General features: G+C 45.8%; 5 protein-coding genes across 10 annotated transcripts; all 5 read left to right on the top strand.

The window, feature by feature from the left end:
* The first annotated feature begins 232,408 nt into the window (after positions 1-232,408).
* On the top strand, positions 232,409-434,417 carry ASIC4 (acid sensing ion channel subunit family member 4). The gene is made up of 10 exons (XM_069985059.1): positions 232,409-232,984; positions 427,456-427,600; positions 428,748-428,875; positions 429,001-429,160; positions 430,306-430,362; positions 431,823-431,976; positions 432,107-432,198; positions 433,072-433,151; positions 433,232-433,339; positions 434,159-434,417. The coding sequence occupies exons 1-10, from the start codon at positions 232,409-232,411 to the stop codon at positions 434,270-434,272; spliced, it is 1,614 nt and encodes a 537-aa protein (XP_069841160.1). The 3' UTR covers positions 434,273-434,417.
* Positions 434,418-462,105: 27,688 nt separating this feature from the next.
* Positions 462,106-470,875, top strand: RETREG2 (reticulophagy regulator family member 2). The gene is made up of 9 exons (XM_069982538.1): positions 462,106-462,859; positions 463,419-463,525; positions 464,752-464,782; positions 465,393-465,531; positions 466,582-466,666; positions 466,760-466,891; positions 467,381-467,475; positions 467,703-467,838; positions 469,763-470,875. The coding sequence occupies exons 1-9, from the start codon at positions 462,603-462,605 to the stop codon at positions 470,239-470,241; spliced, it is 1,461 nt and encodes a 486-aa protein (XP_069838639.1). The 5' UTR covers positions 462,106-462,602; the 3' UTR covers positions 470,242-470,875.
* A 25,000-nt stretch (positions 470,876-495,875) lies between these two features.
* Positions 495,876-534,246, top strand: ABCB6 (ATP binding cassette subfamily B member 6 (LAN blood group)). Of its 3 annotated transcripts, none has more exons than XM_069982530.1 (20): positions 495,876-496,395; positions 500,136-500,663; positions 503,657-503,794; positions 507,235-507,418; positions 508,105-508,197; positions 508,357-508,549; positions 510,601-510,722; positions 510,972-511,081; positions 513,274-513,339; positions 513,684-513,809; positions 513,886-513,962; positions 515,312-515,375; positions 526,684-526,769; positions 527,168-527,225; positions 528,854-528,958; positions 529,311-529,485; positions 529,802-529,914; positions 530,019-530,113; positions 531,071-531,139; positions 532,366-534,246. In XM_069982530.1, the coding sequence occupies exons 2-20, from the start codon at positions 500,145-500,147 to the stop codon at positions 532,520-532,522; spliced, it is 2,550 nt and encodes an 849-aa protein (XP_069838631.1). In that variant the 5' UTR covers positions 495,876-496,395; positions 500,136-500,144; the 3' UTR covers positions 532,523-534,246. The 3 variants fall into 3 exon arrangements, with proteins under 3 accessions (XP_069838631.1, XP_069838633.1, XP_069838630.1); XM_069982532.1 differs by lacking the exon at positions 495,876-496,395 and adding an exon at positions 498,730-498,962; XM_069982529.1 differs by lacking the exon at positions 495,876-496,395 and adding an exon at positions 498,982-499,112.
* Positions 534,247-535,270: 1,024 nt separating this feature from the next.
* On the top strand, positions 535,271-545,769 carry CNPPD1 (cyclin Pas1/PHO80 domain containing 1). The gene is made up of 8 exons (XM_069982528.1): positions 535,271-535,487; positions 538,238-538,340; positions 539,581-539,662; positions 540,501-540,621; positions 540,872-541,000; positions 542,632-542,693; positions 542,869-542,986; positions 543,071-545,769. Exons 1-8 carry the CDS (start codon positions 535,392-535,394, stop codon positions 543,740-543,742), a joined length of 1,383 nt encoding a protein of 460 aa, XP_069838629.1. The 5' UTR covers positions 535,271-535,391; the 3' UTR covers positions 543,743-545,769.
* Positions 545,770-550,883: 5,114 nt separating this feature from the next.
* TTLL4 (tubulin tyrosine ligase like 4) lies at positions 550,884-576,071 on the top strand. 4 transcript variants are annotated; one of them, XM_069982527.1, is made up of 19 exons: positions 550,884-551,001; positions 556,148-557,520; positions 557,841-557,932; positions 558,026-558,077; positions 558,841-558,965; positions 559,418-559,528; positions 560,602-560,678; positions 560,757-560,951; positions 562,350-562,432; positions 563,215-563,343; positions 565,694-565,816; positions 566,095-566,193; positions 567,445-567,579; positions 569,660-569,788; positions 570,685-570,778; positions 571,065-571,275; positions 571,672-571,739; positions 572,127-572,203; positions 575,483-576,071. In XM_069982527.1, the coding sequence occupies exons 2-19, from the start codon at positions 556,220-556,222 to the stop codon at positions 575,613-575,615; spliced, it is 3,234 nt and encodes a 1,077-aa protein (XP_069838628.1). In that variant the 5' UTR covers positions 550,884-551,001; positions 556,148-556,219; the 3' UTR covers positions 575,616-576,071. The 4 variants fall into 4 exon arrangements, with proteins under 4 accessions (XP_069838628.1, XP_069838627.1, XP_069838626.1 ...); XM_069982526.1 differs by having other exon boundaries at positions 550,885-551,001; positions 575,480-576,071; XM_069982525.1 differs by having other exon boundaries at positions 550,885-551,001; positions 570,682-570,778; positions 575,483-576,070.
* The last annotated feature ends 645 nt before the right edge of the window (positions 576,072-576,716 follow it).

Here is a 576,716-nt window from a genome sequence, read left to right as displayed (position 1 = left end):
TGCAGCCTGGCTCTGTTATAGATGCAGTGGTGCAGCCTGGCTCTGTTATAGATGCAGTGGTGCAGCCTGGCTCTGTGTATAGATGCAGTGGTGCAGCCTGGCTCTGTTATAGATGCAGTGGTGCAGCCTGGCTCTGTTATAGTTGCAGTGGTGCAGCCTGGCTCTGTAATAGTTGCAGCGGTGCAGCCTGGCTCTGTAATAGTTGCAGCGGTGCAGCCTGGCTCTGTTATAGATGCAGTGGTGCAGCCGGGCTCTGTTATAGATGCAGTGGTGCAGCCCGGCTCTGTAATAGTTGCAGCGGTGCAGCCTGGCTCTGTTATAGATGCAGTGGTGCAGCCGGGCTCTGTTATAGATGCAGTGGTGCAGCCCGGCTCTGTAATAGTTGCAGCGGTGCAGCCTGGCTCTGTTATAAATGCAGTTATGCAGCCAGGCTCTGTTATAGATGCAGTTGTGCAGCCAGGCTCTGTTATAGATGCAGTGGTGCAGCCAGGCTCTGTTATAAAGGCAGTGGTGCAGCCTGGCTCTGTTATAGATGCAGTGGTGCAGCCTGGCTCTGTTATAAATGCAGTGGTGCAGCCTGGCTCTGTCATAGTTGATGCGGTGCAGCCAGGCTCTGTTATAGATGCAGTGGTGCAGCCCTGCTCTATTATAGTTGCAGTGGTGCAGCCTGGGTCTGTTATAGATGCAGTGGTGCAGTCTGTGTCAGTCTTCACTGTAGTTGTTGAATTCTATTCTCATGATGCCAGTCCATTAGGCCCCTCCCACGCGATGCAGTGGATTATGGGTAAGATAAATATTCTAGTATACACAGTTATCCTTCGCTGCAGCCTACAGAACCTTCTAGAACAATCCTCTCCATGGACTCTGAGACTGCTGACTCTTGTACGGCGGAGTCTTGTAGCTGGTGATGCAGATGTCTTGCGGCTGGTTAATGCGGCCCCTGGCAGTAACACTGTGGAGTGTAATGAGCGGTTACCGCCGGATCCATCCGTAATCATCAGGCGAAAGAAAACTATCATCAAAGCGCCATGCAAATAAAGAGCGCCCCTTTAATAGAGAGGGGGGCAGCGGGGCATCCATTACTGAGTGTGTACAAACCGAAGAGCCGGCCATAAATCCCGGCAGGTAGAACCGCTGCAGATACGGCATAAACGCTGCGGTAATAAGAACCTCACGCCGGATGGTAATAACCGTCTGCTCGGTGGATTATAACGGCACGCCCCGCTCTCTTTATAGCGCACGTCTGTGGTGTCTGCTGACGTTTAGCAAACACTTTAAAAAATTTTACATGTCACAATTTCTGTCTGAGAGGCGGATTATTCTGGATTATTGGTCGCCAGATTAACCCCTTATGTATAGCATGGGGACAAGGGGGTATGGGGAGAGCCCAGGAGTCTGCTGTATACATGACACATCAGAGGAGGGACTGGAGATAACTCTGATCCCAGCTGTTTAACCACCTGGATGCCATATCAATAGTGACTGCAGCATCTAGGTGGTTAAATGCCATAGGTAGCCCCTCCAGCCTGTAATTGCCCCCCATCCGCCTTCGACACGTGGTTGTTATGGTGGTCAAACATGATTGTGCTACTGGTGAAGTGACAATACACTGCACTACATAAGATCACATGTTCTAAAGGGGTACTCTTGAAAAAAAAACAAAAAAAAAACTATTCAGATTAACAGGTACCAGAAATTTGTTATTCACTTCTAATTATAAATCCCCAGTCTTCCAGTACTTATCAGCTGCTGTACATCCTACAGGAAGTGGTGTATTCTCTCCAGTCTGACACAGTGCTCTCTGCTGCCACCTCTGTCCATGTCAGGAACTGTCCAGAGCAGCAGCAAATCCCCATAGAAAACCTCTCTTGTTCTGGACAGTTCCAGACATGGACAGAGGTGGCAGCAGAGAGCACTGTGTCAGACTGGGAAGAACACACCACTTCCTGCAGGACATACAGCAGCGGCTAAGTACTGAAATACTGGAGATGACTGCAGGCCCCTCATGTATCAGCACAGTGGTGGCGGGGAGGACGGGTTTTTTATTGGGATCGGTCTCACCTCGGCTCAAGCACTGATGCTTTTTTAAGATGTTTTACTCGCACCCCATGATCAGTGTGGAAATCTGATTTTATGCCGTTGTATTGAAAAATAGCGGCTGCAAAGCGGAAAGAAATGCAGCCACCATTCTGCCGAGCTCAGCAGCGTCACAGCGACCAAACAGCAACTTACACAGAGCCAATTCATTGTGGATACCAGAACCATGAAGGGGGAATACATATCCTACAGACTCAGTGTTCCATCCGCCTATTAGTGACAGCATGACACAGTGACCCCACCAGCAGAATAGTGAGTGCAGCTCTGGAGGGTGTGGTTACTGGGTGTGCCTGCGTTTGCTCCTGAGCTCCACACATCCAGACTTCCAGGAGGAGAGAGGCTGATTTACCACCTGCTTCCCCAGGAAGGTGGCAGCTTCCTGGGAGAGTCTTCAGCATGGATCCCCTGACCTCCACCTCCCGGTCAAGGCCGGCGGGGGGTGTAGAGCGTAAGCTACCGGCCAGCGCTCCGGCTGGAGGGGTAAGAAGATCTAGTAGGGTTCGCAGCAATGTGGACCCAGCCCTTCCAGCGACGGGTGGAAGCCGCAAGGTTTGTGATGCAGATACAGAGCCTACAAGCAAGGTGAGCGCAAGAAGGGGTGCAGGTGCAGCTGCACGGAGGGGCTCCCAGGAGAGTCAGGTGGTGGAGCAGTGGGGTCTCAGGGGGCCCAGGGAGTCTGCAGCCACCTATGGCTCCAGGATAGCTGCAAAGCTAGCTGAATATGAGCAGCTGGGAAAGAGACTGAAAGGTCTAAGAGAAGACCTGAAGTTTGCTAAGCACAGAGCCAGCTCAGCCCCAAAAAAGCAAAAACCTGGACTCACAGCCAAGGTGAGGTCTCTGCAGCAGGAGGTGAGAGAGCTGGAGCTGCAGAGGATGACCATCCTGGAGGGCAGCGATGTCTTCAGGGAAAAACTACTGAATGAGGACAGGTTTACTAAAATGAAGTCCCCAAAAAAAGAGGAGGATGAGAGTGATTGCTCAGCGGATGAAGAGAGCAGTGGTGATGATGATGATGATGAGCAAGACATGGAAGCTGAATCAGCTGAAGTCTCTGTGGCAGCAAGTGGGGAAGCTGTGGAAGCTGAATCACAGCCAATACAGAGTGTGCAGAGTGTGAACACGTCCCAATCCAGCATTCCTGCAGCACAGGTGGCGTTACCATCATCTGATGAAAGTGCTGGTGAGGAGGAGGATGGCGGAGGTGCGCTGATGGCCCAAATTATCAGCATGGAGTCACCGGTGCACTTGGATAATTTCAGCTTTGGAGACGACTTGGGAGAAGACAAAGTTGCTAAGAAGAAAAAACCAAGAAAACCATCACAGCAACTAAATCTTGTTTATGTCCCTTTTGTGCCCTCTGAGCCGACTGCAAAGTCAGTTCAGGGAGCAGCCCCCGGTGGTCTGCCCGTCCCTGCTTCTACAAATGTGGAGCGGGGCCAGAACACTGGGAAGAAAACAGTGAAGATGGCGGAGAGCGCCAGCCCCACTTGTCAAGGTAGTGAGGCTGGTGCAAGTGCAGGGTCGGACAAGGTTGCGGACAAGGTGGCATGCCTCCAACCAGGGGGCTTTGGTGGTGTACGGCACTCCTCTGCAGGCAAGGGGGGGAGTGCCCAGGCACCAAGGGCTGGTGTGGAGCTCGGGCGGCCGGGCAGCAGTGGAGACAAAGGAGCGGGCGGCTCCCACAGTGGGTCTGGTGCTGAGAGATGCTCCTCTGCAGGCGGAGGGGGGAGTGTCCAGGCGTCTGGTGCGACACTCTCGGAAGCTTCATCCGCGGTGCCTGTCCCTGCTCAGTTGCAGCGCTGCGGTGGGGCTGTTGGGGGCGGAGCTAAAAACAAAGTAAAAACTGTTGGCGTTTCACAAGAAAACACCTCGGCAGCTACCGGACTGGTACAGCAGGAGCAGGGACTTGACAATAGTGCGGATGATACCAACCTAGCAATGCTGCTGGCTGTTAAAGAAATTGAAGCAGGGGTATTGGCTGAGGCTGAGGGCAAACACAGTGGCAAAGTAGCTTCTTCCCAAATTCCCAAAGGGAGGACTGCTGCAAAGTCCCATGAGCCCAAAGATGCCAGGGATGCCAGCGTGACAGCCAGCAGCAGCAGAAATATACTAAAACCAGCCAGATTACACCCGGGTCAGTCCAGTATAGCTAGTCAGGAGGAGATCACTTCTAATGTGTTTACTGATGGTTCTGATTCTGTAAATGTAAATATTATTTCTGCTAATGTTGCTGTGGGGGGTGGGAGTGGTCCGGCTGCCCCCCCAGCGGTGGCCGCTCCTTCCAGGAGCTATGCAAATGTCACTGCTGGGGGTCCTAGGGGATCCTCATCTCTAAACCCTGGGGAAGGTAACTTACAACGACGCCTCCTGGAGGCTTTGCGTAAAGGGGATAGAACGCTCCAAGTAGAGGGGCGGGAGGTCGACCTGTCCTTCTATATAGAAAGACATGGGCTTGGGGCTTTCCGAAAGCAAAATGGGGAGGTAACCTGGTCCCTCCCTACAAATGGGCAGGAGGTGGGCCGTAGGAATGTGGTCCGTCTGGTATGGAGAGGCAGTGATGCGTGCCCATCCAGGGCAAAGGTGGTGGAGCTTCTCTTCCAGATGAGATTCAGGGCGAATGACATCTTTGCCCTGATCCACCCCTACGGTACCTCTGAATTCGACATCAGCTTTGTGAAGCCAGAGGGACTTGAGCTCTTCTGGTCTAATCACGAGTTGGTGAAGGATGAGCCCATGTGGCGGGATTTCGCTGTAAAGGCGGTATCCCGTCAGAGTTCTGTCAAGAAGGTGACCGTTCTGACACGTAACGAGTCACTTTCTTGCTATGACATCATGACCTGGCTAGGCAGGTTTGGGGAAGTGACGGATGTCCCCAAGAAAAATCTGGATGAGCATGGCATATGGTCTGGGGCCTGGACGTTTTCCGTCCGTCTCCGACGTTCAGGGAACACTGTCACACACATACCATCGGCTGCTTTCTTGGGTCGCGACAGAATCCAAGTCTTTTACCAGGGGCAGCCGAAGCTGTGCCACAGGTGTGGTGATCCCACCCACTTTAGCGCAAATTGTACTAAACTGATTTGTGCATTGTGCGGTGCGGAGGGTCATCTGGCTGCCAGCTGTGGCCGGATTCGCTGTAACCTGTGTGGTGACCTTGGTCACCCGTTTAGCCGGTGTCCCCGCTCATTTTCCAATGCTGTGGCCGCCCAGGATGGGGAGAGCCTTGAGATTGCCTCACCTGGGGAGGGAACCAGCAAAGGAGAAGGGGCACCAGGGCCAGTGAAGAAGGTGAAAAACAAGAGCCCCTCTAAGCTCAAACGAGAGGAGAAGCGCAGAAGGAGCAGGGACCTTGGAAGTTCCCTGGTGGCAGGAGTAGTCAGTGGTCCTGCTCCTGGCGCTGGCTCAGAGAGAACAGCTGAGGCTCTGGGGGATACCGAGTTAGGCGAAGAGATGAGGAGACTTCGTAAGGAAGAAGCCAAGAGGGCCATTTCCTCAAGTTCCTCCCAATATGAAAGTTTGGATGAGGATGGTGGGAAAGGGCAAGATGAAAGACCTAAGTGTGGCAAAAGAAGGCAGGGTCAAGGGAAGTCTGGTGCTTCCTCTAAATCCTCCTCTGGTGTTACGGGCCATGTGTCTAAGGAAGACCCGACTAACCCCCCTCTGATCGTTCTATCCAATAGGTACCAGACCCTTGGAGAAGGGGGTACGGAGTTGGAGGTGGAGGAGCTTCCAGGGGGCGCCGAGCCTGCTTCTCCAGAGGCAGTTTCCTCGGGAGGTCAGGTGGCCCCAGGGTCTGGAGATGAGGATCCAGGGATGGATTTGTCTACATCCTTAAAAAGGATTAAAGAAAAGTCTAAAGGGTCATCCTCTGATGGGGAGGGGGGTAAGAAGAAAGGGAAAAAGTAAATAAGTAAGGCTGTTTAACTCAATCACTCATGATGGCGGCACTCACCCCATTGACTCTGGCATCCATTAACTGTGCCAGCATTAAGTCGGATACGGCTAGATTTGCAGCCTTTGATTTTCTCGGTCGTATTAACGCCGACATTTTGTTTTTGCAGGAGACCAGGTTGACAAATCAAGCCTTGCTAGTTAAAGCCAAGCGAGAGTGGAGGCATGGGCCTTCACACTGGTCTCTTGCGGCTGAGCCGTATAGTGGGGTGGCGGTCCTTTTTACCGCTCCTGTAGAATGCAGACGGGTTATTGAGTTAGAAATGGGGAGGTGCCTGATCTTGGATGTCCTCATGAAGGGGCAAGAGCTCAGGCTCATTAACATCTATGCCCCACAAACTAAGTGGGACCGTAAAAGCCTTTTTATGAGGATTAAGCCCTTTCTTTTTACAAATCGGCAAGTGATCTTTGGTGGAGACTTCAACACTATCACGAGGTCTCAGGACAGGAGAGGCGCCAAAGACAAGCTGGCTTATGATAGCATGGCCCTGATTAGTATAGTTAGGGAAGCTCGCCTAGAGGATGCCCACATCCGGACACCCTCGGGCCACGCGGGTTTCACCTATCATCGAGGTAGCTGCAGGTCTAGATTAGACAGGTTTTATTTAAAGGAGGAAGCCGTCTCTTCCGCAGTGTCCGTGGTTGAGGTGGAGTTCTCCGACCACTGTCTAATTTTGTTTTCCCTGAATGTTTCAGAGACCCCCCGGATGGGTAGAGGCTACTGGAGGCTGAATTCGTCCCTCCTGGAAGAAGCAGAGGTAAGACAATCCTTTGAGGATTTTCTTCAGAGTCAGGTACCTCTACTGGGCCTATGTAGTAGTAAGTCAGAGTGGTGGGAGATATTCAAGAAGCGGGTTGCGAGGTTCTTCCGCCAGCTCTCAAGCCTCAGGTCACTGAATAGGTATCGTGTGTATCAGGGCCTGAGGAGGAAACTCGAGCATCTCGTCTCGACTGGAGGTAGTAGAGGGGAGATCTCCAGAGTGAAAGCCTTGCTCATGAGGTGTCAGTATGATAGGCACGCATCTTTAGTTTTTGAGAGGGATTTCGGGAGGTACCGCTCGCCTGACCCCTACAGAAACTGTAAGATGTCAGTGAGTAGTAAGATCGTGACTGGACTGGTTGATAGTACGGGATCTCTGAACCGGTCCAGATCAGGGATCCTGGAGGTCGTCAGATCCTTTTACTCACACCTCTTGGGGAGGAAGGATCTAGATCGAGATGTGATGTCGGGTTTCCTGGCTGAAACCATTCCTGAGCCAGGGGTAGACCCCTCTCTTGATGTTTTGGCAGAAGAAATCAGGGAAGAGGAAGTTAGACTGGCGATTGAAGGGCTTGCCCTGAAGAAGTCGCCAGGTCCAGATGGCTTAACATCTGAGTGGTATAAGACCTTCAGGGACCTCTTGGTTCCCCTCTTGACCGAGGTCTTCAATGAGTGTCTCTCCTCGGGCACTCTGCCGAGGTCAATGAGGAGGTCAGCCCTGATTCTTCTCTCAAAAGGAAAAGATTCGAGCCGTATTGAGAATTGGAGGCCCATAGCTCTTCTCAATGCGGACAGGAAGATTCTGGCCAAGATACTGTTTAATCGGTTGGTGAAGTTTGCACCCCGGCTCCTTTCGGAGGCTCAGCACTGCTCTGTTCCAGGCCGAAGCACCTTAAGTGCTGTCCTTAGTGTCAGGGAGGCAGTGGAGCGGAGTAGTGCGGGTCTTTGGAAGGGGTACTTGCTGTCCTTGGATCAGGCCAAAGCATTTGATCGGGTGAACCATGAGTACCTCTGGTCTGTTCTTCGGAGATATGGCCTACCAGATACTTTTGTCAATTGGCTTAAGATCTTGTATGCAGGGGCAGAGAGTTTCCCGCTGGTGAACGGTTGGTCTGGCCGCTCTTTTGAGGTTGGGTCTGGTGTTCGCCAGGGCTGTCCTTTGAGCCCACTGTTGTATGTGTTCACGATCGACCCTTTCCTTAGGAGGGTTGGTTGTGGACCGTTGGCAGGGGTCGGGATGAGCCTGGAGGAACCAGAAGCCACCCTGAGAGTGGTGGCGTACGCTGATGATGTCACTGTTTTTGTATCCTCGAGAGGGGAGGCAGATATGGTGATGTCTGAAGTGGAGCGCTACTCGGAGGCGTCCGGGTCCAAGATCAACCAGGATAAGTGTGAGAGTCTCTGGCTGGGAGGGGGAGATCCCAGGTTTGATCTCCCGGACACCCTTCCAGAGCCCCAAGAGTCAGCAAAAGTATTGGGCATCACATTTGGCCAGGGTGATTACCCCACTAAAAACTGGGATGGTAGGCTCCTGGATGCCACTCGGAAGGTGGACCAGTGGAAAGGTTGGTCTTTAACCTTAAGGGAAAGGGTACACCTGATCAAATCGTACCTGCTCCCTTTGTTCATCTATCTGGGCAGTGTATGTATCTTGCCAGAGGCTTCCTATACTAGGATCTACAGCCTGTTCTTCCAGTTGTTATGGGGGAATAGGCTGAACCTGGTCAAGAGAGAGGTTACGTACCGCACGAGGAGACTTGGGGGTTTGTCTATGGTGAACCCTGTGGTGTTCTTAGTGAACACCTTCTTGAAAGCTAACATCGCAAACCTCTGGAAAGAGAGGGCTCCTCCGTGGGTACTCTCCTGCAGGGAATGGTTTCGGCCTTTCTTCCAGGAATGGGAGACAGGAGGGCGAGTGAAGGACCTTCGTACACCCCATGGATATCTTCCGGCTTACGCTACCCCGACTCTGAAGATGATACGTCGGTGGGGTCTGGGAATGTGGGAGATCAGGACTCAGTCGAGGAAATTCCTTGACCAAAGGGTTCTGTTGACCCATTTCCAGAAGCCCCTGGCGCTCAGGGATTGCCCAGGTCGGGATCTGAGGGTTGGGTTAAGTCTTTTGAACTCAAAGAGGATCCCCCAGAAGTTTTGGGACTTGGCCTGGCGCTGCTTCCAGGGGAAGCTATATGTGAGGGACAATTTGAAATGCAGGAGCTCCGATGATCGGGGGTGTCCCCGAGAGGAGTGTGGAAATACGCTGGAGAGCATGGATCATTTCCTGCTTCATTGTCCCTTCAATATAGGGGTTTACACCAGGGTGGGCGCCTCCATAGGTTGGAGTCAGTTACTCAGCCTCACCTATCCGGAGTGGGCTTATGGGACATTCAGGAACCTGGGTGGCCGAGATCGCTGCACGTTATTTCTAGTCAGCTTAGTGGTTAGGTACCACACGTGGAACGCACGGTGTCTAGTATCTACACAGCGTAGAGTCCTCTCCGAGGTGGAGGTCTGTAGGAACATCACTGGTGACCTTGGGAAGATCAGGTCTTTGGAGTATGGCAGGCTGGGTACCAGTAGGGCTTCTCTCCTCTGGAGGGGTTTTTCCTTTGCTGTGCCCTAGGTACTGAGCCCACTGGGTGAGGGACCAAAATTCTGGTTAGGGACAGAGTAGGTAGGGACAGAGGTAGGGAGAGTGTGAGGGTTAGATTAATATTTAAGGATAGTAGTAGGGAGAGGGTAGGGGGCATAGTCAGGGATACGTTATAAATTATTATGGTACCCGGTCTGCCATTCTCCGATCCCGGTGGGGGGCTGTGCATGACACGTTAGCTTTTTGTTTTCTAACAAGTAGTAAACAGTAAAGGGCTTACAGGCTACCGAACTTGAGCCTTGCTGTTATGTCATAATGTGTTTGTGTTATGGGATATTGTTATGGTGTATACTTCATATTGTATAAGTTCTGGGGTATAGGATAGGTTGGGTGGGGTGATGGGGGAGGGGTTCCCTGGATGGGTATTGGGGTTCTGGCATGGGTCACTGAGGGACAAAAACTGAACTCAAGGACCCAGACTCATGTCCAGATTTGGGGTGTGGGAAATGGGGCTTATAGTTAGTGTAGTAGATAGGTTTATGCGTGATATGGTTGCTGTAATTTATTGATTTGCATTATTATTATGATTTGCATTATTATTATTATTATTATTATGATTTGCATTATCAGTATTTGTGTCTTATAAGGCAGCCGGACCTCGTATTCTTGGGATACTTTCAAAAAGATAACTGTTAAAGTTGTATAGTGCATGTGTGTGTTGTTGGATGGGAGTTATTTATCTGGAAGTGGGGGGCTTGGTGGGTGACTTATGCTGGGGTGTATGTGTATGTGTGTGAGGGGGGGGCTTTGTGTGTTGGGTTTGCAGGGCATGGTGTGTGTGTGTCCAGACTGGGACTGTGTTGAGTTAGAGCCGAGAATGGCTCAGAGCATGTTGTAGATTTTTTGGTTTTGGTCTAGACAGAGTGTCTATACTATATTATTTCTGTGTGCTGTGGGGTGTGAGTGTGGGGTAGGTAGTAGTGGTGGTGGGGTAGTAATAGTAGTAGTAAGGGTAAGTTGGGGGGGTAGTGTTTTATTATGAAGCTGGACTGGCCGGGTGAGGCAGGTGTGAGGGATGATTTCCTGATAGAAAATATGATTATTATTTTGGAATTTATTGATTTGTTGTTTTTGTTATAAGCAGAAAGCTTTGTATTTGTTTTTGTTCTGGCCGATGGAGCCGCGTTTATGTTTATGTTGTTATACTTGTTAAGTTTTATATTTTTCTAATAAAAAGAATTACAGGATGTAACTCAGGATCAGTAATGTAATGTATGTACACAGTGACCCCACCAGCAGAATAGTGAGTGCAGCTCTGGAGTATAATACAGGGTCAGTAATGTAATGTATTTATGTTATATGTAAGTATAGTGTTGCACTCTGGATATTGCTGGAATCGCGGCCTTGTGTCCATGATCTGTTAGAGTCTCGGTTTGTTTGGTGGATTATTTCTGGAATACAATCTTATAATCCATTCTAATGGAAACATAAACCAGTGTGGGCATTGCCAGGGCGGCGCTGACACCTGATCCGTGCTTGGTACCAGCTCACGTTTGGCGCTGTCTGCCGCTTGGATTTCATTCCGGGCTCTATAGTCAGAAGTCTTCTTGTAAATGAGAGAGTCCCAGCTGAGCGATTACAGGCGATGTTTATCAGCGGCGCTCAGCTCCTCTCCGTAATGCTTCTTTGGCCCATCTGTCTCACGGCTGCACTATTTCCAGTGCTGGATTCACGTCCTCCTGGGAAAGCTGGAAAACAAACTCATCATTGAGGAAAGTGATTCTTTATTTCTGGATGGAAAGACGCAGTCTGCTGCCCTGGGGGAGTAATATCTCCACCGTTGTATCCAACTTGGAGTAAGGTGGGGGGGGGGGGGCGCTTCTTCTTCTCCACCTGACCCTTTTATCCCCAGAATCTGTACTTGTGTGCTCAAAGAATTATCTGACTGGGAGTCTACCTGTGCGGAAGAGCTCGCAGTAATGGTCTCTATTCCCGTCCTCTTATACAGGTGTAGCAGAGCTGAGCTTGCGGTAATGGTCTCTATTCCCGTCCTCTTATACAGGTGTAGCAGAGCTGAGCTCGCAGTAATGGTCTCTATTCCCGTCCTCTTATACAGGTGTAGCAGAGCTGAGCGCTCAGTAATGGTCTCTATTCCCGTCCTCTTATACAGGTGTAGCAGAGCTGAGCTTGCGGTAATGGTCTCTATTCCCGTCCTCTTATACAGGTGTAGCAGAGCTGAGCTCGCAATAATGGTCTCTATTCCCATCCTCTTATACAGGTGTAGCAGAGCTGAGCTCGCAGTAATGGTCTCTATTCCCATCCTCTTATACAGGTGTAGCAGAGCTGAGCTCGCAGTAATGGTCTCTATTCCCATCCTCTTATACAGGTGTAGCAGAGCTGAGCTCGCAGTAATGGTCTCTATTCCCGTCCTCTTATACAGGTGTAGCAAAACTGAGCTCGCGGTAATGGTCTCTATTCCCATCCTCATATACAGGTGTAGCAGAGCTGAGCTCGCGGTAATGGTCTCTATTCCCATCCTCTTATACAGGTGTAGCAGAGCTGAGCTTGCGGTAATGGTCTCTATTCCCGTCCTCTTATACAGGTGTAGCAGAGCTGAGCTCGCAGTAATGCTCTCTATTCCCGTCCTCTTATACAGGTTTAGCAGAGCTGAGCTTGCGGTAATGGTCTCTATTGCCGTCCTCATATACAGGTGTAGCAGAGCTGAGCTCGCAGTAATGGTCTCTATTTCCATCCTCTTATACAGGTGTAGCAGAGCTGAGTTTGCAGTAATGGTCTTTATTCCCGTCCTCTTATACAGGTGTAGCAGAGCTGAGCTTGCGGTAATGGTCTCTATTGCCGTCTTCATATACAGGTGTAGCAGAGCTGAGCTCGCGGTAATGGTCTCTATTTCCATCCTCTTATACCGGTGTAGCAGAGCTGAGTTTGCATTAATGGTCTTTATTCCCGTCCTCTTATACAGGTGTAGCAGAGCTGAGCTCTCAGTAATGGTCTCTATTCCCGTCCTCATATACAGGTGTAGCAGAGCTGAGCTCTCAGTAATGGTCTCTATTCCCGTCCTCTTATACAGGTGTAGCTGAGCTTGCTGTCTGACACATTGTGCCGACTTGCTGTTTTTGCATAGAACTACACCAGGGATGGGGAACCTCCAGCCCTCCAGCTGTTGCAAAACTACATTTCCCATCATGCCTGGACAGCCGAAGCTAAAGCTTCGGCTGTCCAGGCTTCATGGGAATTGTAGTTTAGCAACAGCCGGGGGGTCGGAGGTTCCCCATCCCTGCATTACATGGAACTACTGAATTATCTTACTTTACTGACTACATCTTAAATACACAATACTACATCTTAAAGGGGTACTCCAGAGAAAAAAATGTAAATCAACTGGTGCCACAAAGTTATACAGATTTGTACATGACTTCTATTGAAAAATCTTCAGCCTTCCAGTACTTATCAGCTGCTGGATGTCCTGCAGGAAGTGGTGTATTCTTTCCATTCTGACACAGTGCTCTCTGCTGCCACCTCTGTCCATATCAGGAACTGTCCAGAGAAGGAGAGGTTTTCTATGGGGATTTGCTACTACTATGGACAGTTCCTGACAAAGACAGAGGTGGAAGCAGAGAGCACTGTGACATACTGGAAAGAATACACCACTTCCTGCAGGACATCCAGCAGTTGATAAGTACTGGAAGACTGAAGATTTTTTAATAGAAGTAAATTACAAATCTATATAACTCAGTACCCCTTTAACCCCCTTCACCCCCTGGCATGACCGATTGTGAACAGACGACCCTTGTTGCATCTACTGTATATACCATGCTTTTGCTTGGGAACTATGAAGTAAACTCAGGAGCTGAGGTGAAAAACGGCTGCCATCGGGAGCCTGACCCTCACCGTTCATGACAGGCAGCAGCGATCGCAGACATGTCCAAAGTTAGTTTTCGTGACAGGTAGGCTTTAATAAGATCGCTTCTGTGCCTCCTCACTATGATGATGTCCCCTTTTTTGCCCCAATTCACATTAATCACCCCTCCTGTGCCCTGCAAATAGTAAAAATCCCTCTCCTGTACCCCAAAATCGCAAAACTCCCCCTTCCAGGACTCCAAAGTAGCAATCTCCCCCAATAGCAACAATCCCCCTTATTTTGCCCCAAAGTGGTTAGAATTCCCCTCATGTGCCCCTAAGTATTTATTACCCCTCCATTCTATGACCCCAAGCAGTACTAGCCCCTTCTCCTGTGCCCCCAAGTAGTGCCCCCGTCTTTGCTCCCCCCCCCCCCCCCCCCCACACACACTTCTTTCCATAGAAGCTGTGCATAGCTCCTAGTCCTTAGTACACTGTGATGTAAGGTTCTTGGCATGAATAGATGGTATTACACGAAGTGAGCCCTATACAGATGTAGCAGAGCCAAGGATGTCATTTGGCACAGTTATTTACATAAACCTACATACTGTGCAACAGTTCATGCAGAGCAACCTGCAGAGTCAAGTGGCAAACTCTGCCCAGCTGAATCTATACATGACACATGACACCAAGTAAAACAACAATCCAGGTACTCACCTCACCAGTCACTCCCAGGCTGCTGCGTCCTCCTGGATGCTTCCTGGTTCAGGCTGATTGCTATCCTAATGCAGCAGCTGACCAGGCAGGCATCACTAGCTGCTCCAGATCAGTTCTACATCGCAGGCCTAATGGAGCCTAACATCTAGAAGTGAAAGGCACAGAGCAGAGAGCTGATGGCTCCCTATGCCTAACAGGACACAGACGACAGAAGGGAGGACCCATACAGTGCAGGAGCATGGAGTCTGGCATCAGACTGGAGTCCCTGGCGTCTGGCATCAGACTGGAGGCCCAAAACGTTTAGGGCTACAACCTATTCCTTAGGGGCTTTGGCCCAGGCATTTTAACCTAGTGATACCCCTGGCCATGGCAGAGATGGGCAAGATGGTGATATGGTTGTGATGGGAAAGTTGGTTATGGTATTTAGGTTTAGGAGTGGTGTCACAGTGGATTAAGGATGTGGTGACATGGTGGAGATCTACCAAATGGAGATGGAGTTGGGGCAGATGATGGAGACTGAATGAATATTAGAATGGTGAAGACTGAAGACATAGAGACACTGGGTCTATGGGGTAGTGACTACATGGAGATGGACTAGATGGTGTGTAAAACATTATTATTATAAGAATGATAATAATGACATTTAGATTGTAGCCTGGTGGAGATGAATACATTGTGCTGTGGTGACGATTGAAGAGGCTGGGATACAAGGTACTGGGTAGAGTTAGGATTGTGGGAGATGCATTAGATCAGATGTGTCAAACTCAGGCCCTCCAGCTGTTTTAAAACTACAATTCCCATCATGCCTGGACAGCTAAAGCTTTGGCTGTCCAGGCATGATGGGACTTGTAGTTTTGCAACAGCTGGAGGGCCGGAGTTTTACATCCCTGGATAAGATGGTGCCATGGTGAAGATGGATCTGATTGGGATATGAGGCCCTATGTAGAGTTAGGATTGTGGTTAGGTGGAGATGGATAAGATGGTGCCATGGTGAAGATGGATCTGATTGGGATATGAGGCCCTATGTAGAGTTAGGATTGTGGTTAGGTGGAGATGGATTAGATGATTCCATGGTGAAGATGGATCTGATTGGGATATGAGGCCCTATGTAGTTAGAATTGTGGTTAGGTGGAGATGGATTAGACGGTGCCATGGTGAAGATGAATCTGATTGGGATATGAGGCCCTATGTAGAGTTAGGATTGTGGTTAGGTTAAGATGGATTAGATGGTGCCATGTTAAAGATTGATCCGATTGGGATATGAGGCCCTATGTAGAGTTAGGATTGGAGGTTGGTGGAGATGGATTAGATGATACCGACACTGCGGAGTGAAGATTGTTCTGATTGAGATATGAGGCCCTATGTAGAGTTAGGATTGTGGTTAGGTTAAGATTGATTAGACGGTGCCATGTTAAAGATTGATCCGATTGGGATATGAGGCCCTATGTAGAGTTAGGATTGTGGTTAGGTGGAGATGGATTAGATGATTCCATGGTGAAGATGGATCTGATTGGGATATGAGGCCCTATGTAGAGTTAGGATTGTAGCTTGGTGGAGATGGATTAGATGATACCGACACTGCGGAGTGAAGATTGAAAAGGTTGGGCTAGGAGGCCCTTTATAGCGTTAGGATTGTGCCCTAATGTAGATAGATTAGGTGGTGTCACGGTAGCCATGTGCAAGATGGAGATATAGTAGATAAATGACAAATGGGCCATGGTGGGGGTTGGATGAATAGGGACATTACTATAAAGCGGGAACAGCTAAAGTCCCATACAGTCCCCAATTTCTCATCTCATAAATTATTGGCCGTGTCCCTAATCCCGGCTCAGCGCAGACAATTCTCAGCAGCTTTTCTACCCCGATGATTAGTAAAGTGACGACGGCGCAGGTAAGAAAACATTGATTGTTCTAGAATGTTCCTATTCTGTGCCTTAGATGAAAGTTAAGTAAAAATCCATTGTCAGATGGGAAGGGATAAAGTCACTGTGACCTAGTGGCAATCCAACCGTTAAGAGGCCTTATTGCCTTCCTGAGCAGAGGGTAAATGGTATGAGCGAGAGGAGATAAAATGGATAAAAAACCAGAACCTTCTTTATGTGGCAATTTATAAAACAGTCATTGAGAACAATTCGAGGAAAGCTGCAGTCCCTAAAGGCTTCCTCCGACTCCCCCCCCCGCTCGTAACTCTCCCCTGATTGGAGCTATTCACACAGGCAATAAGCTGTGCCTTGTAGGAGAATGATGGAGGCGTCAGGATGGGATCTGCCAGTGAGGATAAAGCTAACCCCAAGGGAGCGGCAGGTAATCAGAGAGAATTAGGATGGATGAGACGAGCGGGAAAGGTTTGTTTAAGGGGATGTGAGCGACTGGTAAACAACCTGACACGCCAAGGACGTCACCTGATGTCGGGGGATGGAGCGAGCGCTGCCAGGTAATAAGTGGACACTGGGGGCCTCATCCCGGCGTCACCCCCATAAAGAGCCCTATATATACCGCCGACTGTAAAAGGAGCACGGGAGCTCTGCTGACCGTAACCATATAACCATAATGGTCTCCATATATCTACCACTGGGAAGCTGTGTCTGGGCCGAGCTCCGCAAGAGGTTATAAAGCAGCAACATAATCCACTCACCGGATTGTTTTATTTCATCACCACCATACGGTGTGCACCAGGGCAGAGCAGCCAGACACTGGAAAGACAGATGGGGGGGGGAGTTGTTTTTTTAATTCCCTTTTACGTAAAAAGAGCAAAGACTGATGGACACCTCTTTATACAAGAGACGCATCTGCTCCTGGTATTGGAGACCTGCCGGAGGGAGCTCCTAGCTATGCTGTACCTGCGTTAGTGAACATATGGCGGCCGAGGGGATTAAACAAGAGATTGCCTGAGCCAGGGAAATGAGGTGGACCCCAAATGTCAGTCTGTTGTCCCCCGATTACTTGGGGTCTGAACGTTCTGTCACGATAAATACTTTTGTACATGGCTCTACAACATGTCAACAGGTGCACTGTAAGGGGCATCCAGGACGGATTGTAGGGAAAACATGCATGGGCCTATGGTCATCTAGGGTCTCTGGGCCCATCTATATTGGATATCTGCACACCTAGGGGGCGAAATCTTCCATCAACCATCTGCCAGGGCTTGCTATGGAGGTCTGAACCATCTCACCAGTACAGGACCTCTTTCCACCTTATGGAGACCTCTCAGGGTAACATCATGACCCAGAAAAAAGAACCCTTCCAACCATTGTGACAACTTCAATTGCAACCAACTGCTACAACACCTGCTCTGCCCCCAGTGGGACACCACATTATGACCCAGGGACGATCTATATTACATAGGGTACTGCAAACTGTGGGCACACTTCCTGCTCTACTGGGTGCTCTTCAAAGTCTCCAAAAACTTCCTTCATCTACGTAATTCCCATAAGCTGCTGTGAAGAGGACAAACCAGGCGAGATATGCACCCCCCAACAAACATAAAGGGGTTGTTTACTTTTTGTATAGGTTACTCCACTGCTCTGGTCCCCGATGTACGGCCGTTTCCGTGTTCTGAGACGTGACATAGGCTGCTCACCCATTCTGTGGAAGAGGTGGGACACGGCTATAGCATTCCGCAAAAAGTGGTCCTGGTTGGAGAATCCCTTTCATCAGGATTTGGGGACATCAGTGGTTTACATAAAGAACCTACAGCTGGAGCTGCCTGACACCAGCACACTCCGAACCACTTCCCACTGAAGGTACCATCTCCTTTTCTCAGACTTTATCTACTTCCAGCACCGCTGCCAGTCTCGGAGTCGCCACCATCACAGTAGGGATGAGACCAACCTGGCACGGGCCTCTCATGGCCTCTACTATGACGCTCTCCATGGATTTCAGAGTCTTCTATCTTGTTATTGTGTGATTTATAGATGGAGGAGGAAGTCACCAGCCGCCGGGGTGATGAACGTCTCCCCATCGTACAGACGCTCCTGCAGAACGACGAGTCTATTTGTGTCATCGACGTCTTAATAAGATTATTAAACCAATCCCGATACCTCCCCGTCTCATTATATCACAAAAGAAGCGGCCCGGTGATGTGTGATGCCATTACATGTTGGAGGAAACTTTTGCCGCCGCGCGCTGTGACAATGACCTTTGAAGATCTCATAAGTCGGTATTTCAGGTGATGATCCAATAAAATCTATCAGAGTCAGCACAGTGTATGGAATTACTCCATCATAGGAGACCGGAGAGAGAAAAGATAATCAATACGGAGGCTGAGCTGTCACTCAGGGCCGGGCCCCGCTCCTAAGGATGCGTCTGATCTTATAATAAACTGTAAATGAGCAGAGAGCTGTAATACTATGGAATATTCCTCACAACCCCCCCCCCCCCCATCCCCGTAGGGAGAAGAGGCATTATTACATCTTCATAATGTTATGATTGCTTTGTTGTTAGATTGTAGACTTCAGGGTCCCCGTATATTATTGGGGATATCATACAGTGCTGAGTGCATAAAGGTACAGTAACTAGTATCACACCCCTCACTGGCGTCAGTCGTTCCTTCTAGAGTCCCCCGACACCGCTTTCATTCTGCGTAGCAACCACATGGCCTCAATGACCCCCATAGTGCAGTAAAGCTAAACCAGTGATCCCCAAACCTTCCCATCATGCTCTGCCAGCCCACAGCACTTCTGCTAGTTCCCTGCCCAGATCTATTGCAGAGCATTTCAGTATACAGCAGACTATTGCTGTAAATACACAGCACCTGCTGCATTCATTCCCTGCTTGTGGCATCGTTCAGCACAAGGCTGCATGCTGGAGGGGCTGGTCAGACGTGACATCACTCGGAGGTGGGGCTTCAGCTGAGAGAAGATCCAGCCAGAGAGCTGCTGAGACACCACAACAGAATGAATACACAACCTCCTGCCAGAAGCAATTCGGACAAAAACATAGCAAGGCCGGTACTATTAGTGATACCACTATATAAGTTATACATTTGGGGTCATAGTTTTATTTAAATACAATTTTTTGATAATAAAATACCCCTTAAGGCCACAGTTTGGCCTTGTTATTACTCTATATGGCCCTATTATGTGTCAGGGCCTTGTTATTACTCTATATGGCCCTATTATGTGTCAGGGCCTTGTTATTACTCTATATGGCCCTATTATGTGTCAGGGCCTTGTTATTACTCTATATGGCCCTATTATGTGTCAGGGCCTTGTTATTACTCTATATGGCCCTATTATGTGTCAGGGCCTTGTTATTACTCTATATGGCCCTATTATGTGTCAGGGCCTTGTTATTACTCTTTATGGCCCTATTATGTGTCAGGGCCTTGTTATTACTCTATATGGCCCTATTATGTGTCAGGGCCTTGTTATTACTCTATATGGCCCTATTATGTGTCAGGGCCTTGTTATTACTCTTTATGGCCCTATTATGTGTCAGGGCCTTGTTATTACTCTATATGGCCCTATTATGTGTCAGGGCCTTGTTATTACTCTATATGGCCCTATTATGTGTCAGGGCCTTGTTATTACTCTATATGACCCTATTATGTGTCAGGGCCTTGTTATTACTCTATATGGCCCTATTATGTGTCAGGGCCTTGTTATTACTCTATATGGCCCTATTATGTGTCAGGGCCTTGTTATTACTCTATATGGCCCTATTATGTGTCAGGGCCTTATTATTCACCCCCTGCAGGGTCTTGTTATTTGCACATTGTTGCTATCTAGTACTGTGATTTGTGCATTGTATGGCTTAGTTATCTAGTACTGTGATTTGTGCATTGTATGGCTTAGTTATTTATGTACTGTATGACGCTATTATTCCTGCACCGTATGGCACTGTCATTTTGTTATAGCGCAGCAGCATTTTTCATGTTTTCTGGCCCTGGTATTTGTATTCCGTCTTATTTGTGCTCTGTATGGCCCTGGGGTCTGTGCGGTAGTTTTAACTAGTGTTGAGCAGAAAAGCTGAATTTTTCGGGTTCTCCAAACCTGAACATTCGGTATTTGACTCCCTGCGGCTGGAGAAGTTGGATGCTGTCCGAGGTAGTATCCATGTTTTCTAGGGCTCCCTCAGGTTGCATCCAACTTCTCCAGCCGCAGGGAGTCAAATGACCAACATTTGGGTTTGGAGAACATTGCCGAACCCGAACAGTTAAGCCTCTCCGCTCAACTATAGTCATAATTTAAAAGGAAGTCAGACATTGTGGACTTCGTGTTGACGTCAGATGACACTCAACCATAGGCCCTAAGGGGGATCCCAGTGGGACACTGCATTAGCCCTGTAACCTGCACACAATGGGACGGATTTTTTTTCCTTAAAAACCTGACAAACCCATCATTTTTGACCTACCAAGTCGGCGTGTCATGGGTGTGTCATGGGGGTGTCCTTTAAAACCTCAACCGACAGATTTACTTAGCAAACAGTCAGTTCTTTTGACGGGTTTTCTATTCTAAAAACCAGCCACTTCTAGAATGGCGGGGTGGTTGGGTCTTAGTTTTGTTCCGTGAAAACCTTCCAGGTTTACTAAAGGCATTTGACGCGAAAACCCAGACACAACCGCCAGTATAACGGCTTATAATTGACGGATTGTTAGTAAATCAGCCCCAATATGCTGATAAGAAATCCCGTACTGCACAGGTGTAAGAAGTTAGCGGCACTATTAGCATTGTCTTGTGCCACCTGTTACCCCGTAGCATCCAGCGCCATGCTGCTGGCAGACGTGTCACGGCCTCTGGGTTCCCTAACGGCCAATAATTTCCTATCTACATCCTGTAAACAGCTGTTTCTTCTTCCATCCCATTAGACAGAACCTAGTTCCATTGTCCTGAACCTGCAGTGCATTGCACCTGTCTCTCGTAAACCATAATGCCTAGGCTATAATTGAATATATATAGAGAGATTGTCGGAGATCAGGGGATTCTTGCATTTTTTCTTTCAGGTCATTGGAATCGAAGAGTGAAGGAATTTCCCTGTTTCCCTCCTCCATGGAGGTGCGCGGCGTATTGCCTGTTATGAGGGGGACGTGCGCCGCTCTCGCCTCCGGTGTGATCCGACTCATCAGCTTCATATGTGCCTCTTCCATCAACTTGTGCCTCTAATTTTCATTTAAAGACTCACAAAGACTGTCGTGGATGATTAATGAATCACATAATTACCGACTATAAGATGACTCCGCTCACACGGCTGGCATAACAAGTATGTCTCCCAGACTAGCAGAAGCTAATAAACTCCTATCCTGGAAGGTAAAGGAGGCAGGAACCAGGCAGAGCCTTCCCAGACATAACAACGGCCCTGATATGTGTAATACACTGATATTGGTGGGACCAAGCGACTAATGTGTGGCGCCTCCTGACTCCATTGGTGGTGGATAATGCGAGATGGAAGGATCAGGCTGGTTGGATGTCAATTGCCCAAGGCCTGAGAACAGCTATAGAATACACGTACACTACATCAAGCTGAGTGTGCATGAGTATTGGAGGATCAGGAGAGAGAGCTCCTTATCCTATGTGTATGGCCACCTTAAAGGGGAACTCCAGGGGGGAAAAAATCAGGTGTCAGAAAGTTATACACATTTATAAATTACTTATTTTTAAAAATCTCCAGTCTTCCAGTACTTATCAGCTGCTGTATGTCCTGCAGGAAGTGGTGTATTCTGTCCAGTCTGACAGAGTGCTCTCTGCTGCCACCTCTGTCCATGTCAGGAACTGTCCAGAGCAGCAGCAAATCCCCATAGAAAACCTCTCCTGCTCTGGACAGTTGCTGACATGGACAGAGGTGGCAGCAGAGAGCACTGTGTCAGACTGGAAAGAATACACCGCTTCCTGCAGGACATACAGCAGCTGATAAGTACTGGAAGACTGGGGATTTTTAAATAGAAGTAAATAACAAATCTATATAACTTTTTAACAGCAGATTTGAAATAAAAAAAAAATTCCGATGGAGTTCCCCTTTAAATATGTTTGGGCCAGGGGGTCCCACTCCTTCCATTGTGATAGCATATTGGATGACTGCAAGTACTACAACTCCCAGCAGGCTGTTATCATCCATTTACTTATATCTGTTTCTGGGAAAGCCGAATGACAGCAAGAGAGATGCCATGTCTAGCTCTATAATCAGACATCTGTTACTGGAAAAGCCTGATGGCAACCAATATGCCTATACCTCCAGCTAAACAACATAAGGGGGAATTCACACATGGCAGATTTTGCGGCCACCGTGCATAATTTTGCAGGTCACCAGCACTTACACTTTACATGCGATGAATAGGACCGGACAGGGAGTCCACATCTTAAAGTCTTGAAATAGAATTCTTGCTAATAGTGTTCTCTGCTGCCACCTCTGTCCATGTCAGGAACTGTCCAGAGCAGGAGAGGTTTTCTATGGGGATTTGCTGCTGCTCTGGACAGTTCCTGACATGGACAGAGGTGGCAGCAGAGAGCACTGTGTCAGACTGGAGAGAATACACTACTTCCTGCAGAACATACAGCAGCTGATAAGTACTGGAAGACGAGATTTTTTTAATAGAAGTAAAATACAAATTTCTGACACCAGTTGATTTGAAAGAATTTTTGTTGTTCTTGTTGTTGTAGTTCCCCTTTAATGCACTGAACATCAGCCAGAAGACCTTTATCTTGTGAGGATCTTGGGGTGCAAGGCGTTTGTTGTCCCCACTAGACGGCGCTCGGCCTGGAGAGGAGTGACAGTCACTTTAATGGTGCTACAGACATCTGGCATGGCAACGCTCCAGCCCCGGCACCATCTGCAACCAAATTGGTTCCATGATAACAATTTGCAGTAACGGGAACGCTGGCTGCCTCTCTTTATGGATCCCAATGAAAATTACAATCTGAAGTTTGCTGACTGCATCTCCCCAGGCAGTCATTCCCTTGAAAGCTTCCCTGATTGGGGGCGGGGGGAGCGTGTACCCATTCTAATTACCTAACCCCACTCTTACATTGCCCAATCCATTCTTCACGTAGCCTAAGGCGTTGCGTAGATTTGCCAGAGCTCGGCTCCCGGGCTGTCGGCCGGCGCGGCCTCAGCGGGGGGCACTGGGAGATAATGGCTCGGCGCTGGCGGAGAGAAATTAGCCGCTCGGTGATTGTACGCGGCTGACAGGAATCAGTAAATCCCCCCCCCCCCTCCGACATTAATAATTTCATGTGAGCCTGTGGAGACCGCCGGATATTGGGACCATGTATCTTCCGTTTAGCACTTACTACTATGAGGATGATTTATCCCAAGTGGAAAAACAGGAATTCTGCAAACTGCGACTTCATGTATAAGAGGGCAGGGATAGATAGTATACAGCAGGATTGGATATAGTTTACAGAGCGACAGGTTCCATAGCTATGGAGCAGCCATGTATCACCCCACTACCAGCTGTGGCTGGCTACTCTATAGTGGCCTCCGCTGGAGAAATGTAGTATTACATGACCAGAGCCAAAGACGCTATAGCTAGGGGTGCAGATAGAAGGCCCAGTCCATGTAGTTAGCATTCCCTTAGGGTGCCTTCACATGTACCGGATCCGCAGCGGATCCATTGACTTGTATTTTCTAAGAGCTGACGGGGGTTCACTTACATAGTCGCAGCGGGATGTTAAGAGAAAAGAACTGGCAATGGATCCGCAGCGGATGTCGCTGCGAATTCGCAGTGTGAAATCTGCTGCAGATCCAGTACGTGTGAAGCTTCCCTAATAGAGCATATATATAGAGGAGAGCATGCCTAAAGCGGTATTCCACCCAAACATAGCTTTTGATATGTTGCTGTCCATGGTGAAACTAACAATTCCTTCCATACTTGTTATTATCTGTTCAGTCTCCTTCCCCCAGTTCTGAGCTGTTGCTTTTAGCTGAAGACAAAATCTGTGTGTGAGCTTTTCTTTCTGTCTCGCCTTGCTCCCCTCTCCCTTCTGAGACGGTTGATGTAAACTTACCCTTACTGGCTGTATCTGCAACACTGTAGCTTCTCTGTAATGTTGAGAGGGTTATTCTGAGGTCAAGTTGCCGATGAACTCAGCAACCCTGATTAACCCTCCTGGCATTACAAAGAAGCTACAATGTTGCAGATAGAGATTGCAGGGACTTATTTACATTGGACATTTCCGAATGGAGTGGGGGAGGAGAGGAAGACAGAGAGAAAAGCTCACACACAGATTTTTGCATTTGCAGCAGAAAGCAGCAGCTCAGAACTGGGGGAACAAGACTGAATAGATAATAAGTATGGAAGGAAATGTTAGTTTCACTTTCACCATGGGCAGCAACATATCAAAAGTTATGTTTGAGTGGAATATCCCTTTAAGTCTTTTTAAGAATCCAAAGTAGGAAAGAAATAAGAGTGCTTGCTTGCCAATAGGTGGCAGTAGAAAGTAACCAGAAAGCTGCATTACACACTCTTTTTCCAGTGGAAAAGAAATACATTACCTCCCTCAGACCCTCATCAGAGGCCAAGAACAATCCTGCAAGTGTGAAAGGGTAAACATTCACATATTTTCTTTGTAATGGATGAAAGATGCATTGGTCTCGTGATTTGCCCACATGAAATTTGTAAAAGGCACTGTAAGGGTTAGCCCCAAGTCCAGCCCCTAACTCATAAGGGGTTAACCTAAACTAGTCAGTGCCAGCAAAAAGCCTCCCCCAGCTCTGCACCTGCTGGGTAGATCACTAATACAGTGCAAGTCCTTTGCCAGAGCCACATGTCTGCCAGCTTGTCTCCTGCTGGACATACTATTATATCAGTTTAACTAATTCATCTGCTCCAACCTCTAAGATTCATGTAAGAGAAGGTCAAGCCAAAGAAAGAGAAGATTTTACCTTTTCAAAGCCCCTGAAAACAATCCACTTCAGCTTAAGCCTGAAGTATCTGTGAGAAGTTCAGACAAAGTAAAGAGAAGTGTTTGCCTCTTCGGTGCCTCTGAACCAGATTCAATACCAGTCAAGCTGCCTCATGTAAGTCACCCCTTTGTTACCAGTCCACAAAGTGAGGAGAAAGTTCATATTTTCTGCTATTCCAAGTAGAGAATCTTTACTGTACAGGGTTGGAAAAGTGTTGAACAAAGCCCCCTTGTATAGCACTAATCTCCTCTGAGGCCTATGGTCAGAGATAGTGCTGGTCAGCTGCCACATTGTCGTGAATTTTCTGCAGATGTGGCAATCTACAGTTTGTAACAAAGTATATGCATGAGCGAGACTTAGCACCAACCAAGCCCCCCCCCCCCCCAAAAAAAAATATCTCCTATCTATTATCTATCTATCTCCTATCTATCTATCTCCTATTTATTTATCTATCTATCCAATGTCTCTCCTGATCATGTATTAGGCCATGTTCCAACTGCGTAAGTTTTGTAATAATCACAGCCGTTGTAACCATGGCCATGATTCCTACGGAACTTACCTAGTGGTACCTTCTAAGGAATCCCGGTCGGAGTGTATACACATGGGGGGAGATTTATCAAACATGGTGTAAAGTGAAACTGGCTCAGTTGCCCCTAGCAACCAATCAGATTCCACCTTTCATTCCTCACAGACTCTTTGGAAAATGAAAGGTGGAATCTGATTGGTTGTTAGGGGCAACTGAGCCAGTTTCACTTTACACCATGTTTGATAAATCTCCCTCATAGTATATATATATATTGTGACAATCTGGGGGTTACTCACTTGCTGGGATCGCCATCTCCTGGGCCTGAGACGGTTGGCACATCACAAATTACAGTCCAGTCAGTGCTGTATGCTTTATACTGACCTCAGTCAGCTTTATTTATCAGTTCAAAGAAAACACAAGACATAGGCAACACTGCCAATAAAATAAAACCTAGGCCGTCTAGCCACTGACTAACACCACAGCTTCCCTAGCTGTCACTTATGAGCCTAATGCTCAATATCACCAGCTCCACTGGTCTCACCCAGACTTGTCTGTATCAGTCTGCAGGCTGTAGAGCTCACAGAGGTTTCCAGGGTGGAGGGCGGGACTAAAGCTTCTAGCTCCGCCTCTGCTTAATGCAAGTCTTAAAGTAATTGTTACTTCTGTTTCCTTAGGTGTAGTATGAAGTCTTATGTAACATCCTGTTTGTATATGTGTATAGGGATGGGGGGTGGCTGTCCGTCTCTCTGCCTATATAACCATTTCCCCTATAGGAAGAGAAAAGTGTAATAGAAACCTGTGAGGAGACTGGTGGGCAGCAGGAGACGGAAGCAGACAGTGCTTAGCAGCCTGAGCCACCCGCACAGCCCAGGATGCAGAAGGCAATTCCATCATAAATATTATAATTTCATTACTTTCCTTGGCGTAAAAAAAAAAAAGGAAAAAAGATCAGCGTGAAATGCAATGAGATTGAGAAAGGACAAGCTGCGTGATGGTGGTGGTGGTGGGGGAGATGGAATGGCAGCGCGGGGAGCGGCAGGAGGGGCGCCAGGTGCCAGCTGTCTCAGCCCCCATCTTTAAAATTTAATACCAAAATCTCAGCTGAAGGTTTTGTTATCTATCAGAATAATGTCGCCTAAGCGTCCGGGAGCCGCGGTAATGCACTCGCTCCTCATCAGTCAGATTAAAAATGAAACTATCAGGCTGGGCGTGCGCACCGGTCGCCGTCACCTTGGGGATAGGGAAAAAGGAAATGGACCCAGTCAAGATGTTGTATTAAACCTTCAAAGCCGCCTTTGATGCTTCCCTTCTCTGGTGGCCCCTTGATAATTTCTCCCAGGGAAGATCTGTTTTTTATAGATTACTCTCAAAGAATGGCTGCGGCGGTAAGCAGTAAACAGCGGTAAAGAGCACCTATCGTCTGCAGCGCTACCGGTGTACAGCAGGGGGCGCTAAGAGGAAGCCTCCAAGATAGGGATCCCAGTGTACCTGGTGGTGGCGCCACCTCTGCCTCCATTCCTAGGTTCTACCACAGAACTGCATGTTGTTTCTATGAAAGGGATAGAGAGAAGCCGCTCTTGCAGCCTACACCAACTCTCCAGCTGTTCCAAAACTACAACTCCCATCATGCCCTGGCAGATTAAAGTTGTAGTTTTTCATCAGATGAAGAACGATGAGTTTAGGGACAGTGCAAGAAGTGAGTTCTGTAAATTCTGTTTTCTATCGTCCATTTTTCAGCTTTACTGTGTAGACGGGGACTGAATCAGCAGAGCCATTTCATTATGATTATTTATGGAGAGCTGTATTCTATCACTAGACACTAAAATAAGGATGAGGAAGGATAGAAACATTATATTGTATAAGGCTCTGTATGCAGCTTTCTTGTATCTCTCTGGGGGAGGGGGCAATACTCCTCTTGCAGACTATACCAGTCTATAGCCACTTCTCTGGTCATCAACTTCAATTTAACATGCAATAGCTGAAGAATGAAGGGTTAAGGAACTATGGTCATCTGTATGTAAGGGTTCTGCAACTTCTTTCCAATTTCCTACTGTTCACCTTTCAGCTTTGCTGTGTAGGCTGGAGAGTCGGCAGAGCCACTTCATTATCATTATATGAATATGTTTATTCTAGTGCTATACACCTGGATAAGGACAGAAATAGGATAAGCAACACTACACATCACACTGCATACACTGCCTAGACAGGAGACAACTGTATCACTTCTCATCTGAGAGCAGGACTAGCTATGTACAATGCATCAGACTGGAGTCCGGGCTGTAGAGCTCATAGAGCATTGTCTACACTGGATACAGCTGAGAGCAGGACAAGCTATGTACAATGTATCAGTCTGGGGTCCAGGCTGTAGAGCTCACAGAGCATTGTCTACACTGGATACAGCTGAGAGCAGGACAAGCTATGTACAATGTATCAGTCTGGGGTCCAGGCTGTAGAGCTCACAGAGCATTGTCTACACTGGATACAGCTGAGAGCAAGACTAGCTATGTACAATGTATCAGTCTGGAATCCAGGCTGTAGAGCTCACAGAGCATTGTCTACACTGGATACAGCTGAGAGCAGGACTAGCTGTGTACAATGTATAAGTCTGGAATCCAGGCTGTAGAGCTCACAGAGCATTGTCAACACTGGATACAGCTGAGAACAGGACTAGCTATGTACAATGTATCAGTCTGGAATCCAGGCTGTAGAGGTCACAGATAGAGATGAGCGAACCTGGAGCATGCTCGAGTCAATCCGAACCCGAACGGTCGGCATTTGATTAGCGGTGGCTGCTGAAGTTGGATAAAGCCCTAAGGCTATGTGGAAAACATGGATATAGTCATTGGCTGTATCCATGCTTTCCAGACAACCTTAGAGCTTTATCCAGGTTCAGCAGCCGCCGCTAATCAAATGCCGAATGTTCGGGTTCGGATTGACCCGAACCCGGTTCGCTCATCTCTACTCACAGAGCATTGTCTACACTGGATAGAATTGTATCACTTCTCAGCTGAGAGCAGGACTAGCTATGTACAATAACCTTTATATACAGAAAAGTCAATTACCCCTTAGCCCCCTTCTTATACCCCTGTCCACCATGAGAGGGGGCAGGGTCGGTCAGCACTGACCTATTTGTCCCCAAAACCTGAGAATTGCCCCAACCCGGCCACAAACCCACTGATCCTCACAGAGAACATCTCTCAGTGTATGGAGCTATTCGGTTAAACACAGGGGAAGATTTGTGGCCGGACATATATTCTTGTTTTCAGAAGCGGCGATTAGTCAGGAGAAGCGTAATAAAGCAAAAGTTAAAAAAAAAAAGTAAGAAAAACCGCCATCTCTTCCGTCCAGCCGCAGACCCTCCGAGCAGCCGGGTCCACGAAACCCCAGCAATATCCTAATTTAATAAGCACATGTTTATAAATCATGTATACGCAGGAACTGCTGACCACAAAGCATTGGCTGCCATAACTCAGCAGCTACCTGACTAGAATACGCCGGGAGCCGCTGCCAGAGTCCACAGCAGCATCCATCTCCAGCATCGCTCCCCTCTGTATTCCATGGAAGGAACACGAGGGGGGCGCTGACATCATTCAGGTCCAGAGGTTAATGTCACCTCCGTCTTATTAACCCGACCAAAGCAAATGGAACAGAAAAATCAATTTTAGATAGAAAGACTCCATGCTGACTGATCTCACCTTGAAATGACCTCAAAGGCACTTACTGAGATAGAGGAGGGGAGACCGGGAGTCTGCAGCCGGGGGAATAGTCAGACGAGCAATTCTCTCATTATCACATCCTAATAATCACCTCCTATATACATATGTCTACACAGGGGGCAGTATTATTGTAGTTATATTCCTGTATGTAGGAGCAGTATTATAGTAGTTATATTCCTGTATATGGGAGCAGTATTATAGTAGTTATATCCCTGTATATAGGAGCAGTATTATAGTAGTTATATTCTTGTATATAGGAGCAGTATTATAGTAGTTATATTCCTGTATATAGGAGCAGTATTATAGTAGTTATATTCCTGTATATAGGAGCAGTATTATAGTAGTTATACACGAACTGGAGAGAATGGAACGGCTGCACATCCCATCTATGGCTGATACTAATGCCGCTAGGCCTATATTAAAAATCAACACCAGAGTGTCTGTATATGAATTGATCAAGCCATAATAGCCCCGTGTACCACAGCGCAGGTCCTCTGGTCCACACGGGTCCCTACGCTAACTCCACACCGTGTCGGTCAGTGACCGCCAACCCCGCAAAGCGTGCACGTGCAGGGAAGGGAGGCCATGGAATGGCCCTGCAACCCCAATGTCACAGGACCAGACCCAAAAAGCCCCACCAAAACCCAGCCAGCACCACCGGCGGGGAAGGCTGCCCCCAAACGACACAAGTATGGATATGGTACTACACTTACCATTGCTGCTCTCACAAAATGGGGAATTTAATATAGGCCTAGCGGCATTAGTATCAGCCATAGATGGGATGTGCAGCGGTTCCATTCTCTCCAGTTCGTGTTTTACAGTTCTCCCTCTCTGAACAGCTAGCACTCCTTTATAAGACCCACATGACCAAAATTAGCAGGATATGCCTGTGCTCACATGTCTGGACCCTATGTCTTCCCCATTCTGTGAGAGCAGCAGTGGCGAGTGTAATACCATATCCATACTTGTGTCGTTTGGGGGCAGCCTTCCCCGCCGGTGGTGCTGGCTGGGTTTTGGTGGGGCTTTTTGGGTCTGGTCCTGTGACATTGGGGTTGCAGGGCCATTCCATGGCCTCCCTTCCCTGCACGTGCACGCTTTGCGGGGTTGGCGGTCGCTGACCGACACGGTGTGGAGTCAGCGTAGGGACCCGTGTGGACCAGAGGACCTGCGCGGTGGTAGACGGGGCAATATGGCTTGATCAATTCATATACAGACACTCTGGTGTTGATTTTTAATATAGGCCTAGCGGCATTAGTATCAGCCATAGATGGGATGTGCAGCCGTTCCATTCTCTCCAGTTTGTGTATTATAGTAGTTATATTCCTGTATATAGGGAGCAGTATTATAGTAGTTATATTCCTGTATATAGGGAGCAGTATTATAGTAGTTATATTCCTGTATATAGGAGGCAGTATTATAGTAGTCATATTCTTGTATATAGGAGCAGTATTATAGTAGTTATATTCCTGTATATAGGAGCAGTATTATAGTAGTTATATTCCTGTATATAGGAGCAGTATTATAGTAGTTATATTCCTGTATATAGGAGCAGTATTATAGTAGTTATATTCTTGTATATAGGAGCAGTATTATAGTAGTTATATTCTTGTATATAGGAGCAGTATTATAGTAGTTATATTCCTGTATATAGGAGCAGTATTATAGTAGTTATATTCTTGTATATAGGAGCAGTATTATAGTAGTTATATTCCTGTATATAGGAGCAGTATTATAGTAGTTATATTCCTGTATATAGGAGCAGTATTATAGTAGTTATATTCCTGTATATATGAGTATTATAGTAGTTATATTCTTGTATATAGGGAGCAGTATTATAGTAGTTATATTCTTGTATACAGGGAGCAGTATTATAGTAGTCATATTCTGGTATATAGGAGCAGTATTATAGTAGTTATTTTCCTGTACATAGGAGCAGTATTATAGTAGTTATATTCTTGTATATAGGGGGCAGTATTATAGAAGCTTTATTCCTGTATATAGGAGCAGTATTATAGTAGTTATATTCCTGTATATAGGAGCAGTAATATAGTAGTTATATATTCCTGTATATAGGAGCAGTATTATAGTAGTTATATTCTTGTATATAGGGAGCAGTATTATAGTAGTATATTCCTGTATATAGAAGCAGTATTATAGTAGTTATATCCCTGTATATAGGAGGCAGTATTATATTAGTTATATTCTTGTACAAATACAAATATATAGGAGCACTATTATAGATGTAAGCCAGAAATGTTGTCAGACCAGTTGTCACGTTCCTTCCTCCACTCCTCTTTCAGCTCATAGATTACCCAGTAGGGGGAGACAATGAGCTCTTTCCAGAGTGTGTATTCAGTTCTCCTTCCTGACGCATGATGGGGGAGTGATATATATATTTTATTTTTATTTTATTTTTTCTCTTTATCTTGTGTTTGGGAATACTTTCTGCCCCTTTCCATAGTGTGAACATTTGCTGCTTCAGGCTCCTCCAAATCTCATTTCTTGTTTCACTTACAAAAAAATCCTAAATCACTGCCCGATTCTCGGTTGTCGTGGTGACATGATCTCAGCTTGAGTAGGAAAAAGCATGTAACGCCACTTGAAGCATTGACCCGTCGGTCAATAGAATTTTTCATAAAATAAAAAATGTTACTTTTCAACACAGCCGCAGGATCGGCCATGTAAAGAGACAGGGCACCCTGCAAGGAGTTTACCTCTCATAGTCAGAACAGCAAATTCTTGCAGACACGGGAAGAACTCCGCTTTTTTTAGAGTATTTGTTGGTTTATGTAAAAATTAGACTATCCTCTTTTTACGTTGACTCAGTCGATTTTGTTTAATCCCACAATCACAATGACAGTACTTTGCAATGCAGGGGCTGCTGGATTAACAGGATCAGGATGCATTGTGTAGGGAGCAAGGCGCGGTGCGAATCCCTTCATGCGGAGAGGTTATAAATCCATCTTGTGCTCTATTTGTTTGGCCGGACGGAATTTATTGTCAATAATGTATATAGTCGCATTTTGTGGCTGCAGATGCAAACTAAGACATGAGTGACTTGTTCAGTGCCGGAGGGAAGGAGGCCGGAGACGCTGATTTCTAAGCAATCTTATGTAAGACTGCCGTCTAGATCCACCATATGAGGAGCAGAGTTTATTCAGCGCACAGCGCCACCCTTGTCCACAGACTTTGTTTGGTTTTGCAGCCTGAAACCCCTACACCCCTGCAGCCATGTTTTCTAACCCCATGCAACTGCTTAGAGACAAAACACTGTGCTTGTAGACCCATAGAGATAGTAATGGAGAGGAGTAGGTCGTAAGAGTCCCAACCCAATGTAGTTCTGTGCTCTGCCGGAACTTTAGAGGAAGAAATACTTGAGAAGAAGAAGAATACTTGTGCTCGTGTTTTGACCTTTGTCACTTTACCACCTTTTGCCCTGCAGTGTCGAGTTACCCGTCCTATTAGGGTGACACAAGCCCCAGTCCTAGTTACCTGAGTTGAGCAAAGTGTCTGAGGGTGTGATAGTGTACGTAGGCTCTTAGCTGCTTTGCTCTATCCGGATCAGTTCCTCTACTATTAGGATACTGTGCTTCACTGTGTTTAAAATGTTCACGGCGTGGGTTGGAGTGATCTCTGACTTGTCCTCTCTTTAGTTGTTTAGCACTGCATTATAGGTAGAAATGTTGCTCTAAGAAAGAAAGTCTCTGTGTCTTCCATAAGCGTCTGTCTAATACCGTACTCCAGACTACACTACTCTGGACTGACTTGTTCTCTTGTCCTTGACAGGGGACCTGACATAAGCCAGGGCCCAGCTTGACTACAGCAAGCTCACTGCAGGAACCTGACTAAGACTGAGCTACTTCCACTTGCTCCGACCAGTGTAAAACTCCTCCTACAGGGGCCTAAGTGAACTTCCCTGGGATTGGTGGGGAGGTGTGTGTGCAGGAATAAGAGGATACAGATAGGTTAAGAGAAAGAAGCATCTCCATTAGTCAGCACAGACCATGCGGTACAGAAATAACAATAACCCATTGGTTAACTACAGCTGTGCAATACTCAGACATATACAACACTGACATCTAGTGGTGAAACGCTGAAATAACTTCTGAACATAGCTTTTTGGACAGATGTGTGAGACATGAGAAGAAAACAAAAAAGAACCACAGTGGCGGGACACCACAGTTGTACCTGTAGGCCCATAGAGATAAGTCATTGTACCTGTAGGTCCATAGAGATAAGTCATTGTACCTGTAGGCCCATAGATACAAGTCATTGTTCATTGTGCTGCAGAACTCCATTAACAGCTATGGTTACCCTGCTTTATTGCTGATTCCTTGTTACAATCATAGTCATGTGCAGATATCTCACAGCATTTGCATGGGGGTGGGGGTTCTCCGCATCCATAGTTATGGAGGGGTCTCCGCAGCTATAAGCTAATCACAGTGAACAATTATAATCTGTGAACCTGCAAATAAGTGTTCAATTTCCCTGCAGCGCCACCACAGGGGAAAAGAAGTTTTGCACACTCCTGATTAAACTCGTTGTCTGTATAACACACGTTCTCCAGTGTGAGAGACGCCATGGGCAGTCACTATCCGCTCATAGCTTGGTACTGAGAATGTTTTTTTTTTATCTCTGACAGGATACATAGTAACACACTGCGGCCAAAGTCAGATGTTACCAAAAAAAAAAAAAAAAAATCTGATTTCTTAATGTTGTGTGTTCCTGCAAGAGGCTTGGTGTCATCTTGTAGAAATGGAAAATCCCAGCGGTCCTCGTCCCCTCATTCCCTACTCACCACGAGAGTGCATTACTTACACCGGCGCTCAGGAGCAGTCACATGGAGGGGAGGAAATGCAGCACTTACTCCGCACCACTGGGTTGTTTTCATGATCTCCACAGGCTCCATCTCCGGCCCATGTCACTGCTGACACCAGAAAACTCCACATTTATTCTATAGATCATAACAATGAGCAAGAATTCCTCTATATGTGCTGATAAAATGGTGAAATGTGTTTTGACATTTACTTACATAGAATGGCGCCACCTGGTGTTCACAGTGTATAGCAGTGTGCATGTCCACCCAGGTCTTTGCATGGTGATCCTCAGATAGAAACAGCTTTCTACGTAGTTGTCAGGAAAGGAGTAAAGTCTCTACAGTACATGGTGGAATAACTGAGAAGACTGAGAAGTAAACACTCTTTGTACCCGTTCTCCTTTCTGGCCAAGAGATAAGAATCAATAGGCAACCTATATGTATAGGACCAGGGTCCTTTAAAGGGGTACACCATCAACTTTTTTCTTATCAACTGGTACCAGAAAGTAAATTTACTTCTATTTAAAAATCTCCAGTCTTCCAGTATTTATCAGCTGCTGTATGTCCTGTAGGAAGTCTGACTCTCTGCTGCCACCCCTGTCCATGTCAGGAACTGTCCAGAACAGCAGCAAATCCCCATAGAAAACCTCTCCTGCTCTGGACAGTTCCTGACATGGACAGGGGTGGCAGCAGAGAGCACTGTGTCAGAGTGGAAAAAATACACCACTTCCTGCAGGATCCCTTTAAGTCCACTATAGGACTTAAAGGAGAAGTCTGGCAAAAACTTTTATTAAAGTATTATATTGCCCCCCTAAAAGTTATACAAATTACCAATATCCACTTATTACGGGAAATGCACATAAAGTGCTTTTTTCCCTGCACTTACTACTGCATCAAGGCTTCACCTCCTGGATAACATGGTGGTCACTTCCTGGATAACATGGTGATGTCACTTCCTGGATAACATGGTGATGTCACGACCCGACTCCCAGAGCTGTGCGGGCTGTGGCTGCTGGAGAGGATGGTGGCAGAGGGATGCTCAGTGTCCCTCCAGTGCCCTGTGTCCCTCAGTGTCCCCCTGCCATCATCTTCTCCAGCAGCCACAGCAGCACAGCTCTGGGAGTCGGGTCGTGACATCACCATGTTATCCAGGAAGTGACATCACCATGTTATCCATGAAGTGTCATCACCATGTTATCCATGAAGTGTCATCACCATGTTATCCAGGAAAGGAAATCACCATGTTATCCAGGAAGTGACATCACCATGTTATCCAGGAAGTGACATCACCATTTTATCCAGGAAGTGACATCACCATTTTATCCAGGAAGTGACATCACCATTTTATCCAGGAAGTGACATCACCATGTTATCCAGGAAGTGACATCACCATGTTATCTAAGAAGTGACATCACCATGTTATCCTGGAAGTGAAGCCTTGATGCAGTAGTAAGTGTAGGGAAAAAGCACTTTATAAGCATTTCCCATAATAGGTGTATACTGGGGATTTGTATAACTTTTGGGGGGCAATACAATACTTTAATAAAAAAAAATTGCCGGACTTCTCCTTTAACCCCTTAACGACATCGGGCGTAAATTTACGCCCTGATGCCGGTAAGGGAGTTCAGAGCGGGGCCGCGCGGCGGCCCCGCTCTGAACCGCGCCGGTCCCGGGTGCCGCGTGTAGCCCGGGACCGTAGGTATTAGCGGGCACGGTCCGATCGCCGTGCCCGCTAATACAGTAATCAGATGCAGCTGTCAAACATGACAGCTGCATCCGATTACCGGACGCAGCGTCATCCCTGGTGTCTAGTGGGGAGATCGCTCCTCCGGGATGTTATCCCGGAGGAGCGATCTCCGTAAATGAAGCCGGCCGGGGACTGCTCCAAGATGGCGCCGTCCCCGGCTCGGCACTCGTTTACTTCCGGCTGCAGCAGCCGGAAGTAAACGAGTGCCTATCTCATGGATCTCTGCAGCATATCTATGCTGCAGAGATCTCTATGAGAGATCAAAGCACTTATACTAGAAGTCCCCTAAGGGGGCTTCTAGTATAAGTGTTAAAGTAAAAAAAAAAGTGTTGTTAATAGTAAAAATCCCCCTTCCCTAATAAAAGCCTGAATCACCCCCCTTTTCCCAGGTTATAAATAAAAGTAAATAAATAAATAAATAAATAAACAAACATGTTTGCTATCGCCGCGTGCGTAATCGCCCAAACTATTAATTAATCACATTCCTGATCTCGTACGGTGAACGACGTGAGCGCAAAAAAATCCCAAAGTGCAAAATTGCGCATTTTTGGTCGCATCAAATCCAGAAAAATTGTAATAAAAAGCGATCAAAAAGTCGTATATGCGCAATCAAGGTACCGATAGAAAGAACATATCATGGCGCAAAAAATGACACCTCACACAGCCCCATAGACCAAAGGATAAAAGCGCTATAAGCCTGGGAATGGAGCGATTTTAAGTGACGTATATTTGTTGACAATGGTTTGAATTTTTTACAGGCCATCAGATACAATATAAGTTATACATGTTATATATCGTTTTAATCGTAACGACTTGAGGAACATGCATAACAAGTCAGTTTTACCCCAGGGCGAATGGCGTAAAAACACATTTCCCCCAAATAAACAAAATGCTTTTTTTTTTTCAATTTCACCACACTTTGAATTTTTTTCTGGTTTCGCAGTGTACTTTATGCAAAAATTCAGCATGTCATTGCATAGTACAATTAGTGACGCAAAAAATAAGGGGTCATGTGGGTTTCTAGGTGGAAAAATGCAAGTGCTATGGCCTTTTATGCACAAGGAGGAAAAACCGAAAACGCAAAAATCGAAATTTGCTCTGTCCTTAAAGGGTTAAAGTTTCATCCTGAACCTTTAAAAAAAAGTTTGAAAAAGGTTTTAAAAAAAAAAAAAGGTTTGAAAGGTTTATTCTGAGGTCCATCCTCCCTCTGTATTGCACATCCCCTTTGATTACTTTGCAACCTTTGCTGTTCTCATTGTATATGCAGAACATATCAAGAACATCTTATTTGTGACTCATCCCATAAGTAATAGGCTTCTAGCAATGTGTTACTATTGTCCTGGTGGGCTAGTCTGACCCCTGGGGGCTGCAAAACTTTCCTGATCAGATTGACCTCATAGTGACTCTTGGTGTAAGAGCTGAATTTCCCGGCTCGTATGAACCTCAGCTTATTGTGTGACCGGCTCTCCTGCCGCCAGCTCTGAATATAACCTGTTTTCCAGTGGATTATAATTAGTCATCCCTGGATTTATGTGGCTTTGTAGGTGGATTATGTATTGCTTTATCCATGACGGCCTTGATCAGGTGATTTAGTGCAGCGGGCAGATATACTATGTTAGTACATGGGAGGCCTAAAAAAGTTTTGCATAGAGCGGCACAAAGTGGGATTTGTTTTTTCTTTTTAGGTAACTCTTTAAAAGAAGCTTTTATGTGTATGTATATAAGGAGCAGCACTATATTTGGACTATATATATATATATATATATATATATATATATATATATATATATATATAAATATATATGGAATTACTAGTGGGTGTAAACTAGCTGCTAGCACATATGCGGCAAAGGAGTCTGGGTGCCTTTAGCCGGGGTAGCTTTGGCGGTGTTGTGGTATCTGACCGCCTAATGACCTACAGTGTCGGGATACCCGTCCTATAAGGGAAGTACAAGGCTCCAGGTCCGTGTGCTGGGTGAAGCAGACTTTTCAAACTTTTCAGTATGTGCGTTACAGCAGGATACGTAGGCAAATGTCAGCTTTGTCCTACTGGGGTCAGTACCATACTCAGGTATACTGCCTTGTATCTTGTAGAGAGTATCCCTGGCGTGGACAAGGTAATCTTCAGAGGACATCCTTTCCTTCTGAGGGGTCTAGCACTGCGAGCTAGCTGCTGTTACTTGCTTAGGAATATAAAGGTCTTTTAGTCCCTGTCAAGGGTCCTGGCCTAAGCTAGGCCCTGACTTCACTGCAGCAGGAACTCTGTCCTGTGTGTTGTTCTCTCTAGTGACTGAAACTAGAAGAACCCTCCCAGCAGGATATAACCTTCCTTTATAGGGGCATACTAAACCTCCTAGTGATTAATGGGGCTGTGTGGTACAAAGAGAGAAAGAAGGACATAGGACAGAAAAATTAAGGAAACAGGAGGACAGTGAACATGTGACTACCATCAGTTAACCCAGTGCATTCCCTCAGCTGTGCAGAAAGCATACGAAAACACAGTAGTGAACCAGTGGGGAAAACACAGAATACACTATGGCTATATCTCACTGTGGGAACCTTGAATGAGTTACTTTGCCCAGGTGTAATAAAACTTAGTGGCACACCTGTGCTGGGACACTACACATAAAGACTAGGAGACTCTGCTCCCCTATATCTCTATAGCACATACACAGAAGAGGAGATCCTGCTCCCCTATATCTCTATAAAACACAGAGAAGAGGAGATCCTGTTCCCTTATATCTCTATAGCACATACAGAAGAGGAGATCCTGCTCCCCTATATCTCTATAGCACACAAAGAAGAGGAGATCCTGCTCCCCTATATCTCTATAGCACACACAGAAGAGGAGATCCTGCTCGCCTATATCTCTATAGCACACAGAAAAGGAGATCCTGCTCCCCTATATCTCTATATAACACACAGAAGAGGAGATCCTGCTCCCCTATATCTCTATAGCACACACAGAAGAGGAGATCCTGCTCCCCTATATCTCTATAGCACACACAGAGAAGCAGCAGCAGCATGGAGGACATTATAGAACTGTACTGAGAATTATAAGTTGTGAAGCCAGCCCTGTGGTGAGATAAAGAACTTACCTGTGTCAGTGCCTGACACCCTTACACTCTCACTGCAATTACTCCCTCTTCCCTTACCCTATTCATAGACTTCTATAAACAGACCATAACCTGATCTCTCAGTGAGCTAATCATCTCAATGTTAAAGCAATGGTTACTCTTTAAACCACAACATGTAAGGGGGTGAACTCTCAGTTATACCTTGCATGGCTGTATCCTGATTCCACTGGATAGACAGTATATAAACATGTATATACTAGTGTATGATGTTTGGTACTTAGTATATGTGTTTTGTTCCCTTATAGGTGATCCAAGGTTGGGAACAGTAATGCCCAACAGCAACACCATGGATTGTGGAAGACTGGTAATAAGGGTAAAGGGCTATAGCGGTATAGAAGATAGAGCTATGGCTTAGCATTGGTGTAGTTTTCCAGCAGCTGAAGGATCCCCCATCCCAGTCCTAGATCCTGTGGAAGGAGCTAGAAAAACATGGCAGAACAGTGCCACACTCATCCACAGGTGATATGTGATATTGCAGCTTAGCGGCTTTAAAGTATACACCACTGAGCTGCAATACCACATACAACCTCTGGACAGGAGTGGCGCTGTTTTTGGACTCCTCTTCCTCTCTCATCTCAGCAGATACACAGTAAACACACCTTCTCATTTCCTCTTCTTCCTTCTCTTTTTTTCCTGTCGTCCAAATATTTAATTTTGATTCTTGTGGTGATATTGTCAGAATAAAGATGAGAGGCGAAGACTTTCCCCAGAAATAACAAGTCTTGTGCAGGCGAAGATGAAGGATAAGCGTCGTGTCCGTGTCTCGGATGTTGGCGGTATGCTGTTTGATGTGAAATGTTCTCTTCTCTGGGTGCCAAGTGAAGCTTCACAGGACTAGCGGCCGTTTCAGATCCTTCAGCTGATAGCTTGTCATTCATTATACATCACAATGATGCTAAAACTACAACTTTCAGCCCCTTATCTGTCAGGGCATGCTGGGACTTGTAGTTTCTCTGTGGCTGAAGAACCTCAGGTAGCAGATCTCTAAGGAAAGTTGTCCATACTATTGGTATTTCTCCCTGTCTTTCCATATACAGTACATGTAGCATGCATGTTTTTTTCTGCCCACCTGAGAAACAAAGGGTTTGGACTCCACAGCGCCATATATTTGGTTGTGGCTGCTTCTGGTACTGCAGCTAAGTATAATCCACGTGTGGTGTTCTACTACGGGTGTTACAGATATATACACCCTTTGTAAAAGTCTGTACTTATTGTACTTGTGTGGTGATGAAAGTAGTACTGTAGTTCTGCCACTAGATGTCACTGTTATATATGTGTATTTGGAAGCCGCACAGCTGAAGAATGTAAAGGGTTATTGTTTCTTTTGTGTTGCACAGATCTGTAGACCAGTAAGAATCTGTCTTTCTTCTCTCCTATCTCCTATCTTCTGTTACACTCTTCACCCACTCACAGCGCATGTTAGTTATGCTAGGGAAGTAAGTCACATGGGTGGAGGAGGAGCAAGAGTCTTTTGTGTTGGGCATTGTGGGGGAAGGACACCAGCTAGATAGCTCTCCACAGTGGTCATATCTGCCAGATCCCCGTACCCTAATGGGAAAGTCTTCGCTAGAACCTCCTATGGGTAGGAAGCAAGACAGTACACAGCTCACAGTTTCTTATTAGTAACGCTACACAGCACTATGCTCTGGTAAACCCCTCTTAAGAGAGGACTAGCCAGAGACAACCTCAACCCACGCCGAGGACAAGGAGAAGTTACAGTGCAGGACAGTATCCACTAAAGCCAAAGAGCTAGGAACTGATCTAGATGGAGCAAAGATACAGAAGCCTAGGAACTCTATCTCGCAGTGCAGGTGTCAGCATTCCGCTCATCCCAGGTAACAAGGTCTGGGGCCTGTGTCACCCTCTAGGAAGGTTCAGCCGAGTCTAGAGGGCACACGGTGGTGTGAAGACTATTCAAGGTCAATACACAGGCGCAGGTGTTCTTCTTCTTCTAAACATTCTACCTCATCCTCCAGCATCCCGGCAGAGCACATTACTACATGGATTGGGACTCTCACAGCATCCTCCTCTCCACTACTCTGCTTCTTTGTATCACTCAGAACACTACTCAGTCGGCACGACTATATTCTATACTATATTCCTACTACAGATCTGGTCTCCGTATTGTCAAGTATTTGTCTGGAACAATTGTCAAGTATATTATCAAGTGCTTTATCAAGAGAAACCTCATAATCTTGTAACCTACTGCAAGTAAGCACCTTCTAGTAAACAACAAGCCTATTTTAAGTTAAAGAGACTCTGAGATTTTTCCGTTTTACACCGACACAGCACACACCGCAACCTTGGGACACTTCGCCTTTCTGTGGGTGGCGGTTCCTATAGTCCAGGAGGGTCACTACACCACTCTGGCCATCCGTGATCACTCTAACCCAAGGGACCCCGTAGGAGCCCGACAGGACACTGACCACAGGGGAACAGGGTACAACCGGCCTTGTCAAATAAAAGCAGGCGTACCATCACACCTGTGTGCCCAACCGGCACTGACGTCACAAAACTTCAGGGTCCAGCTGTATCTCGGCCACCCACCATAGAGGTGGCGTCACAGTTTACCATCTAGCAAGTGACCGGCCAATCCTTTAGAGAGTCCTTTAGACTGCTATGGTACCTGCAGCGACAGCTACTGTAGGTTGGTTGCTTTCCTATGCACAATATGAAGCTTTAGGCTATGTTCAAATTCTGCCACTGTTTGCCATGTCAAATGACGGCCGTTGTTTGACATGTTGCTGCGGCCGATATTACCATATCAGCCACAGGAACATCATTTTATTTTATTTGGATGGTGGGCACACGTGGTCGTACCTGCGCTCCAATTTACCATTGAAGTCCATGCAATGTACAGAACGGTCAGAATGGCCATACGGGTGGGGTGGGGGGTGGGCGCTATACACCCCTGTTGATATAAGGATTGTTCTATAACAGGAAACGCTGAGACAGATTGGTCATTAGTCGGTAACTGATGGACCTCACTGACTTTAATGGGGTCCATTCCTACTCTGTGGGGGTTTCCATCATTTCTGACAGCAGTAACAGCGATCCATGCTGTGCTAATCCGACCATCCAGAGCAATGCAAACCTGACTGAACCCCCAGCAGAGGCTGTGAATGATGTGTGAACATGGCCTTAAAGGGATGTTCCCATTCTGTAAAGTGATAGTGTATCCCTAGGATGACTGTGTGACTAATGGGGGTCCAACCTGTGGGACTAATGCGGAGTATAAAGGGGACAAAGCTGAAGAGTAGATACAGTTATATCTAGCCTAGGCAATGCTCTGTAAGCTAAACACATACATATTCAGTGCTACAATGTATCAGTCTTGGGTCCAGGCTGTAGAGCTCACAGAGCATTGTCTATACCAGATACAATTGTATCACTCCTCAGCTGAGAGCAGGACTAGCCATGTACAATGTATCTGGAGTCCAGGCTGCAGAGCTCACAGAGCATTGTCTATACTAGATATAGCAGAAGCTAAGACTTCTTAGGATGGTGTCCAGCTTCTGCAGCCATGGGTGGGACATTCTATGCTGTTCTGAAGGAGTTGGCTGCTCTTTATATATCCCTGCTGTGCTGTTCTATTACTCTAGGAGCTTATTCTAGCTAATGATGATCTTAGTCACCCCAGTTGGTTCTCGGTTCACTCTTCTATAGTCTTTATATCTGTATGTCTATCTTTATCTCAGTTTATCTGGTTTCTTTAGCCCCGATTTTCCTCTCTTGATCCTGCCATTTTTGTTAGGGTCAGTTCTTAGATCAGGGTTTTGTTAGGGATATTTTCAGGGACAGTAAGGTTCAGAGGCGTCTGGTTTTAGGTTCAGGGACGGATCAAGGAAAAGATTCAGGAAAATATTTAGGATGAGTTTTGCAGTGTGTTTCTGTTCTTTATCCATCTGTCTCGTTTCCTGGCTGCCATCTCTATCACTCATCTGTGCCATCACACATTCCATCATCATTGTTCTGTCATCTATTCTGAATTCCTATTCTTCTTATTTATTACTTGTCTGCATTGTACTTACTTTCACATGTTTGTTCTTGTAACTGGTTGTTAAACAAGTCAATCCTACTTTAAAGTCCAGGGAAAATTTTTTATTAAAGTATTGTATTGCCACCAAAAGTTATACAAATTACCAATATACACTTATTACGGGAAATGCTTAACAAGTGTTTTTTTCCCTGCACTTACTACTGCATCAAGGCTTCACTTCCTGGATAACATGGTGATGTCACTTCCTGGATAACATGGTGATGTCACTTCCTGGATAACATGGTGATGTCACTTCCTGCATAACATGGTGATGTCACTTCCTGGATAAAATGGTCATGTCACTTCCTGGATAACATGGTGATGTCACTTCCTGGATAACATGGTGATGTCACTTCCTGGATAACATGGTGATGTCACTTCCTGCATAACATGGTGATGTCACTTCCTGGATAACATGGTGATGTCACTTCCTGGATAAAATGGTAGAGGGATGCTCAGTGTCCCCCTAGTGCCCTGTGTCCCTCAGTGTCCCCCTGCCATCATCCTCTCCAGCAGCCACAGCCTGCACAGCTCTGGGAGTCGGGTCGGGACATCACCATTTTATCCAGGAAGTGACATCACCATGTTATCCAGAAAGTGACATCATCCTGTTATCCAGGAAGTGACATCACCATGTTATCCAGGAAGTGACATCACCATGTTATCCAGGAAGTGACATCATCCTGTTATCCCGGAAGTGACATCACCATGTTATCCAGGAAGTGAAGCCTTGATGTAGTAGTAAGTGCAGGGAAAAAAGTGTATATTGGTGATTTGTATAACTTTTGGGGGGCAATACAATACTTAAATAAAATTTTTCGCCGGACTTCCCCTTTAAGTCCTGGGGGTATCTAAGTACCGGGAATCACTACTGCCATCTAGTGACCAGCTGCTATTACAATTACTAGGAAATGTTATCAGCTTCTATATGGTGGGGGTCTGACCCCAGTAAGTAAGGGAGCTCCACACAATGTGTAATGGGAGTGCTGCCAAAAAAGAAACTTATCAAATTATTGTGACCTCCACATCCTACATGGGAATTTCCCTTTTCATTTTTTTTTTCAAATTAACTATTTTCAGAAGACACATTTGTACTTTACTTCTATAAAAAAAAAAAACTCCAGTCTTCCAGTACTTATCAGCTGCTGTATGTCCTGCAGGAATACAGGACATACAGCAGCTAATAAGTACTGGAAAACTGGAGATTTTTAAATAGAAGTCATTCACGAGTCTGTACATTTTTCTGACACCTGTTGATTACTTCCCCCCCCAGAGTACCCCTTTAAGTGAAGTGAAATAACCCAACCAGATGAAATGAAGAAATCTTCTGTAAAAGTCTTTTTTGTGCTTTTTTTTTTTTTTTATTTTAATCCCAGAAAATATTTTTGCAATGTGTAAATTTCCGGTCCCGGCTACTGAGCGCAGCCTTGAAAGTATTGTCTAGCGCTGATGAATTTTATATTTACGAGAAGACGGCGATAGATGCAGAGACTGTATCCTCTGATATATTCATCTGGCGTCACTGGAGCTGAGGAGGTTTATGACACGGTGACAGCGGCGACACTCCGAACACAACCGAGAAATACTGCGCCACAACCTAGCGTGATGTACGGCGGGGACGTGTAACGGGGGGCGCTATCACCTACTGGTGGGGGGATGAGATGACCTATAGAAGCTCATCCGATCTATCAGAGCTCATACATGTCCGTAACCAGTGTCCAACTACATCCTTCATTTTTCGCAAGATCCTTAATAATCTGAGAGATATAAAGTTGGTAGGACAATCCTTTTTGATAGAGGGGCCCCCAAATATAGGGTGATTGCAGGTATATCCCCCAGAGATCATGTGATTTACTGGTAAGTATCCAGATCCCCTGCAGCGCCCCCATAGGAGAAGTTAGGTGTTACACAATAAACACTATGGGGGAGATTTATGAAACTGTAAAATTTAGACTGGTGCAAACTGCCCACAGCAACCAATCACAGCTCAGCTTTCATGTTACCAGAGCTAAGAGCTGAGCTGTGATTGGTTGCTGTGGGCAGTTTGCATCAGTCTAAATTTTACAGTTTGATAAGTTTGGGCCTAAATTTAGAAGGCATTACCCTAATAAAAAGACCTGCTGCGTCCAGACGGAGATGCTCTTTACAATGAATCGCTAGATAATAAACTTGGAAATTGACTATGACTCTGGCTGAGTCTTATACAGAGGCACTGTGGCTAAGTCTTATATGGATGCACTATGGCTATAACTCTTAGGCTATGTTCACACTACGTAAAACTACGGCCGTAGTTCTGGCCGCAGAACTACGACCATAGTTTTGCATAGTTGATCATAGCCTTGTGTGCAATTGGATCTCGGCTGGAGCGTACACACATCGTATACGCTCCGGCCGGGATCAGTGTGGCACCGGAAAAAACTGACAGGTCAGTTTTCTGTGGCCGGAATTCAGTAAATTCCGGCCGCAGAAAGACCGGTCAGTTCACACAGTGAAGCGAGCGGCTCCGGCCGCTTGCTCCACTGTGGGCTATGGGAAGCTCTGATGCGGGCGTATGCTGATGCGCTCGCATCAGAGCTCTGCGGCCGGAAAGATCATCCAGCCGGTACTTAAGTACCGGCCGAGATGATCCGGCCAGAGACCGGCCGTTCTGTGACCCGGCCGGGGTCACGGAACGGCCGGTCTCATACGTAGTGTGAACATAGCCTCATAAAGAAACACTGTGGCTATGACTTTTATATGGAAGCACTGTGGGTAGCCCTTATACAGAGACACTATGGCTAGCCCTTATACAGAGACACTGTGGCTAGCCCTTATACAGAGACACTGTGGCTAGCCCTTATACAGAAACACTGTGGCTAGCCCTTATACAGAGACACTGTGGCTAGCCCTTATACAGAGACACTGTGGGTAGCCCTTATACAGAGACACTGTGGCTAGCCCTTATACAGAGACACTGTGGCTAGCCCTTATACAGAGATACTATGGCTAGCCCTTATACAGAGACACTGTGGGTAGCCCTTATACAGAGACACTGTGGCTAGCCCATATACAGAGACACTGTGGCTAGCCCATATACAGAGACACTGTGGGTAGCTCTTATATGGAAGCACTGTGGCTATCACTCTTATGGGTTATTGTGCCAGGCACCAGGAGAATTGTCTTCTTCTGTAGAGAGAGTGCCCTAGGCCATTGGCCCACATGCCATGGTGCACAACTCGCCTCTATACTACAGTAGTGCGGTCTCCATAGGTAGTGACTGGCGATGTGCTGAGAGGATATCAGTGGTAGTTGCCCTGGGGTGCCATCTCCTCTGGGGCGCAGGGTCCTGTACCCTTGGTCCTGTGTTTTCCTCGCCCCTGAGGTTGCAGGATGTACACGCCTTCCACCATGCCCAAGATTTACTTGTAAACACTGAAGAAAGTTTCCCGTCAGTAACTTCACCCTGTGCGAACAGTGAAAGCTGCGTGTTTAAGTGGCTCATCCCAATCCCAATATGTGCCGGCTGCATCCTGAGCAGGGAATCAATGTCCGCTCGAGTCCACAGACCCCCCCCCCCCCCAAACAGCCATTGATCTGATTTCCACGGCGTTTGCAGAACATTGATCTCACACAACGGCCGACACGTCCGGATAATCAGCGCCAGTATTTAGCTGTGATGGCATTTAGAGAAGAAGGGAGATGAGGGATTGTATGGAGGGAGCGAGAGGTGGCGGTCATAGGAACGTGCTCTATGTATCTCTATGAGCCTCTATACAGGCACAGCTCTGCTACATCTATTCATTTTCCAGGCCAGGAGCAGACGTTATAGCGGAGCTTGTCTTCTTTCTGCATCTCTCCACACGAGGCTGAATAACTCTTCATGGCGGCCCAAGAGGTGGAAAATACATTGAACAATTTTTTCAGGGTAATTTTAACACTTACGAAAGAAAATGAAAAGACGTTACACTAAATTGTTCATCCCGGTGCAGCCGGTGAATGGGGAAATGTCACTGCTCCGCGCTGTAATATTTATTAGTGAAATCATCAGAATAAAGGAGCAATTGGTAATCGGGATCGTAGTCGTCTCCAGAAATGATGTTCAGAAAGAGAAGAAACGCGATTAACATCAGTAAACTGGAATTATCCCATTATAAGCCGCAATCTACATGTTTAATGAGAGGTGATCGCTAGAAAGAAAATATGACACCCCCTCACCGCCCCCCAAAATATCTGTATACAGGCAAGCGGAGAGAGGTGGCAAAATACTGTATCATCCATAACATCAATTATAAAGATAAAGGGTAAAAACGTGTCAGAAAAGGCTCTGACTATAATAATTGTACAGTAACCCAAGAGTTAAGAGTGTAATCACTGGGGGTCCAGAAAGTACTATATATGTATATATATATATATATATATATATATATATATATATATATACATATATACTGCCCCCTATGTACAAGAATAAAACTACTATAATACTGCCCCCTATATACAGGAATATAACTACTATAATACTGCTCCTATGTACAAGAATAAAACTACTATAATACTGCTCCTATATACAGGAATATAACTACTATAATACTGCCCCTATATACAGAAATATAACTACTATAATACTGGTCCTATATACAAGAATATAACTACTATAATACTGCTCCTATATACAGGAATATAACTACTATAATACTGCCTCCTATATACATGAATATAACTACTATAATACTGCTACTATATACAGGTGGGGCTTTTTGGGTCTGGTCCTGTGACATTGGGGTTGCAGGGCCGTTCCATGGCCTCCCTTCCCTGCACGTGCACGCTTTGCGGGGTTGGCGGTCGCTGACCGACACGGTGTGGAGTTAGCGTAGGGACCCGTGTGGACCAGAGGACCTGCGCGGTGGTACACGGGGCAATATGGCTTGATCAATTCATATACAGACACTCTGGTGTTGATTTTTAATATAGGCCTAGCGGCATTAGTATCAGCCATAGATGGGATGTGCAGCCGTTCCATTCTCTCCAGTTCATAACTACTATAATACTGCTCCTATATACATGAATATAACTACTATAATACTGCTCCTATATACATGAATATAACTACTATAATACTGCTCCTATATACAGGAATATAACTACTATAATACTGCTACTATATACAACAATATAACTACTATAATGTGGTTCAGGGAAGAAACAGAGTGCTGCACCTCACACCTATGGCTGATACTAGTGCCGCTAGGCTAAATAAAAAACACATCAGAATTTTGTGTATGAATTGATCAAGCCATACTGCCCCATGTACCTCGTGCCGGTATCTGATACACATGGGTCCCTACACTAAGTCCACACCGTGCCAGTCAGTGGCTACCAACCCCGCAGGCGTGCACAGTCAGGGAACGGGGGCCATGGGACGGCCCTGCGACCCCCATGCCACAGGACCAGACCCAAAAACACCACACCAGAACCCGGCCAGCACCGCCGGCGGAGAAGGTCGCCCCCAAACAGCACAAGTCTGGATGAGGCATTACGCTCACCATAGCTGCTGCAGACAGAATGGGAAAAGACAGGAGGGATTCTGTCTGCAGCCGCTATGGTGAGCGCACTACCTCATCCAGACTTGTGCTGTTTGGGGGCGACCTTCTCCGCCGGCGGTGCTGGCCGGGTTCTGGTGTGGTGTTTTTTGGGTCTGGTCCTGTGGCATGGGGGTCGCAGGGCCGTCCCATGGCCCCCGTTCCCTGACTGTGCGTGCCTGCAGGGTTGGTGGCCACTGACTGGCACGGTGTGGACTTAGTGTAGGGACCCATGTGTATCAGATACCGGCACGAGGTACATGGGGCAGTATGGCTTGATCAATTCATACACAAAATTCTGATGTGTTTTTTATTTAGCCTAGGGGCACTAGTATCAGCCATAGGTGTGAGGTGCAGCGCTCCTTTTCTTCCCATAACTACTATAATACTGCTCCTATATACAAGAATATAACTACTATAATACTGCTCCTATATACAAGAATATAACTACTATAATACTGCTCCTATATACAAGAATATAACTATTATAATACTGCTCCTATATACAGGAATGATACTGATATGATACTGCTCCTATATACATGAATATAACTACTATAATACTGCTCCTATATACAGGAATATAACTACTATAATACTGCTCCTATATACAGGAATATAACTACTATAATACTGCCCCTATATACAAGAATATAATTACTATAATACTGCTCCTATATACAGGAATATAACTACTATAATACTGCTCCTATATACAGGAATATAACTACTATAATACTGATACTATATACAAGAATATAACTACTATAATACTACTTCCTATATACAAGAATATAACTACTATAATACTGCCCCCTATATACAAGAATATACTATAATACTGCCCCCTATATAGAGGAATATAACTACTATAATACTGCTCCTATATACAGGAATATAACTACTATAATACTGCTCCTATATACAGGAATATAACTACTATAATACTGCCCCCTATATACAAGAATATAACTACTATAATACTGCCCCCTATATACAGGAATATAACTACTATAATACTGCCCCCTATATACAAGAATATAACTACTATAAGGCTGTGTTCACACTTCGTATATTTCAGTCAGTATTGTGGTCCTCATATTGCAACCAAATTTTATTGAATTGCAATAAAATTGAGTGGATGGCCGCCATATAACAGTAAATAACGGCCATTATTTTAATATAACAGCCGTTGTTCTAAAATAACAGCAAAAATTTGAAATTAAATGGCGGCCATCCACTCAATTTATACATTGTGTGAACAGATCCTTTCTGTGTTTTTAATCCACTCCTGGTTTTGGTTGCAATATGAGGACCACAATACTGACTGAAATATACTGACTGAAATATATGTAGTGTGAAGCCAGCCTAATACTGATATATTCTATCTATTCTGTCACGGGCACAGCTAGGATTCATGGGGCCCCATAGCAAAAAATTTGAAGGGGCCCCCCTCCCCTACACACAACACGAAGCACTGCGCATATAAATATATATACTCTGTGATGTGGCAAAAAAATAAAATCTGTCCAGAGGCAGAATCCTGGCTGCAGACACAAAATTGACTGGCAGAGCAGAGAACCAATGGCTGCTTGCTATGACAGTCCTCAGTTTTTTAGCTATAAGGACCCTTTAGGAGCCCCTGACCTCTGCATGGAGCTCTGCAATTTTTCCTTTCCAACTTTGCAGCTGAAGAACAGAGGTCAGAGGTTATCAGTGCAGTGAAGCAGAGATCTCTGTATTCTGCTTGTTAACCCTTTTTTGTGTTGCAGCATGTAAATAAACATTGTGTCACTTACACACTGCAGTACATAAGGGGTTAAGCAGAAGGACACACTTTCTTACTTTTCCCCACGGGCCCCTATCTATCTATCTATCTATCTATCTCCTATCTATCTATCTATCTATCTATCTATCTATCTCCTATCTATCTATCTATCTATCTATCTATCTATCTATCTATCTATCTATCTCCCATCTATCTATCTATCTATCTATCTCCTATCTATCTATCTCCTATCTATCTATCTATCTATCTATCTCCTATCTATCTATCTATCTATCTATCTATCTATCTATCTATCTATCTATCTCCTATCTATCTATCTATCTATCTCCTATCTATCCATCTATCTATCTATCTATCTATCTATCTATCTATCTATCTATCTCCTATCTATCTATCTATCTATCTATCTAGACAAACAAAGAAAATCGACTTGCAGCACATCCAGACTTGAAAGTGAAAATAGTGAAAAATTTATTCCATAAACGATACACAAGGAAAAACAGCTATCTATCTATCTATCTATCTATCTATCTATCTATCTATCTATCTATCTATCTATATATCTCCTATCTATCTATCTATCTATCTATCTATCTATCTATCTATCTATCTCCTATCTATCTATCTCCTATCTATCTATCTATCTATCTATCTCCTATCTATCTATCTATCTATCTATCTATCTATCTATCTATCTATCTCCCATCTATCTATCTATCTATCTCCTATCTATCTATCTATCTATCTATCTATCTATCTATCTCCTATCTATCTATCTATCTATCTATCTATCTATCTATCTATCTTCTATCTATCTATCTATCTATCTATCTATCTATCTATCTATCTATCTATCTCCTATCTATCTATCTATCTATCTATCTATCTATCTATCTATCTATCTCCTATCTATCTATCTATCTATCTATCTATGTATATTATTTATGCAGATATATTCTTATATGACACACACACACACAGATATATATATATATAGTTACCCATACCCCTCCTATACATCTCGCTGTTCCCCTGAGCTCATCAGTCCGGACATCCCATTGGGCGACGTTCAAGGGCAGACTTCTCCTTGCAGCTTATTGCACAGTAGTGACACGTATGGAGATGCTCCCGGAGACGACATATAATGGGACAGACAAAATAATTGTTTTTTATTATCAAACTGTTTGTGATAATTGAGTATTACAGCAGTGACACCGCCGCTCCCGACCTCCAGTCCCTCTTTGCTTTCTTATCTTAATGTCGACTTCTTTGGCTCTTTCTGTTGCGGCTGCTCCACACCCGGCCGGCACGCTCGCTCGCTGATCATGTCTCTGCTCTCCTCCGGATGATTTGAGTTCCCTCGGGAGCGGTTTCCGCCTTCTTGAGAATACACTTTTCATGCTGGTAATTATTTTGAAGACTAATTTAGCATTGTTTTATCTAATAGGAAATTATCCACACGGCTTGGGGGAAGGCCGGAGCGGGATGTGTCAGAGCCGTCAAGGACGACTGTCTTCAGGGGGTAAGAGGCCTTCACAGCGTCCATCTGTGGATACATCATGGAGTCTAAAAATAAAAGGAATCAATAAAGAAATCGGAAACTTTCCAAATGTCTAAGTTCTAGATTTTATAGGTGTAGGCCCCATTAACACTTTCATATAATAATACGGGGGCATATGATAATACGGGAGCATATGATAATACGGGAGTATATGATAATATGGGATCATGTGATAATACGGGAGCATATGGTAATCCGGGAGCATGTGATAATACGGGAGCATATGGTAATACGGGAGCATGTGATAATACAGGAGCATATGATAATACGATAATATGGGAGCATATGGTAATACAGGAGCATATGATAATACAGGAGCATATGATAATACGGGAGCATGTGATAATACGGGAGTATATGATAATACGGGAGCATGTAATAATACGGGAGCATATGGTAATACAGGAGCATATGATAATACGGGGATATGATAATACGGGAGCATGTGATAATACGGGAGCATATGATCATACGGGAGCATGTGATAATACGGGAGCATATGATAATACGGGAGCATATGATCATACGGGAGCATGTGATAATACGGGAGCATATGATAATACGGGAGCATGTGATAATACGGGAGTATATGATAATACGGGAGCATGTAATAATACGGAAGCATGTGACAATACAGGAGCATATGATAATACGATAATACAGGAGTATATGGTAATACAGGAGCATATGATAATACGGGAGCATGTGATAATACGGGAGCATATGATAATACGGGAGCATATGATAATACGGGAGCATATGGTAATACGGGAGCATGTGATAATACGGGAGCATGTGGTAATACAGGAGCATGTGGTAATACGGGAGCATATGATAATACGGGAGCATATGATAATACGGGAGCATGTGATAATACGGGAGCATGTGATAATACGGGAGCATATGATAATACGATAATACAGGAGTATATGGTAATACAGGAGCATATGGTAATACGGGAGCATGTGATAATACGGGAGCATGTGATAATACGGGAGCATATGGTAATACGGGAGCATGTGATAATACAGGAGCATATGGTAATACAGGAGCATATGGTAATACGGGAGCATATGATAATACGGGAGCATGTGATAATGCGGGAGCATGTGATAATACGGGAGCATGTGATAATACGGGAGCATATGGTAATACGGGAGCATGTAATAATACGGGAGCATGTGACAATACAGGAGCATATGATAATACGATAATACAGGAGTATATGGTAATACAGGAGTTTATGGTAATACGGGAGCATGTGATAATACGGGAGCATATGGTAATACGGGAGCATGTGATAATACGGGAGCATATGGTAATACAGGAGCATATGATAATACGGGAGCATATGAGAATACGGGAGCATGTGATAATACGATAATATGGGAGCATATGATAATACGGGAGCATATGATAATACAGGAGCATATGATAATACAGGAGCATATGATAATACGGGAGCATGCTGATTTTGGGGTGAAGGGGTTTCATATTGTACCCATGGTCGTTCCATATTTTGATGTTTCCTGTTTTCCATCTCTATTTGTTCTGTTCTGCATTGAAGAGGTAACTTTTTTGCTCTTTTTCATTATATTGCTTGATGAGAAAACAAATGGAAATGGGAACTAGGTAAAAACGGAACATGCTTTTTTTTTAAAAATTGAACCTATTGGCTTCTATTGGCCAGAATTGTATCTACTGAGATAGATATTAAAAATGGATCCATCTACATAAAAAATGTATAAATAAAAAAGTGAAAAATGCCCCAACAATATGTGCATTTCAATAAACTTTAAAGTGAATGTAGCAGCAGGTATATCGCTTTAAGATTTGTATATCAGTATACCGGCGGGGGGATGCTGGTGCACAGCGCCGGTCTATTCTGGGTCGCCGGTCCTGCCTGAAGCATTGGAGGCAGGCCCACCGACCCCCCCCCCCTCCGATGTGACATAACCCCTCCCCTCTATGACACGATTCTATCGATTCTAATGGAGCCGCATAACAGAGGGGAGGGCAGAGCGTCACACTGATTATTTTTATCTATATTCACTGTAATAATTGCACCTGATGTCCGTCCATGCAAACACATTCACAGATCACAGTTTATTGTATATATTGACAAGAGGATCCTCAGTGACATAGTACCTGATCCCAGTCTTAGGCTATGTTCACACACCCGTTGTGCAGCCCTCACTACGAGTGTGCATCTGTAGCGCTCCGTGCTTCATGGAGCACTACATTGCCGCTTCATTACCAATACGGTCCACATTACAGTAGGTCCTATTTTTCTGTGGCACAAATTACGGGCCCTGTACACACATACGGACGTGTGAACGGGGCCATTGAATATCATTGGACCTATGTCCGCCATTGTGTGCCCGCAATTGCAGGCAGAACAAGGGATGTGTGAATGTAGCCTTAGCAGGGTGCCTGAGGAGCTGAGGAGTTGTGTTACAGGAGACAATCAGCTGTGATATGTGGCCGGATGGAGGGAGTCAGTCTGTATATCTGTCTGCCTGTGAGCTCCCATCTATAGAATCTTCCATTATTTCCATGGTTTTCGGGCCGCTGTTATTCCAGCAGGCGCAGCGTTCTCTGTAATTAAATCAGTGTGTATTATATGTCTGCAGATATTAATTACTCTGTTATTCAATGTTAAGTCATTACAGAAAAGGATCTACTTAATGTGTTATTGTTTCTTCTCTGCGGCTTAAAAGTATCCGAGTGATTTCCTGAATTTACTGCTGCAGTACAAATATATATATATACAGAGAGTAGAGAGTGTGCAGTATATGGGGCCTAGGTTACATCCTGTATTATACTCCAGAGCTGCACTCACTACTCTGCTGGTGGGGTCACTGTGTACATACATTACATTACTAATCCTGCACTGATAGTAATCACTATTGGATCTCTGTATCATTGGATGTGTAGTCAGTACAATAAATAAATGACTCCTCCAGCTGGTGATACACAGAGCCGCTTTTCCTCTTGATCAGTCGTTTACATGATCGGTCAGTGTGGAGATATTACTGTATATATGAGAGGAGATGGATTCTCCGCACTGTATGGCCCTGGGCCTCATGTCTCCATCCAGATGAGACACAATAAGCATTAAGTTCACATGAGACAGGAAACAGCTGGGGTCTCCTCCCCGGACCGACGCCCCCCCCCCCCCTCCGCTCTTGCTCCGCTCTCTTACATTGATGCAATGAGATAGTTATCTTTAATTAGACCTAAATATTAATAGCTCTGCGCTCATCCTACCAGTCACCCGGAGGGAGCGGAGATACTGGGCCAGCGCTCCACCTTCCCTCCACATGTTCTCTGAACTGCAGCACTACAGGTGACAGTATTGTGCCCATCATCCCCGGCTACACTACAGGTGGCAGTATTGTGCCCATCACCCCCGGCTGCATTACAGGTGACCGGATTGTGCCCATCATCCCTGGCTGCATTACAGGTGACAGTATTGTGCCCATCACCCCGGCTACACTACAGGTGGCAGTATTGTGCCCATCACCCCCGGCTGCACTACAGGTGACCGTATTGTGCCCATCACCCCCGGCTATACTACAGGTGCCAGTATTGTGCCCATCACCCCCAGCTACACTACAGGTGCTAGTATTGTGCCCATCACCCCCGGCTACACTACAGGTGGCAGGATTGTGCCCATCACCACCGGCTACACTACAGGTGGCAGTATTATGCCCATCACCCCCAGCTACACTACAGGTGGCAGGATTGTGCCCATCACCCCCAGCTACACTACAGGTGGCAGGATTGTGCCCATCACCCCCGGCTACACTACAGGTGGCAGTATTGTGCCCATCACCCCCGGGTACACTACAGGTGACAGTATTATGCCCATCACCCCCAGCTATACTACAGGGGACAGTATTATGCCCATCACCCCCAGCTACACTACAGGGGACAGTATTATGCCCATCACCCCCAGCTACACTACAGGGGACAGTATTATGCCCATCACCCCCAGCTATACTACAGGGGACAGTATTATGCCCATCACCCCCGGGTACACTACAGGTGCCGGTATTGTGCCCATCACCTCCGGCTACACTACAGGTGGCAGTATTGTGCCCATCACCACCGGCTACACTACAGGTGACAGTATTATGCCCATCACCCCCGGCTACACTACAGGTGGCAGTATTGTGCCCATCACCCCCAGCTACACTACAGGTGACAGTATTATGCCCATCACCACGGCTACACTACAGGTGACAGTATTGTGCCCATCACCCCCAGGTACACTACAGGGGACAGTATTGTGCCCATCACCCCCAGCTACACTACAGGTGACAGTATTATGCCCATCACCACGGCTACACTACAGGTGACAGTATTATGCCCATCACCCCCAGCTATACTACAGGTGGCAGTATTGTGCCCATCACCACCGGCTACACTACAGGTGACAGTATTATGCCCATCACCCCCGGCTACACTACAGGTGGCAGTATTGTGCCCATCACCCCCAGCTACACTACAGGTGACAGTATTATGCCCATCACCACGGCTACACTACAGGTGGCAGTATTGTGCCCATCACCCCCAGCTACACTACAGGTGACAGTATTATGCCCATCACCACGGCTACACTACAGGTGACAGTATTGTGCCTATCACCCCGGCTACACTACAGGTGAACGTATTGTGCCTATCAACCCCGGCTATACTACAGGTGGTAGTATTGTGCCCATCACCCCCGACTACACTACAGGTGACCGTATTGTGCCTATCAACCCCGGCTATACTACAGGTGGCAGTATTGTGCCCAGGGCCGTTCCCAGGCTTTCTGCCGCCTGAGGCAAACCTGGGCTGCTGCCGCCCCCAGCCCACCGCGCGTTGATTGCAAACACATCCCCCCCGCGCACGGCTCCACACCACAGCGCAATCTTACTCCCCCCCCTCCTGTCGCTACACACTGCACCACTGCGCACCCCCCCCCCCTCCCCGGAACTTACCGGAGCGCAGGGCAACACTCCTGCCACCTGGTGACCGCGGCTGTGTAGCACCGCGGCGGACGGCTGCGGCGCATGCACGCGACGGATGCTGGGCGACGTAGGACGGAGAGCCCGGCAGTACGTGGGGACGCCGGGGAACGTGGGCGGCAGGATATGTGGTGAGGCTGTGACTGCTGCTGTCATTTTAGCTAAGTTAAACTTAACTAAAATGACAGCGGTGAGGATCTTGCCGCCCCCTGCAGGGATGCAAAATCTGCCGCCTGAGGCGGAATACTCATTCCGCCTCATGGCAGAAGCGGGCCTGATTGTGCCCATCACCCCCGGCTACACTACAGGTGACAGTATTGTGCCCATCACCCCGGCTATACTACAGGTGGTAGAATTATGCCCATCACCCCCGGCTACACTACAGGTGCCAGTATTGTGCCCATTACCCCCGGCCACACTACAGGTGCCAGTCTTGTGCCCATCACCCCCGGGTACACTACAGGTGCCAGTATTGTGCCCATCACCCCCGGCTACACTACAGATGGCAGGATTGTGCCCATCACCCCCGGCTACACTACAGGTGACAGTATTGTGCCCATCACCCCCAGGTACACTACAGGTGGTAGTATTATGCCCATCACCCTGGGTACACTACAGGTGGCAGTATTGTGCCCATCACCACCGGCTACACCACAGGTGCCAGTATTGTGCCCATCACCCCCGACTACACTACAGGTGCCAGTATTGTGCCCATCACCCCGGCTATACTACAGGTGGTAGAATTATGCCCATCACCCCCGGCTACACTACAGGTGCCAGTATTGTGCCCATTACCCCCGGCCACACTACAGGTGCCAGTCTTGTGCCCATCACCCCCGGGTACACTACAGGTGCCAGTATTGTGCCCATCACCCCCGGCTACACTACAGATGGCAGGATTGTGCCCATCACCCCCGGCTACACTACAGGTGACAGTATTGTGCCCATCACCCCCAGGTACACTACAGGTGGTAGTATTATGCCCATCACCCTGGGTACACTACAGGTGGCAGTATTGTGCCCATCACCACCGGCTACACCACAGGTGCCAGTATTGTGCCCATCACCCCCGACTACACTACAGGTGCCAGTATTGTGCCCATCACCCCCGGCTACACTACAGGTGCCAGTATTGTGCCCATCACCCCCGGCTACACTACAGGTGACAGTATTGTGCCCATCACCCCCGGCTACACTACAGGTGCCAGTATTGTGCCCATCACCCCCGGCTACACTACAGGTGACAGTATTGTGCCCATCACCCCCGGCTACACTACAGGTGCCAGTATTGTGCCCATCACCCCCGGCTACACTACAGGTGCCAGTATTGTGCCCATCACCCCCGGCTACACTACAGGTGACAGGATTGTGCCCATCACCCCCGGCTACACTACAGGTGACAGTATTGTGCCCATCACCCCCGAGTACACTACAGGTGCCGGTATTGTGCCCATCACCCCCGGCTACACTACAGGTGGCAGGATTGTGCCCATCACCCCCGGCTACACTACAGGTGGCAGTATTATGCCCATCACCCCGGCTACACTACAGGTGACAGTATTGTGCCCATCACCCCCGGCTACACTACAGGTGCCAGTATTGTGCCCATCACCCCCGGCTACACTACAGGTGCCAGTATTGTGCCCATCACCCCCGGCTACACTACAGGTGACAGGATTGTGCCCATCACCACCGGCTACACTACAGGTGACAGGATTGTGCCCATCACCACCGGCTACACTACAGGTGACAGGATTGTGCCCATCACTTCTGGCTACAGATTCAGATTCTAGCTTTCCATTAAAAAACAAGAAAATTTTAAGCTGGAATCTGATTGGTTGCCATGGGTAACTACCCCAGGCTTGAAAGATCTCCTTTCCTGATTTGCCCATAAGAACCAATCACCCCCGGCTACACTACAGGTGCCAGTATTGTGCCCATCACCCCTGGCTATACTACAGATGACAGTATTGTGCCCATCACCCCCGGCTACACTACAGGTGGCAGTATTATGCCCATCACCCCCGGCTACACTACAGGGGACAGTATTGTGCCCATCACCCCCGAGTACACTACAGGTGACAGTGTTGTGCCCATCACTTCTGGCTACAGATTCAGATTCTAGCTTTCCATTAAAAAACAAGAAAATTTTAAGCTGGAATCTGATTGGTTGCCATGGGTAACTACCCCAGGCTTGAAAGATCTCCTTTCCTGATTTGCCCATAAGAACCAATCACAGCTCATCTTTCATTTTACCAGAGTAATGTGGGAAATGAAAGCTGAGCTGTGATTGGTTACTATGGGCAACAAGGAGAATCTTACAATACGATATAAATCTGGGTCAATGTGTTCAGTTTGGCTGCAGCGCCACCTCAGCAGACATGAAGCATTACACATTAATACCAATGGACTGTGTGTGCAGTATTGGGTCCTCCAAAGGGAGAGACGCTCTTTGTAGGAAACAACTGCAAAACAGTCTGAGTCTCTGCAGCAGATAGGGGGCGCCCAAGGGCAAAAGCCTCAGGAGTAAAGTATAACCTCCCAGTATTATCTGGTGCTGTATGCTGATATTGCAGTGTTATGCGGGAACAATATGGCGGTATTATGGATGCTGTATATCACTGAGCGCTATGAGGTGACTCTGCTGTATCTCAGTACCAGTTCTCCTGCTCCTTAAAGGGATTATCTAGGCGTCCTGTGAGGCTGGGGGCCTCTGCCTCCATGTAACGGAGCCTCTCCACAGTCTGCCTCATTTAGCAGGTGAGCCGCAGAACCTCGCGCCTCGTCGCTCTGATCCGGTCTCTGTTCTCAGCTGGGGATGAATTAGCAGCTGATAAATGACAACATGCGGCTTTCTTCTCTCTATTTGATGCTTCATTATACACAACTAATGCTCGCCGGCTTATTACTCCCCTATAGCTGATCCCAACGGTGGTCTATGGATCTGCACCACTCAAAGCGCACACGTGGGCTGGGGGGGGGGGGGTTTGATATTTAGGGACAGATTTTTTTTTTATTCAAGGGGCCCAGTGCAGAGCATACTCCTATACAGGGGCCCAGTGCAGAGCATACTCCTATACAGGGGCCCAGTGCAGAGTATACTCCTATACAGGGGCACAGTGCAGAGCATACTCCTATACAGGGGCCCAGTGCAGAGTATATTCCTATACAGGGGCACAGTGCAGAGTATACTCCTATACAGGAGCACAGTGCAGAGCATACTCCTATACAGGGGCACAGTGCAGAGTATACTCCTATACAGGGGCACAGTGCAGAGTATACTCCTATACAGGGGCACAGTGCAGAGTATATTCCTATACAGGGGCCCAGTGCAGAGTATACTCCTATACAGGGGCCCAGTGCAGAGCATACTCCTATACAGGGGCACAGTGCAGAGCATACTCCTATATAGGGGCACAGTGCAGAGCATACTCCTATACAGGGGCCCAGTGCAGAGCATACTCCTATACAGGAGCATAGTGCAGAGTATACTCCTATACAGGGGCCCAGTGCAGAGCATACTCCTATACAGGGGCACAGTGCAGAGCATACTCCTATACAGGGGCACAGTGCAGAGTATACTCCTATACAGGGGCACAGTGCAGAGTATACTCCTATACAGGGGCACAGTGCAGAGTATATTCCTATACAGGGGCCCAGTGCAGAGTATACTCCTATACAGGGGCCCAGTGCAGAGCATACTCCTATACAGGGGCACAGTGCAGAGCATACTCCTATACAGGGGCACAGTGCAGAGTATATTCCTATACAGGGGCACAGTGCAGAGTATACTCCTATACAGGGGCACAGTGCAGAGCATACTCCTATACAGGGGCACAGTGCAGAGCATACTCCTATACAGGGGCCCAGTGCAGAGCATACTCCTATACAGGGGCACAGTGCAGAGTATACTCCTATACAGGGGCACAGTGCAGAGTATACTCCTATACAGGGGCACAGTGCAGAGCATACTCCTATACAGGGGCCCAGTGCAGAGCATACTCCTATACAGGAGCATAGTGCAGAGCATTCCTATTCCTATACCCCTACCCCACTCCTTCTAATGATAATCAATGGAGTGGATGGCTTGTGCAATGGGGGCAGGACTGTACTCCGGACCAAGGATTACATGGCTAACAGCATGGGAATGGCGCCATGGAGGAAGGTAATAGACATATTTCTCCTTGGCGCCCCATGCACAATAGGGGGCTTTGAGCAGGTTAAATTCATTTAACCTGCTGATAGTTCCCCTTTAAATGGACAGCAAAAACAAATTGTGAACCTAACCTTACTTAGTTAGGTTGTGGGTCCTGATACATCACAGCCCACTGTCTCTCATCCATCTTTCTCTTCTTCTATTCACTAGGTCTACATGAAGAGAGAGTGGAGTAACACATGACTGTGGTGTCAGACAGCAGAAGGTTTGTTTGTAGTCTGTAACCATGGAGACGCCTAGGTTTGCCTAGGAGCTGTATACACAAAGCAGTAGATAATTTTTAATCAAGACAAACAAGCTGCTTTTTCTGTTACGTAAGACGCATTGGAGCAATAACATGGAGCCACAGGAGTAATCACACCCTTTAAGAGGTCTTCTGGACAGTCACATTTTTGTCTTCTACCTCTGGGTTCTCAAAGATTGCTTCAACAGTATGGTGTCACCCGTCATGTAGGAGCGGAGGACTGAGGCTTATTATAGGACTGTAGACAGGAGGACAGCAGCTGGACACCGCTCCGCAGCCTGGATTTCTAGGAAAGTTTTCTTCTAATCAGTGCACTTGGCAAGAGCGATGTGGGATTGGGGGTGAATGGCGGAAGACAGCACGGCCCCTGCCCGAGCTCCAGACACATGTGCCACCCCTACAGCTACATGTCCTGTCCTTGGGATACATATTGAAGGGCTGTCAGCTGTCATCAGTGTTTCCCGGACGTTCATCTACATTGGCTCGCAGTGTGAGACGGCTTTAAAAGTGTCAGAGCAATGAATGTAGCCGCAGTGATGGAGCGGAGGAGCTGGTGCTTCTCACTCAGCGGAGAAAACTCTACATCTGCCCTGAAATAATGTGTCAACTGGGTAACCACTCAGATCTTCACTTATACTGCAATTGCATCCAGAGCTGCATTCAGAATTCTGCACATTACTGTGTGGATATATTAGTAGATTCGCTTTGTGCTGCACTGTGTGGATCCAAAACACCATCCATATCAATGTCCACATACTGATAAATTACTAGGCTTTAAACCCGAGCCGTGCCAATCTAGGGAAGTGTGCCAGGGCCATAGGGTCCACGCCTCACACTGTGACCTCAAACCCTTCAGCGCAACAACTCTCAGATATCCAGTGACCCCAATGTCACACAGTCCCGGTGCCCTGTGAACATGATAGCGGGTGCCAATGGTTGCCACGACAGCTGAGTACTAACAATGTCCCCTGGTCTGCCAAGGTTGTATGCGTATTAGGCCGTGCCGTGACCTAACAGAATACTGGTCAGTGTTATAATCATTCCTTAGGCTATGTTCACACAACATATATTTTCGTAAAATCACGGTCATCGTATAACGGGCGTGATTATTAAGAGAATATATGTTGCATTGCTGTTTATGGGATCCCAGCTGGAGCATATACACATAGTGATACGCTCCGACTGGGATTCCTAGAAGTGCCGCAAACAAGTAACATGTCAGTTGTCTGCGGCCGCTATTCATTGAACAGCGACTGCAGAAAACCATGGCAGTGCACACTGTGGAGCGAGGGGCTCTGGCCACTCGCTCCGTAGTGTGCTGTGGGGAGCTCTGCTGCAGGCGAGCACGCATGCGCCCACATCAGAACTCTGCGGCCATAAAGATCATACTGCAGTACCAACTGGGATTATCTTTTCAGAGACCGGCCATTCCGTGAACCGGCTAGGTCATGGAACGGCTGGTCTCTTACATCGTGTGAACATGGCCTTATACTGCAGCAGTATATAAGTCATTAAAATTAAAGGGGTACTCTGGCATGAACTGTTGTCAGAAAGTTTTTTAGATTTGTAACTTACTTCTATTAAAAAAATCTAATGTGTTCCAATACTTATCAGCCGCTGTATGTCCTGCAGGAAGTGGTGTATTCTTTCCAGTCTGACACAGTGCTCTCTGCTGCCACCTCTGTCCATGTCAGGAACTGTCCAGAGCAGCAACAAATCCCCATAGAAAACCTCTCCTGCTCTGGACAGTTCCTGACATGGACAGAGGTGGCAGCAGAGAGCACTGTGTCAGACTGGAAAGAATACACCACTTCCTGCAGGACATACAGCAGCTGATAAGTAGTTTAGAAAAAAATTTCTAATCTGTATAAGTTTCCGACATTAGTTTATTTGAAAATGTTTTTTTCTTGAGTCCTCCTTTAGGGTTAAAAGAACTATTTTTCCATAAAAAGTGGCTGCATTTTGCACAACTTAACTTTAGCAGCAGGAGAAATGCAAAACCCACAATGGTCAAATTGCAGCTGTTTTTCTTTTTGCTTCCTCACCAGAAACAAAGAAAGTTCCTCAATATAGTATATGAAACCCAAAAGTGTAGTAATTCTTACATATAAAAACAGCAACTCATCTTTAATAATAATAAAGTTAGTCAGGTCAATAAAGGGTTAAAGCAGGAGCTACAGGAGATGTAAATGTAAAATCTATAATCAAACAGGCTGGGATATATATATATATAGGGATATGGGGAACCTGTGGCACTGAGCGCTATCTGATGTGCAGGCAGCAGGAGGAGACCACCAGATTACTATACAGTTTTCCTGGAAAGGATTCAGAATAACGTGGAAGTTAATCACCTACATCCCTGCTGATTCTCGGCTTTTGCAACCAGACACGATCTGCAGAAAACAACCGTAAAACACCTGTAAAATATGCTAAAAATGCTTAAAAAAAAAAAACCTCTAAAAAGTACAAATGCTCCAAAAAGTTTAGGAAGTGAATTTCCGAACACAACTGAAAAGAATTATTATTATAATAATTATTTATTATTATTTATTTTTTTAAGCGCACCTTAAAGGGCTAGTTCACAAAAAAAAAAAAATACTTATCAGCTGCTGTGAATCCTGCCAGATGTATTGGGGCGTTCCAGAGTATGGTGGAGGCTCGGGCAAAATCATGGAGGTGGTTGTGTGAAGTACGAACAAGGGGGGAGCGCAGACGGAGGTCACTGGAGGAACGGATGTTGTGTGAGGGACGGTAGCGGGATATCAGGTGTGGGGAATAGCTCTGGTCGATCCTAGATAGCAGTGCAGTAAGCAGGGACACAGACAGGGTAACGTCCAATTTAAGTGTTTTTATTTCACACTTAGCGTTAAAACACAAAGCAAACCTTAACAAAGGCTTAAACACAAATAAACCCTGCTCGGCTGAGCACTTAGCTACGCCCCTGATTACATGCATCGGCAGCGGGTGAGAGCCGGGGGGGAGGGGTGGCAGAGAGCTGGGGGGAGGGGCCTGCCCTGGTGATCGCTAGATCATCCGGGTAGTGGTAAGTTGGTCAAGGAGGATGAAAGAGGAGTAGATAGGATGGAGTGCGCTTAAAAGGAGGAGGAGGAGAGTGAGTGTAGGGAGAGGAGGAGCTGGGGTGAAGGAGCAGCTCTCTGATAGCAGCCAACACCACCACCCTGTTTGTTGCCAGGGCGAGGGGCATAAGAACATTGGGGCCCACCATAGGATAGTGCAGCAGGGCAAACTGTGTTAGTAGGTGTCAGCCATGTTGCATTCAGGCCTAAGGAGAATAGGTTGTGGTAAAGAAAGAGTTGGTGGATGAGTGAAAGTGTATTACAGACACAGCGTGCGTTCCAGAGTGCGGCACGGAGAGAGGGAGTGGGGGTGTGGAGGATGTGTATGGTGGTTGAGGGGCGGCATTGTGTAGTGGCACGGGCTGCGCTTGAAATTCCACCCAGATTTTGTAGTGTGAATGGGCCCTAAGAAGTAGCAGAGGTAGTAGGTGTGAGTAGGAGAGGAGGCGCGGACGTTGGGAGAATTTTGAATCAAAAGTTTTAATGTACGGAAAGAGGATAGTGGGAGGGGTCAGAGGGAAAAACGTCCGGAGATGGGGGAGCTGCTGGGTAACAACAGAGGAAGAGGAAAGCAACAGAGATATCTAGAGAGGGGGTAGAGGAGAGAGTATGAGAGAAAGTTTCCTTCTGCTTACTTCCGGTGTAACTAGAAAAACATGGCCGCTTTCTTGCAGAAATAGCACCTCTCCTCTCCTTAGTTTGGAACTCGGTTCTATTGAAGTGAACAGAGATAAATTGTAATACCGCACAGAACCTAAGGACAAGGGAGGTGCTGATAGGCCTATAATGTTGCCAGATGACAGATGTATGGCGGCTATTGCTCCAAAGCCCCACGGCCCCATTAGACGTAAACCATCAGCTTCTCAGTGCGCTATATGTGCTGACGTACAGGGTTCCTTCTCTCGCCTTCAGCTTCTGGCTTATAGTGTCCAATCGGTTAAACCCCCAAATCTCCGGCTGCATTAATACAGGATGTAAAGAGGTGATAACGTTTCCAGAGCGGACGCCTTCACATTTCCCTGTCTCTGTAATGGATTTATTTTCCTGCGATGAGTGGGAGAAGAGGAATTATTGTACCCAGGACCCTCCATAAAGCAATCCTGCTAATTGTATCAGTATGCTAAGTAATAGTGCAGAGCCCAGCTCCTCCACACACTACTCCCTCTCATAGCAGAGCGCAACGCACCCAACACTTACGGGGGAGGGAAGGATCGGCAATAATGATATGATCCCTATAACAGGACACAAACAATAACTCACCTGGTGAATACCCTGGCGTATAGCCTCCACAGGGAGCAGTATTATAGCAGTCATATCCTTGTATATAGGAGTAGTATTATAGTAGTTATATTCTTGTATATAGGGAGCAGTATTATAGTAGTTATATTCCTGTATATAGGGGCAGTATTATAGTAGTTATATCCCTGTATATAGGAGCAGTATTATAGCAGTCATAACCTTGTATATAGGAGCAGTATTATAGTAGTTATATTCTTGTATATAGGAGCAGTATTATAGTAGTTATATTCTTGTATATAGGAGCAGTATTATAGTAGTTATATTCTTGTATATAGGAGCAGTATTATAGTAGTTATATTCCTGTATATATAGGGACAGTATTATAGTAGTTATATTCTTGTATATAGGAGCAGTATTATAGTAGTTATACGAACTGGAGAGAATGGAACCGCTGCACATCCCATCTATGGCTGATACTAATGCCGCTAGGCCTATATTAAAAATCAACACCAGAGTGTCTGTATATGAATTGATCAAGCCATATTGCCCCGTGTACCACCGCGCAGGTCCTCTGGTCCACACGGGTCCCTACGCTAACTCCACACCGTGTCGGTCAGCGACCGCCAAGCCCGCAAAGCGTGCACGTACAGGGAAGGGAGGCCATGGAATGGCCCTGCAACCCCAATGTCACAGGACCAGACCCAAAAAGCCCCACCAAAACCCAGCCAGCACAACCGGCGGGGAAGGCTGCCCCCAAACGACACAAGTATGGATATGGTATTACACTTACCATTGCTGCTCTCACAGAATGGGGAAGACATAGGGTCCAGACATGTGAGCACAGGCATATCCTGCTAATTTTGGTCATGTGGGTCTTATAAAGGAGTGCTAGCTGTTCAGGTGTGAGGTGCAGCACTCTGTTTCTTCCCTGAACCGCATTATAGTAGTTATATTCTTGTATATAGGGGGCAGTATTATAGTAGTTATATTCTTGTATATAGGGAGCAGTATTATAGCAGTCATATCCTTGTATATAGGAGCAGTATTATAGTAGTTATATTCTTGTATATAGGAGCAGTATTATAGTAGTTATATTCTTGTATATAGGGGGCAGTATTATAGTAGTTATATTCTTGTATATAGGGAGCAGTAATATAGCAGTTATATTCTTGTATACAGGAGCAGTATTATAGTAGTTATATTCCTGTATATAGGGGCAGTATTATAGTAGTTATATCCCTGTATATAGGAGCAGTATTATAGTAGTTATATTCCTGTATATAGGAGCAGTATTATAGTAGTTATATTCTTGTATGTAGGAGCAGTATTATAGTAGTTATTCTATGGCCAAAAAAGTTAAACCGAGGCACTCAATCCCATAAAATATCATACCTTTATTGATACATACACAAGAATAAAAGTCCACGTAAAATTGTGTGTATGGCATACACACAATTTTACGTGGACCTTTATTCTTGTGTATGTTTCAATAAAGGTATGATATTTTATGGGATTGAGTGCCTCGGTTCAACTTTTTTGGCCATAGACTGAGTACAGCCTAGCAAGCTCCTAGGTATCGGGTGCACCTCCCTACATACCGATTTGGACACTACCAGGACAGGTATGCATTGAGTCATATATACGGCATATATTTTGGTTGTAGCGACGTATCTTTTGTTTTTTCTACATATTATAGTAGTTATATTCATGTATATAGGAGCAGTATTATAGTACTTATATTCCTGTATATAGGAACAGTATTATAGTAGTTATATTCCTGTATATAGGAGCAGTATTATAGTAGTTATATTCTTGTATATAGGAGCAGTATTATAGTAGTTATATTCCTGTATATAGGAGCAGTATTATAGTAGTTATATTCTTGTATATAGGAGGAGTATTATAGTAGTTATATTCCTGTATATAGGAGCAGTATTATAGTAATTATATTCCTGTATATAGGAGCAGTATTATAGTAGTTATATTCTTGGAAATAGAGGCAGTATTATAGTAGTTATATTCATGTACATAAGGTTATGGTTGCTATTGATATTACAATCTAAAACTGGATTTGATCTGTAAAAGTCCTATAAATAGAATATCTAACCTATCGGGCACCTGGAGGTTTATTGCTTTGCTCAGATTTTCAGAATTTCAGACATAAATACATAGCGGAATATGATTTGTTTGGGATGGAGCGCGGGGTGTCTCAGGCATTACACATTGCCTATCACTCTGTAAACATGCAGAGACGAGGTAATCTGCGGATTTTTATCAAGAAACAATCTGGCTTCCAGGAGTAATGTAAGCAAATAGGGCCTCCAAATGGCAGAATCTTCCTGACAATGGAGAATAGAGATGTGAGTCATCAGCAGATCATTCCGTCCTGGCTGAGACACACAATGCTGGATGGAAGCCACTACTTAATCTGCTGCAATTACTATCAAACCACTGGTGCAGCAGAACGGGTCACGGAGAGGGCAGTCACACCGGGGTCCCAGATTTAGGGTCCCATAGCTACCAAGTTAATGTCCACCTTTTTCAGTGCTATATTGTGGTCCTGCATTTTGTGTTGATTATATGATGATGATGATATGATAACATATCTGCAGACTTTAGCTTTGTTTAACTTCTGCAAACTTTGCATTGTGGATATCAGTTTGTTTGTTTGTTGTTTTCCCCATAAAAGGCTGTATAATAATGTTTTACTGCTTAATACGGGCAAAAATCAAACATTTATTTAAAGGGGTTGTTCACCCCAATTTTATTTTCTATCAAATCAACTGGTGCCAGATATTGCTAGAGATTTGTCATTTACTGCTATATAAAAATCTCCAGTCTTCCAGTACTTATCAGCTGCTGTATGTCCTGCAGGAAGTGGTGTATTCTCTCCAGTCTGACACAGTGTTCTCTGCTGCCACCTCTGTCCATGTCAGGAACTGTCCAGAGCAGCAGCAAATCCCCATAGAAAACCTCTCCTGCTCTCCAGACTGAAGAGAATACCACTTCCTGCAGGGCATACGACAGCTGATTAAGTACTGGGAGATTTGAGATTTCTGGCACCGGTTGACTTGAAAGAGAAAGATTTTTGGTGAACAACCCCTTTAAGGAATTCAGTTCCATTGAACACAGTACTAAATTGGTGTTGGTGGTGATGCCTGTAGTGCTGCAGGTCAGTGCTGAGGTCACTAGTGAATAAAGACTGTGGCGCACTGGATGCAGGTGCACTAGGTTTTTAATTTAATTTTACAACATTTTGGTTATTTTTTTTTTTTTCCAATTTGTTTTTTTTTCCATTTTGGTTTTTTATTCAGATTTTTTTGTTTCCTCTATGAGTAACGTCAGACTGGTCCTGATCACTGAACCCTTTATTTTAGGGATAACAAGGAGGAAGTGAGAGGAAGCGATTATCGAGATCCGCCAGGACGTGCAGTAACTGGAGGTGATTCATGGCGGCCGCTCGGGATGATTGCTGCTTTACTTGCAGACAAAACATGTTTGATGTGTTTCCTTCAGCGGCTGACAGGGAATGAGTCAGGCTGCTGTCCGCGGTGCTGAACCCATCCATCGTGTCAGCCGGGGCCGAGGACTACACTAACAACATGACAGGAGGAAAACGTCCAGGTGAGGAGAGAATATGGTGCACGGCCATCCACACATAACAGAAGGGTCTGGGGAATCACTCCCATCATCCTCGATGAGTGATAAAATGACAACCCCCATCTATTATATATGTTCCAGCTCCTACTCCCCTACTAATATGACTTTCACGACTTATTATGAGTAGATTTTGGGACAAAAAAATGTAAAAAAATTAACAACATATTTGAGGAAACAGGGCCCCTGCCTATACAGGATTTTAGTGACCACATGGATTAGAGCTGTATGATGGTTCTATTTTCGCAGGGTGAACTGTGTTTCGGTAGCTGTAACTTTTTCATCCATCGTTTGGGGGGTGAGATAACTAAAAAAACTGCAATTCTGGCATTGTGGATTTGATCTGAAAAAATAAATAAATAAAGCAAGAGAGTCCTTGAGGGTCTGTTCCCTCTCTCGACAAGCCAAGGAACAGCTACTTGAGTAAATGTGCCTCTTAGTGGGGACATTCTGACTTCACACAATGCCATGATCATTCTGTGTACACGGCCCAAATCTGACCTGTAGCAGAGGGAACAGGTTGTAGAGCAACTTGCTAGCAGCATGGTGACTGGTACTGGATCAAGTTCAGGGGCCCTCAGAGGTAAAATCTTCTCATCTATCTGAGTGAATTAGATTCAGAGGCTTGAAGATGATCTTTCTGTGGCTTGACCCATTCTCACAAGGAACTGTAGAGTAATTATGTAGCTTGTTATTTGCTTTACCAGGTTTGCAAGAAACCAAAAAGTTGTCTAGGCCTAAAGCTTGGTGTGAGGTCTAGCAATAAAAGTGACTTTAGTCTCCTCAGCTACAGTGCTGCCAGACCCCTCCTTACACATCTCTGGCCCACTACCTGCTCTCTAATACTCTACATGCTGTGGTCACAACCTTTCGATAATCTTTTTCATTGAAGAGAGTCTACTGCATACCGTATTCTTATTCAGTTTATAAACGGTATACAGTATATGCTAAGGCTCCCCCTAGTGGCAGCCACAACAGTGTCATGCAGCATCATGTCTATGCAGCTGACTTTTATTTTTAAATCATATAATCATGAGTTTGAATGAACCTGGAACAATATCCATATGCAGATTGTACGTTCCATTGATGGTCGTATGAAACCAGGTCTATCACTTGTTTCTCTATGGAAAGAGAAGGTGACTGTAATCCTGTGCATGTCATATCAGCTTCTCATAAAGGATAATCAGAGACGATGTTGACAATAGAAAGGTCTTATTTTCCTCTATTTCACCAAGGTGGACAGCACTGTAAAGTCAGATGTGCTGCATAATCCTGCTGGCCCCCAACATCCCACGTACAAGTCGTGAGGTCAGGACTGACAGGTGGGATTCAATGAAATGATTAAAATGGTGCAGTCAGATCAATGGACACGGCAGTGATCGTGAACTCAAAAGTTAATGTGACAGCGCTGACAGAAGTGCAAGCATGACAGGGCCCCAGCCGACACCGCAATGGGAGATAAGAAGCAGATTAGCTCCTAGGTAATAGAGGCAGCATTATACTGTGCATCTATAAACAGCCACATGGGTATCCACAACAGTCAATCTCCAAGATAAGCTCTATGGAGGCACAACATCCAACGTGATGGAAAGTGAGAAAGATATCTACAGCTTCATAACACAACCTAATATGGGGGATAAGGAAAATTAAAGGGAACGTACAGATATTATAGATGATTGGTAAAAATCTTCAAGGGGAAGAAAGAGAAGACACAAAGGCTATAGGTTACGGAACTACTATAATACTGCCCCTATATACAAGAATATAACTACTATAATACTGCTAATATATACAAGAATATAACTACTATAATACTGCCCCTATATACAGGAATATAACTACTATAATACTGCTCCTATATACAGGGATATAACTACTATAATACTGCTCCTAGATACAGGGATATAACTACTATAATACTGCTCCTATATACACAAGAATATAACTACTATAATACTGCCCACTATATACAAGAATATAACTACTATAATACTGCCCCTATATACAAGAATATAACTACTATAATACTACCCCTATATACAAGAATATAACTACTATAATACTGCTCCTATATACAAGAATATACCTACTATAATAATGCTCCTATATACAGGAATATAACTACTATAATACTGTTCCTATGTACAGGGATATAACTACTATAATACTGCTCCTATATACAAGAATATAACTACTATAATACTGCCCCTATATACAAGAATATAACTACTATAATACTGCTCCTATATACAAGAATATACCTACTATAATACTGCTCCTATATACAAGAATATAACTACTATAATACTGCTCCTGTATACAAGAATATACCTACTATAATACTGCCTCCTATATACAGGAATATAACTACTATAATACTGCCTCCTTTATACAGGAATATAACTACTATTATACTGCCCCTATATAGAAGATTATAACTACTATAATACTGCTCCTATATACAAGAATATAACTACTATATTTCTGCTCCTATATACAAGAATATACCTACTATAATACTGCTCCTATATACAGGAATATAACTACTATAATACTGCTCCCTATATACAGGAATATAACTACTATATTACTGCTCCTATATACAGGAATATAACTACTATAATACTGCTCCCTATATACAAGAATATAACTACTATAATACTGCCTCCTATATACAAGAATATAACTACTATAATACTGCTCCTATACACAGGAATATAACTACTATAATACTGCTCCTAGATACAGGGATATAACTACTATAATACTGCTCCTATGTACAAGAATATAACTACTATAATACTGCCCCTATATACAGGAATATAACTTCTATAATTCTGCCCCCTATGTACCACTATATATAACTCCTACTTACTGTTAGTCAGAATGATTTGTATATATTGCAATGTATTCAGTGTCTCGGTTATGATATTTATCTTTATGAGTCGGTATTATGTATGTGTTGTGCTTGTGTGATTTATATACTGTATATTATTTTTACAATCTCGGTACATTAGGAGTAATATACGGTAGTATCCTGTGACACCAGTGGGGGTGTCACAGGATACTGCTGCTTTCTTCTCCCTCCTCCCTGACTGGCGTTTCACCTTAACTAAATGTATCTGTATCATATAAATAACAGGTCACTTTATCAGAGGGCTCTTGGCTGATTTCCCCAGTGTGCTCCTTTAAATAATGTCAGCGGTAAAACGTGCGCCGCAGCTCGCCGTCTGCTATGGCAGATTTATTTCTGCCCCCCCCCCCTCCTAACAGGATAGAATGAGAGTGCGGAGGAGATAGGAGGAGAAAATGAAGGAGAGATAGCGAGGAGCAAGTCCAGGGAAGTGGCCAGCCAACACAGCAAGGAGAGAATTGCTGCGACTGATGTCGGGGAGGGTGAGGTGCGGGAGTATTTATCACCGCCTCATACACAGTAACAGCCAGGAGATGACTATTCTATAGATCTGGCCTGCGATTGCTACAATGGAATTAGACGCCATTACCATTACCCCAGTGCTTCTGCCGGCTCCGGATAGTCCAGGAAAAATGTTTCGTTTTCAGCCGCCGCTATCGCTACATAGATCCGGCACAATCAGGTCCCCAACCCCCCGGGGACACCGACACCGATTTAGTTTTTTTCATTTTTTCCTCTTTCATCCTTTCAGAGCGGTAACTTTTTTTCTCTCTTTTTTTTATCTACAGAGCCGGATCAGAGCGGAGTTTTTACAGGATATTTTTTACATAGGTTTTTTTTTTTTGGTTATTTTTCAGTCTATGAAGTCGTGTGGCGGCCATTGTTTTGGGATGAGCTATAGTATTTTTCACTACCGTTTGGGGTAGATGTGACTTTTTTTTTACACACTTTATAGTTGAAAATAAGGGGTGTTTACATTTTTTAATTTTAGGGATATAATTAAAGGGGAATGCCGGCATTTTTATTTTCATATCAGCTAGAACCAGAAAAGTTATATAGATTTACATTTACTTCTATTTAAAAATCTCTAGTCTACCAGTACTTATCAGCTGCTGTATGTCCTGCAGGAATTGGTGTATTCTTTCCAGTCTGACACAGTGCTCTCTGCTGCCACCTCTGTCCATGTCAGGAACTGTCCAGAGCAGGAGAGGTTTTCTATGGGGATTTGCTGCTGTTCTGGACAGTTCCTGACATGGACAGAGGTGGCAGCAGAGAGCACTGTGTCAGACTGGAGAGAATACACCACCTCCTGCAGGACATACAGCAGTTGATAAGTACTGGAAGACTGAAGAGTCTTAAATAGTAATTTACAAATAAGTAATTTACGAATCTATATAACTTTCTGGTACCAGTTGATTTAATAAATCTTGAATATGTGATCACATGATTACTTCGAGTGTACGGATTAAAATGGAAGCAGACAAATGCATCCTTTTTTCCCATCCGTTTTTCATCCATTTTACAGATGAAAAAAACGGATTGCAAAAACAGTTTTGGTGCATCTGAAGGCTTTCACTAGATCACTGGCTCCCGGGGGGGGGGGTTGTATATCACTCAAACATAACTTTTGATATGTTGCTGCCCATGGTGAGACTTAAAATTCCTTCCATACTTGTTATTATCTATTCAGTCTCCTTCCCTCAGTTCTCAGCTGCTGATTTCTGCTAACGACATAAAAATATGCGTGAGCTTTTCTCCCCCCCCCCCCCCCCTCCCTTCTGGGACAAGCCCCTGGCTTGACCTCAGAATAACCCTCCCAGCATTACAAAGAAGCTACAAAGTTGGAGATACAGCCTGCCAGGGACTTGTTTAAATCAGCTGTCTCAGAAGGGAGGGTGAAAAGCTCACACACAGATTTTTGTGTCTTCAGCAGAAATCAGCAGCTGAAAACTGGGGGAAGGAGACTGAATAGATAATAACAAGTATGGAAGGAATTGTTAGTCTCACCATGGGCAGCAACATATCAGACGTTATGTGTGAGTGGAAAACCCTTTAATTCTAATAAGAATTGTGTAATGCTTTATTTCTATTTCTCCTTTAGGGGCGCTGTAGGGAATGCTGAATAGATACTGCTTGATTTTAGCTAATCACATTGTATGATCAGGGTATCGGGACCATTCTAGCAAAACAAGCCACTGTTCTAAGGGTTCACTTATTTTATAGGAATTACATGACTCCATATGCTGTAATAGGACATGTTCACATGCAACGACTGGATACAGAATCTGCTACGCAGGGCACTAGAGGGGTCTCCACTGGGCTTGGACATAAACTATTACAATGATAAACTTATGGAGTTATATCTGTGACCAAGAAGAAAGTCTAAAACTTGGTGCTAATTTACTGTGAAAAAATCTTCAGTGAAGCGCATTTTATGAATCTGTATTCCCCACCATAGAAGTTAATGGGGTCCAAATAAAAAGCTATAGATAGACATTATAGACTCTATATAGAGCTTTGTGCCAATCTATTCAGTCGTTTGTACTTGAGGCCAATCAGTTCTAGTATTGTCCTGAAATGCGTTGTACTTCCGTCATCCTCATCTCCAGGATTCATTGATTGTACGCGCACCTTTGTTACAGTATGAAGCCGTCTCGGCGCACAGCTCTGCTACATCTACATATGATAGATGTCCCGTCGTGCTGTGCAATGCTTAACTCTTCATAAACTGCTAAAAAAATGATACCTAGATGCTGTGTCCCAATGTGACACAACGCGTTTCATCCACAATCCCTCATAGTGGATGGGAAGCAATGGGATCGTCCTGTAATGTCTGTGTCAGTCTTCACAGCAGTTGTCGCATTCTATTCATGAACCAGGAGCTCAGGATGAACATTTCTCTACATATAGGCTATTCATCTAGGATGCAGCTTCAGCACAGGGGGTGCCATGCTGAGGTTTGTAGTCATTCAGTAGACAGACGCCGCGTCTGTATCCCCAGCCCGCGCCTCGTCCCTATGGCAGTCCATAAATCCTGTCTCTATCAGCCCCAGGCAGCAGCATGGAAGCCACTGGATCCCCTGGCCGGGAGACAAGCAGATGCTGCAGAAGTAATGTCCCTCCCGCCCGCCGCCGCTGCCGCCGCCATAGATTTATTGTATCCTACTCTACTTTATTGAACCGCATTTAATTACGGAGGGACAATAAACTGCTAATAGGATTATTAATGCCGCCTATTGGAACCTGCAGTAAACGTGATATGGCCGCCACCCTCTCGCTGTCCCGGCAGAATTTTTTTTACCCGTCTTGTGTCTATTTATCTAAACAGGTGGACGACCCCTGTCAAGATGTTCCCGAGAAAAATCCATTGGCTTCGCACTCCATCCCCAGAGGGGTCCCGCTCACCGTCGTCCGCGCTTATCCCCCACTTCGCACATTTATCATCTTCTTCCAATAGACTTCACCGGCGCCGGTAATTTATCCTCCGGTAATGGTGGAAAATCCATTGTGGAACTTTCTATCCTGTCCTCCTTTCCAAAATGTACACAAGAAGCCGCGTTTCCCTCTCATAAACATATGCTCGGCGTCCCTTTACTATCACCCAGAGCGTCGTATATCAGGCCGGCCGACCGTCTGCGCCAATGCCAAAATGATGGGAAAAGAGCGCTTTTTAATTCGTCTGGTGGAGTAAATTTATCAGGCTTTGCTTTGTATCTTTTTATTCTGGGCGGATGACAGCTCGGCAGCCCAGGAGTGATGAGACATGGCCGCCATTGGCGGAGTCCCCTGCGCTGGGGATATACATTCTATTATATACATTATCAGCGGGTGATAGATGGGATCTGCACTTCTGCTGCCGGATCAGAGCGAAAAATTCAAGTCAATGGAACGACTTTTCCCTAAGGCTGGGGTTACCACATTGTAGCCAAGTCGTGACCAAATTTTTGAGCAGTTTGTTCGCAGCTGACTGCTGTGCGACTTTGTTACAGCTGCAATTTGACTGTAAAGGAAAAAGTTGCAAGTAGGTTTCAGTTGCACTTGTGCTGGGGTCAATGCTGGCAAAGTCGTGTGCAACCTTCAGATTGATGTGTGATTGTATGTCACATGTCACAACGTGATCACAGTCATTAGATCATGACATCATAATGCAACATTGCGATCCTCGTGTCGTAGGACCAAGGTTGCCGCATAGCCCTAACCTATATGTATAGAGAATGTCAGGTATCATGCAGCCCCTGGCTTGTTCTTTCTGTTCATCATTGGGGCAGAAGAACAAAACAAAAAAAAGGAGCAACGGAGCCACTGCACATTGATCTCCAATGGTGGCCGATGGATGCTGGGGACTTTACAGTGATATTGTCCCCCCCTTTCCATATCCGGAGTTCTCAGCACCCTTCATCAGCTTATATTCTGGACATTTCTTGGTGGTCTCTCCCCTTAAAAGTGCATGTTATTGTTGGTGGACAGTGCCATATGGGCGGGGCTTCATGGCTGCTGTGCCCTCATATCCCCGCCTACATCAGCACCGTAGGCCCTGCCCCCTAAGTGGCATCATTGGAATTGGGCAACCTAGAGGTTTAGGCCCCATCCCTTCTGATTCAGCTGTCACAGAGGGGGCAGGGCCTATGCCTCTAGGTCGGCCCATTCCAATGATGCGGCGGAGGGGGCAGAACTTACGCACCAAAGAAGTCACAAAGGGGGTGATGCCTCGGTGCCGATGTAGGTGGAGATATGGGGCACAATGGCCGTGAAACCCCGCCCATATGGCATGGTCCACCAACAATAACTTGCATTTTTGAGGTGGGAGACCACCAAGAAATATAGTAAGATATTAAGTGTCCAGAATATAAGCTTAAGAAGGGTGCTGAGAACTCCTCATATGGAAAGGAAGGAGGACAATATTACTTTAAAAAGAAACTGTGAGCACTTGACCCGACCCGAGTTGCTGGCAGTGTTATATAGGTCACAGCACCCTATTCCTCATGGTACCTGTAGCTTATCCGTCCATGTAGCAGAGAATGTGCAATATAAGTGTGACCAAGTGTCAAGGAGGAATTGCATCTCACCACCTGTGCCGCGCTCTCTCACGCCTCCTGGTTCCCCCTCCCTCTCGCCTCTCACATCGGCCTCCAGTTCCCGCGCCGCTGATGATGCATCCTGCGTCCTAAACTCATTTAAGCGCTGTAGCCTGGACGAGCGATGCATGCGCGCTGAACAGTGAAGCTTACTTCCATCAATGCACATGCACCGCTCTTTCTGGCTACGATGCTTGAATGAGTTTAGTACGCTGGATGCGTCATCAGTGGCGCGGGAACTGAAGGCTAATGTAAGAGGAGGGAGAAGGAACCAAGGAGGAGGCGTGACAGAGCGCGGGCGGAGAGATGCAAATCCTCTTTGACACTTGTCACGCTAAGGGCGGGTTCACACTACGGAATTCTCGCGGACAATGTCCGCGGAATTCCGTCAGCTGTCCGCCCGCACATCTGGGCGCCTTTCCGCCGGCCCCATAGACACCATTCTATGGGCCGGCGTATTCCGCTATACGCTGAAAGAAGTGTCATGTCACTTCTTTTAGCGGATCGCGGAATACGCCGGCCCATAGAATGGTGTCTATAGAGCCGGCGGAAAAGCGCGTGCCCGTGCGAGCGGACAGCTGACGGAATTCCGTGGACATTGTCCGCGAGAATTCCGTAGTGTGAAACCGCCCTTAGATTGCACATTTTCTGCTACATGGACGGATAGGCTACAGGTGCCATGTGGAATAGGGTGCTGTGATCTATAAAACAGGTAAGGTCCAAGGACTGACAGATTTCCCTTCCAGTGTTAAAAGAACATATATTTATATAGATGAGGGGTAGTTATACTTACCTACCACCCCCCAGCTAATGTTTGGATCCTTCTGGTCCTCTACCACTCATGTCTTCTATTAGCATTTGAGAGAAGAGCTCAGAGCAGGACCTGGCCAATCACTGGCTGCGGAGGTGTCCCATCTCACACAGTCATTGGCTGAATAGGCAGGTCCTTCTCTGAGCCCTTGAGGATAAAACATGAACTGCAGGGGACTGGGGTTGGTGAGTATAGATGTTTTTTTTCCTATGGCCCAATCCATACCCTTTAAAGGGTCTGGTCACTTAAACAGATAAAAACGTTGCACCATTTTTCCTGTTATTTTGTACGGAGCTTGTGAGGCATATGTAAACTTATTTTTTGTCATTACGACTACGTAACATTTTTAGTTTTTTTTAGTTGTGACATTCTGTATTCTGTTACAGAGACAACCACATAAAAGTTTAAAAAAAAGTATCTAGCCAGGAGTAGGAGAGATAAAATGAAGTTTGACTGCAGGATCAGACTACACTGGGTTTGTTTGTAGTCTGTTACCATGGAGACACATAAATCTAGGATTTTAATCAAAGTTGCATAACAAATTGCTATACAAACCTTTAAATATCACAGCATATTACTAAGTTTAGGCCGCCAGTGACTCTTATATGGCAAGAGTCGACGACGAACCACGTGATCTCCATGCCCAAGGTCACTTTTCACCTTCCCGCTGTTTAATATTCCATCTTTTGGAACACACTGTAAGAATTCAGCCCATTTCTCTCATCTTAAATTCCAGCTTCCTCGGCTCCAATTACCTTCCTCCCCCTCCTCCTTCCTTCTATCCCATCGCTAAAGACTTCCTGGCTCTCTTAACGCGTTTTATCCCTTCTATGCTGAATGATTTTGCTTTGCAAACAGCTCTGTCATGTGGAATCCCCCAGCTCATATGTCACCGACCTGCTCTGCATTAGGAAATATTACCTGCTCCTCATTTCCATTTTGATGCGCTGTCCTCCGTCTGCCCCGCGCTTTGCATGACAAATTTCACCCCCTCCGCCAGACGGATGAATTCTGGAGATTATTTACTATTTAAAGCCATAAAATTGTGATACCCGATATCAGAAGGGAAAGAAAAAAACAGCTGGCTCATGTATGGTACACCGTGATATGAACTCAATAGAGTCCAAATTAAAGGGGAACTCCATTTTCAGGCAGCAAATTTATATTATTCCACATAAACTGTTGAATGTCTTTGCTTTACTTGTCTAGAACTGATTTGTGGTTATATATGGAAACAAAGTTCAGAAGTTCTGCTGTTTCCTGCTAGCAGTGCATTGTGGGAGCTCAGCAGTTAGGTCACATGACTGGTGGCTTGTAGCAGGCTGTTATATACATGTTACATAACTCCCATAGAGGTTAAAGGGATATCTGCCCAGCAAAATATAAAAAAAACTACCACTTTACAGGTGTAATAATCTTCTGTACATGATTATGGTTATGGTTATTTGTGTTTCAGTAGCCACATTGACCCTCTATCTACCATTGACTTCTAAGGGAGAATGTTGTGGGCGTGCTCTGACAGTTACGGTGCAGGGACGGGGAGAAGGTGAGCATTATCTTAATATGGGCATGCTTTGTGCATCATCATAATGGTAGAATGCATCATCCTATGGTAGAATGTTGTGGGCATGCTTGGTGACACTGTGTAGGCATTCTCTGTAACAGTTACTGTGCAGGGAGTTGTTCTTTTTACCTTTGGTAAATTCTATAGAATAACATTGCCCATCTGGGAGGGAGATGTTTTCTTCTCCTTGGTATAGGTATACACCGTGACAGTCACTATGCACAGAGCTGTTCTATAATAATAGTAATACTTTTTATGTAGCACCAACACATTTCGCAGAACATTACAATTCAAGGAACCATTTGACAATTCTGTTCTTGTCATCTTTTGTAAATTCTTCTGTGAAAGAATGTTGTGGGCATGCTCTGTGACAGTCGCTATACAGGGACCATTTCTCCTCACCGTTTCTGAATTTTTCTATGGTAGAATGTTGTGGGCATGCTCTGTAACAGTCGCCATACAGGGACCTTTTCTTTTCCCCGTTTCTCAATTTTCCTGTGGTAGAATGTTGTGGGCATGCTCTGTGACATTCAATGTGCACAAAGGGGAAGGAGGTCAGCTTTTGTAAATGGTTTTATCTGTCTCTGATGAGGTTACAGCACATGCCCACATAATAAGGAGGGTCAGTCTGTGGTGGAGAATCGATGTAAAGGATTTAAATCCTGACATGTGTCCCGTTCCCTAACAACTGGATCAGGCGATCAGACACCAGATATGTAATCTAATAGACACCAGTTAGATGTGTTCGTCCTTGGGCACGTCCACGCGAATGGCATAAATCGCTTCTGCTTTAGCAATACTACAGGGGGCACTCTGTAATTTTATTAGTCATACGCAACGTACATAAATTACTGCAGCTGTGAGATTAAAGGAGAAGTCCGGACTCTGACTTTTTTTTTTTTTTTTCAAAACAGCCGGGGAGCAGATGGCTCCCGCTCTGGTCCCTGGCCGCTTCTAGGTCACCTGGGTCATGACGTGTCAGGCTCACTCAGCTAGTCAGTGGCAGAGGCGGGACCTCACTGCGGCCAATGACGCACGTCACGTCCCAGGTCCTCACTCAGACCTAGACCGGAGCAGAGGACAGCGGAGCACAGGTAGGTGCATGTTGTTTTGTTCACCCATCTCTCCTCAGCTGTTTTCAAAAAGAAAGTCAAAGCCCGGACTTCTCCTTTAACTCCTTCCTGGCTTCTAAGATAAATGGTATATATATGATACCCGGATGGATGTACGCAGGAGCATGACCACCAATGTAGAAGACGATCAGCATCACCTCCAACCAGAGGCAGACAAAGAGAATGGTAGATGCCAGGGGGCCCTAAAACACAAGATTATCCAACCCTGGACAAGAAGAAAGTTTGAGACTGTAGCATGGACTGACAGTGGTGACTCTGCTTAAAACAAATGTACCCGTGCTGGAGTCAACTCGACCAGCGCTCAGGCTTCTCTCCTTAGCTTGTTCTTCTCACAGACACTTTAGAAACACTTGACTTAGAAAATGAGTAGAAAGTTGAAGAAGAAAACTTATTTCTTTGCTCAGCTTGACCCGCTGGATCATATTTAGGGCACTGGAGGCCGAATCTTATTCTTTGGCTTCATCTTCCCATGTAGGAAACTTTACTGTCAGGTTGAATCCTGAAAAAATGTAGCTAAATAGCTGACTAATAAGTCTGTCTTGCATCTAGCATATATGGGCTCTGACTTTTAAGGTCCACCCCTTTCCAGGTTAACAAGAGACTGATCTCAGTGGTTGAGAGAAACATGTGACCAACGCATCTTACTTCCATAGATGTGACCACTGACCACAGCAGTTGTGTTAACCCTTTTATTGACAATATACCTCGGTGTATGCTGTTTAGCAGTAAAGTAGCAGTATATACTACAGTATATACAGTAACAGTAGAGTAGCAGTATATACAACAAACTTATGATACCTAAACACAGTTTTGGATAATAGGTAAGGTATTCCTCAGCTACACAACAACTGTAGCCAGTGTACTAGGACACTGCATATGTAGTGCCTGGATAAGCCAAGTCTCCAGGAATTGGAGTTGCTCCTTGCTTGATCTTCTGGAACATTCCAAGAGTTTTGACATCTTCCCGGTTGTCTTTGTGTTCCTTATGATAATCAGACAGGTTTATCCTCCCGCCTTTCCCTGCACCCTCCGCCATTTCCCCTGGGCCGGCGAATAAGAGAGTAAAACAAGATGACACTTTTTTTTCTCCTCTTTACGTCTCGCTCCGGTTGAGTTTTCTTTTATTAGAATCGACGTCGAGACAATTATGTTTAACAGCTATTAGCGTAATAAAGCTTTTAAGAAATTGCGCTTTTAAGAAGCCTTTAAGAAGCCCTGACTATTGTTCTCGCTGCGGCGGAGTCTTTCAGAAGATTTGCTTCTTCTTTTGCAATTCAGATGGTAAACTTCAGGAGCCCCCGTGCCTCTCCTCACCGCTGAAAACCAGGAAAATTAAGAGGAACAAGGGCACCTTTTGTTAAGAAGGAAGACAAAGGCTGGTTATTTAATGCCTGCAGCCTGCTCCCCCGATACTCACCGCTCATCTCCCGCCATCTCTCCTCTTAATGTGATGGATCTGGGTTTTAATAATTTACAGCCCCTACAATCTGTTCCAGTGAGCTAGTGTTGCCGGCTCTTCATTTGTATCCATTTGTGAGCACGGTAATGGCTGCGGTGGCGGCGGCTATGGCTGTGTGGGTTTTTGCCTGTTTGTTTTCGGGAGCTGTGCATATGCACATATCAAAGTTGCAGGTGGCGCTTTTATGTAAGCTACCGACACATGAATATATCAACACAGAAGAGGTTGTTTGGTTTGGACTCATGTTATATTTACCTTGTCTGCACCCATCTCGTGATGTCTCTGCTGCCTCCTTGCAGGTCCCTTATGCATTACACGTATTCCACTCTACTCTATGCAACAGCTTAGGGTCAGGGGGTCTTAAACATTGGACCACTGACGTAGCTACTATGGAGGCAGACCACGCAGCTGCTAAGGGGCCTGTGCTGTAGGGGGGCCTGCCCCGGCCAAACGTGATCTGCCTCCATTATACAGCTCACACCAGCACCTCTTCACCCTTGACAGTCGCTGGCCGAACCAGCCCCCCGCCCTGGACACCCGCCAGCCCACACCAACCCACAGACAGCCCCCACACACACAGACAGCCGTTGGCCGCACCAGTCCCCCTCCCCAAACCCCCTTGACACCCACTCATTCTTCATTGACGATGGGTTGGGTGTATTGTATTTTTACTGTCTGACTCTATTTTTCTGGAAGGGATAAGCCGGTGCCAGAGCCCCCCCCCCATGCCATATCTGATCACTGTTAAGGTGAATGTATCACTGAGAATTACTGAGATTACACGTCCATAATCCAGTGACCTTACACACGGACGCAGCTTCAGATATAGATATTGTAATTCCCGCAGTTTATGATGTTTGACCTTCTTGCCGGATCTAATGATATTTATTGTATCATCATCCCCCGTATTGATCAGCCATTGTCCTGATCTCATTTATTGGAGCTGATAAATCGGAATGTTTCCATCAATTCTCCGCTGACCTCCGCTCATTATATTCCCCGCCCGTCGTCCCCTTTACTCCCGACAGACATGGAAAAGTTGGAGTTAAGTGCCAAGGAAGCCGTCCTAGTACCAGGATAACCACCGGCTAAAACTGGATTCCTTGAAGGTTATGATGTCTTTTATTGGACGACATAAAAGATATTTATAGACGTTGTTACATGGTAGCTTCTTGAAAGCCACACACATACTGTGTCGTCTACCAGAGAGTCACGGCCGGCAGGGAAACGCTCATTCTTCCCATCCCTCATTAGGAGGGAGCTGCCCGCTGCTGCCCATCTCTACACCCAGAGGGTCAGGGAGGTGGTCGAGCCGACTCCCTCAGAAACCACAGGTTGGGCAGCTGCCTCACTACCAGGATACATTCATACTATGACTTCCTCTATGTGCTACATTACGTTCTGCTCTAATCACCTCCAAAGCTGCAAAGTTCAGCCAAATGACTTATTCAGCTCCCAATACATGAATAAAATTTTAGCTATAGATGTTGTATTTCACCAGTTTATGATGTGTCACCCCCCTCAATATATATTGATTCTCCTTTCAATTTATTACATCATCATCTAAAGTATTGATCGCTCCAGACACTCCTTATGCAAAATATGTAAGACACCCCCCCAACTATCACGTGTCACTTATACACAGTACCATTACCATCACATGTGTAGCTGATGAAGGAGTCACGTGTGGTGAGCGGTATGGAGGGTCTGTAAGGGGTGCAATAGTCTGCACACATTTATCAGAGTTGCACACAGGGATGATTATTGGTGTTGGGCCCCGGGTGCTGGTATTGCTGACACTGTGCAGTGTGATCTGTCCTGTGCTGCTGTGGTGACAGTGTATGGTGAGGGGACAGATGGCGCCAAGAGACATGGACACTGCGGAGCACCATTTGCCAGTGATGTGAGGGGTGAACGCCAGCTATGAAGGTGTGTGAGGGTGGATGACACTCTATAGGGGATCACCGCACCGCCATAATAACCAGGGGGCTACCAGATGTGTATAGCACAACAGATCAGTGATCCCTACTGTGTATGGGGGTTCAGAGCAGACGGATGGTGTCCTACCACAGGTGTTACGTTTATATACACCCCTCGCAAAAGTCTGTACTTATTGTGCTATTGTGGTGATGAAAGCAGTACTAAGTTTCGCCAGTAGAGGTTGCTGTATTGTGTATGTGTATTTAAAAGCCGCACAGCTGAAGGATGTAAAGGGTAACTATGTCCTTGTTTGTCACCAGAATCTGTAGACCAGTAGGATTCTTGTTTTCTTCTCTCCTATCACCTCTCCTCTTATTTCTTCTGTTGCACTCTTCACCCACTCACAGCGCACCATACATGCTGGGAGGAAGTAAGTCACATGGGTGGAGAAAGAGCAAAGGTCTTTCATGTTGGACATTGTGGAGGAAGAACACAAGCCAGCTCTCCACAGTGGACCTATCAGTCTTAGCTAGCACCCCAAATAGGAAGGATGCAAGACAGTGTACCTCCATCAACTTTCCTATAAGTAACGCTAAAAAGCCCTATGCAGTGTTTAAACCTCTTAGGAGAGGACAAGCCAGAGACAAACTCAACCCACCCCATGGACAAGGAGAAGTTACAGTGCAGGACAGTGTCCACGAAAGCAAAAGAGCTAGGAACTGATCTAGATAAAGCAAAGTTGCAGTAAGCCTATGAACTCTATCTCGCAGCGCGGATGTTACCAGAGAACCCTAAGAATTTCGCTCATACCAGGTAACAAGGTCTGGGGCTGTGTCACCCCCTAGGAAGGTTCAGCCGAGTCTAGTTGGCATAAGGTGGTGTGAAGACTAACTCAAAGTCAATACACGGCACAGGTGTTCTTCTTCTTTTTCTAAGTATTCTACTTCATCCTCCAAAATCCCGGCAGAGCACAGTACTACATGGGATGAGGCGCTCACGGCCCCCTCCTCTCTGCTACTACTTCGTATTACTCAGCACTGCTCAGTCAACACGACTATATCCTACACTGCACTTTCACTACAGATCTGGTCGTTGTATTGTCAAGTACAGTGGTGCCTTGGATTATGACCATAATTCGTTCCAGGACCGCGCTTGTAATCCAAATCCACTCTTAAACCAAAGCAAATTTTCCCATAAGAAATGATAGAAATGCAGACAATTGGTTTCGCACCCCAAAAATAACAGGTAAAGCAGATGAAACAAACATTCAGAAACAGCAGAATCTGTGATATTATAAGTTACTGTACAGTATAACAAACAGCATGTAAAATATAATGTATAATAAGAGAATAAACCTGAAAAACTGCCGCAGTTTGTAGATACAGAATGGAGATGCAGATACCCATAATGCAGTAGTGTAGTACAACAGGCTAGAATAGAGAAGCAGGGCTGCTGTCAGAGGTCTGTGTGGTCACATGACAGCAATGGGGAAGGGGTGTGTGTTCAGCATGGTCCAATTAGGACTGACAGAGACTGCAGGGAGCATGAAGGAATGAGCAGGACAGATGTGGGCACATACATGCAGCACTCTCTGTCCGGGGAGGGAGGGGTAACAGCTATGAAGAGATTACCTCCACAGTCCTGTCCCCTGATGTAAGCCCCAGCCTGAAGTGGATCTGCTATGATTTGGAAGGTGAGGGAGACTTCCTGGGTCAGAGTACAGGGCTGTAGACCCCGCTATAAAGACCATGCCCCTCACCCACTTGTGCTTCTACCCAGTACAGGAAGCTCTTAAACCAAAGCAATGCTCTTAAACCAAATCACAATTTTGAAAAACTGTGAGCTCTTATACCAAAACGCTCTTAAACCAAGTTACTCTTAAACCAAGGTACCACTGTATTTATTTGGAACTATTGTCAAAGGTCCTTTCAAGTGCTTTATCCAGAGAAACCTCATATCATTGACTCTGTATTACCTGCTGCACATTTGCAAATAGTAAACCGGCTTAACTACCTTTAAAAGACTCTGTGATTTCTTGCAGTCCACCTACACAGCATCCACCGCAACCTTGGGACACTTCCCTTTTCTGTGGGTGGCGGTTCTGATAGTCCGGGAGGGTCTCTACACCACTCTGGACATCCGTGATCACTCTAACTCAAGGGGCCCAGTAGCAACCCGGCAGGAAACTGACCACAGGGGAAAAGGGTACAACCGGACTCCTAAAATAAAAGCAGTCGTGCCACCACACCTGTGTGCCCACCTGGTACTGGCGTCACAAGTTAACACCTCGAGGTCCAGCTGTATCTCGGCCATCCACCAACGGAGTGACATCACACTTCACCACCTAGCAAGTGACCGGCCGATCCTCCGATATAACACCACACCGGGGGTTAAACACCACAACTGATCCTCTGATATCCAAATTATATCAGCAGAAAAGGCTTCAGTATTTCCGGCAGTATCAGGTTTATTGATTAAAGGGTTGTCTTCTCCTCTGATTAGTAAAGGGTTATCTTCTCTGCTGGTTGGTAGAGGGATGTCTTCTCTGCTGGTTGGTACAGGGTTGTCTTCTCTGCTGGTTGGTACAGAGTTGTCTTCTCTCCTGGTTGGCAATGGGTTGTCTTCTCTGCTGGTTGGTAATGGGTTGTCTTCTCCTCTGGTTGGTAAAGGGTTGTCTTCTTCTCTGATCAGTAAAGGGTTATCTTCTCTGCTGGTTAGTAAAAAGCTGTCTTCTCTGCTGGTTGGTAATGGGTTGTCTTCTCCGCTGGTTGGTAATGGGCTGTCTTCTCTGCTGGTTGGTAATGGGTTGTCTTCTCCGGTGGTTGGTAAAGGGTTGTCTTCTCCGCTGGTTGGTAAAGGGTTGTCTTCTCCACTGGTTGGTAAAGGGTTGTCTTCTCCGCTGGTTGGTAAAGGGTTGTCTTCTCTGCTGATCAATAATGGGGTGTTTTCTCTGCTGATCAGTAAAGGGTTGTCTTCTCAGCTGATTGGTAAAGGGTTGTCTTCTCCTCTGGTAAAGGGTTGTCTTTTCTGATGGGTAAAGGGTTGTCTTCTCTTCTGGTTGGTTAAGGGCTGTCTTCTGTGCTGATCGGTAAAGGAATGTCTTCTCCGCTGATTGGTAAAGGGCTGTCTTCTCTTCCGACTTGTAAAGGATTTTCTCCTCTGATGGGTAAAGGGCTTTCTTCTCTGCTGATTTGTAAATGGTTGTCTTGTCTTCTCGTTAGTAAAGGGTTGTCTTCTCTTCTGGTGGGTAAAGGGTTGTCTTGTCTTCTTGTTGGTAAAGGGTTGTCTTCTCTCCTGATTGATAAAGCTTTGTCTTCTCTTTTGACCGGTAAAGGATTATCTTCTCTGATTAGTAAAAGGTTGTCTTCTCCTCTGATTGGTAAATTCTGATTGTCTTCCCTGGGGCACATAGGATCTTCCATCAAGACAATGTGACATGTCACAAAGCTAGAAATTGGTTGAAAGAGAATAACCAAGACTTCCCAGTATTACCCTGCCCTCTAATTCCACAGACTTGAACCCCACTGAGCATCTGCTGGACCACCTCGATGGTGATGTTGGCTCTATGAACCCTCTAGCAGCTGTGGGATGCAGTCAGCATGGCTCCAGATACCTGTGATACCTGCTACCAGGAGTTGCTTAAATTCTGCTTGAATTCTGCTTGTATTCTGTTCAAATTTTCCTTGACTACTTCTCAAACTCTGCTCAAATTCTTCCCTTTTTCTGCCAGGGCTGAACAGGCGAGGAAATTCAAGCAGAAAACTTTCCTCAAGAGTTCCTCAAGAGGCTGAACTAGGAACTGATCTCATTGGTTTAGAGAAGCATATGACCAAAGCATCTTACCTTCATCCATGTGAGCATTGGGTATGGTAATGACACAGCAGTAACATTAACACTTGCACTGCAATATACCTCAGTGTGTGCTGTCTAGAAGTCAGCGACTCATAGTCTGCCTCCATGTTATTTCCCCCAGACCAGCATACTCTTACTCACCTGGCTTGAGCTAGTCCCGGGCTAGCTGGGGGAACGAGGAAATGCTGGGGGAACGTGCTGAGCTGAGTATGTGAGGGAGGAGGCCTTACAGGATTCATGGGGCCCAGTGCATTATTTTGGATGGGGCCCCATAAATCCTAGCTACACCCCTGGTAAGATAGCAGTAAATACAGGAACATATGATTCCTGAACACAATTAAAAATACATGACAACTTTAGGCTGGAATATAAAAACCAGGACACTGCACAATGGGAGGAGCCTCTGGGTGACATTTAATTTAACCCCATGAGGACATTGTGGCTAACAGGACACAAAGACTGAAGGCAAGAGAAGCCCGGAGCACAGGCGACTGTGCAGGGTTTTCTATGTATCTGGAGGTTCTCACTTCCCGCAGCCTGCAGCCATGAATATCACTATCTGATTGGTTTAATTACTTTGCAGCTGTGAATAATGCAGATGGCAGGAGCCTGGGGCCCCGGGATGAGCAGACCTATCGGATACAGAGATAACTCCTACACGCCACAATATGTTAGCATTGTGATACACAATACGGTGCACAGAAGGCAGAGATGAGCTTTGTGTCTACACCAGAGCTGGGATTCAGCCTTCCCCGACTTCATTTAGGCTCCGTAATTATCCTGCATTTATTCTCGATGTATTTTGTAAAGCCGGCTATTGACTAGGCCCTGGGCAGGGGCATCCCTCCTGTTCTCGCCCCACCTCCGGCCATAGCACCTATTTGTACTGTGCAGGCGGTGGATAAAAGACGAGCGTTCCTCCCAGCCTGTCCTCTCTGGGATCTCATCCTGCGGGGAAGGTAGCGCAGCGAGAGAGCGGTCTGCTCAGCGCAGATAACATCTTCCCTTTGTGGCGGAGATTGGCTTTTTATCACAGTCCTCACCGGCGCTCCCCTCCTCTCTTCTCCCGGCCTGAGCTCTGGGGCTGCAGCCGTGATACTGCCAAAAGGAATGAGAAATTTTTCCCCATCCTGCCAGATAATCAAAAGTAGAATAGCTCAATGCTATCAAATAGCAGACAGGAGGACTACAACCGCCCCACTGCAACCCCGGAGCCCACCCTCCCCGCACAACGCAACTACTTCATGGCATTGCTTCTGTCACAATTATCAGTCATTGGCCCTGTGTACTAAAACCAGACAATGTAAAATTAGACTAGACCAAGGATGGGGAACCTACCACCCTTAGTGGGTGCAAAACTACATTTCCCACCATGCATGGACAGCGAAAGCTTTAGCTTTGGCTATCCAGGGACTAGACAGTCTGCCAATTTCTTAGATTGTCTAATCTTAGTTTAGTTGGCTTAAAGGGGTACTCCAGCAAAAATGAACTGCTGTCAGAAAGTTATATAGATACTTTTACTTAAAAATCTTCAGTCTTTCAGTACTTATCAGCTGCTGTATGTCCTGCAGGAAGTGGTGTATTCTCTCTATTCTGACATGGTGTTCTCTGCTGCCACCTCTGTCTATGTCAGGAACTGTTTAGAACTGTTCCATTTCCACTTTCTGCAGGACATTCAGCAGCTGATAAGTACTGAAAGACTGGAGATTTGTAAATAGAAGTAAACTTCAAATCTATATAACTTTCTGACACCATGTTATTTTAAAGAAAAAACTTTTCACTGGAGTACCCCTTTAATGCTAGACCACCTCTCCATTCATTCTCTATGGGACTTTACAGCAGTCACTCCATTCACTCTAATATTGAAAACCAGCTGGTGTGGGAAATGGCACAGGTGAAGTATATAATCTGTCTAGTGCCACCTATAGGTAGTCAGCCTGTCCAACCCATTAAAGAGCCCTAAAACATGACTAGGGTCTTATCATTGACACTGACTTGTAGACTGGGGTCTCTGGGTTTTTGCCTCATTATTACAGTGCAGGGTATGGGTTTCCTGGGAGAGATGACTTTAATGTAGTCCTTGGAAAAACTTCTTTTCCTTGCAGAGATTTAGTTCCTGTCGGGACAAAAGTGACTGCTAAGTCAGACTACACTGGGTGTCTTTGTAGTCTGTTACCATGGAGACACATAGGTCAGCATAGGAGCTAGAAAGTTCTTAGTTGTGTAATTTTTTCTTGTTTTTTGACTCACAATTAGCTGTGTTATATTTCCTCTTCTCTTGCGCGGTTTATACGATCGGGCCCATAAACAATCTCCCTGCATTTTCCATGTTAATGCCTTGTCGTATCTTTCTAGCAATCACCCCCCGGTATAATGAGCCATTCCGGCAGTTCTTCACCCAGAAATCTGTAAATGAGCATCTCGTGTTAGCACGGCCATTACTACATGAGTTATTAGTGTGGATTTCGAGGAATACAATGGTAATATACATTTTATTATATTAATGCATTCAATATTTAGCACTTTTATATTCATTAAATCACGTTAATGCAGACAATAACCTGAGCCCGGCCGCCGCCTGTGAGAGGCTTATGGAAATATAGAGATTGGATGACGGCGGGAACACGGATGAGATCACAGGGTGAGGACTTTAATGTGATTACAGCCATCGTATTAATGGGCCGATGTACTACAGAGCTCCGCGCTGCCATCAGGCCAACTGGGGGGGGAAGGGGTCTGATGATCGACCTCATCTACCCTCCTCAAGGGCAATATCCACAAGAAAGAGAGGGGAGAACCGTCCTGAGGCTCACACTGCCCAACTGTCCTACATGGTGAGGAGGGGGAGAAGAGCAAAATGGGGGGGGGGGGGGGGGGATGCTGGTAGTTACTTCACCTGCAGAATAGTGAGCGCAGCTCTGAGATATAATACAGGATGTAACTTAGAATCAGTAATGTAATGTATGTACACAGTGACCCCACTAACAGAATAGTGATTACAGCTCCGGAGTATAATACAGGATGTAACTCAGGATCAGTAATGTAATGTATGTACACAGTGACCCCCACCAGCAGAATAGTGAGTGCAGCTCTGGAGTATAATACAGGATATTACTTTTTGCAGCTCTGTGGTTGTAGAGTCACTTAAGCACTTGTCACGGTAGCCTGGAGTGGCGTTAGAACCCACTCCTGGACAAACAGGCACTGCCCTCGAAGTTTGGGTAACCTAAGTGTTACTTGGTGTGTAGGTGCGGGTGCAAGAAGAATAGACCAGAGTCTAACAGCTTAACCAGGAAAACCTCAGTTTACTTAAAATCTTCAGTGAAATACAATAAGAGCAGGTGCAGACAAAAGGAAGTAGTAGTGAACTTTAGAAGTGAAAGTAAAGTGGAGCAGAAGAGCATCTTGAAGGCCCTGTCCAATGTAGCTGAGTACTTTGCCGGGATAGCATAGTAGAGAAGAAGAAGATACTCAAGTATAGATCCCTCTGATCTGACTGCCGTATGCCCTATAGTGTCGAGATACCCATCCTGTTAGGGTAGTATGAGGTCCTAGGTTCCTGTGCTGGGTTGAGTAGACTTCCCAGGGTTTCCCAGAATTGCTGTGTGTTACAGTAAGATACGTAGGCTTTAACTACAGCTTTGTCCCACTGGGGTCAGTACTTAGCCTCAGGTATACTGCCCTCTGTGTTGCAGAAGGTATCCCTGGCATGGACAAGGTGATCCTCAGAGGACGTCCTTCCTTCTTAAGGGGTCTAGCACTGCATGCTGAGGTTACTTGCATTAAAGAAAGTTTAAGTCTCTTGGTCCCTGACCAGGCCCTGGCTTTACTGCAGCAGGAACTGATTTCTGTGTGTCTCTCTCACTGAGCTGACTAGAGAACTCCTCCCACCAGGAAATAACCTCCCTTTTATAGGTGAAAAACTAGCTCACTTGTGATTGGTGGGGCTGTGTGGTGTAAAGAAAGGAGAGCTGTGATAGGAGAAAGAAAGGAGGGAAAATACCTGCACCTGTGTAGGATGAGAGCAAACATATGATACAAACAGTTTAACCCATTGCTTCCTTCAGCTGTGCATAGCATAAGACATACAAGAAATACAGTAGTGACACCTAGTGGGGAAAACAAACACTACACTTCTCCTTCATCCCACTGTGAGAACCTAAGTGAGTTACTTTGCCCAGGTGCATAAAGAACTTAGTGGCACACCTGTGCTGGGACACTACACAGTGACCCCACCAGCAGAACAGGGATTGCAGCTCTGGAGTATATGATACAGGATCTCTTTCCTCTATGGAGAGCGCTGTTTGAGGTCCCTCCCTGTGGTCTATAATGTGTTTCCCTGGGTGGATACCCCTGTTACCCTAGGGATTTGTTGCTACATTAGCCATGTTGTGAGCTTACACCTACAGTCATAGCAGAAGATAATTTTATATTCCTGCAGAGCAGCGTGCGCCTCACATTGGACACAATGTTCCGATTCTTTATGTAGTTAAATGGAGCTTAGAAGGCATACTGACATTTTTACCCTCCAGAGGAAGTATATGATGCGGTGACACAGCCATATGTCTGCCGGCTACCCCAGACTTGCTGAACTAGCAGACTGCTCGCGTTACGCCGTGAAGGCGCAGTCTGAGGCTTTTCTATTAGACCAAACTTGTTGGAATTACAGAGTTTTTAGGATCTGCAAAATTTTTTTCTTTAGTGACATTTTCTGCGAGGTAGAAGGAAATCAATAAGTTATACAGCGCCGGGATATGGGACGAGGGCAGCAGCTTTTTGGCTCTTTCTTGGGATAGATAAATGCTGCTTTACTGTGGAGCCGCTCTGCTATAAATATCTGGGCAGTGGTACAGAGACAGGTCTGTAGGCGAGAAAATGGGGCACAATTCCTCTTATTCCATATAGGAGTAAATTCCATTTTGCCCTATAGCAGTGACTCCCCTAACCTGTCCAACTGGTGCAAAACTACAACTCCCAGCAGGTGCTCTCAGGACATGATAGGAGTTGTGGTTATGTTGGAGGACACTGATCTGAAGCAATAGTCTGCGAGCAGTTGATGTCCAGAAGGCTCTGAGGTTATGATGGGAGTTGTAGTCTTGCAACGGGTGGGGGTGGGGGGCGGGTCATCCTATAGAAAATCCTTTTAGACAAGTTGTCTAATTTTTCTCTTTGTCTCTTTTTTCACAGTAGTTCCCTAATGGAAGTTGTATATCTGTCTGTATATATGATATACAGCTAACCTGATGGCATGTATGTAGAGCTCTTACACTAATGTACAACACAATAGTAACCCACTGGGCCTATCTGTGTCATGTATAGGAGTCCATAAAATATAAATATTATATATATCTCGCATGCACTATTTTCAGCTATTTTATAGAGTGTAGGCTTGTTAGTGGAGTCTATCCTCCATGACATCCCCCATACACTGCATACACCCTGCTCTCCCATATATCTATAGCAAACCCTCTGAGGTAAAAGCAGCATGAAGGACATTACACAGTGTACACTTGGTGGAATCTAGCCTCTGTGATGTCTCCCATACACTGCATACACCCTGCTCTCCTATATCTCTATAGCAAACTCTCAGAAGTAAAAGCAGCATGAAGGACATTATACAGTGTACACTTGTTGGTGGAATCTATCCTCCATGACATCCCCCATACACTGCATACACCCTGCTCTCCTATATCTCTATAGCAATCCCTCTGAGGTAAAAGCAGCATGAAGGACATTATACAGTGTACACTTGTTGGTGGAATCTATCCTCCATGACATCCCCCATACACTGCATACACCCTGCTCTCCTATATCTCTATAGCAATCCCTCTGAGGTAAAACCAGCATGAAGGACATTATACAGTGTACACTTGTTGGTGGAGTCTAGCCTCTGATGTCTCTTATACACTGCATACACCCTGCTCTCCTATATCTCTATAGCAAATCCTCAGAAGTAAAAGCAGCATGAAGGACATTATACAGTGTACACTTGTTGGTGGAGCCTAACCTCTGATGTCTCCTATACGCTGCACACACTCTGCTCCCCTATCCACCTATCTATAGGACACCCTGAAAAGTAGAAGCAACATGGAGGACATTATAGACCAGTGTAGGGAGAAGAGGGTAGATGGTAGTATGTGTGAAGTCATGGCAACCTGTAGCGCTGGACCCCAGTCATCAGGATATGTATAGACCGGACTCCAGGCATAAGGGGGAAGGCCAGTTAGAACGGTGGGTTAAATGGATTTGTATGGATTAAAGTTATGACAGCAGATAAGTATAATCCGCACATGGCGCACGTGAAGAATAAACCACCTACAGAATGGTGATATATCAGTCACTGCCACCTCCAGACAGATGTTTCCTATATACCTAGGAGTATAACCTGCACATGTGCCATCTAGACACCAGCCAGACGGTATACTATGTAAATTACTTATAGCTCTAAAACCATTTTTTCTCTTATTTCTTGAGTTTAATAAACTTTTCTGTCACTTTGTTAAAAGTATCGACAATTATAGAGAGAAGAGAAGAAATTACCTTCTATTGTGCACAGACACTTGTTTCTATGTGAGATAAGTACAGGTAACTAGGGAATAGGATCAGCGCATCAAAGAGATCAGACTGGGGTCAAGAGTACAGTCTAGGTAATGTGAACATACACCAACAGCAGCTGTACATATATAATTATACACAGGAGATCCCCAGGTTATACCAGCTGTACATATATAATTATATACAGGAAATGCCCAGGTTATACCAGCTGTACATATATAATTATATACAGGAGATACCCAGGTTATACCAGCTGTACATATATAATTATATACAGGAGATACCCAGGTTATACCAGCTGTACATATATAATTATATACAGGAGATACCCAGGTTATACCAGCTGTACATATATAATTATATACAGTATATACCCAGGCTATACCAGCTGTACATATATAATTATACACAGAAGATACCCAGGTTATACCAGCTGTACATATATAATTATATACAGGAGATACCCAGGTTATACCGCTGTACATATATATTATATACAGTATATACCCGGGTTATACCAGCTATACATATAATTATACACAGGAGATACCCAGGTTATAGCAGCTGTACATATATAAGCACCCAGGTTAGAGCAGCTGTACATATATAATCACCCAGGTTATAGCAGCATGTAGTCTATAAATAGGTTTCTGGGTGATAGATGGGGTTGGCTGCAATGTTCTGCAGTGTGGCCTCCCTATTACCCGCTCTGTCTCTCCTCCGCAGCACATCTATAATGGGCACGTCACATTGTAACACTGTGTTTTAGAACAGAGTCAATACGTTCGACATGCACCGCGGGTTAAAGGTTTCCATGTGTCAGATGGGGAAATGTGCACAGTCTGCAACTCTTTCCAATGACTGTGTTCCTGTCGCTGCTGTCAGTTCAAAGGCAAAATCTCTCTCCAGAGCAAACATTTAACTTCACATAACGATATATTATATAGAGCTGTAGCCTTAAAGGGACAGTACATAGTTTATGTCTCTCTACCAGAAAAGAGCTTACATCTACATATACCCAGGTGTTGGCAGCAGTGATGATGTGCCCATATACCCAGATGATTGTAACCATATACCCAGGTGATGGCAGCAGTGATGATGTATCCATATACCCAGGTGATGGCCGCAGTGATGATGTGCCCATATACCCAGGTGATGGCCGCAGTGATGATGTGCCCATATACCCAGGTGATGGCAGCAGTGATGATGTGCCCATATACCCAGGTGATGGCCACAGTGATGATGTGCCCATATACCCAGGTGATGGCAGCAGTGATGATGTGCCCATATACCCAGGTGATGGCAGCAGTGATAATGTGCCCATATACCCAGGTGATGGCCGCAGTGATGATGTGCCCATATACCCAGGTGATGGCAGCAGTGATGATGTGCCCATATACCCAGATGATGGCCGCAGTGATGATGTGCCCATATACCCAGGTGATGGCAGCAGTGATGATGTGCCCATATACCCAGGTGATGGCAGCAGTGATGATGTGCCCATATACCCAGGTGTTGGCAGCAGTGATGATGTATCCATATACCCAGGTGATGGCAGCAGTGATGATGTGCCCATATACCCAGGTGATGGCAGCAGTGATGATGTGCCCATATACCCAGGTGATGGCAGCAGTGATGATGTATCCATATACCCAGGTGATGGCAGCAGTGATGATGTGCCCATATACCCAGATGATTGTAACCATATACCCAGGTGATGGCAGCAGTGATGATGTATCCATATACCCAGGTGATGGCCGCAGTGATGATGTGCCCATATACCCAGATGATTGTAACCATATACCCAGGTGATGGCAGCAGTGATGATGTATCCATATACCCAGGTGATGGCCGCAGTGATGATGTGCCCATATACCCAGGTGATGGCAGCAGTGATGATGTGCCCATATACCCAGGTCATGGCAGCAGTGATGATGTGCCCATATACCCAGGTGTTGGCAGCAGTGATGATGTGCCCATATACCCAGGTGTTGGCAGCAGTGATGATGTGCCCATATACCCAGGTGATGGCCGCAGTGATGATGTATCCATATACCCAGGTGATGGCAGCAGTGATGATGTATCCATATACCCAGGTGATGGCAGCAGTGATGATGTGCCCATATACCCAGGTGATGGCAGCAGTGATAATGTGCCCATATACCCAGGTGATGGCAGCAGTGATAATGTGCCCATATACCCAGGTGATGGCAGCAGTGATGATGTGCCCATATACCCAGGTGATGGCAGCAGTGATGATGTGCCCATATACCCAGGTGATGGCAGCAGTGATAATGTGCCCATATACCCAGGTGATGGCAGCAGTGATGATGTGCCCATATACCCAGGTGTTGGCAGCAGTGATGATGGGCCCATATACCCAGGTGTTGGCAGCAGTGATGATGTGCCCATATACCCAGGTGATGGCAGCAGTGATGATGTGCCCATATACCCAGGTGATGGCAGCAGTGATGATGTGCCCATATACCCAGGTGTTGGCAGCAGTGATGATGTATCCATATACCCAGGTGATGGCAGCAGTGATGATGTGCCCATATACCCAGGTGTTGGCAGCAGTGATGATGTGCCCATATACCCAGGTGATGGCAGCAGTGATGATGTGCCCATATACCCAGGTGATGGCAGCAGTGATGATGTATCCATATACCCAGGTGATGGCAGCAGTGATGATGTGCCCATATACCCAGATGATTGTAACCATATACCCAGGTGATGGCAGCAGTGATGATGTATCCATATACCCAGGTGATGGCCGCAGTGATGATGTGCCCATATACCCAGATGATTGTAACCATATACCCAGGTGATGGCAGCAGTGATGATGTATCCATATACCCAGGTGATGGCCGCAGTGATGATGTGCCCATATACCCAGGTGATGGCAGCAGTGATGATGTGCCCATATACCCAGGTGATGGCAGCAGTGATGATGTGCCCATATACCCAGGTGTTGGCAGCAGTGATGATGTGCCCATATACCCAGGTGTTGGCAGCAGTGATGATGTGCCCATATACCCAGGTGATGGCCGCAGTGATGATGTATCCATATACCCAGGTGATGGCAGCAGTGATGATGTATCCATATACCCAGGTGATGGCAGCAGTGATGATGTGCCCATATACCCAGGTGATGGCAGCAGTGATGATGTGCCCATATACCCAGGTGATGGCAGCAGTGATAATGTGCCCATATACCCAGGTGATGGCAGCAGTGATGATGTGCCCATATACCCAGGTGATGGCAGCAGTGATGATGTGCCCATATACCCAGGTGATGGCAGCAGTGATGATGTGCCCATATACCCAGGTGATGGCAGCAGTGATGATGTGCCCATATACCCAGGTGTTGGCAGCAGTGATGATGGGCCCATATACCCAGGTGTTGGCAGCAGTGATGATGTGCCCATATACCCAGGTGATGGCAGCAGTGATGATGTGCCCATATACCCAGGTGATGGCCGCAGTGATGATGTGCCCATATACCCAGGTGTTGGCAGCAGTGATGATGTGCCCATATACCCAGGTGATGGCAGCAGTGATGATGTGCCCATATACCCAGGTGATGGCAGCAGTGATGATGTGCCCATATACCCAGGTGATGGCAGCAGTGATGATGTGCCCATATACCCAGGTGTTGGCAGCAGCTCTCGGCTGGTCAGTATAATTAACCATTAAAATACCAGCACTCTGCGTTCCCATTGCCTGGCTGGCACTAGTGTTACACTGCAGAGAGTAATATGTGGAGCGGCTGTGCTGGATGTAATGTTGTGTCTCTGGTCACCAGGTGACTCCGGCGCTTCCTCCCAACGTGTTTTATTACAATGTAACGTTTTAAGATAGAGTTTTGTCCTCATTAAAGTAATTGTCTGGTAGCAGGCAGTGCGTTTATCTTCAGCACAGAATCCCATTATTTCCTATTAATCCTCATCACACCGAGAAATCTGAAGCTATTTAACTCCCTCACCGGCCCTATGCTCGGGTTGTTGCTTAAAGGGCAGCTCCATAAACAAAAGATGAAAATCACAACTGCACCAAAACCTTGTGAGTTACCTGGGAAAGGGTAAAAATACTATCAGGGAGATTTATGCCTCACACCATAGCTTGATACTATACTGTCCAACATGTAACATAAGTCAATCAGTAGATGGATACAGTAATCATGGGAAAATGTATCATAAATAAAGCTTATATCCAAACTGCCTGATGTAACCTCAAGAGTATATCTGTTAGGAACCGGACAGCAGGACAAGACAAGACAGTGAGCCCTAAGCTCAGCCCCGCCCACTGTCCTCTACCTACTTGCCACAATCCGCCCTAAGATGGCGGCGAGCAACTGGGCGGCGGTCCCTGCACTGGCTAGGTGGGACACAAAGACAAGACAGACAGACAAAACACAATGAAGAATAGTCGGCAATCCGGGTCACAACAGTCTGGCAGCAAGGTACAAAATCAGGATCCAAAAGAGTAGTCAAATAACAGGCAATATGGTCAGGGGCAGGCAGCAAGCAAGGGTAGTCAGAAAACAAGGCAAGGGACAGAAAACCAGAGGTAACGCAGATAGATGCAGGCAGAGCTGGAATGCAGGACAGGGAAACTATACTGAATAACCAGCAATGAACTGGGATACTGAGAATGACTTATAGTGAACCAGAGCCCGGTCCAGAATCCCATTGGAGCAGCCTCCTGACTGCAGAGCATACACAGCTGATAACAAGGAAACTGACTGGCTATAAGATCCCTCAATCACAGAAACCAGAGCAAGAAAGCTTAACTCTGAACCTGCCAGAGAGATACACAGGTGGACACGGGTGTGGTGGAAGCCTGCTAATCACCACCTAGCAAGGGCTGGAATAAGACAGTGTTCAGACCAGGTTCAGACATAAATGAAATACAAACATAAAAGTGCAGAATCATGGCCAAAAGCGCAGTCTCGGTCGTATCTTACGAACTGAGGACTGCGCCAAGGTTCCAACAGGAACATTCATGACAATATCTGTATATCTGCCATCTAACTACCATGTACCGTCCTTTCTGTGAGCATAAACAATGATGCGCCTGCACCTCCACTGATCCACCATCCCCTCCCTGCAACTACTTCTGTGTAATAAAGATTTGGAAGACGATATCGGTGAGTGCTTGAACTTCTCCTACACATTGTTTTGCATCTACCTTTTCTTTTAAGCACCCCGTTGTCTCCATACAAGATACACCATATGCTCCACCTTATCCACCAGGGGTTTATGTTGTAAGCAGTGCGGGCTAGCTATACCTGCTACCAGTATTCCCCATAACTACTATAATACTGCTCCTATATACAAGAATATAACTACTATAATACTGCTCCTATATACAAGAATATAACTACTATAATACTGCTCCTATATACAAGAATATAACTACTATAATACTGCTCCTATATACAAGAATATAACTACTATAATGATGTGCGGGAGAAATTCAAGCACTCACCGTTGTAGTCTTGTTGTAGCAGTGCAGACTAGCTCTATCTGCTTGCATAACTACTATAATACTGCTCCCTATATACAAAAATATACCTACTATAATACTGCTCTTATATACAGAAATATATCTACTATAATACTGCTGCTATATACAGGAATATAACTACTATAATACTGCTCCTATATACAGGGATATAACTACTATAATACTGCTCCTATATACAGGAATATAACTACTATAATACTGCTCATATATACAGGAATATAACTACTATAATACTGCTCCTATATACAAGAATATAACTACTATAATACTGCTCTTATATACAGAAATATATCTACTATAATACTGCTGCTATATACAGGAATATAACTACTATAATACTGCTCCTATATACAGGAATATAACTACTATAATACTGCTCCTATATACAGGAATATAACTACTATAATACTGCTCCTATATACAAGAATATAACTACTATAATACTGCCCCCTATATACAGGAATATAACTACTATAATACTGCCCCTATATACAAGAATATAACTACTATAATACTGTTCCTATATACAATAATATAACTACTATAATACTGCCCCTATATACAGGAATATAACTACTATAATACTGCTCCTATATACAAGAATATAACTACTATAATACTGCTCCCTATATACAAGAATATAACTACTATAATACTGCCCCCTATATACAGGAATATAACTACTATAATACTGCCCCTATATACAGTAATATAACTACTATAATACTGCCCCTATATACAGTAATATAACTACTATAATACTGCCCCTATATACAGGAATATAACTACTATAATACTGCTCCTATACACAAGAATATAACTACTATAATACTGCCCTCTATATACAGGAATATAACTACTATAATACTGCATCTATATACAGGAATATAACTACTATAATACTGCTCCCTATATACAAGAATATAACTACTATAATACTGCTCCTATATACAAGAATATAACTACTATAATACTGCTCCTATATACAAGAATATAACTACTATAATACTGCTCCTATATACAGGGATATAACTACAATAATACTGCTCCTATATACAAGAATATAACTACTATAATACTGCCCCTATATACAGGAATATAACTACTATAATACTGTCCCCTATATACAAGAATATAACTACTATAATACTGCACCCTATAAACAGGGATATAACTACTATAATACTGCTCCCTATATACAGGAATATAACTACTATAATACTGCCCCCTATATACAGTAATATAACTACTATAATTGCCAGAGGGAGGAACAGCTGACCCGCACCACCAAACAAAAGTCCAATGTCTATGGATCCACGGATACAAAAAATACTGACTGGCTGTCTAAAACACTGCCACAAGGCAACAGAAAGTGTGGCCAATGCAAGTACTGCACCCAATTGCTAAACGTTTCCTTTATCCGCTTGGGAGGTCATGAATGTCTAATTAAAGATTTTATTACCTGTAAATCCTCCCTTATAGTATATGCTATAATCTGCAGTTGCGGATTATACTATATAGGGAAGACCAAGAGACCCTTATGGGTAAGGTTTAAGGAACATGCCTACTCTGTAAGGACAGGTAAAGGCGTCCCACGCCTTATAGAGCATGTACGGACTGTCCATCACGGCGATACCAAGAACTTAAAGTTCCTCGGACTAGAAAGAGTAAACTCTGTACCAGAGGGAGCTGACAAGCACCAGACACTCCTGAGAAAAGAGTCCCTCTGGATCTCCCGACTGAACGCTACGGGTCCGCTCGGCCTAAACGAGCGGAACGATTTCAGTGTTTTTGTGTAAATGTTTTTGTTATTTGTTATTTGTTTAACACATAATTTTTTCCTTAATTGATCACGTGCACGTTACCTGTGTATATAGCACACCTCCTACTACATGACGTCACTACCTGGTCGACAAAGGGGGCGTGTCCCCGAAACGGCCGTCCCAGTGCGCGTCCTCACCTCTCCCTCCCTGCCACCTGCGATTTATGGAATAAACTGAGCTGCCTTGTACCGGGTGAGTGCTGTCTTCATCTATCCTACACATAACTACTATAATACTGCTCCTACATACAGGAATATAACTACTATAATACTGCTCCTATATACAAGAATATAACTACTATAATACTGCTCCTATATACAAGAATATAACTACTATAATACTGCTCCTATATACAGGAATATAACTACTATAATACTGCTCCTATATACAAGAATATAACTACTATAATACTGCTCCTATATACAGGAATATAACTACTATAATACTGCTCCTATATACAGGAATATAACTACTATAATACTGCTCCTATATACAAGAATATAACTACTATAATACTGCCCCCTATATACAGGAATATAACTACTATAATACTGCTCATATATACAGGAATATATCTACAAGCAACCTGTGGAGGCTATACGCCAGGGTCTGTACAGTGATATGAGACTGTCCGGTAGGTGTTTTCCTCTCTGTATACCCCCGCTCTCTCCTGTATACAGTGCAGCAGACGCCGGAGTTTATATTAATTCCCGCTCATTATCTCATAATCTGCCGCCTCTCTGTGGGTTTCTCTATAATACAGAATAAAGCGTCGCTGGTCGGGATGATAATTGCTTTTTATTTTTGTCCACAAATAGCAAATTACAGTCATTTCCGTGGCCATTAATGTTTTTGTGCAGAGAGCGGAGTGGGGAGCAGTAAGAGGGGTTCCGCGTCTACCTCAGACGGCAGTAACCCTCGTGCTGCCGGCTCTCCCGTCCAGCCGGCTCTCCCGTTCAGACATGAAGGGGTTACCCGCTTGTTTTCTCGCTCCTGGCCCAGTAATTGCCGACGTGCCCCTGCATTATGAAGCCTGGCAGGCAGCAGGTGTGTGTTCTAGAAGTCGTTTGGAATACCGCGGCCTCTTTATCATTTCCCACTCCTTTACGCCGCGCCGCCGGGTCTCCCGAACATGACTAGAGAGCCGGTGAGGTGATTTGTCCTCATTGGAGGCTTGAGCGAGAGGCGCAGAGCTGCCCGGGAGAGGGGCCTCCATCCTTCACCGCCACACATTAGAGAGCAGGCCGTGCGCCGCCTCTCATCTCTCCTATTAAGGCAGCGCGGAGGAGACGCACACCGCGACCTCACAGATTGGAGGTGCAGCCAGCGCCGCAGATTCAGCCCCTAATCATCACTCTCCCCGACTTCTTCCATTATCAACTTTTCTGAATTCTGAGGACTATTATATTATGCAGCATTAGGTTATTGTTATTTCTTGTTTTTTAATTATTTTTTTTTATTCTAAAGCAACAAAGATCTATTTGTAAGCGGAAGCTGCAAAGAACGGTGAGCGCGGCCCCAGATGAGCGCCGGCGGACATGATGTTACTATTGTATCCATTGTAGACAATGCTCTGTGAGATGAATCCCCTCTACTGCACTCCGCTATTGTCTGCTACAGTCATCTAAAGACCCTATTACACAAAACGACTATCGGCCGTTACGGCCGATAATCGCTTCGTGTAATGCTGCGTTTACACAGAACGATTATTGTGCGAATTTTCACGATCGAATTTGAACGATAACCATACGTGTAAACACAGCGAACGATCAAGAGACGAGCGAGAAATCGTTCATTTTGATCTTACAACATGTTCTTAAATCGTCGTTTGTAAAAAATTCGCAGATCGTTCCGTGTAAACAGTTGTTCACCGATTTAACCTACGTGCGAGATAGGCTTAAGTGATCGCAAAACAATCGCAAAACGATTTTTCCGTACGATATATCGTTCCGTCTAAATGTTGATTGTTATTAAAAAAATTTGTTACTTCGAAATCGTTAATCGTACGATTGGGCAAATTATCGCTCCGTGTAAACACAGCCTAAGGCTATGTTCACACTGCGTACGATTGCGGCCGCATTTCGTACGCCGCCGTACATGTGCGGCTAAAACTACGGACGTGGGAAAAATGCGGCCAGATGCGTACGAACCGCGAACATACGTCCGTAGTACAGTTATGCTTCCCTAGCTTGTTTCGAAGCGATCTGAAACAGGTCATCCGTTTTTTGCAAAAATGTGGTGTGAACCCAGCCCAAGGGCCCTATTACACCAACAGTTATGTGACCAATTTATCTGACAGATTTTTGAAGCCAAAGCCAGGAACAGACTGAGAAAACAGGTCATAAAGTAAAGACTGAGATTTCTCCTCTTTTCCAATCCATTTCCAGCTGTCAGATAAATTGTTCAGAACTGTTGGTGTAATAAGGGCCCTAAGGGTGTTATTCCACGGGCCGATGGGGGCCCGATAATAACTGGCCCGATTATTGTTTAACAAGGGCTGCAGGGACAACGTTACCGATGTCCTTGCAGCCCTTGTTTAAACTTCATACATTACCTATCCAGGCTGCTGCGGTCTTCTTCTCCCCGGGTCTCGCACGCTCCAGCTTCTAAGCTGACAGGCCGCTCAGCCAATCACTGGGTGTGGCAGTCCTGGCCTGTGATTGGCTGAGCAGCCTGTTAGCTCAGACAGGCCGCTCTGAAGCTGGAGTGCGAGGGACTCGGGGCGAAGAAGACCGCAGCAGCCTGGATAGGTAATGTATATCATCAGTCGCCAGCCATGCACCGTTATTACACATAGCGATGCGCGGTCGGCCCCTGACAATTATAGGCTCAAACCTATAGCAATGATCAGTCGATGATCGTTTTCATCAGCTGATCGTTGTATTTATTCCACGGAGCGATAATCGATCTGTGGAATAGGCCCCTAAGACTTATTTAGCTCACAGAGGATTGTCTGGGTTGGATACAATTGTGACAAGTATTAGGCGACCTCTGAGCGTTCCAGGCCGCTACATTGTAACAATCAGAGCAGCAGAACATTCTGTGCTGCCACATGGTTTAGCTCACAGAGCATTGTCTATATTGAATACCATTGTAGCAAACCCAAATTTATATAATTTATTCGCTTTATTACCTCTGTGGTCCCCGAGGCTGCCACATTAAAGGGGTAGTCAGCAAAAAAATATTTCCTTCAAATCAACTGGTGCCAGAGATTTGTAATTTACTATAAAAAAAATAAATAAACTCCACTCTTCCAGTACTTATCAGCTGCTGTATGTGTATTCTGTCCAGTCTGACACAGTGCTCTCTGCTGCCAACTCTGTCCATGTCAGGAACTGTTCAGAGAGGGAGAGGTTTTCTATGGGGATTTGCTGCTGCTCTGGACAGTTCCTGACATGGACAGAGGTGGCAGCAGAGAGCACTGTGTCAGACTGGAGAGAATACACCACTTCCTGCAGGACATACAGCAGCTGATAGGAAATAGAAGACTGGAGATTTTTAAATGGAGGTTAATTATAAATCTACTGAACTTTCTGACACCAGTTGATTTGAAAGAAAAAAACAACATTTAGCTGGCATACCCTCTTTAAATCTTTTACTTTCTGACATTAGTCAGAAAAAAAATCGGTGGAGTTCCCCTTTAAACATCTTTGTTCGCCTCTTAATATCACATTTCCTTTGCTTCTGAATAATAATGCGAGTAGAGAAGAGTTCAGCTTTCTCCGTGCGTTCCTTGACCTGTTCCCGCACCATAAAGCGCCATTTTAACCTCTGTCAGATTTTATCTTCTCTGCGATACCGTGAAGACTCGTGATTTTCCTGATGAAGTCACGGCAGTTTAGGAGAATTGGCTTGAATCCACTGCAACCTTTACTGTTAATTGGGTGGAATTAAAGGGATTATACAACCTTAGAAAAACAGCTTTCTTCCAGTAACAGCGCCACCCCCTGTGCTCAGGCTGTGTGTGGTATTGCAACATAGCTCCACTCACTTTCATAGAACTGAGACCCCCACACCCAGCCTGTAAGAAAGCAGCCATGTTCTTCTAAGCCTGGATCACCCCTTTAACATACGTCGGAGGAACGAATCTTTGTTTTTGGTGCTAAATCAGACCCCAGAGATATTTTGTCTCCCCGCCAAGACGTCTCCTGCTTTATGCTCCGGTTCCCGGGATCGCTCTTGTTGCGGCGCAGTGTAATTAATACAATTAAAATAAAAAACAGCGACTTTCGGGCAGATTTGCATAGACCCCGGGACGCAATGCAGCACATCCTGACGGGACTTATTTCATAGGTGATAAAGACGTCGCCTCGGCTCTGAGTCACTTTTTTTTCCCCTCCGCCTCGCTGATAAATTAGAATAAGATGTGTCTGACAAGAGAGCGGGGGGGACCGGGGGGACCCCCATTATTGGAGACCATAGGGTAAGGTGGCGGAGACCTACAATATGCCGCGGCCCCCCCGCTCGGGATCTCAATTAAGTTAAATGTCCTTTTCTTTTTACGAGAGATAAAGTTTATGGGAAGTCGTAAGACATAGTGCGCCAGAGTAATTACAATAATTTTATGACAAAGCCTTATCAACTACCTGTGATTAAACTGTAAATCCCCAGACCTCTGGAAAGTGTGATTTTCTGGCTGTGTTAACAATAACGCCATGCAACATTTACTAAATCCTTCGCCTCTTTTGCATAATCTTTTCCCCTCGCCCATGCGTCACCACCTTTCACATTCACCGCTCTCTCCACCCTGGTAAGAAGGTTCATTTCAGAGGGAACTGCTCACAACTATTTCTAATCTCTCTCTATTTTCTGATTGTATATTATTATGGTGGCAGCCATCTTGTCTGAGCTGTTGTTAACAGCATTTAGTGATCTGCTTTACAGCAAGTCCCAAGGAAACAGACTCAGTGATGTCTCTAGAACAGTGCTTCTCAATTACAGTCCTCATTGCCACCAACAGATCATGTTTTAAAGACATCCCATAGAAAGAACATCAGTGATAATACCTGATGAGTATAATGATATCAACTGTGATAATACCTGATGAGATAATGATATCACCTGTGATAATACCTGATGCACTGAGATTATATCACCTGTGATAATACCTGATGAGTATAATGATATCACCTGTGATAATACCTGATGCACTGAGAATAATTATATCACCTGTGATAATACCTGATGAGTATAATGATATCACCTGTGATAATACCTGATGAGTATAATGATATCACCTGTGATAATACCTGATGCACTGAGAATAATTATATCACCTGTGATAATACCTGATGCACTGAGTATAATGATATCACCTGTGATAATACCTGATGCAGAGTATAATTATATCACCTCTAAAATACTAAGAAAATCCTCAAACATGACCTGTTGGTGACCATGAGGACTGGAATTGAGAAGCACTGGTGTAGACTATTCTTTGTATGGGGGAGATTTGTGAGCATGCTCTGTGACCTGTGCAGGGGTGATTCTACAGCAGGGATGGGGAACCTTCGGCTCTCCAGCTGTCGCCAAACTACAATTCCCTTCATGTCTGGACAGCCAAAGCTGGCAATAATCCATGACCTCTCCTGGGATGTTTGGCTTCTTATAAAGCATCTTTTAATCCAGCGGCACAGTGTCAAAGGGGCGGGGCCTAGAACATCAATGCTCTAGGCCTGCAACGCCTCTCAGATTATAAGGCAATGGCATCAGCAACCGGACAGATCGCAGGACAGGTCATGGATAAATGGTACTGGGGGGAATGGAAAATTGTAATCCCTCTCTATGGCCAGGAGAGGAGAACTCCCTATGAGGGGGGAGGAAACATTAGTTTTCTATGCTGGAGGCCCCCTTTACCCATCATACGGAGATGTGGACTTTTCTAGGTTGTGCCCTGAGGCAGGAAGGTTTCCCTCTGGGTCCCCATGACTTCTGTGTACCCCATGTTTAGGCAGGTAGCAGTCTTATCCGCTCTTCTACCCACACAGCAGCAGCCGCCTGCTTCCTGCTATAGGATGGATGAGGGAGCAGCAGCCGGAGTGCAGCCTGGTGCTTGGTGGGATGGGGAATACATTACAGACGGCCACAAGAGCAGGAGGTTATAAATCCACCGTCCTGAGGCACTGTAATCTTTTATGGGCTTCCCCTTCCCGTCTGATGGCGGACGGCTCTCTGCATCTTTTAGTTTTGTGGTTTCCTTCTCTTCCAGTTATCGATCATTGTTATTATTACAGATCAGTTATGTTCATAGCCGCACTATAATGTAATGCCCCCGGCCGGCAGCTGCTGGGTGACCGTGTGACGGTATAATATACGGCCCACTCAGGACTACTGATCCTGGGTGATAGTGGGGGCGATGAGTGGCTCATGAAAGGCGGAAAGATATTTGTGGGGTTGTATTTAGAGACGGAACAAATCCAATTTATTCCAAATTCAGAAAAAAATATGAGTGCTATGTTTTTTGCAAATTACTTTGAAATGAATCTAATAGTGGAGCAGGGACTCCTGTCAATGACTGATGTCCCTGCTCCTGTATGTACACTGTATACCTCACTGCTCAGTGCACCTTGTAGTTTTGCTCTAGTTTCAGTACCCACGGTTCTACTGCGCTCCCAGCCTGCTATTGCAGCTTGTAGCTGCCAGGGCATGCTGGGTGTAGTAGTTCATCCAAGTCTTAAGCAGTTGTTACCACTTGCCTGGATTATTGTGCTGCTGGTGCTTTACACTGGTCCACTGAGCAGTGAGACTTATACTGTACGCCTGGCTGCTCAGTGCCTACAGGATCAGGGACACCTATTAATTGACAAGAGTCCCTGCTCCTGTGTGAATATGAATCAGCCATCGCTTATAATGGCCAATTTACTTATCTCTACTTGTATTATTTAATCTAGGAAACTTGCTGACTTGCATGTATACATCAGTATTATGTGCATATACAAGCCTTGTCTCCTATTGACTTCAATGGGCTGAATGTAGTTTTCTAGTTACTATGACACTATATATACCAACATATACATGCATCATGTGACCACTAGAGATCAGTGTAACGTGATCAACCCACGTGTGAAATTCGTTATCGATGGCTGGAAAACATGGATACAGCCTATGGCCTATGGTTGTAACTGTGTTTTCCAGGACTCCCTAAGGCTGCATCCACCTTCTTTAGCCATCGGTAATGAAATGCGGCACACTCGGGTTCACTCATCTCTAGTGACCACACATTTCTTCTGCAGGTCCAATCATTTGTCTATTGTTTTCTAGCAGCTATATTCCTATAATACTATAAATACTGTGATACATATAAGTAAACAATAAATCTTTTTGATCATGTGACCATGAAGAGATTTTCTTTGTAATGTGGGCTAGGTCCCCGGGGATGTCCCTGTATCTGTCCGCATCCTGCCTCCTCTTAGAGCCGGAGCCTCTTTTATAGCATCCTGTTCGTGACGCCTTATTTCCCTCCGTCTATCTCGCTTTATTCCAGAGCCGCTTCTCTCTGCCCCATTTCGCAGGCTCAGATCTCCCTCTGTTCCTCTCTTGTTTGCCTCTCAGATAATATAAACTCTCAGACAATGCTCCGGAGAGCAGAGATCTCACAGGCGCCCGGCTCTGAACTGGCACACACAATGCTGGGGGGGTTTAATGCGGCTGCGCCTGGCGGGGAGCCGCAGCATGGGGACGCCAGTGCGGAGAGGACACAGATTTTTTTTTTCCTCTTCCAACTTCTTTTTGGTCTGATGCCAAGAAAAACATGAAAAATAAAACAAAATGGTGCAGAAGGGGGCGCTGTCATCTGCCTCCCCCACCCTTCCGCCTCTTAGAAGAGCGGCTCTGTGGGCGCAGTGGGGCGCCTGTGTACTGAGATGGGAGATGCTAATGCAGGATGGAGATCGCATGTGGACAGCGCGGCCCTTTGATTGGGAAATCAATATGGGAATTTGTTTAAAGAGTGAAGATGTAAAACTTCCTCTCAATGGCAGAAGAAAGCCGCCGCCGGCTGCCGCTGCGGAGAGGCCTTCATAACGCTCCAGCATTGTTCTCATATAACCACCTTGGTTATTGCCAGGGCTGCGGCCCCTCTCGCCTCTGTCATGGAGGACATCTCCTTGGCCCTTGCTGAGATCCGCCTCCATGACTTGCTAAGCTTCCAGATTTTTTTTTTAAAGGAATGTATCACCTAAATTTTCTGTTACTGATTAGAGTCAGATACAAAAATTGTCTTTTTATTCTAATCTTTCCTATTTTCTGACTGTCATTTTTTTTTTAATTGTACTTTTTCTACATTGTAATGGGGGCGGCCATCTTGCCTGGGCTGTTCTTAAAAGGGAACTGTCAGTAGGTTAGGCTAATGTAACCTGCTGTTAGCCCCCTAATGCGCACGGGATGCAGAAGAGGAAGATATGTCTCTTACCTCCCTCCTCGGCGCCATTCCTGTGCAGTTAGTAGTTGAACCCACGTCCTGGAGCACCGTTAGGAGCACTGCCACACCCCATCAAACTGATTCGCCCACTCTACTCGATTGATTTTCATTAGAAGGAGTGGGCCGGATCAGCATGATAGGGGTGGGGCAAAGCTCCTAACGGTGCTTCCAGCTGTGAATTCAACTACTAACTGCACAGGAAAGACGCTGAGGAGGAAGGTAAGAGACATATCTTCCTTCTTGGCGTCCCGTGCGCATTAGGGGGCTGTCAACATATTATATTAGTCTAACCTGCTGATAGTTTCCCTTTAACAGCATTTAGTGACATGCTTTACAGCAAGCCTCATGGACATAGATGACAATAGACAGACTTGACATGAATGTGAGACATTACTGAGCACGCTCTGTGACCTGTGAAGAGGTCATTCCACTGGGAGCTGCTATTGTCTCCTCTATCTACTTTTGTCACATGACGCTGCAATGCTGTACAGATCACTTTACAGCAGCCTCCTCTTATCAGGAAGTCTCAGCTTAGTTTAAGCCCGAGTGGTGAGAATGAAAACTGCAGGATATCAGGATTATTATATAATATAGATAGAAAAATGGAAAATTAGGGAAAATGGCACCAAAAATTCTTAGAAAACACGTTTAACATTATTTTAAGTGATTTTCGGATGAGACATTCCCTTTAAGTTCACACTGTGACATCATTGTTCATTGCCAGGCACATATACATGGATTGAGTTGAGGGCCCGGTTCCCCAATGATCTTATTAAAATTTCTTGGGTCCTTAGGAGACGATTGCGGATCTAATAGCTGTCAGGCAGAGGCGCTGTCGGCAGGATGCTGGACAGCTCCCGGCTTGCCTGTCTCCAGTACACATCAATTATAAACCACCAGAGAGGAGACAGCATTACAGCCCTGCGCTAGTACGGTTTTATTGGCACCAGGTATAACATGGCGCAGCTCAGTGTGGGTATTGATGAAGCAATAAACGTCTTGTAATAAAGTCCCATTATAATCCCCAACCTGTGGCCCTCCGGCTGCTACATAAATACAACCCCCAGCATGCATTGGGCTGTCATAGCATGCTGGGAGTTGTAGTTTTGCAAATCTCATGTTGAAGAACAGTGATCTAAAGCATTCATAGGGAACCTGTGGCCCTCCAATTGTTGCAAAACTACAATTCCCATCATGCCTGGACAGCCTTCGGCTGTCCAGGCATGATAGGAATTGTAGTTTTGCAACAGCTGGAAGGCTGCAGGTTCCTCATCACTGATGCAAAGCAATAACATCCAACCCATTGCTCCCCAGAAAGCATGATGGGAGTTGTACATGGAGATGGAGAATCATAGTTTGAGGAACACTGATCTAAAGCAATAGTGTCAAGATCATTACACTTCAGGGTATGATGGGAGTTGTAGTTCTGTAACATTTAGACAGCCATAGGTCTGTACATAGAACATTCATCTATTGCTTTAGCCTCCAACTCAGAGCATGATGGGAGTTGTAGTTTTGCAACAGCTGGAGACTCAAACCTGGAGTGACACCATGAAGAATATGAGGCGCCACTACAAGGCCCAGTATATCCTAACCATGAAGAATTATACACAGGGAGGTATAGTAGTACTACAAGGCCCAGAATAACCTAACCATGAAAGATTACACAGAGGGAAGGTATGGTAGTACTACAAGGCCCAGTATAACCTAACCGTAAAGAGTTACACGGGGGGAAGGTATAGTAGTACTACAAGGCCCAGTATAACCTAACCATGAAGAATTATACACAGGGAGGTATAGTAGTACTACAAGGCCCAGTATAACCTAACCATGAAGAATTATACACGGGGAGGTATAGTAGTACTACAAGGCCCAGTATAACCTAACCATGAAAGATTACACAGGGGGACGGTATAGTAGTACTACAAGGCCCAGTATAACCTAACCATGAAAGATTACACAGGGGGACGGTATAGTAGTACTACAAGGCCCAGTATAACCTAACCATGAAAGATTACACAGGGGGACGGTATAGTAGTACTACAAGGCCCAGTATAACATAACTATGAAGAATTACACAGGGGGACGGTACTAAACGGCCCAGTATAACCTAAACATGAAGAATTACACAGGGGGACGGTATGGTAGTACTACAAGGCCCAGTATATCGTAACCATGAAGAAATACACATGGGGAAGATATGGTAGTACTACAAGGCCCAGTATAACCTAACCGTGAGTTGGAGGCTATTGCATTAGATGAATGTTCTATGAACAGACCTATGGCTGTCTAGATGTTACAGTATGGTAGTACTACAAGGCCCAGTATAACCTAACCGTGAAGAATTACACAGGGGGAGGTATGGTAGTACTACAAGGCCCAGTATAACCTAACCATGAAGAAATACACATGGGGGAGGTATGGTAGTACTACAAGGCCCAGTATAACCTAACCGTGAAGAATTACACAGGGGGATGGTATGGTAGTACTACAAGGCCCAGTATAACCGAACCATGAAGAAATACACATGGGGGAGGTATGGTAGTACTACAAGGCCCAGTATAATCTTACCATGAAGAAATACACATGGGGGAGGTATGGTAGTACTACAAGGCCCAGTATAACCTAACCGTGAAGAATTACACAGGGGGATGGTATGGTAGTACTACAAGGCCCAGTATAACCGAACCATGAAGAAATACACATGGGGGAGGTATGGTAGTACTACAAGGCCCAGTATAACCGAACCATGAAGAATTACACATGGGGAAGGTATGGTAGTACTACAAGGCCCAGCATAGCCAAGTAATAACAAACACAGAAGAGCCAAGTCAAGCAAACTTTAGTCATTAATAAATGACAGTGGAAAGCTGCAGTACTACAAGTTTCAGCATAAGTCTTAAAGGCGTATTCCACCTTAAACTGACTTATCCCCTATCCACAGAGGTTGGAGCCCACCCCCACCCCCACAGTCTCTTACTTGACTAGTTTAGGGTGGAAAACCTCTTACCTGTTCTATAAAAAAAAAATTCATAGAGAAAAGTTTTTGTTCAGTCAGAGTTTTATTGCTGAGACCCCCAAAGATCAAGAGAACAGTGAGCGGTAGCATCCCATCCTGACTGTCAATCATCTCCATCCAGCGGCCCCAAGGGTTATAGACTTATAATGGAGCAGTGCTGGACTGGCCTGCTGGAGGACCGGGGAATCCTCCGGTGGGCCCCCCCCTCCCAATGTAATTACCTCTGTTTGTGCTGAGAGCAGGGACAGAGGCTCCGCCCACCAGCCAGGGGCCCCTGCAGAGCAGGACTGCAGCAAATGGCGCCACCTGGAGGACGAGTGCTGCCAGTCAGGGAGTCAGATGTTACTGCAAGCTTCTCCTGATTAGAGGGGTCTAAGCAGCGAGACCCCAAAAGATCAAAACTTTCTTATATGTCCCTGTGATATGACGTTTTTTTTTTTTTTTATTTGTCCATGCAAAAGCCAGAACACTGTGGCCAGGCCAAAATCCAAGGCGCATTAACAGTTCCATGTTGTTACTTATGACTCTTACTAACTCTGCCAGCTCAGCTATAAAGCGGAGCGCTGGCCAATCAGACAGGAAGCATCATGAAAATGTAATAAGAGGGAATTACTAATGATTATCACATCAATCACAGACGTCTAATTGGCCGACTCTTGCTTTTATAGCCTCGCTGGCATAGTTAGCAGCAGCCATGACTAAGAACATGTTATTACAGCTTTTAAAGGGGTATAAAGTGAAAAACAATAATAAAAAAAAAATTATATATATTTATATCCATAGTTAGCTTTAAAGGGGAAAATATTTTTCTTTCCAACCAACTGGTTTCAGAAAGTTATACAGATTTGCAATTTACTTCTATTTAGAAATATTAATTGTTCCAGTACTTATCAGCTGCTGTATGTCCTGCAGGAAGTGGTGTATTATCTCCAGTCTGACACAGTGCTCTCTGCTGCCACTTCTGTCCATGTCAGGAACTGTCCAGAGCAGCAGCAAATCCCCATAGAAACCTCTCCTGCTCTGGACAGTTCCTGACATGGACAGAGGTGGCAGCAGAGAGCACTGTGTCAGACTGGAGAGAATACACCACTTCCTGCAGGACATACAGCAGCTGATACGCACTGGAAGACTGGAGATTTTAGAAGTAAATAACAAATTTGTATAACTTTCTGACACCAGTTGATTAGAAGATTTTTGCCGGTGTATTCCTTTAAAATGGACACTGGGAGCTGTGCTCAGGCATAGCTGTCCGTCAGCCCTGCTTTACACTACTACACATAACTATATCCAGCCTATCCCACCATACATCTCTGCATCAGATACCTTCCCAAATACAACCTCCACTTGACCTATGACCTTGCCTCCCCTTCTAGGACTTCACCTTCTCTTGCGTTTCACTTCAGGATTCTTCCCTTGCTCCCGAGTTGCCTGTATACACAATCTTTTCCCATCAGTCAGGGCTAAATCTTTGGTTGTATTCCATACATATTTGCATTTCTATCAATTTGGTACATTTTGGTATTTTTCTACTACTGGGGGCGCCATTGCATTGATGTCTATGGTAAAATCTTCTGTTGACAATGGTGAAAAGTGGTACTGCAAGTAACAAAAAAAATCTGTGAATTACAATAGGTTTTACAGGAAGTATCATGTACATCTTGGCAGATCTATGTTATTATTCAGTCAGGGAAGTTTTCTATTATGTACTGAAGCATTTTTTGTGACCGGTGACAATATCCCTTTAAATACGTCCTTATATATAAGAGGTGGGGATAGGAATTCTGCACCATCATTAAATGGTGTTAATTAATGCAAAGCCTATAAGTCATTGGTGACAAGGATGCGGTTAGGGAAGACGGGTTTCATGGCTGGTGAATCTCCCTCCCAGACCACTTACTGCCTCTGTGTCCTCCTGTGAGGGTGATGCTTCTTCTCTCCTGTTGGTTATACAGAGGTGATAGATCACACCAATAAATCCTGCAGTGCGTATGCGGTAATATCCAATATATTTTCAAATATAGTTCAATTATTTTTCACATATATCATCGCCAAATTGGGCCGGCGCGCAGCAGAATTAAGGTCTGTGAGCGGAGTGGGGAAGCCTTAATGAGTTTCTGTGTGATATTATGCAGGAGGTCAAGTAGGACACGGCTGGGAATCTTACAGTGATGGCCGGTGTCTGCCTGCCGGGGCCGCACTACCGGCTGCTCCGCCATCACTGTATCCAGACACTGAGCAACCGGACCCCTCCCCAAATTATACACACAGAACCGGACCCCTCCCCAAATTATACACACAAAGCCAGACCCCTCCCCAAATTATACACACAAAGCCAGACCCCTCCCCAAATACTAACACACAGAGCCGAACCCCTCCCCAAATTATACACACAGAGCCGGACCCCTCCCCAAATAATTACACACAGAGCCGGACCCCTCCCCAAATTATACACACAAAGCCAGACACCTCCCCAAATTATACACACAAAGCCAGACCCCTCCCCAAATTATACACACAGAACCGGACCCCTCACCAAATTATACACACAGAACCGGACCCCTCACCAAATTATACACACAAAGCCGGACCCCTCCCCATATAGTTACACACAGAGCCGGACCCCTCCCCATATAGTTACACACAGAGATGGTGTCTGCCCTACACAGACAAAGCCGGAGCCCTCCACTCTCTTTAAAACTACTTATCATGTCACAGCTCACCTGCCTGAATCTGTGTATGATGTCACAGCTCACCTGCCTGAATCTATGTATGATGTCACAGCTCACCTGCCTGAATCTATGTATGATGTCACAGCTCACCTGCCTGAATCTATGTATGATGTCACAGCTCATCTGCCTGAATCTATGTATGATGTCACAGCTCACCTGCCTGAATCTATGTATGATGTCACAGCTCACCTGTTTGAATCTATGTATTATGTCACAGCTCACCTGCCTGAATCTATGTATGATGTCACAGCTCACCTGCCTGAATCTATGTATGATGTCACAGCTCACCTGCCTGAATCTATGTATGATGTCACAGCTCACCTGTTTGAATCTATGTATTATGTCACAGCTCACCTGCATGAATCTATGTATGATGTCACAGCTCACCTGCCTGAATCTATGTATGATGTCACAGTTCACCTGTCTGAATCTATGTATGATGTCACAGCTCACCTGCCTGAATCTATGTATTATGTCACAGCTCACCTGCATGAATCTATGTATGATGTCACAGCTCACCTGCCTGAATCTATGTATGATGTCACAGCTCACCTGTCTGAATCTATGTATGATGTCACAGCTCACCTGCCTGAATCTATGTATGATGTTACAGCTCACCTGTCTGAATCTTTTTAATCACCTGACTGTAAACCTTCTGTGATGTCATTGTGAGCCATTGAGAGGTAGACCTGTTGGGTATATTGCTGGCAGTCTCTAGGTCTCACACACCATCCCCCTTCCTGTCTCCTCTACAGCAGCTATTAATGTACAATTTCTTGGTGATCTGGTTTATACTTTTAATTTTCAGGAATTAAAATGGTTTTCTTGAAAAAAGTGTCAGAAAGTTATACAGATTAGTAAATATTTTCTAGTTAAAAATCTCCAGTCTTCCAGTACTTATCAGCTGCTTTATGTCCTGCAGGAAGTGGTGTATTCTCTCCAGTCTGACACAGTGCTCTCTGCTGCCACCTCTGTCCATGTCAGGAACTGTCCAGAGCAGGAGAGGTTTTCTATGGGGATTTGCTGCTGCTCTGGACAGTTCCTGACATGGAGATTTTTTAAATAGAAGTAAATTACAAATCTATATAACTTTCTAACACCAATTGGAAAAAAAACACTGGGATAAGTAGCTAGAGGACAAGATGGAGTTTCCCTTTAAATAAGTGACAAGATGGATAAAGTAATTGTTCACCGTTTAAATTGGAAACAGATTAATTAGTCGTAGCGGCTGTCAATGGGCGGGATGTGCTGCGGTGTGCATTATCGGTTAACCCCTTCATCAGGTGCATTAATATGCTGGAGAGGACGCAGTATCTGCCTGTCTGGTGTGAAATAAGAGCAGTCCCCCGCCTGTAATCTCCCTCCCGGCTCTTCCCTCTTGCCCTTCTCCCTGGCAGCGCTCAGACAGACAGCTCGGAGACGGATGTAATTCTTCAGCTCGGGGGGCTGTGATTACACAGGGCAGGTCCATCTCTTTGCAGCTTCCATGAATATTTATGTAATTTGCGCGGTATTGCCGGGGCTAGTAAGAAAGGAAATGTCAGGGGACTTGTGTCTCCTGCGTCACGCTGCCCCCTGGGGGCCCCTCATTGCTCTGCCCTCTTGTCAGGCCCATTTAAGGGGGCAAAGACATAATGGGATGTGGTGAGAGCCACAATGAGAAGGGGAGGGGAGGAAGTGACATTTACATTTACAGAAAGCAGAATGGTGTCATTAAAAGAACTTCACCGAGTCGCAACGGGAAAGCCGTCACATTTATAGAGCGGGGCAGCGGCCTTTAGATTACACATCGAGACAGCAAACTTTACACCTAGAACATGTGAACATGTCCTCCGCTCAGCTGCCAGTGTACATGTCCTCCGCTCAGCTGCCAGTGTACATGTCCTCCGCACAGCTGCCAGTGTACATGTCCTCCGCACAGCTGCCAGTGTACATGTCCTCCGCACAGCTGCCAGTGTACATGTCCTCCGCTCAGCTGCCAGTGTACATGTCCTCCGCTCAGCTGCCAGTGTACATGTCCTCCGCACAGCTGCCAGTGTACATGTCCTCCGCTCAGCTGCCATTGTACATGTCCTCCGCTCAGCTGCCAGTGTACATGTTCTCCGCTCAGCTGCCAGTGTACATGTCCTCCGCACAGCTGCCAGTGTACATGTCCTCCGCTCAGCTGCCAGTGTACATGTCCTCCGCACAGCTGCCAGTGTACATGTCCTCCGCTCAGCTGCCAGTGTACATGTCCTCCGCTCAGCTGCCAGTCTACATGTCCTCCGCTCAGCTGCCAGTCTACATGTCCTCCGCTCAGCTCCCAGTGTACATGTCCTCCGCTCAGCTGCCAGTCTACATGTTCTCCGCTCAGCTGCCAGTGTACATGTCCTCCGCTCAGCTGCCAGTGTACATGTCCTCCGCTCAGCTGCCAGTGTACATGTCCTCCGCTCAGCTGCCAGTGTACATGTCCTCCGCACAGCTGCCAGTGTACATGTCCTCCGCACAGCTGCCAGTGTACATGTCCTCCGCTCAGCTGCCAGTGTACATGTCCTCCGCTCAGCTGCCAGTGTACATGTCCTCCGCACAGCTGCCAGTGTACATGTCCTCCGCTCAGCTGCCATTGTACATGTCCTCCGCTCAGCTGCCATTGTACATGTCCTCCGCTCAGCTGCCAGTGTACATGTCCTCCGCACAGCTGCCAGTGTACATGTCCTCCGCTCAGCTGCCAGTGTACATGTCCTCCGCACAGCTGCCAGTGTACATGTCCTCCGCTCAGCTGCCAGTGTACATGTCCTCCGCACAGCTGCCAGTGTACATGTCCTCCGCTCAGCTGCCAGTGTACATGTCCTCCGCTCAGCTGCCAGTCTACATGTCCTCCGCTCAGCTGCCAGTCTACATGTCCTCCGCTCAGCTCCCAGTGTACATGTCCTCCGCTCAGCTGCCAGTCTACATGTTCTCCGCTCAGCTGCCAGTGTACATGTCCTCCGCTCAGCTGCCAGTGTACATGTCCTCCGCTCAGCTGCCAGTGTACATGTCCTCCGCTCAGCTGCCAGTGTACATGTCCTCCGCTCAGCTGCCAGTGTACATGTCCTCCGCTCAGCTGCCAGTGTACATGTCCTCCGCTCAGCTGCCAGTGTACAGTACATGTCCTCCGCTCAGCTGCCAGTGTACATGTCCTCCGCTCAGCTGCCAGTGTACATGTCCTCCGCTCAGCTGCCAGTGTACAGTACATGTCCTCCGCTCAGCTGCCAGTGTACATGTCCTCCACTCATCTGCCAGTGTACATGTCCTCCGCTCAGCTGCCAGTGTACATGTCCTCCGCTCATCTGCCAGTGTATATGTCCTCCGCACAGCTGCCAGTGTACATGTCCTCCGCACAGCTGCCAGTGTACATGTCCTCCGCTCATCTGCCAGTGTACATGTCCTCCGCTCAGCTGCCATTGTACATGTCCTCCGCTCAGCTGCCAGTGTACATGTTCTCCGCTCATCTGCCAGTGTATATGTCCTCCGCACAGCTGCCAGTGTACATGTCCTCCGCACAGCTGCCAGTGTATATGTCCTCTGCACAGCTGCCAGTGTACATGTCCTCCGCTCAGCTGCCAGTGTACATGTCCTCCGCACAGCTGCCAGTGTACATGTCCTCCGCTCAGCTGCCAGTGTACATGTCCTCCGCTCAGCTGCCAGTGTACATGTCCTCCGCTCAGCTGCCAGTGTACAGTACATGTCCTCCGCTCAGCTGCCAGTGTACATGTCCTCCGCTCAGCTGCCAGTGTACATGTCCTCCGCTCAGCTGCCAGTGTACATGTCCTCCGCTCAGCTGCCAGTGTACATGTCCTCCGCTCAGCTGCCAGTGTACATGTCCTCCGCTCAGCTGCCAGTGTACATGTCCTCCGCTCAGCTGCCAGTGTACATGTCCTCCGCTCAGCTGCCAGTGTATATGTCCTCCGCACAGCTGCCAGTGTACAGTACATGTCCTCCGCTCAGCTGCCAGTGTACATGTTCTCCGCTCAGCTGCCAGTGTACATGTCTTCCGCTCAGCTGCCAGTGTACATGTCCTCCGCTCAGCTGCCAGTGTACATGTCCTCCGCTCAGCTGCCAGTGTACATGTCCTCAGCTGCCAGTGTACATGTCCTCCGCTCAGCTGCCAGTGTACATGTCCTCCGCTCAGCTGCCAGTGTACATGTCCTCCGCTCAGCTGCCAGTGTACATGTCTTCCGCTCAGCTGCCAGTGTACATGTCCTCCGCTCAGCTGCCAGTGTACATGTCCTCCGCTCAGCTGCCAGTGTACATGTCCTCAGCTGCCAGTGTACATGTCCTCCGCTCAGCTGCCAGTGTACATGTCCTCCGCTCAGCTGCCAGTGTACATGTCCTCCGCTCAGCTGCCAGTGTACATGTCCTCCGCTCAGCTGCCAGTGTACATGTCCTCCGCTCAGCTGCCAGTGTACATGTCCTCCGCTCAGCTGCCAGTGTACATGTCCTCCGCTCAGCTGCCAGTGTACATGTCCTCCGCTCAGCTGCCAGTGTACATGTTCTCCGCACAGCTGCCAGTGTACATGTCCTCCGCTCAGCTGCCAGTCTACATGTCCTCCGCTCAGCTGCCAGTCTACATGTCCTCCGCTCAGCTGCCAGTGTATATGTCCTCCGCTCAGCTGCCAGTCTACATGTCCTCCGCTCAGCTGCCAGTGTACATGTCCTCCGCACAGCTGCCAGTGTACATGTCCTCCGCACAGCTGCCAGTCTACATGTCCTCCGCTCAGCTGCCAGTGTACATGTCCTCCGCTCAGCTGCCAGTGTACATGTCCTCCGCTCAGCTGCCAGTGTACATGTTCTCCGCTCAGCTGCCAGTGTACATGTCCTCCGCTCAGCTGCCAGTGTACATGTCCTCCGCACAGCTGCCAGTGTACATGTCCTCCGTTTATCTGCCAGTGCACATGTCCTCCGCTCAGCTGCCAGTCTACATGTCCTCCGCTCAGCTGCCAGTCTACATGTCCTCCGCTCAGCTGCCAGTGTACATGTCCTCCGCTCATCTGCCAGTGTACATCTCGTCCGCTCGGCGGCCAGTGTACATGTCCTCCGCTCAGCTGCCAGTGTACATGTCCTCCGCTCAGCTGCCAGTGTGACCTGACTTTCCTATGTGTGGTGTATACACTGTGGACACCTGATCCTTTAATTGCTGCCCATTATTTCCGATGCTGCTCGTGACTCCACCTTCAGGCAGGTTGGCAGTACTGCACCACAAGACATCTGCAGCTACTTTGCAGTGATTCTACTTGTGTCAGAGCTTCTAGAGCTTGTCTCATCATTTAACCCTTTAGACTGCACTGAATTAATATAATGCAAATGCTTTACCCATAATCCTATATAAACCCTACAAGTGATGTAATATATTGCTGTGAGTTGGATTTCAGTTGGGGTCCCCCATCCCAGTTCTGGAACCTAGAGTTGGTTGCAATCACATTTAAGAGAGTCTAATCTGGTGCATGGCCGCCTCTGCACTTCTTGTCCCCTAACCCTCAAGAAAAATGTACAGTGGAGCCCCCTAGGTCTCTGGGTGGTAATAGAATATTGTACAATATTCTAAAGGAATACAATGAAGAGACTGTAGTTGCTACTTCTTAGATACCCCACTAATACCCCAGGGTGAGGCTATAACACTATTGGTTGCCATTAGGAGTAGAGATGAGCCAATCAATTCTAAACTAATCAAAATTGCTCCAAATTTTTCCCGCCAAAATTCTGATAGGTTCAAATTTAATTAGTTTGGAATCTCATATAAGAGCAGGGACACCTATCAGTGTCAGATGTCCCTGTCCCCATACAGTAAGCAGCCAGATATACACTGTATGTGCCTATTTGTCAGATACAACTGTGTACAAGTGCCTGGAGGTAAGTGATACTAGTATATTCACTAGGGTGAGCAGTGACCATAATTTATTCAGATGAAATGTGATGACCGATTCAAGCAAAGCTACTCGAAATGATTGTCAGGAGAGTCACACACTTCTCCACTTTAGAATTGTACAAGGCTAAGCTTCTTTCTTTTAACAACAGCGCCCCACCTGCTCATAGGCTGCATCTGGTATTGCAGCTTTTCTCCATTACTAAGGCTGAGCTGCAGTATTATGGCCAGGTGTGGCGCTGTTGCCGTTTTTCCCCTAATCCTGTCCAATCCCTTCATTACACTTTGTCAGCTTTCTCCCTCCGCATAGTGACGATTATTATCTTCCATTAAGGGATCCAAATATTTAGCTGCGGCGGAGCGCCGGGGGAGGGGAGCGGTGACATACAATTAGTTCATATGCATGGTAGCAATTTGTCACATTCAGGCGGGATTGGTGAGGAGAACTCTGCTCAGCCCCAGATTTACGGCAATAATTCCGACTTAAAGAATGGAAGTAAAACATGTTCCTAAATGACCCATTGATTGAATGAGAAGGGAACCTGAACGTTATTGCTCTCGCTGAGAGATAACATTCAGCAGTCAGTGACCGGGAACACTCTGCGCGGCTCCGGCTGTCTCGTCCTATGGAGGATTCGGGTCATTTGTGATTTAATGAATAGTAATAGGCACAACCCTGCGCTTTATGCTATAAATATATATATATATACGCCTCGTGCCGCTTATACCAGGCCCAATTACTACAATACCATCAGGTGGTCAAATTGTGGAAAGCCAAACCTATGAATGTAACATGTGTTATCATCTGTGCCATATTACTGCAATAAGGGCTGGTCTGATCAAAAGCGGATAGAAAGATAGGTTATATGGTACATACAGGGCTAAAGGGGAACTCCAGCAAAATGTTTATTTTATTCACATCAACTGGTGTCAGAAAGTTATACATATTTGTAATTTACTTCTATTTAAAAATGTCAAGCCTTCCAGTACTTATCAGCTGCTGTATGCCCTGCAGGAAGTGGTGTATTATTTCCAGTCTGACACAGTGCTTTCTGCTGCCACCTCTGTCCATGTCAGGAACTGTCCAGAGCAGCAGCAAATCCCCATAGAAAACCTCTCCTGTTCTGGACAGTTCCTGACATGGACAGAGGTGGCAGCAGAGAGCAGTGTGTCAGACTGGAGAGAATACACCACGTACAGTATATACACTATGTTGCAGCGATTAAGACTGGTGGAAAGCATTTTTTTTTTCCAAATAGAAAGTGTTGTTGAAAACCAAGAGGGGCATATTGAATATTTCTACTGTTAGTTGAATAGCTACAGCGCCATCTACAGGCAACTTTTTGACCAAAAATATTTTATTTAAGAAATGACGAGCACATCACCTGACATGCCACCTGATTTTCATCTATTACTACAACCATACACTGCCAAAGAATACTTATATACAGTTCTCACATAAACCTACAGTACTAATACCGCCAAATACCATAAAAACAGTGATTACGATAAATAATACCGCCAAACAATGGTTAAATGAAACAATGATTCAGTGTCCAAATAATTCTGCCATATAACATATATATAAGATTGCTATAGTGTCCAAATAATACAGCTATACAATAACACAGTGAAATGATAAATAATACCGTCTTACTATGCGGATTATGGATGTTTGCCCTTTGTTTTTTACAGGTCCCATACGGTAGAATAAGCTTCTTATAAAGATTGTTCATCAGAATACGACATATACTGCATACATAGGTGTTAATACACTAGGTTGTCTGATTCCTTGAAGGTTCCATGAACCCAGACACAGAGGCGGAGTTATGTAAATTAGCATTGGAGGGGTGTTTCCTGGAGAATGTGGATGGAATTTAAAAATGTGCCGCACTTTTGGACCAAATGTTAGTACATATATATATATATATATATATATATATATATATATATATATATCATTGGTTGATACCGGCAACTGCAATCACTTTACTTCTGATTTTTCTTTCCTGCTATGTTTCACCATTTGGGGGCGGGGACTTTCCTCAGACACCAGTCATTTAGGCTGTAATGACAAAGTCCCCAAATTACACTTCTCGATTTCTAGTCTGATACATTGACACCCACGCTGTTCTGGCTTTGACAAGCATTACAGATACATTATTTGTGCCGTATCTGACACTTAAGACTTGATGTGCGAAAAATCACATTAGACATCATTTACAGATTCCCACTTGACAGATTCTTAATTGCACCTTATAACATTTATTACAAAATAAAAAAGATCAAAAAGTTTTTGGGGGTTTAAAGGCAGAACAGAAAGCAGAAATGTTTTTTGGATAAAAATATAAAATAACGCTCAAAAGGTCAAAATGTTAAAAAAGATAATGTTCCCGCACCCGCCATCCCTTCATTCTCTGCACTGCATCCTTGTTGACATTCGCGCACCCGCCATCCCTTCATTCTCTGCACTGTATCCCCTAGACGTTCCCGCACCCGCCATCCCTTCATTCTCTGCACTGTATCCCCTAGACGTTCCCGCACCCGCCATCCCTTCATTCTCTGCACTGTATCCCCTAGACGTTCCCACACCCGCCATCCCTTCATTCTCTGCACTGTATCCCCATAGATGTTCTTGCACCCGCCATCCCTTCATACTCTGCACTGTATCCCATAGACATTCCCACACCCGCCATCCCTTCACTCTCTACTCTGTATCCCCATAGACGTTCCCGCACCCGCCATCTCTTCATTCTCGTCTTTGTATCCCCATAGACGTCCCCTTGCGTGCCATCCCTTCATTCTCTGCTCTGTATCCCATAGACGTTCCCGCACCTGCCATCCTTTCATTCTCTGCACTTTTTCCCTATAGACGTTCCCGCACACGCCATCCCTTCATTCTCTGCTCTGTATCCCATAGACGTTCCCGCACCCGCCATCCCTTCATACTCTGCTCTGTATCCCCATAGACGTTCCCGCACCTGCCATCCCTTCATTCTCTGCTCTGTATCCCATAGACGTTCCCACACCCGCCATCCCTTCATTCTCTGCACTGTATCCCCTAGACGTTCCCGCACCCGCCATCCCTTCATTCTCTGCACTGTATCCCCTAGACGTTCCCGCACCCAACATCCCTTCATTCTCTGCTCTGTATCCCCATAGAGGTTCCCGCACCCGCCATCCCTTCATTCTCTGCTCTGTATCCCATAGACGTTCCCGCACCCGCCATCCCTTCATTCTCTGCTCTGTATCCCCATAGACGTTCCCGCACCCGCCATCCCTTCATTCTCTGCACTGTATCCCCATAGATGTTCTTGCACCCGCCATCCCTTCATTCTCTGCACTGCATCCTTGTTGACATTCGCGCACCCGCCATCCCTTCATTCTCTGCTCTGTATCCCCATAGACGTTCCCGCACCCGCCATTCCTTCATTCTCTGCACTGTATCCCCATAGATGTTCTTGCACCCGCCATCCCTTCATTCTCTGCACTGTATCCCATAGACATTCCAACACCCGCCATCCCTTCACTCTCTACTCTGTATCCCCATAGACGTTCCCGCACCCGCCATCTCGTCTTTGTATCCCCATAGACGTCCCCTTGCGTGCCATCCCTTCATTCTCTGCTCTGTATCCCCATAGACGTCCCCTTGCGTGCCATCCCTTCATTCTCTGCTCTGTATCCCATAGACGTTCCCGCACCTGCCATCCTTTCATTCTCTGCACTTTTTCCCCATAGACATTCCCGCACCCGCCATCCCTTCATTCTCTGCTCTGTATCCCATAGACGTTCCCGCACCCGCCATCCCTTTATTCTCTGCTCTGTATCCCCATAGACGTTCCCGCACCTGCCATCCCTTCATTCTCTGCTCTGTATCCCCATAGACATTCCTGCACCCGACATCCCTTCATTCTCTGCTCTGTATCCCCATAGATGTCCCCTTGCGTGCCATCCCTTCATTCTCTGCTCTTTATCCCATAGACATTCCTGCACCTGCCATCCTTTCATTCTCTGCATTTTTTCCCCATAGACGTTCCTGCACCTGCCATCCCTTCATTCTCTGCTCCGTATCCCATAGACGTTCCCGCACCCAACATCCCTTTATTCTCTGCTCTGTATCCCCATAGATGTTCCCGCACCCGCCATCCCTTCATTCTCTGCTCTGTATCCAATAGACGTTCCCGCACCCAACATCCCTTTATTCTCTGCACTGTATCCCCATAGACTTTCCCGCACCCGCCATCCCTTCATTCTCGGCACTGTATCCTCATAGACGTTCCCGCACCCGCCATCCCTTCATTCTCTGCACAGTATCAAGGGGGGACTGGTCGTAGTGTTGGACGCTGATATGTATAATGCCCAAATGCAATCCTGACTGTCTGACCAAACCGTTTACTGCAAACTCTCTGGTGATCCGACTAGCACATACACGAAGGAGTTACAACGATTACTGCAAGAAGGCCAATCCCTAGGTGTATTCACAGACAAGGAGGCGGAGTATCTCTGCCCAAAGAATCCAATAATCGCTATACTATATGGGCTGCCTAAAACTCACAAAGGGGAAATACCTCCCCCGATGCGTCCTATTGTGAGAGACTGTGTGCATGGCTAGATGGGGTATTGCAACCCCTGGTCCAGACTGTTCCAGGATACCTCCAGGACACCACAGACGTATTGCAATCTGTACAGCATATGACATGGGAACCACAGTACACATGGGTGGGAATGGATGTAGTCTCGCTCTATACATGCATTCCACACACTGTAGCTCTGGAAGCTTTGGATTTTCATTTACACACGCACAGCGAGTATGATCAAGATTTCATTACGTTCATTAAACTCACCACATGGTTCCTTATGACACACAATTTCTTTTTCTGTTCCAGTCATTATTATTTACAGATCAGTGGAGTTTCCATGGGTGCAAAATACTCACCAGTGCTTGCCAACCTCACCATGTCCTTCTGGGAGCATCAGTACATTTACACAGTCTCCAATCCCTTTCTCCGCTCCATACAATGGTATGGGAGGTTCATCGATGACCTCCTCATTGTATGGAGCGGAGAGACGGATGATATAGACTCCTTCATCAATTATGCCAACTCCAATCCTTACAACCTGAAGTTCACAGCGAACACAAACCCTAATACCATGGTCTTTTTGGATCTCACATAGGAGGGCAACATAGGGCAGACAGTACATACCACCAACCATAGGAAAACCATCTCAGGTAACACTACCCTGCATGCCACCAGCCATCATCCCATACATACTATAAAATCCATCCCAGTTGGTGAAATTATGAGAATGAAAAGAAATTGCGATCAGCCAGACAGCTTTGCACGTGAGAAATCAGTATGCATGCAGCGTCTCTCAGACAGAGGTTACAAAAAATGGATGTTAGAAAGAGCATGTAGGATAGTGGACATAAAAAACAGGGACGAGTTGCTTGGTGGTAGAACTGGGAACAAGGTCGCAGGGAAAAATAGAAAACCCATATTTGTCACTAGATTCAGTCCCCAATTCACCGAGATAGGCAAAATTGTCAGACGGTATTTGCCTATTTTACATGAAGATCTCACCCTGAACAACATACTTTCAGAAGGCATTGATGTAGTCTCTAGAAGGGCTAAGACGTTAGGGGACACTCTCTCACTCTCCTTGCCCGAAACCAGAAGACACAGGCAAACTAAACAACCTATGTGGTTAACCATTAATGGGTTCCACAAATGTGGACATCACCCGTGCAAAACCTGCCTGTATGTAAAACCATGTACTGAGTACAGTGATTCAGCGGACACTAAAACATACAAAATTAATTCATTTCTTAATTGTAACAGCCACAATGTAGTGTATATCATCCAATGTACAGAATGCCATCTTATGTACGTAGGTTGCACTACACGTAAATTGAAGGTACGAGCCTGTGAACACCTACATGATATAAAACATCCAGGCGGCAGAACATTATCGGGGGCCTCCCGACACTTTATTGATGCACATGGGGGTTCTACAAAACCATTCTGTATCTTTGCTATAGAGAAAATACGTGCGCCCACTAGAGGTGGTGATACAACAAAAATGCTAAAAGATAAAGAGGCATTCTGGATGTTTTGCCTCAATACCTGCTTCCCGTATGGCATAAATTTACGCAAAGAAATGCTGCTGTACTATTAGATTGCCATAAGCTCTCATTCACACTCTTCCCTCTGTTCACGAGTGAGTGAAGTCTTACAGCTGAACCTGACAGTACTGCACTTTTTGCATGAAATTGTCTCTACTATTGTCTTAATAATCACTATTATTGCTTATTATGATTTAAGATTGTATACATAGTTGCAAATGTTTTACACCTTATGTTGTTTTTATTTGCACGGTCAAACTTGACCCTCCCTCCGGGAGGCTCCAGCTGATCAGCCAGGGAGCTCGCGGTACCGGTGTGAGTGAGGGGAGGAGCTGGACTCGATGCACGCTGGGCTCCTGTGGCTATAAGCTGTGAGCCTCTCAGTTGGAGGTCAGCCATGATTAAGATTGCGGTTTGCAACTGAAACGCGTTGGCGTCTTTTTGGGGGGGTTGCCGCAGTGTGTGCACAGTGTGAAGGTGTAAATAAAGCTCGGATCATATTTACCTGGCCGGGAGCTGGACTTATTCTTTTTACGCTGTCTGCACTGTATCCCCATAGACTTTCCCGCACCTGCCATCCCTTCATTCTCTGCTCTGTACCCCATAGACGTTCCCGCACCCGCCATCCCTTCATTCTCTGCTCTGTATCCCATAGACGTTCCCGCACCCGCCATCCCTTCATTCTCTGCTCTGTATCCCCATAGACTTTCCCGCACCTGCCATCCCTTCATTCTCTGCTCTGTATCCCATAGACTTTCCCGCATCTGCCATCCCTTCATTCTCTGCTCTGTATCCCATAGACGTTCCTGCACCTGCCATCCCTTCATTCTCTGCTCTGTATCCCATAGACGTTCCCGCACCCGCCATCCCTTCATTCTCTGCTCTGTATCCCATAGACGTTCCCGCACCCGCCATCTCTTTATTCTCTGCACTGTATCCCCATAGACGTTCCCGCACCTGACATCCCTTCATTTTCTGCTCTGTATCTCATTGACGTTCCCGCACCCGCTATCCCTATATTCTCTGCTCTGTAGCTTTTGATCTCGCCCTAAGAATCAGCAAACAAAAAATTGATTTAGAGGCGGCGGTGCGCCATCCCTCTTTACGTGGCACGCAGCCAAATTACGAGAAGCCCTCTGAGCTCTGATGGTATCTGTAACCATCCTGAGAGGGTTCACCAGGTCACCATCGGATTTATCCCTACACAAGAACTGTGATTTAAAGGACGACGATTTCACCTAAAATAAATGGGGATTATTATGTTAAGATATTGATTTACTTACAATAGCGGTGATGGATCTCCGCTGCTGGCCGTAATATGTATTTTTTATTTATATTTTATTGCTCTGATGTCTGGAGTCCGATAACTGCACAGATCCATTCATCTTCCATAAGTTGTGCAGCCGAGCATTGAATAAAGATTAGCGGAGGGGAATCAGGTAGCGGGGTCCTCGCTGATGGTCCCAGCACTCCAGAGGGGGTTCAGCGGGAGGAAACAACTGGATAATTGTCAAATTATTATCTCCCCCATTTACATACAGCCTTTAACTCTTTCTGTACAGTGTGCTAGTGTCTTCCTGCCCCTCAGCCCTCCCCCCCCCCATCTAGGAGACATTATTAGGGCATAAAGGGCTATTCCCATATCTGCTAATATAGTTATACTGATCGGAGACATCAAGTAAAGTAATTTTGCCAATGCATTCAATTAGCAAACTTGTCTCCTTCTCCTGATATGCTGTTCTTTCCCTCCTATTGTTCGACCACCACTCTGCTCTAAAAACATTGGATTGGCTGGTGTATGTTTAGATATATTGTAGATGTATAGAGGTAAAATAGTATACAAATTTATATATATTATCCAGTATATACACATTTTACCTCTATAAATCTACAATATATCTATACATACACCAGCCAGACCAGTGCTTTTAGAGCAGAGTGGTGGTCGAACAATAGGAGGGAAAGAGCAGTATATCAGGAGAAGGAGGCAAGTTTGCTAACCAGGCCTAGAAGTCCTACAAGTATAACTATATTAGCTGAGATGGGAGTGTCACTTTAAGTCGCCTCTAATATATATATATATATATATATATATATATATATATATATATATATATATATATATCCTGCTCTCTCTCCATCACTTGTATGACCAGTCATTGTGTCCTAATAGCAGTACCACAGTGCAGCCACAATATCATTCCTAAATGTCCCCTAACAGTGTCAATTATAATTCCTCCTTAGCGGTGTCTACCACAACGCTCCTGTGACACTGCTAGCCAGAAAGCACCCACAAAACTGCAGCCACAATACCCCTTTAACTGTGCAGCCACAATACCCCTTTAACTGTGCAGCCACAATACCCCTTTAACTGTGCAGCCACAATACCCCTTTAACTGTGCAGCCACAATACCCTCTTAACAATGCCAGCCAAAGTACCCCTTAATAAAACAGCCAGAATACCTCTTAACAGTGCCAACCAACAGTACCCCCTTAACAGTATTTGAAATGCCCCTTTTAGGCTATGTTCACACTACATATATTTCAGTCAGTATATTTCAGTCAGTATTGCAACCTCAACCAGGAGTGGATTAAAAACACAGAAAGGATCTGTTCACACAATGGTGAAATTGAGTGGATGGCCGCCATATAACAGTAAATAACGGCCATTATTTCAATATAACAGCCGTTGTTCTAAAATAACAGCAAATATTTGCCATTAAATGACGGCCATCCACTCAATTTCACCATTGTGTGATCAGATCCTTTCTGTGTTTTTAGTCCACTCCTGGTTTTGGTTGCAATACTGACTGAAATATACATATACTGACTGAAATATACGTAGTGTGAACATAGCCTAACAGTGCAAACACACACACATCCTTATCCAATACAATACCTCTTAAAGGGGTTATCCAGCGCTACAAAAACATGGCCACTTTCCCCCTACTGTTGTCTCCAGTTTGGGTGGGGTTTTGAAACTCAGTTCCATTGAAGTAAATGGAGCTTAATTGCAAACTGCACCTGAACTGGAGACAACAGTAGGGGGAAAAGTGGCCATGTTTTTGTAGCGCTGGATAACCCCATTAACAATGCCAGATACATTCTCTATAACACCACCATACACAATGCCCCCAGAACAGTGCCAGCCACAACACCCAGTGCCAGCCATAATGCCCCTGAACAAGCCATCCACATGCCCTATAACACTACCAGCTACAGGCCACCTCACAATGGCAGTGAGTGGAGACATAAAATTTGTTATAAATTAGTAACGTTAGAGCAGCCGCCAACATATTGTTATTATATTATCAAACAATTATCCGAATTAAAGGGGTTGTCCAGGCTTAAGAAATACATGGTGTAATGGACGGTCCAAACACGAGGAGGTGGATCACCAAGGAGTGCTGGCGTTCCTTCCCCGAGGAACAGAGTCTAAGGAGCACTAGGTTTTCACCAACGCTCGCTGCAAGGCCGGTTAGACTTTGGTCTTTACCCTCAGAGAAGACTAGGACGTAGTTCAGACTGAAGCTAAGTTGGAACTGGGAATGGACTGAGATCCAAATAGCTAGAAGAACGCTAGGAAGTGGTGGATAGCCAGGGAGCACAGACGTGGTTGCTTACTGACAAACAACAACTGAGCAAGGAGGTGAAGAGGTGGAGACTATATTTACCCTCAGGAGAACATGCCAGAAGACTCCAGAGCCTGTGGGCTGAGCTTACAAATACAGTTGGACAGGCGCATGCCTGCCACTAGAGGGAGCCCAATCCTCCAGGAGGCCAGCTCAGAGCAAGAGAACAAGCAGGCTGAGAGAAAGGGAGATGATCACAGCACAGTGCGACCCAGAGCAGGTAGAGGTTAATGGACATGGCCGCATGCCGTTACACATGGCTGATTTTTTTCTCACTCAGTTTGGATGTGGTATTGCAGCTCAATGGCATTGAAATGAATGGAACTGAGTTGCAATACCACAAACAACCTAAAGACAGGGGTGGCACTGCTTTTGCAAGAAAGAAGCTGTGTTTTTTTTTCTAATCCTGGATAATCCCTTTAAGTGCCATGACTCCTTTACCAAACTCAGCCATAGAGTGAATAGATTTTTTTTTATAGTGACGTCATCCATATTTACTATGGAGCATTTTATAGGTGGTCGTAAAGAGGGACTGAGAAGTTGGGGCGCACTGTGATATGAGATTGGGGACCCCCTTGTATGGCCCTTCCATGAATGCTAAGCATAGTCTGACACCCTTGGATTATACATACAGACATGGGGTGGGGTATCACTGTCTATCACCCCTGGGGGGTATCTCCGGAGCCCCCCTAGCAGCGGCAGTGCACCGACCGGTCAGCACAGATGCAGAGGCGGGATACTGTGGGCGTTCTGCCAGGCTGCTCACTTCTCCATTCTTCTGGTACTTGCCGTCCCCTCCCTGCAGCAAAAAGGGATATGAGTGAATAGTTGGCAGTAAGAAGAAGACAGTGTGCTGAGTCTTCCTCCAGCACAGGAGAACATTCCAAGAAGTGAGGAAACCTTTTACCATCTGCAGACTTCGCTTAATTATGTCCTTTCTTCTACTTTGTCTTAATTAGAAATTGTTTTAGTGACAGTTTCAAAAATATAATCGTCTCATTTGTGGCATATTTATCACCTGTGCAAAACTGCAAATCAAAGCCGGTGGCGGAGGCGAGGAGGAAGGTGAGGAGCGCCTTACAGCTCCCCCCACCCCCCCAAGATGCCCAGAGACTTCAGAATAAAAGTCTGACTGAAGGCAAGGTCATGCAGGCTGTGGAGCAGTAGTCTCCAACCTGCTGCTCTCCCAATGTTGCCAATGGCTGTCGGGGCATGATGGGAGTTGTAGTTTTGCATTGACTGGTATACCCATGGCCTTTGCTATAGGTGGTGTATATGGTATAGGCCTTTGCTATAGGTAGGGTATAACGCAAATATGGCTGATAACTACAAATGAAACCTGCTGTCAGCAGCCGGGATTAGAGATGACTCTGATCCCAGCCATTTTACCTCCTAGATGTCACAGCTATTAGCAACTGTGGCATTTACAGTATCACACTGGCCCGCCAGAGGAGCAGGGGGTCTTCTGGTAGGCTCTAATGTCTGCACTGGGCCCTGTGGCAGGGATAGGCCTAGAAGGCAGAATCTCTATATTGGGAAGTTGAGAGAGAACAGGAGCTGCAGGAGAACAGTGAGGAGTAAGTGATTTTTTTTTGTTTTATTGAGACCTAACCACTGGGGGTGCCTAACTACTATAGAGGCACCTAACCACTGAATAGGGGGTCTAACTACTATAAAGTTTCTTAACCACTGAATGGGGGGCCTAACTACTATAGAGATTCCTAACCACTATATGGAGGCCCTAACTATATACTGTATGCTGTATACTAACATTATGCTGTGGTAAACTACTGTATTAGGGACTTAACCACTATATGGGGCCTACATAGAAGGGACCTAACTATTAAAGAGAGGGTTAACTACTATATGTAGCCTAACTACTATATGAAGAGACCTAACTACTAAAAAAAGGACTTAACTACTGTATGGTGACCTAACTACTATATGAGGAGACTAAAGAGGGGCCTAACTACCAAAGAAGGGACCTAACTCAGGTATGGGGCCTAACTTCTATATGAGGAGACCTAAATACTAGAGGCAGACCTAACTACTGAAGAAGGGACCTAACTACTGTATGGGGGCCTAACTACTATAGAGGCCTAACTACTAAAGAGGGGCCTAACTACCAAAGAAGGGAGCTAACTACTATATGTGGTCTAACTACTATATGAGGAGGCCTATCTACTATATAAGGGGGCCTAACTACAAAAGGGGGCCTAACTACTATATGGGGCCCTAATAACTATATGAAGAGACCTAACTACTAAAGGTGTGTCCTACTACCAAATAAGGCAGCTCACTACTGTATGGGGGCCTAACTAACAAAGAAGAGAACCCAATTACTGTATGGGAACCTAACTACAATATGAATGGGCTAAGTACTAAATGGGGCCTAACTACTGTATGGTTGAACAGTATGAGGTCCTAACTATTACATGCAGGTAAGAACGTGGGCACCATTACTGTGTTGGCAATACAAATGGGGAGTTTGTATGAAGATGAGGTGCAAAGCATTACTTTATAAGTCCTAGCAATGATGTTGTGTGGAATGGGGGGGGGGGCAGCTAAAAGGGGTCTACATTCCCACTGGTAAGTTGTAGGTGGGTTGTGTCTGTACGTTAGGTTGTTTCTGCTTCTATATACTCTATTATATATATATATTTTTTTCAATTGTATTTCCTCCACATTTACTGGCGGCGGTGTAAATCTGCATTGCCGCTGCTGCTCTTACTTCTCTGTATTTTCGGGGGAAGAGTTCTTAGAAGCACTTGAGAAAAATTATTGTGCCTATATTATTTATGGCCTACATTTCCCGAAAATATAGATTTTATGGGGATTGTTTAGTTTTAAAGGGTGATTCTTCTGGGGAAGGAGCTGTGAAAACAAACCAGGTAGACGTGTTATGATAGATGGGCTTAAAGGGGTTATCCCAAGATTAATAGGTATCTCCTATCCACAGGACAGGGAATAGGAAGCTGATCAGTATGGGTGCGTCCGCTGATCACAAGGGCAGAGGTCAATTGTCTACCAGGTGAATTATTACTGTTTATTTTTAAAGGGCCATTGATCCCAGAGCGCCGGACACATGGGGATGACTTACAAATATTACAGAGTGACTGGAGCAGCAGCGCCCATACTAATCCACCTCTCCCAATTACTGTGTATAGGAGAATAGAATAAGTATTAATATTGGGGTAACCACTGTAAGAAATGTGTGACCCTCAAGCAGTGGCGCCAAAGAGCTGCCTATGTGGCATCTACGTAATTGGGCAGTTGTTCTACCTACTGGGGCACCAACCTAATGCGGGGACATGTTCTTCCAACTGAGGCATCTACCTTATGTGGGTTATCTACCTACTGGGGCACCTACCTGATGGTGGTTATCTACCTCCTGGGGGCATCTACCTAATGGGAGAGTAGTTCTGCCTACTGGGGCAAACATCTAATAGGGTTTATCTATCTACTGGGGGTATCTAAAGGGAACCTGTCACCTCCCATGCCGGGGCAGAGCCCGGCCAACCCCCTGGTGGAGACCCTTATACTTACCCCGTGCACGAAGTCCTGCTCCTGGACCCGCTCCCAAGATATCGCTGTTGGAAGCCCAGTGCGCGCTCACCAGAGATGAGTCCGACGCTCATAGAGAATGACAGCTCCATTAATTTTGAGCGTCAGACTCATCTCTGATGAGCGGGCGATGGGCTTCCGACCGTGATATTTCGGAGGTGGGAGCGGGTCCAGGAGCGGGACTTCGTGCACGGGGTAAGTATAAGGGTCTCCACCGGGCAGTTGGCCGGGCTCTGCCCCGGCACGGGGGGTGACAGGTTCCCTTTAAGGAAGCTGACGTATCCTACTGCAACACATGGCTGTTCTGGGAAGTCTCGGAAAATCTGCTCAACTCAGCACTGGGTCCTGGGACCTCGTACTACCCTAGCAGAATGGGAAGCTGACGCTATAGGGCAAAAGGCGGTCAGATTAAAGAATCTGTACATGAGTACGAGTATCTTCTTCTACTTCTGTTCTTACTACGTTATCCCAGCAGATTACATTGCTACATTGGACAAGGCCCTCAAGATGCTCCTCTACTCTACCCTGCTGTTACAACTCTTACTTCTACTACTTCCTGCCTGCACCTACAGTAACAAAAGTGTACCTAATGTGTATTGCACTGAAGTTCATATAAGTAAACCATGTTCTCCTGGTTAAGTCATTGGACTCTGGTCTATTCTTTTGCACCTATACACCTGTTCACTCTTGGGTTATCGAAACCTCGAGCGAAGTGCCCGGTTGTCCAAGGGTGGGTCCCAACACCCCTCCTGGCCATCGTGACAAGTTTTATTCCTAGTCCTTTTCCCTGAACTGCCCAGAAGTAGGCGGTGGTGCTGTGTGTATCACTTGGCTGGGCAATCGGCGGTGTACTGCACAGGTGCAGGGACTCCTACCTTTGACAGGTGTCCCTGCTGCTGTACATTCTTTGCTTGGGAAATCAGGGCAGTTTGGAATCAAATCAGGATCCAAATCCAAAATCAGTCTCTTTCATCTCCAACATTATTTTGCTTAGTTAACTACTAGTTTGCCATCTGGAAAGACTAATATGCCCATCAGGCACGATAAGAGGTCGGATCAATACTTCAGATCTACCATGTGACGTCACTGACGAATAGCGCCTTATATTATAGTTGAAATTTTCAGTTTTTTCCCATGTGGACTCTCCTTATACACAGTTACTGTACATAGGCGTCAGCGGATGGCGGGGGCGAAGAGGGCGACCTCTGCTTAGTATCCTCTTATGCCAGCGATCGATGTTTGCGCGCCAATTCTATTTCCATGTAAATGTCAGCTTTTTGCATCAGTTGTAGAGGGAATGTAATGAATGTTCTGCCTTGGCTTAATCCTCTAAGACGCTCCGCAACAGTTTACCCAACATCCGCCTCCCGCTCTTATCTTCTGTGATCCCTTTAAGGTGAAGCCTCAGATCTGGCGGCTCTCGTGTATCACAGATGAGTTGTGTAGTTAAGTTGCTAGAGGGGTTCGGGCTCCGTCTTTTTTTTATACTGATGCAGGTTGTGGAATTGATAATGTGTTTGTGTTGCGGTCAGGATCGAATATAATCTGCATGTCTGCGGATGGCGTTAATTCCGTACACCCCCCCAAACAGAATATGACCCGTCTTTTGTACTGAATTTCTGAAATGTCAAATTTCCATAAAGATGATACACGGGAGCCGTAGAACATGCATTCAATTACCATGAAGCCGTAACAGCAAAAAAACCCGCCTCCTCCCGCCAAGTGCTGAGCGCCAGCTGCTTAACCCCTTCACTATCCTCTAGAGAGATGAAAAGTCAGAGAAAGTCTTATGGTAATGGGGGAGGGGGGCTGTTAGAATTTACCCCATCCAGGGGCAGAGGGTATGTACCCTACCATACCATATACAATTGAAAGCGTCCCTGTACTTTTAGATAACTTTTAAGTATAAGCCATCCTGTATGTATATGAGGAGCGGTTCTGTGTCTGCCCATTATATCACTTGTATAGCAGTTTTACCAGTTTTCTCCTTTGCAGGTTCCATCTCTAATGTTCAGTTGTCCCTGAGTTAGTGGGTGTAGACTGTCTACTATGATGTATCCTGCACAAAGTATACACACTTTGGGGGAGATTTATCAAAGGGTGTAAAATTTAGACTGGTGCAAACTACCCACAGCAACCAATCACAGCTCAGCTTTCCTTTCAGCACTGCCTAAAGCTGAGCTGTGATTGGTTGCTGTGGGCAGTTTGCACCAGTCTAATTTTTACACCCTTTGATAAATCTCCCCCTTTGTCTATATAGCACACCCTTAGAAGAAGCAGCAACATGGAGGACATTATAGAATAATAATCAGCAGTGTAAGCTTTTAATCCAACACTGAGGTGACATCCAATACTTGCTAAAAGCTGCCTCCACCTCTCCTTGTGTGTCTCACTTCAGCTCCCCCTTTCTCCTCAACACTCCATAGACTTCTATTGGCAACAGTAACTCGATCCCTCAGTGAGCGCATCCCTTTTTAGCATTTTTTGCAGCCTATAGTCCCCACAGTCTGGACTCTGTAGTGGCTGTTACAGAGCCCATTACCTCAGAGGAGTCGGGGCTCAAACGGGAAACATGGCTTAAATATTGTAACTGGTGGTCTGGGCAAGCTCCAGTTTTATTTGTATTTGTGTTATCAGGACTTGGATACAGCCAAAAGCTCTGGCAGAACAAAGAGCCCCTGGCTGCCTGCCCTGGCTTGTACTACAATTGGCTGTTGGTTTAGCCCTCAGGATTCACAATAATAGGAGTTAGTCCTGCCTCTAGGCATTTTTTCATCTAAACCTCTACATATTCTAGGCTAAGGAGTCCAGTGGGCGGTCCTGGACTCATATAGAAATTATTACCCACGATTGGTGGGGATCTAGTTTTCACCATGGCTATTTCTGTCCCAATTACAGATCTGTGCCTCAAAGTGATATAATAAACACCTCTGCAACAAAGGTCACCAATAATACTCTATGGCACTCATGGGTTATCACCCGCTAAAATTTGTCAAAAAAATCGGAAAAGTGGAGGTCCCCTTTAAATCAGCATACTGTATATATATATATATATATTGTTAGCGCCCAATAAATATTTCCAGGTTAGTATCCGCTCCTCACGTGTCCTTTAAGGAAAATCAGAAAGAAAAAAAAATACTCCGGAAAAAAATCATTAAACTCAACGCTTTAGGCTAAAAAGAAAATGTACGACGAAGCATAAAACCAAAAAAAAAAAAAAAAAAAAAAGAGGAGGAATGCAGTTTTAAATTGATTATTATAGATGACGCCTTAAAACTCATCTTTGCTAAATGTGATAAACCTATTTTGCAAGTTTGATAAATTTTCATCGAGAGGGACTGAGCTCAGCACAGCTGGCATCCAAGCCTGGCCTCACCCCCGTCCTGGCATCTGTGCTACTTCTTAAAGGGGCTGCTCCATGTGAACAACCAGCCTTCTGAGTGACAACAGGTCAGTCATCAGCAGTTGGGGGGGTTGTATACTGTTCCTGCAGCGGCCACTGCAGGAGGAAATCGGTATTACATGAAACTCATTCAAATCAATAGGAGCCTATAGAGAATACCTAGCTGTGCTCCTCAAGGTCACGAAATGCTTTTTGAAGAGGCTTAATAATAAAGTAGATTATAGAGAAGGGTCTTCCGTAGACATGAGTAAACCAACTCAGAAATTATCAAATTTTCCAAAGGTGCTTGCTGGATTTTTACCAATCTTAAATGTAATATTTTCGGGAAAAGTATTCAATGTTATGTGATATTGGCATCATTAACAGCCAGAAGAAGGGTTAGGTTGGGGTAAGGGACCCTGACTCTACTCACCATAACTTAAAGTTAGGGAGTGAGAACCCAACCCTACTTAAATGGTTGCTGTTGTTTCAAAAACTTCTCTTCATGTTGTGGCCTGAGTGATCTGTAACATATTGGTAACTTGCTTCATTTAACAAAAATGACTCATTCCCCCAGAAAAAAATACTGTAATCTGTTGTCCACTTCCTGTTGTCAGAGAAAATCTGTCTCTAGTAACAGACAGACCAGGACAAATTACAGGAAGTGGGTCTTAGCATGTGCCAAATGGGAGAGCCTGAGAAATCTAGGGAAAGTCTGAGCTGTGTATCTAAGAGCTGAACCTGTCTGCTTGCTGAAGGTGATCCACACTGTTCCTGAAAGGTAAATGAAGGCTTCTCTCAAATCTCTGATCATCCATAAAGCTTAGGTCAGCTGTCCCTTGTAATTATGAGTGTATCTATGACTGTTTGTCCACAATCCTCCCTAATATATATATATAGTCTTCTGTTATGGTACATATACCGGTGGCTGTGGGAGATAAGATAGTAGTCATATATTAGCTCTCTCTATAAAGCAGATGAACAGAATTTCTCAGCACTTCTAGAACTCTTTGTACTGAGGATTTTCTCTTCTCGGTGTAAATGCTCGGTAACTTTGTCGATTTTCTGTGACACTGGCGTCTCCTCCGTCCCTGCTGCCCGGGACGAGTCTCCATCGATTGGAGAGAAACTGGTTAAATAACAATTGGAGACTCTTAAATTGAATTTATAAGGAGGGTATAAATCAGGAGGCGATGGCGGTGCCGCCGGGGTGCGCGGGCTCTGCGGGAGACGTCACAGCCTCCACTTCCCCATCAGGAGGAGAGGGGGCGCCAGCCTTGTTCTCTCTCAGATTTCCAGCCCTGATTTATGTTCCGATTGATTCCAGGATTTCTGAAGTTTTTTTTTTATCTATTTCTTCTGTTATTCGGATTGATTTTTCTTCATCATTGATTTTTGTTTTTGTGCTGTATTTCCCCTTGTTCTCTATGTGTGGCTTATGGACATCGGGAGGATGGGAGTTGTTGCTCGCGGGGAAGGGCGATTAAATACATACTGGAACATGGATACAGACATACACAGTGGCGGCAGGAGGAGGATGATGATGGATTATAATAATTTTCTTTATAAAGAATTGATGACGATGGTGATTATAAACATACGAACTGGATGACGCATAAGCCTTAAAGGAGTAGGCCCATGAAATACACCAACCCCCTATCTGCACGATATGTAACAGTGCCTGATCCCGACTACTGAGACCCCACAGTACTATTAAAAAATCTTTTTCTTTCAAATCCTTCTATTTTAAAATCTCCAGTCTTCCATTACTTATCAGCTGCTGTATGTTCTGCAGGAAGTGGTCTATTCTTTTCAGTATAACACAGTGTTCTCTGCTGCCACTTCTGTCCATGTCAGGAACTGTCCAGAGCAGCAGCAAATCCCCATAGAAAACCTCTCCTGCTCTGGACAGTTGCTGACATGGACAGAGGTGGCAGCAGAGAGCACTGTGTTAGACTGGAAAGAATACACCACTTCCTGCAGGACACACAGCAGCTGATACGTATGGGGTGACTGGAATTTTTTTTTTAATAGAAGTAAATTACAAATCTATATAACCTTCTGACACCAGTTTATTTGAAAGAAAAATATTTTCATCTGAGTTCCCCTTTAAGCCTAATCTGCGTACAGTATGTGCCCTGTATATAGATGGACCTCCATCATATACATTCCGCAGCACATTGTATGCACAGTATATATTTTAATTCAGTTTGCAATTTAGTGAATGCTGAGGATTAAAGAAAAGCTTCAGGCTCTAATTCTTCATAAACATATACGTTTCAAATCACATTGCTTTGATCATACAGGCCGACCCTGCAGACACACGTACAGTATGACATGAAGAGAATTGAAGATGATCACACAGGTGGAAGCAGATGTTCTTCCATGTATACTAAAATATTGAATGAATTTGTATATATCCCCTCCTGCTGCCTAATAGTCTCGATTTTCTATTGCAATTTTTCCTCCAAGGTTACTGAGAATGAGGTGAAGAAAGTGAGGAGAAAGGAGCAGCCAAACCGTATGCATGAAAAAGGTGCATAACTACTATATATAGATATACCTGCGGGGTTCGGGGGGGCCCTTTTGGGTCTGGTTCTGTGACAATGGGGTTGCAGGGCCATTCCGTGGCCCCCCTTCTCTGCTTGCGCACGCTTTACGGGGATTCTGGTCGCTGACCGGCACAGTGATGTTTTTTTGGTTAGGGACTCATGTATCAGAAGACCTGCACGTGGTACATGAGGCAATATGGTTTGGCCAAATTATATACTAACTTCTGATGTTGGTTTTAAATGTAGCTGAATAAGCTTTCGTGTCAGCCATGGGTGCGATGTGCAGCCATTTCTGTCTTTTTGGCTTGTGCATATTTTATGTATTCTGTCCCTTTTTTCATTGTGGCTAGCACTCGTGCTGTGTAAGACCCATGTGATCCAAATTAGCAGGAAGCACCTGTGTACATAAGGGGAGGATCTCCTAGTATTCTCCCATTCTACCTGCAGAGGAATGGAGAGAGGTAAGAGCTTGTTCACACTTGTGTTGCTTGGCGTCCACTTTTTCCGCCGGTGGCGCCTGCGGGGTTCGGGGGGGGCCCTTTTGGGTCTGGTTCTGTGACAATGGGGTTGCAGGGCCATTCCGTGGCCCCCCTTCTCTGCTTGCGCACGCTTTGCGGGGATTGTGGTCGCTGACCGGCACAGTGATGTTTTTTTGGTTAGGGACTCATGTGTATCAGAAGACCTGCACGTGGTACATGAGGCAATATGGTTTGGCCAAATTATATACTAACTTCTGATGTTGGTTTTAAATGTTGCTGAATAAGCTTTCGTGTCAGCCATGGATGCGATGTGCAGCCATTTCTGTCTTTTTGGCTTGTGCATACTATATATAGATATATACAGCATCTAAACTACTATAATACCCTATATACAGAACTATACTATAAATAAGAGCAGCAGCTAAACTATATACCTATATACCAAACTATAAGTACCTTAATACTGCCCCCTGTGTACATAATTATAACTACTATAATACTGCTCCTATATACAAGAATATAACTGCTATAATACTGCTCCTATATACAGGAATATAACTACTATAATACTGTTCCTATATACAGGAATATAACTACTATAATACTGCTCCTATATACAGGAGTATAACTACTATAATACTGCTCCTATATACAGGAATATAACTACTATAATACTGCTCCTATATACAAGAATATAACTACTATAATGCGGTTCAGGGAAGAAACAGAGTGCTGCACCTCACACCTATGGCTGATACTAGTGCCGCTTGGCTAAATAAAAAACACATCAGAATTTTGTGTATGAATTGATCAAGCCATACTGCCCCATGTACCTCGTGCCGGTATCTGATACACATGGGTCCCTACACTAAGTCCACACCGTGCCAGTCAGTGGCCACCAACCCCGCAGGTGTGCACAGTCAGGGAACGGGGGCCATGGGACGGCCCTGCGACCCCCATGCCACAGGACCAGACCCAAAAACACCACACCAGAACCCGGCCAGCACCGCCGGCGGAGAAGGTCGCCCCCAAGCAGCACAAGTCTGGATGAGGTGTTGCACTCACCATAGCTGCGGCAAACAGAATGGGAAAAAAACAGGAGGGATTAAAACCATGTGCACTCAGGTGTCTCCTGCTAATTGCGGTCATGTGGGTCTCACCAGGAGGAGTGCAAAACACGGAGAAAAGAGAGAAACAAAATGCGGTTCAGGGAAGAAACAGAGTGCTGCACCTCACACCTATGGCTGATACTAGTGCCCCTAGGCTAAATAAAAAACACATCAGAATTTTGTGTATGAATTGATCAAGCCACACTGCCCCATGTACCTCGTGCCGGTATCTGATACACATGGGTCCCTACACTAAGTCCACACCAGTCAGTGGCCACCAACCCCGCAGGCACGCACAGTCAGAGAACGGGGGCCATGGGACGGCCCTGCGACCCCCATTCTGTTTTTTTCCCATTCTGTTTGCCGCAGCTATGGTGAGTGTAATACCTTATCCAGACTTGTGCTGTTTGGGGGCGACCTTCTCCGCCGGCGGTGCTGGCCGGGTTCTGGTGTGGTGTTTTTGGGTCTGGTCCTGTGGCATGGGGGTCGCAGGGCCGTCCCATGGCCCCCGTTCCCTGGCTGTGCGTGCCTGCGGGGTTGGTGACCACTGACTGGCACGGTGTGGACTTAGTGTAGGGACCCATGTGTATCAGATACCGGCACGAGGTACATGGGGCAGTATGGCTTGATCAATTCATACACAAAATTCTGATGTGTTTTTTATTTAGCCAAGCGGCACTAGTATCAGCCATAGGTGTGAGGTGCAGCACTCTGTTTCTTCCCTAAACCGCATAACTACTATAATACTGCTCCTATATACAAGAATATAACTACTATAATACTGCTTCTATATACAGGAATATAACTACTATAATATGTATAGGGTAGACAAAGACAGCACTCACCCGGTGTCAAATCATCTCACTTTATTCCATAGACAGCGGATAGCAGGGAGGGAGAGGTAAGGACGCTCACTAGTGCGCGTCCTTACCTCTCCCTCCCTGCTATCCGCGGTCTATGGAATAAAGTGAGCTGATTTGACACCGGGTGAGTGCTGTCTTTGTCTACCCTATACATAGTGTACTCCTGTCCTACCGTCTTGCACCCCCAGTGCTCAGCCGAACATACCGCGGTGTATCCTGCATACTCATATCCGTGGGCCCATTGATACTGGATCATTGTCTGGCGGTGCGGGTCAGCTGTATCTCCCCCTCGCATAACTACTATAATACTGCTCCTATTTACAGGAATATAACTACTATAATACTGCTCCTATATACAGGAATATAACTACTATAATACTGCTCCTATATACAAGAATATAACTACTATAATACTGCCCCTATATACAAGAATATTACTACTATAATACTGCTAATATATACAAGAATATAACTACTATAATACTGCTCCTATATACAGGGATATAATTACTATAATACTGCTCCTATACACAAGAATATAACTACTATAATACTGCTCCTATATACAGGAATATAACTACTATAATACTGCTCCTATGTACAGGAATATAACTACTATAATACTGCTCCTATACACAAGACTATAACTACTATAATACTGCTCCTATATACAGGAATATAACTACTATAATACTGCCCCTATATACAAGAATATAACTACTATAATACTGCTCCTATAAACAGGAATATAACTACTATGATACTGCTCCTATATACAAGAATATAACTACTATAATACTGCTCCTATGTACAGGAATATAACTACTATAATACTGCTCCTATGTACAGGAATATAACTACTATAATACTGCTCCTATATACAGGAATATAACTACTATAATACTGCTCCTATGTACAGGAATATAACTACTATAATACTGCTCCTATATACAGGAATATAACTACTATAATACTGCCCACTATATACAAGAATATAACTACTATAATGCGGTTCAGGGAAGAAACAGAGTGCTGCACCTCACACCTATGGCTGATACTAGTGCCCCTAGGCTAAATAAAAAACACATCAGAATTTTGTGTATGAATTGATCAAGCCATACTGCCCCATGTACCTCGTGCCGGTATCTGATACACATGGGTCCCTACACTAAGTCCACACCGTGCCAGTCAGTGGGCACCAACCCCGCAGGCGTGCACAGTCAGGGAACGGGGGCCATGGGACGGCCCTGCGACCCCCATGCCACAGGACCAGACCCAAAAACACCACACCAGAACCCGGCCAGCACCGCCGGCGGAGAAGGTCGCCCCCAAACAGCACAAGTCTGGATGAGGTATTGCACTCACCATAGCTGCTACACACAGAATGGGGAAAAAACAGGAGGGATTAAAACCATGAGCACTCAGGTGTCTCCTGCTAATTGCGGTCATGTGGGTCTCACCAGGAGGAGTGCAAAACACGGAGAAAAGAGAGAAACAAAATGCGGTTCAGGGAAGAAACAGAGTGCTGCACCTCACACCTATGGCTGATACTAGTGGCCCCGCGGGGTTGGCGGTCGCTGACCGACACGGTGTGGAGTTAGCGTAGGGACCCGTGTGGACCAGAGGACCTGTGCGGTGGTACACGGGGCAATATGGCTTGATCAATTCATATACAGACACTCTGGTGTTGATTTTTAATATAGGCCTAGCGGCATTAGTATCAGCCATAGATGGGATGTGCAGCCGTTCCATTCTCTCCAGTTCGTATAACTACTATAATACTGCTCCTATATACAGGAATATAACTACTATAATACTGCTAATATATACAAGAATATAACTACTATAATACTGCCCCTGTATACAAGAATATAACTACTATAATACTGCTCCTATATACAAGAATATACTACTATAATACTGACTCTTATATACACAAGAATATAACTACTATAATACTGCTCCTATATACAGGAATATAACTACTATAATACTGCCCCTATATATAAGAATATAACTACTATAACACTGCTCCTATATACAAGAATATAACTACTATAATACTGCTCCTATATACAGGGATATAACTACTATAATACTGCTCCTATATACAGGAATATAACTACTATAATACCTCCTCCTATATACAAGAATATAACTACTATAATACTGCCCCTATATATAAGAATATAACTACTATAACACTGCCTCCTATATACAGGAATATAACTATTATAATACTGCTCCTATACAGGAATATAACTACTATAATACTGCTCCTATATATAAGAAGTACTAATATAACCGTTATTACAGAAATACAGGAATATAAGTACAGGAATATAATTATACAGTTTAGGTGTTTTTTTTAGCGGTTGTATTTTCTGTGGATGTTCCATGCGAGGTTACTATACATCTATCAGTGTCACACACAGCGCCTCCTACTGGGCAGATTACACATGGGGTGGACATTTCTTAGTAGCTATCTCTGATGAGTGTCTTCCATGTAATTAGAATGATGCTATCTCTCATGTCATCATACAGATATCAATCTAAGATGATGCAGGCAATGGAGAGGTTATCAGTGCCCCCTCTAGTGGTTACATTGGAGCAGTCCTTGGCTGTGTGTAGCTCTCAGGTCAGGGCTCGGGGTGGTCGGCAGATGTGTTGCATATAGATTATGGCAGAAGATGAGACCCCGATGAATCCAGAGCCGGAGATCTTGCACTATTGATGAGTGTGCAGGATCTCCCCCTCATTTCCCTTGTAGATATCCACAGGAGGTGAGAAGGTTTCTCCTCGGCCCTTGTTGACAAAAGAGCTAATCTATATCAGCGGAGATGACTTATGGATCGGGTGCAGGGGGAGGGCGGGAATAGGGGAGGAATTATTGACTGCTATTGATCATCCTCTGACCCCTTAATGTACAATCTTTGCCCAGAGCCGGTGGGTGCTGAGCCAGGTGATGGATGTAGATGACGCACCTATCACCTGACTCCATCCACGGTGCCCATAGGGTTAATGTTTCCATGTTTATTCTCACTATGTTGGAATATAGAGCTATAGCACGATGTCTGATACCTTACCTGTACCTATTGTTTTAACAACTTCAGAGTGATGTTCGTGCCGTCTCTGCTGCTATATAGCCCCCGAGAGCCCCCTCCATGGTGCAGAGTTATTTCTCATTATCTACTTCTCACATGACGGTATTAGGGCTGCGCTGTTTGCCAGCAGTGCACACACAGGGAGTCCCTCTGCCTGGCTTATCTGGCCAATCACAGCAAAGCAAAAACACATCACATGGCCCTCTGTCTTATGTCATGATAGGGCACCACACTAGACTGATGATGTATATAGTACAGTACTAGAGATGACATGTGGGTGGAGAAGGGGTTGCTGATGCACTGGGCGTGCAAGGTGCTATGTGATCAGGAAAGAAACAGCAACAGCACAACAAGCACTAAACCTCTAGGCAATGAACAGGCTCCCCTGTGCTTGGGGATTGTTTATACACTACTATAGATGTCATGTGGAGGGAGAAGGGGTTACTGATGGACTGGGTTTTACAAAGGAAAGAAACAGAAGCAGCAAAGTAAGCAAAGGGTTACAATAATGCAAATGCTTAAATGAGAGAGAATATGCAAAAGAAGAGCCCGTGGCGCCTCATCAAAGAGTCTCGAAACACAGGACTAGCCAGATATCCCTCCGGGAAGGCCCCAGCCAGGGGGGGGCTCCTGTAAGGAAACCACCAAAACCACCATATTAAGTGGCCCTATAAGTCAATGTAATGACAAGGGAAAAACCAAGGCCTTGTAACCATCCACATACAGCTGTTTCAGGGTGTTGCCCCTCATCAGTGTGGAGCAGGATTCTGGCTAGGTGGGAGCAATGCCTAGTAGAGCCACAAGAGAAACAGATCACTGATCTCAGGGAGACCAGCCAAACGACAACACTGCCGGCTGCTAGTGAAAGCGCTCAATGCAGCACCTAGCCAGAATCCTGCTCCACACTGATGAGGGTCAACACCCCGAAACAGCTGTATGTGGATGGTAACCTAGCCTTGGTTTTTCCCTTGTCATTACATTGACCTATAGGGCCACTTAATATGGTGGCTTTGGTGGTTTCCTTACAGGAGCCGCCGCTTGGCTGGGGCCTTCCTGGAGGGTTATCTGGCTAGTCCTGTGTTTCATACTCTTTGATGAGGCTCCACAGGCTTTTCTTTTGCATATTGATGTTTCCCAGGGGGCAATGCGCCTAGGACTTCACTGCTTTGAGCGCTTTCACTAGCAGCTTGCAGTGTTGTCGTTTGGCTGGTCTCCCTGAGATCAACAATCTGTTTCTCTTGTAAATGAGAGAGAAGCATTTAATTTGTATGGACAATGCAGATTTATAGTTATCAGGTAGACAGTCCAGACTTTTTCTCTCCCTCTGCTTGACAGAGCACATGCTAAGCCCCACCCACTTCCTGTTATACATCCTTCTAATGGTGCGTTTACACAGAAAGATTTATCTGTCAGATCTTTAAAGCCAAAGCCAGGAACAGACTATAAACAGGGAACAGGTCATAAAGGAAAGATTGAGATTTCTCCTCTTTTCAAATCCATTCCTGGGTTTGGCTTCCAAAATCTGTCAGATAAATCTGTCTGTGTAAACGCACCATAAGACTGTTACTAGAGACAAATTTCTCTTGACAACAGGCAGTGGACAGCATATTGCAGTGAGACACCTAGTGGCCAAGGCTTTAAGGCTGTATTTCTATGGTAAGGAGTTATCACATGGAGGGGTAGCCCTCCACACCCCCACCTTGCCATATTTACCCAGAGATCAAAGATCTTGCCATCATAATGTAATGTTGCACATGCTGTATATAAGCTGATGCCTTTAGATGTAGTATCCCTTTAAATGCTCATCTCTGAAGTAGCAGCAGAGCCCTTGCCCACCCAGTTGACCTTCTTGCCCCTCTCACATTTCATTCAGCTCCCATGATTCCTCGGGGCCCCAGCAATGTAAGATTTAATTTTTAGTAATGGAAGCCCCCCCAGACGCTGCTGCTGCCACCGGCTCCACCAGAACTGTAGGGAAGGTGGAAATAATATTTATGGGGCTGCCCTGCTCCAGCGGCCTTCATAAAGCCGGAGGCTCTGTTTATTTGCATCGAATCAATACTCATAATCAAGACAACATTGTAAAAGCCGTCACCGAAGAAAGCGGTAACATTGTGAGCGGCGGCACAGAGCGTTCAGCTCGCCCCGGCCCCCGCGACTCTCTCTCCTCGCCTGTAATTGTGTTACAGTTTTGCCCAGAAGGAGGGAAGTAGATCAGGTTCAGGAGTGAAGGAAAATAGAGAGAGGGGGTGACGGAGCCGTGATAAATCCCTGCACCGTGTGATAGAACAAAGCGCTCACCCCCCATATGCATCAACTCCGGCTTCCTCCATCAGGATAGGAGAGTCCGCTACACCATTACTGCCCAGTCTCTCTACTGGGGTCGAACCAATGCCCACACCATACCAAAGGAGTAAAAATTACCCCAATGTGCAGTGTACTGTTTGCATTTTGTAGCTGGACGAGTGAAGGTTGTGCTAGCGGAACAATAGGAATAGTAAAAATGGTTACTTGGGCTGATCTGATACAATACTGATACATTACTCATACATTTCATACCAATCAGTATTAATCAGTTAAAGGGGTAGTTCACCAAAAAATAATTTCTTTCAAATCAGCTGGTCCCAGCAAGTGCCAGAGATTTTTAATTTACTCCTTTTAAAAAATCTCCAGTTTTCCAGTACTTATTAGCAGCTGTATGTCCTGCAGGAAGTGGTGTATTCTCTCCAGCTGACACAGTGCTCTCTGCTGCCACCTCTGTCTATGTCAGGAACTGTCCAGAGCAGCAGCAAATCCCCATAGAAAACCTCTACTGCTCTGGGCAGTTCCTGACATGGACAGAGGTGGCAGCAGAGAGCACTGTGTCAGACTGGAAAGAATACACCACTTCCTGCAGGACATACAGCAGCTGATAAGTACTGGAAGACTGGAGATTTTTAAATAGAAGTAAATTACAAATCTCTGGTTTTCTGGCAGTTGATTTCAAAGAATTTTTCTCGTGAACTATCCCTTTAACATCTCAGGAACTAGCTCACTGACATGGGCATACTCTGTATCACCCGCAGCATGTCATTTTGCATTGTACCTCTCTCTTGCTTCGTTTCTGGGTGACCCTTCTTGGTCTGCACCAGTGCAGCATCAAAGGGAACCCCACAATACCATTTACCAGGCACTGTACTATGGGCAAAAACAAGGGACTGCTGTCTCCTACAGGCGCCCCCTTACCACTACCGCATGCACCCCAGCAGAGATCCCCCCCCCCCCCCGGGGTAATAACATTCCACACCATACATTTTTATTATGACTCTGCACAATAGTCTCATCCTAACCCTCTGATTTCTAGAAATTTCTTTACCTTCCAGTTGTGACACAGACGTCACTTTATGGCACAGATTCCTTCTCCAGCATCTACTGTAATTTATTTTCCTGATTTAAGATGTAAATTTGTGAAATTCTAAATTAAATTTTATTCACTTGCTGTATTATGTGATTAGAAAATGAAATTTGTACTGCAAAGTATACTATTTACAATGCCGCCCCGCCGCGCTCACAGTGTAATGGGGACGTGTGTTACAATCCCAGCATGCTAGACTCGCTGTGCAGCAGTCTGGATTATTCGGAGAACCATGAAACACGATGTTTGCTTGAATAATTCCCGTCTTCACACCGGCCCTGCACGTTGCAGGACTACAAGCTGAGTCGGCAGAAATGCCGGAACGTGGGGCTGCTAGGTGGTGGTAGCAGTGGGCTAGTCGGTGTTTTAAATGGCCACTTGTCACGGTTACCAGAGACGGTGATTTTGCTTCTAGAAAAATTGAATCTTGATCGAGAGGAGCAGGACAAAAGTAAAAAGGAGGAGGAGAAGAGACGTTATCGGCTTATCCCGTGGACGTTCTCTAACTGGCTGCAGGCATGTTAGCTAGTGTTCTGCTCTATTTTATCAGGATGCTATTGGGGGGCTATCAGGGTGTATGGTGAAAATGCTTGGCTGCGTTATGACAAGCAGTTCCGTCAGCGGAAGTCGGTTTGTCCATCCTTTCCTTGGGATCAGTTTTTGGATGAGACTCATGGCAGCGCCAAAGGGTTCGTAACAGCAGCGGTCAGCAGCAGGGCCTTCGGCTGTAGGCGGAAAAGCTTGCTACTGGCAGTTTAACGAAGAGATGTGTAAATTTGGGAATGAGTGTCGGTATTGCTACCAGTGCTCCGGTGGTGGTGGTGGTGGTGGTGGGGAGCACGGTTTCTCCAGGTGTTTCCAAAAGGGAAAGGGTAAAGGGGAAGACACTGAGGCAAAGAGGGGAAACGCCAGTGAGGGTGGACATGATACGACTGTTTATCGCAATCTACCCAGATAGGAAGGCGTCATTGTTTTTGGAAGAGGGGTTTGAGAGGGGGATTGTTATTCTGTGTTCGTCAGTGCCTCCGGAGGTTGAGCCATGGGATCTTAGGTCGGCATTGGTGTATCCTGCAGTGGTGTCTGAGAAGTTAGCAGCAGAAGGAGGGGGCCTTTGGGTGGATGGCGGGTCCCTTTCTGAAGCCTCCATGCCCTGGTTTATGGGTCTTTCCTTTGGGTGTGGTTGACATGGTGGTGGCATGAGTGCAAAGTTCTGGGTGGGGGGCGCTAGTAGTGAAAAACGAACATAGAAATGGCATTCAGGTTATTGCTAGTCCATCAAAATAGTTTGTTGTTGTTGTTGGGTTGTAAATGGGGCGGGCAGTATTACGGAGATCGTTGTTTACCTATGAGGTAGTCATGAACTTACTTTAAGGCGTTTAGCAATGGCATCCCAGTTGCATTCTGTGCTGCACTGTTTGGATGGTTTCTTGTTGGTGGCCTCGCCAGGGACACAAGCATGTTTGGTGTTGCCGCAGGCCAGGGAGGCGACGGCAAGGCAGTTCAGGGTCCCGTTGGCGCTGGAGAAGATGGAGGGGCCGTCTACGGTTATTTCCTTCTTGGGCATTCTAATTGATTCTGAGAAGATGGATTGCCGTTTGCGGAGGTAAAAATTGCGCCAGACCATAGATTGGGCTTTGTAAGGCCATAAGGTCTGGCTTGCAGTCTTTGTTGGGTCGACTTAACTGCGCTTGTAGAATCATGCCAATTGGGCAGGGTTTTTGTGTAATCGTGGGTGATGAAGTACATTGTTTTCCACACTAGGTGTTTTTGTGATTTTATGTGCACAGCTGAAGCAAAATGGTTAATTGTTTATGTCATGTGTTCGTGTACTGACCTCTCACAAGTGCTCTTTCTATCTCTCCTATCTTCTTCTAAGGGTGCGTTTACACAGAAAGATTTATCTGACAGATTTTGGAAGCCAAAGCCAGGAATGGATTTAAAAATAGGATAGATCCCAGTCTTTCCTTGATGACATGATCCCAGTTTATAGTCTGCTCCTGGTTTTAGCTTCAAAGATCTGTCAGATAAATCTGTCTGTGTAAACGCACCATAACTCTCTCTTACACACACTCAGCCCCACCACTTACAGGAGGGTACACAAATGCCCCTGTAGGAGGAGTTAAAGGGGTTATCAAGTGCTAAAAAAACTAGGCCACTTTTTTCAGAGACAACACGACTCTTGTCTCCAGTTCAGGTGCGGTTGGCAATTAAGCTCCATCCACTTCAATGGCTGGAGACAAGAGTGGGGTTGTCTCTGGAAGAAAGTGGCCATGTTTTTGTAGCGCTGGAAAACCCCTATAAACTGGTGGAGGAAGTGAGTCAGTTGAGACTAGTTTTTCAGTGAGAGAGGACACCACAAAACAGTTGCGGCAGAACATAAGCCAGGGCCTTGCTCCCGCCAGGACCCCTGACAGTGACCAGACACAGATACTGAGAGAAATTTCTTCTGTACCAGTTACCACTAGTTTCACTATGCAGTGCTAAGTAAGGGAGAGAAGCCACCTAGGTCCACCCTAGCCCATGCCAGGAACCTCTAAAAAAAAAAAGTGCGGGGCGATCTGAAAGCAAGAGGAATCAACCTCAGTAGGAAAACGCTACCAAAACTGTCTATGTATCCAACTGCGCAGTGTGGTCGGCAACTAGGGTTCTACTAGGGGGCAGAAGGTGGTCAGACTTAGTCTAAACACGGCAGAGTACATCACGACATCCGCCACGACAACCAACATCACAACAACTGTCCGAGTACCACACAGGGTCAGTGGTGTGTGGACCAGTGGCCTGAGCCTTGGAGGGTGTGTGGGTTGGTCCGGAACTTAGCCTTGTGAGAGCTTTTTCCCATTTTGGTGGCAAATGAGATTTGGGGGTTGTGTATGTCCCCGGTGTGTTTGCTGATTCTCTTTCCCGTCGGTTTTGGGAGTTTGCTCTGTGGCGGAGGAGGAGGAGGGTCATCATTGCACGGAGGAGCTATGGGAGTTGGTATGAATCACGATTTGGCTCTGGTACAGCGTACCATGAGCAGAGGGACATGGGCAGTGTGCGGTAATGTATAGAGGGAATGGGAGGTGTTGCTGAGTGTGGTGCAGGAGGGTAGTCAGGTCTGCCTGAGGGACGCGTGCTTGCTGTTTTTTTGTGGGGTCTAAGGGTACTATTACACGGAAAGATAATCGGCCAAATCGGCCCTATCCAGTTGATTATCGTTCCGTGTAATAAACACAACGATCAACCGATGGGCGTTGTCATCGGCTGATCGTTGCTAAAGGTTCAGACCCATAATTGTCGGCCACCAACCGCGCACCGCTACGTGTAATAGCGGTGCGCGGCCGGCAACTAACGATTTGCAAAAGAATACATTACCTATCCATGGTCCAGGGCTCCTCCTGCTCCTCTTCTCCCCGGGTCCAACGCGCAGCAGCTCCAGAGCGGCCTGTCTTAGCTGACGGCCGCTCAGCTAATCACAGGCCGGGACCGCCACGGCCAGTGATTGGCTGAGTGGCCTGTCAGCTAAGACAGGCCGCTCTGAAGCTGCAGCGCGAAGGACCCAAGGAGAAGAGCAGGAGGAGCCCTGAAACCGGGATAGGTAATGTATACCAGTTTAGCAAGGGCTACAAGGACATCAGTAATGTCCCTGCGGCCCTTGTTAAACGATTATCGGGCCGTGTAATAGGCCCTGTAAACAAGCGCCGATCTAGCCGATTGGTGCTCGTTTACATTTACTATCGGGGCCCTATTGGCCCGTCTAATAGTACCCTAAGTTTACTGAGGGTCTGGCAGCGTTGAGTGTGGGTAGAAAGCTGACGGCACTGGTTTTCTGGTTCAAGACTCGAGGTGAAAAGGATGTGACAAAACTGTTTTTGGTTCGGCAAGCAATGAAGGGGTATAGGAGGGGTGTGGGTGTGCATGATACAGTGTCGTCTGTCGGTTGACATGGTGAAATTCATCGGGAGATGGGAGTCGGCTTGATATCGTCTTTATGTCCGTCCTCATCTGTTGTCATAAGGGAAGTGAGGTAGCATGGCACATGGGGAAGGTGGTTTGTCCGGTTGTTTTGTGAAGTTTTTCAGATGTGGTTGTGTTTTTTGTCCTGTCATTTCAGGTCCTGGACCATGTCTACTGTGGATTGTAGGGCACTCGTATGTGTTCTGTCTGGGGTGGTGTTTGAGCGACTGTATGGCCCATTGGGAGGTAGTTGGGATTTGACCCTGTGGTTATTGTGACATCACTGTGTGTATTATCCCTGTACTGTGACATCACTGTGTGTATTACCCCCCTGTACTGTGACATCACTGCGTGTATTATCCCCCTTTACTGTGACATCACTGTGTGTATTATCCCTGTACTGTGACATCACTGTGTGTATTATCCCCCCTGTACTGTGACATCACTGTGTGTATTATCCCTGTACTGTGAAATCACTGTGTGTATTATCCCTGTACTGTGACATCACTGTGTGTATTATCCCTGTACTGTGACATCACTGTGTGTATTACCCCCCTGTACTGTGACATCACTGTGAGTATTATCCCTGTACTGTGACATCACTGTGTGTATTACCCCCCTGTACTGTGACATCACTGCGTGTATTATCCCTGTACTGTGACATCACTGCGTGTATTATCCCTGTACTGTGACATCACTGTGTGTATTATCCCTGTACTGTGACATCACTGTGTATTATCCCTGTATTGTGACATCACTGTGTATTATCCCTGTACTGTGACATCACTGTGTGTATTATCCCTGTACTGTGACATCACTGTGTGTATTATCCCTGTACTGTGACATCACTGTGTATTATCCCTGTACTGTGACATCACTGTGTGTATTATCCCTGTACTGTGACATCACTGTGTGTATTATCCCTGTACTGTGACATCACTGTGTGTATTATCCCCCTGTACTGTGACATCACTGTGTATTATCCCTGTACTGTGACATCACTGTGTATTATCCCCCCTGTACTGTGACATCACTGTGTGTATTATCCCTGTACTGTGACATCACTGTGTGTATTATCCCTGTACTGTGACATCACTGTGTATTATCCCTGTACTGTGACATCACTGTGTGTATTATCCCTGTACTGTGACATCACTGTGTGTATTATCCCTGTACTGTGACATCACTGTTTATTATGCACAAGCCTAAAGGACAGATCACATGGGTCTTACAAAGGAGGAGTGCCAGCCACAATGAAAAAAGCTTAACAAGCTTTCATATCAACCATGGGTGCAGCCATTTCTGTCTCTCCAGGCTTGTGCATTTTATGTATTCTGTCCCTTTTTTCTTTGTGGCTAGCACTCCTTTGTAAGACCCATGTGATCTAAATTAGCAGGAAGCACCTGTGTACATATGGTAAGTACCTCCTCTTTTCTCCCATTCTACCTGCAGGAGCAATGGTGAGAGGTAACAGCTTGTTCACACTTGTGTTGCTTGGTGGCCGCTTTCTCCGCCGGTGGCGCCTGCGGGTTTGGGGGGGGCCCTTGGGGTTTGGGCCTGTGATGTTGGGTTGGAGGTCCATTCCGGCCCCCCTTCCCTGCTTGCACACGCTTTGCAGGGTTGGCGTTCGCTGACCAGCACAGTGTTGTTTGGTTAGGGACTCATGTATCAGAGACCTGCACGTTGGTACGTGAGGCAATATGGTTTGATCAAATTATAAACTAACTTCTGATGTCGGTTTTTAAAGGGGTAGTGCAGCGTTAAACAATTATTCACAAAATAACACACATTACAAAGTTATACAACTTTGTAATCTATGTGAATGGCCCCCTTCCCCGTGTTTTCCCCCACCCACGCCAGACCCGGAAGTGTGGTGCATTATACTCACCGCATCTTGTATCGACCCCTGTCCGCCATCTTGGGACAATGATGTAGTCTTCGGGAGGCCGGCCAAACCGCTCCATCCGTCCCTTATGCCGGCCCCCCTCTGCCGCATCATCAGCAGCTCAGCCGCGATTGGCTGAGCATAACTGTGCTCAGCCAATCGCGGCTGAGCACAGTTATGACGCGGCAGAGGGGGGCCGGCACAAGGGACGGATGGAGTGGGACAAAGACTACGTCATTGTCTCAAGATGGCGGAAGGGGGTCGACACGAGATGCGGTGAGTATAATGCACCACACTTCCGAGTCTAGGGTGGGTGGGGGGAAACACGGGGAAGGGGGCCATTCACACACATAACACACAATACAAAGTATAACTTTGTAATGTGTGTTATTTTGTGAATAATTGTTTAGCGCTGCACTACCCCTTTAATGTAGCTGATCACACTTGTGTTTGTTGTGTGTTGCTTGGTGGTTGCTTTCTCCACCGGCGGCACCTGCGGGGTTTGGGGGGCCCTTGGGGTGTGGTACATTGGGGTTGCAGGTCCGTTCCTATGTGTGATACTGTGTCAGAGAAGCCGTCAGCTCGGTTAGTGTTGGCGTCTCATATGCTGGGGCTGCCTGAAGCAATTTTGCAGCTATGAGATGACCTGACAGGGAGCAGACAATGACTGTACACAACTATCACAGAACACAATTGTCCTTTTGTGGCGCAGAATAAACCTGTGATTGCAAACTAAACTCCAGAAACTATGTGACTCCTGCACGATTTCAAGGTGACGGAGCCGATTGAAAGTCTGAAGAAGTCTCCACGTTACCTGTGTTTACTGCAGACTGATTCTCCGCTCCCGACGCCGCCTGATGGAATATTCCTGGAGGCTGAGCGGCCGTAATATATACTATAGAGAAGGTGTCAGCTGCCGGTATATAGCTCAGATATAGTATATAATTATCTATCTATCTATCTATCAGATCTATCTATTTCCTATCTATTAATCTATCTATTTCCTATCTATTAATCTATCTATCTCCTATCTATTAATCTATCTATCTCCTATCTATCTATCTATCTATCTCCTATCTATCTATCTATCTATCTATCTATCTATCTCCTATCTCCTATCTATCTATCTATCTATCTCCTATCTATCTCCTATCTATCTCCTATCTATCTCCTATCTATCTCCTATCTATCTATCTATCTCCTACCTATCTATCTCCTATCTATCTATCTATCTATCTATCTAATCCTTGAATATCTATCTATCTATCTATCTATCTATCTATCTCCTAACCAGACACAACCTGGCATTGTTTAGGGTGGCAACTTCCCTGGTGTTATGTTATATATTATATATGTATATTATTCACAGCAATTCTTATGTCAATTTCACCTGAGTTTTTCATCTACAGTAAAATAGCATCAAATTGGACGCCATACAATGTGTCACAACTCTCCTCCCCTTCCTCCTGGTGGCATTATACACACAGAACTAGCTACATATTGCTCTGATTCATATTATTATACATCATTTCAAGTATAAAAATAACATCCCTGGTGGTCTAGGACAGGGAAGTAGCCAATAATAACATCCCTGGTGGTCTAGGACAGGGAAGTAGCCAATAATAACATCCCTGGTGGTCTAGGACAGGGAAGTAGCCAATAATAACATCCCTGGTGGTCTAGGAGAGTGAAGAAGCCAATAATAACATCCCTGGTGGTCTAGGACAGGAAAGGGATCAATAATAACATCCCTGGTGATCTAGGACAGGAAAGGGATCAATAATAACATCCCTGGTGATCTAGTGCAGTCTAGCACTGATAACACATCATCAGATATCAGCCAATCACAGCTCAGACAATTAATGAATAATCTATGTGAATGGTTGTTGCGGATAATGGGGATGTCAGAGAGAGAAAGAGAAGCAGGGTCCCCAGGAGCACAGAGTATTTCAGGAGTAGAGTATGATAAAGCTATGGTGATGATGGTGCGGGAGTAAGGGCCCTATCACATGACACGATTATCGTAGAGAAAATCGTTATATTGTTCAAATTTAAATGATAATCGTTCTGTGTGATTGTAGGCCGATATTGTCCGTTACGAGCGATAATCGTCCCGTGGAATAGAAGGCAACGATCAGCCTACATGTCGGCTGATCGTTGCGTTGTTTGTCTTTCAAACATGTTGAAAATGAAGTGACTGATATAGCAGCGATCTGCTGCCGTCACCCCGTGGAATAGGAGCGGCAGCAGCAGACCGCCACTATCCTCTATGGGCTGCCCGGACGATCCAGCGATCACCCGGGCAGCCCCCCAGCAGCTCGCCGCGGCCCCTCCCACACTCACCCACTTTCTGCTGCCCGGTGGAATAGCGGCGGCAGCCAGCGGGAAATGAGGAGAAAACGAGCGCTAATAGCGCTTGTTTGCTCCTCTCAGTCGCCTCCACGGAATACGGCCTATAGATCTGAACCTAAAATTATCGTTAATCGTTTGCTGTAATTCCACGTTCGTTCGCTCATGCTCCGCATTTGTTCACTAATCGTTCAGTGTAATTGCACATTGTTCGTTGTTTTGCTGGGATCAGATGGAATAAACGATCATAGTAACAATCGTAACGAACGACCATCGTTCTGTGTAATATGGGGAACGGTTTCAGGTTAACGATCGTTTGCGATCGTTTATAGCTAGTCGTTAATCGTTAAAAATCGCTCTGTGTAATAGGACTCTAAGTACCCAGCCCAATCATATAGTAAGCACAGGGCTGCTGGTAAAGCAGGCTAATGATGGGGGAGGGGATGGAGACTAGATCCACAGCACAGAGGATTTAAGCATGTACTGTATATGTATTCATCTTATGGGCTAAAGTGACCGGAGGAAATGGTAATACTGGGGGCAATGTCTCAATGTTAGTAAGAAACAGACAGGTGGAGGGATACAGACATCCCATAATCCTCACATAGCAGTATATATATATATATATATATACATATATATATATATATATATTCCTCACATTGCAGTATATATATATATATATATATATATATATATATATATATATAAATGTATACACACACACACACACACAACATACAAGCCTCTCCCTCCTGAAAACAATTGAGAGTCGGGAGGCGGGGGAGTCAGTAGAAGTGTCCTCTGAGCTGGAGCCTGGGTGACTGATATACTGGCCCATTATGTCTGATATGTTGGTCCTATAAAGTAACTTAATAACACAGTGAGGTATCAGAGACGGCCCGGGGCATAAACACGTCCGTCCCTCGCTGCAGCCGCCGATTCCTCACAAAGGACAAAGACGGAATTGAATTTGTGGTGGAATATGAGAAATCTATAAGGAGAATAGGCCAGACGACTGCAGGAGTATTACAGCGGTATACTGGGTGTCACCCCCATCACCAGAGAACGGCCACCGAGCCCAGATATCAGTACAAACATCACATATACCGAGATGTTATACATGTATTATACCAATATATTCTACCGTCATATCACTACTGCAAACTACGGCTAACATCACATTAGGGCTATGTTACCACAACATCTATTTTAGGTCATTGGAGGCAAATAACGTCCGTCATAAAATAATGGCCAAAAGAGATGGAGGAACAAAGCCTAAAAAAGCTAATTATCTAACAAGAGAAATTACTATAGTATATATTTGTATATAGGAGACGGTATTATAGTAGTTATATTCCTGTATATAGGAGCAGTATTATAGTGGTTATATTCTCATATATAGGAGCAGTATTATAGTAGTTATATTCTTGTATATAGAGAGCAGTATTATAGTAGTTATATTCCTGTATATAGGGAGCAGTATTATAGTAGTTATATTCTTGTATATAGGAGCAGTATTATAGTAGTTATATTCTTGTATATAGGAGCAGTATTATAGTAGTTATATTCTTGTATATAGGAGCAGTATTATAGTAGTTATATTCTTGTATATAGGAGCAGTATTATAGTAGTTATATTCTTGTATATAGGAGCAGTATTATAGTAGTTATATTCTTGTATATAGGAGCAGTATTATAGTAGTTATATTCCTGTATATAGGAGGCAATTTTTATTGGTATAAAACAAACATAAATACAGAAATACTTTTCCATCAGAATAAATAAAAAAAATAATCATACAGTATCACTTATACGTTTGCAAAGGAAAATAAATTTATACTAATTGTAACTTAAGTCCAATTTAACTAAAGGGGAAAAGAAAAAGAAGTAAATAAATAAATAATAGCCTCCATGACAATATACAATATACAATACACTACAATACATTAATCCAGATGGACGTTCCTCCATAATTTAATGTTTTCCCCTTTTTTCCTGACCTCTAATGCCTGGATCCACCTGAGCTCTGACATGATGAGGGTTATGGCTTTGGTGGGATTGAATGGCTCACTATGGACAGAGACTCGTGTTCTTGTGTGCGAATGATAATATTTGATCACAGAGATGATCAGATACAGGGTCCCCCGGTTGATGTTATTCCCACTAGATGTGACCCCATAGATGATTTCCGGGTATTTCAGTGACTGTAATGTGGGGATCTGTAGCTCGGCTGATATGTCACACCAGATTTTCCGTCCACCCCAGCAATCTGAGAAGAAATGATCCATAGTCTCCTCCTGCTGACAACCCAAGGGACACATGCGATCTGACACACTGAGGAACTTAAGGTTTCCCCTGACAAAAAGCTTCCCCTGTAATTCCAGAACTTAGGGGGGAGCCGCGGACCATTGAGAAGCCTCAGACTGTCCTGCAGGGTTGTGGTCGGACAGTCTCTAAGTACAGGCTGTACACTGTAGAACGTCTTACACACTCTGGAGTATAAATCTCTCCTGGTTTTGCTCTCAATGAAACACTTATCAATACTCCATTTCTTGAGACATCGTATACCGTACTCCAGATACTGGGGAAGGTGTCCAGGAGTCAATCTGCCCCTCTTGAGACTGCCGCCTCGCATCCAAGGTTCTGCAAAAGGCAATATCCAATCCCTGATACTATTCACCCACAGAGGACTGTTGTTTGAGTCCAGGCAACCAAAATTGACTTTAAGAAACATGGAGTCAAAGAACACCCTTGGATTTAACATATCTAGCCCACCCTCTCTCCTCTGCAGGTAAGTTACCCCTCTTTTTACTGGATTCAACCTGTTCCCCCATAAGAGCTGGAAGAACAGGCTAAAGAGTCTAGCCGAGAAAGATTCTGGCAAAGGAAAGATGACAGAGACGTACAAGAAGACGGGGACCAGGTAAGTCTTCAACATTGAGATCCGCTCTCTATAGGTCAGCCTCCAGTTCTTCCACCGCTGAACCTTTACATTTCCGGCATCCAACTTCTCTTCCCAATTTAACCTGGAATTATCGTCCCTCCCGAATTTAACCCCAAGGATCTTAATATGGGTGGAGGCCTTGGCAAACTGCGGCAGATCAAAATCTGGGTCTGTACTCAATGTCCAGAGAGCTTGACTCTTCTCAAGGTTGACCAGAGACCCTGAGGCCTCCGAGTAGCTTCTGATGGCTGCAGACAACATCTCCACCTCACGAGGCTCAGATATTACTACAGTCACATCATCCGCATAGGCAACAACATCCAGGGGCAAGCAATGGGGGACCGCTACCCCCTGAAAACCACACCGCTGCAGTGATCTCAGGAACGGATCGATAGCAAACACATACAGCAGTGGACTCAGTGGGCAACCTTGTCGCACCCCTGCCTCAACCCTGAACGTGCCACCCCGCCAACCATTGATCAGAGGAAAGCTCTCAGCCTCACAGTACAAAGTCTTCAACCAATTTATGAATTGTCCCGGAATACCGTACTTTGATAAAGTGGCCCATAGATACGCATGATCTACTCTGTCAAAGGCTTTAGCCTGGTCAAGACCTACAACATATCTCCCACACCCAAGGGCTTTACATCTCTCAAACATCTCCCTGATGGAGAGCACCGCTCCAGAGATGTTCCGCCCTTTTACCGTGCCATACTGACAGCCTGCCAACAGTGCCGGGGACAAACAAACTAATCTAGAAAACAGAATTTTTGCCAGAATTTTCCTGTCGACATTCAAGAGGGCAATTGGCCTCCAGTTCTTGATGTCGCTAGGGTCTTTACCTTTAGACAGCAGAATTAGAGATGAGACCCTCATGGATGGAGGCATCAGGTGATTTTCTAGACAATTCCTATAAACATCCACGAGGATTGGAGCCAAGAGGTCTCTAAATTTCTTATAAAATTCTGCTGTTATCCCATCTGGACCTGGTGCCTTCTTTAGATGTAACTTATCAATGGCCTCTTTGACCTCCTCCACCGATAATTCTGCTGTCAAAGGAAAAAAGTCCAAATCATTAGTATCAGGGAGTGGAGTTGCCTCCAAGAATTGGGTCACTTTTTCCTTATCCAAAGCCTTCCTCTGAAATAAGTCAGTATAGTAGGATCTCACGACCCCCAGGATACCCTCCCGCGATTCCTGCAAAACACCCTGGGAGTCAGTGAGACCAGTGACAGATTTCTTTGCCACACGCTCCCGGCAACTCTCGAAGGGATCAGGAGACCCTAAGGACCCATAATCCCGTTCAACTACCAGGGAGGTATACCTACTGTACTGATACTGCCTCATCTCAGATTTCAGTCGGTCAATCCTTTGTTGGTCATCCCCTCCCGCCGAATAGAGTGACTCCAATTCTTTGCGCAGTCTTAGATACTGGCCATACTTACTCTTCCCTCTTTTAATAGACAGTTTCTTCAAGAGGGAGCGGATCTCCTCCTTGACATCCTCCCACCAGTCAGCCACACTGTCATAAAAATCCACTCTCTCAAGTTGGTTCTGAAAGAAGGAGTGAACACAACGCTGGACATAAACGTCATCCAGGAGGCTGGAATTAAGTTTCCATAACCCCCTACCAAGATCTGGGCGTTTTGCGACTCCCAGACTGAAACACAAGGCCAGGTGGTCGGAGTATGGGACGGCTTTCTCATTTATCCCGCTAACAGTTTCTGTGGGATTCACAAACGCCAGATCTATTCTACTCCTCCTGTCACCACAGCAGTATGTGAATTTCGGCCTCCTTCCACCCTGTGTAAAGACATCACTCAGTCCAGCCTGCAAAATGATATTATTAAGGACTGTAGAGTCCCTGACCACAGCTCTGCCGGAGGACCTGTCACCTGATGACCGGGCAACGTTAAAGTCTCCAGCTAATACAACGGGAATAGAGGTAAAGAGGTATGGCTTCAACTCATTAAAGACATGGATCCTTTCAGTCACTGTCTGTGGGCCATAGATGTTAATAAGCCTGAGCCGTCTGCCATGGACAGTGACCTCAAGGACCAGACACCTCCCCATAACAACCTCTGTCATCCTATGTACAGTCACGTCAGTGGTGTTAAACAATATGGCTACTCCCGCATAAGGCTCTACAGCCAGTGACCAGAAGGATGGACCAGACGTCCAATCTCTCTGGGCCTCAGACAACAGTCCAGATGACGTTAGACGTGTCTCTTGCAAGAAGATGACATCAGCATTAAGGTGTTTCAGATGGTCGTATACTGTATGTCTCGTCCTTCTTACTTTTATACTGTTGGCATTACTAGAGATGATATTTAATGTGAACCCAGCCATGAGAAGACAATAGAGGAATACCATATACGTGACTGCCATCATCACATGTCAGAGTCGCTGTCTCTACCTCCAGTCTCCATATCTGACTGTGTCGGAGTCTCTATAGTGGGGGTTTTCTTTTTTGTGCGGGGGAGCCCTGTGTCCTCTTCACACTCTTTATCAATCCTTTCTAGCTCTTTCTCATAGTCACCATCTGATTCTGAGAGGACATCATACCTATTAGATAAGACCATGACTCCATCACTGCTAGTGACTGTTTTTTTGGCCCTCTGGCCTGCACTGGGACTCTCCTCAGGTTTGCGGGTGGACGGGTCTTTTTTCTTCCTCTTGTTACTCTTTATTTCCTCAAAAACAGATGGTGACATAGAGGAGACTACTTGTGGATGCTGCTGGTCTGAGGTGGCCTGTGTGTGTCCTTGCACCCCCTCTGTGCGTCTCTGTACCCCTGCTGTGTGTGCTTGCACCCCCTCTGATGATGGACCTGGTGTTACATTGTCTGACCCCTGCTGGACCTCCTGTCTGGTCAGTATTGTCCCTGATATTAGAGCCTCCTCCTCTAAGACATCTGTCGCTGCCAGCAAGTCCTGGTCAGGGAGATCTCCACATATATTGTGCCAGGCATCTGGGCATTCCCTGTGCGGGTGGCCAATCCTACCACATAGGTTACAGCGGATGTTTTTACAGATGGAACTGACATGGCCGACCTCCCCACACAGGTTGCACCTCAGCACCGTGCACACATTCGCCACATGACCCAGTTTACCACACTTGAAACATTTCCTGGGCTGACCGGGGTAGAAACAGACCCCCTTCTCTCTCCCAATGAAGAAGGAATTGGGGAGATGCAGCGTGATGTTATTGTGCTGGCGTAGTTTCACCAGTGCCCGCCACCCTCCAGTCCAGATCCCATCATCATCACGGGCTTTGGTGAGGTCAGACATGAGGTCACAGTGTCGTCTGAGCCATACCACTATATCTTGGGGGGGAACAGACTCATTCCAGAAAATTATATTTACAGTAGCGGTATCAGGCTTAGAAATGGGAATGAGGATGAAATTTTTCCAGCCCTCTGTGTCCCTAAACCTGGGAAACTGCGCCCAAAACCGATCCAGACTGGACATGAGCTTAAAGCTAACGTCATAGCCCTGTCTGTCTGGAAGGTTTATTACGGCCAGGATGTCTGCTGGTGTAAACCCCATCTGGTGGCACAGGAGCTCCCGGATGACTAGTCTCCTGGCTGGGAGGTCTTCCTTGTTGCCCTTATGCTTGAACCTCACCACGTTCCTCCTCTTAAACGCCTGGCCGGTATAATGGGCACTGGGGGTGAATGATGGAGCACCCCGACTCCAGGCATTTCTGGGAGGTTCCTGACGGGGGGCACTCTCAGGGGGTTTAGGGTGGGGATCTGTACTAGAGGGGGCAGCCTCAACCTGTGGGGGTAATGGAGGGAAATCACATGTAACATTATTTTCTATCTCCACCACCCCATCTACCATGGCATCATCAGATGGTTCCATCTCCCACACAGACTGCGTATCCCCTCCAACCCCTGACCCCTCAGGTACACCATGAGCACCACTACTGTCCACAGTCTGACACCCAGATGACTGTCCACTGTTGACTGGGACTTGTGGTGCAAATGCTGTTATTCCTGGGACTTGTAGTCCATGTGCTGCTGTTTGAGGGAAAGGTAAACCATGACCTCCATCACTGTCCACAGTCTTACACACAGATGACTCTCCATTATCCTGCTGCTGTGCAGTGTTGGCTGGGACTTGTAGTGCCTTTGCTGTTACTCCTGGAACTTGTAGTCCATGTGCTGCTGCCTGAGGGTCAGACACAGCATGATCACCATTACTAGCCATAGTCTCACACATTGATGACTCTAAACTGTCCTGCTGCCGTGCTGTGTTGGCTGGGACTTGTAGTGCATGTGTAGTCTGAGGGATAGGTTGTTGCTCAGGGACGGCCAGAGATGTTTGTGGCTGCTGTTGTCCCTGCTGGTGTTTCTTGCCCTCCTGGAACACAAAGCTTGGGGCCTGCAGGATGACACGGGGCCCTCGCTGGGACATAGACGCAGCGTCTGAGGGTCTGGACTGGGATGATACAGTCTGGGCTTGGGCAGCAAAGCGTTCCTGGTTGTGGTAAGTCTCAGCCAGAGGCCCCATCCTCTCCAGGACACAGTCCATCTCCCTCACCACCTCAGCCAGCTCAATGCTCAGTGAGTGCAGCTTAGCATCATACAGGGTGTTACTCTCAGGGTTGACAGTTTTAAGGTTGTAAATACAGTCTATTTGTAACTGCAGCATTTGCTTATGATGTTTTAGCTCCCCCATCCTCCTTACCAGACCTGGGATCTCCTCCGCCATCTGCAGCTCAGGTGCTCTCTGTGGCTCCTTCTCTGCTGGTGCTGCTGGTCTCTCTGGCTTCTCCTCAGGTGTTGGTCTCTGTGGTCTCTCAGGCTGTTTGCTATCACCTGGTTCCAGCTTTGCTGCAGATCTGGTCTTGCTGTGACCCACCATCCTGGAGACCATCACCTGCTGCCTGATGTTCTCCTGCAGGGTCTGTCTCTCCAGAGATGTCCTCTTCTGTCTGGGTGCAGGAGTGGGGGGCTGTGCACCTGCTGCTTCTCCTGTTTGTCTCACCATGCACTCACTTTGCTGGCTTGGCTTTGGGCTTCCTGCTGCTGCTGTTTCTTTAGTTGTCTTTCTGACTTCCATCTTCAAATCTTTCTTTACTATACTTTTGCAGCTTACATTCTCACTGCTGCTTTGCTTGCTTGACACTCTGGGATTTTCATCCACTGTAGAATGCTGGGAGTTGTCTCCCAGTGTAGGCCTTGGAGCCTGGGCCTCACTTGGGGAGCTTCCCCACCCAGGGTGGCCCCGCCCTGGGCTTTCTCCAGGCATCAGAGCAATGCAGGAGAGCTACCAACACACGTCCTCACAGGTAGGAGGCAGTATTATAGTAGTTATATTCTTGTATATAGGAGCAGTATTATAGTAGTTATATTCCTGTATATAGGGACTGTATTATAGTAGGTATATTCTTGTATATAGGAGGAAGTATTATAGTAGTTATATTCTTGTATATAGGGGGCAGTATTATAGTAGTTATATTCTTGTATATAGGAGCAGTATTATAGTAGTTATGAACACGAACTGGAGAGAATGGAACGGCTGCACATCCCATCTATGGCTGATACCAATGCCGCCAGGCCTATATTAAAAATCAACACCAGAGTGTCTGTATATGAATTGATCAAACCATATTGCCCCGTGTACCACCGCGCAGGTCCTCTGGTCCACACGGGTCCCTACGCTAACTCCACACCGTGTCGGTCAGCGACCGCCAAGCCCGCAAAGCGTGCACGTGCAGGGAAGGGAGGCCATGGAACGGCCCTGCAACCCCAATGTCACAGGACCAGACCCAAAAAGCCCCACCAAAACCCAGCCAGCACCACCGGCGGGGAAGGCTGCCCCCAAACGACACAAGTATGGATATGGTGTTACACTTACCATTGCTGCTCTCACAGAATGGGGAAGACATAGGGTCCAGACATGTGAGCACAGACATATCCTGCTAATTTTGGTCATGTGGGTCTTATAAAGGAGTGCTAGCTGTTCAGAGAGGGAGAATTGCAAAACACGAACTGGAGAGAATGGAACGGCTGCACATCCCATCTATGGCTGATACCAATGCCGCCAGGCCTATATTAAAAATCAACACCAGAGTGTCTGTATATGAATTGATCAAACCATATTGCCCCGTGTACCACCGCGCAGGTCCTCTGGTCCACACGGGTCCCTACGCTAACTCCACACCGTGTCGGTCAGCGACCGCCAAGCCCGCAAAGCGTGCACGTGCAGGGAAGGGAGGCCATGGAACGGCCCTGCAACCCCAATGTCACAGGACCAGACCCAAAAAGCCCCACCAAAACCCAGCCAGCACCACCGGCGGGGAAGGCTGCCCCCAAACGACACAAGTATGGATATGGTATTACACTTACCATTGCTGCTCTCACAGAATGGGGAAGACATAGGGTCCAGACATGTGAGCACAGACATATCCTGCTAATTTTGGTCATGTGGGTCTTATAAAGGAGTGCTAGCTGTTCAGAGAGGGAGAATTGCAAAACACGAACTGGAGAGAATGGAACGGCTGCACATCCCATCTATGGCTGATACCAATGCCGCCAGGCCTATATTAAAAATCAACACCAGAGTGTCTGTATATGAATTGATCAAACCATATTGCCCCGTGTACCACCGCGCAGGTCCTCTGGTCCACACGGGTCCCTACGCTAACTCCACACCGTGTCGGTCAGCGACCGCCAAGCCCGCAAAGCGTGCACGTGCAGGGAAGGGAGGCCATGGAACGGCCCTGCAACCCCAATGTCACAGGACCAGACCCAAAAAGCCCCACCAAAACCCAGCCAGCACCACCGGCGGGGAAGGCTGCCCCCAAACGACACAAGTATGGATATGGTGTTACACTTACCATTGCTGCTCTCACAGAATGGGGAAGACATAGGGTCCAGACATGTGAGCACAGACATATCCTGCTAATTTTGGTCATGTGGGTCTTATAAAGGAGTGCTAGCTGTTCAGAGAGGGAGAATTGCAAAACACGAACTGGAGAGAATGGAACGGCTGCACATCCCATCTATGGCTGATACCAATGCCCTGAGTGCACATGGTTTTAATCCCTCCTGTTTTTTCCCATTCTGTTTGCTGCAGCTATGGTGAGCGCAATACCTCATCCAGACTTGTGCTGCTTGGGGGCGACCTTCTCCGCCGGCGGTGCTGGCCGGGTTCTGGTGTGGTGTTTTTGGGTCTGGTCCTGTGGCATGGGGGTCGCAGGGCCGTCCCATGGCCCCCGTTCCCTGGCTGTGCACGCCTGCGGGGTTGGTGGCCACTGACTGGCACGGCGTGGACTTAGTGTAGGGACCCATGTGTATCAGATACCGGCACGAGGTACATGGGGCAGTATGGCTTGATCAATTCATACACAAAATTCTGATGTGTTTTTTATTTAGCCAAGCGGCACTAGTATCAGCCATAGGTGTGAGGTGCAGCACTCTGTTTCTTCCCTGAACCGCATTTTGTTTCTCTCTTTTCTCCGTGTATTGCACTCCTCCTGGTGAGACCCACATGACCGCAATTAGCAGGAGACACCTGAGTGCACATGGTTTTAATCCCTCCTGTTTTTTCCCATTCTGTTTGCTGCAGCTATGGTGAGCGCAATACCTTATCCAGACTTGTGCTGCTTGGGGGCGACCTTCTCCGCCGGCGGTGCTGGCCGGGTTCTGGTGTGGTGTTTTTGGGTCTGGTCCTGTGGCATGGGGGTCGCAGGGCCGTCCCATGGCCCCCGTTCCCTGGCTGTGCACGCCTGCGGGGTTGGTGGCCACTGACTGGCACGGCGTGGACTTAGTGTAGGGACCCATGTGTATCAGATACCGGCACGAGGTACATGGGGCAGTATGGCTTGATCAATTCATACACAAAATTCTGATGTGTTTTTTATTTAGCCAAGCGGCACTAGTATCAGCCATAGGTGTGAGGTGCAGCACTCTGTTTCTTCCCTGAACCGCATTTTGTTTCTCTCTTTTCTCCGTGTATTGCACTCCTCCTGGTGAGACCCACATGACCGCAATTAGCAGGAGACACCTGAGTGCACATGGTTTTAATCCCTCCTGTTTTTTCCCATTCTGTTTGCTGCAGCTATGGTGAGCGCAATACCTTATCCAGACTTGTGCTGCTTGGGGGCGACCTTCTCCGCCGGCGGTGCTGGCCGGGTTCTGGTGTGGTGTTTTTGGGTCTGGTCCTGTGGCATGGGGGTCGCAGGGCCGTCCCATGGCCCCCGTTCCCTGGCTGTGCACGCCTGCGGGGTTGGTGGCCACTGACTGGCACGGCGTGGACTTAGTGTAGGGACCCATGTGTATCAGATACCGGCACGAGGTACATGGGGCAGTATGGCTTGATCAATTCATACACAAAATTCTGATGTGTTTTTTATTTAGCCAAGCGGCACTAGTATCAGCCATAGGTGTGAGGTGCAGCACTCTGTTTCTTCCCTGAACCGCATTATAGTAGTTATAACTGTGCAATGGAGGAAGAGGAATCCGCACTCACCGGTAAGCAGAAAGAGTAGGTTTATTGATCCAAACACCAGAGGCTGTGGCTGGGAGGGGGAAGATCTTACGCAGGTGAGCTCCTTACAGCTGTAAGGAGCTCACCTGCGTAAGATCTTCCCCCTCCCAGCCACAGCCTCTGGTGTTTGGATCAATAAACCTACTCTTTCTGCTTACCGGTGAGTGCGGATTCCTCTTCCTCCATTGCACAGTTATATTTACCTCTTCAGTTTCCTAGCACCCCGGTTTACTAGGTTATCCTACATTGACTGTCTACTGCATCTATTTGCCCCCGGTTCCATCCAAGTGCTTACATCAGCTGGTGCCGGCTGAATTTCTCTCACCCTCCATTATTATAGTAGTTATATTCTTGTATATAGGAGCAGTATTATAGTAGTTATATTCCTGTATATAGGAGCAGTATTATAGTAGTTATATTCTTGTATATAGGAGCAGTATTATAGTAGTTATATTCTTGTATATAGGAGCAGTATTATAGTAGTTATATTCCTGTATATAGGGAGCAGTATTATAGTAGTTATATTCTTGTATATAGGAGCAGTATTATAGTAGTTATATTCTTGTATAAAGGGGCAGTATTATAGTAGTTATATTCTTGTATATAGGGGCAGTATTATAGTAGTTATATTCCTGTATATAGGGGGCAGTATTATAGTAGTTATATTCTTGTATATAGGAGCAGTATTATAGTAGTTATATTCTTGTATATAGGAGCAGTATTATAGTAGTTATATTCCTGTATATAGGAGCAGTATTATAGTAGTTATATTCCTGTATATAGGAGCAGTATTATAGTAGTTATATTCTTGTATATAGGAGCAGTATTATAGTAGTTATATTCTTGTATATAGGAGCAGTATTATAGTAGTTATATTCCTGTATATAGGAGCAGTATTATAGTAGTTATATTCTTGTATATAGGAGCAGTATTATAGTAGTTATATTCTTGTATATAGGAGCAGTATTATAGTAGTTATATTCCTGTATATAGGGAGCAGTATTATAGTAGTTATATTCTTGTATATAGGAGCAGTATTATAGTAGTTATATTCTTGTATAAAGGGGCAGTATTATAGTAGTTATATTCTTGTATATAGGGGCAGTTTTAGAGAATAGAAAATGTACAGTAATTTTAAAGATTCCACCTGCAAAACATCTGATGTTGAATAGAGATACTTTCCTTTTCATTCCACCATTGTTCGTATGACATTTTAGAAGATACTGATCATGGTATTGTCCTTTAAGGAGCTGATTTTACTGCTTTCAACAAGGAGTGTAATTCTTGTGCATTGATTTATGAGGGAGAAAATGTGAAGAACACGGGAGATTGAAATATGTGAAAAAAAAGGAGAGAAACAGGTGAATACATTTGTGGAGTGATCTTTATGGGAAACGAATGAGTGAATAGAAGACATGGAGAGACTGGCAGCGTCCTGCAGATAAGTAGCTGCGTCTACATAAAATCCATGCGTGTTACAAAGCCTGGACGGCCAAATGAGTTTGTCACTGCAGGGGTCAATGTCTGCAGGTAGGGACAGGTAGAGAGAGCAATCTGCTCCCACAGAGCCTGAAGAGTGGAGGAAGATGGAGCAGGATTACCCCGCAGATCCAGACTCAGTGAGACCACCAGGATCTGATCATTTCCAGGACCCCTGCTATCTGCAGTTACCTACCTCATTACTGACTAATAATATTCATGTGCACTCACCATGCAATATGGTATTCTAGTTATCTTATGTTTTCCGACAATTTACCAACTAGGTATAAATATAACACCAAAACCTCGGTAAAGACTGACTCTAATGTTGGGATTGCAAGTGCTAAAGGGGTAGCTAACAAAGAAAAATACTCTCAGATTAACTGATCCCATAAAGTGTCAGAGATTTGTAATTTACTTCTATTAAAAAATCTTAAGGCTCCCAGTACTTATCATCTGCTGTATGTCTTGCAGGAAGTGGTGTATTCTTTCCAGTCCGGAGAGCAGGAGAGGTTTTCTATGGGGATTTGCTGCTGCTCTGGACAGTTCCTGACATGGACAGAGGTGGCAGCAGAGAGCAATGTGTCAGACTGGAAAGAATACACCACTTCCTGCAGGACATACAGAAGCTGATAAGTCCTTGAAGGCTGGAAATTGTTTAATAGAAATACATTACAAATCTTTGGCACTCTCTGGCACCGGTTTATATAAAAGAAACACATTTTTGGTGAACAACCTATTTAAAGAATTTTGTTAGCATGTGAAACAAAGCATCTTTCCTTATGAAACAGCGCCACTCACGTGTAGGTGGTATTGCAGCACAATCTCTTCCATTTAACTTAAGTCATATTTTCTTGATCCTGGATAACTCCTTTAATTCCCTTCTCCATTTTTGACTAGCAAATAGATGGCTATAAGGGTACAAACACACACAGCAGATACGCAGCAGATACGCAACAAATACGCAGCAGATTTGATGGTTTAGATTTGATGCTGTGTTCCGTTATTTAGATCTAATCTGCTGCGTATTTTTTGCCTATTTGCTGCGTATTTGCTGCGTATTGCAGCAGTAAATACACTGCATATACGGTGTGTGGGTTTATACCCTAAAGGGATATAGTGTTTAGTCTTCTGTCTAGTGGGGAAGGGGTTCTGCTGCCTTTAGGAGCCTAAGGGTACTATTACACCAAGCAATTTTCCGACGACTAACGATAAACGATCTTAAACGACCGCTAAGGCAAACGACCCGAAATCGTTCGCCCAAGTACAGGAAACGATGATCGTTATTTATGATCGTTCTTGTGGTCGTTTAGTCGTCGCTATTGCGTACGTTTCAGCTGTGAATTCTTATTCCACCGAACGATGTGCGAACGATGTGCGAACGACGGGCGAACGATCAAACGATAAAAATAGGTCCGGATCCTATTAAACGTTCAACGATTTCTCATTGGTTGTTTAATCGTTGCCTGCTATTACACTAAATGATTATCGTTCAAATCCGAACGATTTAACGATTTTTTGAACGATAATCATTCCGTGTAATACCACCCTTACAGCCTGAGACATGTAAGATTACTCAAAATTAAGAGAGAGGGAATGGCTGATCATCTGACATGTAATCTACTATTATGCTATTTAAAACTGTTATCCAACTAAGAGCAAAAAAAATGAACCGCTAGCTGGTCTTACTCACCAAGTCTCCCTGAGTATTTTGAGCCCTCTCCTGTCTTTCTAGCTGTTGTCGTTCCTGAGTTACAAGTTTTTCTAAAAGCTGGTCTATATCCAAGATGGCGCGGGCCTGGAAACTACAGTTCCCATCATGCATTTCCCTGACTGGTCTATTTGCGTACTCGCCCCCTGAGCTTTCTTTCCTGCCCACTGCTGTCATTACTATTGCACAGTAAACACAGGACTGTTATTTTCACCGATTTTGCATCATATTACCCCAGTATATATCCCATACTAGCTGATAATGTAGCAGATCTGGCACGAGCATGGTGTAGCTATGTGCTGCATAACAGGCATCCGTTTACCGGGCGTGGGGGAGGGTGTAGTGTACGTTTAGCTCTCTGCTTGCTGACTGTGAATGAAAACATTCTAGCTCCATCTAGACTAAGAACATCTGACAGCAAGCAGAGATAGAACTATAATGCTTCATATTACGACAATCTAGGCTCAGGGGCACATGTAAGTCAATGAAAGCAGCACAGGTGCATGGAGATGATGCAGATGATGTCTCCTGGGAGTCGGGTTACCAAGTCAATAGACAGCTAACCCAGCCCCCAGAGAGGCGATCACATGTCCTTTGAATATAAAGGTAGGGAGGAAAAGGGAGCTAAGCGTGGTCAGAGTGGACCCAGAGTAAAGGACTTTAGACATCTAGAGGATAAGAATGAAAAAAAAAAAAGGGAAAATTGTTCAAGATAGTTTATACATGTAGGATGGTGTTAGGAAGGGGGATTGTTTAGAATATTGTTTTTTGTTACCCGGATAGCTCCTTTATGGACTGGGAATTAGTAAGTGACCATTGGTGGTGATCACCAGGACCTTTACATGACATTACCTGGGCGTCATAGAGGACACAGGCTCCTTTAATGACTGTGTCCTGCAACGCTCTCTGTATACACACAGTAAATGTCTCTAGTATACAGACGCACACTGTGCAGCTCTTTAGTCCTAATGTAGACTCTACATCAAGTACAAGTACATCTTCATGTCAGAGGGAATCCTCCGGGGAAATTCTAAAACAGAATAAAAATATTACATTTTAAATTCATACATGGAAGTGGTCAGAAACTCAGCCCCCCGGGGCGTCCGCATATATACAACTGCAGAACATTGTCAACTGTATGTCATCCATAATTTTGGAGAATTTAACCAAAGTGTGTGAAAATATCAGTCAGCAGAATGTCCTCAGATACAAATGTCATAGAAAACAGGAGAAAAGAGAAATAACCTCAGTCACCGACGTGTAAAAAACGAGTTCTAAGGATACAAAAAAATAAATAAATATATATATATATATATATATATATATATATATATATATATATATATATACTGTGTATATATATATATATATATATATATATATAGGAATATAACCACTATACTACTGCTTCTATATACAAGGATATATCTACTATAATACTGCCCCCTATATACAGGAATATAACTACTATAATACTGCTCCTATATACAGGAATATAACTACTATAATACTGCTCCTATATACAAGAATATAACTACTATTATACTGCTCCTATATACAGGAATATAACTACTATAATACTGCTCCTATATACAAGAATATAACTACTATAATACTGCTCCTATATACAAGAATACAACTACCATAATACTGCTCCTATATACAGGAATATAACTACTATAATACTGCTCCTATATACAGGGATATAACTACTATAATACTGCTCCTATATACAAGAATATAACTACTATAATACTGCTCCTATATACAACAATATAACTACTATAATACTGCTCCTATATACAGGGATATAACTACTATAATACAGCCCCCTATATACAAGAATATAACTACTATTATACTGTCCTCTATGTCCAGATATAGGTATGACAGGTTGCACACTCTCTTTGCTATCTACTCTCCTGTATTATGAGGAGCAGATAGTAAAGTAAAAAAGAAGAAATATAGAAAACTTTCCGCCATTAATTATAGTGGTTTCTGAGTGTATTTCTCTCTGTTAATGAATATTGGGATTTCCCCTATCCGCTCACTGGATCTCTGCAGCAATTACTTTGCTTTCTGGGTGACCCGGTAGGAGTTATCGGCCGCTTTACATGCTGCAGGTCAGCACTTTCCTGCAGTTTACAGTCCAGGTTGGGGCTCTGGGGGCGGCAGGTAAAGCCTCCTCTGTAATCCGGACTCCTCGTTCTTTGATCTGTGGATGTGGAATTATTTTAATGAATATTTCTTTACCATTATCCTGCCGCTCCCATCGCTCCTTGTGAATCCACCGCTAACCAGAGGAAATTCAGGAGTGATATAATATTTGCAGCTCTCATTAAATACAGTGGTAGATGACCTGATGAGGACCACGCTCTGTAATGAGACTGGGGAGCGGTGAGTAACATAGGCTCAATGCTTCAGATTAACCCCTCAACTATTACACCAATCGTGTGGACAGCTTTTATGTTCAATCTATTTTATACAATGCTCTGTGAGCTCTACAGCCTTAACCCCAGACTGATACATTGTACATAGCTAGTCCTGCTCTCAGCTGTATCCAGTGTAGACAATGCTCTGTGAGCCCTACACCCTGGACTCCAGTCTGATGCATTGTACATAGCTAGTCCTGCTCTCAGCTGTATCCAGTGTAGACAATGCTCTGTGAGCCCTACACCCTGGACCCCAGACTGATACATTGTACATAGCTAGTCCTGCTCCCAGCTGTATCCAGTGTAGACAATGCTCTGTGAGCTCTACAGCCTGGACCCCAGACTGATACATTGTACATGGCTAGTCCTGCTCTCAGCTGTATCCAGTGTAAACAATGCTCTGTGAGCTCCAGTCTGATGCATTGTACATAGCTAGTCCTGCTCTGTATCCAGTGTAGACAATGCTCTGTGAGCTCCAGTCTGATGCATTGTGCATAGCTAGTCCTGCTCTGTATCCAGTGTAGACAATGCTCTGTGAGCTCCAATCTGATGCATTGTACATAGCTAGTCTGCTCTCAGCTGTATCCAGTATAGACAATGCTCTGTGAGCTCTACACCCTGGACTCCAGTCTGATGCATTGTACATAGCTAGTCCTGCTCCCAGCTGTATCCAATGTAGACAATGCTCTGTGAGCTCTACAGCCTGGACCCCAGACTGATACATTGTACATAGCTAGTCCTGCTCTCAGCTGTATCCAGTGTAGACAATGCTCTGTGAGCCCTACACCCTGGACCCCAGACTGATACATTGTACATAGCTAGTCCTGCTCCCAGCTGTATCCAGTGTAGACAATGCTCTGTGAGCCCTACACCCTGGACCCCAGACTGATACATTGTACATAGCTAGTCCTGCTCCCAGCTGTATCCAGTGTAGACAATGCTCTGTGAGCTCTACAGCCTGGACCCCAGACTGATACATTGTACATGGCTAGTCCTGCTCTCAGCTGTATCCAGTGTAGACAATGCTCTGTGAGCCCTACACCCTGGACTCCAGTCTGATGCATTGTACATAGCTAGTCCTGCTCTCAGCTGTATCCAGTGTAGACAATGCTCTGTGAGCCCTACACCCTGGACCCCAGACTGATACATTGTACATAGCTAGTCCTGCTCCCAGCTGTATCCAGTGTAGACAATGCTCTGTGAGCTCTACAGCCTGGACCCCAGACTGATACATTGTACATGGCTAGTCCTGCTCTCAGCTGTATCCAGTGTAAACAATGCTCTGTGAGCTCCAGTCTGATGCATTGTACATAGCTAGTCCTGCTCTGTATCCAGTGTAGACAATGCTCTGTGAGCTCCAGTCTGATGCATTGTGCATAGCTAGTCCTGCTCTGTATCCAGTGTAGACAATGCTCTGTGAGCTCCAGTCTGATGCATTGTACATAGCTAGTCTGCTCTCAGCTGTATCCAGTATAGACAATGCTCTGTGAGCTCTACACCCTGGACTCCAGTCTGATGCATTGTACATAGCTAGTCCTGCTCCCAGCTGTATCCAATGTAGACAATGCTCTGTGAGCTCTACAGCCTGGACCCCAGACTGATACATTGTACATAGCTAGTCCTGCTCTCAGCTGTATTCAGTGTAGACAATGCTCTGTGAGCCCTACACCCTGGACCCCAGACTGATACATTGTACATAGCTAGTCCTGCTCCCAGCTGTATCCAGTGTAGACAATGCTCTGTGAGCCCTACACCCTGGACCCCAGACTGATACATTGTACATAGCTAGTCCTGCTCCCAGCTGTATCCAGTGTAGACAATGCTCTGTGAGCTCTACAGCCTGGACCCCAGACTGATACATTGTACATGGCTAGTCCTGCTCTCAGCTGTATCCAGTGTAAACAATGCTCTGTGAGCTCCAGTCTGATGCATTGTACATAGCTAGTCTGCTCTCAGCTGTATCCAGTATAGACAATGCTCTGTGAGCTCTACACCCTGGACTCCAGTCTGATGCATTGTACATAGCTAGTCCTGCTCTCAGCTGTATCCAGTATAGACAATGCTCTGTGAGCTCTACACCCTGGACTCCAGCCTGATGCATTGTACATAGCTAGTCCTGCTCTCAGCTGTATCCAGTATAGACAATGCTCTGTGAGCTCTACACCCTGGACTCCAGACTGATACATTGTACATAGCTAGTCCTGCTCTCAGCTGTATCCAGGGTAGACAATGCTCTGTGAGCTCCAGACTGTTACATTGTACATAGCTAGTCCTGCTGTAGGGGGCCCATACACTGTACTATTCCTGTGCTGGCGCCCCCTGTTGGCCTTTCTCTACATCATTTAGAGTCCACCTAATTTCCCACTTGCATGTGTTCACCAGGTGTCAGGATAATGGAGCCCGTCCTCAGCAATAGAATTACATCTTGGATGCCACCTTTGCATGCTCCTCAGGGCCCAATGTCAAGATGGCACATGTCAGCGGCCTGGCATCCACGCTGAGCTCATATTTAGCCCCCGCCGCTGGTAGGAAGGGCAGACTGTGACATATGATAGCTGAGAGTCGGCTCCTATAAACGTTGCTGAAACGTCTTTGGCAGTCTGCGGTCCGAGCCTTGCCAGGGCCATGTACAGTAGATGCTGTCAGGCGGGACGTGGTGCCAATCTGTTGTCTCTCCGCACTCCGCCAAGTGTGTCCCCAAACCGTACAGCAACTACAAACACAAAATGCTGCTTCATGCTGCACAGTATCAAGTGGAAGAAAAACAGGGACAGCGCGCAGACGGCAGGAGCCAAGCCGCCACGGCAGCAAAATGGGTCATCGACGGACAATAACATTCCTATAGACCCACGGACGCCAGATTACCAGATGTTTAGGAGCATTGCCCTTTAATTAGCGGCCGAGCCAAATGCTGCAAAACGTGACAAGTCTAAACATCTAATAAATCCTGAACGTGATGAGCGGCGTATGGGGCTGGTTACTTATTGATTCCCGACCATTAGGTATCAAATCTGCCTTGTCTGCAATATTCTACAGCAGGGATGGGGAATCTACCGCAAAGCTTCGGCTGCCCAGGCATGATGGGAGTTGTAGTTTTGCAACAGCTGGAGAGCCGAAGGTTCCCCATCCCTGGTCTAGAGACATAGCCATAGAATCAGGAGCAGATACAGGACTCTACCAAGAGGTATACATGTAGGGTGCAGACATTTACATAGCACCACAGTGAAGATGTAGAATGTACAGTATATGTAAGTTATGCTGCCATACTGTACACATAACTAATAGTTATATAGAACATATAAATACTGCTGCCATACTGTACACATAACTAATACAGTTATATAGAATATATAAACAATGCTGCCATACTGTACACATAACTAATAGTTATATAGAACATATAAATACTGCTGCCACACTATACACATAACTAATAGTTATATAGAACATATAAATACTGCTGCCACACTATACACATAACTAATAGTTATATAGAACATATAAATACTGCTGCCACACTATACACATAACTAATAGTTATATAGAACATATAAATAATGCTGCCATACTGTACACATAACTAATATAGTTATATAGAACATATAAATACTGCTGCCACACTGTACACATAACTAATAGTTATATAGAACATATAAATAATGCTGCCATTCTGTAAACATAACTAATAGTTATATAGAACATATAAATAATGCTGCCATACTGTACACATAACTAATAGTTATATAGAACATATAAATAATGCTGTCATACTGTACACATAACTAATACAGTTATATAGAACATATAAATAATGCTGCCATACTGTACACATAACTAATAGTTATATAGAACATATAAATACTGCTGCCACACTGTACACATAACTAATAGTTATATAGAACATATAAATAATGCTGCCATACTGTACACATAACTAATAGTTATATAGAGCATATAAATACTGCTACCACACTGTACACATAACTAATAGTTATATAGAACATATAAATAATGCTGCCATACTGTACACATAACTAATAGTTATATAGAACATATAAATACTGCTACCACACTGTACACATAACTAATAGTTATATAGAACATATAAATAATGCTGCCATACTGTACACATAACTAATAGTTATATAGAGCATATAAATACTGCTGCCTTACTGTACACATAACTTAGTTATATAGAACATGTAAATAATGCTGCCACACTGTACACATAACTAATTCAGTTATACAGAACATATAAATAATGCTGTCATACAGTGCACTAAAACAATGATACTAGAAAGCCTTCCATCCCAGTGACATTACAACACACACATTATTATCCAGTGATCACAATGAACACCCAGGGTTGTAGATATAGGGGAGCAGAGGTGCAGGAGCTTAGTTATACCTCATCCAGCAATAATGTGTGATGTACGGGTCACTAACACAATAAGCATAACTTGTGAGCATAGCGGTATCATTAGTGGCACAATAAGGCGGTTCAGGATACAGATGTGCCACAGATGCATCTTGTAAATGTTACATCTCACTCCAGTGCACTTTGCCTTACAGGGGTCTTCCCCAGAATACGGGATAACTAGCTGATTGGTGGGGGGCCGACTGCTGAGACCCCATAGATGCCAGTAATAGAGATCTAATGTCCTCTATGGCAGCAGCAGTGCACGGCCAGCGCTATAGTCATTGCCTATTTCCGGACACAGCCAGACTCTATCAGCAGAGACCCTTTGGCATTACTGACCCTCTGCTTCCTAGGTGACCCTTCAGCACCCCAAAATCATGTTGGGGGGGGGGGAGGGGTGCCAATCGGACGTCTGACAGGTGCGGCACCTGTTATTCTGTGGTGTCCCTGTCTTATTGCACCTGGGTAAAGTAACTCTCTCAGGTTCACACAAAAGGGGATGAAGGAGATTGTATTATGTGTTTTCCCCACTAGGTGTCACTGTTGTGTTTATTGTATGTACTGTACTATACACAGCTGAAGGTCTCATGGGTTAACTACTGTTTGTCACATGTTATGTTCTCCCCTATCACAGGTGCAGGCTTCTTTCCCTCACTTTTCCTCCTATCCTGTCTCTTCTTTCTTCTCCACACACAGCCCCACCAATTACACTCTAGCTAAGGTAACCCTATAAAAAGGAGCCACGTCCTGGTGGGAGGGTCTTCTAGTTGAGTCAGTGGAGAAAGACTAAGACTCCACAGAGCCAGAGAGATTTCTTCTATGCAACCTACTATTGCTAGCATTCAGTGCTAGAAACCTTAGGAGAGAGTGACATCCTCTGAGGAAAACCTTGTCCACGCTGGGGATACCTTCTGCAACACACAGCGCAGCATACGTGGAGTAAGGTACTGACCCCAGTAGGACAAAGTAGGCAACATACGACTGTTCTGGGAGGTCTTGGAAAGTCTGCTCAACCCAGCGCAGGGACCTGGGACCTCGTACTACCCTAGCAGGACGGGTATCCCGACACTATAGGGCAAACGGTGGTCAGATCAAAAGTATCTATATGTGAGTACATAGCAGAGTACAGTGTTACATTGGACAGGGCCCTCAAGACACTCCTCTACCTTGTTCTTACAACTCTTGCTACTACCTCTGCCTGCACCTGCAGCTACCAGAGTATTTATCGTGTATTGCACTAAAGTTTATATCTGTAAATTAAGTTCTCCTGGTTAAATGGGTTATCCAGTGCTACGAAAGCATGGCCACTTTCTTTCAGAGACAGCAGCACTCTTGTCTCCAGTTTAGGTGAAGTTTGCAATTAAGCTCCATTCACTTCGATGGGACTGAGCAGAAAAACCTGCACCCAGACTGGAGACAAGAGCGGTGCTGTCTCTGGAAGAAAGTGGCCGTGTTTTGTAGCGCTGGATAACTTCTTTAAGTCATTGAATTCTGGTCAATTATTTCTTGCACCTGCACCTGTTCACACTTGGGTTAGCCAAACCTCAAGCACAGTGCCCGTTTGTCCGGAGATGGCTTCCAACACCGCTCCTGCCCACCGTGACAAGTGCCCAAGTGATCCTACACCCACGCAGCAGCCACAACACCGCACAGCTACCCCGGCTCACGGCAATTCAGCTGATTCAATTGTCTGATTGCATTACAAGGTGGCATTGAAAAGGTTAAATAATCTCCACCAACGGGATCCCCAGTGTCAGCCATTAGCACATAGTAGCCGAGTCCTGATGTCTATGGAGTGGGCTCATCTACTGAACCCGCTCGACTCACCCCTTCACATCAGCCAACATATATATGTATTGCTGGCACAAAGCGGTTTTAAACATCTCCAGTCTTCCAGTACTTATCAGCTGCTGTATGTCCTGCAGGAAGTGGTGTATTCTCTCCAGTCTGACACAGTGCTCTCTGCTGCAACCTCTGTCCATGTCAGGAACTGTCCAGAGCAGCAGCAAATCCCCATAGAAACTTCTCCTGCTCTGGACAGAGGTGGCAGCAGAGAGCACTGTGTCAGACTGGAGAGAATACACCACTTCCTGCAGGGCACACAGCAGCTGATAAGTACTGGAAGACTGGAGATTTAATAAATAGAAGTAAATGACAAGTCTCTCTAAGTCTCCCTCCTCGCCCCCCTCCTGCCTGTTGCCCCTTCCCCCGGTATCTGTAGCAGTGTATAATAAGCCGCCTTTTATGCCTGTCTGAATTGGATGGGTTGGCGGAAGGCGCGGGCGTGTGATGTGGAAGTGTCCGGCCGCCGCCAGGCTCCTCTCTGATACCGATCCCTCATTGTCGCCTCTCGCAGGTTTTATTTAGCAGAAGAAACAAGCAATTTGCAGATTTGCATTGTAAATGGGGGCAGTTAGCGGTGTCCGGTGTTATCGGCAGCCAGATGGCGGCGTTAGATGGGAGACGGCGGCGCCTGTCGCCTGCCTCCTGGAACTGGTTTGTCTCGGGTTCAGTGGTGGGATTTAGCCGGCAGGATGCCAGTCAGTGGAAGGGAGAGATAAGTCTCTTGGATGGGGAACAAAGCGGGATTGTTGGCAGCCGGGCGCACGGGGAGAGCTTTAGAAATCAGGAGGGGGCAGCGCCGCGCAGCCCCCAATACAAAGTCACGCGGAACAAGATCAGAGCCAATGGGGAGGCGGCATTACTGCCGCCAACTGAGACACCAAAATCCATATGTAAAGGGGATATTACTGACTCCGTATTAGAGAGATAAGGGGGGAGATGGAGAGCGGGAAAGAGAGTGTGAAATGAGAGAGCCGAGAAGAGAGACGGGAGGAAGGGGGAGCAGATCTGAGGATGGCCGGTGTAGCTGAGCCAAGTATGTCAGGCGTAACCGACGTGTAGCTGAGCCAAGTGTGTCAGGCGTAACCGACGTGTAGCAGATACCAGTATGTCAGATGTAGCAGATACCAGTATGTCAGGCGTAACCGACGTGTAGCAGATACAAGTATGTCAGATGTAGCAGATACGAGTATGTCAGGTATAGCCAAGATGTAGCACATACAAGTATGTCAGATGTAGCAGATACGAGTATGTAAGATGTAGCAGATACCAGTATGTCAGATGTAGCAGATACAAGTATGTAAGATGTAGCAGATACCAGTATGTCAGGTGTAGCAGATACAAGTACATATGTCAGGTGTAGCAGATACAAGTATGTCAGGTGTAGCCGAGATGTAGCAGATACAAGTATGTCAAGCGTTTTACAAACATGTAGCAGATCCCAGTATGTCCAGTGTAGCCGAGATGTAGTAGATCCCAGTATGTCAGGTTTAGCAGATCCCAGTATGTCAGATGTAGCAGATGTGAGTATGTCAAGTGGAGCCGAGAGGTAGTAGATCCCAGTACGTCAGGTGTAGCAGATCCCAGTACGTCAGGTGTAGCCGCGATGTAGCTGATCCCAGTATAACAGGTGTAGCCGAGATGTAGCTGATCCCAGTATGTCAGGTGTAACTGAGATGTAGCAGATCCCAGTATGTCAGGTGGAGCCGAGATGTAGCTGATCCCGTATGTCAGGTGTAGCAGAGATGTAGCAGATCCAAGTATGTCAGGTGTAACAGATCCCAGTATGTCAGGTGTAGCCGAGATGTAGCTGATCCCAGTATGTCAGGTGTAGCAGATCCCAGTATGTCAGGTGTAGCCGAGATGTAGCTGATCCCAGTATGTCAGTTGTAGCAGATCCCAGTATGTCAGGTGTAGCCGAGATGTAGCAGATCCCAGTATGTCAGGTGTAGCCGAGATGTAGCTGATCCCAGTATGTCAGGTGTAGCAGATCCCAGTATGTCAGGTGTATCCGAGATGTAGCAGATCCCAGTATGTCAGGTGTAGCCGAGATGTAGCAGATCCCAGTATGTCAGGTGTATCCGAGATGTAGCAGATCCCAGTATGTCAGGTGTAGCCGAGATGTAGCAGATCCCAGTATGTCAGGTGGAGCCGAGATGTAGCTGATCCCGTATGTCAGGTGTAGCAGAGATGTAGCAGATCCCAGTATGTCAGGTGTAGCCGAGATGTAGCTGATCCCAGTATGTCAGGTGTAGCAGATCCCAGTATGTCAGGTGTAGCCGAGATGTAGCTGATCCCAGTATGTCAGGTGTAGCAGATCCCAGTATGTCAGGTGTATCCGAGATGTAGCAGATCCCAGTATGTCAGGTGTAGCCGAGATGTAGCAGATCCCAGTATGTCAGGTGTATCCGAGATGTAGCAGATCCCAGTATGTCAGGTGTAGCCGAGATGTAGCAGATCCCAGTATGTCAGGTGTAGCCGAGATGTAGCTGATCCCAGTATGTCAGGTGTAGCAGATCCCAGTATGTCAGGTGTAGCCGAGATGTAGCTGATCCCAGTATGTCAGGTGTATCCGAGATGTAGCAGATCCCAGTATGTCAGGTGTATCCGAGATGTAGCAGATCCCAGTATGTCAGGTGTAGCCGAGATGTAGCAGATCCCAGTATGTCAGGTGTAGCAGATCCCAGTATGTCAGGTGTAGCCGAGATGTAGCTGATCCCAGTAAGTCAGGTGTAGCAGATCCCAGTATGTCAGGTGTAGCCGAGATGTAGCAGATCCCAGTATGTTAGGTGTAGCCGAGATGTAGCTGATCCCAGTAAGTCAGGTGTAGCAGATTCCAGTATGTCAGGTGTAGCCGAGATGTAGCAGATCCCAGTATGTCAGGTGTAGCCGAGATGTAGCAGATCCCAGTATGTCAGGTGTAGCCGAGATGTAGCAGATCCCAGTATGTCAGGTGTATCCGAGATGTAGCAGATCCCAGTATGTCAGGTGTAGCCGAGATGTAGCAGATCCCAGTATGTCAGGTGTATCCGAGATGTAGCAGATCCCAGTATGTCAGGTGTATCCGAGATGTAGCAGATCCCAGTATGTCAGGTGTATCCGAGATGTAGCAGATCCCAGTATGTCAGGTGTAGCAGAAATGTAGCTGATCCCAGTATGTCAGGTGTAGCAGATGCCAGTATGTCAGGTGTAGCCGAGATGTAGCAGATCCCAGTATGTCAGGTGTAGCTGAGGTGTAGCTGATCCCAGTATGTCAGGTGTAGCCGAGATGTAGCAGATCCCAGTATGTCAGGTGTAGCCGAGATGTAGCTGATCCCAGTATGTCAGGTGTAGCCGAGATGTAGCAGATCCCAGTATGTCAGGTGTATCCGAGATGTAGCAGATCCCAGTATGTCAGGTGTAGCCGAGATGTAGCAGATCCCAGTATGTCAGGTGTAGCCGAGATGTAGCAGATCCCAGTATGTCAGGTGTAGCCGAGATGTAGCAGATCCCAGTATGTCAGGTGTAGCCGAGATGTAGCTGATCCCAGTATGTCAGGTGTAGCCGAGATGTAGCAGATCCCAGTATGTCAGGTGTAGCCGAGATGTAGCAGATCCCAGTATGTCAGGTGTAGCCGAGATGTAGCTGATCCCAGTATGTCAGGTGTAGCCGAGATGTAGCAGATCCCAGTATGTCAGGTGTATCCAAGATGTAGCAGATCCCAGTATGTTAGGTGTAGCCGAGATGTAGCTGATCCCAGTAAGTCAGGTGTAGCAGATCCCAGTATGTCAGGTGTAGCCGAGATGTAGCAGATCCCAGTATGTCAGGTGTAGCCGAGATGTAGCAGATCCCAGTATGTCAGGTGTATCCGAGATGTAGCAGATCCCAGTATGTCAGGTGTATCCGAGATGTAGCAGATCCCAGTATGTCAGGTGTAGCCGAGATGTAGCAGATCCCAGTATGTCAGGTGTAGCTGATCCCAGTATGTCAGGTGTAGCAGATCCCTGTAGACTGGACTTGCAGTGACGTAATCACTGCGGGCGTCCCAGAACTGAGTCAGGTTGAACTTTAGGGAATAAAGCTAGAACCCTTCTCACTGAGGCTTACTCAGCAGGTGGAGACAGGAAAGTGACATCAGCCTCGACCATTCCTCCCGGATAGAAATGAGCACAACCCTAGCGTGCTGAAATCCCATTGTTCGGCATTTGACTCTCAGTGGCTGGAGAAGTTGGATGTCACCCTAATGCTGCCATGAAAACATGGAGACAGCCTATGGCCTTTGGTTGCCTCCATGTTTTCCAGGACTCCTTAGGGCTGCATCGAACTTCTCCAGCCGCCGGTAATCAAACACGGGACTCCAGCATGCGTGAGCTGCGCTCATCTCTACTCCAGGACTAAACATACATTTCCTTCTCCTCTCTTGGACTTGGTTTGCAGTCATTGGTTTTATCCCAGAAGAAGAGGCTGAAGAAGCTAAGGAAAGGCCATGTGACCAAGATTCAACGTATCCTTTACACTCACAGTCAGTCCATGGGTAGTGGCACAAAAGAGCAATATTTTAACCCTTAATACCTCAGTGTGATCGACAAAATCCTAATCCACCTGATGCCACACAATTGGAATTGATCACTGTAATCTCTGAAGTATTTGGTGTGTATCGGATTATCAGATATTACAGAATATTGGACTGTTACTGGCATCAGGCCATACAACCCATCCCCAGTGGATATCTAGTACCAAGGATGCAGACAGAGGAGAGAGCTGACCGTCTCATCCCATCAGGCGGGTGTCTCATTAATATGCAAATTCATACAAAAGATTTGCGGGTTAATTAGGTCAATGTGACTAAAAGATTGGAGGAAAAGAGGTAACTGGCTGCCTGCTGAGCATATTCCAGAGAGAGCGGGCCCGGCGGGGGGCTGTCGCCTCCGCTGCTCACCTGCTGCTTGCTGATTGCGCAGGATGGCGCTGCCAATGTTGTGATGCAATTGATGTCGCTGGACAAACATCTCTACACTTCATCTGGTGAATTAGAGAATCACGGAGGCCGCGAGAAATCTCCAGAAAGAAGAATTTTTTGTGTTCTTCCTCAGCAACCACGCACATAACAACTGTAAAGAATCAGAGAATGGTGTGCAAAAAAGTCTGGTAAGGGAAGAGTACAGGGTAGAAGTGAAGCCGCTCTCCTGCCTCTCTCCCAGCGGGAAGTCCCAGCACAATGTCAGGAACCATTGGGCAGCAGAATAATATCAGCCACACTGATGTAATCGAATATAACCTTCCAGCACCGACTCCATCATCAAAGGAAAAGAGTACTGACCTTCCTCACTCCCCTGCAACCTGCACTGTCATGGCACCTGGTCTCTGCTGCCCTCTACTTCCTGGTGCAGAAGTCAGAAGGAGACACAGCTGCTCAGCCAATCCCTGGTCGCAGTGGTGCCCCGCCTCAGCCAGTGATTGGCTAACTGGCAGTGTTGAAGTAGAGACAGGGCAACATGACAATGGAAGCTGCAAGGGAGGTGAGTACAGGCTTTTTTCTTTTATGAACATATTTAATAAGGTTGTCTGGGAAAAATTAACTTTTCCCTTTTCCACAGGAAAGAGGAAAAGTAAGAAATCAATGAGGGTCCTGGCTGCACACCCTCCACAATCTCTGTATCGGGCCCCCATCTTCTTTGTTATGAACAGAGTTTTCTATGGGGATTTGCTGCTGCTCTAGACAGTTCCTGACATGGACAGAGGTGGCAGCAGAGAGCAATGTGTCAGACTGGAAAGAATACATTACATCCTGCAGGACAAACAGCAGCTAATAAGTACTTGAAGACCGGAGATTTTCTAATAGAAGTAAAAGACAAATCTAAATATCTTTCTGACACTAGTTTATTAAATGACAGCTACATATTAAAGGGGTTATCCAGCGCTACAAAAACATGGCCACTTTCCCCCTACTGTTGTCTCCAGTTTGGGTGGGGTTTTGAAACTCGGTTCCATTGAAGTAAATGGAGCTTAATTGCAAACCACACCTGAACTGGAGACAAGAGAGGGGAAAAGTGGCCATGTTTTTGTAGCGCTGGATAACCCCTTTAAGTGATGATCAGCTCCTGAGTGACATCCAGCTGGTAACCAACATGAAAGTAACAGCTGTATGGACCTCTTATAGTCTATACCAGAGACAGGAACCTATGGCCTTCCAGCTATTGTAAAACTACAACTCCCATCATGCCTGGACAATTGAAGATATGGCTTTGGATCCCAGGTATTGTAGTTTAGCAACAGCTGGAGGTCTATGGGGTCACTACCATGGGTCTATACAGCGACTGAATTCACACTCTCAGCAATTATTGTCACTTCATGTGGGGATGTTAGCTGGACTTCTGACGCTCCATTTTAAAATCTTTAATCTTACTAAAATAATTTTTAATTTTTTCATTTTATTCCCTTTAGTCAGGATGGAGACAGGCGTAGAGGTCGGTATTTTTTCCGTAGGTAGTTCAGGCGCTCCTGGAAGTGTGATGAAACTCCCTGATCAATTCGCCACAATCCTGATACAATTAAAGTCTTTAAAAGCCGCTTTATGAAGAAGAAATAACACTTTTTACAAGTGACGGTAATTGACCCCGAAATGCAAATTTTCTCTATAAGACGTTAACCCCGAGTCTGCAATGCAGATCACACATTGTGCTGCCAAGTTATTACTAATTAGGATGAGTGCATGCAAATGGAGGAGACGCCGAGATGTGCTGAGAGCTCGGCAAAGGGTTCCCTAGGGGAGACTCCAGAAATCTTACACCGGACAGACGTGTCCCTAACTATTTCTCTCAGGTTCACTTCTATACTCAGCGCCGACTTATATAGAGATAGACCAAGTTGTGCAATGACGAGAGGCGTCCATACAAGTGCCAGAAAATTAATTTCAAGTGCATTAGTAGCTATATGTTTATTACTCTCTAATATAGAACCTGGGAGAGGGGGGGGGGCGCCTCGACATGGACACCTCTATCTAATTCTGATCACTCCGAGCTATGGCTCTGCACTACACTACAACTCCCAGCATGCAGACTATTGCTTTAGCTCAGTGTTTATTACCCAGTTGCTTTATAGCTACTTAGTGTCGGAGTGGCCCACTGGAGGACAGGGGAATCTTCCGGTGGGCCCCACCTCCTAATGTCAGTATCTTTATTTCTGCTGAGAGCAGAGACACAGGCCCCGACCATCAACCAGTTATAACTCCCATCATGTACTGCCAGCTATCTGCAGATCAATGGGTTGCAGACTATTGCTTTAGATCACTGTTTATTATCCAGTTGCTTTATAGCTATGCAGTGTCAGACTGGCCCACTGGAGGACAGAGGAATTGTCAGGTAGCGGGGGGGTCTGGGATGACAACAGACAGGTGCAGTTCTCAAACTGACACCTGCCCCAGCTGGCCCTGCCTACTTGCCTCGACAGCACGAAATGGCAGCAGAAAACTGGATGGCGTACCCTGACCTGATCCAAGTGGAAACACAAAACAGAGACTAGACGTACACACAGAAAATGAGTAGTCAGAGGTCCTGGTCAGTAACAGCCGGTCAATATAAGTACAAAGGACAGGATCCAAAGAATAGTCAGGGTGTAAGCCAAAAGTTGGGTAATCGGAAGTACAAGTCAGAGTGAATAGCTACGTCAAGAAACGCTAGATAACTAGGCTCTATCGCAGGCAAAGGATGGGAAACGGGAAGGTACAGAATCTGTAGGTGTGATTGGGACTGAGGCTCCAGGTCCTGCCAAGATACTGACAGCTATGCTGATCAGCCAGGGAGTAAAGCGCCTATTCCACGGGCTGACATAGAGACGCAAACGAGTGTTATAAGCGCTCGTTTGCTCCTCGTTCCCCGCTCGCAGCCGCCGCTATTCCACGCGGCAGCAGAGAGTGGGTGAGTCCAGGGAGGGCCACAGGGAGGTGCGGGGGGCTGCCAGGGTGATCGCTAGATCGTCCGGGCAGCCCACAGCGTACAGCAGCAGTCTGCTGCCGCCGCTCCAGTTCCGTAGAGCGACGGCAGCAGATCGTTGCTGTCTGAGTAGTTTGTCTTGAAAGACAAAAGATGCAACGATCAGCAGACATGAACGATGTTCTCATCATTGCCTTCTATTCCACGGGGCGATTATCGGCTGTAACGGAGGATATCGGCCAGTAATCGTTCTGTGGAATAGGACCTTTACACACTGGCCACTGCTCCAACAAGGAATAGCAGAGCAAAACAGGAGAAGCAGTCTGGCTGCTATCATGTACTGCCAGCTATCTGCAGATCAATGCGTTACAGACTATTTTGAAACTATGGCTCTCCAGCTTTTACAAAACTACAATTCCCAACATGCCTTGATGGCTTTCTGGAGAGCAATGGATTGAAGATTATTACTTTAGATCAGGAATTGGGAACATTCGGCCCTCCAGCTGTTGCAAAACTACAATTCCCAGCATGCCTGGACAGCCAAAGCTTTAGCATGATGGGAATTGTAGTAATGCAACAGCTGGAGGGCCAAAGGTTCCCCATCCCTGCTTTAGATCAATGTTCTCTAACCTGTGGCTCACAAGATTTTGCAAAACTACAACTCCCATCATGTCCCAATAGTCTTTGTTGCTTCAATGTCTCTATAAAATAAAATGGGGCAACGGCTAATAATTGATTCAAGCTGTATATACACAGGTATATGTCTCCATGGTAACAGACTACAAACAGACCCTGTGTAGTCTGCTACTCTCCTTAATCTCTCTTCTCTCTTCTTCTGAGAATGGATTAACACGTGAAGGCAGGATCAGGTTACCAAGTGTTTGTAGTCAGTAACCATAGAGACATGATATTTTTAATCAGTTATCGTTCATGACTTTATTAGAAGTGATTTTTTTTTCTAGGGATTTTTTTACATTTGGAGGGAAAAAAAGTGATCAGAACGCGAAACATTCAGTTGGGGATATTCCAGACGCCCATAAGTCGTATAGTAACCAATACTATTCTTTTATGGCATCCCAAATCTTCCTTCAAGGAGAAGCTGAGGGGTTAGCTCTGGGCAGTGTATCTCCTCGGTTTTCATACATTGTTCCATATTGTAGGATTAAGATTCTTGAGGTCAGAACTGCAGAACATAATCTGTGACTGTATTCTTGTTCTATTGCCAGTGATTTATGGCTGCATAGAAACGCTGCATGACAAATGCATGGAGCCGGAGCTGGAGTAACATTAAACACATGGTCCTGCGCCTCGGGGAGGCTCTCGCTAACATCCCGCGCGCTCCTTGCTATGCACATATGCCAGAGTCGCTGTCTCCCGTTGGCGAATAGAAATGAAAGTTTTGAGATTCTTATCTACAGCAAGGGGCCCGTTTTGTAGAATTTATGGCTTTAACCTTAAAGGGTTTGTCTCATTTACTAAACATATTTTCAATTATCTTATGGATTATATAATGAAAAGGACCGGATGGCTACTGTGTGGTGTAGTATATAGAGGAGGTGGTGTCCTGTGTGGTGTAGTATATAGAGGTGGTGTCCTGTGTGGTGTAGTATATAGAGGAGGTGTCCTGTGTAGTGTAGTATATAGAGGAGGTGTCCTGTGTGGTGTAGTATATAGAGGATGTTTGTGGTGTAGTATAAAGGAGGTGTCCTGTGTGGTGTAGTATATAGAGGAGGGTGGTGTCCAGTGTGGTGTAGTATATAGAGGAGGGTGGTGTCCTGTGTGGTGTAGTATATAGAGGAGGTGGTGTCCTGTGTGGTGTAGTATATAGAGGAGGGTGGTGTCCTGTGTGGTGTAGTGTATAGAGGAGGGTGGTGTCCTGTGTGGTGTAGTATATAGAGGAGGTGTCCTGTGTGGTGTAGTATATAGAGAGGATGTGTCCTGTGTGGTGTAGTGTATAGAGGAGGGTGGTGTCCTGTGTGGTGTAGTATATAGAGGAGGGTGGTGTCCTGTGTGGTGTAGTATATAGAGGAGGTGTCCTGTGTGGTGTAGTATATAGAGGAGGTGTGTCCTGTGTGGTGTAGTATATAGAGGAGGTGTCCTGTGTGGTGTAGTATATAGAGAGGATGTGTCCTGTGTGGTGTAGTGTATAGAGGAGGGTGGTGTCCTGTGTGGTGTAGTATATAGAGGAGGTGTCCTGTGTGGTGTAGTATATAGAGGAGGTGTCCTGTGTGGTGTAGTATATAGAGGAGGTGTGTCCTGTGTGGTGTAGTATATAGAGGAGGTGTCCTGTGTGGTGTAGTATATAGAGGATGTTTGTGGTGTAGTATAAAGGAGGTGTCCTGTGTGGTGTAGTATATAGAAGAGGGTGGTGTCCAGTGTGGTGTAGTATATAGAGGAGGGTGGTGTCCTGTGTGGTGTAGTATATAGAGGAGGTGGTGTCCTGTGTGGTGTAGTATATAGAGGAGGGTGGTGTCCTGTGTGGTGTAGTATATAGAGGAGGGTGGTGTCCTGTGTGGTGTAGTATATAGAGGAGGTGTCCTGTGTGGTGTAGTATATAGAGAGGATGTGTCCTGTGTGGTGTAGTGTATAGAGGAGGGTGGTGTCCTGTGTGGTGTAGTATATAGAGGAGGGTGGTGTCCTGTGTGGTGTAGTATATAGAGGAGGTGTCCTGTGTGGTGTAGTATATAGAGAGGATGTGTCCTGTGTGGTGTAGTGTATAGAGGAGGGTGGTGTCCTGTGTGGTGTAGTATATAGAGGAGGTGTCCTGTGTGGTGTAGTATATAGAGGAGGTGTCCTGTGTGGTGTAGTATATAGAGGAGGAGGTGTCCTGTGTGGTGTAGTATATAGAGGAGGAGGTGTCCTGTGTGGTGTAGTATATAGAGGAGGTGTCCTGTGTGGTGTAGTATATAGAGGATGTTTGTGGTGTAGTATAGAGGAGGTGTCCTGTGTGGTGTAGTATATAGAGGAGGTGTCCTGTGTGGTGTAGTATATAGAGGAGGTGTCCTGTGTGGTGTAGTATATAGAGGAGGTGTCCTGTGTGGTGTAGTATAGAGGAGGGTGGTGTCCAGTGTGGTGTAGTATATAGAGGAGGGTGGTGTCCTGTGTGGTGTAGTATATAGAGGAGGTGGTGTCCTGTGTGGTGTAGTACAGTGGCGTCGCTAGGCAGTTTTATTCGGGGCTCATGCCCCGAATAAAATGCCTGCTGCCCCGGATTTCTTCAGCCCCGGTCTTGCGAGCCAGATGCGGCTCTTTTGATGGCCGCATCTGGCTCGCAGATCGCGGCTGCTGCCCGCCTCGCCAGCTGCTCATCTCATCTACTGCCCACCCGTAGCGCCCGCCGTGCATGCTGCTCCAATCCAATCAGCGGAGACCGGAAGTGCGGGGCCGCTGCGGCGGGCCGTGGCGCACGCGCTGATTGGATGCGTACACCACGGCCCGCCGCAGCGCAGCACATCCGGCGGCCGCTACGAGCGGCCAGTAGGTGAAACTCGGTGGAGGTGACTGTGGAGGTGAGGAGGCATGGGGGAGAGAAGCAAGGGGGAGAGAGGTATGGGGTGAGAAGTATATGGGGGAGAGGACCACGGGGGAGAGAAGTATGTGGGGGAGAGGAGCAAGGGGGGAGAAAAGCATGGTGGAGAGAAGCATATGGGGGAGAAAAGCATGGGGGGAGAAAAGCATGGGGGAGAGAAGCAAGGGGGAAGAAAAGCATGGTGGAGAGAAGCATATGTGGGAGAGAAGCATGGGGGGAGAAAAGCATGGGGGAGAGAAGCATATGGGGGAGAGAAGCATGGGGGAGAGAAGCATGGGGGAGAGAAGCATGGGGGAGAGAAGCTTATGGGGGAGAGAAGCATATGGGGGAGAAAAGCATGGGGGGAGAAAAGCATGGGGGGAGAAAAGCATGGGGGAGAGAAGCATATGGGGGAGAGAAGCATGGGGGAAGAAAAGCATGGGGGAGAGAAGTATATGGGGGAGAAAAGCATGGGGGAGAGAAGCATATGGGGGAGAGAAGCATATGGGGGAGAGAAGCATGGGGGAGAGAAGCATATGGGGGAGAAAAGCATGGGGGGAGAAAAGCATGGGGGGAGAAAAGCATATGGGGGAGAGAAGCATGGGGGAAGAAAAGCATGGGGGAGAGAAGCATATGGGGGAGAAAAGCATGGGGGAGAGAAGCATATGGGGGAGAGAAGCATGGGGGAGAGAAGCATATGGGGGAGAGAAGCATGGGGGAAGAAAAGCATGGGGGAGAGAAGCATGGGGGAGAGAAGCATTGGGGGGAGAAAAGCATATGGGGGAGAGAAGCATATGGGGGAGAGAAGCATATGGGGGAGAGAAGCATATGGGGGAGAGAAGCATGGGGGAGAGAAGCATATGGGGGAGAAAAGCATGGGGGGAGAAAAGCATGGGGGAGAGAAGCATATGGGGGAGAGAAGCATGGGGGGAGAGAAGCATATGGGGGAGAGAAGCATGGGGGGAGAGAAGCATATGGGGGAGAGAAGCATGGGGGAGAGAAGCATGGGGGAGAGAAGCATGGGGGGAGAAAAGCATGGGGGAGACAAGCATATCGGGGAGAGAACTATGGGGGGAGAGAAGCAGGGTAGAGAAGCATGGGAGGAAAAGCAGGGGGGAGAGAAGCAGGGAAGAAGTATGGGGGAGAAATATGGGGGGGAGAAGCATGGGAGAGAGAAGTATGGGGGAGAGAAGCAGGGGGGAGAATTATGGGGGGAAAAGCAGGGGAGAGAAGCACAGGGGAGAAGTATGGGGGAGAGAAGCAGGGGTGAGAAGTATGGGGAGAGAAGCAAGGGGAAGAAGTATGGGGGAGAAAAGCAGGGGGGAGAAGTATTGGGGAGAGAAGCATAGGGGAGAGAAGCGGGGGGGGGGGGGAGAAGCATGGGGAAAAGAGGGGGCCGGGTGGGGTAGTGTGTGTGGGTGGAGAAGGTGAGGTGGGGTAGTGTGTGTGGGTGGAAGGGGTCAGGTGCGGTAGTGTGTTTGGGGATGGCGGTCGGGTTAATTGCAGGCAGGATGGGAACTTTATTACTATGGTATGTACAGCAGGCGCATTATTACTATATAGGAGGCACAGCAGAGGGGGTATTACTATATGGAGGGTACAGCAGGAGGCATTATTACTACATAGGAGGCACAGCAGAGGGTGCATTATTACTATATGGAGGGTACAGCAGGGGGCATAATAACTATATAGGGCACAGCAGAGGGCATTATTACTATATAAGGGTACACAGCAGGGGGACATTTTACAATGTGGGGTAATACAGCAGGAGGCATTGTTACTATAGGGCACAACACTGGACATTATTACTATTTGGGGGCACAGCAGAGTATCCTACCTACAGGGGGCAACATACTTACCTACCTACTCACTGACACCAGGTAGTGGAATAACTACTGTATGGGAGCCTATAGGAGGGGAAAAGGGAAGGAAATTGAAGGAAAAGTGCAGAGCCTGAGATGTTTGTCTGGCAGGTTCTGAAGAGATGAATTGCAACTGAAAGAAATCATCATGGTGGTTTGGGCCGGATGGAGAGGAAAAGGGAAAGAGAACAACTCAGATCAAAGAAGACGTCACCTGTGAGTCACTGAATGAGGTTTTTGCATTTTGTAGAACGTTATCTGGTAGGAGTTCCCCGAGGTAGAAAAGGTTGGGAAACACTGGCCTAGAGGATAGGAGCTAGGGCAGACCTCCCAGAGGCTGTGTGTACAGGGGGAGCTGTGAAGGAGCTGTCTGTGCCTGCTTAGCCACAGTTATTAAGAGTGGAGGCAATAGAGCAGGACTAATTGAGCAGTCATTGGGGTTACTAGCTTCTGCATCGGGCTCCTTCGCTAAGCGCTTATGACGGCACTCAGAGGGCCCGGGCCCCGGATGTTTTAGGACCCTAGCAACGCCCCTGGTGTAGTATATAGAGGAGGGTGGTGTCCTGTGTGGTGTAGTATATAGAGGAGGTGTCCTGTGTGGTGTAGTATATAGAGGAGGAGGTGTCCTGTGTGGTGTAGTATATAGAGAGGATGTGTCCTGTGTGGTGTAGTATATAGAGAGGATGTGTCCTGTGTGGTGTAGTATATAGAGGAGGAGGTGTCCTGTGTGGTGTAGTATATAGAGGAGATGTCCTGTGTGGTGTAGTATATAGAGGATGTGTGGTGTAGTATATGGAGGAGGTATCCTGTGTGTTGTAGTATATAGAGGAGGTGTCCTGTGTGGTGTAGTATATAGAGGATGTGTGGTGTAGTATATGGAGGAGGTATCCTGTGTGTTGTAGTATATAGAGGAGATGTCCTGTGTGGTGTAGTATATAGAGGATGTGTGGTGTAGTATATGGAGGAGGTATCCTGTGTGGTGTAGTATCTAGAGGAGGTGTCCTGTGTGGTGTAGTATATAGAGGATGTGTCCTGTGTGGTGTAGTATAAAGAGGAGGAGGTGCCCTGTGTGGTGTAGTATATAGAGGAGGAGGTGCCCTGTGTGGTGTAGTATATAGAGGAGGTGTCCTGTGTGGTGTAGTATAAAGAGGAGGAGGTGCCCTGTGTGGTGTAGTATATAGAGGAGGTGGTGTCCTGAGTGGTGTAGTATATAGAGGAGGTGTCCTGTGTGGTGTAGTATATAGAGGAGGTGTCCTGTGTTGTAGTATATAGAGGAGGTGTCCTGTGTGCTGTAGTATAAAGAGGAGGAGGTGTCCTGTGTGGTGTAGTATATAGAGGAGGTGTCCTGTGTGGTGTAGTATAGAGGAGGTGTCCTGTGTGGTGTAGACACACCATACTGATACCGAGGACTATGGGGAAGGCGCTCCCGGCAGGCATTCAGGGGAAGAACTCCAACTTCTAAAGTAGATTGCCTATGGGCCTCCTCTTCCTCTGGTGCAGTCCTTCGCCGTATCCTTCCCCTCCCATCATGTGGCAGTGGTAGAGGGTGCAACGCGGGATCTGCTCTGCCCGGTGAGCATCGCTGAGATAGGAAGGGAGTTCATCCGGCGTCTTGAGAAGCAATGTCCAGGAGAGAAACCACTTGAGAGGGGCTGAGAGTTTGTGATTAAATTTGATAAACAGCGGGGGGTTCGGCCTGTTGCAAGACAGCTATTCTGGAGAACAAACAGGTGGGCTGTCAATTGTGATTATCTCCCCTCCTTCACGTACAACCTCCAGCCTTGGGGAACTGTGGAGCGGAGAGAGATGGGCAGCTGCATTGTCTCACTTCAGGAACCCCAAACAGCAACCTTTCAAACCCACTCCATCCACCGACTGGGAGAAGACATGGGAACAGTACCACAGGCATAAGATGTCTGTTCCAGAACTCCCTACACCAAGTTCCATTTCTTCTGTGGCTGTCACTCAGGTCCAACCCCAAGTTACTAATAAAGTGGAAACCTTGCATTGATCCCCATGACCACACCGGTTAGGCGGTTGCCACCTCTACAATATATACGAGACAGGAAGCCTGAGAGACGCCCGCAAGTTCTTCACAGTCCATCAGAAGCCACCTGGCAGCACTTAAGGTACTGTTTACAGTTCTCTATTTCAAGTTAATGCTGCTTGAGAAGGTCTAAGCCATGTTGGCTACTTCAAGTTTTAGGTCATGTTGACCACCAAGTTTATAGTGTGACCCCAATTTACATTACCATGCAATGTTCAAGTTCCTGTGCCCAGCTAGGCAGTGAATTTTACCCCTTTCTTCCCCTACTTCTTGTGAGAACGTAGTTGCCTTTTTTACTTAAAGGAGCACTCCATGGACTGTGCTCATCTCAAGATGGACTTATTAGCAGACTTTACTTTATTGTTTGCCAAAATGTTTATTTCAGCCGAATGATGTCTATAGACTGATGCACCAAAACACTTAGGGTGTATATGTACTGATGCATCTAGATTTCTGATACAGTTCATGCACTATGGATGATATGCCTATTATTTATTATCTACTGCATTACCGGTTTGCACTATTATAAAGTTTTATTATTGTCTTTTATGCCCTTATATTGATCTTATATTGATGTTGAAGTGGTCTTCTTTTATACCAGTAACCCATGCTGTGCCTAACCTTAATATCTTCAGTATTTCCTCAGATACTGCTCTACAAGTTACAGAAGGGTTGGCTTCTTTTCAGTGGGGGAGTATGCAGTGTCCCAGTGTCCCAATGTATAGGTAGGTGTATAATGAGTATATTCTCTGGGATGAAGGTAACAGTTTGCACTCCCACCACTAGATGTCACTGCCTTCTGTATGCTACTTAAAACAGCTGAAGGAGAGTACAAAAAGGTTTAACTGTAAATGTTTCTAAAGCCATGTATTTTATTGTCTATGCCACTGTATGTTCGAACGGATTGAGACCCAATCCCTGAGCTGGGCACCTCTTGTTTGTCCCTTAATTTATTCCTGTGTCCTATCACAGATCAGCTTCTCCAGATTCCTCCCTGCCCAACCGGATATCTCCCTGAGGGTGTTTATGCTGAGGTAGAGTCAGTTTGAGGCAGATTAGCCAGAATGCTTTCCTATGAGAATGTACACAAGGGAGTTCTTACTGAGGAGTACTTTCCAGGGCCTGGCCTAGAAGACAAGACCCAATTGTGGGGACATTATATGAGAGACTATCCAATTTTCTTTAGCACATCAACCCAAAAACCAGCAATCCTATCCACACTGGGCGGCTATCTTCTGTCCCTGGTAACTTTGTCAGCAGTTAGGTAAGTGCACATAAAGGTGAGAACTCTGCTGCAATGCACTAGATTTCCTTAGGGGTCCCCCTGAGGGCTATACCCACTAGGTAGGGCCTTGGTTCCTGTATTCGTGTCACCCAGTGCCCACAGAGAACATTAGGTGGAAGGTCATACCCGTGGATGCAGGTACTTCTCTTTAAAGCTAGACCTGTGGCGCCTCACTCCCTTCCTCACTTTACTTTCAGCACGCCCCTGGGTTGGATAGATGCTCTAGACCACGCCAGATTGACACCCTGCCTAAAAGTAGTCTTTCTTCAAAATGCCGTCATCTGAAGAAAGGCCGACCCGAACCGGACAACTGCGTGAGAACCTGTTCAACACGGTACTGGCACTTTGGAGGCAGCTACATGCCAGTACAGAGTCTGTCTGGGACTCTGTGGTTACTTGCACTACACCAACATTTAACGTCCGTGTATTGGTATACCACTCCTGGCCACCATGACAAATGCCACACCATCTGCCCTAGATAATACCACCTGGCTCCCCTACTGAGCTCTATGTTGGGATTTTCCCGGGTTGGCTGATCTTTTATCCGACCTCCCTCGATGCAACAAATGTCTCTTTTGTACCTCATTAACTATTATAAAATGTTTTGGTATAAAGGTTACACGTTATACGATGAGATGATGACCCGAAAGATCACGTTGCCTTCTGTCCTAGGAAATTATTAATCCTCATAATCTTCCTTCCAATCAATCGCATCAGATCAGCGCACGCCAATTCTCCCCCCTTCCCCCCTCTATATTCCATGGTCCCTGTGTCTTTACCTCCCTGATGAATTTCCCATCAGTCCCCACTGCGTGAGTAATGGTGGTAGCCGGGGGCGGTGTATCGACACGCACACACACTAACACAACATGTCTGTCATGGGCTGATCAATACTGAGATTGAGAATGTGTGCAGAGGAAAGGAAAACCTCAATGTGCTAAAATATCAGCGCGGTTCTTCTCCCGGGTGACTGGACGTCTGCAGGCGATGGCGCTGTACTTAATAGTCTAGGTAGAGCAGTAACCCGCTGCTGATCTATGCTGATCTGTATTATATAGAGACTACAAGGATTAAATAGAGATTATAGGGATGGTACTAATAGGGTTAGGGTTACTAAGAGGGTTAGTGACATGAGGCCTACCTGGCAGTAGCAGGAAGTCCACAGTCTAAATGCAAGAGCCCCTGGTATTCACCCTGGAAACCCTGTACTGGGATCTGGACCTCATAGTAATGGCTGATGTATCCAAGTGCGGTACCATAGGAGAAGAGAATAGAAGTAGTTGATTAAAGCTAATGTACCGTCAGGTACATTCACTTTAAGTGTTGCACATGAATAGGTGCTGGTCTATTACCGAGCACCGGCCTGGGCTGAAGCACTGGAGGTGGGCTAGCCCACCCCCAGGGGGAGAAAAGCCCAACCCCTCTATGACACGGCTCTATTGATTCTAATGGAGCTGTGTCACAGATGGGAGGGGGTTTCCTCCTACTGGGGGCGGGCTAGCCCACCTCCAATGCTTTAGCCCAGGCCGGTGCTCGGTAATAGACGTGCCGTGTGTGGAAAACGGCCGCTGTTCAAGAAAAGGACTGCGCCAATGGTTTCACTGCGTCGACACTGTTTTATTCATGTGCAACACTTAAAGCGAATATACCTGAGATTGGTGCAGGTGGGGTCAATTAACACAGGTTACAGACCGAAGGTCGGGGCAGGCGGGGATCAGTCATCACAAGTTACAGACAAAAGGTCGGGGCAGGCGGGGATCAGTCATCACAGGTTACAGACAAAAGGTCTTGACAGGCGGTGTCAGTCATCACAGGTTACAGACAGACGGTTGGGGCAGGCGGGGTCAGTCATCACAGGTTACAGACAGACGGTTGGGGCAGGCAGGGTCAGTCATCACAGGTTACAGACAGACGGTTGGGGCAGGCGGGGTCAGTCATCACAGGTTACAGGAAGAAGGTTGGGGCAAGTGGGGTCAGTCATCACAGGTTACGGACAGAAGGTCGGGGCAGGTGGGGTCAGTCATCACAGGTTACGGACAGGGTGAGGGCAGGTGGGGATCAGTCATCACAGGTTACGGACAGGGTGAGGGCAGGTGGGGTCAGTCATCACAGGTTACAGACAGACAGACGGGGCAGGCGGGGTCAGTCATCACAGGTTACGGACAGACGGTTGGGGCAGGCGGGGTCAGTCATCACAGGTTACAGACAGGAGGTCGGGGCAGGTGGGGTCAGTCATCACAGGTTACAGGAAGAAGGTTGGGGCAAGTGGGGTCAGTCATCACAGGTTACGGACAAGAGGTCGGGGCAGGTGGGGTCAGTCATCACAGGTTACGGACAGGAGGTCGGGGCAGGTGGGGTCAGTCATCACAGGTTACGGACAGAAGGTCGGGGCAGGTGGGGTCAGTCATCACAGGTTACAGGAAGAAGGTTGGGGCAAGTGGGGTCAGTCATCACAGGTTACAGACAAAAGGTCGGGGCAGGCGGGGTCAGTCATCACAGGTTACAGACAGAAGGCCGGGGCAGGCGGTGTCAGTCATCACAGGTTACGGACAGAAGGTCGGGGCAGGTGGGTTCAGTCATCACAGGTTACAGGAAGAAGGTCGGGGCAGGTGGGTTCAGTCATCACAGGTTACAGGAAGAAGGTCGGGGCAGGCTGGGTCAGTCATCACAGGTTACAGGAAGAAGGTCGGGGCAGGTGGGGTCAGTCATCACAGGTTACAGGAAGAAGGTCGGGGCAGGCGGGGTCAGTCATCACAGGTTACGGACAGGGTGAGGGCAGGTGGGGTCAGTCATCACAGGTTACGGACAGGGTGAGGGCAGGTGGGGATCAGTCATCTCAGGTTACGAACAGACGGTCGGGGAAGGAGGGGTCAGTTTACACAGGTTACAGGCAGAATATTGGGGCAGTTAGCAAACAAGAAGAATTAGGCTAATCCTTGTCCTGGCCACCCAACATTGATTCCGCATGGAATCCAGATGGGATTTGTGCAGAAAGCAGGACATTTTCTTTATTTTTCCACAGCAGAATTTCCGATCTCCATAGGAAAAACCCACATAGACTATGGCGCGGATTCCCATTAACAACAATGGGAGGATTTTTAACAGCAAATTTGGTGTTGATTCTGATGTGAAAAGGATTCTGCACCTATAACAGCTCCTATATAATGGGGCCTAAGGGTGCCCAAAAATAGTACGGAGGCGCAACTAACTTACTGGAATGGAACCCAGCTGCAATATCACACCCAAAGAGCGGTGCTGTTTCTGGAAGTTAGGGCTGGATACGATAGAGACAAATTCCAAATCTTTAATGGGACCTCCAAACCACCATGCATCCTATGTAGTATATGGGGCATAGGCGTCTTTTTGGCCTCCTTAGGCTCCCCGGCTCAGTGCACCCACATCATTCACAACTATTATAGCTATGCCTATAGACACCACCCTGACAGAACCAGACATGTGGAGGGGACCTAAAGACTTATGCAAGATCCTAAGAGACAGCCCCATGGTAATTTCCGGATGCCCGTCCCCACTCGGAAGCAGCTAGAACTCTCTGATTAAGTATCTCCTGAGAGCAGTTTTTGCAGCAAGGCGCTTATGAGATAATGAAGTGCTTTTCAGATATTGGATGTGTTGCTCTTCAGTCCTCCTCCTCTTAATATGGCTTTAAATAACATGCAATGCATCATGTTAATGGAGATAGCCATGTCTGCTGCAAGTGTGTAAATGCTGGGGGACAATGAAGACGATAAATGTGCTTGTTCCCCTCCAGGAATTTATCACGGAGTCCGATACAATTAACCTTTTCACGGCCACATCACATGGTCTCAGGCTGCCAAGGCTTAAACCTGTCAGTGGCGTTATATTGATGGGCGCCTGTATCAGGAGTCCTCCTCCCCCCCGCCATAGAGAGAGATATAACATTATAGAGGGGCTGCACTGCAAAACAGCATAAAAAACGACCCTCAGACCCGGAATAAGGAACAACTAAAGAAGAAAAATGCAATTAAATGGCCTTAAAAAAAAACTATGTTAAACAGATCAATAGCTTATTTAAGCTGGCTGGACCCCGTCTGTGTATCAATGAGGCGGTGCAGCCTCTCCATATTACCGTCCAATGTTGCACATGTATAGTTTGACTTATCAAGTAATTCTACTGTGGGGCGACTTTCCAGAGAATTGCATACATAGCTATTCCAGGACTTGATCTTCAGAGTCATTGCCTTTAGCCATTGCTATACACAGAGGGTGTAACGCTGCCAGATGAAATTCACCAACGGCATTGCTGTCCTGTCCACTTCTACTGTGCTCCATGCTTGTCCTGGGGCTGCTTGTGTCGTCTTCCACCTTGTGCTGCAGTGACACCTCTGACCACTAGAGTGCGCATGTGAACAACTGCTCTGGATTTATAGAGGCAGCTTGTCTTTAAAGGGGTTATCCAGCGCTACAAAAACATGGCCACTTTTCCCCCTACTGTTGTCTCCAGTTCAGGTGCAGTTTGCAATTAAGCTCCATTTACTTCAATGGAACTGAGTTTCAAAACCCCACCCAAACTGGAGACAACAGTAGGGGAAAGTGGCCATGTTTTTGTAGCGCTGGATAACCCCTTTAATTGCTACTGCCATCTACCAATGTAGAGCACCTGCACCTGTTTAAACCAGCCCCACCTGCCCCTTCCTGCCTGTACATTGTTGGATTCTAGCATTCCAGGTCAAGGTGTCTGCCTACTGTTTCTGCTGTATTTCCATGTATTCTGACCCGAACCTGCTCTTCAGATCATGCTGTCTGCCTGACCCTTGTCTGTACTACATGCCTCTCCCATTGCTGACTTGCATGGCATGACCTGTCTCTGAAGCCATCTGCCCTGACCTTTTGCTGTCTGACTCCGATACCTGTCCATCCATCTACTGTGCTGACTGGTGCCCATGACCCGGCTAGCTGACCATGTATACGCGACCTGCTCCCCGGTACCTTGTATGGTTTATGGGAACCAGCTGCTGCGCACACTGGGACCACACTTGTGGAGCGAAGCGGTGTCCCCTGACCGCAGAAGTCCAGCTACCACATCCTGGAGCGGGATAAAGGGTGAAGACCTAGAGGGCATTTTGCGGCCCAAAGCCAAACCGGTTCGGTAGCCAGCGGGTCCACACTCGTCTGTTACAGAAGGGGGTAGAAAAAATAGAAATTGGCCCCCCTTCTCCTTGACCCCTAAATACTTTGACCACATCTGTAATGGCAACACTTTCATGTAATAATTATAACGCTGGTGTCTTAGTAGGCCTCCACCAGGCAATGGGGCCCAGTTGCAAATGTTAGGGCAGAATGCCGCCAGCCTCCGTGTCATACTGGCAGTCTATGGGAGGGCTCATTCCGCCAGTTTTACTCTGTGTGAACTGGCCCTTACCACTGCACCCCTAAAGTTCCTGAGAGGAGACACAACAACAGCTGAGGACAGTGGACGTCTGTCTTATACCTTAGGTCCTAAGACTCATTGTAGTCGCCAGGGCTGATCCTTATCATATTGGAGCGTAATCACTTTATAATGACTAATAGACTATCAAACCTTGTGCAGAGGAGCAGTCAACATAGCAACCAATCAGATTCCAGCTTTCATTTTTAAAAAGGCCTCTGAATAATGGAAGCTGGGATCTGATTGGTCACAATGTGCACTTCAATCTGATTGGTTGCTATGTGGACTGGAATCTGATTGGTTGCTATGTGAACTGGAATGGTTGCTATGGGCACTGGAATCTGGTTAATATGTGGACTGGAATCTGGTTGCTATGAGCACAGGAATCTAGTTGCTATATGGATCTTAGTTGCTATGGGCACTAGAATATAATTCTTTAACCTCACAACTGGGAGCTGATTGGCGTCTATAGGCACTGGAATCTGATTGGATGCCATTTGGATGGGAATCTGGCTGCTATGTGGATGGGAATCTGGTTGCTATAAGCACTGGAATCTAATTGGTTGCTATGGGCACTGGAATCTGGTTGCTATGTGAACTGGTAGCTGTGTGGTTGCTATAGGCACTGGAATCTGGTTGCTATAGGCACTGAAATCTGGTTGCTATGGGCACTGGAATCTGATTGGTTGCCATGTGGCATTCTAATTTACGTTCAAAGTAACACATCTGCACTGACCTGCCACTTCTCACAGCTCAGGGTTTGCTGCAGTGTATCCGGTCTAGACGACCCATCAGCAGCAGCAGCAGCAGCAGTACAGGTCTCTCTCCTGCTGTGATAGTTTGTTACAATGTATCAGTGCAGGTCACAGGCCTCATCTCATAGATCTGCACAGCTAATTTATCACCATTACACGTTTCCCCTTTAAATCCCAGCCACATAAGCTATTGGATTCATTCTAAAGATCAATCATTCATGTTATTGATAATCATTGATCTATACAACAGATGCTGAACCTGCCAATGGCTGCTGAAAGAAGAAGCAATGGAAAGGTCATTACACGGCTGCAGAGGGGTGCGCCGGCCCTGTCTGCTGTATTATGGTATTCTGCAGACCTGGCCATGTGGAGGTAGACTGGACGTGACATTTGCCCCCTTCTTCTTGGAAATGTTCAGCCAATCAGTAACCTCCTTACTAAACAGTCTATGCACACTCCTGCAACTTTGCTTTGGATGCTAAAGTCGTATTTCAATTTTTTCCTAACCTTTGTGTGACCTAAAAGAACAGAACGCGTGACCCAGGGGTCACCACAGCCCTGATGGTATGCCAATAGCAATAAGCGTGTCTTAAAGGGAGCAAGTCACATTGAACACATTATAGAGTAGAAGGAGCTGAGCAGATTGATATACATATATAATCAATAAAACATCTGCTTATTCTGAGCCCAGTGCCAAGAGTCAAGTGGGCGGTCCTAGTCAGTGATTGTCAGCTATCTTGTTCACATAGACATAGAGGAGGAGCAAGGCACAGGCCTGAGCACTCAGACCCCAACAGATGACAATAAACTTTGGATACATCTCTGACATATCAAATGTTTTTAGTTCTTACACGTACCGTTAATACCTGTCATTTTTACATCTAAATAGATTCATAATTCTGTGTTGATCAATCGCTCAATATCTTTATAGACTTTCAGAAACAGAGCTCTATAGCTTCTGCACGGACAAAAAGTAAAATGACATATTAATTAATTCTACCTGGAGCCACCACTAGGGGGAGCTCACCGTGTACAGTTATACATTAACGTCATAGGACAGCATATTGTGCACCTGCAAATAAGTGGACACCACCGAAATGGAGACCAAGAAGACACACACTCGATGGCGTGTGTGTATGTGTGAACTAACCCTTACTAACAGAACAGAATGGAAATGTTGTGAAATCCATGACAGATTGTGAGGAATATTTGCAACATTTTTAATTTTGACTTCTCCCTTGAAATCAGAAATTGCATGCCGAAAACTTGCAGTGCATCTGCCCTACATACGCTTAAAGGGATATTCCGCTCAAACATATCTCTTTTATATATTGCTGCCCATGGTGAGAAAATAACAAACGGTATCTTTCCGCATGAAGGGGAGACGCGATCATCTCGGCCGGGGACCGAAGAAGACGCAGGGGGAAACTGGGTTAGCGGAAAGGTAAGAATAGGCTGTTATTATCTGACCATGGGCAGCAATATATGAAGCGGAATACCCCTTTAAGACCGTGGTCTTGCACCGACAAGAGCGTGCAAAGTATGCAGCAGTCTCTGTAATCCGCACTGAAAGTGAAATTGTTCCCCCAGGAGTATACAGTATATTATGTATATACCAGAAGTCTACAGTATATTATGTATATCCCAGAAGTATACAGCATATTATGTATATCCCAGGAGTATACAGTATATTATCTATATACCATGAGTATACAGTATATTATCTATATCCCAGGAATATACAGTATATTATGTATATACCGGGAGTATACAGTATATTATGTATATACCAGGAGTATACAGTATATTATGTATATACCGGGAGTATACAGTATATTATGTATATACCAGGAATATACAGTATATTATGTATATACCGGGAGTATACAGTATATTATCTATATCCCAGGAACATACAGTATATTATGTATATACCGGGAGTATACAGTATATTATGTATATACCAGGAGTATACAGTATATTATCTATATACTAGAAGTATACAGTATATTATGTATATACCAGGAGTATACAGTATATTATCTATATACCAGGAGTATACAGTATATTATCTATATACCAGGAGTATACAGTATATTATGTATATACCAGGAGTGTACAGTATATTATCTATATACCAGGAATATACATACCAGGAATATACAGTATATTATCTATATACCAGGAGTATACAGTATATTATCTATATACCAGGAATATTCAGTATATTATCTATATACCAGGAGTATACAGTATATTATCTATATACCAGCAGTATACAGCATATTATCTATATACCATGAGTATACAGTATATTATGTATATACCAGGAGTATACAGTATATTATGTATATACCAGAAGTCTACAGTATATTATGTATATCCCAGGAGTATACAGCATATTATGTATATCCCAGGAGTATACAGTATATTATCTATATACCATGAGTATACAGTATATTATCTATATCCCAGGAATATACAGTATATTATCTATATACCGGGAGTATACAGTATATTATGTATATACCAGGAGTATACAGTATATTATCTATATACTAGGAGTATACAGTATATTATGTATATACCAGGAGTATACAGTATATTATCTATATACCAGGAGTATACAGTATATTATCTATATACCAGGAGTATACAGTATATTATGTATATACCAGGAGTGTACCGTATATTATCTATATACCAGGAATATACATACCAGGAATATACAGTATATTATCTATATACCAGGAGTATACAGTATATTATTTATATCCCAGGAGTATACAGTATATTATCTATATACCGGGAGTATACAGTATATTATGTATATCCCAGGAGTATACAGTATATTATCTATATACCAGCAGTATACAGCATATTATCTATATACCATGAGTATACAGTATATTATCTATATACCAGGAGTATACAGTATATTATGTATATATGAGGAGTGTACAGTATATTATCTATATACCAGGAATATACATACCAGGAATATACAGTATATTATCTAGATACCAGGAGTATACAGTATATTATCTATATACCAGGAATATACAGTATATTATCTATATACCAGGAGTATACAGTATATTATCTATATACCAGCAGTATACAGCATATTATCTATATACCATGAGTATACAGTATATTATCTATATCCCAGGAGTATACAGTATATTATCTATATACCGGGAGTATACAGTATATTATCTATATACCGGGAGTATACAGTATATTATGTATATCCCAGGAGTATACAGTATATTATCTATATACCAGCAGTATACAGCATATTATCTATATACCATGAGTATACAGTATATTATCTATATACCAGGAGTATACAGTATATTATGTATATACCAGGAGTATACAGTATATTATGTATATACCAGGAATATACAGTATATTATGTATATACCAGGAATATACAGTATATTATCTATATACCAGGAGTATACAGTATATTATGCATATACCAGGAGTATACAGTATATTATGTATATACCAGGAATATACAGTATATTATGTATATACCAGGAATATACAGTATATTATCTATATACCGGGAGTATACAGTATATTATCTATATACCGGGAGTATACAGTATATTATGTATATCCCAGGAGTATACAGTATATTATCTATATACCGGGAGTATACAGTATATTATGTATATCCCAGGAGTATACAGTATATTATCTATATACCGGGAGTATACAGTATATTATCTATATCCCAGGAGTATACAGTATATTATGTATATCCCAGGAGTATACAGTATATTATCGATATGTCTGGGTGGGTGATGTCTGGGTGGGTGATGTCTGGCTCTATCATCTCTGGGTCTCATTGGATCCTGTGTTATAGCTCTATTTCACGGAAACATTATCGTTCATAGACTCACTCCAACGACCGCTTGTTAACGAGCACTTAACGATTTTTTTAAGCGAACGATAACACATAATACGTGTGGGAACATGAACGATATCTGTAGTGTAACGATTTTTTTGCGGTCGTTACATCGTTACATGGTCGTTTAAAACGTGGGGAAATGTAGGTAGACATTTCAAGAACGACTAAAAGATTTTTTATTCAACGAAAAGATTAGCGAATTATTGTTGAAAGACCAATTTTTTTTCGACATGTTGAAAAAAAATTGTGAACGACTCAACTACGATTTCGCTGTTGTCGTTCGCTCGTTTACAGCTATTCCACAGACCGAATATCGTTAACGCGCGGTCGCTTGAACGATTTTATGAACGATAATCATTCGAAAAAGTTCCGTGGAATAGGGCCTTAACCGTCTTCCTGGGGTTGCTGCTACCTTTCTGTGCTTGTTTCCCCCCCGTCACATGTTTCCCGCTCACCCCCTCCCTCCAACCCCCTCTCTGATGTCTTGTCGGGGGATGTCTGGGTGGGGAACGTCTCGGTGGGTGGCGTCTCGGAGGGGGATGTCTCGGTGGGTGATATCTCAGTGGGGGATGTCTCGGTGGGGGATGTTTCGGTGGGTAATGTCTTGGAGGGCGATGTCTGGGTGGGTGACATTTTGGTGGGTGACGTCTCAGTTGGTGATGTGTCGGTGGGGGATGTCTTGGTGAGTGACATCTTGTGGGTGGCATCTCATTGAATCCTGTGTCACCGTCCGTCTCTTTTAACTTGATAAAGAGGTACTACACCTCGAAACGCGTTGTTTCTGAGACAATAAATCATCTCTTCAATATACCTGTTTGAACTAAAGTACCGTTCAGCGCCGAACAAGGTCCTTTTACTCTAGCCCGGCATAACTCTGAGGCTGTGACACATCTCTATTCTCCGGCATCGGGATCTCGTGGCTCAGGATCCTCGACAGCAAACTCTTGGACTGGCTGCTGCGGCTACTCCGTCTGTCTTCGTTGATAGCACTACAAGGTGTTGTACTCTTTGTACAACACAAAAAGGTGAGCATAACCATATGTGCTCCCCCTTCCCACCCGAGTATTGATGTTATTACCCTATGGCGCCTCTCTCTTCCTTTTAGCCTGCTTCATATTTCCTTATGTAATAACACATTTAAAAATACATTTTGCCCGGAGTTGTCCTAATGTTACTGAATTGTCTCCTGGTTACAGGTTTGCTCTGATTTGTGCAAAATTGTGGTAAAAAAACCTGTGATCTTTTTGCAAATCGTGGCAGAACTGTAGCCCGGAGACAATACACCACTGAAAGTATACTGTACATCTGTTGGGTGGCCATGGGCCCCCCAGGAGCTCAGGGCCCCGGGCTACCACCCGAAGCGGACCTATTATAATCCGCTACTGCCCCCTCCCTCCCTCCAGGTCCCTCTCTCCCTCCCTCCGGCTCCCTCTCTCTCTCCCTTCGGCTCTGTCTCTCCCTCCCTCCGTCTCCGTCTGTCCCTCCCTCCGGCTCCCTCTCTCCCTCCGGCTCTGTCCCTCTCTCCCTCCGGCTCCCTCCCTCCCTCCAGCTCCCTCTCTCTCTCTCCCTCCGGCTTCCTCTCTCCCTCTGGCTCCCTCTCTCTCCCTCCCTCCCTCCGGATACCTCTCTCTCTCCCTCTGGCTCCGTCTCTCCCTCCCTCCGGCTCCCTCTCTCTCTCCCTCCGGCTCTGTCTCTCCCTCCCTCCGGATACCTCTCTCTCTCCCTCCGGCTCTGTCTCTCCCTCCCTCCGGCTCCCTCTCTCCCTCCCTTCGGCTCTGTCTCTCCCTCCCTCCGGCTCCGTCTCTCCCTCCCTCCGGCTCCCTCTCTCCCTCCCTTCGGCTCTGTCTCTCCCTCCCTCCGGCTCCCTCTCTCTCTCCCTCCGGCTCCGTCTCTCCCTCCCTCCGGCTCCCTCTCTCTCTCCCTCCCTCCGGCTCCCTCTCCCTCCGGCTCCCTCTCTCGCTCTCCCTCCGGCTCCCTCTCTCTCTCCATTTCCCTCTCTCCCTCCCTCTGGCCCCCTCTCTCTCCCTCCCTCCGGCTCCCTCTCTCTCTCTCTCTCTTTCTCTCTCTCTCCCTCTGGCTCCCTCTCTCTCCCTAGGGCTCCCTCCGGCTCCCTCTCTCTCTCCCTTCTTTCGGCTCCCTCTCTCCCTCCCTCCGGCTCCCTCTCTCTCTCCCTCCGGCTCCCTTTCTCCCTCCGGCTCCCTCTCTCTCTCCCTCCCTCCGGATCCCTCTCTCCCTCCGGATCCCTCTCTCCCTCACTCCGGCTCCCTCTCTCTCTCCCTTCTTTCGGCTCCCTCTCTCCCTCCCTCCGGCTCCCTCTCTCTCTCCCTCCGGCTCCCTTTCTCCCTCCGGCTCCCTCTCTCTCTCCCTCCCTCCGGATCCCTCTCTCCCTCCGGATCCCTCTCTCCCTCACTCCGGCTCCCTCTCTCTCTCCCTCCCTCCGGATCCCTCCCTCCTGTCCCCTCTCTCTCTTCCTCCGGCTCCCTCTCTCCCTCCGGCTCTCCCTCCCTCCGGCTCCCTCACTCCCTCCGGCTCCCTCTTTCTCTCCCTCCGGATCCCTCTCTCCCTTACTCCGGCTCCCTCTCTCTCTCCCTCCCTCCGGATCCCTCTGTCTCTCCCTCCGGCTCCCTTTCTCCCTCCCGCTCCCTCTCTCTCTCCCTCCCTCCGGCTCCCTTTCTCCCTCCGGCTCCCTCCCTCCCTCTCTCTCTCTCCCTCCCTCCCTCCGGATCCCTCTCTCTCTCCCTCCGGCTCCCTCTCTCCCTCCGGCTCTCCCTCGCTCCGGCTCCCTCTCTCCCTCCGGCTCCCTTTCTCCCTCCGGCTCCCTCTGTCTCTCTCCCTCCCTTCGGCTCCCTTTCTCCCTCCGGCTCCCTCTCTCTCTCTCCCTCCCTCCAGCTCCCTCTCTCCCTCCGGCTCCCTTTCTCCCTCCGGCTCCCTCCCTCTCTCTCTCTCCCTCCCTCCGGATCCCTCTCTCCCTCCCTCCGGATCCCTCTCTCTCTCCCTCCGGCTCCCTCTCTCCCTCCGGCTCTCCCTCCCTCCGGCTCCCTCTCTCCCTCCGGCTCCCTTTCTCCCTCCGGCTCCCTCTGTCTCTCTCACTCCCTTCGGCTCCCTTTCTCCCTCCGGCTCCCTCTCTCTCTCTCTCTCCCTCCGGCTCCCTTTCTCCCTCAGGCTCCCTCTCTCTCTCTCCCTCCGGCTCCCTTTCTCCCTCCGGCTCCCTCTTTCTCTCTCCCTCCCTCCGGCTCCCTTTCTCCCTCCGGCTCCCTCTCTCCCTCCCTCCGGCTCCCTCTCTCCCTCTCTCTTTCCCTCCGGCTCCCTCTCTCTGTCCGGCTCCTTCTCTCCCTCTCTCTGTCCGGCTCCCTCACTTTCTCCCTCTGGCTCTCCCTCTCTCCGGTTCTCTCTCTCCCTCCCTCTCCCTCCCTCTAATCCTTCTCAGCTGCAGGTTTCCCATAGATCAATAGATTACGTTCGGTCTCTCTGCAGCGGTGCTGGGTTTTGTGCCTGGACGGTGGGATACCGGTCGGGATTACTTTTTACTTCTCCTACCCTGTTGCTCGCCATTGTCCCTCAGGATAGATGGGGGCGGCTGTATCACCACACAAAGAGGACACGATGAGTCCAAGCAAGATGAATTAGGGATGGAAACAGAGTGTGAAGGGTCAGCAGTATCACACTGGGGTCGGACTACAAGCCCCAGCATAGCCTGCCATGCAGAATAAAGGAGGGCAGTCTATAACTTGTTCTTTGCAACAGGATGAACAGGTGCAGGAGTTAAAAGGTCCTCCAGAAAAAAAAAGTTGTCTTTAAATCAACCAGTGTCAGAGAGTTATATAGATTTAAAAATTACTTTTATTTACAAATCTCCAGTCTTCCAGTACTTGTCAGCTGCTGTATGTACTGCAGGAAGTGGTGTATTCTCTCCAGTCTGACACAGTGCTCTCTGCTGCCACCTCTGTCCATGTCAGGAACTACCCCCCAACCCTCTTATTTAGCAATGTATATAAAACTATATAGATTGTCCTACACTCAGACCACAATCACTTCACCCTCTCTCCACCATACGAACTTAAAGGGGTTGTTCACAAAAGAAAATTTTCTTTCAAATCCCAGCAAGTGTCAGAAATTTCTAATTTACTTCTACAAAAAAAATCTCAGTCTTCCAGTACTTATCAGCTGCTGTATATCCTGCAGGAAGTGGTGTATTCTTTCCAGTTTGCTGCCACCTCTGTCCATGTCTGGAACTGTCCATGGCAGGAGAGGTTTTCTATGGGGATTTGCTGCTGCTCTGGACAGTTCCTGACATGGACAGAGATGGCAGCAAACTGGAAAAAAATACACCACTTCCTGCAGGATATACAGCAGATAATAAGTACTGGAAATTTTACAATAGCAATCATTAAAAAATCTGTATAACTTTCGGACACCGGTTGATTTGAAAGCAATTATTTTTCACCGGAGCATCCCTTTAAAAAAGGGGAAGTAGGGAATGTAACATGTCAGAGCCTCATCTAATAGTAAGAGAGCAGAGGACTCGGGATGTCCACGGATTGCATTGGCGGACAATCAATAGAACTGTGTAATACTTTATGTCCCCTGTGGTGGCGCTGTAGAGGAATTCGCTCACAGATTACCACTGATCAGTGGACGTTCCAGCAGCAGCAGCACATCTTGTGATCGGCCTAAATAGGCACTATAGTCATTATAAATGGAAAAAGATAGACATATCATAGTTATTTTGTCGGGATCTGAGCAGGGGCGTTAGTTAGGATTCACGGGGCGCTATAGCAAAAAATTTTAAGGGCCCTCCCCTACGCACAACACAAACACTGCACATTTTTTGTGTTGCAGTATGTAAGTAAACATTGGGTCACTTACACACTGCAGTACATAAAGGGTTAAGTAGAAGGACAAACGCTCTTACCTTCTTTCCTAGGCCCCCCTCCTGCACGGGCCCCATAGCAACTGCCTACCCTGCCTCTATGGTAGCTACGCCACTGAATCTGAGGTTCAGACCCCAACTGATCCAGAGAATGAGCGGGGAGAATCCACATTTCTCTCCCAATACTATGTCATGTGAACAAAAAACATTTTTTTCTTTTTATGACAAGTACACTTTAAGGCTTTTTTCTGTATTTTAAAGTGTCATTGTCGTTTAATTTTTTTTTTTTGCAGAAATCAGTAGTCCAGGCGATTTTAAGAAACTTTGTAATTGGGTTTATTAGCCGAAAAATGCATTTTTATCATGAGAAAGCAGTTTGAAGCTCCCCCCCCCCCCCCCCGTCTTCACGGTTTTCTATGGAGAGGGGAGGGGTGGAGGGAGATGAGGCCCCAAAACAGGACAGCAAAAAAATAATTTACAGCTACATCACTGACCTCTCTGACCTCTGAATACTGGCTTTCACACAGGTCCCACTGTGTAATCCTTTGTTCTCTGCTGGCCACTAATCTCCCCCCTCCCCTCTCCATAGAACAGACAGGGCCTGACTGATATAAAAGAGTAGAGATTTCCTGATTCTGAGCAGTGGATGCGAGGGGGGGGGCTGGGGAAAGTCTTTTTGAGAGCAGATAATGGCATATTTACCTAATAAAGCCAAATACAAAGTTTCTTAAAGTCGCATGCAAAAAAAAAAAACCCTTAAAACGACAGTGACACTTTAAGGCTGAAAAATACAAGCTAAATTAACCAGTGTTTTTTTTGTTTGTTTTAATGCATATTTTTATTTTATATTTTCTTTCTTTGCCTTCTTCATCATGTCTTTTGAGCATTTTCATCATCATCTGCAAAAGAATGAGCCAAAACACACAAATAAGTCCCCGCATGGCCGTATTACCTGCATGATAACTGACACAGTGTGAACTGTGGTTTGAATTGAGCCCCAGCTTCTATTAGTAGTTTATGAAGTTGCTTTTTAAGCCTTGTTATAGGACGTGCTAGTTTATTGGCTTCAGGTGTTTTCATTGCGCTATAACAGGATGGGTCAGGTGATTTCCCTCAGTCAATGATTCAATCCCAGCGACACATAATGCAGCCATTAAAGTTGTTGGTTCAGCTTTGTTCCTCTGTTTGCAGAGCAATTACTATAGAGTCATTAGTCATGCAGCTACATTTACCTTAGAAGTGGCCGCCAGTAGCCAATAGAGCCACGGCAGAGGAATTGATAGGACGTTCTTTACAATATAAAACAAGCAATTTAACACTGATTAGATGTACAGGCGGCTGCGGGGGAATACATTAAAACAGTTTTTTTAACATTATAAAAAAAAAATTGCTACATTTTTTGGCTGTGGATGAAATTATGAAATTGCAATTTTCCCTTTGACCATAAGAGGTCAGTATAACAGATTGCACTCCTATCTCACTTTACCGTCTGCTGTGAAACAGGATGTTATTATCAGTAGCAGGTGCGAATGCAGCACAGATTAGCCATCTCTTCACAGAGAGAGGAACCTCATTGTTATGGGGACTTACTTGTTTCCTGGGCTTTTCTTAACAGCATTTAGTGACATGCTTTACAGCAAGACTCATGGACATAGATGACAATAGACAGACTCTGTCCCCTTGAGATGAATGTGAGACATTACTGAGCGCGCTCTGTGACCTGTGCAGAGGTCATTCCACAGGGAGCTGCTATTGTCTCCTCTATATACTGGTGTCACATGACGCTGCAATGCTGTACAGATCACTTTAGAGCAGCCTCCTCTTATCACCACAGACACAACAGGAAGTCTCAGCTCAGTTTTAGCCCCAGTGGTGAAAATGAAAACTGCAGAGTATCAGGGTTATTTTTTAATATAGATAGAAAAATTTGAAAAAAATATCAACAAAAATTCTTCAAAAATATTTTTAACATTATTTATACAATAATTCATTTACTGACGCGACATTCCCTTTAAGGCCCCCTCTCCCCCATTACATCTCATACTAAAATCAAACAAACATGCCACTGGTGTAAGGTTCGGCATATGGGGGCCTCATATTCAGACCAACCTGTGTCAGAAAGTTATATAGATTTGTAAACCACTCTTATTTAAAAAGTATGTATTCCAGTACTTATCAGCTGCTGTATGTCCTGCAGGAAGGGGTGTATTCTTTCCAGTCTGACACGGTGAGGTTTTCTATGGGAATTTGCTGCTGCTTTGGACAGTTCCTGACATGGACAGAGGTGGCAGCAGAGAGCACTGTGTCAGACTGGATTGAGTAAACCACTTCCTGCAGTACATACAGAAGCTGATAAGTACTGGAAGACTGGAGATTTTTAAATAGAAGTAAATTACAAATCTGTATAACTTCCTGATACAAGTTGATTTGAAAGAAAAAAAAAACATTTCACTAGAGTTCCCCTTTAAGTGGCTGTTTCTATGGTAAAAAGTTTTGCCTCTCCCTCATTTTAAAAAAGAAATCTGATGAATTTCCATTTGTCGCCCCTCAGAACACGCGGCTCTCCCGTTCTCTCCTCGGTCAGACGGTAACCTTAGTCAGATGTGAGACCTTGTAGCAGAGTGAAGCATTGCCCGGGTGCTAATGACTGCGCTCCGTACAATGGAGTCTCCTCTCCTTCCTCATAGGAAACCATTCATATAATAGAGGGGAAAGTAATGTCCATTTGGCTGCCATCAACCAACACTTTCTGTGGCTATATCCTCCACTTAGCGGAATTGCACTTCTTAACCCTTCGGCAGCCGATGTGGAAGAAAACGATGATGAAAGATCGAGATGCCTCACCCTGCTGCTGCCGAAGAGGAGGAGGAGGAGGAGGAGGAAGAAGAGAGGAGCAGGTGCAGATCCGGGAACAGCGTAATTGTGCAAACAGCTCGATATATTCATAATACCAGAAAGGATGAGAATCTTACTGTATCACAGCACAGGGTATTGTCACATCCAATCTGCCCATTACACCACCAAACCGGCAGGAAAACTAGAGTCAATAGTGATTACAGCTCTGGAGTGTAATACAAGATGTAACTCAGGATCAGTACAGGATCAGTAATGTATGTACACAGTGACCCCACCAGCAGAATAGTGAGTGCAGCTCTGGGCTATAATACAGGATGTAACTAAGGATCAGTAATGTAATGTATGTACACAGTGACCCCACCAGCAGAATAGTGAGTGCAGCTCTGGAGTATAATAAAGGATGTAACTCAGGATCAGTAATGTATGTACACAGTGACCCCACCAGCAGAATAGTGACTGCAGCTCTGGGGTATAATACAGGATGTAACTCAGGATCAGTAATGTAATGTATGTACACAGTAACCCCACCAGCAGAATAGTGACTGCAGCTCTGGGGTATAATAAAGGATGTAACTAAGGATCAGTAATGTAATGTATGTACACAGTGACCCCACCAGCAGAATAGTGAGTGCAGCTCTGGGGTATAATACAGGATGTAACTCAGGATCAGTAATGTAATGTATGTACACAGTGACCCCACCAGCAGAATAGTGAGTGCAGCTCTGGAGTATAATACAGGATGTAACTCAGGATCAGTAATGTAATGTATGTACACAGTGACCCCGCCAGCAGAATAGTGAGTGCAGCTCTGGGGTATAATAAAGGATGTAACTAAGGATCAGTAATGTAATGTATGTACACAGTGACCCCACCAGCAGAATAGTGAGTGCAGCTCTGGGGTATAATACAGGATGTAACTCAGGATCAGTAATGTAATGTATGTACACAGTGACCCCACCAGCAGAATAGTGAGTGCAGCTCTGGAGTATAATACAGGATGTAACTCAGGATCAGTAATGTAATGTATGTACACAGTGACCCCACCAGCAGAATAGTGACTGCAGCTCTGGGGTATAATAAAGGATGTAACTCAGGATCAGTAATGTAATGTATGTACACAGTGACCCCACCAGCAAAATAGTGAGTGCAGCTCTGGGGTATAATCAAGGATGTAACTCAGGATCAGTAATAAGTGATGTCACAGTGACCCCACCAGCAGAATAGTGAGTGCAGCTCTGGGGTATAATACAGGATGTCACTCAGGATAAGTAATGTAATGTATGTACACAGTGACCCCACCAGCAGAATAGTGAGTGCAGCTCTGGAGTATAATACAGGATGTAACTCAGGATCAGTAATAAGTGATATTACAGTGATACATCTTTCCTATAACCTGTAATATTCCTGTGTAAGTGATGGTGACCTTCTTCTTGTACAGATGTGAGGGATCTCTGTTCCTCCTCAGTACAGGGATGGAGATCAGCGATACGACCTCCGCTGGATCAGGCTAATGTGTCTGCCGGCGGAATTTAAACAATATACTGGTGATTGACTTAATTTAGTTGTGGATTTCAATCAATTGTTATTAGTGATGAGCGTCTCCTGTTGGAGGGATTGAGTGGTTGTGTTTGCACTTATCAGGCTCGATATAGATCCACCTAATAGGAGACTGATCTGCAAGTCAGGCAGGTAAATCCATTAGACTCGCCCAGCCATGATCTCCGTTCCATTACGTCTCGACTCCTTCAGTTAGTCAGCCCCTTTAAGTAATGATCCTGTACAGGCTGACATTGCTTGTGCCAGTCATTGGGTGGAGATGGGCAGAATCCTCTACAGTGTGGCCTTTCTTCATGCCAACCATCTGTGCCAGTGTCACTGAATGCTTCAAGAGACCCCTGTGTTCTAGATGACAGAAGCGTGCTTGTTATGAGTGATATGAAATGGTAATGACATCATATAATTGTGATACACAGCGCCAAGAGCCAGACGAGCCATGGATCACACTACAACATCAGAAAGTCAAAAAAGGTAGACAAAAAGTTTGGGCAACAGATGTAAAGTCCAGTGTAAGAGGATGATGCATTACCCCAGTCCAGAGTAGGTAGGTGCCCTCAGAGTAAGTAGGTTTCCCAAGAGTAGGTAGGTGCCCTCAGAGTAAGTAGGTGCCCACAGAGTAGGTAGGTGCCCTCAGAGTAAGTAGGTTTCCCAAGAGTAGGTAGGTGCCCTCAGTGTAAGTTGGTGCCCACAGAGTAGGTAGGTGCCCTCAGAGTAAGTAGGTTTCCCAAGAGTAGGTAGGTGCCCTCAGTGTAAGTTGGTGCCCACAGAGTAGGTAGGTGATCTCAAGTTAGCAGGTTTCCATGGAGTAAGTCTTCCCAGAGTTCGTGTCCTCAGAGTAGGTAGGTCCCAGGGTAGGAAGGTGCCCTCGAAGTAAGTATTTGCCCCCAGAGTAGTTGCCCGCAGAGTTGGTAGTTGCCTCCACAGTATATTGGTGCCCCCCATGCATTGGTAGGTGCTGTCAGGGTAGTAAGGTGCCCCCAGTGTAAGTTGGTGCCCACAGAGTAGGTAGGTGCCCTCAGAGTACCAGGTTCACCTAGAGTAGTTAGGTGCCCTCAGTGTAAATTGGTGCCAACAGAGTATGTAGGTGTCCCAAGAGTAGGTAGGTGCCCTCAGAATACCAGGCTCCTCTAGAGTAGGTAGGTGTTCCCAGAGTAGGTACCCACAAAGTAGGTAGGTCCCCCCAAGGTTGGTAGGTGGTCTGGGTGTAAGTAGCTGCCCCCAGAGTAGGTAGGGGCTTTCAGAGTAAGTACTTGCCCTCTGAGTAGTTAGGTGATCCCAGAGTAGTCACTTCCTCTCCACGTGGACAGGGACGTCTAAAGGTTCAGGCCGGGGACAATAAAGGACATCACCATTAGCGTGCCTCAGCCGGGAGCAGACGCGGGAGGTTCTGTGCCCATAGACTACAGGGACAGGCATCCTATGGCTACTGAGTGTTAGTGGCTCTTCGAGGGTCAATTGCTCTTAGCAAGTTCAAGGGCTAGAGGGTAGTGCCGTCACGTTGGCAAGTCCAATGTTAGAGGGTAGTGCCAGCATGTTGGCAAGTCCAATGTTAGAGGGTAGTGCCAGCATGTTGGCAAGTCCAATGTTAGAGGGTAGTGCCAGCCTGCTAGTGAGGACCACTGTTAGGAAATAGTGCCAGCATGTTGGCAAGTCCAATGTTAGAGGGTAGTGCCAGCACGTTGACAAGTCCAATGTTAGAGGGTAGATTCAGCATGTTGGCAGGTCTAATGTTCAAGGGTAGTGCCAGCATGTTGGCAGGTCCAATGTTCGAGGGTAGTGCCAGCCTGCTAGTGAGGACCACTGTTAGGAAATAGTGCCAGCATGTTGGCAATTCCAATGTTAGAGGGTAGTGTCAGTATGTTGGCAAGTCCAATGTTAGGCAATAGTGCCAGCCTGCTAGTGAGGACCGCTGTTAGGAAATAGTGCCAGCCTGCTATGAAGTCCAGTACTAGAGATAGTTACCAGCCTGCTAGCAGACCAAAATCTAAGGACAATGGCAGCCACCAAGTATCGAGTATTAGAAGATGGTGCCACGTTAAGCCCAGTACTTGAGGACAATGTCAGGACAATGAGGACTCCCACAGGTCTGCCAGTCCCATAGTGATGCCAGAGTGTAAAACAACAAGACCTTCAGGGTCTGCCCAGTACTATGTGCCTCTCACCATTCATCTGCCAAGCTCTGCTATTAGAGGCAGTGCCAGTCTGAATGTATAGGTCAGTGCCAGTCTGGATGTATAGGTCAGTGCCAGTCTGGATGTATACATAGGTCAGTGCCAGTCTGAATGTATAGGTCAGTGCCAGTCTGGATATATAGGTCAGTGCCAGTCTGGATGTATACATAGGTCAGTGCCAGTCTGAATGTATAGGTCAGTGCCAGTCTGGATGTATAGGTCAGTGCCAGTCTGGATGTATAGGTCAGTGCCAGTCTGGATGTATACATAGGTCAGTGCCAGTCTGAATGTATAGGTCAGTGCCAGTCTGGATGTATAGGTCAGTGCCAGTCTGGATGTATAGGTCAGTGCCAGTCTGGATGTATACATAGGTCAGTGCCAGTCTGGATGTATAGGTCAGTGCCAGTCTGGATATATAGGTCAGTGCCAGTCTGGATGTATACATAGGTCAGTGCCAGTCTGGATGTATAGGTCAGTGCCAGTCTGGATGTATAGGTGAGTGCCAGTCTGGATGTATACATAGGTCAGTGCCAGTCTGGTTGTATAGAACAGTGCCAGTCTGGATGTATACATAGGTCAGTGCCAGTCTGGATGCATAGGTCAGTGCCAGTCTGGATGTATAGGTCAGTGCCAGTCTGGATGTATAGGTCAGTGCCAGTCTGGATGTATACATAGGTCAGTGCCAGTCTGGATGTATAGGTCAGTGCCAGTCTGGATGTATAGGTCAGTGCCAGTCTGGATATATAGGTCAGTGCCAGTCCGGATGTATAGGTCAGTGCCAGTCTGGATGTATAGATCAGTGCCAGTCTGGATGTATACATAGGTCAGTGCCAGTCTGGTTGTATAGATCAGTGCCAGTCTGGATGTATACATAGGTCAGTGCCAGTCTGGATGCATAGGTCAGTGCCAGTCTGGTTGTATAGAACAGTGCCAGTCTGGATATATAGGTCAGTGCCAGTCTGGATGTATAGGTCAGTGCCAGTCTGGATGTATACATAGGTCAGTGCCAGTCTGGATGTATAGGTCAGTGCCAGTCTGGATGTATACATAGGTCAGTGCCGGTCTGGATGCATAGGTCAGTGCCAGTCTGGTTGTATAGAACAGTGCCAGTCTGGATGTATACATAGGTCAGTGCCAGTCTGGATGTATAGGTCAGTGCCAGTCTGGTTGTATAGATCAGTGCCAGTCTGGATGTATACATAGGTCAGTGCCAGTCTGGATGCATAGGTCAGTGCCAGTCTGGTTGTATAGAACAGTGCCAGTCTGGATGTATACATAGGTCAGTGCCAGTCTGGATGTATAGGTCAGTGCCAGTCTGGATGTATAGGTCAGTGCCAGTCTGGATGTATACATAGGTCAGTGCCAGGTAACAGAAGCCAAAGAGGAGAGAAGACAATGAAGATGGACGTTGCATTACTGGAAGACTCTGTTATCCAATGATAATAAGAGGTCCAGCAGCAGAGGGCAGAATCCCTGGTGCCACGTCCTGATCCGCAGACCCTCCCCTGTGATAGTCTGTGATATACAGGCGTACACTATAATACATATATACCAGGCTGGGATTAGTAGGCGCTCGTATGGTCGATGCCGTAGAGGTGCGATTTCTTACCTATTTATAAGTCTACAAAAATAGAAGGAACAATATCCACATCTGCTGCGAGTCACTAAATCCGCACTGGAATTAGTAATATTGGCCGTCAGCCACCAAAGAGAAGCCGGGAGGAGAGGGATAGGATTCTGCCTGCATGGATGTATAGGGATCAGTGACAGGACTAACCATAGGGACCGCCCGCACCCACAGCATAGATGTATAGGGATCAGTGACAGGACTAACCGTAGGGACCGCCCGCACCCACAGCATAGATGTATAGGGATCAGTGACAGGACTAACCATAGGGACCGCCCGCACCCACAGCATAGATGTATAGGGATCAGTGACAGGACTAACCGTAGGGACCGCCCGCACCCACAGCATAGATGTATAGGGATCAGTGACAGGACTAACCGTAGGGACCGCCCGCACCCACAGCATAGATGTATAGGGATCAGTGACAGGACTAACCGTAGGGACCGCCCGCACCCACAGCATAGATGTATAGGGATCAGTGACAGGACTAACCGTAGGGACCACCCGCACCCACAGCATAGATGTATAGGGATCAGTGACAGGACTAACCGTAGGGACCCCCCGCACCCACAGCATAGATGTATAGGGATCAGTGACAGGACTAACCATAGGGACCGCCCGCACCCACAGCATAGATGTATAGGGATCAGTGACAGGACTAACCATAGGGACCGCCCGCACCCACAGCATAGATGTATAGGGATCAGTGACAGGACTAACCATAGGGACAGTCGGAACCCACAGCATAGATGTATAGGGATCAGTGACAGGACTAACCATAGGGACCGCCCGCACCCACAGCATAGATGTATAGGGATCAGTGACAGGACTAACCATAGGGACCGCCCGCACCCACAGCATAGATGTATAGGGATCAGTGACAGGACTAACCATAGGGACCGCCCGCACCCACAGCATAGATGTATAGGGATCAGTGACGGAGCTAACCATAGGGACAGCCCGCACCCACAGCATAGATGTATAGGGATCAGTGACAGGACTAACCATAGGGACCGCCCGCACCCACAGCATAGATGTATAGGGATCAGTGACAGGACTAACCGTAGGGACCGCCCGCACCCACAGCATAGATGTATAGGGATCAGTGACAGGACTAACCATAGGGACCGCCCGCACCCACAGCATAGATGTATAGGGATCAGTGACAGGACTAACCGTAGGGACCGCCCGCACCCACAGCGTAGATGTATAGGGATCAGTGACGGAGCTAACCATAGGGACCGCCCGCACCCACAGCATATATGTATAGGGATCAGTGACAGGACTAACCGTAGGGACCGCCCGCACCCACAGCACAGATGTATAGGGATCAGTGACGGAGCTAACCATAGGGACCGCCCGCACCCACAGAATAGATGTATAGGGATCAGTGACAGGACTAACCATAGGGACCGCCCGCACCCACAGCATAGATGTATAGGGATCAGTGACGGAGCTAACCATAGGGACAGTCGGCACCCACAGCATAGATGTATAGGGATCAGTGACGGAGCTAACCATAGGGACCGCCCGTACCCACAGCATAGATGTATAGGGATCAGTGACAGGACTAACCATAGGGACCGCCCGCACCCACAGCATAGATGTATAGGGATCAGTGACAGGACTAACCATAGGGACCGCCCGCACCCACAGCATAGATGTATAGGGATCAGTGACAGGACTAACCATAGGGATCGCCCGCACCCACAGAATAGATGTATAGGGATCAGTGACAGGACTAACCATAGGGACAGTCGGCACCCACAGCATAGATGTATAGGGATCAGTGACAGGACTAACCATAGGGACCGCCCGCACCCACAGCATAGATGTATAGGGATCAGTGACAGGACTAACCATAGGGACCGCCCGCACCCACAGCATAGATGTATAGGGATCAGTGACAGGACTAACCATAGGGACAGTCGGAACCCACAGCATAGATGTATAGGGATCAGTGACAGGACTAACCATAGGGACCGCCCGCACCCACAGCATAGATGTATAGGGATCAGTGACAGGACTAACCATAGGGACCGCCCGCACCCACAGCATAGATGTATAGGGATCAGTGACAGGACTAACCATAGGGACCGCCCGCACCCACAGCATAGATGTATAGGGATCAGTGACGGAGCTAACCATAGGGACAGCCCGCACCCACAGCATAGATGTATAGGGATCAGTGACAGGACTAACCATAGGGACCGCCCGCACCCACAGCATAGATGTATAGGGATCAGTGACAGGACTAACCATAGGGACCGCCCGCACCCACAGCATGGATGTATAGGGATCAGTGACAGGACTAACCGTAGGGACCGCCCGCACCCACAGCGTAGATGTATAGGGATCAGTGACGGAGCTAACCATAGGGACCGCCCGCACCCACAGCATATATGTATAGGGATCAGTGACAGGACTAACCGTAGGGACCGCCCGCACCCACAGCACAGATGTATAGGGATCAGTGACGGAGCTAACCATAGGGACCGCCCGCACCCACAGCATATATGTATAGGGATCAGTGACAGGACTAACCATAGGGACCGCCCGCACCCACAGCATAGATGTATAGGGATCAGTGACAGGACTAACCATAGGGACCGCCCGCACCCACAGCATAGATGTATAGGGATCAGTGACAGGACTAACCATAGGGACCGCCCGCACCCACAGCATAGATGTATAGGGATCAGTGACAGGACTAACCATAGGGACCGCCCGCACCCACAGCATATATGTATAGGGATCACCTCACTGCAGTAATTGGGCATGTCAGTGCAGTGCGATAATTCGCCCGCTCGTACGATTAATGATTTCAAAGTAACAATTTTTCTTTTAGAACGATCAGCGTTTAGATGGAACGATATATCGTACAGAAAAATCGTTTCGCGATCGCTTAAGCCTATCTCGCACATAGGTTGAATTGGCGAACGACTGTTTACACGGAACGATCTGCGAATTTTTTACAAACGACGGTTCAAGAACATGTTGTAAGATCAAAATGAACGATTTCTCGCTCGTCGTTTGATCGTTCGCTGCGTTTACATGTATGATTATCGTTTGAATTCGATCGTTATTGTGGAAATTCGAACAATAATCATTCTGTGTAAATGCAGCATTGCACAATGAAACTCAAACATGTGTGAACAAACCCTAAACAACCTGTGCTGCATCCTGTGTAATTGCCCCTGTGCCGAATCCTGAATAACTGCACCTGTGCTGCATCCCATACAACTGCATTTCTACTGCATCCTCTGCAGTCAGACCTGTGCTGTATCCCATGCAACGGAGCCGGTGCAACTGCACTGTAATGCATCCTGTACAGCTGCATTGGTGTTGCATTTAGTTCCGGTGCCTCTGAGCTGTACCACAGTATCCTGCAACGCTGCACCTGCTTTAAATCCTGTGCAACAACCACTATAATGCATCCCTTGCACCTGTGTCGCACCCTGTCTGGCTACTCATGTGCAGCACCCTGTCTGGCTACTCATGTGCCGCACCCTGTCTGGCTACTCATGTGCCGCACCCTGTCTGACTACTCATGTGCCGCACCCTGTCTGACTACTCATGTGCCGCACCCTGTCTGACTACTCATGTGCCGCACCCTGTCTGACTACTCATGTGCCGCACCCTGTCTGACTACTCATGTGCCGCACCCTGTCTGACTACTCATGTGCCGCACCCTGTCTGACTACTCATGCGCCGCACCCTGTCTGACTACTCATGTGCCGCACCTTGTCTGACTACTCATGTGCCACACCCTGTCTGGCTACTCATGCGCCACATCCTGTCTGACTACTCATGTGCCGCACCCTGTCTGACTACTCATGCGCCGCACCCTGTCTGACTACTCATGCGCCGCATCCTGTCTGACTACTCATGTGCCGCACCCTGTCTGACTACTCATGCGCCACATCCTGTCTGACTACTCATGTGCCGCACCCTGTCTGACTACTCATGTGCCGTACCCTGTCTGACTACTCATGTGCCCCACCCTGTCTGACTACTCATGTGCCGCACCCTGTCTGACTACTCATGTGCCGCACCTTGTCTGACTACTCATGTGCCACACCCTGTCTGGCTACTCATGCGCCACATCCTGTCTGACTACTCATGTGCCGCACCCTGTCTGACTACTCATGCGCCACATTCTGTCTGACTACTCATGTGCCGCACCCTGTCTGACTACTCATGTGCCGTACCCTGTCTGACTACTCATGTGCCGCACCCTGTCTGACTACTCATGTGCCGCACCCTGTCTGACTACTCATGTGCCGCACCTTGTCTGACTACTCATGCGCCACACCCTGTCTGGCTACTCATGCGCCACATCCTGTCTGACTACTCATGTGCCGCACCCTGTCTGACTACTCATGCGCCACATCCTGTCTGACTACTCATGTGCCGCACCCTGTCTGACTACTCATGCGCCACATCCTGTCTGACTACTCATGTGCCGCACCTTGTCTGACTACTCATGTGCCGTACCCTGTCTGACTACTCATGTGCCGCACACTGTCTGACTACTCATGTGCCGCACACTGTCTGACTACTCATGTGCCGCACCCTGTCTGACTACTCATGCGCCACATCCTGTCTGACTACTCATGTGCCGCACCCTGTCTGACTACTCATGCGCCGCACCCTGTCCAGCTGATCATGGGCTGCATCCTGACCGGCTGTATCCCATTGCACTGTAATGCATCCTGTACAGCTGCATTGGTGTTGCATCTAGTTCAGGTGCCTCTGAGCTGTACTGCGGTATCCTGCACAGCTGCACCTGGTTTAAACCCTGTCCGGCTGATCATGTGCTGCATCCCATTCAGCTGCACAGGTCACGACCCCCCAGTCCCGCAGCTGCTGAGCGGGACAGATGCTAATGCAGACTCTTAATAACTCTTCATATTTCCAAGCTCTGGGGTTACGCAGGGACCGGGACCTATTCACAAGTCCACTCACAAATCCTCAGTTGATTTGAGGTGTGGACAGTAACAAGGTTTGTTTTAGGCCGGTCTGGGGTAACCTTGGCTCATCGCTTAGAGTCGTCCCACGTGCTGGTAAATAAATCCTATCCTGTCCAGGTTGCACGTCTCTTGCAGTCTGCAGCAGGTTTTCCAAGATTCTCTTGTATTCTGAAGCATTTGCTTTATGGTCAACTGCTGCAAAGCCTTTGCACATCTGCTGTAGATAACCCTGCCAACAGCATGGTCCACAACTACACACGATAATAGAAAGTGCGTAGTAAGTGATGACCAAAAAGTTAGACAGTGTCGCCCCCTAGCCATAAAAACTTTTAACCTTCCCCCCCCCCCCCCCCCCTTATTTCCTCACTAACTTTCATTTTACTGTTCCCAAAATCCAGTTGTATCCACCTTGTTCACATTCAGCCTGTGGTTCATAGTGAGGAGATGAACCTTTACAAGTTGTGTCCTCCCGACCGACAGAAGCTCTATGCAGCCACTAAGGTTAATGGATGAAGTAGATTGGGTGTTGGACTCATCCTCCTCCACTCCTGTATCCCCTTAGAATTCAGAATTCTCTATTATGGTTTTCTTATAATGGGTTAAATCCTAGATTACAACTTTAATCTATTCGGTTTAGGTCTAGCATATTGTACAAATAATTAGATTGGGTGTTGGACTCATCCTCCTCCTCGGTAGCACCTTAGAATTCTTTAATATGGTTTTATAATGGGTTTAAAGGGGTTATCCAGTGCTACAAAAACATGGCCACTTTCTTCCAGAGACAGCTCCACTCTTGTCTCCAGCTTGGGCGGGGTTTTGCTGCTCAGTTCCATTGAAGTGAATGGAGCTTAATTGCAAATTGCACCTGAACTGGAGACAAGAGTGGGGCTGTCTCTGAAAGAAAGTGGTCATGGCTTTGTGGCACTGGATATCCCCTTTAATCTTAAAGTACGGCTTTAATTAATTCTTTTTAGGTCTAGCATATTGTACAAATAAGTAGATTGGGTGTTGGACTCATCCTCCCCCTCTTCTGTAACCCCTTAGAATTCAGAATTCTCTGTTATGGTTTCTTATAATGGGTTAAAGGGGTAGTGCGATGCTACACATGTATTCACTAAATAACACACATTATAAAGTTATACAACTCTCTTATGTATGGTATTTAAGTGAATGGCCCCCTTCCCCGTGTTCCCCCCACCCCCGGAAGTGTGATGCATTATACTCACCGAATTACTGTCGACCCCGGACGCCATCTTGGGTCGATCGCGTCATCTTCAGGAGGCCGGCCGGACCGCTCCAGCCTCCCCTCATGCCGGCTCCCTCTGGTGCGCCATCAGCTGCTAAAGATGACGTAATCGACTCAAGATGGCGTCCGGGGTCGACAGTAATTCGGTGAGTATAATGCATCACACTTCCGGGGGTGGGGGGAACACGGGGAAGGGGGCCATTCACTTAAATACCACACATTACAGAGTTGTATAACTTTATAATGTGTGTTATTTAGTGAATACATGTGTAGCATCGCACTACCCCTTTAAATCCTAGACTACTGTTTTAATCAATTCGGTTTAGGTCTAGCATATTGTACAAATAAGTCGATTTAGGCTTTAAAATCGGGTTTGTTTGTGTGTGAGGTCCCTCTCCGCCATATGGGAAGAATTTCTAAATTAATCATGTAGCCATGGAAATAAGGAAATTGTGAGGCTAAACATAATTCAATATTATCTATAGCAGTATTACACACCGCGAACAAACAGCCCCACCCACAACTCAACACCGAGCATAAACTCCACCCACTCCAGCAAAGCTCCACCCCATAATATCCCAATATGTCTGTGGGTTACAGAGACGCCAACAAGTGTTTCCAGCATCTAAATCCTTCTGCCATAAAAAGTAAAAGGCTGAGAAACAAAACAATAACATTGCTTCTTAGAATTATTAGTCACATTACTGATCCTGAGTTACATCCTGTATTATACTCCAGAGCTGCACTCACTATTCTGCTGGTGGGGTCACTGTGTACATACATTACATTACTGATCCTGAGTTACATCCTGTATTATACTCCAGAGCTGCACTCACTATTCTGCTGGTGGGGTCACTGTGTACATACATTACATTACTGATCCTGAGTTACATCCTGTATTATACTCCAGAGCTGCACTCACTATTCTGCTGGTGAGGTCTCTGTGTACATACATTACATTACTGACCCTGAGTTACATCCTGTATTATACTCCAGAGCTGCACTCACTATTCTGCTGGTGGGGTCACTGTGTACATACATTACATTACTGATCCTGAGTTATATCCTGTATTATACTCCAGAGCTGCAGTCACTATTCTGCTGGTGGGGTCACTGTGTACATACATTACATTACTGATCCTGAGTTACATCCTGTATTATACCCCAGAGCTGCACTCACTATTCTGCTGGTGCAGTCACTGTGTACATACATTATATTACTTATCTGATACTGTTGTAATCCTTAATATGATGTAACAATATATACACAGTAACTCAGGATCAGTAATGTGACCTCACCAGCAGAATAGTGAGTGCAGCTCTGGAGTATAATACAGGATGTAACTCTGGATCAGTAATGTATGTACACAGTGACTCCACCAGCAGAATAGTGACTGCAGCTCTGGAGTATAATACAGGATGTCACTCTGGATCAGTAATGTAATGTATGTACACAGTGACCCCACCAGCAGAATAGTGAGTGCAGCTCTGGAGTATAATACAGGATGTCACTCTGGATCAGTAATGTATGTACACAGTGACCCCACCAGCAGAATAGTGAGTGCAGCTCTGGAGTATAATACAGGATGTAACTCTGGATCAGTAATGTATGTACACAGTGACCCCACCAGCAGGATAGTGATTGCAGCTCTGGAGTATAATACAGGATGTATACAGAGTGGCTTCTCTTTTTCTGCACATTCTTTCTATATGGAGAGTATAACGTGTCGGCTATTTATGATGGGACGTTAATGGTGGACAACAATAATGGAAGAAACTGTGAGGGAGAGATCCCGGCAGTAAACACGACAGGGGTTTTATACTGATGGTGTCTAATGGTCACGTTGTAGGAACACAATTACTCCGCTGATCCCGCTCACATACATTTCTCTATTAAAACATATTTATTACAAGCTGTGATTTTTTTTTAACCAATTTGCAGTAAATTCCGCCATAAAACGAAAGCAGCGCAGTCACTGGGATATGATGCCGGAAATGGGAATTAAAGGTAATTCTGTTGATTTGCAGTTTGTTAATAGTAATAATAATAATAATAATAATAATAATAGTAATGCTGATAATACATTGTGAGTGTATGAGGTGGCACAAGCCAACCATGACCCTGCACCCTATCAGAGCGGTCATTGTACACAGGAAGGCTGCGGGACGCCGGATACCGTGTAACCAGTCCTGGACCCTTGTGGGTCCATATCACAAAGCTGTACATGCTCTATGTGCCGCCATAGGGTGCCATAAAGGGGAACTACGGTGAGGGGAAAAAGTTCTTTTAAATCAGCTGGTATCAGAAAGTTATATAGATTAGCATTTTACTTCTATTTAATCTCCAGTCTCCCAGTACTTATCAGCTGCTGTATGTCCTGCAGGAAGTGGTGTATTCTTTCCAGTCTGACACAGTGCTCTCTGCTGCCACCTCTGTCCATGTCAGGAACTGTCCAGAGCAGGAGAGGTTTTCTATGGGGATTTGCTGCTGCTCTGGACAGTTCCTGACATGGACAGTGGTGGCAGCCTAATTTTATAGCCTAATTCCCACTCGTTATGATTAGTGCAGTTTCTGATGAGTTTTGCTTTGGCTTTCTCTAGGACTGGATCTACGCAGGAGACGGCTATGGCTTTGCTCACATGCAGCAGATTAGACGTCTCAGTGTCAGCCATCTCCCATTGGCTTCTCTACAGAATCTCAAACAGCAGAATAAACCCATAAAAACACAGAAACACCACCCAAGAGGCTATAAAAACACTCAAAAGTCACGGGGCTTAAAGTGTTAAAACATACAGAACAAAATGTAAGGGGGAAAAAGTAATCTCTCCATAGAGTCTATATAATTTTTTTTTACTAAAAAGTTTCTATTTGCTACACAGTTTACATTCAGCAAACATATACATTACATTGTAATAATATTAACAGTAAAAAATAGATAAATAATTCTACTTACCATAGGATTTTAGTTTTTTTTTTTTTAAATCTTTATTATATAATTAATTATCTATTATTTATATTATGTTGCTGTTTTCATTATTATTTGTTATAGTTATTAGTTCTGTTTAGTATCATTTTTTATTAGTAGTTTTTGTCATTGTTTTTTAGCTATTTATTACTAGGGTGAAATGATTGAAAATAAAAATGCTGTAATCGGTGCGTAGAGGGTTTTTCTGGCTCAAAAACGTTGAGTGAGGACTTCCATCTCACCAAATGTTTATTATTGGCTGTAAAGTATGCAAAGATAATATTATTGTTGTTTATTGAATTTGTTTACTACATGGGCTCCGTATAGGCCCATTGTTGTTAAAAAATTTTTTAAAATGCAATAAAAATTTAAATTAAAAAAAAAACAAAAAAAAAACGTTGAGTGAGAGTCAATAGAGAAATATGAGATGTCATACCTACATAGTATTTTTGTGTTTTTTTTTTAGGTCATTTTAACATTTTTCTGCTCTTTGGCTGTTTTACAAAGTTGCACCAGGCTGTTTTTTTTTTGTTTTCTTTTAAGAATTTGTGGCATTTTGCCCCCATAAACTTCTATAGGGGTGGAAAAACCCAGAACAACAACCAGGTCTGTATACATGTTAGCGTTTTCCCCTAATTCTTTATTACATATTCTGGAATCACATAATGCAAGAATCACATGACTTTAAATAAAAAAAAAAGGAGAGGATAAAACACCAAATTTGATCAGCTCTCCTAGAACACCATTCACACTAGGCAGGAGCACGTTGCTATGGCTGAAATTGCAAACACCCAAAAAACACAAAAATACAGCATGAAAATAGTTAAAAGGATAAAACACTGGTATAAAAACCCCAATACTAATACAATACTAATACACAAAAATAAAAATCTGCCAGAAAGCAGTAAAAACTGCCAAAAAATAGCCATGCCAAAAGTTTATTATTAGTATTATTTGTTTTAATTATTATTATTTATTGTTTATCTTGATTATTTTTTTATTATTGTTTATCCTGTTTATTATTATTAGTTGTATCTTCATAATTATTTATTACACTTCGGAGTTTATTTTTGTTATTATTGTTTTTAGGTTGTTTATTATTATTGTGAGTAGTATTAGTATGATTATTCCTGATGGTGGGGCGGCTACGTTGCCCCCCAGTCAGGAGCAGAGAGCCGGCAGACCAGTAGGGTTTTGGCTCGGCCCTCACAGCCACCAGTGAGCGCGGAGAATCACCAATACTGTTATTCAAACAAGTGTGGCAATCAGACTGGAGCACATAGTGTGCAGCCGCCTCACTCCGCCTGCCTGCAACTCACTGCCCAGTGCTGCTTAAGGCATTTCATTCAGATTTATATTGCTCTATCACACACACACATATTCATCCCCTCTCCCCTCCTCCTCCCCTTCCTCTCTTGTGATATGGGGATCCCATTCCATCTCTCAGACAGGGGATTGTCTTAGCACTTGTTTAAATGCTTGCTGCCTATGCTGGGAGAGAAAGCAGGAAAGAAGACCAGATTTCTATCCCTCTCGCAGCTGTGCTCGCCCAGATAAGCAAAGTCACTGGGAGAGAAACCTTAAAGCGGAGAAGGAGCGTGCAGAATTGAGCAGCTCTCGGGAGCGGAGAAGCCTCCTGCTCCTTCTTGTCCTGCTTTCCTCTAATCAGTCTTTTCTTGGATTCTCCAGATTCCGGCTTTAAAGAAGGGACCGGAGAAAAGAAAAAGAAGAACACAAGGATTGTTTGTTTTTTTTTCCCTGTTTTTTTTTTTTTTTCTATCCTGCAAAAGTGCTCCGGAATTGTAGTGATCTGGGACGCGCCGAGGGGAACGGGGCGCAGGGGTTGCTCCTGGTTTTGAAGACCCCCCCCCAAGCCCTGTTTCTCCGAAACTTGATTGCCAATGCCCATCGAGATAGTCTGCAAGATCAAGTTTGCAGACGAGGATGAGAGCCAGAAGGAAAAAGAGGAAGGAGAGAGGGAAAGCTTGATCGGAGATGAGGTTCCCACCGCTACCCGGGACTTAGCCGGATTTGCCAGCACCAGTACTCTTCATGGACTGCGGCACATCTTCCGGACGGGTAGGCTGGGCATCAAGCAGAGCCTGTGGGTGCTGGCGTTTTGTGCATCCTTGCTCTTCTTCCTCTTCCAGGCAGCAAAGTGTGCCTTGTATTACCTCGAACACCCCCATGTCACCACGCTGGACGAGGAAGTGACGGGCGTGATGACCTTCCCGGCCGTCACCATCTGTAACATCAACCGATTCCGCCACTCGGCCCTCTCCGACGCTGACATTTACCATTTGGCCAACCTGACCGGACTCCCTCCGAAAGACCGGGATGGGCACAGAGAATCGGATTTAGTCTACCCCGCCGCTAACATGCTGGAAATAGTAAACCGGACTGGGCACCAGTTGAGTGAGATGTTAAAAAGCTGCAACTTCAGTGGGAATAACTGCACTGCACAAAACTTCTCGGTGGTGAGTCCCTGTATTCTTCACAGCTCACAGCTAATGCCGCGCATGTTGTCTTAAATATTGTGCTTGTTTAACCCATCGCTTCCCGAGACTCCTCCATCGTGAAAGTCAGGAAGCGCTGGGTAATAGGACGTCAGCCGATGGTTCCTCTACCGTGGTGGGAACAGCGTAAGATTGGCGCTCAGTCCTGGAGGCTATCAACCCTACTGAGGTTAAAGCGGAAAACTTACTCTGATTTGGGGGCAATAAGTGACCTCACAAGGGGCAATAAGTGACCTCTTATGGGGCAATTAATGACTTCACATAGGGGCAATAAAACACCTCAAATAGGGGCAATAAGTAACCTTACATAGGGGAAATAAGTAACCTTACATAGGGCAATTAATGACCTCACATAGGTGCAATTATTAACCTCACATAGGGGCAATTAATGACCACATAGGGGCAATATGTGATCTCACATAGGGGCAATTATTGACTTCCCATTGGGGCAATTAATGACCACTTAGGGGCAATAAGTGACCTCACATGTAGGTAGTATGTAACCTCACATATGGGTAATAAGTAACCTTGCATAGGGGCAATAATTGACCTTACATAGGGGCAATAAGTGACCTCACATAGGGGCAATAAGCAACCTCACATAGGCATAATAAATGACCTCATATAGGGGCAATTAATGACCACATAGGGGCAATAAGTGACCTCACATAGGGGCAATAAATGACCTTACATAGGGGGTAATAAGTGACTTCACATAGGGGTAATGTAAATGTAAAGTAACCTTACATAGGGGTAATAAGTGACCTCACATAGGGGCAATAAGTGACCTCACATAGGGGCAATAAATGACCTTACATAGGGGGTAATAAGTGACTTCACATAGGGGTAATGTAAATGTAAAGTAACCTTAGATAGGGGTAATAAGTGACCTCACATAGGGGCAATAAATGATCTCATATAGGGGTAATAAGTGACCTCACATAGGGGCAATAAGTGACCTCACATAAGGGTAATAAGTGACCTCACATAGGAGTAATAAGTGACCTCACATAGGGGCAATTGATGATCTCACATAGGGGTAATAAGTGACCTCACATAGGGGCAATTGATGATCTCACATAGGGGTAATAAGTGACCTCACATAGGGGTAATAAGTGACCTCACATAAGGGTAATAAGTGACCTCACATAGGAGTAATAAGTGACCTCACATAGGGGCAATAAGTGACCTCACATAGGGGTAATAAGTGACCTCACATAGGGGTAATAAGTGACCTCATATAGGGGTAATAAGTGACCTCACATAGGGGTAATAAGTGACCTCATATAGGGGTAATAGGGGGACACGTTTCCAATAAACATTCATTAGACCTGTCTTACTACTGGGCGTCAGACGCTGGACTGTATCCTGGCAATGGAATAGACTGTATACAGGCAGGATATTTTTTGCACGTAGTGTTACTATGTGTCCCGGGGTCGAACACTCAGCATCACATGAATGTTATATGACTAAATGCCGACCTATTCCTGCAGATCTAGCAGAGATTCTATGGGAGAAGCCAGACAGGAGGAGTGAGATCAGGTCATGTACAGATGGAGCAGAACTGATGTGGCATTCAAGTCTCTGGCGCAGCATCATGAGAATGCCATGGGCTCACCTGTGCTCCTCAGCTCTGCTACATCTATATACATTACATAGGAATCATGTATCTAAAAGGGTCTACAAAAAAATGGATACAATGTTTACACCTATATGGATACAATGTATTCTGACAGTTGTTTAGGGATTGGTAAGTGGTCAGGATGGTGGGACTGGACTACGAGGGACGTTCCGTTATCTTCTGGTGGTGCAGGGGTTAATTTGTTAAATCAGGAGAAATGCAGAAGTATTGGGCGAAGATCTGTGTCCATGGGGAGATGTACACAAGCGAAGCATCCCGGCTCAGTTTTGTCTCTGATAAAGGTGGAGCGGAGTTGGGATGAGCGCGGTGGATACGTAAAGTCTGTGACATTGTGTCGCTCTCAGGCCAGGACGCAATTAAATTTCACGCTGTTTATGCCTGCCGCATGTCATCGCTGCTGCGTAAAAATGACACCCTGCTAAATGTTGTATGGTCGCCGTCTGCAGACGTGTCACTTCCCTGCTTTATAGATGGAAATTTAAAGGGGGGGGGGGTTCCGGGGCGCCCCGGCCGGGACTGAGCCTTACCCAGTCCCAAATAGAATTTCTTCCGAATTATCGGTCATGGCTGGAGAAAAACAATGAGTCCAGAATTGATGAATGCTTCTTGTTTCGGCGCTGTTCTTTCTAAGCTGCGATCTTATCCCAGTGTCAATATATATCAGATATAAAGAGACGCAATGGAGCTGGCGGCAACCATGAAACTCTCATAACCGTACAGGTCACAAGGTGAGAATATCAGGGGTGCATATAACACTGTCCACTGGGGGTGATGTAGAGCACAGAAACCCAAAGGCTCTCTTCTTCCTCTAGTGGCAGCTTGGAGTAGTGCAAGTGTTGGGGGTTATTTATATAAGAATATGTGGGGATGAATTATAATGAAGATTGGTAATATCTTTGATTGACCTTTTTAGATTATTACAATATATATTTCTTAGTGTATTTTTAAAGTGTTTTGTTGGCACCAATATAAATTGGAATAGTTATTAGACGTATTTCACCTATTTGGAGGCCTAGGTGTGTGGTTATTAAATCACTTCAGCATTGGGAGGGAATGAAGCCCCCCCCCCCCCCCCCCCCCCCATGTTTATTCAGGGTTCTCTACCCCAGGTGGGTTTGAGGCTCCATCGGGTTTCTACTGTTCTCCAATAATCATTGCTTCTTTCTTGTTTCTTTTGGAAATCCTGCCGCCATTTCCGTGTAAGTGAACTACAGTAGCTTAATGGTTGCCCAGGGGGGGTAACATGGAATTTGTGGTCAAACATGGCTGCTTTCCTTCAGAAACACCTGTCCATGGGCTGTGTCCAGACGAGTAAATGAGATTGAGCTGCGATAACACAAAGTACATGTAGACAGGTGTGGTACTATGATTGGAAGAAGGCAGCCATGTTATTCTGATCCTGGGAACCTCCATGAATAAACATTTCTGGACAAGAATAAAAAACAAACTGGGATGCGGAGTATATATTTTCTTCCTTCAACCTCTTCTGTGGTTCCACAAAGGAGCTAAAGAAATGGAGAAATGAGGAACTACTGTGGTATAACCTCATCGTACAGTATTATATTATAATACTGTATTATTATTATTATTATTATTATTTATAATTATTTTTATATAACACTGTACCAAATGTACTGATGAGTGTATAACATCATAATACTCCTTCTCTCCTGTATACCATCAAACTACTATAATACTGCTCTATTTATACAAGTATATAACTACTCTAATACTGCTCCTATATACAGGAATATAACTACTCTAATACTGCTCCTATATACAGGAATATAACTACTATAATACTGCTCCCTATATACAGGAATATAACTATAATACTGCTCCTATATACAAGAATATAACTACTATAATACTGCTCCTATATACAGGAATATAACTACTATAATACTGCTCCTATATACAAGGATATAACTACTATAATACTGCTCCCTATATACAGGAATATAACTACTATAATACTGCTCCCTATATACAGGAATATAACTACTATAATACTGCTCCTATATACAGGAATATAACTACTATAATACTGCCCCTATATACAAGAATATAACTACTATAATACTGCTCCCTATATACAACAATATAACTACTATAATACTGCTCCTATATACAGGAATATAACTACTATAATACTGCTCCTATATACAGGAATATAACTACTATAATACTGCTCCTATATACAAGAATATAACTACTATAATACTGCCCCCTATATACAAGAATATAACTACTATAATACTGCTCCTATATACAAGAATATAACTACTATAATACTGCTCCTATATACAAGAATATAACTACTATAATACTGCTCCCTATATACAACAATATAACTACTATAATACTGCTCCTGTGTCTGGCTTTCTGGCGGTGATAGATAGAAATAACATCTTATATAATCTAATAACATCATATAACGTCTTATAATAATAACTAGAGAAACACTTTAACATTTAGAATTGAACCTAATTTCCCCTTTAATAAAGATAAAATGTCAGTAATTCTACGTGAATATTTTCTCAGGGACGATCTCCGCAGTTAGAAATAATAAGTCTCCCGGGTCGCGAACCAAGTTTCCAATGATACCTGGAGTGTATGAGGACCATGGTTCTCCATCCTGGATGGGCTCACTCATGAACGTCCGGGCCGTACTGTGTTACGCCATCTCTGCGCATTGTTTGCTGTCTCTTTATCTCTTGTGATGTCTGATGGGATAGAACAGAATTTGGAGCAAATGCCGCCATTTAGAGCGTAAGTTTATGCTATACAGCTTACTGAGGGTTTTATACAATTGGCGCACACGTTTCTTTTTTAGACCACACCCCCAATCTGAAAACTGTACAGTATGTCAAGAAAATACTGATAAAAAAGATGGAAAAAATAAATAAAATTACTAAACGTGCCCCATAGTGGGTGCTACATACAGGGGGCGAACTAGGGAGGGGAAGGGGGAGTGACAGAACAGCTAGGACCTTTGATGTATATATATGGCGGTATGGACAGTGCTGCACAGTATAGATGGCGGTATGGACAGTGCTGCACAGTATAGATGGCGGTATAGACAGTGCTGCACAGTATAGATGGCGGTATGGACAGTGCTGCACAGTATAGATGGCGGTATAGACAGTAATGTACAGTATAGATGGCGGTATGGACAGTGCTGCACAGTATAGATGGCGGTATGGACAGTGCTGCACAGTATAGATGACGGTATGGACAGTGCTGTACAGTATAGATGGCGGTATGGACAGTGCTGCACAGTATAGATGGTGGTATAGACAGTAATGTACAGTATAGATGACGGTATGGACAGTGCTGCACAGTATAGATGGAGGTATGGACAGTGCTGTACAGTATACATGGTGGTATGGACAGTGCTGCACAGTATAGATGGCGGTATGGACAGTGCTGTACAGTATAGATGGCGGTATGGACAGTGCTGTACAGTAAACATGGTGGTATGGACAGTGCTGCACAGTATAGATGGCGGTATAGACAGTAATGTACAGTATAGATGGAGGTATAGACAGTACTGTACAGTATAGATGGCGGTATAGACAGTGCTGTTCAGTATAAATGGGGGTGGCCCTGAGCCTGTGACGCACGCATCACATGGGACTTTGCTTTCTCCTGCAGCTGCCCGGTGAGCTGGAGGTAATCTAAGTATTGATGTTCATTATTGAGGAGGCTTTTGCTTGGATTTATGGTTTTCTACAGATCAATACATTAAATTTAGTTTGCACAGTTATGTACAGTGTAGCAGATTCATCTCTATAGTTTAAAAAGCAACTGGTAGAGGAAAGAGGAGGAGAAGGGGGGGGGAGGGAGGGACCAGCGGTTGTAAAAACTTTTCAAAGGGAGATACTAAAAAAAAGCTGTCTCCTTTTTAGCTTCTCAGGGTCATGTAATACCAGCGCTATATATCCACATATATACATTTATACATGAACAAACATATTACTACTATAATACTGCTCCCTATATACAAGAATATAACTACTATAATACTGCTCCCTATATACAAGAATATAACTACTATAATACTGCCTCCTATATACAAGAATATAACTACTATAATACTGCTCCTATATACAGGGATATAACTACTATAATACTGCTCCTATATACAGGAATATAACTACTATAATACTGCTCCTATATACAGGGATATAACTACTATAATACTGCTCCTATATACAGGAATATAACTACTATAATACTGCTCCTATATACAGGGATATAACTACTATAATACTGCTCCTATATACAAGAATATAACTGCTATAATACTGCTCCTATATACAGGAATATAACTACTATAATACTGCTCCTATATACAGGGGAAGCTCTTTGTTAGGGGAAACCTTAAGTTCCCCTGTGTCAGATCGCATGTGTCCCTTGGGTTGTCAGCAGGAGGAGACTATGGATCACTTCATCTCAGAGTGTTGGGGTGGACGGAAAATCTGGCATGACATATCCGCCAAGCTACAGATCCCCACATAAGAGTCCCTGAAATACCCAGAAATCATCTATGGGGTCACATCTAATGGGTATAACATCAACCGGGGGACCCTGTATCTGATCATCTCTGTGACCAAGTATTATCAGTGGCACACAAGAACGCGAGTCTCCATACATAGTGAGCCATTCAATCACAGCAAAGCCATATCCCTCATTCTGTCAGAACTCAGGTGGATCCAGGCACTAGAGGTCAGGAAAAAAGGGGAGAACTTCAATTTATGGAGGAACGTCCATCTCGACTAATGTATTGTATATTGTATACTGTACTATAGCTGTATTATTTATATTCTGGTGGATATACAGGCGGTATATACTATGGCTGTATTATTTATATTCAGGTGTATATACAGGCGGTATATACTATGGCTGTATTATTTATATTCAGGTGTATATACAGGCGGTATATACTATGGCTGTATTATTTATATTCAGGTGTATATACAGGCGGTATATACTCTGTATCTGTGTTTTGTTCCTGTAGTGATGAGGCTATGCTTCCTGCCATCAGTGTGATGTGTAAGCACATTCTTAGCTGTTGGGGTTGTGTGTAGCGTCGGTGTTGGCTCGGCATGTATCGGTGGTGCTCCGCTGGCGGTGGAGGCAGGGGGCCGGGCCGCCTTATGCTCTTCTTACTCGGTTCGCTCCTTCCATGGATGGGAGTAATGGTTTCCATTAGAGCAGCAGATGGGGAGCAGATACAGTCGGCTTCAGATGCTGAGAAGGAAACTATTTGCATTTGGTTCTATAGATAGAAGTGTCTGTAACGTGCACATTTCCATAGGACTGCAGAGCAGGTCGTTCTTCATCAGGACAGATACATAGCACCATAAACAATAACACAGTGACCTAATAACTATGTATAATATGGGGGGGGGGGGGGCAGAGATCGCTCCCTGATCTATTTATACCAAGGACTGTATCTAAGGGATTCTTTACTGTAAGAGCAATGAGACTGTGGAGCCAGAGGAAGGCGTCACTGTGTGTATTATTCCTGTACTGTGACATCACTGTGTGTATTATCCCTGTACTGTGACATCACTGTGTGTATTATCCCTGTACTGTGACATCACTGTGTGTATTATCCCTGTACTGTGACATCACTGTGTATTATCCCTCTACTGTGACATCACTGTGTGTATTATTCCTGTACTGTGACATCACTGTGTGTATTATCCCCCCTGTACTGTGACATCACTGTGTGTATTATCCCTGTACTGTGACATCACTGTGTGTATTATTCCTGTACTGTGACATCACTGTATTATCCCTGTACTGTGACATCACTGTGTGTATGATCACTGTACTGTGACATCACTGTGTGTATTATCCCTGTACTGTGACATCACTGTGTATTATCCCTGTAGTGTAACATCACTCTGTGTATTATCCCTGTACTGTGACATCACTGTGTGTATTATCCCTGTACTGTGACATCACTGTGTGTATTATCCCTGTACTGTGACATCACTGTGTGTATTATCCCCCCTGTACTGTGACATCACTGTGTGTATTATCCCTGTACTGTGACATCACTATGTGTATTATCCCTGTACTGTGACATCACTGTGTATTATCCCTGTACTGTGACATGACTGTGTGTATTACCACTGTACTGTGACATCACTGTGTGTAATATCCCTGTACTGTGACATCACTGTGTATTATACCTGTACTGTGACATGACTGTGTGTATTACCCCTGTACTGTGACATCACTGTGTGTATTATCCCTGTACTGTGACATCACTGTGTATTATCCCTGTACTGTGACATCACTGTGTATCATCCCTGTACTGTGACATCACTGTGTGTATTATCCCTGTACTGTGACATCACTGTGTGTATTATCCCCCCTGTACTGTGACATCACTGTGTGTATTATCCCTGTACTGTGACATCACTGTGTGTAGTATCCCCCCTGTACTGTGACATCACTGTGTGTATTATCCCTGTACTGTGACATCACTGTGTGTATTATCCCTGTACTGTGACATCACTGTGTGTATTATCCCTGTACTGTGACATTACTGTGTATTATCCCTGTACTGTGACATCACTGTGTGTATTATCCCTGTACCGTGACATCACTGTGTGTATTATCCCTGTACTGTGACATCACTGTGTGTATTATCCCTGTACTGTGACATCACTGTGTATTATCCCTGTACTGTGACATCACTGTGTATTATCCCTGTACTGTGACATTACTGTGTGTATTATCCCCCCTGTACTGTGACATCACTGTGTATTATCCCTGTACTGTGACATCACTGTATATTATCCCTGTACTGTGACATCACTGTGTATTATCCCTGTATTGTGACATCACTGTATTATCCCTGTACTGTGACATCACTGTATATTATCCCTGTACTGTGACATCACTGTGTATTATCCCTGTATTGTGACATCACTGTATTATCCCTGTACTGTGACATCACTGTGTGTATTATCCCCCTGTACTGTGACATCACTGTGTGTATTATCCCTGTACTGTGACATCACTGTGTGTAATATCCCTGTACTGTGACATCACTGTGTATTATCCCTGTACTGTGACATCACTGTGTGTATTATCCCTGTACTGTGACATCACTGTGTACTATACCTGTACTGTGACATCACTGTGTGTATTACCCCTGTACTGTGACATCACTGTGTATTATCCCTGTACTGTGACATGACTGTGTGTATTACCACTGTACTGTGACATCACTGTGTGTAATATCCCTGTACTGTGACATCACTGTGTATTATACCTGTACTGTGACATCACTGTGTATCATCCCTGTACTGTGACATCACTGTGTGTATTATCCCTGTACTGTGACATGACTGTGTGTATTACCCCTGTACTGTGACATCACTGTGTGTATTATCCCTGTACTGTGACATCACTGTGTATTATCCCTGTACTGTGACATCACTGTGTATCATCCCTGTACTGTGACATCACTGTGTGTATTATCCCTGTACTGTGACATCACTGTGTGTATTATCCCCCCTGTACTGTGACATCACTGTGTGTATTATCCCTGTACTGTGACATCACTGTGTGTATTATCCCTGTACTGTGACATCACTGTGTATTATCCCTGTACTGTGACATCACTGTGTGTATTACCACTGTACTGTGACATCACTGTGTGTATTATCCCTGTACTGTGACATCACTGTGTGTATTATCCCTGTACTGTGACATCACTGTGTGTATTATCCCTGTACTGTGACATCACTGTGTGTATTATCCCTGTACTGTGACATCACTGTGTATTATCCCTGTACTGTGACATCACTGTGTGTATTATCCCTGTACTGTGACATCACTGTGTGTATTATCCCCCCTGTACTGTGACATCACTGTGTGTATTATCCCCATACTGTGACATCACTGTGTATTATCCCTGTACTGTGACATCACTGTGTGTATTACCATGGTATTCTATGGTGGGGTTTATCTCTATCTATGAGATACAGCACACCTGACTGTTCACTCCCCCAACATTCAATGGTCGGCCAAACTTGAGGCATTCAGCTGACCTTGACGATACGGTTATAACAAAGCCGATAACAGGCTGTGACCTCTGCTCCGGCTGGTTTCACAGCTCACCTCCCCCTGTGCAAGAATTCTATGGGCGAAACTGAGCCGATGTCAATAAAGGGTTAAACCCGATTACATTCAAGTCCCATCTCATAGGTCCCTGCTAAGCGGCAGTGAAAGGGTTAATGCGGTGCCAGGCATAACGATTGTAGGTATCAGCAGAACTTACTGACCCATGGCCATCCTCTAGGGGGGGATAGAGCAGAGAATCAGCCCCGGGGCATTAACTCTGCGACTCCCCTCACATTGCGCTCAGCTGGGGGGGGGGGGGGGTAGATTACAGCAGAGTCCGCTCCAGCGACCAGCTCCATCCCTCCACACCCCCGGGGGACGAGGCCGCTCTCTGACTGCATCTCCTCCTCTATTCTGGTTTTCAGCCTTGGTTTCATTTTAAAGGGGAATTCCAGGAAAAAAGCAGGAAGTGATTACTGAGTAGTCAGAGAAAAGTAATAGAACTCACATGTAACGGTGGAGAACATGGGGGAAAGTCCAAAATAATAAAACGGAGATAAACAAATAGTTTTGGCACCAGATTTCAGGTAAATTTGGGAAGAAATTGGATTAGTTAAAAACCAAATTGTTTAGACTTATTTTGTCCTTACTCCTGCACACCGAGCTGCCATGGGATATGTGGCCATGCTGTATACATCACAGCTACATACATTAGATGGGCAGGGTATTACACAGAGCAGGGACACCTGTCATTGATAGGAGTACCGGTTCCTGCACACCGAGCTGCCATGGGGTATGCAGCCATGCTGTATACATCACAGCTACATACATTAGATGGGCAGGTATTATACAGGAGCAATGACACCTACCATTGATAGGAGTCCCTGATCCTGCACACCGAGCTGCCATGGGGTACGTGGCCATGCTGTATACATCACAGCTACATACATTAGATTGGCAGGGCACTATACAGGAGCAGGGACACCTACCATTGATAGTAGTCCCTGTTCCTGCACACCGAACTGCCATGGGGTATGCAGCCATGCTGTATACATCACAGCTACATTAGATTTACCAAAGACTGTACAGGAGCAGGGATACCTGTAATTGATAGGAGTCCCTGCTCCTGCACACTAAGCTGCCATGGGGTATGCCATGCTGTGTACATCACAACTACATACATTATATGGACAGGGCACTACACAGGAGCAGGGACACCTGTCATTGATAGGAGTCCCTGCTCCTGTACACAAAGCTGCCATTGGGGTATGCAGCCATGCTGTATACATCACAGCAGCATATATTAGATTGATCAGGAACTATTGGAGCAGGGAATGTTGATCCAAATCAACATTCATACATGTTTTGTGTCTTTGTGTATATATATATATATATATATATATATATATATATATATATATATATATATATATTCAAGTTACTGTGGTCTTTGGTGGATGTTTTTTTCCCCCCAGAAGAGAATATCAGTAGGTAACAATCCCAAAAGTTTTTGGTGCCTAGGCTACTTTTCTCCTTGGACTTGTCCTGCCCATGTACCGTATACTTAGTAAAGATCTGTGACACATTGTGGTCAGGGAATTGCAGGTTTCAGATATAATAAGATAAAGTTGAGCAGTTAAAGGGGTTATCCAGCGCTACAAAAACATGGCCACTTTTCCCCCTACTGTTGTCTCCAGTTCAGGTGCGGTTTGCAATTAAGCTCCATTTACTTCAATGGAACTGAGTTTCAAAACAGTAGGGGGAAAATGGCCATGTTTTTGTAGCGCTGGATAACCCCTTTAAGCTCCCCGGGGGCGGGGCCACAATTGCTGGTAAATTGATGCTCACAGCTTGTCATGATTGTCAGAGCTGGTTCATGCGTGTTTGTTACAGTGTGACTCACTAAGCCTCTAACCAGCACTAGTATGTGAGAAGTACCACCCCCAGGGATCCCATGGAGTCACGCCGTTACTGCTTCCATATACGTACATATACACTACCGTTCAAAAGTTTGGGGTCACCCAAACAATTTAGTGTTTTCCATGAAAAGTCACACTTCTTCACCCCCATACGTTGTGAAATGAATAGAAAATAGAGACAAGACATTGACAAGGTGAGAAATAATGATTTGTAGGTGAAATAACATTGTTCTTCCATCACACTTTGCTTCCGTCCCAGAATCCTCCTTTTGCAGCAATTCCAGCATTGCACACCTTTGGCATTCTAGCTATTAATCTGTTGGGGTAAGCTGGAGAAATTGCACCCCACGCTTCTAGAAGCAGCTCCCACAAGTTGGATTGGTTGGATGGGCACTTCTGGCGTACCATACGGTCCAGCTGCTCCCACAATGGGGTGGTGATCTGGTGACTGCGCTGGCCACTCCATTCCCTATGATAGAATACCAGCTGCTGCTTCTGCTGGAAATAGTTCTTGCACAATTTGGAGGTGTGTTTAGGGCATTGTCCTGTTGTAGGATGAAATTGGCTCCAACCAAGCGCTGTCCACTGGGTATGGCATGGCGGTGCAGAGTGATGGCCTTCCTTATTCACAATCCCTTTTACCCTGTACAAATCTCCCACCTTACCAGCACCAACCCCAGACCATCACATGACCTCCACCATGCTTAACAGATGGCGTCAGGCATTCTTCCAGCATCTTCTCATTTCTTCTGCGTCTCACAAACGTTCTTCTTTGTGATCCAAACACCTCAGACTTGGATTCATCCGTCCACAACACTTTTTTCCAGTCTTCCTCTGTCCAATGTCTGTGTTCTTTTGCCCATCTTAATCTTTTTCTTTTATTGGCCAGTCTCAGATATGGCTTTTTCTTTGCCACTCTGCCCTGAAGCCCAAAATCCGGCAGCCGCCTCTTCACTGTAGATGTTGACACTGATGTTTTGCGGGTACTATGTAATGAAGATGCCAGTTGGGGACCTGTGAGGCGTCTGTTTCTCAAACTAGAGACTCTAATGTGCTTATCTTATTGCTTAGTTGTGCAACGCGACCTCCCACTTTTTCTACTCTGGTTAGAGCCTGTTTGTGCTGTCCTCTGAAGGGAGTAGTACACACCGTTGTAGGAAATCTTCAATTTCTTAGCAATTTCTCGCATGGAATAGCCTTCATTTCTAAGAACAAGAATAGACTGTGGAGTTTCAGATGAAAGTTCTCTTTTTCTGGCCATTTTGAGCGTTTAATTGACCCCACAAATGTGATGCTCCAGAAACACAATCTGCTCAAAGGAAGGTCAGTTTTGTAGCTTCTGTAACAAGCTAGACTGTTTTCAGATGTGTGAACATGATTGCACAAGGTTTTCTAATCATCAATTAGCCTTCTGAGCCAATGAGCAAACACATTGAACCATTAGAACACTGGAGTGATAGTTGCCTCTATACACCTATGTAGATATTGCACCAAAAACCAGACATTTGCAGCTAGAATAGTCATTTACCACATTAGCAATGTATAGAGGGGATTTGTTTACAGTTAGGACTAGTTTAAAGTTATCTTCATTGAAAAGTACATTTCAATGTGACCCCAAACTTTTGAACGGTGGTGTATATACAGTATATATATATATATACACACACACACACGCACTGGAATACTGAATTTCCTGTATTATTTGGGTCCACTTGCCCTGAAGGGGTTAATGACAGCCGCCTGTAGCGCCGTCACCTTTCCACGACTATTTTAGCAGCAGCATAAATGTCCCTAGTATTTGGCGCGCTGACATCCTGTAAATATCCTCCTCTTTACTTGCCATTTTGGCTCTGACATTTCCTTCTTTCGGCTGTTTGGAGCGTTGTTATTATTATTATCGGCTTCGCTATATTCAACTTTTTGCTAAAAACCTTATTCGCACCTTCACAGGGATGTGACACTTCAAAGGGCTGCGAGGCGATAATGTCCTGGGTTAGGCGGGGCGGTGCGGGGGGGGCGGGAAGGCAGTGATCCTTAGTCCCTCCATGGGCAGAAACATATCAAACATTATGTGTGAGTGGAATACCCCTTTAATTCCTCCTGTGGCGGTGATTCTTATGCGCCTACATCTCATGATGACAAGTAATCATTTTCAGATTGGAGTGAGTCTATCTCGCTGCCTAATGGGTTGTGATGCGTCGTGTCAATCAGGTCCCTTCACATTCCTTGTGTTCTGCTGAGGACCCTGCTGGGCCGAGCTCTGCACATAGTCACATGTCTGCGGGGTCGCCTCTCACCTGAAGAGATGTGCCTGATCCCCCCAGCACGAGCTGCATGTCCTCAGCTTATTCTATCTCATCCCCCCAGCTGTGTGTGACAAGGGGGGGGGGGGGTGGCTGAGAGGGTTCCTGTAATCTGCAGCCCTCCAGCTGTTACAGAACTACAACTCCCATCATGTCCTGACAGCCCGGCCTGTGTACCAGATATATGGCAGCAGTTATCACAGTATTACAATCAAATGGTGTTAGGAGACAGCACCGCTCTTGTGTCCAGCTGAGGTACGGTTTACAATTAGCTTCATGGTATACTGGTTTACTGATATACCAGTGATGTATATAATATGGCAGCACTGTTTATATGTACTGTGCCGTAGCATCAGGTATGTGTACTGTATGGCGATATTATTCATATGCACACTGTGTATAGTATGGCTGCACTGACATCTGTGAGCACTATATGGGCACTCAAGTGTATATAAGGAGCACTCTACTGACACTGTATAAAAGGAGCACTCTACTGACACTGTATATAAGGAGCACTCTACTGACACTGTATATAAGGAGCACTACTGACACTGTATATAAGGAGCACTACTGACACTGTATATAAGGAGCACTCTACTGACACTGTATATAAGGAGCACTCTACTGACACTGTATAAAAGGAGCACTCTACTGACACTGTATAAAAGGAGCACTCTACTGACACTGTATATAAGGAGCACTCTACTGACACTGTATATAAGGAGCACTCTACTGACACTGTATATAAGGAGCACTCTACTGACACTGTATATAAGTATTACTCTACTGACACTGTGTATAAGGAGCACTCTACTGACACTGTATAAAAGGAGCACTCTACTGACACTGTATATAAGGAGCACTCTACTGACACTGTATAAAAGGAGCACTCTACTGACACTGTATATAAGGAGCACTCTACTGACACTGTATAAAAGGAGCACTCTACTGACACTGTGTAAAAGGAGCACTCTACTGACACTGTATAAGAAGCACTCCACTGACACTGTATATAAGAAGCACTCCATACTGACACTGTATATAAGGAGCACTTCACTGACACTGTATATAAGGAGCACTCTACTTACACTGTATATAAGGAGCACTCTACTCACACTATATAAGGAGCACTCTACTGACACTGTATATAAGGAGTACTCTACTGACACTGTATATAAGGAGCACTCTACTGACACTATATAAGGAGCACTCTACTGACACTGTATATAAGGAGCACTCTACTGACACTGTATATAAGGAGTACTCTACTGACACTGTATATAAGGAGCACTCTACTGACACTGTATATAAGGAGCACTCTACTGACACTGTATATAAGGAGTACTCTACTGACACTGTGTATAAGAAGCACTCCACTGACACTGTATATAAGAAGCACTCCATACTGACACTGTATATAAGGAGCACTCTACTTACACTGTATATAAGGAGCACTCTACTGACAATTGTATATAAGGAGCACTCTACTTACACTGTATATAAGGAGCACTCTACTGAACCTGTGTAAAAGGAGCACTCTACCGACACTGTGTATAAGAAGCACTCTACTGACACTGTATATAAGAAGCACTCCACTGACACTGTATATAAGCAGCATTCTACTGACACCGTATATAAGGAGCACTCTACTGCCACTGTGTATACAAAGCACTTTACTGACACAGTATTGGCAGTGTGAATTATTTGGGAGCATTATTGATGTGTTCTGTGTGTAGCATCAGTTATGTGTACTGTATGGCTAAATTATATGTACAGTATGTTCTATGTGGTAGCATTAGTTATGTTTTCTGTACATAATAATTATATATGTGTACTGTGTGGTAGCATCAGTTTTGTGTAGTGTATGGCAGTATTATTTATGTCTTCTATGCAGTAGCATCAGTTTTGTGTACTGTATGACAGTATTATTGATGCCTTCTATGCGGCAGCATCAATTATGTGTTCTGGCATTACTGGTATTCTGTGTAGTCATGCATACCGTATGGTATTATTAGTAAAGTGGATTGTGTGCTAGTATCAGTATTATGTACTGTATGGCAGTATTATTTATGTATAGGGTAGCATCAGTAATAATGTGTATTGTATGGCAGCAATATTCATGTATTGTGTGATCAGTTATGTGTGCTTTATGGCAGTATTATTGCGTGATAGTGTCAGTTATGTGTTATGTATGGCTGTATTATTTATGTGTATTGTGTGATAGTGTCAGTTATGTGTTATGTATGGCAGCATTATTTATGTATTGTGTGATAGTGTCAGTTATGTGTTATGTATGGCAGCATTATTTATGTATTGTGTGATAGTGTCAGTTATGTGTTATGTATGGCTGTATTATTTATGTGTATTGCGTGATAGTGTCAGTTATTATGTGTTATGTATGGCTGTATTATTTATGTATTGTGTGATAGTGTCAGTTATGTGTTATGTATGGCTGTATTATTTATCTGTATTGCGTGATAGTGTCAGTTATGTGTTATGTATGGCTGTATTATTTATGTGTATTGCGTGATAGTGTCAGTTATGTGTTATGTATGGCTGTATTATTTATGTGTATTGCGTGATAGTGTCAGTTATGTGTTATGTATGGCAGCATTATTTATGTATTGTGTGATAGTGTCAGTTATGTGTTATGTATGGCTGTATTATTTATGTGTATTGCGTGATAGGGTCAGTCATGTGTGATGTATGGCTGTATTATATATGTGTATTGCGTGATAGTGTCAGTTATATGTATTGTATGGCAGCATTATTTATGTATTGTGTGATAGTGTCAGTTATGTGTGATGTATGGCAGCATTATTTATGTATATTGTGTGATAGTATCAGTTATATGTACTGTATGGCAGCATTATTTATCTGTATTGTGTGATAGTATCAGTTATATGTACTGTATGGCAGCATTATTTATGTATATTGTGTAATAGTATCAGTTATATGTACTGTATGGCAGCATTATTTATCTGTATTGTTAGGTACTCAGTAACAATAATAATGTGTGCTATGGACTGGGATGAAATCATTATTCATGTGCACTATATGGCACCATTATTTATGTAGATTACAATGAGGACAATGAGTGTGTGAATTAATGCATCGCCATCCCTGTGACATCCCTCCAGATACATTGCAGTTTATCTTATAGTCCTTGAATCATCCTCTTCTGTCAAGTTTTATAACATTTCCTTAATGATTTTGCTGTTGTTTCTGGGAAAGTCCAGCTTTTCCAGTATTCTGTGCGGCACGTACGCCCGGAATGTGGGGGAACCTGACAACAACTACTGTAATGGCGGTGTTAATTGTCTCCCTAGAAATAACAAGGGGCTGAATATTCAAGGTTCATAGATGAAGAGTTTTCCTGAATTGACAGCTGACAGCGCCGGCTTCATTACCACAGGATACATGAGATAATTCATCCTAATAAAAGAGACAGCTCCGCAATATGCCAGTTATTAGCTCACACTGGGGCGCCAGTCTACCACAGCAGCAGAGGGTCACAGTTACTGTTTAAGGAGGCCGCTGTATAATATATATATATATATCATGGGGAGAGCGGAGCCTGACACATAAGGGCTGGTGCAGGAAAATGTATGTGGCCACAAACTGCTACAATGTAGAAACCTTCCTGTGACAGAGGCTGAATAGATACAATACACGTTACACAGCGCAGGGTTGGGATCTAAAGTAACTGTGTGTAATGGAGAGTTTATATTATCACAGAATAACATAAAGGTTCTTGTGGTCACCAGTCTTAAAGAAAGAAAGAAAGAAAGAAAGAAAGAAAGGAAGGAAGGAGAGGGAGGAGAGAGAAAGAAGAGAGACAGAAGACAGCGAGACAAGAAAGTGAAGAGAGAAAGACAAAAGAGAGAAGAGAGCGAGAAAGAAGAAATAGAAGAAAAGAGAGAGAAAGAAGTGAGAGGAGAGAAAGAGAGGTGAAAGAAAGAAGAGAGAAAGATAGAGAGAGAGGAGAGAGAGAGAGAGGAAATAAAGAAGAGAGAAAGATAGAGAGAGAGAGGAAATAAAGAAGAGAGAAAGGGGGGAGAGAGAGAGCAGAGAGTGAGACAAGAGAGAGAAGATAGAGGAGGAGAAAGAATGGAAAGAGAGATGAGAGAAAAAAAAGAATGAGAGAGAAGAGATGGAAGAGAGAGAGAGACATTAGGTTGCAGGACTTCAGCCAGATGAACTGAATTGGGATTAGTTCACAGTATGTACAGTTTTCCCTTTCAAACTGTGTCTTTTTAGGCAGCACTTCAGTATATCCTGATCCCATAAAGATGGAAGCAGCTGCACACAGATAGAGCTGGGTGGGGCGGGGGTCTGTGAGCATCCAGGAGGGAGTGATGATGTCATCCTGTAGTTTAAGGAAGTCAGCTGACTCTAGACAGACCACTTCTTCTGACACATTAAACTCTGAGATTTTCTGTGGGTCAGGCTGCTGATCACATGACCCACTTACTGTAATGAAATGCATGGATGTAGCTGTGCTGGGATGAAACAGATGGCGCTGTAATACTAGCGATGGTGAATGTGCACCTTTAAATACAGATTACATGTCTTGTGACTATTGCTGAGTTCTCTAAAATAATCTGAGATCTCTATAATTCAATACATTGCCAAGTTCATTTTTGGAATAAAGAGGATATTGGTTCACCAGGGGCTTCTTTATATTGGGATTACAGTGGGATTACAAAGGTAGTAGCAATGAGAGAACTCAAAGTCTATATATCGGACCTGCCGTGATGGTGTCCAGACCCAAGAAGTCTATAAAAACTTATATAATCTGTAAATCTAATTCTCTGATTTAGTTAATGCACCTGGTCTCCAAGAAGGGGACGGGGGATGGGGGGATGGAGGGAAGCCCCTTTGATACCCTATAGGCCCAAATAAAGCACACTATTAAATACTCCTCTGTGTTTTCCTCTGACGATGATGTCCCTCCATTAAGGAGTAGAAACAGCGCCACATCTGTCTACATGTGATATTGCAATTCAGCGTCATTCACTTTGATGGAAGTGTAATACCAGAATTAACCAGGTGTGGTGCTGTTTGTAGAAGAAATCCCTCACATAGTCCTCATTCTGGGGTTATTTCATGTATTTTATAGAAGCTCACCCAATATGTACTAAATCAGGAAAGCTGGGCCCCAGCCTTGGCCCCTTTCTCCTAAACCCCAGTTGTGATCCCCCTGGCTGAAGCCGTATCAATCAATATTTATCATGGGATCTCCCCTTTAAGACATTTCCTCTGCTGTAAGTAACAAGCTTCCAAATCCTGCGGCTGTAATCTGAGGCCTGAAACGTTCTGAGTGATCTCCTCTTCAGTCTTAAATTAGCCTTACACAAGGAGACTATCAAATCATACAGCATTAGATTGTTCTAAAGAACAGGCAGCGCAAATGAAAAATTACATCCCCCAGAGAGCACGTGCAATTTTAATTATCTGTCAGCCTGGAAAAAAAAAAGTCTGGAAACTTTAGTTTTCCGTATGGCTGAGAATGTGAGGTATTGATTTCAGATGGATGAAGGATGGGATGTATTTCTACACTGGCTGAGGAAACATATGTGTGACTGACACTTCAAGAGTCTAAAGAATAACAGCATAGTTGCTATATATATATATATATATTTTTTTTTTTTTATTTTTATTTATTTTTTTTTACATGAATAGCACCACACCGATCTGTAGGTTATGCCTGGTATTGCAGCTCAGCTTGCAAAACCACGAACAGCCTGTTGAAGTGCTGTGCTTGAAAGAAACAAGTCATGTTTTTATAATCTTTGAACCCCCTTTAAGTCCTAAAGTATTGAGATCATTGGGTGCATTCAATATTCTATCGTTTTGTATCTAATATATATATATATATATATATATATATATATATATATAGTAATTATATGTGTCTCCATGGTTACGTATTACAAACAAACTCCTCATCAAGGAGTATTCCATTGCTCTGTGCTAACATCTTCCCATGCAATGCAGAGGTATCTGTGGTTAGAGCGGGTAACACACAGCAGGTTATATTGCCCCAAGGAGACTTATTAGAAGCATTTAGCCCCATAAATCCCTAAGTCAGTGGAAGAGAAAGGGAGGAGACACGAACAAACATGATAGAGAGTTAAGAGGTTAGAGATGGGGGAAGTCAACAAGAAGGGAAAACCCACTGAGGCTGAACCTGCCGCTCCACAGACAGTAAACACCAACTGAGGCTGAACCTGCAACTCCACAGACAGAAAACACCCACTGAGGCTGAACCTGCAGCTCCACAAACAGAAAACACCCACTGAGGCTAAACCTGCAACTCCACAGACAGTAAACACCCACTGAGGCTGAACCTGCAGCTCCACAAACAGTAAACACCCACTGAGGCTGAACCTGCAGCTTCACAATCAGAAAACACCCACTAAGTCCTGAACATGCAGCTCCACAAACAGTAAACACCCACTGAGGCTAAACCTGCAACTACACAGACAGAAAACACCCACTGAGGCTGAACCTGCAGCTCCACCAAGAGAAAACACCCAATAAGTACTCAACATGCATCTCCACAAACATAAAACACCCACTGAGGCTGAACCTGCAGCTCCACAAACAGAAAACACCTACTGAGACTGAACCTGAGCTTCACAAACATAAACACCCACTGAGTACCCACTGCAGCTCCACAAACAGAAAATGTGCACTAAACACTGAAAAAGCAGGCAACAGTCAATGGGCTCTAGACATGTGGCTAAACAAGTAGGGATTGCCCACTGAGTGTTGAACCCGCAGCTCCACAAGCAGGGAATACCCACTACAACTTGGCAAGCAGGGAGCTCCCACTGTGCTCTGTTCTTACAGTTCATATGCAGGGAAGAGTCAGTAAGCTTCACAACCGCAGCAGAGAATGCCCACTAAGCTCTGAGCCTGCAGCTTCACAAGCTGGAAACACACACTGAGCAGTGAACTCACAGCTACACATGCAGGGAGTGTTCACTGAGCTCTGCACGCAGAGCATTGCCTAACATGGTAAAAGTTAGCCCACAGGACTGGAAGACAAGGAAGGTTATATGATAAATTCTTCCATAGATACAAAGACAATACCTCCGACTTCTGTCAGATAATTGAATGACCGAGTATAGAGGCAAAGCAGGCCGTGAGCGCGTGTTCTCCATCCACAAACCGTCTTCCTTTAGTGCCGTCGCTTCCTTGTCATTCATGAGCACTTTCCCAGAATCTCACGCCTCGGTACGCCAGGTTTCCGTTTGTTAACTGGTGACCTACGCCTTGCAGCTCTTAATCTATGTCACAGCTAAAGATTGTTCCCGCTCATTAGTAAAATACCCCTTGGGACGGGCCCGGCTCTCGGTGACGTGCGGCCCATTCTATTTCTTCTTTGTTCCACTATCGCTCAGCCACGTCTTCCTGTTTTGATATCATCGTCTGGTACATGATTCCTCTGGTGCCCGGCTTTGTATGGCACGGCATAGTGAAACCTATACAGCGTTCTACAAATGTTTAATGAGACGTGGGCACAACAGGGTATTGTGGAACGTGCTCCCGACTCGGAAACATGGAAAAATAGAAGAAAAGAGTAAAAAAAAAAATCTGCAGATCTGTATGTTCCTGCACTGGTTATCATGGGAGGCCGGCTCGGTTCCTGAGATATCGGAGACAGAAGATAATGATTCTATGGGAGCTCTCCATGGTGCTGAAGGGGCCTATCTGCTGTGAAGAAGGGATGGGGGGCATGAGTATCAATCAGAATACTGAATGGGACACCGTAGCATAGCGGGAACAACACTTTACATACAGTAACTAAACCAGACATGAAAAATAAACATCTCATAGTCGTGTACATCGGCGTACAGTTAAGGTCATATGTGCAATTTACTCGCCAAACTATCATTTATCAACTTATGGCAGTTGTTGGGATTGTAGATAACTCAGATCTCGACCATTTAACCACCTAGATTCTGCAGTCAATAGTAACAGCAGCATCTAGGGGGTTAGACAGAGGTTGGAGGCTCCATTGTAACCAAATTGATCTTCCTGCAAAAACGAGTTAATAAAGGGAGGACCCTCATCTATCCCCTGTAGCCTATCAGTCCTCTCTAGAGCATCCAATGTCTCTGTACACCAGGCATGCCATTGACTTATATTAATTTCCAGTCAACAGTATTGACTTTTACATAAGCATCCCATTCATTTCAGTCATATCCCGATCAATCAATGGGGTAATGGGAGGTCACTGTGTAGAGCGGAGAACCAAACAGCTGATCGGCGGCGACGCTGGGTGCTGCACTCCAGCCGATCACCGATTGATGGCCTATCCTAAGGGTAATCCAGGAAACTCAACCTGTGGCTATATCCATGTTTTCCATCCAATCCACGGGCTGCATCCACCTTCTCCAAGCAGCGGGTTCAAATGCCGGATCCTACAGGCTCCAGCGAACCCAAACTTTCAGCAAGTTGCCTCATCTCTATCCATCACCCGTTCCAACCTGGGATATCTGGGTGGATCCATATAATATATTTTCTCCTTTCTTTAAATGGCGAGTTTTAGACTGTACTCAATTTTTTTTTTTTTTTTAAATCCTGGAAATCCCCTTAAACTGCCAGGACCCCCGTCCATCTCAAGTTCGGGGACCCTCGTCTCCCATTACCATGCATGAAAACTGTACTGGGCTATTTCCGCAGTGACCACTACATTCTAATGGGAGACTGAGATCCCTGACCTCGAGATGGCTGGAGGTCTGACCACTGGGACCCCCCATGATCTCACTATGAGGGACCCCAGTCTTTAGTTAGGGAATAACATGCAAATTTCTAAATTTTTCCCCAAATGTGCAGAGACATGACCAGTCCATGGCAGAGATACCGACCGCTATCCTTCATACGGGTCACATACACTTATACATTGATCACATGTTGCACCATCTTGCTCCCGGTGTCTGTGAAGGTGTTGGCGGCGGTTTTGTCCCCCGGGGACAGGCATTCCACAGGTTGAGACAAGGCGCCGTAAATAATTGCCTGCGCCGCCTGTCACGTAGAAAAAAATAAATTGAACATCTCAGAATTCTCCCAGGAAACTTACTCAGCCGCTCCACATCGAGATCTTTCCCACTTTCAACTCGCTTGATTTAAATTACGTTTTTTTATTATTTAAGCATTTTCGATTTTTTTTTCCCTATTTTTCTGGAAGTTTTGTTCTTCTTCTCTAAAGTTTAAAGATGCAATCCGATCTCCTAGACTTCTACAAGACCGTAAAACCTGATGGACCCTTCTCTGAGAGGCGGAGTGCCCCTTATGTCCCGTGGGTCACATGAGGATGTCAGACTGGAACATGAGGGCCAAACACGGCGTTGATGCAGGAGGCTATGGGAAATGATCTGACACGAAACATGAGATGTTTCGTAAAGGTCAAAAGTTCTCACCTCTCTATAAATCATGATTGGTGGGTGCTCCCTAGTGATTGGAGTGACAGTGCTCGTGCTCGTCCACCGCTCTATTCACTGCCTATGGGGCTGAGATTGATGGAGCGCTCAGAAGCTATGGGGGCAGGGATGGTTTTAGGAGGAGGAAGAATTTATCAACTACCCTGGGCTCCCTATTACTACAGGAATCAGAATGATGAGACCCCAAGGGGCAATCTGAGAGCGGACGTGTGAACGTTCACTGTTGTGGACAAACACGGACCCTACTATTATTCAAGTACACAGAAATCTCCAGTCTTCTAGTACTTATCAGCTGCTGTATGTGCTGCAGGAAGTGCTGTATTTTTTCCAGTCTGACACAGTGCTCTCTGCTGCCACCTCTGTCCATGTCAGGAACTGTCCAGAGCAGGAGAGGTTTTCTATGGGGATTTGCTGCTGCTCTGGACAGTTCCTGACATGGACAGAGGTGGCAGCAGAGAGCACTGTGTCAGACTGGAAAGAATACACCACTTTCTGCAGGACATAAAGCAGCTGATAAGTACTGCAAGCCCAGAGATTTTTAAATAGAAGTACAAATCTATATAACTTTCTCACACCAGTTGATTTGAAAAAAAGAATTTTTCACCGTTAGGCGATGTATTACTTACATAGCATAAGGCAGTGTATTTGCAGTAGAATCTGGCAATGTATGGTGGTATTGTTTGGCACAGTAATTATTCAGTATTATTCAGCACTCTATGCTTGTATTATTTGGCCCGTATGTTATTAGTATTCAGCACTACAGGTAGTGGTGTTGGCTCCTTATGACGGTATTACATTGCATAGTATGATGGTATTACACTATTCTTATTGATTTATTCTTATTGTACTGTGCCTATATACTTATGTCTATATACCTTTCCCTGTACACCTTTGCCTATATACCTGTACCTGCGTCTATATACTTGTGCCTATATAACTGTGCCTATATACCTGTACGTATATACCTGCATCTATATACTTGTGCCTATATACCTGTACCTTTATGCCTGCATCTATATACCTGTGCTTAAAATACCTGCACCTATATGTCTGTGTTTATGTACCTGTGCCTATAAACCTGCACCTATATACCTGTGTCTACACACCTGTGCCTATATACCTGTGTCTGCATACCAGTGTCTATATACCTGTACGTATATACCTGTGTCTATATACCTATGCCTATATACCTGTGCCTATATACCTGTACTTATATACCTGTGTCTATATGCCTGCGTCTATATACCTGTACCTGTAAAACTGCCTCTATATACCTGTGTCTGTATACCTGTACCTACCTGTGTCTATATACCTGTATCTATGTACCTGTGCCTATATGCCGGTGTCTATATACCTGTACCTATATACCTTCCTCTATACACCTGTGTCTATACACCTGTACCTATATACCTGTGCCTATATGCCTGCGTCTATATACCTGTATACCTGCCTCTATATACCTGTGTCTGTATACCTAGGCCTGTATACCTGCCCCTATATACCTGTGTCTTCTTACCTGTACCTATATACCTGTATCTATATACCTGTGCCTATATGCCTGGGTCTATATACCTGTACCTATATACCTTCCTCTATACACCTGTACCTATATACCTGTACCTATATGTGATTTTTAGTATTAGTATATTTTTCTTGTATTATTCACCATCCTTTGAGGGTGAGTACTTGCTTTTCCTCTGAGTACAGTGCGGTATATTCTCCCCAGACTTCCCTCCTCTTCTTCTGTGATTCAGTTCCCTCCTCATCCGTCTCTTCATCTGGTCGCTGCCTCCTTCCCTCCTTATCTTTTGTCTCCTTTCCAAGGCAATTCCTCGTCTCCTGAGCAGCCATTCATTCTCCCGCTCTCTGCCTTCAGCTTGGTGTAGTCGCTTCTGTGCCCGCTTCCACCATTAATATCCCACTTGATAGCAGCTAATTCCATTTAGTGATGAGGATATTTCAGGAGTCTGTCGGAGCGCTGGGAGCGCCCATCCCTCCGCCCTCCGCTCACAGCTTGGACAGAAATATTTCTCTACCTAGATCAGGTACAAGATATAACGGGATTGTGCTGGAGACGTATCCTGGAGCTCTGTATAGTGATGTCAGGACATGGCCGCTGAGACAGCACTAACATCCGGGCCCTCAGGACATGGCCGCTGAGACAGCACTAACATCCGGACCCCCAGGACATGGCCGCTGAGGTAGCAGTAACATCCGGACCCCCAGGACATGGCCGCTGAGACAGCAGTAACATCCGGGCACTCAGGACATGGCCGCTGAGGTAGCAGTAACATCCGGACCCCCAGGACATGGCCGCTGAGGTAGCAGTAACATCCGGACCCCCAGGACATGGCCGCTGAGACAGCACTAACATCCGGGCCCTCAGGACATGGCCGCTGAGGTAGCAGTAACATCCGGGCCCTCAGGACATGGCCGCTGAGGTAGCAGTAACATCCGGACCCCCAGGACATGGCCCCTGAGACAGCAGTAACATCCGGGCTCCCAGGACAGGGCTGCCAGGGTAGCAGTAATATCCGGGCTCCCAGAACAAGGCCCCTGAGGTAGCAGTAACTTCCGGGCCCTCAGGACATGGCCGCCAAGGTAGCAGTAACTTTCGGGCCCTCAGGACATGGCCGCCAAGGTAGCAGTAACATCCGGGCCCTCAGGACAGGGCTGCCAGGGTAGCAGTAACATCCGGACCCCCAGGACATGGACTCTGAGGTAGCAGTAACATCCGGGCCCTCAGGACAGGGCTGCCAGGGTAGCAGTAACATCTGGGCCCTCAGGACATGGCCTCTGAGGTAGCAGTAACATCCGGGCCCTCAGGACATGGCCGCCAAGGTAGCAGTAACATCCGGGCCCTCAGGACATGGCCGCCAATGTAGCAGTAACATCCGGGCCCTCAGGACATGGCCCCTGAGACAGCAGTAACATCCGGGCCCTCAGGACATGGCCGCCAATGTAACAGTAACATCCGGGCCCTCAGGACAGAATGATAAGAAAGGAAGGGAAGGAGGGGGATGCAGCTGCAGGTTCCCAGTGTTGTGGTGACTCTGTATAAAGAGGAGGAGGAGTATCAGGGGAGACAGCTGATTGGCTCAGAGAACACAGCACAGTTTTGACATCACAACAGGAAGAGCCCACCCACCAATGAGGCATCAAATTCACAATGAATCCTCCCTATTATCTACATGCATATACAGAATATATACAGTTTGAGTCTGCGCACCAGTGTATGCTGTGCGGCGTTGTGATGTCACATGGTGATGTCACATGGTGGAGACATGTATTATATAACGCTGTACATGTATTTTCCTTCTCTAATTATATCTGTTCTCCTAAATGCAGAGACGTCCGTACTTCTCTCTATGCTTCTCTAAACATGACAACTTCCATTAGAATAAGCCGACAACATAAAAGCCGCTGTTATAATTAAAACGGATGAAGCAGAAAACATGCCCATAGCTATACCTAGTGGGAGCGTTTTTGGAGGGAAGTTTTTCTAATCTTTTCTATGGGGGCTACGGATTAGACCACATCTTAAAGAAGACAAATCACCTTAAGGATGACTTACCTGAGGGATGTAAGGAAAGCAGAGCAGCCAACACTGTTATGTGGAGCCTGACGAGTGCGGCCCTTTTCTTTACCGCTCATGGTTGTACAAATATTTTCTATCTCTGCATCTGCTGAATGGATGGGTTCCTCCTGGCGTGATATCACAGCTCCGCCCTGTCCTGTGCACCAATCAGATGCCACTCCCTACTGCTCTGCACCAATCAGATGTCAGTCCCTGCTGCTCTGCACCAATTAGATGCCACTCCCTACTGCTCTGCACCAATCAGATGTCACTCCCTACTGCTCTGCACCAATCAGATGCCACTCCCTACTGCTCTGCACCAATCAGATGCCACTCCCTGCTGCTCTGCACCAATCAGATGCCACTCCCTACTGCTCTGCACCAATCAGATGTCACTCCCTACTGCTCTGCACCAATCAGATGTCACTCCCTACTGCTCTGCACCAATCAGATGCCACTCCCTGCTGCTCTGCACCAATCAGATGCCACTCCCTGCTGCTCTGCACCAATCAGATGTCAGTCCCTGCTGCTCTGCACCAATCAGAATTCACTCCCTGATGCTCTGCACCGATCAGATGTCAGTCCCTGATGCTCTGCACCAATCAGATGTCAGTCCCTGATGCTCAGCACCAATCAGATATCAGTCCCTGATGCTCTGCACCAATCAGATGTCAGTCTCTGATGCTCTGCACCAATCAGATGTCAGTCCCTGATGCTCTGCACCAATCAGATGTCAGTCCCTGATGCTCTGCACCAATCAGATGCCAGTCCCTGATGCTCTGCACCAATCAGATGTCACTCAGTGATGCTCTGCACCAATCAGTTGTCACTCCCTGCTGCTCTGCACCAATCAGATGTCAGTCCCTGCTGCTCTACACCAATCAGATGTCAGTCCCTGCTGCTCTGCACCAATCAGATGCCACTTCCTGCTGCTCTGCACCAATCAGATGCCACTTCCTGCTGCTCTGCGCCAATCAGATTGCACACCCTGCTGCTCTGCACCAATCAGGTTTCACTCCCTGCTGCTCTGCACCAATCAGATGTCACTCCCTCATACTCTATGCCAATCAGATGTCACTCCCTCATACTCTATGCCAATCAGATGTCACTCCCTCATACTCTATGCCAATCAGATGTCACTCCCTCATACTCTATGCCAATCAGGTGTCACTCCCTCATTCTCTATGCCAATTAGATGTCACTCCACGATGCTCCTCCTCCCCTCTCACAGCTGGAAGGAAGACAAACTGCAGCTGCATCCCCCTCCTCTCCCTTCTTTATTATTTTTTTTGGTATTATACTAATAGTTTTTGAACATTAGAGTTACAGGCAGGAAAAAAGGGAAGCAATCTGCGAGAGGGTGCGGGACTAAGGACAATAGATAGATTTTATTCCCAAGCTTCTAATCATAGGCCCCTGTATAAGCCAGCATGTCAGGTGCTGAGCACAATTTCTCCAGCCAGGTTTCACAGCCGCACGTCAGGTTTTCTGCAACCACCACAGAGTTGTTTAAAATACAAAAAGTCCCTTCTAGACAAAATTCAAATAACTTTATTGATTGTTTTGTCTAATCGCAGCTCCAAGCAGCTCGGTCTGTTAATTGCTTGGATATTGCAGTCTTGGTTTTACCCCCTTGTGTATGAGGGGGTGCGGCGGTGCTGCGTACATCACACAGACCATCAGCGTGGCGGATGATGAGAGTCTGCACACTGGATGCTCTGCTGTGTAATTTTCATTTAAACAATGTGTAATTAGCATTTATCGACACGCGGCGGCACGGGAACGGGAGACATTTCTATCCCACTGCTTTCCGCTTGTCACCGTCTTCCACAATATCTGTAGTAATTTACCCGAGCTGCAAAAAGCCTCATTGTGTTACTCAGTCTTCTGTCTCAGCTTATCTCCTAACCGTGCCCTCATTCTCTGCCTCCTCTACCCTGCACTCTTATTATTCTGCCTCCTCTATCCTGCACTCTTCTTCTTCTGCCTCCTCTACCCTGCACTCTTCTTCTTCTGCCTCCTCTACCCTGAACTCTTCTTCTTCTGCCTCCTCTACCCTGCACTCCACTTCTGCCTCCTCTACCCTGCACTCTTCTTCTTCTGCCTCCTCTACCCTGCACTCTTATTATTCTGCCTCCTCTATCCTGCACTCTTCTTCTTCTGCCTCCTCTACCCTGCACTCTACTTCTTCTGCCTCCTCTACCCTGCAGTCTTCCTCTTCTGCCTTCTCTACCCTGCACGCTTATTATTCTGCCTCCTCTACCCTGCACGCTTATTATTCTGCCTCCTCTACCCTGCACATTACTTCTTCCGCCTTCTCTACCCTGCACTCTACTTCTTCTGCCTCCTCTACCCTCCACATTACTTCTTCCGCCTTCTCTACCCTGCACTCTACTTCTTCTGCCTTCTCTACCCTGCACATTACTTCTTCTGCCTTCTCTACCCTGTAGTCTTCCTGTTCTGCCTCCTCTACCCTGCACTCTTCCTGTTCTGCCTCCTCTATCCTGCACTCTACTTCTTCTGCCTCCTCTACCCTGCACTCTTCTTCTTCTGCCTTCTCTACCCTGCACTCTTCTTCTTCTGCCTCCTCTACACTGCACTCCACTTCTGCCTCCTCTATCCTGCACTCCACTTCTGCCTCCTCTACCCTGCACTCTTCTTCTTCTGCCTCCTCTACCCTGCACTCTTCCTGTTCTGCCTCCTCTACCCTGCACTCTTCTTCTTCTGCCTCCTCTACACTGCACTCCACTTCTGCCTCCTCTACCCTGCACTCTTCTTCTTCTGCCTCCTCTACCCTGCACTCTTCCTGTTCTGCCTCCTCTACCCTGCACTCTTCTTCTTCTGCCTCCTCTACCCTGCACTCTTCCTGTTCTGCCTCCTCTACCCTGCACTCTTCCTGTTCTGCCTCCTCTACCCTGCACTCTTCCTGTTCTGCCTCCTCTACCCTGCACTCTACTTCTTCTGCCTCCTCTACCCTGCACTCCACTACTGCCTCCTCTACCCTGCACTCTTCCTGTTCTGCCTCCTCTACCCTGCACTCCACTACTGCCTCCTCTACCCTGCACTCTTCTTCTTCTGCCTCCTCTACCCTGCACTCTTCCTGTTCTGCCTCCTCTACCCTGCACTCTTCCTGTTCTGCCTCCTCTACCCTGCACTCCACTTCTTCTGCCTCCTCTACCCTGCACTCTTCTTCTTCTGCCTCCTCTACCCTGCACTCTTCCTGTTCTGCCTCCTCTACCCTGCACTCTTCCTGTTCTGCCTCCTCTACCCTGCACTCCACTTCTTCTGCCTCCTCTACCCTGCACTCTTCTTCTTCTGCCTCCTCTACCCTGCACTCTTCTTCTTCTGCCTCCTCTACCCTGCACTCTTCTTCTTCTGCCTCCTTTACCCTGCACTCTTCTTCTTCTGCCTCCTCTACACTGCACTCCACTTCTGCCTCCTCTACCCTGCACTCTTCTTCTTCTGCCTCCTCTACCCTGCACTCTTCTTCTTCTGCCTCCTTTACCCTGCACTCTTCTTCTTCTGCCTCCTCTACACTGCACTCCACTTCTGCCTCCTCTACCCTGCACTCTTCTTCTTCTGCCTCCTCTACCCTGCACTCTTCTTCTTCTGCCTCCTTTACCCTGCACTCTTCTTCTTCTGCCTCCTCTACCCTGCACTCTTCCTGTTCTGCCTCCTCTACCCTGCACTCTTCCTGTTCTGCCTCCTCTACCCTGCACTCTTCTTCTTCTGCCTTCTCTGTCTTCTTCACAATCCTTTCAGGAACACTTAGGGCAGTTACTCTGTAGAGTCTGATGGGCGGAGCATGACACTTGGCTCCTATCTCTGGTGTACAGGCCCTGATCCCTATATTAGAAGCCCCTATAATTTCCCCTGTACTGAGATGATGGGATATAATGGGGGTGATATTAGGGGGAGTACACAGTCACACAGCGGTGGAGTGACCCGGAGGGGTCGGGGAGTTCAGTGATAGATGACGGGAGCGCTCCCTGATTAAACCTGATTATGTGAGCGGGTGTGATTGTCGTCAGGACACAATGTCATCCCTCAGAGAGCCGTCACCCGCTGACACATAGGGATGGGCCCATGGGAGCAATTCATTAGTGCGGCAGACGAGCTGCCAGCATGCTAACAAGACATTACTATCCTGTGGGGGAGGGGATATGGATCAGGTACACATGCATCCTCCATTACTCCCCGTCTTCATCTCGCTACGGTTGCTGTTACCTGCATTACCGCATTGATCACTAATAAACCTGGTCGGATTGTTCTCCAAGTCACAATTATAGTCAAGCACAGTGGGGGGGATTTACTAAGCCCGGCGTCTCCCATGCTGGTCTTATGTAATCCCCCGCCAACGCAGGCCGGATTTATATAGAGCGCACACCTCTATATACTGTATATACCGGCTTAGCTGAGGCTGCCCTGTGCGCTCCCACTGGCCTCCATTTTAACTATAATTTACGTCTCTTTGCAGATGCACTTTTTTTTGTAAATTTAGTAAAAGTTGATCGATTTTTGTGCAAAGTATTTGTAAGGCTCTGACTTTGGTGCGGAGAAGATAACTAAAGGAATAGCATATCAGAAGTCTCCTGTACTGTTCAGGTCTTACATTATAGACATTGAGTAAACATCCACAGTGCAGGAGGTAAAGGAGGTGAACCGAAGCATTACCCGCAGAAGATTTATACATTTGCCCAAGCTTTTTCCAATGCATTAGTTCTAGGATGTTTCTGGGAGGCAGCTGGGTCCTCAGCTCTATATTCCTATAGGTCTTCTGAATATTGTTTCCATTAAGACACAGTTCACACTGACCAGATTTGTCGGTAAAGGCCTTATTATACGGGAGGATTACCTTTATATTGTTCCAATTTGGATGAAGTGGATTCAGATGGGATGGAGAATATACAGGGAGGATTGTACTTCTCTCTCCTGGTTTTGGCACAAATCCTGCCATGTGTGAATATAGCCTAAGTGCAACAGATTTTGAAACAGCCTGATAAATCTGGCACCTTTAAAGATTGTCTAGTCTAAGTTTGCACTTCATGTACGAGTTACATTTTGTTTGTCTATAATTGTGACAATAATTTATTAGTAAATAATTTCTTCATTTTCACTGACAGTACTGCAACAGCAATAAAATGGCAATGTGTGAACACAGCCTTAGGGTTCACCTGGGGTATTCCTTCCTTGGAAGGACATCTGGCTATTCCTGTGGTGACTTGCATATTCACCTACTTTTTCTCCCTGCACTATGAATGTTTACTCAGTTTGCTCAAAAGAAAGTATGCATGTGACAACAGTGTCTGTGTTATTACATTGTCTATAATTGGGACCACATTTTATTAGCAATCAATGCAGAAATCTAGACCAGGGATGGGGAAACCTTCAGCCCTCCAGCTTTTACAAAACTACAATTCCCATCATGCCTGGACAGCCAAAGCTTTAGCTTTTACTGTCCAGGCCCAATGGGAATTGTAGTTTTGTAACAGTTGCAGGCTGAAGGTTCCCCATCCCTGGTCTTGGAAAGTCCAAAGACTTCCCTTACTTTTTCTCTGTGCACTGGTGGATGTTTACTCAGCATGTTGACTATACTGTATATGCTTGTGTTATTAATTGTGAGAACAACTAGATCGAATTTTATTAGTACATCAATGCAAAAATCCATGGAAATGTGATTGCTTCCTTTTTTGTATTGTTTTCTTATCTGTGGGAATTACAAATAACAAATGCTAATAATAATAAGCAACAATAATAAATTAAAACTACTATTAATACTACTACTTATAATAATAATATTATTATTATTATATTATTATTATTATTATTATTAATAATAATAATAATAATAATAATATTATGAATTATAATAATAAACAATAATAAATGAATACTAATAATAAATAACTATATAATTAAAAATAATAATACATAACAATAAAAAATATAATAAATAATAAAAACTATAAATAAAAATAAGAACAATAATAATAATAATAATAATAATAATAATAATAATAATAATATGTTTAATTGACAAAGCTAAAAAAAAACAAGTGTATGTGGTCCTGTAGGTGGATATAAGGTTGTGATGTCTTGTTAGTGGTGGATTGCAGGTCCCTGGGGAGGATATGTGACAATTCCCAGCGTGATGGATATTAGCTATATATATCTGCACCTTTCTATAAAGCACTTACCCTCCATTTACAGCAGCTGGTGTCCTCATCCAAGGAGCCAGTCTGGGGTGGGAGACATGAAGGACCCTGAGGTCAGAGCTGCTGATTCCTGGAATCTGCCTCCTATATTAGTGGGGTCTCCTGGGTGAGGACAGGGGTGTCATCCTATAGACTCTGCCTGGGATTCTCCTAATGACATGTAATGATTAGACTATAAAAGCGTCTGCGGCTTATCTGTCACTAATTTATTAGGTAGCAGGAGATGGAATCATGGCCTTTCTATGGAGACCCCCCTGATGGGTGCGGAGGGAGGGGGAGGCTAATGGAACATTGGTCACGGTCAGGTCCCTATTCCCACTATGCCTCCTGCACTATTGATTTATGGGACTGTATGGGCTTTATTGCCTCCATGATGATTGGATGTAGGTTTGTCTATTGTTGCGCCAGACAGATCCATTCATTGCTATTAGGAAACATCATAAATCACCATTCCTTATATCTTGTCTCCAACCCAGGGGTAATAATCACTTCTGGGTTAAAGAGCATGCATTTAAAGGGGAACTCCAGTAAAAAAATACTTTAAATCATCTGGTGTCAGAAAGTTATGTAGATTTGTAATTTACTTCTATTAAAAACCTAGTACTTACCAGCTGCTGTATGTCCTGCAGGAAGTGGCGTATTCTCTCCAGTCTGACACAGTGCTCTCTGCTGCCACCTCTGTCCATGTCAGGAACTGTCCAGAGCAGGAGAGGTTTTCTTTGGGATTTTGCTGCTGCTCTGGGCAGTTCCTGACATGGACAGAGGTGGCAGCAGAGAGCACTGTGTCAGACTGGAGAGAATACGCCACTTCCTGCAGGACATAAAGCAGCTGATAAGTACTGGAAGACTGGAGGTTTATAAATAGACGTAATTTACTAATCTGTATAATTTTCTGACAACAAGTGACCTGAAAGAATCAATATATTTTCTACTCCAATCACATTAAGGCTATGTTCACAATGGCTGTTCTGTGTGAAAGGACGTTGTTTAACGCTACCTACAGGCAGAATTAATGATCATGATGATTAATTCTGGCCGTAGGTAGCATTAGACAATGGCCGTTCATCTGGAATGTCCGTTGTTTACACAGCATGTAAACATGGCCTTAATCAGTAGTCAGAACTTTGAAGGTTTCCAGTGCATTGTGGGAGGTCAGAGAACAGGTCACATGACTGACAACATAAACTGCTGTCTGTCTCCAAGGGCAACCAGAAGAATTCTGAAAGCAGCTTTGGTTTTAACTGGAGTATAAGGTGTAATGAACAATCTGTATAGAGTCAAACTTTGGCCATGTCCTAGAGACACAAAGTGATCGGTTGAGGTCTGGGAGCGAGCCAGTGAGTGGGCGCTTCTCCTTGTTATAACAAATACTAATGGTCCCCATACACCCAGGATCATTCATAGTCACTTATCTCTGTCGTCCTCCCCATACACAGGGGTGTCCCAGTGTCCCTTACAGGGAGGGGAGGGTTAAGAGAACTCTGGCTGCGGCTTATCTCTCCCAGAATAAAGGGGTCGGGCAGTCATATTTCTTCTCCACGACTATTAAAACTTTCCACATGTCTCTAGAACATGTAAAAATCAATATTTAAAGTGATGGGGTTCCCCCTGTGATCCTAAATTCTATTTTTTCCCTTCATTTTTTTTGTGTTTCATTGTACTTACAGAGGTTTTATGAGCTAATGATACAAATACAAAAAAACAGCGCCACCCTTGTCTACCGGCTGTGTCTGGTATTGCAGCTCATCTCCATTCACTTTATAGAAGCGATAATACAAGAAAGAGCCTATGCACATGAGTGGCGCTATTTCTAAGAAGGTCACCTCTCTCTTTTTTTTTAACTCTTAAAAAACCCCTTTAAATCAGTTCCTAGGAAAGCTGAATGGCAGCTGCTATGATGTCCCCAGCCCAGCACATCCAGTCTTTATCCTATGCATTACTTTATTCATTCAGCTCCATGCACTGACTGCAGGGCTAGTGACAATACACAGCAGCCAATCACAACAAGCAGAGCTGCAGTGTAAAGCATGGGGGACAGATTAGAAGCCTCTGATAGGACATGAGGTGGATTCAAGGCTACTGAATACAATACATAGCAGGTAGTGACATATACAGTATATATATCTGATCTGTCATACACCACTAATATCTGCCATAATCTCATTAAATCTGTAATGTTTGGTCTAGAAGCCCATTACCCTCCCCCGCCGGTTGGGCGCCCGCTCTCTGCCCGCAGCGGCCTCCATGTTTCTCTCCTCCAGTTTGATGTGGTTTCTGGTACTCGGTTGCCCCCGGGTCTTGTGCATGAGTCACAGCCGCTCATAATAGAAGGAAGAAAATCTGACAACAACAGATACTGAGGTCAAAGCACGAGCAGAGGATGGAAGAAGGACAGAGAGGACCGGAATGGGATCCAGAGGAGGGGAGCAAAGAGGCCCAGACCAACAGGGTGGGTGCACCGAGGGCTGGTGGCATCTGTAATGGGCAGGTGGCATCTATAACAGGCTAGCGGCATCTATAATGGGCTGGTGGCATCTATAACAGGCTAGTGGCATTTATAACGGGCAGGTGGCATCTATAATGGGTTAGTGGTATCTATAATGAGCTGGTGGCATCTATAATGGGCTATGGGCATCTATAATGAGCTGTTGGCATATATAACGGGCTGGTGGCATCTATAATGGGCTACGGGCATCTATAATGGGCAGGTGGCATCTATAATGAGCCGTTGGCATTTATAACGGGCTGGTGGCATCTATAATGGGCTACCGGCATCTATAATGGGCAGGTGGCATCTATAATGAGCCCTTGGCACATATTATGGGCTGATGGCATCTATAACAGGCCGGTGGCATCTATAATGGACTGGTGGCATCTATAATGAGCCGTTGGCATATATTATGGGCTGTTGGCATCTATAACAGGCCGGTGGCATCTATAATGGGCTGGTGGCATCTATAATGAGCTGTTGGCATATATAACATGCTGGCGGCATCTATAATAGGGCTAGTGGCATCTATAATGACCTGGTGGCATTTATAATGGGCTGGTGGCATCTATAATGGGCTGGTGGCATCTATAATGGACTGGTGGCATCTATAATGGGCTACAACTCCGCTTTCCCACAGACAGGATGGATGCACCAAGGGCTGGTGGCATCTATAATAGGTTGGGGCATCTATAATGGGCTGGTGGCATCTATAATGGGTTGGGGGCATCTATAATGGACTGGTGGCATCTATAATGGGTTGGGGGCATCTATAATGGACTGGTGGCATCTATAATGGGCTGGTGTCATCTATAATGGACTGGTGGCATCTATAATGGGTTGGGGGCATCTATAATGGACTGGTGGCATCTATAATGGGTTGGGGGCATCTATAATGGACTGGTGGCATCTATAATGGGCTGGTGGCATCTATAATGGGTTGGGGGCATCTATAATGGACTGGTGGCATCTATAATGGGCTGGTGGCATCTATAATGGGCTGGTGGCATCTATAATGGGCTGGTGGCATCTATAATGGACTGGTGGCATCTATAATGGGCTGGTGGCATCTATAATGGACTGGTGGCATGTATAATGGGCTGGTGGCAGCTATTATGGGCTGGTGGCATCTATAATGGACTGGTGGCATCTATTATGGGCTGGTGGCATCTATAATGGGCTGGTGGCATCTATAATGGACTGGTGGCATCTATTATGGGCTGGTGGCATCTATAATGGACTGGTGGCATCTATTATGGGCTGGTGGCATCTATAATGGACTGGTGGCATCTATTATGGGCTGGTGGCATCTATAATGGACTGGTGGCATCTATATTGGACTGGTGGCATCTATAATGGGCTGGTGGCATCTATAATGGGCTGGTGGCATCTATAATGGGTTGGGGGCATCTATAATGGACTGGTGGCATCTATTATGGGCTGGTGGCATCTATTATGGGCTGGTGGCATCTATAATGGACTGGTGGCATCTATAATGGGCTGGTGGCATCTATATTGGACTGGTGGCATCTATAATGGGCTGGTGGCATCTATAATGGGCTGGTGGCATCTATAATGGGTTGGGGGCATCTATAATGGACTGGTGGCATCTATTATGGGCTGGTGGCATCTATTATGGGCTGGTGGCATCTATAATGGACTGGTGGCATCTATAATGGGCTGGTGGCATCTATATTGGACTGGTGGCATCTATAATGGACTGGTGGCATCTATAATGGACTGGTGGCATCTATAATGGGCTATGACTCCCCTTTCCCTCAGACTGCAGCATTACACAGCATATATAGCTTACAGTTTCTCGGAACTCATTCATCCTGTTCATCCTGCACCTCCTGGTTCTCAGTAGTAAAGTTTTGAAGTTTGCATAACAAACCTGGTTGATGGGACTTTCAGAGGAAATTACATTTTCTACTCCAATCACATCTAAAGCAGCATTCAGAATCCTGCAGCTTCTCACTGTTCTTTCAAATCTTTTCTCCATGTGTAACCTAGGTGACACCTAACATTTCTGCAAATCACCTCATTCTAGATTCTTGGCCACTAGGTTCTCACTTCCCTGCAATCTACTGTCCACTGCCTGTTGTCAGGGGAATTCTGTCTGTACTAACAGGGGACAGAGCTTGGCATGTGCTCTGTGCAGGAGAGAGGGAAAGAGAAAGACTGTACCTGCAAGCTGTAAATGAAGGCTTCCCTCTCATCTCAGCATCAATATCAGTGCTTAGTGTAACCCCTTCCTCACTGCTGTATGTACACCGTGCTGCCTCCTGTAGCTAATCTCTTCCTTCCTTAATCTGGAGGCTTGACTTCATAACCATTCATTGCTTAGTGTAACCCTTTCTTTCTGTGCCTCAGCTGTATGTACACTGTTCTTAGTGTAACTCCTTCTTTGCTGTGATCCTGCTACTGCTGTTTCTTTTCTTTCTCACATTGCACTTTGCATCAGTAACCCCTTCTCCATCCTCATCCCATCTATAGTGCTATACTTTATAACATGCTTGCAGTAGGTTGGAGACAGTAGGAGGAGTATAAGATCGTTCGGCTGTCAGTTATCAGTTTAAGACTACCTTAAAGGGTTAATTTAGCAAAATTAGGCAGTTTAAAAAATATATATATATACACTTTAAATTAAAAAAAAAGCAATGCATTGTGGGAGCTTAGAAAACAGTAACAAAGCTGCCAGGTCACATGTCTGTGGGTGGAGACAAACTGATGACTGTTGAAAATTGCAACATAGAAAACAGTTGAAATCAGCTGTGATTGTGACTGTAGGATAAGATATAATATAAGTGAGATCCTTGTACAGATCAGCCAGTAACTGGAGGATAAGATATAATATAAGTGAGATCCTTGTAAAGGTCAGCAAGTGACTGGAGGATAAGATATAATATAAGTGAGATCCTTGTACAGGTCAGCCAGTGACTGGAGGATAAGATATAATATAGGTGAGATCCTTGTACAGGTCAGCCAGTGACTGGAGGATAAGATATAATATAAGTGAGATCCTTGTACAGGTCAGCCAGTGACTGGAGGATAAGATATATTATAACTGAGATCCTTGTACAGGTCAGCCAGTGACTGGAGGATAAGATATAATGTAAGTGAGATCCTTATACAGGTCAGCCAGTGACTGGAGGGTAAGATATAATATAAGTGAGATCCTTGTACAGGTCATCCAGTATGTGCAGCTGCTCAGATTCCGTAAGGAGTGTATGAGCGGCGTTACCCTTTAATTCATTTCAGATATATCGATCAGCTCGGTGATGATGTAGGATTATTGCTACGTTTTAGTCCATCCTCAGTAATTTCCACCATAACCGACTGATCGATGCGCTGCGGCAACTATAATATTCCTGCCCAATTTGAACAACTTTTTCCTATGAAGAACTCTTGATTTATGGATATTGTTTTAGTTATATATGTTCTCTGTTTCCCAAGTTCCATCATCCTAGTGTGACAGGTAATCTGCCGCCGTGTCAGCAGCCACATCCGTCTTCACCAGATTAGGCCTGACCATCACCATCTCACCTTTCTAGCTTTCTGAGGAGAAATAGCTTCTCTTTCTTTGCTGAATTTGATTTATATCTAAAAGGGAACGTTCTGTCTTGTAGAATATTTATAATAAGTAGGACAGCAATCTGTCATCTATCTATCTCCTATCTATCTATCTATCTATCTATCTCCTATCTATCTATCTATCTATCTATCTATCTCCCATCTATCTATCTATCTATCTATCTATCTATCTATCTCCTATCTATCTATCTATCTATCTATCTATCTATCTATCTCCCATCTATCTATCTATCTATCTATCTATCTATCTCCTATCTATCTATCTATCTATCTATCTATCTATCTATCTATCTCCCATCTATCTATCTATCTATCTATCTATCTATCTATCTATCTGTCTGTCTGTCTGTCTATCTATCTATCTATCTATCTATCTATCTCCTATCTATCTATCTCCTATCTATCTATCTCCTATCTATCTATCTATCTATCTATCTATATCCCATCTATCTATCTATCTATCTATCTATCTGTCTATCTGTCTATCTATCTCCTATCTATCTCCCATCTATCTATCTATCTATCTATCTATCTATCTATCTATCTATCTATCTATCTCCTATCTATCTATCTATCTCCTATCTATCTATCTATCTATCTATCTATCTATCTCCTATCTATCTCCTATCTATCTATCTATCTATCTATCTCCCATCTATCTATCTATCTATCTATCTATCTATCTATCTATCTATCTATCTCCTATCTATCTATCTATCTATCTATCTATCTATCTATCTATCTATCTCCTATCTATCTCCTATCTATCTATCTATCTATCTATCTATCTATCTATCTATCTCCTATCTATCTATCTATCTCCTATCTATCTCCTATCTATCTATTATCTATCTATCTATCTATCTATCTATCTCCTATCTATCTATCTCCTATCTCCTATCTATCTATCTCCTATCTATCTCCTATCTATCTATCTCCTATCTATCTATCTATCTATCTATCTATCTATCTATCTATCTCCTATCTATCTCCTATCTATCTATTTATCTATCTATCTATCTATCTCCTATCTATCTATCTATTATCTATCTATCTATCAGATCTATCTATCTCCTATCTATCTATCTATCTATCTATCTATCTATCTTTCTCCTATCTATCTATCTATCTATCTATCTATCTATCTATTATCTATCTATCTATCTATCTATCTATCTATCTATCTATCTATCTCCTATCTATCTATCTCCTATCTATCTATCTATCTATCTATCTCCTATCTATCTATCTATCTATCTCCTATCTATCTATCTATCTATCTATCTATCTATCTATCTATCTCCTATCTATCTATCTATCTATCTCCTATCTATCTATCTATCTATCTATCTATCTATCTATCTATCTATCTATCTCCTATCTATCTCCTATCTATCTATTATCTATCTATCTATCTATCTATCTCCTATCTATCTATCTCCTATCTCCTATCTATCTATCTCCTATCTATCTCCTATCTATCTATCTCCTATCTATCTATCTATCTATCTATCTATCTATCTATCTATCTCCTATCTATCTCCTATCTATCTATTTATCTATCTATCTATCTCCTATCTATCTATCTATTATCTATCTATCTATCAGATCTATCTATCTCCTATCTATCTATCTATCTATCTATCTATCTTTCTTCTATCTATCTATCTATCTATCTATCTATCTATCTATCTATTATCTATCTATCTATCTATCTATCTATCTATCTATCTATCTCCTATCTATCTATCTCCTATCTATCTATCTATCTATCTATCTATCTATCTATCTATCTATCTCCTATCTATCTATCTATCTATCTCCTATCTATCTATCTATCTATCTATCTATCTATCTATCTATCTATCTATCTATCTATCTGATTCAGATACAGAGCTCCAAATCTCCTGCATAGATATAGACATCTACAATTCTGTCTACCTGCAGCCACCAATAGGGGGAGCTCAGCATCTCACTGTAGACTACTTACACTTCAAACTCAATAGTAAAACAGCCCACTCCTGAGCGCTCCTAGTGGTGGCTACAGCCAGAGTTTTATCAGTAAACCTTTTTCAGCCATCAACTTTTCAACTTAGTTTTTTAGCTCCCGATGAGAAAAACGACCTCTATAAAGAGGTAATATACAATTATTATAAAGGGATATAATACAATGACTCAGTACATAAAAACATACTGCTTCATTTGGGAAAACAGTGCCACCCCTGTCCTCAGGTTGTGTGTGGTATTACAATTCAGCTCTATTTACTTCAATGGAACTGAGCTGCAATACCACACCCAACCTGGGGGACACGAGTGGCGCTTTTTCTGAAAGTTTTTTTTTTAAATCCTCAATAAATCCTTTAAGACCATCATAACTCCACATAAGACCATCCCATCATGCACTGACAGCCTTTGGCTCTTTAACTCTTGCAAAACTACAACTCCCAGCATGCTCTGACAGCCGAAGGCTGTCAGAGCATGCTTGGAGTTGTAGTTTTGCAACAGCTTAAGAGCCACAGAGTGGAGAGTACTGAAAACACCTACAGTAGCAGCGAGGTTGCCTCTAATAGCCGATGCCATGGTATGATAGATGAGGAATAAACACAAAACCCGTCGGATAGCTCCTGGCACCCTGGTGCTAATAACTCCTTCTATCTCAGATCAGTATACGTCTGAGTAAGAAGCGATATATATATACACATTGCTCGGAGTCATGGCCTGGCTTTATCACCTCCCTCTTGGCGCTGTCATAAAGCATCTCGCATTGAGTAGCCGACGCGTTTCGCTTCCTTCAGGGCACAGGCAGCCTTGAGAGCTATTAGCCGGTCAGACGGGACGGAGGATAATACCTATATTATGACAAGGGGGGGGGGATCCATTGTTATGTAGGTGACTAATGTAGCGAGCAGGTGAATCCCCCGTCTGGCGATGTGATGGAAAACGTTACACGAGAGATACGGAATGTCAGGAGGAGATTAGAGGCGGTCAGGCCGCTATCTCTCCCCGCGCACACACAGATGCCTGCCGACGGATTTCACTTTTACATCAAAGACGAAGAAAAAAAAAATAAGTAAACAAAAATCCCAAGTGAACAGCAGGAGGGCGCCGAAAAAGAGTGAGCGCTGCACCCCAGGCTGCCAGAAAGGGGGGGGGGGGGGGTACTCCGCCATTACTAGAGGAAAGTAACTGCAAAGGATTAACCATCCGGGATACTGATGGGGAACAGGACGGCTGCCGAGGAGGATCGGCTTACTCGGGGAGCAGTGATAATCTACAAACATAAGCTGTGTATGATTTATAGAGCGGATCGGGTAGGGGGGGGCGGCTGTCAGTGACTCCGCGGCGCTAGGATACCTTCACATTGAGACACAGATATACAGGACAGAGGTCAGTAATCTGTATTATCCTAACTTCATCAGGGGACCAGGGGCGATTTATACATGTCATCAAGGGTCACCGAGCAGAAAGGACGTACAGTAAGGTTATAGGAAGATGGAAAGAACCGAGACGTCCTTCACTAACAAATAACATATAGCGTAAATATCATATAGCAGTATTATAGTAGTTATATTCCTGTATATAGGGGGCAGTATTATAGTAGTTATATTCCTGTATATAGGAGCAGTATTATAGTAGTTATATTCTTGTATATAGGGGTAGTATAATAGTAGTTATATTCTTGTATATAGGAGCAGTACTATAGTAGTTATATTCTTGTATATAGGAGCAGTATTATAGTAGTTATATTCCTGTATATAGGAGCAGTATTATAGTAGTTATATTCCTGTATATAGGAGCAGTATTATAGTAGTTATATTCTTGTATATAGGAGGCAGTATTATAGTAGTTATATTCTTGTATATAGGAGCAGTATTATAGTAGTTATATCCCTGTATATAGGAGCAGTATTATAGTAGTTATATTCCTGTATATAGGGGCAGTATTATAGTAGTTATATTCTTGTATATAGGGGGCAGTATTATAGCAGTTATATTCCTGTATATAGGGGGCAGTATTATAGTAGTTATATTCCTGTATATAGGAACAGTATTATAGTAGTTATATTCTTCTATATAGGAGCAGTATTATAGTAGTTATATTCCTGTATATAGGAGCAGTATTATAGTAGCTATATTCCTGTATAGGAGCAGTATTATAGTAGTTATATTCCTGTATAAAGGAGCAGTATTATAGTAGTTATATTCTTGTATATAGGGGGCAGTATTATAGTAGTTATATTCTTGTATATAGGAGCAGTATTATAGTAGTTATATTCCTGTATATAGGGGAGCAGTATTATAGTAGTTATATCCCTGTATATAGGGAGCAGTATAATAGTAGTTATATTCTTGTATATAGGAGCAGTATTATAGTAGTTATATTCCTGTATATAGGAGCAGTATTATAGTAGTTATATTCCTGTATATAGGAGCAGTATTATAGTAGTTATATTCTTGTATACGGGAGCAGTATTATAGTAATTATGCGGTTCAGGGAAGAAACAGAGTGCTGCACCTCACACCTATGGCTGATACTAGTGCCGCTAGGCTAAATAAAAAACACATCAGAATTTTGTGTATGAATTGATCAAGCCACACTGCCCCATGTACCTCGTGCCGGTATCTGATACACATGGGTCCCTACACTAAGTCCACACCGTGCCAGTCAGTGGCCACCAACCCCGCAGGCGTGCACAGCCAGGGAACGGGGGCCATGGGACGGCCCTGCGACCCCCATGCCACAGGACCAGACCCACAAACACCACACCAGAACCTGGCCAGCACCGCCGGCGGAGAAGGTCGCCCCCAAGCAGCACAAGTCTGGATGAGGTATTACACTCACCATAGCTGCAGCAAACAGAATGGGAAAAAACAGGAGGGATTAAAACCATGTGCACTCAGGTGTCTCTTATAGTAATTATATTCCTGAATATAGGAGCAGTATTATAGTAGTATATTCCTGTATATAGGAGCAGTATTATAGTAGTATATTCCTGTATATAGGAGCAGTATTATAGTAGTTATATTCCTGTATATAGGAGCAGTATTATAGTAGTTATATTCTTGTATATAGGAGCAGTATTATAGTAGTTATATCCCTGTATATAGGGGCAGTATTATAGTAGTTATATTCCTGTATATAGGGGGCAGTATTATAGTAGTTATATTCCTGTATATAGGGAGCAGTATTATAGTAGTTATATTCTTGTATATAGAAGCAGTATTATAGTAGTTATATTCTTGTATATAGAGGCAGTATTATAGTAGTTATATTCTTGTATATAGGAGCAGTATTATAGTAGTTATATTCTTGTATATAGGAGCAGTATTATAGTAGTTATATTCTTGTATATAGGAGCAGTATTATAGTAGTTATATTCTTGTATATAGGAGCAGTATTATAGTAGTTATATTCTTGTATATATAGGAGCAGTATTATAGTAGTTATATTCTTGTATATAGGAGCAGTATTATAGTAGTTATATTCCTGTATATAGGGGCAGTATTATAGTAGTTATATTCCTGTATATAGGGAGCAGTATTATAGTAGTTATATTCTTGTATATAGGAGCAGTATTATAGTAGTTATATTCTTGTATATAGGAGCAGTATTATAGTAGTTATATTCCTGTATATAGGAGCAGTATTATAGTAGTTATATTCTTGTATATATAGGAGCAGTATTATAGTAGTTATATTCTTGTATATAGGAGCAGTATTATAATAGTTATATTCTTGTATATAGGAGCAGTATTATAATAGTTATATTCTTGTACATAGGGGGCAGTATTTTAGCAGTTACATTTCTATACATAGGCAACAACTGTAAACTGTAAATTTTATTTGGGTGAATGAAGACGTGAACTTCCTGGAACCTTTATACCGTTGTGTAGGGGATGATCAGCTTACTATGTTATGTACTTGCACAGATCAGCACAGTAACCAGTGTAGATGACATCTGTGCTGTGGAATTCCACCATCCATACTGGTTGCTCTGGTGTCTGGGATAGATGCCGCCTCATCGCTGTTTCTCCTCCGTCCCTCGTCAGATTCTCAATTAACTGTCAGTTTTAAAATGTAGATGGAATTGATTATGTAATTAGAAGCAATCCAACACAATTAAGGTTATAGATTTAGGTTTTTATTACATTTTAGGAGTTTTGTTAACCCTTTGCACTATGTTCTGCCTATCACTAAATAGTGTGCGTAGTGTCAGAATAGCCAGTTCACACTGTGCAGTTTTTGGTGCAGTGTCTTTTCTCAGATTATGGTTTGTATAACACTGTAAATCGGGTATCAGATAACTTACAGAATAGGAAGGGGAACTGAGATTACACACACCATTTATTCTGTTGGTCTGGTTGCTGTTCGGCATGGACCATGGCAAAACCCTCATCTCATGTGGGGTCCATGCAAGGGGCTCTAGCACCTCTGTCCAGGATACAAGATGAGATACAGTTGGACATGGAGGATACAGGATGAGATGCGGTGGTACATGGAGGATACAGGATGAGATACGGTGGTATATGGAGGATACAGGATGAGATACGGTGGTACATGGAGGATACAGGATGAGATACGGTGGTAGATGGAGTATACAGGATGAGATACGGTGGTACATGGAGGATACAGGATGAGATACGGTGGTACATGGAGGATACAGGATGAGATACGGTGGTAGATGGAGTATACAGGATGAGATATGGTGGTACATGGAGGATACAGGATGAGATACGGTGGTACATGGAGGATACAGGATGATATACGGTGGTACATGGAGGATACAGGATGAGATACGGTGGTACATGGAGGATACAGGATGATATACGGTGGTACATGGAGGATACAGAATGATATACGGTGGTATATGGATTATACAGGGTGAGATACGATTAGGCATGGAGGATACAGGATGAGATGTGAGATACAGTGGTACATGGAGGATACAGGATGAGATACAGTGGTACATGGAGGATACAGGATGAGATACAGTGGTACATGGAGGATACAGGATGAGATACAGTGGTACATGGAGGATACAGGATGAGATACAGTTGGACATGGAGGATACAGCATGAGATACAGTTGGACATGGAGGATACAGGATGAGATACAGTGGTACATGGAGGATACAGGATGAGATACAGTGGTACATGGAGGATACAGGATGAGATACAGTGGTACATGGAGGATACAGGATGAGATACAGTTGGACATGGAGGATACAGCATGAGATACAGTTGGACATGGAGGATACAGGATGAGATACAGTTGGACATGGAGGATACAGGATGAGATACAGTGGTACATGGAGGATACAGGGTGAGATACAATTAGACATGGACGATACAGGATGAGATATAGGAGGACATGGAGGATACAGGATGAGATACAGTGGAACGTGGAGAATACAGGATGAGATATGTTTGGACATGGAGGATACAGGGTGAGATATTATTGTTATCTCATGATTTCTCCATGACGGGAGACCCCAAATAGAATCTGGATTCATTACTAAAGACTATGCAGCTCCAGTTTATCTGAGTGTGTCACAGAGCCATCTCTGGCTGTCACCGATCTCTCACCAAGAGGTACACTACCTTCAGTAGCCTCTGAGAGACTTTCTATAGGACAGTGGGGAAAGCACCTCTACGCCCTCTAGTGGTGATACCCAGTATCTCATCAGACCATTCACTGTAGAATGAGTTCTGCAGCAATCTGACCTGTCTACCCGGTCCCTTATCTTTTATGTCAGTGCCAGAAAATGGAGCATCCATACAATACAGAACAGAGAGCAGACATCTTGTTTCTGGGGCTCGTGAGGGCCCCATCGGTCGGGTCCCATCGGTCGGGCCTCATCGGTCGGGCCTCATCGGTCGGGTCCCATCTGATCCCATTCTTTGCCGGTTTATACATCATTGTGTCATTCTGCATATAGATCAGCTCATACCAGTCTTGTAGAGCGACGCTCCCTGCAAGTAAATGATCCGCAGCAATTGTTTTCAATTGCCGATAATCGCTGCCATCATCCCTGGAATTAATCTGACGGGCTAATAATCACAGCAACAATACTAAGCGGATGATTGCTTCCCGTTCTGAAGGGGTTAAATACGCCATCTCCTTGTAATGGATAAGAGGAGAAGCGTCTGCCTGGAGAAACAATGTACACGGCAGCGCAGGGTCACCGACTAAGGCAGCATTGATCCTCATTTTTAATGACAAATTAGATTTTTCTCCCGATCTCAGTGAGTGAGATGGAGCCGTATAATACCGCCATATTCTGCCTCATGTGGGGGGTAAATGGTCTGACCCTCCAGGGGGGAATAAAAATCCAGAGTAAGAGCATCAAATAAATACTCATTTAAGTATTAAGGAGATAGATTTACTTCACTTAATTTAATTCCCACTCGTCTTATCCTCCCGAAACATCTAATGGACGCAGCACTGTATATCTATCCAGAGAGGCCGAGCACAATATAAGGGATGTCTACAGATAACTACAAATATAGGAGCAGTATTATAGTAGTTACAGTATATCCCTGTTTTTAGGAGCAGTATTATAGTAGTTATATTCTTGTATATAGGGGCAGTATTATAGTAGTTATATTCTTATATATAGGAGCAGTATTATAGTAGTTATATTCTTGTATATAGGAGCAGTATTATAGTAGTTATATTCTTGTATATAGGGGCAGTATTATAGTAGTTATATTCTTGTATATAGGAGCAGTATTATAGTAGTTATATTCCTGTATATAGGAGCGGTATTATAGTAGTTATATTCCTGTATATAGGAGCAGTATTATAGTAGTTATATTCCTGTATATAGGAGCAGTATTATAGTAGTTATATTCTTGTATGAAGGGGCAGTATTATAGTGGTTATATTTATCGACATAGTGGGCAGGATCTTGGTATGTTATATATAATATTCTGCTAGAGGAAATCATTTCAGAATTTAGCGCTTGATATTAAACAGCCCCTTCCACTAGAGAAAACTTATGTCACATGATACGATAAGCTTTAATAAGTCAAGATTTGAGTGTTCAGACCCCACTGATCTCTAAAACAAGTGAGGAGAAGTGCACAGTTATGCTCTTCACCTCCCGGCTCGCTGCAATCTCTGTTTTGCTGTATGACTGTATAAGCTGCACTACAAGTCTATGGAGCTTGTCTCACACAGTTCCTGCCATTGAAGTAACTTGTGCTACATGGGGCTGCACTACACCACACACCCTCAGAAGTCTGCTCTTTGGGAGGAGGGAGATGGGGTATGCTTAATTTTCGGAACTATATGTGTGTTATCACCCCCTCCCACCATGAGGTAAGAGATAAAAGCCATTTCCCTCCGCAGCCTCTAAAGGGATTAGCGTCCACGTGCGGCTGCCTTTCTGTACCCCTGATAAGAACACTTTGTTAGAAGTAAGAAAGTAATAGAAAGTATTTACTTTCTGACAGCTAATTATCCTATAGAGCCAAATACTGAAAGATTAAATACAGCTAAAAGGATTGTGGGTACAGATATGCAAATTGCTCTTTCCATGAAGACATGCTGGTTTTTTATCATTTATAGAGCCATAGATACCGAGGTTCCATACAACCAGAGGACAGACTGCTTTGAACTTGTTAGATTTCATCAGTGCAAGATACGGATCAGTGGCTTCTGTAGTGCGGGGCACGAAGAATATATTAATTCATTAGATTTCTCCGCCTTTCTGTTTCTGAGCTGAGGTGGAATTGTATATTGGAATCATTAATCTTTATGCAATGGAGGAAAGTTCAGGCAGGTGACATTACAGAGAGGAACAGCGAGCCAGATCCTTGGTCAGTATCACTAGTTAGAAGGGTGGATTATATATGACCCCCTGTACAGTTATGGAGAAAAGCTCCACCCCAGCTGTAGGTAAGCCCCGCCCCTGCACAAGTAACGCCTGTTCATATACTCACATTTTAGACAGATTACACTCAGGTATCACATATAATACTGTGTATTTCTTAAATGTAGAAAAGTAGGTATGATTTGTCTTTCTCAGTAATTTGGTCAAATACTGCTCCTATATACAAGAATATAACTACTATAATACTGCTCCTATATACAAGAATATAACTACTATAATACTGCCTCCTATATACAGGAATATAACTACTATAATACTGCTCCTATATACAAGAATATAACTACTATAATACTGCTCCTATATACAAGAATATAACTACTATACTACTACTCCTATATACAAGAATATAACTACTATATTCCCTTCCGTGCACGCTTTGCGGGGTTGGCGGTCGCTGACTGACACGGTGTGGAGTTAGCGTAGGGACCCGTGTGGACCAGAGGACCTGCGCGGTGGTACACGGGGCAATATGGCTTGATCAATTCATATACAGACACTCTGGTGTTGATTTTTAATATAGGCCTAGCGGCATTAGTATCAGCCATAGATGGGATGTGCAGCGGTTCCATTCTCTCCAGTTCGTGTATAACTATTATAATACTGCTCCTATATACAAGAATATAACTACTATAATACTGCCCCCTGTATACAGGAATATAACTACTATAATACTGCCCCTATATACAAGAATATAACTACTATAATACTGCCCCTATATACAAGAATATAACTACTATAATACTGCTCCTATATACAAGAATATTACTACTATAATACTGCTCCTATATACAAGAATATTACTACTATAATACTGCCCCTATATACAGGAACATAACTACTATAATACTGCTCCTATGTACAGGAACATAACTACTATAATACTGCTCCTATATACAAGAATATAACTACTATAATACTGCTCCTATATACAAGAATATAACTACTATAATACTGCTCCTATGTACAGGAACATAACTACTATAATACTGCTCCTATATACAAGAATATAACTACTATAGTATCAGCCATAGGTGTGAGGTGCAGCACTCTGTTTCTTCCCTGAACCGCATTTTGTTTCTCTCTTTTCTCCGTGTATTGCACTCCTCCTGGTGAGACCCACATGACCGCAATTAGCAGGAGACACCTGAGTGCACATGGTTTTAATCCCTCCTGTTTTTTCCCATTCTGTTTGCTGCAGCTATGGTGAGCGCAATACCTTATCCAGACTTGTGCTGCTTGGGGGCGACCTTCTCCGCCGGCGGTGCTGGCCGGGTTCTGGTGTGGTGTTTTTGGGTCTGGTCCTGTGGCATGGGGGTCGCAGGGCCGTCCCATGGCCCCCGTTCCCTGGCTGTGCACGCCTGCGGGGTTGGTGGCCACTGACTGGCACGGTGTGGACTTAGTGTAGGGACCCATGTGTATCAGATACCGGCACGAGGTACATGGGGCAGTATGGCTTGATCAATTCATACACAAAATTCTGATGTGTTTTTTATTTAGCCAAGCGGCACTAGTATCAGCCATAGGTGTGAGGTGCAGCACTCTGTTTCTTCCCTGAACCGCATAACTACTATAATACTGCCCCTATATACAGGAATATAACTACTATAATACTGCTCCTATATACAAGAATATAACTACTATAATACTGCTCCTATATACAGGAATATAACTACTATAATACTGCCCCTATATACAGGAATATAACTACTATAATACTGCTCCTATATACAAGAATATAACTACTATAATACTGCTCCTATATACAGGAATATAACTACTATAATACTGCTCCTATATACAAGAATATAACTACTATAATAATGCTCCTATATACAGGAATATAACTACTATAATACTGCCCCTATATACAGGAATATAACTACTATAATACTGCTCATATGATCTGTACAATAATGTAAATACCTTCATAGAGGAGATTAACCTGGTGAAACAATGTCGCCTGTTACGGTATAGTGAATGATCACATATAATGAATGTAGTGGCTTTGCGGTGTTATCTGGGGATTGGATCACGTGAAGCTCTTCTGAGAGGAGCGGAGGGCGGTAAATGCAATTAGTACCATAAAAAAAATAATAACTTTTCATGTTTTTTACGCACAGATAAATTTAAAAGAAAGCCCTCCGCATGGTCGTCCTAATCTGCGGGTTAATTACACAATTAATATGTGAAGGGTTTTTGAAGTGGGAAGTTTAATTGGAGAAAAATAACATTTAGCAGAGTGGAACGTGTAAGGTGTGGGCTCGGCGCTCCGACCTTAACCCCTGCCTGGCCGGCTGATCCTCTCTGCCGCAGATCGCTGGGATGCTGATCAGGAATATGTCACTTGTTCAGATGAAAACTCGTAGTCAGATGCTTCCTGATCAGTTCACAGGAGGTGACTGTGAGTCATATAGAATAAATGTCACCGAGACTCCCCACCGAGACAGCACAGAGCGGCGCGTCTCACATTATGGCTCTGCTTAGTAATGGAGACTCCTGGGCAATGGGGACCAGCAACTCTTCTATGCTATATCTTTATATATATATATATATATATATATATATATATATATATTTATTATTTTTATTATTATTTTATTATTTTTATTATTTATTTATTTTTATTTTATTAATATTTATTCATTATTTTAATGCATCTATAATGTAAAGGAGTTAAAGGGCCAGGAATAGCAAAGAGGCTGCTTTACACAACTTACATACAATACCTCCCATAGAGGTTAATGGAAGTTACATAGCACTGCAGTGGAGCCACAAGCAGACCAGAAGAGACCACCATCCATTAGACTGGATACGCCATAAATGTCTGAATGCGTATATACCTTTAAGTATGTGCAGTTTATGTTTTTTACCTCTACGGCGGACCCTCCTCTCTGAGTCCATGCTGTTGTATCTACTACCTCCTTGCAGCCAGTGATAAGAAGCGCAGGGCATCTAGTATACAGCTTCTTACTTTGATTTGTATTGGTGGGAGAGAAGAAAGTTGGGGACCAGGCCTGGACTGGAAATCTAGCGTATTGGGCAAATTCCCGGTGGGCCAACAAGATTGCCTGTTAGTGGTCTGCCTGTCCTGCTGCACATCTGCAAAGGCCCTCTGTAGTGGTTGATAGGGATCTCACTTTACGGCACACATAGTTCTTTCTCCAGTTTTTGGTCTCAGAATTAAAGGAGAACTTCAGCCCCTTCCTGGCCTGAGTGGGGACCCGGGTTGTGATGTGTCAGGTCTACTCAGCCAGTCAGCAGTCATAGCGGGGTCTCATCTCCAATAAGTGGACCTGACCTGTCACGACTCGGGGACCGAATCATTGGTATGCGGGCACCAACACTGGAGCCGGGGAGATGACAGCTTGTTATTTCATTTATCCTCCCCCTGCCCGGCCTTTGTGAAAAAAAGAGGTCTGTCCGGAGGTCTCCTTTAACACCTTTACATTATTGATGCATTAAGGCTTCATTTGTGTTTTTTGTTGTTGTTGTTTTTTAGCTATAAAGTAAATCAAATTGCAAACATGCTATTCTGCGACTGGAAAGTCCAATTGGTTTGTAATAATTTTGACCTAGGTGGCGCTGCTGCTCTCAGTAATTAGTTAGCCAATAGCAGATTGTCTATGATAGCCAGAACATGGCTGAGAAATTTGTTTGCTTCCTCTGCTTATCACTTGAGGGCTCCCTGGTGACAGGTATTAGGTTAGCGTGTGCCTGTGCCACTCCTGGAAGGAACTGAAAAGGGAGGTCATCCACATAGATTGCATTGTGAGTAGTCAGGCCTGGCTAGTCACCCTGGTCACTCCCAGCCTCTTTACAATAAGCTGGAACCCACAGGTTACGATATAGAGGGAGTAAGGGGTGATAGAAGTGTAGGGGGAATTCATGTCTGGAGCTCCTGAACAGCTTACCCCCTGATCAGGGCTCACCAGGGAGAAGGGCTCACCGGAGGATTCCCCGACTCCCCGGTGGGCCAATCCGATCCTTTAGATAAAACGGTTAGGCACAACTTGGCTAGAGACAGAGTGGCCCAGGCTCCTCCTCTTTCTCCTTTTTCCTGTGCTCTAGCACTAGAAGGAAGAGGAATAAAGGGATGATGAATACTTTCTAGGATGCTTCTTTTTCCCAATGTTTTATTTATTTATTTGTTTTTTTATGCAAATCTCACAAGATAAAGGATCAAGAGGCGACCATGACCAGAGCTGCTGGCATTATGATGCTGTAGTGATGCTCCCCTTTAAGAGCTAAACGCAGATGTTTTTTCTGTCTCGCCGCCCCTTTATAATGTACGATTACGTGTAATTGAAGGTAATTTTGTTTCGCTCGCTGTTTTTTGCCATGAAACTTGAAGAACTGTATTAACAAGATTCAGGCGACAATTGAATTAAGAACCGATGGAAAACAACTGATCTCTTATCATATCAGAATACACGGAGAGATGTCCCTGTCCACAGGCGCCACGCTGGTCGTGTTTCACCGGCCCGACTGATACAGATGGGTTTGACTCCTTACATTCCAATAAGGAAAAGCATTGGATCAGAGTGAGCAGGGCTCTCCTGATGGGGAATGAAGCAGACGGACTCTTATAGTAGATGGATGGGACCGGCCTCTAGAATGGGGTCTCATCCAGCCCACTGGGCCAGGAATAGCCAAAGAGGCTGCGTTACACAGCTTACATACAATACCTCCCATAGAGGTTAATGGAAGTTACATAGCACTGCAGTGTAGCCACAAGCAGGCCAGAAGAGACCACCATCCATTAGACTGGATACGCCATAAATGTCTGGATGCGTATATACCTTTAAGTATGTGCAGTCTATGTCCATGCTGTTGTATCTACTACCTCCTTGCAGCCAGTGATAAGAAGCGCAGGGTATCTAGTATACAGCTCCTTACTTTGATCTGTATTGGTAGGAGAGAAAAAAGTTGGGGACCAGGCCTGGACTGGAAGCCTAGCGTATTGGGAAATTCCCGGTGGGCCACCAAGATTGCCTGTTAATGGTCTGCCTGTAGTACTGCCTCCCTGTCTTTCCATATAAATAATATATACACAGATAGTACTGCCTTCTTGTCTCTCTATATAAATGGTGTAGGCACAGATAGTACTGCCTCCTTGTCTCTCCATATAAATAATATAGACACAGATAGTACTGCCTCCTTGTCTCTCCATATTAATAATATAGATGCAGATAGTACTGCCTCCTTGTCTCTCCATATAAATAATACAGACACCGTACTGCCTCCCTGTAGGTGATGTAAACATTGTAACTATAGACAGGCACAGATAGTAATGCCTCCCTGTCGCTCCATATAAATAATATAGACACAGATAGCACTGCCTCTCTGTCTTTCCATATAAATAATATAGACACAGATAGTACTGCCTTCTTGTCTCTCTATATAAATGGTGTAGGCACAGACAGTACTGCCTCCCTGTCTCTCCATATAAATAATATAGATGCAGATAACACTGCCTCCCTGTAGACTATATAGGCACAGATAGTACTGCCTCCCTGTCTCTCCATATAAATTATGTAGGCACAGATAGTACTGCCTCCTTGTCTCTCCATATAAATAATATAGATGCAGATAGCACTGCCTCCCTGTAGACTATATAGGCACAGATAGTACTGCCTCCCTGTCTCTCTATATAAATAATATAGATACAGATAGTACTGCCTCCCTGTCTCTCTATATATAAATAGTGTAGGCACAGATAGTACTGCCTCCTTGTCTCTCCATATAAATAATATAGATGCAGATAGTACTGCCTCCCTGTCTCTCCATATAAATTATACAGACACAGTACTGCCTCCCTGTAGACTATATAGGCACAGATAGTACTGCCTCCTTGTCTCTCCATATAAATAATATAGATGCAGATAGTACTGCCTCCCTGTCTCTCCATATAAATTATACAGACACAGTACTGCCTCCCTGTAGACTATATAGGCACAGATAGTACTGCCTCCTTGTCTCTCCATATAAATAATATAGATGCAGATAGTACTGCCTCCCTGTCTCTCCATATAAATTATACAGACACAGTACTGCCTCCCTGTAGGTGATATAGGCATAGTTGTAAACATTTTAACTCTAGACATTACTACCTCACTGTTTCACACTAAATAACAGATATAAAAGGGGACATTTATAAAGACTAGCCCTAAATTATTACATTAGTCTGGACTGGCACCTGCCACGCGGTGGGTGCAGAAATCTCACTTTGCTGCGGAGTATCTGTAGGTTTCTGCCAGTCACCGGCTAAGTGTCTGAATTGTTGGTGATGTTTCCCCTCCTGTTAGGTGGCTGTTAGCTATGGTCATTACACCTTTCCTCGCTATAACACTTAGTTTGTTCTGCTGTTTTTACCTTATTTGAGGTTTTCGAGTCCTCGGGAAGACGTCACTGTAACCGAGTGAGGAGGAAAGCCCAAAGTCAAGAAAATAATAGGTAAAAGCTAAAGCAGGAGATTAGAAGGAGATTAAAGGAGATTGAACATAGGGGGAGAGGAGAGATAATAACTGGTATGGTGGAAAGGAAGAGAACGGACAGGAAACATGGGAGAGACCGGGAAAAGGAGGCGCACGAGAGGGCAGGAGATATAACACCTGAAGAAGCAGCAAAGGTCACCGCCACCATGACCAGAGTCATCGCCGCGTGTCACCAGACTCCTCCCAGCTCCCCCCTCACACACCCCTCCTAATAATAGGTAATAGAGACATCAGGAATCTGATTAGAAGCCAAAATAGAAGATCTAATTACAACGCCGCCGCGTGATTACAATGGCAACGACCGGCGGGCAACAAAGTCACAGCGCTCTAGTGATCTGTGCCAGGGAGGGTGGGGGCATGAGTGGGGACACCACCGGACTTACATAATGAGGAGCCATAAGGGTCACCATGCACTCTTTCAAAAACAACACCACCCTTGTCCTCAGTTCCAGTGAATGGAGCTGAATTTTAATACCACACACAACCTGGGGAGAGTGGCTACGCTGCTTTAAGCTATGTTCACACTACGTAAGTTCCGCAGAAATCACGGCCATTGTAACAACGGCCATGATTTTTGCGGTACTTACGTGGTGCTGCAGGCTGAGGGAATCCCGGCCGGAGTGTGTACACATGGTATACACTCCGGCCGGGATCCCTGGCGGCGCTGTAGAAAACTGACATATCAGTTTTCTGCGGCCGCTATTCAGTGAATAGTGGACGCAATAAAACCCTGTCAATGCACACAATGGAGCATGCGGCTGTGGGGAGTTCTGATGCGGGCACACACTAAAGATCATCCGGCCGGTCCTGCAGTACCGGCCAGGATGATCTTTTCTGAGACCGGCCGTTCCGTGACCGGGCCGGGTGATGAAGCAGCCGGTCTCATACTACCTGTGACCATAGCCTTAGCAAGGAAGTAGCTGTGCTTTTTCTGTGCCTGGTTAACCCCTTTAAGGAGCTAGGCTATGGCAAGAGGGAGCCTGTCAGGACTAGAGAGGGGACTAGATATGGTATTTAGGGAAGGCTATGGTGAAGCAGGCCAAGAAAAGAAGAAGAACATACTCATCACCCAACTTGAACAATTTAAATTATTTAAAGGGGTTGTTACAAGAATTAAATTTATACTTAAAAGGGTTTTCAAGGGGAAAAATACATTTTTGTTATTTACCTCACTTTATACAGAATTAAAACAAAAAAGATACATACTTACCTTTACTGATTCCTCGCTTGCGCCCCTATCCAGTCTTCTGGTCCTCGCTGCCGCCTTCTTCTTCCTCCTTCTAACAATGTTTCGTGCCTACTCAGCCAATCACTGGACTGCCCACTCTAACCTTTGTCAGAAGAGGCATGAAGAGAACCACAGTGGGAGCCGTAAAATTTGTCAGTGGTGAGGGACAGGGGGAGGTGAGTATGCCGGCTTTATTATTCTCAGTGTTTAACAGTTTTTGGTACTAGGAAAGCACTTTAGAAGAGCTGGGGGAGGGGGATGAAGGAGAAAATTAAAGCATGTACTCACCTGCAATTGATCCCCCACCATTGCCATTGCTGGTCCCCACTTGTTTTCCTCTGTACCCATAGGGCTTGAATGCCCACAGAGCCAATCACTGGCTATAGTGTTCACTACTGGCTAAGAAGGCGAAGCAGAAGATAAGGACCTGGGGAGAATACTGGAGGGATCAGCACAGGTGAGTACAGATATTTTTTCTTTATCATCCCACCATAAACCCTTATAAGTAAAAAAAAATATTCTCTAGACATTCCCTTTAAGGCTTATAAAGGCAGATTACAACACTAGATGGATGAGGCAACCAATAATGGCACTGTCTATAGAGAACCTTGGTTCCCTCACGTGGCACCTTGGGCAGCCGCTAGGTCATCATGGTCTCATATACATAGACCTGAACCTAGGAAGAACTCATCAGGGTGTCTGGTTCCCTTTAAAAGAATCAGCCACATAATGAAAGTGATGCTGGCGGATGGCGGTGGTTGTCTGGCTGCATTGTTTTAGTGCTGCCTACTCACGCTGATAAGACAATAAACATTCAATAAACACCGAGCATCCATCCCGCGTCTGCAACAATGACAGGAGAAATTATAGCAGAAACACGTCGGGGTATTCCGGGGATCTGCGCACATGACAAGCCTCCGCGCTGGAGGTGAGAGACGAGATGGTAGCTGCTGTTTACAATCTGTGTGTAAATATATATATATATATACAGGGGCGTAGCTAATGTCTCCTGGGCCCTGGTGCGAGAGGCCAACTTGGGCCCCCCCCCCCTCCTTTCACGACCAAGTGATGCTATTGGTGTGTGTGTGTGTATATATATATATATATATATATATATACACACACCAAGACAGATATTACCACTAACACCAGCATATTGGAAGAGAAAGTATTATCACCGTACATATTACCGCCATACTGTTACCGACCAAATCCTGTATACTGAGACCTATATTACCAGTAATACCAGTATATAGGAAGGAAACATTACTGCCACACCACAACCACTACCATCACCACCATATTGTTACTGACCAAATCCAGTATACTAAATCACCTCATCCAGTCATATAGAGGTGGCCCCAGCTCTACACAGGCTCTATACACCATATACATTACAGTGCAGATATATCAGGTGACTCACAGGGGACGTCTTCTCTGATCGGAGTTCTTTCCTTTTCATCTTCTTCTCCATCTGCCCTGGGCCGTTATGAGAACTTCTCCGAGCCACGAATCCACAGAATCTGCCAGACAGACATATTAGTCTCCTCACTCTGGCACCATCCTCATCTATATACACACTGCACATCTGTATTGTCCCCTTTACACCCTCATTTAGTGGGTAGCCCTGACTCTATGTGATCCCCTAATAATATATGCCCCCCTCTGTGTATTCCCTCTCCCCCTATGTTGCCCCCCCCAAATAGATGGCCCCTCTCCCCCCATGTTGCCCTCCTTATAGATGGCCCCCTCTCCCCCCTCCATATAGATGGCCCCCTTTACCCCCTCCCTTATAGATGGCCCCCTCTCTCCTCACCCTCCCTTATGGATGGCCCCCTCTCCCCCCCCTCCTTTATAGATGGTCCCCTCCCCCCCCCCTCCCTTATAGATGGTCCCCTCCCCCCCCCCCTCCCTTATAGATGGTCCCCTTCCCCCCCTCCCTTATAGATGGTCCCCTTTCCCCCCCTCCCTTATAGATGGTCCCCTTTCCCCCCCTCCCTTATAGATGGTCCCCTTTCCCCCCCTTTATAGATGGTCCCCTTTCCCCCCCCTCCCTTATAGATGGTCCCCTTTCCCCCCCCCTCCCTTATAGATGGCCCCCTCTCCCCCTCCCTCCCTTATAGATGGTCCCCTTCACCCCCCCTCCCTTATAGATGGTCCCCTTCACCCCCCCTCCCTTATAGATGGTCCCCTTCACCCCCCTGCCTTATAGATGGTCCCCTTCACCCCCCTCCCTTATAGATGGTCCCCTTCACCCCCCCCCCCTCCCTTATAGATGGCCCCCTCTCCCCCTCCCTCCCTTATAGATGGTCCCCTTCACCCCCCCCCCTCCCTTATAGATGGCCCCCTTCACCCCCCCTCCCTTATAGATGGCCCCCTTCACCCCCCCCCTCCCTTATAGATGGTCCCCTTCACCCCCCCTCCCTTATAGATGGCCCCCTTCACCCCCTCCCTTATAGATGGTCCCCTTCACCCCCCCTCCCCTATAGATGGTCCCCTTCACCCCCCCCTCCTTATAGATGGTCCCCTTCACCCCCCCCTCCTCCCTTATAGATGGTCCCCTTCACCCCCCCCCCCCCCTCCTCCCTTATAGATGGTCCCCTTCACCCCCCCCCTCCTCCCTTATAGATGGTCCCCTTCACCCCCCCTCCTCCCTTATAGATGGTCCCCTTCACCCCCCTCCCTTATAGATGGTCCCCTTCACCCCCCCCCTCCTCCCTTATAGATGGTCCCCTTCACCCCCCCCCCTCCTCCCTTATAGATGGTCCCCTTCACCCCCCCCCCCTCCTCCCTTATAGATGGTCCCCTTCACCCCCCCCCCCCTTATAGATGGTCCCCTTCACCCCCCCCTCCTCCCTTATAGATGGTCCCCTTTCCCCCCACCCTCATAGATGCCCCCCCTCTTTCCCCCCACCCGTACAGGCTGATAAAAAACAAAACTTAACTCACCTGACAACGCGCTCCCACGTTGATCCTCACTCCTCCGGTCTGTCCCCGGCTGCTGCGCGGCTGCCGGGGGTGTCGCGTCTTATCCCCGGCAGCGCGCGCATCCCAGAGCTCCCTGCGCGCCGGAACCGGAAGTCAGGGCCCAAGGCGCGCAGGGAGCTCTGGGATGCGTGCGCTGCCGGGGATAAGACGCGACATCCCCGGCAGCTGCGCAGCAGCCGGGGGAAGACAGAGTCGGACTCTTGTGACCGCAAGCAAAACAATGCTTGCGGTCACAAGAGTGATTGAAAGGGAGGGCCTTGCGGGGCCCTGAGGGCCCCGCGGGCCCCCCTTTGTGGCGGGCCCGGTCGCGGCGGCGACCCCCGCGACCACGGTGGCTACGCCACTGTATATATATCTTAAAGTTATACATAGCTATAGGACGGGGATGGGGGACCTGCATCTCTCCCCATTACAGATCTTGCACCTCAATTGACATCTTCAGCCTCCATTCCTGTCTATACATCTAGAGCTAAAATAAAGAGGTGACCTCTGGGGCCTCCACCATCTTGGGTCCTTTAAATCCCCACTCTAGTATAATATTGCAGTATTATTTAGGCACTACATGGCGGTTTATGTGACCACTGTTATTTAGGCCTTGCACGGTATTATTACTTGTTCACTCTCTGGCGGTCTTATTTCTCCGCTAGTATATGGAGATGTTATTTGAACAATGTATGATAATACATTTTGACATTGCACTATATCCTTATTGGGTCACGCTATAGCGGTATCATTTAGGCACTTTTAATATGAGATTTATTTTAACACTTTGTAGATACATGCAGATAATATTGTATAATTGTACATTTGTCATTTCATATGGATGCCATGTATCACATAATATGAGTATTCTATAGTTATTGTGGGACATATTACAATGTCAGTCCATGGATGTTGTATTTTATAAGCACTATATGGCGGTATTATATTTTCTATATTTTTCAGTATATCATACCTGTTTAATATCTTTCCTTTGGGCTTCAATACACCTTGGTCTATATTAATCGCAGACACTTGAGTCACATGCAGGAGCACATGGCTTCTAGCTTTGCCCGTATTCCCCGGCCCGGTGCAGATGTCCTGCCATTATTCCCCATAAGACCATTATGTGTAAACCATAGACGCACATGAAAAGCTCTGTTCTCGCTCCGTTATAAAGTATCACAAACTCCAACAACTGTTCTTTTCTGCCGGATCAATACAGCGTATAGTACTTTGTGCAAAGAGCGTGTAACACACACAAAGGCAGAAGTAAATGTGAGCGGCGGCTATTTAAGTTGCGGGGGGAATGTAAATCCTCCCCCTCTCTATTTCATAGATTGACTTTAAGTGCTCGCATTAAAATCAAAAAGGAGGAAGAAAAAAAAATCTCCGGCAGAAAAACTAATTGTTCTTTAATTAGTTTGCCAGCGTGACAGCGGCGGTGGGAGGGGGAGACAACGGGGCTCCGAATCTCAAATCCGTTCCCTAACAAGGGGATTAAGTGCTTTAACCCTCTCACGGCTGCTGATAGGATTTTCAATCATCTAAGCCGAGAAGACGGATGAAGAACGAGGATCGGCAGCTTCGATGACTGTTGTCCGAGCACACGTCCCTATCGCCCCAGTCTTCACTGTGTACCTGCATGCTTGGTTCAGCCGAAAGTGCATGAGGAGATGGGTATAAGCCGCTGTCAGACATCTCTGGTGGTGGCTTATCTCCTTTGAGAAGAAATCGATGGAGTGTTGATTTGCAACATGGCTGATCCGTTATCGTAGGACGGTCATCCTGGAACTCACCCCATACACACTTCTGGGCACTCACCCCATACACACATCCAGGCACTCACCCCATACACACTTCTGGGCACTCACCCCATACACACTTCTGGGCACTCACCCCATACACACATCCAGGCACTCACCCCATACACACTTCTGGGCACTCACCCCATACACACTTCTGGGCACTCACCCCATACACACAACCGGGCACTCACCCCATACACACATATGGGCACTCGCCCCATACACACATCCGGGTACTCGCCCCATACACACATATGGGCACTCGCCCCATACACACATCCGGGTACTCGCCCCATACATACATCCGGGTACTCATGCCATACATACATATGAGCACTCACCACCTACACACATCTGGGCACTCGCCCCATACACACATATGGGCACTCGCCCCATACATACATTTGGGTACTCGTCCTATACATACATATGGGCACTCGCCCCATACACACATATGGGCACTCGCCCCATATACACGTCCGGGCATTTTCACACACACATCCGGGCACTCGCCCCACACACACATCCGGGCACTCGCCCCATACACACATCCGGGCACTCGCTCCATACACACATCTGGGCACTCACCCCATACACACATCTGGGCACTCACCCCATACACACATCCGGGCACTCGCCCCATACACACATCCGGGCACTCGCCCCATACACACAACCGGGCACTCGCTCCATACACACATCCAGGCACTCCCCCCCATACACTGACTTCATGTCACACACATCTGGGGCACATATAGAGCACGTCTCCCATATGCTGTACACACAGCACTTATGTATCATTAGTAATTCTGGTATGTTCTTATGGGGCAGAGGAGCCTTAGGGCCCCATTGTTATTTGGTAACCCCTTTATATATTGTTCACACACATGATGCATGTGGACCACTTACATGCCACATGTGGTACCCCCACCCTAGACCCAGGCGCACATGCACCCAGCAAATGTCTGACCATGCTATGCTGGACATGTGCCACCAGTAACCATTACACATGCATAGGAAACCAGCTGCATAATGTCCGCCATACTGCAGATGAATGCATGTATAGATGCAGTGGTGCAAGACATGTGATCATTGGATCTGATTTTATTTGCATTTAATAACATTAGAATTAAAGGGGTATTCCTCCCAAGCAAAATATATGCATCCCTCTTCCTGGAGACTAACAATTCCCTCCATACCAGTTACTATGTATGTATTATGTAAGGTAGAGGGAGGAGTGGGGGGACAGAGAGAACAGCCCACATATAGACTTCTTTGTCTTCAACAGAAAGCAGCAACTCAGAACTGGGGAAAGAAGACTGATAAGGTAATAACAAGCATGGAAGGAATGTTTAGTCTCCAGGAGGGGCGGTGGTTTAACATGTATTTTACCTGAGCAGAATATCCCTTTAAATTATAACTACGCCGCCTATCTCCCCTCCGGCTCCTCTACACTAGATACCTAATATCGTTCGCCCTCCTTCCCATTCCGATCCCTCTCCTCCATTCCAGATGTAGTTCCTATAAGCTCCAGGAATCTCGGCTCGGTGGTGCAGAGGTGTTATCAAACAGAAGGTGTTTATGTATCTCAGCCAGAAATAGCAAAACTAAAGAAAATAGGAATTTCTTTCTGTGCCGGGGATGTGAGATTAATTCCCTGTGTCCCCGGGGGCCGATACTATACCTGGACACGCCGGATTATGGGGCAGATTGTGAGAATTCATCAGCCTTGCTGGGATCCAGCCTGACTGGCACACTGAGGGTTAATGGAATAGGTAACAATGGAACCAGGTAGAATGTTCTATATTGTAACAAATTGTTGTTTCTTTCTGTAACTGATGTGCCGTGGCCCGGGGTGCTGGGACTGATGTTGGGCTGCTGGCGGGTTCTGGTTCTGGGGACTACTTGTCACAGTGGCCAGGAGCGGTAACACCCACCCCCTGACTAAGGTGAGGTGCGGAGTGTAGGTGCAAGTGGGCCAGCAGTGAGTCCCACTTTACACAATTTGTAAACTTTACTTGAAGAAGGTTACTTAGTGCAAACAGTGCTCAGGTACTTATTGCAAAAATAATCAGTACAATACTCCAACAAGTAGATAGGCGAGTTGCCCAATGTACTATGTACTCTGCCGGGATGTGGTGAAGTGTTTCTGTAGTGTTGAAGAAATTTTCATACTCACGTATGGATGAGTCCCAGTTATCTAACCTAACCACCTTCTGCCCACAGTGGAAACCTGTCCTACCGGGGTAGTACGAGTCCCAGGTCTCTGCTCTGGGTGGAGCTGGCTTATAGAACCCTTCCTATTAAGCTGAGTGTCTGTCAGTAGACAGCGGCTTTCTGGCACTGTGCTCTACTGCAGGTCCAGTCATGAGTTTGTCCCTTTTCTAAAATGGTCAACTGTCCTATTCAGTCAGTCTGTCCTAAGCATAGGCAAGGGTTGGAGCTCCCTTGTCTCTGGTTTCCCTAATGCCCCTATTCCACGAGTCGTTTGGAGGAGCAAACGAGCGCTATTAGCGCTCGTTTGCTCCTCGTTCCCCGCTCGCTGCCGCTGCTATTCAACGCGGCGTCAGCAAGCGGGTGAGTGCGGGAGGGGCGGCGGGGAGCTGCTGGGGGGGCTGCCCGGGGGATCTCTGATCGTCCGGGCAGCCCATAGGATATAGCAGCGTCTGCTGCCGATGCTCCTATTCAACGGAGCGACGGCAGCAGATCGCTGCTATATCAGTCGCTTGTTTTTCAACAAGTTGAAAAACAAGCGACTGCAACGATCAGCCGACATGAACGATGTCGGCTGATCGTTGCACTCTATTCCACGGGACGAATATCGTTCGTAGCGGCCGTTATCGGCCGAATACGAACGATATTGCTCCTCTAAACGACCCGTGGAATAGGGCCTTAAGAGTCTTGTCTAACAATCCATGAAGGTTAGGACATTAGTGTCAGGAACAACTATATACATGTCCTGCCTGGCCTGTAACCCGGCACTAACTAGAGGGAAGTAGTTACTATAAAGGGAAGTGTATGTGTAGCTAGACCTAATGTTGTGTGACATCTAGTGGTTGGATTAAGGAACAGCAGCCTTCTGCCCTATTCTGTGACACTAGAGTGATACATTTATACCAAGGTTGGTAGGTAGAAGTAGAAAAAAAACACGTAGTGGGACACAGCAGATGGGGATTGTCTTTTTGCCATCAGTTTTTTAAAGACGTTTAGGACCAGTATTTTAGGACTATATTTCTGTGCTGGTTACCTCTGGTTGGGAACAACTACAGAGGGGGGAATATATATAGTATATGGGAACAACTACAGAGGGGGGAGGTATACAGTATAGGGGAACAACTACAGAGGGGGGGTATACAGTATAGGGGAACAACTACAGAGGGGGGGGAGGTATACATTATGGGGCAACAACTACAGAGAAGGAAGGGAGGTATACATTATGGGGACTGTCTGCAGAGGGGGAGGGAGGTATACAGTATGGGGACTGTCTGCAGGGGGGAGGGAGGTATACAGTATGGGGACTGTCTGCAGGGGGGAGGGAGGTATACAGTATGGGGACTGTCTGCAGGGGGGAGGGAGGTATACAGTATGGGGACTGTCTGCAGGGGGGAGGGAGGTATACAGTATGGGGACTGTCTGCAGGGGGGAAAGAGTTATACAGTATGGGGACTACCTGCAGAGGGGGATTGTATACAATATGGGGCAAGAACTACAGAGGGGGGGGAGGTAAACAGTATGGAGGCCTTACTGCTGAAGGGAGGGATGTATACAATGTAGAGGAATAACTACAGAAAGGAAGGGAGGCATACAGTATAGGAGCCTAACAACAGTGGCACATATAGTATGGTGGCTGACTACCGTATAGAGTGGGGCTACAGTGTAGGGGATACCGTGTTTCTCAGAAAATATGACCTACTCCAGAAATAAGCCCTAGCCTTTTTTCCAGAGAAAAATGAATATAAGACCCTGTTTTGTATTTGGAGTAGCACAGTAGTGATGCATACACCATTGGTTACAGCATCGATTCTCTGTGTCCGGAGCACTGCACCCGGCTGAGGCGATGGATTAACAGTATTCTAGGGCTGCATGAAGCGCCCCTAGCTTACGCTTACTGTCCCTGCTCTTCAGTCTATGGCGACCTATGCTAATATTGTAGGACATCTTTAAAATTATGCAATCGATTGTAGATATCCTTCCAAGACAGATGTCCCTGCTCCTGGAAAAGCATGTTACATTACTAACAACGTGTGTTTTGTGATAGATAGAGCTTGCCAACTATGAAGTTGGAGCTGGTTATATCTGTAATCGTACTACACCAGATGTTCTCACATTCAGCCCAGCGAATGTGTGGTGACCGCTGATGCATGCTACACTGTATGCACTGGCGCTCACCCACCTTAGAAGCCTGGCGGGCTGGCAGCTTTCCAGAGCCCCCTGCCCGCAGCACACTGGATGCAATGTGCTGTGTGAACAGTATAATACACTATGGGAATATCGGGAATATGTTGGCTGCTGCTAAATCTGTATGTCAGATCTATACATTGTGATACTAACAAAAAGCAGGTCTACTAAGCTCAATAGACTGAAGGTGCGCTACCATTATACATATACTTATATTTTATGGATTGAAACACCTAAAGGGGTAGGTAACAAAAAAAAATACTTTCAAATCAACTGGTGCCAAAAAAACTGGTGCCAGAGATTTGGAATTTACTTCTATTAAAAAATTTCCAGTCTTCCAGTACTTATCAGCTGCTGTATGTCCTGCAGGAAGTGGTGTATTCTCTCCAGTCTGACACATTGCTCTCTGCTTCCTCCTCTGTCCATGTCAGGAACTGTCCAGAGCAGCAGCAAATCCTTATAGAAAACCTCTCCTGCTCTGGACAGTTCCTGACATGGACAGAGGTGGCAGCAGAGAGCACTGTGTCAGACTGGAGAGAATCCACCACTTCCTGCAGGACATACAGCAGCTGATAAGTACAGAAAGACAGGAGATTTTTAAATGGAAGTAAATTACAAATCTATATAACTTTCTGAAACCAGCCGGAGTACCATTAGTTCTCCATAGTATAATGTTTGTCCCTGGCTTCATACAGTAGATGTCCCCATCCCGGTGACAGGCCAGGCGACATGTTACCGCTCTGTCTAATGTTCCTATAAAAGAGCCTTGGGATGCTGGCGATCAATAAGAGAATAGCCGAGCCATTTAAAAACACAGATCAAGAGAGATAGCGTGCCACGGAAAGATCTACTCCTCTACGGAGGGAGAAAATCTTCATGCGGAGGCCCAACTTATCACCCAGACAGCTTTATTGCCATCACGGCTAAGTGGGCTATAGAAAAGAGATCTGGAGCTGTCACTCTCCCTCCCTATGTCTTCTCATTGACCCCCTCGGCTGCACAGGGGCTTAACACAACGTGCGGCATCATGGACTCGCTCTAGAGGGAAAGGGTTAAGTGTCCGGCAGGATCCATCAGTCCATCTGTCCTGCCATGGCCGATTTATTCATCCTGTAACTTCCCAATCTCTCCCCCTCCCACGCTTCCCGTACGCAGCGACTTCACCTGTTTTATTCCGTCTTTCCGTGTGTTTTCTTACTGAGGGAGAAGCAAACAAGTGAATTAATCATGCGGGTCTGAGGAGCGAAGAAACGCGTCCACCCTGTTATTTACTGCTCCATTATTACAGGGGGAAGGACCACAAGGTTCAGCCAGGATACTGGGAGAGGAATAGAGGTATTATCATGAGAAAGGAGAAGCCCCCCCCCCCCCCCAACCAGCAACACTTTCCCCACCGTTTCCACATACTCGCACCCTTCCCCCGCTATGTTTTACAGTAACTTATATTAAACCTGAAGTCCACCTATGTGGTCTCAAGACAGAGCTCAGAATAATATCTCTGTATCCTGGTAGGAGATTGTTACCTCCTGCAAAGTAATATAATGTATTGTGAGAGAGAGGCTGAGAGGAGAAGTATGGATGTACAAACTAAGGGAAAAATCCTGACAGGTAATAGCTGCTGAAATACTAACACCTATATGAAGGATAACTGCTATAATACTGCCCCCTATATACAGGAATATAACTACTATAATACTACCTCTTATATACAGGAATATAACTACTATATTACTGCTCCTATATACAGGACTAATCCTATCAAACGAAAAAAAGACCTTACGTGTGATAATAAACTGAAATCAATACGAATAAAGTATAAAGGTTCAAAGTTTTATTAGTTAAAAATTAACAACAATGGCAGTAAGAAGTTCAGAAACCACACATGGAAAACAGCACCACAGGTATGGGCAGGTACGGGTAACCTGATAATGCAGGCTGCAACACGCTGTGAGCTACTAAGGGATAGTCAAATAACCATACACTGATACTATATGTAACCAAGATAAATGGCTCTAAAGCCCAAATAATAACCTAAGTAGACCATCCATGGCAAAGTGACTAAGTGCTAAAGTGCATAGAGCAAGATGCAGAACATACCCATCTTACAGTTCACTGCCCGTCCTGGATGCCGCCAAACCCCGACGTACGTTTCGTCTCCTTCATCAGGTGATGCGCCTGCACCTTCACTGCTCCATCTCCCCTTCCCTGCATATGATTTCCACGCAATAAATTCTTGAAGACTTCAACTGGTGAGTGCTGGACTCTCTCCTGTTTTTCGTTATATGTCTCTGCCTATTCACCATAGCACCCCAGCCGTCTTCACATCAGTCATACCATTAGCCTCCGCTCAATATAGACAGGATCTATGTGTATGCAGTGCAGGCTATCTGTTTCTCCATTCCTTGTGATAACTACTATAATACTGCTCCTATATACAGGAATATAACTACTATAATACTGCCTCCTATATACAGGAATATAAGTACTATAATACTGCTCCTATATACAAGAATATAACTACTATAATACTGCTCCTATATACAGGGATATACTACTATAATACTGCCTCCTATATACAAGAATATAACTACTATAATACTGCTCCTATATACAGGAATATAACTACTATAATACTACTCCTATATACAGGAATATAACTACTATAATACTGCTCCTATATACAGGAATATAACTACTATAATACTGCTTCTATATACAGGAATATAACTACTATAATACTGCCTCCTATGTACAGGAATATAACTACTATAATACTGCTCCTATATACAGGGATGTAACTACTATAATACTGCTCCTATATACAAGAATATAACTACTATAATACTGCCCCCTATATACAAGAATATAACTACTATAATACTGCTCCTTTATACAGGAATATAAGTACTATAATACTGCTCCTATATACAAGAATATAACTACTATAATACTGCCTCCTATATACAGGAATATAACTACTATAATACTGCTCCTATATACAGGAATATAACTACTATAATACTGCTTCTATATACAGGAATATAAGTACTATAATACTGCTCCTATATACAAGAATATAACTACTATAATACTGCTCCTATATACAGGAATTTAACTACTATAATACTGTCCCCTATATACAAGAATATAACTGCTATAATACTGCTCCTATATACAAGAATATAACTACTATAATACTGCTCCTACAGTATATATAAGAATATAACTTCTATAATACTGCTCCTATATACAAGAATATAACTACTATAATACTGCTCCTATATACAAGAATATAACTACTATAATACTGCCCCCTATATACAAGAATATAACTACTATAATACTGCTCCTATATACAGGAATATAACTACTATAATACTGCTCCTATATACAGGAATATAACTACTATAATACTGCCTCCTATATACAAGAATATAACTACTATAATACTGCTCCTATATACAAGAATATAACTACTATAATACTGCTCCCTATATACAGGGATATAACTACTATAATACTGCCCCCTATATACAAGACTATAACTACTATAATACTGCCCCCTATATACAGGGATAAAACTACTATAATACTGCCTCCTATATACTGTTTAATCAACCATAATATCCTGGATGATTAGTATTGTTATTCTGTATCTGGTTTATATTATTACCTATACCGGTGGGCCTTTCTGTATATTGATTATTGATCAGTATTTTCTTATTCTGTTATATGATAAAGCGATTACTGACTCTTGTTCCTTAGTCGTGTATAATCACATCCAGCATCCTCTATGGCGTCGATCCTCTCTGTGTTTGTCCGTTTGATCGTCTCTCGGCCCTCGGCCGTGTATCCCAGCACGTTATATAATGACTGGCTGGGTCCTGTGTTATTATCATTTTTCATCCGACAACGATTTTCCCGCATTCCAAACTGTAAATTTCCCAAGTAACATTCAATAAAATAAAGATTTGCTGACTGGCGGGAAAGCTGCTGAATAATTACTTCTGCCGGCAGATTCACTAAATTGCTGCACACGACTGCTAGTTATTGCATGTTAAACGGATATTAAACCCATGTCGGAGCCCGGGGCGGCCAGAATCTGCTGAGACGCCGCAATCAAGGTAGAAGGAACGCAACCCAAGGAGAGGAGCCGGCCAAGGCTGAGATACGGCTCTCCTGGGCTTCTCCAAATGAACCGCGGCCACACGCTGCCCCCCTGGGTCCCGGGCTTCCTGGAAAACAATTTTGGGTTAAAAAAAATAAAAAATGAAACAAGTGCGTTATGCCGAGGGCGGTAATCATCCGGCAGCGTCCCCGGAGATGGCCGCGTCCCTGCCGCCTCTCTTACCTGCTGCAATGGTTTGGCTTTAATATTTTTTTACAAAAATTGGAGCTTGAACAAGTCATATGGCGGTATGGAGGGGCCCCGCAGCTCAGGGGCCACATGTATGAGGGTAAGTCTGGTGCACTGTAATGTAGAGTCAGGCCGCAAAGGGGGGGGGGGGTCTCTCTCTGGTAAAAAAAACATCATGGCCTCTCATCATAGGAGCATGACCTCATCCTGGCCTCTCATCATAGGAGCATGACTCTCATCATAGGAGCATGACTCTCATCATAGGAGCATGACTCTCATCATAGGAGCATGACTCTCATCCTGGCCTCTCATCATAGGAGTATGACTCTCGTTATAGGAGCATGACTCTCATCATGGCCTCTCATCATAGGAGCATGACTCTCATCGTGGCCTCTCATCATAGGATCTTGACTCTCATCATAGGAGCATGACTCTCATCATAGGAGCATGACTCTCATCGTGGCCTCTCATCATAGGATCTTGACTCTCATCATAGGAGCATGACTCTCGTTATAGGAGCATGACTCTTATCGTGGCTTCTCATCATAGGAGCATGACTCTCATCGTGGCCTCTCATCATAGGAGCATGACTCTCATCGTGGCCTCTCATCATAGGAGCATGACTCTCATCGTGGCCTCTTATCATAGGAGCATGACTCTCGTTATAGGAGCATGACTCTCATCGTGGCCTCTCATCATAGGAGCATTACTCTCATTATGGCCTCTCATCATAGGAGCATTACTCTCATCATGGCCTCTCATTATAGGAGCATGACTCTCATCGTGGACTTTCATCATAGGAGCATGACTCTCATTATAGGAGCATGACTCTTATCGTGGCCTCTCATCATGGCCTCTCATCATAGGAGCTTAACTCTCATCGTGGCCTGACATCCTTCCCTACTGGTCCCAGCTTTTTGCTATCCTACTGAATGTTTGCATATAAGAAGTAGAGGAAAGAAAGTAAAAGATTTATAAATGCAGAGAATCAGACTACAAAGGAATTGTTTGTAGTCTGTAACCATGGAAACATATAGGTTTTTATAGGAGCTGTATAAAAAAAATATAAATTTTTTTTAATCAAAACTATATCTAAAATTGATTTATCCTATAAAAAAAAAATTGGTGTACTACCACTTTAGGTTCCCATAATGCAATGCTTGTACTGTGTATGGGATAAATGCTACATACCCCATGATGCAATGCAACATGATCGTTCTCCTTAACTTCCAAGCTGTTGGGAAACTACAACTGAGGCTTAGTGCATGCTGGGAGTTGTAGTTTCACAACCATTAAGGGGTCACAGGTTGAGGATCAATAAACTAGAGCAGCAGGTACAGAGGCACACGAGATCCAGAAAAGCAGCAGCTCTGGGTGTGAATGGAGTCCAGGAGCTTGTATACAATGCATATAATATGTTTGTTCTGCTGACGATCTGTATATGGGAATGTCATGTCTGTTTTCCTCTAAGAGGAGCTGCAGCAGCTGCTGTACATGTGTATATGTAGGGGAGGCACTTATATCACCCCCCGGCCCCTATGTTACATATACAGCAGTAGTATTCTGTATACCAGTGAGTACAGAGACGAGCGTTCCTCATATCCTCCTGCACTGGTTGTTCTCAGTGAAGCACCTGATACAGCAGAGAGTATATATAGCCGGATTACTCCGTGTCTTGCAGTATTTGTGGCCATTTACAAACACAGCTGCAACTGATTCAGACGCCAGCTATTTCTGGAGGCAGCAGCCGTATTACTATATTCTGGCACTTTTAGGTTGCCGTTAGATGGTTTCTTGTATCTACACTCCTAAAAAAAAACACACACATAAAACCCCTGAAAATAATCTCTTACCATCTTGTGTCCACAGCTCCTATCCACACCTATGAGTCTCCATGGTAACAGACTACAAAGAAACCCTGTGTAGTCTGATTCATGTTCTTCCACTCTTCCTCCTTCCTCTACAAATGACAGAAGAGAGGAAGAGAGTAGTCATCTGGGGCAATGAACATTAGACCAACAAAACACAGCAATCACTGGTATTCCCCTATTTGTGTCCTAATACAACCGGGTGGGACTTAAGGGGCTACGTATCCGGGTGGTTTGGTGATCTCCCACCTTGACAACAGGTTTCCTTCCCTGGAGGGATATCTGGCTATTCCCATGTTTGGAGACTAGTAACTGAAGCTCCACGGATCATGTTTTTGTATATCCGCATTTTTCAGGGGGCAATGTATCAATGGAGACTCTTGAGTGAGCCCTGAGCCCCCCACTGGATTGTTCTGCTGATCTCCCTGAGCTCAGTGATTGTTGCGTTTTGGTCTCCAACCAGGATTAAGGCTTTTTACCAACCTCCTATGTTTGTTAATGGGTCAGGGTTGGGCTCCTACACCATTCCGCATTACTCTTACATATTAAGACTCGAGTCCCCTTTGATTTTTTTTTTCCTTCTTATACCCACAATTTTTTGTTCTTTTTTGCCTTTGTTACATTTCCAAGTCATGAATCATGTTCTGACCACAGATTAACATGACCTGAACCCAAGCAGACAACAAGACACAAGGTTCAGAGAAATCTCCTGGTTGTGCGCTGTGCCCGGCGCTCCTCGTACTGTAGCTGCAGGCAGTAAATTGGCGTCCCGAGGCCCTGAGCTGCCTCCGAGCTCTCTGTTCCTGCCATCCCCGGCGTGCGTGATTCCAGATGAATTGATACAAGGAACAAATTACCGCCCGCTTGTTCTGTCTAACTGGGCCATAAAGTACAAGCCTCCCAGTACAAATTGCTGTTGAGTTGTGGCTCTCTCACCTTCAGGGGACACGGTGATGTATTGTGTCTCGTGTGGACGCTCACTACACATTATGACCCATCAAGACTTTCAATTTAGAGCCCCAGATCTGTAATGGCTTATAACATTAGGGGGAAACCTGGCACCGAGGTAATTACACCGCTTCAGAGTGTCCTAAATACACTATGGTACCTGCAGGTAACTGGTTCAGGATAACTAACTGAACGGTACAGGACTGTAGAATAGAGTGGTGTTAGGTGGCGGTCAATCTACTATGCTATAATACTGGAACTGCAATGGAGTGTGTCATGGTTCCTCACCTCCCAATCTTTCAATTATCATTTGTGGGGAAGTATTAGCCCCACCCATGAGCATCCACACAGCCTATCCATTTAAGGAGACATATTTGCATAAGCCCCACCCATGCCTGGGAGTCTACCTAATCCTTTTCTGTAACATGTCTTTAACAGGGTATGTGATACATTTACATTGACATACTGCTCCAAGGGAATTCTGGTATTAACATTATGTTCATGATCATGGCATGGACTTAAAGGCAGAGATGGGGGCTGTCTTTGTTACCCCTACCATCTCTGATCGGTGAGATCCATTGCAGTACAGTAGTGTTGCAAAATGTTATACGAGATCACAAGATCACAGGTTAATTCTACTGCTGTTTTTTCACCACCACAACAAAAATAATACCCTCCAAATAACACTTTATAAAAAGTTGTGTCCGACAAAAAACAAGTCCCAATATAGACGAGCTGAGTTAGAGCTTGTTTTTTGTGGCATGTTATATTTTTGTATAGTTATGTCTGTATTAGGGGTTGTTCCCTGTGGGGGTGAGGTGTAATTTTATCTCCTTAAGACCCAAAATGGGCCAGTCCTTAAAGGGGTTATTATAATTATCAGGGGATAGGTGATTAGTATCAGCGGCGCCCAATCTCTGAGACCTCCGGTGATTTCTGTTTTTTGTCTCACCATGTGAATGGAGAAGTGGTTGAGTATATGGGCTGCTGGTGTATTTTTGTCTCCTTAAGGCCCCAAATTGGATAGTCCTTAAAAGGTTTATCACACTTATCCCATAGGTGATAGGTAGGTGACTGGTATGGTCCAACCTCTGACCATGCACAATCCTTCACTTATTCACTCAATTATCTCTCCCGTCCTCCTCATGCACTGCATGGCCGAGTGTACCTTGGTTATTTTTGGAGAAGAGCCAGAAAGCTCAGGTGGAGGCTTATCTCTCCAAGAACACAGGGTTCAGACATTCCATAGAAATTCTATCACGCCCAATCCCTATGTCCATCTTGGGAGACCCTCATGCATTTTATACACATAAAGTCAGCCAATCACATGAACAGGGGTCCTGATTCCCCTATAAGAGCTGCTGCTCTATTCACTCTTTATGGAACTGTTGGGGTACTTAAAACACTTAGCTGTCTCCGACACTTCCATAGCACATGTATGTAGCTGTAGCACACAAGTTGGTCTGCTGCTCCATACATACAGGACCCCTATTCTTGTACTCAGATCATGAGATCACATTCTTTGGACAGGCTTTACTTTCCCTTTAACCTCTTAAAGGGGATGTCCCAAGAGTAACACTTATGTATCCAAATCCATCAGAATTTTTTTTTTTTTATAAATACACCCAAGAAACAGAAAGTTTCTCATATAAATTCTTGGCTCTTGCCCTATGCCACCCTCAGTGTACCAGGGATACGGGCACCAACATCTGAATGGGATTTATCCCTGGATTGTCGCTAGCTCTACACCCCCCTCCCCCATCCGTGCTGCACACGTCCTGTACCTCTAGCTTCCTGAGGTCAGTGTTCCCCTATGGTGCAATAAGTCAAGCTATAAAACACCACAAACGGCCGAGCTCTTATCTAATCAATAAATATCACTTACAAGAAGTGGCGAGCGTCTTTTAAAAGACTGAACTTTATTAGAAAGATAAAAATGTATTTATGTCTCCGGATCGCTCTGGCGTGTTTAACCCGTCATTAGATTTAATGTGCGTGTCATGGATCCAGCCAGGTAATGTCATACTACAAGCCGCGCTGGGTTCTGGGCTCTAAGAGCATATCACTATCATGCAAAACCAATATATATTTGCAATGCTGCCCCTTTAAATTTGGAAATTTGGTGTCTTTTTATTTTGTTAATAGAGGCATATGGGCCCTCAGAAGCTACTAACATGGCAACCTCTATATTCCACTATTCTATAATACCATAAGATAACACTATACTCCTAACGAGAACCCACTATACAAAGACCATAGATATCCCCCATACATGACCATATAGTGGTATAGATGAGCTGTACACAGGCGTTGTACCCCATAGAAGTGATTACTATTACATCCAGTGACTAACAGGGGGCATCTGTTCTGATCTGAGGTTTTGCCTTGCTTCTCTTTTCCATCTGTCCCTGACCATCAGGATGATTTGTATTTGTGAAATCTATTAAACACTTTAGTCTCTGCACTATTCCAGCCTAATCTTTGCTTTTTCCTCAACCATAGTGCCACAAATAGTAATAACACCCCTCATGGTATATAGGTGCCCCCGCAGTAGGTATATAGGTGTCACCCAGTAGACAGATGCCCCTTATAGTTAGTTGCCCCCAGTGGGTAGATAGGTGCCCCCCTCAGTAGGTAGTTCCTGGTCCTAGTGACTGTCGGCAATGGCAATCCTCCAGGAAGGATAGGCATTGGTGCCCTAGGTATGTGCCTATGCTGCCTACCACTTGCCTTCAACTGTCAGAGCATACTGGGAGTTGTAGTTTTGCAACAGCTGCACCTTGGGAAACATTGCCCTATATGCTATACCCTTAGGGATAATCTGATTTTACTCCACATCTCAAGCCCCGCCCCTGAGGATCCAACAGCTGAGCAGCTCACCAAAAGATGAAGCTATAGGCAAGTATGGTAATGGGGGATGGGCCTGAATGGGATACTCCCCTTTTATTAGGTCAGCTCACCCTAAGGGGACATGAAAATTATCATTATCTGTGCTATATGATATAATCCATGGAAATATTGTATTGTCTATGTCTCTCATGTCGCCACAATTGTACCATGCAGCCACCTTGACCACTGAATTGTAACCCCTAGACAACAGCCTACATTGCCTGATGGGAACTTCGACTTGCTGTAGAAATCCTCTTTGTTGCAGTCAGCCAGAGGGGATGTCCGTGGTTTGTGAAATACATTGAGAGGGTGGAGTCCTGCAGGCAGCGCATAATGACGGGCTGACCGGTAATGCCGTAACCGTGTTGATTGAAGGGAGCGACGTAAGTGATATATGACGGGTTTATGATTTCCAGTTACACCATTAAGTCAGAGTGCGGAATTATGGGATAGTCTGTTTGTCTTTTATGTATCTCTGTTTTCGAGGCAGTGACCGGTCCCCGGGTGTCATTCATATTAATGATCCCCAGCACCACTTACCCAGATTGTATACCGCTCTGCTGGCCCTGCGCCAGGAAAAGGCTGCTATAGTGATTGTTATAGGAACACGAGACTATAGGGGAGCACATAGATATAGGATAAGACATGGATATAGGGGAAGACACAACTACAGGGGAGCACACAGATATAGGGGAAGACACGACTACTACAGGGAAGCACACAGATATAGGGGAAGACACGACTACTACAGGGGAGCACATGGATATAGGGGAAGACACGACTACTACAGGGGAGCACATGGATATAGGGGAAGACCAGACTACTACAGGGGAGCACATGGATATAGGGGAAGACACGACTACAGGGAAGCACACAGATATAGGGGAAGACACGACTACTACAGGGAAGCACACAGATATAGGGGAAAACACGACTACTACAGGGGAGCACATGGATATAGGGGAAGACACGACTACTACAGGGAAGCACACAGATATAGGGGAAGACACGACTACTACAGGGGAGCACATGGATATAGGGGAAGACATGACTACAGGGGAGCACATGGATATAGGGTAAGATACGACTACTACAGGGGAGTACATGGATATAGGGGAAGACACGACTACTACAGGGGAGCACATGGATATACGGGAAGACACGACTACTACAGGGGAGCACATGGATATAGGGGAAGACACGACTACTACAGGGGAGCACATGGATATAGGGGAAGACACGACTACTACAGGGGAACACATGGATATAGGGGAAGACATGACTACAGGGGAGCACACAGATATATGGTAAGACCTGACCATAGGAGAGACTCTTCTACAGAGGAATACATGGAGACACATCTATAGAGGGAGACATGACTATAGGGGAGACACATCTATAGAGGAAGACATGACTATAAGCAAGAAATGGCCATAATAGAGACATAATAGTAATAAAAGTAACAATATAGACATGGCTGTGGAGGGGGTATGGCTATAGGAGACAACAAAGCTTTAAGGGGGTCATGGCTGTGGGATATCTCAGGCCATGGTGATACTTAGGGTAAGCTACACCATCTCTGTCACCTTCTAGGAGCCACCATTTTCCTCAGGCCAACAGAAAATTAAGAATTTCTGTACAATCCGTCTTGTTCTGGTTCTGATCTGCCATCTTGCAATCCATCACATCTTCATCTACATGTATTGATTCTCTTGGCTTCACACCATCCTCCGCCTGTGACCGTTGGTGGTTCAGTGTATAGAAGTAGCATCCTGTGCTATGCAGCATTGTGGGAGACGTAGCTTGTTGCACTGTATCACATTCCCAGAATGCAACACTTCAGAGGCTCCAAAAATAGGAGATCCATTCTGTGTGATTGCTGATTACTGATGTTGCTGTCCTGGGTGCTGATCCATTATGTGTGATTGCTGATCACTGATGTTGTTGTCCTGGGTGCTGATCCATTATGTGTGACTCCTGATCACTGATGTTGCTGTCCTGGGTGCTGATCCATTATGTGTGATTGCTGATCACTGATGTTGTTGTCCTGGGTGCTGATCCATTATGTGTGATTGCTGATCACTGATGTTGCTGTCCTGAGTGCTGATCCATTATGTGTGACTCCTGATCACTGATGTCGCTGTCCTGAGTGCTGATCCATTATGTGTAACACCTGATCACTGATGTTGCTGTCCTGGGTGCTGATCCATTATGTGTAACACCTGATCACTGATGTTGCTGTCCTGGGTGCTGATCCATTATGTGTGATTGCTGATCAGTGATGTCGCTGTCCTGGGTGCTGATCCATTATGTGTAACACCTGATCAGTGATGTTGCTCTCCTGGGTGCTGATCCATTATGTGTGACTCCTGATCACTGATGTTGCTGTCCTGGGTGCTGATCCATTATGTGTAACACCTGATCAGTGATGTTGCTGTCCTGGGTGCTGATCCATTGTGTGTAACACCTGATCAGTGATGTTGCTGTCCTGGGTGCTGATCCATTTTGTGGGACTCCTGATCAGTGATGTTGCTGTCCTGGGTGCTGATCCATTTTGTGGGACTCCTGATCAGTGATGTCGCTGTCCTGGGTGCTGATCCATTTTGTGGGACTCCTGATCAGTGATGTCGCTGTCCTGGGTGCTGATCCATTTTGTGGGACTCCTGATCAGTGATGTCGCTGTCCTGGGTGCTGATCCATTGTGTGTGACTCTTGATCAGTGATGTCGTTGTCCTGGGTGCTGATCCATTGTGTGGGACTCCTGATCATTGATGTTGCTGTCCTGGGTGCTGATTCATTATGTGTAACACCTGATCAGTGATGTTGCTGTCCTGGGTGCTGATCCATTATGTGTAACACCTGATCAGTGATGTTGCTGTCCTGGGTGCTGATCCATTATGTGTAACACCTGATCACTGATGTTGCTGTCCTGGGTGCTGATCCATTGTGTGTGACTCTTGATCAGTGATGTCGTTGTCCTGGGTGCTGATCCATTGTGTGGGACTCCTGATCATTGATGTTGCTGTCCTGGGTGCTGATTCATTATGTGTAACACCTGATCAGTGATGTTGCTCTCCTGGGTGCTGATCCATTTTGTGGGACTCCTGATCAGTGATGTCGCTGTCCTGGGTGCTGATCCATTTTGTGGGACTCCTGATCAGTGATGTCACTGATCCTGGTTGCTGATCCATTGTGTGTGATTCCCAATCAGTAATGTCACTGTCCTGGGTGCTGATCCATTGTGTGTGATTCCTGATCACTGATGTTGCTGTCCTGGGTGCTGATTCATTATGTGTAACACCTGATCAGTGATGTTGCTCTCCTGGGTGCTGATCCATTGTGTGTGATTCCCAATCAGTAATGTCACTGTCCTGGGTGCTGATCCATTGTGTGTGATTCCTGATCACTAATTCTGGGAGCTGATCCATCCCCATCCCTGCTCCTCATATGCCCTATATGAATGGTGGGAAAGATGGACTTTACTTTAGCATCACCTTTAGTGGGGTCTTCTCACAATATCAGGGGTCATGCTTAGGACCCTTAGGATTTTTGGGAGACGTCCCTTTAAATTTATTGTAACAATACAATATTCACCGTCAATGGATGGGTTTCAGATATAGCAGAGCTGGGGTGAGTTTTAGCTCTTCTAGCCTGACTTACAGACATACAGATACTAATGAATTGCAGTCCTGTTTCAGTGGACAACTTAGCTCTGCTGCATCCTCTTCATGCTGTGTATTGTGTGCCGGCCCCGTCCACAATATGGCATCCTCCTTTCATTGTTCCCTGTTATTAGGACAGAATAGCTGTTATCTCGGCTCGGTAATGTTCACCCTCCAGCTTTTTATCAAGGCAGCCAGGCTGACACTGCTCTACCAGCTCAGAAGATACAAGTGCGGTATAGGTGCAAAGGTCTTGGCTTCGTATCTGTTGGTGACAGTGGGTGACAAGTGCCTGTCTCCAGGGAGCGTGACACTCCTGACAGCAGGAGGCAGCTCTGAGCGGCGTATAATCAGACAGCGGAGGGCTATAGATGGCGGCCAGTGTCCGGCGCTCACTGTCATCTTGTTAGTTATCTCTTTGTCGGTGACACAACGTTATTTATCAGAGTAAGCGACACTTAGCGCCCATCACCAGGATGGAGCATCTGCCCTCCCCGGGTCACCTCAGCATCTCTGTTCTACAGCTTATAAAGATGGAGGCTAATCGATATCTTTCCTGATCCCCCCAATACACATGCACGTTCAGCTTTAGAGAGGAGTAAGCAAAGAGAGGATGAACCCATACACATGGGATGGTTCCCCTGCTGATGCTGTTTTGCTGATCATGGACCATGCTGATCATTCTTTCCTGGTCCTGTGAAAGACCTGCTTAGCCAATCACAGGCTGAGGCAGGTCACTGTAGTGTCCACTGTCCAGTGATTGGCTAAGAGAGTATTTCCTGTGTGTCAAGACAGGACCAGGAAGCAATGATGGCAGGGACTAGGAAGCAGTAATTAGTGGGACCAGGAAGCAGTAATTAGCGAGGACCAGGAAGCAGTGATCAGCAGGAACCAGGAAGCAGTGATCAGTGGGACCAGGAAGCAGTGATCAGTGGGACCAGGAAGCAGTGATCAGCAGGAAGCAGTGATCAGTGGGACCAGGAAGCATTGATCAGTGGGACCAGGAAGCAGTGATCAGCAGGAAGCAGTGATCAGTGGGACCAGGAAGCAGTGATCAGTGGGACCAGGAAGCAGTGATCAGTGGGACCAGGAAGCAGTGATCAGCAGGAAGCAGTGATCAGTGGGACCAGGAAGCAGTGATCAGTGGGACCAGGAAGCAGTGATCAGCAGGAACCAGGAAGCATTGATCAGCGGGAACCAGGAAGCAGTAATCAGCAGGAACCAGGAAGCAGTGATCAGTGGGACCAGGAAGCAGTAAACAGTGGGACCAGGAAGCAGTGATCAGTAGGAACCAGGAAGCAGTGATCAGTGGGACCAGGAAGCAGTGAACAGTGGGACCAGGAAGCAGTGATCAGCAGGAACCAGGAAGCAGTGATCAGCGGGAACCAGGAAGCAGGTATCAGCAGGAACCAGGAAGCAGTGATCAGGGCGGACTAGGAAGCAGTGATCAGCAGGAACCAGGAAGCAGTAGTTAGTGGGACCAGGAACTAGTGATGGCAGGGACCAGGAAGCAGTGATCAGCTAAAACCATGAAAGCAGTAATCAGTGGGGACCAGGAAGCAGTGATCACCGGGGACCAGGAAGCAGTGGTCAGCAGGAACCAGGAAGCAGTGATCAGTGGGACCAGGAAGCAGTGATCAGCAGGAACCAGGAAGCAGTGATCACCGGGGACCAGGAAGCAGTGGTCAGCAGGAACCAGGAAGCAGTGATCAGTGGGACCAGGAAGCAGTGATCAGCAGGAACCAGGAAGCAGTGATCAGTGGGACCAGGAAGCAGTGATCACTGGGGACCAGGAAGCAGTGGTCAGCAAGAACCAGGAAGCAGTGATCAGTGGGACCAGGAAGCAGTGATCAGCAGGAACCAGGAAGCAGTGATCAGTGGGACCAGGAAGCAGTGATCAGTGGGACCAGGAAGCAGTGATCAGCAGGAACCAGGAAGCAGTGATCAGTGGGACCAGGAAGCAGTGATCAGCAGGAACCAGGAAGCAGTGATCAGTGGGACCAGGAAGCAGTGATCAGTGGGACCAGGAAGTAGTGATCAGCGGGGACCAGAAGGGAGAACCTCCGTATTACTCTATCATCTATGTTGCAGTATGTAAGAGTGTTTCTTTACCATTACCTCTGAACTACAGCAGATGCCGTACACGCAGGTGTGAATGGTCCTCAATGATCATGAAGAGACAAGAACCCTACATAGGATTGCTGCTCTTAGTGAAGGGGGATGGGGCCACTTATCATGGCTCCTATAGCCGCCTCCATCTTTAAGTACTTTTCGGGTTAAATCTGGCCATCTCCTCGGCCGGCTGAGGTCACTTGACAGTCAAGAGAGCATCTCAAGAGGTTCCAGGGAAGCAGAACTATTTTTTAATTTGCCCTCATAGCGGGAAGCACTCATTGCCGCACACAACAGTCTCGTCTCCTCGAGTGCATGTTATGGCCTAAATGGAAGACGAAGCTCCGCAACCCGGAGAAACATTAAGAGAGACAGTGATGAAAGGGTCATAGTACTGCCAGTCCTCCTGCATATGGTGCTTGGGCACTGGGGACTGGGATGGGAACAAAAACACCATAGAAAATATCTCCTCCAAGATTTCAGGGGATTGATCTTAGGTCACTGGTGTCACACTAGATCACACCGGAGCACACTGGATCACACTAGATCACACCGGATCACACGGCACCTTCTTAGCTGCAGATCTGCATTAGATATACAGTGCTTGCCGTATATACAGAGTCATATGTAACTCTGGGGCTGGGTTCACATGCTGCAGGTGGTTGCCAGGAGTGCACCGTTTTACTGTTTTAACAGGTGATGCACGTTTCATGTTAGGCGATATCCGCAACTGTTATATTGCGGCTCAATTGAGGAATAACTTACAGTGTGTGATCAGATGTTTTTTTGTTTTGTTTTGTTTTTTACTTTAATATAGCACTTGAGTTATTGGACTCAAAACGTGTCCACATATACTGGAGCACTCTATTGTACTCTACTACCCTCTACTGCCCTCCACTGTACTCTACTGCCCTCTTCTACTCTCTACTGCACTCCACTGTACTCTACTGCCCTCTTTTACCCCCTACTGTACTCTATTGTACTTCGCTGTACTCTACTGCACTCTACTGCCCTCCACTGTACTCTACTGCCCTCTTCTACTCTCTACTGCACTCTACTGCCCTGTACTGCACCCCACTGTACTCTACTGCCCTCTTCTACCGCCTACTGTACTCTACTGCCCTCTGTTGTACTCTACTGCCCTCTTCTGCACTCTACTGCCCTTAACTGCACTCCGCTGTACTCTACTGCCCTCTTCTACCCTCTACTGTACTCTACTGCACTCTACTGCATTGTATTGCCCTCTACTGTACTCTACTGCTCTGTACTGCACTTTACTGGCCTCTACTTCACCCTACTGCTCTCTATTGCCCTCTACTAGCCTCTACTGCACCCTACTGCTCTCTATTGCCCTCTACTGTCCTCTATTGTACTCAATAGATCTCTACTGCCCTCTATTGTACTCAATAGCACTTTACTGCTCTCTTCTGTAATCTGCTGCCCTCTTCTGTACTCTACATCCCTCTATTGGGCTCTATTGTACTCGACCACCCTCTGTTGTACTTCACTGCACGCTAATGTACTCTAGTGCAACCAGTTAATCCATTGACAAGAAGAGAGAGTAACATGTGACTGCAGGATTTGTAGCCCGTCACCATTGAGTCTTTTTAAACTCCACCCTAGGTGATTTGCATGAGTTATCCTTTGATAGCATATAAGTAGACTGCAATACCTCATGACTGCGGGGTGGGAGGGGGGCAATCAGACCCTCAATGTGGTTTAAAGCAGAATCTAGATGGTTAAATGGTGACCACTGACCGCTTTGTTTGGAGAGACCCCTGAGCTGCAAATGTACAGTGAAGAGCGGTAAAGGAAATGCACCAGTTCAGTGAACATTCCGTCTTTTTGTGGCTTGATACTTTTTTTTCAATTCCAGCCCGCTTCCTGCGATCGGACCCATTTTCTGAATATGCATAAGAGGTCGCTTGGTGCACTGGAGGTGGTTTCAGCGCCCCCCAGTGCATGGATACCCCCTCCCCGGATCGGGCCGGACCTGATTCAGAAGGCTCACATCACCCAGGGGAGGGGCTATCGCTGGGCCCGCCTCCAGTGTATCACGTATCCTCATTTGCATATTTGGAAAATGCCGCAGTTAGCAGGAACCGGGCGCCGGATTGAGAAAAAGAACAAAACCAATGGAATTGGCACAGCGGTGCCCATACAGTCGTATAAAAGGCTGGATATGTGGATAGAACTCATACATTCACTTTAAGGGGTTAAATATGATAATATGGACCTCAGGGATTGCGGCGCTCTCCGGCCTGCGGCTTCACTGTTGCTTTCTGTCCCCATTTACATCAATAGAGAAAACGACAATAAAAAGGTCACAAAACTGCAAGAGATTTATCAAAGTAAAAAAGCAAAAGAGGAGCAAAGTCCTGAGAGGTGGAAGGGAAGGAGCGTCCCCCCCGAGCAGCCAGGAGGAAAGGTTTAGTGATTGCAGTAAGTGCGCGGACTGAATGACAATGACACCGAGAGCCCCGGAGGAAGCCATGTCAGCTCCTTCATCCTGACCACTAAGAGGGGGAAAATGCTGCAGAATCAAAACTCTGTATAATTATAAAGAAGAGGCTTAAAGCCACAGACGTGACCGGTCACAGCAATAAACAAACTATTAGAGAGATTTATGGGGGGAGGGGGGGGGGCACTCATCTATTAGCCTGGGTCATAGCTGCAAGAGGGTCTCCCACTCTGGAGGACCCTACATATCCAGACATTACATGGGAGGACTATTGTTTTATTAGGAGAAGTGCAATGCTTCATTCCTCCTGAGGTGGCGCTGTACGCTAAGCCAACAGTTGTTCCCAGGATCCACATTAGTTCATCAAATGGGAGTTGGCCGTATATATTACTGTATACTAGACTAACCTGTATATTACTGTATACTAGAATAGCCTGTATACTACTGTATATTAATATAAATGGTATATTACTGTTTGCTAGAACAACCTATATATTGCTGTATACTAGAATAACCTGTATATTACTGTATACTAAAATAACCTGTATACTAGAATAGCCTGTGAACTACTGTATACTAATATAACCTGTATACTAGAATACCCTGTATATTGCTGTATACTGGAATAACCTGTATATTATTGTATACTAGAATAGCCTGTATACTACTGTATACTGATTCATAACCTGTATATTACTGTATACTAAAATAGCCTGTATATTACTGTTTACTAATATAACCTGTATATTAGAATAGCCTATGTACTACTGTATACTAGAATAGCCTGTGTACTACTGTATATTGATAAAACATGTATATTAGAATAGCCTGTATATTACTATACACTAAAATAGCCTGTATATTACTGTATATTATGAATAGCCTGTATATTTTTATATACTAGAAAAGCCTGTATACTACTGTATACTAATGTAACCTGTATATTGGAATAGCCTGTATTTTACTGTATACTATGAATAGCCTGTATATTACGGTATACTAGAAAAGCCTGTTTATTACTGTATATTATGAATAGCCTGTATACTACTGTATACGAATATAACCTGCATATTATGAATAACCTGTATATTACTGTATACTATGAATAGCCTGTATACAGTACTACAAGTCGCAGAACTTTTCATCATCTGCAGGAAACTTTATCTTGACATTTAACGTCTTAGAGACCAGAAGACAGGAAACTGTAACTTGACATTTAACACATCTCACACCACTCCAAATGTCACCTTAAATCTGCGGCGTCTGTACAGCGGCTGAGATTTATCTAAATGAGGCTGAGTGATCGGGGATCAGACCTTCTCATCAGCTCCACACAGCCTGATAACTGCAGATATTTAGCCGTCTCTGGACCTTTAAAGAACTCAATAGCAGCTTATACCAGGAGATATTATCACACACATACAGTGTGTATATATATATATATATATATATATATATATATATATATACATACATACATACATACACAATGTGGGGAAAATAAGTCTCTGATCACCAACACAGACTGTAAGTTGTCCAGGCTGTGTGTTTCCTCCTTAGTTGTCCCGGCTGTGTGTTTCCTCCTTAGTTGTCCCGGCTGTGTGTTTCCTCCTTAGTTGTCCTGTGTGTCTTCTCCTTAGTTGTCCCAGCTGTGTGTTTCCTCCTTAGTTGTCCCGGCTGTGTGTTTCCTCCTTGTCCCGGCTGTGTGTTTCCTCCTTAGTTGTCCCGGCTGTGTGTTTCCTCCTTAGTTGTCCCGGCTGTATGTTTCCTCCTTAGTTGTCCCGGCTGTGGGTTTCCTCCTTAGTTGTCCCGGCTGTGTGTTTCCTCCTTAGTTGTCCCGGCTGTGTGTTTCCTCCTTAGTTGTCCCGGCTGTGTGTTTCCTCCTTAGTTGTCCCGGCTGTGGGTTTCCTCCTTAGTTGTCCCGGCTGTGGGTTTCCTCCTTAGTTGTCCCGGCTGTGGGTTTCCTCCTTGTCACAGCTGTGGGTTTCCTCCTTAGTTGTCCCGGCTGTGTGTCTCCTCCTTAGTTGTCCCGGCTGTGTGTTTCCTCCTTAGTTGTCCCGGATGTGTGTTTCCTCCTTAGTTGTCCCGGATGTGTGTTTCCTCCTTAGTTGTCCCGGATGTGTGTTTCCTCCTTAGTTGTCCCGGATGTGTGTTTCCTCCTTAGTTGTCCCGGATGTGTGTTTCCTCCTTAGTTGTCCCGGCTGTGGGTTTCCTCCTTGTCCCAGCTGTGGGTTTCCTCCTTAGTTGTCCCGGCTGTGTGTCTCCTCCTTAGTTGTCCCGGCTGTGTGTTTCCTCCTTAGTTGTCCCGGATGTGTGTTTCCTCCTTAGTTGTCCCGGATGTGTGTTTCCTCCTTAGTTGTCCCGGCTGTGGGATTCCTCCTTAGTTGTCCCGGCTGTGTGTTTCCTCCTTAGTTGTCCCGGATGTGTGTTTCCTCGTTAGTTGTCCAGGCTGTGTGTTTCCTCCTTAGTTGTCCCGGCTGTGTGTTTCCTCCTTAGTTGTCCCGGCTGGGGGTTTCCTCCTTAGTTGTCCCGGCTGTGGGTTTCCTCCTTAGTTGTCCCGGCTGTGGGTTTCCTCCTTAGTTGTCCCGGCTGTTGGTTTCCTCCTTAGTTGTCCTGTGTGTTTCCTCCTTAGTTGTCCTGTGTGTCTTCTCCTTAGTTGTCCCAGCTGTGTGTTTCATCCTTAGTTGTCCCGGCTGTGTGTCTCCTCTTTAGTTGTCCCGGCTGTGTGTTTCCTCCTTAGTTGTCCCGGCTGTGTGTCTCCTCATTAGTTGTCCCGGCTGTGTGTTTCCTCCTTGTCCCAGCTGTGGGTTTCCTCCTTAGTTGTCCCAGCTGTGTGTTTTCTCCTTAGTTGTCCCAGCTGTGTGTTTTCTCCTTAGTTGTCCCGGCTGTGTGTTTCCTCCTTAGTTGTCCCGGCTGTGGGTTTCCTCCTTAGTTGTCCCGGCTGTGTGTCTCCTCCTTAGTTGTCCCGGCTGTGTGTTTCCTCCTTGTCCCGGCTGTGGGTTTCCTCCTTAGTTGTTCTGGCCGTGGGTTTCCTCCGTAGTTTTTCCGGCTGTGGGTTTCCTCCTTAGTTGTCGCGGCTGTGAATTTCCTCCTTGTCCCGGCTGTGGGTTTCCTCCTTAGTTATCCCGGCTGTGGGTTTCCTCCTTATTTGTCCCGGCTCTGTGTTTCCTCCTTAGTTGTCCCGGCTGTGGGTCTCCTTCATAGTTGTCCCAGCTGTGGGTTTCCTCCTTGTCCCGGCTGTGTTTCTCCTCCTTAGTTGTCCCAGCTGTGTTTCTCCTCCTTAGTTGTCCCGGCTGTGGGTTTCCTCCTAAGTTTTTCCCGGCTGTGTGTTTCCTCCTAAGTTGTCCCGGCTGTGGGATTCCTCCTTAGTTGTCCAGACTGTGTGTTTCCTCCTTAGTTGTCCCGGTTGTGGGTTTCTTCCATAGTTGTCCCAGCTGTGTGTTTCCTCCTTAGTTGTCCCAGCTGTGGGTTTCCTCCTTAGTTGTCCCGGCTGTGGGTTTCCTCCTTAGTTGTCCCGGCTGTGGGTTTCCTCCTTAGTTGTCCCGGCTGTGTGTTTCCTCCTTAGTTGTCCCGGCTGTGGGTTTCCTCCTTAGTTGTCGCGGCTGTGAATTTCCTCCTTGTCCCGGCTGTGTGTTTCCTCCTTAGTTGTCCCGGCTGTGGGTTTCCTCCTTAGTTGTCCCGGCTGTGTGTTTCCTCCTTAGTTGTCCCGGCTGTGTGTCTCCTCCTTAGTTGTCCCGGCTGTGTGTTTCCTCCTTAGTTGTCCCGGCTGTGTGTTTCCTCCTTAGTTGTCCCGGCTGTGGGTCTCCTCCTTAGTTGTACCGGCTGTGGGTCTCCTCCTTAGTTGTCCCGGCTGTGGGTTTCCTCCTTAGTTGTCCCGGCTGTGGGTCTCCTCCTTAGTTGTCCCGGCTGTGGGTCTCCTCCTTAGTTGTTCCTGCTGTATGTTTCAGGTCATTTTAAGCTGGAAGACCCAGCCACAACTCATCTTCAATGCTCTTACTGAGGGGAAGAAGTTGTGGGCCAAAATCTCACAATACATGGTCCCATCCATCCTACCTTCAATACAGTGCAGTCGTCCTGTCCACTTTGCAGAAAAGCAACCCCCCCCCCCTCCTCACTTTACTGTTGGGACGGTGTTCTGGGGTCGTTCTCATCCTTCTTCCTCCAAACACAGCGAGTGGAGTTGATACCAAAAAGTTGTACTTTGGTGTCATCTGACCACATAACCTCCTCCCATGTCTCCTCTGGATAATTCAGATGGTCATTGCTGACGTCACCCGGGCCTGGACATGTGCTGGTGTAAGTAGGGGGACCTGCAGGATTTTAATCCATGACGTCATAGTGTGTTACTAACGGTAATCTATGAGACTGTGGTCCCAGCTCTCTTCAGGTCAGTGACCAGGCCTTCTGTGCAGTTCTGGGCTGATTCCTGACCTTTTTCAGAATCATCCTTACTGCACAAGGCGAGATCTTGCACAGAGCCCCAGACTGAGGAATATTGGCAGTCATCTTGTGTTTTTTGGATCCTCAATTTGGGTCTTCACCAAACTGCTTCACTACAGCCCATCACAGCCTTGTGCAAGTCTAGTTTTGTCCCTGGTGTACTTAGACAGCTCTTTGGTCTTGGCCACGGTGGAGAGGTTGGAGTGTGATGAGTGTGAGGACAGGTAATTATTATACAGGTATTGAGGTCACACAGGTGCAGGTAATCCAGGTAATGAGGGCAGTGTGGGAGGAGCTTCTTATAGAGAAGTAACAGCTCTGTGAGAGGCAGAATACCTGCCGGTCAGTCAGTGACCAATTCCTTATTCCTTGTAATAAAATGGTAAATAATTATCTATAAATCCAAAAATGTGATTATCTGAAATGTGCTATAGATTCTGTCTCTCACAGGTGAAGTTACTGACCACAAATATTAATATCCCCCCCCCCCCCCCAATTCGGTGTTGGTGGGAAAACTTGCAAAATCTGCAGCATATCAGATACTTGTTTCCCCTCTGTATCACCTCCATGATGAGGCGTCTTCCATCAGGTCGGATTTTACAGGCAGCAGAAACAGGAATAGAACCAGCAGAATAAAGTGATTTATCCAGAAGCCCAGGGGTCTAGGACAAGAGGATTACAGCCTGGCTTATGGACATCAAAGGCTCCGACCTGAGGCACCAAGTGCATGAACAACTCCGGGAAGACGACTCCTGTGGATATTCTGCAACTCCGGAGCCCCCCCTTTCCCCTTACCGCGGTCAGTCACCGGCCGCAGACACTGTGTGATACTGTGCAAACCCCAACCATGGAGAATCTACCAGAACCAGGAGGGAAGATACTGAGTTATATCTGTAACTAAGACACTGGGAGATAGATAGATAGGTAGGTAGGTAGATAGATAGATAGATAGATAGATAGATAGATAGATAGATAGATAGATAGATAGATAGGAGAGATAGATAGGAGATAGATAGATAGATAGATAGATAGATAGGAGATAGATAGATAGATAGATAGATAGGAGATAGATAGATAGATAGATAGATAGATAGATAGATAGATAGATAGGAGATAGATAGATAGATAGATAGATAGGAGATAGATAGATAGATAGATAGATAGATAGATAGGAGATAGATAGATAGATAGATAGATAGATAGATAGATAGATAGATAGATAGGAGATAGATAGATAGATAGGAGATAGATAGATAGATAGATAGATAGATAGATAGATAGATAGGAGATAGATAGGAGATAGATAGATAGATAGATAGATAGGAGATAGATAGATAGATAGGAGATAGATAGATAGATAGATAGATAGATAGATAGATAGATAGGAGATAGATAGATAGATAGGAGATAGATAGATAGATAGATAGATAGATAGGAGATAGATAGATAGATAGATAGATAGATAGATAGATAGATAGATAGATAGGAGATAGATAGATAGATAGATAGATAGATAGATAGATAGGAGATAGATAGATAGATAGATAGGAGATAGATAGATAGGAGATAGATAGATAGATAGATAGATAGATAGATAGATAGATAGATAGATAGATAGGAGATAGATAGATAGATAGATAGATAGGAGATTGATAGATTGCTTATGTTCTTGCTTTTCCAGAAACCTATATAATAACGCTTCTTATCTATGAGAACTGACTGTACACCGCTACTGATGCGCCATTCAGGGCTGTAGAAAAGCAGAGTATAGCTATATTGGTTGTCACTCAGCTTTCCTGGCACCTGATAACCTGACAGGATAGGACGCCCTGAGTTATCAGGTCTCTCTTCCCATCTGATGTCTCTGGCAGTGAGCAGTGGCGGCTCGGTGTGAGGTTAGAGCTGAGATGTGTGATCTGACAGCAGCATCTGTTCTCCCTGCAGGAGCCCCCTATACCCTGACTCAGCGCCAGCCTGCAGTGAGCAGCCCCCTGGGGTAATGGGCATGACTACCATCCTTACGACGTGGCAGGGCACATCCAGCTGCCTCCCCCTTGCCCCCATCATCTCCTCCCTGTCACCTGTCTCCCCAGTAATGGCAGCGTCTTATATATGGTAAAGGGTATTTTCTATGGGAATCAACCATTGAAGACAATTAAAATATTCTGGAAAATCAATGTCTTTGTGGGATAAAGAATGGTGAATGCCTGACCGAATTACTTACAGTCACGAGACTGGAGGATGTAAGGAAATACAATACATAAAAGCAGGTCAATTCCTTAAAGAAAGCTTCATCCTTCTACAAGATGCTGCAGCATTGGAATATAGCTGGTGTTTCCAATCCTGGTGATCTCTGCTTGCTGTCAGTGTGTAGCTGTCAGTGCTGCTTGCTGTCAGTGTGTGGCTGTCAGTGCTGCTTGCCTGACCTAGATGCCTCATAGTTTTGCCCCATCCCTGCCCTAGACGACTCCTAGTACTGCCCTATCCCTGCCCTAGACTCCTCCTAGTACTGCCTTATACCTGTCCTAGACTCCTGGTATACTGCCCTAGACTCCTCCCAATACTGCCTTATCCCTGCCCTAGACTCCTCTTAGTACTACCCCATCCCTGCCCTAGACTCCTCCTAGTACTGCCCTATCCCTGCCCTAGACTCCTCCTAGTACTGCCTTATACCTGTCCTAGACTCCTGGTATACTGCCCTAGACTCCTCCCAATACTGCCTTATCCCTGCCCTAGGCTCATCCTAGTACTGCCCTGTCCCTGTCCTAGACTTCTCCCAATACTGCCTTATCCCTGCCCTAGGCTCCTCCCAGTACTGCCCTGTCCCTGTCCTAGACTCCTCCCAATACTGCCTTATCCCTGCCGTAGACTCCTCCAAGTACTGCCCTATCCCTGCCCTAGACTCCTCCTAGTACTGCCCTATCCCTGCCCTAGACTCCTCCTAGTACTGCCTTATACCTGTCCTAGACTCCTGGTATACTGCCCTAGACTCCTCCCAATACTGCCTTATCCCTGCCCTAGGCTCATCCTAGTACTGCCCTGTCCCTGTCCTAGACTCCTCCCAATACTGCCTTATCCCTGCTGTAGACTCCTCCAAGTACTGCCCTATCCCTGACCTAGATGCCTCATAGTTCTGCCCTATCCCTGCCCTAGACTCCTCCTAGTACTGCCCTGTCCCTGCCCTAGACTCCTCCTAATACTGCCTTATCCCTGCCCTAGGCTCCTCCTAGTACTGCCCTGTCTTTGTCCTAGACTCCTCCCAATACTGCCTTATCCCTGCCCTAGGCTCCTCCTAGTACTGCCTTATACCTGTCCTAGACTCCTGGTATACTGCCCTAGACTCCTCCCAATACTGCCTTATCCCTGCCCTAGGCTCATCCTAGTACTGCCCTGTCCCTGTCCTAGACTCCTCCCAATACTGCCTTATCCCTGCCGTAGACTCCTCCAAGTACTGCCCTATCCCTGACCTAGATGTCTCATAGTTCTGCCCTATCCCTGCCCTAGACCCCTCCTAGTACTGCCCTGTCCCTGCCCTAGACCCCTCCTAGTACTGCCCTGTCCCTGCCCTAGACTCCGTCCAGTACTGCCCTATCCCTGCCCTAGATGTCTCCTAGTACTGCCTTATCCCTGCCATAGACTCCAACTAGTACTGCCTTATACCTGCCCTAGACTCCTTGTATACTGCCCTATCCCTGCCCTAGACTCCTTGTATACTGCCCTATCCCTGCCCTAGACTCCTTGTATACTGCCCTATCCCTGTCGTACACTTCTCCCAGTACTGCCCTATCCCTGCCCTACATGCCTCCTAGTACTACCCTATCCCTACCCTAGAATCCTCCTAGTATTGCCCTATACCTGCCCTACACTCCTCCCAGTACTACCCTATCCCTACCCTACACTCCTCCCAGTACTGCCCTATCCCTGCCCTCGACTCCCCCCAGTATATCCCCATCACATTTACACACAGCCTGGATACTCTAACACCAGCTCATCGCTGGCGGCATAGTGGTTAGTGCTGTTACAGTGTTCTGGTTGTGAGGTCTAATACTATCAGTCTATAGTCCCTCGTGGTCCCTGCAGATGTTGTCCTTGGTGGGATCAGATCCTAAGACTCCGGTTCAACATGACAAGAGTGACAACCACTGAGAGTGACATCACATTCACTGGAAGGAACAGGAAACAGACGGCGAATATGACGTTACATGAAAAATAAAGAAATCACAAAGAACAAGAACAGCTGGAAATAAGAAAGTAAAGTATATATAGATCATACAGTGTCAAAAGTCAATGTGATAAAGTTTACTGAAAACCCCTCTTATGACCCTAGGTGACAACCAATATGGCTGCCAGTAACCGCTCCCAGCAGGGTTGTCGCCAGTCCCAGTACATTTATGTAGATATGCATTGCTCCATTCATCTCGCCTATGTTATCATGTATTTATTGTTTAGTAACATGGGTGACCCCCCCCATCCATCAAGAGCAGCCATATTGGTTATTACCCAGCTATCCCGGTTTGACAGATAAGGACTTGATGACTTTTATCGGTTTTAAACCTCTCGCCCTCAATCCCATGAGTGATGTGCGTAGATGAATGTCAGCAGGTGAGTCTTCTAAGGACACAGAACCCGAGCAATATCCTAATGGCAGACGCCACAGTAGTCAGATCTCCTGTCAGTCTCTGGTGTGACATTACGTCTTCCCCACCGTGTACCCCGTCCTGCCTGCTGCCTGCCAGCCGAGAACACGTGCCCTTTCTAAAAACAGCCGATCATCCCCGGCGCTGCGCATCCATCTCTCCGCTACCCTCACTCTCACCTCATCTCCCTTCTGAAAATATTTGCATTTTAAGGATCTATAGCTGCCGCTGCTAGAAGGGTAATGTCAGCGCCAGGAAAATGCAGCCAACTCCAAGGACGTTCAGCTATTGTTCTCTAACAGCCCGGACTCAACCTGACGTCGATTTTCCTCTAAATCCACAAAATTCCTCTTATTATTAGGTATATTCTCCGAGTTATTACTGTAATCTCTCCTGTGTTTCCCCAAACAATATAACAGATGAGCTGTATACAATCATACATGTGGATACAGTGCAGACTGTATAATCCCCACCCCGATGCCTAATGTACTTTATATAAGCTGCCGAGAAGAGCAAGGAAAGTGACAACTGCTCTGAGGACATCTCTAACTCGTAGCAATGGTTGTCACTCTATAACCCTATTCAAGAATTTACTAGTATACTATAATACTGCCTCCTGTGTACAAGAATATAACTACTATAATACTGCTCCTATATACAAGAATATAACTACTATAATACTGCTCCTATATACAGGAATATAACTACTATAATACTGTTCCTATATACAGGAATATAACTAATATAATACTGCCCCCTATATACAGGAAAATAACTACTATAATACTGCCCACTATATACAAGAATATAACTACTATAATACTACTCCTATATTCAGGAATATAACTACTATAATACTGCCCCTATATACAAGAATATAACTACTATAATACTGCTCCTATATACAGGAATATAACTACTATAATACTGCCCCTATCTACAGGAATATAACTACTATAATACTGCTCCCTATCTACAGGAATATAACTACTATAATACTACTCCTATATACAAGAATATAACTACTATAATACTGCCCCTATATACAGGAATATAACTACTATAATACTGCCCCCTATATACAGGAATATAACTACTATAATACTGCTCCTATATATAAGAATATAACTACTATAATACTACTCCTATATACAAGAATATAACTACTATAATACTGCCCCTATATACAGGAATATAACTACTATAATACTGCCCCCTATATACAGGAACATAACTACTATAATACGGTTCAGGGAAGAAAAAGAGTGCTGCACCTCACACCTATGGCTGATACTAGTGCCTCTCGGCTGAATAAAAAAACATCAGAATTCTGCATGTGAATTGATCAAGCCACACTGCCCCATGTACCTCGTGCAGGTATCTGATACACATGGGTCCCTACACTAAGTCCACACTGTGTCAGTCAGCGACCACCACCCCCGCAGGCGCGCACAGCCAGGGAAGGGAGGCCATGGAACGGCCCTGAAACCCCCATGCCACAGGACCAGACCCAAAAACACCACACCAGAACCCAGCCAGCACCACCGGCGGAGGAAGCTGCCCCCAAACAGCACAAGTCTGGATAAGGTATTGCGCTCACCATAGCTATCAAAGATAGAATGGGACAGACAGGAGGGATTAAAACCATGAGCACTCAGGTGTCTCCTGCTAATTGCGGTCATGTGGGTCTCACCAGGAGGAGTGCAAAACATGGAGAAAAGAGAGAAACGAAATACGGTTCAGAGAAGAAAAAGAGCGCTGCACCTCACACCTATGGCTGATACTAGTACCTCTCGGCTGCATAAAAATCATCAGAATTCTGTATGTGAATTGATCAAGCCATACTGCCCCATGTACCGCGTGCAGGTATCTGATACACATGGGTCCCTACACTAAGTCCACACTGTGCCAGTCAGCAACCACCACCCCCGCAGGCGTGTACAGTCAGGGAAGGGAGGCCATGGAACGGCCCTGCAACCCCCATACTATAATACTGCTCCTATATACAGGAATATAACTACTATAATACTGCTCCTATATACAGGAATATAACTACTATAATACTGCCCCCTATATACAAGAATATAACTACTATAATACTGCTCCTATATACAGAGATACAACCACTATAAACTATATATAAGTAATTTTCAGCTATGTGTGAGATTCCCCTTTACAATCCTTAGACTAAGTCCCTTTGTTCTTGATATTGTATAAGGAGTGTGATGTTTCTTGTGTTCTCTCCCTGTAATGTGTGTTACGGAGCTGTTTACTGATCTGGCGCTCACAGTTTCTTCTCTTGTGCCAGGACAGTCATTCTCCTGCCAGGATTTCTCTCCTCCGCAGCCAGAAGTGTTTTCTTTTCTAATTACCAGGTAGATTATACATTACAAGGAGCGACCGGCCTGTGATCTGCAGGATTGCTGTATAGCAGAGGGTTCTCACCTTACAGGGGTATGTCTAAGGATTTGAGGCCTAGTTCGCACCTTAAAGTGGTGTATCTGGGGGTATAAGGCCTGGTTTGCACCATACCGGGGTATATCTGGGGGTATAAGGCCTAGTGTTATCTTACCGGGGTATATTTAGGGGTATAAGGCCTGGTTTTCACCATACCGGGGTATATCTTGGGGTATAAGGCCTGGTGTTACCTTACAGGGGTATATTTAGGGGTATAAGGCCTGATGTGCACCTTACCAGGGTATATCTCAGGGTATGAGGCCTGGTGTGTATCTAACCAGGGTATATCTGGGGGTATAAAGCCTGGTTTGCACCTTTCCAGGGTATATCTCAGGGTATAAGGCCTGGTGTGCACCACTCCGGGGTATATCTCAGGGTATAAGGCCTGGTGTTCCCTTACCAGGGTATATCTGGGGGTATAAGGCCTGGTGGGCACCTTACCAGGGTATATCTCAGGGTATAAGGCCTGGTGTGCACCTTACCGGGATATATCTCAGGGTATAAGGCCTGGTGTGCACCACTCCGGGGTATATCTCAGGGTATAAGGCCTGGTGTGCACCACTCCGGGGTATATCTCAGGGTATAAGGCCTGGTGTGCACCTTACCGGGATATATCTCAGGGTATAAGGCCTGGTGTGCACCTTACCGGGGTATTTTTAGGGGTATAAGGCCTGGTGTGCACCTTACCGGGGTATATCTCAGGGTATAAGGCCTGGTGTGCACCTTACCGGGATATATCTCAGGGTATAAGGCCTGGTGTGCACCACTCCGGGGTATATCTCAGGGTATAAGGCCTGGTGTGCACCACTCCGGGGTATATCTCAGGGTATAAGGCCTGGTGTGCACCACTCCGGGGTATATCTCAGGGTATAAGGCCTGGTGTGCACCTTACCGGGGTATTTTTAGGGGTATAAGGCCTGGTGTGCACCTTACCGGGATATATCTCACGGTATAAGGCCTGGTGTGCACCACTCCGGGGTATATCTCACGGTATAAGGCCTGGTGTGCACCACTCCGGGGTATATCTCACGGTATAAGGCCTGGTGTGCACCTTACCGGGGTATATCTCACGGTATAAGGCCTGGTGTGCACCACTCCGGGGTATATCTCAGGGTATAAGGCCTGGTGTGCACCTTACCGGGGTATATCTCAGGGTATAAGGCCTGGTGTTACCTTACCGGGGTATGTCCCAGCCAGGGCCGGATTAAGGTTGGTGGAGCCCCCAGGCGACAACTTTCCCCCCCCCCCAAATAAATAAATAAACTATGCCACGATCTATACAGATGGCAGCTTACTGTAGGCGACTTAACACAGGCCCCTCCTCGCTCCTGGCTGTATTGCTTAGCATCCTCCTCTGTTGTGCAAGGGATGGTCACTAGAGGCTGCAGTGCAGAGGAAGATGACAGACCCTATAGACAGGAGCAAGGAGGGCTAAGTATGAGAGTGTATTCCCACATTGAGTTTGTGTTAATAAGGCAATGTGAGAACACAGCACTTTCTGTGCGCTGTTGCCCACTGTTTTAGGGTCCTATTACATGGCCTGATATCCTGGGTAAGCAGCATCGATCTACTAGGGTTCCTGCTGGTGGGGGCCCCTAAGTGGTGGAGGCCCCGAGGCACGTGCCCCTGGTGCCCTCCCTTTAATCCGGCCCTGGTCCCAGCCCTGGGATGGGTGCCTTGTTCCCGGTCACACCTACCATCTCCCACCATACAAGTCACAGCCGGTCGCTCAGATAGTTAAACTAGAAGTAAAATTTTTTGGCTTTTTCTTCCTTCTTGAATCTTCCAGCTGGACGGGGGGGGGGGGGTGGCGGGGGGCATTTGGCGGCATTTGGCGGCCTCTCTCTCAGGGATATGCTTTCTTAATAATTTTGCCTCTCAGATTGACCTGACCCCTGATTAAAGCTGATGGGGCTTTGGCGGACGCCTTGTTAGCGGTGGGTTTAATTTGCAGCGGGGATGTGTGTGAAGGACGCGGCTGCCTTTGATTGGAGAGTCAGGGACGGCGCTGTCGGAGGTGTAATCAGCCGCTGCACTTCTCTCCTCTCCCTTTTCTCTTTTGATAATCAGGAAGAGTAAGAGGGGCCCCAGTCACAGCGAATAGTGACCCCGTGGGGGCTGCCATTAACCTCGCTGCTTCCAGTTTCAGCACCGCTGCAGACTGTTACAATCCAGGTCTATAGAATCATCAGAAGCACGCGCGTTTTGGGATCACTTAAAGGGATTATACTATACTAATAATTTTTGAACCCTTAGAGCCTACAGATATATGGCGCTATTATTTATACATTAATTAATGTTTTATATAGGACAATACCTCTTCTACTAATAATTTACTATAATTTATCAATTCTTAGAGTCTATTGCTATATGGCGCTATTATTTATACATTTGTTTTATATGGGACAAAACTCTTATACTCAGAATAAGGGAAGGCCACTTAAGGACATATACAAATAATTGACTATAATTTATCATGGTCATATATATATACATATATATATATATATATATATATATATATATATATATATATATATACAGTGGTACCTTGGTGTAAGAGCATTGCTTTGGTATAAGAGCTCCCTGTACTGGGTGGGAGGGGGAGTGGGGGAGGGGCATGGTCTGCATAGCGAGGTCTACAGCCCTGTACTCTGACCCAGGAAGTCTCCCCCACCTTCCAAATCATAGCAGATCCACTTCAGGCTGGGGCTTACATTAGGGGACAGGACTGTGGAGGTAATCTCTCCATAGCTGTAACCCCTCTCTCCCCGGACAGAGAGCGCTGCATGTATGTGCCCACATCTGTCCTGCTCATTCCTTCATGCTCCCTGCAGTCTCTGTCAGTCCTTGTGTTTCCCATCCTCTCCATTACTGTACAGTAACTTATAATATCACAGATTCTGCTGTTTCTGAATGTTTGTTTCATCTGTTTTACATCTTATTCAGAATAATAAATCATTAGATTTGGGGTGTGGGACCAATTGTCTGCATATCAGTGATTTCTTATGGGAAAACTTGCTTTGGTTTAAGAGTGGATTTGGATTACAAGCGCCGTCCTGGAACGAATTATGCTCATAATCCACTGTATATAAGTTTCTATTCCTAATAGGTTAATTCCAGGCAAGGAATGAGTTAAGTGCCCATGTGATTTGTTTCTTGACTTGAATATGGAGAGACCTGGCATTATGGCGGAGCGGCAGGATGATTGCTGATAGCCGACACTACCTCTATTACATAAATGGCGCTCTTCAGCAGCCGTCCCCGCTCTTTATGCATCATCTGCGCCAAGTAGAAAAATAGTTTTCACCTTGGTATAGAAAAGAAAGACAACAATGAGGATCTGTACATTCTAAGCAATGGCTGCAGGGACAGAAGGTTTCGCTCCACAGCGCCGCCTAGAGGTCTTATAGAGGCTTGCAGAACAATGTGCAATTATTGTACATGAAAAAGAAGAGAAGTGGGGGATGGTAAATGCTACATCCTATAATGGATGAGTATTGGGGGATAGACAGGCATGGGGCACAAGGGGAGGGGGAGTGCAATCTATAGGCAGTTCAATATCTCCCACAGCATAGAGGTGAATTGTAATACCACACACAGCCTGAGGACAGGGCCGGCGCTGTGTTTACAAGAAAGTAGTTGTGGTTTTTCTACTTCGGGATCCCTATAAGTTATCAAACTCAACACAATAACCTGTTTAGTCAGTGGCTGCGACCCTAATCAGCTGATCGCTACAGATTTGGTACTTCGGCGATTTTTTTTTTATATTTAGTCAAATCAACTAGTATCAGAAAATTATGAAGATTTGTAATTTTCTTAAACTTACTTAAAAAAAGCTCTAGTCTTCCAGCACTTTTTAGCTGCTGTATGTCCTGCAGGAAGTGGTGTGCTCTCTCCAGTCTGACACAGTGCTCTCTGCTGCCACCTGTGTCCATGACAGGAACTGTCCAGAGCAGGAGAGGTTTTCCATGGGGATTCCCTGATGCTGTGGACAGGGGGCAGACAGCATGTACAGTGTATAGCTATACCGTCGGGCGAGCGCACTATATACAGTGCATAGTAATGCCTCCAGCCGAGCGCACTATATACAGTGTATAGCCATGCCACTGGCCAGGCGCATTATGTACAGTGTATAGCTATGCCGCCGGGGCGAGCGCATTATGTACAGTGTAGAGCCATGCCGTCGGGCGAGCGCACTATATACAGTGCATAGTAATGCCTCCGGCTGAGCGCACTATGTACAGTGTATAGCCATGCCGCAGGGCGAGCGCACTATGTACAGTGTATAGCCATGCCGCGGGGCGAGTGCACTATGTACAGTTTATAGCCATGCCGCGGGGCGAGCGCACTATGTACAGTGTATAGCCATGCTGCCGGGCGAGCCCACTATGTGCAATGTATAGACATGCCGTGGGGCGAGCCCACTATGTGCAATGTATAGACATGCCGTGGGGCGAGCGCACTATATACAGTGTATGGCCATGCCGCTGGGTAAGCACACTATATACAGTGTATAGCCATGCCGCGGGGCGAGTGCACTATGTACAGTGTATAGCCATGCCGTGGGGCGAGCGCACTATGTACAGTGTATGGCCATGCCGCTGGGTAAGCACACTATGTACAGTGTATAGCCATGCCGCGGGGCGAGTGCACTATGTACAGTGTATAGCCATGCCGCGGGGCGAGCGCACTATGTACAGTGTATAGCCATGCCGCTGGGTAAGCACACTATGTACAGTGTATAGCCATGCCGCTGGGTAAGCACACTATGTACAGTGTATAGCCATGCCGCGGGGCGAGCGCGCTATGTACAGTGTATAGACATGCAGCGGGCGGGCAAGTGCACTATGTACAGTATGACATGGAGAGAAAGGAGCGGCTGCACATCCCACCTATGGCTGATACTAATGCCTCTAGGCCTGTTTTAAAAACCAACGCCAGGATGTTGGTATATAATTTGATCAAACCATAATAACCCCTGTGAACCACGTGCAGGTCTTCTGGTTCACACGGGTCCCTACGCTAACTCCACATGTGTCGGTCAGCGGCTGCCAACCCTGCAAAGCGTGCACATGCAGGGAAGGGAGGCCATGGAACGGCCCTGCAACCCCAATGTCACAGGACTAAACCCAAAATGCCCCAACAAAACCCGGCCAGCACCACCAGCGAGGAAGGCTGCCCCCAAACAACACAAGTATGGATATGGTATTACACTCACCACCACTGCTGCAGACAGAATGGGAAAGACATAAGGTACTGACATGTACCAATTTGGGTCATGTGGGTCTTATGAAGGGGAGTGCCAGCTGCACTATGTACCGTGTATAGCCATGCTGCAGGCGATCGCACTATGTACCGTGTATAGCCATGCTGCAGGCGATCGCACTATGTACCGTGTATAGCCATGCTGCAGGCGATCGCACTATGTACCGTGTATAGCCATGCTGCAGGCGATCGCACTATGTACCGTGTATAGCCATGCTGCAGGCGATCGCACTATTTACCGTGTATAGCCATGCTGCAGGCGATCGCACTATGTACCGTGTATAGCCATGCTGCAGGCGATCGCACTATGTACCGTGTATAGCCATGCTGCAGGCGATCGCACTATTTACCGTGTATAGCCATGCTGCAGGCGATCGCACTATGTACAGTGTATAGCCATGCCGCCAGGCGAGTGCACTATGTACCGTGTATAGCCATGCCGCCAGGCGAGTGCACTATGTACCGTGTATAGCCATGCCGCCGGGCAAGTGCACTATGTACCGTGTATAGCCATGCCGCTGGGCAAGTGCACTTTGTACAGTGTATAGACATGCCGCCGGGCGAGTGCACTATGTACAGTGTATAGCCATGCCGCGAGGCGAGCGCATTATGTACAGTGTATAGACATGCCGTGGGCGAGCGCACTATGTACAGTGTATAGCCATGCCGCCGGGCGAGCGCACTATGTACAGTGTATAGCCATGCCGCCAGGCGAGCGCACTATGTACAGTGTAAAGCCATGCCGCCAGGCTAACGCACTATGTACAGTGTATAGCCATGCCACCGGGGGAGCGCACTATGTACAGTGTATAGCCATGCCGCCAGGCGAGCGCACTATGTAGAGTGTAAAGCCATGCCGCCGGGCGAGCGCATTATGTACAGTGTATAGCCATGCCGCCAGGCGAGCGCACTATGTAGAGTGTAAAGCCATGCCGCCAGGCTAACGCACTATGTACCGTGTATAGCAATGCCGCCAGGCTAACGCACTATGTACAGTGTATAGCCATGCCGTTGGCCAAGCGCATTATGTACCGTGTATAGCCATGCCGCCGGGCGAGCGCATTATGTACAGTGTATAGGCATGCCGCCAGGCGAGCGCACTATGTAGACTGTATAGCCATGCCGCCAGGCGAGCGCACTATGTACAGTGTATAGCCATGCCGCCAGGCTAACGCACTATGTACCGTGTATAGCAATGCCGCCAGGCGAGCGCATTATGTACAGTGTATAGGCATGCCGCCAGGCGAGCGCACTATGTAGACTGTATAGCCATGCCGCCAGGCGAGCGCACTATGTACAGTGTATAGCCATGCCGCCAGGCTAACGCACTATGTACCGTGTATAGCAATGCCGCCAGGCGAGCGCATTATGTACAGTGTATAGGCATGCCGCCAGGCGAGCGCACTATGTAGAGTGTATAGCCATGCCGCCAGGCGAGCGCATCATGTAGTGTATAGCCATGCCGCCGGGCGAGCACACTATGTACAGTGTATAGCCATGCCGCCAGGCGAGCGCACTATGTACAGTGTATAGCCATGCCACCGGGCGAGCGCATTATGTACAGTGTATAGCCATGCCGCCAGGCGAGCGCACTATGTACAGTGTATAGCCATGCCGCCAGGCGAGCGCACTATGTACAGTGTATAGCCATGCCGCCAGGCGAGCGCATCATGTACCGTGTATAGCCATGCCGCCGGGCGAGCGCACTATGTACAGTGTATAGCCATGCCACCGGGCGAGCGCATTATGTACAGTGTATAGCCATGCCGCCAGGCGAGCGCATCATGTAGTGTATAGCCATGCCGCCGGGCGAGCACACTATGTACAGTGTATAGCCATGCCGCCAGGCGAGCGCACTATGTACAGTGTATAGCCATGCCACCGGGCGAGCGCATTATGTACAGTGTATAGCCATGCCGCCAGGCGAGCGCATCATGTAGTGTATAGCCATGCCACCGGGCGGGGGCGGCTCACTGACCTCTCCCCAGTAATTCTTTGTGACCCAGACAATTTAGCCTTGACACATTAAAACATTATTTCACACTTAGAAAACAGGGAGGTAGCAGAGGAGATGGCGGGGATGGCGGCTCCATTTAATTATAGAGCATTATTACCAGTAAATCCCGCCGCGGCCTCCGATGGAACATTCCACACAACTTTTTTTTTATAAATCAATATTTCTCTGAATTTTTAAAGTACCAGAGGATTTCACCGTGAACTGTGTGATCAGAAGGAAAGAGGAAAGTGAATGAATTTCTATGTGATCAACAGAAGCCGCAGCCGAGCGCTCAGGGAGCATCACTGTCTGTAATTATCACCGCAATTCACCGACCGCAGAGATCGAACCTGAGAAGAAAGTCTCCACCCAAAGAAGAGAGACTGAGGACGGTACTGAGGGAAGCGGGAGATGGGGGGTTAATAAGAGAACAACAAAGGAAATTCAGGTGAACATATATTATATCCTTATACAAGGCAGTATTATAGTAGTTATATTCTTGTATATAGGAGCAGTATTATAGTAGTTATATCCCTGTATATAGGAGCAGTATTATAGTAGTTATATTCCTGTATATAGGAGCAGTATTATAATAGTTATATTCCTGTATATAGGGAGCAGTATTATAGTAGTTATATTCCTGTATATAGGAGCAGTATTATAGTAGTTATTTTCCTGTATATAGGAGCAGTATTATAGCAGTTATATTCCTGTATATAGGAGCAGTATTATATTAGTTATATTCTTGTATATAGTAGCAGTAATATAGTAGTTATATTCCTGTATATAGGAGCAGTATTATAGTAGTTATATTCTTGTATATAGGGGCAGTATTATAGTAGTTATGTTCTTGTATATAGGGGCAGTATTATAGTAGTTATATTCCTGTATATAGGAGCAGTATTATATAGTTATATTCTTGTATATAGGGGCAGTATTATAGTAGTTATATTCTTGTATATAGGAGCAGTATTATAGTAGTTATATTCTTGTATATAGGGGCAGTATTATAGTAGTTATATTCTTGTATATAGGAGCAGTATTATAGTAGTTATATTCCTGTATATAGGAGGCAGTATTATAGTAGTTATATTCTTGTATATAGGAGCAGTATTATAGTAGTTATATTCTTGTATATAGGAGCAGTATTATAGTAGTTATATTCTTGTATATAGGAGCAGTATTATAGTAGTTATATTCTTGTATATAGGAGCAGTATTATAGTAGTTATATTCTTGTATATAGGAGCAGTATTATAGTAGTTATATTCTTGTATATAGGAGCAGTATTATAGTAGTTATATCCCTGTATATAGGAGCAGTATTATAGTAGTTATATTCTTGTATATAGGAGCAGTATTATAGTAGTTATATTCCTGTATATAGGATCAGTATTATAGTATATTCTTGTATATAGGAGTAGTATTACAGTAGTTATATTCCTGTATATAGGGAGCAGTATTATAGTAGTTATATTCCTGTATATAGGAGGAGTATTATAGTAGTTATATTCCTGTATATAGGAGCAGTATTATAGTAGTTATATTCTTGTATATAGGAGCAGTATTATAGTAGTATATTCCTGTATATAGGGAGCAGTATTATAGTAGTTATATTCTTGTATATAGGGGCAGTATTATAGTAGTTATATTCTTGTATATAGGAGCAGTATTATAGTAGTTATATTCTTGTATATAGGAGCAGTATTATAGTAGTTATATTCTTGTATATAGGAGCAGTATTATAGTAGTATATTCCTGTATATAGGGAGCAGTATTATAGTAGTTATATTCTTGTATATAGGGGCAGTATTATAGTAGTTATATTCCTGTATATAGGAGGCAGTATTATAGTAGTTATATTCCTGTATATAGGAGCAGTATTATAGTAGTTATATTCCTGTATATAGGAGCAGTATTATAGTAGTTATATTCCTGTATATAGGAGCAGTATTATAGTAGTTATATTCTTGTATATAGGAGCAGTATTATAGTAGTTATCTTCATACACACAAGTTAGTAGAATCACATGTGTGCCTGTAAAGGTGCATTTAACCCCTCCCTGACACTGTGATTAGTTATATTACATGGAGCCATCTGTCAGATTCCTTCTTCTCCATAGGACGGTCAGTATAGCAGAAATGCACCTTCACTCTGCAGTCACCGGGTATTGGAAGTTGCTCTGCATTCTCCATTCTCACTTGATAGATTGACTTGTCATAGATGACATGAAATCAAATCTTTTTCGGTCCCTGTGAGTGACATCAGCATGAGGTGCGCTGCAGTGAGATCCCCTGACTCCGTCTCCTGATGATGCAAGAGCCGCCGAGCTAAGAGAGGAAATAAATCTGCTCTCTTCAGATACAGATCCATCCTCCTTCCACCCCTTAAGGCGCCACATGGGACATTTTAAAAATCTTGACATTTTGCTGCATGGAAATTTATGCAATCTTTATTATTCGGAGTGCGTCTGACTTCATTATTTTCTTTTCACCTATTTAACCTGTAGCCGTATGAGGGTTTGTTATTTGCAGTGATTTTTTTCCTTCCTTTTTTCACATTCTGAGGACGTTTGACTTTTTCTGTCTGTCTAGAGTTTTGCAGCCACTTTTCAGGGTATATTTAAAAAATTGAAAAACTTTTATGAATTCTTGGGTTGGAGAGAGATTCTGCTCTTTACCGTGATATCAGAGATACAGAAATATCAGGATCTGAGTTGTCTCCTATCCCGGCCATTGCAACAGATAACACCCGCTGCTTAGCTGTTGGATCCCTAGCATCACAGAACTGTTCATGTACGAGAGACTGTATTAAAGGGGAACTCCAGAGAAAATAACTTGGTTAAATAGATTTGTAAATTACTTCTATTTAAAAATCTGCCGTCTTAAAAAACTTATCAGCTGTTGTATGCGCTGCAGGAAGTGGTGTATTCTCTCCAGTCTGACACAGTGCTCTCTGCTGCCACCTCTGTCCATGTCAGGAACTGTCCAGAGCAGGAGAGGTATTCTATGGGGATTTGCTGCTGCTCTGGACAGTTCCTGACATGGACAGAGGTGGCAGCAGAGAGCACTGTGTCAGACTGGAGAGAATACACCACTTCCTGCAGTACATACAGCAGCTGATAAGTACTGGAAGACTGGAGATTTTGTAAATTACGAATCTATATAACTTTCTGACATCATTTCTGACACTGATTTGAAAGAAAAGAAAATATCACTGAAGTACCCCTTTAACATTCTTATATTTGTTGTTGCTCTCTTAGTTTCTGTACCTTCAGTGGAATAACATGCTGCTGATCCCTATAGAGGATGGACTCTCATGGATTCCCAATTTCAGCAACTTCAGAGGTGTACTTAGAGGGGATGATGGTCCTAGCACCTGGGAAATCATCTCAGAGCTTGCTTCCTAAGGATTGGGAAGCTGTATGCACAGAGCTCCCCCTAGTGGTAGATGAATGCAAGCAGAATGCTATCATTATCTCTAGTTGGATGAAGGGATTCTTTGTATCTGCCAACCAGACGTCTCTTCCTTATACAGAATATCGGTCCTATGTGAACAGCAACAATGTCCAAAGTTATGGGGAAACATTGAGGTTGTGTTTCTGATTTCACCACGAGTGACCAAGTGCCGCCACGTAGCCTCATATAGCCGCCACGTAGCCTCATATAGGCGCCCTGTAGCCTCATGTAGCCGCCATGTAGCGGCCATGTAGCCTCATGTAGCCGCCATGTAGCCTCATATAGGCGCCCTGTAGCCTCATGTAGCCGCCATGTAGCCTCATGTAGCCGCCATGTAGCCTCATATAGGCGCCCTGTAGCCTCATGTAGCCGCCATGTAGCCTCATATAGGCGCCCTGTAGCCTCATGTAGCCACCATGTAGCCTCATATAGCCGCCACATAGCCTCATATGGGCGCCCTGTAGCCTCATGTAGCCGCCATGTAGCCTCATGTAGCCACCATGTAGGCGCCATGTAGCCTCATATAGGCGCCATGTAGCCGCCATGTAGCCTCATGTAGCCACCATATAGGCGCCCTGTAGCCTCATATAGGCGCCCTGTAGCCTCATATAGCCGCCATGTAGCCTCATATAGCCACCATGTAGCCGCCATGTAGTTGCCATGTAGCCTCATGTAATCTCATGTAGCCTTATGTAGCCTCATGTAGCCGCCATGTAGCCTCATATAATCTCATGTAGCTGCCATGTAGCCTCATGTTGCCGCCATGTAGCCGCCATGTAGCCTCATATAATCTTATGTAGCCGCCATGTAGCCTCATGTAGCCACCATGTAGCCTCATATAATCTCATGTAGCCTCATGTAGCCACCATGTAGCCTCATATAGCCGCCATGTAGTTGCCATGTAGCCTCATGTATCCGCCATGTAGCCTCATGTAGCCGCCATGTAGTTGCCATGTAGCCTCATGTATCCGCCATGTAGCCTCATGTAGCCTCATATAGCCGCCATGTAGTTGCCATGTAGCCTCATGTAATCTCATGTAGCCACCATGTAGCCTCATGTATCCGCCATGTAGCCTCATGTTTCTGCCATGTAGCCGCCATGTACTGTAGCCTCATGTAATCTCATGTAGCCGCCATGTAGCCTCATGTAGCCGCCATCTAGCCACCATGTAGCCTCATATAATCTCATGTAGCTGCCATGTAGCCTTATATAGCTGCCATGTAGCCTCATTTAGCCTCATGTAGCCGCCATGTAGCCTCATGTAGCCGCCATGTAGCCTCATGTAGCCGCCATCTAGCCTCATGTAGCCGCCATGTAGCCTCATATAGCCGCCATGTAGCCTCATGTAGCCGCCATGTAGCCACCATGTAGCTGCCGTGTAGCCGCCATGTAGCCTCAGTCTTTAGGACCCCATCTTATCAGACAGCGCCTGTCTCATCATCCGCTACATTGACGACGCGCAATCTCTGCCAATACGTCTCCCGAGATTAATCTCTAGTAAAACCACATTGGTATTTAATGTAATTTTATGTAATTAATCTCCCAAGATGAATCACCCAAAGGGAAGGGAAGCGTTCCTCTCCTCACTATTTCACATCAGCGTTTCCTGCCCGGAATCACTTACATGTGTTAATGAGCGATTAATCGCTTGTCCCATTACATTCTGCGGGGGGAGATTAATAGCTCGGGTACGTTCAGGCAGCGTAATTCATTGCAGCATTGCCTGATCGGAAGGGATCAGCTCCAGGAATCCGGAACGACACCACAAGCAAAACTCTGCTAGATACCGGATCACACTCATCCCCTGAAATACTCTGTGCTGCTTTTACAGTCATATTATCGTCTCCTAACTGTCTTCACTTATCCCCTGTGGTTATGCTTTCACACTCTCTGCCCTGTATACTATGATCTGCACTCTGTGTACAGTATATATACAGGGTAAAGTATTACATTATATACAGTAGGTATTGTATGGCTCTATGGGGATACTGCATGGATGGGTCTAGAAACAGTATGGCACTATGGTAGCACAGTATGGCACTATATTGGTACTGCACTAATGGTACCAGAAAGCACCAGAAATTTGTAATTTACTTCTATTAAAAAATCTCAAGTCTTCTAGTACTTATCAGCTGCTGTATGTCCTGCAGGAAGTGGTGTATTCTTTTCTGTCTGTACATGAGTACATTTGGCTCTATGAGTACACTACATGGCACAGTATGTGGTAGTGGTTATGCTGTTATAGTCCGCTATGTATGGATAAGGTATAACATCACATGGATACTGATTGGCTGGATGCAGTCTGGTATCTCTTGCACTATTTTCCATACTGTCCATGCAATGCTCCGAGTGCTGGGATGTGTAGTTCGTCTATAGCCCCCATGGATGCTTTCAATGGAAAATGCTGATCAGACTTTTATAGGAATTAGATAATTTTCATAATTTTTCATTTTCATAACCGGGAGATTTCACAACTTTATGGGTTGATATGTTTAGTTCCCATAAGGAATAATATATCCTCCCTCCACGGTGTGCGAATAAAGCCGCCATCTCATCCATCACCATTGTAATGATTACGGTGACTCCTCTGGGGCTCGGCGAGGGAAGGGTTAAAGATGAAGGCTGGCATGTTCAGCATGTTGTACAGAATGCGGATGATTCCCCGGGCGCCCATGTATCACATCTCCTGACATGAGCCCTGGCATCACTCACTAAATATTCAGCAGTGCAGAGAGTACCTGCCAAGGAGCGCAGCATGGCGGAAAGTGGGGACTGCTGAAAACTGCAAGATTACCGCTCATCAGTCTTCTCTAATACCACCCGGCAGTGTGATACCAGTGTAATACCACCCGGCAGTGTGATACCAGTGTAATACCACCCGGCAGTGTGATACCAGTGTAATACCACCCGGCAGTGTGATACCAGTGTAATACCACCCGGCAGTGTAATACCATCTGGCAGTGTGATACCAGTGTAATACCATCCGGCAGTGTAATACCAGTGTAATACCATCCAGCAGTGTGATACCATCCGGCAGTGTAATACCAGTGTAATACCATCCGGCAGAGTGATACCAGTGTAATACCAGTGTAATACCATCCGGCAGTGTGATACCAATGTAATACCATCCGGCAGTGTGATACCAGTGTGATACCAGTGTAATACCATCCGGCAGTGTAATACCATCCAGCAGTGTGATACCAATGTAATACCATCCGGCAGTGTAATACCAGTGTTATACCATCCGGCAGTGTGATACCAGTGTAATACCATCCGGCAGTGTGATACCAGTGTGATACCAGTGTAATACCATCCGGCAGTGTAATACCAGTGTAATACCATCCGGCAGTGTAATACCATCCGGCAGTGTGATACCAGTGTAATACCATCCGGCAGTGTAATACCAGTGTAATACCATCCGGCAGTGTGATACCAGTGTAATACCATCTGGCAGTGTAATACCAGTGTAATACCATCTGGCAGTGTAATACCAGTGTAATACCATCCGGCAGTGTGATACCAGTGTAATACCATCTGGCAGTGTAATACCAGTGTAATACCATCTGGCAGTGTAATACCACCCGGCAGTGTGATATCAGTGTAATACCATCCGGCAGTGTGATACCAGTGTAATACCACCCGGCAGTGTGATACCAATGTAATACCATCCGGCAGTGTAATACCAGTGTAATACCATCCGGCAGTGTAATACCAGTGTAATACCATCCGGCAGTGTAATACCAGTGTAATACCAGTTTGATACCAGTGTAATACCATCCGGCAGTGTGATACCAGTGTAATACCATCTGGCAGTGTAATACCAGTGTAATACCACCCGGCAGTGTAATACCAGTGTAATACCATCCGGCAGTGTAATACCAGTGTAATACCATCCGGCAGTGTAATACCATCCGGCAGTGTAATACCAGTGTAATACCATCCGGCAGTGTAATACCAGTGTAATACTCTCCGGCAGTGTAATATCAGTGTAATACCATCCGGCAGTGTGATACCAGTGTGATACCAGTGTAATACTATCCGGCAGTGTGATACCAGTGTAATACCAGTGTGATACCAGTGTAATACTATCCGGCAGTGTGATACCAGTGTAATACCACCCGGCAGTGTGATACCAGTGTAATACCACCCGGCAGTGTGATACCAATGTAATACCATCCGGCAGTGTAATACCAGTGTAATACCATCCGGCAGTGTAATACCAATGTAATACCATCTGGCAGTGTAATACCAGTGTAATACCATCCGGCAGTGTGATACCAGTGTAATACCATCCGGCAGTGTAATACCATCCGGCAGTGTAATACCATCCGGCAGTGTAATACCATCCGGCAGTGTGATACCAGTGTAATACCAGTGTGATACCAGTGTAATTATATCCGGCAGTGTGATACCAGTGTAATACTATCCGGCAGTGTAATACCATCTGGCAGTGTAATACCAGTGTAATACAATCCGGCAGTGTAATACCAGTGTAATACCAGTGTAATACCATCCGGCAGTGTAATACCAGTGTAATACCATCCGGCAGTGTAATACCAGTGTAATACCAGTGTGATACCAGTGTAATACCATCCGGCAGTGTAATACCAATGTAATACCATCCGGCAGTGTAATACCAGTGTAATACCAGTGTGATACCAGTGTAATACCATCTGGCAGTGTAATACCAGTGTAATACCATCCGGCAGTGTAATACCAGTGTAATACCAGTGTGATACCAGTGTAATACCATCCGGCAGTGTAATACCAATGTAATACCATCCGGCAGTGTAATACCAGTGTAATACCATCCGGCAGTGTGATACCAGTGTAATACCATCTGGCAGTGTAATACCAGTGTAATACCATCCGGCAGTGTAATACCAGTGTAATACCAGTGTGATACCAGTGTAATACCATCCGGCAGTGTAATACCAATGTAATACCATCCGGCAGTGTAATACCAGTGTAATACCATCCGGCAGTGTGATACCAGTGTAATACCATCTGGCAGTGTAATACCAGTGTAATACCATCCGGCAGTGTGATACCAGTGTAATACCATCTGGCAGTGTAATACCAGTGTAATACTATCCGGCAGTGTGATACCAGTGTAATACTATCCGGCAGTGTGATACCAGTGTAATACCATCTGGCAGTGTAATACCAGTGTAATACTATCCGGCAGTGTGATACCATCCGGCAGTGTAATACCAGTGTAATACCATCCGGCAGTGTAATACCAGTGTAATACCAGTGTGATACCAGTGTGATACCAGTGTAATACCATCTGGCAGTGTAATACCAGTGTAATACCATCCGGCAGTGTAATATCAGTGTAATACCATCCGGCAGTGTAATACCAGTGTAATACTCTCCGGCAGTGTGATACCAGTGTAATACCATCCGGCAGTGTGATACCAGTGTAATACCAGTGTGATACCAGTGTAATACCAGTGTAATACCATCCGGCAGTGTGATACCAGTGTAATACCATCCGGCAGTGTAATACCAGTGTAATACCATCCGGCAGTGTAATACCAGTGTAATACCATCCGGCAGTGTGATACCAGTGTAATACCATCCGGCAGTGTAATACCAGTGTAATATCATCCGGCAGTGTGATACCAGTGTAATACCATCCGGCAGTGTGATACCAGTGTAATACTATCCGGCAGTGTGATACCATCCGGCAGTGTAATACCAGTGTAATACCATCCGGCAGTGTAATACCAGTGTAATACCAGTGTGATACCAGTGTAATACCAGTGTAATACCATCTGGCAGTGTAATACCATCCGGCAGTGTGATACCAGTGTAATACCATCCGGCAGTGTGATACCAGTGTAATACCATCCGGCAGTGTGATACCAGTGTAATACCATCCGGCAGTGTAATACCAGTGTAATACTATCTGGCAGTGTAATACTATCCGGCAGTGTGATACCAGTGTAATACCATCCGGCAGTGTAATACCAGTGTAATACCATCCGGCAGTGTAATACCAGTGTAATACCATCCGGCAGTGTAATACCATCTGGCAGTGTGATACGAGTGTAATACCATCTGGCAGTGTAATACCAGTGTAATACCATCCGGCAGTGTAATACCAGTGTAATACCATCCGGCAGTGTGATACCAGTGTAATACCATCCGGCAGTGTGATACCAGTGTAATACCATCTGGCAGTGTAATACCAGTGTAATACCATCCGGCAGTGTGATACCAGTGTAATACCATCTGGCAGTGTAATACCAGTGTAATACCATCCGGCAGTGTAATACCAGTGTAATACCAGTGTGATACCAGTGTAATACCATCCGGCAGTGTAATACCAATGTAATACCATCCGGCAGTGTAATACCAGTGTAATACCATCCGGCAGTGTAATACCAGTGTAATACTCTCCGGCAGTGTAATACCAGTGTAATACCAGTGTAATACCATCCGGCAGTGTGATACCAGTGTAATACCATCCGGCAGTGTGATACCAGTGTAATACCATCCGGCAGTGTGATACCAGTGTAATACCATCTGGCAGTGTAATACCAGTGTAATACCATCCGGCAGTGTAATACCAGTGTGATACCAGTGTAATACCATCTGGCAGTGTAATACCAGTGTAATACCATCCGGCAGTGTAATACCAGTGTGATATCAGTGTAATACCAGTGTGATACCAGTGTAATACCACCTGGCAGTGTGATACCAGTGTAATACCATCTGGCAGTGTAATACCAGTGTAATACCACCTGGCAGTGTGATACGAGTGTAATACCATCCGGCAGTGTAATACCAGTGTAATACCATCCGGCAGTGTAATACCATCCGGCAGTGTGATACCAGTGTAATACCATCTGGCAGTGTAATACCAGTGTAATACCATCTGGCAGTGTAATACCAGTGTAATACCATCCGGCAGTGTAATACCAGTGTAATACCATCTGGCAGTGTAATACCAGTGTAATACCATCCGGCAGTGTGATACCAGTGTAATACCATCCGGCAGTGTGATACCAGTGTAATACCATCCGGCAGTGTGATACCAGTGTAATACCATCCGGCAGTGTAATACCAGTGTAATACCATCTGGCAGTGTGATTCTGTGAGCAGAGATGGCGGCATGGGGGCTGAAGAAGTTACCATCCCATCTGCCCCCCTGACCTGCCTGGAGAGAGCCATGAGATAAGTGCAGACTCCATTATCAGAACCATCATAGCGACCTAATAAACAGGACCAACTAGGTTCCCAGTGTAAGCAATACTGTCAGCAGAGTGCCCCCTCTAAGCAATGCTGTCAGCAGAGTGCCCCCTCTAAGCAATGCTGTCAGCAGAGTGCCCCCTCTAAGTAATGCTGTCAGCAGAGTGCCCCCTCTAAGTAATGCTGTCAGCAGAGTGCCCCCTCTAAGTAATGCTGTCAGCAGAGTGCCCCCTCTAAGCAATGCTGTCAGCAGAGTGCCCCCTCTAAGCAATGCTGTCAGCAGAGTGCCCCCTCTAAGCAATACTGTCAGCAGAGTGCCCCCTCTAAGCAATGCTGTCAGCAGAGTGCCCCCTCTAAGTAATGCTGTCAGCAGAGTGCCCCCTCTAAGCAATACTGTCAGCAGAGTGCCCCCTCTAAGCAATGCTGTCAGCAGAGTGCCCCCTCTAAGTAATGCTGTCAGCAGAGTGCCCCCTCTAAGCAATACTGTCAGCAGAGTGCCCCCTCTAAGTAATGCTGTCAGTAGAGTGCCCCCTCTAAGCAATACTGTCAGCAGAGAACCCCTCTAAGCAATACTGTCAGCAGAGTGCCCCCTCTAAGCAATGCTGTCAGCAGAGTGCCCATCTAAGCAATGCTGTAGGAAGAGTGCCCATCTAAGCAATACTGTCAGCAGAGTGCCCCTCTAAGCAATACTGTCAGCAGAGTGCCACCTCTAAGCAATGCTGTCAGCAGAGTGCCCCCTCTAAGCAATGCTGTAGGAAGAGTGTCCCTCTAAGCAATGCTGTGAGAAGAGTGCCCCTCTAAGCAATGCTGTGAGAAGAGTGCCCCCTCTAAGCAATACTGTAGGAAGAGTGCCCCCTCTAAGCAGTGCTGTCAGCAGAATGTCCCTCAAAGCAATACTGTCAGCAGAGAACCCCTCTAAACAATGCTGTCAGCAGAGTGTCCCCCTAAGAAATACTGTCAGCAGAGTGCCCCCTTAAGCAATGCTGTCAGCAGAGTACCCCTCTAAACAATGCTGTCAGCAGAGTGCCCCTCTAAGCAATACTATCAGCAGAGTGCCCCCATAATACTGTTAGCAAAGTATCCTTATAGGATATACTGACAGCAGAGTGCCCCCATAATACTGTTAGCAAAGTACCTTATAGGATACACTGTCAGCAGAGTGCCCCTCTAAGCAATACTTTCAGCAGAATGTGTGTGTGTGTGTGTGTGTGTGTTCATGTGTAGAATTTTCAACAGCCTTGAGAAGGTAACAGCATCTGTCTATGTAACGTGAATCACAGCTTCTGTCTCCTATCTATCCATCTCCTGGGCTGTTGTCTCTAGTATGGGGGGCAGCAGTGGAAGGGGATTCTCCAGCACAAGTATAAGTAATACTACCAGCAGAGTGCCCCCATAAGTAATACTACCAGTAGAGTGCCCCCATAAGTAATACTACCCGCAGAGTGCCCCCATAAGTAATACCAACGGCAGAGTGCCCCCACAAGTAATACTACTGAAGAATGCAGGATTGGGTAAAACTGTATACAAGGTTACTTACTCCTTTTTACTAGAGAGTTCTAGGGGAATCTAATACACATAATACATACACTAATGATGTTCACCACTTGTGGCAGTAGAGAGCAGAAATGTGAGTGTAAGTGCATGTGAATACAAGGAAGTGAAATGGTGGAACTCCAGCTTTACCAGCTACCATTACCTGATAACAGAAGGCTGTCGCAGCATGATGGGAGTTGTAGTTTTGGGAGAGCCACAGCATGATGGGAGTTGTAGTTTTGGGAGAGCCACAGCATGATGGGAGTTGTAGTTTTGGGAGAGCCACAGCATGATGGGAGTTGTAGTTTTGGGAGAGCCACAGCATGATGGGAGTTGTAGTTTTGGGAGAGCCACAGCATGATGGGAGTTGTAGTTTTGGAGAGCCCCAGGTTGACTGCTCCATCTATGGGGCCCCCTGGGATGGGTCTGTAATTGCACTTGCAGCACTGACCTCCTTCTGTGCAGCGGGATTAATCATAGTCTTCCTCTTCCTCTCATGGGGACAATATTAGAGATAAATAAGCAGCTTTAAACCTGCTTCTTCTAAACTTAGTAAATGGAGATTCAGGTTATTCCCTGTGAAGTCGACGCATTTCGATGACCCCTCGATCTCGCCGCTTTGCTTTGTCAGGGTCTCCCCGGTGAGGCTGCAGAAGGTGCGAGTGTCGGAGATAACACAGGACGGTATTAAGGAGCGGGGTAATGAGGGCCACATCCCCCCGATAAGCCGCCTCACAAGACTTTCATCTAGGATTGCCAATTTCCATTTTTAAATAACTGTGACGGGATGGAGAGACGTCCGCCTGATGTAATGGCTTCTGGATACCTGCAGCACATCGCTTCTCTGTTTATTTGCTGCTATCTAGTGAGATGGCGGTATTACTGTAACTAGCTGCTCTCTGTGATATAAATATAAAATATAACTCTCCAAATCTGTAGTTGCACAGGTATATATATATACTGTCATGTAGAGTCATGTGTTATCTCTGAATTTAAAGGGACTGGAGTTATTACTGTGTAAAAGGAGTAGTATTGTAGAGGAGTTGGGGTAACTGTTAGCGGGGGCAGATGTTAGTGTACCCCTTAGGCACTTGTCACGGTGGCCAGGAGTGGTAGGTGCCCAATCGTGTATATAGCGACACAGCAGCTAGACTAAAAGGAAGCCTGTCACCCAGGAGAGCGGGTCTGAACACACCCAACTCCTCAAAGGGTTAATCCGGTAATTTTTAATTTTTTTTTCAAATCAACTGGTTTCAGACCTGTAATTTACTCCTATTTAAAAATCTCCAGTCTTTCAGTACTTATCAGCTGCTGTTTGTCCTGCAGTAAGTGATGTATTCTCTCCAGTCTGACACAGTGCTCTCTGCTGCCACCTCTGTCCATGCCAGTAACTGTCCAGAGCAGCAGCAGCTGATAAGTATGGGAAGACTTTTTTTAGTAGAAGTAAATAACAAGTCTATATAACTTTCTGAGACTAGTTCATTTGAAAGAAAAAGATTTTTCCGGAGTATGCCTTTAACAGACCACCAGATACTTATCCTCTCCTCCCTGACCTGCTCCGGATGCCAATCCCGTCCCCAGGAAATTGCCGCTGCTCCTCTTCACGCTCATTATGGTAATGAGAAGAGATTTCTCATGGACAGGACCAGAATCCAGAGTGGGACAAGGGGGAGAGGGTAAGTATAGGGCGGTAGGGTGGGTTGCTACCGCCCTATACTTATACTGTTAAGGGGTAGGGTGGGTTCCTGGGTGACAGGTTTCCTTTACTTACTTTGCTGACTGAGATCCCTTGAATTTAGATGGGCACTTGAAAATATTTTTGAAAATACTTGAGAATAGACTTTTGTTTCCCAGCTTCTGGCTGGTGGAATATAGTTTAGATATCACAGCTTCTCACTGGCAGGTACTACTTAAAGGGGTAGTGCGGCGTTCAACATTTATTCACTAAATAACACACATTACAAAGTTATACAACTTTTTAATGTGTGTTATTTAAGGGAATGGCCCCCTTCCCCTTGTTCCGCCCACCCCAGAAGTGTGATGCTGTATACTCACCGAATCACTGTTGATCCCGGCCGCCATGACTATGCTCAGCCAATTGCGGCTGAGCAGATGATGACGCACTGGAGGGGGGCCAGCATGACGGAGGGCTAGAGCGGTCTAGCTGGCCTCCTGAAGATGACGTGTTCGACCCAAGATGGCGGCCAGGGTCGACAGTGATTCAGTGAGTATACGGCATCACACTTCCGGGATGGAGGGAACTCAGGGAAGGGGGCCATTCACTAAAATAGCACACATTAAAAAGTTGTATAACTTTGTAATGTGTGTTTTTTAGTGAATAAATGTTAAATGCCGCACTACCCCATTAAGCATAGTCTGTGAATACTGCACAATACTTGGAATAAGCGTTACTTGACCTTAGGCTGTAGCTAGCAGTGGTAACGGTCATAGGGTTAGAGTGGGGCCCTATCCATACCCTTAGGTACTCAGCCGTGGGGGATTTAGTAAAAAAGTACCTACATCCACAGGTATGACCATCCACCTATTGCTGTCCATGGGCACAGAGTGACACAAGATCCAGAACTGCAGGCCCCACCTAGTGGGGAAAGGTAGCCTTCAGGGGGACCCATAAGGAAACTTAGCAACCTAGCCTATTGCAGCCTCACTGCATTACTCACTGTCATGGCTAGGGTAAAGGTACTTAGAAGAAATAAGGATAGCCTCTAGGCATATGGTCCCAAAAATGGGACTCTAGCCTGTGATAGGTTAAGACATACACATAGGGAGAGGTGTGAGGTACCCAGCTCAGGGATTGGCTCTCAGTTAAGACAGCATACAGTGGCACAGACATTACAGTACATGCATAAATACACCCTGAATCACAGTTAACCCTAAAATTACTTTTCCCTTCAGCTGTGACACCAAATGGTGGGAGTACAAACTGCAGACTTCTGTCCCAGAGCATAGAAATACACTAGTACCGACCTACACATTTGCTATATAGCAGTGGCGTACCCGCGGTGGGACACTGCAGAGTCACAGTGTACATACATTACATTACTGATCCTGACTTACATCCTGTATTATACTCCAGAGCTGCACTCACTATTCTGCTGGTGAGGTCACTGTGTACATACATTACATTACTGATCCTGTACTGATCCTAAGTTACATCCTGTATTATACCCCATAGCTGCAGTCACTATTCTGCTGGTAAGGTCACTGTGTACATACATTACATTACTGATCCTGTACTGATCCTAAGTTACATCCTGTATTATACCCCAGAGCTGCAGTCACTATTCTGCTGGTGGAGTCACTGTGTACATACATTACTTATCCTGTACTGATCCCGAGTTACATCCTATATTATACCCCAGAGCTGCACTCACTATTCTTCTGGTGGGGTCACTGTGTACATACATTACATTACTTATCCTGTACTGATCCTGTGTTACATCCTGTATCATCATACCCCAGAGCTGCACTCACTATTCTGCTGGTAAAGTCACTGCTGTATGCTCCTCACACCGCAGTGTCACATACTGTAAACATATATACCTATAATCTATATATAAGTGTATTCCTTTCCCCCCTCCAGCAGTTGCCCTCTCCTCGGGGCAGCCCTTACACACCAGCCTGCGTTGCCTATTGGTAAATCCATCCCTGCCGGCGTCTGACATGTCGGCTCGCCTTTAGAGTCTTTCAACGTCCTAGAAGAAAATAGAACAAAAAATTCAGATTTCCTCCTCTCTAATATTCATAAATTCATGCTGCTCAGACCTCGCAGCGTGACGTAAAGTGTGACAGGGTCCCGGGGAGAAGAAACTCAATGAGAATGTGGACAAAGGTGTGTAAGACTGTCAGGAAGCTATTGCTAAGCGGAGGGTGGGGGGACACAGGGGTTAATAAGATGGGAAGGCGTGCTGACAGATAGACAGAAATAGGTTAAGGGCAGCTGTCAGCCCGCGAGGAGACGTTCATCACAAGCGGTTAGGAACATATTAGAGTCGTGTCCATCACAACCAACGTCCAGTCTCCCTCCAGGCGATCTCCACACCGTCTATGGATCATTATAAGTTTATCAGTCCTGAACATACTTTGCTCCTGAGGAAAAAGTGGCAAATAGAGTTTTGCACTGACAGAGTGATAAAATGCCGTTCTCTTTGCCCTCAGAGCTGCGTTCACAATTCTGCTAGTAACAGTCAGCAAGCCTGTAGTCAGAAATACTCTTCAACAGCTCAGCTCCCATAATGGATCCATGGTTTTGTGGACTCTCTAGGGCTGCATCCAACTTCTTCAGTCACTGGTATACCAATGGCGTACGATCGGATGTGTCAGCTTTGCTCATCCCTGACAGTGAACGATGCATATTCTACAGTATATACACCAGATATAGATATATGTTGGGTGTGGAGGGTTTTAAAGGAACATGCCCATGATATGGACACTTTTGCGTTTTAAAGCACAAAATGATGGGTGTGACGGTGTTTAGAGATTTTTGTGGTGCGCAACGTTAGTAAATGTGGTAAAACAGGAAACGAACAGACAGGAAAAACTAGTAAAAAGGGTCAATATGATGACAGAAAAACATTAATAAGTCGGGGCCAATATAAATATATTATAGAGAGATTTAGTATTATAAAGAAAATAATTAGAATGATTTTTTTAGATTATTTATTTTTTACCGCATAATAAATGGTAAAAATGTAAAAAAAATAAAAAAAACTCTTGGAAAGGGACAAAAATAAATAAATAAATAAATGAATGAAAGGTATAAATTAGGCCGGTCACAAAGGGGTTAAATTGTTCCTTTATTTACTCTAGTTCTAGTCCTGACCTTTCTGTTTTATTCCTCTTCTCTGACCTCATATTACTCGGTAACTACATCATCTGCTGCTTCGGGTGTCTGAACATTACATTTCCTTTCCTCCTTAGACTTATTTACCCATCGCTGACTGTACAAAGAGGTTTCTTCTTTTCCTATCCCTTAAAAGGTTGTTTTTTGCGGTGACGTCCTATCTGTCCCTGCAGTGATGTCCTATCTGTCCCTGCAGTGATGTCCTATCTGTCCCTGCAGTGACGTCCTATGTGTCCCTGCGGTCAGGGCCGGTTTTAGACTAAATGTGGCCCTGGGCAAAGTTGAAGGTGGGGCCCCATATGCTGAAATATTGTAGCAACAATTTAAGGTCCCCATACATTTTACACTTTTGTTGGTGGTAACTGCTGCTCGTGGTGGGTTCGGCCATCAGTGTAAGGTGTATGGGGCTCTCTGGACAGTCTGACAGATGACATCAGTGGACATAGGGGGTCGGACTTGATGGAAAATCAACACCCAACCTCTTTGTTGTCAGAGAGATAAGCCACCATCAGATCTGTCTGGCTATAGCTTATCCCTCTTATAGAGGACACAGGAACACTCATCTGTGCCGAACATTCCTGTGTATGGGGAGCACCGGGCCGGATGGGAGAGAGAATTGTCAGCTGAAGGATTGTTCAGCCAGCAGCTACTGAAAGTGTACGGACAGTATAAGGGCCGTACTACACGGCCTGATATTCCGGAGAAGTGAGCGCCAATCTAGTAGAATGGAGCTCGCTTACAGAGCCAACCACATGGCTCAATTATTGTGCAGCAAAGGCTGTATATATATAATCTATCATTAGTGATGTCTGTGCAGCCCTTGCTGTATATAGTAAATAATTAAGATATATATATATACTACCTGATCACGTTCCCTGGTGTCCTCAGGCCTTGTCTGTGGGATCCTCCAGTCACCGCAGCTGCAGCTCTCACTTCTAGTCCTCTCTCTGAGGTGACAGGCCGCTCAGGCAATCACTGGCCGTAACAAACAGACAAAGCCTGAGGACACCAGGAACATGATCAGGTAAGCAACAGCTTTATTATTTTATATGCACATCAGCCAATGATTTTTAAACTTGCCAAAAGAAAACGATCAGTTGATGATTGTTGTCTTTATTACACAGAGCGATATCGTCCGGATTCGAACAATTTTCGCTCCTTGTATTAGGGCCCTTATTCACATTGAGTCAGTTCAGAAGGTTACATGCCAGGACTGCCGCTAGTGTACATGCCGGGACTGCCGCTAGTGTACATGCCGGGACTGCCGCTAGTGTACATGCCGGGACTGCCGCTACATGCCGGGACTGCCGCTACTGTACATGCCGGGACTGCCGCTACTGTAAATGCCGGGACTGCCGCTACATGCCGGGACTGCCGCTACTGTACATGCCAGGACTGCCGCTACTGTACATGCCAGGACTGCCGCTACTGTACATGCCAGGACTGCCGCTACTGTACATGCCAGGACTGCCGCTACTGTACATGCCAGGACTGCCGCTAGTGTTGTAAACACAAGAACTATTTATATGAATTGTTTTAAAAAATAAATAAAAAAAAATCACTATATCAGGACCAAATATTACCTCCAAACTGTTATTGAAGAAAACACACTATATACAGGCCAATATTACTACCATAGAGTGACCACAGCGTAATGACTCTATATACAGACCAATATTAGAACCATACCATGACGCCACATAAAGACTCTATATACAGACCAATATTACCACCATAGACTGAAAACCACATAATGACTCTATATACACTATATACAGACCAATATTACCGCCATAGACTGACCACCACATAATGACTCTATATACACTATATACAATCCAATATTACCGCCATAGAGTGACCATCACATAATGACACTATATACAGACCAATATTACCACCATAGACTGACCGCCACATAATGACTCTATATTATATACAGACCAATATTAGCACCACACCATAACCGCCACATAATGACACTATACATTCTATATACAGACCAATATTACTGCCATAGACTGACCACCACATAATATAGTTCTGTATATAATGCATACATAGAGTCATTATGTGGCGGGCACTCTATGGCAGTAATATTGGTCTGTATATAGAATGTATAGTGTCATTATGTGGCGGTCACTCTATGGCAGTAATATTGGTCTGTATATAGAATGTATAGTGTCATTATGTGGCGGTTATGGTGTGGTGCTAATATTGGTCTGTATATACTGTAGAGTCATTATGCAGTGATCAGTCTATGGTGGTAATATTGGTCTGTATATAGAGTCATTATGTGGCAGTCACTCTATGGCAGTAATGACTGTATATAAACACTATATACAGACCAATATTACCCCCATAGACTGATCACTGCATAATGACTCTATATACACTATACAGACCAATATTACCCCCATAGACTGACCACTGCATAACGACTCTATATACAGACCAATATTACCACCATAGACTGACCACTGCATAACGACTCTATATACAGACCAATATTACCCCCATAGACTGACCACCACATAATGACACTATACATTCTATATACAGACCAATATTACTGCCATAGAGTGCCCGCCACATAATGACTCTATGTATGCATTATATACAGAACTATATTATGTGGTGGTCAGTCTATGGCAGTAATGACTCTATATACACTATATACAGACTAATATTACCCCCATACAGTGACCACCACCAGTGACTGAATACCACCTTATTTTTTTCTCAATAAAACACACCGTATTGCCTTAGTGACATCATCATACACTATACATAGGAGCTGCAGCCAATCACCGGCCTCAGTGGTCACCGGCAGCAATTACATAGGACGGATGAGGCCGGACAATGGCTGCAGCTCCTATATACAGTCTATTCACTTCTACACCTCTGCTGGACAGTGGAGTCAGCAATGCTAATACACACACACACACTATAAAATATATATATATATATATATATATATATATATATATATATATATATATATATACACACACACACTAACACATCCATGAAAACACATACAAATCAAAACCATACAGTCCATACAGTACACAGACATGTAACACACACTACATTCATCCCTCACTACACACTACATACACAGTATACTTACTACCACTAGCAGCATGCTGGGAGTAGTGGTGCATCCTCTAATGTCCATGCAGCAGCAGCAGGTTGGGATCCTCACACTGCAGCCTGCAGCCCTCTCCTCCATGTCCCGACTGCTGTAATATTACACCATGTGACACAGAGAAAGTCACAAGGTGCAGTGAAGCTGGAGGGAGGGGGAGGGGAGGAAGCACACTCCGGAGCAGAGCGGGTCCTGCAGCCTCTATGTGACCCGAAATCAGCCATCAGCTGTAGCCAGGGATCACTGAGAGAGGCTGCAGGACGCTGTCTGTGCACTCCTGCCCCTGACACATACTGTAACTGCCGTAGGGGGCCCCCAGGGCATGGGGGCCCTAGGCATTTGCCCTGTCTGCCCCCCCCTAACGCCGGCCCTGCCTGCGGTGATGTCCTATGTGTTCCTGCAGTGATGTCCTATCTGTCCCTGCAGTGACGTCCTATCTGTCCCTGCAGTGATGTCCTATCTGTCCCTGCAGTGATGTCCTATCTGTCCCTGCAGTGATGTCCTATCTGTCCCTGCAGTGATGTCCTATCTGTCCCTGCAGTGATGTCCTATGTGTCCCTGCAGTGACGTCCTATCTGTCCCTGCAGTGACGTCCTATGTGTCCTTGCAGTGATGTCCAATGTATACCTGTAGTGACGTCCTATGTGTCCCTGCAGTGACGTCCTATGTGTCCCTGCAGTGACGTCCTATGTGTCCCTGCAGTGACGTCCTATGTGTCCCTGCAGTGATGTCCTATGTGTCTTGTGCAGTGGTGTCCTGTGTGTCCCTGCAGTGACGTCCTATGGGTCCCTGCAGTGACGTCCTATGTGTCCCTGCAGTGACGTCCTATGGGTCCCTGCAGTGACGTCCTATGTGTCCCTGTAGTGACGTCCTATGTGTTCCTGCAGTGACGTCCTATGTGTCCCTGCAGTGACGTCCTATGTGTCCCTGCAGTGACGTCCTATGTGTCCCTGCAGTGACGTCCTATGTGTTCCTGCAGTGACGTCCTATGTGTCCCTGCAGTGACGTCCTATGTGTCCCTGCAGTGACGTCCTATGTGTCCCTGCAGTGACGTCCTATGTGTCCCTGCAGTGACGTCCTATGTGTTCCTGCAGTGACGTCCTATGTGTCCCTGCAGTGACGTCCTATGTGTTCCTGCAGTGACGTCCTATGTGTCCCTGCAGTGACGTCCTATGTGTCCCTGCAGTGATGTCCAATGTATACCTGTAGTGATGTCCTGTGTGTCCCTGCAGTGACGTCCTATGTGTTCCTGCAGTGACGTCCTATGGGTCCCTGCAGTGGCGTCCTATGAGTTCCTGCAGTGACGTCCTATGTGTCCCTGCAGTGACGTCCAATGTATATACCTGTAGTGACGTCCTATGTGTTCCTGCAGTGACGTCCTATGTGTCCCTGCAGTGACGTCCAATGTATACCTGTAGTGACGTCCTGTGTGTCCCTACAGTGAAGTCCTATGTGATTGTGGTGTCTTACCACAGGTACGACATGGAAAGAAAGGAGCGGCTGCACATCACACCTATGGCTGATACTAATGCTGCTGTCAGGGCAGGTGGGCACAAACAGACAAGAGACAGTGGGCCCTGGATCTGAATCCCTCCCACTGACCCTACCTATTTGCCACAGTCGACCCTAGGCGGTCACGGACCACCACGAAGACGTTCCCTTCACTACGTATGTGAACACACAGAACAATACAGACAGACAAAACACAATAGAATAGTGGAACAAGCCGGGTCAAATCACACGGGCAACGCGGTACAAAATCAGTGAGACAATGGATAGTCAAAGGTCAGGCGGAGGTCAGGATAACGAGTAAGTCAGGCAGGAAGGAATTAGGACGGGGTTCGCAGGAGTAGACAAGGGGGAGCTGGGACCAGGAGAGAACCTAATAACCAGCACTGGAAGGTGATACTGACTAAACTTTATACTGGATCAAGAGCCCGGACCAAAGGCTGATTGGTCCGGCCTCCTGAATCCAAATACACTGCAGCTGGTGCACTGCAGGCTGAGCGGCAGGGAGATCTGTCACTCAGCCTGAGTGCAAGAGCACTCAGCTGCTTGGCCGGGCGGATCTGACTGATGTGAGACCCGCGGCTCCCTTGGTTGCTAGGGACACCGTCTGGTCTCCGTGACGTCACCCGGCCTCGGCGAGGAGGGCGGCGCTGCGCTCCAGCCGGGACAGAGGCCGCTGGTTCGCGGTCAGGTAAGTTGCTGACAGCTGCTAAGCCTATTTTAAAAACCAACACCAGGATGTTGGTATATAATTTGATCAAACCATATTGCCCCGTGTACCACGTGCAGGTCCTCTGGTTCACACGGGTCCCTACGCTAACTCCACACTGTGTCGGTCAGTGACCGCCAACGCCGCAAAGCGTGCACATGCAGGGAAGGGAGGCCATGGAACGGCCCTGCAACCCCAATGTCACAGGACCAAACCCAAAATGCCCCACCAAAACCCAGCCGGCACCACCGGCGGAGAAGGCTGCCCCCAAACAACACAAGTATGAATATGGTATTACACTCACCACCACTGCTGCAGACAGAATGGGAAAGACATAAGGTACTGACATGTGAGCACAGGTATATCCTGCCAATTTGGGTCATGTGGGTCTTATGAAGGGGAGTGCCAGCTGCCCAGAAAAGGGAGAAATGTAAAATACGACATGGAGAGAAAGGAGCGGCTGCACATCTCACCTATGGCTGATACTAATGCCGCTAGGCTATTTCTAAAAACCAATGCCAGGATGTTGGGATATAATTTGATCAAACCATATTGCCCTGTTTACCACGCGCAGGTCCCCTGGTTCACACGGGTCCCTACATAAGACCCACTCGACCAAAATTGGCAGGATATACCTGTGCTCACATGTCAGTACTTTGTCTTTCCCTTTCTGTCTGCAGCAGTGGTAGTGAGTGCAATACCATATCCATACTTGTGTTGTTTGGGGGAAGCCTTCCCTGCTGGTGGTGTCGGCTGGGAATTGGTGGGGCATTTTGGGTTTGGTCCTGTGACATTGGGGTTGCAGGGCCGTTCCATGGCCCACCTTCCCTGCATGTGCACGCTTTGCAGGGTTGGCAGCTGCTGACCGACACGTGTGGAGTTAGCGTAGGGACCCGTGTGAATTAGGGGACCTGCACGTGGTACACTGGGCAACATGGTTTGATCAAATTATATACTAACATCCTGGCGTTGGTTTTTAAAAATAGCCTAGTGGCATTAGTATCAGCCATAGGTGTGATGTGCAGCCGCTCCTCTCTCCATGTCCTATCGTGTCTTACCACAGGTGTTGCTATTGGTTACACCCTTTGTAAAAGCCTGTACTTATTGTAAGTAAAGTGGTGATGAAGTAGTGATAAAGTTTCGCCACTAGATGTACCCAGATGCTGCACAGCTGAAGTATGGAAAAGGTTATTGTTTATTTGTGTGTCACATGTACCTGTGAACCTATGGGAGTGTCTTCTTCTCCTGTCCTATCGTCTCTCACTTTACTTTTTTTTATGCACTCTTCACCCACTCACAGCGCCCCTTAGATATGCTGAAGATAGGAAGTCACATGGGTGACAGGAAGTGTAGGTTTCTTTTGTGTTGGATGTTGTAGGGGAAGGACGCAAGCTAGAACGCTCCCTACAGTGGTCCCTTTGGGCCCTGGCCCTCTGCCAGGTCCCCTTACCCTAAAGGGTCAGTCTTAGTCAGGTCCCCATATGGGTAGGAAGCAAGACACAGCTAACAGTTTCTCCTCAGCTTACTTTACACGACACTATGCAGTGTTAAACTCTTACAGGAGAGGACAAGGACAGTATCCAAAGACAGCAAAAAGCTAGGAACTGATCCGGATAGAGCAAAGTTGCTAAGAGCCTAGGAACTCTGTCTCATAGCGCGGTTGTCAGCAGGAAATCCTCAGCATTCTGCTCATCCCAGGTAACAGGGTCTGGGGCTTGTGTCACCCTCATAGGATGTGTCACCCGACAATGGTGGGCATAAGATGGTGCAAAGACCCAAAGGTCAAAACACAGGCACAAGTATTCTCTTCTTCTAAAGTATTCTTCTACCTCATCCTCCAACATCCCGGAAGAGCACAGTGAACGGCTGCTCCTCCACCATAACACCTCCGGAGGTCACCACATGATTTTGCAGTGAAGTCCTTGGTGGTCCTGTAGTTAGTTGGTAGACCTGCCATTAGTTTCTATATGTGCCTGCAGCAGTTCCTGCACTTAGTACCGGTCCTTGCTGATATCAGTGGATCTATAGCGGCACGCTCCATGCACACTGTATCACTCGAAGAAGATGGAGGTTTCCCCTTGTAGAATGAGGACCCATCTGGTCAGAGAGCGGTGGAACATGGAGAAGCCTTGATGTGGACCGGACGCCACTCATCATTAACTGTTAATGAGGAGAACAATTCTATAAAAACAATGTGATTAAACCTTTAGTAGCGGAGCAGACAAGGTCGAGACAATTTCACTCTTTCATGAAGAATTATCATATGAAAGTCTTCTTAAAGGGGAAGTATCGTCCTGATTGTCCATTTGTATCATCTAAAGAGCTGTTCCTCCAGTCTGCTCGCCCTCACACCCTGCAGACATCACCGTCCCTTTAAGTGATCCAGTGCCCTGGCCCAGTTGGGTTAATGCAGGATTTTCCAACTTTTCTGTGTAGCGGATTGATACTTTGTGGCATGTTATCCTCCTATCCCATGGTCCGTGGGGGCGCTGGGTAAATAGGTGCCAGCTGAGTCTCTATTATATTCCTTTACGTCTAACCTTTCTGCCGGCTGCCATAGGTTACTATAGAGGACAGATGTGACCTTTTAGTGAATAGGATTATGAAAAATCCAATGTAAAGATCAAGGCGGTGTCCTGGGTGGCATTGTTTTATGTTCTCCAGGTCACAGCGTGGCCGCAGCGGCTACATCAAAAGCATTTATCTCACTGTTACTTAAAGGGATACTCCAGAAGGGAAAAAATAAATCAACTGTTATACTTCTATTTAAAAATCTGAAGTCTTCCAGTATTTATGAGCTGCTGTATGTCCTGCATGAATTGGTATATTTTTTCCTGTCTGACACAGTGCTCTCTACTGCCACCTCTGTCCATGTCAAGAACTGTCCAGAGCACCAGCAAATCCCCATAAAAAAACCCTTTTCTGCTCTGGACAGTTCCTGACATAGACAGAGGTGGCAGCAGAGAGCACTGTGTCAGACTGGAAAGAATACAAAACTTCGTGCAGGGCATACAGCAGCTTATAAGTACTGGAAGACTGCAGATTTTTAAATAGAAGTAAATTACATATCTATATAACTTTCAGGCCCCATTTGATTTGAAAGAAAAAAATTTTCGCCAGAGTACCCCTTTAAGTACCTGAAGTTCACTTTAGAATGGAGAAAGTCTTCTTGGCTTTGTAGTGACTCCCTGGCTGCTTCCTGCACAATAGCTGAATCCATGGCCTGATTCTCGCCAGACGTCTCTCAGGTCATGTTCAGCAGAAAGCAGACGGATTCTTGGTCTGATGATGAAGAAGAGAAGCAGCGGGGGAAACAACAGGGGTGAGTGTGCAGTTTTTATTTTAGTCTGAGGAAAAATGGGGAAAATGGCTTTAGAGATAAGGCAAAGGTATCAGGCAGATGGTCTGATGTCTTCCAGCTTTAGGATGTTGTACAGCGCTCCACTGTATATATCTCCTGGTGGCACCTGTGCTAGGACAAGCTATAAGGGTGCGAGGTGACCTGAGGGTATCAGCAAGGAGATGCAATGAGGTTACTGTCCTGCCCCAGGAACCGGCCACTCAGTGTGTGAACAGGGTCCGGGGAGCTGCAGGATTCTGGCACCAATATAATTCTGCTACCATGTAGGGACATAAACTTTACGGTTGTATGGGGAATAAGGGGATGTAACATTTGTAGGGTCCCTGCAGGCCGCACTCAGCACGTATGATAATGGGCTGAAAAAGGCACAGAAGTATATGTATCATGTATACAGCTCCGCAGACTATGCTGGTGCCATATCTGTAGCAGATCATATGGATGGGTTTCACTCTCAGGTTTGGATCATACATGGAGGACGGAAATCAAGAAAAAACTAAGATGTCTCTGCAGACTATGCTGCTGCTATAGTAATAGGAGATCATATATATGTTACTGAGTCTATGTATACAGCTCTGCAGACTATGTTGGTGCTATAGTGATACATATCCTGCCGGGTCTATGGGCCGGGTGTATACAGCTCTGCAGACTATGCTGGTGCTATAGTAATAAATATCCTGCCGGGTCTATGGGCTCGGTGTGTACAGCTCTGCAGCCTATGTTGGTGCTTTGGAATACCTATCCTGCCGGGTCTATGGGCCGGGTGTGTACAGCTCTGCAGCCTATGTTGGTGCTTTGGAATACCTATCCTGCCGGGTCTATGGGCCGGGTGTGTACAGCTCTGCAGACAATGTTGGTGCTATAGTAATACATATCTTGCAGGGTCTATGGGCCGGGTGTGTACAGCTCTGCAGACAATGTTGGTGCTATAGTAATACTACTACATATCTTGCAGGGTCTATGGGCTCGGTGTGTACAGCTCTGCAGCCTATGTTGGTACTTTAGTAATACATATCCTGCCGGGTCTATAGGCCGGGTTTGTACAGCTCTGCAGACTATGTTGGTGCTATAGGAATACCTATCCTGCAGGGTCTATAGGCCGGGTGTGTACAGCTCTGCAGACTATGTTGGTGCTATAGTAATACATATCCTGCCGGGTCTATGGGCTCGGTGTGTACAGCTCTGCAGACAATGTTGGTGCTTTAGTAATACATATCCTGCCGGGTCTATGGGCCGGATGTGTACAGCTCTGCAGACTATGCTGGTGCTATAGGAATACATATCCTGCAGGGTCTATAGGCCGGGTGTGTACAGCTCTGCAGCCTATGTTGGTGCTATAGGAATACCTATCCTGCCGGGTCTATAGGCCGGGTGTGTACAGCTCTGCAGACTATGTTGATGCTATAGGAATACCTATCCTGCCGGGTCTATGGGCTCGGTGTGTACAGCTCTGCAGACAATGTCGGTGCTATAGTAATACATATCCTGCCGGGTCTATGGGCTCAGTGTGTACAGCTCTGCAGACTATGTTGGTGCTATAGGAATACCTATCCTGCCGGGTCTATAGGCCGGGTGTGTACAGCTCTGCAGACTATGTTGATGCTATAGGAATACCTATCCTGCCGGGTCTATGGGCTCGGTGTGTACAGCTCTGCAGACAATGTCGGTGCTATAGTAATACATATCCTGCCGGGTCTATGGGCTCAGTGTGTACAGCTCTGCAGACTATGTTGGTGCTATAGGAATACCTATCCTGCCGGGTCTATAGGCCGGGTGTGTACAGCTCTGCAGACTATGTTGATGCTATAGGAATACCTATCCTGCCGGGTCTATGGGCTCGGTGTGTACAGCTCTGCAGACAATGTCGGTGCTATAGTAATACATATCCTGCCGGGTCTATGGGCTCAGTGTGTACAGCTCTGCAGACTATGTTGGTGCTATAGGAATACCTATCCTGCCGGGTCTATAGGCCGGGTGTGTACAGCTCTGCAGACTATTTTGGTGCTATAGGAATACCTATCCTGCCGGGTCTATGGGCCGGGTGTGTACAGCTCTGCAGACTATGTTGATGCTATAGGAATACCTATCCTGCCGGGTCTATGGGCTCGGTGTGTACAGCTCTGCAGACAATGTCGGTGCTATAGTAATACATATCCTGCCGGGTCTATGGGCTCAGTGTGTACAGCTCTGCAGACTATGTTGGTGCTGTAGGAATACCTATCCTGCCAGGTCTATGGGCTCAGTGTGTACAGCTCTGCAGACTATGTTGGTGCTATAGGAATACCTATCATGCCGGGTCTATAGGCCGGGTGTGTACAGCTCTGCAGACTATTTTGGTGCTATAGGAATACCTATCCTGCCAGGTCTCTGGGCCGGGTGTGTACAACTCTGCAGACTATGTTGGTGCTATAGGAATACCTATCCTGCCGGGTCTATGGGCCGGGTGTGTACAGCTCTGCGGACTACGTTATTGCCATAGTAGGAGAGCCTACACATATAACTGTGGGCGGCAGCCTGGCGGCTCGGGCTCTGTGTACGCGGTGGGGAGAGCTGATAAAACGGCGCAGTTGGTTCAGTGGATTAATCCTCTGCGTTTAATCGGCCGGGACAAGGAAGCTTATCTCTCTACTCCAACCGCAGCCTCAGGGGATGTGCAGCCGAGACCCTGTACGCGCAGGTGAACACACATATATACTCTCTAAAGACACAGATACGCGACTCCATCACCACACAGATGTGGATGCATCAATAATTCCCTCATCTCAGAGACAAGGAGGCAGGAGAATGGCGGCACCAGCCCCAACGCCAGCAACATGGGGCCCCATACATGAGGGGAGTTACCGCTGGACAAGAAGACGACACTTTGGGGTAGATTTATCATAAATGAACAATGGTCGTGTTGCCCATAGCAACCAATCACAGCGCAGCTTTCATTTCATAAGCTGCTTTGGAAAAATGAAAGCTTAGCTGTGATTGGTTGCTATGGGCAACAAGGCCCTGACATGTAAGGGATCAGGGCCTACAGGCCTTCCCTATTCTGTGGAACATGGAACATTGGAATAAGGCCTTAAAGCAGGCATGTCCAAACTTTTTTCGAAGAGTGCCAAATTTGATGAAGTGAACATGTGCGAGGGCCGACCATTTTACATGCTATATGCTATATGCTTTATAACACAGGCAGATAATAGCAAGCTGTGAAATAGTCGCACATCAGATAATGGAATTATAGCACAGTGAAAGGCAGTCAGGGGTTAATGAAGGGTATGACAGCTTGCTACCACAGATTCCTATATGCTCCCGTTATGACTCGTGAGTGTATAGCCCTGCTTTTCCTTGCCTACAGTAGCCAACTCCTCTTCAGAGACTTCCACTACCTATGTATGGCTGCAGAAATATTTTGTTCGAGGACCCTGCTGGTCTAACCCTTCTGGAAGAGTAGGGTGGCGTTGGAACTTTTAATATATATTATTTATATAAGTTATATATAACTAAACTGAGGTCATCAGCCTCCTTGACCTCTGAGGAGTTGTAAGAATCTCCAGCCCTAGAACTCACGACGTGCGAGATCTCCAGCTGGCCGGATCACCGTCAGTACTCAGTACTGAAATCTCGGAAAGCCGAAATCTCGCGATGTCCGAGATGTCAGTACTCAGTACTCTAGTGCACGAAAAAGGAAAGCCGAAATCTCGGACATCACGAGATTTCGGCTTTCCTTTTCCGTGCACTAGAGTGGCGTGGCGACGAGAGCGGCAGTGGCAAAGCCGCAAGGTATCTGCTGCTGCTGGATACCTGGGGGGGCGTAAAAGTTCGGAACTTTGGACCGGACTTTGGACATGCCTGCCTTAAAGCAAATGTACCATCAGGTACACCGCTGCGTTTTTTTTTACCCTAACCAGCGCGGAGATACTGGTGCCGCGGTCCTCGTCGCTGGTCTTTTCCTGAGCACCGCCCCGCCGCACTGAAGGCAGGCCCACCGTCCCCCAGTGTGGCGACATTCGGGGGCGGCAGGCCTGCCCTCGGTGCTCCGGGGTGAGCCAGTGCTTGGAAAAAGACCAGCGCCGAACACGGCAACCAGGCGGCAATTCAAAAATAGGACCGTGACACCAGCCTCCACAGTGCCAATCGATTAATAGCAGCAATGTGCCTGACGCTACATTCACTTTAATGCAGCAAACTCGACGTGTGTGCAGCACTGAAAGCAGGGCAGATGATTTCCAGGATTGTACAGGGTGTAAATGCTTCTGCGCTTTCCTATCTATCATACCATTGAAGAACATTACAGACATGGGAACAATAGATCACATTCAGCTACACATCAAAAGGAAATACAATAGACCTCAGCGGATGTGTCCCGTAATAGTACAGCAGCGCCATAATGTCAGAAGGGCGATGGACGCGGGGCTGTCGCCTCAGTGACCACTCATCCGTCTTCACATAACCTTGTTACATCATGTAAGCGCCTTTGCTGTAACCTTCAGATGGCGGTCAGTGATCATCTCTCTGTATATTCCCTACATGTACAATGTATTGGAACAAAGGACGGAGGTTATAGCCTGCGGCCATGACTGTCCATCAGGTCTGGTGCTGGCGGAGATGTGCGGTGTGTACACTGCTGCCATTGTCAGATCAGGATCAGTGATGGTCTGATCATAACCCCATGATTGTCATAGACAGCGGACACACAGTGGTCAGTGATATCCCCTGTACTGCTGTGCTGAGAGGCTGAGGTGCTCAATCAGACACTCACCCAATGCCAGGTACTTAACCACTCATGTAATGCAAGATGCTTATGCCTACCACTTTCTATGAACCTGTTAGTCCCTCAATCAGACATTCACTTAGTGCCAAGTGCTAACTTAACCACTCAAGCAGACACTAAGCCAAAGCAAGGCACTCACACATATGGAAGTGGACCCAAAGCCAGGCACTCAACCACATACTCATCCAATGTGAGTCAATATTTAGTTGTGTGAGTGCTTTGCTCTGGGTGTCTGGTTGAGTGACTGGAACTGAGTAAGTGGTCAAGTACTGTAGGTGCCTATTTTTGGATCACTAAACTACTCCCTCGCCAGACACTCACCTAGAGCAAGGCAGTCAGACATTTACCCAGTGCTAGGTGCTTTCTCAAGCAGATGATCATCCAGCCATCCAACCAGACACTCATCCAGAGCCAAATTACACTTAACCAGACACTCACCCTCACCCAGAAACAGGCTATTTCTTAACCAGACACTCACCCAATGCTATGCACTTACTCAACCGGACACACAATGCTAAGCACTTACTTAACCAGACACCCAATGCTAAGCACTTACTCAACTGGAGGCCCACACAATGATAAGCACTTACTCAACCAGACACTCACCCAACGCTAAGCACTTACTTCTCATTCAGTACTAGTCTCTAACTCACTCAGACACTCACCCAGTGCCAAGTGTTCACTTAACTAGACACTCACCCACAGCCAGACGCTCACACATCTGAGCACTGACCTGTATCCAGGCACTTACTTGATCAGACACTCACAAAGGGACTGATTCCATTAGACAGTAACCCAGAGCCTGGCACTCGCCCAGCCATCCCCAATCACAGAGCCTGGAACCCATCCAAACAGCGCACATAAATGTTCCTGGATGCTCTTGGCAGAGCAGATATGGGACATATAGGGATTATATAAATATACTGTATAGGGATTATTCTGTCACTCATCCCATTGCAGATCACTGCAGTCACCCTCTGCCTGGCCTGGTGTGGCTGATAACAGAGAGGAACAGACTGCAGTCACCTTCAGGATGTAGATAACACTCCGGGCTCAGCGCAGTCTTAGCAGATGAAGTCTCCAGCTCCGGATGATATTACGTTTTATTTTCTTTGTATATCCGTCCCATCGAGAGCGATCCATCTGGGAGACGTAAATAAATGGCGCCGTGTTTGTGGTTTTCGTCTCGTCAGCTGATAGGATCTCGCCGCTGAGCGCTGTGTATATATTTCTCGACGCCTCGTTGCTGGGGACGATCTGTCACTCGCGTTAGAAGGACGGCTCGGATGACAAGAGTCGGGATAACAATGCTCCGAAACAAGACAGGTCTGAGGATCAGAGACGGCAACAAGGAGAAGAGTAATAAACAGAGCGCAGGGAGGGGGCGCCACTTCATAAATGTCTGCAATCGTCCGCAATCCGCCAAAAAATCACCCCTAATGCATCCGTGTTGCATCCATAATCTATATTTTTTGTGGATCAGCAAAAAAAGGGTCTTTATAAAATTTCGGACCCGCAAATAATACTGACGATCCAATGGAACAATCGGTGCCGCAATTACAGTCTGTACTGGAGTATGTCTGAATTTTTTGTGGATGCCATTTTTGCGGATTGTGCTTCTGAAATACTATGGAGAAAGTGAACAGCCCCATAGAAATCAATGGGACTTGTGGATTACGGATCTGCAATTACAGACAAAACTACGGACTGTGTTTAGATATATTTTTAGTATCACTTGCTCACAGTTTGCAAGAGCTCTGCTTGCTGTCATAGGAGTCTATACTGACCTCCTGCAGGAGGAACAGTCAGTCATGTTATGGGCACCTAGGTGCAGGTTATGGGCACCTAGGTGCAGGTGGTCGGTCAATCCCATAGAACCTAATGAAGAAGGAGGAGAAACCAAGCTATAGTGATGTCCAGGGGGACTGATTACAGACTTCAAGGCCTTATTCACACCTTCTGTAAATTTGTCTGTAATTCCGGATCCGCAATTACGGGCAAATTTACAGCCCATTGATTTCTATTGGGCTATTCACACTATTCGTACTATTAGGGCCAGTTCACACTGAGCAAACACGGCGCAATTCCGCAGCAGAGCTCTCCGACGCGGAGTCCCGCCGTGCTCAGTGTGCTGCTGTAAGTGAATTGGAGAGCGCGCGCCTGTCCGCTGCCGCCACTCTCCGCTCAAAGAATGAACATGTTCATTCTTTAAGCGGAGAGGAGAGAAAGCGGACGAGCGTGCACTCTTCCATTTACTTACAGCAGCACACTGAGCACGGCGGGATTCCGGGGCGGAAAGGTCTGCTGCTGAACTTTAACAATCTTGCTCAGTGTGAACTGGCCCTTAGGGATCCACAATCCATTCCACAAAAATATAGGACATGTCCTAGTGTGGAACAATTAGCCAATACAAGTCTAGATGTTACATATGGATGTTACGCATCACCTTAATTTTACTATCACCCTCCCATGTTTGTTAATTTAAAGGAAAAAAAAACTCCAAAAAACTGATTGCGGAGGCTCCACGGACGAATTTAGAATTCTTTGTGGATTGTGGACGATGATGGCGGACATAGTATAATATACGCTCTTTTACAAAGTTTTTATATTTCTGACCAAAACAGCGGTAGAAAGTGAGTGGTGTGTCCTATATTATAAGTCACGGCTCGGGTTATATATCTCATGCTGTATACTGGATGAGCTGAGGGTCATTTATTTATAGCGATACAACTGGGTCAGAGATGGTCGGAGCGGGTGGCTGAGAGATGTTATTACTCTGATCACACTACATCCAGCGCTCGGGATAGCAGAGTCAGGTTTGTCATGTCTACTTCTCTTCTACAATGTGGCGGGATTAGCTGCCGTCCTATGTAATACTGCAGATAACACTCAGCTCTGCTACATCTGTAACTATCCAGCACATAAGGGTCGTTTCACTCTTATACACCGGGGCCCATGTATACGTCCAATATATATTCATGGCAATGGTTGGTATGGGGAATAAGCGGTGCTTCAGCTGTTGCTAAACTACAATTTCCATTATAGAAGATAGATGAACTACTACTGTTATAATATGACACAGTGTAAATGGGGATGGTCCTCACATTTTTCACTGTATATAGATTCTGTGGTTGTATACAGCAATATATATCAGCCTTGGTAATACAAGCGTAACCAGGGAGTTATTCTGCACTACGACCCATAAGCTTCAATCTTCTTCAGCTAGCTAAAGTATGTGTGGATACCTTTAGGCTATGTTCACACTACTGCAAAGCAATGTAACTACGGCCGCTGAATTCACACTACGTATCAGATAACGGCCGTTGTTTATACAGCCCCGTGAAAAATGAACATGTCAATTATTTCCGGCCTGTAATACTGCAACAACGGCCATGGATTTCAATGCGGCCGCGAACGTAAAACTTATATCTGGCGAATTAAACTTGATTTTGATGTAAAAAAATTTCTAAGAGGTTTCTCGGGCTGGGCGCAGTATTTAAAGTAAATGACCTGTTGCATCCCATTTATAAACATGCTAGGAATCTAAATTAAACAACGGCCGTATTTTCATGACTAGCCCCTACGATTGTAATTCTACGTAGTTTTGGTCGCAAAAGTCCGGCCGGTGAAAACAATTGCCGTTATTTTACGTAGTGTGAACATAGCCTTAAAGGGATACTCCAGCGAAAATCTTTTTCTTTCAAATCAACTGATGTCAGAAAATGATATAGGTTTGTAATTTACTTCTATTTTAAAATCTCTCATCTTCCAGTACTTATCAGCCGCTGTATGTCCTGCGGGGAGTGGTGTACTCTCTCCAGTCTCTGTCAGCTCTGTCCATGTCAAGAACTGTCCAGAACAGCAGCAAATCCCCATAATCCTGCTCTGGACAGTTCCTGACATGAACAGAGGTGGCAGCAGAGTGTCAGACTGTATAGGATACACCATTTCCTGCAGAACCTACAGCAGCTGATAAGTTCGGGAAGACTTGACATTTTTAATTAAAAGTAAATAACAAATCTATATAACTTTCTGACATCAGTTGATTTGAAAGAAAAAGATTTTCACCGGAGTACCCCTTTAAGCCCAGGACTGGGATCTCGTGACATCTCTGTATATATCATACGGCCGACGTGTCCAGAGATATATGTGAAATATAATGACTCTTCCATCAGATACCATCTACTCGTGTAATAACCAGGGCTGATAAAGCTGAGACCTGATACCGAGCGGATATTTATGCCCTTTATCTCGGCTGAACGTTTGTAACTTCCCATCAGTTCTTTATTCCGCCTCGTTTCATACAATGTTTCACTTCGAGGAGACGTTCATTAATAATCACAGACTGGAGAAGACCATGAAGTCAATGGATGTCTCCTGGTGGTCAAGCGTCTCTCCCCAATATCCTGTCTATGTCGGCTCTTGATCTCCATGATTGTCTCCATCCATCTTGGTCGCTTTGCTCCATCCTTTACACCAGTATTTCCCACTTTGTGGCTCTCTAGCTGCTGCAAAACTACAACTCCCATCATTCATTGGCAGCCAAAGGCTTTGAGGACACGATGAAAGTTGGAGTTTTGCCACCTCTGGAGACCCAACAGTTGACTACTATGGCCTTACAGAATGGTCTGAGTCCTCTCTGTCCATCCTAGACCTCCAAGACCTCCAAGATCCTCCCTGCTTTAAAAATTAGATACTTCTCCAGTTATTATATAATAATTACTATACCAATAACTTAGATACCATGCATAGTCACTTCTATTGATTGTATAGAAAACCTGGCTGCTTTCTTCCAGTAACAGCGCCACCTCTGTCCACTGGTGGTGTCTGGTATTGCAACTCAGATGTAATTGAGCTGCAGTACCAAATACAACCTAGTGTGGTGCTGTTTCCCGAAAATCCTTTCTGCCATAGACCTTACTGCTGTAACCTAAACCGAAAGAGGTCATGTGATGTACTTCTCTCCAGCCATATCTCTTAAAGGGGCACTAAATGTAAGATCAACAACTACTACAAATGAAGGTTTTCAAAATAGCCTCTATTAGCAGTATATACCATGTATATATATATTTGCCTTTGGGAGCCTTGGAAATGGAAATATATGAGCTATGGTAGTGATCATGGCGGCAGACATTTTACTGAAATCCTCTGTCACTTGGGAAATACTAGTTAAGTGACAGAGTCAAGTGACTAGTCAGGCACTTCTTAATCCAAATTGTCTGCGGCCAAGCACTAGTAGATACCATGCAAGGGACTAGAAAGGATAAAATAAATTTTAAGGGATTCTGTCACTAGGTGTATGATGCCTTAAATGAGGACAGCATAAACTAGTGACAGAAATGCTGAACAGATCGGTGTATTACTGACATCATTTTGTTTAGCCGTTCTCCTTATATGCAGGAGAATAGGATTCTTACCACACAGGTGACTGCCTATACACAGCATGGATGGATAACTGCCAATCAGCAGCTGGTGGGTGGAGTTTGCTGCTTCTCATGAATATCCAGGACTATTGAGCTCATGCACATAATGGAGAGGACTGCTTATTGTCCATGTTATTCAGGAGGAGATCTCTGGACCAGCTGCACAGAACAGTGTAAGTGATCCATCATTCTGTTCAGCTTCCCTGTCACTAGTTTATGCTACCCTGAGATAGGACACTATAAACCTGCTGTCAGAATCCCTTCACAGGTTTAGTGCCCTTCAGCTGTTGCTGTCCAGTATGGTGGAAATGAGCTGCAGGTCTCTATCCCTGGTTTAAGGAGTCAGGGAGGCGGGACTTACTTTTAATTTTTTAAAAGAAGACACTTTAAACTTGGGAAGAGAACCCTTCAGCCCTCCAGCTACAATTTCCATCATGGCCGGAGAGCCGAAGCGTTGGCTGCCCCTTCCTCGTCCCTGATATAAATGCCGCTCACTCCTTCTTCTTTTTTTAGAGAAAATTACCAGCTACATCTTATAAGTTTTAAATGATTTGTCTTGGAGCGCTGCCAGGGCCGAGCGTCTTCTGCGAGGAACAAATGGCCCCGGCTGGCAGTCGGCTCTCCCTCTCTGTGACCGATAATGCTGAAATGCAATTAGGAGATATTTGTGTTGTCTTTTTTGAGGTTGAAGACCATTAATATGGCAGGGAGCCGGCACGAGGCGGACGGATACGGGAGGACGGCCGCAATGAACATCATATTCACAATCCAGCCATGAGGTTACCAGGCAGATGTGACGGCTTTGTCAAGATGACTTATGCCGCCATGATAAAGGAACTCCGCCAGGCTCCTAATATGGTCCAGGGTGCCCATATAATAAAGGGGGACTCCACTGCCGGGTTTCCTCAATGGTTACAGCTGATCACTAGGGGTCTCAGCATGAGTACACTATGTGATCCCTTTACTGTAGTTTCATGGGACCTTTCTTATAAGTCCAAAGCGGTAAAAGGAGTTTACTACACCACTTCCTGCAAGACATACAGCAGCTGATAAGTACTGGAAGACCAGAGATTTTTAAATGGCAGTAAACTACAACTCTATATAACTTTCTGACACCAGTTGATCTAAATACAATTGTTTTTCTGTGGAGTTCCCCTTTAAATTGTTGGGAATTAAGCAATTTAAACACCATTGTTTTTTGGGATTTATTTCTATGGAGTTTAAAACATAATAACATTGATGATTGTGATTACGATGGTACCGGGTTATATCATGATTTGTTAGGTTTATTTTATTTTTTCTTTTACACAATAAAAAAAAAACTTTTTGTGTACAGGATGATGAGGTGACGTTCTGATTACTTTTCATTCCTGATCTTTGGAGGCAGAAGGAACAATGGAAAATAACTGTTATGTTGGTATTGTTTTTCCAGGTGTTTTTATGGCATGTATTGTGCAGGATTAATAACTTTAATTGTATAGTTCCCGTTGTTATGGATACGGCAATATTAATTATCTGCGCCATTGTGTAGGAGAACAAAGGGGATTTTTTAAATTAATTTTCCAAAACTCCTTCTTTGATTTTTTTTTAGGGCCCACTGATGGCTTAGATAGTACGCTGCGGTGTATTGTATTACAGTGTACAGTGTCAGTGACTACCAGGCCACCTCATAGACCCTGACTTAAAGGGGTACTCCAGTATCAGAAAGTTATATTTAAATTAAACTATCACCCCAGGATATATAACTTACTGATATAATGTTATCACTAATAGTACTGGACTCAGGATGTCTTTGCTTTATTTATATCTGGCAGAAAGTTTTACATTATCCTCTGCTGTCCTAGGAAGCTTAAAGGGAACTCCGGTGAAAAAAAATTTTTTTTTCCAATCAACAGATTAGTAAATTGCTATTAAAAAAAAAATCTACAGTCTTCCAGTACTTATCATCTGCTGTATGTAGAAACTGTCCAGAGCAGCAGCAAATCCTCATAGAAAACCTCTCCTGATATGGACAGAGGTGGCAGCAGAGAGCACTGTATCAGACTGGAGAGAATACACCACTTCCTGCGGGACATACAGCAGCTGATAAGTACTGGAAGACTGGAGATTTTTTAAATAGAAGGTAATTACAAAACTATATTTTTTTTTTTATTTGACACCAGTTGATTTTTGGCCACTGGAGTTCCCCTTTAACTGGGGGAAATGCTTTGAAACTGGAGCTAAGATTTCCCTTTATAAAATGAGATGAAGAATTTGTTCTGTATTATACTCTGACTTCTTTGTTTCCCCTCCTCTCCTTAGGTTATGGGACACATTGGGGGTTACTACATGGCGGTATAACTCGGGGGATTAAACCGCTATATCTGTAAAATCAAATCTGTTTTTTTCCCCAAACTGCTAAGTGGCTTCTTGATATGTTGAGTCACATCGCCCCATCCCATCCGGCTAATGTGTGACCGCAGATGTGAGTGTGTGATTAGGGGAGGCAGCTAGCAGGGCGGCTGTAATGCAGCGTGCCCATCTTCCCCCGCTGCTCGCCCAGGTTACCGCTGCGCTCCTTCTCTGTCTGCTCATTTACTCTTAATGTCTTCCCAGTGCCAGGCTGTGTCTACCTCTGCTGCCAGCTGTGCCCCCTCCATACACCTCATGCATCCTGAGCCCTACTCTCATGAGGCTTGATGATTGCCCAGACAAGCCCCTGCGCTATAAGACTCCCATCACCGCCAAACTACAACTCCCATCATGTGCGGACAGCATTAGGCTACATGGGCATGATGGGAGTTGTCATTTTGCATCAGCTTCAGAGTCACAGATTGAAGAACACTGATCTAAAGTAATAGTCTGCAATCCATTGCTCTCCAGAAGGCTATCAGGGCATGCTGGGAGTTATAGTCCCCTGCCGATCCTGAGAATGGGGGTCCCTAGTCCCAAAAGTGAATGGAATATGATGCAAATCATTCACTGCTCCATTCATTCTCTATAGGACGTCCAAACATTGCACCTAAGTAACAGCCCTGGTCCTGAGTGTTTGCACCTTGGCAGACAGCCTGGTTGTTGGCATCCCCCAATGGACTCAGCCCTGTAGGCATATGTCCCATAGCCCCCTAGACATGTGCCCCCTGCCCTCTAGGCATATGGGCCCTAAGCATATGCCCCACAAGACACACACAGCCCACTAGGCATATGCCCCCCTGCCCCCTAGGCATATGCCCCCAAGCTTATGTCCCACAATCCCATAGGCATATGCCACCTGCACGCTACGGATATACCCCCCCCCCTCTCTTTAAGAGCCCCCTAGGCATATACCTCCACAGCCACTTAGGGATATGCCCCCCTGCACCTTAGGCATATACTCCCCCCCCTGCCCCTTAGGCATATACTCCCCCCCCCTGCCCCTTAGGCATATACTCCCCCCCCCCCTGCCCCTTAGGCATATACTCCCCCCCTGCACCTTAGGCATATACTCCCCCCCCTGCCCCTTAGCGCATTCTCCCCCTGCACCTTAGGCATATACTCCCCCCCCCCCTGCCCCTTAGGCATATACTCCCCCCCCTGCCCCTTAGGCATATACCCCCCTGCCCCTTAGGCATATACTCCCCCCCCCTGCACCTTAGGCATATACCCCCCTGCCCCTTAGGCATATACCCCCCCCTGCCCCTCAGGCATATACTCCCCCCCTGCACCTTAGGCATATACTCCCCCCCCTGCCCCTTAGGCATATACTCCCCCCCCTGCCCCTTAGGCATATACTCCCCCCCCCTGCCCCTTAGGCATATACTCCCCCCCTGCACCTTAGGCATATACTCCCCCCCCTGCCCCTTAGGCATATACTCCCCCTGCACCTTAGGCATATACTCCCCCCCCCCTGCCCCTTAGGCATATACTCCCCCCCCCTGCCCCTTAGGCATATACCCCCTGCCCCTTAGGCATATACTCCCCCCCCCCGCCTCTTAGGCATATACTCCCCCCCCTGCACCTTAGGCATATACCCCCCTGCCCCTTAGGCATATACCCCCCCTGCCCCACAGGCATATACTCCCCCCCTGCACCTTAGGCATATACTCCCCCCCCTGCCCCTTAGGCATATACTCCCCCCCCTGCCCCTTAGGCATATACTCCCCCCCCTGCCCCTTAGGCATATACTCCCCCTGCACCTTAGGCATATACTCCCCCCCCCTGCCCCTTAGGCATATACTCCCCCCCCCCTGCCCCTTAGGCATATACCCCCCTGCCCCTTAGGCATATACTCCCCCCCCCCCCTGCCCCTTAGGCATATACTCCCCCCCCTGCCCCTTAGGCATATACTCCCCCCCCCCCCCCGCCCCTTAGGCATATACCCCCCTGCCCCTTAGGCATATACTCCCCCCCCTGCCCCTTAGGCATATACTCCCCCCCTGCCCCTTAGGCATATACTCCCCCCCTGCACCTTAGGCATATACTCCCCCCCCCTGCCCCTTAGGCATATACTCCCCCCCTGCACCTTAGGCATATACTCCCCCCCCCCTGCCCCTTAGGCATATACCCCCCTGCCCCTTAGGCATATACTCCCCCCCCCCTGCCTCTTAGGCATATACTCCCCCCCTGCACCTTAGGCATATACTCCCCCCCCCTGCCCCTTAGGCATATACCCCCCTGCCCCTTAGGCATATACCCCCCCCTGCCCCTCAGGCATATACTCCCCCCCCCCTGCCCCTTAGGCATATACTCCCCCCCTGCACCTTAGGCATATACTCCCCCCCCTTGCCCCTTAGGCATATACTCCCCCCTGCACCTTAGGCATATACTCCCCCCCCCTGCCCCTTAGGCATATACCCCCCCCCTGCCCCTCAGGCATATACTCCCCCCCTGCCCCTCAGGCATATACCCCCCCCCCTGCCCCTCAGGCATATACTCCCCCCCCCCTGCCCCTCAGGCATATACCCCCCCCTGCCCCTCAGGCATATACCCCCCCCTGCCCCTCAGGCATATACTCCCCCCCCTGCCCCTTAGGCATATACTCCCCCCTGCACCTTAGGCATATACTCCCCCCCCCCTGCCCCTTAGGCATATACTCCCCCCTGCACCTTAGGCATATACTCCCCCCCTTGCCCCTTAGGCATATACTCCCCCCTGCACCTTAGGCATATACTCCCCCCCCCTGCCCCTTAGGCATATACTCCCCCCTGCACCTTAGGCATATACTCCCCCCCCCTGCCCCTTAGGCATATACCCCCCTGCCCCTTAGGCATATACTCCCCCCCCCCTGCCCCTTAGGCATATACCCCCCCCTGCACCTTAGGCATATACTCCCCCCCCCTGCCCCTTAGGCATATACCCCCCTGCCCCTTAGGCATATACTCCCCCCTGCACCTTAGGCATATACTCCCCCCCTTGCCCCTTAGGCATATACTCCCCCCTGCACCTTAGGCATATACTCCCCCCCCCCTGCCCCTTAGGCATATACTCCCCCCTGCACCTTAGGCATATACTCCCCCCCCCCCTGCCCCTTAGGCATATACCCCCCTGCACCTTAGGCATATACTCCCCCCCCCTGCCCCTTAGGCATATACCCCCCTGCCCCTTAGGCATATACTCCCCCCCGCCCCTTAGGCATATACTACCCCCCCCCCCTGCTCCTTAGGCTTATGCCCCCCCCCTGCTCCTTAGGCATATACTCCCCCCTGCCCCTTAGGCATATACTCCCCCCCCCCCCCCCCGGCCCTTAGGCATATACCCCCCTGCCCCTTAGCCATATACCCCCCCTGTCTCTTAGGCATATACCCCCCCTGTCTCTAAGGCATATACTCCCCCCCTGCCCCTTAGGCATATACCCCCCTGCCCCTTAGGCATATACTCCCTCCCCCCCCTGCCCCTTAGGCATATACTCCCCCCCCCCCCTGCCCCTTAGGCATATACCCCTCTGCCCCTTAGGCATATACCCCCCTGCCCCTTAGGCATATGCCCCCCTGCCTATTAGGCATATACTCCCCCCCTGCCCCTTAGGCATATACCCCGCCTGCCCCTTAGGCATATACTCCCCCCCTGCTCCTTAGGCATATGCCCCCCAAAGCCCCTATATACCCCCCTGCCCCCGTTACACCCTGCTCATACACAGTCATCTCGGGGCCCACCTCACCTCTCCCCATTGCTGACTCTATCAGGACTTTGTATCCCTCCATATTTCCATGTGGCTATTTTTTGCTTCTACCACATAGGCAGATTTTGGCGTGTCACTCCATTTATTACTGTCAGCCTCTCTCCTGTATAGTCCTCGCACTGTGTCACTCCATTAGTTACTGTCAGCAGATCATGCACGTTCAGGCATAAACAAGGCCGGGAAATGCTGAGCCCCCGAGCCGCTGGAAACACCCGCCATCCTATAGGTTTATTGTCACCGTAATGGCGCCACTCGCTGCTACACCAGACTGTGCCACCGCCTGCTGCCTCCTAACACGTTATACAGCGGCCGGGAACAAGGACTGAACAATGTCATGTGAGGAGAAGCCTTCACCTTATATATGGATACTGTATCTAGTATTCAGAATGTATCACCAGGCATAGAAACAAGACATATGTGTGATACAAGGATGATGGGTGTTATACTATAAGCTGGGAGTAGTAGTGTCACATGGCAGGGTGGTGCTGCTAACCCCATGGTGGTCCTCTGTGAGCCCAACAACGTTCTATGTGCAGGGGTGAGACCTCTGGACACCAGGATTCTGGGAAACAACTTTGACTCTTTACACATCTGAGAAATTTATCCGGATTTTTCACTAGGAAATCCTGGTATATTCCCAGAGCCATAGGGTTCTATCGGGCACAGATACTCTGTGGGATATTTCCTGAAGGGTGTCCAATCCGGAAAATATAGGACAAGTCCCATATTTGTCCGGAATTCTGACACCAATGCCCCAGTTTTGTTGAATAAACTTTTAAGCACTTTAGTGTTGTTAGAGATGACGTTACTCAGGTTGTAAGCCTATAAAGAGTTAAGTGCTGCAAGAGAGTCCTGGTTCAGCTTGACCTCTCCTGTCTTGCCAGATTCCCTGTCTGGCTTAGGAACAGATGGTTGAGATAGACTTGTCCTCTGAGCGTGGTCTAAGGCTGCGCTCCTACATGCACCACCACCACTTGCAATTTACAAAGACCGTGCATTGTTGGTGGGAGAAGGCGGCGTGTGTGTGTGTGGGGGGGGGGGGGGGTTGCCGGGGGGGGGGGCGTATCTTTAAATACATATAGGAACACATCCTCAATGTGCCTTGGGTGAAACCTCTCAAACTCCACATGATGCTGTAACAATAGTTACATGAACAGGATATTTAGTAGCAGGTTTTACAACTAACTAGGCCTAAGGTTTAGGAAACAGGAGGAGACAAAGTATCTGACAACTCTGGTGATGGCTGACACTCTGCAAGACATTCTTCAGCCACATCACAACATTAGATAGGGGCGCTAGGACCCTGCACATAGGAGATGTTCACACTGCAAAAGATTAAGATTAAGTCTTCACTCACACAGTTGTTTCCTTCAAAAAAAATGTTTTTGTCATTTTTATAAGCATTTTCTTGATATATTTCGGTTGTTTTCACATTAAAATAAACAGTAAAAACAGCAAAACGCAGCACAAAATATCGTTGGAAATTTTTTTTCTCTAAAGTGCAACTCACTAGAGAATAAAAAATACTTCTGGCCGCAGCAAAAACAGTCAAAAAAGCTATTAACAAAGCAGCAAAAACACTTAAAGGGAATCTGTCACTAGGTTTATTCTGCCTTATTCCTAATATACAGGAGAATAGTATTCTTGCCGTAGACCCCCCCCTTCTCCGCCCTCCAGCTGTTGATTGACAGGTGACTGCCTATACACAGCATAGATAGATAACTGCCAATCACTAGCTGATGGGTGGAGTTTGCTGCTGCTCATGAATATCCAGGACTGCTGAGCTTATGTACATAATGGAGAGGACTACTTATTGTCCATGTTATTCAGCAGGAGATCTCTGGATCAGCTGCACAGCACAATAAACGTTATACATCATTCTGTTCAGCTTCTCTGTCACTACTTTATGTTATCCCTAGATAGGACGCCATAAACCTACTAAGAGAGTCTCTTTAACAACCGCCCTAGTTTTATTGCCAATTTTCAGGCTCAAATGCAATATGATGATAAAAAGTAGACAGTTAAAGAGTAACTATGATTTAGGCGCCGCAGCAGAATCCTGTCTGCACATTCCCTCAACACATATCTGTTTCTAAAGTGAGCGGTATATGGAATAAACTCGTATTGCACTACGCTTGCAATGCAAGTCTATGGGGCTCCCTGCAATTTTGTATACTACTTGCTATAGTGACAGACAAGGATGGGAGATGGAAGCTCCAATGATAGTGTCCCTTTAAGGGAAACCTAAGAGGCTTCTTCCCGGTCCATGTTTTTCTATCACTTATCATTGATGAAAATTGTTCATTTATACATAAAAATCCTGATAATCTTTGTCATTGTTTGATGGTGATGATGGCGACATTTGCATTTTGGGATGGCGACAATCATCCAGTGATTGTACTGTTACGCTCTCTCTAGGGGATTGTGATTGTTGTGCGCTTCAGGGGCTGTTCAATAGATTTTACAGTAGGGTCGAATATAGTGAAAGCGCTGCAAATGTTTACACAAAAAAAATCCCAAAATCGGAGAATTCATACTAAATCATGAGAATTTTCAGATTTGCATTGAGGAATTTATGACATAGCCACTATTTATGAATAGGCACCAGCAAACAGCTCCCTATATCTCAGCTTCCTGTATCTCTGCCAGTCTGACACCAAGGGTATGTTCATGCAGAATCTTTCATCACATAATTTTGGGTACTAAAACACATGCTGAAATATGCGTGCAATTGTCACTCATTGTTTTCCATGGGAATGCACACTCATAAGAATGCACACTCATTGTTTTCCATGGGAATCCATGGAAATGCACACTCATTGTTTTTTATGAAAATGCACGCTCATAAGAATGCACGCTCATTGTTTTTTTATGAAAATGCACGCTCATAAAAATGCAGGCTCATTGTTTTCCGTGGGAATGCACACATAAGAATTCACACTCTTTTTTTTATGGGAATGCACACTCATTGTTTTCCACAGGAATATACACTCAGAAGAATGCACACTCATTGTTTATTTTTTATAGGAATGCACACTCAGAAGAATGCACGCTCATTGTTTTCTCTGGGCATGCACACTCGTTGTTTTCCATAGGAATGCACGCTCATTGTTTTTCATGGTAGCACGCTCATTGTTCTCCATGGGCATGCACACTCATTGTTTTCCATAGGAACGCACACTCATTGTTTTCCATGGCAATGTACACTCATTGTTTTTTATGAGCATGCACGCTCATTGTTATCCATGGAATTGCACACTCCTGGGCATACACATTGCAATTCACACTGTAAATTACGGCACAAAGCAAATCTGCCACTCAGGATTGTAGGAAAGCTGAGTGACAATGATGTATTTTATGATTGTAGATTTATGTTATTTTATTATAATAATCTATATCACAACGTATCCGGCTGCTGATCTTTATTGCGGTTATTATGCTGCATTGCGGAATCTGATAATGAATCAATAATATTAATGATAAAACCTTAATACACGGCGGCCACACTCGCTGGTAATGGCGCCCGGCCGCGCTGTCACCTACAATAATATACGTAGCCTTCCCGGCCAGGCAATCTATTTGCCACTGACAAAGATGTGACACTCCAGGGACACAGTAACCTAGCAGGAAGCCTGGTGACAAGGGCTTTATCTGCAGCTGCCGGAGGTCACAGGGCAATGAGTCTGTATGATCACAAAGCGGGATAATAATTATATAGCCCCGGAGAGTGAGCCGTGTCATGTCACCTCTTTTAGAAGAGAGGTCACCAGGCAAGGAAAATGAGCTCTCTCTTACCCCCTACATGTGACCCATCTTCCAGACAGAAAGTGATTGGGAAACAAAAGAAAGCAAGGACGCCACCTACAGGACGCATGATGAATGACATTTCTAGTTGTGATAATAGTTTAGCTTTTATAATATAGCTTCAGAGTAATAAGGACATTGTTTAACATGCAGTTTATTACCATAATGCCGCCGCCATGTGCTGTAGCGCGGTACCCTCCATACGTGGTATGTGCACAGATATTCTCAGGCATGATGGGGATTGTAGTTTTGCAACAGCTGGAGGACAGCAGATTCCCCATCCTGATTTCACTTCTTGGAGAAAAAACATTTTTCACTGCAGTTTTGGATTTCACTGTATATAAGAGCAGAATTGTGAATAGTGGTGTAGCTACGCCTTAGGGTATTGTGTCCCTGTGACATCAGGCAGTCATGTCCCCCCAGTTTACATTGCAGTGTGGGGTCCCGGGGCAGGACACACGATATGACACCCGCTCCTTGTACACACATGCAGGTGTTGATGTGGAAAGCTTTAGGGAACGTTCAGTATTTGCAGCCACCTGGGTGGGTTATGTACAGTCAGCAGCTGCTCTGCTCACCTGTAAGGACACAAGGATTCACATCCAGTCACTGCTGGGGGTCTACAGGGGTCCTGCACTCATCTGGCTGGTGTGTTATATGTATTATACAGAGACAGGGCTGTTTATGGTGATGGGTAAATAATGCTCCCATTGTGATGTCACAGCCTGACGATTATCTGATATCAGACATTACTTATCCCTTCCATCAGGAGCCGCAGATCACTGAGCACCAAGCTTATACAGAAGCTGCAGTGTGTATTATACAGCGCTGTGCCCTGGCTGCTGCAGAACCACACTAAATATAGCTTAACTTCTGCAAAACCTTATAACACGCGTCCCAGCTGCTGCAGAACCTCATTAAATATTAAATCTAGGTGTATATATACACCTCAGCTGCTGCAGAACCTCATACTACACCTCAGCTGCTGCAGAGCCTCACCATACACACCTCAGCTGCTGCAGAACCTCATCATACACACCTCAGCAGCTGCAGATAATCATAATAAACACCTCAGCTACTGCAGAACCTCATCATACACACCTCAGCAGCTAAAGAACATCATAATATACCTCAGCTACTGCAGAACCTCATCATACACACCTCAGCTGCTGCAGACCATCATCATACAGACTTCAGCTGCTGCAGACTATCATCATACACACCTCACCTGCTGCACACCATCTTCATACACACCTCAGCTGCTGCAGAACCTCATCATACACACCTCAGCTGCCACAGCACCTCATCATACACACCTCAGCTGCCACAGCACCTCATCATACACACCTCAGCTGCCGCAGCACCTCATCATACACACCTCAGCTGCCGCATCACCTCATCATACACACCTCAGCTGCCGCAGCACCTCTTCATACACAATTCAGCTGCCGCAGAACCTCATCATACACACCTCAGCTGCTGCAGAACCTCATCATACATCTCAGCTGATGCAGAATATCATCATACACAACTCATCATACACCTCAGCTGCAGCAGAATATCATCATACACAACTCATCATACACCTCAGCTGCTGCAGCACCTCATCATACACCTGAGCTGCTGCATAAACTCTTCATACACACCTAAGCTGCTGCAGAACCTCATCATACCCACCCCAGCTGCTGCAGACCTTCTCTATTCCTAGCAGAAACTGCAATGTGATAGAATAACAGAATATGTTCCTTACTGTAAATAATAAGGATATTAGAGATTAGAGATCCTGGCCCTGTATTACTGTACCAGCCTGTGCTTTACTATGTACATACACTGTTCATATAATCTGCGTATATGGAGGACACATGTATAATGTAGGTGTCTAGCAGCACTGCCAGTAAAGGGTTACTCTCCGCCATCCTTGCCAGCGCCCCTCACCCTCCCGCCACCCATCTCCGTACAGCAGTTGTGACTTCGTGCTGAATCTGCGGCTTTGTGCCAAGTGTAGAATTTGCATTTTCAATGTTCAAACTTTTCAGAAATGTGATGCGGAATGGGTATTGGTGTTGGCAGGTTTCTTCCAGCTGCTTTGCCACCTTTTATTCCCTGGGGCGCCATAGGGGCACAGACTCAGGGATGCCGAAGCCAAGTCCTGAAATCAGGAAAATTAACCGTTTCCCTCTTGTGTTCACAGAGAGGCCCCCCCCCCTCGACACCGGTGGAGGGGCACCAGACCATCGCCTGCCCCCGCCATGTGCGCTATGTACAGATCGGGGTCAGCTCAGCGCCATCAATAAATGTGTCGCTGCAGGTGGATTTGGGAATCCTGACAGGAGGCGCCCCCGATGTAATTCATACCATGGTCAAGATTATTGAGACAAATAGCGACACCTGCTCGTGTTGGACGCCGCGCTCGGGGTAAATAGACTTTATGTGATGTGGCCGCTGGAGCCCCAGACAGCTCTGAACAGGATGTGCAGACACCTGCATGATGGCGCCCGGGCTAGACAAACAGGTTTATATAGGAGGATTTAAAGGGGACGTCCACCAAATATTAAAGGGGACGTCCACCAAATACTATCATTCCCCATTATTCCCTAGCACATCTATGGCACCTACGGTAAAATGTTTGTAACGCCACTACAGTCCTGTAACAATTAGGCTAAGGTTACATGGCGAATTGGAGGCCTAAAAATAAATGGCATCGTCTTTGGCCTACGATCTTGAATGGATTTCTGGCAGGGGTATTAAAGGGGTATTCCTATCTCATCCCCTAGCATAAGTAAGAACAAGCTCATCGCTGGGGAGGCCAAAGATGCCGAGAATGGGGATACAAACGCCGCGCAATGAGTGGAGCATCCAGTGTAATGAATGGTGGCCTTGCATTCATTGTGGGGTGATTGCATCCCTGGTCTGAGGATCAGTGGGACCCCCAGCGATCAGTTATGGATAAGAGATAAGCTGGGAAGGGAATACACCTTTGCAAATGTCATGTGAGAAATGCATATCACGCTGGGCCGTACAGTTACCGAGGCAACCGGATGACGCCCAGCGAGTTCTGTACACAAGCCCATCTCTAATTAATAGGACTCACCAGGCACCAAACAGTTGACATGGCAACCAGACAGCCCAGGGTGGACCGCTATCTCTATCACTCTCTATATTCTAAGGAATATGGGGAATGTAGCATCACGGGTACACTATGTAGCATCACGGGTACACTATATAGCATCACAGCTACACCATATAGCATCACAGCTACACCATATAGCATCACAGCTACACTATATAGCATCACAGGTACACTATATAGCATCACAGCTACACCATATAGCATCACAGCTACACCATATAGCATCACAGCTACACTATATAGCATCACAGGTAAACTATACAGCATCACAGCTACACCATATAGCATCACAGCTACACTATATAGCATCACAGGTACACTATATAGCATCACAGCTACACCATATAGCATCACAGCTACACTATATAGCATCACAGGTACACTATATAGCATCACAGGTAAACTATACAGCATCACGGGTACACTATATAGCATCACAGGTACACTATACAGCATCACAGCTACACCATATAGCATCACAGGTACACTATGTAGCATCACAGGTACACTATATAGCATCACAGATACACTATATAGCATCACAGGTACACTATATAACATCACAGGTACACTATACAGCATCACAGCTACACCATATAGCATCACAGGTACACTATATAGCATCACAGCTACACTATTACATCACAGCTACACTATACAGCATCACAGGTAAACTATATAGCATCACAGATACACTATATAGCATCACAGATACACTATATAGCATCACAGGTACACTATATAGCATCACAGGTACACTATATAACATCACAGGTACACTATATAGTATCACAGCTACACTATTACATCAAAGGTACACTATATAGCATCACAGGTACACTATATAACATCAAAGGTACACTATATAACATCACAGCTACACTATATAACATCACAGGTACACTATATAACATCACAGGTACACTATATAGCATCACAGGTACACTATATAGCATCACAGCTACACTATATAGCATCGCAGATACACTATATAGCATCACAGCTACACTATATAGCATCACAGGTACACTATACAGCATCACAGCTACACCATATAGCATCACAGGTACACTATATAACATCACAGGTACACTATTACATCACAGCTACACTATACAGCATCACAGGTAAACTATATAGCATCACAGATACACTATATAGCATCACAGGTACACTATATAGCATCACAGGTACACTATATAGCATCACAGGTACACTATATAACATCACAGGTACACTATATAGTATCACAGCTACACTATTACATCACAGGTACACTATATAGCATCACAGGTACACTATATAGCATCACAGGTACACTATATAGCATCACAGGTACACTATATAACATCACAGCTACACTATAACATCACAGCTACACTATACAGCATCACAGGTACACTATATAACATCACAGGTACACTATATAGTATCACAGCTACACTATTACATCACAGGTACACTATATAGCATCACAGGTACACTATATAGCATCACAGGTACACTATATAGCATCACGGGTACACTATATAGCATCACAGGTACACTATATAGCATCACGGGTACACTATATAGCATCACAGCTATACTATATAGCATCACAGGTACACTATATAGCATCACAGGTACACTATATAGCATCACGGGTACACTATATAGCATCACAGGTACACTATATAGCATCACGGGTACACTATATAGCATCACAGCTATACTATATAGCATCACAGGTACACTATATAGCATCACAGGTACACTATATAGCAGCACATGTACACTATATAACATCACAGCTACACTATAACATCACAGCTACACTATACAGCATCACAGGTACACTATATAGCATTACAGCTACACTATATAGCATCACAGGTACACTATATAGCATCACAGGTACACTATATAACATCACAGCTACACTATAACATCACAGCTACACTATACAGCATCACAGGTAAACTATATAGCATCACAGCTACACTATTACATCACAGCTACACTATATAGCATCACAGGTACACTATATAGCATCACAGGTACACTATATAACATCACAGCTACACTATTACATCACAGCTACACTATACAGCATCACAGGTAAACTATATAGCATCACAGATACACTATATAGCATCACAGCTACACTATATAGCATCACAGGTACACTATATAGCATCACAGGTACACTATATAACATCACAGGTACACTATATAGTATCACAGCTACACTATTACATCACAGGTACACTATATAGCATCACAGGTACACTATATAGCATCACAGGTACACTATATAGCATCACAGGTACACTATATAACATCACAGCTACACTATAACATCACAGCTACACTATACAGCATCACAGGTACACTATATAACATCACAGGTACACTATATAGTATCACAGCTACACTATTTCATCACAGGTACACTATATAGCATCACAGGTACACTATATAGCATCACAGGTACACTATATAGCATCACAGCTATACTATATAGCATCACAGGTACACTATATAGCATCACAGGTACACTATATAGCATCACATGTACACTATATAGCATTACAGCTACACTATATAGCATCACAGGTACACTATATAGCATCACAGCTACACCATATAGCATCACAGCTACACTATATAGCATTACAGCTACACTATATAGCATTACAGCTACACTATATAGCATCACAGGTACACTATATAGCATCACAGGTACACTATATAGCATCACAGATACACTATATAGCATCACAGATACACTATATAGCATCACAGCTACACTATATAGCATCACAGGTACACTATATAGCATCACAGGTACACTATATAGCATCACAGCTACACCATATAGCATCACAGGTAAACTATACAGCATCACAGCTACACCATATAGCATCACGGGTACACTATATAGCATCACAGGTACACTATATAGCATCACAGCTACACTATATAGCATCACAGGTACACTATATAGCATCACAGCTACACTATATAGCATCACAGGTAAACTATACAGCATCACAGCTACACCATATAGCATCACGGGTACACTATATAGCATCACAGGTACACTATATAGCATCACAGCTACACTATATAGCATCACAGGTACACTATATAGCATCACAGCTACACTATATAGCATCACAGGTACACCATATAGCATCACAGCTACACTATATAGCATCACAGGTACACTATATAGCATCACAGGTACACTATATAGCAGCAGCGCCTCTATTAGGGTGAAATTTTTTCTAAAAAATCACTAGAAATAGATACGATAAAACCCTCTATGTACGATGCTTCGTTATTGGTATAGAAATGTACTGGTGCTGCCATTTTGTTTGGTCAATGCTTCTTTATGGCACTTTTCCTCACTCGGGGGTGAGGTTCTGGGTTCTGGGGTCTGTGGGTTCGATATATTTTCACCAAGTTTGCGGCATTTTTCTTGTATAGATTTTTCCTGCATTAAAGGGGGCTCCTGGGGAAATATAAAACTGCTTACTGCTATGGGGATATCAGGTAGATGGTTAGCTTGGAGCCGTATGTGTGAATGAGGCTTTATAGTGAGCAATGGTGACATCCGCATTTATCTATACAGATCGCCCAGCTTCTTGATATCCAGTTGTTTGCTTTACTGCTTTACACAAAGCATAAAAATTTATGATACCGTCTCAAAGCAAAACTGCCCGTCGCCCATAGCAACCAATCACAGCACAGCTTTCACTTCATACTCTGTGCTTACGAAATGAAAGCTGAGCTTGGTTGCTATGGGCAACAGACAGCGAGTGGGCTATAAGGTGTATAGAAGTGAGATAAGGGGGCGCTCCTATATCTACATTGGGCCCCTGTGTACACGTCTGAGGGAGGGGGCAGCAGCGCCCATTCTCCAAGGAGGACATGTTAAATCCCACAATCCCTTACTGCACCGATATTCATCCATTACTATTGAAAACTGACATGATGCAGACAGAAAACCGCAATGCAACTACGGGGGGATGGGGGAACTTAAAGGGATTATCCAGGATAAATAAAAATGGCTGCTCTGTTCCAGAAACAGCGCCACTCTTGTCCTCAGTTGTTCAAGTGAATGGGTAGTACCACACACAACCTGAGGGTAGGGGGTGGCACTGTTTTTTGAAGAACGCAGCTATATTTTTCTAATACTGAAGAACCCCTTTAAGAGCGAGCGGCGTATGAAACCGCCATAGCTGTAAATCCCTGTACGCTTTTAGCTCCTGAATTTCACTCAAAAATAGAAAAAAAGGCTTTTTCCCTTCCCGGTGACTCCCGGGCGGCTTCTTTGTGCTCCGAAGTTGAAAGCGTGGCCTGATTTTCGCCAGACGTCTCTCAGGTCATCTCCAGCAGAAAGATGACGGTTTCTTTGTTTGCTTTGCGATGATGAAGAGGAGAAGCAGCGGGGGAGACAACAGGGGGACGGCTTTGTGCACAGGTAGTATATAGAGGTGGAGTTGACGTCAGTAATTGTTTTCTCACTGAAAGACATCGAATGCAACGGGAAACGGCGCGCACTTCATGGTAGCTGCTTTGCGTCACTTATTTCAGATGCGATTTAGGCCGATTTGTCGTTATTATTTTTAGCCAAAAGCAGAAGTGTGTGCAAAACACAGAAAATGGTGCAAATCTTTCTCTATGTCTGCTCCAGCTTTAGAGCCAATGGGGTAATAACTCATCTTGAGGAGAGCGTCATAAAGATGTATGGAAACTTACAGGTCATTCCTGCTCCACTGGGAATTCTGGGAAGAAGGATATGCAAAGCAGCTCTTCTTACCCCGCGAGGCGAGATCTTGCATGGAGCCGCGGACCGAGGAACACTTGTCACAGTCACCTTGTGTTTCTTCCATTTTCTGATAATTGTACAGTTGTTGCCTTCTCACCAAGCTGCTTGCCTATTGTCCTGTAGCCCATCCCAGGCTTGTGCAGGTCTAAAGTTTTGGCCCTGGTGTCCTTAGACAGCTCTTTGGTCTTGGCCATGATGGAGAGGTTGGAGTGTGATTGGTTGAGTGTGTGGACAGGTGATTATTATACAGGTAATGAGATGACACATGTGCAGGTAATCCAGGTAATGAGAGCAGAGTAGGAGGAGCTTCTTATAGAGAAACTACCAGTTTCCCCGCTCCCATCATGATACTGATATACATCATGCCAGACGGGAAAACACTCCACTACAGGGCTTCTCTGCCCGTAGACTCGGTAACATACGGGGCGTGGGAATAAGTCCTTACTGGTTGGTCGGTAATCAGATACTTATTTTGCCCCCTGTATAGTTCTGCCCCTGGCTCTGCGGCACCCTAATTGGGGATCATTGCCCCATTGTGTAACTTTCTGGTAAGTTCTAGATGACGCTAGGTGTCACTGTAATGGCACGAGGTTACTGCAATGCATTACTGAGTGAAAGGGTGACCATATAACCATCATAATCCTCTGTACAATGACATTGTATAAGTACAATGGTCATATCCTGGGACTCTCAGCTCTTGTAAAACTACAACTCCCAGCAGGCTCTGACGGACAGCCGGAGACGTCTGATGATAGTTGCAGTTTTAGCATTCTGTGCAGCCATGGCTTAGGACGGCTACCCCAGTATACTTATATAGCAATGTAGTATTGGAGAAGTGATTTACTGTTTGCTCCCTGGCGTTTCGGGGTCAGCAGCACGTAACGCAGCCAGACAGGTGGCCGCCATTGTGCTGCTAATAATATTTACTCCCAGCATCTGGTGCACAGTCCTTTCCTCTGTGCAGAAGTCAGGAAATACAATGATAGGATATGCATAAGGGACTGTGGAAAAAGCCCAATCACTGCACCCCCCAAATGTGAGGGTGCAACACACCTGATGGCCCAGTCACTGCACCCCCAAAATGTGAGGATGCAACACACCTGACGGCCCAGTCACTGCACCCCCAAAATGTGAGGGTGCAACACACCTGACGGCCCAGTCACTGCACCCCCCAAAATGTGAGGGTGCAACACACCTGACGGCCTAGTCACTGCACCCCCCAAAATGTGAGGGTGCAACACACCTGATGGCCCAGTCACTGCATCCCCCAAAATGTGAGGGTGCAACACACCTGACGGCCCAGTCACTGCACCCCCCAAAATGTGAGGGTGCAACACACCTGACGGCCCAGTCACTGCAAATGTAGGGTGCAACACACCTGACGGCCCAGTCACTGCACCCCACAAAATGTGAGGGTGCAACACACCTGACGGCCCAGTCACTGCACTCCCCAAAATGTGAGGGTGCAACACACCTGACGGCCCAGTCACTGCACCCCACAAAATGTGAGGGTGCAACACACCTGACGGCCCAGTCACTGCACTCCCCAAAATGTGAGGGTGCAACACACCTGACGGCCCAGTCACTGCACTCCCCAAAATGTGAGGGTGCAACACACCTGACGGCCCAGTCACTGAGCTCTCCATACTATATCCTGTGGTGTATTACCCCACTCCACTCCTGGTGTCCAGTGATTTATCACACCCGTACACCCCAGTGGTTTCTGTCACCCCAGTCCATTCACTTAACCGTCTGTCTCTCTAAGTTCGGGGCTTTGTTACCCCGGAATATTGCTTCTTGTTACCCCAGACTATTGCCTCATTTTACCCCGGAATATTGCTTCTTGTTACCCCAGACTATTGCCTCTTGTTACCCCAGACTATTGCCTCTTGTTACCCCAGTCCATCTATGATCGCTAATGTTTGTATGAGAATTCTAGATTATTGTAAATGCCCCAATAATAAAGTCCCTGCTGGTTTTTGGGTGTAGGAGGCTTATTTCCTCAGATACCCCCAGCACGGCTGTTTTTGGGTGTAGGAGGCTTATTTCCTCAGATACCCCCAGCACGGCTGTTTTTGGGTGGAGGAGGCTTATTTCCTCAGATACCCCAGCACGGCTGTTTTTGGGTGGTGGAGGCTTATTTCCTTAGATACCCCAGCACGGCTGTTTTTGGGTAGAGGAGGCTTATTTCCTCAGATACCCCCAGCACGGCTGTTTTTGGGTGGAGGAGGCTTATTTCCTTAGATACCCCCAGCACTGCTGTTTTTGGGTAGAGGAGGCTTATTTCCTCAGATACCCCCAGCACGGCTGTTTTTGGGTGGAGGAGGCTTATTTCCTCAGATACCCCCAGCACTGCTGTTTTTGGGTGGAGGGGGCTTATTTCCTCACACACTCCCAGTATTGCTGTTTTTGGGTGGAGGGGGCTTATTTCCTCAGATACCCCCAGTGTGACTGTTTTTGGGTGAAGGAGGCTTATTTCCTCAGATACCCCCAGCGTGACTGTTTTTGGGTGGAGGAGGCTTATTTCCTCAGATACCCCAGCACTGCTGTTTTTGGGTGGAGGAGGCTTATTTTCTCACATACTCCCAGCACGGCTGTTTTTGGGTGGAGGAGGCTTATTTCCTCAGATATCCCCAGCACTGCTGTTTTTAGGTGAAGTAGGATTATTTTCTTAGATACCCCCAGTACTGCTGTTTTTGGGTGGAGGAGGCTTATTTCCTCACATACCCCCAGTACTGCTGTTTTTGGTGGAGGAGGCTTATTTCCTTAGATACCCCCAGCACTGCTGTTTTTTGGTGGTGGAAGCTTATTTTCTCACATACTCCCAGCACTGCTGTTTTTGGGTGGAGGAGGCTTATTTCCTCACATACCCCCAGTACTGCTGTTTTTGGTGGAGGAGGCTTATTTCCTCACATACTCCCAGCACTGCTGTTTTTGGGTGGAGGAGGCTTATTTCCTTAGATACCCCCAGCACTGCTGTTTTTTGGTGGTGGAAGCTTATTTTCTCACATACTCCCAGCACTGCTGTTTTTGGGTGGAGTAGGATTATTTTCTCACATACTCCCAGCACGGCTGTTTTTGGGTGGAGGAGGCTTATTTCTTTAGATACCCCCAGTACTGCTGTTTTTGGGTGGAGGGGGCTTATTTCTTTAGATACCCCCAGCACGGCTGTTTTTGGGTGTAGGAGGCTTATTTCCTCAGATACCCCCAGCACTGCTGTTTTTGGGTGGAGGGGGCTTATTTCCTCACACACTCCCAGTATTGCTGTTTTTGGGTGGAGGAGGCTTATTTCCTCAAATACCCCCAGTGTGACTGTTTTTGGGTGGAGGAGGCTTATTTCCTCAGATACCCCCAGTGTGACTGTTTTTGGGTGGAGGAGGCTTATTTCCTCAGATACCCCCAGCGTGACTGTTTTTGGGTGGAGGAGGCTTATTTCCTCAGATACCCCCAGCACTGCTGTTTTTGGGTGGAGGGGGCTTATTTCCTCACACACTCCCAGTATTGCTGTTTTTGGGTGGAGGCGGCTTATTTCCTCAGATACCCCCAGTGTGACTGTTTTTGGGTGGAGGAGGCTTATTTCCTCAGATACCCCCAGTGTGACTGTTTTTGGGTGGAGGAGGCTTATTTCCTCAGATACCCCCAGCGTGACTGTTTTTGGGTGGAGGAGGCTTATTTCCTCAGATACCCCCAGCACTGCTGTTTTTGGGTGGAGGAGGCTTATTTTCTCACATACTCCCAGCACGGCTGTTTTTGGGTGGAGGAGGCTTATTTCCTCAGATATCCCCAGCACTGCTGTTTTTAGGTGAAATAGGGCTTATTTTCTTAGATACCCCCAGTACTTCTGTTTTTGGGTGGAGGAGGCTTATTTCCTCACATACCCCCAGTACTGCTGTTTTTGGTGGAGGAGGCTTATTTCCTCACATACTCCCAGCACTGCTGTTTTTGGGTGGAGGAGGCTTCTTTCCTTAGATACCCCCAGCACTGCTGTTTTTTGGTGGTGGAAGCTTATTTTCTCACATACTCCCAGCACTGCTGTTTTTGGGTGGAGTAGGATTATTTTCTTAGATACCCCCAGTACTGCTGTTTTTGGGTGGAGGAGGCTTATTTCCTCAGATATCCCCTGAACGGCTGTTTTTGGGTAGAGGAGGCTTATTTCTTTAGATACCCCCAGTACTGCTGTTTTTGGGTGGAGGGGGCTTATTTCTTTAGATACCCCCAGCACTGCTGTTTTTGGGTGGAGGGGGCTTATTTCCTCACATACCCCCAGTACTGCTGTTTTTGGTGGAGGAGGCTTATTTCCTCACATACTCCCAGCACTGCTGTTTTTGGGTGGAGTAGGATTATTTTCTTAGATACCCCCAGTACTGCTGTTTTTGGGTGGAGGAGGCTTATTTCCTCAGATATCCCCTGAACGGCTGTTTTTGGGTGGAGGGGGCTTATTTCTTTAGATACCCCCAGCACTGCTGTTTTTGGGTGGTGGAGGCTTATTTCCTCACATACTCCCAGCACGGCTGTTTCCATGCAGTCCTGTCCTCTGTCTCGCTGCTCTTTGGCCCTTTAGTCGTCGGTATAATAATCGTATTACGCCTCATTTACAGATACTGTAAGATTATACCATGATACGTCCTCCGTGCTGCACAGGATATCAGGTTTATTAGGACCGCCGGGGGCGCAGGAGGCTGCCGGCTGACCCTATGTTCCCATCTACATTAATATCATCCAGTGTTAGTTATTTGTCACCGGATACATGAATTGCATTGAGTTTCATTGTATCCACAGGTCGCTGTGATCAGACCTCTATAAACTCTATCATCTATGAAGGATGGAAACATAAAGCATCTCCAATCTCAGCATCTCAGGACTGCAGCGGCACAGGCACAGGAGTACATCTTACTGCTGGCATGTATTCTGTATGATGGGCACAGGAAGGGGTATTGTGGGCACACAAAAAAACGGATTGCAAAAACGCAGTGTGAGCCCAGCCTTATTTGCCACCTATTGGACCCACATCCACATTTGCCAGCACTGCACTGACTATATATCCAATGGAAAGAGAGGACAGCACCAACTTAGCGCTTGTCTCCCAGAGGTCTCATTGCAGCCACATGGGCTAACTCTATGGCACCCTCACATATAGCTATAGGAGCTTCTGGGGTCCCAGTGCAAAATCTATCTGTGGTTGCCACCACTATGACATACATGAGAGTGATGAAATCACTCTGTATACAGGAACATCAACGTTAAAGCTAGAATTACATCACTCTGAATATGTGAACACCAACTTTAAAGCCTGAATGATGACATCTCTCTTTATACATAAATAACAACTTTAAAGCTTCAATGGTGAAGGGGCACTCCGGCAAAAATCTTTTTCTTAAAATCAACTGGTTTCAGAAAGTTATATAGATTTGTAATTTACTTCTAATAAAAATATCCGATCTTCCAGTACTTATCAGCTGCTGTATGTCCTGCTGGAAGTGGTGTATTCTCTCCAGTCTGACACAGTGCTCTCTGCTGCCACCTCTGTCCATGTCAGGAACTATCCAGAGCAGGAGAGGTTTTCTATGAAGATTTGAAAACATTTACTTTATATACATCAATTTTAAAGGATTAAATTATGACATCACTCTTTTTACACGCTGATTAAATTTAAAGCTTCACGGAGGACATCACGAACACAAATGATGACATCACACTGTATTCATGAACATCCATTTTAAAGCTTAATGACATCACTTTTTATACATGAACACAAACTTTAATGTTTTATTGATGACATCACTCTGTGTACATAAATGACATCACTCTTTATACATCAACTCCAACTTTAAATATTGAATGATGACATCACTCTTTTTACATGAACACCAAGTATAAAGCCTGAAGGTGGTGACTGGTGCAGATAAGGCCTACAATAGGTGCCAGGACCTGCCGCCAGTCGCCGGGGAGCCAACCGCCTGATGTATTGAGCGCTGGCGGAGACTGACTAGCAGCGCCTGTGATCTCTCCATGTGAAGCATACAGAAGCGCTCTCGCTTTGTGAAGGTGAATAAGTCCTTATCACCAGAGATTTACATCACTGAACTGGGAAAAAAACATATTATGTACAGAAATTACCCAGCATAATGGGGTTATACCCTCATCTGATGGCGGGCTACGGCGAGGGGCGGGGCCCCAGAGGAAACCGCAAGTACCAGGCGGGAACCAGAGGCAGAGATAAGGGATTGGGAGATAAGGGGATAGAGAGACGTATAGAGAAGGAGCAGAAATGCTAACTATAAGGATATTGAAAGCAACAGACAGGAGATAATGGAAGAGCCGGGGAGCCAGGCGCTACAAAGAGAGGAAGATACAGACGGGAGAAGAAAGGCGGATTAGCCCAAGACGAGATAGGAGAAAATGCTGAGATGAAGAACAAAGCAAAGAATGAGAGTTCTAAAGTGGAGAAGAAGAGCTGCACAGATCCCCGAGAGAGAGAGAGGACTGGCACATGGAGCAGGCCCGGACACTGCGCCAGGCCCACGGCCAGACGCCTCATTCATTCACATTACACCAACCCAAGCCGCCTCCATTACACAGAAATATAGCAGCTTAATAGAGCTCCAGTCTACAGACCAGCAAAGATTTAAGGACACAGGCGAAAGAGTCCAAGAAGGAAGGGAGCGAATAACATTAACATCTAATGGGAGAAAACCGCCCTGACGGGAAATATATGGCCGAACGCTGAGGGTAAATGTGGGGAAACTGGAGGGGGGGGAAGGGAGGGGGAGATGCTGGTCAGTCATGTGACCTGCTGCACTCACCTATACAGCCCCTACCCCATAGTCACCAGCATCATGTATGAGGGTCTACAGGAGATACTACAGGCAGAGATGTAACATGGGAGATAGGAGATAGATAGATAGATAGATAGATAGATAGATAGATAGATAGATAGATAGATAGATAGATAGGAGATAGATAGATAGGAGATAGATAGATAGGAGATAGATAGATAGATAGGAGATAGATAGATAGATAGATAGATAGATAGATAGATAGATAGATAGATAGATAGATAGATAGATAGGAGATAGATAGGAGATAGATAGGAGATAGATAGATAGATAGATAGATAGATAGATAGATAGATAGATAGATAGATATGAGATAGATAGATAGATAGATAGATAGATAGATAGATAGGAGATAGATAGATAGATAGATAGATAGATAGATAGATAGGAGATAGATAGATAGATAGATAGATAGGAGATAGATAGATAGATAGATAGATAGATAGATAGATAGATAGGAGATAGATAGATAGGAGATAGATAGATAGATAGATAGATAGATAGATAGATAGGAGATAGATAGATAGATAGATAGATAGATAGATAGATAGATAGATAGATAGGAGATAGATAGATAGATAGATAGATAGGAGATAGATAGATAGATAGATAGATAGATAGATAGATAGATAGATAGGAGATAGATAGATAGATGGATAGATAGGAGATAGATAGATAGGAGATAGATAGATGGATAGATAGGAGATAGATAGATAGGAGATAGATAGATAGATAGATAGATAGATAGATAGATAGATAGATAGATAGATAGATAGATAGGAGATAGATAGATAGATAGAAGATAGATAGATGGATAGATAGGAGATAGATGGATAGATAGGAGATAGATTGATAGATTGATAGATAGATAGATAGATAGATAGATAGATAGGAGATAGATAGATAGATAGATAGATAGATAGATAGGAGATACATAGATAGGAGATAGATAGATAGATAGATAGATAGATAGATACATAATAGATAATAGAAAAGAAAGAAAGATAGATGATAGATAATGTTTTTCACAATTCAAACATAAATTATTCTCTTATATTATAACAAAATGACGTCACATGTAACAATATTTAAAGGGGAAATGGCCCTCTGTAAGTGGAGTTGCTCTTTAGATGTGAGAGTTCCCATACCCTGGGCCCTGTATACACTATGAGGCTCCGCTCGTCCTTCTTCCTCCTCACACTGAATCTATAAGTTTATTCTTTTCTTTATGTATTAGAAAAGCCAGAGATAGATAGATAGATAGATAGATAGGAGATAGATAGGAGATAGATAGATAGATAGGAGATAGATAGATAGATAGATAGATAGATAGATAGATAGATAGATAGGAGATAGATAGATAGGAGATAGATAGATAGATAGATAGATAGATAGATAGATAGGAGATAGATAGATAGGAGATAGATAGATAGATAGATAGATAGATAGATAGATAGATAGGAGATAGATAGATAGATAGATAGATAGATAGATAGATAGATAGATAGGAGATAGATAGATAGATAGATAGATAGATAGATAGATAGATAGGAGATAGATAGATAGATAGATAGGAGATAGATAGGAGATAGATAGATAGATAGATGGATAGATAGGAGATAGATAGATAGGAGATAGATAGATAGATGGATAGATAGGAGATAGATAGATAGGAGATAGATAGATAGATAGATAGATAGATAGATAGATAGATAGATAGATAGGAGATAGATAGATAGATAGAAGATAGATAGATGGATAGGAGATAGAAGATAGATAGATAGATAGATAGGAGATAGATAGATAGATAGATAGATAGATAGATAGATAGATAGATAGGAGATAGATAGATAGATAGATAGATAGATAGATAGGAGATAGATAGATAGATAGATAGATAGATAGGAGATAGATAGGAGATAGATAGATAGATAGATAGATAGATGGATAGATAGGAGATAGATAGATAGGAGATAGATAGATAGATGGATAGATAGGAGATAGATAGATAGGAGATAGATAGATAGATAGATAGATAGGAGATAGATAGATAGATAGATAGATAGATAGATAGATAGATAGATAGAAGATAGATAGATGGATAGATAGGAGATAGATGGATAGATAGGAGATAGATTGATAGATAGATAGATAGATAGATAGATAGATAGATAGATAGATAGATAGGAGATACATAGATAGGAGATAGATAGATAGATAGATAGATAGATAGATAGATAGATAGGAGATAGATAGATAGATAGGAGATACATAGATAGGAGATAGATAGATAGATAGATAGATACATAATAGATAATAGAAAAGAAAGAAAGATAGATGATAGATAATGTTTTTTACAATTCAAACATAAATTATTTTCTTATATTATAACAAAATGATGTCACATGTAACAATATTTAAAGGGGAAATGGCCCTCTGTAAGTGGAGTTGCTCTTTAGATGTGAGAGTTCCCATACCCTGGGCCCTGTATACACTATGAGGCTCCGCTCGTCCTTCTTCCTCCTCACACTGAATCTATAAGTTTATTCTTTTCTTTATGTATTAGAAAAGCCAGAGAGCCGCCGGCGTCATCCATCACGGCCGTCACTGCCTTCAGTCACAGGCAATCTGCATCTACAGGGTCTGATACATGACACACAGACAAGATCAACCTCTATCTTGTCACCGACAAAGTTCTCTGCCGACAGGGGGTTGAGGTGGCAGCAGCCCCCGCGCCTCATCCCTCACGCTGAGATCTCGTGTATTTCTCCAGTCTCAGATCCATTTTCTTTGTTACAAATGACTTGGAGAATCTTAAGACGCCATGTACAGTATGGGAGCCGCCTTTCATCATCGCTGCTGTGTATAACGACCGTAACACGGACAAAAGTATGTGCCCCCTGCTTATAAGTGTGTGGGGCATTGTCTGTATGTGTATGAGCCACTCCAGTTTCCGCCCATCGTCATTGGACGCCATCTTCCCTAGAGGTCAGCACGTCCCATTTCACCCCATATGTAGAAGCTCTGTTCATGTCTAAGAGTTTAATCCCATTTCTGGTAACACAATAGAGCACCTAGATAATACCGCCATACAGTGTCCACAGGGTTCACACTATGTTTTTGCAATTTTTTTTTTCATCCTTTTTTGCAAAAAACGGATGAAATTGTGTGCACCTGTTTTGATCTGTTTTTGACTTCCATTGTAAAAAAAAAAAAAAAACGCATTAAAGCACACCTTTTTTTTTTTAACGGTCTTAAAAACTTACTTGACCTTGCATTTTGATGTTTTGTTTTTTTTTATGATGGAAGATAATGGAAAAACGATCAAAACAGATGCACACAATTGCACACTTTTTTTAGTGTACACAAAAATGTGGTCGACCATGTTTTTTTTTATGCTAAAAAAAAAAGGATGCATTTTTTGTACTCATTTTTATGATGGAAGATAATGGAAAAACAGATTTAAGAGGATGCACACAAATCAGTCAGTTTTTCATGAATATTTCATCCTTTTTTTGTGTGTGCATAAAACGAATGGAAAAACCGACTGCAAAAACGCAGTGTGAACCCAGCCTAATACTACTATATATTATACTGTCATAGGCCATGTTCAGACGTAGTATGACACCCGGGCTCAGAAAAGATCATTCGGATGATCTTTAGCGCCGCTGAGTTCTGATGCGGGCGCATCCATGCACGCCCACACCAGAACTCCCTACTGACAGGGTTGACAGGGCTTTCTGCGGCCGCAAAAAACTAACATGTCAGTTTTCTACGGCGCCACTAGGGATCCCGGACGGATTCCCTCGGGCTGCAACACCACGTAAGTACCACAGAAATCACAGCCGTTGTAACAATGGCCGGGATTTCTGCGAAACTTACGTAGTGTGAACATAGCCACATAGTGTGTTTTGTATAATAGTGCCATATAGTGTATATTGTATAATAGTGGCATATAGTGTATATTGTATAATAGTGCCACAGTGTATATTGTATAATAGTGCCACAATAATAATGATATACAATTCCTAGATAATACTAAAGGACATCTGGTTAGGGGGTGGTGGAGTAAAGGAGGAGGACACCCTGGAGCAATAGCCTCTATGGCCCATGCTTAAATCCAGCCCTGAAAATCCAGCCTCAATTGCCTGCCCAGCTATAGCTTAATGCAGAACCATGCATGCAAGCAAAACAATGCGACTGCTAGAGGTCGCCATGCTTTACATCCCCTCCAAGCAGCAGCGGCACAGCAGCACCTTCATGCAAACAGGCACCGGACTGCACAAGGGTCCAGAGCACAGTGGGGGGCTACTGTATATACTGCTCTGGGCTGGTGGCAGGTGGGTCCAACATTTATTTGGCCCTAAAAATCCTCCTTATGCCACTAGCTAAGAAAACTGCAGCTCCGGCTGTGAGGTTTGGTGGTTCTGCTATGTTGCCATTGTTTGGTGCAGCTGCATCCCCCTCCTCTCCCCCATCCTTTCCTCTCCTCCCTGACAAGATTTGCTGTTTTACCCTGGATGGATTTCTGTAGTGACTGAGGAGGATTGTGAACAGTCTCAGAGGCTGAAGGCCGGTGAGGGACGTCTGAGGGATTCATGTGTAATAAATTCTTATAATAGCGATGGCGTAATGAATGGACCTGTGACCCGGCTAAAGTGAGATTTTTATATATCAGCATAACCATAGCTCACGTGTGTGTAACAGGAATAGCTTGTAGTCACTTGAGAAGTAATTATTTCCTTGGCAGATGAGCAGACTTGCTCTCATGCAGCGGTGGCTGTGCCAATGTGACTCCATGCACTGCCAGGGTACAGGACGTCTTACTGTGAGAGCTACGGTATAGGGCGGCGGTACAGAAGTCACCAAGCAGACCTGTAATTCACTTCAACTGTAATAACCCTCACAAGTTATTATAAACCAGAATGGTGTTCACAGTTCTGCAAGTTCTTATTGGAAACAGTCAGCAAGGTGACAACAGATAGAGCAGTTTAGCTGAGCTCCTGTAGTACTGTGCAGGGGGGTTCTTTTCCTGTATAGCAGATCTGCACAGTGTAAACCATGGATGTCAGAGATGTCAGAGATGTCAGAGATGTCAGAGATGTCAGAGATAGGTTTTTGGCTCAGCACAGCAGCTGAGGAGTCACTCAGGAGGTCCCTGACATCACAGTCCAGGGTCTGCGGCTGGTGAAGGAGGGAAGAGCAGGAGGAAGCACTGAAGTTCCTTTAGAATGGACCGGTCCAGCTTCTGGGGTCTATATTATAATAGGGTCTGATTCTGGGATCTGTATTGTGCAGGGGGTCTGATTCTGGGGTCTGTATGGTGTAGGGAGTCTGATCCTGGGGTCTGTATTGTGCAGGGGGGGGGGGGGGGTCTGATTCTAAGGTCTATATTGTGCAGGGGGTCTGATTCTAGGGTCTGTATTGTGCAGGGGGTCTGATTTTCTGGTCTGTATTGTGCAGGGGGTCTGATCCTGGAGTCTGTATTGTGCAGGGGGTCTGATTCTGGGGTCTGTATTGTGCAGGGGGGGGGTCTGATTCTAAGGTCTATATTGTGCAGGGGGTCTGATTCTAGGGTCTGTATTGTGCAGGGGGTCTGATTCTAGGGTCTGTATTGTGCAGGGGGTCTGATTCTAGGGTCTGTATTGTGCAGGGGATCTTATTCTGGGGTCTGTATTGTGCAGGGGGTCTGATTCTAAGGTCTATATTGTGCAGGGGGTCTGATTCTAGGGTCTGTATTGTGCAGGGAGTCTGATTCTAGGGTCTGTATTGTGCAGGGGGTCTGATTCTAGGGTCTGTATTGTGCAGGGGGTCTGATTCTGGGGTCTGTATTGTGCAGGGGGTCTGATCCTGGGGTCTGTATTGTGCAGGGGGTCTGATCCTGGGGTCTGAATTGTGCAGGGGGTCTGATTCTGGGGTCTGTATTATGCAGGGGGTCTGATTCTGGGGTCTGTATTATGCAGGGGTCTGATTCTGGGGTCTGTATTGTGCAGGGGGTCTGATTCTGGGGTCTGTATTGTGCAGGGGTCTTATTCAGGGGTCTGTATTGTGCAGGGGTCTTATTCAGGGGTCTATTTGGTTCAGGGGGTCTGATTTATTTTCCATGCAGACACTGATCAAGCAGGGGGTGCTTGGAGATCTCAGCTCTACAGCCTCCTATTTGAATGTACTCTTCATGTGTAACTGTTCTCTACAAAGACCCCAGCAAAGTAAACTAGGATCCGGCTGCGACTGAAGTAGTTGTGCTGTTTCTGTGCTGTTTCTGCGGCGGGGGGGGGGCACTTAGCAGGAATGTCTAGCTCCTGAGCCCGCCGGACCCCCGCTGCACCTCCTGTCACAGTGAAAACCTTTGGTCGATTTTTGCTTTTTCCCACTATGACAAGTCGCCTTTTGTCTCCATGACTGACTTGTATATTACTACAGCGGCCTCCAAGGAACTGAGCGTGCTAAATTGTGAGATGGAAACGTCTTATTCCCGCTTTGGCAGTCAGATGATTTGCAGATTACGGTTATTAATCATTTTGGCCTCTGGGAGAAAAAAAAATAAACTTTACCTAAAGATTTTAACTCCGACCTGAAGAAATCCGCTGACAGCTCAGAGCGCGGTCCTCTATGGACGCATGTCAGGACCCCCATATCCCCCCCACTCTAAATAGCATCACCAGAGATCCCTATGAGGATCTGCGGGCAGTTTAGCAGAATTGTGAGTCGGATTATCAACTAGAAAAATTATAAAAAAACGTATCCACCCCAACACCAGCCACAATGGTAAAGGGGTACTCCGGCGAAAATATTTTTCTTTTAAATCAAGTTATATAGATTTGTATTTTACTTCCATTTAAAAATCCCCAGTCTTCCCATACCTATTAGCTGCTGTATGTCCTGCAGGAAGTGGTGTATTCTCTCCAGTCTGACACAGTGCTCTCTGCTGCCACCTCTGTCCATGTCAGGAACTGTCCAGAGCAGCAGCAAATCCCCATAGAAACCTCTCCTAATTTGTACAGTTCCGGACATGGACAGAGGTGGCAGCAGAGAGCACTGTGTCAGATTGGAAAGAATATACCACTTCCTGCATGACATACAGCAGCTGATAAGTACTGGAAGACTGGAGATTTCTAAATAGAAGTAAATTCTAAATCTATGTTATGTCCTGAAACCAGTTGATTTGAAAGAAAAAGATTTTTGCTTGAGTTCCCCTTTAAGGTAGTGATTTTTGTGCCACGCAACAATATATTAAAGCCCCTGTCCTAGCCTTAAAGATCTGGCTTAAAGGGGTTATCCAGTGTTAGAAAAACATGACTGCTTTCTTCCAGAAACAGCAGCACTCTTGCCTCCAGGTTGGGTGCAGGTTCTGCAACTCTGTTCTATTAAAAGTGAATGGAGCTTAATTGCAAACCCCACCAAAACTAGAGACAAGAGTGGTGCTGTCTCTGGAAGAAAGTGGCCGTGTTTTTCTAATGCTCAATAACTCTTTTATGCATAGAATAAACATGGTAGGTAAGGGACCCCTAACCATTATTCTAGAGTAGTCATACAGGTGCTTTAAAGGTGTTGTATGACAACAGCGCCCCCCGAGTCCAGAGGCCATGCCTGGTACTTATTGCAATGAGGCCGAACTGTAATACCAGACACAGCCAGTAGTGACGCTATTTTAAGAAAAATGGTAAAGAAGCCAATCTGGGTGTGGGGTTCCCTTCCACTCCTTCCCTTAGCAGTGCAGTCAGTCCAGGCTATCTATCATGGAAGGATAGTGCAGGATTCCTCCCGTCACCGCAGAGGTCAGGCGCAGTTTCACAGGAAACAGGGAGAAAATTAAGAACGTTTTGAATTCCCGACCGCGAATCAGAGGGCGGCAGCGGGAAATTGTCAGGGTCTCATAGCGAGGCAACATGGTGGGGAGATAGGGCTCAGGGGAGGAGGGGCAGGTGTGGATTTAGGAGAGAAAAAAAATGAAAAATGATTATCGACTTTGAGAGGCGAGCCGAGCTGTAATGAAAAGAGAGAGCGGAGCCGACAGAGGCGGCCGGAGAAGCTGCGGAGAGGATATTACTGCGAAATTAAAGATAGCAGATAGAGCTAAGCAAAAAACATTGAGCCCAACCTTTGTGTTCATCTTGGGGCTGTTTCTTCCATTTTTTTTCCTTGTTAACCTCGTGTCACAGTAATTGGACCAAGACTTGGAGGGAATTCCTGGTATTAAAGAATTCCGCCGCGCTGCTGGCAGGGTTAACCCCTTCCTCACTCCCCTCCTGCGTGTAATGTGGCAGGGTTAACCCCTTCCTCACTCCCCTGCTGCGTGTAATGTGGCAGGGTTAACCCCTTCCTCACTCCCCTGCTGCGTGCAATGTGGCAGGGTTAACCCCTTCCTCACTCCCTGGCTGCGTGTAATGTGCAGAGTCCGGTCACCCTGCCCCAGTCTCTCCAGCTCCCTCCCATATCAGTAATGTCCTCCTATATACCTCTTTACCATCAGTTCCTGTTTAACTTAATAAAGGGCTTATCCAGGATTAGAAAATCATGGCCACTTTCTTCCAGAAACAGCACCACTCTTGTCCTCAGTCTGGGTGGGGTTTTGCATCTTAATTGCATTGAATTGAATGAAGGTGAATTGTAATACCACACACAACCTGAGGACAGGAGTGGCGCTGTTTGTGCAAGGGTAGACATGTTGTTTCTAAACCTGGATAATCCCTTAACTTTTGATATGTTGCTGCCCATGGTGAGACTAACAATTCCTTTTATACTTGTTATAATCTTTTTAGTCTCCTTCCCCCAGTTCTGAGCTGCTGCTTTCTGCTGAAGACACAAAAAATCTGTGTGTAAGCTTTTCTCTCTGTCTCCCCCTCCCTTCTGAGACAGCTGATGTAAACAAGTCCCTGGCAGGCTTTATCTGCAACATTATAGCTTCTTTGTAATGCTGGGAGGGATATTCTGATAAAGTTATTGATTAACCTTTCCAGCATTACAAAGTTGCAGATTAGGACTTTTACATCAGCCGTCTCAGAAGGGAGGGGAGAGAGAGGGGCACACACACACGGATTTTTTTTTTGTCTTTAGCAAAGAGCAGCAGCTCAGAACTGGGGGAAGGAGACTGAATAGATAATAACAAATATGGAAGGAATTGTTAGTCTCACCATGGGCAGCAACATATCAAAAGTTATGTTTAAACAGAATACCCCTTTAAAAGGTTGTTTCACTTTGATATATTATATAATGAAAAGGTCTACAATTTGTATAGTGTGTTTAGTGTGTTTGTATAGTCATCTATGTGGTTTTCTGGGGGAAGGGGATAACCATTTTAACCCCTATTAGCTATCTGGGTAAGAGATCAACTACAAAGGGCGTCTCTTGCTCTGGAGGACCTGACATGTCTCTGCACCACCTGGACAATGGGCACTGTGCAATGTTTCATCTGTCCTATGGTGGCGCTGTATAAATCAGGGTCTCTTCTATACTTTGTTTGGTGTAGTCATCTATCCTTAAAGGGGATGGAAGGCCGCAGTTTAGGGATCACTGTCTTATAACCCTTAGAAACCCTTTCAGGGGTTATTCCACCAAAACCTCTGGTATAGAAGGTAATTTTCCAATCTATGGGGGTCCGACTGCTACGACTGAGAGACGGAGCAGAGCACAACATATCAGCAGTGAATGAAGCGGCAGCCCTGGACTCCTGCATGGGGACCCCCCATTCTCATGATGTAGGGGGGGTCTCGGACTGAGGTCCTAATCTTGGCTGAGCCTTCTGATCTCCCCTCCCCCTTCGTCACCCACAGTCCCTCCCCCGTTCTTGCTGCCGCTGTCATTTGCAGGTGGTGTTCACATTAGCGCTGGAGCCCGGAGACCTGTCACCCAATGCAATTATTCTACCTTGACGTTCCCGATTTCCCGTCTCTCGTCCAGATCGGCGTCTCCCAGGACCCAGATGTTCTGCGTCTCGGGGTGTTTAATTGGGTTGTTGACGAGCGGCGGGGTCTTTGTTGTGTTTGTCACTCGCATTGATCGCTGTTTGTGACTCACTTTTGTCTCCTTTATTGCGTTCTATCTATTCTGTCATACGCCTCTTATTATCCTTGTTAGGCGCCTCCACGTCGCCCCATTAAGGAGAAAGCAAAGACTGTCAGGCCGGGCCCTGTGACCTCAGAGCAAATTATTAGAAAAACCCTATGTGCTAGACGCCTCTCTATAGTCATCCGTCCCTAAAGGGGCACTCTGGAGAAAAAAATGTGTTATAGGTTTGTTAATAACATCTATTTCTCCAGTCTTCCAGTACTTATCAGCTGCTGTATGTTCTACAAGAAGTGGTGTATTCTCTCCAGTCTGACACAGTGCTCTCTGCTGCCACCTCTGTCCATGTCAGGAACTGTCCAGAGCAGCAGAAAATCCCCATAGAAGACCTCCCCTGCTCTGGACAGTTCCTGACATGGACAGAGGTGGCAGCAGAGAGCACTGTGTCAGACTGAAGAGAACATACCACTTCCTGCAGGACATACAGCAGCTGATAAGTACTGGAAGGCTGGTGAATTTGTAATTAAAACAATTCACAAATCTATATAACTTTTAAAGAGTGTCTCTCACTCTGGAGGACCGGACATGTCCATCCATACAATGGACTGGATGTAATTCCTCCTTTCTCCTGTGGTGGTGCTGCAGGGAATATAACAGCAGCTGGCTGGGGATCCCGGCAGTGGGAGGAGACCTGTGATCAGCACATGTTCAGGGAACCTATAGATTGTCCATAATGGATAATATCATTCATTCAGTTTAGACATCATGGATCTGCATTGATTTTCACTGCCGTATCGAGGATTTAAGGAAATGACTGAAGAGGTCGGATACTATGATGTGGGGACCGGGGAGGCTGCAACTCAGGTGCAGGATAAGGGATAACCTCAAAGAAATGCTGTAGAGGAAAGATTCTACTAGACAACATAAATATCCAATATCATTCCAACACAGCCCTGGTGTATTACAGAATAGGTGACCTCACCAGCAGAATAGTGAGCGCAGCTCTGGAGTATAATACAGGATGTCACTCAGGATCAGTAATGTAATGTATGTACACAGTGACCCCACCAGCAGAATAGTGAGTGCAGCTCTGGAGTAAAATACAGGATGTAACTCAGGATCAGTACAGGATATGTACACAGTGACCCCACCAGCAGAATAGTGAGTGCAGCTCTGGAGTAAAATACAGGATGTAACTCAGGATCAGTACAGGATCAGTAATGTATGTACACAGTGACCCCACCAGCAGAATAGTGATTGCAGCTCTGGGGTATAATACAGGATGTTACTCAGGATCAGTAATGTAATGTATGTACACAGTGACCTCACCAGCAGAATAGTGAGTGCAGCTCTGGGGTATAATATAGGATGTAACTCAGGATCAGTAATGTATGTACACAGTGACCCCACCAGCAGAATAGTGAGTGCAGCTCTGGGGTATAATACAGGATGTAACTCAGGATCAGTAATGTAATGTATGTACACAGTGACCTCACCAGCAGAATAGTGAGTGCAGCTCTGGAGCATAATACAAGATGTAACTCAGGATCAGTAATGTAATGTATGTACATAGTGACCCCACCAGCAGAATAGTGAGTGCAGCTCTGGAATATAATACAGGATGTAACTCAGGATCAGTAATGTAATGTATGTACACAGTGACCCCACCAGCAGAATAGTGAGTGCAGCTCTGGAATATAATACAGGATGTAACTCAGGATCAGTAATGTAATGTATGTACACAGTGACCCCACCAGCAGAATAGTGAGTGCAGCTCTGGAATATAATACAGGATGTAACTCAGGATCAGTAATGTAATGTATGTACACAGTGACCCCACCAGCAGAATAGTCAGTGCAGAATCCCTGTGTTTGCAGACATGCATGTTTCAGGTCTCTGGCGCCCCCTCAGGCTGCTGGGGGTACATGCAGGCAGGAGTCTCACCTCGTACACAGGAGTTTACATTTCGGGGAGTAATTACTCGGTGACAACAGACGCTCAGACTCTTTCTGCTTTATACATTATTAATGAGATTCCTTGTTTTCTGATGCTATTAAACGGCACAAAATATGAATAATGCAATTACAAGGCTTTATGGGAGAAAAAGCAGAGCGCCTCACATTTGGCCGGGATGAGGCGGTACATCTCTGAGCTGCTGCTGTACCGACCTGAGAACACTGCCAGCTCTTATGATTTGTATCATTGCAGCCGTCTATGTGGTACTATCTATTACTTCTGCTGATGTTGAGATATATCCTGAACTCCACACACATCCAGAGCTGCAGCTAATCTATTGCCATTTCTTCTATTACACCATTTTACTCCAATCTTTTGTGCTCCAAAACTACAACTCCCATCATGCCCTAAAAGACTTCTAGAGACTACGGCAACACCTGGAGAGCCACCGGTTGGAGATTGCTATACTTGAGCCTACTGATGAGTTAGATTACATATACTCTAGTCTAGACACACACAGAGCTGCATCAATACATTCATATTTTGTGCCAGAGCCTCCTGTACTTAGTCTCATATGAACACACCATCTCCTACAGTGCAACACAGCAAAGCATGCTCTCAACCAGCAGGGAGCAGCAGTGAGAAGTGAGTAATCCATGAGAATACTAATTGCAGCTTTGGGTGTGAATGGAGTAAAAACAAGATAGTAAACTATTTGCAATGTTCCTAACCTTATAAGTACTGTAGATATAAACCATGTGACTGATAGATGGTTCCTAATAGTGTTGTGGTTGTGCAGCGGAATATCAGCATGTCATTTATATTGACCCTCATAGTCAGGACATGCTGGGAGTTGTAGTGTCACATCGGCTGGGGCACCATCAGTTACAATTCACTGCCTTAATGTAAAGAGCTGATCCTATCGATCAGGGAGACGGGTGTCATTTCTGTTGCCCTTGGATATGATAAGAGCGGATAATGCTGGCGCTGTCCATCATACAGAGGATTATCTCCACAAACAAACACAGCTCACAGCCACAATGACAATGGAGTCTTCCTGTCCTGACAATTGACTTCTCCTCTGCATCATTGCTGCTGTTTATGGTGCTGAATGACAGGCCTGGCCTCCTATACAGAGTGCACTGTCCATGGGGCTGAATGACAGGCCTGGCTGCCTATACAGAGTGCACTGTCCATGGGGCTGAATGACAGGCCTGGCCTACTATACAGAGAGTGCACTGTCCATGGGGCTGAATGACAGGCCTGGCCTCCTATATAGAGAGTGCACTGTCCATGGGGCTGAATGACAGGCCTGGCCTCCTATACAGAGAGTGCACTGTCCATGGGGCTGAATGACAGGCCTGGCCTCCTATACAGAGAGTGCACTGTCCATGGGGCTGAATGACAGGCCTGGTCTCCTATACAGAGGGAACTGCCCATGGGGCTGAATGACAGGCCTGGCCTCCTATACAGAGAGTGCACTGTCCATGGTAATGAATGACAGGCCTGGCCTACTATACAGAGTGCACTGTCCATGGTGCTGAATGACAGGCCTGGCCTCCTATACAGAGAGTGCACTGTCCATGCTGCTGAATGACAGGCCTGGCCTCCTATACAGAGTGCACTGTCCATGGTGCTGAATGACAGGCCTGGCCTCCTATATAGAGGGTGCACTGTCCATGGTGCTGAATGACAGGCCTGGCCTCCTATACAGAGTGCACTGTCCATGGTGCTGAATGACAGGCCTGGCCTCCTATATAGAGGGTGCACTGTCCATGGTGCTGAATGACAGGCCTGGCCTCCTATACAGAGTGCACTGTCCATGGGGCTGAATGACAGGTCTGGCCTACTATACAGAGGGTGCACTGTCCATGGGGCCGAATGACAGGCCTGGCCTCCTATATAGAGGGTGCACTGTCCATGGGGCTGAATGACAGGCCTGGCCTCCTATACAGAGAGTGCACTGTCCATGGGGCTGAATGACAGGCCTGGCCTCCTATACAGAGAGTGCACTGTCCATGGGGCTGAATGACAGGCCTGGTCTCCTATACAGAGTGCACTGTCCATGGGGCTGAATGACAGGCCTGGCCTCCTATACAGAGTGCACTGTCCATGGTGCTGAATGACAGGCCTGGCCTCCTATACAGAGTGCACTGTCCATGGGGCTGAATGACAGGCCTGGCCTCCTATACAGTGTGCACTGTCCATGGGGCTGAATGACAGGCCTAACTGCCTATACAGAGGGTGCACTGTCCATGGGGCTGAATGACAGGTCTGGCCTCCTATATAGAGTGCACTGTCCATGGGGCTGAATGACAGGTCTGGCTGCCTATACAGAGAGTGCACTGTCCATGGTGCTGAATGACAGGCCTGGCCTCCTATACAGAGGGTGCACTGTCCATGGTGCTGAATGACAGGCCTGGCTGCCTATACAGAGAGTGCACTGTCCATGCTGCTGAATGACAGGCCTGGCCTCCTATACAGAGAGTGCACTGTCCATGCTGCTGAATGACAGGCCTGGCCTCCTATACAGAGTGCACTGTCCATGGGGCTGAATGACAGGTCTGGCCTCCTATACAGAGTGCACTGTCCATGGTGCTGAATGACAGGCCTGGTCTCCTATACAGAGAGTGCACTGTCCATGGTGCTGAATGACAGGCCTGGCCTCCTATACAGAGGGTGCACTGTCCATGGGGCTGAATGACAGGCCTGGCCTCCTATACAGAGAGTGCACTGTCCATGGGGCTGAATGACAGGCCTGGCCTCCTATATAGAGGGTGCACTGTCCAATCTGTAAAGCTGAAGGAAAATAAAACAGGATCCACTACTGATGAATGGGACAGCTAAACACCTCCCACTTCCCGTACATGAAACAAAGCATGCCCGCAACACTTTTGAAGTATTAAGCTGGAAGAAGATAGCACAGGATCCACCTATAAGAATAGAAAATGAATAAAGTTAATTGACGGTATGAAGTGCAAGCTCTTCAGCTCCCCCTAGTGGTGGCTCTAGACAGACAAAATTTCCCCATTTTCTCTGTGAGTATGCAGTGGCTTTGGAGCTCTGTATCACAATAGCACAGACTGATATATAGTTATAATAGTACAGTATAACAGGCCTTACAACAACCCGGCATTAAGTTGTGGACATTCCCTTTAAGGCTTTATCCTCAAGGGTTTAAATTCTTCTAAGACTTTAATTCCCAGGCTGAAAAGCTGATTTCCTGAGTGACGCTTCACCAGGTGTTGGAGTTTTTAGATTTTTTCCTTCTTCTCCCCTGGAGCGATATCTTCCCTCAGAAATCCATCTTCTCCTCTGTGGCGGTGCACCTCCTCCGTCACCTCCGTCCTCACTCGTCTTGTAAAATTAAAATGTTTAATAAGCTGAGAGTTGTTGTTCTTCCAGCCGAGGACGGCGGCCACAACTGACAGTGACTCATTTACCGCCGCTGCCGCCAGGAGATAGGGGAAAAATAGGAGAAAGTAATGAATCTGATTTCTGCCGCTCTGGTTCATGAATGCATATAATATACATGAAGCCACAGGATTAGACACCGCAGATTATCTGCCTGATTACCTTCTACAGAGGGGGGGGGGGGGGGGGGGCGACCAAAGAGGATTCAGCCACCAAGATGGCCGACACGTTCCCAATGACATCCCATAGGATCATTATTAGTTACCTGGATCAATAAGGCCATAACACCCTCAGTCAGCAAAGAAGGGATCAGTAGCTTAATCCCTTTACTAATGATGAAGAGGGATCAGCCATAACATTAATACCACAGATAGGTAAGGAGCACTGATATCTGGTGACAATGGGGGCTGCCGGGGGGGGGGGGGGGGGGGGGTAAGGGAAGTTGGTGTTAGCAAGTCTGAGCGACTATAGCAAGGGGCGAATAGTGATGTGTAGAGGCCAGAACTAACCAAAGTGGCCAAGGGACAGGATCAAGGTTCATTGATATATACATCACGAGTCGGGTCCGATTCCACAGAAGAGCTGATGTAAAGCAAACTGCTGCAAAACTCCTGGGTATGATAGAAAGGAGTCAGATGACACAGGACCTGGCAGCTTGCTGTGTATGGGGCCCAGCAGACTGGTCAGAGCCCATGTGAACCCTGTCATCCCTGATAGTGTCTACAATGGCTATCAGAACTGGAACCTGGAGCAATGGAAAAAGGTGCCTGGTCTGATGGGTCACGATTTCGATCATGTGAATGGTTGGGTGCATCTGCGTCACTTACCTGGGGAACAGATGGCACCAGGATGCATTATGGGAAGAAGACAAGATGGCGGGGGCAGTGTGATGAGCAATGTTCTGCTGGAGACCTTGTATCCTGGCATCATGTGGATGTTACTGTGACACCAACCACCTACCTAACCATTATACACACAAAGTACCCCCCTCCATGGCAGTGGGACCTCCTAACGGCAGTGGTCAGCAGGATAATGTCCCGGGGGGCCGCACTGCAGACATTGTAAAAGAATGAGGAACAGGACAAAGAGATCAAGATGGTGACTCGTCCTCCATATTCCCCAGATCTCATCCGCCCCATCATCTGTGGGATCCATGGTGGCTGCACCTCACACCACACAGGATCTGCTGCTGGGGCATCACAGGGCTATGGGACTGGGGGGACACATCACAGGGCTGAGTATCACACAGAGATGATGGTGGTAGTTGTATAATCCCTGTGGGGGATTATGAGGAATCTGTGAGATGCATCCAGTGTCCTTCCAGCTGTTGTTAAACTACAACTCCCAGCATGCTCTGGCAGCTGAAGGCTATATACACGCAATAAACCAAACTGCTGGCAACAAATGGTTTTGGTAAGTTCAATGCGTCATCACAGCAATTCCTGCAATGATCCATAGAAGGAAGGGGATGAGGAGTAAGTGATGCGGCGCTGCACATGGTAATGCGGAGATATGTGAGGGTAGCCTGGAGCATTTTGGTGAATAATAGAAAATGTAGAAGAAAATCCCCATCAGGCACATCTGACCCTTCATCCCATTCAAACCAGCGGTGAAATGGTTAATCCTGTTCACTTTAAACTAGTTGAAGTTAGATCTATTCCATTCCTCCTCTGATACCTCCAGGCGAATTCTGGGAGTGATCAGCATTGTGTCACACTGCCATCAAGTGGTCATGTGGGGAAAGGCAGCTGTGTCCCAGCAATCACTGAAGCCTTCCTCCTCCTCGTCTTCTTTACATTAGATATTCCATATGAGGTTTATGTGTTCCGATAAAAGGGATTGTCCAGTCTCCAGTAAACATAATTTGACAGTAATTGTAATAATGGGAATCCCTAATATACATTGTGTTATGATGGACACGTCTCTCGGTATCGCTCCGGCTTCCATTAGATATCTAAGTGATGTTATTGTTTGGTATCCAGGAATGACATCCAAAGCGGAGAGATACAGAGGCCGCCGGAGATTGCTTCATCCCATATCGCTCCATTATCAATGCTAGATAGTTATTAAAAAGCCATCAACTTATAAATAATGTGTGTGTCTGAATATGTGTAGTGGTGACTGTGTATGTATATGTGTGTATGTATATATGTATGTAAGAGTATGTACGGTGACTGTGTATGTATATGTGTGTGTGTGTATATATGTATGTAAGAGTATATGTACGGTGACTGCGTATTTATATGTTTGTATGTATATACTGTATGTATGTAAGAGTATGTACGGTAACTGTGTATGTTTATGTGTGTATGTATATATGTATGTAAGAGTATATGTACGCTGACTGTGTATTTATATGTGTGTATGTATATGTGTATGTAAGACTATATGTACGCTGACTGTGTATTTATATGTGTGTATGTATATGTGTATGTAAGAGTATGTACGGTGACTGTATGTATATGTGTGTATGTATATATGTATGTAAGAGTATGTACGGTGACTGTGTATGTATATGTGTGTGTGTATATATGTATGTAAGAGTATATGTACGGTGACTGCGTATTTATATGTTTGTATGTATATACTGTATGTATGTAAGAGTATGTACGGTAACTGTGTATGTTTATGTGTGTATGTATATATGTATGTAAGAGTATATGTACGCTGACTGTGTATTTATATGTGTGTATGTATATGTGTATGTAAGACTATATGTACGCTGACTGTGTATTTATATGTGTGTATGTATATGTGTATGTAAGAGTATGTACGGTGACTGTATGTATATGTGTGTATGTATCTATGTATGTAAGAGTATATGTACGCTGACTGTGTATTTATATGTGTGTATGTATATGTGTATGTAAGACTATATGTACGCTGACTGTGTATTTATATGTGTGTATGTATATGTGTATGTAAGAGTATGTACGGTGACTGTATGTATATGTGTGTATGTATCTATGTATGTAAGAGTATATGTACGGTGACTGTGTATGTATACTGTATGTGTGTATGTATATGTGTAAGAGTATGTACGGTGACTATGTATATGTGTGTATGTATATATGTAAGAGTATGTACGGTGACTGTGTATGTATATATGTGTATGTAAATGTGTATGTAAGAGTATATGTACTAGTGATTGTGTACGTATGTGTGTATGAATGTTTATGCATATGTAAGTAGATTACTGCGTGTTTATGACTATGTGTAGGAAGTTTATGCATTTATATGTATGCAAATAAATGTGTGTGTGTGTGTGTATATATATATATATATATATATATATATATATATATGTCTGTATGTATATATTAGTATATATATGTCTGTATGTATATATGTATATACAGACGGGTGGGTCTGCGTATACAGGGGTGTTGCTATAGTAACCCCGCTGCAGCAGAGTTGTGTCGCACAGTAACCAGGACATATCGATTATGCAAAAATTACCAAAAAGAACAAACGCTACAACATTGAGGATCTTATGTGAAAAGGGGGGTGGCAAGAATGGAAGGGGGTGTGGCCTAATTTGTGACAACATGTTCCAGTAAAGCACCTAAATACTTTTATGGTCTTGATATTTTAGACGCCTTTTTTTCATACGCAACTTTTTTAAAAGTCCCAATACTTTTTGTGGTGACTCCAGTTCACCCAATGGGCGGCATAAAATCTACACGATAAAGAATAAACTCCATGACTGACACATTGCACACATCTCACACGTGTTTCCGGTGAATTTGTTCTTTTTTATCTTACTGTGACGGCCAAGCAGCTGCGGGTGTTGCGAGATTTAGGTACAACTTTCTGATCCGGTTGCCCATGATAGTGATGGAAATAATCTGATCCTGAGTGTCTGTGAGAATTGGCACCAAGGACGGAGCCGTCACATCTCACATAGAATATTCCCAGGTAATGGGGTGGGACGGGAGCACTGGCAAATAACAGGTTAATGCTGCATTCTCTGCATACTGCTAGACGCAGCGGCGTTCTCTTCCAAGGATGGTCTGGCTCTTCCCCACTGACACCATCATTATGCAGCGAACATTGTCCAGGACAATCAATAGCTCATAATTAACACTTCACATTAAAGGATCATTAGCATCACAGGGAGCGGAGGCGGCACCATGCTGCAACAACCGGGGCCCGGACAGGGAGAGGAGCTGGCACCGTGCCACAACAACCGGGGCCCGGACAGGGAGCGGAGCTGGCACCGTGCTGCAACAACCAGGGCTAGGACAGGGAGCGGAGTCGGCACCACGCCGCAACAACCAGGTCCCAGACAGGAAGCGGAGCCACCACTGTGCCGCATCAACTGTTGTGCGGACATTGAGAGGATCCGGCAACAATCGGGGCCCAGACAGGGAGCAGAGCCGCAACAACCGGGGCCCAGACAGGAAGCAGAGCCGACACTGTGCCACAAAAACCGGGGCCCAGACAGGGAGCAAAGCCAGCACCGTGCCACAACAACCGGGACCCAGAAAGGGAGCAAAGCCGGCACCGTGCCAAAACAACTGGGGCCCAGACGGCAGCAAAGCCGCCACTGTGCCGCATCAACTGCTGTGTGGACATTGAGAGGAGCCGGCACTGTGCCGCAACAATCGGGGCCCAGACAGGGAGCAGAGCCGGCAACGTGCCACAACAACCGGGGCCCAGACAGGAATCGGAGCCGGCACCGTGCCACAACAACCGGGACCCAGACAGGGAGCAAAGCCGGCACCGTGCCCAAACAACTGGGGCCCAGATGGCAGCAAAGCCGGCACCGTGCCACAACAACTGCGGGGCCCAGACAGCAAGCGAAGCCAGCACTGTGCGGGCCACAACAACCAGGGCCCAGGCAAGGAGCAAAGCTGGCACCATGCAGCAACAACCAGGGCCCAGGCAAGGAGCAAAGCTGGCACCATGCAGCAACAACCAGGGCCCAGGCAAGAAGCAAAGCTGGCACCATGCAGCAACAACCAGGTCCCAGACAGTGAGCGGAGCCGGCACAGTCCTGCAACAACCAGGTCCCAGACAGTGAGCGGAGCCGGCACAGTCCTGCAACAACTAGGGCCCAGAAAGGGAGCGGAGCTGGCACCTTGCCGCAACAACCGGGGCCCAAACACTGAGCGAAGCCAGCACTGTGCTGCAACAACCGGGGCCAAGACAAGAAGTGGAGCTGGCACTGTGCTGCAGCAACCGGGGTCCAGACAGGGAGCGGAGCCGACACCATAACACAAAGATGACTTTTAACCAATTAGTGCTAAATTAAATATTCCTCATTCGGATGATCCGCCCCCCTCTCCCCATCCCTAATATCAGGCCCAGCAGTCCATGACTGAGAGTCAGTCCTGGCGACATATTAGAGCATAAATCATTGATTATGAAGCCCCCGTGGCGGTGTCCCCCCCTATGGATCCAATCATCTCCCATTCCCATCATATCGATCCATCATTTGCACACATGGCGGCTTCCTATTGCTGAGCGGCATTACCATAGGCCGCCTGCAGGTGGCAGCACTCTTCTCACATTACTTTGTATCCACCTGACTGATTCATAGATGAGATCCCTGGATAGTCTGCCGCCTGCGTTATTATATTAGAGCAGATTAAATATAGATTTTATATTTGCGCTTTCAGGAAAACTTCTCCTCCTTGGCCGTCACAGGTTTCTGCCTCTGGTCGGACGTGTTTTGCTGCCAGGCTGATTACATGTTCTAGTGCGAGGTAAAGGAGCCTTCATGTACCTCATACCGGGATATTAAATCAGAGATATAACAAGGCCAGCCGACGGGTTTCACTTTCTCTCTGATACTTATCCTGGGTGTACAGCTCATGGATTAGCTGTCAGTTCAGCTCAGACGAGGGTGACAACTGCTGGAGGTTGTCACTGCCCCTCCCCTATAGTGGAATCCCTGCAGATAGACTGTAGTACTAGCATCTTATCTTTTCTTCCTCTGGTCTCCCTCCATGCTAGCTGGGTGGGCGGGCCTTTTCTCAGTTTTGAGCCAATCACATGTCTTCGTGTGTTGCTCCTCTTCCTCTTATACTGCAGCTTCATCCCCCTCCTCTTCTCCCCCCGTCTTTTATTATCTTATATTATACATGTATAGAAAATATAGAACAGACTCAAGAGAAAAGTAATCTGTAAAAATAACAGGTGACCACTATGTTATATAATGGACACTCATTTCGGATCTAAGATAACTTAAGACATTTTAAAGGGGAACTCCGGAAAAGAAAAAAAATCCTTCAAATCAACCAGTGTCAGAAAAATATATAGATTTATAACTTACTTCTATTAAAATAGCTCCAATCTTCCAGTACTTATCAGCTGCTGTATGTCCTGCAGGAAGTGGTGTATTCTTTCCGGTCTGGCACAGTGCTCTCTGCTGCCACCTCTGTCCATGTCAGGAACTGTCCAGAGCAGGAGAGGTTTTCTATGGGGATTTGCTGCTGCTCTGAACAGTTCCTGACATGGACAGAGGTGGCAGCAGAGAGCACTGTGTCAGACTGGAGAGAATACACCACTTCCTGCAGGACATACAGCAGCTGATAAGTACTGGAGGACTGGAGATACTTAAATAGAAGTAGATTACAAATCTATATAACTTTCTGACTTAAGTTCATTTAATATTCTAGGAAATTTTCTAAAATTACAATTACAGTTACCAAATATAAGATAATATACCGCAATACCATGCACCCTGTGCTTTTCTGACAGATCCTGTATACAATTTAGTATGTCCTCCCCTTATATATAATATTACTAGCGGCTCCAGACACTTTACTCTAAGCCATGACCAGGCAGTGAGGATACTCTGCAGGTGTACGGGCGGCCATCCCGCTCATGTCTGTGGATTCAGCCTCATGTCTGGGCCAGGAAAAGTTGTTTGTCCTTCAGGCAGAAAAGCCGCCACTTGTTATGATGGTAATAAAAACACAGGAATGTCGCTCTGACTTTGGCACACGGAAAGGACTGGTGCAATGCCGCCTGCTAGAGAAAATATCACATAACACGGGAGCAAGAGAGCAAATACTGATAGCAGCATTATACCTACTACTGCACATACGGGGCAGTATTATAATAGTTATATTCCTGTATATAGGGAGCAGTATTATAGTAGTTATATTCCTGTATATAGGGAGCAGTATTATAGTAGTTATATTCCTGTATATAGGAGCAGTATTATAGTAGTTATGTTCCTGTATATAGGAGCAGTATTATAGTAGTTATATCCCTGTATATAGGGAGCAGTATTATAGTAGTTATATTCCTGTATATAGGGAGCAGTATTATAGTAGTTATATTCCTGTATATAGGAGCAGTATTATAGTAGTTATATTCCTGTATATAGGAGCAGTATTATAGTAGTTATATCCCTGTATATAGGAGCAGTATTATAGTAGGTATATTCCTGTATATAGGGAGCAGTATTATAGTAGTTATATTCTTGTATATAGGGGGCAGTATTATAGTAGTTATATTCTTGTATATAGTGGCAGTATTAAAGTAGTTATATTCCTGTATATAGGGAGCAGTATTATAGTAGTTATATTCTTGTATATAGGGGGCAGTATTATAGTAGTTATATTCTTGTATATAGGGGCAGTATTATGGCACTTATATTCTTATATATACTGTAGGAGCAGTATTATAGTAGTTATATTCTTGTATATAGGGGCAGTATTATAGCAGTTATATTCTTGTATATAGGAGTAGTATTATAGTAGTTATATTCATGTATATAGGAGCAGTATTATAGTAGTTATGAACTGGAGAGAATGGAACGGCTGCACATCCCATCTATGGCTGATACTAATGCCGCTAGGCCTATATTAAAAATCAACACCAGAGTGTCTGTATATGAATTGATCAAGCCATATTGCCCCGTGTACCACCGCGCAGGTCCTCTGGTCCACACGGGTCCCTACGCTAACTCCACACCGTGTCGGTCAGCGACCGCCAACCCCGCAAAGCGTGCACATGCAGGGAAGGGCGGCCATGGAACGGCCCTGCAACCCCAATGTCACAGGACCAGACCCAAAAAAGCCCCACCAAAACCCAGCCAGCACCACCGGCGGGGAAGGCTGCCCCCAAACGACACAAGTATGGATATGGTATTACACTTACCATTGCTGCTCTCACAGAATGGGGAAGACATAGGGTCCAGACATGTGAGCACAGGCATCTCCTGCTAATTTTGGTCATGTGGGTCTTATAAAGGAGTGCTAGCTGGGTCTGGTCCTGTGGCATGGGGGTCGCAGGGCCGTCCCATGGCCCCCGTTCCCTGACTGTGCACGCCTGCGGGGTTGGTGGCAACTGACTGGCACGGTGTGGACTTAGTGTAGGGACCCATGTGTATCAGATACCGGCACGAGGTACATGGGGCAGTATGGCTTGATCAATTCATACACAAAATTCTGATGTGTTTTTTATTTAGCCTAGCGGCACTAGTATCAGCCATAGGTGTGAGGTGCAGCACTCTGTTTCTTCCCTGAACCGCATTATAGTAATTATATTCTTGTATATAGGAGCAGTATTATAGTAGTTATATTCCTGTATATAGGGGGCAGTATTATAGTAGTTATATTCCTGTATATATAGGAGCAGTATTATAGTAGTTATATTCCTGTATATAGGGGCAGTATTATAGTAGTTATATTCCTGTATATAGGGAGCAGTATTATAGTAGTTATATTCTTGTATATAGGAGCAGTATTATAGTAGTTATATCCCTGTATATAGGAGCAGTATTATAGTAGTTATATTCCTGTATATAGGAGCAGTATTATAGTAGTTATATTCTTGTATATAGGGGCAGTATTATAGTAGTTATATTCCTGTATATAGGGGGCAGTATTATAGTAGTTATATTCCTGTATATATAGGGAGCAGTATTATAGTAGTTATATTCCTGTATATAGGAGCAGTATTATAGTAGTTATATTCCTGTATATAGGGGCAGTATTATAGTAGTTATATTCCTGTATATAGGAGCAGTATTATAGTAGTTATATTCCTGTATATAGGAGTAGTATTATAGTAGTTATATTCTTGTATATAGGAGGCAGTATTATAGTAGTTATATTCCTGTATATAGGGAGCAGTATTATAGTAGTTATATTCCTGTATATAGGAGCAGTATTATAGTAGTTATATCCCTGTATATAGGATCAGTATTATAGTAGTTATATTCCTGTATATAGGAGCAGTATTATAGTAGCTATATTCTTGTATATAGGGGTAGTATTATAGTAGTTATATCCCTGTATATAGGAGCAGTAATATAGTAGTTATATTCTTGTATATAGGAGCAGTATTGTAGTAGTTATTTTCTTGTATATAGGTGCAGTGATGTAGTAGTTATATTCTTGTATATTACATTCTTGTATTATTACTTCACTATTATTTATTGTGGATAGTTTTACTTTCATCTTTTGGAGTTGGGGTCCAGCAGCAGAATATATACTATAGAGTTGATGCCAATTCTATAACACGTATGGTGATAGAGACTTGGCCTCTTTAGTTGCTACCTGTAAATGGGTTCTCCAGTAAAAAAAAAAATATACAACATTGTCGGTGTTATATACAGAGCCTGGTTATATGCAACATTGGCAGTGTTATATACAGCCTGGTTATATACAACATTGGCAGTTTTATATACAGCCTCGTTATATACAACATTGGCAGTGTTATATACAGCCTGGTTATATACAACATTGGAAGTGTTACTGCCAGGTGCATAGACATACAGAGTTTTACCCGATGGAACTCTGGAGCAGCAACCTACAAATGTCCATGCGGAAAACATACAGAATACAGATTTCTGCCACCACCTGCATTGATCGGCCTTGGGCCTTGTTTATTGTCATTGCAGTTGGTGCTTAACAGAAAACTGCAATTGTCTAAAATATATTGTTTCATCTGAGTTTATTAGTGGAATTTCTGTAGTGTATAGTTGGAGGGGTTCTGTATATCTAAAGTGTATGGTTTTTAGGGGTTCTGTATACACCTGTAGTGTATAGTTGAGGTGGGGGGTGAGGGCTGTATACCTGTAGTGTATAGTTGAGGGGGTCCTGTATACCTGTAGTGTATAGTTGGGGGGGCTGTATACCTGTATTGTATAGTTGAGGGAGGTCCTGTATACCTGTAGTGTATAGTTGAGGGGTTGAATTCCTGTAGTGTAGAGTTTTAGGGTTCTGTACACCTGTAGTGTATAGTTTGGGGAGGGGGCCTGTATACCTGTGCTGCATAGTTAGGCGGTCCTCTATGCCTTTACTGTATAGTTTGGGGGTCCTGTAGTGTTTGGTTTGGATAGTCCCGTATACCTGTAGTATATAGTTGGTGGAGGTGCTGTATACCTGTAGTTTATAGTTTGAGGGTCCTGTATACCTGTAATATATAGTTGATGGAGGTGCTGTATACCTGTAGTGTATAGTTTTGGGATTCTTGTATACCTGTACTGTACAGTTGGGGTGGGGGGCTATATACCTGTACTGTATAGTTGGGGTGGGGTTCTGTATACCTGTACTGTATAGTTGGGGTCGGGGGCTGTATACCTGTAGTGTATAGTTGGAGTAGGGGGTCTACCAGTTTTTTTTATGGATCTGTTCTGAAGCAGCTGGCCCCAGCAACCAATCAGATTCCAGCTCTATGTGAAAATGAAAGTAGTAATCGAATTGGTTGCTAAGGCTTCCAACTGCCATTCCTGCTGGGGAGCTGCAGCACTAATATGTCATCTGTGTAATTTCTATGGGGTGCTTTTCCCCATCCCCCTCCCCTCCTGTACATCTGGCGGGGACGGGACCTTCGCTCTAACCTTCCTGGGCACCCAATGTATCTGTGGGCCAGATTTGGGGCCAAATGGTTCAGGCGTTTGAAAGTCTATACAAGACAGACAGACAGACAGACTTTCATTTTTATGATTATATATATCTCAGTAACTCTGCAGACTATTGCATCTCATAGAGTGAGCCCACTGCAGATCATCTCATCAGCTGTCAGACATCAGTAGTCCATCCTCAGTGAGTTCTCGCTGCGGTTCTTAGCGTTCGTGTAATTAACGTAATGTCAGCCATCAATTATGAGCAACTTAAGGGAATTATCACTATGTAAAAGCCGACCCTGCAGGGGAAATGGTGTTTACTGCATAATTATAGATACTAAAGCGTCCAACGTGCGTCCGGAATGGGGAATGAAAGCGCCGGCGACAGAGAGACCAGTCAGAATACTGGAAGATGCGCTCTAATGGCCGTAATACTGAAGCTAGGTGCATGATGGGAGTTGTAGTTCTGCAAGGGGTGGAGAGTCACAGCTTGGGGAACACTGATACCCCTATCTGACCTCCCAGACCCCCATCTAACCTGAAAATGGGGAAACAATGGCCCCACCATCAGCGAGTTGCTCACCGCTCAGAAGTGTTCAGCCGCCCCATAGAGAACAGTCCATGGTGGCTCTATTTATAGCAGGACGACTTCATCTCCAATTCTGGGGGGTCCCGGTGGTCAAATAGGGGATAAAAAGTCCATTTAAAGGGGTACTCCACCCAAAAAAAAGTTTTCTTTTAAATAAACTGGTGCCAGAAAGTGACAGAGATTTATAATTTACTTCTATTAAAAAAATCTCCAGTCTTCCGGTACTTACCAGCTGCTGTATGTCCTGCAGGAAGTGGTGTATTCTCTCCAGTCTGACACAGTGCTCTCTGTCCATGTCAGGATATGTCCAGAGCAGGATCAAATCCCCATAGAAAACCTCTCTGGAAAGAATACACCACTTTTTGCAGGACATACAGCAGCTGATAAGTACCGAAGATTTCTTTTAATAGAAGTAAATTACAAATCTCTGGCACCAGTTGACTTGAAAGAAAACTTTTTTTTTTTTTTTTTTTTTGCTGAACAATGCCTTTAAGTCCTAATTTATATAAAACTGGAAACCACTGTAAAGTGTTTGTTACAGCATGCTGGGAGTTGTAGTCTCACAATAGCTGAAAGGACACAAGTCCACTGGTTGCAGTTTGAGAGATTACAATCCCCAGCATGCCCGGTCTCCTAACAGCTGCCATTAGAATGGATCAATAGGGCCACATCTGGTCCCAGGGCTAGTTGCAGTTGGAAGACTAAAACTCCCAGCATGCCCCCATGAAAAATATCCTTCAAGGAAAATTCCCTTTAAGTTGTGAGTTATCTTCTGTCTCCATGTAGACAGGGACATAAGGAGGAGAATGATGTGGTAGTCCCAGCACTGCCCCCTCTGGTGACTTGCTGCAGGGCTTGTGCTTATACACAGCAGCCAATCAGCAGAAGCAGAGCTGCAGTGTAAAGTGCCGTCTCCATTCCCCCATAATTGAGCTTAATTCACGGACGCCTGGACGACACCTTTAGATCATTCTTTCTATGCAGTAATTGCAAACCAGCAGAAATGGCTTGGCGCCTGCCCAGGCTTCTCCCTGGGGGGCGGCTTAGAGTGCTGGGTGAGGATGTTGTTGGAGTAGTAGCTGCATATAAAGAGGCAGAGCTGTGATCTCCCGTCATAGATGCCGCCGGCTGCACTGTAACCCGTCATCATACTGGTGGTCCCATTGCCTCTTCCTGCCCCCCCAGTTGGCTCCATCTCTGCAGTCGGGTCCATAATGGGGAAGGAGTCGTATACTGGGGACACCATGTCCTGTGCCGAAACTACAGACAAATTCCTGAGAACCACCAAGATCCATGGGCTGACCCACCTGCGGACCACCTTCTCCATCCTGCATCGCCTATTCTTTGGGGTCACCTTCACCTCCCTGCTGGGTCTTCTCATCTCCTATTCCCTAAAACATGTCTTCTATCTAGCTACTCACCCCACCCATACCAACGTCAAGATGACCTGGGTCCGAGCCCTGCAGTTCCCGGCGGTCACCATCTGTAGGGTGCGCCAAGAGGGCAGAACCACCCAGTACCCCAAAACCTCTTCTCCCTGGGGGCTCCAGTCTGAGATAGATGAGCTGGGACTCCCGGCCTCGTCCAGTGACTCATGGAAGGACCTAGATAGGATGCTGAAGAGGTGCTACTACCACGGACACAAGTGCACCAGCCAGGACTTCAACCCTGTGAGTCAGATGCCACTTTACCTTCTCAGCCGACATATTGATCAGCTGATCGCCAGGGGTCCGGCTCCTGGGAAGATTCCCCTAATGGTGCGTTTACACAGGCAGATTTATCTGACAGATTTTGGAAGCCAAAGCCAGGAATGGATTTGAAAAAAGGAGAATGCTCAGTCTTTCCTTTATGATCCATTGCCTGTTTATGGTCTGTTCCTGGCTTTGGCTTAAAAAATCTGTCAGATAAATCTGCCTGTGTAAACGCACCATTAGACATTCATTTTCACTATATCTGTTCAGCCTGGACTTAAAGGAATTGTCCATTCTTATGTATACAGCTCCATCCTGCAACCTCAATTCTTCGCCATTTTCAAGATCTCTGCTTGCTGTCTGTACCGAGAACCTAAGATAGAGGATTGTATCCAGTGTGGCCCCTATTGTGCTGAGAACCTAGGATAGAGGAGTGTATACAGTGTGGCCCCTCCTGTGCTGAGGACCTAGGATATAGGAGTGTATACAGTTGTATCCAGTGTGGCCCCTCAGGGGATTGTATACAGTTGTATCCAGTGTGGCCCCTCAGATAGAGGAGTGTATACAGTTGTATCCAGTGTGGCCCCTCAGATAGAGGAGTGTATACAGTTGTATCTAGTGTGGCTCCTCAGATAGAGGAGTGTATACAGCTGTATCTAGTGTGGCCCCTCAGGGGATTGTATACAGTTGTATCCAGTGTGGCCCCTCAGATAGAGGAGTGTATACAGTTGTATCCAGTGTGGCCCCTCAGATAGAGGAGTGTATACAGTTGTATCTAGTGTGGCTCCTCAGATAGAGGAGTGTATACAGTTGTATCTAGTGTGGCCCCTCAGATAGAGGAGTGTATACAGTTGTATCTAGTGTGGCTCCTCAGATAGAGGAGTGTATACAGCTGTATCTAGTGTGGCCCCTCAGGGGATTGTATACAGTTGTATCCAGTGTGGCCCCTCAGATAGAGGAGTGTATACAGTTGTATCCAGTGTGGCCCCTCAGATAGGGGATTGTATACAGTTGTATCCAGTGTGGCCCCTCAGATAGAGGAGTGTATACAGTTGTATCTAGTGTGGCTCCTCAGATAGAGGAGTGTATACAGCTGTATCTAGTGTGGCCCCTCAGGGGATTGTATACAGTTGTATCCAGTGTGGCCCCTCAGATAGAGGATTGTATACAGTTGTATCTAGTGTGGCCCCTCAGATAGAGGAGTGTATACAGTTGTATCCAGTGTGGCCCCTCAGATAGGGGATTGTATACAGTTGTATCCAGTGTGGCCCCTCAGATAGAGGAGTGTATACAGTTGTATCTAGTGTGGCCCCTCAGATAGAGGAGTGTATACAGTTGTATCCAGTGTGGCCCCTCAGATAGGGGATTGTATACAGTTGTATCTAGTGTGGCCCCTCAGATAGAGGAGTGTATACAGCTGTATCCAGTGTGGCCCCTCCCATGCTGCGGCTTTGTTACAATGTATCAGTCTGTAATAATCAGGGCACATTGTCCAGACTGGATACAAATGGAACAAACCCCCAGCTGTGAGAAGGATTTTTACAATGTTCCGATTCCCTGACAGCAAGCAGAGGTCTCAGTATATTGTACAAGAATGAACTTTAAGATACAGAAAAACGGGAAACCTTTAGTGACCTATACCGCCCATAGTATATCATTGCTGACTGTTTCCCTATTCTCCTCCGTATACATTGTAATCTATGTGATGTTGATCCCAGCTCGTAATTGCCATTCAGGAGACTGGGAGAGCTGTGTAACGCATAGAGCTATAGTTATGTATAGGTTTCATTGTATATAACAGCAGGGGTAGGGAACCTTGGTCCTCCAGCTGGTGCAAAACTACAACTCCCATCATGCCTGGACAGCCAAAGCTTTAGCTGCAGAGCCGAGGTTCCCACCTGTCTTACAGACGTCCAGGCCGGTGACTCTCCAGCTGCTGCAGTCTACAAGCCAAAGCAACTTCTGACTCTATGTGGCTGTCCAGGCATGCTGGGAGTTGTAGTCTTGTGACGGTTGGAGCCCACTGGGATTTCCATGCATGTATGTAAGCAGTAGGGTGTATACACTGTGATCTGTATACTCACTGTCCTCCTCTCTTCATGCAGGTATACACCAGATACGGGAAATGTTACACCTTCAACGCTGATAAGAACAACCCGAAAGTGAGCCGACAGGGGGGGATGGGAAACGGCCTGGAGATAATGCTGGACATCCAACAGGAGGAGTACCTGCCCATCTGGAGAGAGACCAGTGAGTAGACTGACAAGCCTTAAAGGGGTTGTCTAGTGAAAATCTTTTTCTTTCAAATCAACTGATAGCAGAAAGTTACATAGATTTGTAATTTACTTTAAAAAATCTATTAAATCTATTAAAAAATCTTCAGTCTTCCCATACTTATCAGCTGCTGTATGTCCTGCAGGAAATGCTGTTTTATTTTCAGTCTAACACTGCTCTCTGCTGACACCTATGGCCAAAACCGGTACTGCTCTGGACAGTTCCTGTCTCGGACAGAGATGTCAGCAGAGAGCACTGTGTCAGACTGAAAATAAAACAGCATTTCCTGCAGGACATACAGCAGCTAATAAGTATGGGAAGACTTGAGATTTTTTAATAGAAGTAAATTACAAATCTATATAACTTTAAAATGGCCAGCAACCTTGCCGGTCATACTTTACTAAACTTCAGCCATTTACTCAGGAAATTGAAGGGCTTGTCCATTTAAAGGGGTACTCCGGCCAAATGTTTCTTTTCTTTTAAATCAACTGGTGTCAGAAAGTTATACAGATTTGTAAATTATTTTATTTATAAATCTCCAGTTTTCCAGTACTTATCAGCTGTTGTATGCCCCGCAGAAAGTGGTGTAGTCTCTCCAGTCTGACACAGTGCTCTCTGCTGCCACCTCTGTCCATGTCAGGAACTGTCCAGAGCAGCAGCAAATCCCTATAGAAAACCTCTCCTGCTCTGGACAGAGGTGGCAGAGAGCACTGTGTCAGACTGGAAAGAATACACCACTTCCTGAAGGGCATACAGCAGCTGATAAGTATGGGAAGACTGGAGATTTTTAAATAGAAGTTAATTACAAATCTGTATAACTTTCTGACACCAGTTGATTTGAAAGGAAAGAAACCTTTGGTCGGAGCCCCCCTTTAAATGGACAAGCCCTTCCATTTCCTGAGTAAATGGCAGAGTCCAGTAAAGTGTGACGGGCGAGGCTTCTGGCCGGGAGACGTCTTGTGGTTTAATGTCTTTGGGTCCTGAAATTTTACTGATGAATAATTTAGCACCGAGCGAGAAACTTCAGTGATTACAAGAAAACAAATTATCCTGAAGAGTTAGAAACCTGAATGTAACCGCAAGGAAGCACTTATCCTGCCCGCCCCATCTCCTCTCTCCTCAGATGAGACGTCCTTCGAAGCCGGAATCAGGGTGCAGATCCACAGCCAGGATGAGCCCCCATACATCCACCAGCTGGGCTTCGGAGTCTCCCCCGGATTCCAGACATTCGTCTCTTGCCAGGAACAGCGGGTATGTATGATGGGGACCCACTATGAGTACACAGTGACCCCACCAGCAGAATAGTGAGTGCAGCTCTGGAGTATAATCATGTGCCACAGTTAAAGTATATCTTGTTCTCTTGTCTTTGCACACAGCTGAAATATTTGCCCCAGCCATGGGGTAACTGCAGAGCCAACGCCCCAGCAGGTGACTTCCTCCCAGGTTACAGCACATACAGCATCTCAGCCTGTAGGCTACAGTGTGAGAAGCAGGCGGTGGTAAAAAGCTGCTCCTGTCGGATGGTCCATATGCCAGGTAAGAGTTCAGCTCCTATTGGTGTCAAGAGTTCAGCGCCTGTACTGCACTGTGATACATTGTAGCTTCCATTGGTGTAATAAGGCGCCATCTGGTGCCCGCCGCCTGTACTGCACTGTTACATTGCAGCTCCCATTGGTGTCAGTATAATAAGGCGCCATCTGGTGCCCGCCGCCTGTACTGCACTATGTTTCATTGTAGCTCCTATTGGTGTCAGTGTAATAAGGCGCCATCTAGTGCCCGCCGCCTGTACTGCACTATGTTTCATTGTAGCTCCTATTGGTGTCAGTGTAATAAGGCGCCATCTAGTGCCCGCCGCCTGTACTGCACTATGTTTCATTGTAGCTCCTATTGGTGTCAGTGTAATAAGGCGCCATCTAGTGCCCGCCGCCTGTACTGCACTATGTTTCATTGTAGCTCCTATTGGTGTCAGTGTAATAAGGCGCCATCTAGTGCCCGCCGCCTGTACTGCACTATGTTTCATTGTAGCTCCTATTGGTGTCAGTGTAATAAGGCGCCATCTAGTGCCCGCCGCCTGTACTGCACTATGTTTCATTGTAGCTCCTATTGGTGTCAGTGTAATAAGGCGCCATCTAGTGCCCACCGCCTGTACTGCACTGTTACATTGTAGCTCCTACTGGTGTAAGTGTAATAAGGCGCCATCTAGTGCCCACCGCCTGTACTGCACTGTTACATTGTAGCTCCTACTGGTGTCAGTGTAATAAGGCGCCATCTAGTGCCCACCGCCTGTACTGCACTGTTACATTGTAGCTCACAGACTGTAAGATGACAAATCTTCTGTTAGTCAGTGATACTGCTTTTACTCCTTTATTGCTGCATAGTAACTCAGCTCTGACATTCAGTAGTGTAGTAGAGCAAGGTAATAGCCAATATGGCCCCATAGAGGTGATCTCTTTGCCCCCCCCCCCCCCAGGCCTGGGAGTGTTGGGGACACTGCACCTCCCCTGCTCTTATATAACTGGAGCTTAGACATTCTGAATCATCTTCCATCCGTCCTCCATGACATCTCCTGTATAATGGAATGATACATACCGTCCCTCACCAGACACAGTGTAACCCTTTAGAATATGTGACGTCTGGAACATTTATTAATCCTTCATTTTGTCACTGTTTTCTCCCTGTAGGTAATGAAACCATCTGCTCTCCCTCCAAGTACATCAGCTGCGCTGACACCACCTTAGGTATGGGGCCACCTGTGTCCTGATGTGATAAGCTTGTCCCAGGAGCTTACTATCTAAGAGTTCTGTGTCACCTACTGACTTATAGATTTCATCCAGTCCTGTAGGGGCAGTATATACATATATATACATATATATACAGCGTTGCCAATCTCAGAAAGACAAGCCCTCTAATAACAAAAGCCAATACATTGATCAGCTGATCGACATGGGTCCAGCTCCTCAGAAGGTTCCCCTAACCATACATTCATGTACACCATATATGTTCTGCCAGATTTAGAGGTAGACTGTTTACAAGATGCATCATCAACCTGACCAATGACATCATCGTCATCACCAAACCTAAGGAGAGGAGGAGAGAAGCCCCCACAATGTCTGTGTCCCCCTGTGCACTGGCTGCTGAGGTGATGGCCGCCATCTTCCCTGGTCACAGGCTTATAAAAGATGAGAAAAGTGATTTTATTTTTCAGGTGCCATAAAGATGGAGTCCACCATCTCCTCCACCACTGCTGACCTATTAGTGATACCACCATAATCCAATCCTCCACACTATGGGGGTCTTCTCTTTGGCCCCTGCAACCTTGTTCACGTTGGCTTTAAGTGTTAGGGGGGGTTGGTTTTCATTTAGGTTTTTTTTTTGCCTTCTGTCTCATACATTACTTCCCATTCCCTTAATTTTTTCTATTGGACTTCCTCTATTCCCCAGCTATATGGGTTTTCTGTCCTGATACTTTGATGTCGTCCTTGGTCTACTTGTATGTTCTCCTTTTATAACCTTCCTATTATATATATATATATATATATATATATATATCCTTGCCCCATATTTGACACACAGCTGATTGGGAACAACCAACATCTTCTGCCGCACTCCACGCTGGCTTTCCATCTTGGAGGAGTTCTATAATTTATCACTGATACAGTTGACGTCTTTTGTTGGGGCCAAGTTATTAAGCCAAGTCATTAGCTCACTATGGTTCTTGCAAACTCACTGACATTTTTTACACCTGGATTTTTTTTAGAACTTTTTTCCTCTACCTGATGTGGAGACATATTGCCCATAAAATATAGTAAAAATAATTTCCTCTCCTTTCTGTGATGGCTGTATAATGGACACATTGTTTAGTGTCATAGCTGGCATACGCAGGAGCTAGACACATGGCGATCAGCTGACTACTGAGTTAGCTTCTGTTTAAGAAGTGGTTGTCTCTATGTGTGGGGATTCTAGAATTTTTGCCTGGCGTTGTATCACATGTTGTCTATTAGAAGAACTGACCATGGAATCTATAGACAAGCCTGGTTTACTTAGCTGCTATCCTGGTGCTATGGCATACTATGGAAAAAGGTTGTCCGCTTTGTAAAACTGTCAATTTTTGTTAACAATATCCCAAATGTTAACCACTCATAATTACTGTATACAACGTGTACCTAGCTCATGCATCCATCTCTTCTCCCCCACACAGACTCCCTGGTAGAAGACAACAATGATAAATGCACTTGCCCAACGCCCTGTAACATGACTCGCTACGGCAAGGAAATCTCCATGGTCCGGATTCCCAATAAAGGATCTGCCCGGTATCTGGCTAAAAAATACAACAGGAATGAAACATACATTAGGTAAGAGAAGCAACTCAGGACATTTAGGAACAAGAAAGTAACAAAACTTCTGTTCTGCAGACTGAAATCTAATAACGCAGGTTACGTAGATGACGTTTTCTGTTTAAGTCGTCCATGTTTTGCTTCACAGGGACAATTTCCTCATTCTAGACATCTTCTTTGAAGCCCTGAACTATGGGACAATAGAACAGAAGGCGGCGTATGACCTGGCCAGTTTACTTGGTGAGTGGTAGAAAGGTTATGAGTCCATAATACGAGGGCTGCAAACTTTAGGGCAGTGAGATCCCTAAAACCAAGAACTTTAGCGCAGTGAGATCCTTAAAACCAAGAACTTTAGGGCAGTGAAATCCCTAAAACCAAGAACTTTAGGGCAAGTGAGATCCCTAAAACCAAGACCTTCAGGGCAAGTGAGATCCCTAAAACCAAGAACTTTAGGGCAAGTGAGATCCCTAAAACTAAGTACTTTAGGGCAGTGAGATCCCTAAAACCAAGAACTTTAGGGCAGCGAGATCCTTAAAACCAAGAACTTTAGGACAGTGAGATCCCTAAGACCAAGAACTTTAGGGCAGTGAGATCCCTAAGACCAAGAACTTTAGGGCAGTGAGATCCCTAAGACCAAGAACTTTAGGGCAGTGAGATCCCTAAGACCAAGAACTTTAGGGCAGTGAGATCCCTAAGACCAAGAACTTTAGGGCAGTGAGATCCCTAAGACCAAGAACTTTAGGGCAGTGAGATCCCTAAGACCAAGAACTTTAGGGCAGTGAGATCCCTAAGACCAAGAACTTTAGGGCAGTGAGATCCCTAAAACTAAGAACTTTGGGGCAGTGAGATCCCTAAAACTAAGAACTTTGGGGCAGTGAGATCCCTAAAACTAAGAACTTTAGGGCAATGAGATCCCTAAAACCAAGAACTTTAGGGCAGTGAGATCCCTAAAATACAAGAACAGATATAGTTTTCAATTCCCAAGTGAGTTGGGGACCTTGAACCTGTTAAATGACTCCTTTATGGCAATAACATAAATTACTTGGACATCACATATGTATATGAATAGTCATCAATTCTGGTATGAACACATCTTTTCATCTCATCTTCTAGGAGACATAGGAGGTCAGATGGGTCTATTTATCGGAGCCAGTATCCTCACCATCCTGGAGATCCTAGATTACCTATATGAGGTGAGTTGCAGTAGGAAGTGGTGCACCATCTTATCTCACAGAGCTTCACTTTGACATGTCTTGTATCTTCTACTCTTTAGCTGATACGTGATAAAGTGAACAAATTGTTTAGAAGAAAACCACCCCCCACCAGAAAGCCAAAAGAGAACAACATTTCCACGCTTGCCATGGATGACTTGAATGACCAGGTATGGAGGCTTTGTCTGGAAGGAAAAGGAGTAACATGAAAACATGGGGGATATATTAAAGTTACTATGTGGTTGACTCACAATGTGGGGAACTGTATAGGAAAGCCAAGAAGTTGTTACAATTAAAAAACAGGCCCACATACAGCATGGGTTGCCCTAATAAATCTTTACTAATATTCTCTTTCTTTCTTTTCGATTATTGTGGCAGTATTTGACCTTGCTTTAAATTAGTACAAAACTACAGAGGCAGATTGGTTTGTTGGTTGGTTGGGTAATGGACTGGCTAATTGGGTTGTTGGTTGGATGATCGATTGACTGATTAGTTGGCTAGTTAGTTAGTAGATGCAATAGTTGGCTGGTTGGATGATTGGTTGGATGGTCAGGTGGTCGGCTGGTTCAATGGTTGACCTTTGGTGGATTGTTTGGTTGGTAGGTCCACTGTTTGGTTGGTTGATTGATTGATTGATTAGCTTTTAACAGTGGTTGGTTGTTATAATGTCACTTGGTTGCCTGAACTGTATTAGAGGACCCATGCCCATCTGTAAATTAGTGCTCATCTCATTTACAGAGCATTCAAAAGGCTTAATCAGTTGTGCTTGTTAGTTGGTAGGTACAATAGTTGGCTGTTGGATGGTCAGGTGGTATTTAGCTGATTGATTAGCTAGTAGGTTGCTACATTGTCACTTGGTTGCTTGAACCATATTAGAAGGCCGGAGCCAATCTGTAAATAAGTGCTGATCTCGGAGATCGGTGCTGGTTTACATATGGTGTTGTGCATAAACAAACTACTAACTAACCTGACTTTTTCTATTGCTTTAGAGCACCTCTGAGGCTCCTGGACGACATCCAGAAGGAGCTTACTCCACCACGATGCTCCCCAACCATCATCGACACTACACACACCATGGTGTATTTGAGGACTTTGCCTGCTAGACACATAATGGTGGGGTTATACCCACCTGAACCAACTTTACTTTCTTTCGACAGAGGCAAAAACATTATGTATGACTCCTACCCTGCCTCTTAAAGACTCTGAAGGAATCGGGAACTAACCCTAACACCTACATTTGGATGAACTGGAATTTTCAAGTACTTATGTAATACATGAAGATTGAGCCTCTGATGTGGGTGAGACATAGCACCTGCAGATATCCAGGACATCTTTACTCCAATCAGTAGACTTCGTTCCTCTACAGAGTTGGGTGGGTTATCATTAAAACTATAGCGCTGGCTTCAGATCCAGTCTTCTTTACTTGAGTTTCCACTCTTCATCCATCAACATCTCTCACAGAGGACTGGCCGAAACCATTGATGAGTCAGTAACAGTAAAGCAGGTTTAGAAGGCACCAGACAATGTACTCAATGTATGGTTAGGACAATGTTATAGACTTACGGATCCCAACTGGTGTCAGAGTGTGATGGTTTGTAGATAGACTTCTCCAAGCAGCACAGTCACCAAATCATCTGGTGTTTATTAATATTTATACTCATTTTATATAGTGCAAAACCCAGGCACAATGACTAAACAGATGTAACATACCGATTGTCTACACATAAAGCACACCGACTCCTTAATATACTCCGTCAACTTTCATAGTTCTTCAAACTTACAGCAGCATTCTCAGCCTTAAATGTGATCTTTCTTTCTAGGACTAAGTCTAGTTCTTCCTTTCAATGAAGTCCAGTTCTTTCTTTGTAGGATCATCTAGTCCATTTATTTTTTGTAAAACCATACAAGTCCAGTTCTTTCTTTTTAGGACCATCTAGGCCAGTTCTTTTTTGTAGGACCATCTAAGTCCAGGTGTTTCTTTCTATGATCATCTAAGTTAAGTTGTTTGTAGGACCATATGAGTCCAGTTCCTTCTTTGTAGGACCATCTAGTCCACTTCTTTCTTTGTAGGGCTATACAGTCCAATTCTTTTTTGTAGGGCCATTTAGTCCAGTGTTTTCTTTGTAGGACCATGTGAGTCTAGTTCTTTCTTTGTAGGGCCATCTAGTCCAGTTCTTTCTTTGTAGGGCCATCTAAGTCTAGGTCTTTCTTTGTAGGGCCATTTAGTTCAGCTTTGTAAGACCATCTACTCTAGTTTTTTCTTTGGAGCTCTATCTAGCCCAGTTCTTTTTTTGTAGGTCCACCTGAGTCCAGTTCTTTTACCTGCAGGACCATCTGAGTTTACCTCCTAGTTCGCATGTCCACCTGAGTTCAGTTCTAATAAACAACATAGTTCCTCACATCCTGATTGCATCCCAAGCTTTGCCAGGCAAGACCTTACATGTTATTGGTGGTGACCATCTTCCTATTATGTCCGCAAATTTAGTATAAACTTATATTTCAGCTCGGCCCATGGTTCGACTGTCTCCAAATGTGCGGATTTACATAGAAAATCTTGAAATCTTTCTGAAGATGGTAAGGTTGGTCAGGTCCTGCTACAGAATACTACAGATAAAGTGCTTAGAAGGTGGAAGGACCTGATAAGGCTCATACATTGGTGGGACATCTTTAAGTTACTAAAATAGGTCTTAAAGGTCCTGTAAAGATCCATAGTTTCTAATGTTAAGGGCCTTAGATGTTCATTAAAAGGGACATTCAGATATTGTATGTAAGAATCTCGAAAATGGAGAAGTCTTCAGGTAAATAAGATGTGTAAGGGATCGCAGAACCCATAAAGGCTTTATATTTATATTTATAGGATCCATAGGCCCTACACTGAGGACCATAAGTGCAGCAAAGGGCATATATACAATATGAATTGGTTACATAGGGTATATGACCATTAATGGAATACCAGTTTGTACTATAACGAGTGGACGAAAAGGTAAAGCAATAGCTAGAAGGATCCCAGATGGAATATAGAAGATCTGATGGGCGACCTATGCTAACAATAGGGCTATGGTTCAATGGATACAACACTAAAGTTAGGGTACATAAGATCATGCCAACTAGTTTCGCACACTGGTCCCATACAGAAGGTAAAGATACTAAAGTCTGAGAAACTGGCAGAGGACAAGCACTTTAGAGACAGCCCTTGTAGGTTATGTATTAAAAAGTGGACTTGTAATGGAGATACAACCATTAGTAGAGCACTCACTCTGAGTAGAGTTTTATACAGAAGATGGATTAGTAAATAGTTAGTACTCCTAGGATACCCTGAAGATATAGGTATTGATGGTTAGAATATAGACTAATAGGTCAAGAGGGTAAAGGAGTCACGTTCTACAGAAATAGGTGGTACAATAATGAAGAGAGCGAGAGCTCAGTATGGAGAGAACACTGTACATATTACCATCGGTGGAGCGCACACGTGGAAGAGTCAAGAATATCAATGCTACGAACTAAAGACACAGGCAATAGTGGGGGGATCGGATATTAGAGGGTAAGTCAGTAAAGGTATTGATAGAGGATCTTCAAAAGACAATGAAAGCAGTGATGACAATAGTGGATACATACGTACTAGACGGTGGGCATGGACATAACTCATAGGCATAGAAGCCAATTGGGTATCATCTCCACAAAAGTTACTTGAATGTCAATGTAGCGGGGCCCCTTAACAAGTTTTATAGTGGGACCCCTATGTACAGATGGAGAACAAAGTTAGAGACCTTAAATAAATCAAAGCATGATGAGGCTGGTTACATATGTGAGTTCTGTAGTAACATATGTGAGTTCGGCTGGTAACATATGTGAGTTCGGCTGGTAAGATAAGTTTCCACAAGGCTATACAGAATTCTTTAAGAAATTTTACAGAATCAGTCTAGACTATTGAACAAGTGCCTGGTTATCCTACGAAGAGGAGATATGAACCAGATCCCAAGTTCTTAGAGATGGGTGGGACAGGCGGCCATACTTGGTTATGTCCAGTAGACCAGGTATCAAATCCCAAATACAATCACTACAAATATATTTATCTTAAATTATTTATTAAAAAAAAAATCATCTATAAAAGAATTATTTATATATTTATATTTTTCGTTCCATTCACGAGAGCTTCTCTATTAAATGTGTCCCCCTCCCCAGGCCTATACCTCTATATATCCCAGCACAGGAGGGTCTACTGCTCCCCTCCTCTCCACTCTCACCCCATGCAGACGGACAGTGTTACCCTAGATCCGGGTTACCCCTCCCTGACCAAGACTGTACACAAAAGAGCCCTTCCTGGGAAATGGGGATGGGTCCATGATAAGCTGTTCCGCTACTCCAACCATGGGTCCCATAGTTGGCCGATGATACATACCCCTTCATGCCACATGTCACTTCTGGCTAGAACCTGGCTCAGAAACTACTGTATTTTACAGGGATGATTGTCAAAATGGACGAAAATGGTAGCAAGACCCCATTATTCTAGTAGCCCGTGTATCCAAAAAATAACAAGAGAAAAACATGTCTGCTTTCATCCTAACACAGCGCCTCACCTGTCCACAGGTTGCGTGTGGTATTGCATTCAATAAGTTGGGTTGCTATACTTGGCACAGCCTATGGACGGCGGTGGCGCTGTATATATTCTTTTTTTTTTTTGCTCCATTACAAGTGAGGTCTAGACTAATATCTTGGACGTGACTTGGCGTAAGCTGGTGGATCTCAGTCATCCTTGGAGTGGTGCGTCTGTCCGGTCCCATGTAATGACTGGGTTTGGGGGCAAAGACTTTGTTTTGATTGTACAATATTTTAATGTTAAGATGATAAAATAAAAAGTATTTTTAAGTGTTGCCGTTTCCTATGGTGATTTGTTTTTTGTCGACAAAATTGGACAAAGTCATGGCCAACCTTAATATTTATTGAAGCGTGCGTGCTGCATTCTTGACACTGTCAGAGCGCTGTCCATGTCACTGACGCATGTACCACCCCTGATGCATGTACCAGTGTCCTAATGGAAATGCCAAATAGAATGTCAAAAAAGACATTCCTTCACATGGAATATCCTAAGAAACATTCCACCAAATGGAATAGCTTAAAAAACATTTCGCCACATGGAATGGCCTAAGAAACATTCCGACAAATGGAATGGCCTAAGAAACATTCCTCTACATGAAATTACCTAAGAAACCTTCCGCCAAATGGAATGACCTAGGAAACATTCCGCCAAATGGAACGGCCTAAGAAACTTTCCGCCAAATGGAACGGCCTAAGAAACTTTCCGCCAAATGGAATGGCCTAAGAAACTTTCCGCCATTATTTCCCCTACATAGGTAATCCAATATTAGTGTGCCATACAGCAGTCAGCCCCCCACATAGTAACTACTTCCCCCACTAGTGCCCCACATAGTAACTACCTCCCCATTAGTGCCCCACATAGTAACTACTCTACCCACTAGTGCCCCATATAGTAACTACCACCCCCACTAGTGCCCCACATAGTAACTACCTCCCCCACATAGTAACTATTCCCCCATTAATGCCCCACATAGTAACTACTCCCCCCACTAGTGTCACACATAGTAACTACCTCCCCTACTAGTGTCCCACATAGTAACTACTCCCCCCACTAGTGCCCCACATAGTAACTACTCCCCCACTAGTGTACCACATAGTAACTACTCCCCCCACTAGTGTCACACATAGTAACTACCTCCCCCACTAGTGTCCCACATAGTAACTACTCCCCCTCACTAGTGCCCCACATAGTAACTACCTCCCCCACTAGTGTCCCACATAGTAACTACTCCCCCCACTAGTGTCCCACATAGTAACTACTCCCCCCCCACTAGTGTCCCACATAGTAACTACTCCCCCCCCACTAGTGTCCCACATAGTAACTACTCCCCCCACTAGTGTCCCATAGTAACTACTCCCCCCACTAGTGTCCCATAGTAACTACTCCCCCCACTAGTGCCCCACATAGTAACTACTCCCCCCACTAGTGTACCACAAAGTAACTACTCCCCCTCACTAGTGCCCCACATAGTAACTACCTCCCCCACTAGTGTCCCACATAGTAACTACTCCCCCCACTAGTGTCCCACATAGTAACTACTCCCCCCCACTAGTGTCCCACATAGTAACTACTCCCCCCACTAGTGTCCCATAGTAACTACTCCCCCCACTAGTGTACCACAAAGTAACTACTCCCCCTCACTAGTGCCCCACATAGTAACTACCTCCCCCACTAGTGTCCCACATAGTAACTACTCCCCCCACTAGTGTCCCACATAGTAACTATTCCCCCACTAGTGTCCCACATAGTAACTACTCCCCCCCACTAGTGTCCCACATAGTAACTTCTCCCCCCACTAGTGTCCCATAGTAACTACTCCCCCCATTAGTGCCCTACATAATAACTACTCCACCCACTAGTGCCCCACATAGTAACTACCTCCCCCACTAGTGTCCCACATAGTAACTACTCCCCCCACTAGTGTCCCACATAGTAACTACTCCCCCCACTAGTGTCACACATAGTAACTACTCCCCCCCACTAGTGTTCCACATAGTAACTACTCCCCCACTAGTGCCCCACATAGTTACTACTCCCCCCACTAGTGTCCCATAGTAACTACTCCCTGACTAGTGTCTCACATAGTAACTACTCCCCCATTAGTGCCCCACATAGCAACTACTTACCCCACTAGTGCCCCACAAAGTATCTACTCCCCCACTAGTGTCCCACATAGTAACTAGTCCCCCCTATTAGTGCAGCACATGGTGGTTTCCTTCTCCCCTGTAGGTAAATGGGCTGAACTTACTGTTCCCAGCCCCTCCACCGGCAGGACGCACTTGGCACAGGTAGGGTGTGTGATGATGTCACCCCACTGCCTGTGCCAGTATCCGATGCCAGCTTCTTTTACAGCTCACCGTTAGGCCGCAGGCAGTGTTAGACCTGACATCCCTGCTCATATACTGCCACTAATATAAATGGGAACTAGAACAATATCAGAGTTTCCGGTGTGCCCCATTTATTTAAATAGTAAGTGATCTTGAAAACCAGGATCTGCGGGGTCCAAGCTGTAGACTCCGTCCCCAATGGGGCTCACAATCTACATTCCACATAAACACAGAATGGTGGTCACCTTGTCCTTATATACGATTGAAGGGGTCTTTTTTCTGATCACTCATTGTCCATCTCGTGGAGGCTGTCCTGAACATAGCGGAGGTAGAAGGGAATAACGGGTGGAGCAGAAGATCTAAGGCCCTGTGCACCCACCGGGGTCTGCACTCCGCTATGATGTACGGTGTCTACTCTGACCCGTCCTGTCGGGGTCTCTTATAGTAACGGAGCTGCAGACAGAGCAGACGCCTCCTGGGTACATACAAAGCTCCGGCGCCAGCTGAACAAATCGCTGATGGCATACGGGACATGAGCCAGAAGGCACATATGGTGACGGTATGGCCGACTCAGGATGTGCTGAAGGGTTCCTGATGGCAGATCTGAAGCATGAGAGACTGGAGGGCACCTGTCACATCAGACCGCCGCTGGGAAGATGCCAGCGGATGTGCCCGCCGTCTGCTGCCATTATAATATCCAACAAGATAACGACGACACCTGCGAATTCTCAAGACGTAAAAGCCCAGAACTGACACATTCTCCGTCCCTGGCTACCAATCTCCTGCCTTTATACTAAATATAGCTCCATATATATGTATATAGATGAAGAGGTGGGCAGGGTGGGTGTGCCAGAGCGGAGACTATGACTGAGTGAAGACTATGAGTGAGCGAAGACTGTGACTGAGTAGAAACTGTGACTGAAAAGAGACTGTGACTGAGAAGAGACTGTGAGCAAAGACTGTGACTGAGCAGAGAATGATTGAGCGGAGACTGTGATGGCGCAGAGACTGTGACAGAGTAGAAACTGTGACTGAGCGAAGACTGTGACTGAGTAGAGACTGTGACTGAGCGAAGACTGTGACTGAGCAGAGACTGATTGAGCGGAGACTGTGACTGAGCAGAGACTGACTGAGAAGAGACTGTGACTGAGCAGAGACTGAGCGGAGACTGTGACTGAGCAGAGACTGAGCGGAGATGGATTGAGCGGAGACTGAGCAGAGACTGAGCGGAGACTATGACTGAGCAGAGAAGAACATTAGAAAGAAAACTCAGAAAACTCTAGTCAAAAGGGTAAAGTTGTTTCTATACTTCATGTGTAACCGTTCTGGTCACCCATATCATGTGTGCCGGTCTCTACTGACTTCCACAGGTGCCCCAATGAAAAAAATGCACGATCTGCGAAGTGGTCATACATATGTATGCAGGAATCTACAGCTATTCAAGGTATATAGTCATATTACAGAGCCCGTCTCCAATAATGTCTCCCCTCCCCCACCAGAGTCATTGATGGATACTCCGGAGACAGAACGAGGACCCCCCCCCCCCCCCCCCCCAATACTCTATTATAGCAATTGTCCAGTCTCATCGCAGCAATGTACCACGTTGTCCCTGATAAATTCCCCTCCAAATATTTCTGGCACCTGGAGCTGCCACAGAATCAGCAACTTCTTGAAATAGTGATGAATATTTTATCACCGCAGACAAGATACAGCAACAAATCTCAGCCTTCCAATCTGGCTACAGCTGGCGAGCAATAAAAAATTATCTACATGAAAAAAAAAAATGGAATTTCTGCCAAACATACAGAATGTGGAAACTTATCAAAGCAATGGCAGCGGCCTGGAGAACGCCGGAGCGAATGTATGATAGAAACGCTGCAGGGTTTCAGGTCATCCATCAAAAGATCGTATTTCAGATTCTTGGATGTGAAGCGATATCACCTACACAAGGTCATTACATGTCTGCTGTCCGGGGGTATAACTCAGCACTGCAGGCGGCAACACTATGGTAAATAGAATATATCCACTATAATACTGCCCCTATATACAAGACTATAACGACTATAATACTGCTCCTATATACAGGAATATTACTATTATAATACTGCTCCTTATATACAGGAAAATAACTACTATAATACTGCTCCTATATACAGGGATATAACTACTATAATACTGCTCCTATATACAAGAATATAACTACTATAATACACGACATGGAGAGAACAGAGCGGCTGCACATCCCATCTATGGCTGATACTAATGCCGCTAGCCTATTTTAAAAAAAACAACACCCAGCCAGCACCACCGGCGGAGGAAGCTGCCCCCAAACAGCACAAGTCTGGATAAGGTATTGCACTCACCATAGCTATCAAAGATAGAATGGGACAGACAGGAGGGTCTTTGATAGCTATGGTGAGTGCAATACCTTATCCAGACTTGTGCTGTTTGGGGGCAGCTTCCTCCGCCAGTGGTGCTGGCTGGGTTTTGGTGTGGCAATTTTGGGTCTGGTCCTGTGGCATGGGGGTTGCAGGGCCGTTCCATGGCCTCCACTCCCCGACTGTGCAAAACTGCGGGGGGGGGGGGGGGGGGGGGTTCGCTGACCGGTACAGTGGGACTTAGTGTAGGGACCCATGTGTATCAGATACCTGCATGCGGTACATGGGGCAGTGTGGCTTGATCAATTCAAATACAGAATTCTGATGTTTTTTATGCAGCCGAGAGGTACTAGTATCATAGTATCATAGCCATAGGTGTGAGGTGCAGCACTCTTTTTCTTCCCTGAACCATAACTACTATAATACTGCTCCCTATATACAAGAATATAACTACTATAATACTGCTCCTATATACAGGAATATAACTACTGTAGGGATCTTCCCAGGGGATGGTGTGTTAGGACACAGTTCAGGCAGCAAACTTGGACTTAAAAACAGCTTTGGTGTTTATTTGTAGCATAAACGGTCCAGCAACATAAATACAGCAACACCGTGCATTGATAATAAAACAAAACAAAAAAAAGTCTTGCCCGTCTGGGCACTTACTAACACAGGTCACCTATCTGTCACTTCCATAGGCGGTATCGTGGAGTGTGAATAGGCCCCAGCAGTGATATAACTCCTTGCTCCCAGGAACCACAGCATGCAGGCTGTTCACCCTGGCTGAGAGCAATTCCCTCTAGCTCTGTGGAGCTTTTACCCTGCCGCAGGCTTAACAAGGCACACCTGCCTGTAACACCTGAACTGGACCGGGGGAGGGGAATGGCAGGTCCCACTACCAACCTACCCACCATTCCAGTAAATCCAGGCCCGGAACATGGAAAAAACCCTCAGCAGCATAACACTGCTGAGTGACAGAGCTCACCTGGATTCACCATCTCACCATATGCCTTAGCCTGGGTGAGATGTACCTTCCCTCAAATACTTCTCCAGTGACATGTCTACATATCCCCCCCCTCTTTTTCAGACCGGAGGGCTGAGCATTCTGTCCCCACAGACAGTGTACCCTTGATAGGGCATCAGCATTTGCCTGTAACTTTCCTGGCCTGTGTTCCACCGTGAAATTAAAGTTTTGGAGGGACAGAAACCATCTAGTTACCCTCGCATTTTTCTCCTTGTTAACCTTCATCCATGTTAGGGGGGCATGGTCGGTCACTAGCTTAAATTTTCTGCCTAGCAGGTAGTACCTCAGGGACTCTAGGGCCCATTTCACTGCCAGACACTCTCGCTCAACAATGGCGTAGTTTTTCTCGGCCGGGGATAGCTTCCTGCTTAAGTACATCACTGGATGCTCCTCGTCATTCACGACCTGTGAGAGGACGGCACCTAACCCTGTGTTGGAGGCATCTGTCTGGACCAGAAATTCTTGCCTAAAGTCAGGGGTAACTAGTACAGGTTGTTGACACAAGGCAGATTTAAGGCTTTGAAAAGCCTTCTCGGCCTCTGGAGTCCATGTCACCATTGCGGACTTCGCACCCTTTGTCAGGTCAGTTAGCGGGGCTGCAACTGTGGCAAAGTTTGGCACAAACCTACGGTAATAGCCCGTAATACCCAGGAAAGCTCTGACCTGTTTCTTTGTGAGGGGTTTGGGCCAATTCTGTATTGCCTCAATTTTATTCAGTTGTGGTTTCACTAACCCCCTCCCAATAATGTATCCCAGGTATTTGGCCTCCTCTAAGGCTAGTGCACACTTCTCTGCATTGATGGTTAACCCCGCATCACTTATGGCATCTAACACCGCCTGGACCTTACAGAGGTGACTTTCCCAATCAGGGCTAAAAATGACCACATCATCGAGGTAGGCAGCAGAGTAGTCCCGATGTGGTCGCAGGATCAAGTCCATCAACCTCTGAAAAGTGGCAGGGGCTCCATGTAACCCGAATGGCATCACTACATATTGGAAGAGCCCATCAGGGGTGGAGAATGCGGTCTTCTCTCTAGCCTTAGGAGTGAGGGGGATCTGCCAGTAGCCCTTAGTGAGATCGAGGGTAGTTATGTACCTAGCATTACCCATCCTTTCGATCAACTCATCTACCCTGGGCATGGGGTAGGCATCGAACTTGGAGATCTCATTTAACTTTCTAAAATCATTACAGAACCTCCAAGTTCCATTGGGCTTTGGGATTAACACAATCGGGCTGGACCACTCGCTCTGGGACACCTCAATGACTCCTAGGTCAAGCATACGTTTTACCTCAGATGATACCGCCTCCCTCCGTGCTTCTGGTATCCTATAGGGCTTAAGGTTTACTCTGCTTCTAGGCTCAGTTTCAATATGATGACTAATGAGATGCGTACGCCCTGGGAGGTCAGAAAACTTGTCTTTATTTCTCTGCAGGAACTCCTTAGCTTCCTGCTTCTGGGATACTGACAGGGTGTCACCAATCCTGACCGGAGGGATTGGTGGGGACAGATGACCAACAGGCTTTGTCGCCACCAAGGATTCCCTGTCTTTCCAGGGCTTGATCAAGTTTATGTGATAAACTTGGAAAGGCTTCCTTCTACCTGGTTGGTGTACCTTGTAGTTGACCTCACTGATCTTCTCTACAATTTCATAGGGACCTTGCCACTTTGCTAAGAATTTGCTTTCTACTGTGGGAACAAGTATGAGTACCCGGTCACCAGGGCTAAATGTCCTGATTCTCGCAGAACGATTGTAAATTCTACTTTGGCCCTCTTGCGCCCTCTGGAGGTGTTCCCTTACTAGGGGCATTACAGTGGCTATACAGTCCTGCATTTGTGCTACATGCTCTATAACACTCTTGTATGGGGTGGACTCACTTTCCCATGTCTCTTTCGCTATATCCAACAAACCCCTAGGGTGACGACCATAGACTAATTCGAAGGGAGAGAACCCTGTGGATGATTGGGGCACTTCCCTAATAGCAAACATTAGGTAAGGTAGTAAGTGATCCCAATCCCGACCATCTTTTTCCACTACTTTCTTTAACATATGTTTCAGGGTTTTATTAAACCTCTCCACTAACCCGTCCGTCTGTGGGTGATATACAGAGGTACGTAGGTGTGAGATTTTAAACAGTTTGCACAGGTCCTTCATTACCTTTGACATAAACGGAGTACCTTGGTCGGTCAAGATTTCTTTGGGGATCCCCACTCTGGAAAACATATAAAATAAATCACGGGCAATTGTTTTAGACGCAGTGTTTCTTAGGGGTACAGCCTCAGGATAGCGGGTTGCGTAGTCTAACACAACTAGAATGTACTGGTGTCCCCTAGCTGACTTTACAATGGGACCCACCAAGTCCATTGCAATGCGGTCAAAAGGTACCTCTATGATGGGGAGCGAAACCAACGGGCTGCGGAAATGCGACACTGGGGCGCTAAGCTGACAAGTGGGGCACGACTCACAGTATTTTTTTATGTCAGCATAAATCGCAGGCCAATAAAACCTCTGGAGGACTCTCTCCTGCGTTTTATCTGTCCCCAAGTGGCCCCCAAGGACATGATTATGGGCCATGTCGAGTACCTGACGCCGGTACGACTTAGGCACCAGAAGCTGTTCCACAACCTCATCATTAATCTTAGTGACTCTATAGTAGAGATCATTAGTCACAGAAAAATGTGGAAATTTTTTCTCAGCTTCTGGTTCCTGAGGTACCCCATTCATAACAGTGACCTGCTCTCTCGCATTTTTGAGAGTGGGGTCCTGTAATTGTGCAGTACCAAAATTATCCCTAGACACCTCTAAGTCGGGAACATTCTGGTCAGTGGGAGGAGCCTCTTCCTCACCAGCCAGGACCTGCAAAGGAAAAGCATTTTCATCCTGTCCATTTTTATTATTTACCATGGGTAATGCAATAGACTTAGGGGTATCCTTACTCCTTTCAGGGGATTGTTGTTTTCCCCATAGAGCCCAGAACAATGGAAAATCACGCCCCAATATCACATTATGCATAAGGTTTTTAACCACCCCCACTTCATATTGTACAGTGCCTAGTTCAGTCCCGACATTAGCCAGTACTATAGGGTAAACCTTTGTATCGCCATGTATGCACACCACACTCATATGTCTTTTTGGCACAAAGTCCCCAGTCACCAGACTGGCATGCACCAAGGTGACAAGGCTTCCTGAGTCCAGCAACGCCTTAACAGGGAAGTCATTGACAGTAATGTGGCAGACTTGCGGTTCAGTCTCTAGTCCAGTGACAGCAACAAGAGACGGTTCCGCAAATAGCGACTGACGCCGGCTAGCGTCACACTCCATGGGCTCAGTGGTAAGAGGGCAATGGGCAGACACATGTCCCGTCTCATGGCATCTCCAGCACTGGATAGGGCCTGGTCTCCTTGGCAGGGAGTCCTTTTTAGGGCCACTTAGCCACCGGGGACCCTCACCAGTCTTTTGCCCCTGAGTTACCTCCTGAGCGCTCTTCCCTCTATCAGAACCCCTCCACACTCCCCCAATAGATGGAAGTCTCTTACCAGATGATGGCACAGATCTGGCACTCCGGGGAGGTGACGGTGCTGCAGGAACATCACGGAGGTAGTCCTCGGTCGCCTGGAACCTCTCCACAAGGCTGACGAGTTCGTCGGCACTCCTAGGGTCGCCTTGTCCCACCCAGCGTTGTAGATCAGCAGGAAGGGCACGGAGGTAGTGATCCATCACGACCCTCTCTAGGATCTGGGCAGGAGTAGAGGTGTCTGGCTCCAACCACTTTCTTGCCAAATGGATCAGGTCGTACATCTGGGACCTCGCTGACTTGTCCAGACTGTAGCTCCAGTTGCGGACCCTTCGGGCACGGACAGCAGCAGTAACTCCTAGTCGGGCGAGTATCTCTGCTTTTAGCCGAGGATAGTCTTTGACCTCTTGCTCACTGAGGTCATAATAGGCCTTTTGAGGTTCGCCTGTTAAATAAGGCGCAATCACTTCTGCCCACTCAGTGGAGGGTAACTTCTCTCTCTCAGCCACCCGCTCAAAGACAGTTAAGTAGGCCTCAATATCATCATCCGCAGTCATCTTTTGCAGCGCACGCTGCACGGCTCTTTTCACAGACAAAGTCTCTGGCGCGGCTGCTGCCACCAGCTGGGGATTAGCACCTGCAGACGCCTCCTGCTTTGCTATTAGGTGCTCAATAAGTCTCTGTTGTGCAGCCATTGTCTGTTCATGGCGCAGGTTAGCGTCTGTCAGAGCCTGTTGTTGCTGCAAACTCACTTGCATTAACTGCTTCATCATCTCCTCCATGTTGCTTGGCTGTTTTTGGAGTGAAGCAGCAGCCTTCACCCAGGACATGAGTAGCTGTAGCCAAGTTGATGCACACCGTTGCCCCTAGCAACCGTTTTGCCCGCTCCGCAGCACCAATTGTAGGGATCTTCCCAGGGGATGGTGTGTTAGGACACAGTTCAGGCAGCAAACTTGGACTTAAAAACAGCTTTGGTGTTTATTTGTAGCATAAACGGTCCAGCAACATAAATACAGCAACACCGTGCATTGATAATAAAACAAAACAAAAAAAAGTCTTGCCCGTCTGGGCACTTACTAACACAGGTCACCTATCTGTCACTTCCATAGGCGGTATCGTGGAGTGTGAATAGGCCCCAGCAGTGATATAACTCCTTGCTCCCAGGAACCACAGCATGCAAGCTGTTCACCCTGGCTGAGAGCAATTCCCTCTAGCTCTGTGGAGCTTTTACCCTGCCGCAGGCTTAACAAGGCACACCTGCCTGTAACACCTGAACTGGACCGGGGGAGGGGAATGGCAGGTCCCACTACCAACCTACCCACCATTCCAGTAAATCCAGGCCCGGAACATGGAAAAAACCCTCAGCAGCATAACACTGCTGAGTGACAGAGCTCACCTGGATTCACCATCTCACCATATGCCTTAGCCTGGGTGAGATGTACCTTCCCTCAAATACTTCTCCAGTGACATGTCTACACTACTATAATACTGCTCCTATATACAAGAATATAACTACTATAATACTGCTCCTATATACAAGAATATAACTACTATAATACTGCTCCCTATATACAAGAATATAACTACTATAATACTGCTCCTATATACAAGAATATAACTGCTATAATACTGCTCCCTATATACAAGAATATAACTACTATAATACTGCTCCTATATACAAGAATATAACTGCTATAATACTGCTCCTATATATACAGGGATATAACTACTAAAATACTGCTCCTATATACAGGAATATAACTACTATAATACTGTTCCTATATACAGGAATATAACTACTATAATAATGCTCCTATATACAGGAATATAACTACTATAGTACTGCTCCTATATACAGGAATATAACTACTATAATACTGCCCCTATATACAAGAATATAACTACTATAATACTGCTCCTATATACAAGAATATAACTACTGTTATACTGTTCCTATATACAGGAATATAACTACTATAATACTGCCCCCTATATACAAGAAAATAACTACTATAATACTGTTCCTATATACAGGAATATAACTACTATAACACTGCTCCTATATACAGGAATATAACTACTATAATACTGCTCCTATATATAAGAATATAACTACTATAATACTGCTCCTATATACAGGAATATAACTACTATAATACTGCCTCGTATATACAAGAATATAACTACTATAATACTGCTCCTATATACAGGAATATAACTACTATAATACTGCTCCTATATACAGGGATATAACTACTATAATACTGCTCCTATATACAGGAATATAACTACTATAATACACGAACTGGAGAGAGTGGAACGGCTGCACATCCCATCTATGGCTGATACTAATGCCGCTAGGCCTATATTAAAAATCAACACCAGAGTGTCTGTATATGAATTGATCAAGCCATATTGCCCCATGTACCACCGCACAGGTCCTCTGGTCCACACGGGTCCCTACGCTAACTCCACACCGTGTCGGTCAGCGACCGCCAACCCCGCAAAGCGTGCACGTGCAGGGAAGGGAGGCCATGGAACGGCCCCGCAACCCCAATGTCACAGGACCAGACCCAAAAAGCCCCACCAAAACCCAGCCAGCACCACCGGTGGGGAAGGCTGCCCCCAAACGACACAAGTATGGATATGGTATTACACTTACCATTGCTGCTCTCACAGAATGGGGAAGACATAGGGTCCAGACATGTGAACACAGGCATATCCTGCTAATTTTGGTCATGTGGGTCTTATAAAGGAGTGCTAGCTGTTCAGAGAGGGAGAACTGTAAAACACGAACTGGAGAGAATGGAACGGCTGCACATCCCATCTATGGCTGATACTAATGCCGCTAGGCCTGTATTAAAAATCAACACCAGTGTGTCTGTATATGAATTGATCAAGCCATATTGCCCCGTGTACCACCGCGCAGGTCCTCTGGTCCACACGGGTCCCTACGCTAACTCCACACCGTGTCGGTCAGCTATAATACTATAATACTGCTCCCGTATACAAGAAAATAACTACTATAATATTGCTCTTATGGGTGAGAATACAATAATACCGCTGTATATAATCGGGTGTTGGTGTCTCCTCTATCCCTGTACTCCGCAGCTCTCTGATATAACATTTGTCCTCTGGAGTTGCCCTTGACTACATCTGTATACGGTAATTTTGCACCTACAGTATATAGGACGCGCTCCACAAATAACCAAACCAATTTAGCCGAGCTTTCTTTATGATTAAAGTCCTCCACTCTCTTTATTAATTTTGTTTCCGGTCACTGATCTCTGTCCAATTTCATTAGGTTTTTATTTACGACCTGAAATCCAGAAATTTGACACATTATAAGTTGTGGGAGTTTTTTTATTGTATTTCTTGCATCCTATTACATAGAGGGAATTATATGGGGGCTTCTCTGCTTATGGGTATGATGGGGACATAACTATGGGGCTGTAGAGGAAGCAGGCACATCCGAGGGCCCCTATTGTTGCACCATTACCATAGCCCTGTGATGTGTCCCCCCCTCACAGCCCTGTGATGTGTCCCCCCCGCACCCCATAGCCCTGTGATGTGTCCCCCCCCGCACCCCATATCCCTGTGATGTGTCCCCCCCGCACCCCATAGCCCTGTGATGTGTCCCCCCGGACCCCATAGCCCTGTGATGTGTCCCCCCCCCCCCCCCCCCCCCCCGGACCCCATAGCCTTGTTATGTGTCCCCTGGACCCCATAGCCCTGTGATGTGTCCCCCGGACCCCATAGCCCTGTGATGTGTCCCCCGGACCCCATAGCCCTGTGATGTGTCCCCGGACCCCATAGCCCTGTGATGTGTCGCCCGGACCCCATAGCCCTGTGATGTGTCCCCCGGACCCCATAGCCCTGTGATGTGTCCCCCCGGACCCCACAGACCTGTGATGTGTCCCCCGGACCCCACAGCCCTGTAATGTGTCCCCCCCGCACCCCATAGCCCTGTGATGTGTCCCCCCCGCACCCCATAGCCCTGTGATGTGTCCCCCCCGCACCCCATAGACCTGTGATGTGTCCCCCCCGCACCCCATAGCCCTGTGATGTGTCCCCGGACCCCATAGCCCTGTGATGTGTCCCCCGGACCCCATAGCCCTGTGATGTGTCCCCCGGACCCCATAGCCCTGTGATGTGTCCCCCGGACCCCATAGCCCTGTGATGTGTCCCCCCGGACCCCACAGACCTGTGATGTGTCCCCCGGACCCCACAGCCCTGTGATGTGTCCCCCCCGCACCCCATAGCCCTGTGATGTGTCCCCCCCGCACCCCATAGCCCTGTGATGTGTCCCCCCCGCACCCCATAGACCTGTGATGTGTCCCCCCCGCACCCCATAGCCCTGTGATGTGTCCCCGGACCCCATAGCCCTGTGATGTGTCCCCCGGACCCCATAGCCCTGTGATGTGTCCCCCGGACCCCATAGCCCTGTGATGTGTCCCCCGGACCCCATAGCCCTGTGATGTGTCCCCCGGACCCCATAGCCCTGTGATGTTTCCCCCCGGACCCCACAGCCCTGTGATGTGTCCCCCCGGACCCCACAGCCCTGTGATGTGTCCCCCCCCCGGACCCCATAGCCCTGTGATGTGTCCCCCCCCCCGGACCCCATAGCCCTGTTATGTGTCCCCTGGACCCCATAGCCCTGTGATGTGTCCCCCGGACCCCATAGCCCTGTGATGTGTCCCCCGGACCCCATAGCCCTGTGATGTGTCCCCCCGGACCCCACAGCCCTGTGATGTGTCCCCCGGACCCCATAGCCCTGTGATGTGTCCCCCCGGACCCCACAGCCCTGTGATGTGTCCCCCCGGACCCCATAGCCCTGTGATGTGTCCCCCCCCCGGACCCCATAGCCCTGTGATGTGTCCCCCCCCCCGGACCCCATAGCCCTGTGATGTGTCCCCCCGGACCCCACAGCCCTGTGATGTGTCCCCCCGGACCCCATAGCCCTGTGATGTGTCCCCCCCCCCCCGGACCCCATAGCCCTGTGATGTGTCCCCCCCCCCGGACCCCATAGCCCTGTGATGTGTCCCCCGGACCCCATAGCCCTGTGATGTGTCCCCCCCCCGGACCCCATAGCCCTGTGATGTGTCCCCCCCCCCCCCCCCCGGACCCCATAGCCCTGTGATGTGTCCCCCCCCCCCCCCGGACCCCATAGCCCTGTAATGTGTCCCCGGACCCCATAGCCCTGTTATGTGTCCCCCGGACCCCATAGCCCTGTGATGTGTCCCCCGGACCCCATAGCCCTGTGATGTGTCCGCTGGACCTCATAGCCCTTTCTATCATAGTCAGCAGAAAGTTTGCTTTACAGCAGCTTTTCTGAGGGATCATATCAGACAGGCTAGCCTTCACCCCCCCCCCCCCCCCACACACACACACATCAATGAGCCTTATCCCCCATGTCCCTTTTCCTTGGACACATTTGGTTGGTAATGGCCACTACAGTCTGGGGACCCCAAAAGACCGGCCGCTCTGGAGATGCTCTGACCCCGTCCTCTAAACATCACTATCCAGCGCTGGTCACAGTCCCCATTGTTACCCATTATATCCCCCGACAGCTGCCATTGCTGTCATAGATCAGTGTTACTCATGTCACCAGTGGTTGTAATGTTCTGGCTGATCGATCTGTATCTCCTCATTGTGTGGATTATATGGAGCTTTAGATTTCTGCAAATCTATATCATAAAAATCAAAGTCTGTCTGTCTGTCTGTCTGTCCTCTATAGACTTCCAAACGCCTGAACCGTTTGACCCCAAATTTGGCACACAGATACATTGGGTGCCCGGGAAGGTTATTGCGAAGGTCCCATCCCCGCCAGATGTACAGGAGGGGAGGGGGAGGGGAAAGAGAGGCGCCTCATAGAGATGAATGGGAAAATCTCCTCACTGCAAACACAGGTGATATAATTAGCTGCAGCAGACACGGCAGTTGGAGCCTTAGCAACCAATAGGATTACTGCTTTCATTTTCACAGGGAGCAATGGTTGCTAGGGAAGCTGCCTCACAACATCCACAGAAATAACTGGTAGACCCCCTACTCCATCTATACAGTACATGTATATACAGGACCCCCTACTCCATCTATACAGTACATGTATACAGGACCCCCTACTCCATCTATACAGGACATGTATACAGGACCCCCTACTCCATCTATACAGTACATGTATATACAGGAGCCCCTACTCCATCTATACAGTACATGTATATACAGGACCCCCTACTCCATCTATACAGTACATGTATATACAGGACCCCCTACTCCATCTATACAGTACATGTATATACAGGGCCCCCTACTCCATCTATACAGTACATGTATATACAGGGCCCCCTACTCCATCTATACAGGACATGTATATACAGGACCCCCTACTCCATCTATACAGTACATGTATATACAGGGCCCCCTACTCCATCTATACAGTACATGTATATACAGGGCCCCCTACTCCATCTATACAGGACATGTATATACAGGACCCCCTACTCCATCTATACAGTACATGTATATACAGGACCCCCTACTCCATCTATACAGTACATATATACAGGGCCCCCTACTCCATCTATACAGTACATGTATATACAGGACCCCCTACTCCATCTATACAGTACATGTATATACAGGGCCCCCTACTCCATCTATACAGTACATGTATATACAGGGCCCCCTACTCCATCTATACAGGACATGTATATACAGGACCCCCTACTCCATCTATACAGTACATGTATATACAGGACCTCCTACTCCATCTATACAGTACATGTATATACAGGACCCCCTACTCCATCTATACAGTACATGTATATACAGGACCCCCTACTCCATCTATACAGTACATGTATACAGGACCCCCTACTCCATCTATACAGTACATGTATACAGGACCCCCTACTCCATCTATACAGTACATGTATACAGGACCCCCTACTCCATCTATACAGTACATGTATATACAGGGCCCCCTACTCCATCTATACAGTACATGTATACACAGGGCCCCCTACTCCATCTATACAGTACATGTATATACAGGATCCCCTACTCCATCTATACAGTACATGTATATACAGGACCCCCTACTCCATCTATACAGTACATGTATATACAGGGCCCCCTACTCCATCTATACAGTACATGTATATACAGAACCCCCTACTCCATCTATACAGTACATGTATATACAGGGCCCCCTACTCCATCTATACAGTACATGTATATACAGGACCCCCTACTCCATCTATACAGTACATGTATATACAGGGCCCCCTACTCCATCTATACAGTACATGTATATACAGGACCCCCTACTCCATCTATACAGTACATGTATATACAGGGCCCCCTACTCCATCTATACAGTACATGTATATACAGGACCCCCTACTCCATCTATACAGTACATGTATATACAGGGCCCCCTACTCCATCTATACAGTACATGTATATACAGGACCCCCTACTCCATCTATACAGTACATGTATATACAGGACCCCCTACTCAATCTATACAGTACATGTATACAGGACCCCCTACTCCAACTATACAGTACATGTATATACAGGACCCCCTACTCCATCTATACAGTACATGTATATACAGGACCCCCTACTCCATCTATACAGTACATGTATATACAGGACCCCCTACTCCATCTATACAGTACATGTATATACAGGACCCCCTACTCCATCTATACAGTACATGTATATACAGGACCCCCTACTCCATCTATACAGTATATATATATACAGGACCCCCTACTCCATCTATACAGTACATGTATATACAGGACCCCCTACTCCATCTATACAGTACATGTATATACAGGGCCCCCTACTCCATCTATACAGTACATGTATATACAAGGCCCCCTACTCCATCTATACAGTACATGTATATACAGGGCCCCCTACTCCATCTATACAGTACATGTATATACAGGGCCCCCTACTCCATCTATACAGTACATGTATATACAGGACCCCCTACTCCATCTATACAATACATGTATATACAGGACCCCCTACTCCATCTATACAGTACATGTATACAGGACCCCCTACTCCATCTATACAGTACATGTATATACAGGGCCCCCTACTCCATCTATACAGTACATGTATATACAGGACCCCCTACTCCATCTATACAGTACATGTATATACAGGGCCCCCTACTCCATCTATACAGTACATGTATATACAGGACCCCCTACTCCATCTATACAATACATGTATATACAGGACCCCCTACTCCATCTATACAGTACATGTATACAGGACCCCCTACTCCATCTATACAGTACATGTATATACAGGGCCCCCTACTCCATCTATACAGTACATGTATATACAGGACCCCCTACTCCATCTATACAGTACATGTATCCAGGACCCCCTACTCCATCTATACAGTACATGTATATACAGGGCCCCCTACTCCATCTATACAGTACATGTATATACAAGACCCCCTACTCCATCCATACAGTACATGTATACACAGGGCACAATAGGTATACCAAACTGTGACTGGGTAACACTGCCACACCAGACCTGACCAATACCGCCATACTGTGCTGGATAACACTGTCATACCAGACCTGACCAATACCACCATACTGTGACTGGATAACACTGTCATATAAGACCTGACCAATACCGCCATACTGTGAATGGATAACACCGCCACACCAGACCTGACCAATACCGCTATACTGTGCTGGATAACACTGTCATACCAGACCTGACCAATACCGCCATACTGTGACTGGATAACACTGCCATACCAGACCTGACCAATACCGCCATACTGTGCTGGATAACACTGTCATACCAGACCTGACCAATACCGCCATACTGTGACTGGATAATACTGCCATACCAGACCTGACCAATACCGGCAAACTGACTGGGTAACACCGCCACACCAGACCTGACCAATACCGCCATACTGTGACTGGATAACACTATCATATCAGACCTGACCAATACTGCCATACTGTGACTGGATAACACCGCTATACCAGACCTGACCAATACCACCATACCGTGACTGGATAACACCGCCACACCAGACCTGACCAATACCACCATACTGTGACTGGATAACACCGCCATACCAGACATGACCAATATCGACACACTGTGACTGAATAACACTGCCCTACGGGTAAATACAACCCTGCAGGTATACAGGACACTACAGGTATACAGGACCCCAAAACTATACACTACAGGTGCACGGGACCTCCTCAAAACTATATACTACAGGTATACAGGACCCCAAACTTTACACTACAGGTATACAGGACCCCAAAACTATATACTACAGGTATACAGGACCTCCACCAACTATATACTTCAGGTATACAGGACCTCCACCAACTATATACTACAGGTATACAGGACCCCAAACTATACACTACAGGTATACAGGACCCCAAAACTATACACTACAGGTATACAGGAACTCCACCAACCATATACTACAGGTATATAGGACCCCAAACTATACACTACAGGTATACAGGACCTCAAAACTATACACTACAGGTATACAGGACCTACACCAACTCTATAATACAGGTATACAGCACCTTCACCAACTCTATACTACAAGTAGACAGGACCCCAAATATACTACAGGTATACAGGAACTCCAAAAGCTATATACTACAGGTATATAGGACCCCAAACTATACACTACAGGTATACAGGACCTTCACCAACGATATACTTCAGGTATACAGGACCTCCACCAACTATATACTTCAGGTATACAGGACCTCCACCAACTATATACTACAGGTATACAGGACCCCAAACTATACACTACAGGTATACAGGACCCCAAAACTATACACTACAGGTATACAGGAACTCCACCAACTATATACTACAGGTATATAGGACCCCAAACTATACACTACAGGTATACAGGACCTCAAAACTATACACTACAGGTATACAGGACCTACACCAACTCTATAATACAGGTATACAGCACCTTCACCAACTCTATAGTACAAGTAGACAGGACCCCAAATATACTACAGGTATACACGAACTCCACCAGCTATATACTACAGGTATATAGGACTATACAAACTATACACTACAGGTATACAGGTATACAGGACTTCCACCAACTCTATACTATAGTTATACAGGACCCTCAAACTATTCACTACAGGTATACAGGACCCCTGAACTATATACTACAGGTATACAAGACCTCCACCAATTATACACTACAGGTATCCAGGACCCTCAAACTATAAACTACAGGTATACAAGACCTCCACCAACTATATATTACAGGTATACAGCACCAACTATATACTACAGGTATACAGGACCCCCGAAATATACAGTACAGGTATACAGGACCTTCACCAACTGTACACTGCAGGTATACAGGACCTCCCTCAACTATACACTACAGGTATACAGCCCCCCCCCCCCAACTACACACTACAGGTATTCAGGACCCCCCCCAACTATACACTATAGGTATACAGCCCCCCCAACTATGCACTACAGATATGCGAGACCCCTAAAAACTATACAATGTGGGTATACAGAACCGCTCCAACTATGCACTACAGGTATACACTAATTCCACTGATTAACTCAGATGAAACAATACCTTTAGCTTGGCTTCCTGGGCACCTTAGAACAAATCTAATTTACACACTGACACTTTATACCCGGGCAGCGCCGGGTACATTTTCTAGTAATTTATATAAAAGCACAGGCCGCCATCTGCTGGTGACTCTGGTGTAATGCAGCTATGAGTGGCACTGATCACAGGAAGAAACCTGAGAAACCTCTGACCTGATGGTCTCCGCTCACCCATCTTACTCATTTCTATCATAGGCAGCAGAAAGTTTTTATTATGGTAAATGTACATAAAGGGCTTATTCCCTGCACTTACTACTGCATCAAGGCTTCACTTCCTGGATAACATGGTGATGTCACTTCCTGGAATGCATGGTGATGTCACTTCCTGGATAAACATGGTGATGTCACTTCCTGGATAGCATGGTGATGTCACTTCCTGGATAACATGGGGATGTCACTTCCTGGATAACATGGTGATGTCACTTCCTGGATAACATGGTGATGTCACTTCCTGGAATGCATGGTGATGTCACTTCCTGGATAACATGGTGATGTCACTTCCTGGATAGCATGGTGATGTCACTTCCTGGATAACATGGGGATGTCACTTCCTAGATAACATGGTGATGTCACTTCCTGGATAGCATGGTGATGTCATTTCCTGGATAGCATTGTGATGTCACTTCCTGGATAAAATGGTGATGCCACTTCCTGGATAACATGGTGATTACACTTCCTGGATAACATGGTAATGTCACTTCCTGGATAACATAGTGATGTCACTTCCTGGATAACATGGTGATGTCACGACCTGACTCCCAGAGCTGTGCGGGTTGTGGCTGCTGGAGAGGATGATGGCAGGGGGACACTGAGGGACACAGGGCACTGGAGGGACACTGAGCATCCCCCTGCCATCATCCTCTCCAGCAGCCACAGCCCGCACTGCTCTGGGAGTCGGATCGTGACATCACCATGTTATCCAGGAAGTGACATCACCATGTTATCCAGGAAGTGACATCACCATGTTATCCAGAAAGTGAAGCCTTGATGCAGTAGTAAGTGCAGGGAAAAAAGCACTTTATAAGCATTTGGGGGGGGGGGGGGGGGGCATACAATACTTTAATAAAAATTTTCACTGGACCTCTCCTTTAATATAAATGCTAAAATAAAGTTTTAAAGAATTGACAAAGTATTAAAAATTCCTAATAAAAAACAACTCCAACCACCTCAAGACTATTACTTTTAAAAAAAAAGAGACGTACATAACTCCAGAACACCCATAATTATTTTTTTTTCCTTCAGTTTAAGGGAGGTCCAGCAGGCAAAAATAAAAAAAATAAGGTCATCGACAGGCCATACTCACCTGTACTGGGTCCCCCATATCTGCCGTGCTGATGCTCCCGTTCCCACACAGGTTTCCGGGTCTCCTGGGGACCACATGGGTGTTACCGCCTCAGTCACTGATTGGCTGAGCAGGCAGGTCCTCTGAGGGTGGGACTGAAGAAGCAGAGACCAGAGAGGGACTGGGAGCAACTCCCGGGGGACCCACGGTGAGTATAACTTGTTTATTATATACATATCCTCCATTAACACACAAGATGAAGGTTATTCATGACCGCAGCTTGTTTCACTTGAACCAAACTTGAGGTATTATGAGTGTAGGATCTTCCCAACAGTCTACTGGTGTTTCCTGGTCTAATCCCAACAGTCTACTGGTGGTCCCTGGTCTACTCCCAACAGCCTACTGGTGTTTCCTGGTCTAATCCCAACAGTCTACTGGTGGTCCCTGGTCTACTCCCAACAGCCTACTGGTGTTTCCTGGTCTAATCCCAACAGTCTACTGGTGGTCCCTGGTCTACTCCCAACAGTCTACTGGTGGTCCCTGGTCTACTCCCAACAGCCTACTGGTGTTTCCTGGTCTAATCCCAACAGCCTACTGGTGGTCCCTGGTCTACTCCCAACAGCCTACTGGTGGTCCCTGGTCTACTCCCAACAGCCTACTGGTGGTCCCTGGTCTACTCCCAACAGCCTACTGGTGGTCCCTGGTCTACTCCCAATAGTCTACTGGTGGTCCCTGGTCTACTCCCAACAGTCTACTGGTGGTCCCTGGTCTACTCCCAACAGTCTACTGGTGGTCCCTGGTCTACTCCCAACAGTCTACTGGTGGTCCCTGGTCTACTCCCAACAGTCTACTGGTGGTCCCTGGTCTATTCCCAACAGTCTACTGGTGGTCCGGCGGCCAGACCACCATGGTCATATGCTTAAAGGGGTACTCTGATGAACATGTGACTAACTTGTTTATATCTTGTTTATTATATATATATATATCCTCCACTAACACATAACATAGGCATTAAACCAGTGGTGACTTATTACAACTATTTTTTTTTGCAAATGACAAAGGTAAGAGATGGTTACAAAAATGGTCATGTTAAGAAATGACCAATAAAGCTGCAGCTTTCATTTTTTACCTAGTATAGAAACATATGGCCTGTGTGCTGATTGGTCGCTGTGGATAGCCCCGCCCCAATTCCTGACCTCCATGACTGCGCCGCCTTGGATTTACCCTTAACAAAAATGGCCGCTACTTATCACGACGTTTCCCATAACTCAACAGCGGATCTGGGACCTATCACGTGACCACGGTGTAAACTCACGGCCGCCATGTCTAGTATGGGCGCCAGCCTTTATATACTAATATGTAGAATAATGAAGGCGGATAATGGCCAGGAATATACCATGAGGCCGGGTCTCCGTGTGTCCGCGGTCACCGGGCTCTTCTTCTCGCCTCTTCCCAGCTCACTCTACGCCGGTTGCCGCTAACACCTGTCACATGAAACGGAAGTAGATCGGTGCAGTGACGTCACTTCCGCGCAGCATCATAATAACAACAACATCTCCCGGCTGAGAGGATTCCGTCCACCTGGGAGCTGTCACCGGGGGCCACGGCCAGCGCTGAGACCGGCACCGGGGGGTATAACACCGGGGCTGGGGGCAGATAAGGAAGGGGGCAAATAGGGCTGTAGCCATAGGCTGGACATAGGGAGAACTAGGGGGGTATTAGGGCAAGGATTGGGGGCATACAGGCAGCAGTGAGGGGTATAAGGGCAGAGCTGGGGCCTGCAGTGGTATATAGGCAGCAGTGAGGGGTATATAGGCAGAGCTGGGGCTGGCAGGGGTATATAGGCAGCAGTGAGGGGTATATGGGCAGAGCTGGGGCTGGCAGGGGTATATAGGCAGCAGTGAGGGGTATATGGGCAGAGCTGGGGCTGGCAGGGGTATATAGGCAGCAGTGAGGGGTATATGGGCAGAGCTGGGGCTGGCAGGGGTATATGGTAACAGCAGGTGCAGGTATATAGGCAGGCAGCAGTGAGGGGTATAAGGGCAGAGCTGAGGCTGGCAGGGGTATATAGGCAGCAGTGAGGGGTATATGGGCAGAGCTGGGGCTGGCAGGGGTATATGGTAACAGCAGGTGCAGGTATATAGGCAGGCAGCAGTGAGGGGTATAAGGGCAGAGCTGGGGCTGGCAGGGGTATATAGGCAGCAGTGAGGGGTATAAGGGCAGAGCAGGCAGCAGTGAGGGGTATAAGGGCAGAGCTGGGGCTGGCAGGGGTATATAGGCAGCAGTGAGGGGTATAAGGGCAGAGCTGGGGCTGGCAGGGGTATATGGTAACAGCAGGTGCAGGTATATAGGCTGGCAGCAGTGAGGGGTATAAGGGCAGGCAGCAGTGAGGGGTATAAGGGCAGGCAGCAGTGAGGGGTATAAGGGCAGGCAGCAGTGAGGGGTATAAGGGCAGAGCAGGCAGCAGTGAGGGGTATAAGGGCAGGCAGCAGTGTGGGGTATAAGGGCAGGGCAGGCAGCAGTGAGGGGTATAAGGGCAGGCAGCAGTGAGGGGTATAAGGGCAGAGCAGGCAGCAGTGAGGGGTATAAGGGCAGGCAGCAGTGAGGGGTATAAGGGCAGAGCAGGCAGCAGTGAGGGGTATAAGGGCAGGCAGCAGTGAGGGGTATAAGGGCAGGCAGCAGTGAGGGGTATAAGGGCAGGCAGCAGTGAGGGGTATAAGGGCAGGGCAGGCAGCAGTGAGGGGTATAAGGGCAGGCAGCAGTGAGGGGTATAAGGGCAGGCAGCAGTGAGGGGTATAAGGGCAGAGCAGGCAGCAGTGAGGGGTATAAGGGCAGGCAGCAGTGAGGGGTATAAGGGCAGGCAGCAGTGAGGGGTATAAGGGCAGGGCAGGCAGCAGTGAGGGGTATAAGGGCAGGCAGCAGTGAGGGGTATAAGGGCAGGCAGCAGTGAGGAGTATAAGGGCAGGGCAGGCAGCAGTGAGGGGTATAAGGGCAGGCAGCAGTGAGGAGTATAAGGGCAGGGCAGGCAGCAGTGAGGGGTATAAGGGCAGGCAGCAGTGAGGGGTATAAGGGCAGGGCAGGCAGCAGTGAGGGGTATAAGGGCAGGCAGCAGTGAGGGGTATAAGGGCAGGCAGCAGTGAGGAGTATAAGGGCAGGGCAGGCAGCAGTGAGGGGTATAAGGGCAGGCGGCAGTGAGGGGTATAAGGGCAGAGCAGGCAGCAGTGAGGGGTATAAAGGTGTGTAGGGGTTAGAAGGGCAGGCACATAACAAGGGTCAGTGATAGGGGTATCAGATTAGGATAACCCTGATTGCTTACTGTAGGTGGTGGCAGGCTCGGCGGTGTCTGGAGGCCGATAGACATCACTACCAGTAATTATTATGTAGGTTGGGCGCAGGGGAGGTGATCAGAGATGTTGTAGATAGAATACAGTGCAGGAAGAGAAGTCACTATACCGGGGACTAGTACCGGGTTTGGTGGAAGCTGCAAAGAGGGAAGAGCACAGGGGGAATGTTGCGGAGAGACTCTGGAGGAACCACATCATATCGGAGGCTCCTGTGGGGATATAGAAGGTTCTAGAAGGCAAAGTCTGACTCACGAATCACAATGAGCGTCGCTGCGGAGTCCAAGAAGATGACCAGAGAAGAGCTGACACCCTGGTCTCCAGCAGACCCGTCCCAGGGGGATGATAAGAGTGTCCGGGAGCACGGAGCCTCAGAGGAGGACATGAGGTGTCTGGAGGCCAGTCTGCAGCAGCAGCTCAGCGATTGGGGGCCGCTGCTTACGGCCGGACAGTGGCTTCTGGTTTGGGAGCGGCCATTGCCAAGTCTGCTGACGGCTGCCGCTCTTCATGGGGCGTTCTGGTGAGTGTGAAGGGAGTGAGGATGTCCGAGATTTTACACCCATAGTAGCTGCATGTATAGTTTGTATGGTGTGTCTCTCCAGATACAACTCCCAGCATGCCCTGGCGGTGTCTTTGGAGCAGTGGGTTGGAGACTATTGCTTTAGGCCTGGCTGTCAGGGCATGCTGGGGGATGTAGTTTTGCATTATCTGGACACCTTTGAAAATGGTCAGGAAGGAAATTCTCACTGTGTGTCTGGGAAAGCTGGGCAACAACTAGAAATGAGCGAGCTGAGCCCCCCAAACCCAGATTCGTTCCAAACTTTGCAAAAAGTTTGGTTTGCTACCAAACAGTTTGGACAAGTTTGGAAAGAGTCTAAAAAAAAAAATCAAAAGTTGTTCTCACATGTCCACCCTCCCCCGGTGTCTTCTTGTGGCTCTCTAGACCCGTCCTGTTGTCCTGTAATAGTCACGTGAGTTGTCACCCACCAGATTTGCCAGTAACTGGTGGATGGCGGCTCTCGGTTTTTTCCTATGGGGACTGTATATTCACGCCATTTCTTCATGGTCTTTCCTTGCAGGTTATTCTCCTACCTGTCCCTCAGACCTGTGTTCTTGCTGAGCTTCTGTCTGCTGTGTCTGCTGGGCGTGGACCGCTGGAAGCCATGGCTGCTCCGTCACTGCAGAGGTAACTCCCTCACGTGTTCTGCAGTGTGTGACTACATTACATAATAACAGTGAATAGGAATGAGATGGAGATGTGGCCATGACTTAAGGAACTGTCCTTCATATGTATCTATGCAGCGACCATTCACATGCCTAAAGGGAAACGTCAGTTAAGATGTTTTGTTTTGTTTCTTTGTTAATACATTGCTGTAATAAAGTTATATTACTTTGTATAGTGTTTTATCTACTATTCAGTTTCTGTTGAGTGGCAGCAGTAAGGGGCGACAGGGGCCCTTCTGCTGCCACCAATGTTCTTTTTGGGGTCTAAATTTTGAGTCTCCGAAGTACTCCCTTAACACTGTGCCGTACTATTATGTTGGGAACATCCTGATTGTTTACCTTCTAGATGTCTTGTTAAGGGGGCACTCCAGCGGAAAAAAAAATATTTCTTTTAAATCAACTGGTGTCAGAAAGTTACACAAAATTTTACTTCTATTTAAAAATCTTCAGTTTTCCAGTACTTATCAGCTACTGTATGTCCTGCAGGAAGTGGTGCATGCTTTCCAGTCTGACACGGTGCTCTCTGCTGCCCCCTCTGTCCATGTCAGGAACTGTCCAGAGCAGGAGAGGTTTCCATGGGGATTTGCTGCTGCTCTGGACAGTTCCTGACATGGACAGAGGTGGCAGCAGAGAGCGCTGTGTCAGACTGGAGAGAATACACCACTTCCTGCAGGACATACAGCACCCGATAAGTACTAGAAGAATTTTTAAAACAAATGTGCCACTTTGCTTAGTGGGGGCGCCGATGTCCCGGTGGTGCAGTCCAGTTTTCAAACCGCAACCCGGTTCCCGGCATCTGCTTTCTGATATTCAGTTCAGCCCGCTCTATGCCCTGGAGGTGGGCCCAGTGCTCCGATATCCCCCTCCATGTCGCAGCCAGGCTTGATTCAGATGGAGGCGCCCACCATGACTTTCCATTAAAGCCTGCCATCTTACAGATTCCTGACCTGCTCTGGCGGCCATGAACAGACCACAGAGGACCAAGTAGTCGTCAGTCTGAAGATGGATGCCTGTCCGCATCTAGGGGGCACTTATAGCATATTCTGTGGATAAGTGTCACACATGGGTTTACTCCTTTGAGGGGTTAAAATCTCAGCTTCTCCCTCATATAACTTATATCAAGAGAGGTGAATGGGATGGAAAACTTTTTCTCTGCTATTTATACCCTCTCTCTCTCTTATTTTACAGTTCCGCCTCGGGCAGAGCCATCCACTGACAGGTATATATGTATATACACAGTATACGTCTAATGGCAGGTCACAAGGGGGGAGGGGGGGCTGCAACAACTTATAGTCACATGTTAGTACGAGCAGCCGGCTCTACACTGTAGAAGGGTACGTCTACAATATAGCTATATAGACACCAGCCAGACCACTACATTTAGAGCAGAGTGGTGGTCGGTAACCTAGACAACAAGCTGTCAGCAATAAGAGGGAAAGAGCAGCATATCAGGAGGAGACAAGGTTGCTAACTTGATGAGTCCTACAAGTATAACTATTAGAGATGAGCGAACCTCAAACATGCTCAAGTCCATCTGAACCTGATTGTTCAGCATTTGATTAGCAGTGGCTGCTGAAGTTGGATAAAGCCCTAAGGCTATGTGGAAATCATGGATATAGTCATTGGCTGTATCCATGTTTTCCAGACAACCTTATAGCTTTATCCAACTTCAGCAGCCCCAGCTAATCAATGACCGAACAATCGGGTTCAGATGGACTCGGGCATGGTCCAGGTTCGCTTATCTCTAATAACTATATTAGCTGAGATGGGAATAGCCCTTTAACTTTATTCTATAGGAATGTAATCTAAGATGTTCTTTATCTATACAGTGATACCGTGGTGGGAGGGAGCGGCCATCACCGCCTGCTCAGCCTCCCGGAGCTGTGTCACTGTCTGGCGGAGACCTGGTTCACCTTACAGCAATATATCCAGGAGCTGCTGCTCTACAAGAAGCAAAACCCGGGAAAGGTGAGCGAATGCGAGTGAGAGAGAGAAGGTGCAGAGAGGAGGCCAATACAATGCATCAATGGTGCCCAGTACAGTATACTGCACCATATAACGCATCAATGGTGCCCAGTACAGGTTACTGCACCGTATCTATCAGTGGGCAGGGGCATACCTGTCAGTGTTGAGCGGACATGCTCAGCAGCTGTACAGTCTATTGACTGGTATTAAATTAGGAACATGCTTGCTTGGCCATTGCACTGTACAGTTTTAGAGGATACAAGGTAATTTGTCTATGAGCTATCATAATTAGTATGGAGCAGACCTGTCAGACTATTTAGGTTCAACAATGTTCTCCAAACCCAAACGTTCTTCATTGGATTCCCCTAGGGCTGCAAATTAGAAGCTGCCCTAGAGAGCCCTGGAAAACTAGGGCTACATCCAACTTCTGCATCCGCAAGAAATTAAATTCTGGGTGTTCAGGTTCGGAGAACATAGCAGCAGGCGAACAGTTTGACTAATGCACTCGACACTACTGATGGCAGCTCATACACAAATGACCCCATATCCTGTAATACTGTATGGTGCAATGGCCAGTCATGTATCCTCCTGCTTTCATACCAGTCTGGAGAATGTACAGCTGCCTGGCATGTGCTATGTATAGGTAATGCATGCTGTAATGCAACAATCCTATGTGCAGCAAGTATCATGTACGAGTCCTAGTCCAGTTAATATAATTGATGCTTTAATACTTGCTGGTTGCTTCAGCCATTGTCCCTGGCAGTGGGCAGCTGGAGATCAGATCCAGTAACAGAATGAAGCTGAACAACCACTGTAAGTAGTGGCAGCCATCTGTCATATATCTCCTTCTACACGGGGAGATGTGCATTTATGGGCCGATCACTATATACTCAGGTGGATGTCAGTCTGTTTGGCTGATAGTCACCCCATGTAATAGGGCCCTAAGTCTGCTGGGATCCATTGCCTGTGGTTGTAGGTTGTTTCTGTATGTTCTGTGGATGTAATCTCACCAATGCATAGAGGGTTCATTCATTGTCTCTCCTCTCTCTCCAGTTCTGTGCAATGGTTTGTTCCTGCTGTGCTGTGCTGGCCGTGGTCGGGCATTACGTTCCAGGCATTATGATTTCCTACATAATATGTAAGAACCTCACTACCGCTATGAGACACGTGTCCTCTATATGGTGAAGCACATGACCATCTCTCTCACTCTCTCTCTCTCTCTCCATTACAGTACTTAGTGTCCTGCTGTGGCCACTAGTCGTGTATCGAGAACTCATACAGAGGATGTACACAGCTCTAGAACCCATCCTCATGAAGCTGGACTACAGCATGAAGGGAGAGGATCTGCCACGTTCTCATAAGAGTAAGTTAGAGACAGGAAAGGGTGCTGTCTAGAAGCACAATGGGGTGTGAGGGTAGAGACCGAGTTATAATGGCCGAATGTGTGTGCGTCACTTATCCAGGGAAGAGATGGCAGCAGGATGTACTATGGGAAGAAGACAAGATGGCAAGGGCATGGGCGATGTTCTGCTGGAGACCTTGTGTCCTGGCATCATGTGGATGTTACAGTGACACCGACCACCTACCTAACCATTATAAACACCATTATACACACCTTCATGGCAGCGGGACCCCTAATGGCAGTGGTCAGCAGGATAATGCCCCAGGGGCCGCACTGCAGACGTTGTACAGGAATGAGGAACCGGATAAAGAGATCAAGATGGTGACTTGTCCTCCAGACTGCCCAGATCTCAGTCCCATCGATTATAAATATCCTCCCCCCCATTTAGAACACACTCATTCTATCATATGCAATTCTCATTTTCTCTCCTCTTCTAATATTTCCTTACAGAAAGACAAACCAAAAAGGTGCCGGAAGAGGGACAAGAAGTTACAGCAGATACAGACAGCGAGAGCGAGATTGAGCTGTCCGGCTTCTCTCCTGAGGTGGGTGGACATGATCCTGTGGGTGATCACCAAGGGTGCAGCGTCTGTCCTGAGGTGGGTGGACATGGTCCATTGGGTGGTCACCATTGGTCCGGCTTCTCTCCGCTGCATATTGCGGGACACGTGTAGCATTGTGTGGCAGTCGTTGTAATAAATGCCCATAATGATTATTAAACTCCGTTCAGCATATGAAAAATAAAAGTTTAACTTTCTGTGTTCTCTTGAAGCTGGACGTGAGAATCACCGCCCTGGCCCTGTCTATTACTGACTCTGAGTTATCGGATGAAGAAGCTTCAATTCTAGAGAGTGGAGGATTCTCAGTATCCAGAGCGACGACACCGCAGCTGATGGATGTGTCAGAGGGTGCGTTACTAATATGTCACCCAACCCCGACCTCCCAGGAACATTACTCGTAAAATATTATCCGTCCTGCATTACACTTGTGGAACATAACACTACATAGTAAATTGTTAAAGGGGTTATCCAGCGCTACAAAAACATGGCCACTTTCTTCCAGAGACAGCACCGCTCTTGTCTCCAGCTTGGGCGGGGTTTTGCTGCTCCCTTCCATTGAAGTGAATAGAGCTTAATTGCAAACTGCACCTGAACTGGAGACAAGAGTCGTGTTGTCTCTAAAATGAAAGTGGCCGTGTTTTTGTAGCTGGATAACCCCTTTAAGAGCTTTAATGGTATACTCTCTGCAGACAGCGTTATAGAGTGAGCGGCAGGACCTCACTTAGCAGTTTTTGGCTTTGGTCCCCTTAGCACCCGCCATAGTCATGACACTTGAGCCAGGTTCACACATTTGCATTTGAGCAGCATTTATTTTTTGCATTGCTTTCTTCATTTCCTGGTGCCTGGATGTGACCGAGGGGCTGTGCGCTGCCTTTGGCCATAAGCTGTAGGGCACAGTCCACTTCCGCTCTCTAGCCCCTCCATAATGTCTTCTCATATGCTCCAACAGAGATGAGCTAATGGCTTCAGACTTCGGGTTTTATTAGACCATCCAATCCTGTCTGTACAGGAGCAGAGATTTCAGTGGTCAGCGTTCATTTACAGAGCCTTCAAATCACGATCATTCATGCAGCCCTTCTCTGCTATCTCCTGCCGTATTTCACCGAAAAAAAGACTGTGTCTTATGTTAATTTTTTACTCCCAAAGATGTGTGGAGTCTTATTTTCAGGGTATGTCTTATTTTTCCATGAATGTCACATCAGGGACAGAGCGTATGATAGGGTGGCTTACGGCCACCAGAGGGAGCTCATCACAGCACACTCATACAGCACAGCAGGGACAGCGTACAGTATGGAGCTCTGCATCTTGGGGTAGGGGACAACAGGGATTGCGACAGGCCTCTTGATACCTTGTCTGCAAATTTACAAGTGACGGCCGCAGAAGGGAACATCGGAGTTGGCAGAAGACATGTCCTGCATGCAGCTGCTCTGCAACGGACGGTGAAGGTAGGGGACAGCGGAGGCGGGCTTAAAAGAATCACAGCTGCATGTCCTGGTGTTCTGTTCGGTGGGCATATTTACAAACAAAAACTTTGCTAGGTCTTACTTTCGGAGAGGCCTTATATTTAGCAATTCAGCAAAGCCTCTACTAGGTCTTATTTTCAGAGGACGTCTTATTTTGGGGGAAATAGGGTATCGTACGGGGAGATGTGCAGCCAACGGCAGGTCAGAAGGGCCCGATCAGCCAACAAATAGGTATTTGCTTGTTGGCCAGCTGAACGCTGATTTAACAAGAAGCAGAGGTCAGATGGAACAGAGTAAGGGCCCTATTCCACCTAACGATTATCGTTTGCATAATCGTTACCGATTAACGATCTCAAACGACCGCTATTGCGAAAGACCTGAAAACGTTCACTCATTTCCATGGAACGATAATCGTTACTTATGATCGTAATTGCAATCGTTTTTCTTCGCTATTTATTCGCTATTGCGTTTGTATCTATTGCGAACGACCGAGCGATGTCTTATTCAATGCGAATGATTTGCGAACGTTTTGCAAACGAGCAACAATAAAAATAGGTCCAGGTCTTATAAAGCGATCAACGATTTCTCGTTCGGTCGTTAATCTTTAACTGCATTTCAACCGAACGATTATCGTTTAGATTCGAACGATTTAACGATAATCTGAATGATAATCGACCGGTGGAATAGGGCCCTTAGACTGCAGGGCAGTTGCTTTACCTTGGTGCTGCAGTTACAGAGGAGCTGACAGCATCCATGTTGAAAATGTTTCTAGAAATTCAGGATAATCCATTTCCATCTCCTGTTTTTAGATTTGGACCAGCCAGGTGCCGCCTCTGAAGACCCCCCGTCCGCAGATCCCCCTGAGTCACCCCTATGGCTGAGACACGGTGAAGGCGATGAGAAGCCTTCACCGCCTTCTGAGATGCCGCTTCTACCAGCAGAAGGACTCACCCTAAATCCAGAGAAGCTCCTGCCCACACTGACCTCTCCCCTCCATTTTGTCAACACGCACTTCAATGGTAAAGGTCAGCCCCCCCATCAGGAAGGCATCCTCCACCCCCTGAGCCAGGAGGCGGCTGGCAGCGCCATCACCACAGCGGTTGACAGCCCTGATGCCTCTTTATCCAATCGGGACCTTTCACCTCCTGGAACTGTAGTGCCGGGTGGAGACGGGGAGGACTTTGAGCTTCTGGAACAGGGGGAGCTGGATCTAATGCAGAAGGAGCTGGAGGAAGCCGAGAAGCTGTATACCTCTACTAAATCTCATCAGCAAGGGCCGGATTCCTAAGGCTGCCATGCAGCAGCGAAGGTTTGTGTCTTTACTTTCGGGCCCACGGCTGGTTGCACGCCATCGTACGCGCCACCCCGTGCAGCATGGAAGCGGCGTGACACACGGGCATTGGCATAAAGCACAGATTATCGCCATCCTTCACAACGAAGAATACTTTTTACCCATTCAAGCACCCCCAACCCCGTCCCGGCCTTTTAATTTAACCCCTTGAACCTGCTTATAGTGTTATTACATTTATTTAATAGGTTTGCTAACCTGCCAAGCCCTCACTAATGGAAACTGCAGACGATTGGGTTGTTGTACGATTGGGTTTGTGGATTTTTATGCTGGTAATATATTCTTGTTCTTCTTTTGTATCCCCCCCCCCCCATGCCCCACAGGGTTTGATCTGCACCTATTGCATTGTTGAGAGGGATAAATGCACAGCAATTCATGGCATACAAATACTTAAAGGGGAACTCTAGTGATTTTTTTTTTATCCACTGGTACCGGAAAGTTATAGAGATTTGTAATTTGCTTCTATTTATAAATCTTCAGTCTTCCAGTACTTATCGGCTGCTGTATGTCCTGCAGGAAGTGTACTCTTTCCAGTCTGACACAGTGCTCTCTGCTGCCACCTCTGTCCATGTCAAGAACTGTGGCAGCAAAGATCTCTGTGTCAGACTGGAAAGAATACATTACATCCTGCAGGACATACAGCAGCTGATCAGTACTGGAATACTGGAGATTTTTAGATAGAAGTAAATTACAAACCTATATAAGTTTCTCATACCAGTTGATTTGAAAGATAACGAAATGCTGGAGTACCCCTTTAATAACATGGAGCAACTTTACAGATGCTTTCCCATCCTGATCCTGTACTGATCTGGAATTGCGTTACTTCAGGGTAGAATTACGAAAGTAGTCACAGCTTTGCTGTCCTGCACGCAGGGAGATGTATTTTATCCCTATATTCTGGGGTAATCACTACATCTCCCACAATGCAGAGCAGCAGAACATGCCCTGTGCAGACACTGATCCAGTAGGAGATGTCTAATGGGGGAAGATATTTGAATGCAGCTTTGGATGTGAATAAGCCATGGCCAGAAGTGAAGAGTAAGGAGGGTATTTGCAAAGTTACTCAGCAGTGTATATGGAGATTATATTGATGAAAAATAGGGTCAAGGGTGACCCAATCATCTGTGCAGCTATCCCCTCATCTGGTCTGAGCAGCCATACACCATGGGGGGCACAGAAGGTGTGGGCATGATGTGCTCAGGGTGAAAGCATAGTTGTGTCCATCGTTCTGTATATCTACTTGTCCTGCTTAGTATCCAGTGTATATCCTCTGAGCCCCATAGAGAGCGATAGGTGCAAAGTGAGAATGCAGGAAGCTTGGCATGATGGGAGTTGTAGTTTTGCAACATCTGGAGAGCCAAGGTTCCCTACCCCTGGGTTATATCCTCTCAGAATAAGCTATGATGTTGGATACTACTGGACGTCGCCGTCCTGATGCATCCGGAAAGACTGATCCCAAAGTTTAAGAATTCAAAGCACTAATATTTATTCCAATATTGTAAGAGAATGTGAGGATTTCCTCATCTGTATCCGCAGCACCTTCAGCAATGGGTCTGTAAAGACTGAAGGCACCTCAAGAATGGTTCATTCTAATGGTATCTGAATACACGCGTAACTTTAAGGCTGTCCACTCCTGATCACTGTGTTACAGATTATATATACATATATTCTATATATAATGTATCCCTGTGTGTGTGCATGCATTACATTACCGATCCTGAGTTACATCCTGTATTATACTCCAGAGCTGCACTCACTATTCTGCCGGTGGGGTCACTGTGTACATATATTACATTACTGATCCTAAATTACATCCTGTATTATACTCCAGAGCTGCACTCACTATTCTGCTGCTGGGATCACTGTGTACATACATTACATTACTGATCTTGTACTGATCCTAAGTTACATCCTGTATTATACCCCAGAGCTGCAGTCACTATTCTGCTGGTGGGGTCACTGTGTACATACATTACTGATCCTGAGTTACATCCTGTATTATACTCCAGAGCTGCACTCACTATTCTGCTGGTAGGGTCACTGTGTACATACACATACATCACTGATCCTAAGTTACATCCTGTATTATACCCCAGAGCTGCAGTCACTATCCTGCTGGTGGGGTCACTGTGTACATACATTACATTACTGATCCTGAGTTACATCCTGTATTATACTCCAGAGCTGCACTCACTATTCTGCTGGTAGGGTCACTGTGTACATACACATACATTACTGATCCTAAATTACATCCTGTATTATACTCCAGAGCTGCACTCACTATTCTGCTGGTGGGGTCACTGTGTACATACATTACATTACTGATCTTGTACTGATCCTGAGTTACATCCTGTATTATACCCCAGAGCTTCACTCACTATTCTGCTGGTAGAGTCACGGTGTACATACATTACTGATCCGGAGTTACATCCTGTATTATACTCCAGAGCTGCACTCACTATTCTGCTGGTGGGGTCACTGTGTACATACATTACATTACTGATCCTGAGTTACATCATGTATTATACCCCAGAGCTGCACTCACTATTCTGCTGGTAGAGTCACGGTATGTAATGGAATAATTTAATGTTTGTTCAGCTATATGTCCTCAGTGTATATATATATATATATATATATATATATATATATATATATATATAGGATCAGTAATGTATGTATACAATGAACTCTCATACAGAATAGTAAGTGCAGCTCTGGAGTATAATACAGGATGTGGCTCAGGGTCAGTAATGTAATGAATGTTCACAGTGACTCCACTAGCAGAATAGTGAGCGCAGCTCTGGAGTATAATACAGAATAAGTAGTATGTATAACGTCACCCAAGTTTATATGTAGATTGTATCTATATAGTAGCTGTATACAGTGATCAGACGTGACTGAAGCCTCTGAAGATGGGTCACTTTAGGTTTTAATAAGCCAATGATGGAGTAGAGGTTTTGCTGTCCTCCTTGTTGTGTTGTGATCATGTATGTATGTGTGGGTGTGTGGATGAGTGTATGTGCAGACAGTAGTGTGTGAGCAGGCTCATCTCTTAGTGTAGATTGCTGTGTACATGTCTGTAGCGGTGTATTTAGCTGTATCTATGTGTGTAGGTGTGCGGCTATCAGAATATTACATTTCTATGTGTGTACAGTGTACAATGACTAACAACTTTCTCCCTCCCCTAAGAAAGAGCAATGTATTTACAGTCCGCTCATCGTTAATATAAACCATTAAAGACATTACACAACACCCGAAGCGTCTGCCTAAATCTTTTCTAGCCATACCCATACTCTACCCATATAACTGTATTATAAGAATGGATTGTGATAAAATATTCCATAATCGTGCAAAGTGGTTCTCCTGTTCATCAAACACATGTTTCAAACCCCCAAACTATTTATTTTTTTATTTTTTGCATTATTTTTGTTTTGCATTAGATTGTAAAGTAAAATGAAGGGTGTTAAGGTTAAATTTTTTACCTGTTATGCTGTTTTTGGTTTATGTATCAATCAACTTTTCATTTTGCTTTTGCCATGAGATAAGATTTGCTCACATCAAAACTTTTTATTTTCAGAAACTTTTTAAAGTTAGTTGTTGTGACTTTCCAATACCCACATGATGCCTAAGTGGTAGAGTCCTTGTGATAGAGTCACATCTGTTATATACAGTGAAGAACTTATTGTCTGATCACTCAGTGTCACAGGGAGACGTAGGAGTGACAGGAGACTAGTTAGGTTCGGGACGGAGGATTGTCTTACCTTTAAAGCAGTCCTACGGTAAAGGGACCTAGAGAAGGGGGCTACATCTGTAGTCAAGATTAGGGACAGGAGTGATGAGACAATAAGGTTTGGTTATTTTGATAAAATCCGGAGAGGTATTTGTCATATATATATGATTGTTTGAGTATTGATAATAAGCTTTTATTTGTTTTGTTGTAACTAAGCTGTATATTGATGTATACTATACAGACTCGCCCATTGTTTAGTATTTTCTTTCGGTTATTGCAGATCTTACTACCACATCTGCTGTAAGTTTGTTCCGCCATCTATAACTTTCAATAAAACGTATGGTACTATTTTTGTCTATCCTATGGTGATGCCCATAAACTAATGGGAGTCCTTCAGGGTCTCTTCCAAGTGGTCTTATGCATAATACTGATCTGTTTTTCAGTAAAAGTGTTCATGTGTATTTTCTCTCGTATAAAACCTCGACAAACAGGAAGAAGCTTCACCCTCATATAAGAGACTAACGTTACTATGCTTTCTTTCTCTTATCGGTTCTCTTGAATCTGTGCCGCCTGGACATTTCTGGAGGTTGGATGCTGTACTAGTACTTGGAGGATGTTTTCACCTGTGGTCCCTTGATCAACCTGCGACTGAGGGTAGAGTCCTTAAAACCTCCGGCTACGACCCAACCACCAGTGATGAACCATATCCATGCTCCACGGATGTCAAATGGGGGAATGATAAGGCCAGCGATACGATTTTACCTACCTGCACCGTACCTATATGAATACACATATATATAGGCCTCTTGCTCAGAAGCTCCAGCACATTAGAGAGTCCCTGATAGGGTTAACTTATAGTTGGACCATTTCTTACCTTGGAAAACTTCTGATATGGACACTAGAAAGAATGTTTTGTCTCAAGAACTATTTCCCTCAGAGACATGTTTATCAGCGTCCAAGGCCGTTCTCAGAGGAAAGTTGCCTGTCTGTTACAGTGGGAATAATGTGAAAGTATCATTGCAGAGAATGTATTGTTCTAACCTTTTTGAATAATAATAATGAATACTAATATAGATGCCATTGCGCATGACTGAATATCTAAATCACTAGCACCGCCTCATCTATGCCTTATTAGCATTTGTTACCACCCTATATTTTATCTGTCTATAAAATGTGATGACCATAATAAAACTTGGGCCATTTTCTCCAGGCTTATAATCATGGACACAGATAAGACAATGTATCATGATTATAAGCCTGGAGAAAATGGCCCAAGTTTTATTATGGTCATCACATTTTATAGACAGATAAAATATAGGGTGGTAACAAATGCTAATAAGACATAGATGAGGCGGTGCTAGTGATTTAGATATTCAGTCATGCGCAATGGCATCTATATTAGTATTCATTATTATTATTCAAAAAGGTTAGAACAATACATTCTCTGCAATGATACTTTCACATTATTCCCACTGTAACAGACAGGCAACTTTCCTCTGAGAACGGCCTTGGACGCTGATAAACATGTCTCTGAGGGAAATAGTTCTTGAGACAAAACATTCTTTCTAGTGTCCATATCAGAAGTTTTCCAAGGTAAGAAATGGTCCAACTATAAGTTAACCCTATCAGGGACTCTCTAATGTGCTGGAGCTTCTGAGCAAGAGGCCTATATATATGTGTATTCATATAGGTACGGTGCAGGTAGGTAAAATCGTATCGCTGGCCTTATCATTCCCCCATTTGACATCCGTGGAGCATGGATATGGTTCATCACTGGTGGTTGGGTCGTAGCCGGAGGTTTTAAGGACTCTACCCTCAGTCGCAGGTTGATCAAGGGACCACAGGTGAGAACATCCTCCAAGTACTAGTACAGCATCCAACCTCCAGAAATGTCCAGGCGGCACAGATTCAAGAGAACCGATAAGAGAAAGAAAGCATAGTAACGTTAGTCTCTTATATGAGGGTGAAGCTTCTTCCTGTTTGTCGAGGTTTTATACGAGAGAAAATACACATGAACACTTTTACTGAAAAACAGATCAGTATTATGCATAAGACCACTTGGAAGAGACCCTGAAGGACTCCCATTAGTTTATGGGCATCACCATAGGATAGACAAAAATAGTACCATACGTTTTATTGAAAGTTATAGATGGCGGAACAAACTTACAGCAGATGTGGTAGTAAGATCTGCAATAACCGAAAGAAAATACTAAACAATGGGCGAGTCTGTATAGTATACATCAATATACAGCTTAGTTACAACAAAACAAATAAAAGCTTATTATCAATACTCAAACAATCATATATATATATGACAAATACCTCTCCGGATTTTATCAAAATAACCAAACCTTATTGTCTCATCACTCCTGTCCCTAAGATTTGTCCCTAATCTTGACTACAGATGTAGCCCCCTTCTCTAGGTCCCTTTACCGTAGGACTGCTTTAAAGGTAAGACAATCCTCCGTCCCGAACCTAACTAGTCTCCTGTCACTCCTACGTCTCCCTGTGACACTGAGTGATCAGACAATAAGTTCTTCACTGTATATAACAGACGTGACTCTATCACAAGGACTCTACCACTTTGGTATCATGTGGGTATTGGAAAGTCACAAAAACTAACTTTAAAAAGTTTCTGAAAATAAAAAGTTTTGATGTGAGCAAATCTTATCTCATGGCAAAAGCAAAATGAAAAGTTGATTGATACATAAACCAAAAACAGCATAACAGGTAAATGCAATAAAATCTCCACAATGTGACCTACTATGTAACCACTAGATTCACTTATAATAACCAATTAGTGAATTCACAATCTTTAGTACCGGATTCTCAAAATTTCCACTTCTTTTTAGTCTTTTTACTTCATTTTGTACCTAGAAAACATCTTTATGATTAGATCCCACAGGACTAATGACTGGTCGCATGGTCACATCTCTTCCTGTACATAATCATATAGTATAATACATACACCAATAATATGAAGTAACTGGGCGCTTAATACCGATATAATATTTGGATCCTACTGAATTGTCTCTTGTCTGACTGAGATCATCATATATTACACATAAGATAACCACCATAGAAATAACAGCAAAGTGTAAACGATACATCACCTAAGGTTTCAAAGCCTTTTTATGAGAATAATATGTATCATATGATCCTTTTTGTAATAGTAGCATTGGTATGGATCCTTTATCCTTAAACCCATCTTTTGACTGACAGGCCTCTTTACAGACACTTGGATTCTTGGCCTCAGTTATATCGCTTCTTTTAAGGCCACTAATATCACCTCAGACATTGGCTTTGTCGTCTCCCATAGTTTTGGCTAGACCTGTAAAGAAGACACCAGTACAGACAAGGACATACCTGTATAGGCCACCTGTGGCAGGTGGATGACGTCCACTTACATTCCCTAAAACAGGCAGGAAGATGACAGACTATGCAGACAGGCACTTTATGGTGTTACTTACAGCAGGTTATGACAGGTATAGATAATACAGCCGTACACAACCCTCTCTGCTATATTTGTTGTCCCCTGGGCCGCCCAATGTGAGGATACTACACCACATTACACATGGCTTCCTTCTGCTGGTTTTGTCAGATAACTTACAGTGGGATACAAGGCAGGCGGCAAACACAGTTACTTACTGTCTGACTGCCATCTTTACCCAGTACCTCTTCTCCATCCGCTGGTCTCACAGCTTGTTGCTGATTGTCTCTGGAAAAGACTTAAAAACAAACAGATCCACATCTCCTCCTCCACCTGTACGCTTTGTACGCTGTTACCTTGGGAAGAGCACAGAAACCACCGCATCACCAGCTTTATCCATCATCCATCACCCTTTTTGGCATCAGGGTTTGTCTGCGTGAACGTTGCGTCAGCCGCTCTATGGCAGCTTTTTGGTAAGCCCAGGGACCAAACAAATCTCTAATTTGCCAATTAACCCATAATGGTGGGCTTCATATAGACATCTGCACAGTTACCTTCAACCATCCTACATGTCTCAGTGATTGTCCTCACCTCCAGCTTATAGCAGGAGCGGTTTCTGCAGTGGAACGTCACTCTGCATGGCGGTCACCATATATCCTTGCGTCTTGTGTCATCCATCTTTGAAAAGTCTGAGATAATCTACAATGAAAACTTTTAAACTTTCATTAATATTTGGGCTTTCAATTACATTTTCATCTTTCACAATTTAAAATATCAAACACAATAAGTAACAAAAACATCCTTATTCAAAAATAAAAAATTTGTACGGTGTTTAAAAAAATTTAAAACATCAAAATTGGCTACTCCATCAAAATGGGCTGCTCCCATTTCCATTCACCTCTATCCCCTCCCCCATTTGAATCTACATCAATAGGCAACAGAGATGCTGGATTCAATGCACTTAGCACAAAATATATATATATTGGGGGGGCATAAGGCGTGCAGACTGGAGCCATGGACATGGGTTTGGTTTTTACTAGGGATAAAAGTACATATATATTCATGAGCTAAGTTTGCTATAATCATCACAAAACTGTTAACCCTAAAAATAAAAACATTAAAAAAATAATTAAACATTGTACACTTGTCCCATATTAACCTTCTTTTGATAAAAAAAAATTAAATAAATCCACTGAAATGAATATTCCTTCAATACGCTGCTCTTATCAGTAAGCAGAACGCTCTGAGCTTCACTTCTAACCTTGAGCAGTGAGCAGTAAAATCATAGATACAAGAGTTAAAACTTCTTGGAAGTTTTTATTTTATTTTTTTTCTAACATCCTTGAAGTTACAGAAGATATCAGCGCTGTGCTCTTATGCACCAGACTGTAACCTTGGACAGTGGCACACATACCTCACTTAGTAGGAAAAAAAACAATTTGCGTAGAACTTATTAGGATAGATGTGTACACATATGTACACATATATATATATAAACACTTGTTAAATAAAGTTACATAGAAATATATATATTTTACTGTAGTAAACTACTTCTTCTTTGAAATATCATACGTTGGGGACACACACTTAAAGAAAATCTGCTTACAATATATATTGGGATACATATATATACTTTTTAAATAAATGTGTAAGTTACAGTAATAAGTTACTACAGGCTCCTTATACCATTGGGTTCTTAATAAGTGCACAAAATTCTGCGTTTGATCTTTACCAATTATCACTTTTCTCTTGACATTCCTAATAAAACGTACTTTTTCTCTCTGACTCCTACTGACACTTCCGTATAACAATCTTATACACTAACAGGTCTACTAGACCCAGCTCCTTCAAACAGTCTCATTGCTTTTCCCTCCAACAAACCTTTGTCTAACTTTCTTCACCATCAGGTAATAATATTCATTAATAAATGTGCAAAACAGTTGTTAGACTCTATCGGAGAGTCCTGTGCCCGCCCCCTCAGTGACACTAAGCAGTATGGGCGGAGGACAGAAATGCCAGGAGTTAAAATGGCCACCGGACTAGATAACCGGATATAAGGGTGTTGGCTAAGGGCATGGTTTTGAGACGTCACAATTATAATACAGACGTGGATGATATGGGGAGTGGTCGGCTTTCAGTCGCCATCTTTGAGGGCTGATTACAGAAAAGTGGCGTACACAAATAAGCAAATGTTCCACGGTCGGGACAACAGAAAATGATCAACATTTTTTTAACACGTAACATACTTCTAAAGGGGAACACCAGCTTAGTAAAACTGGCTGAAATACAGTATAATGTAGGAGCGTACATTACATTACACTAACAGCTCTGATTCTTTTTTTTTTTCTTCTAATGCTGCTTGCATGTGATCTGCAGCCCTCAGAGCTGGTTGATGGCCTTGTACAAAACATAACAAATAACACACATTATGTACTTTGTATGCTGCTTCACTACGCAGCATTAATTAACCTCTTCAGCTCTCTCAGTACTGTATCTAGCAATGAGCTGGACTGTTCTCCTTGTCTGAGTACGTGGCTTTGTACTCAGACACTTACATGGCAATATACACTATTTGAGGTTAGGCTGCCCACCTCCACAAAGGCATTGGTCTTACTATCAGGTAAGGGGCACTTTAAATCAAGGTAACTACTTCAACAGCCAACCAAGGGGAAGATTCCTGCAGAACAGAGGGTCTATACGCCACCATTGGACGTAGGTTGGCTTTTCGCAGGATCTGGGGTTTGTATACAGATATAAACTGGGTACAATGATGTAACATAATGATGTGGCTTGGGTCTGCCACACACACTACAATATTCTGTCTTATCTAGATATTGTTGGTCACCGGCACATGACATGTCCACCCAGCTGGACCTGTGCTTCCCACCCATTATCCTAAATGTTTTCCTTCTGTCTGACCCTCTGGCTCTCATCTATCTACTCCACACCCTCCCCTCTTAGAACTCTAATCCTTGATTCCCCCTTAGGGATAGTACTTCGATTAACCCCTAAGATTCCTGGAAATTCCAAGGACCCATTTGCCCTGCATGTTACATGTAGGTCTGGTTACCTACCCACAAGGCAAAAATAAGTGTGCACAGGAGTGTAAGGGGTTTCCCAGGTGTTGGTCAGAGAGCCAGAGGTTGGTGGGGCTAAGGCATGTATCTGCCTTCATATCAAGCCTCCTAAAGATCTGTTCTAGATCTTGCACTGCATCTTTACATGCCCATCGCTATCTTCCTTAGCTTCACATCAGCTTCACATAAACTTCTTGTGGAGACTGGGGATCCCTTCTTCTAGTGAATAACTGTCTCATCCTTGCTCAGCTAATCCCTAGGTAGCGTATTGGGGAACGAAACCTAAACCTTAGGTTTTAACAAGCACAGCCGCTATAGGCCCAGCCGTCACAGTGACACACTATGGCGACGCACTACAGCAACCTTGCTATAGGCCCAGCCGTCACAGTGACACACTATGGCGACGCACTACAGCAACCTACTGTCCCTCGTTGCTAATTCCTCCTAGGGGGCAAGGGGGTAAGTCACAGATCTTCTGACCTGCTCTCTACCACAGTACAAGCACAAATAATGGGATCAATACGAGTATTGTTCCCGCTGCTCGAGACAGATATCACTTATCAGGAACCCGTTCACTCCAAAAGTTATGTGCCTGCTGTCTGTGACCTCGCAGCTGTTCTCGATGCTGTTAAGGTTAAATTTATATGTTGACCTCTCTCTATGGAGAGAAGCCAAAAACCCAGGTAAAGGATGGTTCTTTAATTATATCTAGAGTTGGAATCCTGCAGTATTACCAGCTCGTTACTTATACGTCACTGACACAGATAAGACAATGTATCATGATTATAAGCCTGGAGAAAATGGCCCAAGTTTTATTATGGTCATCACATTTTATAGACAGATAAAATATAGGGTGGTAACAAATGCTAATAAGACATAGATAAGGCGGTGCTAGTGATTTAGATATTCAGTCATGCGCAATGGCATCTATATTAGTATTCACTATTATTATTCAAAAAGGTCAAGAAGGGTAGAACAATACATTCTGTGCAAAGATACTTTTTCATGAATCCAAGAGCACAATGTATTTGTTTTCCATAAATTGTTTATAGATAAGTGTCTCTGGGTCCTTGGGGATTGTGTCTACAAATGATAACTTTCCAGGAGTTGTTCTCAGTAACGTGCTTCCAGCATTCCTCTTCTTTATCCAGAACATCTCTCTGTCACCCTCTGATCACGCTCTCATCACGCTCTGATCATCTCCAGTCTCTTAAGAGGGCAATATATATAGGTGTAGTCATATAGGTACGGTGCAGGTAGGTAAAATCGTATCGCTGGCCTTATCATTCCCCCATTTGACATCCGTGGAGCATGGATATGGTTCATCACTGGTGGTTGGGTCGTAGCCGGAGGTTTTAAGGACTCTACCCTCAGTCGCAGGTTGATCAAGGGACCACAGGTAAAAAAATCCTCCAAGTACTAGAACAGCATCCAACCTCCAGAAATGTCCAGGCGGCACAGATTCAAGAGAACCGATAAGAGAAAGAAAGCATAGTAACGTTAGTCTCTTATATGAGGGTGAAGCTTCTTCCTGTTTGTCGAGGTTTTATACGAGAGAAAATACACATGAACACTTTTACTGAAAAACAGATCAGTATTGTGCATAAGACCACTTGGAAGAGACCCTGAAGGACTCCCATTAGTTTAGGGGCATCACCATAGGATAGACAAAAATAGTACCATACGTTTTATTGAAAGTTATAGATGGCGGAACAAACTTACAGCAGATGTGGTAGTAAGATCTGCAATAACCGAAAGAAAATACTAAACAATGGGTGAGTCTGTATAGTATACATCAATATACAGCTTAGTTACAACAAGACAAATAAAAGCTTATTATCAATACTCAAACAATCATATATATGACAAATACCTCTCCGGATTTTATCAAAATAACCAAACCTTATTGTCTCATCACTCCTGTCCCTAAGATTTGTCCCTAATCTTGACTACAGATGTAGCCCCCTTCTCTAGGTCCCTTTACCGTAGGACTGCTTTAAAGGTAAGACAATCCTCCGTCCCGAACCTAACTAGTCTCCTGTCACTCCTACGTCTCCCTGTGACACTGAGTGATCAGACAATAAGTTCTTCACTGTATATAACAGACGTGACTCTATCACAAGGACTCTACCACTTTGGCATCATGTGGGGATTGGAAAGTCACAAAAACTAACTTTAAAAAGTTTCTGAAAATAAAAAGTTTAGATGTGAGCAAATCTTATCTCATGGCAAAAGCAAAATGAAAAGTTGATTGATACATAAACCAAAAACAGCACAACAGGTAAATGCAATAACATCTCCACAATGTGACCTACTATGTAACCATTAGATTCACTTATAATAACCAATTAGTGAATTCACAATCTTCAGTAAGGGATTCTCAAAATTTCCACTTCTTTTTAGTCTTTTTACTTCATTTTGTACCTAGAAAACGTCTTTATGATTAGATCACACAGGACTAATGACTGGTCACATGGTCACATCTCTTCCTGTACATAATCATATAGTATAATACATACACCAATAATATGAAGTAACTGGGCGCTTATTACCGATATAATATTTGGATCCTACTGAATTGTCTCTTGTTTCACTGAGATCATCACATATTACACATAAGATAACCACCATAGAAATAAAAGCAAAGTGTAAACGATACATCACCTAAGGTTTCAAAGCCTTTTTATGAGAATAATATATATCATATGATCCTTTTTGTAATAGTAGCATTGGTATGGATCCTTTATCCTTAAACCCATCTTTTGACTGACAGGCCTCTTTACAGACACTTGGACTCTTGGCCTCAGTTATATCGCTTCTTTTAAGGCCACTCGTATCACCTCAGACATTGGCTTTGTCGTCTCCCATAGTTTTGGCTTGACCTGTAAAGAAGACACCAGTACAGACAAGGACATACCTATATAGGCCCCCTGTAAGGACATACCTATATAGGCCACCTGTGGCAGGTAGATGACGTCCACTTACATTCCCTGAAACAGGCAGGAAGATGACAGACTATGCAGACAGGCACTTTACGGTGTTACTTACAGTAGGTTATGGCAGGTGTAGATAATACAGACCTACACAACCCTCTCTGCTATATTTGTTGTCCCCTGGGCCGCCCAATGTGAGGATACTACATCACATTACACATGGCTTCCTTCTGCTGGTTTTGTCAGATAACTTACAGTGAGATACAAGGCTGTCGGCAAATAGTTATTGGATGCCATCTTCACCCTGTACCTCTTCTCCATCCGCTGGTCTCACAGCTTGTTGCTGATCGTCTCTGGAAAAGACTTAAAAACAAACAGATCCACATCTCCCCATCCACCTGTACACTATGTACGGTTACCTCAGGAAGAGACTGGAAACATCTCCCCATTCCCTTGTACGCTTTGTACGCTGTTACCTTGGGAAGAGCACAGAAACAGCATTGGCAGCTTCATCCATCATCCATCACCCTTTTTGCTTCAGGGTTTGTCTGCGTGAACGTTGCGTCAGCCGCTCTATGGCGGCTTTTCTTCTTTTTTTTTTTTTTTTCTTTCTACAAGTGTTTTTGGTAAGCCCAGGGACCAAACAAATCTCTAATTTGCCAATTAACCCATAATAGTGGGCTTCATATAGACATCTGCACAGTCACCTCCAACCATCCTACATGTCTCAGTGATTGTCCTCACCTCCAGCTTATGGCAGGAGCGGTTTCTGCAGTGGAACGTCACGCTGCATGGCGGTCACCATATATCCTTGCGTCTTGTGTCATCCATCTTTGAAAAGTCTGAGATAATCTACAATGAAAACTTTTAAACTTTCATTAATATTTGGGCTTTCAATTACATTTTCATCCTTCAGATTTAAAATATCAAACACATTAAGTAATAAAAACATCCTTATTCAAAAATAAAAAATTTGTACGGTGTTTAAAAAAATTTAAAACATCAAAATATTCACCTCTATCCCCTCCCCCATTTGAATCTACATCAAGAGGCAACAGAGATGCTGGATTCAATGCACTTAGCAAAAAAATATATATATATTGGGGGCATAAGGAGTGCAGACTGGAGCCATGGATATGAGTTTGGCTTTACTAGGGATTATCAATATATAAAGTCATGAGCTAGTTTGCTATAATCATCACAAAACTGTTAACCCTAAAAATAAAAAACATAAAAAAATGTTAAAACATGTTAAAATCGGCTAGTCCCATATAACCTTCTTTTGCTATAAATCAAATAAAACAAATCTTAAAGATTAAATATAAAACATACTGTATATAGACTAATTCTTTTTATCAGAATTCTTTTTGTCAGAACCTTCAGCTTAATTTGTACCATCATTAGCTGAAATGAATCCAATCCTCCAGTAAGCGGCTCTTATCAGTAAGCAGAACGCTCTGGGCCTTACTTCTAACCTTGAGCAGTGAGCAGTTAAATCATAGATACAAGAGTGGAAAAAAAACTTCTTAAAAGTATCATACATTGGGGACACACACAAAGAAAATCTGCTTACAATATATATTGGGATAGATATATCTACCAAAATTTTTTTAAATAAAAATGTGTAAGTTACAGTAATAAGTTACTACAGGCTCCTTATACCATTGGGTTCTTAATAAGTGCACAAAATTCTGCGTTTGATCTTTACCAATTATCACTTTTCTCTTGACATTCCTAATAAAACGTACTTTTTCTCTCTGACTCCTCCTACTGACACTTCCGTATAACAATCTTATACCCTAATAGGTCTAATAGACCCAGCTCCTTCAAACAGTCTCATTGCTTTTCCCTCCAACAAACCTTTGTCTAACTTTCTTCACCATCAGGTAATAATATTCATTAATAAATGTGCAAAACAGTTGTTAGGGTATAAACCCACACACCGTATAAGCAGCGTATTTACTGCTGCGATACGCAGCAAATACGCAGCACAAACGCAGCAAAAACGCAGCAGATTATATCTAAATAACTGAACACAGCATCAAATCTGTACCAACAAATCTGCTGCGTATTTGCTGCGTATTTGTTGCGTATCTGCTGTGTATACGGTGTGTGGGTTTGTACCCTTAGACTCTAGACTTAGAATCGGAAAGTCCTGTGCCCGCCCCCTCAGTGACACTAAGCAATATGGGCGGAGGACAGAAATGCCAGGAGTTAAAATGGCCACTGGACTAGATAACCGGATATAAGGGTGTTGGCTTAGGACGTGGTTTTGAGACGTCACAATTATAATACAGACGTGGATGATATGGGGAGTGGTTGGCTTTCAGTCGCCATCTTTGAGGGCTGATTACAGAAAAGTGGCGTAGCTAAATAAGCAAATGTTCCACGGTCGGGACAACAGAAAATGATCAACATTTTTTTAACACGTAACATACTTCTAAAGGGGAACACCAGCTTAGTAAAACTGGCTGAAATACAGTATAATGTAGGAGCGTACATTACATTACACTAACAGCTCTGATTCTCTTTTTTTTTTCCCTAATGCTGCTTGCATGTGATCTGCAGCCCTCAGAGCTGGTTGATGGCCTTGTACAAAACATAACAAATAACACACATTATGTGCCAAAATCATTGTATGCTGCTTCACTACGCAGCATTCATTAACCTCTTCAGCTCTCTCAGTACTGTATCTAGCAATGAGCTGGACTGTTCTCCTTGTCTGAGTACGTGTCATTGTACTTAGACACTTACATGGCAATATACACTATTTGAGGTTAGGCTGCCCACCTCCACAAAGGCATTGGTCTTACTATCAGGTCAGGGGCACTTTAAATCAAGGTAACTACTTCAACAGCCGACCAAGGGGAAGATTCCTGCAGAACAAAGGGTCTATACGCCACCATTGGACGTAGGTTGGCTTTTTGCAGGGTCTGGGGTTTGTATACAGATATAAACTGGGTACAATGGTGTAACATAATGATGTGGCTTGGGTCTGCCACACACACTACAATATTCTGTCTTATCTAGATATTGTTGGTAACCGGCACATGACATGTCCACCCAGCTGGACCTGTGCTTCCCACCCATTATCCTGAATGTTTTCCTTCTGTCTGACCCTCTGGCTCTCATCTATCTACTCCACACCCTCCTCTCTTAGAACTCTAATACTTGATTCCCCCTTAGGAATAGTACTTACATTGACCCCTAAGGTTCCTGGAAATTCCAAGGACCCATTTGCCCTGCATGTTACATGTAGGTCTGGTTACCTACCCACAAGGCAAAAATAAGTGTGCACAGGAGTGTAAGGGGTTTCCCAAGTGTTGGTCAGAGAGCCAGAGGTTGGTGGGGCTAAGGCATGTATCTGCCTTCATATCAAACCTCCTAAAGATCTGTTCTAGATCTTGCACTGCATCTTCTCATGCCCATCGCTAACTATATCTTAGCTATTCAATTTCCCATAGCCCTCCCATAAAGATGATGGGTTCCTCTTTAGTGAACATCTTTCCCATTCTCACCCTGATCCTAGATAGCTTATCGGGGACTCTCCAGACCTGTCTAGGTCTTGTCTAGTAGGCTCCTGCTTGCGGCGGGATGCCTTCCCTCTTTGCTCTCTCCTTCTAGGAGGCGAGAATCGTCCACGGATCTACTGATCCATGCCGTGTATGTAGGTAAGCCTTCCACAAGGCAAACCCAAGGAGTGGAACTAATACAAGTACTGTTTCCACCATCCTCTGGACAGATAATTCTCAGTTCAGGAACCCATTCATACAAAGAGTCTATGCGCCTACTGTCTGTGACCTTGCAGCTGTTCTCGATGCCATGCTGTATTACAAGGGTTAAGCATTAATCACAGCCTCCCCGTAAGGACGCAGAAGTGAATAAGTTCGGCAATCCCTTTCCTTAATTCAGCATGAATACAGCAACAGCTTATCTCAATCACACCACAGTTTGCGACGGCAATGCAGCACTTTAACCTTGTCCTATCCTGGGTTACAGAGTTCTTTGTCTAACAAATTAGACTCAGCTTTACAAACATATAGAGAACACAGGTGACGGGAATCTCATTCAATCCGTTCCCCTGAGGCACAGATAGTACGTAAGAAAGGAAAGTCTTTCTTACCTGGCCAGTTATATCTGCGCGTCCGATGACGGATAAATCACCACATCCCGTCTATCTGCGTTCTGGTTTGCAAGCGGCTGAGTCCCTGCCAAGGGCGCCAAATTGATAAGTCTAAATTTATATGTTGACCTCTCTCTATGGAGAGAAGCCAAAAACCCAGGTAAAGGATGGTTCTTTAATTATATCTAGAGTTGGAATCCTGCAGTATTACCAGCTCGTTACTTATACGTCACTGACACAGATAAGACAATGTATCATGATTATAAGCCTGGAGAAAATGGCCCAAGTTTTATTATGGTCATCACATTTTATAGACAGATAAAATATAGGGTGGTAACAAATGCTAATAAGACATAGATAAGGCGGTGCTAGTGATTTAGATATTCAGTCATGCGCAATGGCATCTATATTAGTATTCACTATTATTATTCAAAAAGGTCAAGAAGGGTAGAACAATACATTCTGTGCAAAGATACTTTTTCATGAATCCAAGAGCACAATGTATTTGTTTTCCATAAATTGTTTATAGATAAGTGTCTCTGGGTCCTTGGGGATTGTGTCTACAAATGATAACTTTCCAGGAGTTGTTCTCAGTAACGTGCTTCCAGCATTCCTCTTCTTTATCCAGAACATCTCTCTGTCACCCTCTGATCACGCTCTCATCACGCTCTGATCATCTCCAGTCTCTTAAGAGGGCAATATATATAGGTGTAGTCATATAGGTACGGTGCAGGTAGGTAAAATCGTATCGCTGGCCTTATCAGATGCCATGCTGTATTACAAGGGTTAAGCATTAATCACAGCCTCCCCGTAAGGACGCAGAAGTGATCATGTTCGGCAATCCCTTTCCTTAATTCAGCATAAATACAGCAACAGCTTATCTCAATCACACAACAGTTTGCGACGGCAATGCAGCACTTTAACCTTGTCCTATCCTGGGTTACAGAGTTCTTTGTCTAACAAATAGACTCAGCTTTACAAACATATATAGAGAACACAGGTGTGACGGGAATCTGATTAGATCCGTTCCCCTGAGGCGCAGATAGTACGTAAGAAAGGAAAGTCTTTCTTACCTGGCCAGTTATATCTGCGCTTCCGATGACGGATAAATCACCACATCCCGTCAGTCTGCGTTCTAGTTTGCAAGCGGCTGAGTCCCTGCCAAGGGCGCCAAATGTTAAGGTTAAATTTATATGTTGACCTCTCTCTATGGAGAGAAGCCAAAAACCCAGGTAAAGGATGGTTTTTTAATTATATCTAGAGTTGGAATCCTGCAGTATTACCAGCTCGTTACTTATACGTCATGGACACAGATAAGACAATGTATCATGATTATAAGCCTGGAGAAAATGGCCCAAGTTTTATTATGGTCATCACATTTTATAGACAGATAAAATATAGGGTGGTAACAAATGCTAATAAGGCATAGATGAGGCGGTGCTAGTGATTTAGATATTCAGTCATGCGCAATGGCATCTATATTAGTATTCATTATTATTATTCAAAAAGGTTAGAACAATACATTCTCTGCAATGATACTTTCACATTATTCCCACTGTCGCAGACAGGCAACTTTCCTCTGAGAACGGCCTTGGACGCTGATAAACATGTCTCTGAGGGAAATAGTTCTTGAGACAAAACATTCTTTCTAGTGTCATATCAGAAGTTTTCCAAGGTAAGAAATGGTCCAACTATAAGTTAACCCTATCAGGGACTCTCTAATGTGCTGGAGCTTCTGAGCAAGAGGCCTATATATATGTGTATTCATATAGGTACGGTGCAGGTAGGTAAAATCGTATCGCTGGCCTTATCAAAGGGTGAGGTAAAAAAAAAAAAAAGTACAAATGGCCCTGAAAAAAAAAGCCTTGTACAGCTCTGTCAATGGAAAAATAAAGGCAAGTAGGGAAACCCTAATTTACCTACACCCTTAAAGCGACTCTGTACCCACAATCTGTCCCCCCCCCCCCCCCCCCCAAACCACTTATACCGTCAGATAGCTGCCTTTAATCCAAGATCTGTCCTGGGGTCCGTTCGGCAGGTGATGCAGTTATTGTCCTAAAAAACAACTATTAAACTTGCAGCCCCGTGTCAAATGGCCGTGGCCTACAATATCTGTGCCCTGACCTTGCACCGTCCCTCTGTAGTGAAAACTACACAGTTGCCTTAACGATCCAGCCCATGTGCCAATCTCACACAGGTGAGGAATAGGAGACAATCTGCCTGGAGCATGCCTAATGATGAGGAGGGACAGGGAGGGTGTGCCAGCCTAAGGCTCCGTTCACACAGAGCAAAAGGGACGGATTACGCAAGGAAATATTTCCGCCTGAAATCAACTGATGCTGAATTCCAAGCAGAATATAAGCAAAATGTAAGCAGAATCCCTGCGTATTCCGCTAGGAAAGTGTTTAGCTCGTAATCAGCTCTTGACAAATTCAGTGCGGAATACTCGAGGAATCCGCGCTGAATCCGCATGCATTCAGCGCTGAAATTCAGCGAGTATTTGGCGAGTAAACTAGACTATACCAGAATATATACTAGAATCCTCCTCCCCCCCTTTTTTCCCCATTTCCGCTTGTATTCCGCGCTGAATACGCGTGTATTCCGCGCTGAAACAGAAAATCAGAGCCCCATTGGTTTGTATAGGCTTCCGCTAGCGGAAGAATGAACATGTTCATTCTTCTGGCGGAAAGCGAATTAGTTCAGTGCGGAAATTCCACCGTGTGAACTGCAGAGCAGAATTTCCATTCAACACAATGGAAATTAGCTCTGCACCTATTTTAACGGCTGAAATTTCAGCGCTGATTCAGCGCAGAAATTCAGCTGCTTTTGCTCTGTGTGAACGAGCCCTAATGCATACACAATCTAGGCCACGGACGTTTGACATGGGGCTGCCAGTTCAAAAGTTGTTTTTTAGGACAATAACTGCATCACCTGCCCAACGGACCCCAGGACAGATCTTGGATTAAAAGCAGCTATCCGAAGGTACAAGCAGTTTGGGGGGGTCAGATTGTGTACAGAGTTGCTTTAAAGGGTTAACAGGAACCTTTGTTTTCTCCTAGTGGATACAGATCTGTCCTGGGGGTATAACACAGGTGTAGCCGCCTTAGATTTTTATTGGCAGCTGCACAATAGCAGGAATCACTCTGGGACTAAGCTACTGAGCATGTGTGACCACCGGTCCTGGACACATGACGTGGACGTACTGACTGTGGACTGTGCTTGAGAAATCCCAATTGAATCAATGGGACAGGCAGAATTTCAAGCGGAGTCCACAGCACGAACTCCACTTGAAATTCCTCATCGATTCCGCAGTATGATCATATCCCAAGCCAGGGGTAGGGAACCTTTGGCCCTCCAGCTGTTGCAAAACTACAATTCCCATCATGCCCGGACAGCCAAAGCTTTAGCAGGAGGACCAGAGGTGCCCCACCCCTGCCGATGGCCATAACCAGGAATGGAAGAACAAAACCACACAAGAATTATAATGGACGGATTTGCTCCTTTTCTCTATTTTGCACCCAAACCTGGATTTATATTACAAACACTGATAGAACATGAGGTAAATGAGGGGGGAAAAGGCTTATGTAACACTGCGTGACCCGGTGATGTCATCATTACATGGATGGAAGCTGCTTCATCCTGATAAGGAGATGACAGGGCGTGGAGCAGCAGATCCCTGCATGGAGAGAAGACGCCGCACGGCCGCTGTGATGATAAGCTCCATATATACATACAGTGAGGCCACTTGATGGGAGTAGTAACCTGTATGACCTTTTACCTGAGCTCCTACCAGCTGCTATTACAGCTCAGCTCCATTCAAGGGAGGTTGAACTGCACTACTGCATACGACCTGTGGATAGGTGTGGCGCTGTTTTGTTTTTGCAGGGGATTGGAGCTCTGGGTCAGGAAATAGAGATACAGCCATGTAGTTTTGCTTCTAGAATCAAAGGAAAACAATAGCTGCAACATGATGGTCATTCCCGAGTAGATGATCAGAACGACACCATCCCGGGAATAAATCATTCGGAATTCCATGGATATAGATGGACAAAAAGAAAGGAGACAGCGCTCCATAGCGAGGATCAACTAGCTAAAAGTAGGGAGGGGTGGAGATGGTAACCCTCACCTGATAAGGTTGTGCTAGCTAGGAGGCAAAACACTCGGATGCACAAGTAACAACAGACTGCAGCCTCTCCCGATATCCTCCAGGGATCAATGGAACAGCAAAAACCTCCAACCGCAAAACACAGGTGTATACAACTATAGATGAACACAATGTAACTAATAACACTCCACAACTTCAGCGTTCTCCAGTCTGATTGTTCAGCATTTGAATAGCAGTGGCTGAGGACCTTAGCTATGGCCTCTGGCTGTATCCATGTTTTCCATCTCGCCCTAGGGCTGCATCTAACTCCTTCAGCCACCGGTGATCAAATGCTGACTGACCGGACTCGACCACGCTCCAGTTGTGCTCCTCTCTAGTAAACACCCACAGTGCAGGGAGAAAAAGTGATCCCCAGTGTTTATGACTTTGGCAAAATGTGATCAAGAAGATCCAATCAGTGCTGAAGAGCCGTTTGAAATTCCCGGCTCCCCTCTTCAGCCAATCAGTGCACTGAAGAGGGGAGCCGGGGATGTGGAAGACCTGCTACGCGGAGCAGGTAATGTATGGTCGCGATTGGAGCGGCGGGGGGCTATCGGAGCAGCAGCGGCAGTGGCGGCGGTGGGGGTGGTGATCGGAGTGGCGGCGGTGGGGGTGGCGATCGGAGAGGCGGGGTTGATCAGAGCGGCGGAAGTGGCGATCGAGCCGGCGCAGGGGGCTGCGGATGAGTGGGGGGCCGGGCTGCGAGCGGCTGGACTATCGCGCGACGACTGTTTACACGGAACGATCAGCGAACTTTTTACGAACAACGATTTAAGAACCTGTTAAAAGATCAAAAGGAACGATTTCTCGCTCGTCATTCGATCATTCGCCGCATTTACACGTACGATTATCGTTCGAATTTGATCGTTATTGTGCAAATTTGCACGATAATTGTTCCGTGTAAACCCAGCATTAGGGTCCGTTTACACATAAAGATTATCTGCCAAAGATTTGAAGCCAAAGCCAGAAACAGACTATAAACAGAGATCAGGTCATAAAGGAAAGCCTGAGGCCCCCTTCACACGTACGGAAAATCTGTCCGGATTTCCTATCAGGAAATCCAGACGGATTTCCGGACTCAGGCTAACATTAGACACGGACACCCTTCCGGATTTTTCCGAAAGGGTGTCCGTTCCGGAAAATAGGACCGGATTTTTTAGATCCTGTCCTATTTTTGTCCGGAAATCCGACACGGACGCCCCCATAGAAGTCTATGGGAGCGCCGGAATCACGGGCATTTTCCTGATGTATATCAGGAAAGTGCCCGCGATTCCGGATAGAGAGCCAGCCCCGGACCCTTTACCTGCACTCTGGCCGGAGCCTGGACCTTACCAGGGGACTGGGCACCGGCCAATCACCCGCAACCCGCCCCGCCCCCCGCCGCTGCACCGCACACTATGCCCGGTACTACAGGTGCAGCCGCCTACCCCCCCCCCCCCCCTGGAACTCACTACTGGCTACTGGCCCCGCCTTCTCTCCATCATCGGACCCTCTGCCGCCCCGCATCACCCGATGGGTCATGATGGGAGTTGTAGTTCTGCAGCCTGTGGCCATCCAGGTACACTAGGGGCTGTCTGGGTACCTGTGATTTATGTTGGCATACTAGACCATATTATCTCATCAGGAAATCCTGAAGGTTTTTCCTGATGGTTTCCTGATGGTAAAAACGGATTACTGTCAGGAAATCCTGATACTTTCCTGATGACATTTGAGGTCTCCTGATCAGGATTTCCTGACAGTAAAAACTGACACGGATGTGTGAATGGGGCCTGAGATTTCTCCTCTTTTCAAATCCATTTCTGGCTTTGGTTTCAAATCTTTGGCAGATAATGTCAGATAATCTTTCTGTGTAAATGGACCCTAAGAGCTCAGTGTGACCGCCCCATAATTCCATCCTATAGGAATACAGGAAAATCAGCTCTGATCCTGACCAGATGATACATACGTCATCTGTATATGCCGACCATGATTATGTATCATAGCAAAAGATGCAGCGGCTGAGGTGCCCATGTGCCATGCTGCGTACCATTGGGTGTCACATCTAAGGGGACCATGGGAGAGAATGCAAAAACCCCACAAATGTGACGGATTCTGGGTACACGCTGACACATTGGGGGCCCAGCAGATAACTGCTGCTGTATGTCCTGCAGGAAGTGGTGTATTCTCTCCAGTCTGACACACTGCTCTCTGCTGCCACCTCTGTCCATGTCAGGAACTGTCCAGAGCAGCAGCAAATCCCCATAGAAAAACTCTCCTGCTCTGGACAGTTCCTGACATGGACAGAGATGGCAGCAGAGAGCACTGTGTCAGACTGGAAAGAATACACCACTTCCTGCAGGACATACAGCAGCTGATACGTACTGGAAGACTGGAGATTTTGTTAATAGAAGTAAATTACACATTTCTGGCACCAGTTGATATGCAAGAAAAAAAAGTTTTGGTGAACAGTCCCTTTAATGGGCGCTGTATATGTCTTCTGTATTATTGTATGGAAGGGTCCAGGAGCTGAGGGCAGTGAGCTGACACCTACCAATAAGATAACTCTGATCCCAGCCACTTAACCCCCTACATGCCAGGGTCCATAGGGCCTGCAGCATCTGGGCAGTTATAGAACAGGTTGTGGTCAGAGCATTGTCTGCTCTCTAGTCAGTGACTACACACAGGAGAGGGGGGAGGGGAGGCTGATCTCAGGGTGACAGTGATTGATGCTCCCCTCCCCCTGCTGCTGAGTCACTGTACCCGGCGCTGTACACTGAGCAGCTGCTGAGTCACAGCGGAACACGGCGGGCGCAGGGACCCGGGGGCGCTCCACCGGCGGCAGGAGAACATGCGCCCTGCAAAATACCCAGACAGTCAATGAGACATCAGAGAGACACCGGGCACCGGGAGACAGCCAGGAGGACAGGGGCACCGGGAGACAGCCAGGAGGACAGGGGCACCGGGAGACAGCCAGGAGGACAGGGGCACCGGGAGACAGCCAGGAGGACGGGGGCAACGGGAGACAGCCAGGAGGACAGGGGCAACAGAGACTGCTGCATATACACGGACACCTACAAGAGACTGCTGCATATACCCTGACACCTACAAGAGACTGCTGCATATACACTGACACCTACAAGAGACTGCTGCATATACACTGACACCTACGAGAGACTGCTGCATATACACTGACACCTACAAGAGACTGCTGCATATACCCTGACACCTACAAGAGACTGCTGCATATACCCTGACACCTACAAGAGACTGCTGCATATACCCTGACACCTACAAGAGACTGCTGGATATACACTGACACCTACAAGAGACTGCTGCATATACCCTGACACCTACAAGAGACTGCTGGATATACACTGACACCTACAAGAGACTGCTGCATATACCCTGACACCTACAAGAGACTGCTGCATATACCCTGACACCTACACCAAGAGACTGCTGCATATACACTGACACCTACAAGAGACTGCTGCATATACACTGACACCTACAAGAGACTGCTGCATATACACTGACACCTACAAGAGACTGCTGCATATACACTGACACCTACAAGAGACTGCTGCATATACACTGACCCCTACAAGAGACTGCTGCATATACCCTGACACCTACAAGAGACTGCTGCATATACACTGACACCTACAAGAGACTGCTGCATATACACTGACACCTACAAGAGACTGCTGCATATACACTGACACCTACACCAAGAGACTGCTGCATATACACTGACACCTACACCAAGAGACTGCTGCATATACACTGACACCTACACCAAGAGACTGCTGCATATACACTGACACCTACACCAAGAGACTGCTGCATATACACTGACACCTACACCAAGAGACTGCTGCATATACACTGACACCTACACCAAGAGACTGCTGCATATACACTGACACCTACACCAAGAGACTGCTGCATATACACTGACACCTACACCAAGAGACTGCTGCATATACACTGACACCTACACCAAGAGACTGCTGCATATACACTGACACCTACACCAAGAGACTGCTGCATATACACTGACACCTACACCAAGAGACTGCTGCATATACACTGACACCTACACCAAGAGACTGCTGCATATACACTGACACCTACACCAAGAGACTGCTGCATATACACTGACACCTACACCAAGAGACTGCTGCATATACACTGACACCTACAAGAGACTGCTGCAGATACACTGACACCTACAAGAGACTGCTGCATGTAAACAGAGAGACTGACACAGAGACCTCTGCTAGTCACAGGCTCATTGTATTAGAGTAAGAGACTGCAGGACATTTAGAAACAGGCCCAACTGAGAGACTGCTGCATGCAAATAGAAAGAGACATGTAAACAGAGAGACTGCCAGAGACAGGCACTAACAATAGAGACTGCAAGGCATCTACAGACGGAGACTGCTGAATGCAGAGAGACAGACACAGATCAGAGACTGCTGTATGCAGAGAGATAGACACAGCTCAGAGACTGCCTGACACAGAGAGTGTAGATAGAGTTGCACTATTAGACACCTTCAGAACACAATGAGAGACTCTCACAGACTGTCTCCTCCACTATAGAGAGAGTGACCTTCTGATATACAACCAGCCTGAGAGACTGCCAAGAGACATCCTGCAGCAGAGCCCATAGAAGGTGAGTGCACCAAGGACACAGTGCAGATTATTATACCACCTTCCATAGATGTACCTGGCGGTGTGTATCCTGGATGGGATACGCTGGGATACATGTATCACTCTGTTGCTAGGTTACTGCTTGTTGTTATGATGCCATCTGCTACATTTAAAAAAAATTGTGCACATGTAACGGAATGTCCTACCTGTGATACACAGTGTGTAACACTCCCGGGATTGTGTATATACTCCATGTGTGTCCAGTGTGTAACACTCCCGGGATTGTGTATATACTCCATGTGTGTCCAGTGTGTAACACTCCCGGGATTGTGTATATACTCCACGTGTGTCCAGTGTGTAACACTCCCGGGATTGTGTATAGACCCCGTGTGTTCAGTGTGTAACACTCCCGGGATTGTGTATAGACCCCGTGTGTTCAGTGTGTAACACTCCCGGGATTGTGTATATACTCCATGTGTGTCCAGTGTGTAACACTCCCGGGATTGTGTATATACTCCATGTGTGTCCAGTGTGTAACACTCCCGGGATTGTGTATATACTCCATGTGTGTCCAGTGTGTAACACTCCCGGGATTGTGTATATACTCCATGTGTGTCCAGTGTGTAACACTCCCGGGATTGTGTATATACTCCATGTGTGTCCAGTGTGTAACACTCCCGGGATTGTGTATATACTCCACGTGTGTCCAGTGTGTAACACTACAGGTATTGTGTGTATTCTCCACGTGTGTCCAGTGTGTAACACTACAGGAATTGTGTGTATGGACGCCACGTGTGTTTGTATTGATACATGAGACCCAATGTGTTCTGTACCGTTAGTACAGTATTACAGCACTATATATTACACACGAGTATTGTATTACACTACACACCTAAGTACAGTATTACACTACACACCTAAGTACAGTATTACACTACACACATAAGTATGGTATTAGCTTTGTTCACGTGCTCCGGATTTTAACATCCACCAAATCTGCAGCATGTGAACATCTCCTTATAGTATTACAATGTGTCACATGGATTAAAAAAAACAACTGTACATGTTGTGAGACAAATATATAAAAAGTCACACAGCTGTCTGTAAATTTGGCACAGACACAATTTCCATTGGATGCAAACAGCATTTTTACATGACAGGACTGTATAATAGCCACAGCATGTAACCTTATATATACATGTCTGGATTAGTTGTACCAAGGCCAGGCCCAAACAGGTGTTAGTCAGGTCATCAGACCTGTGGTCAGGTCCGGGCCTGCCGCCACAGTACAGACATGTATACACCTAAGTGGCCGACTGAATACCTAGTGGCCATGTTCTACGTGTAACAACGGGCATTCTATGATCACAGAACAGCCAGTGATATTGAAGATGATTTTCACTTCTGGTGAATTTGAATGCAGGCGCACCCATGTGCAACCGCATGCCAATTCAGCTCTGAACACTCCATTGTGTGAACTGACAGGTTCTCTGCGGCCGCTATTCAATGAATACTGGCCACAGAAAACTGACATGAGCATTTTGTGCAGCCGGATGGAATCCCTGCCGGAGCATATATTATGTGTATGCGCTCCAGCCAAGATTGCATTCATTCACATGCAACGTATATGTTATATAAATCACAGCCGTTGTTGCAAACTGCAACAACGGCCGGGATTTATACAACACATAGGTTCTGTGAACATGGCCTGAAAGTGCAAACTTGAGGTTAATTTAGATGGGCCGACCCCATGTAGCAGATCGGTGAGCTCAATGATTGGGTAGTCAGGGTCACATGAACAGTCGCTGGGTGGTCTGTGCAGCCCCTGACATTTCTTGCTCATCCATTGGCTTTATGCAGAGAAACTGCAATGTGTGAACACAGCCTTAGGTCGGACCTAATAAAATTAGTTAAGTATTATTCTTATCCTGGAGAGAAATAAATATAATCCGAAGCGTCCCCAGTGTTGAACTTATGGGGATTTGATTCCCCACGGCTACAGAAGTTGGATGCTGCCAGGAGAATATTGGTACAGCCTATGGCCTAGGGCATCTGCAGTCGTGGTGAATCATATGCCGAACGCTCGGGTTCAGGGACCGTTGCCAAACTGGAACAGTTTGACAGGTCCGCTCAACACACCGAACTAATCAATAAAATGGGAATTTTTAAAAATAAGTAGCAGGATGTGATTTTGCACTTGTAATAAATTTATCATCAAACTCCTTCTCTAATCCCTCGTGGTTGTTGCTTGTCAGGCTTGTATGTGTACACTAGGCCTCAGTATCATTGTATCCTTGGTAACCTAACGCTGCATGGTCCTGAGAATGTCACATCACTATGGTTACCATATGGCTGAGGCTTAGTCCATACTCAGGCCTGATGGCAGTGAAGGCGAGCTGCGGTGTTAGACCCATCGAGAGTTTTTGTGCACGTGAAGCTGAACATTAGTAGTAATGGCTGATAACTATGGCCACAGTTTTGTCTATAGGTCTATAGATCCAGGACCTTTCCATCCCTAGGGCAATCTTAGTTGTTTTGTTGTGACCGGTAAAACCTACTAAACCTGCTCTGAGGAGACGACGTCACACAGTAATAACGTTACACAATGATAATAAATGGCGGTGTGGTATAGGTGGAGCCGTACACTGCTGACATCATGGTGACTCGTAAACCTCCTGAAAAAAGCTTTGTGCAAAACATGCGTCGGAGGGGAGCGTGCACACACCGTTATTATGAATGGTATTCTATTTACCCCCTTTTGGTCACAGTAAGGTCAGGTGGCTTTGTGCAATACAATATTTGTATAGGTGCCATTGGTGGGTTGTGCAATGAATTGTGATTTCTGACAATAGCTTATTATTCAGTTTGTTGTGCAATAGTTATACTAATACTGTGTGTTGGTCAGTTCTATGTGCATGGCTACAGGTGGTTTAACTTTTGGATCATGTATTTTATGAAATATATTAATAAAGATTATGTGTACTGATTAACAGGTCGTCCATATTTGTCAGAGTTTATATGGATTTGGCCAGGGACAGGCCGTCTTTAGTGGTCAGTGTAGGAGCTTAGTAACTTTGACTATGTAACCATCACTTTGTAATATACATTTTTTTTAATTCTACAATGCAATGTGCTAGAGTGTTCCTGTTTAGTGGCATACATGTTACATGTTACACTGAAGGCTTAGGCCTGATTCATGATTTTGCTATCCATTTTCTAAAGAAAAAAAAAAAAGGATGTAAAAACAAATATAGTCGTATGTCGTATAGTCGTATAGTCGTATGCCATCTGTTTTGAAACGTTTTCCATTGAAACCAGGAGGGCATGGCAATTCCCTGGTACCACTTGGTTACTATGATTGTTAGGGGTCTCAGTAGTTGATCGCCCACCCGTCGATTTATTGTCACCATTGTCTATACTACTGTACTGTCCATTCTACTACTTTCTTATATATTTTATGCTTCTATTTCTCACTATTTTCTTTATCTCAGCCTGCTACCAGTGAATAGCTACAGACCTAGAACTTCTCACAGTTGTGTGTTTGTTACAGTTGTATCTGATCCACACAATTCTCCATGACTCTAGACTGATCCATATATTAAACCGTATATAGCGTTCGCTCCTTCCCTTCGTCGTCTGCAGGCAGGGTTCTTCATTATGGTTTTTTAGAAGATTGCAGAACTTTCTATTATAGTCAATAAACTTTTTACGGTGTAAAAAATAAAAACCTTGTAATTGTAACCTATACTGTATATTTTCTAGGTTGGCAGAATGGCGGTGCTAGGAGGTTACTGTGAGCACAATGGCAGTGTGTCCCAGGCATGGCTGGACCATGGACTGTCTCCTTGCTTTTACTTCACCCTGGTCCCATCCGTTCTCCTCAGCTTCTCTTTTCTCCTGGGGAGCCTACAGTCCATCTTTTATGCCAAGCATAGCCGGACAATGGAGCCCAAGTATGTACCCAAGTCCCGCCTTTACCGCCTGCAGCTGGTGCTCTCCATCGTGCTGATGGCCCAGGCTCTGGGAGGTCTGATCTGGCAGGCTGCGGGCACCGAGGTCTTGTATGGCTACATGATTGTACATGGCTGCCTGTCCGCAGGGGCCTGGGGCTTCAGTATCTGGCTGCTTCATCTGGAGCGAACAAGGGCGCTGGAGCGAGAGCGGAGTCGGGGCCACGGGGTGGTGCTGCTTCTGTTATGGGCACTGGCCTTTGCTGCTGAGAACTTGGCATTCATATCGTGGATGAGTCCGCATTGGTGGTGGACATCATTGGACAGTGTGGCACAAAAGGTGAGTCCTGCCATTTCTATAAGTTCTACTTACACTCTTTCCTATAATGTATATCCCAGCTGCACACAGGTTGTGTGACTTAAATACGCAATGCAACTTTTGCACATTATGATAAAAGTCAGTTATGGAAATAGTTGCACAGCTTTTTTAGTGTCCATTTATGTAGATGGCTGTATGGTTATCATCATAAGATGTCTTCATGTGGAATTCATTGGCCCAGATTTACTAATGTGTCTCCGCCAGAATTTTGGCTGATGAAGTGACGTGTGGCACTTTTCGCCACATTAATTCACTAATTTATTGTTTAACACACTTTTCCACCACTTTCAGACACTTTTCCGTCTGGTACATTTAAAGGGGTATTCCACTAAAACATAACTTTTGATATGTTGCTGTCCAAGGTGAGACTAAGGCCACATTCACACGTTATGAGTTCCGCAAGGAACACGGATGGGGAATGCCTGTGACGGATGATGTATGAGGAACAGGAATAAAAGGGAAGCAGTACTGGCTTGTAGCAGGGACCACAGAAACATAAGTGTAATATAATCCACTAGATAAACCTCAGAGGATGTAAGAGGACTGACAAGAGACCGTGGGCCCAATACTTAAAGGTATTATCCAGCGCTACAAAAACATGGCCACTTTTCCCCCCTCTCTTGTCTCCAGGTCAAGTGTGGTTTGCAATTAAAGGGGTTATCCAGTACTACAAAAACATGGTCACTTTCTTTCAGAGACAGCACCACTCTTGTCTCCAGATGGGTGGGGTTTTGCTGCTCAATTCCATTTAAGTGAATGGAGCTTAATTGCAAACCGCACCTGAAATGGAGACAAGAGTCGTGTTGCCTCTGAAAGAAAGTGGCCATGTTTTTGTAGCACTGGATAATCCCTTTAAGCTCCATTTACTTCAATGGAACTTCAATGGAGTTTGAAACCCCACCCAACCTGGAGACAAGAGAGGGGGAAAAGTGGCAAAAGTGGCCATGTTTTTGTAGTGCTGGATAATCCTTTTAGGCTATGTTCTCATTACATGAACACCTGGCCGTTCCGTGACCCCGGCCAGATGATCTTTTCAGCCGCGGAGCTCTGATGCGGGCGCATCAGCGTGCGCCCGCATCAGAGCTTCCCATAGCCCACAGTGAAGCGAGTGGCCGGAGCCTCTTGCTTCACTGTGTGAACTGACAGGTCTTTTTGCGGCCGGAATTCACTGATTTCCGGCCGCAGAAAACTGACATGTCAATTTTTTTCCGGCGCCGCATGGGATCCTGGCCGGAGCGCATACGATGTGTGTACACTCCGGCCGGAATCCCATTGCAAATAAGGCTATGTTCAACTCCTCAAAACTACGGCCGTAGTTTTACGTAGTGTGAACATAGCCTTAAATTCCCCCGCCAGATGGTTGAAGTTTAAATTAGGTAAGGCTTTATGCCTTTGCATCTTAGCCTTTTTTTAATTTGGATCTAGAGGAGCCTCAAATAAAACATATCATACTAGGGTCTAAAGGCCCTATTCCATGGAACGATTATCGTTCGTATTCGGCCGATATCGGCCGCTACGGACGATAATCGTCCGGTGGAATAGAGTGCAACGATCAGCCGACATCGTTCATGTCGGCTGATCGTTGCAGTCGCTTGTTTTTCAACATGTTGAAAAACAAGCGACTGATATAGCAGCGATCTGCTGCCGTCGCTCCGTTGAATAGGAACATCGGCAGCAGACGCTGCTATATCCTATGGGCTGCCCGGACGATCAGCGATCCCCCGGGCAGCCCCCCCGCAGCTCCCCGCCGCCCCTCCTGCACTCACTCACCCGCTCGCTGCAGCCGCGCTGAATAGCGGCGGCAGCGAGCGGGGAACGAGGAGTAAACGAGCGCTGAGAGCGCTCGTTTGCTCCTCTAAACGACCTGTGGAATAGGGGCATAAGGGTCTATTTACACAGAAAGATTATCTGACAGATCTGACCAAAGATTTGAAGCCAAAGCCAGGAATGGATTTAAAAAGAGGATGGATCCCAGTCTTTCCTTTATGACCTGATCTCTGTTTATAGTCTGCTCCTGGTTTTGGCTTCAAAGATCTGTCAGATAAATCTGTCTGTGTAAACGCACCATAACTCTCTAAAGAAGGGTTTGGGTCCAGGTGTTAACACTTGTTGTAAGACATATAGACATTAAGGGCCCTTTTACACAGAAAGATTATCTGACAGATTATCAGCCAAAGATTTGAAGACAAGGCCAGGACTGGATTTGAAAAGAGGAGAAATCTCAGGCTTTCCTGTATGACCTGATCTCTGTTTATAGTCTGTTCCTGGTTTTGGCTTCAAATCTTTTAAAGATAATCTGTCAGATAATCTTTCTGTGTAAAAGGGCCCTTAGGTAGCAATACCACTTAATAAGATTAAAGGGGTGATCCAGCACTACAAAAACATGGCCACTTTCTTCCAGAGACAGCAGGATTCTTGTCTCTAGTTTGGGTTTAGGTTTTGTAACTCAGTTAAATTGAAGTGAATGGAGCCTAATTGCAAACCACACCTGAACTGGAGACAAGAGTGGTGCTGTCTCTGGAAGTGGCCATGTTTTTGTAGCGATGGATAACTCCTTTAGTTGCTTCCACCGACAACAGGAGGTTAGACCACGTCCAGAATTTATCCCTGAAAAGGCGCAATAGAGGATCAACATTTAGTGACCGGGCAGAGGCATTGTTCCTACTAATCATGGCTCCCAAATATTTAAAATAGTCTACTACCCAAAGACCCCCCACTCCCCAAACTGTTACATGATTCATAGATGGATTCAGGTTATGTATGGTGGATTTCCCCCAGTTGACCCTCAGACCAGAAAATTCTCAGAAAGTATTGATTATAGCTATAGCTCTGGGAAGGGACATGTCCAGGTGGGACAGGAACAGGAGCATGTCATCTGTGATATAGATCTTTAATTATTAATATAGGAACTTTGGGTGTCCATCATATACATATATCTAACATTGTCTTTACAGGTGCAGTTTGGTCTTTGGATACTACGATACCTCTGCACGTTGTTCCTCTTTATGCTGGGATTTGTAGCCCCTGGACGGCCACACAAGCCATATATTCTTCTTATCAATGAAGATGAAAGAGATGTAGAAAATACACAGGTATGAATATCCATAGGCTAGACTACTATAATACTGCTCCCGTATACAAGAATATAACTACTATAATACTGCCCCCTATATACAGGAATATAACTACTATAATACTGCTCCTATATACAGGAATATAACTACTATAATACTGCTCTTATATACAAGAATATAACTACTATAATACTGCTCCTATATACAGGAATATAACTACTATAATACTGCTCCTATATACAGGAATATAACTACTATAATACTGCTCCTATATACAGGGATATAACTACTATAATACTGCTCCCTATATACAAGAATATAACTACTATAATACTGCTCCTATATATACAAGAATATAACTACTATAATACTGCTCCTATATATACAAGAATATAACTACTATAATACTGCTCCTATATATACAAGAATATAACTACTATAATACTGCTCCTATATATACAAGAATATAACTACTATAATACTGCTCCTATATATACAAGAATATAACTACTATAATACTGCTCCCTATATACAAGAATATAACTACTATAATACTGCTCCTATATACAAGAATATAACTACTATAATACTGCTCCCATATACAGGAATATAACTACTATAATACTGCTCTTATATACAAGAATATAACCATACCTCCCAACTTTTGCAAAGAGGGACATGTGCGCCGCGGTCTCCATAGCCACGCCACCCATAGTGACCCTCCATATCCACGCCCCCATAGCGACTCCCCTACAGTCACCACATGCTGCTGACTGAATAGTGCCCAATATAGTATCCAATCCCCCAAAAAATGCCCTATATAGTATCCAATCCCCCCAATAGTGCCCACATAGTATCCAATCCCCCATTATAGTGCCCCACATAGTATCCAGTCCCCCAATAGTGCCCACATAGTATCCAATCCCCCAATAGTGCCCACATAGTATCCAATCCCCCTATATAGTGCCACACATAGTATCCAATCCCCCATATAGTGCCCCACATAATAGCCAATCCCCCTGTATAGTGCCCCACATAGTATCCAATGCCCCATATAGTGCCCCACATAGTATCCAATGCCCCCATATAGTGCCCCACATAGTAGCCAATGCTCCCATATAGTGCCCCACATAGTAGCCAATGCGCCCATATAGTGCCCCACATAATAGCCAATCCCCCCGTATAGTGCCCCACATAGTAGCCAATGCTCCCATATAGTGCCCCACATAGTAGCCAATGCTCCCATATAGTGCCCCACATAGTAGCCAATGCCCCCATATAGTGCCCCACATAGTAGCCAATGCCCCTTATAGTGCCCCACATAGTATCCAATGCCCCTTATAGTGCCCCACATAGTAGCCAATCCCCCCATATAGTGCCCCACAAAGTAGCCAATCCCCCCATATAGTGCCCCGCATAGTATCCAATCTCCCCATATAGTGCCCCACATAGTAGCCAATCCCCCATATAGGGCCCAACAAAGTAGCCAATCCCCCCATATAGTGCCCCACATAGTAGCCAGTGCCCCACATAGTAGCCAATCCCCCCATATAGTGCCCACATAGTAGCCAATCCCCCATATAGCGCCCCACATAGTAGCCAATCCCCCCATTTGTGTGGCCCGACCAGAAAAACAATAAACCAGTAACTCACCTCTCCGCTGGTCCCAGCAGCTCCTCTCCCGGCAGAGCGCGCACTCCTGTCATCCTCCGGGGCAGGCAGCGGGGTATACAGACACTGACTGTGTCTGAAGTAATTCATGACAGAGGCTGCAGGTCACTTCTGGCACAGTCAGTGTCGGTATACCCCGCTGCCCGCCCCGGAGGATGACAGGAGCGCGCGCTCTGCCGGGAGAGGAGCTGCTGGGGCCAGCGGACAGGTGAGTTACTGGTTTATTGTTTTTTCGGTGGGGTCACATATAATTCGGGACACTGGGTGCCGTTCCGGGACCGCGGGACAGCACCCCGAAAACGGGACTGTCCTGCGGAATCCAGGACGGTTGGGAGCTATGATATAACTACTATAATACTGCTCCTATATACAGGGATATAACTACTATAATACTGCTCCTATATACAGGAATATAACTACTATAATACTGCTCCTATATACAGGAATATAACTACTATAATACTGCTCCTATATACAGGGATATAACTACTATAATACTGCTCCTATATACAGGAATATAGCTACTATAATACTGCTCCTATATACAAGAATATAGCTACTATAATACTGCTCTCTATATACAGGAATATAACTACTATAATACTGCTCCTATATACAGGAATATAACTACTATAATACTGCTCCTATATACAAGAATATAACTACTGTAATACTGCTCCTATATACAAGAATATAACTACTGTAATACTGCTCCTATATACAGGAATATAACTACTATAATACTGCTCCTATATACAGGAATATAACTACTATAATACTGCTCCTATATACAGGGATATAACTACTATAATACTGCTCCTATATACAGGAATATAACTACTATAATACCGCTCCTATATACAGGAATATAACTACTATAATACCGCTCCTATATACAAGAATATAACTACTATAATACTGCTCCCTATATACAAGAATATAACTACTATAATACTGCTCCTATATACAGGAATATAACTACTATAATACTGCTCCTATATACAGGAATATAACTACTATAATACTGCTCCTATATACAGGAATATACCTACTATAATACTGCCCCCTATATACAAGAATATAACTACTATAATACTGCTCCTATATACAGGAATATAACTACTATAATACTGCTCCTATATACAAGAATATAACTACTATAATACTGCTCCTATATACAGGAATATAACTACTATAATACTGCTCCTATATACAAGAATATAACTACTATAATACTGCTCCTATATACAGGGATACCAATGTAAATGATTTCTTTTGTTTTCCATGTTCAGGAGTGTGATGGTGATTATTATGTGTACAATCTGTATCTCGGGTAGATGTATAATATATACGGTGACAGTAAAGATATAATGGGAGTTGTAGTGTGCAGTTTCCTGTATGGTGTTGGGGTCAGTTCTCCTCTCTATGGTCTATAGTATATACTGCCTTTAGGCCGTTGGACATAGCACAGGAGCTGCTGAATAGAGAGCTGGGGGCTGTGCCCTCTGTATAACCTCACGGCGCGGCCCGCAGGGGGATTGTGCTGATTCAGTGTAGCGGCCTCTGTGGGGACGGTGGGGGTAGTAGCTCTGCAGCCACATAACCTACAACATGGTTAGTCTCTTTAGGCCACTTCTGCAGATCATCCTCTTCCTTCTATACAGGAATTCTGCCATATTGTAAAGGTGTCATTGTAGGTTGTTGCTCCGTAACGCACAAGAATGCTGGGAGTTGTAGTTTTTCGGCGGCGGTTGTTTCCTATTAACTCTCTCTTTCTCTTTTTTCAGCCTCTCATGAGGAACCGCAATGAGTCCACGTGGCAGGGATTCTGGACGAAGGTCCGGCTCCTCATACCATACATGTGGCCCCGAGGGAACGTACTGCTGCAACTTGTGGTTCTCCTCTGCATGGGACTGATGGGGCTGGAGAGAGGCATCAATGTCTTTGTTCCCATATACTATAAGACGATAGGTGAGGGGGGGGGGGTGCCATCCTTTACCCACTATGAGGAGTAATATACTTCATGTTTCAATCATCAACATTTTCAGGATCCCTGTTCACTGTCAGTGAATGATGAAACGTGTTATTAAAGGGGAACTCCAGTGGGGGGAAAAAAGTTTTTTTTAACTGGTGTCAGAAATTTGTAATTTACTTCTATTAAAAAATCTTCAGTCTTCCAGTACTTATCAGCTGCTGTGTGTCCTGCAGGAAGTGGTGTATTCTCTCCAGTCTGACACAGTGCTCTCTGCTGCCACCTCTGTCCATGTCAGGAACTGTCCAGAGCAGCACCAAATCCCCATTGAAAACCTCCCCTGCTCTGGACAGTTCCTGACATGAACAGATGGCAGCAGAGAGCACTGGGAAGAATACATCACTTCCTGCAGGACATACAGCAGCTGATAAGTACTGGAAGATAGACTGGAGATTTTTAAATAAAAGTAAATTAGAAATCTAAGTTTCTGACACCAGTTGATTTGAAATAATTTCTTTTCGCCGGAGTACCTGGAGTAACCACAGGACTCATCGGAAGACCTAGCCATCTCCACCCATGTATCAGGTTTCTATTCACTGACGGTGAGCTGTCAGAATGGAGGCTCACAGTCTCCATCGATGTCATGGCCGTCATGTAAGTCTGTGTGTTGTGTCTCCTATGACAGTGGACCAGATGACGGAGGGCTCCCCATGGCACACGCTGGCGTTCACGGTCTGCATATATGTGCTGCTCAAGCTGCTGCAAGGCGGAGGAGCAGGTAATGTCTGATACCCACAGTGTTTTTGGCGTCTTCTCCGTATGTGCATACGTTACATGTGCTGATTCTTTGTGGGGGTCGTGTTTGGGGTCTCAGCTGAGCTCCTGCCATGTTGGGGGTTCCTTTAAGACTTTCCCTCTTCCACTCTTTTTCCTTAAGGTGCGACGGGTTTTGTTAGTAACCTGCGAACCTTCTTGTGGATCCGGGTGCAGCAGTTCACAAACCGTGAGGTGCAGATCCGCCTGTTCGCCCACCTGCACTCCCTATCCCTCCGCTGGCATCTTGGCCGTAAAACGGGTGAAGTGCTACGCAGTGTGGACAGAGGAACCAGCAGCATCAATAGCCTCCTGAGGTAAGGACCCCCGGAGACTGGTGACAGCCAGGGACCCCCCCTGTGACTTATGACTGCCAGGGACCCCCCCCCCCCCCCCCCGGAGACTGATGACTGCCAGGGACCCCCCTGGAGACTAGTGACAGCTAGGGACCCCCCCCCCCCCCCGGAGACTGGTGACAGCTAGGGACCCCCCTGGAGACTGGTGAGTGTCAGGGACCCCCCCGGAGACTGGTGACTGTCAAGGAGCCTCAGAGACTGGTCACAGCCAGGGACTCCCAGAAGACTGGCGACAGCCAGGGACCCCCAGAAGACTGGCGACAGCCAGGGACCCCCAGAAGACTGGCGACAGCCAGGGACCCCCAGAAGACTGGCGACAGCCAGAGACCCCGAGAGGACTGGCGACCGTCAGGGACCCCGAGAGGACTGGCGACCGTCAGGGACCCCGAGAGGACTGGCGACCGTCAGGGACCCCGAGAGGACTGGCGACCGTCAGGGACCCCGAGAGGACTGGCGACCGTCAGGGACCCCGAGAGGACTGGCGACCGTCAGGGACCCCGAGAGGACTGGCGACCGTCAGGGACCCCGAGAGGACTGGCGACCGTCAGGGACCCCGAGAGGACTGGCGACCGTCAGGGACCCCGAGAGGACTGGCGACCGTCAGGGACCCCGAGAGGACTGGCGACCGTCAGGGACCCCGAGAGGACTGGCGACCGTCAGGGACCCCGAGAGGACTGGCGACCGTCAGGGACCCCGAGAGGACTGGCGACCGTCAGGGACCCCGAGAGGACTGGCGACCGTCAGGGACCCCGAGAGGACTGGCGACCGTCAGGGACCCCGAGAGGACTGGCGACCGTCAGGGACCCCGAGAGGACTGGCGACCGTCAGGGACCCCTAGAGGACTGGCGACCGTCAGGGACCCCTAGCGGACTGGCGACCGTCAGGGACCCCTAGCGGACTGGCGACCGTCAGGGGCCCCTAGACGACTGGCGATCGTCAGGGACCCCTAGAGGACTGGCGATCGTCAGGGACCCCTAGAGGACTGGCGACCGTCAGGGACCCCGAGAGGACTGGCGACCGTCAGGGACCCCTAGAGGACTGGCGACCGTCAGGGACCCCTAGCGGACTGGCGACCGTCAGGGACCCCTAGCGGACTGGCGACCGTCAGGGACCCCTAGCGGACTGGCGACCGTCAGGGACCCCTAGCGGACTGGCGACCGTCAGGGACCCCTAGCGGACTGGCGACCGTCAGGGACCCCTAGCGGACTGGCGACCGTCAGGGACCCCTAGCGGACTGGCGACCGTCAGGGACCCCTAGAGGACTGGCGACCGTCAGGGACCCCTAGAGGACTGGCGACCGTCAGGGACCCCTAGAGGACTGGCGACCGTCAGGGACCCCTAGAGGACTGGCGACCGTCAGGGACCCCTAGAGGACTGGCGACCGTCAGGGACCCCTAGAGGACTGGCGACCGTCAGGGACCCCTAGAGGACTGGCGACCGTCAGGGACCCCTAGAGGACTGGCGACCGTCAGGGACCCCTAGAGGACTGGCGACCGTCAGGGACCCCTAGAGGACTGGCGACCGTCAGGGACCCCTAGAGGACTGGCGACCGTCAGGGACCCCTAGAGGACTGGCGACCGTCAGGGACCCCTAGAGGACTGGCGACCGTCAGGGACCCCTAGAGGACTGGCGACCGTCAGGGACCCCTAGAGGACTGGCGACCGTCAGGGACCCCTAGAGGACTGGCGACCGTCAGGGACCCCTAGAGGACTGGCGACCGTCAGGGACCCCTAGAGGACTGGCGACCGTCAGGGACCCCTAGAGGACTGGCGACCGTCAGGGACCCCTAGAGGACTGGCGACCGCCAGGGACCCCTAGAGGACTGGCGACCGCCAGGGACCCCTAGAGGACTGGCGACCGCCAGGGACCCCTAGAGGACTGGCGACCGCCAGGGACCCCTAGAGGACTGGCGACCGCCAGGGACCCCTAGAGGACTGGCGACCGCCAGGGACCCCTAGAGGGCCACAATGATGTAGTGCTGGATAAGTCATTGTGCTGTTGTCTTCCTCCAGTTACATTGTGTTTAGCATCGTCCCCACCATCGCGGACATCATTATCGGCATCATCTACTTCACGTCTTCCTTCAATGCCTGGTTCGGACTGATCATCTTTGTCTGTATGACGTTATACCTGAGTGAGTATTTTGGAGAGAGCTGTCAGTGCCACCCTGATCTTATGCTCCAGAATGTTAGTGGGACTGGGTCGCTAAACCAATCACAGGACAGGACAACCGAGGTTACTGATTGGCTGAGCGGCCTGTCAATTCAGAGACCAGCTCTGAAGCTACGGCTTATACTGTTAGGTAATAGGGACAGAAGCTTAGACTCTTAGGTAATGGGGCTGGAAATGTTAGGTTCCTAATCTTCTCACTCCTTGTTTTCAGCCCTGACCATCATCATCACCGAATGGAGGACGAAATACCGTCGGGATATGAACACCAGAGACAATGAGGCCAAATCTCGGGCTGTGGATTCATTGCTGAATTTTGAAACGGTGACTCAGACGTCTGTGCTGCTCTGTCAGCTGTAATGTGTTCTCATTGTGTCTCCTGTGGTTACGCATGGCCGCCATCTCTGTGTGATGGGATTACCGACCTCCATCACTGTCTGATACTGTATATTACATACAGAAATACTGATAAAGAGCTGGGGAGCCGGGAAGATGACCATAAAGGATGATGATGACCTTTGTATTTCAAGATGGACATAAAAGGGTTATCTAGCGCTACAAAAACATGGCCACTTTCTACCAGAGACAGCACCACTCTTGTTTCCAGTTCAGGTGTGATTTGCAATTTAAGGAGTTGTTGCATTTTTTTTTTTCTTCCAGTACTTATCAGCCCCTGTATGTCCTGCAGGAAGTGGTGTATACTTTCCGGTCTAGAGAGCAGGAGAGGTTTTCTATGGGGGATTTGCTGCTGCTCTGGGCATTTCCTGACACGGACAGAGGTGGCAGCAGAGAGCAATGTGTCAGACTGGAAAGTATACACCACTTCCTGCAGGCCATACAGCAGCTCATAAGTACTGAAAGATTAAACATTTTTAATTGAAGTGAATTACAAATCTTTGCCACTTTCTGGCAACAGTTAATTTAAAAGAAAAAACTTTTACCCACCCAGATTGTACCCACAATCTGACCCCCCCCGCCCATCTTCCCAAACCACTTGTACCTTCGGATAGCTGCTTTTAATCCAAGATCTGTCCTGGGGTCCGTTTAGAAGGTGATGCAGTTATTGTGCTAAAAAACTACTTTTAAACTGGCAGCCCCGTACCCTACTGGAGTATCTGTGCCCTAACTTTGCACCACCCCTCTGTCCCTCCTCCCCATCCTCTTCATCCTTAGGAATGCCACTGGAACATTTTCTCCATGCTGAACATTTTCACAGGTGTCTTAACGATCCAGCCCATGTGCAGTCCTCTTACAGCTGACGAATAGGAGACTATCTGCCTGGGGCATTCCTAATGATGAGGAGGGTGGGGAGGAGGAACAGAGAGGTTGTGCCAGCCTAATACATACACAATGTAGGCCACGCCCGTAGGGTACGGGGCTGCCAGTTTAAAAGTTGTTTTTTAGCACAATAACTGCATCACCTGCCTAACGGACCTCAGGACAGATCTTGGATTAAAAGCAGCTATCCGAAGATACAAGTGGTTTGGGGAGGGTCAGATGTGATGTCTGGAGGAAAGCGGCCATATTTTTGTATCCCTGGATAATCCCTATAAAACTGCTATATTGTCTCACCGCATACAGTCTATTCCTGCTGCTACATCTCAGCTAATTAATTACTGTTGAAGCCCAAGCAAGCACCGAAGTCAGGGTCCTATTAGACAAAGCGATTTATCAACGACCAACTATGAACGATCGCAAACGCCCTGAAATCATTCACCGTAACATACAGAACAAAAGGGCTCCCAGCTACTTCCCTCACCACTGCTGACCTCTGCATTTCCCATCATTCCTTGCTTTTTGCTTAACCCTTTTAACTGTATTTGCTCAAATTTAAAAGGGTTGTCCAGGCAGGACACTTCTTATATACACCATGGCACAGAGTAGCAGAGTGAGCAGGAACAGCCAGGACCAGGGCTTGAGCAGCCCTGCAGTTCCCAACACAGCCATTGATAGCAGGAGACGAGGTTGTACCACCATTTGTTGTAAAAAATAAAAATAAAAAGTGTCACTGTCGTTTGATTTTTTTTTCCCCCCAGAAATCAATAGTACAGGCGATTTTAATTGGGTTTATTAGCTGTCTTCATGGTTCTCTATGGAGAGGGGAGGGGTGAAGGGAGATGAGGCACCAAACCAGGACAACCAAGAGTTAATTTACAGCTGCATCATTGGCTATCTCCTCTGACAGTCAGCACTGACCTCTCTGACCCCTGAATATCAGCTTTCATACAGCTCCCACTCTGTAATCCTTTGTTCTCTGCCGGCGACTAATCTCCCTCCTCCCCTCTCCATAGGTTACACAGGGCCCGACTGTGTAAAAGAGTTGAGATTTCCTGATAATAAGCAGTGAATGAGAGAGAGGAGGGGGGGACCTGGGGAAAGGCTTTTTGAATGCAGATAATGGCATATTTGCCTAATAAACTCAATTACAAAGTTTCTGGGGAAAAAACAAAAACACGACAGTGACACTTTTTCCGGAGTTCCTCTTTAATCCTGACACCTTCTGTTTTCTCCACCAGGTGAAGTACTACAATGCTGAGTCATATGAGGTGACTCGGTTTAATGATGCGATAGTGAAGTACCAGGTAAGGCTTGAGCTTGTCTCTGTAGTCCATCATCTTCTGTTGGGTTATACAGTAACATTTCTGGTATGAGTTTTTATAGGAGAGATGGTCACATGGGGGCTCTACTACTACTGTTCACACCAGGGCCTGGCAGCTTGTATATGGCAGCTTGTTCTTGTGGTTGGTGTGGTCCCAGTGGTCAGACCCCCAGCAATAGTTGTCTCACAGTTCCTGATGTCTCCTAAGTCCCCATTCTCCTGCAGGTGCTGCTGGACTATCGGAATCTCTGGATTATTAGATGCAGGGTGGAAGTAACTTCACAGCATTATGGTTTTCCATCTATTACCTTATCCTCTTCCTTACAGGTGTCGGAGTGGAAGGTGAACGCCACCCTCGCCTTCCTGAATCAGACCCAGAACCTGATCATTGGGATGGGGCTCCTGGCCGGGTCACTGCTCTGCGCTTACTTTGTCACAGAGAACAAGTTCAAGGTAACCGAGGGCAGAATTCTCTGAGCTTCTCCTTATTCTGATGGATATTACTGACCTCATTCTCTTCCACTTACAGGTTGGGGACTATGTGCTGTTTGGAACCTACATTATCCAGCTCTATACTCCTCTCAACTGGTTCGGCACATACTACAGGTAAGAGGCGTCTCCATGTTCTTTAATACAACTCCACTGTGCATGCTGAGCTTATGCTTAAAGGGAATGTCTCATCAGAATTTTTTGTGACATTTTTTCTAATTTTCAATTTTTTTTTATCTATATTCAAAAACAATCTTGCAGTTTTCATTCTCACCACTGGGGCTAAAGCTAATCTGAGACTTCCTGTTGTGTCTGTAATGATAAGAGGAGGCTGCAGTAAAGTGATCTGTACAGCGTCATGTGACACCAGTAGATAGAGGAGACAATAGCAGCTCCCTGTGGAATGACCTCTTCACCGGTCACAGAGCGCGCTCAGTAATGTCTTACATTCATCTCAAGGGGACAGAGTCTGTCTATTGTCATCTTCGTCCGTGAAGCTTGCTGTAAAGCACGTCATTTAATGCTGCTAGGAACAGCAAAGGCAAGATTGCCCCCCCCCCCCCCTCATAACAATGTAGAAAAAGTGAAATAAAAAAAAAAATTAAAGTGAGAAAATAGAAAAGATTAGAATAAAAGAACAGTTTTTAGTATCTGACTCTGGGTCTTTTACACAGGCTGATTATTGTCCAGAATGGTTGCTAGAAACGCTCCGTCGGCTGATAATGTAAAAGTGACAGCGATCAGCTAGGGACAAGGAAAACACCTGATCCTCGGCTGATTGTGTCTTTAGAACAAGCCTTAATAAAATAAAATTTATCGTCATCAGCCGCACATCTCCCTTTGTAAACATGTGCGGCCGACAGCAAAGGGAAACTGACAGCCCGGATTTGTATATATCTGTGCTGTCAGTTTCCAGATCGCACAGCAGTGCATACTTACCTAGTGTGCTACCACTGTGATCCAGCATCCTATTCCTCCCACTCTCTTCCGTCCAGCCGCTGCAGCTTCAGGCTGCCACCTCTTCCAGAATGTTTGACAGTCAGAGGAATATACAGGACAGGAGAGCCTAAGAACAGGATGCTGGATCACAGCAGGGACACAGTAGGTAAGTGTGATCTGTAAACTGACGGCATGGATATATGTATGTTTGTGCTATCAGTTTCCATGGCTGCATGAATGATACAGGGATTATTTGTGCAGCCTGGCCTGTTGCAGTTGAGCGTCGATCTTGCTGACCAGCACTTGTTTGTGGCTCCCATGGCCAACTAATGTTTAGGTCTAAAAGGACCTTCATACACAGCGGCCAATCTGATGAAACAGGGCTGCAGTGTAAAGCATGGTGGAGTGGCAGAGGAGCAGCCTGATACCCTGATAGGACGCGAGGTGGATTTCAGACTAACCTGAGGTCACTGCTCATAGCTGGATCCTAGTAGAGCAGAACTTTACCTGTTTTATTCTCTCTTCAGGATGATTCAGAATTCCTTCATTGACATGGAGAACATGTTCGAGCTGTTCCATGAAGACCAAGAGGTGAGGGCACCCGCTTAACCTGACCAGAATGAGCCATGTACCTGTATGTGTGCAGGTTGGACCCTTCATTCTCTTAGGCCCTGTTCACATCTGGGTCGCAGATTTGTTATAAGTGGAGAATTGAGCTAACACCAAACCTGATGGACCTCATAGACTTATAATAGACTTTTGGGTTCTGTCACAGTGTTTGCGGTTTTGATGGGAAGAATAGTGTTGCCTACTGCTAAACAGCCTCCAACATGGATACAAACAGAGCCTTACCCTTAAAGGGGTATATATAGGACAGGGATGGGAAACCTTCAGCCCTCCAACTGTTGCAAAACTACAATTCCCATCATGCCTGGACAGCCGAAAGTTCCCCATCCCAGATATAGGTGATAAGTGTTTGAGTCGAGCTGCTGGAAACCACCATGATTTAGAGGGCAAGGTCTTGAATTACCTATTGCGACAGAGCAGTTATGGGTCACGTGTTCTACTTCTCTATTCATCATTTATGGGAGATCTGGGAATAGACAAGTACAGCACTCTACAATGGCGCTCCCATAGACAATGAGCGCAAACCACCAACAGGAGACTCGGGAGACCCTATCAATCCAGATGTCTATATAGGTACCTATAGTTATATATCCTTACATTACAGGTCCATCTATTTCTGCCTGTTGACCTGTACTGTTAATCTACATCCCAGAAGATAGAAACCCCCCAACACACCTAATACTTCTCATAGTATCTAGACAAGAAGCCTGGACTCCAAACATTCTCCCTGCACTGATACATTGTAACAAACTAATTATCTACCACAAGGTGTCCTAGGTAATCCGTCCTATACGCAAAGAACGCAACTTAGCATAAAGAAAGAGGAATCCACCCAGGGGATCCCCAAAAAATGTTTTGCTGGACAATGAATAATGTATCACAATAAATCTTTATTATTACACAATTAAAAAATTACATTAAAAATTGGAGACGAAGGAACAGCACCATACACAAAAATTGGGGAGAGGGGACATGAATCAAAATAAATAGCCTGTATTTACATATCACTTGTATAATAGTATATTGCACATATCCATGAAATATATAAATAGGAGGAGTTTTTACTCACCGTAAACTCTCTTTCTCGTAGTCTTCATTGGGGGACACAGACACCATGGGTATAGGCTGCTGCCACCAGGAGGCTGACACTAAGAAAAACAAAGCAAGTCGGCCCCTCCCAGCAGGCTATACCCGCCCACTGGCACTGAGCTAATTCAGTAGTGAAAAAGCAGTAGGAGGAGCCGAAAGGAAAAAGGAAAACACCAAAAAAGGAAAAAAACAGTCCACACTCAAAGTCTGAAAACACAGGCCAACCGGCAACTACAACACAGACAAACATGGGGTGGGTGCTGTGTCCCCCAATGAAGACTACGAGAAAGAGAGTTTACGGTGAGTAAAAACTCCTCCTTTCTCGGGCGTCTTATTGGGGGACACAGACACCATGGGACGTCCCAAAGCAGTCCCTTGGGTGGGAAAGAGAAAGAAAGGACTTAAGGAGAAGGAGCCACCGCTGCCTGCAAGACCTTGCGGCCCAAGCTCGCATCAGCCGATGCAAAGGTGTCCACGCGGTAAAACCTCGAGAAGGTATGCAGAGACGTCCATGTGGCGGCCTTACAAACCTGAAGGGCCGAAGCCCCGTGCCGGATAGCCCAGGAAGCCCCCACCGAGCGGGTAGAGTGAGCCGAGACTCCAAACGGAGGCGCCTTACCCTTACCGCTGTAAGCCTGAGTGATGGCAGAACGAATCCAGCGGGCAAGAGTCGCCTTGGAAGCCGCCGATCCCTTGCGAGGACCCTCTGGGATGATGAAGAGGGAGTCAGAGTTGCGAAACGACTTAGTCCGTGCAAGGTAGACGCGCAGGGCGCAAACTACGTCCAAGTGGTGAAGTGCCCGCTCCCTCGGATGAGAGGGGGCAAGACAGAAGGAGGGGAGGACTATATCCTCATTGAGATGAAAAGGCGACACGACCTTGGGCTGGAAGGAGGCCACAGGCCGAAGCACCACCTTGTCCTGATGAAAGACCAGAAAGGGGGGACGGCAAGAAAGAGCGGCCAACTCCAATATCCGTCGAACAGACGTGACGGCTACCAAGAAGACCACTTTGAGGGAGAGAATAGACAGGGGCACGTCCCGGAGGGGTTCAAACGGAGAAGACTGCAAAGCATCCAAGACCAGGTTCAGATCCCAGGAGGGAACTGGATGACGATAAGGGGGGGCGAGATGTGCCACTTCCTGGAGGAAGGTCTTGACCTGAGGGACCGAAGCCAAAGGTCTCTGGAAAAAAACAGAAAGCGCGGAAACTTGACCCTTAAGGGAACTAAGGGATAAACTGGACTCCAGCCCTGCTTGGAGAAAAGCACGGAGCCGAGCCAACGAAAAGGAAAGCGGGGGCGCAGAGCAGGCTTCACAATGGCGAAGGTAGGACTTCCAGCAGCGATAGTAAATCCTGGCAGATGACGACTTTCGCGCTCTGATCATCGTCCTGACGACCGCGTCCGAGAAACCACGGGATCAACAGGTTTCCAGAATCCAGGTTTCAACAGCCACGCCGTCAAACGAAGCGAGCCGAAATGCGGGTGGCAGATCGAGCCTTGACTTAGAAGATCCGGACAGTCGGGAAGACGCCAGTGGGCGTCGGCGGCGAGGTTCACGAGATCCGTGTACCAGGCGCGTCGGGGCCACTCCGGGGCCACCAGGATGACTGGAACCCCTTCCGCCTTGATTTTTCTGACAACCCGCGGAAGGAGCGGGAGGGGAGGGAAAATGTAGGGCAGGCTGAACTGCCGCCAGGGGATCACCAAGGCGTCTGACGCCAGAGCCTGAGGGTCCCGCGTCCGACAGACAAACTTCGGCAGACGTCGGTTGATCCGGGATGCCATCAGATCCACGTCGGGCGTCCCCCATCTGAGACAGATCTGGGAGAACACCTCGGGGTGCAGGGTCCATTCCTCTGGATCCACACGTGCGTGACTCAGGTAGTCAGCCATCCAATTGTCCACCCCTGGGATGTGGACAGCGGATAGGGCCAGCACGCTTACCTCTGCCCAGGAGAGGATCAGCGCCACTTCCGTCATGGTGGCCCTGCTGCGGGTACCGCCTTGATGATTCACGTACGCCACCGCAGTGGCGTTGTCTGTCTGTATGCGGACGGGGAGACCTCGGAGCTGTGATTGCCAGTGCAGGAGAGAGAGCCTGATCGCCCGTAGCTCGAGTATGTTTATGGGAAGCCGAGACTCCTGTGGCGACCAAGTCCCCTGCGCGGTGAGAGTGTTCCACACTCCTCTCCAGCCGTGCAGGCTGGCGTCGGTGGTTACGATCTGCCAGTGGATGGGGAGGAATGAGCGACCGATGGAGAGGCTCGGAGACCTGAGCCACCATTGGAGATCCCGCCGAAGGCGAGCTGGAAGGCTGACCCGGCAATCCAGGGAAGAAAGCGACTTGTCCCACTGTGACAGGAGGAAGAGCTGAAGAGGACGAGAATGAAACTGCGCAAAAGGCACTGCCTCCATTGCGACCACCATCCTCCCCAGAACCCTCATGCAGAACTGAATGGACACCGGGCGATGACTGCAAAGGACCCGAACCCCGGACCGAAGGGACAGCAGTTTGTCCTCCGGAAGGAAGACCCGAGCCTGGAGCGAGTCCAACCTCATCCCCAGGAACATGATGGACTGAGAGGGGGCCAAGAAGGACTTGGGGTGGTTGAGGAGCCACCCGAAACGAGGAAGTGTGTCCAGCGTTATACGGAGGCTCTCTGAATTCTGGTCCCTGGACGGGGCTTTGACCAGAATGTCATCCAAGTAAGGCGTCACAGAAATCCCTCAAGTCCGTAACAGAGCCATGACGGCCGCCATGGTCTTCGTAAAAACACAAGGGGCCAGGCCGAAAGGGAGAGCCACGAACTGAAAGTGGTCCGACCCGATGGCGAAGCGCAGAAAGCGCTGGTGGGTGGGGAAAATGGGAATGTGGAGATACGCGTCCTGGATGTCCACCGAGGAGAGGAACTCGCCCAGCTCCAGGGACGCGATGACGGAACGCAAAGACTCCATCCGAAAATGAGATAGCCGGACGTGGCGGTTAAGACGCTTAAAATCCAATATTGGACGCACCGAGCCGTCCTTCTTTGGAACTACAAATAGGTTTGAATAGAAACCGCGGAACCGTTGGAGGGGAGGAACGGGAATAATAACTCTCTTGGCGAGGAGAGAATGAAGGGCCTGGGAGAATCCGGCCGCTAGGGAGGGGGACTGAGGCAGACGATAAGGAAAGAAACGGTCGCGCGGAATGGAAGAAAACTCTATCTTGTAGCCCCGAGACCCCACGTCCCGCACCCAAGCGTCCTCGACATGGGAGAGCCAGACCTCCTGGAAAAACAGGAGACGGCCGCCCACCTGCGGGGAGTCGCACGGGGGGAAACCTTCAGGAGGAGGCGGGCTTGGGAGCGCCTGACTTGAAGGGGGCCCGGGAGGAGTTCGTCCGGGCTTGCCAGGAAGGACGGTTCCTGGAGAAACCAAGTCTCTTGGTTTGGGTGGCCGCAGTTTTGCCGGAAGGAGCCGGCGGGAGCGACCGAAAGGAGCGAAAGGAACCCAGCTTGCGGTGGGAATCCTGATGCTTCGGGCGCTGCTGGGGGAGATTGGTACTCTTACCCCCGGTGGCATCAGAAATAATTTCGTCCAAGCATTTCCCAAAAAGACGGGAACCTGCAAAGGGGAGGCTGGTAAGAGACCTCTTTGAGGCCAGGTCAGCCCGCCACTCACGCAGCCATAGAGATCGGCGTATGGCCACGATATTAGCTGACGCGAAGGCCGAGCTGGCTGCGGAGTCTAAGGAAGCCGAACAGATATACTGGGCCGCATCTTGTATCTGCTGAGCGAGGTCAGCCAGGTCGTCGGGGGATGCCCCAGAAAGTAGACCATCCCTCAGCTGTTTAGTCCACACCGAGATCGCCTTGGAGACCCATGTGGAGGCAAAGGTGGGCAAAAGGGAGGAGCCGGAGGCCTCGAATGCCGACTTTGCCAAGGCTTCCACCTGTCTGTCGGTGGAATCCTTGAAGGAAGCCACGTTGTCCAGAGGAAGCGTAGTGGCCTTAGTCAAACGGGAGACTGGAGGATCCACAGAAGGAGGACAGGACCAGTGGGACACAAGGTCCTGAGAAAAAGGATACAAGGCTTCCAAGCGTTTGGGCTCGGCAAACCTCCTATCTGGGGTCTTCCAGTTCTTGGTGAATAGAGAGTCAAATTCCTTGTGACTGGGAAAGAAGCTATGGACACGGTGGGCACTTTTGTTGAAACAGACCTCTGCAGATGGGGGCGGGTCCTGTGAATCCTTCAGCTGGAAGATATCACGGATGGCGGCCACGAGGCTATCTACCGTGGCAGACATGTGAGTCAGAGATGGAAGCTAACTCAGAATCTGACGGATCTCCAGGAGAATGAGACCGCCTTGCTGGGGAGATGTGGGCAGGAGCCAAACTCGACCTAGGAGAGCCTGAAGATGAACGAGAAGAGGACGTCCGAGGACGTTTACTGGAACGACTCCGACCGGAGCGACTGGTGAAAGGGAGGGGGCGAGCCTGGGTTTCCTCGGAAGAGGATAGACGATCGAGGGCAGCCATCTGAGAGACAGAACGACAGAGGGAACGCGCCCAAGCTGGAGCTGGCTCATCCGACTCCTGGGAAGGAGGGGGATCCTGTGCAAGGGACTGAGAAGAACCGGACTGCATGGAGCAAGCAGCGCAGAGTGGCTGAGAATGGCCAGAAGAAGATTTAGTGTTACAAGATGAACAGAAATAATAAGTAACAGAGGAAGGAGGAGGCTGCTGACGGCGTGAGGAGTCAGACCTTGAGTCAGACATAATGCAATATAAAGGGAAAAAAACACACAAGTGTATCTTCTTAGGGGCAGACAGCTTAAAAGCAAAAGGTGTCGTGGCAGGAAGATTTCAGCAGTGTACCAGGTAAGCTGGGGAGGCTGACAGCCTGCAGGGGAAGAACAGACACCCAGTGAGTGAAAGCAAGAAGACAGTTAAATGACACAGTGAATAAAAGGGTCCCACAGAAGCTTACCCGGGAGAACAGAATCTTCCTGGAAGCAATATGTTGCCTGGAGCAGCCACTCGGCAGGAAGACCAGCAGATCGCTGCAGAGTAGGGCAAAGCAATGGGGTTCAGACCAGGGCACAGAACGCAATGGTGTCCGGAAGCCCTCGCGCGGGAATGTACCAGCGCGGCGTCCTCTGCGTAGTGACGTCACCGCGCGGGAGATACAAACAGGGCCTGACCGGAACTAGCGCCCCGGACCCGGAGAGCAGTGCCACGCTGCCGGGTGGAAGCGGCATCTTCCAACACCCGGCCCGGTGCAGTGGAGCAGCCGGGAAACCAAGTAGCCGGAGGTGTCGGGGCGCGCGCGGGGGTCGAGGGAGACTGGCGGTGCGCGCGCGAACGGGGGAGCAGGCTGCAGGGAAAATCTGCGGGGGAAGGTGGTCCGGAGGCTGACAGCTTGCACAGAGGGGGCGCGCAGAGGTCTCCGGCTAGTCGGGAACCCCGGAGGAGTGCCCCGACAAGAAGGAACTGGGAAGAGGCCGGGCAGAAAAATACTCACCGTCCGACGTCTTCTGCCGGCACTGTGCCACGCTGACGCGCTCAACTCTGGGAGGCTGAGTGGGCAGGGGCTGTCGGAACAGAGTCCGCAAGGAGGAGACAGACAGCTGGGCAGGTCTGTGTCCTGGGCGCTGGGTCCGGCCGTAGGTGATCTAGGGTAGACAGCCCCTCTATATTTAGGGTCTGTTCCCTGGTCACATGAAAAGTGGGATCAGGGCGAGTCTATATTACTCACCGTGCCCAACCTGTTAGGGAGAAAAAAAGGGTTAACATAGAAAAAAGCAGAGACGATCTGGAGCAACCAGACCTGCATCTGCCTCCTACTGACACTAAGCTAAACTGAATTAGCTCAGTGCCAGTGGGCGGGTATAGCCTGCTGGGAGGGGCCGACTTGCTTTGTTTTTCTTAGTGTCAGTCTCCTAGTGGCAGCAGCCTATACCCATGGTGTCTGTGTCCCCCAATAAGACGCCCGAGAAATATATGTATATACGTATAAAGACAAACAGATACCAGTAAGTGACTAATGAAACCAAGTGTACTTTAAATATATAAAATTCTATATAACAAAGCAGTGCAATTAATGTGGATAAAATCCAAAATATACTTTTTGATGTGCTGAAAATAATATAGTAACAGACCCAAAGAAGGTTCAACTTAAATTAAATTAGTGTAACAACAAATCCACAAAAACAATAATCAATATAGAAAAATATATATATACATAGATATTGATTATACAAAATAGCTCTGTGTGACGGCAACACCATAATAATTTCAATCTCACTGAAGTCAGCATCCTATAAATCCGTCACTATTATACAATTATTGGAAACCCATCAAAACATTATCCACCAGAACAAAACACATGGGCAATACATTCCTTTTATAAAATATTAATATCTTTATTTAGTACCATTAAAAGCGTAACAAAATAAGAATATAAATCGTGCTCAAAGACAAAAAGACTCAATAAATAACAACCACTTGCACAGTATACATGGGGATGCGACGCAGCATGTAACAATTGCACTATGTCCGACTATATGCTAAAGATTATATGTATGGTAACTAAAGTGTGACAGAAGTAAACCTAAACACTATCCGGTCCTTCACACCCAAAACAGTATGTTATATGACCTATACTGGAAATCCTATCCCATCATCGTAGTGACTACATCCAAATATTAACATATGTGCAAATAATAAAGTTGTAGCATGGTCTTACCCATATTAGACTGTGAAGATGGCGATCACCCCGACGCGCGTTTCGCTTCCTCTAGGGGATTTTTTTTTGTGCGCGGCTTAATCCCGCTGTTGATGCGGAAACACATGGCTGCTTATTTGTTTATTTATTATACTGGCTACGAACTTATGGATTTATGATCCGGGAACTTCATGGACTTATGGGCTATCATGTGTTTATATTTATTTATTTATTTGCTCATCCTTATTATATATTTACATTTGCTCACTCCAACTATATGTGTTTATTTGTCTATCTCTGTCTACCATGTGCTTATGTTTGTTTATTTTGTTCTTGGACTTCCTGAGGTCATTGACCTGGAAGCCCAATATGATGTCATCAGGATGTGCCTATATATTGCTTATGTAGTGTCTACTTGGTATGCTTGATAAAGGCCCATGTTAGATTAAATAGGGCCGAAACGCGTTGCAATAATAATAAAGAACATATGCCTATTACGCCATCTATTTCTGGATGATTCCTGGCTGCACCGCTGTGTGCAAACCTATATACTTCTGCGCTCACTATACTCACTATAGTGGTGTGGATTCGATTCCTGGTCCTGTAATGGGCTGATTACACATCTACACTGGTAAATGTACATACACAGTGTCCCCTCTGCCTACTCACCCTACGCACGTTTCGCGTTCGCTTTATCAAGGAATGTAGAGCAGGAGGAGGAAAACCACTCTTAAATACCCACAAGAACCAATAAGAAGATACCCCCACGGATGATAATGCTCACCATAACGAGATATATCATGGACATCAATGATGAGGCGGCGCGTACATAAGGGTAGCATGACGGACTGATCTTATGGTCAGGACCGAGGTCAAGTGATGGCGGAAATGACGCAACGGAGCATATAACCGCAGGTATATGCAACTGGAAGTGATGTGACGGAATATAGTCACATGATGGAAAGGAGTATGACGCGGACAGTCACATGACCGCATTATCGGCCATGTGACAGGTCAGTCAGTCCGCCTACCTAATCCCCTTAGCGCCTGCGCCACAAAACTATGGGTGCCGAACATCACATAGGGCAAATTAAAATACACGCATGCGCACTGTGGCCACATATATCAACAAATGCTAAAAGCAAAAAAATCGCCAAAAAAAGTGAAGTAAAATAAAGTAAAGGCAATATGTGATAAGTGACTGTGACATGCAGGTGCCAAGAAACGTGCATAAGGTGCTCGTGAAGAGTGAATACTTACCACACATGCAAATACATACCGCTGAAATAAAAAAACTTGCAGCAAAACACACAATTATTAAATATAAAAAGATTAAAAAAATATAAGTGTATCATAGGTGAATACAGAATATAATGCAGCAATGTAAATAAATATACATATATATTTATAAACAATGAAGTGATATGTGCAAAATACGATTGGCGAACAGTTCATAAAGATTAGTAGAGCCACAAAAAATTTACTACAATGCATGCCACTAACAACAAAAAAAGAAAATATAAGCCGTGTCCGACAAAAATGGGATATGTCCATATCAAGGTGCAGAATCATATAGTGAGTAAATAGATGTATCTTCCTGATGAGCATCCAAATAGAAAAAACTAAAAAGAAAAGGAAATATACAATGAGAAAACACATAAATTTAGATAAAATAGGTTAAAATTATAGTGTGCATTTGTGTCAATAAATGACAACATATGCACAAAATTAGTTAAAATGGGGTTAAAAAAGGAGCTTTCCTCGATAACTATGATCACAAGAGGTGCAGAGTACCATATATGTTTCTCTCTTTGGATGAGGGCATAGTATCATCATTACAAAAATGGAGTGAAGCTATTATATTCATTTAAGCCATGAGGAACCATGGTTTTCAGAAGATATATCCACTTAGTTTCTTTTTGTGCCTGGATTCTTTTGATGTTACCACCACGGATATTTGCTTGGACCAAATCAATACCTCGAACTTTTAAACACGATTCGTCTGAGTTATGGACCTGTTTGAAATGTCTTGGAAGGGTCTTTAGACCAGTTATGTCCGTCACATCCCTTGCCGCTCGGATGTCTAAAGCGTGTTCTCTCACTCTTCTACGAAGTTGTCTAGTTGTCATGCCGACATAAATCTTATTACAGGGGCAAGTTGCAAAATAAATAACCCCTTGTGTCTCACAAGAGATATGATGACGGATCAGATATCTTTTTGTGCCATCTGAGTTGCAGAATCCATTAGTTGTTAGTATGTTAGGACAGGCTACACACTTACCCCAACTTGTTGACCCTTTTCTCTTGCTTCCAGTGCAAAGCGTTATGGGGTTCTCCGGTCGATATTGTAACAAACTAGGAGAGGAGAGCGAATTGTGTAGGTTATGCAATGTGCCCACAGAACATTATGTAGATGGGATACAGCTGTAACAAACCCTCAGCTGTGAGAAGTTTTAGTATGAGGTCTGGATATGGTTCCTGCCTCTGGGTAGCTACAAGAATGTTATGGTTCACTGACAGCAAGCTGAGATCTTAGAGATGAAGTGACAATTAAAGGGGTATTCTACTTTTAACGTAACTTTTGATATGTTGCTGCCCATGGTGAGACTAACAGTTCCTTTCATACTTATTATTATCTATTCTGTCTCCTTCCCCCAGTTCTCAGCTGCTGCTTTCTGATGAAAATACAAAAATCTTTGTGTGAACCTTTATCTTTGTCTCCCCTCCTCCTCCCTCCCTTCTGAGACAGCTGATGTAAACAAGTCCCTGGCAGGCTTTATCTTCAACATCGTAGCTTCATTGTAGTGCTGGAAGGGTTATTCTGAGGTTAAGTTGCTCTCACTGTGAGTAAACCTCCAAACATTACAAAGAAGCTACAATGTTGCAGATACAGCCTGCCAGGGACTTGTTTACATCATCTGTCTAAGAAGGGCGGGGGGGGGGGGGGCAGAGGGAAAGGCTCACACACAGATTTTAGTATTTTCAGCAGGAAGCAGCAGCTGAAAACTGGCGGAAGGAGACTGAATAGATAATAACAAGCATGGAAGGAATTGTTAGTCTCACCATGGGCAGCAACTTATCAAAAGTTATGTGCGAGGGAGTACCCCTTTTAAAGTATCTTAGAAATTGCAGAAAGTTCCATTATACACTGATAAACTTTGTAAAACCGGAAGAAGTATTAAAACTGAATGTTCACCCATTCTAACCCAATTGTTCAGTCTTGCATTCTGCGCTCATACATTTCATCTAGTGATTGATGTTTTGTGACGCAGAGTTCCCTCTGCCTGTAACCACCACTAGGGGGAGCTGACTGCATACTGTGTAATGATTGATGTCAGTGTATATGTTGTATTCAGTAATCTTCCAATGTGATCTGTGCAGTTTCTGCAGTGTCTGTTCACATAGGGAATTATTCGCATGATGCTGAAAACCTTGAACGCTTGTCCTGATCCATTCCCCCCTCTCCCGCAGGTGAAGGATGTGGTGAACGCCCCGGGGCTGAGGTTCCGCTCTGGAAAGATTGAGTTTGAGAATGTTTATTTCAGCTACACAGATGGGTACGGCGGCCACATTGGCCATATTTTTCTTCGTATTTGTAAACCTCCTATAATCTGACAATAATGGGCCCTGATGTGCCGATCAGACACTATGGATTATTGATTAAAAATAAGGAGTTACACTGTATGTCAGTGATCCCCAACTACAACTCCCAGCATGCCCTGCCAGCATTACAGACTACAAGGTTGCTTCTAAGTAAACGTATCCTGTAATCTCACACAGTCCTTTTATAGTTGGGCCTCGTAATGCAGTGTATACAATCATCCAAAAGATGGCGCCGTCTCCTGCTGGGAGCTGGGACATTGCCACTATCTCTGGTTGGGGCAGGCCTGGGCTATTGGATCTGTGTTTGGCCTCATTATTGTTCTATAACATCCTTTCTTTTCCTTTGTTAAAGGAGGGAGATTCTGCGTGATGTTTCGTTCACCGTGATGCCGGGGCAGACAGTCGCGCTGGTAAGACCACTATTGTACTATTGAATTGTGGGCATTTGATTTTAAAGGGGTTGTTCACCAAAAATGGTTGTTTTTTTTTTTTTTTTCCCCCAAATCAACTGGTGCCTGAAAAAGGCAGAGATTTGTAATTTATTTCTATAAAAAAAAAATAATCTCAAATCTTCCAGTACTTATCAGCTGCTGTATGTCCTGCAGAAAGTGGTGTGTTCTTTCCAGTCTGAAGAGCAGGAGAGTTTTTTTTATGGGGATTGTTACTGCTTTGGACAGTTCCTGACATGGACAGAGGTGGCAGCAGAGAGCACTGTGTCAGACTGGAGAGAATAAACCACTTCCTGCAGGACATACAGCAGCTGATAAGTACTGGAAGACCGGAGATTTTTTTAATAGCCGTAAATTACAATTCCCCTTTAAAGGAAGTTCGACCAAAAGTATTTATTAACATGTTGTTACTTTTGGAAAGTTAGACAAATTCCTAATGAACAATAATTATGGGAAATGCACATATACTGCTATTTCCATTAATATAGTAGATCAGGCAGGGTTCAGATTCTGTAAAAAAAAAAAAAAAATGACTTCACGAATCAGTTGTAATTCCTATGGAGTGTCCAGCAGGGGGCGCGCTATATGTAGAAGCCTATGGCACTGTATTGTGTCTATGGATGTCTCTGTAAAGTAATGTAATGTACAGTATGCTTTATTGATTCAATAAATTCATGGAATACTTTTGGGAGCAAGGACACTTGCTCCCCAAAGTATTCCATGAATGTATTCAATCAATACATTTGGAGGGCACTGAGCAGGGAGAGAGAGAGGTGCCTGTGCCTCTAACTACCTCCCCCTCCCTCCCTGCTCTGTGCTGGACACATATACACTGTACTACTCCCATCAGCCGGGGACTGCAGAGCTCACCGCCGCCCATGCATCTTGCCAACTCGTTCCCAATAAAGCATAGTGTACATTACATTACATTACTTTACGTAGACTTCCGTAGACACAATACAGTGCCATAGACTTCTACGTATAGTGCGCCCCCTGCTGGACACACAACAGGAATTACAACTATATAAATAGCAGTATATGTGCATTTCCTATAATTAATGTACATTAGGAATGTGTCTAACTTTCCATAACATATTAAAAAATAAGTTTTGGCTGGAGTTATCCTTTAATGTTCTGCTGTGTATAATAGTCTCCACTGGGTGATGTTCTGTATGTAAAATGATTGTCGCTGAGATCCTTGTGGCTACCATACGTTTAGTAGCGGCAATAAATGAATAAATATTCCCGCAACTACTAAGTATTTGGCTGACAAACAATGAGCGCAGCCCCCTCTTCACAACTCTTAAGTGATGGGGGTCCTGGAAGTCAGACCCTTCTTGATGTAATATTAATGGCCTATCAAATCCTGGATCACCCCTGTAACATCTATAGGAAATTACATAAAACAATCTGTTCTACTGTTCTCCAAATCCCCGCAGCCACAACCCGATCGGTCGGGGGAGGGTCTTCATTCTAAAGACAGGTGGGGGTCACAGAGGTTGGACCCACATCTCCTGGATATTGTTGCCTTGTCTATAGGGAATGGCATAAATATCCATTATACTTATCTCCCCCTTTCTCTTCTCTAGGTGGGACCCTCTGGTTCTGGAAAAAGCACCATCATACGGCTGCTCTTCCGCTTCTATGATGTCAAAGGCGGCAGCGTCCAGATAGATGGACAAGACATCTCCACAGTGAGTGCACAACAACTATCTATCTATCTATTATCTATCTATATATCTATCTATCTATCTATCTATCTATCTCATATCTATCTATCTATCTATCTATCTATCTATCTATCTATCTATCTCCTATCTCCTATCTATCTATCTCCTATCTATCTATCTATCTATCTATCTATCTATCTATCTATCTATCTATCTATCTCATATCTATCTATCTATCTATCTATCTATCTATCTATCTCCTATCTATCTCCTATCTATCTATCTATCTATCTCCTATCTATCTATCTATCTATCTATCTATCTATCTATCTATCTATCTATCTATCTCCTATCTATCCTCCTGTCTGTTTTCCAGGTCTTGCAGGCATCCCTGCGCTCCCATATTGGTGTGGTTCCCCAAGACACCGTACTGTTTAATGACACCATCCGCAATAATATCCGCTATGGACGGGTCACTGCCACAGATGAGGAGGTGGAGCAGGCAGCAATGGCGGCTGATATCCACGAGCGGATCCTTACTTTCCGTGATGGTTAGTGACTGACTCTGCGACACATTCTTCGCGGTAACTTTACAAGATGGCGGTCTAATGTCCGTGGAAGTTTGCATGCTGATGTCACTGGGGCCAACATCATGGTCCAGTGAGCCCAAAGGCCTAATGTGTCTAATATCTATGGACACAGCCATAAACCAACAATACTACCCCCCCCCCATTGTCTCCTATACAGGGATCCCCAGTAATAACAGATGATATGTTGGCTTTTTGCTGGTCACTCCTCACCTATACCATATCTATGGACTTTATACCTATAATAAACTTTACAACCTCTGTATTTACACATCTGCAGGTTATGACACACAGGTCGGAGAACGAGGTCTAAAATTGAGCGGTGGAGAGAAGCAGCGAGTCGCCATTGCACGAACCATTCTAAAGGCGCCACAGATCGTGCTACTGGACGAGGTAAAGCGAGAAGCCTCACTGCGGATCTGGGGCTCAGATGTTCATGTAATATTAAGGATCTGTTCTGTATGACTGGACATTGATTGGTTGTCTTCTCTTCTTAGGCCACCTCCGCCTTGGACACCGAAACTGAGAGGAACATCCAAGCATCTTTAGCCAAAGTCTGCGCTAACCGCACTACAATTGTAGTGGCCCATAGGTAAGATTATGAGCGCCACACAGGGATTCTCTATTGTGTGTCACTCTCTTTGCCCCTACATTGGGTTTTACACGAGGCTTCAATGCACTTAGATCTGCTTTGGATTTTGGGAATGACACACCCTGGATTTGCTTTATTAAAGGACAAGTGCCATGAAAAACTTTTTCCCAGTAATTGAAGCACATTACAAAGTTATATAACTCTGTAATATGCTTCAATCACCTATCTGCCCCCCTTTCCTGTCTTTTCCCCCCTCCACCCCCCACCAGGAAGTGTCCTAACTCACACAGACCTAATTACTGTCGTCACTGTCACCAGGCAGCTCCTTCTTGTGAGGATGAGTCATCAGCAGGAGGGGCTGCTCTAGGTCCTGTTACAGCAGCCCCCCCTTCCCAGTCCAAGTGATGGCTTGCAGTTGTTCAGCCAATGGGAGCTGAGCAAGCTGAGTCACCTGACAAGGCAGGGAAGGGGGGGGGGGCTGCTGTAACAGGAGAAGGAGATGAGAGAAGAGCTTGGTGACGGTGACGACAGTAATTAGGTCTGTGTGAGTTAGGACACTTCCTGGTGGGGGGTGGAGGGGGGAAAAGACAGGAAAGGGAGGCAGATAGGTGATTGAAGCATATTACAGAGTTATATAACTTTGTAATGTGCTTCAATTACTGGGAAAAAGTTTTTCATGGCACTTGTCCTTTAATTCCTAGCCAGTATTTAGAGAGTTTTCCGATTTTAAAGGGATAATCCAGGATTAGATAGAGCACAGCTACTTTCTTGCTCCATTCACTTATATGGAACTGAGCAGCAAAAGTACATCCAAACTGAGAACAAGAGTGGTGCTGTTTCTGAAGGAAAGCAGACATGTTTTTCTAAGCCTTAGCAACCGCCTTTAATGCCAAAAATACGCCTTCTATGTTATAAATACAGCCATCATTACAAGTTTCATCTTTCTAAAATTTCCAGATTGTCCACAGTGATCAGCGCCGACCAAATCCTGGTCCTGAAGGAAGGGCAGATCGTGGAGAGAGGACGGTAAGTGCCCCGCATCTCCTGACATCTTGTAGCTTGTTCACCTGTAAATGAATCTTCATGATACAGTCACATACGGCCATCACTAATGTATTCACTAATACTAATACAGATTGTGAACATACAGTCTCACACCTTTGTGAATGATGGGTATGTAGACTTCTGCAACCATGGATGGATCTAAAATAGAAAAATAACTTTCCAAATCTACTGTCTTGTGTATACAACATCTATGCAAGCTTATGTGTTTCTATGGTAACAGACTACAAACCCTGTGTAGTCAGATCCTGCAGTCACACTACCTTCCACCAACATTTCCTGGGATTAAACTGTTCAAAAGTTTGTAGTTTCTAACCTATAAAAAAGATCCCAATATTAAAACGTATGACTTGGTGATATGTACCAGTCAGAGGAGGTCCGACTAATCATGAGAACAGGAGAACCTCCTCCCTAGGAATGGAACAACCTGCTAAACCGCCCCACCATTCATTCGCTATGGGGCTGCTGAAAATAGCCAAGTGCTGACTCGCCTGTCTCTATTAGTCCCATAGAACAGTGCTTCTCAAACTTTTTCTATTGGAGCCTCACCTAATAGACTAAATAGTGCCTGGGCCTCACCAGACTGACCAAGAAGATGCTGGGCCTCACCATCTGTGATAGAAGTCCATGCAAAGATAAAAACTATTGCTCAGTCGACCCTTCATTTGTCTCCTAACCTCTGTATAACATTAAATAAGCACAAAATGAGTCAATAATGTTCCTTAAACAGAGATTGTTGCAATTAGGGAAAGAACTGTACAGCTTATAGTCACTTTTGTGAATACTGACTCCTCAGCTGGGCCTCACCAAGAACTAGGGGGCGCCTCACAGTTTGAGAAGCACTGCCATAGAACATAGAAAGTGAATGCAGTAGCACCTGGTGGTGCATTCACAAGGGGGGTACAAAAGACCCCTGTTCCTGTGATTGGTGAGGGTCCCAGCAGGTGGACTCCCACCAGTGACATACTCGTCACTAATCCTGTTTAACTCTTGGGATAACCAAAGCTTTGGCAGTCCAGGTATGATGGGAATTGTAGCGTTGCAATAGCTGGAGGGAGTGTGATACCTGTGGTATAAGGTATATGGGGGGCTCAGGATTCTCTACCTAAACTTGATGTTGGTGGAGAGGAGGGTCGGGCCTGATGGGATTTTCATGATGATGCCTCACTGTCCCTCTCCTGTATTCCTAGACATGACGAGTTGCTCTCCAAGGGAGGCGTCTATGCCGGAATGTGGCAGAAACAGCAGAGCGGCCATGAGTCATCATCCGACTCTGAGTCTGAGAATAAGGACCGTGCGTCGGAGAAACTACAGCAGCCTAAACCAGCGCTGAGGAAGCCGCATTAGACCGGACTGTGACCCCAGCTATGGGCAATGCCAGCATGACCTCCTATGACGTCACCAGCATCACCAGCTACGGACAATGGCGGCATCACCTCCTCAGATCCACTATTAGACGGGGCACAAACGTTCACAGGAGATTCTCCATAGACATGGATGCGGGTGGTGTGCCAAAGGAACACTAAACCTGAAGTCTGCTGCATAGTGGAATGAAATCTGTTGCCCTCTGTTATCAGCTACTTGAGACTTTAGCATTTTTTTTAATGAAAAGACTGACAGGAACCCCAGAAGAATCCCTGTCCCCCATGATCACTACTTATCTCACATCTTGGCCTCCAGACACATCTACATCATGTATTAGCTGCTTGGCTTATAACTCTCCATTATTACAGGCTGCCTGTGTGTAGCGGCTCAATAATGTTACTGTACACCGCCAAACAGAATGGTGCTAAGCTCCGTATCCCACCCCGTATCTACTTACAGGTCCAGGAAGCTGAGATCTGGGCTGCTGTATGCAGGACCCCTGATACTGAGTAACAGTGATGGCTCTACAGAGATACAAGAGGGAAACGTGTATTTATCACTACCCGGTTTCTTCTGCATCACTTCTGTAGGCTCCAAGACGGCTTACGCTGCTCTCCAGGCTCTACATATAGGAACCCGTGTCAGCTTCTAAGACGCCTGAGAGAAGATACAGAGACTGGACTAAAAGGCGTTATAGACCACCCCTGTCCATATACCCTATTAGAGGGGGAGAAGACCCTCTATAATGTCCAGCACAGAGATGCGCCTCCTATTCTGGTGTATTACATCACTGATGCCTAACCTGTGACCCTCCAGCTATTGCAGAACCACAGCTGCCAGCCTGAGGATGTCAGAGTATGCTGGGAATTGTAGTTTTGAAACAGCTGGAAAGATGACTATAGATTATAGCCATTCATCTGAAATACAGCGGTGGATTTGTCCAGCTGGCTTTGGCTTTCCTGTTAGGAACCTCCGCTTTGTATGGTCCCACCACATGGCACTGTATCTCCCCAAGAGCAATATAATAACTAACACAGTGTACTATGGAGCGTGCCACAGTATCGGTCAGATTCTGTATGAACATACTTTATGTAAACTTGTACAGAGATGCAGTATGGGCCCCATGAAACCTTTGTGCCCTTATAATATATAACGTTTCTATACAACTCAGGATGGAGCCGTAATACAGCTGCACCAATCCCTGAGTTATAAGCTGACAGTGTACTCAGTGCTGCTGATGTCGGCCGTTCATGGTGGATCCCAGACTCTTTCTTTTGCTCCATTGACCCAGCTGAGTGAGGCTGTGACTGTGCGGCCCCTGATTTGGGCCCCTATGATCGGTGTCTGCTATCACCCTCATAGATGTGGCAGTCATGAAGCCGCCTATCACAGGACACAGGATCCCAGCAGGTTGACATCCATGTGTTCCCTCTAATAGACTTATCAGCATCTCCTCTTCATACACTGCATTGGGTCATAGCAGCCCATGTGCCTCCATGATACCTCGTACATGCCTGTGACACGTGCGTGTACATACACAGGAACCTCCGTGACCTCAGGTGTAGGCGGCCTCTGAGCCCCTCCGCTGCTGATTTTTAATGTTTTGTACAATGACGCGGGTTTTTTGATTACTTAGTGGTGGAGGGGTTAATTCATATTTATTCTACTGCGTCATCAATTATTTAATAAAGAATAATAATAGGAAACATTGTATGTTCTGTGTCCGATCTAACGTCTATCATTCTATTTCACTGGGTATACAATTCTGTGCGCTGCATGACTCAATTATGCAGATGGGATTAAAGGGGAACTCTGGAGAAAATCAGTTCCTGACATGGACAGAGGTGGCAGCAGAGAGCACTGTGTCAGGCTGGAGCGAATACACCACTTCCTGTAGGACATACAGCAGCTGATAAGTACTGGAGGCCTTGAGATTTTTTAATAGAAGTAATTTACAAATCTCTGGCACAATTTGATTTAAAAGAAAAAAAAAATGGTGAACTACCCCTATATTGCAAACCACAAAAGTGGTGCTGTCTCTGGAAGAAAGTGGCCATGTTTTTATAGTGCTGGATAATTACCCCTTTAGGGTGCGTGCACACTACGGAATCGGCCCGTGCATAGAGTAGTGTGTATGGCATGGGCGGAGATCTGGGTACGAGTGACGGAATCCGCTGCGGGTCATACGCACGGACTCCGTAGTGTGCACGCACCCTTAAAAAAAAAAATCTTTTGACTACCAATCTGTCCCGAGCTTCCATCATCAGGGTGTGAGTGCTGACACCTCACTCAATCAGCACTACAACTCCCATCATGCCTGGAGAGCTATAGCTAAAGCTTTGGGTGTCCAGGTATGATGGGAGTTGTAGTTTTGTAACTACTGAAGAGCAGTTGTTTGACCCTTGTTCTCCAACCTAATACAAGACTACAACTCCCAGCATGCCCTGATGTTGGGGAATATAGTTCTAGATTGAGGTTCTGAAACCTGTGCCTCTGCAGATGGTGCAAAACTACAACTCCCATCATGCACTGGCAGCTTTCTGGGCAGCACTGTGCTGAAAGTTTTGCAACAGCTGTACCAAAGTAAACTGCTCTGGTTGCTATGGAGAACAATGGCCGTCTATTAGGATTCCTGGATCTCGTACAGTACTGGTTTACAGGCCCCTCCCTTCTGTCACGTGAGGAGGGGCGCGGCTCACACTCCCGTCCTGTAACCGCCTGACGTCATCGCTCAGACTCCGCCCCGTCCTCTCCCCTTCCTCGGGTCCCGGAAGCGCGGCAGCAGGAGCGGCCTACACCGTAGTCGGATCATAGAGCTGCGGAGCGGCCCGTACAGAGCGTCAGCCCCGGCATGGAGCGCAGAATGTCCGGCCGAATGTGGGGCCATCCCCACCGGGAGGAGAGCGGACGCTTCCAGCTGCCGACACGAGACTTCATGGAGTTCCCGGTGAGTCCGCGGCCCTGTCAGCCTTGTGTAATGTCAGTGCTAATAAAGTTGTGTCTCTTTCTGGGGAAAGCTGGGTGATGGCTGTCAGGTGTCCTCTATCCTGGGAGCTCTGCGCAGTGATGGAGGAGGGTGCCGCTCAGGGCTGTGGGAAAGCTGGGTGACCTCCAGTATGGCCGCTCAGGGCTGTGGGGGAGCTGGATGACCTCCAGTATGGCCGCTCAGGGCTGTGGGAAAGCTGGGTGACCTCCAGTATGGCCGCTCAGGGCTGTGGGGGAGCTGGATGACCTCCAGTATGGCCGCTCAGGGCTGTGGGAAAGCTGGGTGACCTCCAGTATGGCCTCCCAGGGCTGTGGGGGAGCTGGATGACCTCCAGTATGGCCGTATGGCCGCTCAGGGCTGTGGGGGAGCTGGATTACCTCCAGTATGGCCGCTCAGGGCTGTGGGAAAGCTGGATGACCTCCAGTATGGCCTCCCAGGGCTGTGGGGGAGCTGGATGACCTCCAGTATGGCCGCTCAGGGCTGTGGGGGAGCTGGATTACCTCCAGTATGGCCGCTCAGGGCTGTGGGAAAGCTGGGTGACCTCCAGTATGGCCGCTCAGGGCTGTGGGGGAGCTGGATGACCTCCAGTATGGCCGCTCAGGGCTGTGGGAAAGCTGGGTGACCTCCAGTATGGCCGCTCAGGCCTGTGGGGGAGCTGGATGACCTCCAGTATGGCCGCTCAGGGCTGTGGGAAAGCTGGATGACCTCCAGTATGGCCGCTCAGGGCTGTGGGAAAGCTGGGTGACCTACAGTATGGCCGCTCAGGGCTGTGGGGGAGCTGGATGACCTCCAGTATGGCCGCTCAGGGCTGTGGGGAAGCTGGGTGACCTCCAGTATGGCCGCTCAGGGCTGTGGGAAAGCTGGGTGACCTCCAGTATGGCCGCTCAGGGCTGTGGGGGAGCTGGATGACCTCCAGTATGGCCGCTCAGGGCTGTGGGAAAGCTGGGTGACCTCCAGTATGGCCTCCCAGGGCTGTGGGGGAGCTGGATGACCTCCAGTATGGCCGCTCAGGGCTGTGGGGGAGCTGGATTACCTCCAGTATGGCCGCTCAGGGCTGTGGGCTAGCTGGGTGACCTCCAGTATGGCCGCTCAGGGCTGTGGGGGAGCTGGATGACCTCCAGTATGGCCGCTCAGGGCTGTGGGAAAGCTGGGTGACCTCCAGTATGGCCGCTCAGGCCTGTGGGGGAGCTGGATGACCTCCAGTATGGCCACTCAGGGCTGTGGGAAAGCTGGATGACCTCCAGTATGGCCGCTCAGGGCTGTGGGAAAGCTGGGTGACCTCCAGTATGGCCGCTCAGGGCTGTGGGGGAGCTGGATGACCTCCAGTATGGCCGCTCAGGGCTGTGGGGGAGCTGGATGACCTCCAGTATGGCCGCTCAGGGCTGTGGGAAAGCTGGGTGACCTTCAGTATGGCCCCTCAGGGCTGTGGGGGAGCTGGATGACCTCCAGTATGGCCGCTCAGGGCTGTGGGGGAGCTGGGTGACCTTCAGTATGGCCGCTTAGGGCTGTGGGAAAGCTGGATGACCTTCAGTATGGCCGCTCAGGGCTGTGGGAAAGCTGGATGACCTTCAGTATGGCCGCTCAGGGCTGTGGGAAAGCTGGATGACCTTCAGTATGGCCGCTCAGAGCTGTGGGGGAGCTGGGTGACCTCCAGTATGGCCGCTCAGGGCTGTGGGGGAGCTGGGTGACCTCCAGTATGGCCGCTCAGGGCTGTGGGGAAGCCAAGTGACATCCAACATGGCTGCTGCCTTAACAGTCATGGCGTCTTGTGATGAGGACATTTTTTGTTTTACCGCAGTAGAGAAGCTGGGGAGTTTTTTTGTACTAGGTGGAGCGGCTTTTCAGGACCTTTGGGAAAGCTGAGTGACAACTAGTGTAGCTTCAGGACTAGCTGTAGAGGAGCTGGAGGGGATGTTCTGCCCTTTAGAGCCCTGGGAAAGCTGGGTGACATCCACTATGGACGCTGCCTCAGTGGTCATCACATTGTTCTGTAGTGATAGAAGAGCTGGAAGGTTGTGATGTAACATCTGCCCGTCAGGGTTGTGGGAAAGATGTGAAAACCCCAGTATCTGGGGATCGCTGGCATTGTCAGTGACTGAGGGGCCTATCCCACGGAGCGATAAGCGGCCGATTCGGCTGATTATCGCTCCGCGGAATAGAGAGAACGATCAGCCGATGATCGTGTTATCGGCTGATCGTTCATTTAGGTTCAAACCTAATATCATCGGTCGCCACCCGGGCATCGCTACGTGGAATATCGATGCGCGCTCGGCGACCAACGATTTAAAAACAGCATACTTTACCCATCCAGGCTGCAGGTCTTCTCCTGCGCTCCCTCTCCCGGTCCTGCGGGCAGCAGCAGCTTCGGAGCGGCTTGTCTGAGCTGACAGACTGCTCAGCCAATCACTGGCAAGGACTGACGTGGCCAGTGATTGGCTGAGCGATCTGTCAGTTCAGACAGGCCGCTCCGAAGCTGCTGCTGCATGCAGGACCAGGAGAAAGAGGCGCACAAGACCTGCAGCATGTGTAGGTAATGTATAGTGATTAAACAAGGGCTGCAGGGACATCGGTAACTGTATCCCTGCAGCCCTCGCTAAATGATTATCGGCCCAAGATCTAGCAGATCGGCGCTCGTTTACACTGTCGATCGGGCCCCTATCGGCCTGTGGAATAGGACCCTTATTGAGAATCATTGTGCTTTTCTTCTCCAGTTCTTACCCGGACACCCCCAGCTGAGCGAGCGGGTGCGGAAGCGTCTGTATTACGGCTGGGAGGCGGATTGCCCCATGGAGAACCTGTCCAGTCCTGTGGCCGGTGAGTGCAGCCTCAGTGTCCTGTGTAATGCTGTGTGTCTGCATGGTGACTGCAGTCAGACTACTCAGGGTTGGTTTGTAGTCTGTTACCATGGAGACACATAGCTGTTTGCACAAAGACTTTTTTTTTTTTAGATGTTTTGGCAGCAGTAAAAAGGAAAAAAAAACTGTAAAATTATCCCCACCCTTAAAGGGAACCTGTCACCCCCCCCGTGCCGGGGTGACAGGCTCCCGACCCCCCGCTGAAGCACCCTATACTCACCTGATCCCGCCGGTTCCCACTTCTGGAGGTGGTCGGGTGACTGAGATATGAGCGCCCGAAGCCCAGCACGTGCGCCCCTCAGATGAGTCCAACGCACATAGAGAATGACGGAGCGTCGGACTCGCCTGTCATTCTCTATGAGCGTTGGACTCATCTGTGGAGCGCAAGCGCTGGGCTTCGGGCGCTCATATCTCAGTCACTTGACCACCTCCAGAAGCGGGACCCGGCGGGATCAGGTGAGTAATAGGGTGCTCCAGCGGGGGATCGGGAGCCTGTCACCCAGGCACAGGGGGTGACAGGTCCTCTTTAAGGGGTACTCCATGGAAAATATCTTTCTCTCCAATGAACTGGTTTCAGGAAGCTAAATAGATTTGTGATTTACTTCTATTCAAAAATATCCAGTCTTCCAGTATTTATCAGCTGCTGTATGTCCTGCAGGAAGTGGTGTATTCTTTCCAGTCTGACACCGTGCTCTATGCTGCCACCTCTGTCCATGTCAGGAACTGTCCAGAGCAGCAGCAAATCCCCATAGAAAACCTCTCCTGCTCTGGACAGTTCCTGACATGGACAGAGGTGGCAGCAGAGAGCACTGTGTCAGACTGGAGAGAATACACCACTTCCTGCGGGACATACAGCAGCTGATAAATAATGGCAGACTGGAGATTATTTAATAGAAGTAAATTACTAATCTCTGGCACTTTCTGGCACCAGTTAATTTGAAAAAAATAAAATTTTGTTGAACAATCCCTTTAATGTCCGTGACCCCAGGAATGCATGGACGTTTCTTCATGTTATCTCCCTTCTTACCAGTCACAGTTCTCTGCAGTGACTCTTGGTGGTGACCTTGTGACCAGTGACTGCAGATAGGTGCCCCTGGTAATGGAGTGTGGGCAGGGTGTCAGCAGGACCACTGTCCATACTCATCTGTCCCATTGAATCTATGGTGCTAGGTCCCAGCAGTCTGTGTTCTCTCTTTCAGACATCGCTGTGGAATTGCTGCAGAAAGCCGCGCCCAGCCCTATCCGCCGGCTGCAGAAGAAGTATGCAGCTCATGTATCCAGGTGAGTGCGGGACCATACCTGTACCCTGCGGCTAGCGACATGGCACATGTCTGTATAGCGGAGAAGAACTTGTAGTGATACTACAACTCCCAGCATTCCTTGTGCTCCAAACATACATGATTGATGAAGAATTTATGTGCCGGTACGGTATGTCACAGGACGCCACTCAGTTATGGAGGAGGAAACTAGAAAACTACCACCGGCAGCAATGTTCTGAGTGTTTAGTCAGAGCTGCAGGTTACATAACGTCCAATCACTTCCTGCATTCCTGTACCGGAGAACTGAGTGATGTCAGCCACTGCAGGTCATCATGACATCAGCGCTTATTTGCATATTTTGAAGAATGTGTAACATCACTTATGAGCTACTCATCATGACACTGTGTATCGGGGAGTCCAGACTGTTGTAATACCACACTCAACCTGAGGACAGGGGTGGCGCTGTGTTTTATTTTTATTTTTTGTTTTTTATTTATTTTACTTTTTTATTTTTTTACTCCTCCTGTATATTGGCGGGGGATCCCTCCTCTCCTCCTGGATATTGGCGGGGGATCCCTCTCCTCTGTAGCAGCAATGGTCCTATTAGTCAGTAGAACAGCATCTTACGGGAAGATACAAGTGCAGCTTGCCGGGGTCTTTGCCCATTGCTCATAGACATGAGGGAATAGTAGTTGATGTGAATACGGCCATGCTTAGGAATAGAGTGTAGATCAGTGATCATCTCCTAATGGATCCAGCACCTCTTATGTAATATGATTAGTACATTATATATTGGTGACTGTATCATGTGACATTGTACCGCTCCCTGGCGATGCTGACTGACCCGTCTCTTTCATTAGGGAGGCGTGCATCTCTCCCTGCTCCATGATGCTGGCCCTGGTCTACATAGAGAGACTGCGACACCGGAACCCTGAGTACCTGCAGCAGATCTCATCATCCGACCTGTTCCTCATATCCATGGTGAGTGGCGGATGACGCAGCCGAGTCACAGGACTGAGCAGCTCCTCTACCTGCTTTACCAGTCTGCTGATCTGCCGTCCCCAGGGGAAGGTGACATGTGACGTGTATGACACATCTGTGATACAGCCTCCTGCTAGAGGACAATAAACCTTATTAATAGACCTAGCTGGTGGCAGAGAGTCGCTATGTCATTTACCCTGAATGAAACATTACACATACATATAAATAATATATATATTTTACACTATAGATGGTAGCGAGTAAGTATCTGTACGATGAAGGTGAGGAGGAGGAAGTGTTCAATGATGAGTGGGGAGCGGCCGGAAGACTGGACGTCCAGACCGTCAATACCTTGGAGATGAATTTCCTCCGGGCGATCGTAAGTTTTTTTTTTTTTTTTTGTTAGTAATAGAGAAAGCACATGGCATCATACTTTAACCCTTTGAGGACCAGGCCCAAAATGACCCAGTGGACCGCGCAAATTTTGATCATTGCGCTTTCGTTTTTCCCTCCTCCCCTTCTAAGAGCTCCAGCACTTTCAGTTTTGTATCTACAAGCCATGTAAGTGCTTGTTTTTTACAGGAACAGTTGTACTTTGTAATGGCGTCTTTTATTTTACCATAACATGTATGATGGAATTCCAAATATATTATTTATGAAGATATAAATAGGTGAAATCGTAAAAAAGAATGCAATATGGTAATGTTTGGGGGGTTCCTGTGTCTACGTAATGCACTATATGGTAATAGCGACATGATACTATTATTCTATAGGTCAGTCTGAACACAACCATATGCAGGTTACACAGATTCTCTAATGTTATATATTTTTTTTTTTTGGCCCTATTGTGGCGCTTATAACGGTTTTATTTTTTCACCTACGGGGCTGTATGGGGTGTCATTTTTTCCACCATGATCTCTAGTTTTTATTAATACCATATTTGTGAAGATCGGACGTTTTGATCACTTTTTATGAATTTTTTTATATATATAATGTAACATAAAATCGGTAATCCGCGCACTTTTTTCCCTCTTTTCGTCTACGCCATTCACCATTCTCAATGACACTTGTTATACTTTAATAGATTGGACAATTACGCTCGCTACAGTATATTATATGTTTATTTATTTGTTTTTATATGTTTTATTTATATAATGGGAAAGGGGGGTGATTTCAACTTTTATTGGGGGAGGGGCTTTCGGGTAGTGTATTGGTGTTTTTACTTTTTTTTTTTTTTTTACACATTTGAAGTCCCTTTGGGGGACTTTTACATTCACTACTTGAATTTCTACACTGATGATTGCTATGCCATAGGCATAGCATTGATCAGTGTTATCGGCGATCTGCTCATTGAGCCTGCCTGTGCAGGCTTAGTGCAGCAGATCGCCGATTGGACCGCACGGAGGAAGGTGAGAGACCTCCGGCGGTCCGTTTTAACAATCGGGACCCCCGCAGTCACACTGCGGGGGTCCCGATCGGTAAGTGACAGGGAACTCCCCTTGTCACTTACACTTAAATGCCGTGGCGTTTAAGGGGTTAATGACACGCGCTCCGGAGCGCGCTTCATAGCCGGAGAAACACCCAGGACGTAGAGTTACGTCCAGGGTCGTCTGGTGACAGACTTCCATGACGTAACTCTACGTCCTGGGTCGTCTAGGGGTTAAAGGTCTGCTGCTGCAGCAGAGGGAAAAAACATACTTACCTGGCCCTGAACTCCTTACAGCTCCTTCCATTACACCAGTGCAGGACATGGTGTCCCATCACAGCCTCTGATTGGCTCAGCCAGCCTGCTCCATAGGAGATCAGATTTGTTTGTTCTATTTTGGCACAGCACAGTCTAGAACGCCCCTTTAAGGGGACCTAATAAGTGTTTCTCCCACATATTTATAAGGTTTTTAATTAAAGCAATACAGAGATTATCACCCAACTAGTCCTTGTCAGTCATTGGCTGATTCAGGTCACATGATCACATTTTCCACTATTACCAACTTTCATTTTTTCTTCCCTCAGGACTGGAGTCTGTACACTCATCCCAAGGAGTTCTTTGAGGTGCTGCAGTGGTTGGAGGGCCGGTGAGTCAGGATGATAGCTGTGGACTACGTATGATGAAACCTAATAATGAGTCTGTTATGTTTAAAAAATATATAAAAATAAATTATATATATGGCTCTGGCCAATCAGCTGCTTATTCTCTGGACTGTACAGGTTGTGTATTTTTGGGTTAAACCATTTCTCTCCTCCTTGCAGGGTGGCGGAGCAGCAGGGTATGAGGCGCGGCTGGTTCACCTACACGGACCTGACGGTGCTGCTGGAGCAGGAGCTATGGCAGAAAGCCTTCAGTGACTTCTGCCAGCAAGTAACCAAGGTGAGGAAAGCTTCTCCCCCTGATCTCTGTTGGGGTGCTATGTTGTATCTGGTTCATGTGCTCATCCTGTGGTCTCTTCTGCAGCTGGCCTGTCTCCTGAGTCTGGTCTACCTGACTGGAGTTGCCACCTTCTTTGCCTCCGTCGCCGTACTACACAAGGCGTCCAGTGAGATGAATGGCACAGCGCTTCTCCCCTCCGTCATGGAGCCACCGTCAGATGTCTCTGTGCCTTTGTTTGTTCCAGTTCCACCAGAGGAGATCGCCAGCGCTGATCTGAGCGTTCCTTCATGCTTCCGGGATGAGGAGTGTTCGGAGAAGCGCTCAAGCGTCACAGCTACCGCGTTGTATCTATGGGGCTCGGTGCTGACTGCACTTACTTACAGCGATCCAGGGGGGGCTGCGAGTGAAGCGCCGCAATCCCCTGATCAATACTGTCCCCATTGCTCAAAACCAAAATTGTCTACCTGGCCTAAGACCTGCCTTCAGAAGAACGCCACCCGCTGCGGTGACAACCAACCAGTCGTATGTGCCTTTCTCGGACTCCACCACTATGGCTTCCATGACACGCTGCTCCACTCCCGCTGCCCTGACTCCTGCGTCCTCTCTCCAGACGGCCCCACAGCATCGGACTTGTCCATTAAGAGCCAGTTTTGTGGCGGCAGCAGCTTTGACAGGTTAAAAACCCTTATTGTACCAGGTTATGCAAAGTTACAGCGGCTCATCCCCCCACTAGTCCGGCCTGTGCTCTACATCTAGGACTTCCTTTCTGGATGGAATATACTATATACTATGAGTTGCAATAGCTTTTATTTTACCACGACCCGGCTGACCTGTGTTTATGTGGCGCTTCTTGTAGAATAATTTTAGCAGAAATTAAGGGTTCAGTTAGGTCTCCATTAGGTTCTGCTTCACTGGACATAACCACATAGGGCATAGTCTAAGGCAGTGTCCCCTAACCTGCGGCTCTCCTGCTGTTGACAAACTGCAACTCCCAGCATGCTGGCTGTCACGGCCTGAAGAGAGTAGTAGGTGTGCGGCAGCTGGAGAGCCGCAGGTTGCTAAATCTTGCCTAGGGAGAGCTAATCACTCAGGCAGCACTTTCCCTTCATAGGCAGTCATTGTATATGATGTTCTTTACCGTTCTATTATACTATATGTTACAATGTGGCACCTTTTTCAAAATCTCTGCTTGCTGTCAATGTATGGGAACCTTTCCTGTTTACATCCAGAGGTTGAAAACCTGTCCAGACCTGATACTAGTGCATAGCTGAGGGATTGTTACAGAAGTAACCAGTAGGATGTAACCATGACTGTCCCTATTCCCTGACAGCAAGCAGTGAACACACAAGTATATTAGAAGTTTGCAAAACGTTACGACTTACAGTAGTTAAACTTTGACGCTGGGTGCACCAGTTTTGGAAAAATATCTAGTTATGTTGTTGTAGGCTAAAAAAAATGTCCAATTTCTTCCAGAAACAGTTCTCTGTTTGGGTGTTGGTTCTGAAGCTCAATTGCATAGAAGTTAATAGAGCTGAATTGTAGTATGACAAACAACCTGAGGACAGGGGTGGTGCTCATTTTGCAAGAAAGTAGCTCTGCTTTTTGTAACCCTAGATCCTTTACACAGGGATGGGGAACCTTCAGCCATCCAGGTGTTGCAAAACTGCAATTTCCATCATGCCTGTACAGCTAATGCTTTGGCTGTCAGGCATGATGGGAATTGTAGTCTTTACAACATCTGGAGGGCCGAAGGTTCCCTTTCCCAGCTTTAACAGGATGGATTTGTTCTAAATATCATCATAGTTGTCCCATAATTACAGCTTATCCGCTATCCACAGGATGGTGGTAAATGGGAACACTCCTGAAAAAGATGAAAAACTTCTCACAGCTGAGCGCTTGTTACCATTCTATCCGTACACGGTCTGCATTTCACTTACACCTTGTAGCTGTTCACTCTTCTAGTTCATAGACCGGATACTATTATAAGGTTTGGCAGCAAGCAGAGATCTTAATGAATCTTTGACAACCTTGGCTGTAAAGATGTGCTGGATAAGCACCGGTTCAGTACCAGGAAGGCCGCAGTAAGTCCACAGCTTATCAGAGCAGGTGAAGGCTGGAGGGGGTCGCGTAATAGGAAGGGAAAGTTGCTGCATGTGGTATTACAGTCATCCTTGACCATGCTGCATCTCAGGGTGTCTGACAGAAAACAAAGGGATGAAATGCAGATGGAGTCATTTTTCCTAAAGGGCCCATATATTGTACCTCTATATTCCAACCTCTTGTACAGAATTTAAATGACGTAGTTAGGTCTACTAGCTCTGAATTGGTTTCCATATTCTCGCTACTGTACTGACAGGCTGTGTCACAACAGTAGCGCAAACTTTTAAACTATTTTGGAGCTCCCAGCATCATAATGACAAGAGTTCTGTGATTCTGGTCCGCAGCACCTATTCCATGCACGGGATGTGTGAATGCCTCTAGATGTTTCTGTAGACTAATTGTATAAGCTACTATAAGAGTTTAAAGGTGGCGCTAGTGAGCGGTCTGGTATAATAAAACTAAGCTGGAATAAATATAACACAGGGTGGGGTGGAATATTGCATCTTGGTAAACTTGCATCTTATGCTCTTTGCCCTGCACTTATTTTGCACAACCATCTGCACCGGCCTGTCTGGTCACATTTGGTAAGATCACCTTAAAAAGCTGCGCTTATATTAACCTATTAAAGCCTGCGGTTGTCCCAGATGGAAGCCTGGAGAGTAGCAAGGTCCAGACCGGCCAATCCAAACTTTCTTGTTGAGGAGCCCATTGGGTGGTCCTGAGCTCCTATCCAAGACTCTGGTGGGATGATCAGTCCGGCTGTTACACCTGTGTCCTAGGTAAGAGACCTCCGTCTGTGGCTGTAGTTACAGGAGATCACTAGTTATATGCTGCACTGATCACTTTTAATTTTCTATTATCACATATTTTACATCTGATTGATCTGTTTATTTTACTACTTTCCATATGTTATTTGCATGAGGTGAGATATAAAACGTTCACATTATTAACCACCCGGATGGAATTTATTTCTGATAGTAAAAACCTTTTCACTTGTTTTGTACAAAATCTCAACTTCCATGTGACACAATAAAAGCTGAACGTTCACAAAGCATCCTGGTCCTTGTGTATTATATCACTGACCGACACGGTGTGGAGTTAGCGTAGGGACCCATGTGGACCAGAGGACCTGCGCGGTGGTACACGGGGCAATATGGCTTGATCAATTCATATACAGACACTCTGGTGTTGATTTTTAATATAGGCCTAGCGGCATTAGTATCAGCCATAGATGGGATGTGCAGCCGTTCCATTCTCTCCAGTTCGTGTTTTACAGTTCTCCCTCTCTGAACAGCTCGCACTCCTTTATAAGACCCACATGACCAAAATTAGCAGGATATGCCTGTGCTCACATGTCTGGACCTTATGTCTTCCCCATTCTGTGTCAGCAGCAATGGTAAGTGTAATACCATATCCATACTTGTGTCGTTTGGGGGCAGCCTTCCCCGCCGGTGGTGCTGGCCGGGTTCTCGTGGGGCTTTTTGGGTCTGGTCCTGTGACATTGGGGTTGCAGGGCCGTTCCATGGCCTCCCTTCCCTGCACGTGCACGCTTTGCGGGGTTGGCGCTCACTGACCGTCACGGTGTGGAGTTAGCGTAGGGACCCGTGTGAACCAGGAGACCTGCACGTTGGTACACGGGGCAATATGGCTTGATCAATTCATATACAGACACTCGTGTTGATTTTTAATATAGGCCTGGCGGCATTAGTATCAGCCATAGATGGGATGTGCAGCCGTTCCATTCTCTCCAGTTTGTGGATAACTACTATAATACTGCCCCTATATACAAGAATATAACTACTATAATACTGCTCCTATATACAGGGATATAACTACTATAATACTGCTCCTATATACAAGAATATAACTACTATAATACTGCCCCTATATACAAGAATATAACTACTATAATACTGCTCCTATATACAGGAATATAACTACTATAATACTGCCCCCTATATACAAGAATATAACTACTATAATACTGCTCCTATATACAAGAATATAACTACTATAATACTGCCCCTATATACAAGAATATAACTACTATAATACTGCTCCTATACACAGGGATATAACTACTATAATACTGCTCCTATATACAGGAATATAACTACTATAATACTGCCCCTATATACAAGAATATAACTACTATAATTGGTTTAATGCATCTCTCCCCGAGGGCAACCGCAAATGCGGCCACTGTAATTATTGCTCACAAATGCTGTGTACCTCCTATATCCATTTAGGTAGTAGAGATTGTTATATTAAAGACTTCATTACATGCAGAACTACGTACACTGTATATGCCCTGATTTGCCCATGTAGAAGATTCTATGTGGGCAAAACAAAACGCCCCCTATGGAACCGATACAAGGAACATATGTATTCCGTTCACACAGGAAAGGGAGTACCGCGTTTAATAGAACACATCCGAAAGGAGCATGGGGGCGATACTAAGTGCGTGAAATTTTTAGGTCTGGAACGGGTTAACCCCGGAGGTGGCAGTACAGACCAGCACCGGACTCTCCTGAAAAGGGAGTCGCTGTGGATTGCAGGTCTGGAAGCCACGGGTCCTCTCGGCCTCAATGAAAGAAACGATTTGGCCGTGTTCCTGTAATGTTTTATTGCTTTATTTGATTTTATACTGTCACTGATCACGTGTGTTACTTTCACCTATATCACACCCCCTTCCTGTTACACGGCGCATACTCTAGGCTAGACGAAAGGCCCTAGAGGCCAGAAACGGCCGTCGCCATTTGAGTCACGCCGTGCACCCTCTCCCTCCCTGCCAACTTCGCAAGATGGAATAAAGACACAAGCTTGCATACCTCAATACCGGTGAGTGCTGGACTTTATTTCTACCTACACGCATAACTACTATAATACTGCTTCTATATACAGGAATATAACTACTAAAATGCACAAGCCACAAAAGCTTTATCATAAAACCCAGTCCACCCAGGCACCCCCTACCGCAGCACGTGTAATAGCGCCGGCAGCAAGCAGTGACCTGAGAGGTCGGCACTGATTTGCTCCTCTGGTCGCTCCGTGTAATAGGGGCTTTAGATATGCACACAGGGCTCGACCTCCAGCTGTCAATCAAGCAGAGACAGGGATGCAGGGGGAGCGAGGAGGCATTACAGCCCTCAGCACTTCAGGAGCTGGGGATCGCCTTAGAGGACGGAAACGCGTTGGAGGTCGGCAGGACAGTCTGGCTTCGTAGATGGATTTGTCAGTTAATATAAGAGAATTGTTCCTTCCCACTGATGTGCTGGGCTCATCCCTCCTGCTGGATGTTGGGTGCAGGCCGGAGAAGCTTACATATGGCGGAGCCTGCTACTTCTCTCTGTCAGAGGACGGCCTGGTTCTAGGCTGGGACCTCCAGGCTTGGGGTAGAGGATATTACCAGTTACATTTCTCCACTGGTTATAGAATAGATGTCAGATTGTGGGAGGTCTGGAGTGCTGGGACCCCGCTGATCCTGAGGAGGGGGGCCAGGTCTATGAATGGAGCAGCACATTACACATACACACCGCAGCTCCACTCATTACTAATGGAGCTGAGAGATAGCGGAGCCCAGTGCTCTCCCCCGGCCGTCTGACACTGGTCAGGTCCCAAGCACTTGTGGCTCCAAAACTCCTTCCCCTTGGAGGTTTCTGTGTGTCTGTACACTTATCTGTATGGCTATGGCAATATGGAAATGTTTACAATGGAGGTCCCCTGCCCCCACCAATAAGAATAGAGGTCCTCTGCCTCCACCAATAGGAATAGAGGTCCTCTGCCCCCACCAATAAGAATAGAGGTCCTCTGCCCCCACCAATAAGAATAGAGGTCCTCTGCCTCCACCAATAAGAATAGAGGTCCTCTGCCTCCACCAATAGGAATGGAGGTCCTCTGCCCCCACCAATAAGAATAGAGGTCCTCTGCCCCCACCGATACGAATGGTGGTCCTCTGCCCCCACCAATAAGAATGGAGGTCCTCTGCCCCCACCGATACGAATGGTGGTCCTCTGCCCCCACCAATAAGAATGGAGGTCCTCTGCCCCCACCAATAAGAATGGAGGTCCTCTGCCTCCACCAATAAGAATAGAGGTCCTCTGCCCCCACCAATACGAATGGAGGTCCTCTGCCCCCACCAATAAGAATGGAGGTCCTCTGCCCCACCAATAAGAATGGAGGTCCTCTGCCTCCACCAATAATAGAGGTCCTCTGCCTCCACCAATAATAGAGGTCCTCTGCCCCCACCAATAAGAATAGAGGTCCTCTGCCCCCACCAATAAGAATGGAGGTCCTCTGCCCCACCAATAAGAATGGAGGTCCTCTGCCCCACCAATAAGAATAGAGGTCCTCTGCCCCCACCAATAAGAATGGAGGTCCTCTGCCTCCACCAATAAGAATAGAGGTCCTCTGCCCCCACCAATACGAATGGAGGTCCTCTGCCCCCACCAATAAGAATGGAGGTCCTCTGCCCCACCAATAAGAATGGAGGTCCTCTGCCTCCACCAATAATAGAGGTCCTCTGCCCCCACCAATAAGAATAGAGGTCCTCTGCCCCCACCAATAAGAATGGAGGTCCTCTGCCCCACCAATAAGAATGGAGGTCCTCTGCCCCACCAATAAGAATGGAGGTCCTCTGCCCCACCAATAAGAATGGAGGTCCTCTGCCTCCACCAATAAGAATAGAGGTCCTCTGCCCCCACCAATAAGAATGGAGGTCCTCTGCCCCCACCAATAAGAATGGAGGTCCTCTGCCCCCACCAATAAGAATGGAGGTCCTCTGCCTCCACCAATAAGAATAGAGGTCCTCTGCCTCCACCAATAAGAATAGAGGTCCTCTGCCCCCACCAATAAGAATAGAGGTCCTCTGCCCCCACCAATAATAGAGATCCTCTGCCCCCACCAATAAGAATGGAGGTCCTCTGCCCCCCCCCCCAATACGAATGGAGGTCCTCTGCCCCCATTAATAAGAAGGAGGTCCTCTGCCCCCACCAATACGAATGGAGGTCCTCTGCCCCCACCAATACGAATGGAGGTCCTCTGCCCCCACCAATACGAATGGAGGTCCCCTGCCCCCACCAATAAGAATGGAGTTCCTCTGCCCCCACCAATAAGAATAGAGGTCCTCTGCCTCCACCAATAAGAATAGAGGTACTCTGCCCCCACCAATACGAATGGAGGTCCTCTGCCCCCACCAATACGAATGGAGGTCCTCTGCCCCCACCAATACGAATGGAGGTCCTCTGCCCCCACCAATACGAATGGAGGTCCCCTGCCCCCACCAATAAGAATGGAGGTCCTCTGCCCCCACCAATAAGAATGGAGGTCCTCTGCCCCACCAATAAGAATGGAGGTCCTCTGCCCCCACCAATAAGAATAGAGGTCCTCTGCCCCCACCAATAAGAATAGAGGTCCTCTGCCCCACCAATAAGAATAGAGGTCCTCTGCCCCCACCAATAAGAATAGAGGTCCTCTGCCTCCACCAATAAGAATGGAGGTCCTCTGCCCCCACCAATAAGAATAGAGGTCCTCTGCCCCCACCAATACGAATGGAGGTCCTCTGCCCCACCAATAAGAATAGAGGTACTCTGCCTCCACCAATAAGTACACAGCTGAACACAGCTACCGTACCAACATGGCCGCCATCTACATCGCTCACAGCAATCGCTCCCTGCTGATGGGTGTACCAAGATGGTTACCAGCCTGCGCCGCACAAGGCATAGACCCCGCCCCCATCACCTGACCACGCTGAGACCCCATTGGCTGTTTAGCGGCTGGAGCCGGAAATGACACTACGCGCTCTTTAGCTAAGTTACGTGGTTGCTAGGAGAGGGGAGGCCGCCAAGCCCGGGAGCCGCGGGTGGAGCGGAGCAGAGCGGGCGGCGCGGGGAGGTGCACGCTGTCCTGTGGAGCGGGTGAGTGACCCGAGAAATGGGGCTTTCTGCCTTCAGCTCTTCTATTGGGGTCCCCGGGTAATAATGGCGCGGAATGGGGCTGTGGGTAAGCGTGGAGAGCAGTCATGTGCAACAGCGCCCCCTTTCTGTAGACAATTCCTGTCATGGAGCCTGGAAGGCAGCGCCATCTGTCCTGTGTCTGTCTGGGACTTGTAGTACTTTATGGCTAGAGGGCTGTCAGGCTTTGTGATGCTGGGGGTTGTAGTACCTGAGCATTGTCTATAGAGGTAATAATGGCATCCAGGTATTGGGGAACTACAACTCCCAGCATGACTGTGTGTGCTACATCTATATCCCATGTAATCCACCCTATGGTCACCCACATAGGGTCACTGTGGAACCTGACACCCAACAACTATTGCAAAACTACAACTCCCAGCATGCCTGGACAGCCTTTGGCTGTCCAGGCATGATGGGAGTTGTAGTTTTGCAACAAGCTCTTTCCCCCAATATGTGATGACATCTTAGGAGATTGTGGCTCTCCATCTGTTGAAGTACTACAACTCCCAGCCTGCCCTGACAGCTGCTGACAGCCGGTTGGAGCTGCCATGTGCAGCTGTCAGGATTTCCTGAGCCTTGTACTATACAAATGTGTCCTGTGCCCCCAGCCGCCCCTGTGCCCCCCCGGCCCCTCGCTGTGTATGGGGCACTCCCCTCATAGGCGGCCATGGGAGGGGGGGGGGATGTGGGGTTAGGGTGGTACCTGCAGCCCCTGTGAATAGACCTCTGTGGTGATAGAACTGTGTCTCCTTGTTCAGGACTGAGCCCTGTGTATGGATGACGCTATAGGGTGGTGCATGTCTGTGCAGGTTCTGCCCACCTGATACCCAGCGCAAATACACAACACAGACTGTTATCTGCTCGTAGTCAGGAATACAGGGAGTGCCCCATACCGGACACCATAGTGATGGCAGCCGGGGACAGCAGGTAGAGGTACACACTGAGCGCAGCTCGGGAGTATAAGACAGGATCCAACTCAGGATCAATAATGTATGTACACCGTGACCTCACCTGCAGAATAGTGAGTGCAGCTCTGGGGTATAATACTGGATGTAACTCAGGATCAGTAATGTATGCACACAGTGACCCCCACCAGCAGAATAGTGAGTGCAGCTCTGGGGTATAATACAGGATCAGTAATGTATGTACCACAGTGACCCCGCCAGCAGAATAGTGAGTGCAGCTCTGGAGTATAATACTGGATGGAACTCAGGATCAGTAATGTAATGTATGTACACAGTGACCCCACCAGCAGAATAGTGAGTGCAGCTCTGGAGTATAATACAGGATCAGTAATGTATGTACCACAGTGACCCCGCCAGCAGAATAGTGAGTGCAGCTCTGGAGTATAATACTGGATGGAACTCAGGATCAGTAATGTAATGTATGTACACAGTGACCCCCCCAGCAGAATAGTGAGTGCAGCTCTGGAGTATAATACTGGATGGAACTCAGGATCAGTAATGTATGCACACAGTGACTCAGCTTTTATGCTAGTTAATTCTATATATAACCTTGTGCTCAGAGGTGAATATACTCTTTATGGTGTCCAGCCGTAGTCATAATCCAGCCTGATGTTCTTGATAACCAACAAGAAGATTGTGACTAGAGATGATCGAACAGGGCCGCGGTTCAGGTTTGTATGGCATTTGACTCTCGCTGCCTTCCCGTTCCATTAGAAGGTTGGAGAAAGCCTGAGTAGAATGGGCTGACAGGATGGAGAGGGGGGGGGGGGGAATGATAGAAAAAGATATTTGAATATATATTGAATATATACTGTATATATTGCTCAAAGTTGAAGGAAGGGCTGGGGAATTATGGAAATCACTGGATTGATAGACTTGTGAATGATTAATAATGGAAGCAAACTCTTCTAAACATCTCAATTTGTTATTGACTATAAGCACCACTCGCAGTCATACCCACTGAGGCTACGGTCACACAGTATTTTTGATCAGTATTTTGCAACCAAAACCAGGAGGGGATTGAAAACACAGCCACACTGTGGCTGTCATTTAATAGCAAATAATTACGTTTTTTTTGCCATTAAATGGCGGCCATCCGTTACTTTTTATCAGTGTGTGAGTGTAGCCTTTCTGTGTTTTCAATCCCCTCCTAGTTTTGGTTGCAGTGTGTCACCAAAAATACTGTGTGTGACCACAGCCTTATGGTGCCTTTAGCTAGTCTGATATGCATGGCTTTCAGTAGACAGGATTAACTGCACAGCCAGGATGCACAAGCGATCATTTGTGCAGCCATTTATTGTCATTGGCCACCTGTCTCCTATTTTTAGGGATGTGCCTCTGATATCAATACATTTTGATGCCATCAGCCGATAAGCAGCTTTGCCCCCGTCCTCGGCTGATGGCCCGCAGGAGCGTCTCTAGCGATGCTCCTTGCCGTCTTATGACTAGTGCAGTTCTGACCAAACTATAATATGTAAAGCACCAAGACTCTGACATCTTCATACGTAGAAGCCGGAGGAACGTTCTCCTAGTGTCACACCTCAGCTTTACTGCTTAATGTGTTTGGATGAGGTTTGTGAATCTTTCCTCTTAATGTCTGTAGGGCAGAATATGAGAGGTCCTCTCCTAAGGACCCTGTACTATATTTGGCTCTTTGCATATAATCCTCGGTTAGCCAAATCTCCACTCTTTCCATTCACATATTTGTTTTACAGCTTGGCACATAATACATATGCCAGCATACATCTCTCAGCTGGCGGCGGTGCGGGGGCAGGGAGCGCTCCCATTATAACACTGACAGAAGTTCAGCGCAGGAACTTAAAGCCGTTGTAAAGCTGTAATTCGCCAAGTATCTAATTTTGCCTCTTCGCTTAGAAAACCGTGTTCTGTTGGCGGCTGGGCGGGTGGTGGAGGAGGAAGCTGCTGGAATCCCAGTGAGGTCACATCAATTCCAGCTGGATGGGAGCCGTCACAGGCCTGAATGGGATTCGCTGAGTCAGAGGAGGACAATGAGGCATTTACTGCAGCGTCTGCTGGATGACTTACAGCTCACATCTCCCTCTGTGCAAAGGGTTAATCCACAAACTGGACACGTAGATTGCTCCGATATCCACGCAGAATGTTCTCTGTTCATGTACACCCGGCCGTACTGTGCTAGGAAAGTTTGTTGGGAGGATAACTTGAAGGAGGCCGGGGACATTTGTTTTGCTTTAATAAAGTTATATTACTTTTAAAATATAACTTTATGAAAATAAATGTCTACTATCTGCTTCTGATTCCCTCTGTCTGCCCGCTCCATGGAGAGGGTGGATACAACCTTGAGGACCTCCTGGAAAACTGGGATATAGCCATAGGCTGTGTCCCAGTTTTCTAGGTGGTCCTCAGGCTGTATCCACCCTCTCCACAGAGCGGGCAGACAGCGGGAATCAGAAGCAGATAGTTCAGGTTCATATGAACCCGAACCTCAGCCGGTTCGCTCATCCCTAGTCCTGTCCTCCCCCCATTTCTATATACACCACTGTAGGGGGCTTTAGTTTTGACTGTTCAGGCATGCTGAGAATTGAATTTTGGCATCAGGTGGAGGGCCGAAGGTTCCCCATCCCTGTCATAGATGAAGATAGAGAATAGTGTAGTAGTGCACGGCCGCTCTTACATGTCCCGTGCGGCAGGGGATCCAGATATGAATGGTGGTGTATTCACACAGGGTGCTTACGTAGAGTGACTGTTTTGTTGGTAATAATTCTATGAAGCCGCCACATCTGTCTTTGATCCCAGCACCTCTAATCATTTTCCTAGCGGAGTGGGTTTTGTCGCAGCGGGACACGTGACCCCTGATGTTACAATTATCGTCCATGTAATCTCCCCTCATGAATATGTCAGGAGCCGAGGACACAATGAATTAATGTTCTGCGGAGCGCGGCATTGTGTATGTCTGGGCCATCGCTGAGCTAATTGTTCTCCTCTCTGGTTTCCATGTTCACCCGTGTCTCCATTACCTCTCAGGTGTCCAGTAATGGCCGCGCCCCGCTGAGGTCGTCTGGGGTCTCCATTACCTCTCAGGTGTCCAGTAATGGCCGCGCCCCGCTGAGGTCGTCTGGGGTCTCCATTACCTCTCAGGTGTCCAGTAATGGCCGCGCCCCGCTGAGGTCGTCTGGGGTCTCTATTACCTCTCAGGTGTCCAGTAATGAGGTCGTCTGGGTTCTGCACGTCTTTATTGGCACTGTCGCTAACACTCCTATGTAACCTCCTCTGGCCACATTTATTTGTGTTTTTAATATACATTGATAGTGGTTGTTACCTTATATGTCAAGAATATACCTTTCTTATATTTTTCGGATGTTTTCTTTTTCCACCTAGAATGGTTGTGAGTGTCATTCTACCAGAATTTAGAGCATTAATGGGGTACTCTGGAGGGGAATTTTTTTTTTCAGATCAACTGTACCAGAATGTTTTACAGCTCTTTAAATTGTATTTAAAAATCTCCAGTTTACCAGTACTTATCAGCTGCTTTATGTCCTGCAGAAAGTGGTGTATTCTTTCCAGTCTGACACAGTGCTCTCTGCTGCCACCTCTGTCCATGTCAGGAACTGTCCAGAGCAGCAGCAAATCCCCATAGAAAACCTCTCCTACTCTGGTAATTTCCTGACATGGACAGAGGAAGACTAAAGATTTTTCTATAGATCTGTATAACATTCAGGTACCAGTTGATCTGAAAAGATTTTTTTTTCACAGTGGTCCCACTTTACGTGACGTTATTTAGACATTGAAGGATTTTTCCTTCTAAGAGGATATCTAGCTCACTGCGGGCTCTGACAGCGGAGTGCCCCCACAACTTCTCACCACCCCTGTGAACCCCAGGGGCCCTGAGTTTCCTGTTAGAATGGAATGGTGGGTCATGCACATGCGCTGCCGCTCCATTTATTCTCTATGGCAGCCTTTGTAATAGCTCGGTTCACTGTCTGGAGGTTTCTTCCAGCTCCCATAGAGAATGAACGGAGTGGTGACACATGTACCACCTGCTGCTCCATTATAACACATTAGCTAGATATCCCTATCTTCTAGGCATGTTGTCTTTAAATCTTAATGACTATAGGGTCTGATGTGGTAACATTATTAACCGTCGCTGTTCTTGACGATTACAGATGACCTCTTCCACCGCAGGACAATGAAGCTCTAAGTGTCACACTGGCCTGATATCCGGGAGATGGCCCTTCATGGCCTCAGTGGAGACTCAGATCTATATTCCTGAGCCTATAGGTGAAGTTCATCGCAAGCCAACTCTTTCTTATCCAGACAAACCCAAAGGTAGCGGCCCGGCCTCAAAGGTGTCCCCCATCTGGAAGCTGAAGAGAGAACATGCCCATTTGGCTCATGATCACCGATCTGCTTATTCCATGTTTCCTCGTCCTTATTATTTGGTCACTGAGCCCAACAGGACATCGACCCCTCTAACCCCTTCTCCTCCGCCGACTGGACACCGGCCACTGCATGACACCCTTGAAAGAACGCTGGTTTTCCGTAGAACTTCCAAAAACCCAACAACGCTTTCCGTAGGGGGGAAAACCGAAAGTCAGAGGACTATCTCCACCCGCTACAGGTATCCACCAGTCAGGCCTTTCCATAAAGCTGCCAAAACTGAAAGTGCCATGACCTCTTTGCTGGTAGATCAGTTCCACCTGCCAAGCGCAGCCAGCGAACTCCCCGACGTCGGCATCAGAAGACCTTCCAGTGTTGCAGCCAAGCTGACCCCCGATCCCTCCAGGCCGGCCTTAATCACAAACTCCTTCCTACGACCAAGCAGTGCCAAAGTGCCTTTACATCCACATGTAGACAAGAAGATGACACCGAGCCCCCCTCAGGTTGGAGCTAAGTCCGCTTCGTGGTCTTCCGGAGAAAAAGGAGGCTTCGGCCAACCTAATGGGGTGGTGCCTTCAGTCAGTCACACTGGTATCCGTCCAGGGACTGTGTTCTGCAAAGCGGCTTCTTCATCCAACATCATGGAAGGGAGGGCCAAAGCTGAGGAAATTACATGGCACATACTTGAAAACAATAAAGTCGGAGGCTCTCCCCATAGAAGCGTCCAACTTACAGAGGCTGTGAGACGTCTTACGGGAAGCCATCGATCTGCTAGCTGTGAAGCACAACTTGAAACTTCTACTAAAGCTGTCTGCCAAAACCAGGAGATGTGTGCTGGCAGTGCAACAGCAAAACCCTCCTGTACGGACCATGTTTTCAGAAGCCCGGCCTCAGAGGGCCCAAGCCTTAATGGAGACATCAGTGTTTTCAGCACGTGTCATGCCAACCTCTGCACCCAGCAGATCAGTGCCAGCCTTGGTGCCATGGGAGTGGACTCGTGCCACCCTGATATATCTGTTCATTGTCCGACCTTGAAAACTGAACCCTCCCTCCCGGAGGCTGGTGAGACGACTCATCGAGGGAACATCACTGTGATGGCATCTCAGATCTCAACCATACATCTTAATAAAGAATTTGAAGATGTTGAAAATAATTTAGAGTAAGTCTTGTTCTTTAACATAGTCCAAAATCTAAAGCAGGGGTGTCAAACCCGCAGCCCTCCAGCTGTTGCACAATTACAACTCCCATCATGCCTGGACAGACAAAGCTTTAGCTGTCCAGGCATGATGATAATTGTAGTTGTGCAACAGCTGGAGGGCTGCGGGTTTGACACCTGTGACATAAAGGGCTGCGCAGCCATGCAACCCCAAGCATTCCCTCAAGGATTCAGTTGTTGAGGCATGCTGGGAGAGTCAGAGCTTGGAGCACAGTGTCTTATACAAAAAGTTCATTGGTCTTGCTATCTCTTCTTCTCTTTAGCCTTACTGTGCCAAACTCTGAGCTTTATGGTGGTGAGGAGGAGCTTCCTGAAGGCTTCGATGACATCCAGGAAGAAGAGGAGGATGAGGAAGGTTTGTATTTGTACATGCAAACCCCAGTGCTCATGGAACAATGCTTTTAAGCTTAATGTAAATTCTCATCCAATATATATTAACTTTCTTCAGATCCTGCCGCTGTCCAAGTGTCCGCTGTTACATCATTAGCAGATGTCTCCAGGTATGTATGTGTCCTGTATATTATATTACTTTTCTCACTTTAAAGGGCAAGCATATATTAGAGATGGCAGATCCTCTATACTAGACCACACGGGACACACCCTCCTCTATATACTACACCACACAGGACACACCCTCCTCTATATACTACACCACACTGGACACCACCCTCCTCTATATACTACACCACACTGGACACCACCCTCCTCTATATACTACACCACACTGGACACCACCCTCCTCTATATACTACACCACACTGGACACCACCCTCCTCTATATACTACACCACACTGGACACCACCCTCCTCTATATACTACACCACACTGGACACCACCCTCCTCTATATACTACACCACACTGGACACCACCCTCCTCTATATACTACACCACGCTGGACACCACCCTCCTCTATATACTACACCACGCTGGACACCACCCTCCTCTATATACTACACCACGCTGGACACCACCCTCCTCTATATACTACACCACACTGGACACCACCCTCCTCTATATACTACACCACGCTGGACACCACCCTCCTCTATATACTACACCACGCTGGACACCACCCTCCTCTATATACTACACCACGCTGGACACCACCCTCCTCTATATACTACACCACACTGGACACCACCCTCCTCTATATACTACACCACACTGGACACCACCCTCCTCTATATACTACACCACGCTGGACACCACCCTCCTCTATATACTACACCACACTAATTAAAATTCATCTGCTAATTTTTAGACAATGTGCTACTGGTATGGATCCCGCTCCCTCAGATGTGGAATTAATTAAGAGACCTGCCCTCACCCCAAGCCTGTTCCCCAACACACCCTCAACTATTTATTTTGCCACTCAGGATGAAAAAGGTAAGATACAGTGTACAGTGGCCTGTAGAATTATTTCTCCTGTTGTAGAAGTCTGAACTGAGCCTTGCCGCCTACCTGGACCTCTATCATAATATATAATCTAAAATTGCATCTGGCTACGTGAAGTTATGTCTTTGAGTCTATAGCAATGTGCACTTTTAAATACATCTAATATAAAACAAAAATTAAATCAACTTCCCATGTAGTTTTGATCTACACATCTACCGTTTTGAGTATTCAGCCCCTATGCACATCTATATGATTAGACTGTGCGTTCTCCCTTCCATTTTTGCTTACCTGTAAGGCAAGTTTTCCTATGAGCTGAGGATAGACAAACACCTATTACAGCCTGAGATTACATGTGTATAGATTGCTGAGAGTGATTCCATCTCCTTGTTATTTTGCTTATGTAGGTTAATGCTTTTATATCTTACGTTGTTCATTGTTTCTAGTGGAGCTGTTGCCTTGGGCACAAAGAAAACTGATGAAGTGGAAGATGAGCACAGTGACCCCAAATATAGTGAAACAGACTGTAGCAAGGTCCCACTTCCGGATCACCAAAAGTGAGTAACCTACCTAATATCTAGTGATCGTGGCCTAAATTTAGTGTTGTAAAACAAAAACTAGCATCCAGTCACTGCTCAAGTTTTATATTTTAAATAATGGGCACTGTCACCAAAACTAACTTTTGACATGTTGTCATCAGACATGTTCAAAGTTATTGATGAGAGTGACTCTCACTGCCGACACCCTGATCAGACGATAAAGCCGGGGAAAGGTTACGGCACAATTCTCTCACCAGCTGGCCTTGTATTCTCTTAATAATTTCTTACAGACTTCTATAGGCAATATTGACAGACTGCGGGCTGGCTGTGGATTACTTCACGCTGGCACAATCTTTCTCGGCTATATCTTCTGATCTGAACGGTAGTCAGCAGTAAGACCTACTCTGATCAATAACTTGACACATCAAAAGTTAGTTTTAGTGACAGGTATGCCTCAAAGAGCTCTGGTAGGATAAAGCTGTGATTGGTTGCACCAGTTTTACTTTCACACAGATTGATGAGTTCATGTTACTTTAGAAAAAAATTTGTTCTATTAAAAGGGTCTAATCTTTGTACAGATAATCTTTATTAGATCGGTGGGGCCAGCCCTACCTATTGGCAGCCCTACCGATAAGCTGTTTGGTACAGAGTTGTAATAGACAAACACAGCAGATTCTAAAACAACTTCAAGACTTCACCTAAGTGCCCTATTACACACACAGATTTATCTGACATATTTTTGAAGCCAAAGCCAAGACCTGTTCTCTATTTATAGTCTGTTCCTGGTTTTGGCTTAAAAAAATCCGTCAGATAAATCTGCGTGCGTAATACGGACTTAACTTCAGTTCAGCAATTAGTATGAAGGGTTATTTGGGGTGAGGGGGGCAGTCTTTAGTCTCTATCTTCATGAGAACCCTCCAGAGTGGTCTAATTGTTTTTCACAGGCGAGGATAATACACATTCATGTCTATAGGCAGAATGGAAGACAGTTATTGAAGATGGATAGTCACCTTAATATGAGAAACAGTACTGTAAGCCTCAGGCATCCATTTTATTATCACTGTAATAATTAAGATGAACCTCTCTTGCAGAGAATCACGACTGGTTGGGTTGCTGGGGTCATCACATGAAGTCCACAGGCTTTAAAGCTATCCGAGACTATCAAAAGGTAAGTTTCTACCTAGTAAGAAGCCATTCAGGTTGGTAGTTGCCACTTTCTGACCTTGTTCTCTTTTTGCCCGGTCAGCTGAACCATTTCCCAGGCTCCTTCCAGATTGGAAGAAAAGACCGGTTGTGGCGGAACCTGTCCAAGATGCAGGCTCGCTTTGGAAGGAAAGAATTCAACTTCTTCCCCCAGTCCTTTGTGCTCCCACAAGACATTAAACTGCTGAGAAAAGCCTGGGAGGAGGGCGGGAATCGGCAGAAATGGATCGTGAAGCCGGTATGACAAATATGGTTTATGTTGCAATCATAGACAGACAGACAGAGACACACACACACACACACACACACACACACACACACATATATACAAATTATATATACGGCCAAGATTAATACACAACTTGCATGCACTGCAGTTAGAGGGAATCCCTATCGCTAGCGGCCATACAAAAACAAGCATGTCAGTTTTGTGTTGCCGCTATTCATTGAATAGCGGCCGCACAAGCCTGACAGGTCTCACAATGGAGCGTGCGTGTTCAGTAGTGGAATGGGATGCAGGTGCATATGGATTCAGCACAAATGAAGATCATCCGTCCGGTACTGCAGTACCGGCCAGGATGATCTTCACTAACCGGCCATTCTTTGACCCGGCCGGTGTTTCACGCTGTGTAAACATGGCCTAACAAGGCATCCATAGACTTTTATGTTTTTCTTTATGCTGCTGATTTCATACAGGCTTTTCTCTTGTGCCAGATACCTTCAGCAGAAGGTGGTCTATTCCGGTGGACGCTATATAATGGAAGCGGTCTGCCCTAGAGCAGCCCCTGCAGCTCAGCAGTGTCCTGTGCTCTGTGCATGAGGCCTGAAGCTGGTCATAAATGTAAGGGTAAGACCAGATGTAGCAGAATATTTCTGAAACTGCAATTCCTCAGCAAGGTCCTCATGTGCCTCACAGAATGAGGGTGCTGTTGCCAGACATCTATATTATGTTGTAGTTTCAGTGCATCTTATTTCTCTGTGTGTGGATGGGGAAATTCACAGCAGAAGTCTGCCATGTCTGAACTTACCCTGACAATTATCATTATCAACTTCTGTCTGATTTTTTTTTATTTATTTTTGTTGACTATTGCTAATCCATTGCTACAGACAATGTCTGTTTTTACAAATAGAATTCTGGTCCCCTGGTCTTTCAGGCAATACATGGTTTCCCATTGTATTGGTATATGTTGTCCATGTGAGCTTTTGTCTAACATAATATAATATGAGAATTTTCTGGGATTTGTACTTATTGTCTATCTTGAGGATAGCTGCAATATAGAGTGAATGGGGTCAGGAGCAGACGGCTCCATACAGTGTGTAGTGGCTGTGCTGGGTTACTACAGCTCGGCTCCTGTTGAAATGGGTAACTGCAGAAACCCAGCCCAGTATGCAATGTAAGGAGCTCATTGCTTCCAAGCGTTCACTATGTATTGTGGGCCCCACAGCTTCCCAGTAGGGGTTCTAGATGTTTTCACCACACTGATGAGTATAGACCATCAGTTAGAGTCCCCAAACCCTCCTGCCTTCACCTCTAATTCCTTTAAACAGGAAACTAAAATAATCCTGTAGGGAATAAATGCAGTTTGTGCAGATGCAGAATAAATCCTGATTGTTATTGTATCTCTCTCTATTACAGCCCGCATCAGCCAGAGGAATGGGGATCCAGGTTATACATAAATGGAGCCAACTTCCGAAGAAAAGGCCGCTGCTGGTGCAGAGGTAATAGTCGTGTGGGAATTAGATGAACTGGAGCTGAAGTAGGGAAACTATATTTCAGTTTATTCGAGCTGGTATAGCCAGATCACACCATGCCATTGCAGACTACAATACACATACATGTGCAGAGAGTTTTGCAGCTGTCCCATTGACTTGCAAGCATCCACCAACATGCCAAAGGAGCAATCCCATTCAGATGTATTAAAAAGATTATCTTTTTTTCTTAGTTGCAAAAATGTTGGCACGTGCACACAAATCTGTGTGTGAGCTTTTCTCCCTCCTCCCACCTTCCTTCTGAGACAGACGGTGTAAACCAGTCTTTAGCAGGCTTTATCTGCAACATTGTAGCTTCTTTGTAATGCTGGAAGATTAATCACAGTGAGTTTATTAGCAACTTGACCATGGAATAACACTCCTGGCATTACAATGAAGCTACAATGTTGCAGATACAGCCAGCCTGGGACTTGTTTACATTATATGTCTCAGAAGGGAGGGGGCTGGAGGGAAGAGACAGAGTAAAGCTCACACACAGATTTTTGTGTCTTTAGCTGAAAGCAGCAGCTGAGAACTGGGGGAAGGAGACTGACTAGATAACAAGTATGAAAGGAATAGTTAGTCTCACCATGGGCAGCAACATATCAAAAGTTATGTTTGAGCAGAATACTCCTTGAAATATATTAGCAATTCATGTGAGAGCTGTAATTATAAGCATATTTGGCTGAAACCTGCCAGATTACAATGTACCTAGCGCAGTAATCTATATCCATGTTGATGCCTGTTCCCAGGTACCTGCACAAACCCTACCTCATCGGTGGCAGCAAGTTTGACTTGCGGATCTATGTTTACGTCACATCGTATGACCCCCTCCGAGTATACCTGTTTACCGACGGCCTGGTGCGATTTGCCAGCTGCAAGTATGTTCCTCACTCTGAAATTTTCTTTGCACAATAATCTCTGGTGTGAGAGTTGCACACAGTGTATTAGACCATTGCCTAAATAAATATTATGTGTATGTGAGAGTCCGACTTCTGGCCTTATTCTGGAATGATCAGCTGTCTGCAGTTAATGCTTTTATAGACCCCATAGCAAGTTCTGGAAAAGTTCTGGCAAGTTTACAGTATTTCAGAAATTACTATTTAAAAGGTTTATCTATCCACAGGATAAGTGTCTGATCAGGAGGAATCCCAATGATTAGGAGTATTGGGGTCCATTGACCCTCATTTGATTGAAGTGGCAGCCAAGTATGCGCACTGCTGTCCCATTCATGGCATGGCTATTTCCGGCAGTCCCATCAGCTGTCTTTTGACAGTGTCTATGGAATGGCAGTGTGTGCACTTGGCTCAGGAGCACTGGGATCGCTATTCTCATGACAGGTGGGGGTCTCGCCGATCACATACATATCACCTGTTTATTACATATAAAGTTGTTCCAAATCATAGCTACACTTTAAACGTAGCCTGTTAGAATATTTCACTACCATTTATGAGGACCTCTGCTGGTGACAATGTGTAACTCTTACCTGCATAGTGGGATAAAGCTTAGGACTTAAAGGGGTATTCCTATCTATAAAGTGGGGTTATATCGCTAGAATACACAATCACAATAAGATATTTTCAACTTTCACAGATACTAAGAATGAATAGGGATGAGTGTTGGTCCCCTGTGTCAGCGGGGATTGGGGCTTGCTTGACGGCAGTGGAATGAGGCGGATTGGGGAAAACACAGCCCAAATCACTCCATGACTCTCTCTTGCCGATTAAAAGGATATATCTTGGCTGAATGAGGACAGGGTGTTTGGCCATAGGTTTTGTTATGAACTACCTGATCCAGCTGATATCGGGTCAATGGGGTCCTAGAGAGGGTGCCTTACATAGTGATATGAAAATGATGGCATATTGCTAGGATATTCTAAGATGGGAATATTCTTTTACTGATACACAGATATAAAACAAAAAATAGTGGAGGTCTGCTTCACCTAACCCCTACGGATGGAATCCACCCTCTTTGAGTGCACCACTATCCCAGCGCTCACAGGATATAAATGAATGAATGAATATGTACCAATATAGAGGGCTCTCTAGAAGCGGGTGATATGTTGCAAACACTGTGGAGACATATGACTTATGCACCTATATAGATTGTACATCAACATTTATTACTTAAATTCATATATCATGTTTGGTCTGAATCTCATCAATCGATCATCGCTGTAAAAAACCCTGTATAGGTCAAACTTGTAATAGAAAACAATCTAGATACATAGAAAATACACAAAAAATCCTAACTAGTATAAAGATAAAAGAAAAAAAAAAAAAAAAAAAGGTAAAACAGTGGAAGAGTAAAAATCTATATGATAAAATAAAAATTTATGTGTATGGGGAGTCTAGTGAAGTTACCTGCGCCGGGCCCAGCACAGGCAGCTCACCTGAATGAATTTAGCAGTAGTCCCGAATCTCGAGGTCTGGCATGAGCTCGTATCGCTGTATAGCCGTTAAAATAATTATATTAGTGTCCTGGTTAGATGGTTTTGCTTTTCAGGTTATACACATTGAAGGTAAGATAAAGTGATACTTGAATGACAAATGGTGGAATGTCCACCTCTCACCCTGTTGGTGGTAGCTCTCACGGTCCGATATGGTATTGTAGCGGTAGTCCGTGTCTCAATCAGTTCGGCTTCTTTGAGATCCGTGCAGTTGAGATCTGATTCAGCACAGTGAGCTATCTCGTGCTGTTTGCGGCGTCCGCATGCATGTGAGCGCGCGCTCTTACTAACTGCCGCTTGGTTTGAATGTCCAGGCAGATACGGCTTAAGTTCGGGATCTATACTCCAAAATCAGTAAATTTTAAAAAGGCTCTGTTATCCTTGATTCTTGAACGCGTTTCAGGAGGTCTACTTGCTCCTTTCCTCAGCAAAGAACTTTGCAACATATCACCCGCTTCTAGAGAGCCCTCTACATTGGTACTGATACACAGATATGCCATGAACGTCTGATGCGGGTGGGAACCTGCTAAACCTGCTTCTAATAGACAGTAATGGGAGTTGCCTATAGAGTGTAGTCCCATGAGCTTCGCTGTGCAGATGGCTATGTCACAAGTGTTTGACAAAACCCTTCACTTCTGGTCCTTCCATTGTGTCCGGTGTACCATGCCCCTCTTCCTCCTGAATTGTCAGCCACAATGAGCCCTTACCTATACACTATATGGAAACTCTGATACAGTGATTTTCATAGTTTAATGTCACCTCCATTTTATATTTTTCCTTAGGTATTCATCATCTATGAAAAGCCTTAGCAACAAATTCATGCACTTGACAAACTATTCTGTGAATAAGAAGAATGTGGATTACAAGGCGAACACAGATGAATCTGCCTGTCAGGGGCATAAATGGTACGTGCCGCCATCTAAACGTAACACACTGCGGATATATATATATCCTGAGAGTCATTCACATAGATGTCGCTTCATGTTCTGTCTTCTCTAAATATGAAACCGGTACAGACATGAAATACAGTTGTGTGAGTGACGCCTGGAGCTCATACTTCTTATTATGCCCCAAGATAGAGATTTAAGCCCATTGACTGACCTTATTAAGTAACGTTTTATAAGCTCTATATGGCTGTATCCTGAATGATAGGGCTGAGACACTAAGTAAACTCTCCCCGCAGGGCACTGAAGGCGTTGTGGAGCTACCTCAACCAGAAGGGATTCTGCAGTGACAAAATCTGGGAGAAGATCAAAGAGATGGTGATAAAGACCATTATTGCGTAAGTAAGAAGTCTGGTTCTCATCCTGTAAACCCACAGCACAAACATAAAATGTTATCCTATAATAAACAGGTCTGAACTCTCAACCTCTGCTTACTGTCTGTGAATGGAAGTGATAACCATTTACCCTCAGATGCTGTATGTGTTCTGGCCCAATGCTACATTGCTTAGTGTTATACACATGCGGAGTGATGCTGATTTGGCGCAAAGTCTACATGTGGTGCATGTAGCAGCTGCATGCCGTGAAACCGCTGTCAATTTTTTTTTTTTTTTTTTTTTTTTTTTTTAACAAAGTTTGTGAATGGGATTGGTTAACGCTCCATTTACTTGCATTGTACTGCCCTTTTGCTGTGACATTTTAATACAGAATATATGATCAAAATTCCACAATATGATGTGTGAAAATGGCCTGAAGGCACATGGACATGTCAAAAATATGTTGGGGCAATCCATTTAGAATAACAGAGAGACCAGGGCAGAATACAGGAAGTTGGGGCCAGGGCTTAAATGTGCAGGAGAGAGGGGAGAGGCTCGAATATGTGTAGGCAAGTCTGTCAGTCTCCTACCAAGGGTCCACACTGTAGCAGAAAGGTAAATCAAGGCTTTCCGCTTATTTCTGTCCCTAAAGTTCTGAGTCGCTGTCCCTTGTGTCTTACTATACCAGAGGAGTATGTGCTTTGCTGCAAATTTCTAGAAAGGTAAAGCAAGGAAGGTGTACTACTGAAAAGTGCCCAGATCGGGTCCCATCCAATCAAATGAAGAGAATAGCTGGGGGGGGGGGGACTCTGGGGCTAAACCCTGCCCACTTAAAAAAAAAAAAAATCACAAAGTTAGTGTAAAAAGTTAATGTGCACATTTTTGCACAACATAGGTATGTGCACTGAAACTGCAACATTTGATGTCAGAAACCTTTATAAATTCCCTATATTGTTTCTAGAAAATCCGAGTCTAAGGTCCCCATATTAACTTAAGCTTGTCTTCTACCATTAGCTGCTACATGTACTGCAAAGTACTCACTGTACAAGCGATATTATAGGTTGTAAGAGCAGAAAGGGTGGAGTGACTGAAATAGTGATGAGTAAATTATTCGTACGGAGTGATATGGATTCATTGGATAATAGTTGGGTTAAGAGGAAGGTTTTTATAAATGATAGAAATAACTTTATTTGTAAAAAAATAAAAGAAATGTAAAATAATTGCAAATTATTTTTATTTTTACGGATTTTTAATTTTTATTCTGTTTTTAATTAGTTCTGAGCCGTACGTGAACAGCCTAATGAAGATGTACGTACAAAACCCGTACAGCTGCCATGAACTATTCGGCTTTGATATCATGTTGGATGAGAACCTAAAGCCGTGGGTTCTGGAAGTGAACATCTCACCCAGGTAACTTTTATATTCCTGTAATAATGTTGCTGCTGACCCTCATGACCTAATGGAGCAAAGTTCAGAGATTCTACGGTCTCCAAATATCTCTTAAACTTTACTAACAATTTCATCTTTAAGAATTTGAAGTGTTCCCCCAGCCTGTGACTCTCTGCAGCAGTTACAAAACTACGACTCCTATCCCAAGAGCCTAGGACTGACCTAAAGGGGTTTTTCTAAGATTAAAAAAAAGTCATCTCTATCTTTAGAATTGGGGTTAAATAGCTTATCAGTGAGGGCCTGAGCGCTGGACCTCAGATCACAAAATCGGATGTACCGGAGAGATCAGACTGGCAGTGCACATGCACGGCTTGGCACTACTTACTGTCTTTTTCAGGTTTTTAACATAAGCAAAATAATATAGTCTTATTTTCTTAGTATTATGTGTACAATTTGACTCCTGTAGTTGAACCAGCTCTGGATATTTCCTCTGACACCAGTGGTCGTAGTAAGTTGTCCTGTCTGGTCCGGCCTCCTGTCAGTACATGGAAATGTTATACTGCTGTGGTAATGAAAATATATATCAACCTTCAACCACAGAGCGACTCCCAGATGTCCTCTATATAACTCCAGAGTTTGTCAGCAATGTCAGTAATGTTGTATGGGATTAACATTTAAAGGGATATATCTACTCAGCCTCCAATACTAGTCAGTGTTTCCAAAATACATCTACATATTAGCTTAAAGGGAACTTTATAGCCCAGGTTGTCGTTCACTGATCACATCCCAATACTGGAACATGTTCTTTTATTACTAATCCGTTTCTAATTTCTAAACGTAATTTTCATTTCATTTTTTTTGTACATTATAATGGGGCCAGCCAGCTTGCCTGAGACGTTTTTAATAGCATTTAGTGACAAACTTTACAGCCTGCCCCATGGACATAGATGACAATAGACAGGACCTTTTTTCCTTTGAGATGAATGTGAAACATTACTGAGCGCGCTCTGTGACCCATGAAGAGGTCATTTCACAGGGAGCTGCTATTATCTTACACTGGTGCAATCTATGTAATGGTGGCACAGGAACAGGATTATTTTATAATCTAGACAATAAAATTGAAAATTAATTAAAACCTCAAATTCTTAAATGTTTTAACATAAAAACTTGATTTAAACAGTTAGTCATTTTCAGATGACTCTTACGCTTTAAAGGTATTCCATCAATATCAATAGTACAAGTGATTTAAACTCTGTAGTAGGTTTTATTAAGAAAGAGGTTCCTTCTATACTCAAAAGCTGTTACCTTCCCCATCAATTCAGAAGAAGAAGGATTTCTGTTTCTATTATGGTCTATGGAGGGGGGAAGGGCGTGGGGGGATGAGCACGGAGAGGAGAAAAGGCAGCCCTGCAAAACACTGCACCCTTCAATCTTCTCTCACTAAGCTAAGATAAGCACTGACCTTTCTGACCTGTGAATCCAGCTTTTTTTTGTGCCCAGACAGTCTCCAAACTGTACAGCAGTTCTTCTCTTCTTGCTCACTCATCCCCCTCGGCCCCCCCCCCCTCCATAGGTTATAATGCACTCAGCAAACCCGTCTTGACTTGTGTTCCTCTGTAATGAAGACGGCTTGGCCTGATAATGCACAGATAAGAAGTGACCGGGGGATGGGAAACAGCTTCCTGAGTACAGAAGAAAACTCTTTTGCCTAGTAAAACCTATTATGGTGTTTCTTAAAATCGCTTGTACTATTGATTTCTCCTAAAATATTTTAAATGACAGCTACACTTTAAACTATATTGCTAGGTGATGGAGAATGCTTTGCATCAAAAAATTGCTTTCTTTTGTGTTGTGGCCCTCTTTCTGTCCCTGTAGTGTTGAACTGTTCCTGGGGAGCTGGCAACTATAATTTAACTCCCTGTAAGCCTCCCACTGAGGTTACTCACGTCTCTAGGGACAATCCACAAGCCATGGAGACGTGTGTAACCTCAGTGGGAGACACAGCCATGCAGGGCGGATTCAGTCTTTCCCCTGCAATTAGACAAAAATCATTGTCTGTTTTCTGTCTGTTCATCGGTCCCTGTCATGCTCTTTCCTACAGTTTACATTCTAATTCTCCCCTGGATGTAAAGATCAAAGGTCAGATGATCCGTGACCTCCTGAACCTGGCCGGTTTCCTGCTCCCCAACAAAGAAGGCACAAGCTCCAGCAATGTAAATTCAAGCTCCAGGTTAGTGTATTGTATAAACCTGTGATATGTTTCTGCCCATAAAGGGGTTACGGGTGTCCTGGAACTTGTAAATGGTGTGATAGCCCAAAGAATGCAAAAACTTTGAATTACCTGGCCAAATAGGTTCTCTATGGTCACAAGAGGGTAACACATAGGGTAACCAAGCATGATGGCGGCACAAAAGCTAGTTTAGAAAGTTCCGTTTTTATTACTCCAGTGCATTGAAGACAAAATGAAGCAACTTTGCAAATGGCACAGATTAGTAACCTGTTAAGGGCCTTTTTACACGGGCCTATTATCGTGCAAAAAATCGTTAAATTGTTCGCATGTAAGCAAAGGAGCAAACTACAGACAAAAAAATGTTTGTATGTTGCATCTTCCACTGTAAACACTTATCGTTCGACTTATATATACGAACGCCATTACGGGTATTCAGACTTTATACAAATGCAATTACAAAAACTACAGACTATAGACTAACACAATTACGAGTATTGACAGACTAGATGAACGCAATTACGATCACAATAACAACTTTTCATGCGGAAAAAAAAAAAATCCCTTGGCGTACGCTGAACAGGCGATTTATCTGTGCGTGTAAAAGTACCCATAGTTTTGTGTACACGGCACCAATGCAGATCTGTGTGCCTCCTTGGTTACAGATTACAAACAAAACGTTTTGTCTTATCCTGCTGTCACATAGTTGCATCTATTCTCTAGTTTGTTAACATACAGCCAGAAGTAGAAGACAAAGGTTTGGCATGACTGCAGGATCGGACTACACATTGTTTGTAGACAGTAATCATGGTGACACATTGGTTTGCATGTAGAGCTGTATTCTCTTGATGGCCGATATGTAGACAACCTCTAATTATTGTACTTTCTTTTCTTAGCAGCGTGTTGGGAAAGGATCATGGACGTTCAGCAGATATTGTGAATGAGGAAAAGATGAAGCGGGCACATTACCTCAGCCAGAAGATGCCAGATAAGGTAAATTATACATACTTACACAAACACACACAGTGTGATAACCTTTACAGCTTACACGGAAGGAAGTCCCTGTAGTGGATTCTTTCCCCGCACAGCTGTGTCATTACATTGCTGTGAATATTCCAGCCCTTTCCCCACTCCCAGCATGATATTGATACATCATGCCGGGCAGGGTAAGAATCCACTGCAGGGCTTTCCCATTTGTGCTGTCCGCATTTCACAGAACGAATGTGGAAATAAGCCCTTAAATCGTAAGAGATGTTTACTTATTTGCATTGTCTTACAGGATCTCTATGCCACAGTACTTGACCAGCTTACTCCAGAGGACGTGCGTGTCCTAGTGGAGACTGAAGATGAACTCTCGCGCTGTGGGCAATTTGAGCGAGTCTTCCCTTCCCCCATCTCCTCACGATATCTGCGCTTCTTTGAACAGCAGCGTTATTTCAATATCCTCACCAACCAGTGGGAACAGAAGTATTATGCCAGCAGGGAGAAAGGTAGGCAGCTGTCAGGAAACCCTCACATGTGTGGAACCTTAAAGGGGTCATCCCACAACTGGAGGTGAAGGGTAAACCTCTCTCCATACTTGATCACAGGAGGGGAAAGTTGACAAGACAACCGCCTGTTTGGCGTTCCGAAGTCTCATAGAAATTAATTGGTACCTTGGCCAAGCATGCAGTTTGCCTCTCCTTTGACTCGGTGAACACAGGACCCACATAATTATGGTCAATGGTGGTCCTTGCAGCTGAATCCCCACTGATCAGAAGGCTGTACTATATCGTGAGGATAGATAGAATTTTGGAGTAAACCTATTGAAGATGATCCATCTACTTAAAACGAAGATATCTCTGGTCTGTTCGAATGTGTTTTTAACTCATTCATTTGTTGTTTAGGAAGAGAACTACTGAGAAGCTTGTGTATGATGAACTATCACACTGGATCAGTGTCACACTCTTCACTGGTAAGTCAGGGCAGTCACTTAACCTGGTACAGTAGATACAAAATGGGGGCAGCACTCTGAGGTTGTGATTTTAAAGTGGTTATCTAGGCCCGGCCTGCTGTTGGGCATAGGGAGATGCAGCTACATGCTGAGTACTTTGGGTAGCTGTCCTATGCCTATGACTGTGAATGGGTCCTATTCTAGTTCATTGGACCTGTTGCTAATACGTACCTGACTACCCAGCCTGCCATTGCATGTCTCTATTTCCCACGTCTAAACGGGCAGAGAGCGTATGCCAGGACCACAGCTTTTAGAGCTGCAAAATCTGCCTCCGTATGACTCTAGGCTATAGATTAGAATTGGTTTTATAGCTGACAATGTCTTAGATATAAATGGTTTTTATTCCAGTTGTCACCGCAGAAATCTCCTGGTCAAAGCATGACTTGTCTCAATGGCTGCCTTAAAGGAGACACTCCAAAACCCAGGTCAGTAAGCAGTGGTGTTATTTCAGTGGTTGCCTGTCACATCAGCCGTGCTGCATTTGTAGGAACTTTTATAATAAAACAATAGATTGAATAAGTAATCCATATGATACTGGCATATAAAATACTTGCCTATCCTGTGCTCATCCCTCATGTTTTGCTCCAGTCACATCTAGAGCTGCTAGACTAGCACTCATAAATTTTAATGCAGCTTTTGATGTGGATGGTGTATAATTTAGTTATCTGATCTATGATATTAGCAAGAGCCATACTTTCCATTCTCTATCAGTTCCAGTCCAACTCTGAGCTGATCTCTGAGGGTACTTTTACACAAAGCAATTTTTTCAACGATAACAAACGACCGCTATGGCGAACGACCTGAAATCGCTCACCGAATTACACAGAACGATGATCGTTACTGCAGTCGTCTTGTTGTCACTATTGTGTTTGTTGCTACTGCGAATGATTTGCAAACGATCAACGATAAAAATAGGTCCAAATTCTATCAAATGACCAATGATTTCTCGTTGGTCGTTTAATCGTTGTCTGCTATTAATTACACTAAAAATTATCGTTCAAATCAAACGATAATCGTCCTAAGTAGTGTCTGACAGTCTTGTTGCTAGGAAATTATCTTGTCCACATTTTTCTATGATGAAGGTTGTATACACATTAGGGCTAGGTTCACACTACGTAAGTTTCCGGCCTTAGCGCGCTCCGTGAATAAGCGGCCGGAGATTTACGTAGTTTGCGTACAATGGAAAGTATACCATCTACGGCCGCACAGTTCACACTACGTACGAACTTACGCCCGGATCGTATGCGGCACCGTAAAAAATGAACCAGACCATTGTTTCGGGATGGAAATGCTGTAACTTACGCCTGTAGCGTAACATGCGGTCCCGTATGGAGTGGTGATTTCTTTTTTTTTCCACTTTGATTTGCCGATCCAAAAGGTTCTGTGGGGTGTCCAGGGCTAGCCGAAGATATCCCAGTAAAATACCGCTGTCAGATCGCTACGTACGCCGCTCGGGAAGCGTACGTAGCTTACGGGCGTAAGTTTGCGGACCGTACGTAGCCGGCCGCAACTTGCGTAAATCCCGGCCGGCGTTTAACACGTATATGTCCGGACGCAAAAAATATGCGGCCGGACATATACGTAGTGTGAACATTGCCTAGGTGGGTTTTGAAGCTTTTAATTTTATTATTAAAGGTTAAGTTTTTTAAGTAGGATGTGTAGGTCTGATGTGATTAATTGGACCGTACTGTGATTATTAGGGAATCACTGCCTACCGACCATCCTTTTTACATGAGCTTGTCAAGCAGTGTGCCTCAGCTTCCTTTCCTGCTCCTCCTAAACTCACCATTCACTCGAACTGCTCAGATCTGCCTAGAGACAGATAAGATAACTGAGGGATCAAGTTATAGCTGCCAGTAGAAGGGTGAGGAAACAGAGTGTCTGGAGATAAGAGGCACACAGAGAATCTGCTGAAAGCTCTGGTAAGTGTTCTCTCACCCCCAGAGCTGGATTTACAGCTTACGCTGCACTGTACTGTTCTATAATGTCCTCCATGCTGCTGCTCATTGTGAGGTGGGGCTATAGTGATATATGGGAGCCATGATCTCCTCCTCTATGTGGTCAAAGTTTATAGAGCTATAGGGGAGCAGGATCCATGTACTGTGTGTGCATTCTATGGGAGACATCTTAGCTGTCTAATTTTCAACCACTAGCTCAGAACCACTGAGAATTACAGATGGATCCTGCAGAGAAGAAAACTGGTGGAAAAATCCATATATAGGTTATTTAATGGATCGAATTAGAGTTTATCCTCGTGTACGTGACGATTGCTTATCCTAAAAAGTTATCTAAAACAACAGGCATACTGTATGTCAATCACCCTTCCCCATCCTCCTCATCTGTCCGGGTCTCGGAGCCTTTCTAAGTATGATGGTAGATTGTGATCTGGTAATGCTGCAGCACTTTTATTAAAGGGGTTGTCCAGGAAAAAGGCATAACTTAGCCATGCTGCCGGGGACATGATGATAAATTTGTACTTGCCTGTCCCAGGCCGCCCACTGTCAGCATTTTGAAAACATCCGCTGAGCATCCATTTCCTATGGGAGAAGCCAGTCATTGAATGTTGCTGACAGTGGTGTAGAGCGGGCGGCCAGGGAACATTTAAGATAACTGTCTCTTTAAGTGCAGGATTCTGAGTTAGACACTGAGCGACATAAGGACTCTGGCACGAAACGTTTTTTCCAGAAGTGGAAACATTTTATTCTTACCCATTATACTGCTCAGGAAATCGCGTGCCCATTTCAGTTAACCAGATGGTACTGCACCGGAGCATTAAAAGGCATGCTGGGTGCACTGCAAATGACATAATCTCTGCAGAGTGAGGGGAACCGAGAACGCACAGTTACATGCCATGATGTTAGGTCTTGAGGGAGGAATAGGGAGTTACACCTGAATTGCGTTTTTGTTCTTAGTTAAAGAGAATGTTACTTGAGTGATTGATCTTTATTATGTACTGCCAAATGATGTAATTGATGTTACTGCTTTCTATATGCCTTTTTTTTTTTTTTCTTGGGGATCGTTGGAAGCGCTATACATTTGTTGATGTATTGCATTTTTTAATTTTTCTTTGGAAAACCCAATAAATGTTTCAGGGGGAAAAAAAAAGTGCAGGACTCATACGCTGCATATACGGTGTGTGGGTTTATACCCTTAAAGGGGTACTCTGGTGAAAATCTTTCTTTCAAATCAACTAGTGTCAGAAAGTTGTATAGACTCGTAATTTACTTATACTTAAAAATCTCCAGTCTTCCAGTACCTTTCAGCTGCTGTATGCCCTGCAGGAAGTGGTGTATTTTCTCTGCTGACACCTCTGTCCATATCATGAACTGAGAGTATTGAGAGTATTTTTCTGGTTCAACGTTATGAGTTTGTTTTTTTTGTTTTTTAAGAACAAATTACAAAAGAGAAAATCTATAAGCACTGACTTAAGTGCCAACAGTATAGATAACGTGTGTACAACAAGCTAACATATGGGTTAACAAAGAATGTAGGAGCAAGAGTAATAACATTTGGTATATGTGGGAGAGTATTCTTATGAGGATTTGTTCCTGACATGGACAGAGGAGGTGGCAGCAGAGAGCACTGTGTCAGGGTTGCAATTAATGCAGGAGCCTTCCCCCTCTGGTGCAGGGAGTCTTTGTGATGTCACTGAAGCCCATATTATAGTGGGTATATTATATATATTTTGTTTTCCTTTGCAGCAGATTGCTCCCTTCTTCAGAGGACAAACTAACACCCTTCAAGACGTCCCCTCTCCATCAGCCACAAGACCACAGCCCAGGCCCGCTCCTGTCCCATATTCTGTCTAATGTGCCGGAATCTGCCTTGGTCATGTGATGAGCATTGTTACCTCCAGCTCCGCCTCTCCCGCCCTGCTCAAAATCTACCTCAATGGATAATAAGTTCTAATGAGGACGCCGACCAATACATCTGTGACAAGGGTGCAAGGCAGCTGGAGACCCCTGCACTTCTGGAAATAAATGCAATACTGCAAGGAGCAATCCAGACAGGTTTTCACATGTGTATATTTTTTTTTTATAAAGTATTAGGAATAAGTGCCTGGGATGGAAGCGTCGTATCAGGATGTTTAGGGTTCTAGGAATCGAGCGATCCTTGACTTGTCGTCTTCCACATTCATCGGGGCCTTAGTCCTATGCAGAGCCAGGTCCAGGCCTTAGAGTAGGGAGCATTTCAGGAACTTGTTTGTCTGTTCTACTGTTGTGGTTGAGTTTTTATTGTTTTTTTTTTTTTTTTGTTCTTGCCAAAATAATATATTAATAATAAAAAAAAAAAAATGCACAAAGCTGACCAAAAGAGCTGACTTTTCTTTATACTGTCGCGGCCTGTTACGGAGATCCTGACTGCAGATGAAGCCTATGCTGTCCTGACCTCCAGCGGGACCGTGAGGACCATTGGCAGATGTCACCATACATATATATAGGCTAAATAAGGGGTAGGGAACCTTGGCTCTCCAGCTTTTGCAAAACTACAACTCCCATCATGCTAAAGCTTTGGCTGTCCAGGCATGATGGGAGTTGTAGTTTTACTAACGTAATACAGTAGTGTCGTTCAGTAGGAACAGAACAATCAATGATATAGAAAAGATAAGCTTAAAATTGACAATTTTATTAGATATACATTAAAATACATAATCAAACAAAGTATTTACAACAATCTCCAAGAAAGGAAGTCTTGGGCCTAGGAGGGGGGTAGGTGGTCAGTCTGTCTCTGTCATGTCTAGGAAACCTCCGTCCATACTGCAACTGTCAATTTTGAACTTATCCTTTCTATATCATTGAGAGTTGTAGTTTTGCAACAGCTGCAGAGCCAAGGATACCTATCCCTGAGCTAAATGCATGTGCAGGGGCTTTTCTATATGCTTTTTTCTTTTTTTTTTTTGATACTTTGTAAAAAGGTTTGTAATATCTGACCAAGATC

Source organism: Dendropsophus ebraccatus, chromosome 9 (assembly GCF_027789765.1).
Source record: "Dendropsophus ebraccatus isolate aDenEbr1 chromosome 9, aDenEbr1.pat, whole genome shotgun sequence".
NCBI classification, from domain to species: Eukaryota; Metazoa; Chordata; class Amphibia; order Anura; family Hylidae; genus Dendropsophus; species Dendropsophus ebraccatus.
The sequence above is the reverse complement of the archived record's forward strand: the minus strand, read 5'-3'. Positions and strand labels throughout refer to the sequence as shown.

Bases quoted from the DNA above. Each gene is read 5' to 3' on its own strand.
- CNPPD1 (XM_069982528.1), top strand. From the start codon at position 535,392: ATGGAGCGCAGAATGTCCGGCCGAATGTGGGGCCATCCCCACCGGGAG. The intron at 535,488-538,237 runs GTGAGTCCGCGG...TTTCTTCTCCAG, and splicing joins GAGACTTCATGGAGTTCCCG to TTCTTACCCGGACACCCCCA. The intron at 538,341-539,580 runs GTGAGTGCAGCC...TCTCTCTTTCAG, and splicing joins CCTGTCCAGTCCTGTGGCCG to ACATCGCTGTGGAATTGCTG.
- RETREG2 (XM_069982538.1), top strand. From the start codon at position 462,603: ATGAGCGTCGCTGCGGAGTCCAAGAAGATGACCAGAGAAGAGCTGACA. The intron at 464,783-465,392 runs GTATATATGTAT...TTATCTATACAG, and splicing joins GCAGAGCCATCCACTGACAG to TGATACCGTGGTGGGAGGGA. The intron at 465,532-466,581 runs GTGAGCGAATGC...CTCTCTCTCCAG, and splicing joins AGAAGCAAAACCCGGGAAAG to TTCTGTGCAATGGTTTGTTC.
- TTLL4 (XM_069982524.1), top strand. From the start codon at position 556,220: ATGGCCTCAGTGGAGACTCAGATCTATATTCCTGAGCCTATAGGTGAA. The intron at 557,521-557,840 runs GTAAGTCTTGTT...TCTTCTCTTTAG, and splicing joins GATGTTGAAAATAATTTAGA to CCTTACTGTGCCAAACTCTG. The intron at 563,344-565,693 runs GTATGTTCCTCA...ATTTTTCCTTAG, and splicing joins GTGCGATTTGCCAGCTGCAA to GTATTCATCATCTATGAAAA.
- ASIC4 (XM_069985059.1), top strand. From the start codon at position 232,409: ATGCCCATCGAGATAGTCTGCAAGATCAAGTTTGCAGACGAGGATGAG. The intron at 430,363-431,822 runs GTATGGGGCCAC...TCCCCCACACAG, and splicing joins CTGCGCTGACACCACCTTAG to ACTCCCTGGTAGAAGACAAC. The intron at 433,152-433,231 runs GTGAGTTGCAGT...TCTACTCTTTAG, and splicing joins TCCTAGATTACCTATATGAG to CTGATACGTGATAAAGTGAA.
- ABCB6 (XM_069982529.1), top strand. The intron at 507,419-508,104 runs GTGAGGGGGGGG...CTCCTATGACAG, and splicing joins CATATACTATAAGACGATAG to TGGACCAGATGACGGAGGGC. The intron at 513,340-513,683 runs GTAAGGCTTGAG...TCTTCCTTACAG, and splicing joins ATGCGATAGTGAAGTACCAG to GTGTCGGAGTGGAAGGTGAA.